Source organism: Argiope bruennichi, chromosome 1, assembly GCF_947563725.1.
Source record: "Argiope bruennichi chromosome 1, qqArgBrue1.1, whole genome shotgun sequence".
In the NCBI taxonomy this organism is placed as follows: Eukaryota; Metazoa; Arthropoda; class Arachnida; order Araneae; family Araneidae; genus Argiope; species Argiope bruennichi.
In genome coordinates, this window is record NC_079151.1 from 63,717,791 (window position 1) to 64,272,607 (window position 554,817).

At 29.5% G+C, this 554,817-nt stretch overlaps 5 protein-coding genes across 10 annotated transcripts; 2 read left to right on the plus strand and 3 right to left on the minus strand.

The window, feature by feature from the left end:
• The first annotated feature begins 142,174 nt into the window (after positions 1–142,174).
• LOC129965557 (xylosyl- and glucuronyltransferase LARGE1-like) lies at positions 142,175–424,074 on the plus strand. Of its 5 annotated transcripts, XM_056079575.1 has the most exons (25): positions 142,175–142,352; positions 208,389–208,496; positions 241,172–241,234; positions 282,271–282,351; positions 315,384–315,468; positions 356,853–356,939; positions 396,227–396,298; positions 398,631–398,769; positions 401,373–401,478; positions 405,722–406,029; positions 407,936–408,066; positions 408,657–408,740; positions 410,040–410,117; positions 410,680–410,811; positions 411,259–411,354; positions 412,382–412,411; positions 412,760–412,918; positions 414,038–414,139; positions 414,824–414,911; positions 415,069–415,193; positions 415,290–415,445; positions 416,481–416,587; positions 421,040–421,237; positions 422,739–422,837; positions 422,969–424,074. In XM_056079575.1, exons 8-25 carry the CDS (start codon positions 398,649–398,651, stop codon positions 423,060–423,062), a joined length of 2,214 nt encoding a protein of 737 aa, XP_055935550.1. In that variant the 5' UTR covers positions 142,175–142,352; positions 208,389–208,496; positions 241,172–241,234; positions 282,271–282,351; positions 315,384–315,468; positions 356,853–356,939; positions 396,227–396,298; positions 398,631–398,648; the 3' UTR covers positions 423,063–424,074. The 5 variants fall into 5 exon arrangements, with proteins under 5 accessions (XP_055935550.1, XP_055935531.1, XP_055935540.1 ...); XM_056079556.1 differs by lacking the exon at positions 396,227–396,298; XM_056079565.1 differs by lacking the exon at positions 396,227–396,298 and having other exon boundaries at positions 398,634–398,769.
• Positions 167,698–168,057, minus strand: LOC129972870 (uncharacterized). The gene has a single exon (XM_056087174.1). It carries the CDS (start codon positions 168,055–168,057, stop codon positions 167,698–167,700), a length of 360 nt encoding a protein of 119 aa, XP_055943149.1.
• Positions 424,075–425,973: 1,899 nt separating the features above from the next.
• Positions 425,974–447,487, minus strand: LOC129965377 (DNA helicase MCM9-like). 2 transcript variants are annotated; one of them, XM_056079212.1, is made up of 17 exons: positions 447,351–447,487; positions 446,432–446,528; positions 445,412–445,550; positions 443,907–444,018; positions 443,639–443,821; positions 442,604–442,757; positions 440,274–440,400; positions 435,573–435,719; positions 433,726–433,786; positions 432,119–432,228; positions 431,283–431,429; positions 431,124–431,204; positions 429,752–429,887; positions 429,131–429,227; positions 428,883–428,983; positions 428,398–428,559; positions 425,974–427,853 (listed from the first exon to the last, which is right to left on the minus strand). In XM_056079212.1, the coding sequence occupies exons 1-17, from the start codon at positions 447,373–447,375 to the stop codon at positions 426,508–426,510; spliced, it is 3,225 nt and encodes a 1,074-aa protein (XP_055935187.1). In that variant the 5' UTR covers positions 447,376–447,487; the 3' UTR covers positions 425,974–426,507. The 2 variants fall into 2 exon arrangements, with proteins under 2 accessions (XP_055935187.1, XP_055935195.1); XM_056079220.1 differs by lacking the exons at positions 443,907–444,018; positions 446,432–446,528; positions 447,351–447,487 and having other exon boundaries at positions 445,412–445,509.
• Positions 447,488–462,128: 14,641 nt separating this feature from the next.
• On the plus strand, positions 462,129–479,437 carry LOC129970207 (uncharacterized). The gene is made up of 6 exons (XM_056084441.1): positions 462,129–462,160; positions 463,817–464,298; positions 465,703–465,960; positions 468,007–468,306; positions 476,364–476,657; positions 478,105–479,437. Exons 2-6 carry the CDS (start codon positions 463,817–463,819, stop codon positions 478,274–478,276), a joined length of 1,506 nt encoding a protein of 501 aa, XP_055940416.1. The 5' UTR covers positions 462,129–462,160; the 3' UTR covers positions 478,277–479,437.
• Positions 479,438–502,354: 22,917 nt separating this feature from the next.
• Positions 502,355–544,757, minus strand: LOC129963917 (tyrosine 3-monooxygenase-like). The gene is made up of 13 exons (XM_056078514.1): positions 544,687–544,757; positions 526,599–526,733; positions 525,685–525,801; positions 523,372–523,552; positions 523,068–523,156; positions 519,902–519,969; positions 517,314–517,364; positions 514,884–515,029; positions 511,064–511,199; positions 509,189–509,315; positions 507,201–507,296; positions 505,651–505,784; positions 502,355–502,901 (listed from the first exon to the last, which is right to left on the minus strand). Exons 1-13 carry the CDS (start codon positions 544,750–544,752, stop codon positions 502,733–502,735), a joined length of 1,515 nt encoding a protein of 504 aa, XP_055934489.1. The 5' UTR covers positions 544,753–544,757; the 3' UTR covers positions 502,355–502,732.
• Positions 544,758–554,817: the final 10,060 nt, after the last annotated feature.

Consider the following 554,817-nt stretch of genomic DNA (forward strand, 5'->3'; position numbering starts at 1 on the left):
GGCAATTTTTATTTATGTATTTGGACTGTATTAAAAAGACCACTTAACATAGAAATTTTAAAAATTAAGAAGCAAGAAATATGATAAATTTACACATAGTTGGCTACTGCTTTTTTTTTTTTGTTTATTTTGCTTTAGAGCATAATTCAGAAAAAATATTTCACTTCGATTTTACTTCATCATTATTATCATTAACTGACTTACTTTGAATTTAAACAGAAATTTTCTCCAAAATTCTAATTAAATTTTCTAATCTAAATATTTCCTTCTATGAACGATATTTGATAGCTTTTATGAGTATATTACACTTAACTAACAGGTTTTTGCATCGATATTATTTTACGTATTTTCATATGGAAATTAACGTTTAAGTTTTATGAGAAATCATATGAATACATAAGGCCTCTGAAAAATAATGCATGGAAACCTCATTACAATCTGATGTTTTAAAAAATATCTTAATGAGCTCTAAGAATTTTAGAGGACTTAATTGATAAGTTACAAAATCAGTGTTGAAGAGTCGATTTATTTCTGTAGATGCCATATGTATTAATAAATGCAGAGTAACTCAAAATGTTGCCATTAAAAAAATAAATCGGAAGAAATAAATTGTAAAGTTTTAAAGTTACAAATTTTTCAATCGTATTAAACCCACGAACTTATCGATACCAAATTAATTGCTTAGGTTCTTTTTCTTTACTTTATCTCAAAACTTTTATCTTCTGTGAAAACAAAATGCAAAGGATATTTTTTGGCGATGAATCTTTAAGGCCAGATAAATTGAAGATAAAATACATTGGATATACTGCCCTGATAAACTTTTTCAATTCTTTTATTAATTTTACGTAAAATTTAATATTATGCATTTTTATATTTTTAAATAATTACAGCGCTGTTTTCTAGAATACACAACACTTAAGAAAGCAATATTATGCCAAGACCTTTCCAAACCAGTTAAAACCATTTTCTTTTAAAACAACTAAAATAAATTTCAATTGAAACGTTAAATGAATTTTGAAAGTAAAATTATTTCTTTTTAAATCAAGGCATGCCTCACACAGTGAAGCATTATTTTCTTAAATTGCTTTTAGGATCGTAAAAGAGAAATTTTTCATTTCCCAATAATCATTCCGGATCATTTTTTATCAATTACTCTGTAATTTATCACGGCATTTAATCAAATTCTAATTCCAATTCAGTAACAAAACTTTAAACATTATCAAAGAGGGGGGGGAAACACCTCATTACACAGCTTACAGTATCGAACTTTAAAAAGGAGTGTACTTTACGGCCCACTTTGCAAAGAGAAAGTATCTCCAGTCCCTTAATATTCATGCGAGAACAAATAAACCATCGTTGGCCTTATTTTTCTGGAGAAAATCAGAGTCTCCTATTGATTGCTTTCTTTTTCTTTCTCTTGTATGCACTTGAAGTAATAAAAATAAAATCCGGTGTTTCTCTCTCGTTATCTTGAGAAATGCCACCTCCGCTCGTCCCCGTAGGTGTGTCTTCTTAGAACGTTTTCTTTTCTAATTCCTTTACGACTCCATGCGGAAAGTTTATTATTTTCTCGCCCCTTCCTCCCCCTGCTTTGAGTGCAACAGCTCTGCATCACTAGGTACGACAAAGGAATACGACAGAAAGAGGTTTAAGTCAGTGTCCTTACTAAAACTGATAAAGATACTTTACATCATAGTTATAAACACATTTGGATATAATTGTATAGTACAGAAGAAAAAGAAATTTCTTATATATATAATTTTGAAATGTAATATACAAGGCGTTTGTATATTGTTTTGGTAATATAAGGCAAGCAGTATTACTCATCAAGACAATATTTATTATGAAATATAATGTTGTATTCAATTCCTAGCACTAGAATAGGGTAAATCTAGAAATTCAAATAACACTTTTAATTGTGAAAAGGAATATAGTTAAAATTAAATTGTACAATCACATTTATTGATATCAGTGAAATAATCAATGTAGCGGCAGAAGGTGTATCTGAGCAGTTCACACCAATGAATTAAGGATTGGTATATCATCTGAAAGACTCTTGCCTGTTGTCTTCAGAATCTTTTACAGAATCCACATCTGTTGGATGAATACTTTGCCATCCTCTGATAAAATATTCTGTTTCCTAAGATTGGTAAAAGTTTGGTAATGATGATTTCATCTGTTCTCGATAAAAGTTCAGTCATGATTGATATGATTGTAGATGCGCCAAGTTTTCATCATGTATTACTCACATATTTTTCCATGTGATGACCGAACAACTTAAAATAAAGTGAGAAAACATGAAACTTTACATTAGCTAAATATCTTGTTATCAATAAAGAAGATCAGCTAGAAAATCGCTATGGATACCAAAGCAGACGATGAAAGAAAATCTATGCTGGTATTTATAAGAAAACGTATGAGAATAGATTTCATTCCAAATATGATCATTGTAAATGCTGAGCATGATTTTTCTGATAAACGAAACTTTATGCCAACATAATAATAAATTGAGAAATTTTGTGTTTTCGATTATTATCTAAAGCATTCACACCATGAATTTGTAGCCTAAGGAATTATCTTCAATTAAGCATCAAATCTTTAAAATCAAAAAAGAATTATAAAGGACTCAATTATCAAGTATACACGTCATATTGTGAAAATGAATCATGTAAACTGTCACTGTTCGTCAAGATTCTTCTTCCATTAATTAAAAGAGCTTAACAGGCCACGTTTACATCAGTATTTCAGGTGTTCCTTGAGCTATCCCCACTGCACCTCCAGCTCAAGATAGAAGCAAGAATGACCGACTGTACAGGCTACATGCACATAATATGTCACATATTAACCCAGATGAATATGAATATAGAGTTACAGGCTGGTCGACACACCCCTCTAAACATCTCCAAACATATAAAATCTCATTGAGGACGGTGAGTTACAGAATTCTGGAAATAGATTTACAGAAATGCATCGAAATCTGGAGTTAGAGGAGAAGGTGCATATTTTTGTCATGCAGGATGTAGTCATGACACACTAGTGGGCAATCACTAGTAAATTCGGTTTTCCAGACTGAACTCTAGCACTCCCAATATAGCAATCAAATTTTCAATCTCACTCCCCTCATCAAATCCTATCACTATTTATGTCAACAGTAGAGAAGGTATACTAGCTTCATGTTCCTCAAGCTCCAATAAGCGACTAGTGCCAGATACATTATCACTTTTCTTTCAAATCCCGTTACTTTCACGTTTCATGAATCAAGATCTATGTAGGTTATGACGGTAAGGAAACAGCGGTTAGTGCAAATAAAGTTTGAATTATACTGTGTCATCTGAAGAACATCCTTCGCATTTAGATAACGAAAAAATAATAAAAAGAATAAGAAAAGGTCAAAATTCAGCATAAGGCCAGTGCATCTCTTTATGCGGCCAACTGTTCTGCTCTTCGCAGAACGTGGATCTTTCTCGACATACCTACACAGATTTGATCAGGCGATTCACCTTCCTGTAGCTGTGGGGTGATAGAATCCTCAATTCAATATTCCATCAAATGCCTGCTCTCTCATGGTACATGAGAAAGCCAGAAACTAGTCTCGAGAAAGAATGGTACCGAAGAGTAACAATGAATATAGTTTCTCATGGCAAGATCATTGCTTATAGTAAATCGTATTCATAAATATCAATACCTCTTCAAGACCACTCAATGACGAAAATCAAAGCGTCACACATTTAAATCAATTTAAATTCTTTCCTCGTAACCGTAATATTCTACAGAGCCAACTAACCCTGTTTTTACAGAGAAAAGGAGAAAAGCGAAACTACAGGACCGAGCTAGTAGCTACAGACTTCTAAAAAGTAGTCCTCAGTAGATATACTAACGAACAGCTGACACTAACGTAGATATTCCATACATTTTTGTACATACGAATGTGATTGTTTTTTTAATAATTTCTATTAGTATACAATCAAGATTAGTCTTTTTAGTACAAAGTTATTACTCCATAATTATGAATGAATTTATAAACTAATAGTATCTTCTTTTAAAAAAATATCTAAGATTTTAACTGCTCATAAATGCGTTTGAACCACAGCAATTAAAGATCTCAAATCCTGTTGCGAAGCCACATCCGATTGAATTAATGTTATGCAATGTTTTTTTTTCTAATTTTTTATCAATTTTCATTTCTTTTTTCCCTTTCACTTAGTAACCTTTAATTCGTTTATCCATAGTCAATAGCCTCAAAAATGTAGGGAGGCTGCATAAGTAAGTTCAACCTATACTCACCATTTGTTTTTAGATATTTTTTCCCCTAATGCTTCTATTACTTTGTTAGTAAGTTAATTAAAACTGTCCAGGATGTGAATTCGATGGGGTTCTTTATGGAGATTCCATGAAAGGTTTGTTGTTTTCTTTCTTTCTTTTTTTACTTCTTTTTCTTCCATCTCATGTCTATCTAACTAGTTAGAAAACTCGTTGTTATAGGCACCGGAACAGGAGAATGGCAGCATATTATATCACTCCTCGTATACTTCTGAAATCAACTACTATAAATCTCATACGACAGTTGTCACTTTCCTGCGTGTTTGTGCGTTTCACAGGTGTCTAGTATCCCCTTTTGAGAAACCAGACGAACTGGTTTTTTTACATTATTGTCCAAATTAGTATCCTCTGGCATATTATGCAATGTAAGACACTCATAGTACAATATTTATATTTCCTAATAGATTTTTTAAGCATCTATGTCAGTTCTTCACAAGGGTAATCATTGTCTCCGTCAAGTCGAATAGACTTCATTTTCATAGCATTTCTCAGAAATTTTATACTAGGCCTTCATGAATCAATTATCTTACTATACAAAATGATTTGGCAGATATACTAAACTGGGATAAAGATATGAGGACATAGTTAATATTTATACATTTTTTTTACTGTTTTATTTTCAGTCAAAACATCTATCTTTGAGTGCTGCATTTTAAACATTTCGTTCCATTTTCAAATTGTTATTCTTTCTCTCTTCAATCTTTTATGCATTTCATAAAAGATTGCATATGCATACCATAATTTAAATTCTTCGAACACTTTACTTTGTACTTTTTTTAGTCAATTGTTGGTTGTCAAACGATTGTCTTTTTTAAAGAGTATTAAGAATATATTGATAAAATTTGAACTGTAATCATTGAAGTTCAATCATGCTACTTAAAAGTTCTTTGTATGGATATATGCATTGATTTGCAAACGTCCCGAACTTCAAAGTGTCATTTCTTAACTTTTCTATTGCTACAAATGTTGAGCTTAAAGAAAATATATATATATTATATATATATATATATATATATATATATATGTAGAAAATATCTCGAATCAACAAAATATCCCAAATCAAAGATTTTATCACCGAATTTAAATAACTAATTTATGTTTCATATAAAGAAGCTCTGCTTTAACCACTATAGATAGCGCAATGACGATTTTTTACATTTATTTTGTTAAATAAATTTTTCAATTAAAATCATAATTCAATTTAAATGTTTCAATTTTTTTTTTCCCTAAAATATATGTTTTTAATTTATATTGTGATAAAGGCAATTAGCAAAATTTATTCAATGAATTTTTTGATAATTATAATCTACCCAAGAGATTAATTTTAAAATAAATATGCAAATAGAAAAGAATGCATTTGCTGTTAGAAATATTTGTATTAATGTTCGCAATTAGAAATATTTTAAGAGCAAAATTATTTTTCTTTCGATTAATTAAATGTTTTTTAAACTCTACCTTTGCTAAATTATTCTTTTCAAATTACTTATATATTTATTCTAGAATTTTTATTTACTATGGATTATGCCTTTGACAATATAAGTCAGTTGTATTATAATATTTTCTATAAAATATATTTCATAGTGTATATCATTCCTTATTCTTACATAGAATACATAATTTTAATAATCTTATTATAAATTGTATTTCCTTAAAATTCTTAGGTAATGGCGTTGACTTAATCATTGAATAGCAGTTTAAATATTTAACGACGAATCAGAATGGAAGATCAAATATTTGTTTTGTTAATCGTAGGCGTATTTAATTAGCCACTTTTATGGTGCTAATATTTTTTTTACTATGCACATAATTATTATACTGATTATTTCTTTTAATTTAGTTTAATTTATGATAAGTATTAAGTAGCAATCAAAAGATCAAAAATTTTTAAATATTTTAAAAGTAATTATTTAATTCAATATTTACTGCTTCGTTCTCCAATGTAAAGATTTCCAATTTGCTTAACACCTACTTCCAAATGTAGCAAAAGCGATTTTTGCAGGGGTGGAAACCATAGAAAAGTGAACTTCGAATGAAAAAGACGGAATTTTTTTTTTATTTATATTTTTTACTCTTCGAAATTAGTATACCATAAGAAAAAAATGTTCAAATTAATGCTTTAAAAAAAGTAAATTTGAAATGAAATGTACGCACATATCATAAGGAAATGTTAATATCTTGTATTTAAGATTTTGTTAATTTAATAATTATTTTCCTAGGTGTTTAACATTTTTGAATGAGAAAAAGTAAGCTAAGGATAATTCAAATGATCTAAAAAAGACAAACAAAAGTCATTTCCCGAAACGAAAAGTAGACAAATATTCAATAGATTTATCTTCGATTTTATGATGATATATTACATGACTGCACATAAATTTTAATATACTTACTCCATATATCCTCCTTTCACTAAAAATATGGATCTATAATCACTAAAGTATAGCTTTTTTTTTTATTGCCGAGTGCAATGAGTTTGCATAAATATTCTTAACACGACGAGGAATGTTTGCGTCACTAATTTTGATAAAATAAATGTCATACTTTAAAAAAATCTTATAATCAGAGGTCATATGGAAAATAATGAGGAGAGAAATGTTTCCAAACTATTGGACAATAACGGCTAATCATCTTCTAATCAAGACATTTTTGTTTTCACTATTATTCTATTTAACTTCTTGGATTATCTTCCTAATTATACGACTTATCTTATTTGGGATATTGATCGTTATTTGAATTCTTATAATAATATAAATTGTATTTGGGATAACGAATCATTTCTATTTTAAAATTACACAATACTTTCACTTAAATTCGGATTTAAAACTAAAAATTCAGTTATTCAGTGCGCCTGTCTGAAGGAGTACTTCTGACAGGCCTCCTTCTCATACGTCATTGCATGCAAAGGAGTTGAAAACTGGGAAGAAGCGTCTCTACAGTGTGAACTTGGTGTCCAGAAAGCATCGACATTATTTCATTTACGAAATGTGGCAATGATAAAACAAATGCGATTCTTTTGCTCTTGAAAAAGTATATCAAATAACGTTTATATTCAAAAGACATATCATATCCGTTACTTTTTAAGGATGCAAGAGTTTGCGCGAGTTTTCCATAGCTAAAACTTGACAATTGGTATGATAACTTGTTCATTGAAGCAACAGTGGCTTTAATCAGCTCCCAGAATGTTTCTTGGCCAACTTTTATAACCCGTCGTTCGCAATAAACATAAGCGATAAAGTTTTACGTAACTTTTAATTCCCTCCTCCTTTTATTACATATTATTTTCCACAGATACCTCCCCATGATTGTTCGTTCAGCTCATATGGCATGCCTACAACATAACAAATAGCCGGCATTTTTACAAAGCTATGTTAATTAACGATTGACTTCTACAACTGCTGTGAAATATTCTTCCAATCAATTCTCATCCTTTTATACAACAGCATATTGAAATTCCAGATTACTCGAAATTGTTTCATCTTCGTACAGCAATTGGTGTTACTAGACTTCTTAATATGTTAATATGATTGAATTGTTAGCATTCGATAGAACGTACACAAAAAGCTCTGAATGTTCAGGTAAAGAGCTTTAATAGCAAAGCTTTTTAATGCAATGTTGGCATTGCATGTAGATAAATGACTGGTAATGAATGCAATCAGAAATATGCAATAAAATTATTTCACAGTAGTGTTTTTTATCGTTAAATATCGATAATATTCAGAAGAAAAAGAAATACTTATCTAAAATAATCTTTTAGAATAAAATATTTTTATTACTGTAAGATAAGTGAAAAAAAACAATCATACATCTTTTTACTTATATATTATTCCATTTAATTAAATATAAATTATTATTTAAGGCAGTGATACCGAATCTTAAAGAATTTTCAAGACTTTCTGATTGCTTCTGTAATTAAACGTTCGATTGCTTCAAAACTATAACATTTTAAATATTGTTTTAAAAGTCTGATTAATCTTTAAAATTGAAATAATACTAAATTATTGTAATCTTCAGAAAATGAAAGACCAAACTTGAATGGAGATTCATATATTCAAATGAAGAATCAAACCGTTTATGGAAGTAACGCTTTGAATACCTCAGGATTGTTTAAATCTTCATTGAAATGAGTGTATGTTAATGGAAATCTCTCTTACCGTTCAGCATAAATGTATAAAGGGAAAAACGGGATAAATATAGAAATATTTTGAATGAAAAAGGATCATTTTGCAATGTTGTACGATTCAAACAGTAAAAATAAAATTCTAAAACAAGATTGAAGCAAAATTATTTAAGTCTAAAGGAAAGTATTTAACTCTTGTAGAAATTTTCTCTTACCTTTTTTATATCTTAGAAGTGCATACTTCGGTTTTTCTATGTTTGATTATAACCAACATCAAATTTTTGTAGCATCTAAATGATGGAATCAATTAATGGTCGTATTATAATACCTCCAAGTGCACCAAATCAAACAAATTTTCAAATTCAAATGTACTTTACAAGAAGAAAACTGCAAAAAAATTGCATTAAAATTGTAAATTATATGTAGATTCTTTAATACTTTCAACGCTACCGACGAGATACCAATTTAAATATCAATTCTTCCGGCTGTTGACATTTTTTTAAACAAAAAAAAATGAAAAAGTAAAGGTATTCTTCAGATATGTATTAGAAAGTTCAAACTATCTAAACTGGCATAAGAGACAAATTTTAATCCATAGAAACCTGTAATTGGAAGTATCTGAAAGACGAGATATCTCGTCGGTAGAGCTGAACGTGTCAATCATATGATTGTGAAGCCATGTAAATTGACTCTTTACCGTTGAGAGATTTAAAAACTATAATTCTGGTAGAAATGTTTGACTTTAAGAAGCCTCTACACCATGATGTTTTATCCGCTTCATTTAACTTAACATAGCGAACTTCGTAATCAATTTTTATCTCTCTTTCTCTTGAAATCGAAAATTTGTATAGCAGTCTGTTACTAATCTTAATACAGTGTTTTAACATTTTCAAACTTTAATTGTTAATGAATCAGTTCATTTCTAATTAAAATTTGATTTCATATGAAGTTTGGCATCTGCAAGTAAATATGAGAAATAAAAAATTTTAAATGTGCTTTTATTTTGGAGGTTAGAATATGGAATATTGGAATAGAAATTTTTAAAAAACTTACTGACAGCTGAGCACTTTTTATTATATAATTAGATGACACCTTTTTGTATTGAGAATAGGATCTTGGTAAGAATTCTTGAAGTATTTTTAAAATTTCTGTATCGAATTATACTGTCTCTGATTGATTAAAATTTAACTAATAAATCTGATAATAGATAATCCAGTGCCTTGAAAACGTAAGGCTAGGTGATTAAAAGTTGATCAAATATGGAAGGGTAGGAATCCTGAAGTGTAATATAGTTTAAGTTATGCTTTATATAGTTTAGGTTACACAAGTGCAAAACAAACAAAACAAGGTTCTTTTAACTTAAAGTGATCCAAAATGTGAAAAATTATCAAAATCTGGAGGTAATTTTTTTTTTGTTTTTGCGATATAACATTTTGTGAATATTTTGTATGCGAAAAAGTAAAAATATGGCGACACATATTCAGATTTCAAAGCATAACCTTCAACAATTGTGTTAAAAAACATATCAGAAACGCTTCCTTTTAAATGCATCTAGTGCCGATATTGTCTTCAAACTTTATCAAGTATTTTCAGGATTTCTATAAACAAATGGCAATCGTGAGGAATTAACTTACTTTTATCGTCTGAAAATACATTTTTTTTAAGGTCAGAATTTTTATTTTATTGACTTTTATAAATGGCGAATTTTACTAAACAAAAAATATGCATTCAATTTTGTTTTTACAATTACAATTTTGCTACAAAAGCCTTTTGTGTTACAAAAAGCTTTTACAGACGACTGTTTATTTAAAACAACAGTATTTGATTGATATAAATATTTAACCCTCGGACTGAGTATTTTTTTAAATCATTATTTAGATGCAATGTTTGCAAATAAATTCAAATATTTTCCTAGCAAATTGAACCGATACTATATGTTTCACGATAATAATATGTTATGAAAATCTGTAATTATAAAAATAAACGCTCGGAACTGCGAAAAATGAGGAATGCAAAAGTAAAAAATGATTGCCAGCGTGCGGAAATCGCAGGATAAGCAGCTGAAGGTTAAAAGAATCAGTCTTAAATTATCCGCCATCTGATAGACCGTCTACTTCAATTAATGATCAAAATATCGCTAAAGTTTAAGATATGGTTTGACAACAAGAGAAATTATTGAACAAGTTTTTTTTATATCATTTAGTTCTTTCAAATAATTTTAAAACATCATTTAAAGTTGCGATGTGTCTCTTTTCGAATTTTTCCCAAACTTTGATCCAAATACAAAAACGTGCTAATATGGACCGAGACTCACTCTCTAAAAGTGATTCCTTTTTGTAATGCATAATTACCTGTGATGAAACTTGGATACAAGGTAATATGAATTTTCACAGTACTATTATTCGTACTTTTTAATCAAGCCTTTCAGGAGTACAGTTTCGAAACTCCATTTACTAAAGTGAATACGAAAGCTTTTATTTCTACAGTTGAAATAATTCCTTTATGATTATAGGTTTGAGCCCATTAATTCTGTAAAAAAAATTCGCTACGAATACTGAAGAGGTTTCATGAAAAAGACTTTGAGGCATGTTTTGATGGCAGAAAGAAACATTGATAGAAGTACATTGCAGACGGAAGAAATTACTTTGAAGGCGCTGCAATGAATTGATATCTTTTACTGAACGCTACCATTCCAGATAATTTTTGATCACAGTAATATTTAATAAAACATGAAAAGTATTCGAAAACAAGTAAGCAATAATCAGATTCTTAATATTCCAATTTCAAATAATACTACATCCAATCTATAATAACTGAAATGTTTAGAAATTCGTTCTAAAGAATTTTACGATCGTAAAATAAACACTAAAGCGGTCGAACTGGGGGGAAATGGTCCAGTGAATAAAAACACCATGAATATTTCGTTGCATATTATTACCTTTAAAAGCATTCCGAAATCGATTTATATGCATTCATATCACAAAGAGTACAAATATGTAAAAACATGGTTTCCATGCAAAACTTTTAAAGAGAAGGCGAGGTTTTTCCAATAATCTCTCCATCATAATACTTTGAAGTATTAGTCAACAAATCTATACCGACCCAGTTAGGGTGCCTTCTTGGGTTTCATGGAACGCTCTCACGCAATTTTTCGATGTTTACCACATCAAATACCTGTTTACATACAGGATGACTTTCTAAATCTGCACGCACCGTTTCTCGAGTGGATTTACATAAGTTTCATATCTGAATGATCTTGATTCTGGAAAGTAGTATGTTTTCGAAAGTTAATGCAGTACACAGGCTCGCGCTATCTATTTAGAAAAGTAGCAAAAGAGTTCTTGTTTTTACTTTCAGGAAAAGAACATGTATAAACAATTTAGCTAATAGAACCTCAAAGATAAACTTTAAAAAAAAGGAAATCTGAAGATTATAAAAGTTTTTATTTAAATCTGAAAGGTATTTAAATAAAAGAAAATATTTAAAATTTTTCACACTTCGATTACTTTTCAATTTTAAATTATTCAAAATTAAAAAAATGATATAATGCACTCATTATATATTTTTGTGACATTATAAATGATCTTATGCAATGTAAATTGATTTGTTAATTAATTTTGTTTAAAAATTGGTCAGGATTGCCGAAATACATTTGATAAACCGAAGCTTCTATTGAAGTAGTTAATTACATACAATTATTCCCATAAGATACCAAATATACCACAAAAATCTCTTTATACTCCTCCATTCTATAAAAAATCCAGTATGAGTCTTGAAAGCTTTCCTGTTTATTCGGAATCTTAATTACAGTTCAGGATCTTAAAACATCTGAAGACCTTAAGGGGTGGAATATAGCAATTTTATTTACCAGTGTATGAAACAGATAAATGCAGGTGAAGTCAGTTACAATGACTAGCACATAGTTTAAACTATTCTGAAACGAAAATATACCTGATTTGCATAATTGAAGCATATTTTAAAATCTTTATAATACTTGGAATTGAATAACATTTTCTAATAAAGTTTATCTAAAAGAAACTGAACAGAACTGTAACCTCAGTCACTAAAATAAAAGTCCAAATTTTTTCTTAAAGTATAAAAAAAAATGTGCAATGAAGCATAAATATTTTCTAATACTCTGCTAATTCAGATAAATCAAAAATAGCGAAATTCATCGAATTCTTGAAATGAAATGTCTTTCCATATGGTTCATATGCGATAAATGAAAAAAAAAATCATACAGTTTAGTAACGATAACCAGAAGGAATGATAGTGGTAAGCCTAAAATATCAGACTAGCAAATTTAACAAAATACATGTGCTCATTATAAGGGAAAATGTTACATATTTTATTTGTCATTGTGATCCTGGATCATCTAATAAATCATCTGTGAGATATGGTTCAAAATCATTTTACTGTTTTGTGAACTTGAATGACCTATCGGGGATATAAATACAAGTATTAGGTCAGTTACGAAGTAGCCAACCATGTACCAAACTCCAGGTAACTTGTCAGAAACCAACCATCATTGTTGTTGTAAAATGCAAGAAGCGTAAACACATCTTAGCGATTTCTCATTCCTATATTTCAGGGTTCTATCGAAGGTACCCTGAGGTATAAATTTGAATTGGCTTGGATCCTATATATGGGAGAAAATTACATTCTAATGGGATTTTTCAGGTGAAAGATCCAAATTGATCCTTCAGTTGATGTAAAAGCAGGAAACCACCAATAGCCAAATGACTGCAGCGAGCAATTCCTTGTCTCATCGAATCATGAATTTCTCAGTAATGTTAATTAAGATTATGGCCAAATGATAGAAATCATAAATTTCTACTTCCTATCCGTGTGGTGATCTTAAGGGTTAAGATAGCAATATGTTAAGTAAGTGGTTAAGTTTATTTTATGATTGATTTGTTATAAGAGAATCCACAATGATATATTTGCAGTATAGCATTGTTCCCAAGCTAATAAGAACACCAAGTGATGCAAGCGTCATTCATTAGAGATTACTGCAATTATAATTAATTTCATTAATGTTTAAAAAGGCAAAATTTAATGGAATTTCAAAGCCAATTTTGTTTTGCTATTTTCTAATGGATTAAAGATTTCTGGCTATCATCTTATTCGTCCCTACCTACTGTTAAATTATTATTATTGGTTGCATTTATTTAAATTTCCATCTAGTTAATCATTAAAACTGAAAAATATGAATTTAAGGAAATCAGTCTACGACAAATTATTGCGAATGCAAATTAAAAAGTGCATATAATACGAAATAAGAGGAAAGGGGTTTTTTTTTTTGGAGTTAAGAATCAAAGAAATTATTTTAATTTTAATATTATCAAAACTATGCGATTGAGATGGAACAAAGCATTTCGTTATCTTAATAAAACTATTGTTCAAATTCTGTATCAAATTAAATTTTAATTTTCTTTATGGTTAGAGAAAAATTATAAGGAAGTTAAAATAATTTTTTTCGCTTTTAAGATAATGTGAAAATTAAAAATATGCGATTACATTCGGTCAGAATTTTGAAAAATGTTAAAAACGTTTTAAAAATAGTTACATTTTTGAATATTTGCAAGAAAAATATTGAAAAAAAAAAGACATCTTTGAAGGCAAAATATGCCAGTTAAATAGCAAAAGTTTTTGAAAATTAAAAAAAGGGTGTGTGTTTTTTTTCGGGAAGGGGAGGGGACAAAAAGGTATAAAGCTAAAATCTTCTAGGTCAAAGTCTTATCCGATTATTTACTTAAAATTTTAAAAGATAGCTTAAGAAATATATTATCTAGTTCCTGAATTAAAAAATAAGCTATATTTATATTCATTCTTTAAATATTGGGATTCAACTGATAAATAACACGATATTTTTAATTTTTTCAGATTGAGAAGAACTAAAACTATAAAATATTTCCAAATAAATGCATTACTTATTCTCTAATTCAGGAACTACAGAAGATGTTAAGGAAATATTATGCCAAATTTGAAAAAAAAAATATAAATTAGGTTTCAATTTATGAGGTTCTTCGTAAGAAAATTCTTCAAAGATTAGAATTTCAGAAAATAGCATTTGGAGATGTAAAATAGCATTAAAATGTATGTAAATTCAAATATGAAAATCAGAGTAACTTCCCAAAAAATACATTTATAAATAAAATTCTAACTGTTTTACAAAAAAACTTATTCGAATATTAAAAATATCAAAATAAAAAAATCATAATTTCGTAAAATAACCGAAAAATAATTCTTTTTTTAACGTAATCACCTACCTTATTTTATGAGCCAATATTTTCGGAAAATATAGTTACAAATATCAAAAACGTGCAAATTTGAAATATTTTTTTATACTTTAAAGTGATTTTCCTTCTGTTTTGACTATTGCAATTACGAATTTCAAGAAAACGTGAAGAAACTGCAAAGTTGATTATAAGACATGGAAACAAACATTCACCTTAAAATTATGAAAATATTCTGTAATTTTCATTCGACTAAAATCTCTGCATAAGTTAAAGATTCTTTTCTGAAATCAAAAACATTAAAAATATCATTTATTTGTTGCAACTTTTACTATAAGGAGTTGTTGCAATGATTCATTGACTTCACGTCAATTACCAAAAGATTTTCCCTCTACCATAAATCAAGAACTTTTAAAATTTGCTAATGTATGCGTTTACTTTCAGACTTCCTCGACCATAATAAATATTAAGCTGTTAAACATGATTTAACGTGACATATTTATTGAGATGCTCAAGTATTTACAGCAGTGAAGACTTGTTGAATTTATTAATCTGAAAATTTGTAAGCTGTAGGCGAGAGTTGCATAATTAATGCTGTTAATCAAGGTATACTGTGTCATTTCCGTTAATTACGTATCATCAGTTCAGAGTTCGTATTCAATTCCGCTTGAATCATCTCTCACAGAATGCATCCGATAACACGTTTAAATCATCGAATTATTTAATCGTTTAATTCGAAATGTTTGGTTGACAGCATAAATGTTGATACAATCAAAGCGATGAACAGAGCTTTATTTGGGATAAGTAACAAAATCTTTAAAGTATCAAATCAACAATTTGAAAAAAAGAGTATTACTTTCGAAGAAGAAAATTATTCTCTGATATTTAGCAACTTTTTATGTAATAGAAATCTAATTGTTAATAATCTGGAGGAATCTTCATGTTTACTAATTTGCTTTGATTTAAAAATGTAATAAATATCTTAAATACAATAAAATTTATGTGTTTTAGAACTGACTTTCAATTTTTATAAAAGACAGCATTTGGAAATACATTGGATAATGATTTTTATAATTCGTGAAATATGGAAAAAGTTTCAGAAAAAAAAATCAGCTGCTGGATAAAGTTGATATGGTGGTAAGGGGAAACAAATGGCATATTGTCATCTAAATTGACAATGTCATGTTATTCCATTCATATCACCACTGGAAGCCAGGTAGAAGCCAAAAACCAAAATGGACGCTAAGGTAAATAGGGTAATGAAGTGGTTGTAGTTAAAGTGTCGGTGTATTAGTTTATAGGTTGCTTTTTAACATTTAATATTGCGTTCTTGCTCAGTAATTTCCTAGTAAGGGAGGTAGTTTCATAGATATAGTAGCTTTGCCCAGTCAATAATCCTCAGCTTTGACGACAAACTTAAAAACAAATTTGGTGACAAAAATGAAGGGTCAAGGGTATTTCAGAATCTTAATAAAGGTTCTAGAAGGACTCCGACGTTTCTTCTATAACATTCGAAGCCCTATCACAGAAGCTATAAAAAGTGGAATTGTAAAAGTTAGTAGCTGAATAGAAGTTGCTCAGATGATCTGAAGTGAGTAGTGCTGCCGCTTATTGCAAATGTTATTCCTTTGTACGTTTGGCTGCGCTTTGCTATGTTTATTTGTACTTTCTTGTAAAATAAAGCGTCGTTTTTTATTATTGAACCTGTACTCTAAAAATCTACGGAGGCATTTTTGATTTTTTTTTGTGCAATATTAACAATAAAGGTATGAAATGTAATGATTAAAATGTGCTTTCGCAGAAACTGTTATTCTTATCAAATAAGAAAACAATAAAATTAGTAAAAAAATTACCTCTGTTAGAGATCAATAAAAGACCATCTTGCACAAAAAATTAATTCCATAATTTTACTGATCAATATTTCATTGAATTCATTTCAAGTGCAGTGAATAATTTTAAAACTTACATTATTTTGATAGCAACATATTTTAAACACAGTAATTTTTTTTAAATTTGTGCGTACTAATTTTTTTTATTTTTACTTATTAACTTTAATTAGAAGATTAATCTATATAATAATTCAAAGACACAAATGAGCTGTCAGAATCAGATTATTTTCAACTCCGTCTTCCTTGTCTTCCCCACCCACCTCCATTCAATAATTTTCGAAATTTTCTTAATGATCGATAATGCATATTTTTTTTCTCTGTCTCTCGCACGAACCTGAAAGTGAAACTATTGATTAATCTTTAATAGAATTTAACAGAGCATTCCATTAAATTTTAAAGAAAGTTGTCAATGTCTGAGTTCACGTTAATGCGTTCATTTGAACTTAAAACTTCAAGTGTGTTGCAGACAATCATATTTGCAATAAAGCCAGAAGCAATGTATTTTGTCCACGAATTGGTTGCTAAAACTTAAAACTCGAAAAGGATTCATTTTCGGGGAAAAATTCCATTTAATTAACTTTTTATTTTTGATAGTTATTATGTAAATTTACAAAAGCTTGAACTATCAAGTGAACATTGAAATAGCCTTTTATTTTAACAAGCTATATTAAAGTTGCGGTAAAAATATATGTGCAATGTCTGTGCCGGCAAGCTAAGTGACGACTCTAGCCTTTTATTGAATAAACAGAGGGTTTCAAAAATACAGGAGCAAAATTGGAAGAGAGGTAGAGAAACATCCATAGAAATCATTAAGGCATTAGAAAACCAATTGAAATCTATATGTGGCGCTGCATATAACTTCCTAAAATTAGCAGTATGGCTGCATCATTGTAGATGGTAAATGAATCGTTTTACGAATGCGAATTGGCCGATATTTACTTTGAGTACGGTATTGCAAACGGAAATGGTCGCCTAGCTGGGCGATTATGCTGGTTTTGTAATGCTGTTTTTATGACCCACCTCAAACTTTTCTTTAAAAATCTTTTTTGTTTTGTTTGTTTTACAATCACTCCATATAACACTTTTTAGCGGCATACCACTTGCAAATTTATAGAAGAGCTAGTTAAATTCTAAATACTATATTATGTCTAAGCCCGGCAGTCATTGTCCCTCCAATGCCATGCACTCCATTTTTTTGTCCATTCCTACAATAGAAACATTGTCAGATACTCCATTCTTTTTTCACATTAACTCCTAGATGAACGTCTCACTAGGATACACTGCATTGCTTCCTTTTCCAAGCAACTCTCTCTCCACAAGCAGTCACTGATCCCCGATTTCAAATGTCGTGGTTCCCGCAAGAGAGATGTGGAAGCTCGAAAAGAGTAATGATGGTTCGGGTGTTATAGAGAACCAAAACATTCTTTACATTGCTTTAACCCTTTCTAGGGCTGTGGGAAGTATGCTTCCCACCAAATTTATCAATATTTGTATGAAATTTTGTAGGTTGGCATAAGTTCTGACAAATTTTTTTAGAAAGACAGAAACTTAGATGCTTCAGTTCTTTATCTCACACAAAATGATGTATCTTGATTTGTTACTTAATTATTAATTAACCAAATTAATTCATCAAATTAAATTTATCTAATAAGCTAAATGAATCCCTTTTCTTATTCTAATTTCAAGCCTAAAAATATTTTAACATAATATGACTAGAAAAAATGGCCCTTTAAAGGGTTAAAAGAGGGTGCAAAAAATTTAGTTGAACTAAATAGCACTTAATGATGGAAATTGATAGGGCTTAGATAACAAAATTTACTTTTCAAGATCTAACAGGTTTCCTTTTCAAATTCTAACCGGTATCCTCACTAGTTGTGGAGAATGGTTTTAGATGTGCGTCACGTTTTGTGCTTGTGAAAGATTTATGTAAGAATCCACAGCCAAATTTCATTGTATTTAAAAATGAACAAAATGCGATTCTTAAAAAATCAGATAAAATAAATTTAATAAGATTGATACCAAAAAAAGCATTTTTATTGTTTTGTTGAAAAATACACTTATATTTCACTAATTTTTACTTTTTGCGTTCCAATTTTTAGTTTACAACCGCAAATATTGTGGAATGTTGAAATCAACGTTCCTCGAATTTTCTGCGATATTGCGCCACTTTCTATGCAATCAAGATTTCATAAAATGAATCGATTAACTACTAATGAATTTCTGAAAATAGGAAAATATACTATCATTGAGAAAAAAATATTTTCCAAAATTTCAAAGTTATAGAACATCAGGAAATAGGTGAAAAACCCAATACAATATTCCATCTTTACTAATGTGAAATAAGACAAGTTAATTAGAAGTATTAGAAATATTCTCAAAATTATGAATTTTGCCTTCATTTTATATACGAAAAAACAGACAACATGTGCAATAGGAGTATTTAAAGAAAAATGCTACTAAAATATTTTACTTTGTAATTTCAAGGAATTAAACGTTTCAAAGTACTATAAATATAAAGTTATATTCATATAACACTCTAAAGGTCTTCAGTGCGGGAACACGATAACTGAAAAATACGAAAACTCAATTTTCGATGCATTTAAAGCATCGTCATTTGTGAAAAATGCTTGGCGGCATAACATATTGGTGAAATAATTTTTTGGTCATGCATCTCAAGTTGCATTCTAATATGAAGGTATGCTAAAAAATATTTAGAAATCAAAGCATCTACTTTCCGATATAACAAATAAGAATTCTGAAAATTAAACAGTCATATCTGATATTCAGTGAAAACATTTATGATACTCAGTTGCAGAATCGAATTGAATTTTTTTGAATTTTGAATTTCCTTTGAATTCTCCTTTTGAATTTCTTGTATATTTATTTAATTATATCGAGTATAATTGATTGGACACTTGCTGTACTGTACTGTGACATTTTTCTATATTATATATAGGTATAAAAATACATTTCAAAATTCTGAAAAATTGGAAAAGTTACTCAGTTTAGTCAGTTAGTACGAAGAGATTTTATATGTGTACCGAAAATAAAGTTAAAAGGTATTGAATTCATTTTTCATTTTACTTAATTTACAAAGCAAAAGGATCCTAAATAATTCAGAAATTATTCATTTATATCCCTGGATATCAAATGTACTTTTTATTTGTCTAAAGAAAAACTAAGAATTTCAAAAAATGAATTACTAATACTATCTGATCTCAAAAGATCCCCACCAACTGCAGCAAGCAGAATATCAGAAATATCTTTGGATCAAAAAATATTTTAATTCGAGTTTATGTGTGCTAAGATTTCGAAATCGTTTGTCGGTAAAAAGCAAACACAGCTTCTCGAACTTGAATAAATTTTCAAATCATTTATAAAGACCACAGAGTTTTAAAGTAAAGTTTGATGTAACCGGGACCCAGACACTTTTCCATACATGTTTCTGATTTTTAAAATGAAGTATTCAAAGTTTTGCAATAAGTTTGATTAAAGTTGAAAGCTTTTGAAGGAAAGAAATGATAGTTAAAAAAAAAAAAAAACTCAAAATATAGTTGGCAACCATTGCAGGCGATTAGTTTTTAATTCCAAGTAGGTTTACAGAAATAACACTATTATTAATAGCATTTAGCGATGTCAATATAAATTTTATGAAGTAACTGGGAAGAACTCCGGGACTGAACTATATTATCTCAACTTTAGATGAAAAGCATAGAAAAAATTTCTCCATTGCATGGAAAAAGAATTGTGATTCTATTAAGAATATATAATTTTGCAGATGCATGGCCAAAAAAGCACTTTTGAAATTTAACTTCAATTTATTCTGTACAGGACCCCCGGGGGAGCGCCTCGAAATGAGGATGAGATGCTTCCAGCATGGTGGTTGGATCTCGCCACCCTGGAGGATACACTAATAGGTGGGGGATCTGGCTCCTCCCATCGATGACGGGACGTACTTCCTTCGGGGAGGGTTGTAACGTGGCCGGTGACGGCCCTTAGGACTCAAACACAGTTCCCGCCAATGTTGCTGTTGCGGCGGTCCGGTCATTCAGTTTTATGGTTTAAATCCGTGTGCCTTCGGGCGGGTCGAAGAGTTAGATGGTTGACTTATTCTGTGCAGGAGATATATTTACAAAGAAGAAGTAAAAAAGACAATGCGTCAGTCTACATCATGACACAAGCGCAAAAGAAACAAATTTGTCCCTTCAATGATATTATGAAATTCTGATAAGGATTCTTTTGCTGCGCGTGTGACAGGCTCGAGAATATTAGGTATCTATGAAAAAGATGTGCAGCTTTAAGGATTTTTTTCCCTTCATTCCCGGCATGAAAATCATAGAATCAGCAATTAGCGAAGCGCAGGTTAGAAGTAATGAAATAAAATCGTTCGAATCGGATCAGGAAATAAGAAGAGCATTTTAGAATGAAGTTAATATGGGCTAAATTAAGATAAAAAAAATTACGAAATTAATTAGTGTTAAAATAAAGATTTATCTTTATACACTCAGACACAAATATTATGCATATATAGTTGAACAAAAGCAATTAAAATCAGCGAGTGTTCCGAATTTTCGCTGCTAGACGGCACACCTATAATATGTTTATAAGGAAAACGATTTTTCAGATATCTGCTTACCATTTTTAATGCATTCCAATTCAGAAAAGTAAACAAAATTTTGCTTATTTTTTTTATTTGATCCAATCTAGTTCAGCTTCTGCGAGTTCAGTTGCAGAGTAAGCTCCCAATTCAACTGGTAATTTCTCAATGTAAATGTGCTGCGTATGATTCTGAATTTGTTTCAGATTTAACTAAATACAGTGACTTAAATAGAGTGCTAAAAATTGCAGTTTTAGTTAAAAGATTCGTTAACAAACTCAAAAAATTACCAGTTGAATTGGGAGCTTACTCTGCAACTGAACTCGCAGAAGCTGAACTAGATTGGATCAAATATGAGCAAAATCTTGTCTACTTTTCCGAATTTGAATGCATTGAAAATGGTAAGCAGATATCTAAAAAGCGAGAGTTGTCGTCCTAAGATTTATCTCATATACAACTTAATAATGACCTATTCCCTTTCCCCGCTTCATAAGATTGTGGGCTTTTTGCATAACCGTTAAATCAACAAATACTTAGAATGTTAGTTTTAGAGTCTTGACCATGAGCACTTTGGGCTATGTAGTAAACATAGTTGACTACTCTCAATCGTCTTGAGATACACAAATATCTGAATGACTGGGTGCCGCGACAACATTGACGGGAACTAAGATTGAAGTAGTAAGGGTCATCACCGGGCATGGTACAACCTCTCCCGTCGGTGACACGTCCCATTATCTGTAGGGTATAATCACTGCACACCATTTCTGTACCTACCAGGAAGGCGAGTACTAACTACCATTACATAAGCTTCTCATCTCCATATTTTGAGTTGCCGGGGTATTATACTCCGTAATATAATGGAAAAAAATCATAGTATGCATTTTTGAATATTTTCTTCCCAATCGATTGAAACCAGATAATATAACAGAATTTGATTCAAGAACCATAAGTTAAGCAACAAGACCATACATCAAACTGCATTTATCTAAACTGCTGAATTTTTTAGTTATATTTATGCACATGAAAATGGACAAATTCATGCACAGTCAACCCTTGGACAGATCTGGCTGAAAATTTTACACAGATCTACACTTTAGAGGCTAAATCTGTGCACTAAATTTTGTCCATCTAGCTCTTTACGTTTTATAGGTACTGTGTTCCTTTGCATTAGAGAGCAAAACAAAGTGCTTCAAACAGATTTTGTTTGAAATTTACTAGAAATTTCCTAATTTTATGTAAAGCCACTCACCAAATTTCATCCATCCAGCTCAAAACACCAAGTTACCGTATTCACAGACAGACATGCAGTCAAATATAATTTCAGAAATGTGTTTTTTGGATTCAGGAAGTTTTCAAACCTTGGAATTCGTTAAAATATCGAGTTCAAATATTTTTGACGATGGCAGTATTTCCTTTTTATTTAAGAGAAAATAAATATCTTTGAATTAGTACGATTGTAATCTATTATAAAATATTTATTTCCAAATCACTCTCTTTTATCAAATTTTCTCAAAAGTGTTAGAAATGAAAATTTAATTCTCAGCAGTGTATTATTATTAGAGTGAGCACCATCTTTCTTAAAAAGTAAATTTTCCCATTTGTGTTTCAATTTCTGTAAATGTCAGATCCCTTTAAAGTAATAATACCTGTTTATATTTCATAACCATGACAACGAGATAAATTTATTTAATACTCGAAATAATTTTGAATATCTTGTATTTCTCACTTTTGAAGGATTAACAAAATTTAAAGTGTACAAAAGTAATTTAAAGGTACTGTGTTGTAAATACGTGCCTTTATTTCTTCCTCAAACTTTTATCCATAAATAATTGTAGAAATGTCCTGAATTGATTTTAAAAAAATATTATAGAAAATATGTTTGAATAAATAAATCTGTATAAATACTTGATTTTATTACTCCTAATTTGATCCACTCCATGAAATCTAATCAATTTCATTTCAATTTAAGAAATGGTTCCATATTTGTATATTTGAACATTTTAATTTCTTTCCCGGAATATAGTGTCATGCTTAAAAAATAGTTTGCAATTTATAGTAAGTGCTGTAATATCAGAAGGTTATATTTATTTTTCGTCTACAAATTAATAAATTTGTAACTAACAAATAATAATCATAACAGGTAAATTAACAAATAAATAAATTTGCTTTCAATCAATAAAGATAATAGAAGAACAATATTTGCAGATGGTTTCCTACTGCTTTATTCTTAAGAATTAGCACACTTTCGTCTACTTTCAAGCCTACTAATATTAAAATTTCACACAATACCGGCGAAGTTTTTTGTCAAATCAATGTCTTTTTTTAATATTTTTAACATAAAATCCCAAGACAATTTAGCGGATATTCTTTGAAAGATCAGTTATTTTTTAAATTAAAAGCTATTTTTTCATTTTATTCCTTTTATTCATTTTATTCCTTTTCCTTTGGAATTTCATTTTTGTGATTAAAAGTCAATTAATTTTCATGCTCCTTCAGTTTTATAGATTTATTTTATAGTTAAATTTAATTGCAAGCATGTGTAATAGATAGAGTAATGAGAAGTTTTGAATCAAGAATAAAAAAATCTGATGAAGCATAATATCAATAATTATAATAAGATAATATCTCTTACTACTTCGATATTGTTATATCAATACCAGTATGAAGAACACTTAAAATTATTGAATAACATTTCTAAATTCTAATATCTCCTTTCAATGTAATATATAGTAAAAATGATTTTAATACAGTCTCAAATTGAATCCACTTTTATTTTTAAATTTCTGACCGAAGCACCAAAAATAAAATGATACGCCTTGCATTGAAACAAGAATTATGATGTAATATCCCGTTAGATATTTTATTGCAAGGAACATTATTTCTTCGCTATTTTCCGATTTACCATGTTAAAAATACCGAATAAAATTCTTTAGTGCGGTATTGAATTTTTCTATTGGTATTGCCTAACATCTAGAAAAAAAAGTTGCGTTAGCATTCAAAATGTACTAAATTAAACTGGATTTGGAATCTTAAAACTAAGGGGAAAAACACTTGAAATAAGAATGAAGATTGGTAATTTGATAGAAATTCTTCATTCTTCGTTTTTTATCACTATTATACTAGAAGAACATACCCAGTATGACTCAAAATTAAAGTATACCATGCATTCTTTAATTTTCAGTAAAGTATTTCATGTACTCAAAAATAAAGTATTCCATATATTTTTTACTAATGAAAATTTATTGCTCATTTAATTTCTGCATAGAAACTCTTAATCAAAATGTTTCGTATAGTCTAGCATTTGTGAATAAATTTGAAGTACTTAAAACTTACTATAAATTAATAGGAAAGGTAATTATCAAGTTTTCCAGTGCAAATTTTTTCAATATAAATTATTAGAATATGCAAAATGGCTTTATCGTCTCGAGCTTATTTTTAATCAAAATGAGAAAATCTGTTGTTAAAAAAAATGCTCAAATATATTGCAACTTAGAAAAATTACAGATTCTCAAATAATTTTTTTAAACTCTAGAAAAACAATTTTCTTCTTATTAAATATTAATATATAAAATAATGATATAAGAATGACAAAATTTAATGAAACATTTTAAATGGTAATTGCTATATGTGTTTACAGCATGACATGAAAATAGCCAATCTGAATAAGAAATTTAATCTTTGGCGACAATTAAAAGCAAATTGACAAGTTATGAATCAAGTATTTAAAAAAAATCTCAAAACAAATTATGAGTTAAAAGGCAATAATAATGTTAAAGAAATTCAAACTATTAATTTATGACATATTTCTTTGAATTTGAATATTCTAGATTTAATTTGCTGAGCTTATCTTGGGTACCTTTATATTGCATTCTTCCGCAATATTGAATCAGGAAATATTAAATTAGTATGAAATTCAAGTTATGGAAATATAATTTTTAATTAATTAAAAACTAACTATAAAATAAATTGAAAAGAAATTTTCTCCCAAATCGTCTTGGTGCTTCATAGAATTTCGGAATAAAATTCAAAGAAAAACTATGAAGTATTTCGGAAGTTTTATAAACTCAAATATCCTGGCGGTATTATTTCATTTATAAAGAAAAATTATAGAGTAGTTCGGAATTTTCGTAAAGCTATATATTTGATGTTTTAATTTCGTTTATAAAGATATTTATTCACAATAAAGTGTCATAGCACTATTAACCCTTTGGACACGGAAAAGTAATTCGATGCATAATTATTCATTTAATGCAAGGCCTTATTTAACTTCCAAAAAAAATATATGTATATTTGTTTTAAGTTCAATTTCTCTGAAAAATTCATCTACATATTCTTACAACTCAGTAGGTATTTTTACCAATCAAAATTTTTAAAAATGACACACCGTCTTACATGGTGAATGAGAAATGCAATAAGAGTGAAAAGTGTTAAAATTATATCCTATAATGTTTTATTTCCCTTTGACGTAAAATCTGGAATAAAAGCTATATAAATAATCGTCCTTTTAAAGAAGTATTTTCCTTTTCATTCTTACAATTCGATATTTTAGCTTAATAATCCTGAAACGTTGAACAGCAGTTTACTAGATATCATTTCTTAGTAATAAGCAAGAAAAATCCTAGAAAGTCACGAGATAAAAAGACAGGCACTCAAGGCAGAAACAATACCCGGATGAACTTCAGGGGGAAATTTTACAGCTCTGAGGTATTAGTTTACAGAAATGCAATTAAATAGAACAAACAATTCCGGGAGCAAAACTTTTCCAGCCAAACATACTATACCACTGTGAATCTCAAAAGTTCTCTTTTGTTTTGTCTTCAAAGCAAAAACAGGAGAGCAATCAGGAAAAAGGAGCACTCTAATTTGTAGAATTCTTTCGAATACTTTTATATCTATATGGCTCCAGTTACAGTTCTTTTTGCTATTTTCTTCGGATCGAGTTCTTTAAGTTAGATATTGTGCCGTTTGAACGTTCTGTCGCAGATATTCTTATTTTAAAAGAGACACCTGTTCAGTATTAGATTGGAAAGGGATATATTCGAAATAGGAAAACGCCACCTAGGCTCCGAATCCTCCAGTATGTCCCCCTGGAATTCTCTTTTCTTATTCTGCCGGAGTGTTCTCTTAAAAGATTAGGAATACAATTTTGGCAAATGCCCTACGTTTCCGAAAAACAAAAGCATTTCTAAGAAAATTAAACTTTGGAAACACTCTGCTTGGAAGTTTCTCTTTACTGCAGTGCAATGCAGATGCGCGCTTCAGTTAATAATTCTTTCAGTTAAATGTATAACACTTTCTTCCGTTTTCTAAGAATGGGGAGGTTGAAGTTTTTAAGTTAAACAAGAATTTTTATTAATATTTACTTATTTTAACGTTTCATTTCTCAATTTAGAAAGAGAAGATAAAAAGGTCTTCCCTATTTGTATTTGAAATTAAGAAGTCTACTGGGTGAAAGACTTTTATAAATTGTTGATCAAGATATTCTACTGTAAAATATACTGCTTCATTCAAACACAATTTATAGAAATCAATTATGAAATCTTTAACAGCATAAAGCTGGTATATTAATCAGTTAACTGTTTTTGGTTAGTATACTTGTGATGGAAAGAGTACAGCATTTTGCGTTATGACGAGTTTATTCAATGAAAATTAATATATTTATATAATTGCTTAATTCTTATATATATAATTAATTATTTTTATATTTATATAATATATATATGTGTGTTTGTGCATGAAAGTTTAGATATGCATTTTCTGAAGAGATCGAAATAGTTAACTGGTTAAATTATTTCATTCATAAAATCGGAATAAAAAAAACATTGTTGTAATTTCTCTCAATTTTTAAGGACAATAAAACTGGAACGATAAAAGCTATTTAGTGAGATCGCTGATATCATTAGAGCTTTCTAAAAATATATACATTAAAATTTGTTTTGTTGCCTATCGCAGGTAAGATCCGAGTTTAAAAATTATACAAGCTAAAATTTAAAACTGTTTGTTGTCTCTAAGAAATGATTTATTGACCTAAATTCCGAAAGGACCATTCACTAGAAACTTTAAAGAACCATTTTCAGCAATACTTTGAATTTAGCAGTTTATGTCTAATTTGTAAAAATAAGGAAGCAAAAACCTATGTCCTTCTGAAGTTCAGATAAATCTCCCCTCCCCCCCCCCACACACACACATAAAAAAAAATTCAACAACCCTTGTGTATCCTGTTATCTACCTTTATCCTAATCCATATCTCCACCATTTTATTTAAAGTCACCTGAATATATGCTTTTGATACTACAGAAGGAACTCATTAAGTAATCTTTATAATATAGTAACAATAAAAAATGGCTCGAGTCCAGATGAAGCAAGGTCAGAAAATGAAGCAATGCTTCACATTATCGTCATCTTAATGGAAGATGTGTTCATTTTCTCATTTAGAAGTTTTTTTTTGTAAATTTTGCTCGTGAGTTGCCTCGGTTCTTTGCAAAATATATCAAAATGTTGCATGACTGTTATTCGATTCCAAGATGGTTCATTTGTTATTTACACTTGGAAATTACTATGATATTGAACATATGGAAAATATGGAATGTGGGAAAAAGGAATTTTTCATGGCTGTAATATATAATTTCAAAGTCAGATTCAACGAGCATTGCACTCTCATACAACGAATCTTCGATGGAATCAGATTTCTATACCTGAAACCAAAATGTTATTACGCCATTGTACTTTTTAAGTAAATACATCTTTTAGATAACATTTGAAATTCAATTATTATTGCACAGTTACATTCTCATCATAAGCAACACTTTTTTGGCTCTCATGTTTAGTATAATATAAGCAGTTTCTTATTATCTCAATTTTCCCAGTTTGCATCATTATTTTTCTAACCTCTTGGAAAAATATTGATTAACAAGTTTAACAAAAATATATATCAATAAGGTTTTTTCTTGTCATAAAATTAGATGTCTGAAATATATAAGATATCAATGTCAATATTTTCCAAAACGAATGTCGTTTATGTGCTCAAATGACAAAATATTTTATAAAATCATTTTTTTAACGAAATATATATATATATATATATATATATATATATTTGCATACCAGAATTCCATCTTTAATGTTAGGACCTGGCAAAAATATCGTAAGTAACATTTGTAAAGCGTTTGCTCATGTGAAACAATTTATATGATTTTTTTTTCTTGAATTCTTAGATCTTATAACTGTTATCATCAGGTTGGATTTTAATTTGATAAATTTTTGCCAAATAAAGAGGTTTTTATAATATTTAACCAACTAAAGGCAAATTTCAGAATGCATTTTAATAAATATAATAGAACGGACAAACTATGTAAACAAAAAATAAAATTAATTTTAATTAATTTTGATAAAATATTTTCCAAGACTGACTGTTTTTTAAAATCTAAATCAGATATATGTTGCCTGGTTTAGATTTTTTGGTCAGAATATAAAATGTTAAATTGTGGATGAAGTGAATGTTCTTTCGGCACTACAATTAACTTTATATTCAAAGAATCATACCGGAATGATACTATAGGATGAAATTAAGATTTTTAGAAATGTTGTATAGACCATAAAATATTTTTCTTTCTTCTCTGAATTACTTTCTCGATTGTAAGAACTCCACAAACTTGCAATTTATCATTCCAGACCATCATTTCAATGTATATATAAATGATTCAGAACCACCTCATAATCTTTCTTAGAAGTCCTGACTACCTCATTAAATGGAAGAAAAAAAAACACCCTTAAAAAAAATGAGCTCGCCCGGGAATTCTTGGCGCTTCTATATTATTTTCTTTATCCTCGGTACAATTAAGTCCATTTCTCGTCACTGATACGATCTGGAATGAGATTCCACAACAAACAAAGCAAAAGAATGAGTGAATGAAAAGGAAAACTCTAAGCGATCCCCTCCTCCTTAAATATAGATGTATACACAGCCTTCAATAAGCGCTATCAGCATTTCTTCGGCAGCTAGGCGCAATATAGATATTGCAGCCAGGAGGAAACCCTGTGCGGCAGCAAATCAGTTCCCTTCTTTTCAGAGATCTGAGGAAATGAGCGTCGACGTCGCCAAGACGTAATTCAATGACGAAAATGAAAGAAAAGGGGTGCAGGCAGTAGCAAGAGAAGGCTTCGGGGCCTGAGAACGAGGGGAAGGGGGGTTGGAGGAAGTGTTTCCAAAGTGCTAATGGGCTAAGGACGGAAAGAGAGCGAAATCTCATTGATGCTTTTTCTCCGTGGCGACCATTAACTAATATAAAGACTCTTTCAAAGATTAGATCGGTGCAGCAAGCTCCGCAGCAGAGCAGTCTAATCAATGCATTTTCTCCCAGCGGAAAACATGAAAGTCTAGTCTAGGGTACAGCAGCAGTAGCACCGTGCCTTAAATAAGGCAAGGAAGAGGGAGAGTAAAAAAAAAAAGATAGGCCGTTTCGATGTACCCGTCTCTCTCGTTTCAGTGATTTAGAGGGGAGAACGTCCGATGGTGGAGTAAGTCAACGGCCAAGCAAACATCGATGTTTATGAGGTAATTCGAAAATAGTTACCACCACACCAGGATGAAGAAGGGAAAGGTAGATGGGTAAAAAATGTGCTTCGGGAAGATCTTATATCACGGGGAGGAAGGAGTTTCTTGCGGAGAACAAGATTTTTTTTTCTTCTTGTGTTTCCTGGTATCTCTAAGGAAATTTATGAAGTTTTGCTGCAAACTGCGCATTTGAAGTGTCAATGCGATAGTTAAATGAATTCGAAAGAGTTGTTGAAAATACTTAGAAGGAATATCTAAAATTAGGTCGTTGCTCAACAAAATAAAAATATACATGCTGACAAATTGGAATTGCTTATTTAGAGGGAGTTTATTGGATTTAGATCGTGATCTGAACTGCTTAAAAAGCTTAATGACGTTTTTATTAAAATAAAAGGCAGCTATTAGAATAGAATTTATACTTTTTTTTACCGATTACAAGAATTCATAATATTATAACGATTTCATTTAATCGCTAGCACTCAACATAATTGGACCCTACATTAGAACCAAAGATAATTGAGCTATAATATGTATTCTGTCTCTTTGCGACGCTCACAACATTTTTTTTAAATTTCATTTGATTACATTCTTTTTTTTATACCATAATTCATAATAAAACTTCATTCCATGAATAATATTCATGACAAGACCAAATAAACAAGAAATTATACCAAATTATTTAAACTATTAATAATTGGTTATACAACGATATAAATATCCTTAATGTCAAATGTCAAAGCATTTTTCATTTTATTGATAGCAAAAAGAGAAGGTAGTTTGCAATTTTTCACCAATTATTCTGCCTTTGATTGTATTCAAAAACTTGTAAATCCATGTTTTATAAAGTAACACTGATCAAAGTTATTAAGACTTTAAATGCATGAAATTTTTTAAACACATATCTAATTATTATGGTAACGCAATACGATTTCATTTGTTAGCGATTAATTTACAAAAAACTAATCGAAATCATTCGTTGAAATATAGCAAATAAGCAATTATTTAGGTAATTGTAAACATATGTGATCTATTTAGATACTGGAATCATCTGAATGATTATCAAAATGGCATCAATACAGGAACTGAGGAAAAATGCCTCGATTCATCGACTGCGACCCAGGTTCTCCCTGCAGAAATAACATTCATCATCAAAGTGAAAGTAACTCAACCTTATATTATTACTATATCCCCAGAAGAAACAAGAATTTGCTGGTTTATTATTATCATAATTTTGTCTCAAATAGTAGGGAGACACTTTAAGAATTGATCTTCGAAATAAAGAAATTTAGTAAAAACAAATAATTATGACATAAAAATTAAATCTATAAAGAAATATTTGAGCAAAAGTTAGAAAATTTTTAAGTGAAAAGTAACTTTGTATTATTCAAAGATCATAAGCAATGAAAAGCAGAAAGATGCACAAGTGTGAAATATGTACTTTTCTGGATTTTCTTTCTGTAAGCACACTTAGATTTCGAATTGTATTATAAGAAGCCAACTTGATGCATCTTTTATTGATTCATCAACATAGATATAGAAAACATATGAAACAGTATACAAATATGAAGCCATTTAAAAACATTCAGAAGCAAAAATCATGGCCTCGCTATCAAAACTATGAATGCTTCGCATATTGAAAAGGTATTCATTTACGAACTATGAATAAGCATCGGTATTTACACGCTTCTATGGAAAATATAGCAAAGAGAAGAAAAAAAATGTTTAACGTGACATCTTGTAATGCAAACAGGAAGGGGACAAAAGGTAAATTTGTTTATCTTGAGTACTTCTAAAACTTCTCAATCTATTCAAGACATCTCCACAATCATTGGATGCACACACAAGATCGAAAATCAGAATATTATAATTCCAAAGCAGACTATGAAAATTTCATATGTTAGAAAAATCATCTGGCAATGAATTATATTTAAAAGAACTACAAAGATTATTAAAAATGTATTCCTAAAAAACATTGGAAGAGATGCTCAATAAGAATTAAAATAATTAAGAAATTAATGAAGAAAAGCAGAAAACCTTAACCTTATCAACGTGCACAAAATTTTATTTTTACTTTAAAATCTCAACAACTTTAGTTTTGTATAAGAATTATTTTGTCGAATACTCAAACAAAAAAAGAACGTGGTTTCTTTTTTATTGCTATTTTCTATTTTGAACAACGGAAAATACACGAATATGAATTTAGACTTGTGTTTTAATAAATAATTACATAATTTGCATTTGATATTGTTTTATTATTTAATTAACTTGGAGCAGTTATGATTTTTTATCAAGTAATATTTTTTTTCTATAAATAGGCTTCAAAATAGAAGATTCTAGAGACAAAAGGAAAACAAATATAACTCATATTTTGAAAGAAACATTTCAGATGATTTTTTTTTTGTGTCTAACTCAGCGTTCAGTAATCACATACTTTGCTCAAATATTTAGAAGACAGTAGAAGAACCGACAACAGAAGCAAAACAACTTTTTTTTGTGCAGTCTGAGGAGAATGGAATGCCTCTGACAAAAAGACTTGGCGGTGTAATTTTTTATACATAAAGCCCTTTTGTCTTTATTTCTGGAGTAACTCGATTACTGCCGCTATGCCCAGTTTCTGTAGACTCACCACTCGTGTAACATCATACAGAAAGAAATCTGCAGTTTTGGAAAGAATGAAAGAAATTATTTCAACTATTTTATATTAAAGTTGTAAGAAACACCTCTAAAGATTTTCTGTGTAGGTTTTTAGCAAAATAATCCTTACAGTATAGCAATATAGCTGTCATTGTGACTTAACGTACATTAAATCTAAAGCCACCGAATTCGACAAATAGTTATTTTGTGCATTATAAGTCTTCACTAAAATAGAATGCTAAAATTTTAATCAGGCATTTCATTTTAACTATTTTAAATTTAGTAACCTCTTTAAAATTAAAAAATTAACTTTGTAGTAATATCAATTTTATTTCTGTGCAAAGTTTCACTGTAACTTGGATATATTTTAAAAAAAGTTTTAAATAATTAAAAATATATTTCATAATTTTAAATATATTTCATAACAATATTTTTATTATTTTAGTATTTCATGTGCATTTTATAATTTCTTTATGCGCGTAATCGTTGTTACATCCAAGGATTTCTAAAAATTATATAAAGTCAGATGAATGAATCCTAAAACATTATCACCTTTTCCAATTTTGATTATTTCATATTGTAATTAGATTTGAGTCTTGTTTGAATGTTTTAGAGATTATTATGAGATGGATTTCTTAAATTTTGAGCAATAATCAAATAACGAGGATCACAACTAAATATTTAACTTTCCGTTCAGACAGATCGTAGAACAATCGATTCGTTATTATTATATGTACAAGTCAAGAATATAAAAAAAAATCTAATTAAATTACAGAGAAATAGTTTGAAAATGCAGTACACTGCAGTTTATCATATACTGAAAACTGCTTTAATATATCTATATACTTAAATATTATCTATATTTGCTATAATTAATTATTCTCTAATTCTTCATCTTTGAATTTCAAACTTTTCAAAAAATTCGTGGATAGTAGATTGGCAATATCTGTTAATAACGGTCAGAGATCGAAAATGTAGACTTTTTTCCTTCATATTCTCTCCGAGTATTTATTTCGTATCAAAGTACTTCTCTGGTCCTTAACTTTTACTCATACATTCAAGAAATCTCTACAAGAAGTTGCATTATTCTTTTCAGCAGTTAAACTTTGCATTTTGAAATAGATTTAAAATATATGTTTTTCGCTATGCCAATATCTATATAATTAACCTTTTCTTATAAGCAGATTGTATTTATCACCTAAAAATCAGCCTGTGTGGTCTCTTCAAAACTTTCTCGCATATTCTGTAATAAATTGCTCATGTCAGAGAATCCTTTGACATTTCCGTACAATAGTTACTAAATATTAACCTTTAACGTGATTTTAGCATTTTTACTGAGTTTAGTTTTATTATCCCGTTTTAAAGCAAAACTAGGGCTATTTTGGGACGGACCTCGTAATTTTGAACTGTGATCAGATGACGAGGACGACACCCTCCTCTTCACATCACAACAGCCGGAGAACATTTGGGCCGGACGTTTTAACGTGCACCAGACCCGCTTACACGACGGTTCTTCGGTGGAATCGGGTCTCGAACCTGAACCCTCCGGTTCCGAAGCCGAGACCTTACCACCAGGCCCCCGCGGCCTCTACAATTTTTACTGAATCCATTGAGTTATCCTTGGAGAGTTATGTGGCGATTAATCAATAGTATGCGTTAATAATATCCAAAAATTCAATTTGGCGTTTAGACCCATTTTTTTTTCAACCGATAAAACAAAAATCTGACACGAAACTGCACTTGCTGTCACAAAATCTCATACCAAATTTGATATATTTAAGTCATTGCGTTTTTGAATGATCGCGTTTACAGATTTCTAAAACTACAGACCGACGGACAGTCAATCCATAGTTGGATTTGGTTCAAAGCTTGAAAGGTGTCTACAATATAGCTGTTAAATCTGTGTACTGTAATTATCTAGCTCTCTCCATTTTTGTAATTATTGTGGTAACTTATATTCGAATAGCCGGACATACGGACTTCTTGTGAATAAATTTTATTCAAAATTTGATAGAAATATGCATATTTGATGTTAAGACCAAATTTCAACTGTCTAGCTCCACAATATTTTTTATTATCTTTGTCACAGACAGACATATGGACATTTTTTTAAAAAATGCGTTTTTCGAACTCGGGGAGATCTAAAACGAGGAGATTCGTTAAAACAGTTTAACGGATTCGTTTTAGCGGTTACTATACTTTTTCTATACTACGTTACGAGAAAGTAAAAATGGGAAATGACGATGTTTGTAATAATGGGAAGAAACAAAGTAAAATAGACGCCCCTATCAGCAGCAATTGGGCCAATTTAGCTCTTATTTAGTTTCCCATAGAAACATTCTTACACAGAGAATGTAAGCCCTTAATTAGGATGGCAGAGAATCAAAGCTCATATATTCAATTACAAAATAAATGAAATATATCAAATATTATATCAATACTGAATCACACTGTAAGTATAAAATCCGCATCATAAAATTTAAAACAAACCCAAACGGCAATCAAAATGTAAAGAAGCTGATAGTGAATTTTTTTGCAGCACCAAATACATCTAAAATCTAAAGTGCACAAATTTTAAATTTTAAAACATATGACAGCATATAAGTCAATTCAATATGTAACATTTTAAAATTTCAAAAGGCTAAAAGAAGCTTTTAAAAATTCCTAAAAATGTTTCAAGAAATAGAGGTATTTTAACAGAAAGTTCCCTGCAGATGTGATTGAAAATCATGAAAGCTCTTTCGTATACATCAGATTACTTTTATTTCTAAAATTCTAATTCATTTAGAACTGTAATTCTATTTAAATAAATACTCTTGAGAAAATGCGTCATTTACTAACTAATGTGAAATCCTTACCTTTAGAATTGTAGAATTCTTTGGTTGTGTGGTATAGTTTATTCTGTCATTTCTGATTAATTTTAATAGCGGTAAGTAATCTTAACTAATAAAATGTTGACAAATCTATATACTTATAATAAAGCTCAATGTGTGTGTGTGTGTTGGCGCTCTACAGGCCAGGTCATTTGACATACAGCTATCAAATTTGGTACATGTATACCTTAGAGGTCGGAAATGTGCACCTGGGGTCCCTTTTTTTGAAATTTTAGTTAGAATTTTAATTATTAATTAAAAACTAACTTTCCCGCCAAAAAAATCTTCCATTTTCCCCACCGCCAAATGAGTAAGACTTCAATTTTTTTTTCTCCCAACAGAAATGAGGCTAGGGTTAATATTTTTCGACGGATTATTTCAAACGATTCTGTTTATTTTCTTAATGTTTTAGGCATTTAAAATTAAACATTGTTAATTAATCCATGTTTCAGATACATTCTGAAGTACTTTTGAATTAAAATAACACAGAATAAAGGAAATTAAAAATGTATAATCTGCATAGCGTTACCCCAACTGGCGTAGAAAAATTCACACATTTGCGTTACCGGAGCTGGCGAAGAAAATTCACGCATGCGCATTCTGATTGTTGCCATGACAACCGTTATCAACGGATGATTTAAATTATTTTTAGGTTAGTTGCATGCTTTTGTAAGTAAATTGTATTTATGTTAGTTATATATTTTTTGTATATGCTTATAGTTTTAAGTACATCGTTTTTTAAGTAGATTTTTTTAACCTGTTTTCGACCGATTATTTTAAACGATTCATGTTATTTTCTTAAAGTTTGATGCATTTAAAATTAAACATTGTTAATGAATCGATCTGTTCATGATGAATCTGAGAAAATTTTGTTGACAAATTCTTGAGATATTACATAACTTAAGAAAGATATTCTTTAGTGCCCATAAAGTTTAAACGCTCAGTGACTATTATCAGTAATCATATTATTAAAAAAATGCTTTGTTTCAGTAAAAAATACTATTATATTAATTGCAGTTTAGTCATTTCCATTTTAATTTTAAGCATAAATTCTACCGGAACTAACAGAAAATTAGAGGGATACATATTATGTTATGGCTGAAGGACTTTATATTATTATGAGTGAATTACATGACTATCAAAATTTGAAGCTTTAAAATATTTGATGAAGAAGCTATTAAAGTAGGAATTACATAAAATATTTAATTATTAAAATTTTAACGAGCATTAAGATTGGGGAACTGGCTGGTCACCAAAGACGGCTAGTAGTTTAATAAGACAACGATTATAAAGACACTAAAACTCATCGCGATTGAAAATCTAGTTATTCTCTTTTTATAATCAAGGAAATTCCAAAAGAAAAAACATGTTGCCACCATGTATGAAAATAGATAAAAATTATTTGCAAAAATAAACGATTTTATTTAGAAAAATGTTCAAAAAAATGAAATAAAAATTCTATAAAATTCTTACATGCACACGAGAGGAACGTGACAAAATTAATTTAATGGCGACCATAATCCAATAACTCCCCATACTTGAAAAGCCAATATTATTGCATCGGTTATTAGGCTTCAGTTGTTGCCATTCTTCAAAGTTAAACCACATTTTGCCTGCGTTATCGATGGCTGATTTGTTAGCTTAACGATTGATGCATTCGATGGTTTAGCTAGACCTATTTTATCATCAACTACAATTGTAAACCTGAGGTATTATTTTCTGTAGTTATATTTAAATGAAAGTTTGTAATAAAAAATAAAATTAGAAACGCAGTGGTTTGTACTACGCTGTGACTGACATTCTCATTTTGATATTCTGATTTAATTTGGAAAGTTATTTGTAAAAAACCAATGATACCAAGGCCTATTGAAAATGTTAATTACTTCATTGTGCCAAATTTGTCGAAAAGGACAGAAAATGCTCTATGCTTGGAACATATCTTGCCATTGAAATGAAATAAATTTACAGATATTAATTTATAAAACGGAATGCAAATTAACATTACTCCATCAAAGTTTTTTTAAAATCATGAAATGTTTCTTGAAAGTAGGTGGCTTTATAATTATATAATCAAAAGTCTTATTATGAATGTTCTGAATAACATGGCACGAAAACCATCTACTCGAATACTTTCTGAAACATTCTCGAATAATCTGTTTCCCACACTAACCTTCTCAAGGAAAATACAGAGATCACGGAGATAATTTTAATAATTGTCTAAGAATTCATCTAGATATGAAGGGTTTAATTTGAATTTCACAGCCTTCTAAATCATCATAAACTTCGTCTTAAATAGGGATCATAATCTTAAAATAAGTCCAAATCGATTTTATTATTCATTCATTTCTTAGATTTATATCTCTGTAGAGAATTAAAACAATTCTATAGGAATTCCTGATATCAAATTTAGGTGAGGGCATAACTCATGTATTCAAGAAAGAATCCCATTATTCAATTATTCCAATGCTAAAAGTTAATTGAGAAGATACTATTGACTGGAAAAAAATATATTTCTTATTTCTGCAAGTCTGATAATAAAATTATTTATTATACTTCATTCATTTTAATACATATTTCTGCTGAAGGGTTAACATGCAAATAGCCAAGCAGAAAGACATTTTGACGAATTTTGTTTACATTTTTATAGAGATCTAAAATCGTTTTGAAAACCACACCCAAAATTTCAGTTTTCTAGCTTATTTTTTTATTTATGAGTTAGCGTAGTCACTAATAGACAGATATAATTTCAAAAAAGGTTCTTTTTTCAGAGAGGTCTATATTTATTTCGATTTCTTTTCCTTTTTTGTCCATCATTATATTTTTTTATATTCCGAAAAAAAGAAGAAGAAAATTCTAAACAATCACATCTAAATATTAAGCAGATATAATCTTTTCATGTAGTTGAAATAGTCTTTAAACAAATTTTCATATAAGTATTACAAGAAATTATATATTATATAAAGTTCTAGATCAGAAGCGCACTGATATCTGCATTTAGATCTCCCCTCGGTTAGTAATCATCATACATGGGTGCATTGTGAGCAGTCGAGTGAATTGAGAGTCAAGATCTGAAAAAGAGTTTGAATCTATTTTCCCATTAATTACATAATAATCACTGGAAACTTTACTACGTGCTGCCATCAAGTACGATGCTAAAGGCTACTTCGATAAACCTATCAGGCTTATAAATCTGTCACGTATTTCAGATAGCAAGTATTTATCTTAGATAATCGTGTCGATAATAATTGTTCTAAGTAATTTTTTTTTTCAAAAAGGGAAAATTCTATAGGATCTAAATTGATTGCCATTTCTTTCTTTTCAAGTTGGAAATAATAATTTAATAGATCTAAAAGACATATTAAACAAAATATAATAAAGGATACATACTTTGGTTTTACAAAAAGTTTCGGTGAGCATTTTCTACTCAAAATATATTACATTAATACAAAATTACAGATATAAATTTCCTCTTTTGGTATCCTTTAAGGTTTCTTACAAATTAAAGGGTTGTTATATAAACGAATTTAACTTATGTGAACTTAATTCTGCTATATAAATAAATATAAACAAAAAAAACAATCATAATTAAATGAATCTTACTCCTTTTATTTTCATAACAAAATATAAAATAAGAAAATAATACATTAATTACCTTAAAATCTACTATAAATTACAAATTTCAAGACAAAAACAGTAAAGCCTACATTTATATTCAATTTCTGAGTAGTTAACATAACCTCTGTATCTTTAATATAATTCATAAAGTTGATCACAAGAATATATTTGGATCCTTGTATCAGCATATTTTTTTATGCCCTTGTCATATTGCCGGTGATTCCAAACTCTTTCCATCTTTTCATATCTCTTAAAAGTAAAGGATACTTTCTACAATTTCTATGTTTCCCAAGAGTGTATACGAAAGCTTTACATTATTTAAAATTATATATTGATGGTCGTTATATCCGATTTTGTTTTGAGTAGCCACTCAATATTAAAATGTCTTTTTAAAGTAGACAGAATCTGACGGGCAATGATGTTTGATGCTGACAAAATCATTGGCACTGATCTGACAATCTCAATTTTATATTTTTATATATATATTATTTATTTTTTCTTGCTCGAATATAGGCAGAGTATACTTGGTTCTCACCATTCCAATTAAATTCAAAAGCTAAATTCCAGTTTTTTTATTTAAGTTTTTAAATTATCCTTTTTTAGCTTTGCGGCTTGAACCAACATGTTCTACGAGAGAACCACAATTTGTAGCGATTCCTCAAATTCATTTCAAAATAAGAAAAATAAATATTTTTAGAAAATGTAATAAATATCTTTTAACTAAAAACACGCCCTTTAAATAAAAAAAGGCATTTGGATCACCCAAAACTTTCTCCCATAAATTATTAAACAAATATCTAACAAATGTAATACAATAAAATACTACATAACAGATAGGGAAAACAGAAGAAATTATTTAACTAAACTAAGATTTCGTTGGCACATAACAGAAAATATAGCTTAGCATATACAGTTTGATGTAACCGATAAGTTCTTCGTTTTGTGTATTTAGATGCTGTGGTCTGCTCACTTGTTTCAAATACCGATAGCGCCTAATTACAACCACTTAACGCAAAGGAATGAACTGTCGACCTTTACTAGTATCCAGGGAATTTATTTATACAAAAAAAGTATGTACAGTCACATTCTTATCGCCACATGCCAGAATCTCAACTCTGCTTATGATATAGCTATTAAAGTATTGCGAGTCTGACATGCAAAGCATGTATTTATAAACATTTTAATCACAATATAACAACAAACTTAATCAACAAATGCTTTAACATTTTATGCATCATATATAAGTTTTTTTACTCTACTTTAAAACTGTAGTTTGAATCTTTTAAATATAATTCAAGTCTCTTAAAATCAATATATAGTGCTTTAACTCTTTGAACACATCTCATTCACCATTCAAAACTGCACATCGTTTTGATGTTTTATTAATCTATTTTTTAAAATTTTGGTTACTAAAAATACATACAGAATGTTAAGAAGACTAAGAATTTCAAGGAAATTCAATTTAAAACAATGATACATATATTTTTCGAAGCAATAAACAAGTCTTTGTATTGAGTGAGTAATTATACATCAAATCACTTTTCCGAGTGCAAACGATTAAATAAAATTTAAATGCAAACATTTATGAAAAAAGTATTGGTCACTTTTGAAATGAGAAATTTAAAAAATATATAATGCGTCAATGATATTTAATCCACTAACTACACTTTTAAACTATAATTTTAGACATAAAATATCAGTAGAAAAGATTTCGTATAGCAAAATCAAGAAACAAATTTCAGTGGATGTGTGAAATCTGATAAGCTATTGTAAAAGTAGAAAATCGGTTCATTGTATAGGACAAATCTTGAAATTCTGTAAGCCTGTATTTTTTTAAATATTATTTGCAAGTTAAAGAAAATAAGTAAAATTGAAAACAAGCAAAGGAGAGGGTGTCCAAGAACATGCGGTGAATGTATAGAGAGGTGGATTGCGAGACAAATTCATGTTAATCCAAGAACTAGGGCAGCAAAATTGACTCTAAAATTTAATAGTAGCTTTTAGAAATATGCATATCCTTTCATTTATGTTTAAAAAAACAAATATCATTGCAAAATACCTTAGAGAAAGTCCTAATCAGCAATGCAGATCGAAATGCTAGACTTGCATTTGATAAAATGTATACAAAACTATAAAGCAGTCAACAGAATTTAAGGGAAATGACATTTTTGTGAATGAAAGCAAATATAACATTTTCGAATTGGATGACAAGCAAAAAGTTGAGTTTTTAAAACATATCATTGCAAATCAAAATTTTGTAACCTATTGCAAAATCTGAAAATGGAGATAAATTAATCTGGGTTGCATGGAAAGCCTTGGTGTGGGGAATTTAAAACTTTATAAATGAAACATTGGAAAACTACGTCTACCTTGACATTCTCAAGCGAAATTTAAAACAAAGTGAAAACAATTTGAGAATTTCAAAATATTTTAAATAGTTCCAGGATAACGCTAAAGAACACAATGCTGATAATTTCAAGATATGGGTCATCTACCACTGCCTTTATATGATTAAGACCCCTGCGAGTTCAAATATTGATCTCATTGAATATGCATGGGATTATTTGCAGCATAAAATTAATGAAAACAATATATCTAACAAATAGGAGTTAAGTTGTAATCATGATATGCTATAATACATATGAACATTGCTTACTATGATTTGTATTTATCAATATACGATATACTTTTTTTTTGTTTCATTTGTATATCTAAGTTATATATATAATAAAATCTTGGAGATTTGGATTTTGTTCCAATAATGTTTTGATTGAGTGTATGTGTTTAAGTAAAGAACATGTTTCATTTGGCGGTAATTTTCCAATATTAATAAAGATCTCTAATTTTGATGCAAAAATCGTGTATAATGTTCAACTCATTTTTAAGTTGTTCTTACTATGGCTGACATAAAATATTATTAAAAATATATATACATAACTATAATGTAAATATCAAAACTCTTGTACTTACCAATACTATAAGCGTAGCAGTCAGACAAGGCATTTCGTATATACAGAATCGTAGAAGAATATCCAAAGTGTTGCGACACCTTTAAATCACTTTGAAAATTCATAGGTTAAAATAAAAACGGATCGCATCTGTGAGAAGTAAAGGTGGGTTCACACGAGGCAAACAGTTGCGCACAATTGTTGTCTCTCTGCTGTTGTCCCTATATTGTCCCCGTGTGAACAGTTGAGTTGAGACAACGTAGATGGGACAATGGCAAATGGTTGTCCCGATGGGATAACTATTTGCCATTGTTCCGTTGCAGTCACGTGGTTTTCTGGCGTGATCTTCTATTGCGCGCAATAGTTGGCCTCGTGTGAACCCACCTTAAAAGAAGATTTATTGTTTCGTTAGAAAGATTTCCACAAAAAAAAATGTGGAATTCTTCAATTTGAGAGCATTGCCATAAGTTTAGAGCATATGTAATTTTATTTTATCCATTTCCAACAATTCCCAGTCGTACAATATGAACTTTAAAATGATGTCATTTCTTGAATTTGACAGAATTTCAGCTGCTTGTTTATTTAAAATTGCAAAGCAAATTCGAATTACTGTTTCAGATGAATTGTCGACATGATACGTTGTTTCTCAAGCACTGGGAACTTCATTGCTAAAACATTCTAATACCATAAAAGCTCAAAAAGAGAAGGATTCCAACGTCTTATTTAATTTAATTATATTAACGTTCCATTTTAAAGCAACACTAGGGCTATTTTGGGACGGACCTCGTAATTTTGAACCACAGTCAGATGACGAGGACGACACCTGAGCTGACACCCCATGTCCAAAAATCCTCATTACACCAGTGGGTGGACATTTTGCCCCGATAGATTTAATGTTCACCAGATCCGCTTACACGACAGTTCTTCGGTGGAATTGGGTCTCGAACCTGAGCCCTCCGTTTTCGAAGCCAAGACCCTACCACCATGTCACCACGACACTCCAGTGGCTTAAAGTACAACTGATGGATGATGTGATACTATATATTGTCAGATGAATCTAATATATCTTATATTGTCAGATGAATATGCTTTAATTTATGTCAAAAGATGTGTTGTCTGAATTGTCTCTGACGATAAAGATTGCTGCGCGAATTTTAGAATTATATCAGCAAAAATCTTCAGACCTACTGATGCATGTCTCACTTAGATGAAGGTTGTAGATAATATTTCCATTTTAGATGAAAATGCGTTTCCTTATAAATAAGTTTTTGCACAGGTTAAATCATATAGAGAAACTTGACGACTATTTAACAAAGATGATAACTGTAACTGTATCGAGCCATATACGCACAGGATTAATTCAACAAACAGAAAGTTAGTGATTTACACATAATCATATGTAAATCGTCTGATTTTTGAGTTATCAGGCGGAAAGATCAATTTTTGTGTGTTTGCAATTCACTCTCAAGACAAACGCTGTAAGTTAACCCTTTAACTGGTTTATTTTCTTTACTATCTAATTAGATTATACTTTCTATTTCGTGAATGTTTTGCCGTTTTGATTCAAATGATAATTATTATAGATAACTGCGGTTTTATGAAATGCATATCATTTTTCTATAAGATTACAATATTTATTTATAGCCTCATTGCCGCTTAAAAGTGTAAAAATAAGATGAGTCGGTACTCTCTTGCTGTACGTGTAAACCGTTTATGAGGTTAGAAATCAATAGGCGTAGTTCATATCCAGACTGAGAGATGAGTGAGTGAAAATGATTGCAGATGTCATCTAATCATAATTTGAATGCACCATAAAATCAATTATAGTCTGGATATACAGTGATAATAATATTATAATAAGTTGAGTTAGCATTTATTACATAATATTCTACATGGTAAAATGTTATTCTGGAAATGTTTTTTTTTCTTCAAATTTATGGTCTGATATATCAATATTTGTCAAGCTTTCGAGGTTAGATTTTGCAAAAAGCTTCAATTTAAGTTTCTCGAAGTTAGGTCTTTTAAAATGCATTATTAAGTAATATTTTGTTTACGAGAAACAGATAAATATGTAGTTCAAAGATATAAAAATTTTAAAAAATAAAAAATCAGCAGGTAAGCAATACAATATTTATAAATCTGGGTTCCGTCTTATAGTGATTTTATTTTACTTATATCAAAATATTTACTGAGGTTCCCATCTTGATAGGTTTTTTTTTTTTTTTTTTTTTTTTTTTTTTACTTTAAAAAGGGCTATGATAGGCAAACCACAATGAATATAACTAGATATATGTTTGAAAGATATAAAAATTAAAAAATATAATCATTTAGGAAGTATAATATTTATAAATATGGGTTCTGTCTTGATAGCGATTTTAGTTTACTTATATTAAAATGTTTACTGCGGGTTCCCATCTTGCTAATTTTTTTTACTTTATTTATAAATCTGGGTTCCGTTTTGATAGTGATTTTAGTTTACTTATATTAAAATGTTTACCCATCTTGCTATTTTTTTACTTTATTTATAAATCTGGGTTCCGTTTTGATAGGGATTTTAGTTTACTTATATTAAAATGTTTACCCATCTTGCTATTTTTTTTACTTTATTTATAAATCTGGGTTCCGTTTTGATAGGGATTTTAGTTTACTAATATTAAAATGTTTACTGCGGGTTCCCATTTGCTAGTTTTTTTTTTAAATTTTTTATAAATCTGGGCTTTATCTTGATAGTGATTTTAGTTTACTTATATTAAAATGTTTACTGCAGGTTCCCATCTGCTAGTTTTTTTTTTAAATTTTTTTTATAAATCTGGGTTTTATCTTGATAGTGATTTTAATTTACATTTACTGCAGGTTCCCATCTTCTAGATTTTTACTATATTTATAAATCTGGGTTCCGTCTTGATAGTGATTTTAGTTTACATTTACTACGGCTCCCATCTTGCTAGTTTTTCTTTTTTTTTACCTTAAAAAAGACTAGGATAGACGAGCTACAATGAATGTAAGTAAATATGTGGTTCAAAGATATAAAAATAAAAAAAAGAATGATCAGGTAGGAAGTATACTATTTGTAAATCTGGGTTCCGTTTGATTTTGAATTGCGGGTTCCTATATTGCTAGTTTTTTTTAATTAAAAAAGGATTAGATATATAAATCACAATGAATGTAAGTCAATGATGAAGAATCTTCCCTTTTGATCATGAAGATGCTGTAATTCCATCAACCCCTCAAAATTCAAAATCATAGCACGGAAATATCGGGGGTGGGGAGAAAAAGAAGCTATTCAGTGCATGTTGACGGGATTTCGATATATTTAGAAACATCGAAGTAACGAGATGAGTGTGAGCTAATCACACCTCCCGAAGTAAATTTAATAACAACTTTTGAACGAAATCTTGACTCGCGACGTGATTGCTACCAGCTTGTTTGGGAAAAAAAGAATTCTCTTTTGTTTCATAAATAGAATTTAATCTTCGACTCGCGTCATTCTGAAGCATACTTTGTAAAGTGTAAAATTAAAACGGACGCGTAAGGGAAAATTGAATTAGCCAAGTAGTGTTCTAAAAAAAGTAGATTAATTTTGCAATGTCAACAATAACATTTTTCCAATTTTTATTTGTTGGCACAACTCAGGAAAGTTCAATATTAATTCATTTTATCGTGTCATCATGGTTTTGAATGCAGAAAGAAAGCATTATTTTAAAAAAAATACTAAAATAGGTTTGAACTCAGTGATTTTATAAAAATTCAAAACGAGGTTTGCAATGATTTTTCGAAAATAAATCATAGAAAACGCACGAAACATAATATAGTTTCCTCGAAATTATGTAAGGAAGTCGGATGAAACTTTTGAAAAGTTATATTTCTAAAAAAAAAGAAAAAAGAAAAGAGTCGATGAATTCCAAATATTGTGCATGTTTCGATCTTTCGAAATTCCGCTTTTGGAGTTAACTTCCTTTCTGAATTTGTTTTGTTCTATTTTGTAACGTATTTGCTTCTGATTGAAATTATGAAAAGTCTGCTTTTAAACTGATTGCTTTATAGAATATTTTATTGCATACTGGCATTTGTGTTTTTACTTGTATTTTGTGTTTTAATGTTCATGCATGTATAAGGTGTGCTCTATAATCCTTCTATTCTGCATTAACTTGAGAAAGTCAACAACTGTTGACACAAACATCGTATTTGAGCATAGTGAATTGACCATAATATGAGATAAATTACAATGCAACGTGGTGACAAAACGCGAAGTTAGCATCTTATACTCTTGCAAAAATGGAAAAATAAGTGAAGAGAACGTCAATCATAAAATTGTTGACTGTCTTTGATTTGTACTTCTTGAGTATAAAAAGCAGAAAACATACGTTTGTTTCGTCACTATTTTCAAATCCTGTGGCGTAAATAGCATGGGTGAAGATTAAAAAAAAATTCCACACGTGCATCGTAGCTGACGGATACCACCTCAAACATTAAAAACAAATATATGTTGACTACTAATTGTTCTGCTTTATTTCTTATGTTTTTTTCTGATGTAATATTCTAGGAGAACTACCAAACAATTGCGCTTTTAACATTTTGCATAGTATTAATAGATAATAGAAATGTGTTGCAATTGGATGGATTTTCACCAACAGATACTGAAGAAATTTCATTAATAAAAATTTTTCTAACTAAGATCCTGGGAAAAGCTCTTTATTTTTTTTTCTTTGTAACCACGGAAATTCTACAAACATGCGGGATTTCTAAGAAAGTTTTTGTACTTTTTGATGCTTACTATAAGTCATACGAGAAATAAACAGATAACAAAGATCTTATTATTTTATTCTTTAGAAATATATTTTATTGTAAACGAATCTTTGTTTAAACTTGATAACGCGCATCTCCATGTTCCAAAGCATCTCGTAACCCTCTAATGTGTGATAAGTTTCCTCTTGCAATACAAAAATCAAGTATTCTCTTCGGATATCTATAGTCACGTAAAGATCATAAATCTAGTAATCCTTTTTTGATGGGAATTGAAGTGTTTGATTCTCCAAAATATCCTTATTTAATACCTTATGATTTATTTTCTCTGTGTGTATTTGAACAAGATCTTTCCTACCTTCACTTTCAGATAGAAGTTTGAACAACATAAAGCAGTTATGGTACTAATCTTATATCAAATATCACGTTTGGTTTAAAAATGAATTTATCTACTGCGCACTTAAGAGCGAATACACATTTATATCTAAATCATAAAATGCTTTGTTGGTATTTGATAGCAATTTTTTTATATCTGTGAAATGCATGTAATGGAAAAGTTGAATTGCAAAGTGAGTTAATATTTATTTAGTCTTCTTTGATTATATAAAACTTCTCTTTTTAAAAATGTTTAATTTGCTGAATTGGATCAAGAAAATAAATTATTTTAATTAAAGTTGCGGAAGTCTGTGATGATACATTTTCATCTTGAAAGGATCATCAACGAATCATTCTTCCTGTAACCCCCTTTCTTGAATGGAAAAACTTTTTCTGACCTCTTTCTCTAACAAAACATTTTGCTGCTGCTTTTACTTCATTAATTTATCCATAATGTACAAACTAATGAAGAATTAATTTAAAAATTCAAAATTTTAGGAAGTAATGAGTAAAATACTAAATATAGCTAAGTAAAGGGAATAATAATATTGGCATATCTTTCTTTAATTTAAAATATAGTCTTATTCTAAAAATTTAAAATAACGGTAACTAGACACCACAGGGCTCCAGCCAAATGTTGAAGATGGGGCCCTTTGAAAATTAAACTCATATTTATCCTTATTATTATTAAGAACTACCCGAGTTTAAGAAACTGTTTTTTTAAATAAGGCAAATATGTGTTTTATACTCAAATGTATAAATGTGAGAGTCATTTCTAAAACTTTTCTACAGTTAAAATTTTACAATTGCGATTTTACTTTGTAATTATAACTCCTAATGTCGGACACATTTAGGAATACCAAGGCCACATATATGGGCTTTGGTATTTTCCCAGATTTACTTATTGTATTTATGCTGCTGCTGACAAGTAGTAACCAAATGGCTGCTCCGCCCAGCCTCGAATGTTTTCGGAAATGATACTGATTAACCAGAATATCTGAAAAGCATTGCCTTGACCTATGGTTGAGTTCTAAGGACCATCACCGGCCATTTTAAAACCCCACTCATAGATGATATGTCTCCTCATCGGCAGGGGTTAACCACCCTATACCATTACTCTACATAACAGGGTGGTGAGAACCAACCACCATGTTGGAAGATTCTTATCCTCATTTTTGATGTGCCCTAAGAAATTGGTATATAATAATCAGGATTCTGTCAATTTTTAATTTAATAACATTTGATGATATAAAATACAGAATGAGATTACAAACCCAGCATATACATCAATAAAATTTTTTAAATTTCTATAAAAAAGTGTTGATAAAAATAGGCCCATTTCTTCAATTTTTTAAACTTATACTAAACCAAATACGTTATTTACTGTATATTACTGATACAATGAATTTTACTGATGATACGTTATTTACTGATACAACGAATGACAAATTTGGTATGATTAAAATTCAGAATAAGTGTCAATCATCATTCTGCTAATAGTTAATTGAATAACATTTGACGATAATTAATGTTAGTTTCATTATCAATATACAAAATGATTAAATGCACAATTCCAATTTTTTAATTGATGTTTGTTGATCAAAAATTGTTAATATTTGTGAAATTGGCTGAATTTATCTTCACAAAAATTTTCCTAAGAACAAATATTGAACTTTCAATTTATTCAGTTTGTGAAACTCTTTGTTTCGAAGTGAGAAATTTTTGTTACTCAGCATAACATTCACACTAGACCAAAAAGAAAATAATAAAACGAATTTTTTAAAAGAGGGAAAAAAAAAACAGTTTTTCTGTTGGGAAACAATATCCTTCAAATGTAAAATTATGAACAAAAAATATGAAAAGATAAACCGTTTTCTATCTCTTTCTGATTCATGGAAGCGAATGAGAAAAAAAAAAGAAAAAGAAAGAAACCAAGAACCAACCACTACAGAAAAATTTCTCCTCGCTTATTTCATTTAACTTCAATTCTGGCGTACCCTTCAAACCCCTCCCCCTAACTAGATTCGCCAAGAGAAATTGAATTTAAACCAGCTTTTATTTAACTTGGAGTTACACTGCACTTTTTATTGACCCCCTGCTTTAAACATTCCGCTGAATAAAAGCGCTCTGAAACGAATTTAATTTTCTTGCGGTCATTCGTTTGTATTAAGATGTTAGAATATTCTCTTTCTGTCTGCGAATTCGAAAGCAGCCCCCGACCCTTCTTTTGTCTTTTCTTCTGCCGCTTTGTTCTCATCGTTTTGTTTTAATGACGCTCGGATGAAAGCGAATAATAAACCTGGTTTTTACTGCGTTTTTTAGCCATGGTCCGGGATGGTGAAGCTTAGAAGAGAAACACAGAGAAGAATCACGTAAAAATCTGCACGTTTCGCTGTTTCAGTCGAATAAAGACACAAGTCACTGTTTGGGAGTTGTTTGTGATTATTGCTGGTTTTCTGCTGGTATTGTTACTATTTATGCAGTATTTTACAGAAATAATCATCCGATTTTAAAATTATAAGTATATCTCAACTATTAATAAGTAAACATGTGTGCATGTACGCACGCACGCATGTGTATTAGTGATCTACAGGCAAACCGTTTGATCTGGAAACAGTAAAATCTTGTACAAACATTAGAGGGCGAGAATTTGCACCTCGAAGAATTTTTTTTATTTTAATTTATTAAAAATTAATATGTAATTTTAAAATTTATCTTTTCATTAATGCTTATTTCGTTTCTTTCCTGCTTTTTGACTATGATTTAAAAATATTTTTTGCGTAATTTTCAAAAGTAAATTGTATTTTTGCAATGAAATTAAAACCGATTCCATTGTTTCATTAAATATTTGAATTTCTGTTTTTATTAAAAGCTAAAGAAGAATGTTTCTGTATTAATATATAAATTATATATTAGTTTAGTTAGTTATATATTAGTTAGAATGTTAATATATTAGTTTACATGATGCATAAGAAAAATAAGGACATTATACAGCAAAGACAACTGTAATTAGAAGATAGTGTTACGAATTCTGTAAATTGGTGTAATTTGTCTTATGATAATGAATGTTATATGTATCCCATTGTATTTCAATAGCAAGTCGCCAAATTGGCGAGATATTGGCTCATTGGCGATGTTTAGGCAACTAATTTTTGTCGCCAAGTTTGGCGACGGAAGTTGGAAACCTTGGCGACAGAGAGAATTTTCTAGAGGGATCCTGATTTCTTGAATTCTCTCCAAGGTTCTGGATTTTTCTAATATGACATAACTTCCTGTTAGTGACGTCACTTCCGGCAGAGAGCATATAAAAACAAGCACGAAAGATTAGGAGTGGTATTGGAGCCTTAGACAGCAAGCAAGCTGTAGGCTGGTGACTGAGCTATTGAATGCGCAGTCTTCGTTAAATAAATAGCTTTATTTATTTTTTTTAAAAGGATTCTGCTTATTGAATTTACTCTAAGCACATCGCAGGAAATTCGTAACAATAGATTAAATAGACCATTACATTTTAAGTAGCACTATGTTATTTGATTCAATTCCATTAGAAAATGCTCATGTACCTAATACCCAGAATAGGGGCAAGGCCATTCAATGTCTTGCATGATTTTTTGCTTCGAATACTTCAGGGAAACATGAATATCAATTTATGTATAAGAAATGTAATTCAAATTTAACACGAAAGTATTTGCAATAACCAAATAGTCACTAAAACCAACCAGTATTTTAAAATTAAAAGAAGCGGTCACCCCAAAAAATTTCGTATATTACCTGATAAAGGTGCTATATACCCATTACTACGCATATAATTTTGGACCTTGGGTACGGCCACGAATGCTTTGCATAACATGAGCGAGTAATAAGTTAAGAAATATTACTATATGGTGCGAGTTTAACATTTTTACTGAATCAATTAATGATGTTATCCTTGGCGAGTTTAACATTTTTACTGAATCAATTAATGATGTTATCCTTGGCGAGTTTAACATTTTTACTGAATCAATTATGTTACCCTTGGCAATGTTTTTGGCAGTTATTATTTGACACGAGAGTTAAGAGTAACGGAAAATCGAACTGGTATTTTAGACACTTTTTCCCAACCGACTGAAACCACCATTGCCTACAAAAGTACAAATACATAAAAAAAACCTCAGACCAAATTTTCTATATATGTTATCGCATTCTGGGTGGTTGCGCTCTTATTTGCAATTGTCTAAAATTACAGACCGACAGAAAGTCAACCCCTTGACGGATTTAGCTCCAAAATTTGATAAATATTTACTTTAGATATTTATTTATATCGTTGCATCTTTGAGTTATCAGTTTACATGTTTATGAAAGTACAGGCAGATAGATGGTCAACCTCGCGATGAATTCGATATTTTTGATATATATTTATTCTTTAGATACTAAGTCTTTGTACCAAATCTTATGCATCTCTCTCTTCGTTTCGAAATTATCGAATTCAATTTTATTCAAACAGACGCATAAGCAGACTTTCTCCGAATGGATTGCATTCAAAACTTCAAAGAAATCTCCAAATTGGTTGTAAAGACAGCATTCCAAATTTTATTGATGTAGTTCAAATCGTTTTTGAGTAACCATATTCACAGATAGACGGATATAATTCCAAAAATGTGTTTTTCTGAAGCAGGGATGTCTGAAATGCAAAAATTTGTCGAAATCTCCTGTTCAAATGTTTTGAAGATTACAATATATTTTCTTTATATACTTCATATATGAGAAAGTAATATTTATATAGATAGGAATGGAATTTTCACCTTTATTTTTCAGAATTGAATGCTCAAAACCAATCAAATGTTCTACTAGGAATATTGTTTGATTTCGAGTCAGAGATTAGTTTAGCTTCGAATCCCATCGGGATAGTACTATGCTTTTATCTAAGAGGAAAATAGTTCTATTCTTTTCCCGAAAATAAATTCAGCTTTATAAATTGTTTGACTTTGAAGTTTATTTATTCCCTTTGCAAATACTTCTCTGACTGAAATTTGGAGTCAAGAAGGATAAGAGTCTCGTGTGGGATTAAATTATTGTTCTGTGACAGAAAGATGTGGATTAGAAATTCTTAAGTTTTCTTAGCATGACTTCAAGCGTGGAATGATTGATCTGTCATTTTATCCCTATGAAAGCGAGAAAGAACGAAACTAACAATACAAAAAACGAAACGCTGTTCGCCTATTTATTCTTTTAAAGGCCTGGAAACTTCTATTGATTAGCTATTAAACGCAAAAAAGTATATATTTTAAACCAAATTAGAAATAAATATCAAGGTTAAATTGCAAAAACATGAATAAAAAAGGAAATGATGGATCCTGCCTGAAGATTTTATCAAGGGTCATCTTCAGGCAGGGATTCAAACAGGGATTTTTTTCTGTAAGGGATTTAATTTTCGTCCTAGTATTGACTCCTCATGACCCGAAAATCCCAAGAATTTAAAGGAAAAAAATTAATATCAATGAAGCAATGACATTAAAACAAACAATAATTAAATATTATTTCAAAATTAAAATCTAAAACAAAAATACAATAAAATTGAATGAAACCAAACTATGAAACGCCCATTTAATCATAAAATCAAAAATATCAATAAAATATGTAAGCAGAGTTGAAGGTAAAAACTTCTAATACTTTGTGAAGAAATTTATCAGTCAGGTCCACTACCTTAAACTAAATTTAACTTTCCCGCGTTTAAGGCTGAAAACGTCGACAATGCTTGATCAAAGTACCTCGTCATCGTACGAAATAAATTGAACGACATCAGCGCCATCTATTAAGTTGAAATTAAAACCAAATAGAATAAATCAGACAGCATATCTTCAATTGTGAAAACATTAGAAATAGATGCAGCGACTTCATCCTAAATTGGTTAGCTTTAAGGCAGCAGACAGCTGTCTATTTTAATCCTGCAACTAAAGGTTTCTGAAAATTTATTTTTTCTTTCTCGTATGTCTGTCAGTCTATCCGTCTGTGACTATGATACTGTAAAAACATTTTAAGCTAGACTGTTGATTAAAATTTTAGACTTCTATTCAATTTTGAACGAAATTCATTCAAAAGAAGGCTTGCTTTTTAGCTGTTCATTAGAAGTGAACTCGATAATTTCAAAATGTAAAGAACTAGATAAATAAAATTTGGTATATAGATTTAGCAACTAAAATGTAGATTCTTCTCAAATTTTGAACTACATTTGTCAAAAGGTTAACCATCTGTTGGCCTGTACTTTCGTATGCGCGTAAATGCAATAACTCATATATATAGACCGATATCAATGAAACTCAGGATTTTATCTTGTGATTACAACTAAAGTTTTGTGTCAAATTTTGGTGTCAATTGGCTAGTAAAAAGATATTCAAAATACATATTTCAGAGATAGATTCAGTAAAAAATCTAGAATCATACTAAATATCTATATTTTGTAACTATCGTTCACCAATACCATGCAAGGCATTCGTTATCTTACACAAGGCCTAGAATTTTATCGGGAAGAAGGGGAATAAGACATTTGTTGAAGAGTATAAGAGAAAGATTTGGAAAGAATACTTCCATCGATTAGTGTAAATAATCAGTTGTGAAAGATTTCTCTTAAGGGTCACATTTCTCCAGGTGGAAATCCCAAATTAAATAATTGGCAAGTCACCTGTTTGCTTAAAAATGTTTCTTCTTATAAATTTAAAATATCCTTGATGAAATGAACTCGGCCTCTTCCAAATTTTACATCATATAAAAATTTGAAAAACTATTAATGATAATTGATTTGAATGATGAAAAATGATTCAAGATTAACTTCTGACCACTACAAAGCACAGATCCAATTTCCTGTTAATTTAATTAGAAAACCAATTATAGGTGAATTTTGGAAAATTAATTAGAGGGTATTAACAGAAAAAAGCATTTTTTTTTCAAATTTTAGAATAATGACTTTAATTTAAACATCATTAATAAGTCAGCGTCTTCCGTGAATAAAGTGCAATACCCTTCACCCCGCTATTTCTAAAATTTGAAGACATTTTAATATATAATGCTTTTGCTTCCTAAACTTCTTTATCCATAACTTGTATTTTGAATCATTCAAATTTCATAATATAATTTCATCAATAACACATTGAATTACAAATATAACTGCAATTATCAAAAAAGTATAAAAGTCGATTGTTACTTTTAAGATTTTTATGATTGTTATACTCAAAGAATTCGAAGTCTCACTAGAAATCATTTCAGTTTCATTTATTAGTTTTAAATGTAGTTGAATCAAACGCATAAAGTATAAAATTATGCATGAGAATGGTGTTATTTTTTAGTTTAATTGTTGGCTTAGTAATCAAATGCATCATTTAATCATAATCATAATGCATCTTCTTTTCGATTTTGGTTTCACTACAGCTTGCTTTGGTTTTGCTTATTTCTTTAAAGCTATAAAATAAAATATCTTAAAAATAATATATTAACCTATGTCTTATTCTCAGTAGCAGTAAGCTCACGCATTTTAATGTTAACAAACGTTGAAATTTTCTTCAGTGATATTTCTAGTTGATACAATATTGCGACGTTGATGTGCAAGCACTGTTTATAAGTAATTTTGTAATTAAAATGTCATCTAAGGTAAAGATTTAAAGAAAATGAACAGTTGTCAAATAATGGCTTATATTTGTTGGATATCTTTGAATTATTTTATTTTTATTTCTTGATCTTATTTGTTCCCTTTTATAGATAAACTCATTCATTATATAGTAAAAAATTGTCATGGATCCCTTAGGTTCGATAACCTTTTTTTTCCTACTTTTAAATCACATATTTCTTTAGAATTTTCAATAGTTGTCTGTAAGCTTTCAAGAAAAGAAATTAAATAGTTACTGCATGCAATAATATTTATTTACTTGGCATTTGATAAATGTTTAGAGCATCTGTTTTGAGGCTTTTGTGCCTTTGTTTTCCGAAGGCTATTCATTTTTCAATTGTAATATAAGAATTTCACTTAGAAAATTACGGTTTTGAAAAAGCATTTGAAATGCCAGTGTTTCTCCGAAGTGAAAGGGATATTTTGTTGCCACGTTGTTATTCACAGAATTATAATTTTTCAATTAGATGGTGCATAACAAAACTGAACAGCAATTAAAGTTGGCTATTACGAACGACCGTATTGTAGAATTTTATGAGAAGATTTTTATCGAATTCTATCGCTTTTATCAAAAATTTCATAATTTAGAATATCGATTACTGGTGTTTAAAATTAAATTTGACACAAAAATATCAATCGTATTTGTGTACTTTAAGATCAAATACAGGATTATTTAACCGAGCACACAGTATAGCTTTCTCAATGAAATGTTGATTTCAAGTCAACAACAAAGTTGTAGTTGACTAGAAGAACATTACATATTGAGAAACTGTAATTCATGTAATATCAAAAGCTGCTCATGTCAAATTGCATGTTATTTTAAGTTGTTCTGTGACTACCCTGTCAGTTTCGCCCTCTTTTGATACTGTCAATGAATTCAAAAAATTAAATTAGCTTTGTTCGTGGAATTGATACGTGATGAGTGAGCGAAAAATGACTTCAATTGTTTTTCTTTATCAAAAAAAAAAATCACACATACGAAGGCAGAAAATTCTATACTTGTCAAAAAATTGTTGGATATTTTAATATAATTTCTCATTTTATAGCTCTTTGGGGGTTTTTTTTAAAAAATTTGGAACTGGATATATCACTGTATCTAACCGTTAAAGTAATAATTTAAAAAGGGAAAAAATTAGTCGAATGAAATTCGATTAATAGTTTTTGTGAGAGAATTTTAAAAAATCTGTATCAAATTTTGGACAAAATTCCTCTGATATAAATTAGTTATTGGGAATCGATCATTTAATCACGATCATTTAAAAATGCAATGGGTAGATGATATTTGATATGATTTAATCGATCTGATTAAATATGTAGATCAGCATCAGAGTTTTAAGCAAGTGGCGTGCCTACAATTAATGACAACTTAAGTGGCTTATTTACGACTGTGCAGTTATTGAAAATAATCAGATATTTGATATGTGATCTTTAGACCAAAATTGCAGACTTATATAAAAAAAATTTAGCCCAGTAATTAAAGGAAAAAAAATGGAAACTTTATTTTTGTCATTTACATTAGTAAACTGAATACAAACCCTATCGTATTGAGCAACTTTAAGAGAAATTAAAAGTACAATATTTCCACTTAGAAAATGGATTGAATTAATGTTGAACTACTTGTTGGAAATGAAATGAATTAATAAATGAATTACTTGTTGATTAAATTAATTTGATATTCAACGTGCGAACATAAAATGTTTGAAAACATTTAAAGTTTTACAAGTGCTTAACTTTTTAAGACATCATCAGCATACTCTTTGAAGAGTTTACTCATTGTACGAAGAATATGAAAGCCGTTGCGGATTACTAAATGATATTGGCAAAATTGAAGTCGTATAATAACGTTTGAACTTCCACTACAATCAGTATGTGATGTCACATTACGCCCATTGGGTAACATAAAAAAACAGAAGTGGAATCATCAGGAAAACTTGAAATGTTTAACTCTAATCTGTACCAGGATTGGTGATATAAACTTCATATCACACCTCATTTCTCTCAAGTATGAAGAAAAAGTAACCATCTATAGATTTAATAAAGAAACTTTTCATTTTGCCTGAGAATTCCCTTATTATATCAAACTCAGCGATGAGGGTTTAGTGAAATTAAAGACATCAAAATCGTCCCTTAAATATCACGCAAGATAAAAAGTAGTGCAATAAAATAGTTGAAATCCTTTTTTTTTTTTTTTTTTTTTTTTTTTTTGAGAATCGGAAATTTAATAGAGCAGCTATATAATTATAGCAATTTAGATGATATTGTTTAACATTAAAGAAAGTGTCAGTAATAATTGGATCTTAGGCATGAATGCTTATTTGAAACCCTTATAGTTCTACGAGGTAGCCATTACTGTTATGTATATATTTATTATCAGGAATGCGAGGCTGTAGAATTATCTGAAGCAGTTTCATTTATGTTGATGGTTTGGACAGAGCGGTCAACTCTTGTAGGACTTCTAGTACTTTTTGGTAGCAATTATATTTTCACTTCTGGTAGACAGAGTTCATTGAGATGGAATTTTTATTATACATTCCATCAGAATTCTCCTCATTTTGTATGGTATATCTTTACAACACAGCTTTAGAACTCTAATTAAAGCAGCATCATTAGATCTGCCCTTGACTTTGGATGGACGAATTCATTTATCGAGAGGCAGGTTAGGATTAGTAACTATTATCAGCAGTGTGAAGCTCTAAAATACCTGAGGCAGTTGCACTTATGTTAATGTTTTGGATGGAACAATAACTCTTGAAGAGTGTCTAGTACTTTCTGGTGGATATTATATTGCGTTTCGGTTTACAAAAGTTCATCACAATGAAACTTTTATTACGCCCATGCTTTCCATCGGAATTCTAAGCATTCTGGTATGGTATATCTTTACAACATAACTTTAGACCTCTGATCAACGCAGCATCATTAGATCTTCCCTTGATTTGGATGGACAAGCCCATTTAACAAGAGGCAGGTTAGGCAATGCGAAAGCCTTAGAATATCTGGGACAGTTTCATTTACTTACATTCACTTTGGACGGAGCAATCTACTCTTGAAGAACCTTTAGTAAACAGTTCATCACTATGGAAATTTTCATTATACTATGCATTCTATCAGAATTCTAAGCATTCTAACATGGTTTAATTTTACAACACAAATTTAGCCCTCTGATTAATGCAGCATTATTGCATCTGCGCTTGGAATAGCCTATGGAAGAGCCCATTTAACGAGAGGCAGGTTTCGATTAGAATTTATGTATGGTATAAACTCGATGGCACCGTTTTCATAATATGGTATGCATACAAGTAAGTCAACTCTATTAAATTTCCAAATCATTCATGTGATTAGTCTTAAACTCACTTATAAAAATTTGAAAGCAGAAAAAAAATTAAGTTTGAACAGAAATTTCTGTGTATAACTTAACCAATAAATATAAATGTCCAAATTCGCTCGCAGCGATATACATTCCACTCGCAATCCAGAGAAACGTGTTCTCTAACTTACACCAGAAGTCTCGCCATTTGTTCGCGGCTGTCGTGGAAAAAAGGCGTGTAATAAAATAAAGTCTTGCACGGCTCACTAAACTTTGAAGTCGTGCCCTATCCTATATTAGGCTCTATGAGGGAGAGAGTTTTTTCCACCAGATTCGAAGCGGCCTTCCTTCTTCTCCATCTTTCACTTCAGAGGGCAGGAGATTTTCTTTTATTATCGCCGTTGCGAAGATTTCCCAGATTTATTAAGAGCTCAAGTAAACGTACCGGGGGGTAGGAGGGGGTCGAGAATGGAAAGGGACAATTAACCAATATACGGAGACAGAGCTTAGGAAAGGAATGGGCGAATAAAAAAAACTAAGAAAAAATGGAGGTTCTTGTTAGGATTGTAAAAAGTGGTTTTCTATTCGTCCGTCGTCGTTTTCTGGAATGAAGAATTTTACTTTGAGAAAGAAATGGACTGATAAAAAAATGCTTTTTTTTTTCGAAAATTCCCTCTGGCTAGGAGATAAATTAAGTGAAATTTAATTGTTATAATGCATTTTAAAAACACCATTTAGCGATTTTTAAACTGATGTACCAATTAGAAATGCAGTTTTCATTTTTTGTATGATTTTTTTTTATTAACATAGGATAATTCCTCTTTCAAACACTAATGGTACAAAATATTACTGGTGAATATTTTAGCTGTAAATGTTTCAAGATTTCATTATTTTGCTGATTTAATGCAAAATTTAGGAAGGAAATATTCTGTAATTCCATCCTCTACGTCTTTCAGAAAAGTTTTCTCAGTAAAAAATAAAAAAACTGAGTAATTTATAAATTTTCTTTCTGGATTTTTCAAGTCATTTCGTTGGAATCTTCCTTATTGTTGAGATGCGAAGAGAAAATAAAATATTCGTCAAAAATTCTGGCACGGAATCTGACAAATATGATGAATTTTTACATTTTAACTTCCCTGTCTCTGAAAAAAAAATTCGAATAATATATATCTATTTGTCTGTGAACAATATACCATAAGAATATAACAAACTAGACAAATGAAATTTGTTATGGAATCTTAAAACCAAAATTTTAAAATTATGGCTACTTTTGAAGTAAAATCGTCAACGGGCAGTTTTGAATTATCATAGCTTAAAATTATCTAAATCACTGATACTTAATAAACTTAAATCCTTATAACTGTAGATTTTTTAAATTTTAGCAATAAATCCATTTTTAATTTAATTTAATTTGTCTATCGGAATGTTTATTTCTATATGAAACTCAAAATGGCAAAAGATTAACTCAAAAGCTCAAAGTATCAGCGAGAAGTTAAAGAAAATGCATGACCTTAAGGCTGAGCTTGTAGATTTAAGTTAAATTTTGGATTCATGAATTTAAAGATAATATAAAAATTCCTCCCTTCCCTGACTTGGTGTTCAGGGTTACAGATCGACTGAACCGCTATGACAGTAACATTATATTTCCACGAAAGCAATTGTCTGTTACCTAATGGAAATCAACGACCCCTCCGTAGTAGCTAGGCATTTGGCATCAGAAATGGAATAAATGCAGTTCAGCCCCATTATTATATTCCGAGGAAAAGCGAGTACTCGCATATTTTTCTCATCCACATACTCATGTTGTGCTTGCCCTGGAGTAATAGTTGAAAGAAAAGAGACTTAGAATACACTAGAATGTATTCCTTGGAATACATTCCTTTCACTGTGATACGGAACTAAACTGGCCATATTGCTTGAATACATGAGAAAGTCGAGAAGCAAATATTTCTATTTTCCAAAATATATAGTATTGATCACAAATTGCGACGGTATATCAAAATGTCATACATAACATTTGCCGAAATGTTTTATTGATATAATACATTCTATATCATTGTTCTGTAACTTATATCCTGATAACCTATAACAATGATATAGGTTTGCATCATCTGCTATCATTGATATACCATGTTGTATTCTGTCACAAAATATTCTAAATCGCTATATAATATACTATGTCATTTGCCATTTTTCAGGTGTTGTTTATGAAGTTAGTACCTTTTCTCTGTGTGTAGTTTTTGACATACGACAATTTGATTTTGCAATAACAATGCTTATTCTGATGAAATATGTTATTTATCCATGTATTTTTTTAAGCTGAAATTTCTAGAAAAAACGATAAAATTGTTTCTTTCATCTATTAGTGAAAAAAATCGTTCCTTTAACTTATACTTAATTCATGTGCATTTTCTGTACTTAATTTTAGGAATGAAAACTTAATTTATTAAAAACTTTGAAAATCAATTAAATTTTTTAAAAAACTTAATTATCAATTTAATGAGTTGAAATACAAGAATTCTTTTTTTTAGCACATCAAGAAAAGTTTGTTTTTAAAACTTTTATAAGAAATCTTTCTTTTCTGAACTTACTAACTTGTTTTATTTCATTTGAGTCTTTTTAAAGATATTATTGTTTTTTGATGAAATATACATAAATCTCAAAAATCATTTTATGAGAGTTTCGAATTATTTTTTTTTAATGTTTTAGTGTTATAACGTACAGTAGTGCTGATTTTAGCAGTCGGTTTACTAACTTTCATTTAAAAAAATGCTTTTTATTTAATCCTTTTTTTTTCCTGTAAAAAGCATCTTGTTAAAAGTCAATAGTCAACTAATAGCAAACAGCGACTAAGGTTTTAGAGCAGAATTATATATTACTTATTAAGTTCCAAAATATAGCTAAATAGGATAATAAAATGTGATTTTTTTTTTTCATTTCTGCTTTTTTTAGAGTAAATTTGATTATATATTAGAATCTTAATATGTGATATAAATTTTGAAAATAATCAAATGGGAGGTAATTTATGATAATTAGATTATTCTGAATTTCTTTATTAATTCAAATCAACGAAATTTAATTTCGTTGATTTGAATTATTTACAGGTTTAATGTACATAGTTGCAAAAAAATAAACATTCAGTAAGCAAAGCCATTGCAATCAAAGATTAATATTAAGTACATATTTTTGTTTATTCGAGCTGTTGGCAAGTTTCTTGTTAGTTTTCGTAAAATTATTTTATTTCGTGAATTTTAAATACCTCCGGCTAATTAATGATTTTCTTCAATAGTGATACCTCACCATAAAGTGAAGGAATTTTTAAAATGTTTTTCCAATTGTAAATGAATGCGTTATTTCCACTAAACAACCGAAGAGTATCATATTACCGACTCATCAAACTTGCCTTAGACTAACTTACACTGTTGCTTAATTCAGTGCAACAGTGTATACATATAGGTTCGGCATTCTCAAGTTCAATTCAGAGGAAAGATGCCAGGTTATCTTCAATTGCAAATAAGTTTACCGAAGAAATTTAAGGTAGCCGACTACGTTCGAAGCAATATTTTTGAAAAATTCTATTTTTTAAAAACTATTTATGGTTTTTAGATGTATTGTCAATTATAAACACTATATATACAAAAAAAATTATTTGGAAATATAATATATTTTGAGAAATAGGAAAATTTGTAGTAAATTTTAATGAAATTTAACCTCAACGGTTAACACTTTACACAAAATTGTAATGCAGCAATCCTATTTTTCTTTGTACACAAGTTATAGAATATAATGATGAATGAAATGAACAAAAATCTAAGAAACATTTTGAGATGCAAAGAAATTATGGGTAAAAATGTACGTATATATACATTTTTTCCATAAATTTACAACTTAATTTTTCTAAAAACACCTATAAATGAAAAAGTATTTCACCAACAATAAAACTTTTGGTTCATTTCATTGCCCACAGTATTTAAAACACACGCTGAAATTTTTATGTAAATAGCTCTATTAGTTTTTGAGATATCATGTTAACAATGGATAATTTTTATAAAAATTAAGGTTTAAGAAAATTGAAGTTAAAGAAATATTTTAGCTAAAAAATTGTTTAAAATTATCCTGGATGATAGATCAGACCTTCCTTTTCCTAGAAGATACTATTTTGGAAAGATGAAAGCCAGAACTACAAGAAATAATAATAAAAGAAGAATTCGCCAATGTGGTTGAAAACCAGTGTTTTTAACGTAGTCGGACCCCTTAAGAACTTCGTTTGCATGATCAAAACATGCCATTAACAATGAAAAGTTTAAATTTCTTGAATATTGGCATGTTTCGGTGAGAAGCAAGCAACCAGATCTTTAGAAAGTTAAGCTACTTTACAGTAATGCGTTGGCACACAGATCCTTCATGTAAAATTACCTTTCAAAACATCGCATTCCAGTATTTCCATGTAATTTTATTATCCCATGAGATTTTTCATTAACTGAAGGTTTTGCTTAAAGGGCAACGAATTTCAAGTTCCGAAAAAGTGCAGTGAGAAGTGACAAACACGCTGAAGGATATGACAGAAGGAAGATTCCCATCCGCATTTCCATCTATATATGAACGACGACGGAAATATATAGTTGCATCGAAAAATACATCAAATAAGTTCTTTTATACTCATTTATCCATAGCGAAAAAAAACTACGGATTTTTTTTTTCTTTTTTTTTTGAAAATCGAATACATAAATAATTGGACCAAAAAAAAAATCCTAAGAAGTAAATTGAAAGCGAATTACTCTCTTGACACAATAATCCAGGTTTAGACTTCCATGTCCCCTTAAGAAAATTGCACAGAAGTAAGCATATTTACATCCCGTTCTTCACAACTACGTCCACTGCACACGAAAAAAAAAAAAAAAAAGAAGAAAAATGTGCTTCGAAATAAATCTTCCGTTTCGAGGGCCCTTTCCACCCAACCGAGATGGGCTGCTATACATGCATGTACCCACCGTGACTCGCATTTATCTCTGGGCTTATTCTTCTGATTTAGCAGCAGCTTTTTTTACATAAAGACAACTTCACTTTACAGGCATGCGTGCCTGGAAAGTTTCATGGCAACCAGCCGACGCTATTCGGATGGAAGAAAACGACGTGACTTATATTTTGAAAAGTAACAAAGAACTCTTCCCTCTTTATGCTGCCTTTAAAAAACTGTTGATTTAAAAAAAATGGAAGTTGATAAACAGTAGAATAAATAAAACAAACACGGTTTTAAAATAATGGTATTTGTGTTTGAATGTCTTAGAAATTTTCATCATTTACAGGATTATGTGAATTTTAAAAATTTAAGTCATGAATATTTTCCGCTGAATTATTAACACAGGGCATGAACTCATGAAAGGTTTTTCAGTAAATTAATCAGAAAAAGGAGGAATCAATTAATGCAACTATAAATTATTTTAATATTGTGAAAAGGCTTTTTACCATTGTAACTTTATAATGATAGAACTAAAATATATTTTTAATTTTATAACAGTAGCTTTATTGATTTATTAGAGTTAGGTTTTAAAACTGTATGCATCATCTAGGTATATTTTGTAAAAAATATATATACTTATGGAAATCAGATCAAAGCTGTAAAAATATACAAGGCAAATGTATTTTCCGCATATCAATTTATATTTTGAAAAGATAGTAAATATTACTCTTTTTTTTCTGAAATTTTAAATAATATGCTTATATTATTGAAATTATAACGAAAGATCTTCCATTGGAGAACATATAAAATCCAATTTGGTGATGCCAAATTTGTAATAATAAGTCAGCAAATATTAAAATATAAAAAGTACAATTCATATTTTGTGTATTTTTTGGTGCAATTATTTTGTATTGCCATTTTTATTGTTGTGAACTTATAAGAATTTTATACTTTTAGTATCTTCTAATCTGTATATTTTCTTCAGTAATTGAGATAGATCATACTGGGCTTCATATAGTACAGAAGTTTGCAAAAGTTTATAGAATTGATTCGAAATTACGACATTCTACAAAATATTTAGCTTAACTTTTCCAGAATACTTTAGAATTTCGGTTAATTTTGAGCATCTTTTTCTTTTAAATTCTATATAATTCAACAATTTACTTTATCAAAATCCATCCAATAAAAATAAAAAAAAAATTAAGAAGAAACTTAACATATTTTATTCTATTTGTTTTCGAGCGATTTTTATACATTCAAGACTATTAAATATGCGATGCACTAGCAGGATCTCTACGCATTTAATAATCTTAAATCGTAAGTATTTATATTTATTTTAAAGGAAATAGTCAGAAACTGAATTTCTTATTGTTTGAAATTTTTAAATGAAGCATTAATTGAAATTTTTACCATTTTCATTTAATGTTTAAACGTGCAATTTAAATGCATAGCTCTAAATATCAATGATGCAATTAAAATAAAAATACTCGAACATTTTTAAACCCTATTTTTATGACATAAATACTACGAAAAAAAAGTTTTAGAAAGAAACAGTAAAATCGGATTAATAAGATCGAAACTGAAAGAAAACTGGCTCCTCGAAAAATCAAATAAATTTCTTGAAGTCTAAGAAAAAGATACTAAATAAATTAGTATCGTTAACGGGAAAAACGAACAGGTAAACTTTTTGTTAACCTGTAATACTCATTAGAAGATATAATAAGACATCGTCTCATTTTTGTTGGGAAATGGATACAATACTTTTACTCCATTTTCTGAAACAGCTTCTACCGACCATTCCCTCTGGTTATTCATATAGTCGGATTCTACGTTTTGTGATTGCCCCAACCCTCCAGAGAGACAGATATTGGTGCGTCTGTTGTGTACCTAACTGAACATGTCGTGCGTGCTTTGCCTGATTGCCTGTCGAAAGCCTCTGAGGATACTTTTACATACTTTTGTTGGTGGCAGTGGTAAGGAGAGTGCAAAGAGGTGGAGCCTCACCCTGACATGGAAGAGTGTTTGTCAGGCCATTTCTAATCTAAATGTTCGTGTAAGATGAAACGATGTGGTTGCCGGTGTTTTCTGGAATATGATACTAAAGCAATAGTGAGTTGTCATAGCAAATTGGATAATACTCGGTAGTATGAATCATTGTCGTCTTAGCAATGTTTTTTCTTTCTTGTTGGTGATGTGCTTTTTGGAATGCTCTTATGTTTTGGATAGAATAAATTTTATCTCAACTGGTTAAACATTATATGCAATGTTAGCTCATTAAAAATTTGAAAAAATGTTAAATCTTACTAAAAATTTTATTAATGGAAATTTTTTTGCGTTTTTAAGATTTCGGAGCCATTTTTTCTTTTCTATTTTATCCGTTTTTATTTTCTCGAGTACGAAGTATAGATAAAGAATTGTGATCGTCAGAAAAATAATTAAACTGGAAATTTTGGTAAATTTCCACGTTCGAAAATCACATTTTTGCCAGTAAAATTTCCTGTAAAAAAATAACTAAAAAATGCTCAGAGTTAGACTCATGAAATTTAGTATATAGACTCCCACTTTCAACTTGGAGCACCCCCAATCGAAATCCTCCATAGTCATCGTACTCCAGAACTTGTAGATCTTGCTACCATGGCTTTTGGAAGACTCAAATCTTTTGCACCAGCATTGTATGCATAGACACGACGACAACAACAACAGTTTATAGACTTGGCATAAAATTAGTAGAATTCGATAAAATTTTCTATGAAATCCTTTCAAAGGAACTCTATGTCCGGCTGTTTGAATATAATTTAACATAACAAAACAGGGTGAGATAGATGGGAAAAAAATTAGTACACAGATTTAACAAATTGTGAATACTTTTCAAATTTGGAACTAAATCTGTTAAGGGATTGACTTCCAGCAGGTATGTACTTTCACAAGCATGTAAAAGCGGGAACACAAAATGATTTTTAATAAGTGAAATTTGGTACGTGACTTTTGTGATTGCAAATGTAATTTTGTGTCAAATTTTGGTTTCAATCAGTTGTAAAAGAAATGCATCTAAAACGCAAATTCAATTTTCGGAAATCTATTATTAAATGCTAGGGATTGTTCGTCAAACAATCGCCAAGAATCACTTGACAGATTCAATAAAAATGCCAAATTCAAGCCAAACATCAATATTTCGCAACCATGATTTGCCAATGTTATGTAAGGTATTCACGGCCTAACTCAAGACCCATAATTTTATTCGAGGTGGGGTGGGTGGGATAGCATTGTTATTAGAGAATATGCGAGAAAGTTCTGAGGTAGTATTCCTATTGCTTGAAATGAGTTTTATTATTAGAAAAATAAGATATTAGCCGAAAATAATAGCTTGTAATTTGTGATGAAATCAAGCCTCCAATTATGTATTTTCCCTTTTTTTAATAATCACAGCACCCCCATCGCATGCCGGCGTCCTGGCCAAGGGGTATCGCGTCTTCCCCGTGATCTAGGCATCTCGGGTACGAGTCCTGATTCGGACATGGTTGTTCTCTACCCTTTGTTCTATCTGTGAGGTGCGTGAATAAGCACCCCCCCCCCCTGTGAAAAAGGGTTGTGCAAGCGAGTCTGTGCGTGTTTCTTCTTTGCATGAGCTAAAAGTCAAACTTCTGACCTCGGGTATTCAGGGGGTCTTTACCCTCAGAAGATATTGTGCAAAAACTTGGCTTACAGACATTTGTAAGATTTGCATTATTTCGTTAATGTAGCAAGAGATAATACCTATTTTTTCCCCTCTCGTTTACCTCTTACTAAACTGTCAAGAAAATCATTCATTTGGTTCAAAATCACAGGTTTAAAACGATAAACATGAGTGTTATTTCTTGCTTTACTATTACTATTTTTATCTAATCAGATGGCATAGCTTGATTGGGACATTTATTTTTATTTGAATCCGCAGAAGAGCGTTAAATACATCCAAAACATATAAACATGTAAAAATATTCTTTGTCTTTTAAATTAATTGCTACTTTAACTTCTTTAATTTAAACTTTGTTTAAAATATCAGTTATTCGATGCACTAAACAGACAAGTCTTTGTATGCGAAAGAAATAGGCATTTTCGTACTTAATTAACTGATTTTCAAAGTTAATTAACTGAAGCCTCCTAATATTTATACTTCGAAATTGTGTGTTTAAGTCTGAGACTTGTTTTCTATATACCTATTTAAAAATACTTTAGACGAAAAACATCATATAAGAATAGAAAAACTGCTTTAATTACTTAACAAAAAATAGTTACAAGATTTCCGATTACTTAATTAGAAATTCACATAATAGTTAAAAAAAAGAATGCGCATTTTATTCAAAATGTAAGTAAAATACAATTTATTCTAAAATAATTCAAGCTAGTAAAGTATATGTCATAGATTTTAAATATAATAAATGTTTTCAACGCAACATGTTGGTTATTAAATACTAAATTTCGAAATGAGGAAGAATGTGCATGTTTGCGCCAAATTCACGCCAGGTGTGTGTGTGTGTGTGTGTGTGTGTGTGTGTGTGTGTGTGTGTGTGTGTGTGTGTGTGTGTGTGTGTGTGTGTGTGTGTGTGGTGCTTCACAGGCCATTTGACCTACATCTACCAAATTTGGTACATACATACCTTGGAGGGTGGGAATGTTCACCTCGAAGTGATTGTTTTAAAATTTTAATTAGAACTTTAATTAGGTAAAAATAAGCTGAGGTTTTGTATTTTTCAACGATAACATACAAAATAATTAATGCACAAATTTTACACCGTTGTAAAATTAGAAAAATTTTCTTTTAAATTTTACCAATTTTATAGAGAGTACGAATTTTCAATGAATTTTGTCAATTTTTAAAAAAATTTGTTTGACAATAGACGACATTATTTCTCTGAAATTCAAATCATTTTCAATATTTCATCGAATACATAATCGCATGATTTTCTTTATTATTGAGAACTATAGAAAATGGATTCTGTTTAATATCTGTGTATTTATCAAGACAAATAAAAAAAAATTATGTTAGCGGAATTATTATCGTGGAATTAAAAGATAGATGAACCGGACGTTTTTACATTTTTATTTTGTTAACGGAGACAGTCCCATAACATTTTACAACGTTATGGAATTGTTTCCATTAGAAATGATAAGCATAACTTAACTAAGACGAATAAGACGGCTTTAAAGTCAGACAATTTGACTGGATCATGCACATTGGATTATCAAAAATGATTTATCTGAAATATAACAAAAACACTAGGCAAACCAGCTAATTGTGTAAAGCGCCTCGAAGATAAATGAGTTGCGCATTAAAGTTTTTAGTAACAGTATGACGTCATGGGATTAGTCTTAATTAGAAAGGCTTGTGTACCAATGAACAGAACCTATAGGAAATAATTAAAATGTTACGGCTTTAATGCTTCACCATTTGGAGAAAACATGGACATTAACTTATACCTTAACAATTTAACTGAAATTATATTTAATAAATATCCATAGCGGATCAGCTGATCGCTAAAGACCATTTCAATTTGATATTGGGATACAAATCATATGAAATGCTTAATATAATTAGCTCTTTATTTATAAACCTTTTAAAGGTTATGAAAGCGACCAATCGGCATAATAAATCTTGTGTCATGTAATTTGTTGCAATGATCAGATGATTTTTCTAACAAGGATAACAAAACACCAACTAATTATTACTCCATTTTATAGATTAAAGACTACATTGTTACATCATCTTAAAAATGTTTTTTATGCAAAAGAATACATTAAAATTTCATGTTTCTTAAGATTATCTTGTATCTGCTCAAAATATAATAGTTCAATCATAAAATGTTCTTACTTATAAAAGTGAAATTTAAGAAATAAATTTATTTTCAATCATAAAATCCTCATAAACTTTTTTTATGACAAAATGATTTAAGGACTATAAATAAAGATAATGTGTTTCATTTTTTTTTTTCTGTTCCCGAAATCCAGAAACTTCAAAGAAATTTATTCTCCTCTTTCATTTTCTTAAAAAGTAGTCTTTTCCCCTTGAGACAATTAACAGCACGTGAAAGGAAATAGCCCTTCTGGCTCCAGCCGAGAACAATGAACATTAATTTCTGCCAGAGATTCCAGCAGGCATCGGAATCGTTCAGCGTTAAATTTAGAAACTTCTTTGGCAGAGATGGCAATGGTACTCCGTGTCTCGCACATTGAAGAATAACGGCCTTCCGAATTCTTCTCATGCTTCTTGGGGCGCTTTTATGCTCTGGAGTCCGATGAATGGTGGACATGAAATTGGATAAGGAGAAAACCACCTGTGCGCTCTAAACGGAAGAATTCTCTGGGGCGGCGCACAGAAATAATGAAGCCCGCCCTTTATAGAGGACAATAAAAGTCGATTGATTGTGGCGGGTCTGAAGAATGTTATTCTTCTATTGGAAATCAATGGGAAAAACTTTCGTCTGTTGCGGTTTTTGAAGTATTCGAAAAGGGTGAGAAGACAAGAGTCTATGCCTCGCTCTCTAACTATTCTTTCATGGCTCTTTTTTTTCATTGGCCATCTTTTTTCCATCTGTTAGCATTCCGATGGATCAAAATAAGAACACTATTATAACTTTTCTGATTTTTGTTCGGATAGATAGATGGAAGTGAAATCGATATGAAAAGGCAGAGAATTTCTTTTTAGATAAAAATTGGGTATAAATTAAAAGAAATTATTTTACTTTATTTATATTAACGTTACATTTCTGCATACGAATTTTGAAATGGCCCAATTAATTCTTACACATGGTCAGACGATGACTATAATGCATTAGTATATGATGGCTTTAATACTCATTAAGCTTCGAATTAACTCACTCAACTTCGAATACTCACTAACTGAAGGACACTGAATTTTGGACATCAGATTAAACAAACGCCTGGGGATTGAAATGATATATAATAAAATAATATAAATGATGCATATGTAGTGAAATCAAGTTTCGAATGTGGATGTATTTTGGTCTCGAATCCAAAATCCAAAGTGGAACATAAATTCTAATTAAAATCTGTGCTGAAAACTTGGATACTGGCCATAATCCATATGTTTATTGGATCAAGTAATCATTTTTAAATTTCATCTGACAAACATTCATTTACCACTTTTTATTTAGGAGGGGGGAAAATATCAAAGTTAATCAAATCTATTCAATTAAAATATCTTCACTTAATAATTTTATTAGAATATTTATAAAGCGAACGATGTGTCACAGAAATCTCGAATGGCAGCAGTTAAAAGTAACGAACTGCGGTACGAATGCTCCCGTCTGCTTCATTGCATATTTTGACGGCTGCACTTAATTCAACATTTCGTTTAGCTAATTAATAGAACCGTACAATATTAGAAATGCTATGAGTATAACTCGATACGTCACCGTATCCTGTGCTCAGTCGAACCATAGAATAGATAAAAGAAATCAAAATGATAGATATAGGCCAAACCAAATTTTTAATCGAACGGAAGGAAAGTAGGCTTAACCTTCGCCACATAGGAAATAGATATGATTTGCTAAGATAAATGGGTATTTATAACTTCCCGAACTATTGTCTCACAAAAATAATATTTGCATTTTCTTAAAACTGAAAAAAAAAATTGCCTTTGCCAATTATAAATTTCATTTACGTATAGTTTTTTCACCTTTTATTTTCAATATATTTTTTTTATTTAATCTGATACAATCTCTAACAATCATTTATACATCTGATAAAGTTCAAACTCATCCATTAAATCATTCAATCAAGAGAATTTGCAAATGTTAAAACTAAGATTTTAAAAATTTCTTTCTTTGAATAGTAACTTCGAAACAGGATTTTCACTTCTGCCTTTATTTCAGAATTTACTTCGCTCGCGCAGCAATTTATAGTAAACTGATTCAGTGACGTTTTACACTCTTATCAAATAAAAATGCGAAATTTAAAAAATGTATTCCATGTTAATAGTTAACAGTATTAAAAAGTCAATAAGCTGGTCAAACAAGTTGACCGTGAAAGGTCACAAATATCGTTAGAAATAGGGATCTTGTTGGAAAAAAAAGACTATACATTTTGCTTTCCCTTAGTTAAAATGAGGAAATAAGACAACCTATGACAAATGGCTTAAAATTTATACATTTTTGAGACAAATTTCGCATCATAACAGAAAAATACAAAACATCAAAATGACTTTTAATTAATTTTTTTTTCATATATATCAGATGAATTTACACAATTTATTCCATTTGATAAGAAAGAAAAGAACATTTTTTTTTCAAAGAAAGAATAAAACAAATGGCGTAACGTTCTATGAATTCAACTTCTAATTTAGAAAGTCAGAATAAAAAAAAGGGCATTTCATCAGAAAAATAACTCATTTTAAATATAACAATACAGAATTTTCTATAACTTTTAAAAATCATTTTTTTTTCTGTTTTGTAAATCAATGCGTTCTACTTATTTTATGAGACATTGAAATAATACTATAAGGAAAGATTTAAAAAAATTATTTTCAAAAATAGAAAATTAAAAAAATCTTATGGATGCAAAAATCTTCATATCAAAGATGGCTGTGATTCAAAATGGAAATTCAATTGCATAAATCAGAATATGTATAGATAGTATAAAAATAAAAAGGAACACATTTAATCAAACATATATTAAATTGAGTACGGTTCTGTGTTTAAAGAAGTGTTCTTTAACTCTGGATATATTAGGATATATTTTACATTGATTATTAGGATTTATATTGATTTTATGCTGATTTATTATGTTTATTTATTTTATTTTATATTGATTATTTTATGTTGATGATTCGGCATAAAAAATTATTCAATCTCAAAATTCAACTTAATTTTTAATAAAAATACTTAATTTTGAGTTTTATTAGTATATATTAGAAGTAGAAATTTTCTTTATATTATTTAAAATTCTATATGTTTACTTTTTAAATTATTATTCTTCATGGCATTTATCTCAAATATTCTACCATTTCGGGTTTAAGTAAAATCAAATTTCAATAAAAATTAACCGATTATTTAAAAAATTTATGAAAATATTGAATTAGTATATTAACATAAGAAAGTGTAGAAATTTCAAAATTCTGGCATTTCAGGAATGGTTAAAAAAAACAACAACAAAATTTCGTCTTTATAGTTACATCTTATTCTTGATAAAAAAAAAACCATGAGACATTTGAAGATAAATAAAAGTGAGTAAAAAGGAATATATTCAAAGGTTAATACATGCAACTATGCACAATAAACAGGTGCAATCATACACCTGCTCACTACTGCAATATACCGAAGTAGGATAAAAAAAATTTCCTTGGCTTAGCTACAAGTCACAAATTTAAAGATAGAACGCCAACTTGGAGAGATAATCATATAAAAAAAAACAGATTGTCAAATTAAGATATTACAGAATAAACAGAACAGCGCATGAGCGGTTGCAGTTTGAATGAAATACAAAATAATTTAGAGAAATATTCTAGTAAATAAGTAAGTATTATGGCAGAATTTTCAGAACACTTCTTAGGGACAATGATTCAAATTATTTAGAATACAAAGATTTAAAAAAAACAACGATGCGATATCCAAGTAATTCTTGTTAATATTTTCATTAATTGTTGGAAACTTGTAACCATTGCCGTCTATCTAAACGATTTTTTTATGTCTTGAAATTTTCGGAAAAAAAATCAGTCGAAGAACATTGTCATGCTAAAAAAACATATCAATATTCTTATTACTAAGAAATCAGAATAATTTCAAAATATTAAAAAAAAACTTCAATATTAATTTTACATATGTACATATCTATTCAGCATAAAGTTTAAATGTAAAAATTCTTCTATTAAAAGCCTATTCAGGGATTTTCCATATAAATTGCCCCTAAATAATATTGCTTTTCAGAAGTGAATTTCATCTCTTTGAAATCATAGAGGAAAAAAATATTTTTTTATGCTGCATCTTTGAAAAAAATATTTCAAAACTTGGAAAAAAAAAGAGCTATTTCCTTTTAAGATAACGCAGTATGATCGCCTTTGTTTTCCAAGATTTTTTTCTTCTTTAACATCGAATAGCTTGCATACCTTACGTCAATTTTCTTAATGTCTTTGAAAGAAAAATATTTTCTTTTAACAAGACGATGAAAAAAGCTTAAGAATTTTAAATAAAAAATAAGCTTGATTTTTATCCAGCGGAATTTAAATTTAATGAGAGTTGATAGAAAAAAAATGACTTTTTTTTTCAAGGAAACTTGAATAGTTTTCACTATACGTTATTGTTTGTGCATAGTTGAACTATTCATAAAAAAATATCTGATTAATTTTTGTGCCTAATATATTTTATTGAAATTCTATTAATTGCAAATTTTATTATTTTTTATTAGTCAAAAATGCTCTTAATTTATCTAATGATATTATAATATTATTAGTAATATATTACAATTTTTTTTGCAATGATAGCTCAAGGGAAACTTTAGATAAAGATTTATTATTGTTGAATTGAATCAAGTTAGTTAACAAGCAAAGTTATTGAAATTTTATCGTTTGACTATTTTGCAAATAATTTTATTGAAAAAGATTAATTTATTATGCTTATATTTTTCTTTAAATAATATGTACTAAACTTTGATAATTTTTAACTTATTTTAGTTGTCAGCTTCTAGCAGCAATAAAACATTGTTATTGAGGAAAAGGAGTTTTGTGTTGTGTTAATGTGCATGTACTAATTAATGTGCTTCATCATACAAAATGGAGTAATTTATGAAAGATTCAAGGATTTTTACTAAGTCTAATTAAGAGGTATTTAATCATGTGTTCTTAACAAATATGAATTACTCAATTATTTGTACTAGAACAACGTTAACAAATTTTCTGTCATTATTAATCAAAGATTGTGATGATTCTTCATGCAATGAGTCAGATTTTTAGAATGAAAATTGATGATTGCCTATTTACAAAATACAAATACTTTAATGGAATTACCAAACCAATACTTATGCACCATTTTTTTTAGTATCCCATGTAAGTAATGCAACTTGTGTAAAGATCGTAAAGAATACAGGTGAATATTTTTTATTAAAATCTCAGATTAATATTTATACAAGATTAATAAATAAACCGATTTAATATTTAGCAAAAGAATTTCTCTATTAAAATGTTTTGAGGAAAATAGTAGGGTTTGCATGTTTTATTCGTGAGTTAAAAGTAACTAGATTTTTTTCCAGTTTATTTGATTATATTTTATAGTGGTATACAATATAGTAACCAAAGAATTAAAAATATTATTCGACTTCAAAATTTTTGGAAAGAAAAGCATCGCTCCTTTTTGGATATAAAGCAACACGAAGTTTTGAAATTCAGACATTCTCGTAGTTTATTTTCTATTTTCTGCCAGCAATGTTTGAGGTAAAAACTTAAAACCCCCCATTGAGTGTCTATGAAGACATACTTAACAGTTTTTTAAATAAAATTTTAAAAAAATTACTAAAAGTGAATATTTGAAGACTTCTGAATATTTGAAAAGTGAAATTGAAGACTTCTAAAATTCCAAGAATAATATCAATTATCAGCTGTTCCTGTATTAAAAATTAGCTTTCAACTAAATATTTAAGAAATTCTATTTGTTATTTTTTATAACAATATTCCTTTTCCCCTTTATTAGGATGAAAACGGAAAACCAGTGACTTTAAAATGAATAGAAAGTAGAGTGAATACTTTCTTTTCATCAATTTCTTGAAATCGAACTGAAAATAGCAAAGTTAATTTCTTGCTCCTCATAATACACGAGAGTTAAAATGCGATTCCATAGCTCATTTTAGAAGGAACAGAATAAAACAGTAGGGTTTTGTTGAGTTGGTGGGTAAACACGTAGAGATCTGATACATTATTGTCCATTATCCATTATGATTAATATCCATTTACTAATTCAACAAAATAGACTCCTCTAATGTCAAGCATTTTTTACATCACACTCATCACATGCCAAAGCCAAGCTATGAATGAAAATCATAATTATGTGCCGGGGATATTACATGAGTTTGATGTATAAAAATTTATGCAAGTGTTCAATAATTCCCCAGGTTAGTTAAAAACAATAGCACTCCTTCTTCTAGTTACAGACAATATACGTTTTGGGGTTTTTTTAGCCAAATCTTATGCTATGTCTGAAATAAAATCGTTAAAATCTTTTTGTTTAGTAACAGAATAGCGAAAAATTATTTTTCTCACAGATATCGAATGTTCCTTTTACAAAAAGACTTCTGAAACATATTTTGAAAGATTTCAAATCAAAAATTCAGAAAATTTTCATTTCTTAAGTTCAGAAGCATTTTCAGCCATTTCTTATTATAAAGTGTGTTCCGAAATTAACGCAAGATTTGAATTTGCCACCATTCGTGCAGTAAAGTGTTGCAACTCTATTAAAGAAGCCTTTTGACAGTTGATAGTTTAGGGTTAGTAAAAATGGAGCATTACACGCTAGAACGCGTTTTCATTGTTGAACAATATTTCAAAAATAAAGAAAGTCTGGCAACCATAGCTCAAAAATTTGAGAATTTGCCCCTAGCTAGTGTTATTTAAAACCAATGGATTTCTTTATATTCTGTTATTTGAAGTGAAAGGTCTATGCCAATAAGCGTGCATTGGAGGAGGAAATTCAATACTGCATCAACAAAATTCAGTCACATTTATGCTAAATTGTCATGGCAAATTTCGACAAAAGAGTGAGTATGTGCCAGCAAAGCCGCTGAGGCCATTTGCAATATGTGTTATTCCATACATAACTCTGTCGTGTGTACTTTACGGTTTAATAAAAGTATAAAAATTTTAAGAAAGTTTTTTTTAATATAATTCAAATTTTGCGTTAACATGTTCTATCGTGTAACTCTCTGTTTTTACAAACCCTAAACTATCAGCTGTGAGATAGTATTTTTAATGAAGTGGCCAACACTTTCCTGCATGACGAATGGTGCAAATTCAAATCTTGCGTTAATTTTGGGACACCCTTTACATCTAGTAAATTATGTTGCTTGCTTGTTAAAATCATAGTTTGAAATGAACAATAAAATGTAAAAAAGAAAGAAAATCAACCCAAAAAAATTCCTGAAGAATACTTTAAAAAAACAAAACGTTGAAAACTTTGTTGTTCTTTTGTGTTCTGTTGTACACCTGACAAAGTCAGAAAATGACGATTCTCAAAAAGGAAAGCAAAAATAAATAAATAAAGAGTTCTACGAGAGCAGAAACACTCATAGAAGTGAAGTTTTCCCCTACGGTCTTTTTCAAACAAACTATATCATTTTATTCTGCCCACTCCACCCATGCCAGTGACGTCATAAAGACCTTTACACAAACACGACACCGATAAACTTATTCCCAAAGAATAGATCCCACCATAGTGGTCGCTTATCTTCTAACAAAAACACCAAAGAAAAAAAAAATAGCTTTCTTGCCAAATGACCCGATAATCATAGTGGAATCCAGCCGATAGTTTTTATAAAAAAAAGAAATACAGAAAGAGAGGAAAAAAATAACGAGCAAACAAAAAACGGGCTTAGCAGAAACACAAAATAGAAGCAGCTGAAAACTTTTTTAAACGAGTATCGACTTCAAACGATATAAACATAGCGGCATCTTCATCAGAAGAATCATTTGTTAGTGTTGTTGGTTTTCACAATAGATGCCGTTATTGGAGAATGCCTTTTTTAAAACAATTTTTTTAAATGTTTTTATAAAGGTTTGTTTTTTGGTTCATAGGCTGATACACAAGATCAAAAGGAATAGAGGGGAAAAAATGGATTTTTCCTCCTTTGCTTTTTCCTGCCTCAAATTCCAAGATGCTTTAGCAACGCATTAAGACAATGGGTACATTTTTATTATCCCTTTTTTACAGACGATATTATTTATTGAAGGAAAAAGGAATTTTATAAGGGGATGCCTCGGATAATAATAACTTATGGATGACAAATTTTCAAAATATAATCTGCTGTTATGATAAAAGCATGTTTTACGCAATAGAGTATAGCTATTACTACAAAGTTATATGCAACTTTTCATTGGGAATTAAAGTATATTCATGTCAAGTTGCTCGTAAAAATATTTTTTTTATTCGTGTCTTATTTTATTTTCGGTTTAAGCTATAATATAAAAAGCAAATAAGAATTTATAAAATAGATAGAAATTAAACATCAAAATATTTGATTAAAATTTTTGATAAATTGAAGCTATGAATCTCCATAAGATTATTCGTTAGAAATTATATTTTTTCTGCATCAATGATATTTAAATATTGCATAAATATTTTTAAAATACGGGGGTAATCATTCTTTAAATGAAATCTTTATGCACAGTAATTTATCTGCATCGTTTGCTTGGAATATGATGGGATGCTGTGATTATTAAGAAATAGAATATACTTAAGTATTTTCCACTTGACTTTTTAAAGACTTGATTTCATCATAAATTGTAGCTGTAAGTGCTATTATTTTTGGCTAATACTTTATTTTTCTTATTTTCTGACTGTAAAACTACTAGTTTTATTCAGTAGGAGTAATTCCCTCAAAACTCCAATGTCGCTCTACAAGCTAGACCGTTTGACCTACAACTACCAAATTTAGTTCATGCATATCTTAGAGAATGGGAATACGTATCTCTGAGCGATTTTTTTCGGAAATTTTAATGAATTAAAAAGTACGCTGTAGTTTCGCGTTTTCCAGGATAACTTTCAAACATACCACGGCAAAATAATATATTTTATGCTATTTCAAAATTTTAAAAAGTATCTTTTTATTGATACCAATGTAATAATCGAACAATTTTTTCTGCATATGGCAATTTTTTAAAATTTTTTTTGCCTGATTTCGAAAAATAGATTGCAGCATTGCCCTGAAATTCAAACCACTTTCATCAAATATTTAATCGATTGTTGAAGGTTAAAAAAAAAGATTATACTTCATATCCGAGTAGTTTTCAAAACAAATAAAAAAGGGGGTTACAATATCGCAAAACTTAGACGACAGATGAAGCAAATAATTGCATTTTTAACATTGCTATGATGTTATGGGACTGCTTCCTTTAGAAAGGTTAATTTACATGATAAACAGAACTTAACTACGACAGTTAAAATAGCATGGCTTTAACGACAAATAATTTGGTGGAGTCATGAACATGGAGTTATATAAAAAAAAAAGATTTCTTTGAAATCACATATAACAAATACTCCTCGCGAGTGAGTTTAGTGATTTATTTCCTGAGACGATTAGCAGTAAATAGAAAAACATATGAATTTAAAATAATTAAGAAAAATTACACTAAAAATATAATTTTAAAATGAAAAGTGAAATGTGAAACTAAATTGTTGAATTAATTGAAGGAAGAGATTCATTATATGTCTATTAACACAATGTGCCTAAATCCGCTATTGAATCGAGAAAATTTCTTTTACTATGAAATATGTTTTAAAGGTGAAGTTAGTTTTTAGTTTAGTTAACATAAGAGAAAGGTTAATTAAACTAGTTTGGAGTTTATTTATTTTTTTTAAGTAATAACCAAATGCAATCAAATATTATATTCTAGGTTTAATCAAGATATGTAACTTCTTTTCATTTATTTTTAATTTTTCAATATAACCAAGACAATTAGAATGAATTTAAATTTCAATTTCAATTTCAAATATTATTTTAAATAATACACAATATTTTATAGTTACTGTAGCGGTGTTTTATACATTTCTTTTAATTTTTAATAATTCTATATTTTTATCTAGCTGAATTTTTTTGAGAAAAATGAATTCTCAAAAAATGTTATCTAGATACAAGTCATTAGAATATTTTATGAAAAATATTTTAATTTTCAAATGATCACCTGGATATATAGAAAAACTTTTACATTTACGATTCCATACAGTAACGTGTATAATTTTTTAGAATTTTTATTCTCAAATTACAAATACAAATGTATAATTAAATGCAAATGATTAAATTTTTTAAATAATTAAGATGTTAAAAGGGATTTCTTTAACAAAATTACCATAGAAGAACTTATATAAATTTTCAGTGTTATTTCTGTCCAATAAAAATTAAAATATTACCGTACACATGTTGTTATGTTGTGACTTATGACACTTTACAAGCCCGCTGACAGTTATCTGTCAGCGATTTAAGCCGAGTGAGTGTCTCTTGTTTTTTCAGTAGCGTCAACTAGGACCAAGAGTACGACTTAGCTACTTCATGCGTCACATTCTCTTGCACAACCCTTTTTTACAGGAGGGCACATTCACACACCTCACAGATAGAACACAGAAGAACAACCATGCCTGAACCGGGACTTGAATCCGGGACGCACAGATTACGGAGAAAACGCGCTATCTCCATGTCAGGATGCCGGCTCCGTACACATGTAAAAATCAGCTAATATACGAAAGTTTAAATCTCATATATGTTGTTTTGTCAATCCAATAGATATCATTTCCATCCAATAAATTCTTAATTTCCTTTCCAATTAAGAATGCATTCTGTTCATTGGATACGAGTTACACCTTTATAATGAATTGTATGAAATCTAATATACAAGATTTTATTCCATAGAAATGAAATGAAGAATATAGAAAAAATAGAATAATCTGTACCTTAATCATATTTGTTTTTCATAATAATTATATATGAAATATATCTCCAAATCATGTCATGAAATGTATAGTAATATCCATTTTATAATGGATATTATAAGATTATTAACGTTAAAACGCGTAAATGTTTCAAAAGATTGACTTATAGATATAAAATAGTACCTTATTTTTTCCAATCCAGGGATCAAGCAGTGGATTTACTTTTATTCACTATTCTAATTTTTCTTTCTACAGAAAATTTAAAGATTCGATGTAAAATCTATCTCTTTTTTCTTCAATTTGAAAATTCACACTTATTATTTAGTGTATATAAACAGTAAGATAACTAAAATGATTATAGAATTCATGAACATGAATAAAAAGATTCCCTAACAAAATCCCTATGTGAAAATCGTTTCCAAAGTTCTCATTGGCTTTGAATAAAGAATCCCTTTTTTCAGGGAAAATGGTTCGTAAAGAAGGAAAAAAAAAAAATACAATTTTTTTCCACTGTTTCAAATCCGGAAATATTTTTAATAACTAATAATTGATTTCCTGTGTGATGTTTATACGATTCAAAAATTTGAAATCGAAAAAATTAATGTAAAATTTTCAGTTAAAACTTAAAATTCTTTTGTCCAGAAAAGTAAAAGAAAAATCTTTTACAAATCTAAATAAAATATACAGTTTTGAATTTGCCATAATGAAAATTCATGCTAATGGGGAGAAAATATTTTTATTCTGTTTCTGATTTATGTATTGTTTTTGTCTTATTATGAGACCAAAATTCTTTATTTATTGAAAATTTATGGATTTAATAAATCCATCATAGTTGTACGTTTTTCTTGTGGAAGGGCATAGAAATTCGGATCACCACATCGGATAATGTGGTGAAGGTTTATATTTCGCCTTTATTGTACAATCATATTTCCTCATTTAAAAAAAATCTGTTCATTTTATAGCTTTGAAAAAATCTTAACGAGAAAAAATGCATGAATCGATTCATAAGTGTTTTTTCCCTATGTCTAAAGTAATATTAAATTGCTGAATTCACAAAGAATTTTTCAAAGATTGTTTATTTTATTTTTGAAAGAATAATACTTTTATTTTATAAGCTGCATCGGAAATATAATCAGCCTTGTGTAATAAATATTTTCACTAAAAAAACATATTGATATATACCAGCAGCTATTTATTTACAGCCCTCATGGTAAATAATTCCTTCTCGTCCAAAAAGAAAATGTCTGTGCTAACTATTATGGAGATGTTTCCTATACAAGAAAAAGAATGCTTGGACATTTGCCCAGGAATGTGTTTACGTCTAATAAAATAATTCCTGCGTTTTTTTTTTTCCATCGTTATCTTACTTGTTTGTGCATATGTTGTTGCGTTAGGTGAGATATTGACTATATAGGAATGTTCTCTCTAAAACAAATTCTTATCAGAGCGAAGGTTTTTGGATTGCATTATTATTTCAGATATTTGATATATTTATTTATGAGAAAAAATGCGTCTAAGTTACAGAAATAGTCAGAATTCTTTTCCAAAAAGTATTTTATATGTCCATTATTATGAAATGCTTTCAATGCCTTATAAAAATTTTTTCTTAACTAATGGAAACTTTAATATTAAGTGGGGATTTCATTTTCATTGAATGGCAACCTTCCTCTTTTCTATTTGATGAAGTTTTAAATATTATTTGATACTTTCTTAAAGGATACAATAGATTTGTTTCCTTTGCTTAAGGGCTGATACATATGTTACATTATTAAGCCCTTAGAATATCATTACCTAAATAAAGCTGATCTGTTGGATATCATATTGTCATTTGAGTGAATAATAATTGATTGCTAATGGAAGTAAGATAGAAACCAGTGGATGTAGTCTTCCCGAAACTTTCTCGCATACTCTGTAATAAAGGTGTTATCTCCGAGAACGTCTTGCATGCATTGGCGTACAAAATTTACGAAATATTCACTTTTGGCGGGAATATTGTATTTTTATTGAATCTATCATATAATCCTTGACGAGTTATTTGGTAATCAATCCCTGCCATGTGGTTAATAGTATCCGAAAATCAAATTTGTGTTTTAGACGCATTTGTCCCAACCGATTGAAACAAAAATTTGACACAGAATTACATTGTAGTCACAAAACCATAAACCAAATTTGATATATCTAAGTCATTATGTCTTTGAGTTATCACGTTTAAATATCAATGAAAGTATAGACCGACAGGTGGTCTATCCCTGTTTGGATTTGGCAAATTTCGGAAAGTGTCTAGATTATAAATGTTAATTCTGTGTGTCGAATTTTAGCTTCCCAGTTTGTCTTCGTTTTGTTATTATCATGTTTACTTATATTCAAACAGCCGGAAAGACAGACTTTCTCTGAGGGTACTTTGCTCAAAGTATGATAGAAATTTACAAATTTGGTTTAAAGTTGTATACCAAATTTCACCCGTTTAGCTCAAAGCGTTTTTGATAGACGGACATTTTTCAAAATTGTGTTTTCTTACTCGGGAAGGTCTAAAACATGGAGATTCATCAAAATGTCGTTTTGGAATTTTTCGACGATTGCTATACTTTCTCCATACTATGTACAGGATAAAATAATAAAACTTCACAGAAGGTTTGAAGTAACGATGGTACTTATCTTCCAATAACCTGAAATGAAGGGAATGCTCCTTCTGGTAGATATCCATTGCCGATACCGTGGACATGGATAATTAATCAAAAAAGTTTAAATGAATCATACATCTTATCTTCCAATCATTTGAAAATATGGAAATGTTGTTTCTTGTAAATAGTAACTTCTAATGATGGAGAATACATGTAAATAATCCAATGGAAGTTTTTTTTTTTTTTTTTTTTGTACATCTTGTTTTCCCAATGGGTCCAAAAATAAGGTGACAAGAAATAGTTTCTTTCCTGTAGCTGGGGTACTGAAATGAAGGATAAGAATAAATAACATTAACGATGTTTAATGGAAAAACTGATCTTATCTTTGAATACCCCCTGAGAAAAGTAGAAGAGCTTTCTTCTTTCATGGCTAAAAAGTCTGTCTTTAGAGAAGGTTTTAGATGTTGCTAAGACGTAACTTAAACTTTTATTCTATATTGTACAATAAGTAATTTTCAAGAATTCTGGAATCTAAAGGATTAAATAGAAGTTTTAAAGAATACAAAGAATTAGAAATGTTAAGTATATTTAATGCATGTTTACAAACTGTGATTGATCATATATATGCAACAATACTAAAAGCCACTACGAAATAACATTAAAACATTCCGTGTTTCAATTGTATATTTTCAGATAAAATTCATTTATTGTAAAACATGGAAATAATAGATAAGTTGTACACAAATATTGTTCCTTGTTCAGACGAAATATTACTGATTGTTCTGCTTGTTCTTTTACCTTAGTTATTCTGTACCAAACTGTAATAGGATCATATCTATGCAACAATACTAAAAGCCATTCTGAAATAACATTAAAACATTCCGTGTTTCAATTGTATATTTTCAGATATAATTTATTTATTGTAAAACATGGAAATAATAGATAAGTTGTACACAAATATTGTTCCTTGTTCAGACGAAATATTACTGATTGTTCTGCTTGTTCTTTTACCTTAGTTATTCTGTACCAAACTGTAATAGGATCATATCTATGCAACAATACTAAAAGCCATTCTGAAATAACATTAAAACATTCCGTGTTTCAATTGTATATTTTCAGATATAATTTATTTATTGTAAAACATGGAAATAATAGATAAGTTGTACACAAATATTGTTCCTTGTTCAGACGAAATATTACTGATTCTTCTGCTTGTTCTTTTACCTTAGTTATTCTGTACCAAACTGTAATAGGATCATATCTATGCAACAATACTAAAAGCCATTCTGAAATAACATTAAAACATTCCGTGTTTCAATTGTATATTTTCAGATATAATTCATTTATTGTAAAACATGGAAATAATAGATAAGTTGTACACAAATATTGTTCCTTGTTCAGACGAAATATTACTGATTGTTCTGCTTGTTCTTTTACCTTAGTTATTCTGTACCAAACTGTAATAGGATCATATCTATGCAACAATACTAAAAGCCATTCTGAAATAACATTAAAACATTCCGTGTTTCAATTGTATATTTTCAGATATAATTTATTTATTGTAAAACATGGAAATAATAGATAAGTTGTACACAAATATTGTTCCTTGTTCAGACGAAATATTACTGATTCTTCTGCTTGTTCTTTTACCTTAGTTATTCTAAAATTCTTTAACATTGTTTTTATCTCTTATTCAAGCTTACTAAGAAGAATAGCAAATATAATAGGTAGCAAAGAAATTCTTCCTTTTCTACTGAGTAGAATAGTGATTAGCAAAGTTTTTTGAAAATTTACATCCACTCTCATTATTAAAGGAAACGGAAAAAATAGTTGCTCTAATTTTTCTTGTTAAAAATTTTTTTTCTAGAAAAACTTATATTTAATACAATTTCACAAGAGTCAATTCATAAAACGATTTAAAAATTATTCAACCTTTCGTTAATTTTGAATTTATTTGAAACAAATAAGTTGCTAAGCACATACAGAATGCATACATCCTAAGCTGTTTAGTTCCGAAGCTGTTGTGTAAATTGCAGATGTTTTTTGAAAGAACTAGCCAAAGCACCTGATCTTGTTCTACTACACTTCTGTGTATTATAGTGAGGGAAGACTTTCTTATTAGTTGTTCGTTACTGTAGTGAGGCAATACACATTGGCTAAGTTTGGCTTTTCAATCATTTTTAAAAAGTCGACTCAAAACTATCGTGAATATTCTTTGGCCCTCCGCAGCTTGACTGCTTATTCAGCGAAATTATTTTATTAATTCATTTAATATGATATGCTCTCACTATATAAGGAAATATTTTATAAGAATTTCAATTTTGGAGATGATGTCACTGTCACCCGTTGACCATTCTGTTTCGTCTGAGAAATATTTTTACCCTTGTCAGTTGGTGTGTCAGTGAATTGTTTCCCGTTGTTGCTTTGTAGATAGAAATCAGGAGTCATTTTTAGAAAATCAATAATTTGCAAAGGAATACTATAGAAAGATGCACATTGCAATGAAAGATTGAAATTGAAAACCGTAGAGATTTTTCATCCATAAGAGATTAATTTACTTTCGCAAGGTCTGTAATTTATATCACCAGATGGCTCAAATTATGGTGGTAGTTGTACACAGAATGATACATTGGTTGGAATTCTAAATGCTATTGCATCGTCCTTCTTTTTAGACATCAGCTATCAGGTAAGGAATCATACTTTTCAATGTTCATGTTTAATTGGCTTTTATAAAACAATATATTTATTAATTATTGGTGAACATGTAATATTTAGTATACAATTGTAAAATTGGCAATTTACGAAATTTTTGTAATGTGCTTGCTTCTTTTATTTTGCTGTAATGTGAAAAATTCATTTTATATGTGATATTTCTGTGAATTAATATTATATTTCCGTATATAACATTATTTATATGTTTATATCTAACAATTAACTTGAATTCGTATTAGCTCTATACCTTCACAACAATCTGATGGAAATCGCACAATCTGGGGAACAACAATCTATATTTAGATGCATTCCCTTACCAAAGCATGTAGATGTACATTATCAGTTCAAAACTTCTTAACAGAATAGTATATTGCTGCGGTGATCATTGAGTTGGCGATATTTCTGTGATCTGGTGACTGCCAAAAAAAATTTCTTTATGAAAAGCGAAGTCTCAAGACTCGGTGGAGCTTGATTTTAGTGATATAAGGAAATCTTCAGAAATTGGATTGCTATAAAATGAAAAAGCGGGTAAATGCACCGAAGAAAATTAATATTAGTTGACCGAGTTATTGAATATCAATGAATATCAATTGAATATTGATATTGATTATCAATGAAGCATGGATTATCAATGAATATTGATTATCAATGAAGCATGGTACGCTATGAAATATCAGCGAGTCATACTATTTTATCCTATAATTTATGCTCTGTTGCAATTGCGTATTGATTTATATAAATATAATTCTTACATATTTGAAATTGTGACTTTTATTGCAAAAATTATCTTTAAATTAAATTACTTAAGTCCAAAGTACCTGCATCTTTATTTGCATCTCTTTCCGCAAATGAAAGTGCAAGTGTACAACAATATCACGAATTGCAAAGTTTACAGCATTGCATTTATTTCCATTGATTTGAATAATTTACATTAGATATATAATACTGGTAAGATTTTTACTCTTTTAGTCATACTTTCATTTTTATTAGAATGATAATTACATTAATCATAACGGCAATAATATATATATAATATATAATTTACTTTTGTGTTCCGGTCTTCAGAATGTTCATATTAATGTATTTGTAGAAAAATTCCACTTCAAAATGTTCAAAAATTTTACATTTTCCTGGTTCAAGAAATTTTTTTTTTAATAATGGCTGTTTGTTTGTGAATACAGTTGCTCTAAAAAGGAACTCGTTAGCTTTAGTTATATTAACGTCCCGTTTCAAAGTAACACTAGGGCTATTTTGGGACGGACCTCGTCATTTTGAACCGCGGTTAGATGACGAGGACGACACCTGAGCTGGCAACCCCCTTCCACACCACACCAGCGGGAGGACGTTTGGCATGACGGATTTAACGTGCAACATACCCCCTAACACGACGGTTCTTCGGTGGAATCGAGTCTCGAACCTGAAACCCTACTGCTCACAAGCCGAGACCTTACCACCAGGTCACCGCGGCCTAGAAGCTGGTTAGATTAATGAATTTTCCTTTGTAGTCTTTACGCCCAATTTGCACATCTGTATCAGATTTTCGATGAGGCAATAATTATCTCTTTTTCAACAAGCATGTGCTTGTGAATACAATAAGTCAGGAAAGCAAATACCTTGATACTTGTGAATATGGCTTAATCACCGTAATTGTAGCTCAGGTTCAAAATTTAGACAAAATTCCTAAACGGGTGGCTGCTTGTCAATCTATTTCTTCATATTTAAGTAAAGGTTGCAACTCAAAATTACACAAAGGTCGAAGAAGAGATTTTATTATGAATATTTACACCGAAACTGTTAATCTGCATCAAATTTTGAACCCAATTTTTAGGCATCTATCTGTCTGTCAGCCGGTCAATCCATCAGTAAATGTAACTGATAACATAAAGGAGTAAGCAAGAAGATTGAAAGTTAATATGTGATTTTAACCACCAAAATTGTATATCTATATAAATTTTAGAAGAAATATGTCCAATAGGTTTTTAATTATTTGTGTGCGTAGTTATTCTTGCGACAGTTTATTCCGCGATTTCTGCCGATTGGAAATCTGTATATTTTCTGCTATGTTCGTAATTTTCGCAGTCTAATGCTTTTATGCTTTACTATTACAACTATTGAATTATACAATAGAGTATACAAAATATTACTCCTTCCTAATTAAAACCACGCAATGTAGACGGCCACGAAGAAGACCCACAAAATACCTGGACAACAGTACTCTTGGAATAATACAAGATTTGTATGCTGCTGTTTTAAGGTAGCATATAAGTAACAAATTTTTTTTTGTTACTTATGTGTTATCTGTCGTTTTAAAATTTTTGAACTTGTATTGGAAATATTACATCTAAATATGATTTTTTAAAAAATCTGCAGCTAGAGGGTTATAATATTTTTTAAAAAATTCAACAGATGAATTATGGCGTATGATTTAATCACAATAATAGTTAAATTGCATCAAAACATATCTGTCAACAGCAAGATCATTTTCACGTCTTATGTTTAAGCGATAGCAAAGAAATGAAATTTGGTATGTGTCAGTATTTGTAGATTTGTATGAAATTTTGAAATCAGCAAACTAAAGGAATAAAACCCCAAAGTAATACTTGATTTGCTACACTAGATATCGAATCTTAATACAAAATTGGTCAGGAAGGAGGGTAAGGGCATCATTCACATTTATCATTTCTGTTCAGTTCTTTAACATAAGGCTGACCGGTTGTTGGGTTTACAGCAACCAGCAACTTATTTGGCTCTGCTGTGCCAAAGACATGTTAGGTAAACAGAATTAAAATGTGAAAAAAAAGGTCATTGCGTTCTAAAATATATGTAAATTCCTCATGGATATGAAAAAAAATGTTTAAAAGTAGCTGCAATCAAGCAATATAAAAGACAAATATAACGTAAAATAATTAAACAAGACATAAAATATCGCATCGAGTAAAAAATTTCTTTCAATTTTCAGATTTAAAAAAATTTCAGTTTTCTTTTATAAAAAGACTAAAATAAGTGAAAAAATCTATCCTTGTTTACTATCCATTGAAATTATAATATGCGAGTATTTTTTTTTCTTTTCGTGTAGCAAAATATGGAGGTGAGGGACAAACTTTTTCAGGTGTGTTCTCTAAATCATCATCGGACGGACGTATCACATTTACGATGCCCTAATAGAGCTTATTTCGGAATCAGCGTCTGATTCCCAAGATTGTATAAAGCTTATTCTTTCCTGAGTTAGCTTAGTCTTTCATTGTGGACTCGGGGCCAATAGAACAGACAAGGGAAGGAAATTTATTACCCCTATTAGTCGCTGTAATGTTATGCGTCACGGTTGGTTGGTTAGTTTAATTTGACGCAAGAGTCAGAACTAGCCGTATTGAGCAAAACAAACGGTGAAAATAGAACTAAATTACAAAGAATTCAATGTTGCAGTTTAAAACGATAAAATCTTCAACATAAACCCATATATCTCCCAGAACACCGAGTTCCAAATAAGCTTTTAGACTAAGCCTATGTTGGTTTGTACAACAGAGAATGTAACTTATGATCTCCAAAATTTTCTCCCATACTGTCCAACAAACTTTACATACCAGAAAATCCTTTACATGGTATTGGCGTACATTATATATATTAATTTTAGATGTAAATTTAGCATTATTACTGAATCTATTGTCTCCTTCTTGGCGAATTTTTTGGCGATTAATCATTGGCATGTATTAATCGCATCCAGAATCGAATTTTTGTTTTAGACATGTTTTTTTCAACAGATTAAAACAAAAATTTGACTAAAACTTCACTTTTAGTCACAAAATCCCATACCAAATTTGATATATTTAAGTTATTGCGTTTTTGAATGATCGCTATTATACGTTTCTGAAATTATAGACTGACAGGCGATTAACCTTTTGTTGGATTTAACTCAAAATTGGATACCTGTCTACGCTATATATGTTAAATCTATACCGAATTTTATCTATTTAGTTCTGTTCGTTCTGAAAGTATCGTGTTATATTCGAACTGCCATACAGACGGACTTCCTCTGAACATATTTTGCACAAAATTTGATAGAAATCTACAAATTTGTTATAAAGACCGTATGTCAAATTTCATCCGTCTAGATCAAAGTGTTTTTGAGTATATTTGTCGCAGACAGACGGACATTTTCCGGAAATGCGTTTTTCGAACTCAGAGAGGTCTAAAATGTGGAGATTCGTCAAAAATCTCCAATTCGAATTTTTTTACTATTGCAATACTTTCTCTATACTACATATACGAGAAAGTGAAAAGGTGATTTTGAATCTTTAAAACAATCAATTTTTATAATGCACGGCATTTGGTGGTACAAAACGGCGACCCAGCACCAGCTCGGTTTTTGAAATCCCTGATCGTTTTATCTGACGCAGTTCATCGTCGATTGCAGGTTTCGGATGGCCGCTGATTCGTTTTAGTGATCTGTTTAGATACCATCGTATTTCTCGCTCTCCCGGCCTCTTTTTAACTGTTCTTTTGAGAAGCAGGGGATCCGAGCGATAACGGATCGGAGATCGGGTCACGATTCCTCGCCATTTCTCCCAGCGAAATATCGTGATAAACGAGCGGGAACGCGCTTTTATATCCACTGCGAGCCTTTGACAAATTACAGCCAGTGTCGGCGTGCGTCGCCCTATTTCGCATTTAAATTCATTTGAAGAAAAGGAAGAGTGCTTTCGAGTAAGCGTATTTTATCAGTTTTGTACCCCCGTAGTGACGCCTGTTGTTGAACTTCGCAGATAAAATATCTTTCTTCTTGTTTCGTGGCACAGAACAGATCGTAAATTATTTCTCTTCGTGTTCGTGGAATGAACATGGATGTATTTCGGAAAATATTTTAGTTTTGCATTCGTCTCAGATTCTAAAAATAGAAAAAGCAATAAGAATTTGCTTCAGACATATATGTAAATTAATCATCTGATGCATTTCTGAACAAGGAGATAATAGGTTCAAAGTATTAAAGTTGGAAAGAAAAGGATGAATAAATCTTGATAATGAAACGGTACTCAATTTTTTTTTTTTTTTTACTTTCTCGTATACATAGTATAGAGAAAGTACTATAATCGTCAAAAAATCGAACTCTAAATTTTGACGGAATTTTGGACTTTAATGAGTTCGAAAAACGCATTTTTGGAAAATGTTCGTCTATCTGTCTGTTTAACTGTGAACTTAAAAACGCTCTAATTTAGACAGTTGAAATCTGGTATACGGTCTTTACTCCAAATGTGCAGATTTCTATCAAATTGTGAATCGAGTAGCATTTCATACCATGTGCTTGGCGCAGCTTAGCCAAAAATGGCTTTTGCGCCAAAAAAAAATCCAAACAACCAACCATTCTATCAAATTGTGAGTGAAATCTGTTCAGAGGAAATTCGACTGTTCGAGTATAAATTAACGCGATAATTACAAAACGAAGAGAGTTAGATAAAACTCGGCACACAGATTTAACATCTTTAATGTAAACCCTGTCAAATTTTGTGCCAAATCCAACTATGGGTTGACTGTCTGTCTGTCGGTCTGTACTTCCAGAAACATGTAGATGCTGAAAAACGCAATAATTTAATTATACTAAATTTGGCATGAGTTTTTTGTGATTACACGTGTAGTTGTGAGTCAAATTTTTGTTTCAATCAATTGGTGAAAATGCATCTAAAATGCAAATTATATTTTCTGTTAATATTATTCGCCTGAGAGAGATTAATATTCAAAGCACTCGTCAAGGATTTCATGCTAGATTCAGTAAAAAGGCTAAATTCAACCAAAAGTCAATACTTCGTAATTATTGTACACCAATGTCTTGATAAGTTTGAGAGAGCACGTGAGAAAGTTTGGGAGAGACCACTCGCTGGTTGTAAATTAGGAACTGATTTCCCTTTGAAAATATTATAATGACCCTTACTACTTCCATTTGTTGTATTTTTCGTCAAATAATTTTCAGTTTAAAATAATTAAAATCAAAATATTTTTAATGTCTTCCGTATATATTTGAGAATTGTCATCCGTTCAAATGTTATATTGCAATTCGCTCATATAATAAGAAAATATTTGGGGGCGGTGGGTAGTTTAGTTATATTAACGTCCCGTTGTAAAGTAACACTAGGGCTATTTTGGGACGGACCTCGTAATTTTGAACTGAGGTCAGATGACGAGGACGACACCTGAGCTGGCACCCCCTTTCCACGCCACACCACACCAGCGGGAGGACGTTTGGCATGACGGACTTAACGTGCAACAGACCCTCTTACACGACGGTTCTTCGGTGAAATCGGGTCTCGAACCTGAAACCCTACGGCTTATAAGCCGAGACCTTACCACCAGGCCACCGCAGCCATAGGGGGGGGGTCTCGATGATTCCTTCCGTACATTGTTCTATTCCCCGATTCATCTTTCATCGTGCTTTAAAAAAATGCTTAAAATATGCATAATTTACTAAGTCTTTCAAATGAAAGTATAATATGTCAGTGAAATCGAAAATCAGAAAAAAGAACTGAATTGTAAAACAAAATTCAGAAAATATAAAAGTTAATCTAAAACTTGCCCATCCACATTGGGTAATTAACTAAATATTTCTCACCGCTCAGTTGTGATTTATTCACAATATTAACAATCTCCATTACTATAAACTACAACCGATGTACAATAAATTTTGCTAATTCATTTAAGTGAATGCTTACCTTTACTTTTGTGCAACAAGTAACTTATCTGAGATGGGTCATTCTTTGCTCTAAATTTCCTGATCGGTATTTCGCAAACTAATTTTGATGGTTTTAACATAATAAAGTTTATAGATTTGTACACTATGTAAACTGCGTCCAGCAATGCGCATGTGACAGAAATCGTTTCTAATTTCCCTATAGGCCCAGACCGCTAACCTAGAACTACCAAATTTTCCAGTAATTAATTATTTCTTCAGTAATAAAGCCTTTTCTTTTAAATTTTAATTAATTTTTTAATTAAAATTTAATCGTAATGTTAAGCTTTCTTCAATAACTTCAGAACATATTATTCATTCGTTTCTACATCATTCGAAAACGAAAAGAAATAAATTTATATAAGAAATATAAATTTTTTCCTGATACTCTTTTTTATAACTTGAATAAAAATATTTTAAAATTTATTTTACAGTAACATTTTACATTGTTTTGATTACAAAATTCACACTCACCAGCGTTCACATTATTTCTGCTATGTAATTAGGAAAAAAAATTTAATAATAATATAAAGATAGACAAAGAAATAAAAAATAAACATTATTATACAAAAAAGGTTTCGAAATGTAGGCTCGAAATATCTTTTCTTTTCTTGGAAATATCTTTAATTTATTATATGCAGAATTTTTATAAACTTGCGCTGTCCTTTTTCTTTCTTTATGAAATAAAGCAATATAAGAGAAAAGTACTAATTTTTTGTTCCTTTATTGGAAATCAAGATAGAAACAGTAATTATTGCACTTTCTTCTGCTAATATCATACGAGAAAAATCATTTGCATACTGAAATTAAAAAAAAAAAGAAAAAAAGATTCATATTTAGTTTCAGTTTAAAACATGTGGCATAAGACAGGAAGTCCGATGTAATATTCAGACTGATGTGATGAGGTCACAAGCGCTAACTAAGAATTTTGCTTCGTCATTACATATTTATTGCATCCCTTGGCAATTTGTGGTGAAATATTTTCCGAGAGAATTCGTGATATGAAAAGATTGAGTTGGCTGTGAAATGGCTTGAAGTAAATATTAAACTTATTTTTTTCATGAATAACTATAAGCATGTTTTCTTCTATCTTTTAAAAATAAAGTTAATTTTTAGCATCCCATTATATACTTTAAGTCTCCATTAAAAAAAAAAAAACTATCACAAAGTCCGCAAAATTTTAAACTTGGAATAATATGTAGCGATAGTTTTATGGCTCAAAAAAATCACATTTGGTCATACTTTCGCAAATAAAGGATTAGAAATTAGGAACTAACCCAAATTCATAGAATTAGAATAGCAAAATTTTCCTGACTAGAAAAAAGCCAAAAAAGTGTTCAATAACCAGTAAGAACATGTGGATGAAGTATTATTATACAATAAGATATAATTCAAGGTTTGAGCAAAAAAATATAGTTAAAAAAAATCTATGCTACATTTAGACTAAAACATTCTAAGGGTGAAAAGTAGCATTCAAAAATATTGTCACATAGGAAATTCTTACTATTTAGCTATAGTGTATTGTTTAATCGCTAGAACATATTTTAAATTATTTTTAATGAATTTTTTATGAGGCACTCCATTAAAAAAATAGAAAAATGAAGAGAAAAATTAAGACTATCCGTTTTTTTAATGAAAATTATATACTTTGTTCTTTAGCAGATAATAAAAATGATCTGAATAAAATTTCATTCTTTTAGATCCTCTCTAGGCTTTACTCTATGACTTTGTTTTCTCACTTATATTTGCAATCTGTCCTCTTCCTCATCGGTGCTGTTCTATAGTACACATCTGAAACACTTGGTCAATGTTTTCTGAGTTTGTTTTCTATAATGTCTATAATAATAACACAAAGCAATATTAGATTTGGAGTTTAAAATAGCAATCAAATACATCTGCGAATATTTTCGTATAAAAAGATTTTTTTCATGAAATAAATTGCTTTTGTGACGAGAAACATTGTGACTTAAAGTTCATCCATTTTATCATTTTGTTATTAAAAATGCCTTTAATTGAAAAAAGCATAATTTCTAAAAGATATTGTAATAAGAAAATTGCTTTTATAATTTCAATATATATTGTCGCATAGAAAAATTTGAACTATTTTGTTGTAGTGTAGTCAATTCAACCATAACAATATTTTTTTAAATTGTAGTAAATTAAATAATAAGTCAAATAAAATATTAATAAAATAGATAATCAATTAAAAACACCTATCCAATGGTTGCAGGATTTATGGTTCTAGATTATTGAAACTGTTTTACAAAAATTGTTTTACATAAAAAAAAAAAACATTATTATCTTTATAAAAGTGCTTGTTCCTGCTTTTACTGTCTTGTATACGGAGTACAGACAAAGTATTTTAATTTTCAACAAATTCGAATTCGAGATTTTGACGAATCTTTACATTTTAAACCTCATCGAGTTCAAAAAACATATTTTTGGAAATTGTCCATTCGCCTATTTGTCTGCCTATAACAAAGATAAAACAAAAATGCTTTGAGCTAAACTGATGAGATTTTGTATACGTTCTTTAAACCGAATTTCTAGATTTCTATCAAATTTTGAGTAGAATCCGTTCAGAGGAAATCTGTTCGTCCTGCTGGTTTAACTATAAGCTAACATGATACTACAAAATGAAGAGAGCTATATAAATAAAATTTCGTATACAGATTTTACTTTTATAGTGTAGTCTATCAAATTTTGAGCCGAATCTAACACATGGTTGATAGCCTCTTGGTCTATAATTTCAAAAATATATAAAGGAGTTACTCAAAAACGCACTGACTTAAATGTATCAATTTTAATATGGCAGGTTTTGTAGTTTTGTATGGAATCTTTGTTTCAATCGGTCGGGGGAAAAAATCTGCAAACACGAATTCAATGTTTGGATATTATTAACCGCATTCCAGAAATGAATTGCCAAAACACTCTCCAGGGATCACACGTTCACGCCAAAAATTGATATTTTCTAACTATCGTATGCTAATGCCATGCAAAGCGTACTGTGGGATAACATATTTATTGCAAAATATACGAGAAAGTTTTGAGGAAACTACTCCTCCTGGTTTTTCAACTAATCTATAAATGTTACAATCTATAGAAAACAAGATGTTATCTTGACAGCCATTTAGTAACTTCTTTAACCCATTAACTTCTTAACCCCATAACTTCTTAATCCATTAATCTTTTGAATAATCTTGTTCCTGTCTTCGAATTCTTCAGCCATTATTCACTATTTATTTATTTCTTCTTTAGATACTAATTGGAATTAATGAATGTATCTGCATTCTGGAAAATCTATGCTTTCAATCTTTTGTGAACAATTGTGCAAAAATTTCATTTCTGCTAGAACCTTGAGATGGTGGCATTAGTTTATAAGCAATCATAAACCTCAAAGCTAAGGCATGAACGAATCCCGTTAATATAAACCTCGCTTATAAATATCAAAATATAGCAATTTTTTTCCAGACACAATTAGTTATTAAACCGAGCGAAAAATACAACAATGTGTTGTTTTTAATACGATGCAGAAATATAAAATATAATTATTCGTATCATTTATACATTTAAATAATTTTGTTTAATATGCTTTCGCTTATTGAAATATTTGTGTTTGATTGGAGAAATATACAAATTAATTTTAAAATTATTACATAACTAGCCGCCTTTGGCGACCAGCCGGTTCGCCAATCTTAATGTTCGTTTAAATTTTAATAATTAAATATTTTACGCAATTCCAACTTTAATAGCTTCTTCATCTAAATATTTTAAAACTTCAAATTTTGATAGTCATATAATTCACTCATAATATTATAAAGGCCTTCAGTCATAATGTAATATGTATCTCTCTAATTTTCTGTTACCTCTCGTAGAATTTATGCTTTAAATTAAAGTGGAAAGAATGAATCTGCAATTAATATTATAATATTTTTTACTGAAACAAAGCATTTTTTTATAATATGATTACTGATAACAGAGTCACTGAGCGTTTAAACTTTATGGGCACTAAAGAATATCTTTCTTAATTTATGTGATATCTTAAGAAATTGTCAACAAAATTTTCTCAGATTCATCATGAACCAATCTATTAATTAACAATGTTTAATTTTAAATGCATCAAACACTAAGAATGATGAATCATTTAATAATCGGTCGAAAATGAATCATTTAAAATAATCGGTCGAAAACAGGTTTAAAAAAACTACTTAAAAAACGATGTACTTAAAACTATAAGCATATACAAAAAAAATATAACTAACATAAATACAATTTAATTACAAAAGCATGCAACTAACCTAAAAATAATTTAAATCATTGAAAACAGGTTAAAAAAATCTACTTAAAAAACGCTGTACTTAAAACTATAAGCATATACAAAAAATATATAACTAACATAAATAAAATTTACTTACAAAAGCATGCAACTAACCTAAAAATGATTTAAATCATCCGTTGATAATAGTTGTCATGTCAACAATCAGAACACAATGCGCATGCGTGAATTTTCAACGCCAGTTACGATAACGCAAATGCGTGAATTTTTCTACGCCAGTTGGGGTAACGCTATGCAGATTATACATTTTTAATTTCCTTTATTCTGTGTTATTTTAATTCAAAAGTACTTCAGAATGAATCTGAAACATGGATTAATTAACAATGTTTAATTTTAAATGCATAAAACATTGAGAAAATAAACAGAATCGTTTGAAATAATCGGCCGAAAAATGTTAACCCTAGCCTCATTACTGTTGGGGAAAAAAAAACCTGAAGCCTTACTCATTTGGAGGTGGGGAAAATGGAAGATTTTTTTGGCGGGAAAGTTAGTTTTTAATTAATAATTAAAATTCTAATTAAAAATTCAAAAAAGGGACCCCAGGTGCACATTCCCGACTTCTAAGGTATACATGTACCAAACTTGGTAGCTGTAGGTCAAATGACCTGGCCTGTAGAGCGCCAACACACACACACACACACACACACACACACACACACACACACACACACATTGAGCTTTATTATAAGTATAGATTACATATTTACAATCCTTCAGAATCATATGTGAAAATATATTTATTGACATCATATTTAGAATTTTTTCCCCTTATTTATGTAGTGAAACTATAATTTTAATAATTGGCATAATGAAATTGATATTCAGATTAGTTCATCATATAATGAATTTTTTTTAATAAATCCAATGTGATATGCGATTAATAATTATCTTCTAAAATTTCTAAAAGTTATTTTTACTTCTGAAATATCTATTAAAAAGTTTTTTCAAAAATGAATTTTTCAGTTAAAAAATTGGCAAAACACGTGTCTCTATTAGAAAAATTATATATATAAATGAAAACTTATAAAAGAAGAAAACATTCTTTAATGAAAAATGTCATAAAAAGATTTAGAAAGATAAATTGTGAAGCAAATTTGTTTTGAAACAATAACAGTAAAATTCTAATTATCTTTTTTCAACTTACATTTTTATTCCTATGTCCAAATAAAAGAATTATTATCTGACGAAACAGAATTCAGAAGTTTATTTTATATAACATAAAAAATACTTTTCATTTTGGGTGTTGTATGCATAGAAAAAAAATCGTAGGACACATTGTACAAAAATAGGAAATAACATCTGCGAGTTTAATTCTTGAAAAAAAGAGAAGATAGGCAGTTAGTAACAGTTTGATTTTTTTTCAAATGGTAAAATAAGGCAAATTAATAAAGCATACATTAATTCTAATTTTAGAACAAATATTCCTTGCATATCCTTTTCATTCTAATGCAATTTATTTCAATTTCATCGTTCAAAGCAAATATGAAAAGAGTATTTTATTAACGTGAAACGTTTTCTCCGATCTTTTCTCTAGAACATGAAAAAAAGAAACGATGCAAAATGAATAAAGTAATAAATTCCTATTACGTTGAATATGCAAAAGAGCAAATAAAGCTATTTTTTATAAAAAGGCGAATAAAACACATGCTGCTATTTCAAATACTATTACTTCTAATTCTTTTTAAGAACAGTGAGATGGAAAAAGAATATTTATCGTTTGCAATCCGCGTGACTTAGAATCTCCTAGAGACACGAAGTCACGTGATACTTGCTATATATTTTTTAATGTGGAAATAAAATTAGTTCTATGAAGAATGCATATCAAAGAAATGTTGTTGTAATAAGTTTTATCTAGAACTTTCTTCTACTTTTCTTTGCTAATTTTTTTCTTTAATGTCTTCTTCTTTTTAATTTAAAAATATTCGAGTAATTTTATATCGGAATTAAAACTCCTTTATTGAATACATTCCTTTAAAAAAATTAGGAAAAGAAAACAGTTTCTAAACTGTGCCTGAAAAATAAAAGTTGATTATTTATTAGATTTGCTATTTTAGTTTTATGAGAAAAAAAAACAATTTATTTGTTCTTGCTGGAAATTAATTTGTTCTTTCTTAATCGAAAATTACGTCGACTGATATTTCTGTTATAATATCTACCCATTACTTTTATTTTTCAGAATGGTATTTTATTCCCCTTCTTTTAAATATCTTTAATTATTTTTACATTATTCTAGTATGATTTAAAATTTTATCATATATATTTTTCCAAACTGAAAATTTTAAAAATTGTTCTCCTCATGTTATCCTAAGGAAGCTCTGTTTTATATCATTAAAAAAATGTTAGTTATGATTTTTCATATGAGAGAACTTCTTAGAATGAAAGTGGCAAAGTGGCCATGTCGTACGAGAAGATTTTATTTTGCAGTAGATATTTGAATGTTTTTTTATTCTTTGTAATAACTATCATAGCATTCTATTAAGAAGAAATTTCGTTAGAATAGATTCTGTTTTACAGCAGATATTTATTTTATACTTTGCTACAACTATCAAGGCTGTCTATAAAGAAGTAGAAGTCTCTGACTTTTCTTTATGTTAGAGATTTATGTGCTTGATTTATAATAATTATCAAAGCATTCTATAAGGAGGAATTTTGTTGAAAGCAATTTTATTTTAGCGAAACATTTGGTGCATTTGCTACAACAACATAAAACTATTTTATGAAAACGATAAAAATCATTTCATTTAATTAAACATATATTTAAGAGAAATTTGCAAAAAGTATTCATATAAATTGTCACTAGAAATGGGAATTTAATTATTTTAGCGTTCTTTAGAACTTCATTTTTTAATTAATTAAATATGAAGAATTTTAATTACTTATTAAGGATGTAATGAATTTATTTACTAAAAATCAAATTTAATTATTAATTAAGAAATGCAATCTTAAGTTTTCATTTTAAGGAAAAAACATGTTGCATTCATTTTGAAACAGGAAGTTTGTTTTAAATCTTTAACTTAAATTTAATTGGTTAAAATTTCTTTGAACCTTACTCCTTTCATAGTATAAATATACTTTCAGAAGCTACTGTCAATACGTTTCTCTCTCTCTCTCTCTCTCTCTTTTTTGTTTTTTATTTTTTTTAGACTATGCATATATTCCTAGTGCATTCTCAGTTTTAACATTTATTTTGTTTTAATCATTCTCCTAAAGAACTTTCTAGTCTAATAACTTTTCTGTCGAAATACTTTACTGAGATCGTATTTTTTGCACTTTACATATAGTACACTTTTTCTTCTTTTAAAGCTGTAAAATACAAAAAAAAAAAAAAAAAATGCCAGAGTTATCGAGGAATGACTTTTTAAGAAAGTGTTCAACAATTTTTCATGTTTTGTTTGGAATTTAGAAATCCTGCTTTCAATATGTGCATATATTAGAAAGAAATATCATGATTTGTACTCGTATATAAACAAAATGCTTTGCATGTAAAATGATTTTCCATTGAAATTATTGCATGAAGAGAAAATAATGATTTAAAAAAATATTACTACTTTTTCTAGAGATAACAACAGTATAATATTTTTGTTTTGTAATGCCATAAAAGTACTAAAATGATAGTAACATGAATTTATTTAATTTTGCTGAAGAAAATAGGAAATAACACTTTTTGGACAGAAAGAGAAATAAATAAAAAAATTTTAACGGTTTTGATGTAAAGAATATTTAAAACTGAAAACTAAATAATTTAATTCGTATTTGTTTTTAATTTCCATAAATCAATAAATCAAAAACTATATTTCCAAAATATACAACATTTTGTTAGGAATTATTATTAATGAAAATTGATGGATATCTTAAGCACTAATTCAGGTTCATTTCAATTTCTGTAGATTTCTTTAATAAATTATGTGACGTTTATACATAATGATTCCCAATTTTTTTTAAAAAAAGCGTTCATTTCTATAGATACTTGTCGTCATTAAATGAGTATTAAATATGACAAATGTTTAATAACTGTATGTACAAAAAACTTTCACGTTAACGACATCTATACATGTTCTTTTGAACTTCTTAGAGGCACTTCTCACGTTTACAAACTTCAAAAGCGTTTCTCATTTGATAATTTAACTTATAAAAGGGTAATGAAAAAATTTTTAGCACTTATAAAGTATACCACATTTGTTACTTAAGATATTACTTGTCAAATTTCTTTAAACTTCCAGAAGTCATGCTCTCTATATTACCATGAAAGGTTATGTGTATTCTCTAGATAATCTATTATAAAATATAAATTTGATACATTATAAAAATATAAATCTGATGTATTAATTTGATATATTATAAAATATAAATGTGATGTATTAATTTGATATATTATAAAATATAAATGTGATAGTTTAATTTGATACATTATAAAATATAAATTTGATAGTTTAATTTGATACATTATAAAATATAAATTTGATAGTTAAATTTAATATATTATAAAATATAAATTTAACAAGAGGTTGATTATTAAACTTGTGTATTAATTGGATTCGATAGCTTGTTTTACAGAAAGGTATGGTACTATCTGCTGAACGTATCCTTTCATAAAAACATTTGCCAGCCTTCGCAGATATTTTCATCTAAGTGGCTTTTCTTTATTGTTTGTCGAATGAATATTGAAACTGTTGATTGCTGCAGTTATTTATAAAACGATTCATTTTTGTAAAACTGCAAAGGAAAGTGGATACAGCAAAAGCTTATGCCAATCTGTTATTTTCATTGCATATCCACAATAAAAATAACAGATTAGCAGATTTCTATTAATGCCTTGAATTAGAAGCGTAAAGTGTGTGTGTGTGTGGGGGGGGTTCTTTTTAATAATTCATGATTATTAGTGATTAATTATTTAAAAAGGTAAATTGTAAAATATCTAAATTAATCCATTATGTACAATTTTTGTAATAGAATATTCTATAATTTGCATCTCGAACCGAAGTAAGTGATCATTATAAACAGGTGTGATAATAAATATAAACATAGTTTAATACAAATACAAGTATTTTTCCCTGCTTAATGAAATTTTCATGACTTCTTTATATACAGTTGTATTTAAAATAAGTACATTTTAGATATTTCTACATTGAAGCAAAGGATGTTAATATTAAGAGCTTCAATGGCTTTTCTGTACTTATTGAATTACAATTACCCTTAAATGACTGATTTTTAAAAACTGATTTAAAAATCGTTTCTTCTTTTAAGTTTGATGTAGGATTAATAAACATCTTGTTGCTAATCCGCTGCTTTTTTCTTTCTTTTTCGCCAAAGAATATCCCCGAATTTAAAATCTCCTAGGATTCCCTGTTAGTTGAATGGATATACGAGGAAAGATTTACTAACCCATTTCCATCATAAGCGCATATATGAGCGGAATTTTCCTGACCATTATCACCAAAGCGCTGATATGTGCGCAAGAACATAACATTAGAGCTCATAGCCGCAGCACGAATGCACATTCGTGAAAGTCATAGTTGCTAAGTGAGATCAAGTTCCGTGTTTGGCAACGATTTCAGGTTGTTTATATAAAAAAAAAATCTTAATCCTTTTGTACAATCTTACTTGCTTTCAAAACTGATCATGAAGGCAAAGCATTACACGTCTTGAAGCAAAAATTAGTAAAAGAAATGATTGAACAAAATAAAAAATAAAGTATCAACAACCTGAGGAATTACACTTTGACCATTGAGATTTATTGGTCAATATTTTTTTGATATTTATTGAAATAATTTCCTCTCAGGAGGCTGGTAATTGTTGTGTAATTTGTTAATCACGAAAATGGAGAATAAATTAAAAGTGATGAGTGTGGTTATATACATTGACCATTTCAAGTATTATCATAATATTAAATTTAATTTCTCAAATTATTTTGATTGTATAACTTTATTGAACTAAATAAAATTATGTATACTTTGTGTATCTCATTTGCTTTTCGTTTTCTTAATCACTTTGAAATATATTTTTTTATCTTTATGCAATAAAAAAAATTTTTTTTGGGGATATGGGTCAATTTTTCATTTTTTAGAATTATGCAAATGGGTTAAGAAGGAAAAAATGTTGAAGTTTACATACAATACACAAAATAACAACACAACAACTATAACAATACAATATTGAAAAAAAATTGAATGTTTGGTGGGAAATATAATTTCAAGAATTTTGTTGAAGTCAATATATTGTCACGTAGAACTATAGTATAGAACTCAATGACACACACAAGAGATAGAGCTAAACCAATTTATTAACTGAACTGAGACTACAGTAACTAACAAATCTTCTGCTTTTATACAAGCAGAGAAAGTTCCAAGAATACTCTTCTGGAGACAGTAAGAAAAGTCCAGAATACTCTTCTGGGGACAGTAAGAAAAGTCCAGAACACTTGTCTGGTAAATTAAAGAAATGTCCAGTATCTTCTGGAACATGAAATAAAGGAAAACATAAAATAGAGGAATTAAGTATTTACATATACTATTAATCGTATTGTCTCTAGCGGGATTCGAACCCAGGTCTCTTGATCATGAGACCAGTGCCATGACCATTCGGCCATGGGTATTCGACTGTCTTTCTTCAATGCGGCAATATTTCTTGGAGAGTCGTTTGATTGGGGAAGAAGATAAAAATTTATTTTGGGCTTGGGTCAGGGCAAATCAAATCTTCATTATTTTGCTGAAACCGCATTAGATTTCTAATTCTAAATGTCCAAAAGCAAAACTAGAAATCTGCCCATCTATCATCATGCTTATACACCAGGTTCGTTCGACGTCATGCATGGGTTTGCTGAGATGGAAACATGTAGTGAGAAGACAGTTAGTGGCATAATGAAGTGGATCGTCCACTTCCCCGCAGATACAGTCATCCGATTCATTGATATGAAATCGTTTGAAGTAAGAAGAGAAATTACCATAGCCGGTTCCAAAGATTATATCTAGCCCATTCCATAATGCTGGGTTAAAGAACACTTTGGGGATAATTTGATAAATATTTCTACAAGTTGAGTCAATGTCCCAACTGGTAGAAACATTCATCAAATTATCTCTAAAATCTCCTCTGCACTTTCCATAAGTAACTGCAAACGGCCACTCCGACCCTCCACTAAGGAGCACGGAAAAGTCTGATTGGCCGAACCGCCGTGACAGCAACACTGGCGGGTACCGTGGTTGAGTCCCAAGTGACATCACTAGCCAGAATGGCGAGAACTAACCATCAACCCGGATACTTCTCATTCTCATTTCTGAGATGGCCTCCGTTGGGAGACTAAAAAGATAGTAATAGACAGACTTAGATGAGAAAAAAAAATTGATCAGTGATACATACAGACTTAATAAACATTTGGTTCAACGTTACAGAATGAAATATTGCAATTGTAGCGGATTCAGATGTGCGAGGATAGAACCTGGAACCTTGTGGTTCGTAGCCCAGTAACATGACCACGATACAAAAGCAATTGCTTGGGTAGCGTAGCTGTTAACTGGCTTATAAGCTTTCATCACACAATGTTCTCATTCATGCAAAAAAAAGCAATAACGTGTAAGTGAAAAGACTTCTATTTATTTGTATATTTTCATCAATACTTCGTGCAACCGTGCACATATTATAAATTTCATAATGTTGGCAACAACAAATGGTGGAATTTTCAAATATTTAGAAGACAAAATTGGGCGTGTTGATTTAAAGCAACACTGCATTGAAGGGGTAAAGCGCTTTTTTGAATGTCACAACTTTTGTTAGGGGATATTAAGAATAAATTTTCCGCTATCTATCTTCAATCACTTTATTTTTTCCTCATATTGATCCTAAGAATATACTATGGGTTTTAAAATTAATTCTTCATGCTCTTGTTGAATCGTTTCTAAAAAGGTTATTTTTTATGCATATAGTTTAAACAAAACATAATTCAATACCCTGGTTTTCTTTTTCGAGGGAAATATTCATCGCAAGCAATTCATACTAAGGCTATAATTGATCTCCCAGTTTTTGATTAGTGCTGAGCAAGAGAAAAGCAAAACGACAGATTTAGAGCCTTCTTTTTCTTATTAATACTCCTCTGCTTTACTATACCTTTACCTAATAACATACTGATGGGCATGAAATATCTAATAATTAATAGTAACAAGCAGACATTAAGTAATGAACAGACAGAAGCATAATTAATAATATAAGCAGGCATTAAGATACATGTAGTGCTTTTACTTTTAGATACCGAAAAATGAAAAGAACTTAACAGAACCTTTTTTTTTTCCTGTAAGTGAGACAGAAATAGACAGAAGATTATTTCAAACAAACATTAGACTTTTTTTTAATTCTATACTAGACTTACTTACTGACAAAGAAAGTAAGATTTTCCAACAGTCATTCTTTTAATATTAATAACAAATCTAAGTCATATGTTAAACCAATTTCATGTTTAAAAAAAACTAAGAAATTAACTATTCATTTTTTGATAAACTAAGCTAGGAATTTAAAAATGATGCCAGATTTACGCTTAACTTTAAATTTTGAAATAATTTCATAAGGACTGCTATCAGTATCAAACTAAATTAGAATTAAGAACTTAGCAAATTATTTCTAGTAGAAATTAAAAAATATAATAATATATTGTTATTGTGTGCTCCCTCCACGCTGAGGACATGGACATGCGCAATACAAATAAGAATAGCGCTACCGTGCTGTAGGAATAGAGGTTATCAGTTTGGACTAAGTTCCAAACCATGAACATGGATTTAAACCTCAGAAATAAAAATTTTATTTGCATTTAATGATTAATTTATAATTTTATTTTGCTTTTAAGTAATCTGTATGTTATGTGGGTATTACAAATAAAATAATTCAAATCAGCTAACTCTTTCATACTATTACTATAAGCAAATAATAAAATGAAGCGAATAAATTGCATCTAAAATCTTTTAAAAGATAGCATAAATGATGCAAATATTTCAAATTAGTCGCTTTAATTAATGTTATCATCTCAAAATGTATTTTATAACACCTATTTCGAATGTTATTCATTACTGCCGCCTTTGGCAACTAGCTGTTTAGCCTGAATTATTGGCTATATAAAATGTCAGTTCTTTAGAATTTAATTAACTGATAATAGTTTTGTAGCTATATAACTCATGCAATTTTAAAAATCTTACACCGTTTTGCTTAAAGTGCTAAGAACTTCCTTAATGGCTGTCATTCCGAATAAAATTTGCGCAAATTGAAATAGGAAGTAATTTAAACTTCAATTAATCCAATAAGATAATTACTGCATCGAAGCCATTCTTAAAAAATAGGACAAAAGAAATAATAATTTATTTCTGAAGTTTGTCTTTTATGCAATGTACTTCATGAATTAAGTAATGTGTCAAAATATTATACAACAAAGATCTCTTTGATTTAATTTTTTAAACATTTAGCATGCTGCATTAAGAAAACAAAAATACCAAGCTAAAGGAACGATACAAAAGAAGTATTAAAATATGAGCGAACAATAAAAAACATTCAACATTGCTTACTTTTAAAGTTAAAACCATATTCAAAATATCTCATATTCATAAATTTTATTAAAAACTCCATACTGAAATGAACTTAACATGGAAAAATAAGATTATGTTTTGATTATCAACAATAGGAGAAAGTCAATATGAAATATTAGTAGAAAAATGAAAAACTATTTTAAATTTACTTTAACAATTAAATATATTATTACAAAATAATATATTTCATTTTTGTATTATTAAAGTATTTTTTTTAAAAAAATAAGTAAAAAATTTACAGTAACAGCATGCCAAAAATATTATGGTTGAAAAGATTTTAATTTTACGTTATAAAAAACATTTTTGTACTGTAATTATTTTGAAAGTTGATGAGTTAAAACAACAAAATTTCGCTTAAATTCTAATTAATTAAAATTTTAATTAAAAATTGAAGCATTTATTCTGATGTGCATACTCTCACTGCCTAAAGTGTATATGTGCCGAGTTTGGTAGCTCTATGTCAAATGGTCTGACCAATACACATATATTTTACTTTATAACTAGTAGAGAGAGACGAGTCCAAGAGGAGTTGGCTTCATTTGCTCTTTTTTTATTGCATCGGAAATTATTATTGGTTCATTTCCCCTTTTAAAAATAAATGTTATGACTTTTAGATGTTCATAACACTATTTCTTAACTTGGAAACCTTAATTTTCCGAAACACACACTTATCAAACTTGTCTTACTTTTCTCAAGTTTCTCCATCTACCTTTTAGTTCAGGCATCACAAGCTTGCAGTTTCCAAGTCTTGCGCATAAAACCAACATTCAAACTGCTATGTGTCTGAATGACTTCTAGAGTTTCGAAATTCATAAGGTATACAAAATGTTTGTTTAATGAGATTTATTCATGGAAAGTTCGTGTTTGGCGAAGGGCTTTCTCGTTGCTTTTTTCCCACAACTGCACGTCACGCCAGGATTTAATTTGCAGTAAGAACTCGCTTTTCTATACTTTGGAAGGAAATTACTTTCCAAAGTAAAGTTTTAAATTTTATGAGACGAAACCTCACCAAAACAAAAATTAATCTCTTCGCAACGAAGAGTGACGTCTAGGAAAGAAAATGAAGGGGAAAAAAATCGCAAGAAAAACGCAAGCCGAAAACTTTTCTACTGATCTTCTAAGAAACAAAAATTTTGGAATCTCCCTTTTCCGTTCAAAACTTTGAATTAATATTTTCCATCATTTCACTTCTGAGATTGCATCAGTTATTTAATCAGTTTGGAAGATTTATTTTCCCGATGATAACTTTTCGTTTACATGCAATTGCCGTTCAAGCTATTTATTATTCTTCAAATCATCTTAAAATAAGCACATTTATTACTAATTTAACGATTTAGCCGCCTTTGATGACCAGCTGGGTTTTTGGAAGTATTGGTTACATTTACATTCAATTATATATAAAATGCTGTTTATATATTGTTACGAAATTTCCGGGGTTCGTTTGGATAGTGGGAGTTATATGGTGTGGAGAACGCTCAATCAGCAGGCGGCAGTAGAAAATAAAACAATGACGTTTATTTACACGAAGATACACAGGACAACACAAAGACGACAACTATATACAGCACACAATTATCTTCAGCCGAGACGTGCAGACAACAGCACACAACAAACTCTACTGCAGACAGTAGCGCACAGCTTAATTCAGCACTAACTTGACTCCATCGCTGCTCCGCTTATCTCTGGAAGGCCAGTTCTTTACTGTCTATTTTGACTACTCTGCTCAATTCACGACTCCCGGCAGCTGCAGGCTGATACTTTTATAGGTCTCAGGAGGCGGGGCTAGAAGCCTCTCAACCAATCAGGAACGTTCCAGGCGTAACTCGGTTCCTACTGGACGGATCGGGAAAATTCTCGATGTTTCGGGTATAATCTATTTTGGAGCCAAAGTCACCAAATTCGTTGCCAAGTCGCCAAATGGTCGCTAAGTTTGTCGCCAAGCTCTGGGACCTTCTATGGGACCAACTATGCTGGGTAGCCACATCACAGATTCGTAACAATATATATGTATGTAATGATATTTTAAAATGGAGTTTAAATCCTAATTAATTTTTCCTAATTTTTATTTGAAATTAGCCCATGATATTAACTTCATTTTAAAATGTTCTCTTATTTCCTGATTCCATTCCATTTTTTATTTAATTATTTTCAACATGCACTCGAGAAAACTGATAAATTCATTAGGTTCTCACGCTCTGGGAGAAGGGATAAAAATCCCTAATGCTTGCAACAATCTTTCAAAGATACCTAAATTCCCTTTCCTATGATTACATATGTCAAAGAAATCCCTGTCAAAATCTCATAGTATAAACCACCGAACGGAAAATTTCGGTTTCTTTTGATCTTCTGTTTTTGTATCGCGATGTAGACCTGAAGTCTCTTCTTCTTATACATGATATGCCTCCCATGATGAAAAATAAATCAAAGTTTTAAAATTTTAAAAGCTTCTTCTATTTGGCCACGCAACTACTAAAATATCTTTACACACACGCACGCACGCACGCACAAACACAGGATATTTTTAAAAATAATATTTTGTACTATACTTAAACAAGATTTACATGTTAGACTATATTAGATGATATTACATGATTAACTTTATTAGATGACTGATTCAGTCATATAACATGATTCTTTTCTCGATCGGTACCAACGGTAAGATATATAAAGATTTATTTTATTAAATACTACTAATTTTATTAAAATACTAATAAAAAGGCGTAGAATTTATATTTAAAAGGCAATGGTTAGGATTATAAAGATTCATTAATTCTTCTAGAGAATTTTTTAAAAAAATAACGTTTTGTTCTATTCTTAATCATGACTAATATGTTAGATTACATTAGATGATATTACATGATTAGCTTTATTAGATGACTAATTCAATCATATAACATGATTCGTTCCACCATCGGTATCAATGATGCCATATTAAGAGTCTAGAAAGTATTATTTTACCGACAAAGAATCAAGGGCTATTTGTTCCACGATCGAATTCTTTTTTTCAGATCAGCTTTTTTTAAAACGAAACCCTGTCGAATGATTTCAGCAGCAGAAACAGCTATCTAAAAAGATCTCTATGACTGCAGATTGGCAGTTGACAGCGTTTGATGAATGATCTTCTCCAATCCTGTTAGTCTATGATGGATCGTCCGACTCGAGCTCGCAGCAATCAACTCAATTTCTAGAAACACAGTATGCAGCCGTTACTTCGGGGGAAGATCTGGAAACCGTTTCTGTATCAACGGGTAAAGCAATGAACTGGGAAGGTGGGCGAGATTGTAATAACGATATAGGATTTAGTCTCATACATCATGCTTAAAAACGGATTTTATAAAGTAAGTTGATATCTGGCGGGGTACAATAGAAAATATAGGATGACGAATGATATACATCATCTAAAGCTCGAATATGTAGTTTTTTTTTTCCGCTAAGAAAAATGTAATCCTTTGTTTATGAAATATTTCTTGATAAAAACCTTCGCGAGTAGGCTTAAAAGTGAACACTTAGCAGAGCTTTTAAACAAATAGACATTAGAAACTTCTTTGCTTTATACGTATTTTAAAATCTTCAATGTGGATTAATGCAATTACGAAATTACAAAATTTGGTATTTAATAAGTCGAACCTTTAAAAAGGGAATTCGCGTCGATATGGAATCGAGATTCTTCGGAATTAAATAAAGAGCTTCCAGAAGTTACAATTTTAAGCACTTATAATAAGGATTTCATGCGTAATGATTCTTCTTGTAAATATTTATATTTCTTTCTACAATGCTATTCCGCCTCTACCTCTACCTCCTTCCCTACTTTTCCCAGAAACAAAAAGATATGTTGTTGAATATTTAAGAAAAGAGTAAGCGTTTTATCTGTAGTAAATCTAATGATATCCATTTAAAACGTATAATTATTTTTACTTTCTCGTATATGTAATATTGAAAAAGTATAGTAATCTTCAAGAAGTTCGAACTCGATATTTTGACGAATCTCCAAGTTTCATACCACTTTCAATTCGGAAAATATATTTTTGGAAGATGTCCTTCTGTCTGTGACAATGATAACTCAAAAACGTTTTAAGCTAGACAGATGAAATTTGGTATACAGGCTTAAAATCAAATTTGTAGTTTTCTGCCAACTTTTGTGCAAAATCTGTTCAGAGGAAGTCTGTCTGCCCGGCAGTTCGAATGTAAGCTAACGCGATATCTACAAAATAAAGAGAGCTAGATAGATAAAATTCGGTGCATAGATTTAGTATCTTTAGTACAGACACCTACCAAATTTTGAGCTAAATCCAATAAAGGATTGACCGTCTGTTGGTCTATATTTTCAAAAACATGTAAGCATAATAACTTAAAAATGTAATTACTTAACCCTTTAAAGGGCCATTTTTTTCTAGTCATATTATGTTAAAATATTTTAGGATTGAAATTAGAATAAGAAAAGGGATTCATTTAGCTTATTAGATAAATTTAATTTGATTCATTAATTTTGTTAGTTAATAATTATTAAAACAAATCAAGACACATCATTTTGTGTAAGATAAAAAACAAGCATCTAAGTTTCTGTCTTTCTAAAATAATCTGTCAGAACTTATGCCAATCTACATAATTTCATACAAAGATTAATAAATTTTGTGGGAAGCATACTTCCTACGGCCCTAGAAAGGGTTAAATATATTCAATTTGGTACGTAGTTTTACAATGTTACATGTAGTTTTATCAAATTTTTGTTTCAATCAGTTCGGAAGAACGTGCCTGAAATCAAATTCGATTTTTGGATATTTTTGACCTTATGCCAGAGATTAATCGCCAAAACGCTCGCCAAGGATCACATGACTGATTCAGTAAAAGTGCTACATTTGAAGCAAAGATTGATATTTCCTGACTATTGTATGTCAATGCCAATACATGGCGTTTGCTGTAATAAGTTCTTTATAAGAGAATATGGGAAAAACACTAAGGTTGGTTTCATTATAATTTTCATATAAAAAATAGATCGGATCTATAGTTAATTATTAAAGGATATATTGCAAATTACCTTTGTTTTCTGCCATAAGAAACAATGTAATTTCAATATTTTAAAATAATGATATTAAATTTCTTTCCTTTCATGAGCTTGTTGAAAAAAAATGACTAAAGTATACATTATCCTTACTGAATAAAAATTCACTGATTGTTAATAATGTATAGATAGACACATTTTATCAAAAATTATTGTTTTAATACCCTTGAAACCTAAGAAAAATTACTACATGGTTAACATTGCACTGAAGATGTCTGATAATCACTTTGCTGTCCTTGTGTCTCCAAATAAACAAAACACTGTGTGTAAACATGAATACTTAATTCCTTTTCATAAGAGAATATTTTACATAGACAAGCATGAATATTTGTAATATTAAAATATGTTAAATATTCCATTTCATCATTGATAATTATTGAGAGAAAGCATTTCAACATAAAGGTAAATTGAAAAGAATTGTTTAAATTTTTACAGAAGAAGTCAAGCTATAAAATGTTATAAAATGAAACTCTCACTGGACGGCGTAAGTAAATACAAATTCACTCAGCTGTTCAGGAAGTATTTCGAACTACTGCATTTTTAATTGAAGGGATATAAAATGACCTACAAATGTTTTCCTTAAACCAGCGATTGCAGTTTTGCATCGAGCTACCTTATTTGATGAATAGTAGAATTCAAATTTTCCGAATTTCATTCAGCATCTCTTTTAGAAATAAAAGAAGGAAGGAAATATGGGAACTGGTACATGAGTGAAAGCGAGCAAAAATGACGAAATAACTTACTTTGAATGGCTCACTCAAGAGTGATATTTTTAATACAGTACTGTTGTATACCCACTGTATCAATAGCATTAATTTAGTAAAGTTTAACTAACTTTGATGAATTGCATATTATTACACAAAATGAAAGGAATATTTTGAATCATACTTTCACAATAAATATTGTACATTCTAAATTGTTAGCTATGAGCATAAAATAACGAATAAAATTGACAAAATTGGTTCAGTTGTTGAGACTGGGTACTACTTCAATGTTATATTTTCGATAGATACCTCTAGAAAAGAGTGGGAGGGAAGGGATCTTCGCGATTGTTGATGCTTTATTTAAACATCAAGAGCTTTCAAATGAAATAAAAAATTGCAGAAATCAGTGCAATAATTTTGTTTGGGAGGCTCTATCATTTTTCTTTTCCAATAAAAAAAGTACAATGGAGTAGTAGTACTTTCTCTCAATCTCCATGATTACACTTAAAGATAGGAGATGGTGGAGGGAGGATGGAAGATCATTGGTGATATATCCAGGAATCCTTAATTTTCACACGAAATAAGAATAGAAGAAATCGTACCGTTAGTTCGAGGAGGGGAAAATGTCTTTGGTTTTGATAATTATTATATATATCTATATCTATATCTATCTATCTATATATATATATATATATATATATATATATATATATATATATATATATATATATATATATATATATATATATATATATATATATATATATATATAATATAATATTGTTTTTGTAATCATTAAATTAATATTTTTTAAGGTTTTCATTATAAAAAATAAATTTTTTATCAATTATACAATTATTTGAATCTTCAATAATCAGTATACGATCTGCTTCTAATTAATCCGATCAAACTGAGTTTCATTATATATTTTTTTTCTCTCCGCTTGGACAAGTAGGACCAAGGTGATTGCGAAGTCATCGAAGAAATTATCGGGTGACTTGCCTGTCTGTGGGCCAATGTTATCCAAGAGAGAAAAATACATCCATTCAACAGCTCATGCCCCGCTATTGTAGGAGCATTGTCATTTTTCAATGGTCATTGCTAATATTCTATTATCAGTATCAATGTGACGAAACATTTTTCGTGTTGATTTGTACCCTTTTTCGGTAATCACATGGGTTATCCATGTTATCCGCACCTCCTATATCTGCAAATAGTCAGGAGTTTACTGTAGATCATAAAACGAATGAAAAGTTTATTATAAAATTACATTAATAACTTTAATTAAGAAATATGAAATAGTTCATTAAGTAAAAACATACAAAAAGAAATCTTTTATGTACAAACTAAAGAAATTAGTCTTAAAAAACGCTTGACAATGCCTTATTCAACTAAAAGCCTCAAAATAAAATCTTTAAATTTTGAGAAACGTTACAAAACACTCTTGTAGATCTACCCATCTCTGTTCCCAAAAAAGTGTGGCAAACATTTTTCGAAATCAGGCCGCCTAATCGGCGAGGCGGAACGCAGTTTAAATAACCATAACTTGAAATCAAAACCTACAAGGAGGAGGGAGCGACCGAAGACAAGAGGAAAAAGAGGCGAGAGACGAAAAGGAAATGAGGAGGAAGATCGAAGTGACAGAGCGGAGTGGCGAGAGAGCAAACAGGCCCGGCAATTCCAGAGTGAGTCGGTCGGGAAGCTAAACAAACTCCCGAATGAAGAAACCTGGAAATAGCTGGAGTGCTTCGAGTTCAAACAGCAAATGATAAGCGGCCTTCTCTTTGTGTAGTCTACCGAAACTGTTTCTGGTAAACATTTTGGTAGCGCCACTTTTCGCTATCGCCCTTTTCTGGTGGGGTTATAAAGTTTTCCAGCTCTTTTTTTTTATTATTATTTTTTGGGTTTCTTGCTTGAAGAAAGTGGAAAAAGTAAAGAGGGTGGTGGTGGAATGCTTGGAGAAATTGTTATTGTTGTGATTTCTAAACTGTGGATATGTCTTCTGTTTGTTCTGAAGTAGGGTCTTTTGAGAACAGAAAAAATTTCTTGTTTTTTACTTAAACGGTTTGGAATGCGAATGGGATGACTTGTATCAAATTTTGATTCATACAAAATAATTTTTATGTGCTTCAATTATTCAAAAATACAAAGAATTGAAACTAAAAGTAATGAACGCTTTCAACCTATTTTCTATTTAATAGAATTTCAGATCTTTCTACCATTGTTTAAATCGAATCCAGCATGGCTCTGTTTCTTTTAGTGCAAACTAACTCAAACCTACTCAACTTGATATTCCTAATAATTATCCTAATAATTCTTAATGATCTTCCTAATAATTAATTGAATGGAATAAAGTAGGAAATATAAAATCAATTTGAAACTTCATATCAACCCACTGTATATGATGTGCCCAAATAAAAAGGAATCCCATGTTGCAGAAGTATATCCAAAGCTGTAGATTCATGATTTCTTTGGCAGATGGATGCAAAATGATTGGCTATGATATATCATTGAAATAGAAGTAAGGAAACAAGAAAAAATCATGTCATGCTTCATGTCATAGGAAGATCTACAAAAACAAGAACTGACTATACATAAATTTTTAAAATTAAAATTATATAAAGAAGTAAAAAAAATTGGATTGAAATTTAAAAATGTGCATTCTCAGATCATTTTTAAGGATTTTTCTTTAATTTTTCTCGCTACACAAATTTTGACTTAACTCAAATCGTAATATTTTTAACATTCCGACTTCAATCATATATATCTGAGAGGGAAGGGGAGGTTGTTTGTGTCTGTGTGTGAATGTAATGTATAATTGACTTCAGTTCTTTTTGAATTAACTACATAAAAAAGCAAAATAGTATGATTTTGTTTAATAAAATGGTGTCATTAATCCCTTTTTCTTTTGGAAACAAATAGAAAATTCGATACAAACAGAAATTTTTTTGGGGAAAAAGAGAATTAATTGTACCTTTTGCATCAAATAAAAAAATATTTCTTCATTTCTTTCATTAGAAAGTAGCTTTAACATTAAAAATAAACAAAATTAATAGCTTTAGGTTTGAATCTTAATTATTCTAAATTCATTATATTTTTAGGTTTGAATCTTAATTATTTTAAGTTCATTATATTTATTACATGCCAGCCTTGTGAGCATCTAAACTAGAAAGCGCAATGCTCTTACTTTCAAGAATAAGATCCACTAAGTACAGAGCTGAATTCCTTTCTCATAACGACACTTCACATAAATATATTATCCTTTATTCTATATTTTTGTGTATACAAGCATTAACATGGGAAAGGCTTTTAAAATTAGAAATATAGCAAACAAGCATCATTAAGAAGACATTAAAATCGTTACAAAGAAAGTATTAATTTCATAAAAAACCTTGATATTTCAGCAATATTTTTGCGCAATCAAAAGCCGCTTTGTAAACATGGAAATGAGTCGATGCGGCTATTTATTTCACTAACGGGCTCAGCAATGCATTAGCTAATTACTTTCCCTTTGCATCATTGGTGCTTAAAAATCCATTCTAAAAAGCTGAGCAATTGCAAAGTGAAGCTTAAAATTTTGAAGGGAAGCTTACATTTTCTGCTCGACAAATGAGAGTATTAGAATGTGGCCTTAATATTTGATATTTATTCAAATAAAGTATCAATATAATGTATTTATATGGAAACAAACGCGAAGAATCGTATCCGGATACGAACATATTTCAGATTTTAGTTATTTGAAAAGCAAATCTTTAATTAAATGCTAAGTTGCCATTAGTACTATTATATTAAAGACGACTGACTTATTTAGATTAATGAATGGCTCATTTTGCTTTAGAAATATTTATGGGCCTGTTTACAAAATATAATAGAAATCTGTTCCGTATGAGTTCATTATGGGTACTAAAACTTCTGCATCCAAATTCATTTATTTTTAATCGCTTGTATTGGATTAATACACTGCATATGTGAAATGGTAAAAATGTGAATAAGTTAATGCATGCAAATTCAATTCTTTGCGTAATATTATATGCAGAATATTTTATTTTTTACAAAATTACATCTCCTTCTAAAATTCAAATAGCAATTCTAATAGCACTGCAATTAATAAAAATAATAATTTATGTCTAGTTAATACTAGATAGCCTTTAGCGGCTAGTTAATTCACAACGAATATTGATTGGATTCAATTTCAATTAATCTACAATGCATTACTTAATGCTCATGATTCTTTTAACAAAGTATTTTAAGCATCAAATTAGGATAAGCATTAAAATATTGTTATTTTATTAGCCTTAGATTTATCCTGATTATTATATGCGTGAACTTTCCTGATGAAGTCGAGTCCCGTGATATTGTTACGAATTTGTAATATTGCTTCCCTGTGTAATAAGTTTTCTGGTAAGAAATATAGTTTTACAGGTATTGTAATGGCTGCTGAATGGAGACTGAATCAATGATTCTCAGTTTTAACCACAACTTGATCAAAAGGCGAAGAATATGATAGTTTTGGCGAAAAAATTGAAGGACCCAGAATATCGAGAATCTTGAAGATAGCTCCATTAGGAATCAAGTTTCACTGTTAGTTTTAAAATATTCAATGTCTGGCATGAAAATTATAAAATGCGGAGTCTAACATAGAGGAATCAGTAGTAATCTGCAGTTGAGCTCAAGCGAGTATTTAAGCGAAGTCTCTCGCTTCGGAATGTTGACCAGAGAATTCTTTGCAAGTGCTTTATGCTGTTATTTAATGGTCATTTTTTTTCTCCTCTTTTGCTTCTGTTTACTGCAGAAGCTGTTCTTCTGTACGCTTCGGTTGCGTTTTTTACTGTTTTTTCGTGTTTTAGAAGATTAAAGAGTAATTGTCCATTAATCTGTCGGATTTTTTAGCCGCACGTCCACTAGAAGGATTTTGATATACTTTCTGTAACAATATCATAGTGCCTTAAAAATGCAATTGAGGAGATAATCTATTTTCTAAATGCACACGATCTTTCATTGTAATGTAATTTGATTTTCTGAATCATTTAAAAAAAAATTCGCGATAAACATATATGCATGCATTATTAGAAGATAGCCCATCTCGCAGCATTATACATTCCACACAATTCATAATTTTACAATACTCTACAAAATAATTTATTAAAGTATTTTAATTCATTTTTTTTAAAATTTTCTTTCGACAATGGGATCGTATTCATGAAACGCGATTTCTTGATAATGTTTATAAAAATATCGTGAAATATCAACACTTAGTTTCAAACTATATTTTGATGAGTTAAAGATGTTCAACAAAGCATGAGAGTCTAAAAAAGAAAGGTGAATGTTTTTCATTAGATATTTAACTCAAAAAGAAGATCGATAACAAGACGATCCAAGATTTTTTTAAAAGTATATTTTAAATACTCTGATTTGATGCAAATGTAATTAAATTAATGTTCAAATAATTTGAATCCCGAGCTTTTTCGTTTTATGTAGATTCGAAAAACCAGGTAGAAAATTTAGAATTGATTGAGAACTTTCTTCAAATTGTACATAAATTTATTTAGTACAATTCTGTATCATATTTCTTTTAAAAGATATTAGAATAAAATAATTAAATTTTTGATTATTTTTTTCATCCCTAATTATATATTGTTTTGTACAAATTAAATTTCCAAATAAACATTGCTAAATGACGCGTATGAGAGCATACATTAATTATTTAATGAATGTATTAATTAGTAATTAATTAATTCATTCATTTGCCATTCATATAATCGCGGATAATGAACAAATAAAAGCAAGTACAACATAATATTCGATATTCTTAAATTTAGTTTCATCCAAGACCGATTACTTATATCAGCTTATCTACAAATATTCGAAACTTTATATAAATCATATAAAAACATTTTTAGAGCATCCAAAAACAACTATCCCTTTTTTTTTCTCAAAAGAAGGCAACGTTCTCGAAATCTCCTCTAAATAAAGCTTTCCGCGTTAAACGCTTCTTATCTTTCCATATGAATAACTGTCAGAATACATCATTCTTATAAAAAAGGGTTCTCTTTATTTTTTTCTTGCGGTTGTTGCCATACGCCAGTGCCCATGAAGGTATCTAGAGTCCCTTATCGCCGCGTTCATTACCGCACCCTTTTCGTGGAAGGTGGAAAGAAAATACCTCGGATTATGGAAATTTTTCCCGAAGAGGATTCGTCTCAGGTGGTCGTATTAGTTTAGAGGCGATTCCACTAGTTGGGGGTAAATTATGGCTCGTGGCAAACATTTATCTAAAAGATTACTATTAGTTTTCTTTTTCTGTTTTTTTCCTCCTCTGGCAGCGGCGTGTGCAAAATTGGCTTCCACTTAAATGGCCTCGTCTGTCAAGCGGGTGAAATTATCGTTAATAGTATTAATCCATAAAGGAAAAAAAGTTGCATTGAGAAACTCCGGCGTATGTCATATGGCCTATTAGCAGATATAAGATTTAAAAAAATATGGAAGTGATGTTGCGTTGTTGAAACGATCATGATTGAAACTGGCAAATTTATCCCCATCGTATTTTATTTTTTTGCCCTGTTCTTTTATTTTTCTTTAGCAGTATGGCAGGTAAAATTGAATGATTGATGGATTCTTTAGTTGAACTGTAAAACTTTAGTTGCATACTTTAACGTTAATGTCATTAAAAATAAACCTTTGTTATTCATTTAGTTTATAATATGTATTTATTTATTTTCAGAATTTGTACTTGAAAAATTTTATATTAAACTAATCAATGTACCTGGTATTACTCCGGATTTAAATCATTTTATATATAATATTTTCAAGTACAACATTAAATAAACTATTAAGGTGGGTTTACACTCGGACAGTTATAAGACGATCAGTAGGAAGCGCATGCGTAGAAAGGCTGAAAAATGCTGCTCTGTCCATGGCAAGTATTTTTCCGATAGGACAGCAACATGCCGCTGTATTATATATATAATTGAGCAGTAAGGAATATAAATTCCTTACTGCTCAAGCGTTTGCACCATTTGGCAAGATTTTTTTTTTTTTTTTTTTTTTTTTACGTTACAAAATTGATCATTTGAGCCGTTTATTTTGAAAGTGGGGCAAGTCCATTTTTGAAAAAAATGGAGATAATGGCAGTTATAGATAAATCTTGTTATGATCTTTTTATGAGTAAACATTTATAGTAAAAAAATATTTAGATTCTAGTATATTGGAGATGGATGTTTTAGTTCTTAACAGTTTTGTAAATCTGTTTATTTTTAAAGTGGTGCAAGTCCATCTTAGATTGAAATTATATTTGACCGAATATGTTACGGCTAAACTTAGCTCCGGTTGCTATATTGTGAAGCAAATGTGGCCGTTTGACATCATGTCTGAAATCTAGGGTGTTTCTATTTATCTATTTTTATATTGAAAATCGGTGGTTGTACAGTATTTTATAAATAATAAAAATCTTATCTTAATTTTGTGTCGATAATAATGTTTACTTCCATCACCAATTATTCAGTCCATTGACAACAGAATAAATATCATTGATCACAAATTTTTATTGTCAGGACATTCATTTTTACCGAATGATCGTGATTTTGGAGTGAAACTGTCCAGTAACTATTCAATACAGAAACCAGTTTCTTGCATATTCCCCGGGATTACTTTAAAGTAACACAAAATTGTCGAAAACAGAATAAACTTTTAGTACATGAAATTAAGCATGGAAATTTATTTTCAACCCAACCTCTGGAAAAAGCGTTTTTATAAAAAAGAAAAATTCACGGAGAAACCGTGAATTGATTGACTATATGCTGGATCAGATTTACAAGGGATGCACCATACAAAATGTTCAACAAAACTTCGATAGAACGAGATGCTGAATTTAAAATTATCGATTTGTCAACACAACGAGGAAAGTAAATAATTCCAAGTAATTTCAGAAATATAAAATTATCTTTTATGTAAGAAAAAAAAGAGATTTATTACATCTGAAAAATGCAAGGATATGATGGAATTATTACCATATATACCTCCCGTTCATCATGAATTTTTTAAAATGTTAAATCTTGAATAAAATTCAAATTGATTATACCTACGTATGAACTGAAATATATAATTTCATTAAAATTCTTAATAAAACTGAATTGTTTGTTGTTATGTTATATTTTCTACTAGAATATTCTTGGTTTTGTTTCCATTTTTATCAAATGAATAAATATTTATAAAAAATGAACAGTATTTTGTTTTTATTCTTAAAAAAAGGCTGATGCAACCGAAATATTATTTTAAAATTAAATGAATGATTGCAGTAATTCTTTAATTTTGAAAGTGAGGCAAGTTCCTTTAGTTATAATGGAACTATTATTTTTTTAGTCAGCACTGTAAACACTATTGGATTATAAACTTACATTATCTGGTTCCGCAAAATACAAAAAATATATCAATTAATACTCACCAATATTTTTAAATTTATTGAAATGCAAACCTTTAAATATTTCGCAATAACAAAAAAATGGACTTGTCCCATTTTCAAAATAAACGGCTCATTTATCATCGATTAATTCCGACATTTTTTGTTCTTTGTGATGCCAGGTTTTGTTTTTATTTTCATTTTATTTGCCATTTTTTTTCTATAGTTTTCCGGATTGAGGTATGTTGATCCTTTTTTCATTTTACCATGTTTCTTTGTGTAAATATCCATCATTTTAATACGATATGCAGTGAAAAAGAATTCAAGGACGCCAAAACGGCAATTTACAGCCAAGCATGCAATGCCTAAATCTATCTTATGAAATTGTGGCAAACATAAACCAGTGCCTTTCTGCTCATGCATTGTCTTACTGGCCGCCTTATAACTGGCCGAGTGTAAACCCATCTTTATAATATGCATAATACTTTTATTGTCTCTTTTTAATTAAAATAAAAACAGCAATTGACCATACTATTATACAACACCGGTAGCTCTTTTTCCTCCATAAAATTTTAATATTTATTCTATCAGCACTGCAACTTATGTTCACAAATGCAGAAGTATAAGAAAGGTTTGAGCGAGTAACTAGGGCTTTCTTTTGAGTGTGATTAAATTAATACTTTAACACCAATAAAAACATTGTGAAAAGAAGATATAAAATGAAAGGAGAGAAATTTTAAAAAATAGTGCCAGAGTAGTTCAAATAAAAAAGACAAAATGTTTAAAATTTTTTAATTAAGTGAATTTTTAATCAATTTTTCACTTCGAAAAATTACCAATATTATTTCTTATTTTTTATATAAAAAAGGGTGCAAAAGTTTGCCTAATTGATTTGGAAGAGATGTGGAAAGCGCTTCCAAACATATATGTATGTACATACGTACGCACAAAGGCTTTAATTTATATTAAGATATATAACATTGTGGCATTTGTTATTCCGTTTCAAATTAAAATTTTAATTAGCAGTTTTTGTCGACTAGTTGTTCTTCCACCATATTAATAATATTAATTTAGTAATATGAATCCATTTTGATGAACTAAATCTTATCACACCAAATGAAAGTGCTATTTCAAATTATAATTTCAGATAATAAATAAAGAGGATTATGAAATTAATTATGAAAGGAGTGGAGAAATGAAGTGGTGAAAAAAATTGACGAAATCTGTTCAATTGATGAAGCTGGGGTCCGTGACAAGGCTTTATTTTGTGAAATCTCTTGTTAGGTGGAAGGAAGAGGAGCACATGCAACTACTGATGAAGTATCTATGGTATGATTTATCAAATGAAATAAATATTTCCTATTGTTTGGGATTGGGTTTTTGGTTTTCTTGATTATTTTAAATATAAAAATAATATTTTGTAAAGAATATTTGTTCTTGATTTCTGTTCATGAGATATTTCATTGTTTACAAATAGTTATGAAATAACTTGCCATTGCGCATTAGAATTATTAAATCCATTTCGCATTATTTTCGTTTTTATTTGAGCTGCATACACTTCCGCTGAGACTGCCAAGCAACAATTTTTAGCCTGGAAAATAAAATTCATTTATATTCATCAAATGCAGTTGAAGGGTTACAAAAATAGTACGGCTAAATGAAAATAGACACATTTTCTACTAGGGATATAAACAAAAATTCAACCACACAAAGAGAAAATAAGCTATAACCAGTGGGTGTAGTCTCGCTAAAACATTCTCGCATTCTCTCGAATAAACTTGTCGTGTCAAAGAGTGCATAATTGGCGCACAATACAAAATATTAACTTTTGGCGTGCATTTGACACTTTTCATGAATCTATTAGGTAATTCTTGGCGAATTATTTTGCGATTTATTCCTGGCCGGGGTTAATAACATCCAAAAATCGGATTTGTGTTTTATACATGTATTTCTCAACCGATTGTAACAACAATTTGACACTAAGCTGCACTTGTAGTCACAAAATCCTATCTTAAATTTGATATATTTAAGTCATTGTGTTTTTGAATTATCACGTTTGCATGTTCCTGAAAACGCAGACCGACAGACAGTCAACCCATAGTTGGATTTGTCACCAAATTTGTTAGATTTCTACATTATAGATGCTAAATATGTTCACCGTAATTTTATCTATTCAGCTCTCTTCGTTTTATAAGTGTCATGTTAAATTACTATCCAAATAGCCCGACAGAGGACTTCCCCTAAACAGTTTTTACTCAAAATTTGATAGAAATATGCAAATGAGGTGTAAAGACCGTATACCAAATTTCAAGAATCTAGCACAAAGCGTTTGAGTTATCTTTGTTACAGACAGACAGGCATTTTCCAAAAATATGTTTTTCGTATTCAGGGAGTTCTAAAATGTGTAGATTCATCAAAATCTCAAGCTCGTGCTTGAGCTCAAGCTTTCTCTGTCTTACGTATACGTGAAAGTAAAAAGGATTTTGCAACATTTATTATCCACAATAGTGAAATATTAATCAAGTTAATTCGGCATAAAAATGACAAGTTCTCAATTAAGAAAAATAAAATCTCTTGCAATCAACATAAACTAACATGTTCTATTTTATAAGCCTAATGTAGAAATACTTTTTTTTTTTGAAATTATAATTTGGACGATATTTTAATCAATATAATAATCAAAATTATCATTTAACTTGGAAAACATTAGTTAAAGTCAAGATTTTGAAAGAGAAATGCATTTTGTCTCTGTAATAATTGTCCTTTAAAGGTTATTTTGTTTTTGTTATTTTGTTATTAAACTGTGTTACTCATTCCGCAGTTCATTTAGAAACGTTAAATAATGCTTAAAGTTTTGAAGATGAAACGAGCTTCTAATGAACACATTTCACCCTCAGTTGATTCTCTTTATTTCTCGTTGCAGATTAGAATTTTTTCTACAACATCCTAATGTTCTCCGAGCTATAAACTTGTCCGAGCTTGTGCAATAAATTAAAACTTCTAAAATCACGAAAAGTAAAATATATGTATATTTTTTTTTCTTTTTTCAAAATGCATAAATTTCCTTTTGAAATAATGCATATCAAATAATTATTTCTTATAAATTCTTATTATTTTCTCGTATATGAAGAATACAAAGAAAAAAATATTATAATTGTGTGAAATAAACTCGAGATTTTGACGAAACTCCACATTTTAGACCTCCTTGACTCCAAAAAACACTTTATCTGTCAATCTATGAACTCAAACCGTTTTGAGTTAGATGGATGAAATCTGGTATATGGTCTTTACTCTGTGGTGAAAGCTTATAAGCCAGTTAACAGCTACGCTACCAGAGCAATTGCTTTTGTATCGTGGTCATATTACTGGGCTGCAAACCACAAAGTCCCAGGTTCTATCCTCGCTCATTCCAAGTGGCCACCTTGGTAACCTCGGACGATGAACCTTCAACCTTCGTACAGCTGTTGTGGCGCCATCTACCCACAGCATCCCAAAGTCGTCAGACTCACTTGACGCAGCAAAAGCAACCACACACGCTTGCCATAACGCTTGACGCTACTCAAACGGGTACAGGCGCATTAGAATCAACAGCTATTACATCCCCACTCAACAGCCATATCGTTCGTCTCACCTCCGACTCACTGGAGGGAGAGTCTGTGGTGAAAGCCTATAAGCCAGTTAACAGATACGCTACCTGAGCAATTGCTTTTGTATCATGGTCATGTTACTGGGCTGCGAACCACACTGTTCCAGGTTCTATCCTCGCTCATCTCAATCCGTTAGAACTCCAAGAATGTAGATTTTCATCAAATTTCGACGAAATCCATTGAAGTGATCGAATCCATGAGAGTCCACGACTTTAATTGACTCTTTCGTAGCAAATGTTCGCCAAAGGCATACAGTTAATAATGCAGTCACAAGTACATTTATTTTACAGTATGCGAGAAAGTATCTGAGAGACCACTCTCACTTTAATCTTTGTTGTTAGAATTATTTGATATACTTTTCTTGTATCCTGCCGATGAGTTCTTAAGGAAAGCATTAGTACTTTTTCATTCATTTTTTTTTCTATGAAGAATTTTTCGCACAAGCGAGTATGCCTTATTTATGTAACGTTCCCACCATCCAGAATTTGACTAAATAGAATCGACTGCTCGTGTAAGATATAAATCATAAATGTAAATTAGTAACTGTAGATAATTACTAATTATAGTTTATTGTGAAAGGGGCCTTTATTCACTTTATATATTTGGTACTAAAATTGATAAGAAGTAAAATATAAATCCAAAGGTATTTGATAATGAGGAGCTTAATTTTAGAGTTTGTGCTTATATTCACTGCTATCCACAAGGGTATATGTAAAATACTTTGTACTTGATAAACACATAAGTCACTTTTTATGACAATGTGGGAAAAAATATATTTTATGTGAGTAACACACTATTTTTTTCACCTCTGGATATAGCAAACGATAAGTATCAATGAACTTATTGAAATGATTTTATCTGAGTAAATATTCTGATTAAATTAGAAGGACATTCAATAAGAGATGTTGTTTATGTTTTCGAAAGTACCAAAATCATTATGCATGGTTGTGAAAAAAAAATTTAAGATATTGGTATAGATATTGATGTTACACTTTTGGCTGACGTGCCAGTTTCTACAAATGAATATCGTTATGCAGAGATTAGAAAAAACAAATTGTCATATATTTGTTGCCAAATTTTTACAAAGGATATAGACAAGTGCGAGCACTTGAATATCATGCCAACAATGCCAAAGGAAAAAAAAACCACGATAGTTTATTTGCCTGTATACTAGTTAGATGCCAACAAATTTGGCGCGCATCCGTAACGGTTAACGGTCTACACTAGCATGATACTAAACCAATATATTAAAGTTATTTGTTGGTTTAATTTATCTTAGTTTACTTACGTTGACGTCCCGTTTGGAAGCAACACGAGAGCTTTTTTGGGACGGACTTCGTAATCTTGAACTTGGTCAGATAACGAGGATGACGCCTGAGCTGGTACCATCTTTTCAAGATTCGCACCGCATTAACGATGTTATATCTTCGAAAGGGATCTGATGGGCACATTAATTTATTACCAGTATATATTGCCTAGTGCATACAATTTTTGTGCTGCTATCGGATATTGTTTCATTGTCATGGATGGTGCTATCCATTCTCATAGTGCGGCGTATGTTGACATATTTCATGAAAGTGAAAGGAACTTTGAAAGAAATAGCCTGCCTTTTCATCTGACCTTAATTCCATAGAATATATATCGGATGCACTTAGAAGATGTGCAGTAAAACGCAATCCACCATAGCTTGACAAAAAAAAAAAAAAAAAAAAAAAAAAAAAAAAAGACCTAGTTGTGGCGCTTTAACAGGAATGGTAGGTTTTAATCATAATTTTCTCAGGTAATCTTATCATGCGAAATTCATTCTTTGTATGCATTGCGGTGTGATATAGAGACATATTTTGCTGAGGTTTCCTAAAAAAACAAATTGTAATAACATTTTTGTAATCATTTGCTTATTTCTTACCAAACCATAAAACTGTTATATATATATATATATATATATATAATATAATATTGAACCCTGGTTTTCCTGTATATTTTCAATAATTAGTTCTTTTTCCGTTTTAAATTTTTATTTTGAGATTGATTGCGCCTTGTATTTATATCTACGATAACTCCGATAGCAGAAATATATATATCCTAATCCTTTATAATATAAGAATAAAAGATATGCTTAAATATAAACATCTTATGCTTTATAAAATTTTTAGAGCCATTACAACTTTTCTTTATTTTGCCTAGCAAGCACACAAAGCAAACTTGAGATTTTGAGGAATTTCGCCATTTTTAGATATGTTTGCAAGTGAAAAAGCATTTTTGGAATTAAATCTGTGCTTCTCTACCATGTTTGTGGAAACCGATACTTCAAAAACCATCGAAATAGAGAGAAGAAATATGATTTGTCATCTTTACAAAAAATTGTAGATCTGCAACATGTTTTGATCCTACTCTATTCAATGTAACATATATTTTTTCAGAAAGCAATGTCAACTTTTACGAATCATCAAAAATGCAAAAAGAAATATTCGTATTTACAATAATATTTTAATATGTGCATTACCATTTAAATTAAAGTATGTACAGACAGATATTTTTATATCATTTTATCCAATATAGTAATAACATTGATGAAATTTTGCCACAAGCTCTTCAAAACAATATGAAGATTATTGCCAATTTTTCAAATATGAAATATATATTCAGAAGTATATGTATCTCTTTTAGTTGTATATTCAGACTGTATTATAGCACAAAAATCTTTTTACATTACCTTAAAATTCAAAAGCTTATATTTTCGTAACAGTAAATGCAATTTCTTGTAATTTCTCTTATTTTAGTAAATTTTTAAAAATTTAATTCTGTAGAAAATAAGTTACAGTGTTTTTATTGTAAGAATGAAATTTACTATAATTTCATTGTACCATCCAACAATTTAATCATGTGTTTTTACCAATGTCAAAATTAAAACAAAAATTTCCTGTCTTTGGACATTAACTTCAAAATATTATTTTCATTTGTTTTTATTTCGTAGTATTTTTATTTTGTTTCCATTCCATTCAAAGATTACATTAACATTAAAGATGTAGATAAAGAATAAAGATTAAATTTAAAATATATGCATTCCATATTTACATTTTTAAAGCCAAAAATGTGAATATTCCGGGCAAAAACCTGATCAGATAATTTTCAATATTTCAAGAATATCTTATATCAGAATGTAAGTGAAAAAATTCGATTAAAAAAAACATCTCAAGTTATAATAGCGTCAATAGAGAATGATTGCCAATCTGGCATTATGAATAAATATTTCTTTTTTATTTGTATTAATTTATTTTAAAATTTAAGGTAGAAACATTTTATCCATTGACAGTGCTTTTCAATGATATCGTCGGAAGTAACAGAATTACAAAATAAAAATCAGTAGTCACAAGAATATATTGAGGAATCTAGGCCTTTTTTCATAGATACAATCGGAAATTTTAATTGTATAATTTATAGATGCAATCGTTTTTTGCCTCATATTAAAACGATGTTCGTAAGAAGAACTAACTAAAAAAACTCTTCTAGCAGCTTTATTGTAACATAAACACGACAGCAGGAAAATCAGGACCAAATGATCTACTAAGCAATATAATCGTCAATCATCAACTCTTAGGTTGCTGACCCATGAGAATATTTTCAGATATTTTTAGGATAATTTAGGTTTTTTTTGTTTGTTTATAGTTAATTTACAAAGACCGTGTCCTCGAAATATTCAGGTAACATTTAAGAAATGTTTAAATTTTGAAAGAATATTCTTAGAACATATTTCATGTTTCCAATTTCTTTTAAATCAATTCGGTCCAATCTTTTTTAACTTACTTATTTATTTATTTAAAATATTGGCTAACTGAGGACCGACAAGCTTTGGAAATTTTTCGACTGGCATGAAATAAATTTAAAAGCCAGTGAAAGTGATCTCCCTAAAATTTCTCACATACTCTCTAATAAACTTGTCATATCAGAGAACGCCTTGAGTGGCATTGGCGCACAACAGTTACGAAATGTTAACCTTTGGCTTGAATTTAGCATTTTTACTGAATCTATCATGCCATTCTTGGCGAGTTATTTGGCGATTGATCTCTGGTATGCAGTTAATGGTATCCGAAAATTGAATTTGGATTTCAGACGCCTTTTTCACAACTGATTGAAACAAAATTTTGATAGAAAACATGCTGCGTATGTTAAATCTGTGTACTGACTCTTATATATCTAGCTCTCTTCGTTTTGTACTTATCGTGCTAACTTATATTCGAATAACAGGGCAGACGAACTTCCTCAGAATAGATTTTACTCAACATTTGATAGAAATTTGCAATTTTCATGTAAAGACCGTATACCAAATTTCAGCCGTCTAGTTAAAGGTAACTAAAAACAGTTTTTAGTTATGTTTGTTACATATAGACAGATGGATAGACACTTTCCAAAAATGTGTTTTTTGAACTCGGAGAGGTCTGAAATGAGGAGATTTGTCAAAAATTCGAGTTCTTTTTTTTTGACGATTACTGTAGTTTCTCTATACTCTTTATACGAGAAAATAAAAATTAAAAAAAAAACATGTAATGAAAGCAAAATAGGCATTAAATTACTGAAATCTATTAATTTTGCACTTAAAGAAAAAAACTTTTGTACATTTTCCTATCTTGATATGTACTTTTAATGACAATTATATTATATAAATGATTTGTTATTTTTGTTTATCATAATATTTTAACTAAAAACCTCTTATATGAGGATTAAATTAAAACTGATAAAAGAAATGTCCCTATAAAATATTTGTGAAACTACTGAGAGGGAATGGGGGGGATCCAAATTTTGCATATCTAAAGAATTGTGCATTGCTTAATCCGGCCCTGATAACAATGCATATGGATTTATTCCTTATAAAATGTTTCCTCTGTAGGATGAGCTGACCAAAGGATGCCTAAAAAGAGGCCGCCAAATGTGAAAATCTGGTTGGAAGTATAATTAGAAGAATAATAAGCTTTTAACGAGAAAGTGGTTTCTCCATACTTTCTCGTAAAGAACGCCTTGCATGGTACTGGAGTACAATAGTTACAAAAAATTAACCATATGCGTAAATTTAGCATTTTTACTGAATCTATCGTGTGATCCTTGGCGAGTTATTTGGCGATTAATCCCTGGCCTGCGACAAATAGTGTCTGGAAATTCAATTTGTGTTTTAGGCAAGTTTTTCTCAACCAATCGAAACAAAAATTTGACGGAAAACTGCACTTGTAGTCACAAAATCCCATATCAAATCTGATATATTTAAGTCATTGCGTTTTTGAATGATCGCGTTTACTTGTTTCTGAAAATAAAGACCAACAGACAGTCAGCCCATTGTTGGATTTGGTTAAAAATTCGGTAGATGTCTCTACTATGGATGCTGAACTTATGTACGGAATTTTGTCGCTCTAACTATTTTCACTTTGTAATTATCCTGTTAACTAATATTCGAAAAGTCGGACAGACAGACTTCATCTGAATGTTCTTCTTCATTATTTGATAAAAATCTACAAATTTGGTATAAAAACCCTATACCAAATTTTATGCATCTGTCTCAAAGCGGTTTTAAGTTTTCGTTGTCACAGATAGACAGACGGATGGACATTTTCCAAAAATGCGTTTCATGAAATCAGGGAAGTCTAAAATGTGGAGATTTGTCAAAACCTCGAGTTCGAATTTTTTTATGATTACACTAGTTCTTGCATACCATGTATACGAGAAAGTAAAAAAGGGAAACCGGTAGATTATTCTTTGCTCGACTAAGAAAATTCGAGATCTTATGTTTGGGTGCAAAGAAATTTCTCTCTTTAACTACCAAGAAGAATCTCTGATGCCCAGGCGAGGAGTGAGATTCACAAAAGGAATTCTTTTCAGCAAATGCAGCCATTTTCTTCCCAATAAGCAGCGGGATATTTTCTGCAAATGCTAAAGCGATTTCCTGAACATGCTTCCTTTTAATCCCCAAAACATGCACTATTATATTCAATTGAAACAATTTGAAAAATTAAAAAAAAAACTTGTATAAATTTGCTACATAATATCAAATATATATTTGTTATATAATATTACAAATTTGTTACATAATTTGTTTTTCAAAGCCTTTAAATAAATTTACAAATAATGCGAAAAAACTAAATCATAGTTATTAAAGACAAAAGAAATTTCAAATAAGGTTAGATTAGTTAATTAAAAAAGAAATCGGATACATTTTAGAAAAGAAAAACATTTTTATATAAAGTTTTTTTAAATGAATATTATAAATAATTTTTTAATATATTTTACTGTAATTTTCATATTTTATGAGAAAAAAGTGCGGACAGTAACTCTAAAGAATTGCTGAAGAGAGTAAAGTTGTTTATTGCATATAAAATTACGTAATTAAAAAGTAGCAATTATTTAGGCTTTTGCTAGCTTGATATTTTTTTTAACTTGAACGATAGGAAGCAGAAGAAAATGTGTTTATTTTTTATTTACGCTTTCAAAAATAATCATTTCATTTCAAAAATAATCATAATCATTTTTGGTTCTTGTTTCCTCTCAAGAACGGAATCTACACACTTAAAGTGAAGGGTAAAAAAAAATTAAAGAATTAGTCCTCAAACCACAATCAATGAATGATCCAATATCGCAATTTTTATTTTTATGTGACAGCTCGTAATTCCTAGATATGCATCAATGGACATCTTCCAACATTGCTACCTCATATTCGAGGTAGTTACTAAGCAATTTTACTATATATTCTCAATGTTGAAAGTTTCAGCAGTCTTCATTATCTATTAGTATTTTTTCCATGATTTCTGTTATGAGGTACCGATGTATTAAGATAACTGTGATGCATTACATAACACGGCTTCATGCCAATGCAACTATAACCTACTGGTTATTTAAACAGTGTAGTGAGTATAAAGTGGGAGAGACATCGAAAGACACTCCTGTTCTTCCCATCACTGTGACTATCACCCAAATTGTTCGGCATCTGACATTTATTGATTAAAATTTGGTCAGGGGATTTTAATATTAGATTAAAAAAAGCCGAGATTAATAAGCTGGTTGAAATTGAAATGGGAAATGACATTGGCTAATTTAACAAACTATCAAAGAGAAACTGAAAACTTGTGCTAATCTACATAAGCAGATTTAGAATTTGTTTGTGATCACAAAATTCAGAAAATAATAATAATAATAATAAAATTATTTAAAAAATCTGCTAGAAATGAGGACAGAAAAAAAATAATAAAAAAAAGAACAGGACAAATAAAAAAAAATACAAATAAGTACTATGCACAAACACAAAAATAATAGAAAATATATATATGTGTATGTATATTGCTACTCTTGGGAATAGTATTCTTTAAATCTAAACAGCTCTTGATTTTCTTCGAGATGACGAATCATCGTGGACCCTTGGGAAGAGGCAACACTACGAAACCAAACTTGTTCCAGTTCAGATGTTGACTTGGTCATGTGGAAAGAAGAAGTCAGGTTACACTGAGATGACATATATCCTGGATATGCAAATATACAGATAGCAGTAATATCGTGTACAAAATGTATCAATGGGAAGTGCATTGGTAAAGCTTTCATTTGTATTCAAGTGATTCATGTGAAAAGATTTCTGAAGTGATTATATCTGCACAGCGGGAATTAACAAATTTTGAATGCAGAATGTTTGTTGGAGCTAAAAGCATAGGAAATTCCTTTTTGAAAATCGTTAACATTCTGTGATCCATAGCGTCAAGAGTGTGCCGAGAACACCTACTTTTAGACATAACATCCCTCCATGGACAATGTAGTGTCCTACCGCTTTAATGACTACGTATGCGTTGAATTCTCAATGTTAGCCTCAAAATGTCAATGTGTGAAATAACCGCAGGAATCAATGTGGAACGTGCGACGAACTTGCCCGTTAGGACACGGGAAAAATTTGCCGTGCAAATTTTATCGTTGTTCGTTGCTGCAAAATTTGACTTTAATGAACTATGGCAGTAGAAGACCGACTCAAGTTCTTTACTAACAGCACAACATCGCCTACATCGCCTTTCCTGAGGTCGTGACCGATATAGTTGAAAACTGTGGCTTGGTCAGATGAGTTACAATTTCAGTTTCTAAGAATTTATGGTTGGGTTCTAGTGTGGTGCAGATCTCACGAAGCCATAGACACAAGTTGGGAAAAAAGTTGTTGGCTGATTTTACATGGAGTGTACTGAAACCGTACTCTGGCCCAACTGAAACTAATCACTGCACTGGAAATTATTATAATTAGCTACTTCGAGACCACATACAGCCATTTATGGACTTCATAAACCCAAACAACGATGGATTTTATGGATGACAATGCGCCATGCAATCGGGTCATAACTGTTCGCGATTGCTTCGAAGAACATTCTGGATAATTTTAGTGAATGATTTGGCCAATTATATCGCCGATGTGAATCACATCAAACATTCTTGTAAGAATGTTAAAAGTTTTTGGCGATTAATCGCTAGGATGTATTAAATACCCAAGCATCAGACAATAGAGCATTTTGGCGGCTTTCCCCCAGACTGATTAAAGACAAAACTTGACACAGAATTACAACAGTTGTCAAAAAAATTACATTCAGTTTCATATATTTAAATCATTTCATTTTTTAGCTATCGCGTTTAAACGCTCGTGAAACATACAAATGGCATAAAACAGACATAATTCCAAAGATGTCTTTATTCTGATTCAGGAAGGTCTGAAACTTCAAAATTCATAAAAAAAAAAAAAAAACAAGTTTGATTTTTTTAATAAGTATACTATTCTCTTTGTGTATTTCATGTATGCAAAAGTGAAAGTAAATAATGGAATGCCCTGACAGACAATCTATTCTAAAATTACATATTTTACGGGGAAAAAAAATCTATAACCTGTTAAGCTTGTCTTAACGTAGTTCTCTTGTTAATATCAACGGAGAGTGGGAAGTAAACGCCACCTGGTGGCACTGGAGATAATCATATGCGATACAATTTTTAGTTAGTAAAAAATTACATAATGCATTTACTACCTTAAAACTTATATTAAAATCTTATACTTCCTAATATTTGTAAGTATATATATATATATATATATATATATATATATATATATATATATATATATATATATATATAATATATATATATATGTGTGTGTGTGTAACATATTATCGGTTGAAGCAGAGTGCAGATTTGAAGACATAGACGAGACGTTCTGTTTTTAATTTCGTTTTATTCTCTTTTTAATATCTATCTCAGGAAAGCAATTTATTTACAAGCAGACGCAGCGCGACACAAAAGCAGAAGTAAAGAGGAAGACAAGAAGGGACGAAGAAGTGATCACTAGTCTTATATAACATGGGATTTCCGGCCACGCTCCAATTCAATACCCGTGGTGACCTTTGACACCTTTTCTAGGGCATCGAAGGGATCACTTTCATTTGATACGTAGTACTGATAGCGTATTATTTTTACAGAGGAATTAATTAAACCGAAAGTGGAATTGGACTACGAAATAAGAGAATATTTTTAGAATGAAGTTACTATGGGCTAAATTAAGATAAAATATGGGAAATTAATTAAATTGAAATTAGAATTAAAGTATCATTACACACACATATATATAATTCAAATTCCTATAGTTTATAAATTATTCCTGCGTTTCACTTTTATTTATGCAGATTACTTCATTGAAATGTACTTACATTATAATTGCCAATGATTGAAAATAATATTTGAAACATTATTATTCTGGAAACATAAGCCCTTTTCACACCATTTTAATTCTTCATTTCAAGCATTCATTTTTAAATTAACTAAAAATTTAAGTAACTATTATTACAAATTGGTACTTGATGAACTTATTTCTCTTATTAAGTAAAATATATATAAGAAAATCTATACTTATAATAAAGCTCAATGTGTGTGTGTGTGTGTGTGTGTGTGTTGGCGCTCTACAGGCCAGACCGTTTGACATACAGCTACCAAATTTGGTACATGTATTCCTTGGAGGTTGGGAATGTGCACCTGGGGTTTCTTTTTTCGAATTTTTAATTAGAATTTTAATTATTAATTAAAAACTAACTTTCCCGCCAAAAAAATCTTCCATTTTTCCCACCGCCAACTTTTCCGCCAAAAAAATCTTCCATTATCCCCAGCGCCAAACGAGAAAGGCTTCAGTTTTTTTTTTTCTCCCAACAGTAATGAGGCTAGGGTTAAAATTTTTCGGCGGATTATTTCAATCGGTTCTGTTTCTTTTCTTAATGTTTGATGCATTTAAAATTAAACATTGTTAATGAATCAATCTTTCAGATTCATTCTGAAGTACTTTGGAATTAAAATAAAACAGAATAAAGGAAATTAAAAATTTCTAATCCGCATAGCGTTACCCCAACTGGCGTAGAAAAAATCACGTATTTGCGTTCCGTAACCGGCGAAGAAAATTCACGCATGCGCATTCTGTTCTGATTGTTGCCATGACAACGTTATCAATGGATGATTTAAATTATTTTTGGGTTAGTTGCATGCTTTTGTAAGTAAATTGTATTTATGTGAGTTATATATTTTTTGTATATGCTTATAGTTTTAAGTACTTCGTTTTTTAAGTAGTTTTTTTTAAAACCTGTTTTCAACCGTTTATTTTAAACGATTCGTTTTATTTTCTTAGTGTTTGATGCATTTAAATTGAAACATTGTTAATTAATCGATCTGCTCATAATGAATCTAAGAAAATTTTGTTGACCAACTCTTGAGATATTACATAAATTTAAAAAGATATTCTTTAGTGCCCATAAAGTTTAAACGCTGAGTGACTCTATTTTCAGTAATCAGATTATAAAAAAATGCTTTGGTTCAGTAAAAAATATTATTATATTAATTGAAGATAAATTCTTTCCACTTTAAATTAAAGCATAAATTCTACGGGTGCTAACAGAAAATGAGAGAGATACATATTACGTTATGACTGAAGGCCTTTATAATATTATGAATGAATTATATGATAATCAAAATTTGAAGTTTTAAAATATTTTGATGAAGAAGCTATTAAAGTAGAAATTGCATAAAATATTTAATTATTAAATTTTTAACGTACATTAAGATTGGCGAACCGGTTGGTCGCCAAAGGCGGCTAGTTATTAAATAAAACTCAGAACTTCCATTTTAAAAAAAGGAAAATTAACTTTCATGAGCAACTCAAAACATAATACTTTTAGCTGAAAACTTTTTACACCCCTATAAATTGACAGATAAATAAGCCAAATTGTGAATCATGCATTCTTTTCTTATATGACGCGGTATAGTAGAAAACGAAATTTAATGGTACATATTCACTTTTGTTCGAAGAATGACAGCACTCAATTTGTGTTAATAAGATAAGAGGAAATATATTTCTCGCGAAGGAATTAAGAGTGAATTTAATGTTCTCTGCGAATAAAAAGAATCTCAAAAAAATTCTTACATCTCTGAAAAATTAATATTTTTTGACACCTATTCTGAGAACAAGGAATATAGTGAAAGCAAATACCACAACACATTATTAAAAGCGGTCATGTCACTTTTTTGAAACTAAAAATAAAGCCGGAAATCTTTCTTGATGTGCCTCTTATTTTGTTCTGAATATTAATTTTTTTCAATCACAAACGTTATTATTTAATATTTTTTTGTTTAAAACAGTTTTACAGCTTAAATATCGGTATATAACCTATATTTTAAATTAAAAGAATAATAACAGATCAATAACATATTAAGTTATAATTTTAATGATTTCGTAAATATCAAAGAAAATAATTTATAAATTGTATAAAACCTTAAATAGCTGTTGATATTTAATAAAATTTATGAAATTGAGTTTGGCTTGAATAGTTCATGAGAATTAAGGGAGCCAATATATAGATAAGCCAAATGTGTTGCATTAAATATGAAATTACTTTTAGAATACATTATTATTTCGCCATAGGGAAAAGTTATGAAATCTTAATAGAACAAAAGGCAAATTGCATTTAGACGCAAAAAGTTCACATCATCGTGCGTTTATATTTGCCATACTAATACGATGTTGTGAGAACTGATTAAATCATAAAAAGGATTGTATATATTTTGCTTAAAAATAAAGAAAGTTTTTGTCTTAAATATTTAGAAGTTAACAATAAACATATAAAATTAATAAACATATAAAATTAATGTTTATCTGAAAAATAAACTGATTTCTTACTGTCGAGTTTAAACTTATTGCTTTTTATTGTTTTTTAATACATATATCGATAAAAAAAATGTTATGCAATGTCAAATTCTATTTTGCGAAAGTCATAAAATATTTAATTAAGGATAATGAAATCACATGAAATTACAGAAGCGAAGCTTATATCATATTATCAGTTTTAACAAAGTTGAAAAAAATATACTTCTTGAAAAATGTTAGAAATGTTTGAAAATCTTTTCAAAATTTTTTATTCGATATAATTTTTTCCAGATGCATTATCTGTTTTCTGAAAAACATTGAAGTGGAAAAACAACAGTAACAAACTGAACAAACGAATATTATCCAGAATTTAGTGTGAGTTCACAAAATTCTATTTTTATTTATTTATTTTGAACATGCATATTTTCTAATTATTTGAGATAAATAGAATACTTTGCATGTTTCCCAAATATTTTTCAAAATAATTTTTTTTTTTTGATTACGTCAACAGAGAATTAGTCGTTAAATGACGAAATATTCATGGAAAGTCTTTTGAAAACAATATATTTTTCCCCTTTTTTAAAAAATTCTTTTTTGTTTTCTCATAAATATTTCCTTTATTTTTTATGTAATTAAAATAAGTAATTTTTAATTCATTTCATAAATATATTCGAAAAGAAAGATAGCAACAATTCCTTGGAAGAAAAGAAATACTTAAAATTATATCGCACATTCAAAATAAAGGGAGGAAAAGGATTATATTTGAAATCATATCTTTTAATGTTTAATATATATAATGTAAACATAATTTTGCAGTTGCGTGGTCAAATAGAGCAAACTTTTGAAATTTTTAAACTTTGATTAATTTCATCACGGGAGGCATATTATGCACAAAATAGAAGCGATAAAATACGTCAGTCGATATTCAGAGAAGAACAAAAGAGACCGAAAGTTTTCCCTTCAGTGGTTTTATTATGAAATTTTGACAGGGATTTCTTTGACACGTGCAGACTTAGGAAAGGAAAATTTAAGTGTCTTTAAAAGAATGTTGCAAACATTAAGGATTTGCATTCCTTCACTCGGAGCGTGAGAATCTGCTGAATTCATCAATTTTCTAGAACGTGTGTTAAAAGTAATTAAATAAAAAGTGGGAAATGGATCGGGAAATAAGAGACTATTTTAGAATGAAGTTAATATGAGCTAAATTAAGATAAAATTAGGAAAATAATTAATATTTAAATTAGATTGAGCGATATCATTACACACACACATATATATAATGCATTTTTAATATTTAATAAATGTGATGCAATATTAAGTAATTCGGTATCTTTTCTAATATTTTGCAACAATAAGCATAAGTTTTATGATTTAAATCCGTTTTTTTAAATAAATAGATAAAATGCGGCGCTTTCGTCAATCAGTCAGTCCTATTATATTATAAGTATCAGATTTATTTTAATTATTCTATGAATTACAATACTCTTCTTCTATAATAAAGCTTACTTATTTGTTCTACTTTTCAAATTCTTCAGCTTAATTTTTTTTTTAATACAATAGACTTTATAGGTTAAATCGCTTTTTTTTTTTTTGGAATTTCTATAAAAATATCCTGAATATTTTCCGAATATAACAATGTCGATTTTCTTATTTACATTAGTTCTTGTTTAATAATTAAATATTTACTTAACGCCCTTGAAGCTTATTATTTTAATGTGTTTTCTAATTCTTCTCTTTTTTCTTACATTCTTCTCTCTATGTGTGTGTATGTTGGAGCACATATACGTACTGTCATACTGGTGTATGTACTGGACCTGCTGTCTTAGAGCAACCAAACTTGCCACATATATACTTTGGAGGGGAAAAATTTGCATCTTGGAGGGATTTTTTTTTTTGAAATTTTAATTAGTTAAGAATTAAACAAAATTAGGGCGTTTTACCGGAATAATTTCCGAAAATATTACAATACAAAAATTATTTTTACATCTTAAAAGTCACAAAATTATAATTTTAATATCTATTATTCTGTCGTATTATTCTTTTTTTTTCGTTTAAAAAATGTTTTGAGTTTATTTCCCAACAATAAATTTCACATTAATTAAAAATGTTTAACTTGCATGAGTATATTATGCTTGCCTGAAAAGATTAGCTTTTATCAACGTGTTTTCTGTCAAAAACTCAGAATAAAAAAATTAAGTCAACTCTCACTGCGATCCAGATAGAAAAGTGCAATTTTTAGTACGTACCTGTAAAAAATAAGATAAATATGCAATGCTATATTTTCTGGAAAAATATATGTAAGAAAAAGATTTTTGTAACTTTTAAAATATGTATATTACTAATTCAATCATTTTGTGTTATTTTGTATAAACTTGTTTAATACATACAGGATGATACCCATTCTTATCTCTAATAGCTAATTTCTTAACTATTAGTAATAGATATATGCAACTACAAGGAAAAGAACGGTCTAAGTGAAGTAAAGAATATTTTATGCAGTTTGAGTGAATAAATGTTCTGATGAATTATGAATTTTATATTTTTATACAGACCATCGGCCCATTGAATCATATTTCGTAAAATATTCTTGAAACACTAACATTTTAAATAACAAGAAAGGTCCCATCTATTACAATTAAAAATGAGGAAATTATAAAAATATGTATATTACAATTTTAAAAAAATTCTATTTAGATCATTCCGTTTAGAAGAAGATGCGTTAATTAGCGCTTGGAGTTTCTCCAAGGCTGATTGGTTTAAAATTATGAAATTGTTGATTGTTTTAAAATAATAATATTCAAAATTTCCTAACTCGGTCAAATTTGATCGTAGAAGATAGAAACGTTTATTTATTTAAAGTTAGTATAACAAGAATATTTCACTGAATATGGCTGTTTAGGAGCAAAAGACTGTATAAAATTTAGGCTACATAATTTTTAGAAGCTCATTTATTAACTGAAATAAAATAAAATATTATTATTTATGTTATTTAAATCCTTTTGAGAGTAAAACTAAAAACTGTATTTCATGATGAATCAAAGAAGTTTTTGTTGAATGATTCCTTTTGATATTGCATAAATTATCAAAAATATTCGGTAGTGCACATAAGACTTCAATGTTGAATTATTATCTCTTTTTTATATTCACATTAAAAAAATGCTTGGTTTTAACAAAAAATGTGTTCATTCAATTGAAGTTTAACTACTTCCTTTTGAATTTAAAGTTCTGATTTTGCGGACGTTGACAGAAAACTAGAAAGATGCATAATAAAACGAAATAACGTAAGATTTCTCTAATAGTTTGAATTATATATGACTATCAAAATTTGCAGCTTAAAAATATTTTTTTGAAGATACTATTAAAAAGTCAAATTGCATTAAATATTGAAAATTTTAGTAAACATTAATCCCGGCTAATTGGTCTTAAGCTGATTTCCAAAGGCGGCTCTTTGTTTTATAAAGTAAGATTATTTTTTTATTTCAATTCGTAAACATATATGAAAGGAAAAATGTTAAGACCTGCAATTATTACTTTATAAGGCAAGGAATATACGAACAGCGATCGCACATCTAGAAAAAGAAAGAAAGAGAAAGTAACATTATAACGAAATTGGGAGAAAAAATTCCATTTAAATGACTCAACATCCCTAATGCTAATAATAAATAGTCATCTCCGGTGAGTAGATGTGTACCTATCATTAAAAGCCATTAAAAGACATTAATCAACATTTATAAACTAAATATCGTGAAGTCAAATGAAAACATTATACTTGCAGAATAAGCATAAAACCCTATGAAGGGTTAGTTATCTTCGCAAACTATCGAAATCTATTTAGTTGTCTTGTAGTTGTCGTGTCAAAGTGTTTTTACGAAACAAGGTGGCCTTTATAACGTATCTAGATAGGATTTCAGAGGAAATAAAAATGTGCAAAATAGAACCACTGCCTGGGATTGGGGGACATTGCTTTGTAGATTACTTATAAAAAAGGCGAGGAGGGCGGCAGGTGACCGTTGATGGCATGAGTCACGAGTTTTCATATGAAACAAAAATTGGCAAAATCAGACCAATGATTGCCAGACCAGTTTATAAATATATAGATGATTAGTTTTTTTACTGAACTATATAAAAAGTCTGAGTAAGTTTAAAATCTTTTTTTTAGACTAACTTTTTATTCACGTTTTTCAAAGCTTGCTGAAGAAAGTCTTGATCTTGACTGGGAAACTCGGGTTTAATAATGGGTATAATGTTTACCAACCAATCTAGTGATAATTGATCAATTAGGGAGCCAAATGACCGTTGGCTCCCTACTTGTAACATGTCATAATGGAATCCAGTATGTAGATATATAGCCCCAGATGTTAATACTGCATATTCGGATTCTAATTGGTGGCTTGATGGTGTTCAAGTGGAAGGATCATAGCTCGAGCTCAAATTCCATCGAAGGTCAACTGCATATAATACATTCTGCACTGCAAAGCAATCACGAGTTAAATATATTTCTAGCGTTGTTTTGAACAGAGATTCCCAAACTTTTAAGCACTGCGATTCCTTTTTTTAGAAATCGAACCTGCAGCAATTACTTCATCCTCAATGCACTGATATTTTTAAACGAAAAGCATAAGACTTTAGAATGAGGTTTTATGAGAAATTTTATTAAAAAAAGAATATTTATTATTAAATATAACGAATATTTACACAAATGAGAACGAACCGCTCCGAAATCAATTTGTATTCAAGCTGAATTGAATCAAATCCAGATATGTTATTTTCAGTAATTCTTGCTTAGATTAATTTAAATTTAAAGAGAGGAGGACTTTCATTAGGTGCGTGGAGGGACAACTGACACGAGACGCTTGTTGCATATTGCGTTTTTTGTCCAGTCAGTTCATACCATTTGATTTGTTGAAGATTACCATTTATATCGCATGACTTCATGACGATTTTAAGCCCACATCACATTCTTCAAACTGTTCAAAGATACATATATTCTCAAGATCTTGTCTCGGTCCACCAAAATTGAATCGCAACTCATTAGTGGTCGGAACCCAGAGTTGGAAACCTCTCTTTTAAAATGTAGTTGCATTTAAAAATTGATGATATAATAAATGTCACATGCTATTTCCATCATTTGATTAAATGAAAACTATACTATCTGCCTATATTAATTCTCATACAACTTAAAAAAATATTAGTATTGAAAAAAAATGGGAAGTTCATACAAGAAACCAAATAAAACATGATTGGTACAGAGTACAGTTGAATTCCATAATTTCAACCATGGTCTATGGCACCTGCTCATAGATTATGTTTCATGAGAGTAATGCTATTATTCTTCTCCTTGAAATAGGGTTGGGGAGTAAAAATGTATTGTAAAATTGGATTTTTTACAAGGTTATAATGAATTTTTTAAAGCAAAAAAAAAAAAAAAAAAGTGTTTCCAAGATTTATCGAAAGAACAGTGTGTAAAATATTTGAAATTGAATTGTAATTACTTTACGCATCTTTTTTTTTTACATATAAAATTCATCTGTTAAACACTCTTATCTTAATATTAAATAATGAACCAAATAATATTTTAACCCTTTATATACTGGCGGTGCTTAAAAGTATCCTTTAAATCATGTTGATATCTTCGTAATATGATTATATTTTTTCTCCCGGTATTCAAAAGAACATGTACTCCGACAAAAAACAGTATATATATCTTCTGAAGGGGGGAAAAAAAAAATTGAAAAATTTTCGTTTTTAGTTACAATTGCAGTTAATTAAGTTATTTTAATTGATTTAAAAAAGTTTTTATCTCCTTCTTAGGGCTCTGCACGAAAACTTATTTAATGACGCAAAAATAAAATTGAAAAACTGTTGATAAAATAATTCAAATAAATAAAGATTTACCAACTGCAGTGGAATTAACTAAGATGATTCAACTGAATTGCAATTTGAGCTGAGAGAAAAATTCTGTGAACAAAAACTCTCTGAGTAAACACTATCAATGACATAAAAATAACTGACTTTGATTGAACTGTTCACGCTGTGATATTTGAGACAGCATGTAAATACACAAAATGTAAACAACATTGTTTTTGAAGTCATTAAATTTCTAAGTTAAAGTACATTTTTTTTTCTTCCTTCCTTAAGATATAATCTCATTTTCCTTCATCAATAATTCATTTATCCAAATTTTCGATCATTTTAATCAGGTTTGGGTCTCAGGTATCAGAGTAATTGGAATTCTACTATAATAGTTCCCATAGGTATATTTAAAGAGCTTTCCAAAATAAAACGACTTTGTAAAAATATTGACATTATGTAAATACGTAAAATACAGTATTTTATATTTCTAATTTCAAGACAAGTTTTTTAAAACAAAAATTATTTCTCGCCACGTTGCTTGTTATTTTTTTTAAAATTTTAAATTCCAATAAAAAATTAGTTTAATACTACTTTATCATAAAAATTTATAATTTGATACAAAATTTTATAACTATATATATACTTAATAATGCGCGATCAAGATTTTAATTTCAATTTAAAAAAAATAATAAATTGTAATTATTTGTAGTTGAGTGTAGCAATCGTTTGAAAAAAAAAATGACAAATAATATTTGATGTAATAAAAGCATTTCCAACATAGCCAAAATAGCGGCATTATTTTTTTTTATCTTTCGAAAAAAAATAAACCTCATATCTGATATTTACTAAGGCAATCGACAGACAGATGGATTATTTATCGCTGCTTGGACAATCCACACGGAAGAAAACATTCCCCTCCGTCACGGCGATCATTCCACCCCTTCAACTCCGAAATCGCCTCTTCCCGCTGAGTAGTAGGTCTGCCGGAGAGGCGACCAAATCTCCAGTACACTGCATGCTGGGAGGGCAGGCAGCACGTCACGGCCAATCGCTGTTCTGGCTCGCACTTCACAATAAACAGTCATTGTTTTGCCACACTTTTTTCTACGGCTGAGGATTATCGTAAGATTCGCACACATTCGTGTTCTGCAAATTTCCTGTTCGTCTTATGCTCAGGTAAGTGTTCTATTTAGAACTTTTCGTTGCACTCAGTTTTAGTTTCGTATCACGTGGAATTTGCTGTGTCTACGCGAAGAGGCTAACGGCCGTTTGTAACCTCCTACGATTTGTAATCGTTTCTAGGCGATTTATCGCCAAATATGAAATTTTTCCCACTGACATTCACCGTGCATGCTGATAATTGGGATTAAATAGCGGGAATTCTCGTCCGATGTTACCCTGTTTGGCAGCATCTTGCGATCGTCTGCGGGTCTATTGTGCTTAATTGAATTCAGTTTCAAAGTTTTGCGTTAGTTAATTCTTTGTATATTCAATAATACATTTATAAACTGCAGAATTTTTCTGATTTGAAACAATAAATAATTGCATGCTCATGAAATGTTAGCGATCGTAATAAATATATACAAAACATACTTTTTTTCCTGTTAAATTTACTTTCCTTTGCAACACTATTTTTTTTGGCGAAATAGAAGAGATTTGTGTCATAAAATATCTTATATAAATGTATTGTTTTGTTTTTTGAAGTTGTCATTGAATTCGAGAAAATAATATCAATGTTTTTCCGTTTAAATAGTTTATGACTTCAGTAAACATCAATACAGTACTTTGACGCTATGCTTCAAATTTGTGTGTAACGTTACGTATTTAAAGATTATCAATAAAAGAATATTCCAGCTGGATTTTTTTTAATAATAAGATTGTTATTAATTAATTTGTGATGGATTTATATTATTAACATACAATGAAGTACACTATTAATCGTAAAAAAATTGCCTGCTATCCAAAGATTAATGTCAAAATTTTAGTGTGTCAATTTCTGGATTTTATATTTGTAAAGAAATAAAGCTATATAGGACACAGTGCGAAAGAAATACAATATTTACAGATTTTTCATGAATGCCTTTTATATACGGCATGTCAAACATTTACACGACAGTGTTGAAAAGTTTACAACGTGTTTATAACGCTATTTTTTTTGTGTTACAATTGCCGAATCGTTCCATTTGGTCACGCATGGGCGATTATAAATGGAAGTAATTTTTTTGTATGGAAAGTGGCATTTCTTTTCAAAGATACAGCACAAACGAATTTTATGCGGGTATTTTAAGGCTTTGTTCTGATCAATGAGATCAAGCGTTTTACATTAGATGTTTGATACTTAATAACTTAATATTGTAAAACGATTCTAAATATATAATTTTTTGAAAATTTAAACATAATTTTAAAAAAAAATATAAAATATAAAAATCCGTTGCTCAACTTTTAATTTTTATTTATTAAGTAATATATTTCTTGTTAAAAAATAAAATAAGTAAAAGCTATTAATTCTTTGTGAATTGTTCCGCACGCTCAAATGAAAATAACAAGTCGAAATTTAATGCGCTAATCTTTTAATGTGACGAAATATTTTATAAAATATTTCATCTATTTTTATATAAGATTGTGAATTTGAGGTGAATAAGATATAATACTCTTAAGCGATGAAGTTCTATAACCATTCTCATTGCCTTTCACAAACACGAGATTAAAGAATTGTCATTAATTCTGTTATTGTTGTTGAAGCTTATAAATTTCATTCCCCCCCCCTATACTTGCTTGAATAAACCTGATTTAGCTAATTCACTAATAGCTAAAAATTCACGTTTGATGTAAAATAAAGTTAGAAGACTTTTGTTTAATAAAAAATATTTATATATTATTGTTTTATATTACATAATTGCTATTATTATTAAATATTAAGTATTCATATAAAAATGATTTGATTGGTATTTAAAATGTAATATCTTGTTTTAATTGGTAACGCTTTACTAATATATAAAGTAAGTGAATTTATGTCGATATGATTAATATTAAAAATGTTGCATTTTGTTATTGTTAACACTTTCGAATCTTGATTCGTTTTGAGATTATTGAGAAATAAGTCTTACTTAGTTAACATTAACGTAAATTGCCCCATCAAAATTTGTTAGCTTTGCTGGATTGAGAATGTATTTTTATTAAGTAAGTAACATTATCTTACTCGTCTGTTTCTGATTGTCAGAAAGTTAGCGAAATGACTAATAACTGCTTTGCAATCCCTTCATTTAATTCGTAGTATTCCAGATTTTTTCACAAAAAACTGACTGTCGCCACTGCGATAATATTTAATTAATTATAATCGTTATTTCATAGAAAGTTTATGACTGTGTTATATAGTTTGAATTTAAACTATCGGAAAGGTCAGAAAGTTAAATTATCGGAGTTCGGAACTTAATGGTTTTCACTGCAAATTTTGTTTGCAATGCCTTTGGTTTTTGATTGCATGTTATTGAGAAACAGTACTGTAATTCTGGCAATATCAAAGCAAGCTATTTTTTATGATTTAATAAGTTCTCATGCAAATTAAAGAGACTTGAATTTTGAGTGTAAAAATTTTAAATTTTCTGATTTTTTTTATTGGGATTAATTTTTGATTATTTTTAGTCAGTGGTTACTAATATAGCTATGTCAAATTCAAAAATTTAAATGAACGTAAAAATTTCATCTTTTTGAAGTCGAATGTTATGCATAAAAATGGGCCCCTCGTTTGCTTATTCGCACATATTTCCTAAAAAGCGAATTTATTAACCCTTGTACTCGAATGGTGCCTCTCGCTCACCATTCAACTCGGTACATCATATTGACGTTTTATTTATTTATTTTTCAATTTTGATTGTTAAAAACACTTACAGAATAGTAAAAAGATGTAGATTAATTTTTCTAGGAAATTCTACTTAAAATAATCATATATATTTATTTTTCGGAACAGTAAACAAGCCCTTATATTAGGTGAATAATTATGCATCTCATTACTTTACCGCGTGTAAGGAGCTATTTGTTTAAGTAAGTGTAAGTTTGCTATTTACTTAAATTTTACTTGTGAAATATTTGCTGCTGTCTATTCTCTGTATTAAAATATAAGAATCGAGAAGCGTATTGGTCTAAACTGCTAACTATTGGGTCCAAAGTGTCCGAGAAAATAGTTGATTTACAAGTAAATCGCCTCTAATATTTTCATCTATTTATGAATATTCATACATTATTACCTCGCTATTATTTTCTCATCTTTTAACGCTTTATCGTCGTTTACAATGCTTTGTATTAGCTCCCTCAGACTAATTTTAAATGGTAATTAATGCAAATGATTTTCCACTATAAATATGTTCCTCCTGCTTATGGCAATATTCCTCTGATGTCTTAAAATAATGTTTTATTGTTTAACGTTCTACTTTGCTCTTTAAATATTGAAGTAAGTTGCTGTATAGTCATTAAATATATCGTAGTTTTAAATTTATTCATTTTTATTATTCTGAGATGTTTTATGAAGATAAGAGATATTTTGGCTTTAAAAGATAGAAGAGATAGTCTTATAGTATTTTAACAATAAATTGTAGAATTAATGCCGTTTTTCGAGTCAAAAAACGTAACAATTTTAAAAAGTTATTGATTATGAATTTTTGCCAAATACACGGTTTAAATATAAATTGCTAAATTATTGTTACGGAAACGACTGATAATGTCGTTTCACTCATTTCCTTTTAAAAATCGCTTACCGATTCGCAAACATTTGTACCAGTGACAATTGTTACTTTCAGCCATTAACAAAAACAAGCGCTACTAACTTTCTAAAACTATTTAACAGCGTTAGAGTTTTCTTTCAAAATGTAATTTGAACAACTAGACACATCGATCAGAGCGCCTGTTAAGATATCTCCGATGATTTTATCAGTGAGTTACCGTCTTCATGGACAATTTATCGTTGACAATCCAAGCCACGTCTTAGCAGAAGATAGTTCCTGTGTGTGTCCGCGGACCTTTCATGTTAAGTAAATAAACATCACGATTAGGGCCATCTGCTGACACTGAATATCGTCTATTTTAGTATATCCCAGTTGTCTGTAGTGGTTTGTTATTCTTTTTTTGTATACAACCGGAGAAATTCGGTGGATTTTTCTATTGCAATGTCGTTTCTTCCACATAGATATTGAAATTGAATTCTTTATGTGCCGTTCTTGTTTCTTGGTGAGTGATTTAAAGAAAATCCTGGAGAAAAAGTCTTTTCTATTCAATCTTTGCAAAACTTTTTTTTTTCTTTTCCTTTTCTGTCTTCTCTTCTTTCGGGTGGATAGACAAGATCTTTCTGTTTTTCTGATCGAAAATAAAATTGAAAAGAAATAGATGTTGGTTCATAGTTAAGTACGAAATTTAGGGATGTGATTTTATGGAAAAAAAAAAAAATGACAAAGATATAAATGTTTGTTTATTAACTTCTACAATCGAAAATTTAGACATAAATAATTTTTTTCCCGCCACAGATCATTTTCATTGAGCATTTAAAGTAAAAAGTAATATTTGCTTTCTCTTTACTTTCCTAAATTTACTGCTTTATTTTTTCAAAAGAAACCCATGAATAGTTATTGATTGTGTTGCACTATACTTCCGCTGTGTATTTCTGTGAATTTACTTTTCATTTCAACAAATTTCTTTTTATTCCTTTTTTTACAATCTCGACTCCCAGATTTCACATTAAACATCTGCTGTATATATGGACCTGGTATTCGTTGAACCTGTCTGGTATACCAGCGAACGTTATTTTGATGGTATAGTATGGGAAAGATAGCCGACTTGACTGTGATTTCATTTTACTGATCACTGTTCAGAATTGCGAGATATATTTAAAAATAACCTTCCGTAGCTTTTAAAGTTGTCACCAATTTGGTCAAGCTGTTTTTAACTGGTAATAAAGTATTCATATGCTAATAATTTGCTCTATTCAAAATTTTGTTTTCTTTAAAGACTGTAATTGTTTTTTAATTAAAAAATCTCAATGTTTAATTTAACGATTCTTTGATTCCACTCGTCAGCTTCTCATCTTTCTTTGCCCTTTTTATCATAAAAAAGTATTATGTTATATTTTTCCATTTTATCTTTTCAGAAATGATATCCAACTCCGTAAATTAGCTGCAAAAATTATTAACGAAATCTGTTCCTCATTTATAAGATTATTTACCTAATCCAGAGCCCGATTATCAAACAGGCAGATTAGGCAATTGTCTAGGGGCCTTACAACTTTTGGGGAAGTTTTCAATGCATTGTTTTTAGAGCAATCCAATTACATACTTTCGTTTCATTTATAAAAATAATGTATTCGACTTTATTCAAATTCTAATAGAATACAGTTTAAATTTTAGAAAATCGTTTTCGGGATTTCTTCTCCCGTACGTCTTCAAATTCGCGTACAGCGTATTTCAACTTTTTTCGTAGTCTGGCTGGCTGACTGACTGACTGACAGCTCACCTGCTCTAGCCAACTTTCTAATAGAATAATAAGGATGCGTTAAAAAAGTGTGAATTATTATTTTAATGTTTTGTTTAAAATACTTATACATTTAAATTCTGTTTATGAGATATATTGAAGCCACCTCTCTTGAAGGTGTCCTGTTTTTAAAAGTTTTGTTATTGAAACTTGTTAGAATATTTGATATTTAAAAATTACTTATTTAGTTACTAAACTAAAATCAACAAAAAAAGAGGTTTTTGAAGTTGAGGACGGGAAAGGGGCTCCTCGAATCTTGCAATGCCTTAGGGTTCTTGCAAAGGTGAATACGACTGTGACCCAATGAATGGCATCATAAGCAATTTATTGGAAAATAGTCAAATATTTGAAAAAATTAAAGCTGAAAAATTCTAGATTCCTAAAAAATTCTAGAAATAGTCTCATTTTTTTTAATCATGCTTATTTCAGATATAATTTTAATATGTATATATATTATATATATAAATATAATACGAACATGATTAGTATTTCTAATTCGAATTATTTTAACGTGATAATGCTTTAACTATTTCATCTCTGTTATTTTTTAAAGTTTGTTCTTATTTATAACATGATACGAAAAAATATTTAATATCATTGCAAACCCTTGTGAATAGGAATTCTTTAACTAAAGCAATGAAAGGTTTTAGTAAAAAATGTACTTAAAAAATATTCCTAAAAAATTATCTAAACTAGAAAAAAGAATGGCAATAAAATTAAACCTTTCGCCGTCCTTTCCTGTCCACAAAAATTTATGTTTTTCGTCGCATTAGAATCAACAAAAGTAAAAACTCAAACAGTTACAAAGCGTTTAAAAGTTTTAAATCGTAGAAGAACGCTTGAAGCGCGTTACGACTGTCCCTCAGAAGTTTCATTTGAAGGCACTAGACGCGTTACGGACGACGAAGAGAATAGTATCAATAAAATGTGTACAAATGAATGTGTACTTTTGCTAAGTACACAACTTGAGTACACATGACAAGGTACTTGTGAACAAAATACACATGGCACTTTGCCTGATAAATATACTTCAAAGTTGGTCAAGAGAAAACCTTAAATATTCAATAACTTGAGAGTTAAATGTTCAATTAAAATCTTGAAAAAAAAATCTTTTCAGTTTGACCACTTACTTCCTGAAAGGTATCTGTTTACATGTCAAATTTAGTAGCTCTGGTCCATTGGGCTAGTCTATAAAACTTATAAAATTTTTCGAATCTTATATGTATATATGTACATCACGCAATGTATATTTAGTATGCCAGCTTATAAATAATATAATGTTAATAATTCGATGAAAAATATTTATTGCCCGTTTGATTAAGACGATTTAAAGTCTTTAAAGTAAGTCTTTTAGAATTCCTTTTCAGCTAATGCCCAGTAACTGTTCCAGCTGAGGTAAATGACCAAATTACCATTTTGTTCTCTCACATTGCATCTTTATTTTTGATGGTGGATTAGAAATGCGTGAACAATAATAAAAACCAATGACTCGAATCCTTTATCAGTCGAATTCATTCCGGGAAGATTAATCATTAATTCCAACATCTGTGTTCACGCCTCCTGCATATACGAGGCATCCGGAACCTATCAGGCATAGCGCAGTCCTTCACCTGCTTAACGCTGTTGTCTCTTACGGCAGTTCATTAAGAAAGAAAACAGATGATTGTTTCGGGGCTGTTGGTTAATGACGTACGGATGACCTCATTACTGATTCATGGAGCATCGAAAAGTGACGTCACACATGCAGACTTTCACTGCCATTGCTAATGAAGTTTCTGGACGATAATTTGTAGCTGGAAAATTTTCAGAACGGAAATTAGTCCGAGTAACAAGGAAGAAAACAAAGATTTCTCCATTTGGTTTTGTCTGCATTGTTTATGGTCAGGGCTTCCCCTTTTGTTCTTATTTGGTGAAGTGAAATTGGTTGTTTTGCTTTTTTTTCCCCTTCGTTTATTTTATGAATCACAAGAATAATAATTTGTGTTTTATGTTTTTTTTTTAAGGTGAGAAATGTGGTCATAAATTCGAACGAGTGTCAATTTATTATGAATGCAGAACAGCAGATTTTTTACTTGTATTCCTTTTTCAAGCAAATCATGTAATAATTTGTTAACAAAGCGCATAAATTACTTGCCCCACTCCCCCTCCGTTTTTGAAAATGAATAAATTGAAATACATTTAACTGGATTTTTTTCTTCTTCTATTCAAGTCACATCTGCTATTTCGCATTTAAATAGTGTATTCAGACATATGGATCTATTCATTAAAATTAGAACCCAAAGTTGCATATTATTGTAAATATTTGAAACATGGTAGTGGTTCAATTGTATAGATTATTTTTGCCTCTTAAGTATAAAGAAGACGCCTCTGGAACGACGACTAATGGAGCTGTTATCACGAAGAATGCTACTCTTTTATCGAAATTAGCATGCAAAGGGCCGGCGTCCTGGCATAGGGGTAGCGCGTCTTCCCCGTGATCTGGGCGTCCCGGGTTCGAGTCCCGGTTTGGGCATGGTTGTTCTTCTGTTGTTCTATCTGTGAGATGTGTGAATGTGCCCTCCTGTAAAAAGGGGTTGTGCAAGCGAATGAGTGATGCGTGAGTGGCAAAGTCGTACTCTTGGCCCTAGTTGGCGCTGCTATAAAAAATAAGAGACGTTCCCCCTCAGGCTTAAATCGCTGTCTTCGTAACAGCGGGCTTGTCAGTGGCAAGTGCCATAAGAAAACAAACAAACAAACAGCATGCAAAGGTAATAAAATTTTTTCTCAGTGAGTATCCAATGAAACTAATATATGTGCAAGGTTTCTTTTATGTAGTTGTTGGTGAATGCGTTTGAAAACATATTTGGATTCAGTCCCTAATTGGTTCGAATTATTGATATAGGCTTTTTTTTGGGGGGGGGGAATCTAAATCAAATTTTTTTAAGGGACGGGAGTTCTCACTTCTTCTTGAATTGTTTTAATAAGATTCTCTTTTTAAAATTTTGATTTTCTTAATAAGTGCCGACTTTGCCATATTAAGTAATTTCCACGTGCCATGATTGTTATCAAGTCACTACACATTCATACAGATGAAAACGAGCTCGGTTGCTGAACATTTATTGCTCGCTTTGAGGAGATTTGATATTCCTCTCGTTTCCATCGAAGTCCACCAACTTGCGTGAATGTGTGTGTTTAATCTGTAGAGTGCATGCATGAACGTTGTCATACTAGCACTTTGGCAATTTTGTTGATGTAGATGACATCTGGCCATGATACTAATGTGCAACATTCATATGCAGTAATAAGTCCAAAACTATAAGCATTTACTACTTTCAATTTTCAAATCAGTCTACGGTTTTGAAAAGCTAATTGTGCATTCACAGATGGCTGGACGTAGGAAGAATGCATTGCAGAAATTTTGATTGAAATACAGATGAAAACGAGCTCGGTTGCTGAACATTTATTGCTCGCTTTGAGGAGATTTGATATTCCTCTCGTTTCCATCGAAGTCCACCAATTTGCGTGAATGTGTGTGTTTAATCTGTAGAGTGCATGCATGAACGTTGTCATACTAGCACTTTGGCAATTTTGTTGATGTAGATGACATCTGGCCATGATATTAAAGTGCAACATTCATATGCAGTAATAAATCCAAAACTATAAGCATTTACTACTTTCAATTTTCAAATCAGTCTACGGTTTTGAAAAGCTAATTGTGCATTCACAGATGGCTGGACGTAGGAAGAATGTATTGCAGAAATTTTGATTGAAATACAGATGAAAACGAGCTCGGTTGCTGAACATTTATTGCTCGCTTTGAGGAGATTTGATATTCCTCTCGTTTCCATCGAAGTCCACCAATTTGCGTGAATGTGTGTGTTTAATCTGTAGAGTGCATGCATGAACGTTGTCATACTAGCACTTTGGCAATTTTGTTGATGTAGATGACATCTGGCCATGATATTAAAGTGCAACATTCATATATTGTAATAAATCCAAAACTATAAGCATTTACTACTTTCAATTTTCAAATCAGTCTACGGTTTTGAAAAGCTAATTGTGCATTCACAGATGGCTGGACGTAGGAAGAATGTATTGCAGAAATTTTTTCAAAGTTGAGTGCATTTCAAATTCACATCTCTCTCTCCCCTTTTTTTTCTTTTAACAACTGGATTCTATGTATTTATAAATTTATTTTTATTTACATCTTCATACAGCATATATAATTAGTTAAAATAGATTATACATTCATATTCCACTCGCTTTTTTTCCATCAAAATTATCAAACGAATACAGTTATGTTTCTGTTTAAAAATACACTGCTAAGTGTGAGGCTCACGAAATAGATGATGTGCACTAAACTATGTATAAATATTAAAAATTGTGCTAAAATATGAACATAGAGGAAATAGATATATTAAATATAGAAATATTTAATATATTTGTAAGGATGAAAATAAGAATTATGATAGTTTACGAAATACAGAGGATTTTCTTTGAATGTGGACTATTTCACTCCATTAAGAATACAAACTCGAGAGCTCATAAGCAAATATTATTGGCGAAATTATTTACAGAAATAGGAATTGTATAAGTAAAGAGTATGGGATTATATACAGTGATATATATCGATATTTTTACACTTCAATTTGTAACTGGAAAGTGTTATTTAATATTAGCCGCTTTTGGCGATTATTTAATGACATCTTTTATAAATGATGTGATCTTCATGATTTTTTTTAACAAAAGAGGAATTTGCACTAGTTTTATCACATCACAGTGACATTAAAAATTTAAATTTCCCTATCTTAAGCAGCAATATAATTTCACTTTTCGATTTCACTCTTCGATTAAGGAACAAAGCTTTTTTCCTTAACTTTCGACAATGGAAGACAATTACGAAATTAAACATTTGATGAAACAATGAAAATAGCTTGAACTTCCAATGTAATCTATTGCTGAAAATCAAGTAAAAATATTTTTAAAAACCTGTAAAAAGTTAAGAAAAACTGCATATTAATTGGAAAAGACAGTTTTTTTTATTGATATAAAAATAATATATGCTTTCATTGTTTCGGATATAAACGTCAAAATCTCAATTAATTTTTAATTAATTAACATTTTAAATATAAAAGTACATATTCCCACTTTCTAAAGTACATTTGTGCCAAAATTTTTACTCTTAAGCCTAACAGTTTGCTTTGAAGACCACTGACATGTATGCCCACATAACCAATACTTCCTTTTATTAAAATATTCATATCGATTTTTGGGTTTTAATAACTGAATATGTAGTTTATGTCATAATTTTTTTTAAAATTTTGGCTAATGAATTTTTTGGGGGCAAATTTCTTAATACAGGAAGTAAGCATTTAAATTCGATCATGTTTACCTTTCTGTCAATCCTTGACCTTCATTTTATGTCTGACGACTTGGAGACAGCCGAGTTCTCTTTTGGTCATAAATAAAAACAATAAAGAGAAAAAAACTTTCACTCTTCCTTAAGTACAGCTCCGAACTTGGCAAGGATCCAACATAAATAGAGCGGTGTAGTTTCTGAAAGAGCCACTATCTCAACGTGATGGGTGGAAAAATTCAGCAAACTAGCAGAAGCCTTGCTTCAGGGAGACCCGAACATCGCAGACAGGGCTGAAAAGTATTGGGGGGAAGATCCCGATTTCTTTATGGATGGATAGATTTATTCAATAACTTTTTCATATTTTGCTCTACAAAAACTGTCTATCCGGGATGTTTTCGCTTTATTCATTTTTTTAAAAAATATTTTATGTGCTATCAATATTATTGAAATAAAACCTGGTTTCCAAAATTCGCTTATTTAAATATTTTTAGTTCGAATTTAACTGGAAATTTGGAAGAAGCATACATTGAATAAAGTGGCTCAGATTAAGTTAAAATGTTTTGTTGTAATCCGTGGTAAATTGAGGAAATTTAACTTTTTTTGTCGAAAATTAAATAAATCAAGATGAACAGTCCAATAAATGCAGAAAAGTAATTGATATTTTAATTTTTAATTTAAATTTTTTTTATTGTATTTGTATGTTGAAAACAGAAACTGTTTATTGAAATTTTTGTATTAAAAGTTTTTTTTCTGTAAGCCAAAAAATATCGAAAGCAAATCATTTTATTAATTAATTATTAAATTATTCAAAATGAATATAAAATGTAGGCAAAAATACAGTACGAATTGAAATGAATCCGCAATTCGAAGTTAATTCGGATATTTCTTGTTGGGAATGAAATTGCATTAAAATTATATGTTTGAATTAATATATTTCAAACCAGATGGCTTTAAAATAATAAACTAAGATTATTTCGTATTTGAAAATTCATTAAAAAAAGTTGAATATTTTAATCATTGCTTTTTTTTTTTATTTGCCATCATTTTTAAGAGATTTCAAAGTTCTTGTTTTTAAGCTGCATTTTTTAATACTAATTTTTTATATATATAATTATTTATTTTTTTCGATTTGTAGGAAGGTGGGTGGAGGGTTTAAGTGTAAAGTTTGTAGGTTCTGCTGTATTGCTACCCACTATGTAATCTGGCCTGCAAGAAAACTGGAAATCAGAAGGTTGCGTGTTCATATCGCGTCCGGGTCATCACTTGTGGAGGTGTGGTTTATTTTCATTTAAATGTTCAGAGTTTCAAGAAACGCTACGGCATTAAAAAAAAAAAGTAGAAATAGCTCTTTCGAGTTGGGAAAGAATTACATAATGGATAGTTATAAAGCAGACCTTACAAGTTCTGAATCACCGGGCATGAGAGTTAGATGGAGAAAATGACTTAATAATAGTATTACTAGGTTTCTTCTGGTCTAATTTAATAAAGTTCAATTTAGAGTTCTTATTTCAAAGCACGGAATTACTATTTGTTAGAAGATAACGATAGTAAAATGCTAACTTTTTATAGAATTCTTTTTAGACTTATTGTTTTAAATATTTTGATTGCAATAAAATGTAATGAGAATTTCTTTAATGATTTCTGAACTGCACAACAAACGTATATTTGAATAGATTTTTTTTTCAAAGACATAATTACGATCATGAGTTGAATTTACTTACCATAATAATCTCATCGTATGTAACATTTAGTAATTACTTAATTTTCAGTATGCGATTATATTATTATTTGCGGCTTGTTCATATTGAACTAAATTACACGATAAAATAGGATATTGTGGGTTTTCGGTACAAGATCCAAATATTTGGTGAATCCAAATTACACCATGCATAAACTTTCTGGAAGAACATATTTTAGAATATTTTAAAAGAACCAGTAGTCTATCATTATCAATAAGCTCTAAAAATATCAATTTTAAATTTTTACAGCCATGCATTTGTAAATTTGTTTAAAAACGAATTTCCATAACCGAAGCTCCCGCACCACAAATCTGGTAACATATTATTACCGAACAACAGAAATGCAGAAATTGGCTATCATTCGAGTGCTGACAGAATATATTTGTATGGATCGCAATTAGGGATTGCAATACCGGTATACCGGGATACCGAATACCGGTATTTTGAGCCATTTGTACAATTTTGTAATATCGGTATTCACAAGTTTAAATACCGGTTTTTCGGTATTTACTAGAAATTTTTGAAATTGTCTCCACTATATGTTCTGGGATCGCCAACATAGCAAAATAGTATATGTTTTTGTTTTGAACGGGCGAAATTAATTAACTAATTAATGGCTTAATTAATTGCTTAAAATTAAATTAGCGAAACATAGATTATCCCTGAAAGAAGAAATTGTATCCATAATGACTGATGGAGCAACAGTTATGAAAAAAGTTGGCAAGTTGATTGGTGCAAATCAGCAATTGTGCTATGTTCATGGAATTCAGTTAGGAGTAATAGATGTATTATACCAAAAAAATAAAGAACAGAAGAATCCAAATTCTGTGGATATAGAAACATCGGATTCCAATTTTGAAGAGAGTAAAAGTGAGAGTGATATTTACACTGAAGATAATAACAATGTAATTGTTGAAGAAGATATTGCTAATGAGGATGAAATATTAACCCATCAAGAATTGCTTCCTATAATTTATAAAGATCGAAAAATTGTTAAGATATTTAAATGTTCCCCTATAAAAGATGACATATTACTATAATACATACTAACTGAAAATAAAACAGAATATATGTTAATATTAGATTTCAAAACACGTTGGAACCGTTTACTCCTAACAGCACACATCACTATCTGAAGATTATATATTATATTGAAAAATCGCACAGAAGAAAGGCATATCGAAATAGAAAATGTCTTATGGTATTTACATAATTATAATGATTTTAAAAATGAAAATGAAAAAGAATAAAAGAAAATAACCAATTCAAATCTGATTAAGTTTATAGTAAATTTTCTTAAAATTTTTTACCCACAAACCTATCCACATTCAAAAGAATTCGGTTCAGTTATCGAAGATTATGATAACCCTAATGTCGATAGTGAAAAGGAATCGTCTCTTGAACAAAAATTAGAATTAGCGATAAATAAGAAAATTTCAACGAACCAAAATACAATACAGAAATCAGCTATATCCAAAACCATCCGATAAGAAATCGATTTATTTGAAGATGAGGGATTTAGAGGTAAATACTTGGAAAAAGTATATCGTGCATTGCTAACAGTACCACTAACTAGCATAGATGCCGTAAGAGCGTTTTCGACAGCTGGTCATTTTTACACAAAATTACTTTTCAGGCTTAACGACAGTACAATTGATGCATTATGTTTTTTAAGATCACATTTCAAAAATTTGTATTAGTACCACAGACTGAATAGTGATATTTACAATTTTTTTGTGATTTAAATAAATAAGTTGTTCCTTTACTTTTTTGTGATTCTTTATATACTGTTATAATTTATAAGTTACAAATTATTTTTTATGATATTTATCCTTTCTAATAAAACTGGCAAATAAAACAAAGTAGCGTTTTCTACCTTTTTCTAAAATTTCGAATACCGGTATTGAAATTTTGGTCCTGTATTGCAAGCCCTAATCGAGTGGACATTTACGATCAAGATCTCGAAATCAGCTGAAAATTTACGCTAAAACAAAGATAACAAAGGAGGCTGTCAAACGACACCATATTTAACATGTAATGCTATTTATTGTGAGGTTATCGAAGGTGAACGCTTTCCAATTTTCCGCACTTTGAGGATAAGTTTTTTATTTTTAGTCCAGAATTCCTTATAAGATTCTTTTTCTGCTGAAAAGTTCTTTGTAAGAGTATATTTGGAATTCAGATTTTGAAATTTTTATTCTTCTTTAAAAATCTATTACACGTTTATAATAGAGAGAGAGAGAGGAAAAAGAAAGAAACACGCTCCCCCCCACCAGCTCTCCACTGTTCTAATTTTGCGTATTTTTATTTCATATGGGAGATCTTGACTAGATTGTGACTGCCATCATCAATAGTCAGTCGGTGAACTAATTTTAAAGGAAATTCATTCTCCTTTCCCTTTATATTCCGATGATATTTAAAAGCACCGCTTCTACCTCATGATGTGACCAGTTGAAGGTAGAAATTAAAATATTGCTTGGTTATTAAATCACTTTAATTAATTACAAATGTCTTTTCTTTTCAATTTTCCTAGACCAAGATTGATCTAATGATGCAAGAACAAAGTTATGAATTTGTTGATAATTTTATTCGAGATATAAAAAGTTAATTTGCATCATTCGTTGATTGTAAAAAATGAGATAATTCGACATATCTTTAATTCAAATTTGGGACGAATCTAGAAAAGTAAGTGAAATTCGAGACTGTCCAGGATTAATCTGGGACATCCGTCAGGCCACTTCGTATATCTATGGCATTGATGTCGAAATGCAATGGTTAATACATGAATAATCCTAAAAATAATAAACATTTTTGACAGTTGCTGATCACAGGCCAAGAAATAATCAATTCACTATTTCTGTAAAATTTTTTATTTTTCTCATCCTAATGCCAGTTAGAAGAGAAAATTAATACTGCATGTATTTTTCTTGAATAAAGATTTGAGACAGCATGCATACTATTTCTTTTCCTCAGTAAAATTATGATGGGAAAATTCTAGACATAGAAAAAAATGTAGTATTCGGTTTTACTATGCACTATTTTTAAATGGGACATTTATTTTCAATTAGTGGACAAAATCCAATGCTGTACTGGCTAATGGTTTAATTAAATATAATGAACAAAGTTCACTTTTGAATATTGTTCCATTAGATAAAATTTTTGAGATAATTTTGTAGTTAATATTTAAATCTAAAAAAGGGACAAAATGTTTATTAAACAATAATAAACTGGAGTTTGAACAAATGAATTGTTTTTCTGAGGTTGTTATTTGCATTTACAAACTTGAAAATAATACTTTTTTACCTTGTATTTTTATAATTTTTTTCTATTGCATCGTTTTCGATTATTTTCTGAAGAACGCTTTTAGCGGATCAGACTGATTTCATTTGAAACATTCAGTAAACAATCTGCCTAAAAACTTGGCGTAGTAATAATTTTTTGTACCTCAAAAAATACTATTTTTGCCGAGGCATTTACCTTAATACAATACCAAATACACACACACACACGCACACGCACACGCACACGCACACGCACACACACACACACACACAATATTAAAACTTTTTCAGTCTTTTTTTCTTTTTTTCTCGTCGATACATGGCTGGAATCATTGTCATTGGAATTGTTATTTGAAAACTTTTTCAATTTATTAAATGTTTCGAAATCATAAGGTGAGAGATCTAGACTGCGTAAGTGAGTGAGGTTAGGCCAATTCAATTAATTGTGTGTTGGCTGCTTGAAACTATATGTGGTTAGAAGCATAATGACTAATTTAGATTGTCCTCTTTGAGGATTATTCTTTTGCTATCAGTGTCGGTTGTAGTTTCGTTTATGTGTAGCTTTTTATTAGGATCATTAAGTGGTTTTTTCTGTCTTTTAATAGTATGCGGACACCAGTATCTGTTAGCTATTTTTAGTTCCTATTTATTGTACGACACTTGTAGAATAATTGTATTTGTAAATGAGCTATTAGTGAATTGCTTTTATTGAATAAGATTTTCAATTTCTTCAAAACTCATTGACGGTTATGTGTAAATGTTACATTAGATATTATTAAAAGAAAGAAGTATTTATGTGCAGTCTATAATTTATCGGAGTTGGCACTTATTTCACAGCCAAAGAAACCTTACAATCTACAAGTATTTAATCATATATGAAGTTCACATCTATGCTAAAAACATGTTTTCGCTTTGACAGTCTGTCAAACAGAGAAAATGTTAAAATAAATAAATAAATAAAAAAACTGTCTCGATTACAGTTGGCTATAGAAATTCTTTTGACAAAAGAATTCGAAATGCATGTGGGGTAAGAAAAAGAATATCCAAGTCCACTTGAATGGGAAAAAAAAATTAAGAAGAAATATATCTATAAATTTTCATTTTTGCTTGGAAATCAAGAGAAAGATGTGACAGAATACGACACGAAAATCTCTTTGAAGAAAAAAGCGAGGAGGGGAAATTGGTTTATTGGTGTGAGGTGACATCTCGCACAAAAAGAAATTGCATGATTAAATCATATAATGGCATTAGATTCAAGCTACAGAAACTTCATAGCCGTTCGTACGTTTTCACTTTTTTATTTATAAAAATAAAAGTTTTCATTTTTTATAATATTTTGTTTTAAAATTTGTTAGTGTTTTAAGAATATCATTACATTTTAGAGGTGGTTTTATAGATATTGAGTTTAATGTTCATTTTTTTTTTCGTACATATAATGCTAAACATATAATTGAACCTCTTGCTTTTCTCTTCCCTTTTCTTATTGTTTCTTTTGTTTTGTTAAATTTTATATCTGATAACAAGGCTTAGAAACATCTGATTATGCCTTTTAACCCCTTAACTGTTGTTGTTTTTTGAACTATCCATTTAAATTATGCTTTATTTTTAGAAAACGCATTGTTATACTGATTCAACTAAGATTCCATAAGATAACCGAGGTGTTCATTTATTATATGCTATTTTAGAATGAATTATAATGTCACTAAAATGTCACTTAATTTTAACTTATATGTTTTAGAACCGATAATTGGATGCACATATGAGATTCGATTTTAATGATGTAAATTCACAGGTTGTTCGTTTTTTTTTTTTTTTTTTTTTACAACAGTTTTCCCGATGAAATCCACCAATAAATGAATGGCGTTTTCTTTAAATTCTTGTTGATTAGTCCAAAATAATGAACTTCCCATTTCTTTTTTGTAGAAAGGTATAATTTTAACATTGAAGAGTGGGATTGTTTTATTTAAAATGTTATTGTCCCAAGAATATTTAATTAAATATAATTGAGAAACTGTTTAAAAATTTAGGATTCTTAATTTTTTCAGCAATATCTGTATTGATGTTAATAATATAGAATCTAAATCGTTACGCCATTTAAAGCATTTCATCAAATGGAAATATATTTCTAGTTATGACGGTTTAGAAATTAATCGTTGGATCACGATTAGAATAGACACCTAAGCTAGAATATTAGCATCTGATTAATCTACTTTTGATACAGGTTCAAGCGTATGCGCGCGCACGCACACACACACACACGTTTATGTGTGTTCTTTATGTTCTTAAATATATGTGTAGATTTTTGTTAATAAGTGAAAAATAATTTAACAAAATAATCATCAATAAATTATCTGAAATAAATAGGAAGCAGTCTTCGGAGTTCTTTGTTGTAACTGTTTTTAAAAGATTTTTTTAATGATGGTTTACATGCGAAAGCGGAAGAAATTGCGTTGTTTGGTGACCTTATCTTATCTCAGTAGATAAAAGGTGGAGTAAGAAAACGAATGATAAAGAATATAGAGGGTTCTTTTTGGAAACTGACCTTGTGTGCTAGACGATGATTCTTGCATTTATACAATTTTTCTGGCTTTTATTATCTCAATACATTTTATATAGATTATCTCGTGTGTCAGGTATAGATTATTTTGTGTGCTATATGATGATACATGCAACCATCAAATAACAAATCAACATATATCGTCCACTTTTTTCTCCCAATGTTTTATTAAAAGTTTAAATTTTATCACTAGAAATGTCACAGCAATTACATTTTCATTTTTAGTGGTTTCTAATGAAAAATAGTTCATCTCCTCTTCAACCCCTTCACATACAATGACGAGTCTGATCCGCGCATCGTATTACTGAATTTTTAATTTTAAATCAACAATAAGTTGAAGTATTAAGTAACTGAAAATGCAAAAATCACAAAAATAAATGCTATAATATCTCAAATGGCCTTATATTATTATAGGAATTAATATAATAATAAATGTCCTAAATAGGATGTGTCATCTAATTAGGAAGTTAAGTAAATTCGTATATTAAGGAGTTAAACTATACTTGAAATATGAACTCACCTGTAATTTTTATTTTTGAATAATTTTGGGGACTATAATTCGTAAAATCATTTAACCTTTATTGCTTTATTAACTTTAATTCATTTGACTACTTCCCCATATATTTGCACTATTCCGGTTGTTTTGAGTCGAGAATTTTATTTGATCCTTTTATTCCTATCTGTCCGTGCAAACGTTATTATCGTGATTTTAGCATCTCGAATATTTATTCTTTCATATTCTGTTTGTCGACATTTTTTGAAAAAACTTTTTATTCAAATACCCCACTGAAGCATCCTAAATACTCGCCCGCGTTTACTCAATGAAAGTAACAAGTATCATTTTCCCTTACTAAATAAACGGCGTCTCATACCTTTCACCGTTAACCAAGGGTTCAATATTTGATCGGCCACGATTTTTTTTTTCTTTCTCTCTGCTTTACCATCGTTATCGTCTGCCGCGTTGTAAGTGTTTTTCTTTTTCGTGTCAACGTTTGTACAGCAGTCGGTGGCAGCGGCATATCCGAATGAAATCGAAACACCTGGAGATGAAGAACGAATGAACCGCGAGCACAGGGGCCTGATCCTTATCTATTGCGTAGATTTTTGCTTGCCTTGTGTGTACGGAAGGGGGGAGAGGAAGGGGGAGTTTATTTATTGACAGGATGGAAAAACCCTCTTCGGCTTCACGTGAGTCTGTGGAGGAAGTGGTTACCTAGGAAACCTTCCAATGTCCCGTGGCAGCACCTGTTCCGACAGATAGGATGTGAACGATCACAGATGGGATTATGCCCTTTTTTTTAATGGTAATTTGTGTGCATATCTAATCTCCATTGGCTTAAGGGATTTAATGTTGTCTTCTTTTTTTAGAACTATAATTAACACGGGGTGAAGATAACACGTGGTTTGTTTACGGTTGTTAAGAAAAAGCTGATGCTTCCATTTTTGTAGACTTTTCCTTACAACATTCTAAATTAAAAATATTGCAGTAATTTAGCAGTTTATGTCCTTTGTAAAAAAAAAAAAAAAGTGGATAGTTATTTTTAGATGTTTGTTTTTACTATTTGATAAAAGTTTAATATTTAGGCCAGAATAACCATTGAAAAATTGGCCATCATACCTTTTGACTAATTGAGTTGTATACCAATGATGCCGTTAATTCAAGAATGCCTAAAATCTACTAAAATAAAATATTCAGTTAAAATCTTAAATATGAAAAAGTAAAATTATAGTTGGAGCTTGGAGCTAGACAGCTATGGATTTTGTGAAGTTTCATAAACATTTATATCATTTCAATATATATATATATATATATATATATATATATATTCATTCGGAAAACGTATGAATGTGTATGAAATCTTACTCTCTCATATGCGAAGAGTAAATATTCTATAGATACAAAGAGTAAATATTTTGATCCTCAAAGAATTCGAACAGATTTTGACGAATCTCTATTTCTCTATCGATCCCCCCTAAAAAAACTTTTTTTTGGTATTGTGTCTGTTTGTTTGTGAAAACAATAACTCAAAAACTCTTTGAGTTATAGTCTGCACCAAATTTGTAGATATCTGTCAGATTTTAAGCGAAATCTATTAAGAGGGAGTTTGTCTGTCTGGCTGACCGAATATAATCTCTCACAATAACTACAGCACGCATAGACTTGGTTCATGCTGAATTCCATGCCACTTGTCAAATGCCCTCCCGATGTTATGGTGCGGGGAGAAGTAGTATATCGAGTCACAAGTTGTCCTTGTCATTTGACCGCAGTTCAGAGATTGGTATAGTTTCGGATTCGAGGCTGGAAGCTTCTAAGTTCGAAACCCGATTTCACTAAAGTTCTGTCGCGTATGCAAGCCTGATGAGTTTTAAATCTGATGCCGTAGACCAAATGTTCTCAAGTTGGTGTGGTGCGCATGTTCGGAGAGGGAGTTGTCAATCAGGTATCATCCTCGTTATCGGGCCGGAGTTCAAAATTATTAAATATGTTCCAAAATATTCATTTTGATTAATTTTTATTGTATCTAAATTACCATTTTTGATACTTTTACAAATTAATAAATTTGTCAAACGATTTTGAAAAGATATGCACAAATAGGTAGGCACGGAGGTATTGTGAAAATTTGCTTACTTAATATTTCCTGTTTATTTTTTACCGTAGAAGATTTCAATTGCAGATTTTAAAAAATTATAGATTAAAGACTCCATGACTGATACTTTTTTTTTGTTACTTAGTATTTAAAAGTTACTTCTAAAACATTTTTTTAATTGCTTTTCTACTTTTTCGCCATTAATTTAATACATTATCAACTAAAATTATTCTAGTGCCCCAAACTAGATCATTCCATCGGTGTCTTATTTAGTTCAGTCACAATAAATAGTTCCGAAAAGATTATTCCCGCGACTTTTCAATCTAATCATTTTTATCCTTTATTTCCAGACTATCGCCATCCATTCTGGAGGATTAAAAGTATTTCACCGAATTACTTAATCTTCTTTGTGCTACCTTACTATCATTTTTAAACTCGTTCTCTCTTTTTGCCTTCTTCCCTTCAAGTGTCTCTCCATTTTAGCCGATCCTTATTTAAATCTTGTTACTGCTTTCGATCCAAATGGAGTTCTTTTGTTTGTGAAGATGTTCGGAGTTTCTTTCTTTGTTTTATATGATTATGACGTAGCTCAAATTATTTGTGTTGGGTAATAAGTTATATCAAATTGATAGAATTAATTTCATTTCTTTATTTTATTGTCCTTAACATGATACTACATATAGGTTGGCATAGTATCAGTAAATTGCGATATTCATGATAATAATAATAATAATTATAAAACTCATTCTTGGACCTAGATCTATCTATCATATTTGGCACGTAGTTACTTCTTTGGTTGTAGGTTCTCAATAAGAAGGAGCTTGAGAAAACTATATAAAATATTTAATTAAAAATTAATAAATATTTCAGCGTTTATCTTCATTAACTTCGGTGCATTGTATTGTACAAGCATCATTTAAAACTGAAAAAAAAAAAAATCAGCTTTTTAGCTATGCCAATTTTATCTCTGTACAATGTTTTCTCGTATTTTAATAAGCTTTAAAAAATGTTTAAGTTTATTTTACATCAGTACTTTTCTTTAGTTTAGTTAGTTATCACGACTGGATTAATATAACTATGATCGCGATAGTCTGGTGGTAAGGTCTCGGTTTCCGACCATAGGTCTTGGATCATTAGGTCTCCAATCCGGAACCCTATGATCCAGCTTCGAGACTCGATTCCACCGAAGAATTATCGTGTTAGCTGATCTGGTGTACATTGAATCCTATTGGAACAAAACGTTCTCCCGCCGATGTGGAGAAGAGGGTACCAGCTCAAGTATTTTTCTTCTACGTCATCTGATCGTGGTTTAGAATGACGAGGTGCATCCTAATATAGCCTTATATTGCTTTAAAACGCTATATTAATATAACTAAATTAAATCTATAAATCGAGTTACACTCACGTGTACTGCGACGATATTAAATGCATTTGGTTGCACGCGTTATCGCTATTAAAAAATTAATAATAAATTTTAAAAATAAAGTAAACTAATTGGACTGAAAATATAATGTTACAATTTTTCGTATTAGAGATCTGTATCTTTTTTTAAATCATTTATTTCACTCATATTTCTTCTTCTTCTCTTTGTATTTAATATATATTGTAACCATATTAAATAATGCGCAATATTGTATTATTTTTATTCTTATATTTCAAAGCTCTAAAATAGGCGCATGGTTTCTCATGCGTCGCTCAATCCAGTGAAATTGTATGTGATTACTGCGAATATTGAAACTTAATAAAAATGACCGTCATATTTATTTGGCTTGGAAACCGTATTTGCATTAGTTGGATTTTTAAAAGATTTGATTATTCCGATATTGGATAGGGAAGCGGGAAAACATTCTGTACAATTCAGAAGTTGGTTTATTTAAATTACTGGTTAGTATAATTTAAAATTGAATGGAACAAATTGAGTTGAAATACAGATAATACAGTATTGACAACTTTTAAATAATTTAATTTAATCAATTATCATATGTCAAAAATCAATAGCGGTTTGATGTAAACAATTTTCCGTTTTGAAATTGAAATGCTAAAATAATACGAAATAAACTATTCTTTTCAATTTTCTAATGAAACTACTCATAAGACTAATATTTTCTCCACTGTTGCGTCTAGTGTTTGAATTCCCCCCCCCCTTCTTTTTAATATAATTTTTTTCTTCCTGATCTATTATAGAAAAAAAAATCTGTCATTTTAACTCTGATTACCCAGAATATAAACGGACATTACCGCTTTTTTATATAAAATATTCCTGCTAAATTGTTTGTTTAATGTCTTAGGAACAGGTTTTAACAGTCATTCAAACAGTGGGATAAAGGCGGAAGTGTTATTTTTATATTTCTCTTAAGTCTGCCAGTGTTGAACGAATTTCTTTCGTGTATCTCCAGAGGTGAAATGGGCTAAGGTCGGATTCTTCTGTAGATGACGATCGTAGACTTTTCGGTCAGGGTCACTCCTTTCAGACAGTCAAATGATTCAGATTTATTTTTTGTGTTTAATTGTATACCCTATGCACTAACACCTACAGTGACAAGTACTTTTGTTTCTTTTCTTCCTCTTTTTAAAACTCGGGAAATAACTTTTTCATTTTCAATGCTTTTAAACACAGAAAAAGAAAGTTAGTCCCAGACTGGATGTATTCTGAAGGGAAAATGAATTAAATTACAGGACATTACTATCATGTAACAAACATAATTATGCATGCCATTTAAAATCTAACTACATATGCACTTTAGGCTTTGACATCCTATATTTCCTTCTCCTGCATGTAATAGATTCTAAAATTTTATGTTGTTGTTTATCCCCTTTGGATTGAACTACAATTCAAAGCAAAAGATCAGGGAAAGAGGGGTGCAGTAGCTTCTGAAGGTAAGGACCCCTTAGTATCCGATAGCAGAAGTCTGACTTTAGTTCATATGAATATGACACTCACACACTCGCTTGCACAACCTCTTTTTACCGTAGGGGGGACTCTTCCACGTACCTGACAGATAGAACACAGGGTAAAGTACACCATGCCCGAACCAGGAGATTCGAACCCGGGATGCCTAGATCATGGGGAAGACGCTCTACCTCAAGGCCAAGACGCCGGCCTAAAGTTTTATTGGGATAATATGCTTTGCATGTGAAAAAGTTGCCTGATATTATTGTCATTTTAATAATTGAATAATCTGATTTTAACCCCTTAACTGTTTTATTTTCTTTACTATCTAATAAGATGACACCTTCTATTTTTTGAGTATTTTCTTATTTTGATTCAAATGGAAATCCATTGAATACTTGACTTATCTATGTATTCTAAGTAATTTTAATATTGAATTATAATCGTTATGAATGGTTTATTTTTTGCTTACAACTATCAAAATTCGATAAATCGATGCACGTATGGCACTCGGGCAAAACAGTTAAGCGGTTAATAGTTATAATTGAGGATGAAAAATTCCCAGTTCAATAGTTGGCTCTCACCTCCCTGATGGGGATACCACTGTTTTGGGATAGAATTACCTTCAATTATATAATGGGACGTACTTCTTATAGAAAAGGTTGAACTGTCTTTCATTCATTCAATGAGATAAATATACAGTGGGCCACAAAACTGAGTATACACTTTGGAAAATTAGAGACTTTTTGCAATTACAAATTAAATATTGCTTTAAAATTATTGAAATTTTTACCTTAGATACTTTAGTCTAAGCTTTACATACTATACTAATAAAATTGTTACGTTTATTTATTTTTCACGAAAAAAAAATACAAGATCTGAGACGAGAGGAAAAACAACACCACAAAAATAAGTATACACCTTTATTAATTTCCTTTTAACGTACAAATTAATATTTTGTTGCATAACCTTTTGCTTGAATTACAGCTTGTAATCTTCTGGGCATAGATTCTACTAGTGTTTTAGTGGTTTCAACAGAAATTTTAGCCCATTCTTCTCTCAGAACCTTCTTGAGAACTTCCTTACTTGTGATTTCGTGCTCATGTACAGCTTTCTCTAATTGCGACCACAAATTTTCGATGACATTTAGGTCTGGAGACTGGGCTGGAGTGTGTAATTGCTTCCTGCAACGGTACAGCAAGTATAACTGCACAATCTTCGCTGTATGCTTGGGGTCGTTGTCCTGCTATAATATGAAGCTTGATCCAAGCCCCAACTTAATGGCACTTTTTTTCAAGTTATCATTTAAAATCCCCAAATATACATGTTTGTCCATAATACCATCAATAAAAGCAAGCTCTCCAACTCCTCCAGCCGACATACAACCCCAAACGAGGACAGATCCACCTCCGAACTTGACTGTCTTAATGGTGTTTTTAGGTGCCAGTGCTTTCCCAGCTTCTCTCCATATTTTAAATCGTCCATCGCTTCCGTAAAGATTAAACTTACTTTCATCAGAAAATATTACAGTGTTCCAGAAAGAAATAGGCTTTAAACGATGTTCTTTGGCGAAAATCATTCTCTTTTGTCTATTCACATGCTTGATGAGTGGCTTTCATTTTGGTGTACGACCATGAAACCCATATTGGTGAAGGGTACGCCGAATTGTTTCAACAGAGATCTTTTTCCCGATTGTAGAGGACATCGATAAAACTAGTTTGGAGGCACTCACCCTCGGATCTTTCTTTACTGAGTGAATGATCTTCCTCTTCGCTGTAGTAGTCAGTATTTCTTTACGTCCTCTTCCAGGAATATTGGCCTCAGATCCAGTTTTTTTATACTTCTGTAGTATTTTTTGAACACAACCATGAGTTACACCAATCAACGAAGCGATTTCTCGAAGAGATTTGCCCTCTTTCGACCATTTTACAACCAATAAACGTTCAGATTCAGTAGTTTCTCTACGAGAGCTCATTTTACGATTTTTAATGAGAAAAAATATTATTTAAAAGCGTTGAAGTGCAATAGCACGTGTTATAAGCAGCAGCTACTCCTGAAACTCTTAAAAAAAAAAATTTGAGACTAAAAAAAGTGGTGGCAAAATTTACAAATATAAAAAAGTGTATACTCAATTTTGTGGCATGGTTTTCTATCTTTTCTTCGAATCGCTTAACTTTTTTCGTAATAAATAAGTTAACTATAGAAGTGTGTTATTATAGGATGGTAAAGCAGAGGTTAAAGTATCTAGGATAAAAAAATTTATCTATTTTAAATCAATATTTAATTTGTAATTGGTAGGAGTCTAAAAGTTTTAGAGGTGTATACTCAGTGTTGTGGCTCACTGTATATGTACAAATGTTCTATATATAATGTTATATCCTAATATATGTCCCCTGACAGTGACACTTTTGGAAATTATTCATTCAGGGCTATGAAATTTTTTATGCACAAGCATTAAAATATCAATACGTCAAATTTCTTTAAAAAAACATTTAAAACGAAGTACATTATTTTTAAAACATTTAAAATATATATAATTTTTTAAAATTTCAAAATATGACTTCATTTTTAATTTTTTCTATTTTTTTTCTTATTACCCAATGTAAATTTATTTGTAACAAAACTATGTGTGATTTTCTAATTCAAATTAAATGCTAATTTTTCAGAAATATTTTTATGCACACTTACTGAATTTTTATAGGAATTTTATATTTTTCTGAACTAAAATTGACTTTTAACGAGCTAAAAAAATTCGAAACATAAAATGCATACCCCGTTTTCTTTTAATGTTTGACCGAAATCTTTGTTATCAATTTCTTCAAAAATTAAGACACCTGGAACATCTCAAAGATATTTAAATCTAATTACTATATCATTTTGAGAAAAGTCATTAAGATGTGCTCTTTTCCTCTTAACCCTTCAAATGTTTATTTTATTGAACGATGCATTATATAACACTAATTTAGTTGAATATAAACATATATTTTGGTGATGAAGCGATAAAAATAAAATTTCACGTTTTCTTCCATTTTTGCTAATTTTAAAGTCCACCGTCTCCTTAAAGCTTTCTGATTTTGACGATCGCTATATCTGTTAGTATGGCTTATTTATGCGCTACGCATTTATATTAGAAGATCCTGATGCAGAAAAATGATGAAAGAATAAATGAAAGTTAATTCGCAAATTTGTTATTTTAGGCCGCAGGAGACTTCTTAGCTTTTCAGTTTCACTGCGTATTTAATAAGAAATTACTCATACATTTTACTTATCTAAGGTATAATCTTGTACTCATTGCCCTATCGGATATTGCATAAGCCAACGACATCTGTTCAGAATATAAAAAGATTGTTTGCAGAAAATGTATAAGCAAAATTAAATACATCTATATGCAAAGCATTCACTGAAAAAATGCAAAATGAAAGTTGTATAGTTAAATAGTATTAAGCTTGTGTGTCATACATCTCATAGTTTCACTTATAAAATTTTTGTGTGCAATTATATTGCTTTTTAGTTTTTTCGTTTATTTAATATGCAATTTTCTTCATTAAACATATGGAACTTGTCAGTAAAGATAAATTTAGTGTTAGAAGTTATTCCAAAAAAGATAACTGGAACAGGCATTCAGGTAATTATGAAATCTCTGTAACAAGTATATTGAAGCTGGAGGTCATGTTTTTAAAAACCAGTAAAAGTGGTGCCCTTCAAATTTTTGTGTACTTTAATAAAGATATTATCCCACTTCCTTTACATTAAATTGGAGATTTTGAAGGCCATAAACTCTGGCATGATAAGGGTAAAGCCTCGACTATATGGCATTACATTAACGAACAATTATTGCAGAATATAGATCTCTGTGTAAATCTGGCATTTTTATTAAATCTATCCTGCGATTTTTATTGTATTAATTTCTGGCATACGATGAATAAACAAGTATCCAAAAATCGAATATGCATTTTGGACTCTTCCCCCATCTTTTTTTCCCTGACCGATTGAAGCTAAAATTTGATATAGAATTAGAATTGTAAGCAGAAGATATAATACCGAATTTCATTTCTTTTTTTAGTTATTGCGGTTTTCTGCAGGCGAACATCAAATCAAGTTTTGACAAATTTGGTTCAAAATTTGATAAATATACACTTTATACCTGTGTGCCTGGTTTTTATCTAACTTGCTTTTAAATTTTGCAGTTATTGATTTCACCTTGCATTAGAACAGACGGAGCCAGACTTGTTTTAACTGGATTTCGTTCCAAATTTATAAGGGATATATAAATTAAACGACCATATATCAAATTTCATTTGTCTAACTTAAGCAATTTTCATTATGTTTTCATAACCAAAAAAAGTGTTTTTCGGATCTAGGGAGAATTGAAACATGGAGATCCGTAAAAATCTACAGTTTGATTATTTGGGCGATAATTATAATTTTTTTTATATACTTCGTGTACAAAAAAAATCAATCCTTTTGCACTCGAATGGTGTCCCTCTCGCACGATTCAAGATGGTGCATCATTTTGACATTTTATTTATTAATTTTTCAGTTTTGATTGTTAAAAATGCCTACAGAATGGTATAAAGACGTAGATTAATTTTTCGGGGAAATTCAACTTAAAACAATTACATATATATTGAAACAATAAACCAGCCCTTGTATTAAGTGAATAATTATGCATCGTATTACTTTTCCGAGTGAAAAGGGTTAAAAATAATGTTTCAGCTCTAAGTTTTAGTAACTTTTATCTGGAAATTTCTTTGGCACACTTTGCATATCTACCCCCCCCCTCCCCTATCCCACCTGCATTAATATTTTATTTTAATACAGGTCACTTCAAGTAGGCCGATATTTCTCAGAAATAATATTGAATTCGTGTAGGCAGAATTCAAGTAGGTAGCCAGACACGAAACATTATAATAAATGCTCGAAGTAGAAACAAATATTCGAATAACTTCGGCCCCACGATTTTGAACCCGAATCGAACCAATCCAACCTCCACTCTTCAAGCAAACCGCAATCCTCATCATGAATGAATGAATCGACCGGATTAGCGAACGAGAAAGTGCGGCAACAGGTGAAGTCACGTGTATCAGCTTCTTCGCGAGGCGACACCGACCTTGGCGAGCGTTGCGACTTCCGCCTGCGGAAACCGGTCGCGACCGCCGATGGCACACAAACCTCGTCCCCGACGGAGTTCAGCGGCGGCTCTGCGTGGGGTCGTCCTCGCCCACGCAGGCAGGCATGTCTCCGCTCGTCACTCCTCCTCCCCTCTGTGGGTGTCGCTGAGGAAAACGCCCTCCTCCAAATTACAGATTTTTTTTGTTTTACCTAATTGTCTCTGCAGGGATTCCCTGTGTTTCATTACCTTGTTGTCATTTGAGTGCACGTGCTGTACAACGTTTCGATGATGAATGTTTGCCTTTTATTAGTTTTGTGGTTAAGTTGTCAAGAGCACATTGGCGGTTTTGGATTTAATATTTATGTTTCCGGCAATTTTAAAATTTAGAATTTTAAATTTTAAGCGTTATTTTAACGTAATCAGCGGACGCACCGTATATGCCAAAATCAAAATTTGTGCTTATTTCTTAGATACCTTATTATTAGGGAAATACGATTAATTATAAGAATTAGGTTGTAATTATTTTAAACAATTTCGTAAAAACAAGGAATGGAAAAATATAATCATAAAATAATAGAGCATTAGAAAACACTGGAAAATGACCAAGGAATTAACTTTTTGTCTTCTCTCAAGCACCATTCAAGACGGTGCATCATTTTGACATTTTATTTATTTATTCAATTTTAATTGTTAAAAATATCTATAGAATGTAAAAAGATGTAATTTATATTCAGGGAAACTCAACTTATTCGATGCATAATTATTCACTTAATACATGGACCTGTTTATTACACCAAAAAATAAATACATGCAAGTATTTTCATGTATTTATTTTTTGGTGTAATAAACAGGTCCATGTATTAAGTGAATAATTATGCATCGAATTATCTTTCCGTCTGCAAAGGGTAATTGAATGATGTGAAAATAAAATAAATACGAGTATCAATATTCCCTTTGAAATATTTACATTTAAAAAATAAAATGGAAATAAAAAAGTATTACGAATTTAGATATATAAAACAATAAGTAGTGTATATTCTCTTCATCGCAACATTTTAATTCGTTCAAATTTGCTTGCACAGATTGCTCCAAACATTTAAACTTTTACAAATCTCACAGCTAAATTTTGTCCTTGCCATTGGACAGGTTTTTCATTTTTTTTTTTTTTTTTCATCTGAAGACAAATCGTTCAGACGCTTCAAAACTTAGTTCTGCCTTTATTTCTACACTTTTAGTTTTAGCTCGCTTTGTAAAGAGGTTGGTGCTCGCTCATTAGTCAACGTATTCTTTCCAAAAAGTGTTTGCCAACAATCGCAGTTATTTTCTTCTTATTAGCTTTTCTTTACCGTTTGCCGAATAAATAAAGTAGATGTTGAGCGTGGAACTTCATTTTTAATCACAGTTGATTTTTTTAAACAATAAAGCAAAGAAGATGCAGCAAAAGCTTATATCAATGTACGTTCATATTTCTGAAATACAAATAGCAAGTTCGCAGAGTTGTATCAACACCTCGATTACCAAACATTGATTAATAAATAGTTCGTCGAAAGGAGCTTCAAAAATAACCAAAAAGTAGGCGAAGTCATATTTTTGTAGCATCTTATGGTAAAATGATATAAAACAAAATTCTTCTGTAGCATGTCTCTCACATCAGTGCGCCAACTGACAGCTTAATAATACTAGTTAGCTTTGGCGACTCGCTGGTTCACCGGAATGATTGTTTGCAAAAAATTTCATTTTGAATCGCTTACACACTACTCAGTCTTAATGGCTTCTCCAGGAAAGTATTTTTAAACATCAGATTTTGAGAATCTTACAACTCTTAAGAGTTTTAGAAACTTTACACATAACGATTTTTCTGTTATTTAATCTAAAATGTGAAGTTTAATTATAAATAGCATGTGATCAAATTTCTGTTAGTTTATTAGCATGCTAGCCGAATCGAAGCATGTTCGTCAGAAATATAAGAATAAAAAGAAGAATAAGTCAAAAGCCTTCATGATTCAGAAACACACATTTTTGGAATTATGCCTATTTGTGAACGTAATAGCTCAAATACTCTTTGAGTTAAACGGATGAAATTTAATACATGACTTTTACACCGAATTTGTAGATCTCTATTGAATTTTAAATGAGAAAGGTTTTACTTTTTCTTTTTCTTTCTTTAATCTGACGTAAACATTCATTAAATCCATTCAACGGAAGTCTCTTTGTCCGGTTGCCCGAATTTAAATTAACACAATAACTGTAAAACGAAAAAAGCAACTTAGATCAAATTTGACACTCAAATTTAACATCTAAAGTATAGATATGTTTCATATTTGAACCAAATCCACCTAGAGACTGATCGTCTGTTCGTCTGTGTGTTTTTTTTTACATATAAATGCGACAATTCATAAATGTAACAGGTATATAAAATTTGGAACACTGTTTTAGCATCTTAAGTGCAAATTAAGGTTAATTAAAATTAACATTAATCTACATTTAATTACATTTTGAAGCGCATTTGTCTAAGAGTTAACCGTCTGTTGGTGTGTCATTTCAAAAGCATGTGAACGCGATTACTCAAAAACACAGTTACTTTTATTATAAGAAATCTGGTATGTGGTCTTGTGACTTCAGTTGTAGCGTGAGTGAAATTGTGGTTTTAATCGGTCAGGAAAAAGGTGTCCAAAATATACATTGGATTTTCTGACCGATTGAAGCCAAAGTCTGACTTGTATATTAATCTTATTGTTTCAAATGATCATAAAAAAAATGTCAAAGGTCACACTATTAATCTCTTCAGTAACTAATATTCGCGATTGGCATGCGATTAATAATACACTTGTACATTTATTAAAGCGTTTAAGAGAAAGTTAAAGATTGACCGTTTCCTTTGATATTTAATGGAAGTTATCCAAAATTTAGACATCTTAAATATCATTTCGCTTTTACCTTAACTACTCAAAATCCGCAAGGAATGCTTTCTGAATATAAAAATCGCCGTTATTCACCAAAATTGTCTTCTTGACACATGTATAAAAGATATGTACAAAGTAGTTAAATCCTAATATTCCATTTTTCTAACTGCCCACTCTACACAGCAGAAAGCTGGACACTGTTTTAACTAGGTTGAGGACTGGGTTCGATTTAACCACCGACATTTGTTGATGGGGGAGACAACAAAATTTTGCTTAATTTGTAACAGCTGTATGTCTGATTTGCACATTCTGATAGAATGTCCACGGTTTTCTTTACAGCGTCTTACATTTTTTTTCAGAAATTTCACCATGATTTAGGCGAGTTGCTTTCCAAAACTCCGCATGTTAACCTTTTACGTTTTTTTAAAAAATATTGTTTTTTATAATCATATATAAACATTAGCGATGCTTTTTAGTACTGTACCATATCTAACATCATCGCTGCACTTTTTCATGACTCACATTTTTACGCTTTTAGACATTTAGATTTTGCAGACATTCCATGTTTTGATTTTATTATAAATTGATACAATTATTTTAATTTCACGAATGTGGTGCAGCTTAGCCAAAGATGGTCTTTGTGCCATAAAACACAAGTTAACAAATCAACTCCCTCTGAACCCGACTCCAGTGCCGTTCTTCCTAGCGTGTTAAAATACCAAAGTAATTTAACACTGATGAAAACAAACTTGGAGCTTAACGGAACAAGCCCATTATTCCCCCAAAACATTTTGGCAATCAATCTTGCTGTAATTGAAGGTAATTAAGAAAACAATTAAAACAACTTTTTTTCTTCGGTGGTTAAAATAGTTTTTTCCAACGCTCATGGGAAAAAAATTGGACGAATAAAAGTCAGAAACCTATGCTAGTCTTTTGCTTTTTAAATATTCCAATATTGAATCGAAAGAAAACGTTCCATGCTCTTTTTTTATTCTTTTGAATGGGGGACCTTTGATGGATTTTATTTTTACTGAACAAAGTATCTAAAAAGGGTATCTCCACATTCTCGAATGACTTAGAATCCATTAGAAGTTTTATAAAATTGCAACAAAAGTTTTTGATAATTGTTTACTGCTAATACTGAAATGATGGGTGATATTTGATTCTATTTAATTTTATGCTAGTAATATGCACTATTATTTATATGTATATGCTTATAATTGTTATAAGCTTATCTTTTTTAGATTGAGGAAAGGATTTTTAAAAAAAAATCAATTATAGCTTAATTTCGTGTAAGGAAATGAATGATTTGACAAGTTACCGTTTCATTTAGCAAGAATAATGGATGGAATTAAAGATTTTATGGATAAGAAAAGTCGAATATTTCATACGGATATACGCGTGCACAGTATATTCTAGATTGTTCGAAATGAATGGGATTGTAAAATTCCCGATAAATTATCCTAAAGTAGCCGCCGTAGGCGACCATTTTTATTCCTGAGGATATAAATCTTTTATGTTTAACTTCAGACGTTCATGACAAAATATTTTTAAACGTCAAATTGTGAAAAGAAATGTCGTGTTATTTTAATGGCCTTACATCTATGTTTGTTATGTACTTGATCATTCTTAACCAGTCAAGTATAATAGCATTTTAATGCCATTAAAAAACAGGACTATCAGGAAAATTCAAGTTTTAACAGTAGAGACATCACTTTCTGTTATTTCAAGGTAACTGTATAATTGATTAGCAGAATCTTCCTTCGTTAGATTTCAACAATCGAAAAAATAATATCACACCGTTAAATGTTTGATTAAACAATGGAAATGGTTTAAATTCTGTGGTAACAGTGAGATTTACCGTCGAAAATTAGGATTTTTTTTTTTTTTTTTTTTTTGAGAAATCTTAAAAACTGTGAGGGGAAAAAATATCTATGGGTAACTAAATTGTTATAATTAAAAATACACACACACACACACACACACACACACACACACACACACACACACACACACACACACACTTTTATTAATAAAAGAAATTAATTTTGAAATTGAATAAGTAAGTGCAGTATTTAACCCTTTATAGGGCCATTTTTTTCTAGTCATATTATGTTAAAATATTTTGAGGCTTGAAATTAGAATAAGAAAAGGGATTCATTTAGCTTATTAGATAAATTTAATTTGATTAATTAATTAATTAAGTACAAATCAAGACACGTCATTTTGTGTGAGATAAAGAACTGAAGCATCTAAGTTTCTGTCTTTCTAAAAAAATTTGCCAGAACTTGTGCCAACCTACATAATTTCATACAAAGATTGATAAATTTGGTGGTAAGCATACTTCCCACGGCCCTAGAAATGTTAAAAAGTGTCCACATCCGCATCTTTTTTTTTTATTACAACTTGAAATAAGACAGTAAACATATCTGCTATATTTTTTTTAGTAATCTTTTGCGATTGATGCAGTGTTGATTTGTCAGAATTAATTTTTGAAGCACTTGCTGTCCTCTTATTTCTTTAGGTAGTAATCAGGAAGATTTGTGTTAGCGCAGGACAGAATTTAAATTCTATTGAGATATTAGATCTACTTTTTCTGTGGGCTGGTTCATTTGCACAATCACAGTAATATATATACGGTTCTGTCATGTTTCTGTATTTTTGTTGGCTAATTATTGCGTTGTTAAATCAGTAATATATGGTTTTCCCATCAAATTTTATGCATTCAATTATGCCTTGAAAAATACTCAAGAAATTTGTGATCACTTTTTAATAATTTTAAAAAATGCTGTAAATTACATCACTACTGTCAGATTCTTCCAAAATATAAGCAAATGATCTACAACTTTAAATAGCAAATTTCGGAGAAGAGGACTCAACTTAGCTGTCCGATATTTTTTTAAAAATCTAAGCAGCATTTATTTAAAATACAATATATATATATATATATATATATATATATATATATATATATATATATATATATATAATATAATACTTTTCGGAATCCTGTCGGCTTTTTAATATGTAATATTTGTTGTGAAGCATGATGCAGTTTGAAGACAATGAAGATACTTTTAATTTCGTGGCGTCGTTTTATTTCATTTTGAAGAAGCAAGCATATGTACAAGCGATGCGCACACAGAGCTACACAGAAACGGAATGAGGAAAAAGCTCTTGGACATTTTATCCCTGGTCTTATATAACCTATGATTTTGATAGGGAAAATATTTCTTTACAGTGCTAATGTATTATGAGATTTCGATAGGCATTTTCATTACACGGGTGGACAAGGTAGGGGAAACACAGGGAGATTTTAAAAAAGAATTTGCTTGATCAGCGGTATGTTGTCTCTTCACGCGTAGTGTGGGAAAGTTAGATTTTAGCTGATTCAACAATTTAACAAAGCTTCTCTTGAATTAATTAAGTAGAGACAGTGGAATTGGTTCACGAAATAAAAGAATATTTTAGAATGAAGTTACTATGTGCTAAATTAAGATGAAGTTACTATGAAAATTAAATTGAAATTAGAGTTAAAATATCATTACACACACACACACACACACACATATATATATATATAATATAATATTTAATTTTTTAGTTTTTGAATACGCTATCCTGATATTATTTGACAGTTTTATTGCATTGTATCATTATTTATTCAAATAGGTTAACCATTAACAATATATATAGCAATGGTTGATGCTAAAAAATGTAATGATGATCCTATATTATATTTTTAAAGTTTATTTAATTAACTTTTATCAAATAAATTTCGGATATCACGCGCTCTTAAATCGATGAACGAATTTACGAATTGTTTATATGGTTGCTATATACAAAGTCGCTCCTTCTACCATATGAAACATATATAAAGTAAAAGAGAGAGCATAACAAGCATTTGCTGAACATGTAATGGTAGCAAGTTCATCCTCGCGTCCGTAATCGCCGTTTTCTTACTACAACTTGCTCCCAGGGGTTTTAAGTAGATATTTAGATTTGCCAGACTTGCATATCGTTTTGAGACCACGCGACATGGATGACGCTTGAGCTCGCACTCATTTCTCAAAACTTCCTCTGCATAGACCATAAAGAGCACGTGACCCACGGCGGCAACTGTAATGGCATGTTTCAAATCCACATACTGAACTGATCTTTGATTAAATCGGGTCTTCAGCCCGTGATTTTGTAGCTCTGAAGCTGAGATTATACAGATACTATGATTCCATGTTGATAATGCAACAACCGTTTTATACATCTCTCTTATCATGTAATACGCCGATTGAAATAAAAATGTATGTTTTTTTTATATGATTTCCATAACTCAGTGGCAATTTTTTGATGCAATCTCAGCTTTAGAATCAGATGATCAAGAATTTCATTCCCTATTTCATTGAGGAGGAACTTAGTTCCAAATGGGGACTTCTATCCCAAAAATCATCCCCGTGTAACTTCAAAATATAATATTCGCCCAACTGAACTAAACTACTCTTTCACTTCTAAAAAAGTATTAATTTTGCAAACATAATGTAACAGATGGTATTTAGGTTGAAATGGTTTCTGATGATTTCTACGAGATCCCTTTGATTAAATATATAGACTTGAGCACCGATGTTTCATATTTTCTGTTATTAATTTAAAATAAAATGCTATACATTAATTGTTTATTTATTACAATCTATCTAAAGCATAAGCATCTTTTCAATTATAACATTCGCGAATCTTTTTCCCGAGACGGAACACTTTTAACCCAACAGGAATTAAATTCCCATGCGCATTCTGTTTATAATTAATCTATTAGTTCCCCAAATTGGCAAACATCGTGGCCGAAAACTTTTTTCCACCCATTTATCAAGAGATGACGCAGGGGCTGCTTTCAGTTCCGATACCATTTTAATTTTCCGTAACGACCCACTCAAATATCGGCCGCTTCCGTTGACGAGGGGCGCGAAGTGAAAAAAAAAATAATAAATAAAAAAAGAATGTCGGCTGCAAACATTCGTTTCTTTGCTCCACCGAATATTTGCCTTGCGACTCCCTGTTGCTGTAATATTAATGGCATCTCTCCTCCAATCGATGAAATTCCTCTAGTTCTCTCAGCAATCGATACAGCAAAAGCAGGAAGAGGTGGCCGATTAAAATTTTATATCAGGTGTGTGCGTGCCCGGTCCTTAATTTCAGTCAACATCGGCCCACCGCTGTAATGGCATCGTTAGGAAAGGCTCGATCGGTCGTTCATTCATTTTTTAAAATTTATTTACTTATCGGTAAGCGTTTTTTTTTACCCCCTCCTCTTCCATATTATTATTATTTTTTTTCTGGTGTGGGAATTTGTGCAAAAAGTGTTAGTTTCCGAGATTTAATGCTTCGGGGAGAATTTCAGCGTTGTGGTGAAACGCACTCGAGCCTAACCGCTGACTCGATTAAATTGCTATTAATTATCCCGCTGATGGGATTTTTTAGAGATATATTTAGTTTGTTGTGTGTATGAGTCGGTAAAAACTCAATTTCCTCCTTCTGAACGTACTTTGATGATATATTTTTTGCAACCTCTTTGGTTTGAAATAATCTTTATCTTATGATAAGCCTAAAAGTATTATATCATAGAGCAGTTGCTAGTTTGAATTTTAAAATAGAATGCAGCTTTTAGATGAATAAACTAGCTAAAAAAATGAAACAAAATTTTTATGGTTGTTGTACGCCAGGGGGTTAAAAATTGTGGTGACCCATTCGTGTGTTCCTAGTCTGTTTTTAGTGAATCGCTACAAAATCTTGATTATATATGTGCCGAATTCTGCCCGCTGCATCATCTGTTGCAACCTCTTTGGTTTCAAATGATAACAGATTAGTACATTGCTACAAAATCTGAAATATACGAGGAAATCCTCATAGGCTGACTACTCCTACCCGCCCAAAAGCCCATGGAAACACTTGAATGAACCGGACCGCCGCAGCAGCAACACTGGTGGAAACTGGGGTTGTGTCCTAAGGCCACAGTACAACCTTTCCCTAAAGAAATGTGTCCCTTCATTGATGGGAGGTAGCCAACCCCCACTTTTTCATATACCCACAAGGGTGGCGAGAACCAACCATCGTGTCTGAAGGTACTCAAACTCGATTACGAAGTGCCCCCACCCCGTGGTACAATATATGAGGGAAAGTAAAAAAAAAGTAAAGGGATTTGATAAAACTGCTAGTATACAGCGCTGAATGAGTGTTCTCGACAGCACTTCTATGCAACGTGTCACTCTTATTCCTACGTTAGTCGTTAGAATGTTTCAACGCAAATTAATACAAACCAAACCAGCATGTGATTTCACGTTGTCTCCTCGCCTTTCTTTCTACTAAATATTAGTTGTTTTTTGGTCATTTTTTTAACATTTTGTTTTGCTCTTTATGCGTATCATTCGTAAATCGAGATTTGACTGTACTATGATGTGTTAAACTCTGACGTCCAGGAACTCTGAAAATAAAAATCTAATCATTTGTGGCATTTACAATCTTGTCCAAGGTTCAAAAATGTTATTATATTCGAATTCAGTATATTCAAAAATATTATACGTGGGAAGGAAAGTGAATCATTATAAAAAATTATATATTATTTTAGCTAATATTATAGAATTTACATAACATTATAGAAAATGCGTAAAAAGTTTCTGGAAGACCATTCTCGCTGGTTTTTGTTCTAATTGTTGTAAAATTAAATTTGCTATTCGTGCTTGTAATATAACTACTCCTGCATACTGCATCAATCCTATTAATTTGCATCAACATGAGTTCTAAAAAGCGTCGTACCATTATATTTATAATTCTTATATAATTCATGAAAGTAATTGTGAAAGGCGAACACAAATAACTAACTTTTCTGTTTTATAGAAATATTGTTACTATTATGATCAGGTAATTTTTGAAGGGAAAGTGGCTTGTCTTCTTTTTCACTCTCTCTCTCTCTCTCTTTTATTAAATTGAGTAATATATATGTTATATTCTGATCTTCAGTTTTCCTTCTTTTATTAAACTCATGTGCCCAACGTAATTCTTTTCTTGATACTTGGCCTTTTTACTGCTCCTTGCTGAAATGAGTTATTAGTGTGTGCCATATCGAAAAATGATCGATATTGATTATCCATTATCTTTTGGGTTTCAAAAAATGATAAATTCTTGTTAGAAGAATGTGAACCTAATTTGATGTATGATGCTCATTATCATGTCGGTCTTCACCACTGATCCAAGATGGATGGATTTGCTGAAAAGAAATCGTGTTCGCATACTCGTAGAATTATTTAAGCAAATGTTTAGCTATTTTCAAATTGAATACAATTCATATTGCTGAATGAAATAAAACACATTTGTGCATTTAAAATTCAATAATTGCGCTCTTAAATATACTTAAAAAGAAATTAAGTGCAATATATTTCAAATTTACAATGATAATGCAAAGCATTGTTTCAAATATCGTTACAAATTACATACAATTAAAGAGATCATTGTTTAGAAAGTGATTATGATTCAAATTAGCTTGATTCATGCAATTCCATCGGAGTTCTGTATCTGTGGTCTTTATCAACGACGAAGGTGGAACGTTTGGGGTGTACCAATGCATTCATTCCGCAACCTCCTGCACTAATTTATTTTTCATAAAATATCTAATAAATTATTTTAATTAAATTAAGATGGTCTTTATCCATGCTGAATCTTGTGATTGGTCAATTGTCCATTTGATGATGTGTTATAGAAGTTTGTGAAAGGACTGCCATAGAGTTTAAATTTGTCATATGAACACTTCTTTGGGCAGATTCCTATAGGAAGACTACCTATTTCAATAGTTCTCATGACAAGACTGTCCGTGAGGAGAATTTTCATGCAGATTATTCAGACTAATTATTGGTAACATCTGTGAAATGTTCCTACGTTTCTAGGATTAATACACCAAAAATTAAAATATAACTACAATGTGTCCAATTTAATCGTAACTCCATAGTCATTAAAGATAAGCATATTAAATATATATATCCAGTTGGAAAAACGTTTTTAAATCACAAAGAATCATATTTTATTTCGAGTGAGTCGATCAGTGTATTGCTGAAATAATTACTTTTTTTACAATTTTTTTTGTTTATCAATTGCAATTAGTAAAATTATACTTGGCACGTTGATATTTTATACAAATAGCTTCACTGTTCTGTGATTAAAACTGAACAAGTTATAGGCATTTGAATTCCATTATTTAGACCCAATCAACTTGCGCTTCGAGCTAGCACCGCACATTGATTGACAAACTTTCCTCCGGCCTCCATTGCAGTGGTCTAAAATGGTGGTATTCAGAGCTTTATAGTTGATTTAGACGCAGGAAACTGAAACTTTTTTTTAAAAAAAGAAATTTAAACATTAATGTGCCAAAAATATTTTACTGATAGTATCGGAAAGCAACATAAAAATATAACTTCGTTATTTTTTTTCTCAACATTATACTTATGACTCAAATATCATAAAATACTCTTTTTAACACCATTTAAAGTTTTTTTTTTTCAATTATAAGTATATTCCTATCATTAAAAGTTAAAAAATGAAATATGTGTCTAAATTTGAGCGAATATTTTGTATGTTTAGCATATTCAAATGAGAATCGATCATTGATTTTTAGATAATACTTCTCTGAGTTGTCATGAGATTTGAAAAAATGTATAAATAAACAATATTAGCATAGCTTATAAGAATTGGAAATGGACTGCTCTGATTCTAGTAGGGAGTCCGGCATCATCTGTAACATAATACTCTAACGAAATTTATAACGCAGAATTGAGTTTAAACTATTCCCCGTCCCCTTTGATTTGCGTCATTATTTTATGCGCAAATCTCAAGTTTTGTTTGGTCGTTGAGCAACTCGGTATTTTTAAATGCTTAAATTGATTTGTGGTTGTGACAATAAGTATAAACGAGAATAAAAATTAGTTATGAAATCGCAAACTTCACATGTTAATTTAATTTTTAAATTTTTATGCTGAATTGTAGCAAAGGTTAATGAACTGAAGTTTGCATTTTTTTTTTTTTTTTTACATTTATGCTGATTTATAAAATTTTATTTGACAGTTATTGCTAATATTTTCTTTTAGTATTATTTTTATTTTATATTTGATAATGCATTTTTTTTTCTGTTAGGGGATTACTATTAATTGGAAATCGATTTTAGAATTTAATTTTGATTCGAGTATTCGTGAACTTTATAGATAGAGACGATCCTGACTAAAGGAAACTAAAACTTTTAAGTTACTGTACATTCTAAAGTGTCTCACAAATAATACTGTTTCTTTTATTTATTAAGTACTGAACCAACGTGCATGAAATTTTCTACTTCATCTTTTATTAATCCGTGACAATCAGAGATCTAATGAATTGATAACAGGATTACATCCTGTCTGGATGGGCTCATTTTCTAGTTTCCAAGATTTCTAAATTGACGTTCTTATTTGAAAGAAATCTTTAAAATAGTCCAACGAACTATATAAAGAAAGATCGCACAGCTTTAAGAGTGTGCTCAAGTGATTTAAGTCTAAATGTTTGAAAAGTGGTTTATCTTCCAAAACATTGCTGAAGTGGGAAAATATTTTGTAGTCAGATAAATATTAAAAACAACAAGAATTCAAACGGCTTCGGGCTCGGAAACAAGACCGTTGCTGTCATTTGAAAGTCCCTTTGAAAAATTGTTCCACCATAAGCGACAAGGTCTCGAGTGGGCTGAATTATGAAATCTTTCTCCTTCAAAAATGACGTGAGACCATTTTCTTTTAACAGATTCAAAGTAGGTGGATGTTATGGGCTGAGGTTGATTTTTTAAAAATGTTCTTTACTCTTTAATATGCAAGCCAGTAAATTTAGAGAATTATATCTGCTGAGATACTCAGCAATAATGCTTCAATGATAATTGAATCTTTGCATAATATTTCTTTACGCACCGGCGGTTTTCTAATTTTTTTTTTTTTTTTTTTTTTTTTTTTATGTAGATTCGAAAAAGCCGTAATTAATGAATCTTTATTCTATGCGAGATGAAATTGTCTCCTGGATGTATATTAAGATTTGTATGGAAGTAAATATTCATAAAAACCAAGTAGCATAATTGAATTTTTAAAATGCTATTTTAATGCGATAGTTTTTTAGATTTAACTACTGTTTATTGCGTGATGCGGCATGGATCATTAAAAATCTTCTAAATGGGCTATAAGTTGTTGGATTTTAGAGCTATAAAATTGACAGATAGTTATTTCTAAATAAATACTGATTAAGGAAGTGTTTTCAAAATATTAATTAGATTTTTTATTAAAAATTAGTTACAATTTTAATGTATTTTTTTTATAATAACTTTGGAACATATTATTTTACAAAATTAATTTTTATACCATCTTAAAATTAAAATAATTATGATAAGAAATAAATTTTTCAGTGATTCTTATTTATATTTCTAATTTTATTTTAATATTTTTTGTCTTATCTCCATAATTTTTTAAAATTATTTTTGAGTTTATTTTAATATATTATTTTTCTTTATTTTAATTATTCCACTTAAACGTGTTGCAAGGGCATTCGATACTTATTTGTTTACACGTTATCGCTGTTATATAATTGATAGAAAATTTTAGAAATGAAATATAGATAAACGAATCAAACCTAAAACATGATCATGAAGCTATGTTTCGGGTTAGAAATTCGTATATCCTTAAAAATACATATGATTAGCACTTCTGTGTAATAATGCTGACTACATAAAATAAGCATTATCAAGCTAAATATCCTAAAATTTAAACGACAAATTTTCGTAATGTTTCTTTATAAAGTTTGAAACAAATGTGAAGTTTGAAACAATTTGAAAATTTCTATGTTAAGAGAAATATCATTATAACATGTATAATATCGTTACATATTATCATCAATTTTTGAGTAAGGATTTCCTGAACTGTAGATTTTGCTTTACATCATGCAATTATTCAGTTGTTAAAATAAAATATTTTCCAGTAGTCAAAAAGTGGTATGAAATAAACTAAAATACAATGTAATTTTCATCTCCATTTTTCTCATTATATAGTACTATAACTAAAATTTAAATACATAATTCGAAAATGTAATCTTTGTGTTTCAGTTATAATATTTTTTTTTGGAATAAACTAATTTGTCTCTTAGATATTAGATTTAATGATTTTATTCATTCGCATGACGCACAGTACACGAGAAATAATTGTTTCGAGCACATATGTTTATAATTTGGTGATAATGACGAGTTATTATTTACTAGTTAGTTTTACAATAGTTCTATTTCTTATAAGATGATCATTGCTTATATACAATAAATTCATTTGATGCAGTTCTGGAAATGGATATTTTATAATGATAGCTCTTTTATTTCGAATACAATCTTTTTATTAATCGTAAAGCAAATTTATACCTTCTTTTAGAAACATACGAGTAGTTTTGAATAATTGAAAAAAAGGACAATTTCAAAAAAGTAATTCAAACAACAAATTTCAAATAATGTAGAAAAAAGAACCTACCTAGCCATATAAATTAAAAAAAAAAAAAAAAAAAAAATGGAAACATTTTCTGCTTTAATTTATGTTTAAAAAAACATTCTAAGAAAAATAACATTTTCATTTTGTTTTTGCGAGAAAATTTTGTGGAGACCTCTCTTTCTGGTTTCCTTTAACATTCACTGCTGAATGTTTAAAGTCAATCAAATGTCTTAGAACTCTATATAATACGATTAGTTTTCAATCATTCAAGATCTCATCCTTCAGGTGAGTTGGTCACCGTGGCTTTAAATACACAATTTGAGACAAATTGAGAAAATTATAATACAAGTCATCTTCTATATTTGAAAGGGTGGATGCGATTTGTCCATATTGGGATTAGTTGCATACAACGATTGATTTGATTTTTGCAGATGGTATTAAGCGTTAATTACGATTTGTGCTTAAAGTTGTCTCTTTCCTTTATAATCAATTTAAAATCATTTACCTGATTGATTCTAAACTCGCCTTCGAAATCTTAAATGCCTACCATAAAAAAAAAAAAAAAAAAAAAAAAAAAAAAAAAAACCAACGATTTGTCTTCTAAAGTTTATTAATAAGAGAATGATTTATTCGGTAATAATTCATGTGTTTCCATTAACCGAATTCGTCAAACTTCTCTATGATAAATGCAGATTATCAGACCCCTCAGAACCAAGGATTCTAACAGTGTACCTGTTGACGGAATGTTAAAAATTCTAATGCTGAAAAATGAATTGCATCAGTCAAATCATGTGTCCTATTTTGGAAACTGAGTTTCCGGATGGACCATACTAACCTGTTTGCAGAGTAGATCATCCAATTAATTTTAAAATCAAACTCGCAGTTCATAGCTAAACCTGGACCATCAGATAACAACTAACTAATCAATCGCCGGCATTGTAATAATGTAAAAACAAATCACGAATTAATTTGTGACTGCTCATTTTACTATTTTAAATTATACGAGAAGCCATTCTATGTCTTACTACGATAAAATTGTGTGTAATTTTTATTATTTATGCCGTGAAAAACGTCAGATTTCATAAACAATTTACTCTGTAGGCAGTATCTAAACATTAGTTCGTAAAATGCTGTTAAATTTTTATCAAGTCTAAGGATGTTATCTGTTCAACAGAGTGTCTGTATAAAATTTATTCCATATTTGGTTTCATATATATATATTCTATTTTCACCTATTGTTATCTAACAATTTTTAACTCAGTATGCCATATTAAGTACATTTGAATTACTTGTTACTATTAAAATAATTACAAGCAATGCAAAAAAAGAAAACTTCTGGCATGGAAAACTGAATACTTACTGAGAACATACAACAACACACTTTGTAGAAAGAATCTTGAGAAATCAAGATTCTTCGAATTCATTACTTAATAATTTGTAAAGCAGATTAAATTTAAAAGTACTGTCGGCGTTTTATTCTTTTGTGAAATTTTCATTGCATGGAACTCTGAATAACCAAAATTCTCTTTACTAAAGGGTAACAGTTTTCTTTCAGAAGACTTCACATTTGAATGTTTCCACCAGTTTGTTGTTATTTATTTTCGTGCTATATAAAACATTTAAAATTCATTTCTTTTCATGTAATCTTATTCGTAAGCAGAAATGTCACTGAAGTATGCATATTCATTTATTATAATTTAAAGACTATTTCTAAGTTGAATAATTGCCATTCGCTTCTTAATTCTTTTTGATATAATCTTACATTTAGAAATCGAAATTTATCGTCTGTCTTCGTATCGTCTCTGTTGAGTTGTCATACTAGTATTGTAATTAATAAGTAAGTATCTTTATATATTTTCGCTATTATGTTTATTTCATCGATCGTGTTTTCACGATTCTGAATCTTATAAATTTCAAATTCTTTCGTTCTTTTTAATTGAGAAATATATATTTATATTATATAAGTACTCTTCATAATTTATTCTTATTCATAATTTTTGTGTTCTTACACCCAGAACGCAAAAATTATCCCAGTGGAAGCATTCTCACTGTTGAACACTTTCTAAGACCATGAAAAATATATTTATCTTTAAATCCTCCAATTTTTCAATATCCAAGGTAAATTATTTTTCACTTCAGATTAGAGCTATTATATCTCAATAAATTCGGAAACCACAAAAGATATTAGTAAACATTTTGATTTCATAATTTGTTTTTAACAATAAAATTAGTTACTAATTAATAATAATTATTTTTCCGACAGTAATGTACAGTCAACTAATTCCTAAATTCTCGCTAAATTTTTCTAAGAAAGAAAAATTTTGATGAACTTCTTAATTTAAATCAAAGGGACCGGTCTTGAGTTGTTCATTATTTATTTAATGAATTAAATTATTTCGATTTGTTAATTTGATCTAATTAGTGCTTCATTTCACTTCTCTCTCTCTCTGTCTCTTTCTGTCTCTGTCTCTCTCTCTCTTTCTGTCTCTCTCTGTCTCTGTATCTCTGTCTCTGTCTCTCTCTGTCTGTCTCTCTCTCTCTCTCTAGATTTTGACGGATTTCTTCATTTCAGACTTCCCTGACTTCCAAAAACACGTTTTTGAAATATGTTTGTCTGTGACAAAGATAACTCAAAAAGGCATTGAGCTATATGGCTGAAATTTGGTATACAGTATTTGCACCAAATTTACAAATTTCTGTCAAATTTTGTGTAAATTCTTTTAAGAGGAAGTCCGTTTGTTCGATTAACAGGATATTTACTAAATGAACTGAGCTAAATAGATAAAAGTTGGTATACAAATTTAACATCTGTAGTGCAGTCCTTATCAAATTTTAAGCCAATCCAAACAACTGGTTGACTGTCCGCCGGTCTGTCAAAAACGCAGTGAAATGTATAAAATTTGGTGACTACAAGTGCAGTCTCGTGAAAATGTTTTTCTTCGACCTGTTGAGGAAAAAATGACTGAAACACAAATTTAATTTTTGAGTGTTATTAACGCATGCCAGGGATTAATCGCCAAAACACTCGCCAAGCATGACAGGAACGATTCAATAAAAATGCTAAATTCACGCCACAAGTTAATATTTCGTAACTATTATACGGCAATGTTATATAAAGTGTTCACTGGCATGACAAGTTTATTAGGGGGTATGCAAGAAAGTTTTGGGGAGCCAGCCCTCTCCGCTGTTTCTTTTTACAGTTTATTGAATTTGCATTTTTTTAAACAAATTTATTTGTTTGACAGCTAAACCAATGAAATATTTGTAACCAATCTGCCTGCAACCTCGCTCAACCCAACAACTCTAGTCAGAAATCCGTCTGGCCTCTATACCACAAGTACAGCCCATACTCATAGTACGGTACTTCCGCAGATTTCATTTTCTTCCTTCTAGCATAATTTCGTCGCATTTAATTTACGAACTATACTGTATATTCTTGAAATTGTACGCTGCTCTTTTAATTTAAATATTATGTTCATTGTGTGTGTGTAAGAAATTCTAAACCTTCCGTAGCCCTTATCATTAATTAATTATTTATCATCCCGGGACTCGCGGAGGAACCATCCCGCATCCTGCTCTCTCTTGTGATGGGTGGGCGTCCGATTGATCTTCATCTCGTATTTCCGTTGTCGGCGGCCGCTTCCTAATCTCCCGCGTCCGGTCCGCTGACGGCGCTGACACACGACCCCGATACCATCGACGAGCCGATTTATGCCTTCCTTTTCTTTGCTTCGGAACGATTCTAATAATTGCTCTCTGCCGCATGCCCGATGTAGGACTCCCCCATCCCCCGAAGGAAAATCTAAGGACTATGGGTAGTAGAATTTAACGTTTTCAATACGTAGAATTTTAATTTATGATTAGAAATAATCAGATTGATCGTAAATGTTGTTAATAATAAAATGTTGGCAGAGGAATTATTTTTTGAACAATTTTTTTAGGGTTTGTTGGAAATCGGTTTTTTGCGAAACTATGATTTTTATAAATGTAATATTTTTAATGTTTTAACAGGTTCTTTACAAAACCGTTAGATTTTTTGTTTCTAAGTTTAATTTTTGGGGAAGTTACACTGGATTTTATATTTGCATTTGCAGACATTTTAATGCTGTTTTGCATGTTTGGATGCTATTTTCTCAAATGTTTTAGATGCTGTTAGATCAAACGCTCAGATGCTATTTTTCTCACACGTTTTAGATGCTATTTTTACTTTGATAGCATTTTCTTGCGAAACACGTCATAAATTAAAATTCAATGCATATTTTTTTGTTCAAATTTTGTGTAATTATTTCTCAATATTTCTTAATATGTTCTACAGTTCTTGAACTAGAGAATAAGTAATCCGTTCATTTAGAAATATTTTATAGTTGTTTTAATGCTTCACAATTTGAAAAAAAATTGGAAAATAAATTTCCAGCTATTTATTAGTTGAACCCCAATATTTAAACAATGCATATAAAAACAGTTTATTTTTTTAGTTCAGGAACAAAGACTGTCTACAAAATTTTAAGCAAATCATTTGATAAGCCTCTAAAACTAGAAGTTTTTTGCTTTATATCTCTTTTTAGCGCAAAGAAAGCCATTTTTCCTAATTTTTAAAATACTTTTGTCAATGAGCTGGTATATTTTGGTTTCATAGATGTTTTTTTTTTTTTTTTTCAAACTTTTAAATACAATTATTCGAAAATATAACTATTTACGAACGTTTGTCAAAAAATTCGTCCCGAACGTAGTCATATACCTTAAACTAGATTAAAACTAAAGCGTTTTGAGTTTCGTTCTAGGATTCTCATTAACATTGTTTCTGAAATTTGCATGTACAATATATTTCGGAAACAATGAATTGGCTCATTATTAATCTTTTGAAGCATTTTAATCTGAAGTTTTTTGTGACTACAAAATAATGATAGTGAAAAACAATTTTGAAATAATACTACTTTAAATTATTCATCTAATCTAGGTTAATCAATTAAAATTATTCATTTGTATTTAGATCATGCTTACCTCCATGAATATTTTAAGTAGAATATGAAGGGAAGTGATAACGTCTATTAATTATTAAAAACACAGGACTCCGATGAGAGTTAAAAAAAATTTTGAAAGCGATGAGTAAAAAAGTTTAAATAATGGTATATTTTCACTTGACAATTTTTCCTACCGGCTGATTTATCCATATTGGCCACCTTTAAAAAGACCATGGAAAAAAGCCGGGGGAAAATTCTATTGAAATTAATGCTTAAAAGAAAACCGTAGTTTTTATTATTGAAAGAAAGTTCTTTGTTAGTTACTGAAAAGATGAAACGTGCCGCAATATTTCATTCTAATTTGAGTGTCCTTCTGATCATTTCAATCCCAAACGCAATTTTAGTTTCTGCAGTGTTTAAAAAAAAAAAAATATGCTGGGAAAATCGAAAAGTTTCTCATAAAAAAAATTTCAATAACATTTTGCTAATTCTGAGTGTTTATTTTTCTATTGTTTTAATTTAATCTTTTTTTTGTTTTTGTTTTCACTTATTTCACTATTTTTATTTAATTTAGCTTAACGTTATCTGTAAATATATGGATTCAAGTAATGTTTTTGCAGCCATATTGAAGATAATTAAACTTTTATTGTTAGTAATAACCAATTGATCATAATAACCGAAAAATAAATATATTGAATGCATTACCATCTTTTTGAAAACGGGAACAAAAAATATATTCATGGCGTATAATGTCTCATCAATTTTGGAATCGTCTCTGTTTTGAAGCAAATAAATTTGTTAAAGTAACAATATTTATTTTAAAATTTACTAATGTAACAATATTTATTTTAAAATAATTGAATTTTATTGTGAAACAAATAAATTTACTAAAGTTACAGTATTTATTTTAAAATATTCGACTAACATTTGAAAGAAATATAAATTAATATATTTTGATTGCTGAGTTTATATAATATGAAGTATCCTTTCAATAAATATATATATTTTTTACAAAATATAAAATGTTGTGAAAGTTACAAAAATTCAAATTGCTCATTTGGGAGAGAATGTACGTTTTAATTTTTTAATGGCAGTATCAGCTTTTCGGGCTTATTTCAATTAACTTCAAAGTAATGCTACTTCAGAAAGATAATGAGATCTTTCCGAAGGTTAGCAAAACACTTATTAAAAAAATCTCTTAAGATATAAAACATATTAAAGCAATACTTAAATTATTATTATTATTTTAGTTTTTATCTGATAACAGTTCCTACAAAAATTTATGCTTTAGTAATTCAAAATGTCACAGCAAAAAAATAATGAATAATAATTCCTGTTAGTACGAATTTTTTATATTTTTTTTCTGTTTTCGGTTGACCAATTTTAATTAAACAGGTATTTGCACTCTGAAGTTTAATCAAAATTTTGATGAAAGAAAACTAATTTTCCATCCATTGTAAGTTTTTAAGTGTCGCTGTTGCGTGGACGAAAAAATGCCTTGAAAAAGTTACTCTTCTTCAATTAGTTTAATCACTTACATTCTAATTATTAAAAAAATTATACAAAATATTAGCTGGTCATTACATACGATGGCTTTGCTTTGGTTTCATTATTTTTGGTATTTCATTATCAGGAGCAAAATTATTAATAGAAATTTTAGTATCGCAGAGTCAAGTGTCTGAGATGAAACTCTCTTAATAAGATTTTTTTTTTCCAATTAAGATTATTTTATGTGTATTCACGTGGCTCTTTTTATTTATTGCTGTTTACTATACCGTAACCTTTTATATTTTTAATTAAAAATTCCGAAAGTATTCTAAAATGCATTGCCATGGATGAAATTTCTGGTTGTATTTCCTATATTTGCACATTATTCTCCGGACTATTTTCCATCATGTCGATATAAATTGATTATTATCTTCAATAGGGACAAATTAGATTCTTCATAGCTCGTTATTCCGTTAAAACCATCTCTGCGTAAAATAAATGCATAATAAGAAAAGTTAATTGCTATAATGAAAAGGCAGCATTCGGCAATTATGCTTAGAATTTTACAAACATTTTATAAAGTTCTTATTTTAAAATGTCGTCTCTAAAACAAAAACGAAACACACACACACACACACACACACACACACACACACACACACACACACACACACACACACACACACACACACACACACACACACACACACACACACACACACTTGTATATCAGTGTATTATCAATATATATCTCCATTAATAATAAGCATAAATGTATAATAATGTATAATAATAATAAACAAACAAAAACGGAAAAAAAAACCTTGTACATCAGCGTATTATCAATATCTTTCTCCACTAATAATAAGCGTAAATATATAATAATAATAATAAGCAAACAAAATCGGAAAAAAAAACCTTGTATATCAGTGTATCATTAATATCTATCTCCACTAATAATAAGCATAAATGTGTGTTGGCGCTCTCTCTGCAAGCCGGACTTTTTGATTTCCAGCTACTAAATTTGGCACGTGTATAAAAATCTTGGAAATGGAAATGTATACTTCGGGGAGATTTGTTTTAATATTTTAATTAAAATTTTAGTTAATTTAAAATTAATTTGGATTTTTTTTCCTCGATAATTTTTAAAAATGCTGCACATAAATTTATTTTTACTCTGTTTTAATTTTTAAAAAATTGCTCTGAATTAATATCAATTTAACAAATTCTCAAATTTTAGAAATTTTTAAATATGTCTACGGATTTTGCTGTTGAACTTACGTTCAAATTGTTTATTTTATTCCGTCAAAATAGTTAATCACTCTATTTTCTTCTGTAGTTGAAAACTAAGGGATAAGATTCTTTTTAATATCTGTATAGTTCAAATGAAGTACTATAAAAAAGGGAAGTTACTGAAAGTTTGAAGGTAAATGAAATGGACAATTATTTTTTTAACAGCGCTGTCATGTTATGGGACCGACCTTTATTTGGAAGGTGAATTGCATAATGAACAAAATAAAAGAAAGACAATGAAGTAACACAGGTTTATTAGGTTACAGTAACAGGTTAAACAGGTTAAAATAACAGGGTTGTCTCGCATTTTGGAGGAATCAAAATATATGAAGTAATATCTAAATGATTTAATTGAAATTAAATATAATCCCCGGCGCACCACTAGGTGGCCAAACGCGGCCCTTATACAACACATAAATTTATATGCATTATTTTTTCCGTTAGTGATGTCAGTTTAAACAAAGAAACAACAACAACAATAAAACACTTAACTCGGTGTTTTTAAAAAATACTGAAGAAACTTTGGGAGCCACAATTATTTTTAGAATTTGATTCTGAGTTACTATCTATGAATTAAGAGGTTATCTCAAAAGCTGTGTAAATTAACGAAATGTTTTATTTTATGCAATATCTTTTTGGGTGAGAAAGATAGAGATGATTTTAATAATAATTCAAAGTTATGTTGCTTTATATTACTGAGTTATATACTTGATAGAAATAATATATAATTAAAGCATACATTTAAATTCTAACTTCTATTATAAAATCGTAATAATTGTCACATAGAAAATTCTGTAATAAATTATTCTTTAATTAACAACTACTTATGTATTTAATAAGTTTCAAATCAATTAATATTTTAAAAAGTTACGGAGCTATCACACAGTTTGCTTTTCCTATAAAATTCGTATTAATGTAAAAACAGAATTCATATTATTAGTAAATTATGTAGATTCCTTGCCCCGAGAAACATTTATTTCTACATTTGAAACAAACACTTTTAATTATAGTTCTCATATAAGTACAAGAATCGCTGACTTTTCTATCCTTCGAAAATTATATCGTATACACGTCTACCAAGTGGATGGCTGCGGAACTCGAAGAACGAACGGAACGTAAGATATTGGAGCTTGCCGACTCCAATATACGTAATTCTGCTGCTGGAAGAATGATGTCGGATTGATCTTCGTCTGTTTTATTGTTGATTGTATACCGTTTTGTGCGAGGACGCCGCAATTTGTTACTCCGAAGATATAAAGGCCAGTAAACAACTCCTTGTTGCCGGAATCTGTTGATCTTTTATGACCGAATCCAGACGATCCTGGCTCCATATTTATTTCGATTCATTTACTCTGGACTGCGTAGCCGATCATAAATTTCTTTATTTTGACTCGAAATGAGAATCGTTCGGAATCTCGCTAGGAAGATGGGTTGCATATGAAGCTTATTAGGCAGATGGGTGCGCGGAGCTGATGAAATTCCCTTGCCAGATGTTTATAACGGAAGATCTTCGGCAATAAAAATAGCGTTTTGTAGGTCAAAAAAGAAACGTGCCGGAAGTTTCCAAAAGTGCGTCTGTTTGGATAGGAATGAGTTTTTAATTTTTCAAGGAAAGGTGATATTATTTTTACTTGTAACTAATATAAGCTTAAATATAGTTTTCATTTTTATTTCATACATTGTGCTCATATTAACTGTGAATATTTTAATTGTTCATTACATGCAGAGGAATATTTCTAACTAAACTGATTAGATAGATGAACAGGGTTGTTGCTAGTCAATTAAAAAATATTTCTAGTCTGTTCGGAAATAAATTTCTATAAATGTTATGCAGTGAACTAATTATATAACATTAAAAATTGTCAAGTATTGAGAATCTGGTTCCTGTATATTTCATTATGCTTACCTAATTATTGCAATATTTAGAAGCGCCGAGGTCTACTTAAGTATTATTGTATACATATGCAAATGAGATACGATCATAAATTAAATTAATTAAATGAAAATACATTGCTAAGCAATAACTAAAATAAAAATGAATAATCAAAATTATTATATGTTGATTAAGTTAAAAACTATTCTGAAATGTAGTTTTTAATTTAAATCGACCACCTTATTAAAAGAGAGGATTTATGATATACGCTGTCTAAGATTACTAAGTGCTTAAGTTTGCTAAACTGTACATAAGAGTCTAACTAATCCAAACTAGGGCCGATAGATTTTAGGCTTTAATCATTATATGTTTAATGTTGTTCTTCATGGAGTGAATTGAATTGTAATTTGATTTTTTTTTTACTAGCTGGAGATTAAGTTTCCGAGTCAATTTTTTAAAAGTAAATTTGGAAAAATAGCTGTCATAATATATAATAATATGGGTTGCTTTCTCTTCAAGCTACAAGTGTCGCATTTTTTTTTTTTTTTTTGATATCATATTTGATATTTTGAAAACCACGAAGACTGAAATCGTTAAATTGCTGATAAAATAAAAAAGCGTCGTAAATACATCCTTGTGAAATGTTATGTCCACAGTTTGTGCAAACCACATTGTGAGACAAAAGTTGAGCAGGACACACTATTGTCTCAAGACAATTCTCAAAATTGTCTGGCACAAACTGTGGACTTAAAATAATACAGATTAATGTGCATAGCTTTCATATTTGCATCATTCGATATTCATGATGAAAAAATTCTTGAAATAAATAAATAAATTTATTTTAAAGACCGGGCAAACCGTTATGAGTTAACAAGTTTGATTGGTAGCCACTTCTTGGGTGATAGATGCTCACGAGGAAAAAGGTTTTCGAACTTTTAATTAAATTTTTAATTAAAAATGAATTAATTCCAACAGTTTTCTTCAATAGTTTTCGAGCATCTTGCTGCACAAAAATCCATTTTAGCATCACATAATTTTTTTAAAAATTAGCTTTTTAGCGATACAATTTTATTTCCATGAATAATTTTTCCCAGTAACTTTAATAATTTAAAAAAAAAAGGGTTTTAAACATTATTAATAACGATACTTTATATAGTTTTAATTACTGAATTTATATATACAAGAGTTATGGATAATATAAAATGCAGAATTTTATTTATTTGCTATTTTTGCAATTTAAAGTGAATTTTAAAAATAAAGATGAGCGTAGCAAGCTTAAAATATTTATATTGTGAAATTCTGCGAACTGGAAATTCGAATTTCCTTTCTTTCCTCTCCCTCTTTTCTAATTTAGTTCCGAGATTAAGTTTAGGCACTAATGTGCACTAATTTCGTTAAAAAAAATCGCGCGGAAGGCTGTTCATTTAATTAATATTTCGAATTAGATTCTAAAAATATTTCTTAGGCACTGTATTGTTGATTCAACTCAAGCAGATTAATTGAATATATATGTATATAATTTTTACTTCGAAAGTTAGGTTCAATGATTGTCCTATGGATAAATGCAGATAGTATAGTTTTATGATTTACATTTCATACTCTAAGAGCGTGTAAATAATGTTCATAATGTGCATATAAAAATATAAATTAAAATACTAAAAATTAAACAATCTACGTGATCTTCTCACAGTTAGCAAATAATTATGTAACTCTTTCAAACAATTTACATTCAGCCTTTTGTTACACTAACAAATATCCGCTTCAGTAGTATCAATTTGTCATTTGTCAGCGCAACCCCGTGATGCCCAGTCCAAAGGCACCGAATAACAACAGCTTCCATTCACCGATGTCGTCACGCTTTCATCAGGATGTGACGTCACCACTAGGGTTAGTTCTTTTCTTAGCCGAAGTCTCCCGTCATTTTCTTTTTCTTTTTAAATTCTCACGCGCGTTTTGTAATGAACAGACTGTTCTTTTGCACTGTGTTTGCTTCGGTTCCGCCTGTCCTAAGTACGGCTGAATTCTTGGAAAAAGTTGAAAATCTTTCGTTAATAGTTTTCGCCTTTTCTTTTTAAAGCATCCATCTTTTTAGATTTGCCCGTTTAAGCTTTTAGGCGTTCTTCGAATAATTTTGTTTCTGCCTCTGAGGAAAGCAAGACACAATGTTTTTAAAAGGTTTGCTTGGCACATGCACTAGAAGTAGATTGGCGAGGAAGTGAGCTGCTGATGTGTGAAAGCATGATTTATTGGCGGCTTTCTTTCATCAGCTGAAAAGCTTTTATACTTTTCATCAGGTTTTTTGGTGATGAAAGCTAAGATTCTACTATCAGAAAAGCTAAAAGGATATTTGAGAAACAGAAGGAAGAATTTTTATTTCGATTAAATTTCTGAAATTCGAAATATGAATTGTTGTTTAAGCCATGAGATTAAACAATGTGATGAAATGAGGAAATAATAATATTCATCCATTCCATACTACATTATAATTTAAAATAGTGGCAACGAATTTCAGCTGTTGAATAAAATTTCACGGTCCAAATATTTATATGCTTCTGAAAAGTTGCGAAATGATCGAAAATAACTTTGTAAAACCGGGTATTGTGAGGTCATATTTTATTTATTTATTGTCAATATACCTGAAAAAACATCAGCCATTTCTTTATAAAGAGGAAAAATATATTTTATATTATACGAATTCGATTAAAAATAGCAAAGATGTCGTAAAAATCAAAAAGTATGGAAAAACATTATTTTCAATTTTCTGTCAGGATTTTAGCTCACTTTGAGTGCTAAATTGCTTGTCCAGTAAACAGATATTCAACAAATGTTCTGCTTAAAAGTTTAATTGTAGTTTCTTTTGATTTTATTCACATGTTTTGAAGTATTTTATTTACAATTAAATTAGAATATTCACAAGAAAGCAGAAGTTCGATATAAAAACTGGCATTCAAAATAGGTAAACTTAAAATTCCGCTGAATACTTTATTATTTCATAATATTCATGTTTTACTACTATTCAATAAAAATGGTTGATCGTTGTTGGAAATATATTAGATAAAAAATAACCCAGCACCAGTGTTGCATCTTTTTCAGTTGAGTTCTTAGAGAAATTCATATTAATGTAATAGTTGCAAGTTGGTTTATCTATAAATTGCATCATGTGGCATGAATAAAGAAGAAAGCATTCAAAACACTCTGTAGGACAGACCGTCCACCTACAACAGTGAAGCTCGGTTGGTAATGTATTTCTTGAATGGAAAGTGCTTACTAAAAAGGATTTTTCAAAAGTTTAATTAAACTTTTAATTAATTATTAATCACATTTTAATGTTTTTCTTTTATAATTTTTCAGCATATTGTGATACAAAAATTACTTTTACAGGAATTTAAATTTTATTAATTTTCAGCGATATCAATCTTATTTCCACACAATATTTCAGATCTTATTATTGCATATAAACCGCTTTGAAAACTTTATTTATTTAAAATTTTTAATTAGTTTTTATGTAATAATGCATTCTGAAATGTAATAGCTACAACAATGGATATGAGGTGATTAACAATATGAATGGTCTTTAAAATTAAGAATTGGTATCACTTAATAAGTCAATTTATTTATTTAAAAATTTAAAAATAAATTTCACATCCATTCCATTGTTGTAGCTATATTTATACTCATGCCCGCTGCGATATTTTAACATGTATTTTCTTGTGCATGTCTTCGCTGCCGTGTAATTATAATCAAATTTGAAAAATAAAGATAGCTTAAGCAAGTGTTAAATATACGATATTTTGTACCTGAGGATCGAATCATCTTTAAGTTTTTAGAATTCATTTGATTTGTTGCGTTTTCTGTATTAAATATTAACTTACATTCTTCATAATTATCACAAAGCTTTGATTTTGTTCTGTTTCTTTTTTTTAAATTTAGAATATTTGTTTTTTGAATTATAATAATTAATATGTTGATGTAATCAATAATATTAGCTGCTTTTGCTTCCTTTTCGATGATATTACTTTTTACATGAAACACCTGAAATACTGTTACTGTATATTGTTACTTTCTGAAATACAGCACAAATTGGTGACAAACTCGATGGGGGGGGGACTCACTAAATCACCAGACTTGCCATTCTTTTCTTTTTTTACTTCTCTCGGCAGCAAAATCGTTCCGTCTGGACTGCATTTAGAATGGAAATGTCATACTTTCCGACAATTAGTGTCAAGTTCCCACAGATCACTTTCACCATGATGTGATAGTAAAACTCCACCATCGTAACTTTTCTCAGTTCTTTATTGGGTTTTCCTGCATTTTTCCTTGGAAAAAGCCATATTCGAGAACTATTTTTAGAGACCAGATCCTGAGTTAGTGCTTTTTCTCATGAAGTGCTCCGGTGTGATGCTTCAGATAACATTAACTCTCCTTTCGTAAACCTGCGCTGTCTATTCCTGGCTTGAGTCTGTAGATGAACGTTTGAAAAAGATACTTGCATATTGAAATCAGCTAATTCTGAGTGTAGGGTATCAAGAAGAAAAGCAATTATGATCATAATTCAATAAATCTTTACGTCGCAAATACAATAAATGTCTTTGGTTTTATTTTCCTTTTCTGTTGAAATAAATAAATCTTGCTCTTTACTTTCTCGTGTGCGTAGTATAGAGAAAATATAGTAATCATCAACAAATTCGAACTCGAAATTTTGACGAACTCAACGTTTTAGACAACCTTGAGTTCGAAAAACACATTTTTGGAAAATGTCCGTCCGTCTGTCTGTCTAAGATAATTCAAGATAATTCAAAACGTTTTGAGTTAAACGGTTGAAATTCGGCATACGGGCTTTATAAGTTAACATGATAATTACAAAACAAAGAAAACTGGATAAAATTCGGTAAATTTTGAGCCAAATCTAAAGACGAGTTGATTGTCTGTTGGTCTTTACGTTCAGAAATATGTAAATACGGTAATTCAAAATCGTGATGACTTAAATATATAAAATTCGGTTTGGGACTTTTCTGACTACAAGTGCAGGTGTGTGTCAAATCTTTGCTCCATTCGATTAAGAAAAACATGTGTTAGGAATTCAGTAACCACGTGATCTTCATGGCCGGAGCTAGTTGCCAATCATGTATCACGTGGTCTCCCTGTTGTTTTTTAGTATATATATATATATATATATATATATATATTCCTCCAGTAGAAGCGAACTTGACTCCTGTACTAGTGGGAGTATGATCTCGGCTCTCTCTCTCGCGAGAAATTTTATGTGTACTTCTCTATGCCTACTACACTATGGCGTACTCATGTGCCTTTTGTTGTTGATGTTACCAATAAACCACATAAAAGACAACCTGTGTCTTCAAGTCATTTAACCCAGACCACAATTTTCTCTATCAAATAAATTATTGTGTAATCAAGAAAAGCAAAGATAATTTTAAAACAACGTGTCTAAAGCACAAATTCGATTTTGATACTATTAACCGCAAAGCAGGGATTAAACTCTCCAAGAATGATACGATAGATTCAGTAAAAATGCCAGTTATGCCAAAAGTGAATATTTCGTAACTATTGTACTCTAATGGCATCCAAGATGTTCTCTGGCATGACGAGTTTATTAGAGATTATGCAAGAAAGTGTTGGGAAGGCCACACCGCTTGTCAATTTAAATAAATGCAATCGCATTGCAATGACAAATTTTCTTATAGTGCAAATTTTTGGTTTTGATAATCATATTTTAATTTTGCATCACTATCACAATTACTTGATTTGATTGCTAAGATACAAGGATAATGGTTTAACTGAAAGATATATTTGAAGATATTTTTGTACTTAAAGGCTGTTCGATTGGATGGATTGATTGGAAGAAAGTTATTTAGGTTGGTTTTCTAAACTGAGTTTTACTTCCTCAAAGTAATGCACATTTCAAATGGTTAGACTTTGAGATCTTTCAAGCATAGAATGATTGCCGTCTTTGATATACCACATTTAGTAAAATTTTCATCTGGTAAATTTTGCCTTATGTTATTTATAAGAATATCGTTAGGCTGTTAATTTTTTTAAATACAATAAAGTACCTTTTAAATTGAAATAACATATAAATGAAAAAGATGTAAATTTTAACCCTTTGCATTTGAAAAAGTAGTTTGTATTGCATTTGAAAAGTAGTAAAAGTATTCACTTAAAACAAGGACTTGTTCATTGTTCCGAAAAATAAATAAATAAATAAATAAATAAATATATATATATATATATATATATATATATATATATATATATATATATATATATATATATATTTGTTTCAATTTATATTTTTCCTGGATTATCTTCCACGTCTTATCATTTTATAGGTATTTTTAACAATTAAAATTAAAAAATAAACAAATAAAACGTCAAAATGATGCGACGTCATGAATGGTGAGTGAGAGTCATCATCCGAGTTCAAAGGGTTTATATATATATATATATATATATATATATATATATATATATATATATATATATATATATATATAATATGTAATATTATTTGTTGTGAAGCATGATGCAGTTTGAAGACAATGAAGATACTTTTAATTTTGTGACGTCGTTTTATTTCATTATGAAGAAGCAAGCATATGTACAAGCGATGCGCACACAGAGCGACACAGAAACGGAATGAGGGAAGAGCTCTTGGACATTTTATCCCTGGTCTTATATAACCTATGATTTTGATAGGGAAAATACTTCTTTACAGTGCTAATGTATTATGAGATTTCGATAGGGATTTTCGTTATACGGGTGGACAAGGTAGGGGAAACACAGGGAGATTTTAAAAAAGAATTTGCTTGATGAGTGGTATGTTATCTCTTCACGCGCAGTGTGGGAAAGTTAGATTTTAGCTGATTCAACAATTTAACAAAGCTTCTCTTGAATTAATTAAGTAGAGACAGTGGAATTGGATCACGAAATAAGAGAATATTTTAGAATGAAGTTACTATGGGCTAAATTAAGATAAAATCTTGAAAATTAATTAAATTGAAATTAGAGTTAAAATATCATTATATATATATATATAAAATATAAATTTCGATTATTGCATATTTAATGGTATTAATGTAGATTTATGTAAAAATAAAACTTTTTTAAAACTATTATTAAGTTTTAAAATTGAGCGTTTGTTAAAAAATATGAACAGTCAACCTTTTATTCAAGTTTTGAATATAAATTTTATATTTCATATGTGTGTACAAGTAGGCATTTAGTAAAAAATAATCGTTAATTTTCTTCTTTTTTTTATTGTCTGTGAGTATTAAGTAAAATATTAAATGCTTTTTTTTAAAACGTTTTGATGAGCAAAATAAGTTTGAATCTTTCCAGTGGAGTTCAATGCATCATTAAAATAAAAATGGATTGACTTTTTCATTTTTTTTTCACCATTGCTTAAATCAACATAAGATAATTTGTTTTCTATTAATTCATCAACTGTAAATAATTCCCAAACTATTTTATCAGTATCACAGTATCACTTACTGACAGATTTAGATATTTTTGAGTCTTAGGCAGTGCACATTATTACGACCCATCTTTTAAATAAGCTGACCAAATTACATTAATATTTAAACATATTTTTAATGCGTTAATGATTTTTTAGGTAAATATTTATTAATTTTGTGAAAATGGGCTAGATTTTATCTATCTATAATGACTTCCCGACATGCTCATTTGTACATAACATTATTAAAGCATATTCGGTTTTATAAATATTCTATTAACTAAATGAGCCAATGAATTTATTTGGTAACTGATCTTTAGCCTATCTGTTTGTGGCTACCTCTCGGCCTAGCGGTTTTAGGCAGCTGCCTTGTTGGAAATTTGGATATATTCTTCAAAAGTGATTTGTGTTCTTTGGAAATTCCAGTCTTTTCCTAGAAGCCAAAAGCGACCCAAGTTTTGCATATATATCATTACAATAAATCGTTACTAGGAAGAAGCGATGAATAAATGAGAAACGTATATACGGTGCTTTACAGTGACTTTATTGCTTCTATTCGTTTCAAAATTGCTATGTATGATTATATTATCATTTAATTGCCGATGGCTTTAATTCTTTGGAATTATAAATGTTGAAATGCTGATAGAATCTTGCGAAGCTGATACACCCTAATAAGCCTATCAAAAAGCATCGCTTTCCGAACATAACTTTAATATCAATTAAAAATGCTCCGTTCTTCCATTGCTTCAGGTGCTTTTCCCAATTAGCGTTCAGAAAAATGAATAAATAAGATGTTTGCGTTTTTACGTGGTATATTAACGACGTAGATGTTGGTTGATTTGGCGGGTACGTGCGTATCGTGATTTGTGTTGAAGCCGGATGTCGTATATTTTTTATATCTTCAGGAGATAACGATGTACCTCTGGATAAAGTGAGTTTTATCTGCCCAATTTCTTTTCGATAAGAAAGGCAGTGACTTATCATCGGATCACTTCCGATAACTTAAAACCTTTCCATTTTCGACTTGTAATGCGACGTTTTACGGTGATAGTTTTTCTAAATTGAAAGCAATGAATTCTATAATTTGGCAAGATTCGATGAATTTCTTTTTAAAGTTCAGTTTTTGAGCTGCGGTTAGGTTATGATTTCGGTACAATTTATCAGATGTGCCATTAAAATTTTTTGTACCTTTCTTCAATCGTTTATAGGCAAATCATTTTGAAGATTTTATTTTTTAGTTGAAATTTTAGTTTTCTATTTGCATGGTATTAGCCATTTTCAGATTTCCCCTTTATGTTCTGAAACGTCCATTGTCTCTAAATTCTAATTAACCAATCTAGTAGAACTGTATTCACATATTTTCTTTCAAATATTCTCTACAACTATGTGCTATTTTATTAAAAGTATTTTATATGTCTTTATTAAGACTGTTTTAGATATTAGCTACTCTTTCTATTTGATATATATATATATATATATATATATATATATATATATATATATATATATATATATATATATATATAATATAATATGTGACAATGATAGAGTTCGATTGAAGGCAAGATTAGTTTTTGAATGGGATTAATGAAATCTAGTTTTGCATGTGTTATTTCCATTGAATATAAATTTAAAAAAAATTTCCTTCTATCATGTGTTTTTCGTAATTTATCCTACGGTCCTAACATTTTTTAAAGAAATATTGTTACTTTGAACTGCGCATATGTTTTAATAGAATTTCTAATGACATTAAGAAGGTCTATTAATGAATTATAATGATAATTGTATATTTTTAAATCCTGTATTGGCTTGCCATTATTAATTAAAATTTTTGGTTTAAATAATGATACATTTTAAAGAGTGCGCCATTTTGAAATTAGATTTTCTCATGGATTGTTAAATCCATACATTTAAAAGCAGATAACAAATTTAAAAGCAAATAAAATCCAATTTTCTTTATATATTAGATTCTGAAATTATGTATTTTTGTTATAAGATGACAGCAAAAGAAGGTTTAATTTTTTTTTCTCGTTTTAACAGCGCACAATCTGTTAAAAATCATTAAGAATTTTTGTTTAAAAAATCTGGTTAAGTAAGAATTGATTTATCTACGTTTCAGCTATCCAGATCACTAATTATCTAGATCGTTTCCAGGGAGAGGAAGGCGAAATCTGTAAACAAAGTACAAACGAACAAAACAACAAAATAACTGACTTTGATTAATATATTCGAACAATTATATTCTTCAGTATGTAAAATATACAAAAGGTAAATTACGGTGCTTTATTGTAGCTGATAAATTAATATATTGTAAGAGAATTGTTTTCTTTTTACGAAATAGTTTTCCTTTTTCTTTCTTTTAGTATCTATTCATAAAGAGGAATTTTTTTGGTTAAAAGAGTTGAGTAAGTTTTCGACATTGTAAAACCGTGTTATTTTGCGATTACAGGTACAGTTACAAAATTCGGTGAGAATACAGCAGGCATTGATGAGGAAATCCCAAATCTCGTTATCCAAACATTCGGGAGAATGCAGCGCGCCTTGTGTATCATCGGAATTCAAACCACATGCAATATAATTATTCAAGAGCCACGCTGATTTTCACTCCACTTGGAGTTTATACGTACGGTTAAGTGCTAAATGCAACACTCAAACGTGAGGCATCTAACATAACCTGACCTTTTCTGCTTCAGTTGCCGTTTTGGCCAATATGGAAATGAGTGATTAGTGTTGTACACGGCTGTATTTGGATATTGGAAGTGTGCTTACCATAGTGTAATTAGAGGAATCTCTCCGTAATTAGTAGTTGCAATAGAATTCAAGAACTTGAATCGCGTTCTTCTCGGTTTCGTTATATCTTTCACCATTTGACCTTTAATTCTATATATTTCAAAGAAAAGCTGTTCTTTTTAATCAGTTAAAATAATTACCGTTGTTGACGAGTCTGAAGAGAATTGTCCCGCTCAATTCTTTTTCTAATGAATGAAATCATGACGATTGAAACAATCGTCCAACAGTTATTATGATTAATTTGGAAATTATAAATAGCTGCCGAGTGAAATCTCAAAACATCTTTTGGAAATGGGAATTCTGATTGAGGAAAGGGAAAAATTCTCTCTGGCTTTTTTGAATCAGTGGGAGATAAAATTCTGTTATTGCTCCTCCTAATTTCTATTTGAAAAAGTTATCTAATTATGCCGTTCCTCTACGTACTAAAATGAAATCTTCACACATGAGATTGTTACTATAAAACAAGGAGCATCACTATCTACAGAGTGATTAGAGAGCAAATAGATAAGTTCTGGGGGAGAAAAATCCAAATATTTTTTTTAAAGTAAAGCATCACTACCGCCGTAAGAAAAAGGTTGTTTGAATTCTGATTGGTATCAAATTGATATTTATAATTTTTATCTTATTACCTTGTCGTGTATAATCACATCAGCCTGGTTGTATAGAGCAAAGAAATATTCATTCTATTTTGTTAACTACTTTTATAATAAGCTACATATTCATTGTGTTTCTGTATTGGCTAATAGTTGTAGTATCTAGCGGTCAAGTAATTTTATACCATGCACAGACGTGAATTATTTCCTATTTATACAAGATTTATACTTTTAATTACTTGATATTTTTTTAAATTGAGAGTTGCAGTATTGTATTTTCTTCATTGGAACTGTCATTTTTTTAGAAACCTCTTTTGTTGGAATTTGGAAACTTGTTTAGCGGAGAATCACTCGTGTAAGTTTTGAAACTCGAACTGGGCTCGCATTTCCCTATTTGTGAAATGTTTGAGTCAGGCAGACAGCTTTTAATATTTCATGTTTGAATTAGATTCCAAATTATGATTAAGAAATAAGCTTAGATCACTGCGAATAGTTTCAGAATTTCCATATCGTGCCCATCTTTATTTTCACATAATCTTACTACTAAATTCTTGTATGGGTTATAATAGTTTAATATAAAAGACGGGTGCAATTCCGAGATTTTATTTCTTTATCTCCTTCAAATTCGGTTTTTGATTGCAATCAATTCAAAATGTTTGAGATAAGACCTGTCCTGTCATTTATCTTTACATATTTTTTTTAATTTATGTAGTTGCAAATCAGTGCAGTTTTATTCCATAAAATAAAAGCTTAAATATTTGTTTCCTATTCATGATGTACTTGAATGTTTTCGCTTCAGTGTTATTAGAAATGAGTTAATATCTGTATTTTTCTTCTGAGCAGATGTTTGAAATCAAATGATCAAATCACGTGCTTTGGAAGAAATGTCGTTGCGTGATTTGGAGACATTCATATGTTTGCTTCGACAAATTTCCCTCTGAAAATAACAATCCTGTCTCAAAATTTATTGCCCATTTAAGGGACATTTTAATTTAGAAGCAATAAAATCCGGACAAACTATACATTCTTTATTAGTGTTTAATAAAGAATGTATTGAACATAAAGACTAATAATGAGTAATGGCAAATTATTCTTGTAAGCAAAATGCTGTAATAAGTTCTTCCTATGCAATTTTCATCATGCGATTCGATGGTAATGTATATTTATTATAATAAAAAATAATGGTCTTCCTTTTAATGTAAATACTACTTTCAGTGAATGCAGTTATGAAATGAATAATTGACTAAATTTATGAGTAACATTATTTTTTGTAAGAGTATATAATTTACTATTTTTAAAATTGTTTGCTTCAATTTGTAAAGAGTTAATGTAGAGGGAAGAAACTCTGTATAACTTCATTATGAGGTAGATGAAAATAACAGGAGTTTTGGGACCAATTATTTAATTATTTTCTAAGTTCCATATTTCACAAGACAAGACAAAACAAACACGAACACGAAAATACGCGACACTCACTTAGAATACAATCTAATAATGACTTCCAGAAAGGATCATGGGAAATATACCTTGATGTTAATATGGTAACGCCATCTGTTGTATCCAAAGAGAAGGTAATAGAGTTGCGTAATCGCTATATTAAGATTTTACTCCCGCTCTATCATTGGATTTCGTTCTGTAATTATATTATTACTATGTGCTGTTTTGTTGTACCGTTTTCTAAAAATTGTTGTGTCATAGGCAGTGCTGCGGATTTTCTTTCAAACCTGTCCTTGAATTGTTCCATCTAAAAATCAAATTAATTTGCATAGCCGAAGTTTCATATATGTTGATTACCTTAGACTAAGTCAGTGTATATATTTATTTTTTCATTTATTTATTTATATTTTTCTTTTTTCAAAGTTTAAACTGCCTGTTTTTGGTAAATTTCATTATTTATTAACTGTGCTTCAATGATATTGTTACTGTGGAATTTTATGTATTCTCTTCTGCTTGAGCCATTTAGACCTTCTCCACTTTTTCTTTTTATGTCTGCTCCTTTTTTTTTTTTTTTTTTTTTTTTTTTACGATTTATTTATTTACTGTCTTTAGCTACTTTTGCATCTAGTGCACATGAGTATGAATGATTTTTTTGAACAGCTATTTCTTTAGTAACCATTTAGTTTCTATTTTTTTTAAATTTTAATTATGAGCTTTTTATTGGTGGAATGCCCCTTTTGTCACACATCTAATCATCATCAGAATAAATGTTAATAAACAAAGATAATAAAAGAATGGAAAATTACTTACATGTTTGTTATATTTTAGCAGAATGAATCAAAATGTGGTTTTCCTAAATTGTTTTTGTTTGTGTTTTTTGCAGATGTTGGCATGATCATTCTTTGCTGATATTTTCACAAGCCGACTTGAAGTTGAATTTAAAACCTTAAGAAGTGTGACATTGGAAAGAAAAGAGGCCTTGAACATTTGTGTAAGAATTGAAACCAAATTTCTTTTCTCATATAAGCAAACTTGAACCCTTTGCACTTCTATATCGAATCTGATTCGCCATTCTGAAGGACCATATTCATATTCATTTCAGATAATGATTATTATAAAAGCCACGCAATATCAAAATCTTTTACATTAATTTTTAAGAATTATAACAAACCTATTACTCTATTTTTTGAGCTCTAAAAGGACCCCACCCCCTCTTAACTCAGTTATATAAAATTATACATCATTTTATTATATTTTGGATTGCAACAGGTTTGGTTATTTTCTTTACCTCCAGTATAGATTTTTGCGTGAGTTATTGTTAAGTTCAGAAAATGTTATCTTGCATTTTGGCAGATAACTTATCAAATGAAGTACTCAAAAATTGAATAAGCTTTTCTATGTCTGGGAACTTTCCATTTCCTTATATTTGAGATATGGTTTTCACTGATACTTCATATTCTTCCACGATAATAAGTTTTTTTTAATGAAATGAAAAATTTTTAAATGATTTTTGTTGAATTGCCTACTTTTGAAAATTCACTTACCTTTCTTACCTATTGTCCATGATGTGCTATATGCAAAATGTAATGGAATGAAAATAATGCTCTGCTTTTGAGTTAACCCAGGGGTTCCCAAATGTTTAAAACTACGATCCTGTTTGTAAAGGGTGTTCCAACTTTAACGCAAGATTTGAATCAGCTGTCAAATGGTTTTTATTTTAAAGAGTTGCCAAAACTTTACTGCGCGAATGGTGGCAAATTCAAATCTTGCGTTAATTCTGGAACACCCTTTAGAAACCGATCTATTACGACCCACTTCATCCTTAGTGCATTAAATTTTCCCAGAAGCAAACACCACACGTTCTTTTTGAATAGGTTTTATGCTGACCCCCCCCCCCCAAAAAAAAAGTGAAGGGGGGCATTCATTATTAAGTATAATGTTACAAAAAATATCCCTTATGTGTAATATGTTGTTGAAGATTTTAAAACTTCATTCCATTTTATATATGCATTCAAGATTTTGCCACGATCCAATCGTTGGTCAATTTGGAAGTTAGTGAGAAATAAAAAGTTATAAAATAGAAATGAATTCTCTTTCGAATATAAATTATTTAAGGAATAATGTATTTAAATTTTCTATCATACGGACAAAAAAAAAAAGGAACTATTAATAGTCATTGCATAGATAAACTAACGAGAAACCTTCTCAAAGTAGGAAACGTAGTTTCTTTTTCTTTCATAAATGGTAATATTTATAGAATTTCAGTAATTTCTTTACCGTCTGTGTTTTAAATTCATAAATTTTCTCTCCAAAACAACCATCAAGTACCAAATAGTTTTTTATTTGTCCATATGCCTAACATCTGTATGCATTTTAAATTTGCATTCTGCTCTGTTTGTTTTATTTGCTACAAAAACTAAAAACGTTTGTATTGAAAGCCACACAGAAAGAGTTTCATATTTTAAAACGAATGCTTGGGCGCCATTCATTTATCTAGGATGCCTCCGACAACAATGGGGGCACGTGGCCAGGTGATTTGCATATCAATGGTTCTCCAAAAATCATCCGACATTCTTTCCGTTTACCGTCGCCAGCAAACTGTTTTATATTTGACTGTAAATAAATAAAAATAAAAATACACGACTCTAAAATATATTGACCTAGATTGTTTAGCCTGTATTTTTAAGTTCGGTTCAATTTTTAGTCGTTTGTCGACTATTTATTAATCTTGGGATTATAGTTTTTCATTTGAATTCTTGATATATAAACATGATTGTATTGATTCGAAATGTTGTCATTGATAAAATGTTCAACAAAAATTAAAGCAACTTGGATAGCAGAATTATAAAATTATGTTTGGGGTTTGTTGCTTTTTTATAATTATTGCTTGTTAACTTGTATTGTTACAGTGTTTAATTAATTTTGAATTAATTTAGCTTCGTTTTTAATCCTTTTTATCAAAATGTTTATTTTATTTTAGATTATGGTTATATTATTAAGTTACTATAGCATTTAATGGGTACGCATTTTATTAATTTAGAAAAGAAAGCAACTGAGAAAGATCTTAATATGTTTAAAAACACTTTTTAAAGAAGTATCAAAGGTGGAAGAAAATAATATATATTATTTTATAAATAAGTTTTTCTTCTGTAAATTTGTCACAGAAATTTATATTTGTGACCAGCGCCATTTTTCTAAAAATTTTAAGTATTTCCTATAAGCATGAATACGTTTTACAAGTGGATTAAGATTTTGGAAACTCAAGTTTATGTATTAATTCCCATTCATTTTTATACTCATTATAAGGGGGGGGGACCCTTCTCCATTGTTAAGATAGTCATCTTTAACTACCATCCAGTTCGCCAGGAATAGTGGTTGTATTAAATTCTAATTAAATCTCTTATGCATAACATGATATTCATGGATCCACCAATAAAAGAATTTTAAGCAATGATCTGTTATTCGGATTAAAACCGTATTATTTTAATAGATTGTTGTATTTATTATATATATCTTCTTAATGAAATCAAATCCTATGGCGTGGAGTAATTTGAAACGTAATTACCCAAGTATTATTATTATTTTATTTATTAGTATCTATTTAATTGTACATTGCTTTATCTGTAACCCAGCTTTTTGTTTTCTTCATATAAGCTGATGAGATAATTTTCCCTTTAGCTTCTAACAATGCAACTTTTAATGAAACTATGAAAGAGGTTTGAATTGAATCGAAATAATGAAACCTATTGTTTAAAGTTCTTTTTAAAAAACTGTCTAAATCTTGGAAAAAAAAGTATTTAGTTAAGTATCCCTTAATATTCATTTTTTTTTAAATTTTAAAGTGGTGTACAAATTATTTTAGTGCTATTATATTTTCTGTTGTTATCGCTGTAAAATTCAAAAATCTGCTTGAATTTCTTTTAATTAGAGTTTTTTTTTAAATCTCTTGAGGTGTAAATTTACAGGATATTTTTTAGACCGCGTGTCTGATTAGGAAAAGTAGGAATGAGCTGTCTTAGTAGGAAAAATTATAATATAAAATTAAAATATTGTAAACTCCATTTCAGAAATGTGTACTTAAGAGCATGTTATTTAATCATTTTATAAAATATGTTACATCTTTAATACACATGTTTAATACAAAGATTCGCGACAATTGTACTACTAACATTTTCCCTTCGGGTAGCTCAGAAGATATAGTAAGAATTTATTTACTCTTAAGTGCTTACAGTTTAATAATACAAACTTCTAACCTTTTAGGATTTCACTTTCCACTTGGAATTTATCCGTCTTGTTGTTAGCTAATAAATCCTTAAACTTTCTGCTTCTCTTTTTCATTACAATATTTAATATTTATAAATATACGATAATTTACAACATAAATTCTTCTGTAATAATAATGCCTTTTTTGACATTTTTTAATAATACTAAAATATCAAATTGATTTTTTTTTTTTTTATTTGATTGGCCTTTCATCAGAAGCATCATCTGCGGATGCGACTAATGACGGAAGTCTTGAAAGTTGCTTTTCCCATGAACTGTTTTTTATAAACCAAAATTTTTCCGGTCGACCCCTTTGCCCCTGTTTTCGCCTTGTCATAAATCATATGCAAACTGACAACCGCATTTGTCCTTCGCCATCAACAGTATCTGTGGTGAATCCATCTTCCGGAAATTTTTTCCCTGTGATCCCGAAGTGTCATCGCATTTACAATGAAGTGCAATGTTTGAGGAATAGTTTCCTCTCATTTTTATCGAAAATATCCAGGCTTTATATGAATTATCCAAAGTAAGGGATTGAAGACCTTTCTTTAAGGATGGATGATGTGTGGAAAATGTAGCTAAGCAGAATCGGAAAATTTTATTTACAATGTTCTTTTGGTATTAAATATTATTTGTATGTGTAAAGATGATTGTATAAGTAAGTAATAAATTACTAACCAAAAAAGGAACGAAACAAAAAATGGTTAGTTTTTGTTTGAATGTAAGGCTATATTAAAACATTTTGATTTATAATTTAATGAATTTCTGAGAATATAAAGGTCAATTCTTTTGAAAAGTAAAATTGCATTAAGCACTGTCTGTATATAACAATACATTAAAACTATCGCTTAGTTTAATTTAACTTTTAAAGCAGCAGTTTGAGCAGTAAGCTGTACAGCTAAGCAGAATCGGAAAATTTTATTTACAATGTTCTTTTGGTATTAAATATTATTTGTATGTGTAAAGATGATTGTATAAGTAAGTAATAAATTACTAACCAAAAAAGGAACGAAACAAAAAATGGTTAGTTTTTGTTTGAATGTAAGGCTATATTAAAACATTTTGATTTATAATTTAATGAATTTCTGAGAATATAAAGGTCAATTCTTTTGAAAAGTAAAATTGCATTAAGCACTGTCTGTATATAACAATACATTAAAACTATCGCTTAGTTTAATTTAACTTTTAAAGCAGCAGTTTGAGCAGTAAGCTGTACAGCTAAGCAGAATCGGAAAATTTTATTTACAATGTTCTTTTGGTATTAAATATTATTTGTATGTGTAAAGATGATTGTATAAGTAAGTAATAAATTACTAACCAAAAAAGGAACGAAACAAAAAATGGTTAGTTTTTGTTTGAATGTAAGGCTATATTAAAACATTTTGATTTATAATTTAATGAATTTCTGAGAATATAAAGGTCAATTCTTTTGAAAAGTAAAATTGCATTAAGCACTGTCTGTATATAACAATACATTAAAACTATCGCTTAGTTTAATTTAACTTTTAAAGCAGCAGTTTGAGCAGTAAGCTGTACAGCTAAGCAGAATCGGAAAATTTTATTTACAATGTTCTTTTGGTATTAAATATTATTTGTATGTGTAAAGATGATTGTATAAGTAAGTAATAAATTACTAACCAAAAAAGGAACGAAACAAAAAATGGTTAGTTTTTGTTTGAATGTAAGGCTATATTAAAACATTTTGATTTATAATTTAATGAATTTCTGAGAATATAAAGGTCAATTCTTTTGAAAAGTAAAATTGCATTAAGCACTGTCTGTATATAACAATACATTAAAACTATCGCTTAGTTTAATTTAACTTTTAAAGCAGCAGTTTGAGCAGTAAGCTGTACAGGGTTTATTGTTATTTGATAATATTTTATTTTTATTAGGACATTTAATGTTAAAATTAGATGGAAAAATTTCGGTCAATGACAATTTCCTTAATAATATTTATTTTATAAATTAATGCATTGGAAGTAATCAATGTTGCAAACTGAGAAATGTTACGAATATATTAACTGCCTTGAAAGTGACGTTTTCAGCTTTAAATGAAATCAGATCCCCATATATCAGAAACCTCTATGTATCGGTTCTTGGATTTTCAAAGGAAAACAATTTTTGTATATCGAATAAATTTTATGTATACCGGGGGAACAAAATTCACACACACATACACACACTCAAAATTTTTATCTTAATTTAATCCATGTTAGCTTCATTTTAAAATGTTCTCTTATTTCCTGTTCTAATACCCACTTTTTATTTAATTAATTCAACACGCGCTCTATAAAACTGGTTACTTTTGCATCTACTCACACTCCGAGTGAAGGGATAAAAATTCTTAATGTTTATAACATTCTTTTAAAGATACCTAAATCGACATTTGTCAAAGAAATCCCTATAAAAAATCTCATAGTAAAAATCTCGAATGGAAAATTTTGGTGTCTTTTCTCTTCTGCTCTTGTACCCCGATGTAGACTGATGTATTTCTTAGCACTTATTCGTGTACATAAATTATTCATTCCTGGATGGAATAAATCGAAGTTAAAAATTCAAAAGTGTTTTCTTTTCGGCCACGCAATTGCTGAAATATGTTTTATATTATATATAATACATAGTTGGTTTTTTTCAATAATATTTAAATAATAGTAATAGTTTAACATTCTTATTGAATTATGACACCTTCCGGGGGGCACCTCGAAATGAGGATGAGATGCTTCCGGCATGGTGGTTGGATCTCGCCACCCTGGAGGACTCCTCCCGTCGATGACGGGACGTACTTCCTTCGGGGAGGGTTGTACCGTGGCCGGTGATGGCCCTTGGGACTCAACCACAGTTCCCGCCAATGTTGCTGTTGCGGTGGTCCGGTCATTCAGTTTTTATGGTTAAATCCGTGTGCCTTCGTGGCGGATCGGAGAGTTAGATGGCTGACTTATTAAATTATGACCGATCTAATGCAATGAAAATTATCAATTTTGTTATTTCTATTTGAAAGATAGATATACACTATATTTCAGACATTACCCCTTTTTGTTCATCGTTTGGGATATTCAAAATGCTAGTACTTCTAAAAAATACTAAACTATTATCCTAGGTAGCATCCGATTTAGATCGATTTCCTTATGCTAACTTCGACTTATTCATTCTTTCATGCAGATAACATTATTCCGAGATATGACAGCAACAAAATTAACTCTTAAACTAGAGATATAAATTATTTTTTTATCCTTCCACAGTAATTAAATGAAGAGTACGAAGTATCTCTCCATCTTTTCCTCTGGACTTGATTCACTTGAGTTCTCGTCGTGTTACAGCTCGTTAACATAATGTTTCCTCGCGAGTTGTTTCCAACCCGCAATGTACGATCTCTTCATTTTTAGAATTTGGGAATTTTAAGTGGAAATTAGCGCTCATTTATATTATTTACGCGACGCAAGTGATTTGTCCGAAAACCGTCTCGGAATTTTTCTAGCCTGAGCCCCCGAATTCTTTCGTTGGCGGCAGCTTCTTAATAATGCTTCTAGCGGAGAAAATGAAAGTGTATACTGCCTAGTTCTTTGTGTGGTTGGACTAGATTATTGATTCCCCCTTACGGAGAGAGGGCTAATTGCAATTAATACTTTTGTGAAGGGATTAAAGTAGAGTTTTAATTTTCTGCGAAGGGCGCGCGTCGTTTTTTTTCGGAGATTCGAATTTCTATGTCTTTTAGGAAGTATTGATATTTGTTATAACTGTCACCTCTGAGATAGTTTTGCATATTTTGATTTTGAAAATACATAGATTTGAATATTGTTGCTTATTACTTGAGAGATCAGAATTGCTTTTTTTAAAATTTGCTGAAATATGTTATTTTATCATTATTTCTTATTATTTGCTTTGTTTATTAATAGTTATCACTAAAGCAATCAAAGTTACTTTTTTAATTTTATGATGAGATATAGTATTTTGCCTTCATTTTATTTTATTTTTAGGTACCTTATATAATGTATTCGTGGTTAGTTTATAAACATTATGCGTAAGAATTTTGTCATTTTTGACATCAAGCAAAATTAGGTTAATGTTTAAATTGATTATGTTTACGATATTCATTTTAATGTTTTAAATACTTCATCTCTGTTTTATGAAATATTCAATTGAATTTGAAGATTATATTTTATTTTTTATTGCTTTATTTCTTTTTGTGCCAGATGAACTTTTAATTTCATAGACAAAATAACATGCAAGAAATACTCAAATCCTTAAACAGAATTGTTTATCATAATTATATATGTTATTTTGGTCATCACATTTAAATTATGGATTCGAATTTTTTTTATTAATTACATTTTTGATTCCATTCAATAAAATACTAATGCCGGCGTCCTGGTATAGGGTTGGCGCGTCTTCCCCGTGATCTGGTCATCCAGGGTTCGGACATGATTGTTCTTCATCTGTGTTCTATCTGTGAGGTGTGTGAATGTGTCCTCCTGTAAAAAGGAGGTGTGCAAGCGAATGCGAGGCGAGAATACTAAAACGTATTCTTGGCCCTAGATGATGCTACTGAAAAACAAGAGACGCTCTCTCGGTTTAAAATTGTTGACTTTGTCAGCGGGCTTATCTATGACAAGTGCCATAAGAAACAACAACAACAACTAAAATAATTATAAGCTCATTTTATATAGTTATATCTTCTTTTCGTTAATGAAGACTTAAACTTTGAATTTAAATGCAAAGAATTTTTTTGTATGTATTCAATAAGCATATATTTATTTGTTACTGATAAATTAGTATAATTATATATACTATTATTATATGGGTATGATTATGAGCCATTGACTATTGCAAAGATTTCTCTTTCACTGTTGCGAACAATAGCGGATTTAGGTATTTTTATTTTATTAACTTTATAATAATTTATTTAAAAAAATGTTTACTGTGACTGCAACTGACTAGCATCTACGTTTTTACATAAATATTGAATTAAGTGTTTTATTAATATTTTAATAACTAAGTAATATAGGAACCTAGCCATTTATAAAATATTTAACATTTTTCTAATAATTTATTAATTTATATTTTAATATTTTATTCTAATAATTTATAATATATTAGCGTATATCTTTTTACAAATATATTTAATTGGCAACTAGAGAAGTAAAGTTTTTTGTCTGACCTCTTTTGCGGCTCCCTGTCGACCAGAGGCCTAGTCTGACGTGGAAATCCGTCAATTATCACAGTATTTATCCAAATGCAAGGTGGCCACAAATTACTTGAGCAATTTAATATTGGACTAATTTGTCAGTTATAATTAATTGCTTCGAGACCGATAGGTTGTTAGTTCGAAACTCAGTTTTTCAGTATATTCGAGTAGTAAATATATCGTCATCTAATATAAGCGAAAAGAATGGACTCCTTGGCTTCTCTACGGAGATTTTGTGTGTGTGTGTGTGTGTACGTATGTACAGGCGTTTTTGCATTTCCATATCGCAGTGCTACGAAATGCTTTATGTAGCTTTATAACTCGCAATTTCCACCGAAAATGCACTTGTTCTGATAGATGTGAACATATTAACCACTTGCGGTGGCAAGAAATTCACAAGTGTGCGTGCCAAAATAGTCCACTGAACTCCAACGATGCCATACAATATCTGATATCTTATAGAAATCTGAAAAGATTTATATCTAAATAAATTAATTTTCGACTTAAGACTGCGCTCTGGCAGACAATCTCAGTTGACGGGTTGTGATCATTATATTTACTTTGACCATCGGCTGCTGGCGTGTGTAGCACACGATTTTGTTATTCTTTAACAAAAGCATCTCGACTTGCGCGGTACATCTTCCCACTGCAGATAGTTAGCAAAAAGCAAGAATTGAATAGTAGTCGCATAAAATATTTGTGAATCAGTTGTAGTGATCTCCCAAAACCTTACTGACATCCTCTTTAATAAATGTGTCATCCACTTCCCGCATAAAAGTGTGGATTTTGGGTAAGGCTGCGAAACCCTTGCATAGCATTGCCGAACAATAATTACGAAATATAGGTCATTATCGTGCGTCTATCGTTTTTATCGAATCTATCGGACAATCTTGGTTTTTTTTTATTGTCTATTTAGGTGATATGCAAGTGTCAATCAAATATGTATTATAGATGCATTTTCTTTAACCTATTGATATCAGAGTTTGACATAGAACTGCAACCGTAATTACAAGATCATGTACCGAATTTCATGTATTTAAATCATTGCGGGTCCCCTCCCCCCCCTTTTTTTAAAGTTTACACGCGAAAGTACATACTGACAAACGATCAATCACTAGACAGATTTGATTCAAACTATGATAAGAATCTGCATATTAGATACTAAACCTGTGTATCAAATTTCATTAGTTTAGCCTTTTGCGTTTGTAATTGTTGTTTGAACTGTGTCCGAGTACAAGTGAACTCGAACAGATAGACTTCCTGTGAAAGAATTTGTCAGAAATCTTCAAAATTGGTGTAAAGTCCATATAGCATATGTTCTAGCTCAAACGTTTTTCAGTTACCTTGTTCACAGATAAACTGACATAATTCCAAAAATGTATTTTTCGGACTCGAACAGGTCTAAAACTCGGAGATTCGTCAAGATTCCGAGTTTACTTTCTTGTTTCTTTCTTTTACTATTATTGTACTTTCTCTTTGTATAGGAGAAAGTAAAAAGGTGAAATTTTTTTGCTCATAGTTATAATCATGCGCATTGTCTTGTTTAATTATGTTGTTTGTTTGTTTGTTTGTTTCTTATGGCACTTGCCACTGACAAGCCCGCTGTTACGAAGACAGCGATTTAAGCCTGAGGGGAGCGTCTCTTATTTTTTTATAGTAGCGCCAACTGGGGCCAAGAGTACGACTTTGCTACTCACGCATCACTCATTCGCTTGCACAACTCCTTTTTACAGGAGGGCACATTCACTCTTCTCACAGATAGAACAGGAAGAACAACCATGCCCCCAGATCACGGGAAAGACGCGCTACCCCTATGCCAGGACGCCGGCGTTTAATTATGTAATTTCGTATTATGAACCATTATCTTTGTTCAATTAATTTTTACTCACCATTGAAAAGATTATTTATTATGTTAACGATGACGTGATTAATTTGGAAAATCGCTGCATTAGAATTTAATTTTATTGATTTATTATAATATTTTTGTGAAGCTACTGTATCTGAAAATGTTTACTTAAATTTAGATCCCATGCGCATATTTCTATATACTTTCTGAAAATGTGTAAATTTAAATTTAGCTACAATTTTGTATTGAAATAACGACTTTAATAGACAGTGTTTTCGTCTATCACTAACTGTTTTAAATATTTTTCCCAAATCTTCATATTTATTCAAAATATACGATTTTATTATAAAATTTATATTTATATAATGAAAATGCAACCTTTTTTCCTTTAAAAGTTGTTCTTGAAAAATAATCAAAATTCTGTGGAGCAATATAAAAGATCTAATATGAAAAATTTAGTGTTTCATTTATATTTAAAATTTGCGGGTTCCCGGCTCGTTGCTACCGCAGAAGAAATAATTTTGGAAATATCGTTTGAAATTTAACATAGCTGTCTTGTTTAATTAGGAATGGTAGAAAGAATGATATTTATTTTCTTATCGGCGATGAATACATTCATTGATACTTAATGATATATAAAGGAGAAGTATGAATAATATTCATTCTTTGACTTTATTATTCAAGTGCTTTTGGATAGAAAATATTTTTTTCATTTTTCCTTTCTGAACAAAAACAAATTTCTTGGCTGTCCGACCAGTAAGCACCCAACCTACAACTGGCCATGTTAAAATCATGAATTTTCTAGGTTCAATCCACACACTTGAAGTGATTGACCTTGCGCCTTGTCGATGGCCATCGAAAATGCAAGTCGAATGGTGAACTACAGTCGTTTGAAATCAAAAGGCATGTCGATGGAAATATAGGGATGCGTGGAATGAGCACATCTTCTCCAACCGATTTTCCATTAAGAATAGTTGCCTCGCTTCTTCCCGCATGGTCTTTTGATTCTGATGCGTGTGATCAGGTGACAAATAAACGTTGCCTTTTGATTCTTGCCGCATGCTCATCTTGAAATTCGGAAGCATGTGAATTTGGAATTCGCAAATGAGCTGCTTTATTGCTCGTTTGTCTTCCCTCTTTGTTTGAAAAGCTCAAATTGGCTTATTTCTACGTGCTGCGCTAGTAGATTTGTTAAGTGACGAATGTTTGGGGACATATTTTTTGTCGAAGCAATCAAAGCGATACTCGCTTGTCTAACCGAAATATCGTTTGACGATTCCCTAAATAAAGAGAAAAATTACAGTTTGCACTGGAAAATTTCCATTATATATAATAACTTGATCGGCATCGATAATAATAATTGTATTTTGTATGTGGGAGATAAACTGTGAATAATATGAGCGGTTTGCCGCGGACAAAATTTTGTGCACGCTGAATGATAGCATCCAGTGTAGATGACCGTGCATTAATGAGGAAAAAAAAAATTAGCGCTTGCACAAAATACTTTTGATTTCATTTCACCCACATTGGTTGGCATCAATCATAATAATTATATTTTGTTTGATATATGCGCAATTCACTCCGAATGACATGTACCGTTTGACGTTTATTGTTTGTCTTTTGTCCATTGTCAATTTTAAAATATAACCTTCGCGCAAGTGCAATCAATAAGTTGGCAAAGTTTCATCGGAATCAGTTGAACGGTATGGCATCGCATTAGGTACGAACGAACAATAAAAATTCAGTTTAATATATTATATACTAGCCGCCTTTGGCGACCAGCCTGTTCGCCAATCTTAATGTTCGTTAAAATTTTAATAATTAAATATTTTATGCAATTCTTACTTTAATAGCTTCTTCATCAAAATATATTAAAACTTCACATTTTGATTGTCATATAATTCATTCATAATATTATAAAGGCCTTCAGTCATAACGCAATATGTATCTCTCTCATTTTCTGTTAGCACCCGTAGAATTTACGCTTTAAATTAAAGTGGAAAGAATTAATCTTCAATTAATATAATAATATTTTTTACTGAAACAAAGCATTTTTTTTATAATCTGATTACTGAAAATAGAGTCACACAGCGTTTAAACTTTATGGGCACTAAAGAATATTTTTTTTAATTTATGTAATATCTCAAGAGTTTGTCAACAAAATTTTCTTAGATTCATTATGAGCAGATCGATTCATTAACAATGTTTAAATTTAAATGCATCAAACACTAAGAAAATAAAATGAATCGTTTAAAATAAACGGTTGAAAACAGGTTTTAAAAAAACTACTTAAAAAACGATGTACTTAAAACTATAAGCATATACAAAAAAATATATAACTAACATAAGTACAATTTACTTATAAAAGCATGCAACTAACCCAAAAATAATTTAAATCATCCATTGATAACGGTTGTCATGGCAACAATCAGAACAGAATGCGCATGCGTGAATTTTCTTCGCCAGTTACTTAACGCAAATACGTGATTTTTTTCTACGCCAGTTGGGGTAACGCTATACGGATTAGAAATTTTTAATTTCCTTTATTCTGTTTTATTTTAATTCAAAAGTACTTCAGAATGAATCTGAAAGATCGATTCATTAACAATGTTTCATTTTAAATGCATCAAACATTAAGAAAATAAACAGAATCGTTTGAAATAATCGGCCGAAAAATCTTAAGACTAGCCTCATTAGAGTGGGGAAAAAAATGAAGCCTTAGTCATTTGGCGGTGGGGAGAATGAAAAATTTTTTTTGGCGGGAAAGTTAGTTTTTAATTAATAATTAAAATTTTAATTAAAAATTCGAAAAAAGAAACCCCAGGTGCACATTCCCAACCTCCAAGGTATACATGTACCAAATTTGGTAGCTGTAGGTCAAACGGTCTGGCCTGTAGAGCGCCAACACACACACACACACACACACACACACACACATTGAGCTTTATTATAAGTATAGATGAAGATATGATAACTGTATTCTGCCTGTAACTTTCGCGTAGGTGCGAGCAATAATTTGACGAAGTTTCATCGCAGTCCGCTGAATAATACAGCAGCCCTTAAGGTACGAACAAATATTCGATGACTTTATATATTAGATGACTTCAGTGAAAGATTCTTTCCTCTGAGCTGTGCTACTTCTAACTTTGAAAAGAATTATTCCTTTCATTTCTTTCCATGTTGTTTTAAAAATAATAAAAAAGTATGTTATAATATCTGCAAAAGTCATTTCATTTCAACGTTTTAGATTAATTAAAATTTGTTTTGTTTACGCGGAATTTTAAAAGATATTCTTATTTGGACTTATCTCTCTCAGTCAATTTAGCTTTACAATTTTTTTTTTTCCTTACCTTCTTCTTCTTTTTTTTTTTTTTTTCACTCAACTTATAAATGCAAAACAATTAATTTTCAGTGGAAAGATACTTTTTATCAAAAGAGAACATTTTTGTTAAATTTTCCTTATTATAAGGAGTTGCTTGCTATCTTGTTTCCTAACATTTTCCCTTTTTTCACTTAACTATTCTTCTTTTTAATTCTCCGTAGTTTAGTTACGACGTTAAAGATACGGAAATCGAGATTAAGTGAAAATTTCCCCACTTAATTGGAGTTGAACTCATTTCTTTTTGGGGGAAAAGAACGACATATTTAATGTACAAGCCGTGTCTCATTAAATTGGATCGTTTATTTTGAATTAAAAGCCTAATATAAGAGGGTTTGAATTGCTGGTTTCAATGTTTAATTTTTTTAAATGTACATTAAATTATTTATAAATTGTTATTCGTATCATAATCTTTTTTCATATTCTCGCAAAGGAAAGCAAGTGGACTTTTTTTGAACAATCACAAATATATGTTTAATAAATTAGTTGCATTTACCGTAGCAAATTTTTAAGTGTATAATTTTCTTTCATTCCTTTGTTTCTGTTTGAAACTAAAGAAGTTACTAAGTTATACTACTAATTATTTGTAAATAATTTTGAATAAAGAAGAGGTTTTTTTAAATATGAGAAATGTTATTTTCATTTTCAGGATTTAATAGATTTTCTTCTTTACAAAATTACTTATTATTACTTCTTACTTATAATATTACTTATTACATTTTACTTACAAAATTACTTACTATCATCGGAAGAGTCTCTTATTCTTATTTTTTTATGTGGTAACTAACATAATTATTGTTTCCTAAATTTCGAATTCTACTGTTATTTGAAAATATGCATAAAATTTGAATGATAAATTCTGTTTGAATTTCCCTCATTATTTTTCTAATTTTTCTGACGGTGTAGTGTCACACTCTAATTATGAAAACTTTTATGCAACTAGGCATAACTGAACGAGATAAACACCCGAATCAGAATACACTTAGACAAGATTGGTTAATAACACAAAATATTTTTAAAGAAGAAACTAATAATTTAATCGTGCTCTTAATCAACATTATTAAAAAAACTGAAAGATCAATGTGCATTTTAGCGATGGATTGCTGCTTGCTGGAGATATTCTCCAATTTGGATACAAATGTTTGCATTCTTCAAGAAAACAGTGTACCTCCATACGTTGGATCTAAATCAGATTTCTACCTTGAGCACTCTACGATCATTTTGACTTACAGTTTCCACGCTTCCTCTTTATCGTGAATTTTTAATGTATGAGCTGCGCTAGAAAGGTTCTACCCGCAAGTAAGACCAAACCGAGGTCTGATGGTTTAGCCCCGTTTCTATGGCCCGTTCCTTTATGGATATGGTTGTAAACTTGCTATTTGACCCATTGTAGAACCACACTTGCCCGTGGACGTCTATCGGGAGCTTCTCGTAAACTTCTTGCGTACAGCCGACCACTCCGCCACCACTGAGCGTTGCAGTATCGACAGAATTGCTTCTCGCAAACTGTCGGTAAATTGAACAAACATCAAAGAACCCCGGAAAACAAGTGAAAGGAAAGAGGAATAAATTATCCGGACTCAAGGCGCGCATGGCCATTGGAACGGACTCCTAGAGGAATGACGGGATCGGTGCACCCATATTCGAAACCTGATTCCATTGAAGATCCATCATGCACACAGGTCCCTTCGCATTGAATATAATTTCGTAGGTCAAATGTCCGCTCCAAGTGTCCGTTTGCTAAAATACAAAAGGTGATTGAGAAGGGTGTCAGTTCATCATGGGAACACATTTCATCATTTAAAGCTCCGTTCCAAAATACCCCTCAATGTTGTTTCAAAAACGTAAATGTAATCAGATTAAATCAGAACTTCACCGCCAAATAGATAGACATTTTATTGAAACTGAGGTTAAGTAAATGAACCAAAATAAGTGAAATAGATTTAAAAAAAAAATCGATGAAAATTGATTAAATTAAGCAATTTAAAAATATTTAACATATTTAGAATTGTATGTTACACTTATTAATCGGAAATGCCATGGTAATCAACCCAATTAAATGGAAAACGGAAATAATAAATTTTATAGAAATGAAAGATATGTAATTCTGAAACGAAAGCATAATTGTAGCTTATTTTCAAAGTAATTTTTTTTTCTTCCAAATCTTCTCTCTCTCTCTCTCTTTTTACCATTTGGCTAGAAATTTATTATTGATCAAGTGAAATTAATTGTTCAAAATATGTTTTTTATAAATAGACGCCGTTAACTAGTGTAGAAACCCAATTACTATTTCATAGACTTTCTGGTTTATTTTCGAGTTTAATTTATTCATTTCGTGTTTACTATTGTGCTGTTCACCTATAAATGCGAATATTTTGCTAGGCAGAATTGAAGATTTCTCCAAATTATTGCACGAACACTAATTTTAATATAAAAATTAACTTTAGAACAATATGTAGTAAGATTTTTCTTGTTTTGTTTTGCAAAAACAACTGTATCTACAGATACAAAATTCTGAATTTCCTTATTTTACGCTTTATGGATGCAAAACCGCTGCAAGTATTAAGAAGTGATGAAAAAAAAATCCAACCAGAATCTTGAATGCATTTTCTCGTTTCTAGGAAGTAATAAAAAATACCGTTCCTTTCCTGTTTAATCTTCCAAATTTATACACTTGCCTAACCTTCTATATGTTTACTTCAGAAAATAAACTCAAACCAAAAAATTTCCTTGAAAACCGTTCCCAACAGCACGTGTTGCTGGCATCTATGCATATTAAAATCCATGCATCTAAAACCCTGACTCACACCATTTTGATTTACCCCTTGTAACTGACTGACTGACTTGCAACCATTTCTGGTTCAACAATCTTCTCGTCAACTTGTTCGACGTTCACTCTCGTAATGACTACAGACAGTAGAATTAAATCACTTATTGTGGAATTATGATTTGTCCACTCGAGATGTTGCTGTTCACCAATCGTCGCGCTTCTCCCTGTGCTTGTCGGAACGCGTGTTGTGTGCGGTTCCGCTTTCATTTAAATTCTGGGGCTGATGCTGCTGGTAGCGAGATGGCGGGTGAGCGCGAACCTTAACTGGAAGATGCCTTCATGTGGAAAATTCCATGGAGTATTAAATTCTCTTTATTTCTCTGCTCTCCCATCTAATGCATGCGGGTGTTGCTGTTGCGGAAGGACGTGATGGCGTCCATTTCTGGCCATGATGCTGCACACTGTGTTCAAATCACCAAAATATTCAGATCAGTCTGTCTGTAGCTCTCTGTGTGAATGAAAAGATGGAGAAAACGAGATAAACAGACTGAAATATGTTGCGTTCCGTTTTTTTTTTTTTTTTGCATTAAATATTAGCAGATATACTTATTTGGAAAAAAATATTTTCATGTTTTGATGATGATGTCGTGTCCGCTTTACAACGGAAAGGGAGTGCTATAGCTTAGGAGAGCACCCGAGGGCAGAAATCTGACTTCTAGATCGTATGAAGATGAACACACACATTCGCTTGCACAACCCCTTTTTACAGGGGTGGGTGGGTCATTCACACATCCCATAGATAGAACATTGAGTGTCTTTGGATTTTTAAGTTTTTCGTGAGGGTCTTCAAGCAACTCTTGAATTGATTTTTCCATAGCTTCTTTTAAAAAAGCATTACTCTGATGAGTTGTTTCTTCGATTTGTTCTTCATCAGAATTGGTTTCCACATAAGAATTTGGAAATATTCTAGACAGTATCTTTCCAGATAACTCAATAATTTCGGTTTTTGAATCTAAAGAAAGTACATTAGATTTCTTCTCTGAACTAGAAATGTGCAAATACAGCAAAAGAGTTACTAATTATACTTCTTTCTTGAATTCGTTCTTCTAAAGCATATCATAATTTCAAGCTTATATCAGTGTTTAAATTTTTTAGTTCATTTAACAGAAATTCAGGTATACCTTTTCTTGTTAATAAATTGGTATCTCGTCGCCTAAACTTTCAGCTGATAGACGAATCGGTCCCAACCGATAAAATTCAAAATATTTGTTTGCTTGTTTTTTTGAAGAGGAATATCACAGGCGTTCAGGAAAACCGGTTTTTTAAAGCCGGGTTAGAAAAACCGTCAAACCCTAATCACATTTGATATTGAATGACCTAACTATGCGGCATATATTTTACCTGTTATCTTAGATGAGCATTTGCCTGAAACATATTTGTTGCATGCATTACAGGTATAAATCACTCTGTTTTTTTCTTGCACAATGGAATATGGCAAGACTTGCTCTCACAAAGATTTTTTTTTCTTCCAGTTTTCTTTAATGACAATCCACTGTTTCCCGTTCTTGTTTTTTGGGAGGAAGCTTCTTTTCTGCAGCAACCATATTCACTAGAGGGTTCTTCGGGCAATACATGAAAACTGTAATTCAAATTTTTCCAGGAAATGTCTGAAAGAGTTGTATAAAAAAATGTAAATACGTATTGATGTCCATCATTGTATCATAGATGATCCATAAAATACTGTAAAATCTTTGAAATTGCTAAAGCCGTCATTTTGACGGTTCTTGGTAGAAATAGATATATGTCATACTGATTATGGAAGTTAAAATGGCTGAGTGGAAATTGAATAAGAATATACAATTGTTCTTATTGTCTGTGTAGTTTAATAAAAATGTCGTGGGCTGCAATTTTTAAGTAGTTTATTTCGAAACTCAACGAAGATATGCTAATTAAATTATTAAAATATTGCAACATTAGATCACATCATCAATTAATAGGAGGTAAATGTGAACTGTAAATCAGAGTATTTCATCTCCTGCTTAGCAAAGAAGCATCTATTTTTGGGTCGTCATAAAGTTCTAGAACAATATATAAATTATATCAGCAATTTTAAGCATGAAATTTGAAAAATCTTCAAAATGTCGGTCTTGGTAGTTCTAGGGTTAAATATCGAAAATTCTATAATTCTGTATCCAAGTTTGATGTTTCATTTAGTTACAAAGGGTTGATAATTAATTCTTGTTGAAGGAAAGATCATATTGATTAAAAGACCCTAAAGATTCTAACTAAAGTTTCATTTGTGGTTTTGAAATTTTGTTTGCCCACTGTATAGTTTTCTAATCTTCCAAGCAACTACAATGCTAGCGTTTCTGCAATTTCCCCCACCCATGAACGACTCCGTTATGACGCCCATCGAAATGGAGGTCCGCACGAGCGTGAACCTGGGGTCCGCTGCAGTTGATAGCTTTACACGTAAATGCGCTTTTTGATGCGGCGGCAACTAATTTGACGTCTCGAAAAGGTTTAGAATGCAGATGCGAAGCGAAAAGTCTTGTCCCACGCTTTTGGGGAAGCAATTATTCTAATTAGGATGCACCTTGGAAGGGAAACGTTGTCCCATCCCTGCGTTGCCAACACGAATGCGGATTTCATAGTTGAGGAAATAAATGTTTCTCGCTTGTTTAATAGGAAATCCCTAGAGTTTCCTTCCAGCTTCAGTAGAAAGAGAATTCATCGCTTTTTATGCAATGAGGTCTTAAATCATCTTCAACGTGGGCGGTTGTTCTAACTTCTTGACACTTGTTGACTCGATGAAAGAACTGTCTTGCGAAATCGAAAATCCCCTCCCTCCTTCTTCCCGACGTACTTTATTTATTTATTTATTTATTTTCCTTCTTAATTTGCTGCCATGTGTAAAGATATTTAATATTGAAATCCTTTCACATACTGGGATGATCGTATCTGGCATTTCAAATGAGTGTCTTTTTTACCTTCTTTCTCAACAGGTTTTGGCGCCAGTTCCGTTTTAATTTTTTTTTTTTTTTTTAAATAAGTCACTAATGAGTTATTGTACCCTTTACCTTTACGACCCTTTACTTTTTGTAGATTTTATATTTTTAATTTGGAAAGTCTCATTTAGGTAATTTGTTTGAGCAAATTGAATTTATTTCTAATTTTTCATATCTTCGGTTTTATATTCATCGCATGATGTTACAAATAATTTTTCTACTGCCTGAATAATATATTATTTCTCTAATATATAAATTATTTCTCTAAATACATTCTGTATAATATTTATTCGTTTTGTTCAATTAAGCAACCGATATTCTAATATTTTTCTTGGGAAATACCATGAAAGCAATCCGATAATAGAAGTATAGGTCAAAATTACATTGACCATTATAATTTAAGAAAGTATTTGATACATTTCACTAAAATATCATACTTTATGCTCTGCAAACAAGATATGTAATTACTTGTGAATTGATCTCTGATCAGTTGCAATTTCTTTAATAATAAAGGTGTGTTGCCGCTTTATAGGCGGGACCGTTTGACCTACCCTTTCTAAAATCAGCACATATATGTTTTGAAGCGTGAGAATGTGCACTTCGAAGCGATTTAAGATAATGCTTGGTATTGATGGAATTTTTCAATAATTTTTGAAAATATTTTGATTTTTATTAAAAAAATTATGAATATATCTTTTTAATGATGTCTGAATGCAATGTTTCTTCGAATTTTTATGATTTTATAAAAATATTCTTGTATTTTCTTGTATATGCTTGTATTATTTAAACATTAGTTTTCATTGTTGAAATGAAAGTCATATTTCCATTGTGCCATCAAATACTTAATCGTCTAATTTTTTTTTCTTCCGTTGTTAAAATTTAAAGAAGGAAGATACTTTCTATTATTTGTTCTGTTTAGATAACGAATAGAAAGAAAAAAAAAAGATGTTTAAGTACTTTGAAAGAAGTAACATGCAGTTAGAAAAATAGATTATCCGCACAGCCATCTTTTAATGTAATGCTTCTCAACCAGTGTAGTCTATAGATGATTGTCTCTTGTGACCTGCGGTTAGGGATTGCAATACCGGACCAAAATTTGAATACCGGTATTCGGTATTTTTTAAATCTTAATACCGGGATACCGGTTTTAATACCGGTATTAGAAATTTTAGAAAAAGAAAGAAAACACAGGTGTTTCTTTGTTTTATTTGCCAGTTTTGTTAGAGATTGTAAATATCACAAAAAATAATTTGTAACTTATAAATTATAACAGTATATAATCACAAAAAAGCAAAGAAATATCTTATTAATTTAAATCACAAAAAAGTGTAAATATCACTATTCAGTCTGTGATACTATTACAAATTTTTGAAATGTGATCTTAAAAAACATAATCATCAATTGTACTGTCATTAAGCCTGAAAAATAATTTTGTGTAAAAAGTACCAGCTGTCGAAAACGCTCTTTCGGCATCTACGCTAGTTGGTGGTACTGTTAGCAATGCGCGATATACTTTTTCCAAGTATTTACCTCTAAATCCCTCATCTTCAAACAAATCGATTTCTCGTCGGATGGTTTTGAATACAGCTGATTTCTGTATTGCATTTTGGTTCGTTGAATTTTTTTTATTTATCGCTAATTCTAATTTTTGTTCAAGAGACAATTCCTTTTCACTATCGATAGTAGTGACATCATAATCTTCGATAATTGAACCGAATTCTTCTGAATGTGGATAGGTTGGTGGGTAAAACATTTTAAGAAAATTTACTCTAAACTTAATCAGATTTGAACTGGTTATTTTATTTTCTTTTTCATTTTTAAAATCCTTATAATTATGTAAATACCATAAGACATTTTCTATTTCGATATGCCTATCTTCTGTGCGATTTTTCAATGTAATATATAATTCTTCAGATAGTGATGTGTACTTTTCTTTCAGTGACTGCAACATGAAATTTATTGTTGCATTAGCTGTTAATAAATTAGAATCTCTCCGACAATGCCTCAATAGTCAGTTTTATTGGAAGTAGAGCTGATGTAGTTCTGGATATTAAGTCGAATTCACTATCTGAAAAATTCATTTACAGGTTTCAGTCGATTATTGCTTTTTGGATTGGATTTCTCAGTTTCAAAAATCTTTCCATCATTAGGAGTAAACTGTTCCAATGTGTCTTAGAATCCAATATTAACATATATTCTGTTTTATTTTCAGTTAGTTTATATTTAAGTAATATATCCTTTTTATAGGGGAACGTTTGAATATCTTAACAATTTTTCGAGCTTTATAAATTATAGGAAGCAATTCTTGATAGGTTAATATTTCATCCTCATTAGCAATATCTTCTTCAACAATTACATTGTTATTATCTTCATTGTCAATATCACTCTCACTCTTACTCTTTTCAAAGTTGGAATCCGAAGTTTCTATATCCACAGTATTTGGATTCTTTTGTTCTTTATTTTTTTGGTATAATACATCTATTGCTCCTAAATGAATTCCATGTGCATAGCACAACTGCTGATTTGCACCAATCAACTTTTCAACTTTTTTCATAATTGTTGCCCCATCAGTCGTTATGGATACAATATTTTCTTTCAGGGATAATCCATGTTTCGCTAATTTAGATTTAAGCCATTAATTGGCTAATTAATTTCGCCTGTTAGGGAGACATAAAAACAAAAACGTATATTATTTTGCTATGTTCGCGATACCTGAACATATAGTGGAGACAATTTTAAAAATTTCTAGTAAATACCGAAAAACCGGTATTTAAACTTGTGAATACCGGTATTACGAAATTGTACAAATGGCTCAAAATACCGGTATTCGGTATCCCGGTATACCGGTTTTGCAATCCCTACCTGCGGTAGATTCAGAAGCTTAGATTTAAAAAAAAAAAGGCATATAACAGGTAAATACACTGTATAAGTCCTCAATATATACTTTTTAGCATTTTAATTTTCAAAAGTGTTCACAGAAGAATCGTTAGATATTTCATACAATACGGAAGCGCTCTTCCCCCCGTACATCGGGTTCGCACATGTCATGGGACTTAACTCCATTAAGAAGGTTCATGTTTTCTGTAAACAGAGCTGGTTTAAAGCTGCTAAAGTAGAAAAGCTTTAATGTGTATTACGATTTGATAATTAATAATATTTATTCAGTAAACCATAAACAATGTATACACAAGAACTTTTATTGAAAATAAACATTACAAATATTTATAAATTATACATTAATTTATTACAAATATTTCGTTCGAACCAGTTTGTTGACTAGTTTATGAATATTTTCGAATTTATACTAATTTTTTATGCATAATCTTTTTTATTAGCCTATTTTCAACTTAAAAACAGACAGCAAACAATTAAATTCTCAGAATCAAATTTCCAAAGAATATTTTTAAAACATTAGAGCACTATTAGGTATTTAACCAATTTTATCAAAAAACAAATAGGTGCATAGTGCCAAAAATATGATAAATTGCTGATTTATTTTTTTTAGTTTATCAATTCATTATCTTCTTCGCGGAAGTATTTGTAACTCTTATTCTTTAAAAGAATAGCTAAATGAAGTAAATGCAATGATTTTTATCATAACATGTATTCTTATTATACTACATCCCATATTTGTGTTAATGAATCACATTAATTAATCCTGATATGACTGTTCTTTTAGAACATAAATTTAATTAGTATATTCCTAACTTTATTTTATTTATTTTCGGAGAATTTCTATTCTTCTATAAATGTTTTTATCATTTTTGCTTTTATATTTTTCTCAGTTTGGCTCATCCCCAAATCTTTCATCCTGATTTCTTTTACTAATTTCTTTCCTTCTTTTCTTTCTTTCTCTTTTTTCCCATCCATCTTATGTTTTGCAGGATAAGGAATTTTTTTTTTATCAATTTTTAGCATTCGCAATGTTATGAGACGACTTTTACAAATGCTGTTTATCATTAATTATGACCCGGACTTAATGTTATTCTTTTCATATATAATTAATTTTCAAATAATTTTTCCTTATCAAGCGAATTCGCCTCTTAGTACGGTTGAATTGATAACTTTTTGCTGTACCAAGTAAATACTAATTCTGACACTTGATTATACTGAATATTCTTGAGCCTGATTATGCCGGCAACTGATTCTTTGCCCATTGGTATGAAACCTGGTAACTCCGTGAGTATAGGTTCTCTCAATTAACTGATAAGACTGGTAAATGATACTGATACGAGTATGTTTCCAAACTGGAATTTCGCTTCTTTGGAAAAGGTATTGATATCAATTTGTAGGTGGCTGTCGTTTTGACCGTGATTGACGGATAAGTGCGAAGAGGAGAGGAAAGGCCTTGATGCATTTAGGGTAGGAGGTGGGGATTCTTCACATATATGTGCACTGTTACAGTGAGTAAAAGGCAGTAATAGTTAGGTTTGCAATATATATATATATATATATATAGTTAAAAAAGTTTGCGCATGCTAAACAAGATCACAGAGACAAGGGAAGGAACTAAAGCTGTAGATCATGAAGATTACGTCAACCAAATGCTTTGTATCATATACATATAATATCACTAAATCCATAATGAATAATAATAGAAAGTTATCATTCGTGATCAAAAACAGTTATCGAATATCCGATAGTTATGTTTACTTGATACTTCTGCACACTTTGATACAATTGCACCCAATCCTGTCTCTTCGATTTTGAGTGATTTTTCATGCAGGAAAATAATTTTTGCGGCTAATTCACTTTCCAGGGTCATATCATTGGGAGAAGGGCTACACCCTTTTGATGATTAAGAACTTATTGGAGAGCTATTTAAAGAAATTTTTTATTGTAATCAATTAGCTCTAATTGCATAGATACTGAAGGAACTAGGAATTCGTAATTTTCTTGATAACATTGTGAATATTGCAATTTATTGATTTTGGTATCTTGCGTATTCTTTTTTCTTCTTCTTATATTGTCCTCATCAATGTGACGCATGAGCAATGTATGAGATCATGTCTTTTTTTTTTTAAAGCGATTGTGTTTATAGGCCGGAATAATATTTGTAAATTTCGATATGCACAATAAAATATACTCATTTGAATCGCAGGGTAGAATATTACACCTATTGCTACCAGATGTGTCTCCATACTTAATTCTGAGATATTTACTAAGCAAAATTTGATTTTAATCGGGCTTTCGATTTTAATTAAGAATTAATAAAAAAAATATCGTTTTTCTATACTTATTTCGAACCATATTGTATAATAAAATCCATTTTTGCGCTACTTTAAAATATAAAAAGTAATAAATTTTCCATTGGTATAAGCTTTGTTTCCGTGCATTTTTCTCTGATTTTTATAATTTAAAAAATATATTCAAGTGTATTTTTCGACAAAGCTTGTCATTATTTAAAATACTGGACATATAAGTAGTGCGACGATATTAAAAACATTTTAATCCACATACTCGCTTACGTCGAGATCATACCTGCTTACGATATCAATTTATTACGCTACTATTTAATTACGAGCATTTTAATAATAATAAAATGAAGGTAGAACTGCTCGAAATATTGAATAGCCTTTAAATTTTTTAGTTGGCTCTTTGAATATTTTACAAGTTATACTTTGCAATTCTGTAAGTTCTATTGAAACATTTGGGAATATACTATGTTTTATTCGTTTCCAAATATCAGTATTAATAATATTATAATGATTAGGGTTGCTGCATTGCTTAAAGCAAAATCTCATGCATATAACAGAAAAAATACATTTTCGTTTAATTAGACCCAAGGTTTTTATTTATTGACTACTTCGTTATCTTCAATGAATAATTTGCAAAAAAGAATGTTAGAACGAAATAGTGTGCAATCATTTCTCATCACATGCTTTATATCATGTGCTATTAGAATATGAATTATTTAACTTATTTATTAACAATGATAAGTAATAATTATAAAATGTAAACATTTTTTTTAAAATTTCTAATTGCCTTTGCCGATTGGCTGGTTCTCCAAAAATATTAGGTATTTTTAATTTTTATTAAATTTTTTTTTGCATACTTTATGATTCTTTCACAGAAATGCATATGAACATTAAATTGTGCTAAACTTTAAAACTGTTAGATGCTTTACGCTTGTTCTGTTTATTATGTACATGAACCTTCATATTGGAGTCGAATCACGGGACAACATTTGGTTATTAAAAACTTAAGTGCCTAGATAATCATTTTGAAATTATACACTGTCTTCTACAGCAATGTGTATTTTCACTCTCTAATATAATGAACGGAATCTTTCTTCCTTAACTTTAAACAATGAAATAAAATCATTAATTATTGGATGGAGCAATGAAAACGATTTGAATTTCATTGCCACAATGAAATGTATTGCTGAAAATAATGCAACAGAAAAAAATGTCAACATTCAAGGGAAGGGTACGCTATTACAGCCACTGGAAATGAATTGGTATTGTTAAAAAGAATTTTTAAATGTTGTTAAAATCAATTTTGTGTTGTAATATTTTCAATATATTTAGAGCATCAAAAATTCGCTTTAAATTTTTCTTTAAAAAAATTCCTTTAAAGTATACATTGTAACTTTTTAAAGTATATCAGTGTTCGAATTGGGTAGATCTTAAAAGCAGCAATACACGCGTGCACATACATATACACCCAGATAGACAGACGAACTTCCTTTTTTAAATGTAGACACCTTTATGCATTCATAAAATATGATTTTATTTTAACTCAATACAGAAGTATTAAATTTTAACATGAAAAGTAATTATCTCTTCTTACGTCCTTCAGTTTAATTTTACGCGATGTATATAATTAAATGAAACTGATATTCTATTTCGTGAATTGTGCGTCTCAAATTTGGCGACTTGGCACGGAAGGCACTGTAATGAGCTCTTCCCACCTTTTTAATATTTAATTTTTTTTTTCTGTGTCGCCGAAAGCAAAATAAAATAATAATAATGAAAAAGAAATACATATATATAAAAAAAGGATCTAACGTGCTTCCGTTTTGGTAGCTACCTACCTTCCCACAATACATTTGACGAGACTTTTTTCCTGCGAAAAGAATTTTCTTCCCAAGTAATGAATCATTAAAAACGACCATTCGACTATTAAATTCATTCACTTTCACGTCTCGCCCGTTTCTCTTCTCCTGTTTTTAAGTATTAATTGTTTCAGGACCACCTGAACACTCCTCTCTGAATATCTATTCTTAGTTTTTAACCATGTGTTCCCGTGCCAGAACAGAGAAGCTCTCTCTCTCTCTTTTTTTAATTTCATTTTTCACCCAGTGGTAAAATGAATTGGGAAGGCGTTGATCGTACAGACAGACTATTCGTCCTCAAAAGAGGACTGAAGAAAAAAAATTGTAAAATAAAAAGGTTCCGTCCCACTATCTTTGGCTTGAGTGATGAACCAGTCCTCGTAACTTAATTACATTTTTTATTCGATTTTTTGGAAAAGGAAAATTTCCAACTCCTAATGAAATATTCATAGAGATCCCAGCTTTTATAAAGAGGGTATCTAGCCCTATAAATATTAATAGGGAGCACGGTTTAATCACTTTGGAAAAGGTGAGCACGCGTGTTGGTGACATGGACGGTCATGCGAAGATTTTTTTTATAGTTATTCTACCATAGTGAACCCCCCCCCTTTTTTTCTTCTTCTATTCCTTTGACGACGCTGAAAAAGAAAACAAAGTGTGTCACGCTTGTGGTATGCAAATGGATAGATAATTAGTGTCGGGACGAGGTCGAATTTTTCGATATCTTTCCGATAAAAGGAAGTCGCGATTTGAATATTGATTAAATCTCTATCAAAAGACGTGACTATTTCTCGGACAGTAGTTCGTTTTTTTTTTTTTTTAAAAAAGGGTATTTTGGAAAAAAAAATTTATCTTTGAACATTTTTCTTACTGTGAGGTATTAAAAGGCAGATAAAAATTTAGCAGATTTAAGCAAAGGGTATTTTATTTCACATTTTTCGATTTAAAATAAGTAAGTTGTTCATGGAAATTAATCGCTAATAAGTCACCGGTTTTTTTAAACATATTTTCATTTACATTTTTACGTTTATTAAGATGTAATTTGTATTGGATATTAAACCTTTTCCCAAAGTGTCAGAATTCTGAAATCTTGGACTGTTGTATATTTTAAATAACATTTTTATATTTATAAAAAGGAAATTTTATATTGGATTTTAATTGTCATCCTAATGCGGTTGGCTTCTAGAATTTTGTATAGTTGTATGCTTCCAGTGACAATATATTTTAATATTTTTAGCGTTACAACTTATCCGATTCTTTTTAATTACATTTTGATTTCAAATAGTGGCGTCATCTGGTAGAGAATTTGATGCAAAATTAATTAAAAAAATTTCATATTACACCATTGGTTATGTAAACATTTATTTTTTAATCAGAAAAATCTTAAGGACAAAAGATAATTTTTTGATAATGTCATTGTCAAAAGAAATATAGCTTGACCAGTTTCATTTCAGTAGTCTGTACTTAATAACCTGTTTGCGTTATATAATCTTGTAAAAATTATCTGCATCACCAAATTTTACATAGTGCACTATAGATTATAATTTTGGTATTTTTATCTAACTTTTTTGTCAAAATAAATTATATTTAATTTTGATAATGCGTTGTTGTTTTTTTCTCTCACTATTTCTCTTAAAAAATTTCCTTTATATTAAAATCTCATTTATCAGGACTATTCGAATGGAAATTACCTCCGTCAATTGAAAATTAAAGAGATTAAATTTTAAATAATGGCTTCTTTTCTTTAGAAATGATCTCTCTCAAGTTCGTTATTTGAAATTATAAAAATATTTTTTTTTCCTCTGGATGATTTCTAAATTTATAAAAGACCACTTACCAATTATTACCTAACGCATCATGATATCGACTTCAATGACATTCTAAACAATTCCTTGGCTTTATTAGAAATTATAGGATACATTTTGATTTACATTTCCACTGGTACTATTTTCATTATCTTTTTTTCTTTATCAACGGCTTTTAAGTATCCCTAAAATCGAGTTGTACTGTAATTATAATTATGACGAAATCCCTTCCCTTTTTCAATTATATATATATATATATATATATATATATATATATATATATATATATATATATATATATTTGAAAATTAAAACTTTTAGCAGTTATTTAGATTTGGAAAAAATTTGTTTTGTATATTTTTTCTTGAATTAAAAAAAAATAATTTATCCTATAAAAAATGAGGAAGATGGAAGGGAACCAGGAAAGAAACCTGTATTTTTACCTGCGATGTTAGCAGTGACTCGGAACGTTCGTTCGGGCAGCGTCAGTTAAAGACAGCTGACATTATATTGCCATTTCGTACTTTATTACTCACTGGTGACTGAGTTAGACTGAGTAGTAACCACATTAATCACTATTGACTGACAATAAAATTTTTGCTTATTTTGTATTAATCATTATTGACTGACGATATGTATAATCCGATTTCTTAACAAATTTTAATATGAAGTCGTATCGTGAATTTACATTAATTTCTGATAGAGATTATCTGAGAAATAGGATACCGCGAACTAGACGGAAAGAGCTCCAAAATAGATTTCGCGCTTAATGCGTTACAGTAAATTTTTAAACTTTGAAACGTAGATACTTAAAAAAAAGAAAAGGAAGAGGAATATGGAAGCAATAGATAAAACTGGACTATTGCAAATTTTCAAAATATCTTGGAAAATCTATTTTTCGGTTTTCAAGCTGGTATTATTTGCTGTCTGTGCTATATTCTGTCGGTTTTATTAAGTTCAGTTTGCGTTGTCTGATTTTGTATAGTACAAACAGTCTTAGCGAAAAAAAAAAAAATGTTTATTATGAGTAATAGTGTTCAAATATGTGAACAAAAGTAGCAGGCTTCCATAAATCAGAATGGTTTATATTTTAAAAAGAAAGCCTTTGTTTGGCACTTTTTACTTTTGAAATTTATTGACAACATTGACCAAATTTAAGTCTTAGAACCTTCATCTGTCGTGTTGTTTGATATTTTTGGTGGCCTCATCGGCGCTTTATCCTCAACCTAACCGTACTTAGAAATAATTATGTGTAGTAATTAATTAAATTAGTTTTATTTACTATTTTAATAGTGTATAATAAATAATTATGAAGGACATTATAAGATACGAACATGCACTTCCAAGCGATATTTATGTTTCGCATTATCTGCTGGCGTAACTTGTCAAACCTTGATTTTAATTATTACATATTTGTAATAACCTTGTTTCTTAATAACTTATTGTACTTTTCTTCTTATATATAATCTAAACTAATGGGAAATATTGCTTTAATGATAAACTTATAAAACTACCTAACGTGTTTTTAAAACTTTTTAAAAAACATGTAAAAGGGGCTTGTAAATTTTTAAAGTTGCCTGGTAAAAGAAAAAAAATGGAAAAATGTCTCTTTAAATAAATGGGTCAGGCCGTTGCTATTACATGACACGCAGATGCAAGCAGCAAAGAAACAAAAGAAGTATAATTAATTTTAGTAATCTGCTGTGGAAGTCCTTGTATGCATTCATGTTAATTTCTCCTTTGTTTTTTCCTTTGTTTATTTCGAACAATTAAGTTAAAATAAATTAAAGCTGCTGGCCTTTGGGGTTTATATCGTTTCTTTATTATTTTTAGTCACCCTCCCCCGCTCTAAAACATCGTACAGTTTGCAAAACAGTGGGAGGCAGCTGTTATTTTCTTCATTATTTTCCGCGTTATTTTCCTTTCAAGCGTACCAACTTTATTATTTTATTTTATGGAATTCTGCAATTTAATGGCTTGTTCTTTTACTGCTTTTTTTCCCCTGCATTAGTTTGACATCATAGAAATTATTTTTTTCTTTTGGTTATAGACGCTAATTGTTTGTAATTTTAATGGAATCATATGATAACTGAATTAAGTTCCAAAAACTGCTCTGAATTTTTAAAACTGATTCTTACATATGTTACCGTTAAAGTGTGAAATCCGTTATATCATCGAATAACTAGGTATTTCATGAAATAACTAGACAAGTCAGTTAAATAATATATTGAATTCTATGATTTAACTAAAGGTTCTATAGAATAATGATTACTTGATCATTAAAGTATGAAATACGGCACTCGAAAGGGGACCGGTTCTAACTGCTTTTAGTCAGTGTTGAACTGCTTATAGTACACGTGTGAGAAATTCCAGTCGGACTCGACACGTGTTAGAAATCTCATGTTATATAAGATCAGGTATAAAATGTTCCTCGGCTTTCCATCAATTTTTTTCGCTCTGTGTTGTGTGTGAGCTCGTCGCTCCTGCTTGTAAATAATTATGCCTTCCCGTTATGGATTAAAGAGAATAAAATGAACTTAAAAAATGCAAAGTGTCTTCCGTATCGTCGAACTTCCATCTGCTTCAAAAAATTACGCTTACATTATAATATTATAGTATAATAAATTCCGCTTTTCCTTATTATTTATCCATTAATCATCCGCAATAGGGATAAAATGTATTTTTCGAGAGATTTTAGCTATTTATGGTCAATTAATTTATAAAATAACTTTGAAATTGTTTATTTTTCACTTTAACGGTCTGTCGTTAGTTATTTTATAGAATAACTAGGTAAAGTATAATTTTTTTTATTTGTTATATACTTTAACTGATTTGACTTGTTATTTCATGAAATGCCCGAATTATACACTTTAATAACGGTAACATATAATTTTTAATTATTAAATAAGAATGGAGAATTTTTAAAAATCGTGAATTTAATTTTTTTTCTTACTGTATGGCTTTTGAAATTTGTTAATTCTATATGATACATTCATTTCGGAATTATTCATTAATTTCTTATTATTCATCCTATTCATTCCATGTTCTTATTCATCTTGTATTTGAGGTTAGGTCGTCAGTTTGATTTAATATATTTAATCTAATATCCTGTTTGGAAATTGCAAGAAGACTATTATGAAGTAGACCTCATTTATAATTTTAATCTTAGCCACATTGTGCTTGAACCAAAATACTTCTCCAAGGTTATCTACCAATGAGAGCATTCGTGATACTTATCGAATTTAATGTGCATAAGCCCCGTATGAAAGTCGGAAAATTTTCGAAGGATCGAACGCAGATTCAAAGACAGTTAAACTTAAAAATCTTTTTATAATACAAAATAGCGAGAAGAGGAAAAAAAACTGAAAAAATATCAAAATCTTATCAAAAATATTATTTTTTATGCCATAAGAAGGATTTTGAAAATATAAATGGGTTTAGACGTTTTAATATCGTTTATATTTATAGGAAAGTAATTACAATAGACTAAGGTTTTACACATACTAAAGATTCAAAATCTTCTTTTTTATGTGTTTGAAATTTTCAGTTAATGAATCCTTTATATTCCTTACAAAATAATAATAATCTGCTTTTCACGGGTATAGTATTCAACAAAATTTATAATGTTGGAAAGGGGGATTCAGTGATTGCTCACTATTGGTATAAAAATGGCTATGTCATCTGTCATAAAATCATTGTTTCAACTTGAAATAAGTTAGTAAAATAAAATTATAAAAATAACATTATTTATTGCTTCTTCCTCCACTGCTACTCATCCACTCAAGTCTTATTGGTCATGACATCATAGCTATGGAATTTGCATAAGAGAAAATATAAACAGTGCATCTAATTTAGTTGGAAAAAAAAACGATTTTGAGTCTTGAAAAAGTGTATAACAAATAACAGATAACTTATATAAAACCGGCGTTAAAAAAATATTACTGAGCTAAATCTTGAAACATCTCATGGCGCTCAGTTCTGTAGCAAATAGCTACGTTTCCAAGTAAATGAGTGAAAGATCATAGCGGAACGAAAGACTAATAAAAAGTGTCAAATACTGATGAGTAAGAGAGATGCAAATGCATGCAAGCGGAACAAAGGAACATTGGTTTTTAGCTATGATTTTAAAATTTTTCTTATTGTTGCAATATTTGAAAAATAATGCAAGTAATAAAATTATTATATTTTTCTGAGATTGGGTACTTTTGTTCTCTTGCAGCTTAAATGTTTCATCTGTTAAACGTATACTCTGCATGCTTTTTAATATTAAATTTATACATCGTTTCTTTCTTTAAATTAGTTTCTAATATGTCGTATAAAGGAAGTACGAGTAACCTATATTTTTTCTTGCAGATCATTGCCTTCCGTTTGTTTGACTTGATAAGAGTAGAGTGATTTCAGTTCTTTACTTGAAAGGTAAGTAAATAATAATAATAATAACAGCAAGAACTATTGGTTAAAATGTAAATTTAAATTAACTTTACATTTAAATTTGTATACAATTTAAACGGTGTTCAAATATAAAATTACAGAAACTTTTGAAAAAAAAAATACTTTTATTCGTATACCAACGAGAATAAAATAATTTTAAAATTCAAATATGAGTAAAATATTTCTTAAAGACTTTGAATTTTAAACCCATTAAAGGTATTTTTTTTTTATTTAATGAATTTTTCAAGAAAAGTTTTTCGTAATGATGATACATGAATCACAGGTTCCCGCAATTTTATATTGACTTCCAAAATTTTATTTAAGAATATTCTACTTTTTAATCAATACTTATATAAAAGCTCTATGTGTGTGTGTGTGTGTGTGTGTGTGTGTTACCGCTCTACAGGCCAGACCGTTTGACCTACAGCTACCAAATTTGGTACATGTATACCTTGGAGGTCGGGAATGTGCACCTGGGGTCCCTTTATTTGAATTTTTAATTAGAATTTTAATTATTAATTAAAAACTAACTTTCCCGCCAAAAACATCTTTTCATTCTCCCCACCGCCAAATGACTAAGGCTTCAGTTTTTTCCCCCACTCTAATGAGGCTAGTCTTAAGATTTTTCGGCCGATTATTTCAAACGATTCTGTTTATTTTTTTAATGTTTGATGCATTTAAAATGAAACATTGTTAATGAATCGATCTTTCAGATTCAATCTGAAGTACTTTTGAATTAAAATAAAATAGAATAAAGGAAATTAAAAATGTATAATCTGCATAGCGTTACCCCAACTGGCGTAGAAAAATTCACGCATTTGCGTTACCGTAACTGGCGTTGAAAATTCACGCATGCGCATTGTGTTCTGATTGTTGACAATATTATCAATGGATGATTCTTGATTTAAATTATTTTTAGGTTAGTTGCACGCTTTTGTAATTAAATTGTATTTATGTTAGTTATATATTTTTTGTATATGCTTATAGTTTTAAGTACATCGTTTTTTAAGTAGTTTTTTTAAACCTGTTTTCAACCGATTATTTTAAACGATTCGTTTAATGTTCTTAGTGTTTTATGCATTTAAAATTAAATATTGTTAATGAATCGATCTGGTCATGATGAATCTGAGAACATTTTGTTGACAAATTCTTGAAATATTATATAAATTAACAAAGATATTCTTTAGTGCCCATAAAGTTTAAACGCTCAGAAACTGTTTTCAGTAATCATATTACTAAAAAATACTTTGTTTCAGTAAAAAATATTATTATATTAATTGCAGATTAATCTTTTCCACTTTAATTTAAAGTATAAATTCTACGGGACCTAACAGAAAATTAGAGAGGTACATATTACGTTATGACTGAAGGCCTTTATAATATTATGAGTGAATTATATGACTATCAAAATTTGAAGTTTTAAAATATTTTGATGAAGAAGCTATTAAAGTAGGAATTGTATAAAATATTTAATTATTAAAATTTTAACGAACATTAAGATTGGCGAACCGGCTGGTCGCCAAATGCGGCTAGTATACTGATAAAAGAATGTTTATAAACATCTTTGAACTTTTTTTTATTATTATTTCTATCTTTTATCTTGGGAATTGCCTAATGTTCATAATTCTTTATAAATATTTGACAATCCTATTATCAGTTTTTCTGTCTTTTGACGAATTAATGCCTTTGAAATTGAATAAAAATTTTAATTATATTATCAATTAAATAATAATTATGTCTTGAAAATAATTCAGTAGTACAATTTCATGGCAAACAATATTATTCAAAATTATATTTAGTTTGTCAAACTATATTCTGAACCTAGTGTATCAGGAATTAAAGAAAAATGGACCTCAAAACTCCATCTTTACAAACGTAAAACAATTTAAATAAAAGCGTTTAAAAATGAATATCATTTTAATACAATAGACTTGTTACAAATAAAGATACATTGTGAACTAGTGCTGACTTGATCGTCAATTAATTCTGCTGGTGATACATAGGCGCGCTTGTCCCGTGAGTCAACTCTTCAAAGATGGTGAATGAGATATGTGAAGGAACTCATAATTTGTGTTGTGACGTCGGATATTAGCTCTAAATTACAACGAATGATTGAACCTTGTGTTAATTATACTAATGATTTGATACATGTGAAAGGGAAGTGGTAGGTTTCGCCAGACGTCAATTGCGTATCTAATTAAGTAAGCTTTGAATTTGGATTTTTTTTCCTTATTGGATTCTGAAGTAAAAGATGTATTTAATACTTTCCGACTGTGAATGGTTTTACTGTAAACTGGCTCTTCTGTGCAGTCTTGTTCAATATAAATTGAAATTGTCAAAATATTGACATTGATATGAATTTTCATTAGTGGTCAGAATTAATACATTGTCAGATTTGTTTGGATGCCTTAGAGGGACTGATTATATAAAGATCATTTTGTTTTATGTTAATTGTATCGGTATTATAATTTATAACGCAGTTTTAAAAGGAAATGGAAATATATTAAACATTGTGATGTCAAAATAAGTATATTTCTATAATTATTATTTATTTGTTGATGTTTACTCATAAAGGCAAAAGAAAACGTAATCAAATTATGTTTTAAAAGAAATTTTCAACACTATTTAATATAATGTAAATACTTGCAAATAACTTTGATTTAAACAGGTTTCAGCTGTCGAGCCCATCAAATTCTTCAATGATTTGCAAAGCCTGATTATACCATCTAGGAGCCCTTGGACAATGTACGCTTCGGGCGTCCAGCTTTCCCCTGTTTGACTTTCAAAATAAGATATTTTAAAAGCGTTTTAAATAGTAAATTTTCAAAAACCGATATAGTAAAGGATTATATTCTAGATCACTAGAATATAATCTATTGATCTAGAATATCTTATCATATCGTATCTTTCATACTTAAAAAAATGCAGAATTAAAATTTAAAATTAACTTAGAACATCAAAAGAAAGGGGGAGAATTTATTAATCCATTCTAAATATTATTTAATTATTGAATCGGACATTTTTTTGTTTTGGAATTATAAAGCAAAGTAATTAGAAGCTTACAAAAAGGTTATTAATTAAGAATGTTGCTAGAATAATATTCGGACATTTAAACTAATTATACCATCGAATGCACGGTCTTTGTGAATTCAATAAAAATACAACATTAATTTACTCTAAAGCTTTCCCAAAAGATCTCAAAGTCTTCCTCAAGGCCCTAGTCAGAGGTCAGCTGTGACTATTTAGCAATCCATCCCTGATGGTTGGAATGGTTAAAAAAAAACCTGATGTTATTCTACGGTTATAAATGGCCACAGGAACGAAGTTACAACATAGTGTTTTGTTCTTTCTGTATATAATATTCAGATAAAGACAAAACGTCTGTTTTAATAATGAAATTCAAGATCTTGTTATTTGTGGAAACTATTTATTCTTTTAGTTGCGTATCTTACTTTTCAAACGGCCGGCGTCCTGGCATAGGGGTAGCGCGTCTTCCCCGGATCTGGGCGTCCCGGGTTCGAGTCCCGGTTTGGGCATGGTTGTTCTTCTGTTGTTCTATCTGTGAGATGTGTGAATGTGCCCTCCTGTAAAAAGGGGTTGTGCAAGCGAATGAATGATGCGTGAGTGGCAAAGTCGTACTCTTGGCCCTAGTTGGCGCTGCTATAAAAAATAAGAGACGTCCCCCTCAGGCTTAAATCGCTGTCTTCGTAACAGCGGGCTTGTCAGTGGCAAGTGCCATAAGAAACAAACAAACTTTTCAAACGGGTTGGAATTTAGCCTATTTTCTGTTTTATCTCGCATTTTCATATACTTGTATGTTTTTCTCTTATAGTTGTAATAGCGTTGTATTTAAAAGCAAATAGCTCCGTTCCAGAAGTATTTAGATTTATTTCCTAAATTTTATACCTAAATTGTGACTTTAAAAATTGGTCATTGGAAAGTTAAGCAACTAAAGCAGTGCAGAACGTCATGAAAGGTAGGTTTTATTAAATTTCAAAGCATTGCTGAATTCTGAAAATAAATATATTTTCGAAGGGTATATTCAATTTTCACATTGAAAAGCTAAATTAATGTTTATTTTTTCTTTAAATCTGGTGTATACGAATAAATGTTCTTTGGTGTTCGAACCTTTTTATGGCCATAAAAATCTCAAGAATGTTGAATTTTCTTTTTATTTTTTAATCTTTTACGTTAGTTATGATAAAATTTTAAATCTTAAGGTCTGAGACGGTGTTGAAGAGCCGTTTTGTTAATTTGAGTAAGTAAAACTTTTTTCTCCTCAGAAAGGGGGAAAATATATCATTTACCTTACTTTGAGTCGAAAAAATTTATCATTACCTGTAATAATGAAATAAGTGATAAAAAGTATTTTTTTAAAAATAGTTTGTTGATTCTTTAAATGTTTTTGTCCTGTTGGTGGATTATCTCAGTATATCACATCAAAGATATTTTTTGTTTTGCTTTATTATATCTGGTATGGAACCCACGAAGGAAAAAGGCTTGGAAAATTGATTAGTTTGGAGCTTGTTGATTTATGTTAAAATTTCGATACTAAAAATTCTGCGCAAAGTGACCTTGATTTCTTTTGTATATTTTCGTGTGGACATCCTTATCCAATCAATTTGATTGTAACTCTTTAAGTTAAGATGTTTATCTTAACTATTTGTATACAGTTATTGAGAAAATAAATGAAGTAAGCGTCTCGGTTTTCCAACTCCACTTAGTTTTATTTGTTATATTTATATAATCACAAACAACTCTAAATAATTTTAAATTTTCATATGTGATTAAAAGTGTGTATTGATTATTGCTAGGGGGCTATGTTCCGTTGTGCTCTAGCTCCTTTTTATCCACACCACCAAGAGCAATGGATATCGTTTTCCCATTTTCTGGAAAGAAATCCTATCTGCATGTGGTTTGGAAGGGGGTGGAGCTGTTATCGAGATGCTCGCGGGCGGGCAATCGGCTGGATAAATGAAGAGCGATGTCTCCGTGAAAATATGGCTTTGTGTTGTCGAAAAAGCCACGTGGGGGCCTTTAAGGTATTAACTGCGATCTCTGGCGCGGAACCCCCGACTCCTTAACAAATGGCGCCTTCATCCCGCGCGCTCTCACCCAGCTGCGTCTTTTCTTACCACCCCACTTTTCTTTGTTGGGAAGAGAAGGGAAAAAAAAATTCACATTCAGCTCTTTTCTCGACAGGAATACTTCTCAGTTCGATGAGATCCCTCTGTACTTTCCTCCAAGCCCCCTTTCGCACTCTCACTTCTGTTTCTGGGTTGAGGGTTAACCGCCTGCGTAAAATTTGCTTTTTCTGAAATCTGCCTTTGCTTTGCTTTGTTCCTGTGTTCAGTACCTCATTGAAGCCGGTTCTTTTGTGGTGGTTTACTATAGATTTACTTTCTGGAAACGTGTCGCAAAAGGCGTTAGCAGTTGCCATTTTGCTATCTTTTCCCCTAATGTTTGATTTTTCAGTAGTTGTTGGAGAAAGGATGGTAGAAAAGAAAAATATATCATCCCTTTATTCAATAGGGTTTATGTAATATTTCCGGCGGCGAACTATTTTCCTACAGAAACAAAATGAATCAACCATTCTATGTACGAATTTCATCCTCGTGCACGTTTCCATATTACATAAAATAGGGTGCAAAGTTGATGCTTCACATTTTTATTCTCTTTATTTTCTATGACAAAAAAATAAGAAATTTTGATTCTACTGTTTATTAATTCATGTTTTAAAATTTTGCACGGGCTTTTTATAAATACAATGCCTTGAAACAGAAGAAAAAAAAGTAGAGAAATAATAATGAATAATGGTGTGAAACGTTTTGAGCCAGTATTCTCTTATATTTCTAGACCTGATTTTGGAACGGTAAATAAATGTACATTCTTTTTTGTTGAATTATGTGTTACATCTTTCTTGGAGACAATATACTTCCGCTTGTGTGATGCAGAAGTTTGAAGCATGTAGAAGTACCAACTCAGGCGTCATCCTTTTCATCTAACCGCGATTCAAAATACAAAGCTCGTCTGAAAATAGTTCTAGAGTTGCTGTGTGAAACCAAATGAGGCAATTCCAAAACGTTCTCTCTCAGTGTTTCTCATGTTGTTTCCGCACTCACTTGTAAAATTTTGATATTGGGCTAGACCGTGAACAATTTGAGTATTTATTTTCAATGTCCTGCATGTGAGAATTGTACTTTTTGTTTATTTTTAATCATATGCCAGTGGCGAACACTGTATCATCTAGGGTTTATTTGGCGATTAATCGCTGTGATGTGGTTAATACAGTAGCACCAGAAAATTAAATGTGTGTTTTTGTCGTCGCCCCGTATGACCGATTGAAATTAAAATTTGAAATAGAACTACAATTGGAGTCATAAGATCACATACTTCGTTTGTTGTATTTTAAAAAGTAAGAAAGAGAAAAACGAGGAAACATTAGGAGTTACCATATATGAGAATGCAGATTTTCGATTTTCCCTGGTGGCATAACAATGCTACCTTAGCTTGTTAATGTAACCATCATCGCTGATCGGTCTCTTTAAATGAATGTGACGTGTAATTAAAAAGAGAATGGCCCAGAAATAGGGTCTGTTGGCTACTTTTTAATAACCTTGTTATGTTTTACAGGCGTGACAGGCGAAAAGCGGGTTTCGGCGTTTCTGGAATCGAATTTTGTCTTCTTTAGATTGACTAATTTCTTTAATGGGACAATACAATATTTTTAATCATACGCATTTTTGTTTGAGTTTATTCAATTTATTTGTTAATTAATTTTACTTATTTTATTTTTCGGAGTTTATATTGGGCAGAATTCATTAATTTACGAAGCTTAATATTTTTTATTCCAAGCCTGTGTTATGCTTGTATTCAAAATTTGTTATCGATACTAAACAAATATAAAAATTCTAAAGTTCAAATCAAATTTATTTTAAAGTTTTTTACACAGCATAATATTGTCAAGAATTATCTAATAAGAGGGTAATTCTATAAATCCTTTCATTTCCTATAAAATTAACACTAAAAAAATGAAATATAATCATATTGAAATTTACTGAAAAGAAAAAATTAATTATTGCTCGTGTTACAATTCAACCATTATAAGTCCATTTTCTTTAGTTTATTGTCTTCATGTGAATCAGCAGCAGTTATGTTTAAACATACGATGTAATCACGCAAGAATTTATCTAGTACCCTTATATTTATCCATGCTTCGAGTAATTTTACAAAGTAGAGCGTTGTTTTTTGGTGCTTTGATAAATTTCATATTTTTTATCAGCGTGATTTCTGTGGCACAAATCATGCTTCTCATTTTGAAGAATTCCGAATTTCTATGTAAGGATCTGAATTTTTTCTATATCGTTATCTTGCAATATATATATATATATCCTTTCACTCTTCTACTTTGAGTAATATCGCTTTCAGTTTTGATATTATGAATTTAAGTGGCTGTATCACGCGCGTTATCTGTACTAATAATAAAAGGGAATTTGTGTGAACGTGCGCTGTCGCTCTACAGTCTTGACCGGGTACCAAATTAGTCTGATGCGTATACCGGAACACGAAAGTGTTCACTTCAAAGTGATTTTTTTCTTCTTCTGAAATCTTAATTAGAAATAAGTTAATTAAAATTGTGTTGATTTTGCACAGTTTTCCGCAATAACTTCCGAAAATATTGTACAAAAATAAACTTTGCACTGTTTCAAAATTTTAAAAATTCTCTTTTTATGGATACCAAATTAATAGTCGTGATGATTTTGTTCCAATTTTTTTTGTGACTTTGCACCCCCCCCCCGCCCCTTTTAACTTAATTTTCAACAATAGATTACATTGTTTGTCTGAAACTCAAATCGTTTTTCATATTTCATCAAATATTTAATCGCGTGATTGTTTTTCCATTCTTGAAAATTAAAGAAAAAGGATCCTATATAATATCTGTGTATTTTACAAGACGAATAAAAAAGTGTGATTGTTATAAAACAAAAATGAAAAAAAAAAAAAAAGGAACTGCACATTTATGTTTTAATAGCACTATAAATAAATTGATCAGAGATTGGTTCTCATTCGAAGGGTTCATGAACTCAATGAACAGTTATAACAAAATGGTTTTAATGTCGGACAATTTGCGGAATCATGGACAAGAAATCATATTTAAGCGATTTAACTAAATAAACCAGTAATTCTGGCTTGCCAGCTTGTCTCAAAATGTGACTAGTAACTAATATATATCTCCAATTTTTCCTTCCTAATATCTAAAATGCTTTTAACTCAGATAAGCAAAGCATCTACTGATACAAAGCAGCTACATTTGATGATGTTTACAATTCGATTTTAAAACGTCCTCGTATCTAGAGGAAAGAAAGGATTCGGAGATCTTTTTCTTATCCTTCATAAATTTCAGTAAACTCAAACCATTCGTTCTCGGTAAAGTGATTTATGATGCTCGAAATTCCCCAGTAGTTGAGTGCAGGCAATAAAACAACCGCTTGCTGAAGTAAGTTATGATTTATAGACGCCCTCTTTCGTCCTCATTCGGCACGTCCGGTTTTGAGAGGGTAGAAATTTCGAGGGGGGGGGAAAGGTACAATTTTTAAACTTATTCTTATTATAAATTGCTTCATATAGAAAATTTCATTTTGTCTCAGCTAGTTCAAACCCACGTGATGTAAAGTAAATAATGTTTTTCCCCCTTATCCTAAAAGCAAAAAAGAAGTAATATGTATATGTAACTAGCTACCTTCGGCGATCAACTATTCATCGTCCGTATAAATTATACCAATTTGATCATGCCAATCAACGCTGAAGAGCAAAAATTTACCACACCAAATAGAAAAACTATTTTAAATTATACTTGATTGTGGTTGGTTCCGTATGCACGCAAAGTAGCGGTAAAAATAGGTAAAATCGGCACAGTTGAGGAGGCTGGGGGCTTTGTTAAAATTTGATTGTGTAATATATCTCGAAAATAGATGATGACTCATGATGACATATCTAAGCGTTGTGAATTTTCAAAGTCGGAACTATGGTTTTATTTGTTGTGATTCCCCCCCCCCCAAGCGATTATAGAATAAAAGAGTAATTTTCAGTTTTTTTTTTATGGAAAAGGAGAACGATGCGGGGGAGGGAAAGGGTCAAACGATCCTAAATGAAGAGGCCATAAGATTTCATATGAAAGCAAAATTTAAAAAATCAGACCAGTAATTGGTGTTGGAAGACTTGTTTTTGTTTTAGTTTTAAATTTATTAATGATGAGTAGTAATGATTAATGAATATTAGGGAATAAACGGACCAGTTTAGTTTTAGAATCTGTTTTGCTTCAAAAAGAGTAGAGAAAAAAAAGTAATGATATCGCGATATATAACAAGATGGAGTTGAATAATAAATCAGCGGTTCTCACCTTCTCTTTGCTCTGTATTGCATGATTACACTTTTTTTTATTTTTGATTACCCTTATCCTTTTATCGTTTTGCCCTCATTCCTCCCTTTTAATTTATAGTGCTAAAGGTTTAAGAGTTCAACGATTCGAAATAATTTAATGCCATTTGTAAAGTATATTTTAACTTCACATTTTATTATTGAAAAAAATAAATAACAGTATCGGTTATATGCCAAAACAAATGCAAAATCTTTTAGATAATTTCAGGTTCACTTATGATGCATTTTAACAATTACTCAACGTGCTCACCAATTATTTAATATTGGTTTAAAATAAGTTTTAAATAAATGTGTCGACAAATTTCGGAAGGTTTCGCAATTTTGCTGGATAGTTTTAAACGAAAAGAACGAAAGAAAAATTTCAAAAAAACGAGGGAGCAAAAAACAGACGCACTGGTGAAGCGAAATTTTCTGGGAACACGCAAATGACTTTCATAATAGCGCAATATAATTGGTTAGCAGACAATGAAGGTGGGGCGGAGAACTTCCAAATGTTAATCAGTTATTAAGTTTCGATGTATTCCTAGTTTTATTATTACTGTTATTTTCTGAATAAGCATTTAGATTTGCACAAGTTTCACTTTTTACAGGAATTTGGAGGGAAGTAGTTCCGTACCTTATTATTTTTAAGTTAAGTCCGTCTGTTAATACTATTTCAAATTCCTCATGTGCGGCGTGAGAATGAATGCGTGCTCAAGCTAATAGCATTTTTTCTTTCGTATAGAATCCGACACCATTTTCATACGGTGTTAATCTGTATGCTTCACTTTGTGAGGTTAAAACTTTGAATGAAATTGAGCCATCGGATGTCATCATGTCAGCCATCTGATGAACAGCGAAAGACATGAAAACTGCGAATATTCATAGCGAGATATGCGAAGTTCAGGAACAATGCAGTGAGTGAGAATAAAATGAAGAAAAGTTACAAAATTATTCAAGAAGATCGGAAGACCATCCATGTCGGAGCACGCGTTGTGGGGCCGCATATTTCTGAACAAATTCTAGTCTCTGGGCTGAAATTTGACTTCGCTAATCCGCCTTATATTCAGGACTTGGTGCTTAACAATTCTTACATTTGATGACCTTCATAGTTCGCAAGTATTTAGACTCTTGACGAGATGAAAAACAATTGTGAAGAATCTGCAGAGATCTATGACTGTGTCTGAAAACGCCTGGTTTGTTATCATAAGTGTTTAAATTGACAGACTCTGTAGGAAAACTCAGAATCGTATGTTGTTGTTGTCGTGTCTATGCATACAGTGCTAGTGCAAAAGATTAGAGTCCTCCAAAAGCCCTGGTGACAAGATCTGCAAGTTCTGGAGCCCGATGGCTATGGAGGATTTCGATTGGGGCTGCTCCAAGTTGAAAGAGAGAACCGATAATGGCCTGGCACTCAAAAACATGATCTGGAGTTAGTTGCGAATGGGGATAGTACTTGCAGAGAATCGTATGGAAGAGCAGAAAGTAAATGATTTTACTTAAGATATATATATTTACTGTAAAGCCAGCCTTATTTAAGGGTACTACCACAGTATTATTCTTCATCTTTTATATTTTGCATTCGTTGCTGTTACTAAGATTGTTTTCGTGTATCCCTAATTTGTACGCCACATACTATAGGGTTATTTTATTATTTTTAATTTTTCAACATAATTCTAGATACAGATTTACATTTCACTATTTGAAATATAGCTGTTTACAGCGTGTCATCTTTCTCTCTCTCTCTGTCTGTATGTGTGTATATATATATATATATATATATATATATATATTATAATATAGGATAGTCATGGTCCAATAATTAATTTCTAAATGGTTGGAGATAAATATTTTATGCTAATCAACGTCTGTCTTGAAAAAAATAGAGACTTCTGATTAGTCTATCTTCCTCAAATGAGTCGTTGAAGTGTCTAAAATGACTTAAATAATAAAGTTCAAAGCTGTATTAATAGTTTTGCACCCCCCCCCCCCAAAAAAAAAAAAGATCCGAACTCATTTAAAAAAAAATTAATATATGAAAATCTACAGAATTGTATAAAAATATATACTTCGTAACATTTTAGCATCATATTCATTGACTAAAATTATAAAATAAAAATAAAAACTTACCGTTATTTAAAGTATAGTATAAACTGGTAGTATATCTTATTTGCAGTGCTTTAAAAAAAACAGTTCTTGAGTTATGATTAGAGTTGTTACCTAGAAATAATAATATATGTAATAATAAAATTTTATTTGTAAATAATAAAAACAAATAACTTATATCGCCTTTGGAAAAGAAATATAGAATCGAATTTCAAAGGTTTGTTCTTTTTTTTTATGACTAGGCATTTTATTCACTGAATTTCGTTTCAGTTCATTTGTATTCATTCCATTAAGTTCAGAAAAAAGGGAAGTTCTTTTAGAATGATCTTCAAATTCCTTGAATCAATAAGGAAATCAGCATGAATGTTTATGGGTTATTTGATTGATACATGAAACGTCAAAGAAAGAAATCATGTAAACTCGTGCGAACTTGTTCAATGAAAATCTGTTAAGCAGAGCATACTTCGTTTTTTTGGATTGTCTGAAAATCTTTTGATTTTTGATAGCACTCATGCATCGCAGTCTAAGGATGAGCTCTCATGCATTGTAGTCCCTAGACTGTTGATGACAGCGGTGAATTACTTTTAACATAAGGATGGATGTTATAAAGAAATCTTTATTTTCCTTACTTTGTCATTTCACTTACTGCTCTGAAGAACACGATTTTTAAAAACATTCAGAAATGATGGATGCGCTTTCTTATGGTTTCCGCATTTGGTTTGGAAATTTTCTCATAAATATTTTCAGTGTCTTTTTAGATTTTGAATAACCAGGCGACATGATAAAATCTTATATATATAATATTGTTATCAAAGTTGAACATAGTTTACAACTTGGATTTTGGTGACATCTAAATCTTGGCAGCTTCCATACGATAGAATTGTCGCTTATTTTTTGCTTTCAGATTATTAAGCCGCCGAAATTGCATTAAATTAACTATTCCTTGAAATCATTTTACCTGTAGCATTTTAAACTGAATAATGTATTATTATGGAAAGGATGATATCAAAATTTAGTAACATTGATGGCATGTTACTAAATATCTACATGTGTGCTCTAATATTTAGTAACATTGTGGGATTTTACTAAATATCTACGTGCTTACTCTGATATTTAGTAACATTGTGGCATGGAAGTAAATAAACACCTACTCGTGTGTTCTGATATTTAGTAATATTGTGGCATGGAACTAAATGCCTACGAGTATGCTCTAATGTTTCATAACATTGTGGAGGATGTTACTAAATATCTTCGAGTATACTCTGATATTTATAATTTTGTTTTTGTTTACTGCAACTGAATCGTTGTTTTTAATTTAACAAAATATTTTTGCTTCTGAAAAGTGCAATTTAAAATTTTGAAAAATAGTTTAAAATTTGATGAAATACTCTGGCATGAAATGACAGAATTCTCTCTCTGAATTATCGAAGTTACATTAATATCTATGAAATCTATTTGATAAATTATTGTGTGTGGGAGGGAGAGAAGAATGAAATGATTATAACCACTTTAAAATAATTAAAATTGATGTGCCCACTTTCTGTTAGTGTTCCTTGATGTTTTAAATGCTATTTGGAAAAATGTTTTAACAGCCCTGAGCCGAAGAATGAATGGGAAATTTTAATACGTTAGGCGCCAAATCTGCTTTGACGTATTTTCTTTCTAGCTTGCGATGTCAGATTTCTTTTATATTCTGACGTCCAGAAATGTTTTCAATTTTACGGTAAGATTTCTTATATTTAGGTACATTATTTTGCGATTATGCTAAAATTTACTAAGAGAATATAATTTTTTTAAAAAATATATGTCGTTAGTCAATCATGACTAACACAGATTGAACGAAAATTATTTTATCATTCAACAATGACTAATATGAATAATGACAATGAACTTAAAGTACAGAATTAGTCACCGTGACTGACGAAATACGAAATGAAAGTATGCTGTCAATCACCGCTGACTGACATGGTCCAACGGAAACTTTAGTATCAGTCACCGGTAAATGATATGGCACTTAAAATGTTGTTGTTGATGATGATGTCGTGTCCGTGTTACCACGGAAAAGGGGGTGCCTTAGCTTCTGAGAGTAAAGACCCCTGAGCATCCGAGGGCAGAAGTCTGACTTCTAGCTCATATGAAGATGAAACTTACACACTCGCTTGCACAACCCCTTTTTACAGGGGGGCACATTCACACACCTCACAGATGAAGAACAATCATGCCCGAGCCGGGATTCGAACCCGGGACGCCCAGATCACGGGGAAGTTGCGCTACCCCTATGCAAGGACGCCGGCACTTAACATGTTAAATGTTTCTTTTAACTTGTTTTATTCATAAAATGACTAAAGCATTTTTTTCAGTTCCTTAAAAATGCCTTTTCTGTTTATTTTGATTCTGATTAGAAATTAAAATGTAGTAGATTTTCCAAAAGAAGTCATCTATTGCTAGTACTGTACAAAGGAACATTTTATTACCTTGAATAAAATGTTGGCCATCTATAAAAATTATACTTGTACCATTAACTCTTTAGAATTCTCTGTTTAAATTTTCAGAATAATTGTACATTGAATTTCGGCGCTAGAATTCTTTTTACGACTTCACTGCATATAAGTTTCTTTCTTATCATTTACCTTTGTTCAATCTAGTTTTATTTCTTTATTAGTATACCGAAAAAAGAATATATCTTAGTTACTTTATCCCATAATTATCTCACACAATACCGCGTCATAAATATATTCCAGAATTGTGGTTACTTTTATTCTCAAGTAAATAAATCCCATAACGCCAATTGGTGGTTGGTTCTGTATGGAAAAGAAATGACAAAAGAATGGGATTTCCTTCAATAAATTGTCATTATTCCTTCAGCTGCATTTATAGCAATTATCCACCTAAGGTTACTTTTTCTTTTGTCTCCCCAGCTGTATGTCTTTACTGCTATTATCCGTTGAATTAGTTTGCTTTAAAATGGTGAAAATTAAAACAAACTTTTATTACACCACAGAGCCCTGATGACTTGTTTGTCGAAAATTCCCGTAAAGAATGACAGCGATATTAATAATGCATTCACGTTGAGGCATTTTTTTTTAAGTTCATTTATTTCCTTCTCTTTTTAGCTTCTGTTAAATTTATGGCCTCAATTAATATAAATCACGATAAAACCCGGATAATGCAAGTTCGGTGAGAGACTGTGCTTTGGCGTTTGTTTTATGTATCTTGGCGTGCTTTTTTTTTTTCCAGCGCTGAAGAAATTAAAATTCATTTTTCATTAAGTCAGAGTTAAATGACTTCATTCTTTTTAGTTCGGCTTTTTTTTTTTAAAAAAAATTCTTTTATAGAAATAGAAATGAATAACGGGATTATCGTGTTTCAGTGGTAGTGATTTAAAAAAATGTTTTGTTTATTTAATGGAATTTTTTTTTCCTTGGCGAGAAAACTTCCGTTAAAAAATAATAGCAATTTCTAACTCATTAAGTATGCTAAATTGAAAATAATGCTGTCCATTTACTTCGCATACTAATGATTGCTGTAGAATCTGGTACTGTCGGTTTCGTCTTAGGAGTTAGCTGTATTTAATTGACGATTTTAGTTGAAAGAATTTCTTGTCTTTCTTTTTCCTTAGTTTAATTTATTATTGTTTTTAATTGTAATGAGAAATGGAATAAAAAAATTTATGAAAACGATATTTCAATCAAAAGAAAATAATTATAATACCCAATTTAAAAAAGTGATCAAATACAATATTTAGCTCAGCGAAAATGTCCTCTTCTAGTGCGATTCTTATATTTACCTATCATTTTGTCTTCATCTTCTTAGTATTATAATATGGACTGAAGTTTGCATTTTGGTTCTTTTCTGGTTCGATCTAAATTTTAATATAGATCTACAATTTTGTTCTCAAACCTGCCTACCAAATTTCATTTATTTTGTTTGTTGCGTTATATTCTGTACGCATGCACAAAGAATTAAGAAAGAAATAAACTGTAACCATTGGCAATTTTAATCCAAAAAAAAATAGATATGTATAATTTTGATGTAAAATTCATATTCATAATCAAATTATAATCATAGACCATACTAAAATTCATCTTTTATTTAATAAATCTTTCTTTAATATTAGTTTCATTTAATACAAAAGCAAATTTACATCTGTATTTTATTTATCTTGTCAAACTGTTTATAGAATATTTGAATTAATCCTTTCCTTAGACTAATCCTATGGAAATGTTCACCACTCATTTTAAAGTGTGAAAATTTACCCTTATGGCCAGTGAAAGCATTTTCTGCTTTGTAACTCAGTGGTCTAACGCATTCCCCAGTGGGAACTTGGTTTTATTCTAGATCAACCATTAACGGACATAACTCAAGTTAATTTGTTCTACATAATATATTTACATATGACAAAAATAATTTGGTGGTTAACTACTTAGAGGAAAGATACACCACTCACATCGAGATGCTTTTGTCATGGGAACGTGCTTCACCTATCAGCAGGCAATTCTCACAGAATAAAAATGTTCGCGACCTGTTATCTATTTGTTTGCCGGAACACTACTTGCAGGAGCATAAGTCGAAAATTAATAATTTAGAAGATATGAATCTTTTCCGATTTCTATAAGGTATCTGATACTTTGTATGGCTTGTAGCGTTTTACATTGGATTGTTTTGACGCACCTACCATTGAATTTTTTGCTACTGCAGGTGATTAAGCTGTAAAAGTAGTCAATCTGTTCGAATAACTTGATTTATATCGAAATATTCGGGCTACAGAGATGCTGCATTTGAACAAAAAAAATTTTGCGAAAAAATCTGTGCTAACACGCCTAATTAAACTAAGAGTAGGATTCCGAGAAATTATCTACGTGTCTGTGATTTATTACTTACTTATTTGAATGCCATGCAATTCGGTGTGGCCAACTTTTGATTATTACATCCAAATCCGTGAACTTGCTTCGATGAAAGATCTTTCATGGAGAAGAGAAGTTAGTACTGCATTTCACCCGCTTCCTCTAGCACACAATAAAACACATCTAAAATCGTATTTCAAAATACATTTGAATTATTATCCTGACTCTTTTCAAATTTGCCACCTCAGAAGCTAAGTTAAGTAGAATACAAACTCTTGGGTTTCCAGCACGAATCCTATCTTATGAAGTCTTTACATGGCAGTAGATTAGTTGGAACGACTTTTTTTGGGGGGAGGGATAGAATCGTGGGATGACCCCCTCCCTACAAAAGAAATCCACAGCGCGAAGAAGAATATAGAAAGACCTGAAATTTCAAAATCAACAGATTTACTGTCACTTCGGTTTCCTTTAGCTTATAATGCCTGAAACAATAATAATCTAGAGAGGTAGATTCTGCTCTTTTCCATCTTGGACAAACTTCCCAAGTCAATGCATTGCTTGTAAAACGGGTTCAGGTTCTTAATACGCAATTTTGAGCGATATTTATAACTTCGATTGTCTTTATCAAGTTTCTCGCATAGTCTCCGAACATCACACAGTTTCGAGAATATCAATCACCCCTTCTAATCTATATTATAATCATCACTTCTGATCTTAAATAACGTCTTTGTTACATCACTTTCCGAAACCACATCAACTTTAAATAAAAACACATCACTGAATTCCAGCAATCGTTTGTTGGATACTTTGTCAATAAATCGCCTGTAAACTTGTTGGCTGATATAAATATTGGCGTTCAGTGGTACGAATTGAAACAATTACTCCATTAAGTACAGGTTAAAAGCTTTAATCACTGAGCAATTTCTTTTCAGACTATACAATAATTTTTGCACTTTGGTTATATTACTTTTACATTCAATGGTTCATTGATGAATATGTATCAAACAGTGGGAAATTCGGATAAATAAGCTTCAGGTCTTAATTTGGTAGTGGGTAAAACTTTTTAAATATGTTATTACTATGAACATTTGATAGCGAATCATCACTATGCCAGCGTGATTCTTTAATTGAAAACTATGGCTAAGATGATTTAACTCTTCTATTGCTGAATTTCCATGTATTGCCATTCACAAACTGGAAAAAAGTGTCAACGACAATATATCGTTATGTATGGATGGCGCCTCAATTTTCATTAAATATTAGAATACATTTGGTATTAATTTATTCTTTCCTAGTTTTGGAATATGCTCCATTTTGAATTTTTTAAATACTTGTGTGGCAATGAGTTTTCGACGAGCTTTTGCCCTAATCTTGTCAAATTCTTCAAATTGCTTCGGCATTCTTCAAATAGATACAATACTTACGGTTGACACTAAAAGGGCATACAAAACATTCACTTAAATCATTTTTAATTCGTAATTGACCATTGATGGCGCATTTAGGATTCACGAGTTTTCATATAAACTGAAAATTGGTGAAACTGATTCCATATTTGGGATAAAGGATTGATTCTTTGATGTTGCCAATTATTTTAAATATATAAATATTCTAAAGTAATCAGTCAGTCAATGGCAAATGAAGTAAATGCAACAGTGCACACATTTTAATGAATTCATTTATTATCAATTATTAATCAATAAAATTTAATGTATATATTTTTTATATTATTTGAGCTGAAAGAAAAATGTATTTTCTAATCAATGATCCACACACATTTAATGTTTTGTTATTGTACATTTCACACGTCTCAGTGCTAATCGATGCTGTACACCTCCTAATTAAATATCACGCAGAACTTCGTAACAGCAGCTATCAAGTGGAGCCGCTATGTAAACTGGGAAACTTTGTTGCGCGATTTATGCTTCATCCTCAACCTAGTGTTGTTATCACAAATTATCTGAAACTTTCTGGGCGATAGTTTCATGTGCCGGACTATTAGTCCGCCGAGCTGTTGAAAATGCTTCCGTGCAAAGAAGAGAAGAGTTGGAACTAATCAATACCTGTCTCCAGTTATCGCGTAGTGGTAGGTCCTGAAAATTGCCACCTGTCTTCCCATGCCCGTGTACACAATGGGGTTGCTACAAAAGAAATATTTCTCGCTCTCTTCAAAGTGGACTTTTTTTTTATTTTTTTATTTTATTCATCACTGTTTCTGGGCATCCTCTTGATCGATTGGTGCTTTCGGAAGGAACAGTTTTCGATTTGAAAAATAACTCAGTATGACTATTTGTAAGGTTTTCATTTTGGAAACTATCAGTTATTGGGTCTCTGGGATCTGCATTTTGAATACGTTGGTTGTTTTTATGGTCTCTATTTCATAGTGGGTTATTGTATAGATAAGCATACTTGTCGTGGTATTCTAAAAAGGTGGTATCGACTGTTTGATGGGATTTCAGGAAAGTAACAGTTGTCGAATAGCATTCACAAATTCGTATTTGTGTAAGTTTCCTTAATTCGTATGGATGTTCTAAAAGTTTCGTAAATGGAAGTTCTGCATAAATGTTCCAGTGTGATTTTCTAATCTATTCGGTATTTGAACTTGCTGAAATCGTCCTGATATATTATTATATTTGGACTACCAGGATGGAAGAATATGGTTGGTGTCATAAATCCGCATAATATTTGTTGTGTGAACAGAACTATTGCATATTAACTTTACAGCAGAGTTCAAAGTACTACTTAGAGTTAATATTTTCATACTTTATAATCAAAGTGGGAAAAACGCTGTACTAAAAAAAAGTATTGTTACTGCTTTATTTTTTTAAAAATTAAAATAGATCCACTCTTTCTAATTATGAGACTGGGCGCACATGAAAAATGAAGCATCAATTTTACGAAATGATAAATAATTAATAAAAATCTGTCTGTAACTAATGCATTTTATACAAATCTACGATTTTTTGTGTCTGATTTTGATTAAATTTAGCACCCCAGCTCTTCAAAGTAAAAGGAATGTCACAGTCTACTTTTAAATCCAAAAATTAACGAAAATATAAATTAATTGAAAAATGAGCAAGTTTTCTTTTAAATCTTCAGAAAATATTTTTTCACAAAAATGATTTTTACACTATCTTACAATTAAAAAAAGAAATATTTTTTTAAATAATATGAATTTTATTCCTATATAATTTTTTAATTTAATATTAATCATTTTTAAATATTTAATTTCATGTTGTAGCAGTTGCATTACTCTATCTTCCCTCTTGGATAATAAATAGTGATGCTTGATTAGGTACGCATCCCATAGTGCATTGCGATTGTGATTATAATGAGATGAGATGCTGTTCTGTAGAGGTACGCGCGTTAATGTCTTGTCTTTCATATTTGTGTTTGTTTTGTGTGAAATGTGATCATTAAAGAAATGTTCTCGAAAACATGGATCTTCTTGCTTCCACTGCACGGATCATAATGATCTTCATTCCACCATAATACACAATATGTAACAATGTTTTTATTATTGCATTGAAATTCAAATTAATTTTATTATTCTACAACAATACTCAATCTTGTCAATTTTTTTAAATTAAAAAAAAAAACTTTTTTTTGTACGTTGATTCCAAAGTAAGATTCATTTTTGCTTCGTAATATATCCAGTTTTTAATTAAGTAGATGGTAATTTTTTGTAGATTGATTCCATGTAATTCTTGTTTTTCAATCTTATCAAATAATAAGATTAAATTTTAAATAAATGATTTCCACATTGATAGTTTAACGGCTAAGAAAAGCCTATATTCCAGGCGGATCAGTTTGTCACCAAAATTAACTAATTATCTGTAAAAGAAAAATTTTAAGAAGTTTGATTCGCTATTTTACAAGTTATCTATCTTTACTTGTAAATCATATATTTTTATCTGAACTCTTGTTTCCATTCTATCTTGAATGCACTCGAAATGGAGCACGTCCCGTTCTATTAAGGTTTCCTTTACCCTGCTGAATGCGCGTGCAATTAATGTCGGCATTCTGTGTCAAATCAACTTCACTCTCCGGAGTTGAGGTCCTCATTAATTATCGAAGAGCTGCTCATATTGTCCTCTCAGTTGCCTCTGTATAATGCTCTACTAACTGAACTACTTTGCTAAGTGCTTCGCGTAGAGAAGATGAAAGTGCTTGAATTGTTTTATGGAATGTTTTACGGAACTGCCACATGTGAAAATTATAAAATTGGAATTGATTGCGCATACCGCTTTTTGTATTGTGTACTTATTGGATTTTCATTATTCGGATTTCAGGTATAAGTTTTACATAATTCAGATTCCAGAGGGGAAAATGACTCTCTAGCACTAAACATTCATCAGCTTTTGTATTTTTGAGACAAATGTTTATAGAACAAGACCTAAATTAAATGCGCAATTGTGAGTCGTATTTCATTTTAAAATAATTCCTGTTGGCAAGCTGAAAGGCAATGGTAGATTCCTTTACATCTAAATTACTATATGGCAACATAAATTGCCAGTGTTTGAAAATCACTTTTCAGCCCCTAACTTCAAAGTTATCGCAGTTGCCGAAAAACTTTTAATACAAAAGTTGTTCGTCTTAACGTGGCGCTCATTTGGGTAATTGGATTTATTTTTCTGTCTTTTATATTAAGAAAATTATATCGAAATGAAAATTTCAACCCAATTTCACTATTTCACCTCCTTTGAGCTAGACAATCTATTTTCGAACTCATCCGAGATTTTTACATTCTAACAACATATTCCAAGCCCGTTAAAATCCTAACAAAATTACTCTAGTTATTCTGTTCACATGGACAAAGTGTTATACGCATATATAACATAATATAGTATAAACTTTTGAACGAAGATTGTTTTGGGGTTCTAGCAAACATGATCGGCAAAGAATTGAAGAAAATTTTCCCATGGTCTTGTCATGAGAACCATTACAATAGGTAGTCTTCCTATAGGAATCTACCTAAAATATAGGGTGTTCATCAATTATTGTCGGGGTTTCCTTACCTCCTAACTTTCGAATAAAAAATATTACGCAAAAACCGATTACGTATTCGTAAATTACAACTCAAAGAATTTTATTAATGATATTAAAGTGTAAAGCTTGCACAATTTGCACTTTGTAGGCATTCAGCTGAAGGCGATTATGTATTCGTAAATTCGCTGAACAAATTTTGACTTTTGATAATCGTCCGGGTTCTCCGAGCCCCATATTCTACAGTTATGTTTATTCACTTTTTCTGACACATGAAAAGTGGATTCTTCACTGAAGAACCTTTCCCGAAGGTAATTTTTATCATCCTCAATTCGAGTCAAAATTTGTTCAGCGAATTTACGAATACATAATCGCCTTCAGCTGAATGCCTACAAAGTGCAAATTGTGCAAGCTTTACACATTAATATCATTAATAAAATTCTTTGAGTTGTAATTTACGAATACGTAATCGGTTTTTGCGTAATATTTTTTATTCGAAAGTTATGAAGTACGGAAACCCCGACAATTATTAATGAACACCCTATATATCTTTAGCTGATTCTTGAAACATAGGATGTGTTTGTTCTCTGTATCAAATGCATGTTCATTCATTATAAGCATTAAATATATTTCCAGCTTACCTTTATGTTTATAGACTTTGTACAAAGCAGACTCCATTTATGTACCTTTTTTTATTGCATAATTTTATTTGAATGATACATAAATAATAAAATTTCTAAAGATTTTTTTTTCCCCATTTACGTACTTCTAATCAGAAATCGTCCACCAGATTTTTTTAAAGCTACTTAGGTATAAATTAGACCAATATTTTATTTACAAAACTCATCTATAATACCTTCAATTCATTAAAATTAATTTTTATTAAAAAAGTTCGCACTACATTTTTTTTAAATTCTTATTCCCGTATATTTATTTTTGTAGAATTTAATAATTTAAATGTCCCTTTAATATTTTCCGATATAATTTAAATGTCATTTTATTTACTGTTGTAGCCGGCGTCCTTGCATAGGGGTAGCGCATCTTCCCCGTGATCTGGGCGTCTCGGGTTTGAATCCCGGTTCGGGCATGGTTGCTCTTCATCTGTATTTTATCTGTGAGGTGTGTGAATATGCTCCCCCCCCCCCCGTAAAAAGGGGTTGTGCAAGCGAATGTGTGTTTCATCTTCATAAGAGCTAGAAGTCAGACTTCTGCCCTCGGGTGCTCGGGGGTCTTTACCCTCAGAAGCTACTGCACCCTCTTTCCGTGGTAATGCGGACACGACACCATCATTTACTGTTGTAACCGCTTGTATTGAACACGGATTTTATGTCAATCAGTCAATCAATTGCATTGTTCAAAATAATAAAGAACCTGTGTCCCGTAACTAATAGAAGTTCTAATGACCAGTAATTCGCTTGGAGCTATCAATTTCTGTGCCCAGGCGCTTCGATATATAATTTTTATTAAAATCTATCAGGAAGATCGTTCTGATTCATTGAAAAATCAACTGAAATCAACAAAATCAAATTCAAACTGACCTTTCCGAAGAATGTTATGAGATCTTGTTCTTGGAATCTTAAATTGCAAGACATTGCCGATCGATTTGCGTTAAAATTTGACTTAGAGCAATGATTATAGCTACAAGGTCACATACTGAATTTCACTAATTTACGTTTTTGCGTTTGCAATTTAATTGCGTTTACATGCATGCTAATGTACATACCGACAGATTGTCAACCTTTTGACTGATGAAACTTAAAATTCGATAAGAATTTGCATTTTAGATGTTAAACGAGTGCACCAAATTTCATTTACCCAACTTTTTTGGGGTTTTGTAGTTATCGAGTTTACTGGTGTTCGAACAGTCATGCAGACGGACTTTCTGTGAATGGATTTCATTCAAAATTTGATGGAAATCTGCAAAATTTGTTATAAATCCACATACCAGTTTTGTCTACCAGTATATGTAGTTTTTATTTAAATAATAATAATAATAGTTTTTACCATAAATGGCTACACATAGATTGTTTGATGATCAACACATCGCGCTACTTGGTACTTTTTGGCCAGATATTTTTCTGAATCCATGACACTCGAACATTATAGATAGCAGAAAAATTCTTTCTTTCCGCTTCTGAAAAATTTAAATACGGCTTTTCGATTCTACTAAAAATATTGTTATTTCCATCCCCCTTGGTCTTTATTTTGCACAAGATATAATTATATAACTTAGGAACTTCTTTTCACACTGATGCTATTCAGATGCATTATATCCACCGATATGTTTATTCCTTCCTTGTGTGGAATAATCGGCAGAAAATACATTTTAATCGGATCTTTCAAAGCTTTAGGGTTTGTCCACCAAGGAACTAACCTGTTTGAAAGACACTGCATTACAGCTTAACTCTCAGCTTTGCTGCATAATAATGTCTTCTAATCTTCTAACACACCTCCTTCCAATTCATCCATCCTAATCCCAGCAGTAGGCACTCTTACTTTGTAACTTTCTCCTCGGAAGGATATCTTTCTTTTTTGAAAACAACATTACCCTCCCCCCTTTGTCCTCTTTGGAAAGAGGAATAGCGGGCAGACAAAGAAAGGACAAGCCTCGGACAGTTCCTCCCGGATCGATGGCGAGCGTGTGTATTGTGACATTATTGCATTCGATGTAATCGCCGGAGACCGTCCCTTAAATCCTTTCTCGGGAGACGCCGGGTAGTCTGCTCGCTCCCTCCAATAATATTTCTCTGCTGGGAGCGGGAGACATATTGGGCCGTCGGAGAGATTTCACGAGTGCTGCGAACTCCTAATGGAAATTCGGATCCAGATGAGAAGTGCACCAATAATTCACTCGTGGAACGGATGTGTTTTATTTCCCTCGAAACTTTTCGCTCTTGTCTTTTACAGTTTGCTGCCGCTGGGATCTGTCCTGGGCTCGAGGATTTTCTAGTGTGTGTAAGGATGGATTGGGTGGGAACGGCATCGTGAACGTTTCAAAATTGGGTCGCACTGAATCTCTCAAGCGTGGTATCATGGATTCATAGCATTAACCCTGGTTCAATATTAGCCTGAATATGGGTCTTGTATTTTTAAAAGATATCTTTTCCTTATAATATTTTTTTAATGCATTACGGGACTACTACAAATGATAGTCAATGTTGGTATCATTCTGTGACCCTTTATCACTTTAGTTTTAACCCTTTGTTTTAAGATCAATCAATAATGCATTTTTTTTAATGTTATAGCACCCAAATGTTATGTATCCTGTATGTATGTATGATGTAATGTATGTAACCCAAATGTATTTTGTAATGGTTGCGAATTCATTTTGTATAGTTATAATTTAATACAAATTTTCATCTAAATTTTGCTAAACCAACGAATGTGAAGAGGAAGAAAGATTTTTCACATACAGTAGACTCCCGATTATCCGCGGGCGGGTTATCCGCGGTGCGGATAATTCGCGCCTGCCGCACAAATTTTTTTTTCACTTATTTTTTTCAAAAAGGTGCAGTTTTACAGTTATGCTTTTGTAATTACATAATATATTACAGTATTAAAACAGTACATATGTATTAATTTTTCTGTGTATCCTTGACGCCTCTCGTAAATACAAAACCTTTTTCTGTTTTCATTAACAAAATGCATTTTAGGTAGTTTTGAGTGATATACTAAAATATTAAGCGTTAGTTAAACATTTCCTGCTGTTTATTTTACGTTTTATTGTACATAAAACGATTTTTCACATTTGGAATGACTGTTTTCTTTTTGGCTATACCCGTTTTTAGCTTTTTTCGGATTATCCGCGATTTTTGTTATCCGCGGCTGTAGCGCCACCCAATTCCGCGGATAATCGGGAGTGTACTGTAGTTTTATTTGTTCTGTTTTTTTTTTTTTTTTTTTGACTCAGATAATTGAAAAACAAAAGCATAAAAAACTGCATTGAAGTATTTGTGTATTCTGGTGCCATTTTCTATGTTGTAATCTTATTATTTATTACTATATGCTCTTCACAAATGAATATTTTCTTATGCAAAATTGAATCAATTCCTATCCATTTCACACTAAGTTGCTTATAAATCATTATTAATTTCGGGTAGATGCATCTTCAGAATTTTCCTGCAATATTTTACAGAAACAATTTTTAAATATCCATTTTATAGATGCTTCCCGGATTCTTAATTAACGAGAAAAATTATACAGAGTGAGTATGCTGGCTCAGCATATAATTATTATACATTGCATACATTATGTAAAGGAAAGTTTTGCCCTGACTATAAAAGTTTATTGTTCGGAAATTATTATAATCAGATATCATTTTAATACTTTTATAAAAGGTTTGTTTGCAAACAAAATATTTTTCACCTTATCAGTACCAACTTAAGCCATTTATGATGAATATTAACAACAAAGTGTTTCTGAACTCCACGCACAAATTTAGAAGGAAGGTAGAAAACATGAATAGATTTACTTTAGTTTAGTTATATTAACGTTTAAAGCAACGCTATGGCTATTTTGGGACGGACTTCGTAATTTCGAACTGCGGTCAGACGACGAGGATGACACTGAGCTGAACAGCCTCCTCTCCAAACTTCCTCACCTCTCCAGCGAGTGGACATTTGGCCCCGACGAATTTAATGCACACCAGACCCGTTTACACTAGGTTCTTCGGTAAAATAGGATCTTTAACCTAGACCCTTCTGGCTCCGAAAACGGAACCTTACCACCAGGCTACCGCGGTAAAAACATGAATAGAATCAAGAGTCATAAAGGAAAGCAGAGTCCCAAATGAATTGGCTTCGCTGTAAACAAGCTCTGGTCAACAGCGCTCGAAGAGTTTCTCGTGTAACCGGCTTTTGAATGAAGTGATCAAGAATCGTTACTTTAACTTGCGTCTTTGAGTTACATCGTTTACATATTTCTGAAAATGAAGACCGACAGAAAGTCAATTCCTTTTTGGATTTAGCTCAAAATATGAAAGGTGTCTAGACTGCAGATGTTAATTCTGTGTATCAAATTCTATCTCTCTAGTTTTCTTTGTTTAGTTAAATTATATTCGAACAGCCAGACTTCTGAGCGGAAATAATATTTGATAGAAATTTTCAAATTTGGTCTAAAGACCGTATACCAAATTTCATCCGTCTAGATCGAAGTATTTTTGATTTATCGTTATCTTTGTCACTAGCAGAAAGACAGACAGACAGGCGGGAATTTTATTAAAAATGTGTTTTTCAAAACTCAAGGAGGTCTAAAATGTGGAGATGCGTCAAAATCTCGAGTTCAAATTTTTTTGACGATTACTTTACTTTTTCTATAGTACGTATACGAGAGAGTAAAAATCGTGTGAATGAAATTAAAATCGTATTTAATTATATTATTATATTGATTGATTATTGCTTAAATTTGATCTATATAGATTCTCTGGCATCAGGAAAAATTGATGTCTATAATTTATTAACAATATTCCGCTAAAGCTGACAGTCTTCTGCTACTTCTTATTTAATAAATTTTTAAAGTATATTGTGAATTATTTCCATCCTATGTAGTGATTATTCTATTTATACCATTATTTGGTCTCTGGACGTTTTGAATTATATTTGATTGAGATGATTGCTGTAAAAGATTAAGATATTTGATAATCATCAGTTGAGTTGTGCAGTTAATTTAATTGCATTATATTCTGTTTAATTTGCATGCGTAAGAAACGATTTTTTTTTCTTTCTTCTTTTTTCTCACCTTGCAATAATTTCAAGTACGTTGAGTTACGAATTAATTTATAATTCATTTGCACATAAAACGCTGTCTGCCGATTTAATTTAGAGTGTTAATTACATTTAGTTGAAAAAAAAGGAACAAAAGTTGGAATTTTACCGGCTGTTTTATGTTAATTTGAAGCGGAATGCTGGCGAGTATTAAGTGTTCATTTAATTTTCTCTGAAAGAATTTTACGTGAAAGAGCTGTTTTATTAAGTAACGCAGTGTTTGCCTACTTACAAGGATTCGCTTGTTACAGCCGCGAGCTTAATGAATTGATGTAACAGAGCTGTCTTGAGGGTAAATGTGTTAGCATGTTACGTATTATGATTAAAATATTTGGCTATCAAATATTTTATGTCTGTCCTTTGAATTTTCTTGGAATTACTTAAATATATATTTAAGCATCTTAGGGAATAATATTTCGCTCCTATTAAATTTACATATTTGATGATACTTTTTGGAATTTCTTTTGTTTGGTAATTTTATTTATTATCAAAATGTTGTATATGTAAATGAAATTTCTAGCTTATTGTGTTTATTGTGTTTGCGTTAGATTGCCTTAACTCTAATGCTTTGTGGAATTATATCAATTATAATGTGTTTCTTACCCTTCCCCTTCTTTTACTTTTCACCAGTGTTTTTAAAACTGCTTTTTGGTGTATTAGTTATTAGTTAAAAACGTTTGATTTGCAAATTATTGAGCTTTTTAACCCTTACATTATTAACGGGTTACATATGTCCTACGAAATAGAATATGAACACCAATGGAATTTTACCAATTCTAAAACTCATTGAATATTGTCCCGCTGGTTCAGTACTCAATAGAAACTATTGGAGGAAAAAAGCAAAACTTAAAGTACCATGCGCGAAATCCCACTTTGCAAACTATGTTTTGTACCTTAAACACACAATAATAATTTTCAGGCATTCTTTGCAAACGAACCTATAAATATATGTGTTATTGATTATCGGTAGAATCTAATGATACCAGCTATTAATATCAGTGAGATACATTTTCTTACCTCTCTAAATTTTCCCTCTTTATAATATTATTGTGATCAAATATGATTAACTTCAAAGTGCCGGGATAGCCTGGTTGGTGTAATGCGTTGGATTCGCATCCCTTAAGTAGTGAGTTCAAACTCCGCCCGACGAAGACTCTCTGATGCACGTATAAATCTGTCGTGGTCACAAAGTCCACCATGTCGAGACAATACCACTAGTGGGAATTCGTTCAAAGGTGATCGTTCTACGATCCAGGTCAAAATTACAATCTGTGGATGGCTGAATGAAATGCACGAATGAAGTCCGCCACGTAAAAAGGATTGTGACGCTTCAGTAGCTAAGCCGTTCTCTTGGCCTTAGATGGCGCTACTGAAACAAGAGATGCTCGCTCGGCTGAGAATCGCTGACTTCGTCATCGGGTTCGTTATCTATGACAAGTGCTATAAGAAACAACAACAATATGACCAACTTCAAAAGAGCCTATATAACATATTGTTGGGAAAAGGCTCTTAAAAAGGCTGCCTAAATAAATAAATGTATACATCAATAGTCTAAGAATTAAGTATATTTGGGAAATAATTTTTAACCCTCTCTTTCCTTAAATTATTCAATTTCAGGGACTTCAAAGTATTGGAGCGCCCGAGTTTCTCTTGCAAAAAAAACAATTTCCTATTCCCTTCAAAACACGAAGTGACAGAACTTTAAAGGACAGTTTTTGAGGGGTTGATATAAAAATGTTTATGAGTGGTTGATACGAAATATATAAATGGGCCTGCTTAGCTGATAACTATTAAGTAATGTATACTCCGACATCCTACGATAACTCTCAGAGAACATTTTCAAAAAGAAAAGCTTCGGCTCAATCACGTTTAATGAAGGGGGAGGGGAGCGATAATTTCACAGTGATAGACAGGTATCTAGGATGTTCATTGTAGTTCTGATGAATGTGTGTATGCGGTCTTTCAGTAGAAATAGAGATAAAACAATAATTCTCTCATTTATGCGATCGCAGTTGATCGTTCATTAATCAACTCATGATATTTGTATTGGGGTATTCTTTAAATAGTTATTCTTTTGAAACTAATTCTTCTCTAAGTCCAGTTTTATATGCCCGTTAAATCTGATGTCTTGAAGCAAATATCTTTCCTTTGATTTGGCATTCAGCTCTTGAGACATGGTACCAAACCGTCAATTGACTACGGTTTAAAGCTACATTCTGTTCCAAAATAGTCTAATTATTCCTTAAAATAGAGTGTTAATATAAAAAAAAAAAACTTATAATGTAAAATTAAATTTAGTGAAGTATTTACCTTTTTCATAGTTTATTTCTTCCTGAAACTGTAATCAGATAATACGAAAAATTTTCTTTTTTAAACTATTTTAATTTTTTTTTTTTTTCCGTCTTAGTCAGTTTTTGAAAAACATGTCTCCGTTATCAGTTAGCGCTATTCTGCGAAGATGGATGTTAAGTGTAATATACATGAAATTGTGGAATAGTACCCTTGATATATAATGTTTCATTTTATGATATTTTAAAAACAAGAAACTGGACAAGAGAATGTGATTGAAAAAGTTTTGTCGTCAGTCCTTCAATTAGGTAAAACATTGTTCTGTTGTATTTACGGATAGTTGTAAGATGATGGAAGCAATCTTTTCATTTTTTAAAAATTAAAAATAAACATCTTATAAATAAGTTGCAAAAAAAAAAAAAAAAAAAGGCGAATTCCACCTTTTGTAGTAACATAAAGATCAAACCTCATGGCTGATTCGTTTCTCTTGACATACAAATAGTATTTTGGTATCAAAATAAAAGTAATTTTCTGAAAAAAAAATATTTGCATATTTTAAGATAATCGTATAAAACCATTCCTGAATATTTCATATATATAAATCAAATAAAGAACCTTAATTTTCTTTGAGAAACAGTATGACTATCTTCAAAAATTAAGGGCTAATATCATTATAAATATCATACAGGCTTCAAAATTTCAGATTTTAATAGATTTCTATTGCTGACAAGATTAGTGCATTATTAATCCAGTGGAGGATTGCACATACATAGCGATGGAAATAAAATCCTTTTTCTGTTTTAAAGAATTAAAATCGGAAAGTTATAAAGTTTTCTAAAGCTCTGCACTGAAACTATTCGTTAGGAATCTTGTTTATTTAGCCCCCCCCCTCCTCTTCGCACACATACACACACACCTTTTTCTTTCTTTCTGTTTTTTTTTTTTCAAGATATCTCAATTATTACATTAATATTATGTAGCGATGTTGAATTTCATTTTTGAAATTCGAAAGTTATTTCTATTGGTTTTTTTCACAATTAACATATTTAACATAACATATTAACACCACCAATTAATCTATTTTATTTAAAACAAATGTGTTCAACACAAGCGTTCAGAAAATTAGTTTATGTTGCTTAGAAGTATCACTTTTTGATTTAAATGGCCAACTGTCATAGCTTAAATTTCAACCTTTCTACTACAGCTGGTGATTTATTGAGTTTCAAGTGGTTGTAACTTTAAAACTGACCTCGATTTCCAAATATTTATATGCAAGTGCTTTTTTACTACCAACCAAAAGAGCAACGATGCGTTCATTGACTGGCAACCTTTTTATTTAACTGATAGATTCTATAGTATATTGAATTTATTGGAGGAATAAATTTTATTTCTTATATGTGCCTAAGATATTTAAACAATGTACACACACAAAGGGTTATGTGTTTATGCAAAGCGACATGTTTTAAACTTTTTTTATAAAATCGTTCATTTTTCCCTACTTTAAATACACTAAAGTTTTGGAGGTGCATATTAAATGCTATTTTTAAAATGGCGAATTTCATTGCGGAATGCAAAATGCCTATTAAAGGGTGTCCAAAAATTAACCCTAGATTTGAATTTTCCTCCATTGTAGCAATAAAGTGTTGGCAACCCTATTAAAAACCCCAACGAGTTAACAACGCAAAATTTGAATAAGATAAAATAATAATAAAAAAAACCCATTTTTTTTCTTTAAATTGTTTTTTTTTTTTTATTGAATTGTAAAGTGCGCGAGATAAGTATATGTATGAAATAACACATAGGGCAAATTACTTCCACGGCTTTGCTGGCACATACGGACTCTTTTGACGACATTTTTCATTATCATTTTGCATAAATGTGGCTGAATTTCGTTGATGTCTTTCAATCCGCGCGTGCTTCTGGGCATTTTGGCATTGACCTTTTACTTCAAATAACCCCATGAAAAGATATCCAGTGGTGTTAAATCACATGATCTAGGGAGCCAATTCTCAAATTTTCGAATTGTTGCCTCCGGATTTCCATTGTTTTTGAAATATTGTTCAACAATGAAAATACGTTGTTTTATCGTGTAATGCTTAATTTTTATTAACACTAAACTATCAGCTGTCAAAAATGTTTTTTAATAGAGTTTCCAACACTTTACTGTACGAATAGTTACAAATTCATATGGTGTGTTAATTTTTGAACACTCTTTATTAAATTTTAAAAACTTCTTGGTTTTTATTAACCCTAAACTATCAGATGTCAAATATGTTTTTTTAATAGAGTTGCCAACACTTTACTGGACGAATGGTTACAAATTCATATCTTGTGTTAATTTTTGGACACCTTTTATTTAATTTTAAAAACTTCTTGATTTTATTAAGATAAATGTTTTTTAATTACCGTCAATTCTATATTTTGAATAATTAATGATGGAATAATAGGTTATTCCAAAGGATTTGAGGTGGGAAAGGAGAAAGTTTAGTGAAGGATCTTCTTGGTTTTCATGTTTAAACACCGAGTATTCAAATGCCAGATAAAATTTCATTGGCAACTTATTTGAAAAGTTCAACTCATCGCACGATTGAACCGGAAAGGAAGGGATTTTTTTAAAAAGCTTGATGCCTTGTTTTAAAATTTATTTCAAATATATTCTTAAAACAAACTATCGTTAAAACATAGTTGCTTCGACAACGATGCGTCTTTTTTTCTTCTTGAGACTAAGCTTAAAGAGAAAAGTCTATCACACAAGCAATTACGTGTTCAAACAACGCAATTAGCTCGCTAAATTTACGCAAGCTGTAATTAACTATGCCGGCGAAAAAACTACTATCGTTCTTTTAGATTAAGTAGGGATTGTTATTCAAAATTTAAGTTGAGATTGTTACCTCATTAATTCATTGGAGGTATTAGTGAGGATTGCATTGTTTGCAAGTTGTCTAATAAGCTGGAACACTTTTTTCAAAGTCATTATTGTGGTGTCCTTTATTTTTATTTATTTTATTTAACTTCGTTTAAAGAAAATTTATTGCTGATAATCGTGAATACTAACGCTTATTTATGAATCTTAAATTAAAACTGATTACTTTTTACTTTTGTTGTTGTTGTTATGCTTGTTATTTATCATGCAACTAGTTTGAGATTTAACTATTCATCAACTATTTAACTATTCATCTAAAGCGTATTTGCATTTGCCATTTAAATCGTTTTAACAGAAAAGTAAACGTGAAGTCTACTTTTGTTTAGTTAAAATTTAATTTAATTCAGTGATAATAAAATAGAATCAGGTTTATTTATTTAATTCTTCCAAATATAACAACAATTGAACAATCTTTAAAATAATAATAATCGTAAAAATTTAATTATTATATGTGTACTTAAAATATTTCGTAAAAATTGAAAATGTATATTATCTTTCTGCAAAAATTACTTCATTATTAATTAAGGGGCTTATAGTATTAAAAAGATTTTTATATATTTCATTATAATTTTGTAATTGGTTCAATCATCTCCAATTGATTTAAATATTTATAATGTTTGTAAGCAGATATAATTTAAAACTTTAGTTTCGACTGAGAATTGTTTATTATATATTTTAAATTGTTATAATTTACATTTTTTCATGTTTAATTATAATAGTAAAGTATCTTTGTTAAAATAATTCTAGTTAACTTAAATTGTGAAAGTTTTTTTTTTTTGTATACAATCAAAATTATTTTAATTGACGTGCTTATTAAATACCATTGTTATAAAATATTTATACTCAGCTGCAGGGATATGAAGACATAGAAAAAGATTATTTTAGTTCAAAACTTACATCATTCAGTCAAAGCTAAAATATATTTACAGGTGATTGTGGAAATTGTATAAAGTAAATATTCGTGTTTATTTAGTTATTTATTTATATTTTTGTTTTTTTCTCCAACAAGAATGAATAAAATTTAAATTGTAAGGTTATATAAAATTATATGGTTGGCGACTCTTTCTAAAAATTACAACCATATTTTGGCAGAAATCCTACGACGTCTGTCTGTCTTTCAGTTCCTATACAAATGAACATGAAAAATGAAAAAATTCCGCGATCCTGGTAGACAATATTTAAAGCATTGCTTTAAGACTAGAATTAAGTACCTGTGTCTATTCTTTGAATAAATCCTTGAATAAGTTGACTATCTTCCAGTCTGTATTTCTGCATATGTTTACGTTACTATTCAAAAACGCAGCAAACTCAAATGTGGCCTGTGGTCCTCCCTTCGTATTTTGTGTTCGTGTGTGTATATATATGTATATATAATTTTCAATCCAGTTAGTGTAAAAGAGGACAACCAAATGTGTACTTGCTCATAAGGATACACCATCTTGTGTAAAAATCCGTGGAAGTCGACGAGACAATACTTCTACTATTTTATTAATTTTTTTTTTTTTTGAAACCAAGTTAATGATGTTGCATTTACTTACAATATGGCATTAAATAAGACATACTATGAAATATTATTGTATGTTTGTTATTTTTTTATGGTTCTCACTATAAGTCTCCAAAAAAATAAACCGTCGCCAATTTAGCGATTAGCAGTTGATTTCTTGGAGGAATTTGAAAATCGCCAACTAAATCTGGGAATGCATCCATTTTAACGAAATCTTAGCATTTTATGCATAATGGAGCTTGACAATCTAAGCTTAATCTGAAAATCGCCATGTAAACTCGGGAACCGAAAAATAAACAAGTACCCATTATTTTCCAGCATAATTTAATAGATATAATTTTAAAAATTCGTGTCATGTTCTTTCTATATTACCAACCTGAATTCATGTGCACATGAACCTGAACGTTTTATGTACTAATGTATTATTTCTTAAACTGTGGTACGTGTATCTTCAGAGGTACATGAAATGTTCATGGCAATTACATGGAAACAAGTAGTATATGAGTCTACTTAGGTCAGCATTTTTTTTATTTTTATTTTAGTTACTTTTTATTAACTAATTGCAATTAATAGAAATATGTTTATACATATGACAGAATTACAATATTAAGTGGCAAAATAGAGCTTGGCTACAAACTTGGTGACATGGTGACGGATTTGTCGACTTTGGCGACCAAATAGAAATTACTGGACAAATTTAATTAATTAATTAATATTTGAAAAAAACTTTATCAACATCAAGTGTCATCCACTACAAGTTTAAAAAAATGTTTTTGAACTTGAGTGGATGAATACAAAGTGTTTTATTAACGATTGAAAATTTGAACAAAATATATATAGAGAGAGTGTGTGATCGGAATAATTGGAATTGAAAAAAGATAGATAGATAAATACAAGAGAAAAAATAAACTATTGTAACAATGCGCATTTCAAATTCAAATTATAATGTATTATGAAAAATCAAAATAATTATATTGAATCCAAAATAACTTTTGAAAAATATAAATGTTTTAAATTTAGTCTAGATATATATTTTAGCTGCAGAATCAGTACCTTTTAAGAGGGATAGTATTACGTATTATCACTTGGCTATAATATATATATTTCAATAGTCTTTGAGCTAATGGGCAATATACTAGCTTACCAGTATAAAATATATGCCATGTTTATATATCTGGTAAAAATAAAATTGCCTCTGTATTATTGTATCTGTGCTTTTATTATTGACCCTATTTGTAGATATTAATAATTATACGCAATTGAAGGAGTAGATCAAAAGGTACACAAGAAAAAAAAGTTGAGAAATGCTGCACTAATTTATTTAAATATCCATAAAAACGATATCACTGTTTTTGAATCTTCGAGCTAAGCGAAAATAGCGGAAAACAATCAAAATTTCATAATCTCGGGCGATGCCTTTCAATATATTGTATTAATTAGTAATTTTCTTTCTCGCATCATTCCAAAAGAAATAGATGCCACAGAATACAGTAACTGATTCTCCTCGGCTCGCTAATGTAGATTTAGTTGGATACGATATTGATAAGGTGGGAAAAAAAGGGAAGAAAAAACAAATTAAGGAAGAAGATAACGGTAAAGGGAAAAGTGCTGAAAGAAATTCGGATTTGGCGGATCATGTTTTGTCCTGACAAGGGAGAGGGTTACAGGCGGAGGGGGTATGTTCTGACGCCTGCAGATGATACTGAAGAACGAAGTTTCGTTAATGAATTGGGTGATATTATGATAGAGATGAAATGTAGTTGCCAACAGTTTCCATTTAGAAATGTCTGACGTCTCATTAAATAACTAATCCCAGGCACGTTCAACGAATTTTTTGATTAAAAAACTAAAATGAGTTGAATATTAATATTTCAATTTGAAACAAAAAAATCAAAATAAAAATGCCAGTAGCATCGGCGATGAAGCATGTATTGCACTATTGACTAAATAGGAATGGCTTAGAGTGTGAAAATGTGATGATGTTATTTGGATGAACATTCAGAATGGTGTTAATGAATTTGAAAATACAAAAAAACTGAAAAATTAATTTTCGGAAATTTTTTTCTTATAGAATACATTCTAATTATATCAATGGATTGCCTAATTGATATCAGTAATATTGGGAGGACTGTCACCACGTATAATTATTATTAAAATGCTATGAAGAATATTATAAAAAGAACTTAGAGTATGTAATCTGCAAAATTTTTATGAATCGTAAATTTAGATGATTACTAATTTTTAATGAATTATTTTTAAATAATTCAATATTTCCAAACTTGGAAATTTCATTCTTTTATCTTCATATTCTTTTGCATTCGTTGTTTTTCTAAATCTCAAATTTTCATATAGTTTATGAAAATGGAAATACATATTATGTTGCTTCTTCACCATTTGCTAATAAATAGTAGCAGCAAAAGGGTGAGGAAAACATGCATGAATATGCCATTTGGAAACAATATTAGTTATTAGCTTTGGTTTTCAGTAAACGTGTAACGAATGGTTTTTATCCTATATGCATTAGACATATTTTCAATTTTGGTGCGAAATGGAAGATAAACAACTGCAGTTATGAAGAAAGAAAGTAATGCAAACTAAAAATATCTTTAACATATTTATTCTCATAATTTTTAAAAATAAAACCAGATTAAAAAAAAAAGTTAATACAGTTTATCAGTGCAAAATTTTGAACTGTTCTCGTAATAATGCAAGAATTAATTTGAATCGAAGAAAAAAAACCGTGTAGGTTAATTCAACCAGCATTCATTTTTAAAAAATCCATAAAAAAAAAACCTATATGCATTAATTTTCCTTGATTTAGTTCGAATCATTTTTTAAAAATTTTAAGTAATTTAACCTTCAAAAAAATTTCTTCTTTAAATTCTTAACTGTGTCGAGTTTTTTTTAATGGGCATAGACCAACTGTCCTGCCCCACCAACGCTGCTTACACTGCCATATTTAAACTGCACTTTGACGTGGGGCTGCTTATGAGCTGGTTATAATTGGGGGCAATCTGTCCAGTCATATAATGTGCTGATCTTGCATGCAAATATTGTTAACCAATCACAACTGGCGTTGATGCCACAACATAATATTCGTAAGCGATCAACAGTCACATGATCATTAAATATTTTTTTGATTAAAGACGTATATGTATATACATAATTGTAAAAAATAATAAGCATATAATACATGTTCAAATTGTATAATTAAGCTATAATTTTTCCCGCTTTTATGATAAATATGATATTACTTTTAAATGAATTTGCATTATAAGTATTAAATTTGTAACTATCAAAGGTCCCTTTTATTAAAATTTTGATTATACATCATTTAATTTATACTTTCCTCTACGTCAATCCCTTAAAAGACGTATTAACAGCGCTACACGTAATTTTCTTGCATCCTTCTTAAAGGTGTCAAATGCTTAACATTTTATTGCATGCCTTGATTTAGACTGTGTTTTGAAAATAAAACTTTTATAAATAGGTATGGTTTGAAAATGATTTTTAAAATGGCTCCATATCAATCATTTCCATATGTTTCTGAAATTTCTTCCATTGGATTTTAAATATATTTATCATCTAATAAATCGGTAAAAACTCAATTCTGTTGTGATGAAGAAAACTTGATAGTAAAATAAAAAAATATTTCAAAAGTTATGACTTTCCGTCTTTTGATATATTGCAAACCATTAATAAACTAGAATGTTTTCGATTGGCCATTTGTTATTATTTACTGCCAAGGGGTATTCATCATCAATATTCAGATTAAATATTTGCAATATATGTTTTTACAGAATAGTTGTATTTTTTAGAACAATAGAAAATATGCATTTAATATAATATTGGAAATTGATTGTTTTTATATCTCTTATTATATAAAAATAAGATATTTAAATGAATGCAATTATTTTAAATTTTGAGATATTCTAAACTGCGAGGAAATATAAACTTTCGATATAATTTAGATCGAAAATAAAAAAAACATGATTGGCCTAACGGTGAAAGAATGACCTGTAGCAGAATAAATAAACTTATATTGGTAATATTTAAATTTAACTTTGAAAACTATCTTAATACTGTAAATTTAAATTAGATAGCATCATATGACTATCTATATATTTCTAATATTAATATATGAAGAAAATGTTGAAATTCTGTAATATCTACAGGAAATATAATTAAATTGTGTATATTACTCTAATCAAAATTATTGGGAAAAATTTAACCTCATTTGATACCTCAAATCATACGTAATTTGAAATCATGTCGCTTACCAAAATGTCTAGCAATTTTTGACGGATAATTGACGCAAAAATATTAATTTATTTGTCAATATTTACTACTTCTTCCTCCGAGTCAATGAATTTTTTCTTATTCTTAAAGCATGTTTTAAAAACATTTTCGTGGATCTCATTAGGGTTAACCCCGAATTTTTAATTTCCCTAATTTTTATTTTTGAATAAAGAGAAAATATTGTAACCGCATACCACATCGCAATTTGAAATCATGACACTTATCAAAGTGTTTTACAATTTTTGACTAATAAATTGATACAAAAAGTATTAATTTATTTGTCGATATTTGTTACTCCTTTAATGCAATTTCCTCCGAATCATTTTGTATTCTTAAAGCATGTTTTTAAATCAGTTTCGTGATCTCTTCAGTATTAGTTCTAAATTTTTAGTTTTTCGAATTATTATTTTTGCATCAAGAGAAAATATGTAATAGTCAAAAACTACGAACTCCAGATTATGATAAATCTGAATATCAAATACCTGCCTAAGTCCAAAAGCCAAATTTTTGGAATTATGTCTGTTTATTGTTCTGTCTGTGAATAAGATACTCAAAATTATTTTATTATTTATTAGATAGATAAAATTTTGTTCCTGGTTTTCAAAAGTTGTAAATTTTTATCAAATTTACAACTTTTCCGTGAAATCCGTTATCTGGCCGTGTGAATATAAATTAACATAACTATGAAACAAAGACAACTAGATGGATAAAGTTTGGTACACAAAGTATAGAAACCTATCAAATTTAGAACTTCTGTCAAGGGACTGACCATCTGTCTATGTATACTTTTGCAAGCATATAAACGAGGTAACTGAATAATAAAAGAATTAAACACATATAAAATATAGCTAGTGATTTTGTGACTATAATTAAAGTTCTATACCAAAATACACATTCAGTTTTCTGGTTCTTATGAATTAGCCGCCAAAAAAAGTCGCCACTTTTAATTGATGCTTTCGTAACTGTTGTTTGCCAATGTCGTACAGTTAATAATACCCATTATGGAGTATGCGAAAGTTTCGGACGAACTTCTCCCTTTGATTTTTATTGCTTCAATAAACTCGAAACTATAATAATAGAAAAGCATTATTCAATCGTAGGAATCAGAAGACATCACTCATTGCAATATTTGGTCTGAATACGGAACTTACGGTCCTGCATTTACTTTTTTTTAAAATTCACGAGTAAGAATTGCACCATGAAAGGGCATATTATCGTAGTGCAAAACCCTTGAATTATCTTGATCTTATTCAGGTGATCTTTGGCAAATTGTTTCAGGCAAAAGGTTTCCATGTTTCATGCGCTAAGATTTCAAATAATATTCTTTATTCACACAACAAAAGAAAATCGGTCAATATCGCCTGATTTTTAATGAGTTTTCGGTCTTGTTTTATCTTTCTAGCGCTATTTAAATGGCTGGCGATTTGTTTCTATATCCAAAGTATAGGTCCAAGTTTCATCACCTGTACTAATGGGATTTAAAAAGTAATCGCATAAGATAATAAATAACCTTAAACACATTGTTGTTTTCGGAACAACTCTTAAATTGAAGGAATTTTCAGCTCGGAAAAAGATGTATTCCAAACTTAAATAATCTCTTAACTTTATTCCACAGGAATCGTATGTTATAGATATTTATTCCGTATTGTCTGTAATTATTAAATAATGATCGCCAAATGCCATCTCATCTGTTTGAATTTTCTCATCTGATTGACACGTTGATGATTCATCAAAATGGATCTACTAGAGCGTGATTCATCTTCGATGGATTTATTTACCGTCTTTATACTTTTCGAATTTTCTTATTTTAGATTAACAATCATTTTTAAGGCCTTTGTTTTTGACATTTCAAATGTTTTCCAAGCAAAATTTATATTGCATCAAATAATTAATTTCATGGATATATTCTTTTCGCAATTTTTTATACCATTTTAGAAAATCGATTAAGTTAAAATTCTTATGTCATTAAATACAAATTTTTTTTCATTTGTTGATTTGTTGAATTTTGACATAAATTTGTATGTAATAAAACTGTTTTATTATTTGCGAACTTCTTCTTGTGTGTGTATATATATATATATATATATATATATATATATATATAATATAATGTGTATGTGTGTATTGTAAAGAAATATTTATGATTCTTTTTATAATAGTTGTGTAATAGTAATAAATGAAATTAAATCTTTAAAAAAAAGGAGGCTGTAATTGTGAATAACTGGAAAGGGAAGTGGATTGTTGTAAAATTATAATACTATTGGAGCATTAAAACGAATATCGTAGTAGAAGTTTTAGGTACTAAGTAAAATTTTACTTACTCTGAAATATAAAATTCATTAAGAAATAATAATAAAAAGATAAAAGTGGACTTTCATTAGAGAATCCTCTAACACCTCAAAGCATTTCTAGATTACTTTAAATCTTCGGAGCAAAAAAAAAAAAAAAAAAAAAAAAAAAAGAATTCTTTTAAAAAAAAATCCAAGAAAATTTCAAAACATTATTCCTTTGTAAATGTTTTAGTAGGAATATTCTGCAGAATAAACTTTTTTAAACCTTTATCATGGATTTATTCATCCTATGTTTGACTACTGTAATGATTTCACAATTCAAAAGCTTTTTTTTAAATTGTTTTAATTAATTAACAGAAAATGCTGCGAACGTACTTTCTGCATCAAGGTATTACTTTTTTTTAAATAAAAATAACTTTGTATGAAATGCAATATTTTTTTGTGACATTTCCATTGCATCTTTTTTTGAAATGTTGTTCACATATGATAAATTTATTTTAAGGATGAATTTAAAATCATTGCAAAATGTAATGTATTATAAGATGAATTATTCGTGTTTTTTATGAATTTTTTTCCATTAATTTTTTTTTCTTTTCTTTTCAGATTCATCATATAAAGATTTTGACGAGGTTTATGAAGTTATATGTAACTTTAAGACAAAAGGTTGATCCATGATTTTGTAAGGTAATTTTCATTTTAAATTTTCATAAAAATTGTTTTTACTTTTTTCCCCCGTTTTGTTCATTATTTTTCTTTGACTCACATTTTTTTACATCTCAGATTTCGATTAGCAGATCAAGTTTATTGTTGCGTTAAATTGTGATTCATATAATAAGTTTTATAAGAAACAATAATACGATCGATGACTCTGGTATTATTTGCCATATACGATGTATATAAATAATAGATATTGTAAACGTTAAGAACTTAGAATTCAAGAATCGGACGAATCTCCATGTTTAATACTTTTCTGAATCCGAAAAATACATTTTTGAAATATTAGTCCCTGAACGATAACTCAAAAACGCTCTAAGCTTGACAAGCGAAATTTGGTATATAAACTCGCTTACCAAATTTGTAATTGTCTATCAAATTTTAAAGGAAATTTATTCATAGGAAGTCATACTCTCCGAATATAAGTTAACTCAATAACTATTGGGAAAAGGGCTAGATGGATAAAATTTGGTTCTTATCTGTTGTATGGTAAGTGTAGATTTGTATCAGACTTAGAACCAAGTCCATCAAGGAGTTATTTGTACTTTCATTTGCATGTAAATATGGCAATTCAAAAATCCAATGGTTTAAATAAATGAAATTAGATGTGTTATCTTTTGATTACAGTTATGATTCTTTGTCAAATTTTGGTTTCAGTTCGATCCAAAAAAGACGTCTAAATTACATATTCGATTTCTTATGATTTAAGTATCAACCATATCCTAGCGTTTAATTGCAAATGTGAACCACCATTGTTCTTATACAATAAGGTATGTATTTCAGTAATCCTTTCGCAAGGCAGTCTCAAAATTCCCATTAAATGTGTTTGAATATATTTTGTTAATTTAATTAAATGTGTATAATTGCTAATATGCTTCATTTTTGCATAAGTGGTGAAAATGAGATGTGTCTGTGTTAGAGCGTCATTTCTTCATAGGAAGCTGTTAGTAATTAAACATAATGGTATCCATTAAGGCAAATTAATAGCGATGATAGGCAAACGCTAAAAATTTAGGCTGAAAAACAGTGTATTAATATATTACGTAGCCTGGTAATTTTAAATAGACAGAGGACTTCTAGGATAAAGTATTTTAAACAATATTTTGTTGTTTTCTTTGAAAAAAAATAGTTTTCTCATCATAATTGTTAAATTGACTTTCCGTGCTCGAGTGCTCGATGTTCGAGACTAACATCATGATCTTACAGTAAATACCCTGCTGAAGAATCTGAGTATCGTTGAGTGAGTATCGGATGTCATAAACGATTTGCGAGGCAGTCTCCCGTGACCAACTATCATTTGTGAACATAACCTCAATAATGAAGATGTGCTCTCGGTTCACTTGATGGCAAAACGGAGTAGGATATATGGACAAGGATGTTGTAAAAACTTTTTTTTTATCTTGCTTGAAGAGATTTTTTTACCTCTCCCTTCTTTCGAATACGTATATTTTATTGCGAAATTCTCCATTTGTACTGTTTTGTTAATTTCGCGTATTATGCAATGATAGATAGAGGAATCTACTTCCTTCTTGTAATTGAAATTGTTACTTTATACATAATTGTTCTGTTTGAATATCAATCTTTTTTAAAGAGAAGTTGAAAAGTATGCTTAAATGTTTTTACATTTATTCGTTTCAGCCCTAAATGATCTCATTCTTTGAAAGGAAAGAGAGAGAAAGAGTGTGAAATATTTTTCAATCTTTAGAAATCATATGAAACTTTAAAAAAATGAGATAATATAATAGAGATAGAGATGCCGATAACTTATTGCATCTGTTGGCACTTTATTTGCAAATTTAAAAAATAGCTCTCGAAATTAAATCTAGCTGCACTTTAATTAGCTTCTTCTTATTATTATATTATTAACTACCTTATTATTATATATTAGTTTCCGCAATACCTATCAAATATGCTTTAAATATAATCTAAAATGATTGTTGGAGAATTAATTGAAAATTTCTCAAATCGGCGATTTTGGTGCGCGAAATGTTTTGATTACTTGTCTCATTGCCTCTTAACAATGTAACGAGCGACTAGGTCCAGCCGCTGTTTGAGTAATTGAAGAGTAATTTTGCGAAATCTCTAAACACTCTTTATCTACTTTAACAATTTCCTTAAGTTTAAATTGTTACATTGAGACCAATTCTATACTTTCCCTTTCAGATCCGTCTCATTGTTCGACCTCGGCTCTTGCTGTCTGTCCCTGATTCATTGGTCAAGCTGTGTCTGGCCAAATACCCTTCGATTTCCCTAAGCGACAATGACCACAAATGCAAAATCGATTTACGCCTAGATGTTAAATCAACCGACCTCATCCAACCTAATAGAAACATCGCCAGTTCATTTAGCCCCTCCTTATTTCTTGTTTGCTACTCCGATGGAAGCCTCATTCGGGGAGAAGGCAATCGTTCTTTGCTGTTATCCAACCGAAACTATCAAACGTCCTGTCGAGACCTTAAATAACAGGCGGGGGGCTCCTATGGAAAGTTAATTCTAAGCCATTTTTTCCTTTCCGTTGGCTCACTTTTGGCGATCGTCCTTTGTTGTGGTTTTGTGAGGCAAAAGAACTGATCTCGCAGTCAAAAGAAATATTTTTTTTTCTTCCCCCCCTTAACAAAAGTTATGGCTCCGTTTTGGTCAATCAAAAGAATATTGTAGTTTATTCTCTGATATTCGATTTTAAGTTTGAATCATTAATGCTGCTAATAATTATGATAAACTTTTAATGTCATTCATTAATAGAATAGAGAGGAAACTGAAACAACTTTATATAATTACAACAAACTTTATAATTATATAATGTCTATTGTTAAAGTATTCCTCGAGAAGAACCCCAAAATTTACACTTTATTGTAATTGCTAACCAATCTTTTTGTTCGTGTAAATTGATAATATCTCACAATAATTTGTTTCATTAACGCCTACATGCGCAGTATTGTCTTGTTTATTATTATCAAAACGCATAAATGCTCGCTTTTTTTTGTTGATGTTATATGTGTTTGCAATTTTAGGCTATGTGATGCTTTTAGAGTCTGAACAAACAATTTTTATTACATTTGCTGATTTGATGGAACTGTCACGGAGTACTCAAGCTTCTTAACCTCCGGACATAACAGATGAATAGAGTAATGGCGTGGCAATGAGATTACTTTGTAGGTCGGTTTTTTTTTTTTTTTTTTTTTTTTTACATCATTCTTTTGAATTCTTCCTTTTCAAAAGTCCCATTAAGGTAGAGAATTTCATATTTTCATGCTTAGATTAGCAGAAGAAATAATTGTACAAACAATCAAATAAGTAAAAAGACGAGAAAAAAGTTAAAAATTGCATCATGTCCATATTGATCAACATTTTAAAATATCAATTTAAACAACTTCATCAAAAAAAGAGAGCAAATGTTGGGCTGTTTGTTTATCACAAATAAAAGAAAGTAAAAAAAAAGGGGGGGGGGTCATATTTTAACAGTATGATTGTCATATGGCTATATAATTTGACCATTTCAAATAATATCAAAACTAGTTTAGTTATATTAACGTCCGGTTTGAAGCAACACTAGGGCTATTTTTGGACGGACCTCGTAATTTTGAACCGCGGTCAGATGACGAGGACGACACCCTAATATCAAAACTAAATTTTATTTCACGAATTCTTTTATAAAATTAATGTAGGTGAATAACGTATTTATAATAAAATTATAAATTCTTTGTTTCTCTTATTTTTTTCTTTATATACGTGAAATATAGATGAAATATTGTAATCTTCAAAAAATGCGACCTGATTGACGAATCTCCTTGTTTTAGACTTCCCTGATTGACGAATCTCCATATTTTAGACTTCCCTGATTGACGAATTCTCCATGTTTTAGACTTCTCCGAATTCAAAAAAAAAAAAAAAAAATTTTTTTTTAAAGAAAATATCCATCAATATGTCTGTCTGTGACAAAGACAACTAAAACACACTTTGGTGTTAAGACTGTATCAAATTTTGAGTAAAATCTGCTAAGAGGAAGCCCGTTTGTTCGATTATAAGTTAACACAATAATAACAAAATGAAGAGAACTGGAGCAATAAAATTCGGTACACGTATTTAACATCTGTAGTGTTAAATACGTGACAATCAATCAAATTTTGAACTAAATCCAACTACGAGTCTGACACATATAAACGTGATAGTACAAAAACGCAATGATTTAAACATATCAAATTTGGTACGGGATTTTGTGACGCGAGTGCAGTTTCCTGTCAAATCTTTGTTTCAATTGGTTGAGAAAAACTTACCTAAAGCTCAAATTCGATTTTTGGGTACTATCAACGCATGCGAGAGATAAGTAAATCGCCAATGAATTCATGCTAAAAGTTAATTTTTCGTGGCTATTTTACACCAATGCCATGTAAGGTGTTCTCTGGCATATTTATTATAGAGTATGCGAGAAAGTTTTGGGAAAATCACCCCAGCTGTTTTTTTTTATTATTATTTTTATCCAATGAAAAAAAAATTGGGGGATAAGGATAGTTTTCCACTTTTCTGTATTGATGCAAATGGGTTTAAAGCATATTTCAAACATTTACCTGATTCATTTTTTCAGTGCAAGCGATTTACCAAGGAAGAAATTTTCTCGTACAACATATCCCATCCTGCAATGAGTGGTTGGTCCCCCGTACGAATCGGGCACGGGTCACGGCGATTGTTGAAAGAAAGCAATAAGTAGCCGGTTCCCGTGCCTCTTTTCTTCTGACGATCATGCATGACAGATCTGCTTCCATATCTTCCACTTCAGCTGTTGCCTCCCTCGCGCGCGCACGCCCCTCAAAGTGCATTCGAGATTCTATTTATTTTTTATGTAAGGCCACCGTCCCATTCAGATGAGCTTCAGTCTTAGTATGCCACTGCAAGAGGGAAAAAATCCTTTTTATAAAACATTCTTCACCCTTGTTTACGGCATGCAGCGGATTCCACCGCTAGGAAAGGGATTGGAATCATGGCAGTGAATAAAGTTCTTTCCCGTGCTGAATGCGGAGTTGCCTGCCTTTTTTTTTTATTATTATTATTTATTTATTTATTTTTATTTCCTCCTCTTCCTGCTTTTCTGGTGGCTACTTGGAGAGGTCCGTAGGTACAGGATAAAAATGAATTGGGCCATTTTGGATCATTTTATGTTCATCCTAGATTTAGGATTTATCAGTGAATGACTGCGGATTTTTTTATTTTTATTTGTGGCAGCTTTTTATGAAAGACGTTTCGTGTAGGTATGAATGAAGACTTCGTACTATAAAAAAAATTAACCAAGACTACTTTAAAGGGATTTTTTTTAACTTTTATTTTCGAGCCGACCTAGCTTACCTAAAGGGTGAATGATATGAATTGACGAAAAAAAAAAATGTTTAGAATATTATCTGTTACACCTATAGCGAATGGAGAATAATAAATAATAAAATACAGAAACATAAAAGAATTGAAATGAACCTAATAGTTTAGAGACACAATTTTAATGACATGTGTTTTGACAATATAAATGGATAAGTATTTTCACATAAGGCAGAAATAATAAAGGCCTAATGAATTTATGTACACATGCTGCTGAGACTTTTTACAAAAGCTTTGTTGAAATACAATTAATCAGCGAGTGGTTTAGAATCAAACGCTGATCGTCCAACTGCTCACATTTTATCTTTATATAACTTTCCACCGTCATTTTTTTCCCTATATTTTATTTAGAATATGCATGGACAATAATTAGGATATTATATTTTAAGTTTAACATATTAGAAAGGAATTTGCTATAGATATTTGCTTCATCTAACTATATAATACACGTTTATTACCTGCGATTCGTACCATTTGTCTGACTAGATTTCTTCTTTGCTATATCGTAATGTAGTAGAGGAAACATCATCTAATTAGAAATTAGGTTTGAATCATAAGTGATTCGTACAGCATCGAACCAATTAGGCAGTCATTTAGTGTGTTAAAGAATAAATAAATATTTGATACAATTATGTATCCATTTCATATCAGTATGTGGAACTACAAAAGTGAAGTTTAACATATTAGAAAGGAATTTGCTATAGATATTTGCTTCATCTAACTATATAATACACGTTTATTACCTGCGATTCGTACCATTTGTCTGACTAGATTTCTTCTTTGCTATATCGTAATGTAGTAGAGGAAACATCATCTAATTAGAAATTAGGTTTGAATCATAAGTGATTCGTGCAGCATCGAACCAATTAGGCAGTCATTTAGTGTGTTAAAGAATAAATAAATATTTGATACAATTATGTATCCATTTCATATCAGTATGTGGAACTACAAAAGTGAAGTTTAACATATTAGAAAGGAATTTGCTATAGATATTTGCTTCATCTAACTATATAATACACGTTTATTACCTGCGATTCGTACCATTTGTCTGACTAGATTTCTTCTTTGCTATATCGTAATGTAGTAGAGGAAACATCATCTAATTAGAAATTAGGTTTGAATCATAAGTGATTCGTACAGCATCGAACCAATTAGGCAGTCATTTAGTGTGTTAAAGAATAAATAAATATTTGATACAATTATGTATCCATTTCATATCAGTATGTGGAACTACAAAAGTGAAGTTTAACATATTAGAAAGGAATTTGCTATAGATATTTGCTTCATCTAACTATATAATACACGTTTATTACCTGCGATTCGTACCATTTGTCTGACTAGATTTCTTCTTTGCTATATCGTAATGTAGTAGAGGAAACATCATCTAATTAGAAATTAGGTTTGAATCATAAGTGATTCGTACAGCATCGAACCAATTAGGCAGTCATTTAGTGTGTTAAAGAATAAATAAATATTTGATACAATTATGTATCCATTTCATATCAGTATGTGGAACTACAAAAGTGAAGTTTAACATATTAGAAAGGAATTTGCTATAGATATTTGCTTCATCTAACTATATAATACACGTTTATTACCTGCGATTCGTACCATTTGTCTGACTAGATTTCTTCTTTGCTATATCGTAATGTAGTAGAGGAAACATCATCTAATTAGAAATTAGGTTTGAATCATAAGTGATTCGTGCAGCATCGAACCAATTAGGCAGTCATTTAGTGTGTTAAAGAATAAATAAATATTTGATACAATTATGTATCCATTTCATATCAGTATGTGGAACTAATAGCATAGATTCCCTGTTGTAGTCATAAAATTCCTTATTATATTTTAAAATCATATTCATTAATAAATAGTCAGAAAGATTGTCTATTAAGTACCCTTTTCTGTGTTTATAAATAAAGAAATTAGAATAACTTTTTATGAGAAATGTAAGGATAAAAAGTGCTTTATTTAATCTAACAACAAAAGTTATTTATATTCTAACAATTGGATTATTTCATTAATAACTTCATATATAAACTTTAAAACTCCATATATTGATCTCAGTATACATTTATATTGATTTTTTTTCTTGTGATATTATAAGAAAAATAAATAAATCCCTATTAAATTGATACATTTAAATTGACATTGTTATATTTGATATATTCCGAAATTATTTTTTTTTTAATCTCTCCCCCCAGGAGGAAACTAAATTAAGTATCTAAAATATTGGTTAATCCCCAATGTTTAATAATTCCATATCAAGTCCTGGTTAAAAAATAAAAACAAATAAATAAATATTTTATCTTCTATAAAAAGACTTCACAAGAAAATTAGTTTTATCCATCATTGCTGATGATGTGTACCTGAGCTTAAAAATTGACTTTAATTCAAAAATTTACTATTATCAAAAATATATTTGTTTGATTAAATATGTTTTTGTTATATTATTGTGTTTTGTTGTAAGCTTCTTTGATTGTCATACAATAACCCCCCCCCCCCGTCTAATCTAAGATAATATTTTGAACTGTTCAACTGCACATATTTGATGTCGAGTTTTTCTTTGGAACCCCCTTTTATTGGTGCTGTCCCTTTATTTCAAATTCTCTGACTTGTGCACCTGTGTACGATTCCAGGAGGCATCTTTTTCCATTAATTTTTTGCCACCTCGCAGCGATCTGTCCAAGGGACTTTGTGGCCGTTGTGCAACTGACATAACACTGGAAATCCCTATTCTTCTCGTCCTTTTCTTATTGAAAGAAATCCGATTCTTCGCGTTTGAAGACAAGGTGACAGCTGCTGTCCTGTTTTCGGCGCTTCGCCATCCCAATCTGGTTAAAAGGGTTCCCTCCCCCCACCCAATCTTTTGGCTTTGTTTTTGTTTTTTTTTAATTTTTTTATTATTATTTTATTTTATTTTTGTTCTCTCCCACGTTCACGAAAGCGGTGATCCAAAATATCCGTTTTCCCCCAGTTTCCTGAATCTCTAGAAGTTTTCCACTTTGCGGTTACAAGAAATTTCAATTTAAATGTCCTTGTTTTTCACGAATAGCGGGTATTTGCATGCGCCTTTTTCCGCGCTCTAGGAAATACCACTGTGCCTCTGCTTTTGTGGTTTTCGAGAAATTGTTTGCCTTCCGATATTCGGAATGATGCGGGGGGGGGGGCTGGCTATCGACATTTATCTATATCAAGTGCTGATTGAAAAGTGAGGCGAGATATTTAATTTTTAAAACTCGGGATCTTTTTTTTTTTTCCTTACATTTTGTATAGTATTTCTCCCAATTGAAAGAATGGGGGGGGGGGGATCAAATCTAGTCTCTAATTATTATTATTATTATTATTATTTTAACGTATAATATATTTTAACAGCTTGTTATGGAGTTAGATGTAGTAAGCTTATGTGGGCGGAATCATTCCAGATGCACGTTTTAACGGCATAAACAAATAACAAATTCTAAAGTTGCATGGTTAATTTGCAGAATATGACAATTGCTCGATTAATCCTGTCAATAACATCACTTGTCAAAAACCACATACAGCAAAAGAAAAAAAAAAAAAAAACGCTTTTTATGCAACAACTGGAATTAATATCGATGTATGACTTTTTGTGATTATATGCAATAATCTTAAATCATATGCAATAGATTGAGGGCATATGTAGTTAATTTAAATGTATTGCATCAATAAACTGCTTTGGCATTAAAAAATTATATTAAGAAATCTTAGAAACTATAGTTACAGCTAGTACTAATTTTGCTAAAATTGCTACATGCCAAATATTGAAATTGCTATATGCTATAACTTGTAGCTAAATTTGCTGGCAGGCCACCACGTATTATAAGTTTGTCTAACTAAGTGGAATCTATTTGAACCACCTACAGATTATTTTATGATTATCATAAGGTGTACTTCCAATAAAATCATTTTCATCATGCGATAAGTTGATAATGAAACTAAGCATTATATATTTAGCATCCCATATGCTTTATCTCCTCCCCCCCCCCCCCCCGCCTAGGAGAAATCCAGCTTAGGATAAAACCACAATCATTATCGATGCACTTAATTTGCTCATTTTTAAACTATTTTCAAACAAAGACTTGCCAGTCGATTAGACTTTACCTCTCGAATGCATAAAAACAAAATGTAAGTAATTTATTAAAGCTCCTATTTAAAAAGAAGCGTTTTACATTGTTTATGTATTGTTTCAGCTGTTAATCTAGATAGTCATAGATTGCATATTTATCAAAAAGTTATCATATATATTAAAAATATCACATACAAATTGCTCAGTTGTAAATAAAATTACATTTAAATCAATCGCATTTCATCGTTAGGTTTTAATTATTTATTTGTCATATATGACTAAATTGTCAAATAGCGACCACACAACATTTGGAGAAGGACAGAGAGCGAAAGCCTCTTGATTTTTTATTTATTTATTTATTTTTTATTTTTTTATTTTTCTGCCCTTTATTGAGGTACCGTGATGGGTGCCTTCAAGGTATTTTCAGTGTAATAAATTTTAATGTTTCCATTTGTTTTACAAGGGCCATATATTCGGACATAATAAAATTGAAATCAAAAGTTGTTTAAATTTTAGAACATTATTTTTAATGTTATTATTATTATTATTTTTCAAATTAGTTTGCAGATCATTGATATCTATCCAGTTTGCTGACTGACTCTTTAACTCCGTGACCTTTACAAACTCTGCGTTTGAATATCTGGAATGCATTTAAAAAGGAAAAAGTTTGATAATTCGTATTTGCCATTCTATTTCAAATTACATGTAAGCTAAATTTAAAATTCTTTTTAAACAAGAGATATTTCTAAAGGCTTGAAGATGATCTACAACGAAATCTTTTATTAGTGCAGTTTTTCATTTTAAAAACTGTTTTGTTATTATTCAATAAAAATCCATTTAAAAAAATCTGGTTTTGAAATTTAAAGAGTTGTCCCGAATTTTGCATTATCTAAAAACTTCTAGACAACTTAGTTCGATCCTGTTATTATAATACTGGAATATATGAATAGCAAATGGTGCATTTTTTGGAAAACTTTGATTCAGGCTCAAGGTTATATCAGTTTATTATACCACATGGGCGACAATCTCGGCTTAGTAACCGGATAGTTTATTTGAATTTCCATTTCATCAAAGTTCCACTGTATATATAGACCTGGGGCGTATTTAATTCGATCGTAGTTTAAATATTCTCAAGTCGATAACTTGTGGAAAGTGAGGAAACTGCATGCCACTGATCGCCTGAATTTTGATGTTGGTTTACAAAAGCTGGATTAAGATTGCTAATTTAACACTTCATTGAGTGCATGTAATTTTTATCAAATCATAATGCACTTATTCGAAAGCAAAACGATAAAAAATTTTTTTTATAAAAAACTTATTTTTCATAATTTAAGAATTTGAAAACTTGATTTCTAAGAGCAATGTGGTGGAATTTTTAACTTCATATTAACTTGAATAGCAATGTTAATGAAACTTCTTATAAAGTCATTTAATTTTCATAGATTATAGATTATTTATAATTTAAAATTCAACAACCGTTTTCATTTTCAGACAGGACATTGAAAAATGACACTTCGTAAATTCATCAGAAAATTTATGGTTAAATATTTGCAAACTGTAAAAAGATGAATAGAAATCATATAATTTCTTTACTTTTTTTTTAATTACATATCCCTTCTTGAGATACTTTCATAACCATTAAAAATGCGAAAGTGGAAACATTTTAAATCCAGCGTGCTGCCATCTGTTGGTGTTTTCATTGTATAAAATAGATAGTCGTCGAACTTGAAATTTCTAAAGTTTTTAGTTACTTTTGAATGCATTATGTGTTGCTATTACGCTGTGAAATAGAATGTTTCTCGAATTGCGTCAGAAAAAAAATGTGTGTTTCTAGAAAGTTATATAAAAATTGTATAAAAAAATATAATTCTTTCCCATAAACGGAGCATGCTTTTTGAACGAATGAAAATAATTACTTCAAATGAAACTGTGAATTATCTTTCATATATACATATATTATTACCGTAAGCATCCAATTGTACTTTTCTATTACTTTTTTAAAGATAATAATTTTTATGGAATTGCTAAGAATGCAAGATTTTTTTAAAATCTTTTATTATTTTAATTTCTCAGAGATAGGGACATTGTGATATACTTGTTGCCTATGATCCAATTGATTTTTTTTTTAAATCATGGACGGATTATTTTTTGAAAATTCTTTCACAGAACTTAAACCAGTTCAGCTATTAAATATGTATTTTGAAACATGTGTTCAACTCAGCTTCTCTTTATTGAGCATTCATAGCGTCTGAATTTTGATAATATAAAGAGCATTTCTTGTAGAATTTTAGTATTTTCTCTAACTTTAAATGTTAATTTATAATTTTACTACCAAAAAATTCGGGTGAGATAGTCCCATTATTCAAGTTTCCATCTTAGGTTACTTTTAGTTTGATGTTTCATTTTGAAATTACATAAGATCTATTAACATTAATTCTCAAAATTCTGAGCTATGAACAGAAAACAAAAATGATTTATGAATCATTACCGTACTTTATACTCTTTTTTTTTAACACTAAATATGAAATTCCTAGTCTTCACAGATTTTGATGCAGCATTCTTGTATAAGCATAAATTAAGTCTTCTCAAGATTTTGTTTTCAGTTTAATTAGATTAAACTCCCGTGTTAAAATAATATGACAGGTGTTTTGGATTGTTCGTTCTTATTTTGAATGAAAATCAATCGATAAGAAAAATAGAATCGTCCCCTCTCTCGAAATTTGCCCAGCATAATTGCATTGGGAAGTTTGACCGCCGAATTCGTCCATACATCAAGCCATGTAAGCTACAAGAACGTTTGATGTAATCTTTCTATCCTGTAAGTCTTTGCCACTGAAGTTCAAATTTTTGTGGAATCGTGATCGAACTTGTGGTTCTTTTATCGCTAAACTGATTTTTCGTCCCAATCTGACTATTGTAACAGTATCAAATATAAAGTAAAGTTAGTACAATTAAGTTTGCAAAATTAATTATACTTCTAGAAAAAAAAAATGTTTCCTTTTGACATAATGATGTTTATTGATATGTTCTCTGAAATTAGTGACTTGCATTATGAAGAAATAGTTCAAAACACTCTATATGGTTGATTATTGGATTTTAAAGTACCAAATTTCAATCTTGGATATCAGTTGCTCCGGTTTTTTTTTCACTATTTAATTAGATTTTATATTAATTAATCAAATTTTTAAACGTATTTCTCAATAACTTTCGATCATATTATTGCAAGAAACAAACAAAAAAACATTTTAAATCATTTCAAAATTTATCAGAGATAGGGACATCCATGCATTTTTTAGAAATAATTTTTAAGTATATGTAATTGTTATTTTCATTGTTTTGATAACAGTATTTATATTCGCGTGCATTGCTATAATATTAAATACATTTTTTTTTTTTTACTTTCTCTTTTACATAGTATACAGAAAGTATAGTAATCTTTAAAAAAATTCGAAATCGAAATGGATGAATCTCCACGTTTTAGACCTTCCTGATTTCGAAAAATTCATTTCTGAAAAATGTCTTGTCTGTTACGAAAATAACTGAAAAATGCATTGAGCTAGATGGGTGAAATTTCGTATACGGTTTTTACACCAAATCGGTAGATTCGTATAAAATTTTGAGCAAAATCCTTTCAGGAGAAGTTTATCTTAATTTAACACTATAACTACAAAACGAAGAGAGCTAGATGGATAAAATTCGGCTCTCAACATCTATAGTGTAGATACCTATCAAATGTGGAGCCAAATCCAATGAGGGGTTGACCATCTGTCGGTCTGTGCTTTCAGAAACATATAAACGCGATAACTCAAAAACGCAGTGAGTTGAATATATTAAACTTTGTGTGAGGTTTTGTGACTACAAATGTAGTTTCTTAACAAAGTTTTGTTTCAATCGATTGAGAAAAACGCCTCTGATATACTGATTCGATTTTCGGATGTTAGTAATCGCATGTCAGGGCTTAATCGCCAAATAACTCGCCAAGTATCACACGATAGATTTTGTAAAAATGCTAAAGTCACGCAAATGTTAATATTTTGTAACTACTATAGGCTAGTGCCGTGCAAGGCGTTCTCTGGTGTAATTCCTTTATTAGAGTGGAGGCGACCACTTTTACTGGTTATATATACGTATCATTATTCTTATAAAATTAAAGGCAAAGTTTGAAGATAAGATGAAGATAGACGAGTGAAGCCTAAAACATTATCTTGCAATATTGCAAACTAGATATTCAAACATCTAATTAAAAAAATAGCTTCCGTAAATATTGTTAGCTAAATACCAAACTGAAGATTCTATTATCACTTCGGTGCATATGTATTTTAACACAGCTGCGATTAATTATCAATTAATCTTCATTATTCTGTTGCAAACATATTTCATGCGTGCGTATAACTAACGCTTATTATTCTCTAGTAGATGAATTTTTAGCATTTCCTTCAAGTACCGCATTAGGGAGACATAAAATTCGGTGATTATCTTCATCATCCCGAGCACTTTAGGTGTCACCGCGGCCTCCTCTTTATTTAAACGTTCCAGTGTAAAATCGGTTATTCTGATCTCCGTGTGAAAACAGGAGACCGTGGAAAAATAACTTATCCACGAGTCTCCTGTTCCCTGCAATTCAATTAGGGGCTGCCTGTCGCCTTTAAAGTATCCTCCGAGTGCTAGTGAAGATGGATGACCTGCTGTGGGGCCTTTAGTTAAGATTTATAACCGCGCGATGAGAAAACCACAAAGAACAGATTGCTTCTCTATAATCTAATGATTATTCTCACTCGTCGATACGTGCTTTCTGTTCATTGGAGTAGGGGGTCTTTTGGAATTGAAACATGCTTGTGGTGATGACTCTCTTGTCGCCGATAATGGGAGTGAAAAGTTACAGATGGAAAATTAGGCAGATTAGGTTCTTTGAAAGGGTGTTTTACAGTGAAGAAATTGGTGTGGTCATAAAGTGATGTTATTCAAAATTATGAGCCTCTTAGAAATTACTTAGCCTCTATGTTCAGATATTAAGTAAAAATCCATTTCATGGAAACTACGTAGAATATCCATCCTGATTTTAATATCCATCAATTTTAAATATCCATCCTGATACACAAATTAAAAATCTTATATATTCAAACTGTTTGAAAAGTTATAAAAAAAAATTTTTAGTGGGCATTAAAAGAAAAATTTTGATCTCAGAATGTCTGATCTGTGTAGTGTATTTCTTATGTTGCATACTCAGATAGCGATGAAAATATGGTGTACACTCAATACTCAATCTAAATTAAATTTTAGTTTATAGAAATTTACAGCAATATTAGTTGCAGTTGTAGATAGAAAGATATGCATAGCTGAGAGCCTGCGGAAAATCGGTCTTGTTAGAGTTTATGGTAGAATCCAACAGACGTATCGACGTCCTGTAACTATTATGATTAGAGAAAAATTTCATGCACAATCCCAGAATCCTCTCGGCCCCCATCAGTGTGATTTATGTACAGTTATGCAAAAAAATAGTCCCGTTGCTGAGAGCCTGCTGAACATTTTTGATCCCAAATCCATCAACTTCTTGACAGATTTGAATCTTAATTTGATTTCTATCTATACTTCAGTGGTTGCATCTGCGTACTAAATTTTATCTGTCTGACTCTCTTCATTTTATAAGTTATTGTGTTAACTTATATTCGGACAGCTAGTTAGATAGATTTGTACTGAATGAATTTTGTTCAAAATTTGATAGAAATCTACATATTTGATATAAAGACAAGACCGTATAACGAATTTCATCGATCTAGCTCAAAGCATTTTTGAATTGTCGAGCTCACAGACAACTCCAAAAATGTGTTTTTGGATTCAGTAAGGTCTAAAACATGAAGATTCGTCAAAATTTCAAATTCGAACTTTTTGATGATTACAGTAATTTCTTATTATATACTTCCTTTATAAAAAAGTGAAAAATAAATAAAATTAATAATAATATAAAAACGACAACAACAACAACCACTGTATAAGTAAAAGTCTCCTAAAGGTGAAGAAGAAGATCCGTGCGAAAATATACATCAAAGGTAATAAATGCTGATGGCAATCTTATGAAACTCTCAATTTACATTCATTAATTGTTGTTGTTATACATAGGATGCAGCAATTTACAAGGGCAATATGTATTTCATGTACAAATTTGCAAAGGACAGAATAATATTTCCATCTAAGTTATCTCGTTACATTCTGTTTTAGAGCATGCATTTTCCCAACAAATATTGTTCATTTAGGATACATGTACTGTCAGGTTTTCTTTATATATATATGTGTGTGTGTGCGTGCGTGTAATGAATTTCGAATCTTGTCGGCAAAATAATATGTAACATATTTTGGTTGAGTAGAATGCAGGTTCGAAGCAGTGAAGAGACTTCGTAGTTTTAATTTCATTTTATTCTCTTCCGAGTGGTAAGCATAATTATTAACAAGACGCAGCGCGGAACATAAGCAAAAGGCAAAAAGGGGCGAACAAATGATCACTTGTCTTTTATAACATAGGATTTCAATGCACGTGGTGACTTTTGACACCTTTTCAAGGGCAACCGAAGATATCACTTTCTCTTGATACGTAGTACTGATGGCGCATTATTTTTACAAAGGGATTAATTAAACCGAAAGTGGAATTGGATCTCGAAATAAGAAAATATTTTAGAATGAAGTTACGATGGGCTAAATTAAGATAAAATCTTGGAAATTAATTTGTATTAAATTAAGAGTTAAAAATATCATTATATATATATATATATATATATATATATATATATATATATATATATATATATATATATATATATTCTTTTTACATTTACTTTCTTTTTTTTTTATACTTTGAAATGATAATTTATTAGTACTTAAAAATTGAAGCATTCTTTAACTTATCTTTTCCACATTTCTTCTATATGTATCTCAAGAAGGCCTATATAAAAATTACCACAAACTATAAATTGTATAATAGAATAAAGATAAAAATGAAACAACTTCCAATATGCTTTGTTTAGAAATCGATATTAATCATAAAATATATTATTTATTAATTTTTAACTATTTATCTTATATAAGTCTAACTGTTTATAAAATAAACTATTATTATCATAAAATGTAAAATATTTCATCAGTCCTGTGCAAAGAAATGCATTCCAGTCTAAAGCTATACTAATGAATTTATATGTTAATATATTTACATAGAATTTTTCCGTTTCAGTTTATTGTCTAAAATTTTTGAGTTTTTACATTTATGGTTATCATTTTGTTTTAACTGTATGTAAATTTTCTAAACCTAACAAAATCAAATATTCTGTATTTCGTGATTACTTTTTAAACCGCATTACTTTTAAAAACTGGAAATTTTCATTTCTTAAAAAATCAAATCTTACATACATTTGCATTCGTCTTATCATTCTAGATATTCAGTGTTATTTCCTATCTGCTATTTTACGAAATAAAGGTGCTTTCTTTATAAATATTCCTTGCATAATTTTATCTTGATTCATATCTTTCATTCTCGCAGGTATTTCGTTTATAAATATATGTTAGAAAATCACAATTTCATATACTTGATTCAGAAGAGAAAAATATTCAGATTGAATATTCAGATTTTCGAAACGAATCCCTGGAATACACCAAAATTTTGTTATTTTTTGTATTGCATTATACCTGGAAATGAAATGCTGTAATGCCTTTTTCATTCCTATACTTTCCATGAAAATTGATCTAATTTTTTGAAAAAAATCAGACGAATAATGCTTCAAGTTATGAAGAAATTTTATTTCTTTTTAACAAACTAAAATTCGATACCACTTTTAAAATATTAATTTTAAATCAATTTCTACCTTTTTTTTTTTTTTTTTTTTTTTTGAGTAATATTCAACCTATGTAATTTGATACGAGAAAAACAGGCCATCCCTCGCTTCGAAATTGCATTTGCATCGTACTTAGAACTATCACGTGCTGATGTAAAATGTATCAGGTAATTATTTAAAATAAAATATCGATTTCTTAATTTTCATGTGAATCATTTTTAATTAAAATGAATAGAAGTAATGGAATATTTAACTAAAGAAATTATAATTTGCATACTTGAATTCGATTTCAAATAAATCATTCATTCATTATAATTATCATGAATAAATTATTCGTTCTGTGTGAAAAAAAAAAATGTCTTATTAAATAGTCTTCATTTGATAAAATGACCTGTAAATTTATTTAAGCGTTTGTAAATGCACTTTTGACCTGTAAATCGAAATTTATAATAATATGGAAAATTTGTCTGATTTAGTTTACCTATTTTTTTATGTACAATAATAGGAAAATAATTTCAATAAAATAAAAGTAATTGAACCTTTTGTACTTCCTTTATTTTCAAAAGAATGTAATTATTCCTTAAAAAGGAATAATTACATGATCCATTTTATTAAATAGTCCTCATTTGATAAAATGTCCTGTAAATTAATTTAAGGGTTTGTAAATTCACTTTTGACCTGTAAATCGAAATTTATAATGGATAATATGGAAAATTTGTCTGATTTAGTTCACCTAATTTTTTTATGTACAATAATAGGAAAATAATTTCAATGAAATAAAAGTAATAGAACTTTTTGTACTTCCTTTAATTTCAAAAGAATGTAATTATTCCTTAAAATAAAATACACTTTAAAATATTTTTTTAAAAATAGCATACTAAAATTCTATCATCGATCTGTCTTAAGAAACTGACTTTCAAAATTGAACCACCGATTTGTTTAAGCATAATTAACGCAAATGTATTTACTGTTTCAATTAATTCACTAGTTTATTCACCTGAAATAATCATTTGAGCAATATTCTTCTCAGAGCTCGCCTACGTAGAGAAAACTATTAATTATGTTTCTTATAAAATAACTAACGAGTTCAAAATAATTTGAAAGCATGAATCTATTTTGCTTATTTGTCATTCAGAATATCAAAACAGCATTCACTTTTGCACTCCAATACCGAATCTTAGAACATCAATGATTAATAGTTTGCATTAGTACTTGTTTACAGCCACCACCCTCAGCGCCAGGAACATGTACACTGTCTGGAAAACGGTCATGACCAGATTGTATTATTAATGCTGGTAAATTAGATTTTCGAAAAAAATTACCCCCAGTATTACGTGCAAAATTAAGGCTTAAAAACAGGTCCTGGTATATTTTTACTGAACTATTATTGACTATGTATTAAATATGACCGCTACATGAGAAAAATTTCATAAAGCATTACCAAGATACGTTTCCCGGATTAGACTATTTTATGTAACTGTTTTGTTATCCAGTCTGCACAATTTTTGGATAGAAAAAAATTGAATTAAATTTATTATAGTAAATTGTAGACAAACGATTTTTCTCTCTAAAAAATGTACATTGTTCCCGTAAATTAACGGGTATTTGAAATAAAGCGATATAGAAAGAAAGAAAGAAAAAAACAATTTAATTATTTTTGATTAAGCATCTAAAAACATGAACGATGTTCTTGTTAAATAAAAAAAAAAAAAAAAAAAAAGCAATCAAATTGTCTTTTTTCTTTTTCAATATATCATCTTTCTTTCTTTCTGTATCATCAATCTTTCTTTATATTCGTTTTGGAACATTTCCTAATTTTTCTGAACAATATAGTATCATAATTTGCATTTTTTATTGAAGCAGCCTTACGATTATTATTGACTATGTATTAAATATGACGGCTACATAAGAAAAATTTCATAAAGCATTACCAAATGTTACATAAAAGATACGTCTTTTTTATATAATATATAGTTGATGATAATCCTTATTCTCAAACTGCTGCCATTCAATGCTTTCCGTTTTAAAAAAAAATGTTTCTACAAATTGCATTTCCATTGTAAGCTGCCAATTTTGTAGCCTAAATATTCAATGAAATTGAAGTAACAATACAAATTTATTATAGACGATTACTCGAATGTAGCCAATATGTGATGGTAACATAAAAAGAAAAATAGCTACAATTTTCATGCCTATAATGCATTTTAGAATAATATAAAAGACTTAAAACAGATATTAGAGAAAATAAAGATATAATAAGAATATAAGATAAATCCAATGTGAATAACCCAACCAGTCTCTGTTACAGAAGTTGATATTCATTCTGATTCATGGAATGATTTATTGCTTAGTCATTATTGCTGTTTCTTGAAATATATCTCGTTAATTGTGACAATTTAAATAAAACCATTGTTGTGATCCGAAAATTCGTTCTGCATAAAAAATTTATTTTGATAAAGTGTGCATATTTGCGTATTTCATTATAAAATTTTCCATTCACCAGTGATTACATCACATTGATTAAATTCCAACTGCTCATCCAATTAATTGCGCGAAATGGAAATTAGTCTCTTTTCTGCTACATTTCTGCACTTTCATAAGCCATTACGTTTATTTTTTTTTGATAGTGTTGGGAATTACATTTGTTTTCTTACAGCATTGAATACGAATAACAATTAGCTTCAATGTAATGTTGAAGAAGTAACTCTGTTTTATTGTAAATAAGTAAGTATTACTGAAAGACACTGAAATTATCTTCTTAAACTCGAACGTACCCAAAGCAAAACTCTAAATTCATTCTATTAATTCTTCCGAGATTTATTTTGCTTTCCTTTTAATACTGAAACATATTCCTCGACAACTTACTTTCGAACAGATTTAACATTTCGAAGAACTAAGTATCAGGTAACGGAGTATTTTGTCATAGCTCTCTTGGGAGGACGTTGCTGCTTTATTAACTTTATTACCTTTCCTTTTCAACTAATATATTCCTAACCTCACACTCCTCCTCCTCCTCCTCCATTGTCAAAATCCAATGCTAAAAGGTGTTGGCCTCAAGTACCATTTAAAAGCTTCCTTTTGCTTAAAAATTGATGTTCCGCCAATGAACAATTCTTGTTCAGAATTCAGCTGCTTGCGCGGCCTTTATGTGATTTCCCAGGGCAGACCAAGATTAACTGACGCGTTTTATATTGGAGCGATTATCTAGAGGAATCGTATTTTCGTTTACAAGTGTAATAAGACGCCGAAGAGGCCGACGACTTAGCCGTTTTTGCCTCTTAGTGGAAGTATACCCCAAGGGCCAATACCCAGTAATGACACAGAATTTTATCGAAATCCTTTTTCGTTTTTTCACCCCTTACCTCCCCTTCGCATCTTTGCACCCCTATTTATCCCTTCCCCCCCTACTTACTTATTTAATGCTGTCTTAGGAAAGAGATACTTTCCGCACTATGTCGGGCATTTTAATTTTTAATTCCCACTCCGCGTTGCATCGGAAAGAATTTATTTTTATGTAATGCTGAGTGTTTCTGCTTTGTATGCTGGTGAGGATATTTATTTGTCATTTTCTGATTCTTTCTCTTGCTTCTGTTTGCACGTGGACCGAGTAATGGAGTGGTTGGAATGGAATATTTGCAAAGCTTATTGAACGATTTTAGTTTGGAAAAATATTTTATTTTAGTTTTGAATGGGAACACTTATTTTCGTTTTTTTGGCATCTCGTATTTTATATAGATTTATTTTTGAAAGTAGTTGTTGTAACTAGTCTTTTCTGGTAGAAGAGCAGAATTATTAAATCATAGCATGAATGAAATTATTTCATTTATTTTAAGAATAAGACATATATAAGTCTCCTTTAACATTTACTTGATTATTTATTAGAAGACTCAAGAACATAATATTTGGAAATTTTTAAAATATAAGTTTTAAACATGCTGTTCTACTTTATACTTTAATAACAAAACAAATTTTTTCCTTGTTTGATATATGTAATAAATTGTTTTTATGATGGTTTCAAAATGAGATTGATTTACGAGGGTTTATTTAATGTCACAATTTTCTTTACGACCGTATTTTTTCACTTTCATTTCTAGTATTCGTAAATTTGCAAATTCTTGATTTTATATTAATTAATTTTTTGATAAGTTATTTTTTATGGACCAGACCTGTTTATTCTTCCCCAAACATATAGCCGGCTAGCTATAAAGTTAAAATGTAAAATTTTATAGACAAAGACATGTCGAACAAAAGGAGTAAAAATTTATAGAAAAAACTGTAAAAATTATAAAATTGATAAAACCAATGGGTTTTAAGAAGATATTTGATTGAAAATATCCCTTTAGCAAGTCGTATATATTTAAACTGATGTACGTTTCTCCTCCGAAACAAAATTTATCCATTATATACTAAGCATTCAAACAGAGTATGAATGATGGGGGGGGGGGGCAAGTAGAAAGTGTCTGCGTATAAAACGAATATAATTAGTGCAGTGTCTTATAAGCAGTGCCACTTATGCACTGACATGGCAGACCTCAAAAGTTTGATCTCTAAAATGGCAATTAGACGAACGAAAATACATTAATTCTTAAAAATGAGCACGAGGGGCTTAAATATGTTAAAATGTTTCACAAAAACTGTGATGAAATTGCTAAAAAGTCGCAGAATATTGCGGCGCCGGGCTCTGCAACAGTAATGCTTTGCTGATCGCAATGTCAAAAGTTATAGAAAAAATCTATCAATTCTATCTCTTTTCTTTATTTTTTCGATTCAGAATTAACTAAGTTTCGAGAGATGCATATTTATATCCATTTCCAGTAAATATGAAAAGGTTTTAGATAATTATTAAAGAAAAACTATAAATTTCTGAATTTGCATCTTAAATCTGAAACTTTGGTATTTTTTTGAAAATTTAGTTCAAAACTTAAATGAAAACGTAACACTATGCTAAATCGAACTTTAGTTTTGCTTGTTTGTTTTTAAAGTTTAAAACACTCAAAGATGCTGAATTTTGTTAAAACTGTTTTTGGGTACGAGGGATTTCCACCCTTGAAGCGATGTGTGGTTAAATTCTGTTAAGGCTTTTAAAAAACAATTAAATCATAGAAACATCCCATACAGATAAATGTGTATATTCCGTAATATTTATAAAAATCAACAGAAGCAATTACCTGCTTTTATTTCGCTTATTTTTCTCAAAAAAAGACTGTGCTTTAATTCCTAAAAAAAGAGACGATCGACAGGTATTTAATAGCTTACAGTGGCACGTACAGTAATGAGTTTCTACAGTATTTAAATTTATTATATAAAAAAAAAGCTATTTTACTTCGAAAAAGTTTTTGGAAAACCCGTTCTGATTAGTTTGAAAATTGAATATTCTTTTTCCGAGAGACATTAAAGAAAATTCGATCAGCTTTTTTAAGTCTTTCTAATTTTGCTTCTTTTCTGTCTTCATTAGTAGATAGCTGCGGTTGTGTTGAACGGTTCATTTATCTTCGCGTGCTGTCACTCGCAGCCTGGATTTTCTGCAAAAAGGAGACGACGGCGACACCCTATAGGTCAATACCTCACTAATGGACATTTGTCTTCTTCCTCAGATACGACAGAAAAACAGACTGTCGCGATCAAAGATGGTAAAAACCCGACTGTTAAGGAAATGGAATGGGATTCCGAAAACATGAAATATTACGTTATTCTTCCAGTTCAGGATTTTGTGTCGCCCGCAGGTGTTATGGATTAGAAATGGATGATAGGTGTTGATTGCCTTTAAAAAATTGATGTGCTGCAGAGTATTTGGGAATTTTTTATTAATGTTATTCAGACGAGATGAAATAACCACATAATGTCTGTCTATCATCTACAGTGAGAGTTCATATTTACATTATTTGATTACGAAGCAATTGATCGTGTAGGTCTGATGGCATGGCATTCTAATTTGGCTATGCTGTTCCTGTCACTTTGTGAAGAAGAAATAGTTGGTGTAAATAGTCCGTTAAATTAACTTTATTAACGAATTAGAATTAGTCCATAAAAATGTAAGATCTAAAATTAGATATACGATGCGAAAAATACAATTAAATGCAGTGAAAAAAATAGTAAAATACGTCATAAAAACGTATCTGGATGAAAAAAGGATATTTATGAAATATGTATGTTAAAGCGTTAAATTATGTTTAAAAACAATGATTTTGTTGATTCATACTTTGAAAACATTCTTAAGAATGTGCTTGTCAAGAATGGAACATTAGTACATCGAATAAAAACGTATGTCGCGTGACAACAAATATTCACGTAACATATAGTCAGTCATGTTCCTTCATATATTAGAATTCAAAAAATATACAAAAAAAAACAACCTTACGCTGATTTTTTTTTAATTTGATTATTTTGAACAGTTATTATAACAATTAAATCTTTTAAAAAGAGTCAAATGGGTTTTTGGAATATAAATAGCACCTTGAAGCTTCTTTTTTGGATGTGTTATCAGTTGTCTAGGAGGATTATATTTACGTACAGATTTGACTACTTGGAATGCATCTTCAGATCTGAACATTACAAGCGTAATATTAAAGGGTTAATCGACCTAATTCCAACATGATACCATGAACCATTGAATTGGTACATGAATCATTTTAATTTTGGGACTTGCTATGAGAAAAATCAATGAAGATTTAACATCTATGAATTCATACGAGTTTGAATTTGTCTGTAATAATTAAAATTCTGAGCTGTCGTTTTCAATGATGGTATTCCATATAAAATTCCATGTCTAAATTTTACGGAAACAAATATTTAATTTGTGCCTAGACTCAGAAATAATTATAGCTGTATCACAATTGCACACGAAATATTTCATTTGAAAGCTTATGACCTCTAGGTAGGTCATCAGTGGTCCCCCTACCTCTCCATCTTTTGCAATTTCTTGAAAAATCTGAAAAACTCTTGTTGCTCTCTCTTCATTGCACATTCTTTAAAGAGAAAAAACATCGACTGAATTTTCAAGTCACAGGCAGTTTATCAATTTCTCAAGCTTTTGTTTCATATGAATACTCATGACCTCTACGTACGCCATCAATGGTTGGTACCACCGATCGACCAATATTTTAAAGTTCCAAGAGATATCGCAAAATAAGCTTTTAACAGTGATCCCAACCTTAACAATTGGACCGTTGCGCCAGTTTATAAATTTTCTAACCGATCAGACTGTTTAATGTATATTGTTCAAGTTTTTTTAAGATTGTACCTTTTTTATGATAATATTTAATTCATTGATATAGCTGAGCATAACTAGATTAATATTATTAATATAATTGGTCGCTGAAAGCTGCTAGTACATGTAGGAATTTTCAAACATTTTTATTTATTGTCGTTGTCTATAATTTCTTTGACCCTTTATCCATAAATATTATTGCTAATGGCTCTTAAATTGCAAATAATGTATAATTTGTATGTCTTTTTGTTTCCGATTTTGTGTTGCTGCCCCAAGTTTATGTTTTTTTTTTCTTGAATTCATCTATTTTAATAATGGTTTATTCATCTATTAATTCCAAAACTCACAAATATATTTCCTTCTTATTTACGAGTTTTCACTATTCCTTTTTCTAATGTGACTTCTACAGTTATTGGCCACAAGTATCTAAAAATTTTATATGCTAGTTTATTAATTTCAGTTTCTTATATAAAAGTACTCTGCTGATGGGATTAATATGCTATAAACATATCTAGAAAAGGTATACCGACAATCATTTCTGAAAATATGCTGCTTTAAAGTATTGTCATCTTTAACTGAAACTTGAGTGTACAGATTTAAATGATTCATTTGTCATTTTACTATGGCTGTTATGTTTTTCAGAGAAGATAGTGGTCTTGCGTCGGGGCCCTTTGAAGAAGGACCGAGCAAATTCACGATTTGCGTGATAGCAGAGAAATCTTTAGACAAAATGTCGTGCCCAACTACCTTACAAATCGGTCAGAGGGTCGTTTATACCGTCGGTTCTTTTGAGTCGTTCCCCTTTGTCGTGTTCAGCCCCTTTGTAGTTCTTTCTATCCTAATCGTGAAGATGCGTTTTGCCCGATGATTTGCTCTGAGGTTATAAATGACCGAGAATGGAGATTCTGCTCTTCTTACGTTGTTGTGAAATAAATGTTTTCTGAGATACGTGCTTCTGTAGAATTCTTTTGGTTCGCAAAGTGCTTTAGGTGGGTGCCGTGTCTGCCGTCTGCATGGTTTCATTTTTCATTTCGTACATCCGTCAGGTATTTTTAGATATGAGGGATAAATATTATTTTTATACATCAAAATGTTTCATAATTTGTAATATAAAATATGTATATTGGTTAAAAAGTTTGTAAAGAATATCTTTTATGTTGTTGTCTTGGAATTTCTTGCATCAGAATGGTTAATAATTCGTGAAATGAAATATGTATGTTGGTGAAAGAGAAAGTTTGACAGAGAATATATTTTATGTTGTTATTTGGAACTTGATGCGTGGTCCCTATATTAATTCATAAAATAGCAAATTGTATAAAACCTTAGAAGGTTTTTAGCATTTAATGTACATTTTAACTCCTATTTTCTGGAAAGTTTTGTCATCTTAGTAAATATGAAATTAATGAATCATTGAACGCATTTAAGTTTGTGAAATAACTTTTGGAATTTCATTTTTTATATAAATTTATTTATATAGAAATTATCTAATTATAATTTCTTAAATATCATAATTTAGAAATATTATTATCATTTTTTAAAAATTATATTATTTTTATGTAAATTTATTTAATGCTGTGTAGAATTGGTTTATATTTTTTTTAACTCGAAACATCTTGTAATTTGTACATTTTAAAATATTTTTTTGTTTTTAATTAAAAGTGAATCAATGAACAATCATAATTTAATTAATGAATAAAGAATTGGTAGGTAATATTCTGTCAATTTCTTTATTCATTGTTTTATTTAATTTAAATTAATATCTTTTGAGTTCGTTGTCTATCGCATTTTGCTCGAACTTTATCGAGTAGTAAAGCAATAAATTACTGTTAAATAAAAATAATCGTGATAGTTTGAAATTAAAAAAATTTTTGCTATGCCAAGTAGGGAATGAAATAAATTACAAGTAAATATAAATTGTCACGTTTCTTTTAAATTTTAAAAATTTTCCTTAAAGAATTATGGTTTTGTTAAATAGTAAATTATAGTAAATCAAAATCATGAGGATGCTTTTAAATTCCGAAAAAAAAATTCTGTTTAGAATTATTAATGAATTTTCATCTTAGATAAATAGAAATTTTTATGCAAATTTTTGGAGAAAAAAATTATGTTAAAAATTATTTAGGAAGCTCTCATCTTTGAAATCAATCATTGCATTAGGCTTTGATGCAAAATAATAATAATAATAATAAAATAGAACTTAAACTGATGCGACTGCAGTGTAGGGGCTACTTTAGTATGACTTCAAGAATCTTTCATCTTGAAAAAATTTGTTCTCTTTTTATTTTTTCCCTATATTTATTGATTCTTTTTTAAGAATGCCTTCACGTAAGTTTTTTTTTTTATTTAAAATTAAAAAAAAGCTACGATTTCTAAATTTCTCAAGTGAACGCCACATTGTATTTTTCAACTAAAATATTTCCCAACGTCTGAAAGTGTGTTGATCGTGAAAGTGTTCTAAAATTTATTGACGTAAAGAGATTTCCGCCTACTTAGATAGGTATTGTAATGTGAAGTAAAACACTACTTATAGAAGACTAGATTTATTTCTTCTGAACTACATTTGGATTTCATTCTATAAAAGTGCTTGAATGTGAAAAGTAATGACATCTCAATGCTGATTTTTTTAAATTTCTTTTTCTTAAAAAAAAGCAGCTGAAATTTGACGAATTATTTTTTTATCAGTGTATTATCCTTTGTATTTTTTTATCATCCATTTAAGAAATTTTAAAAAACAGTTAAATTTATAAAACATAAACCGACATTTCATATTAAAACTTTGAAGTAGTGTAACCTTATGTAAAGAATTTTAAAATTGAACAAATCTTACTTTTATGTATTTGGCAAAACTCTTCACTTCTGTTTTTATTAAAATGTTTTAAATTCAACAGAACATATTCTCATTATTTCTTTTCTGTTCAAGACTAAAAAGAATATTAAATATGGAAGGTAAAAAGATTTTTTACAAAATCTCATTCTGTTTTATTTTCTTGTAAAAGCTTTTTTCCTCCTTTCGTTTTTCGTAATTATGTCTGCTGTGAAAAACTGATTTTAACGTTTTAATTAAGAATCTTAATTATGTAAGAAGTACATTTACATGTTTTATCTAGTTAGCGTAAGAATCTCAAATACCTCGTGTAATTTCGGTTGATTTCTTTATATATTTAAAAAAATTTATAATGTTTTAAGTAAAATAACCTTAAGGCTTTGTTTTTATGTTTAAACTTTATAATATCTATGTATAAAAGGAATTTTTAAAATTACTTTTAGAAGGAATGGTCGTTTCTACATACAGAATGTATTTTATACTTTACATTTCCTTTCTTCGTAAAATATCTTCAATTCTTAAAAAAAAAAAAAAAAAGTTGCTTCGAAAATTAAGTGAGGTTTTTATCTTATTTCATTTTTTTTAAACTTGTGGATTTTTTTCTTTTGATTTTTTAAAAATCTTTTTCCAACAAATTTCAAATGAAAATTGTCAAGAAATTTCATAAAGCGTGAAATTAGCATCACTTTGTCGAAAATGTTGATTTTTTTTTTATAAATATTTTTATGTATTATAAATAAGTATTGAAATAGTTTTGATACATTGATTTAGAAAATTGGAATTTATATATATATGTTACCGTTAAAGTATGAAATCCGTTATTTTATAGAATACCTAGTTATTCCATGAAATAACTGATCGTGTCTGTTAAAGTGTAAAACTCTCTTGTATATAATGGTTTAACTAGTTATTTCATAGAATAACGATCAGCAGCCCGTTAAAGTGTAAAATAATCTATATCATATATCTCGCACGACAAATACATTTACCTTCCACTCCTACTGCATTTATGTTTTTGTTTGTTTGTTTGTTTTAGAAATAAAAAATGTTTTTGTTTTAGAAATAATGTTCTTTGTAATTCCAAGTGTCATTTTAGTAATCCTTGTTGTAACAAATGATTTTATGGTACGTTTCCATAAATACCATTTATACGCTTCATAAATTAGATAAATTGCTTTTTTTTTCATTTTAATTGTCTATCATTAGTTTAATTTCATTTTAGATAAATTGTTTATTTTACACTTTAACTGTCTCTCATTAGTTAATTTATAGAATACCTAGTTATTTCATAGAATAACTAGTTAAAGTGTCAAATTAATAACATATTACACACTTTAACGGACACGATCAGTTATTTCATGGAATAACTAGGTATTCTATGAAATAACTGCTTTATATACTTTAACGGTAACATATATATATATAATATATATTTCGAAGAATTTTATTTTAAGTTTATGGATATAAATGCCATAAGAAATATTTGCTTTAAACGGAAATATCGCAAAAATTAATCTTTTAAATGTTTCAATAATTTCAATATAGAATAGAATGCCTTCTATTCGCCTTTAAATATAGATTAGAATGTTTGAAATATTATTTCGCATAAACCACTAATAATCATTGCTTATTTATTTTTCTAGAACTCCTATTCATGCTTTTTAAATCTTCTTTACCCATACCTGTTCATTATAACAAACGCCATTCGACATTAATTTTATTAATCATACATATTTAAAAGACACGTGTTCCTTCGCTGTCTTTCCCTTCCATCTGCGAGCATTCTGCAACCGTAACTCAATTAAAGTGACCTATTTTAATAGTTTCTACATCATACATGACTGCGCTTACCAGCTGCTGTCTTGCTATTCTCGAATTGTTTAATTTTTAACGCAGACGATTTTAAATGTTGCGTGGCAATGAACAACTAAGCCTTGTAATTATCTGGAAAAATGAAAGCGAGTTCCAAATTGCATACATTTGGCAACGATTGTTTGTTTACGTGCTTTCTCAGCGTAATGAATCTCCAAATTATTAAAAGGGAGATTTATATGGAGGGTACAATAGATTTTTCATTCTCTTATCACGGTATTGGTGAGTTTCCGCATGGTTTCAAATGTGGTAGCATTTTAAGTTTTATCGTCTTTGTGATTAAGGTAATTTGTGTCGTAATGCGTGTTGTAATAGAGAATTGAGCGTGCCTATCTATCCTTTTTCTTTGCCATTCTTTTTTTTTTAAAAAGTAATTGCTTTTTTTTTTTTCTGCTTTAGGCTTAAGAAACAACTAAATTCTTTTTCTTCATTTTGGGCAATTTTTTTTCTAATTTGCCGTACAACATTTCCATTAAAAATAATTTATTTTATTCTTTAAATGCTTTTGCTTTTTTTTTTATTTATTAATTTGATTGGGTATTGAAATATTTTTTTTTTGTTTAATTGTTACTAAATGTAATTGTTTGATCGTTATGTCTCGCTGAGAAATTTCTGAAATGCAATAATTTTTCGTTTATGTAATGCATTCTATTTTTGCTGTATTAATTTCTAGCATAAGTAGATTCATCAAACGTTTAATTGCATTATCTAATAGCGTCTATATCAAATTGAAAAATTGATTTTCTTTAAAGAATGGTTAAATGTATTCTTCAGATAGTTTTGGTATTATATTTATTAGCGTCATTATGTTAATCATCATTTACAACACGTTATGATTGTATATTCCTTAGAAATGGAAGTATTTAGTTCTTAGATTTTTGATTATTGCCTATTTTGCAGTTTATTACTGCAGTAAACAACCACGATTTCATTTTCTTCTTAATTCCGCTATTCCGTATATATGACTAATTAGAATTCTATTTTCTTATTGCATTATTTTGCTTTAAAAATACAAAATGACTATGACTCGATAATTGGTTTTTCCTGTTTGATTTCGAGGATAGAAATGCAATAGAAATTGGAAGATATTACTTTTGTGTTCTATAAATTTGGATAGTATTATTATTGCTTAAATCTCATTTTCACTATTATTTATTACATAATAAATTACTATAAATATTCCGGCTTGTAATAAAACATTTCATTTAATTTTAACAATGACATATAATTCAAAATTAAAATAGTATTTTATTATTACTCGAATTTATTTCGATAATTGTTTTTTCCTGTTTGATTTCGAGGATAGAAATGCAATAGAAATTGGAAGATATTACTTTTGTGTTCTATAAATTTGGATAGTATTATTATTGCTTAAATCTCATTTTCACTATTATTTATTACATAATAAATTACTATAAATATTCCGGCTTGTAATAAAACATTTCATTTAATTTTAACAATGACATATAATTCAAAATTAAAATAGTATTTTATTATTACTCGAATTTATTTTGATAATTGTTTTTTCCTGTTTGATTTCGAGGATAGAAATGCAATAAAAATTGGAAGATATTACTTTTGTGGTTTATAAACTTGGATGATATTATCATTGTTTAAATCTCATTTTCACCATCTATTTACTAAATTACTATAAATAATTGGGTTTGTAATGCAAAATTTCATTTACTTTCAGCAGTGATGTATAATTCCAAATTAAAATACTTTTTTATTATCACCCAAAATTTTCTTGGTCTGACATCATATTAATATGACAGACATAACTGAGCAAGCCTTCTAATACCAGACCGAATTTTTTCCTGTGATATTCATTCCAAAATTAAATAAATTGTGTGCTTTTGATATGTATCATGTGAATAAGAATTTTTATTGATAAGTTTGTCTTTTTCCTGATCACGTGAGAACTCCAAATAATTTATATAATAATTTAATCGATCTTATTGTGTGAAATATTGACTTTATGTTAATATCGAAATTTGAAAGTTATACTGGAATCTTTTATATTTACTCACCTTAAAAATAAATAAAGAAATTATCATCGGAAAGGTCAAATTTCTTCTAACAAAGGAATAAATACAGTGTACGAATTTTCTTTCATTCTTTTAAAAATAATAGGCATCCTGGTATCTTACAAATGATCTAACTGAAACTGGAAGGGGGAAAAAAAATAGAAGTTCTAGCGTAATGTTCTTCGAATGAACCTTCAGGAAAAAAACGAAAGGGAAAAAAAAAAAAAAGCTTCTTCTTGCCAAAGTGTGGAGGTATCACGTCGCAACGCTTGATATTAACGGCACACTTCCGACTTCCCCGGAATCCATTTTCGTCGTAATTATTGTAGAAGTCATCCAAGATGAATGAAGACATTTTTGATGGATGTCCTTTTGAGAAGGCACTTTTTTATTCGATACTTAAATCATTATCGTGGCAGATAGTTTTCATAACAGTCTCCTATCCATCATTGTATTTTTAGATCACTATTGAATTCCATTTCATCGGACACTGAGAGCGCACGATTAAATTTACTCCATTACTTTGCTTCTTCAGAAATGTGTTTCAATTTCTCTTTAACTCATCTTTCGTGTCTCCCGTGCGTCTCATTATTTCTCATTTTTATCTGCAATGAGTATTTCATTGAAAGGAAAATTACTGTTTTGCGTTCAGTTTCTGAATTCGTTAGTGCATATTAGCGATGATTTAACGGAGATCGTTTTGGTATTCGTGATTTTATATAATCAGTTAAAATATTTCAATTCAGCTCTTGGGAACTGATTATTTGCTTAAGTCTTTTAAAGAAATCCGAACAAGAGTTAGCTCTAGTTATAGAAAATAAATTTTATTCATATGTAATTCTTATGAAAGTTTTTAGTGACAGGCTTTATGAAAATGTATTGTTTAGTGTTTCTTTAAATTAAAATTTGTAAATTAATGAAAAGAGAAGAGAAAAGTAGTCTGAAACTTATGTATCCGTTTTATTATTGGCTTTAATAAGTATGCGAAACTGTGAAAAAGTCTGTAATCCTGTTTGTAAAGAAAGAAAATATTCTTCAAAAAGGCTTAACAATTTTGTGAGAATGAAATGTTATTTGTAAAAGTTATTGTTAAAAGCGTCTTAGATACTACATACTGTTTATACTAATTGTAAATTAGAACCTATATCTGTTAGCACCCTATTTGTTAGTCTGTTCGCATTGGAGCAATTAAGTTGTTGTTTTTTTTAATTTTATTTACTGAAAAACCGCGTTTCATTTTGACTTTCTCTGTGATTGCCTGGCAAAGTACTATTAAATGCAAAACTATATTGATACAAAAATAAACTTTGTATTATTGTAAATTTAAAAAAGAATATATTTTGTTAATGTAAATTTAATAGTGTCGTGCACTTTCTTCCCTAAATTGGATATTTTTAAAATAAATTATCTCTCTCTTTCGCTCTCGCGCGTAATTTAGTCAATTTACATGAGGAATGAAGAAATGAAGTTACAGCTTTGCGAAAGACAACGTGCAGTTACGTTTTCAATAATACTATGATGAAATTCGACTCAATTAAGAGTGTTTATCTACATATTAAGCAGTTATTAAAGCAACACAGCTTTATTAGCTGTCATATTTCGAAAATCAATAAAGCATTTAAAATTGCATTGTTAAGAGAATTGAATTAAACGCAACCTGTAATCTTGATAGGTCATCGCCAAAGGCGACTAGTTTGTAGTCATGGCCCATTGTACTTATTAGGTATTACTATTATTACGAAATATTTTAATCTATATGCTTAAAATTCTGTTTTTAGTTTGATAGTTTGTCTTTCTTTTGTAGATGTTCTAGAGAATGAGAAGGAAAAAAGAATTCTAGCTACCAGGAAAGTGATATAACGCTAAATCAACTTTTATCTCATTACAAGGTGAGCAATTGCAATTTTTAAATCCTTACTTTAGAGAATAATTTTTTGTAGCAAATTAAATAATCATCTGGGTGCAGAGATTAACATTCTGCTATCGCTGAATATGTCTGACATGAGGTAATTTTTGTTATTTAAAATAGGAATTTTATTGTACTTTATTTATGACTTTGAACTTGTTGCTTGAAAAGCTGTACATATATGTAATGATATTTTAAACTCTTAATTTAATCCAAATTAATTTCCAAAATTTTATCTTAATTTAGCCCATCGTAACTTCAGTCTAAAATATTCTCTTATTTCCTGATCCAATTCCACTTTCGGTTTAATTAATCCCTTTGTAAAAATAATGCGCCATCAGTACTACGTATCAAATGAAATTGATACTTTAGTTGCCCTTGACAGAGGTCAGCATATGTGTTCCATTGGCGCGTAGCCGGAAATCTTATGTTTTATATAAGGCTAGTGATCATTTGTTTCTTCCCTTCTTCTTACATCTGCTTTTGTGTCGCGCTGCGCCTTCTTGTAAAAAATCATGCCTGCCACTCGGGATAGAATAAAACGAAATTAAACATACAAAGTTTCTTCACTGCTTGTTAAATTCTGCTTCAACCAAAATAATGTTACATATTATTCAGCCGACAGGATTCGGAAAATATTACATTATATATATATATATATATATAATATACACTTTTGATCTTTGAAATCAAATGAATGGAGTAGATTAGAGGGTGTATGTTCCTCTGGGGCCAATCTAAGGAGGACACAATGGCATTAATGGCCATTGTGTCCTGCTTAGCCTTCCAAATCCCCTTCCAAAATGCGGAAGAGGAGAAAAAAAATCACAAATTTAGGCGCTATTTACCTACATGACAACTTTTCATGCTTACAAAAATTTCATGTTCCAGATACATTTGAGAAATTTCGCTTTCCTCATTCATTTAAATAATTTTTTCGCTATCTTCTGCTTCAAATGATCAGGCATAGAAACGAACGGAATTGAATCCCTGAAACTTTCTCGTGTACTCTTTATTAAATGTGCTTGTGTATTATTTACATATTGATTACCACGCTTAAATTCTGATAGTATAATTTATATGGGCCCGCCGGTCAGCAGTACCCCCTCCCCAAGGCAGACAAAGTGGTAATTGTATACCAGTGGCGAATATTTGTTACAAAAGAGCCTAATAGCATGCTATATTTGGCGATTAAACACGGTTAATAATATACAATGCGTTTAATACACTAGCACTAGAATCCGAATGTGTGTTTTAGCAGCTTTTGTTCTGACCTATTATAACGCAAATTGAACACAAAACTACAATTATAATATCAAAATACTATAGCAAATTACATATATTTAAGCTATTGCGTTTTTGAGTTGTCGCGTTTACATGCTTGTAATAAACAGACCGGTAGATAGTGAACCCCTTGATTGATTTTGTTCAAAATTTGATTGATACCTACACTTTAAATATAAAGTATGTGTTTCAAACTTTCTCCATCCAGCTCTCGTCGTTTATTAAATTATTTTCATGCATATTCTGTAAATTATTTGGAGCAAAATTATGTTTGAACAGCGAGACAGTCTTCTGAATGGAAATCAATCGGTGGAAAGAGATTTCAATCAAAATTTGATTGAAATCTATAAGCTTGTATAAACACCTCATACCGAATTCATCTATCTAGATCGAAGCGGTTTCGAGATATCATGATTACAGACAGATGTAATTTGAAAAATGTGCTTTTTAGATTTGGGAAATTAGAAATTCATCAAAATCTCAAGTTTGAATGTTTTGACGATAATGCTACTTTAACTTCATTTACTTTGCATACGAGAAAGTGAAAAATTGTAGAAATTCAATATAAATGATAATTCGGCAAATTTTAAAAATATTTTTAACTGAAATTGAGCTAACTGCTTGACTTGTTAAGTGTTGAATTTGTTATTGAATAATCTTAATTGTTTGTGATTGGAAAATATTAAAACGAGTAATGTTGCCCCCTTTGCCACTTTCTCATATAAATATAAAATCAAGCATCTCCTTTTTGCATTTCCTGAACATAATGTAGAGTAGGGAATGGGGCCGTAGACCTTCAAAGATCACTCAGACCGCAAGCGTGAATGCTTTCCTCCCTAATTTCAGTACTAAAGTGTCTTTTAGCCCCTTTATATAGTACAGAAAACTGATCGTGCATTTGGACATCTTACTTTCCACCGATTATACGTTTTAAACACATCTACAAATTTGGTCACATGACCGCACCTCACATTTTATTTGTCTAAAGTTTTTTTGTTTTTTTTTTAGTTATATCACTTTCTCATGCGCTTGACTATGCAAACCATCAAATGATCAACTCTTTGATAAACATGTGCCAAACTTTTGTGCTCATATAAAATTTTGATTATAAATCTACATATCATATTTCATCCATTTATCTCTTAGCATTTTTGAATTTTCTTGTTCACATACATATGGATTTATCACTGAAAAAACTGTTCTGATTTATCGTTTCACAAACAAGCAGACTTAACAGACCGAATGCCAGACATAAATGCAAAATTGGTGTTTTTCGAACTGAGAGATTTACCAAAGTCTCGAAATAAGAGTTTTCGTTGATTGCCATACTTAACTCTTTATAAATTTTTTATACGATAAAGCGAAAAAGGAAACGAAGAAGCTATAAAAGTTATCATAATCTCCACTTGAGTTGCTGCCTTAAAAAGCCCCGTCTTGCATGATGAATACTAGGCTTCTGCAAATATTATCTGTCCTCCGCATAAAATAGGCTTCTTATTTTTGAATGGAGGAGTTTAAGCAATAGGGGAATAATAAGTTGTTAGTCGAAAGGTTGTTTATTGACTCATTTATATTTCTCTTTTAAAATTACTGTCTGCAATTTAAAACTTAATTTTAATGCTGCAATATTTAATTTTTTTATATGTCGATTCCAAATATAATAAATGCGTAAACAAAACATTTCCATTACTTGTATGTTAAACTTAAATTGTAGTCGCATAAAATGAATTATTCTTGCTTAAGCCTATGCAATACCTGAGCAAAATGAGCAGTTTTATTATTTTTATATAGCAAGTTATATCTGAAAAATTAAAACAGCTCCATATGGAAGACGAAAAAATGTATCATGTATTGTAGTAACTATCTTTAACCATAACATTAGAATAATGGAGTACTGAACAGTATGCATTCGATGTGAAATTTCTTTTATATGAAATAATAATAAGTACATGATTCTGTGTTTGCACTCTAAATTTGTTTTAAATGTTGCATGTAAAAACCCAGTTCCTTCTGTACAGAAATTAGATTGTGAGTTTTCAGGGAAGTTGTATTTAAAACGAAAATAAAATACACAGAAACATCTTTCAAGACTGTAAGATAATGCAGTTGTATTTAAAACGAACATAGAATACGCAGAAACATCTTTCAAGACTGTAAGATAATATCTCTCGAAAGTAGATATCTAATTTTAAAAGAAAAATGGATAATATGAGGACATGAATTGGAGATGATTGCAACGTGCACATCAGTGAATAAGCAGGTATCAAAGAGCAAATATCTCTTTTTTTGCCTCGTCTTTCGTGGTTTTCTTAAATGGTCATCGTTGCGGCAGTAGGAGGCGTTAACTAAAAATAGAATCCTAAAGTCCACGGCTGAAATAGCCATATTGACTTGCATATTTTATGCTTCCCGTAGGAGTTACGTTTTTTCATTGGAGTGAAGGTTACTCAATCGCATAGAATTGTTTTACTCTCTAGAAAAAGGAAATCAACGATAATTAACACGACAACTTTTTGTTTACATACTCATGATGATACTTTTATGTGATTAAGATTTAATTATGATGAGATCTGAGTTACCCTGCCTTACTTAAACTTTTAGTGATTTGAATGATCGTCGTCATGACACAAAAAGTAAGGGGACTACGGTTTGGATAGAGATAAGTCCTAATGCTTATCTCTATCCAAAGTAGCATCCCTCCAATAGGAAGTATGTCTCGTCTGGGAAAGTAAATGTTACTCGGTCCCGCGGCTTTAATGCAGCCACTTGAGAAGCATAAACCAACTCTTTACAGAAAACTTATTATCTTCATATATAAGGTGCCCTTGGTGGGAAGAGTCTTTATTATTTGTCCTATCTTGAGATATTTGATCTTGAATAGATATATTTGTATTAAATATATATATTTGTACAAATATATATTTGTATTAAATATATCTACACATAATTTTCTACGCATTTGCAATAAATCGCAATTTTAATGCTATTATTTTTTATTTTGCTTCTGTGAATAAATTTGAATATTTTCGTATGGATCATTTTGCTCCCAGATACTATTTAACATTTTCCCACTTCCTTCTCTTACCACCAAAAAAAAAAAAAAAAAAATCATAAAATATTCTGCACTTCAGAAAATCAAAGGCTTTTAGTAAATGGATTATTTCTGAATAAGCTAGATTCTTGATATTCTTTCCTTGTTCTTTCTCTTGTCGAGTAAAATGAAACTTTTTGATACCTTCGCCTCATCCACCTTTGTCGGTGCGAATACATACTTTAGTCCGTTCTTTCGGTCTGTCAAAAGAATATTTGTACAAGCAGGTTAATCACAATTCTTTCGAGTGAAGACTTTTAGACCGTGGCGAAAGACTCATTTTTGTTTAATGCTGTCGTTAAGAGGCGAAGTAGTGCACGTATGTTTTAATCTTGAGTCAATCCGCATTGGAATATAATATTTTTATCTTAATTCTTTTAAAGTTCTCAGTATAAACGATTCGATGTACGAACTTAGGCTATACGGTGCACGTCTGAATAATTTTAAGGAATTTTCTAATTTTTTTTTATTGTTGTTTCATGTTTATTGTGGAAAAACATTTCCGTGATATTACGAGGGCAATTCAGAAACTAACCTCCGGTTGATTGAAAAAAATACACCAAGTTAAGTAAAAATATTTTAATATATACATCTTACAACTACATCTTTGCACTATTTTTCGACATAGTCTCCATAACGATTGAGGCACTTATCGTATCTCTTCACAAGCTTTGAAATTCCTTCTGCATAAAAATCACCCGCTTGTGCCTTGAGCCAGCCTGTGACCGCATCTTTGAGCTCTTCGTCGTCATCAAACCGCTGGGACCCGAGCCATTTCTTCATACGCATGAAGAGGTGATAATCGCTTGGCGCCAGATCTGGGCTGTAAGGTGGATGGTTGAAAACGTCCCACTTGAAGGACTCAAGAAGGGCTGTTGTTCTGCGAGCAGAGTGAGGACGGGCGTTATCGTGCAAAAAAACGATACCGGAAGTCAGCATACCACGGCGTTTGTTCTGTATAGCCCGTCGTAATGTTTTTAGTGTTTCACAGTACACGTCTTGATTAATGGTCGTCCCACGTTCCATGAATTCAACCAACAACACCCCTTTGGCATCCGAAAACACCGTTGCCATCAGTTTTCTGGCAGAAAAATCTTGCCGGGCTTTTTTTGGTTTGGTAGGCGAATCTGAATGTGCCCACATCTTTGATTGTTCTTTTGTCTCAGGGTTCACGTACTTAATCCAGGTTTCGTCACCGGTCACGATTCTGTTTAACAATGGTTCTCCTTCGTCCTCATAACGTGACAGAAAGTCTAATGCAGAGGCCATTCTTTGACTTTTGTGGTGGTCGGTAAGAATTTTGGGCACCCATCGTGCACAGAACTTACGGTAACCCAATCTTGCTGTCACTATCTCGTACAAAAGAGTCTTAGAAATCTGTGGAAAATCAGTAGACAACTCCGCCATTGTGAAACGTCGATTTTCACGAACTTTTGCATCAACTGTCTGAACGAGTTCGTCAGTCACCAAGGATGGTCTACCACTCCTCTCTTCATCATGAACGTTTTCTCGTCCACTTTTAAATAAACGTACCCATTCACGGACAACTCCTTCACTCATAACTTTTGGTCCGTACACGGCACAAAGCTCACGATGAATAGCTGCTGCAGAGTATCCTTTGGCTGTAAAAAACCTTATAACAGCACGCACTTCACATTTGGCGGGATTTTCTATTGCAGCACACATTTCAAACTGCCACAAAAACTAAACTAGCGCAGGTACGATGTTCACTCGACTACGGCTTGATGCCGACTGACCTGCTGAGCGTGTGAATGCACAGATGGCGCGCTACTCCCCCCACTACCCGCACTGTGACCAATCGGAGGTTAGTTTCTGAATTGCCCTCGTATATGACTGAACACTTGCAAGCCGATATATTACTGGTAAGATTCTCAAATACAAATTATAATGATAGATTAGAACAATACTTTCAAGAAACTAACTTAAATACGAAAATTATGGATTTTTAAATTAATTGTTTGTATGAATTCTACTTTCAAATGTATGGGATGATTAAATTCAGATTTACGTGCGAACTATATCTTAACCCCCCGCCCCTCTTAAAATTGTCCTAGTCTGTAAGTGATGTATACTAAATATAATGCTTAAACGGTCTTGTAAAGATACCCATATCTCAAATAACTGAGCCCTCGTCAAATCTAAATCCGGCTCTAGAGATAGGATGTTAGTTTATTCTCGGCTATATAGTTAGGTAAATCCATCTAAAAAATGCTTGTTAGAATTTCCATTTTATATAAAATCCCCATATATGCTACATTCAAAATTTGTTAATCGCTTATTGCATATGGCTTGTAAATTTGAGTAGTAGGTTGTTAGTTATTGGTCTACGATATGTCTTCTGTATTCATAGTACATCATAAAATTAACCGAGTATATACTCTGTATTAATTTATTTTACTTTGCAGGATTTACTTAAAAATTTACTATGGTTCACTTATATTTTATCGGTTTCACAGGAGAATTAAATATCATTTCATTCTTTGTTTTCAAATAAATTCATATCTTTAACAGAATACCAAATCTAAAGCTGCAATTTATCACTGAGATATTTGTTTTGATTCTGAGCATGCAATTTTTACTTTGCTATCTATAAAGACCTCTACCTTTGTTAAATATTCCATAGTTACATTGTGTACTGTGTAGTCATTTAGTGATACTGCTGTAATGACTTGTCTTGGAATCTAATTACGTTTCTAACGGTCGTTATCTCTTGGGTGCGTGTGATAAGGCGCAAAAAGTGCATTTATTCCTTGTTTTGACATGGCTGTTTCATCACGACTCGTTTGTTTCACGAGGACTGCTCTTATTGAAGCAAACAAATTCATATTCCCCCGATGACAATTATGCAAAAGGTGAGTGAACGCCCGCATGCACCAATAACTCTTAATGAACAGGCCGGGAGAAGAGGCGAGCCGGGGCGTCCTGTAGTTAAGACTCTTTAACAATGCCGTCCGACCGGGCCTCTTGAAGGACGAAAGACTAATTGATGGAGGTCCTTCTCTCTCCTCCATCCTCAAGAGTGTCGTAAAATTGCTCCCTCAACACTCTTAAAACAAGGAGCCACTTTCGCCACCTGATTTAGGAGTCCACTTTTGCTTTTTCGGTCGTCCCCGGCACCCGTAATGACCCCCATAAATAAAATATTTCTTTTTTTAGTTCCCTTTCCCGTCCAGATCCTAAAGCGCGAAATCTTTATTTGGTGTTCCTTGTTGAGATCTTGATTGGAAAAGGTTTTTCTAAGAGCTGTGTGGCCGACGCTTTTTCTTTTCCCGACCCTTTATCACGGTGTCCCTTGTATTGCCTTTGTTAACTATAGGAACTTTTTTTTCTGTATTCTCTTCTTTCATCACCGTTGTAGGAAAAAAATAAACCGACTCTACTATCAAAAAATAAACCGACTCTATTTGCTAGTATTTGTATTTTATTTATTTCTATATTCCCTTCCCCCCCCCCCCTCCTGTTCGTGCTTTTCATTGATTAAGTCTTAGTCGTCGGACGGGGATCCAAGGGATTTGTGCAATTTCGGAAATGTTGCAGTGAATTATTGTTTTCATTCGTTTTTCTGTCTGTTTTTCTTGTCACTAGTGGTAATTAATTTTCAGAAAAATAATGATGTCATTTATTTGTATCTTATACGTTTGACTTATTAGTTGATTCGTTTATTATTTAACTTGATTTGTTAGATTATCGTCCAGATTCAACATAGTATAGTCGTCTAGTGTGGGTTTCGTAATTATGAAATACCTTATGGTATATACCATTTTAAATATCCATACAATATTACTATATGTAGGAGAATTTTGATCTACCCCCTTACTTAATGCACTCTAAGCGTCGTGAATCTTTAATGGAATCGAATCTGTTTCGTTATGTTCTAACTTCTAAAAATAGTTGTCACGGAGTAAATAATCATTGTCTTCATTCCTTTTTCTTTAAACAATGTTCCTCCCCTCCCCTTTATTTTTTTCTTTCTTAAAAGTGAAAATATTGTGTAAAAATAAATAGCCATTATTCTAAGTACTCTGTAAAAATACTCTGTAATTTCTAACTGATATTTGTAGGGTAAAATACTTTTTTAATAAAAATTATTTTAATGTAAGGATATTCACTGTCTTAGATTTAATTTAGATTTTGCCAAAATTATGTAAAATATCTGAAGAATGCTGGATAGTTAATTGGTTGTGTTTGAGAATTTTTGAGTGACGCATTGGTCTATTATGAGTGCAAATTATTTTATCCAGTGTCCAGTTACACTTAAACCCCCATTTTCTATAATTATATCTTCTATTTCTAGGGTTACGCTATTGCTGATCTTAAAAAAAGAAAAGTGTCAGCAATTATTTTCACAAAAAGCTATGTTCTGCCAAATTGTGCATTATGCAGCACATTTTAGACATTTGCTTATCTTTATGTAATGCAGAAACTAAAATAATGCCCGTTTCCTTAATACCCATTTTAAACTTCCCATTTGGCTTAGTTATATTGACACTTCTATCCTTTCTTTTGCCTGCGGCATTGAGCAATCTTGTGCAATTTCATCATTTAGTTTTTTCAGTATTTTGATCTAATATGTTTGTTAACTATATATCTATAAAAAAATCTTTCCGTTGGAACTTTATACTTCCCAAGAGTAATTATAGTTTAATTTTTGAATTAATATTATAAATATTTTGTTTTAATTTTCTTAACTTAAACCATAATATAATCACTTAAAATTCTGAAAACCGTAAATCTAAAGTTCTGTGCTTGGTATATGGTGAGTTACTTCATCAGGCTCAATAACAAACAACGACTCAACACGAAAACATAAATATATGCAGATAACAAAATACAGCATGCAATAAAAAGCAGCACACAGATAGAAACTTGGTAGTAAACAATCGTAGCAGCACAGAGTGTTCAGAGAGAACTCCGCATGAGAGTGACTTCGCACAACTATTCAGGCCTCTTCATCGCCTGCTAATCTCCACTGACTACTCTTAAACTGGACTCAACTGCCGAATTACTCCTGATCCAATTCTCTACTCGGTATAAAGTGACTGGAGTTCTGTATTACTCTCTGTACTCTGTATTACAGAGTCTCGAATGTTCCAGGAAGATCGCTATAACTCCCGTCGTAATGAAGTTTCACCAAGATTCTTGCTGTTTCTAGTATCTTGAATTTTTTCTCCAAAGCCAGGCTCATTGATTTCTCGTTCATTCGGCATCCACAGAGCTGTTTTTAAAACTCTCTTCCTTACTAGGAGACTTATAGTGATAAGAAACAACATTACAAATTCTTAACAGTATATTCTTTTGGTTGAATACAAAGGCATACGAAGAAATTAATCGTGAATCTTTTAACTGTAAAAAAAAAGAGAGAGAGAGAGAAATGTGACATTAATTGCAGATTACCTTTATAAAAACTGGCTTACTTCCAGAAGTAACATGATATAATTTATCAAATGGTGTGATATAATTTTTGATCATGGAGTAAATGACAATATTTTAATGCTAAAACTGATTTATAAGAAACACTTAATTTATTGTTTTCTTTCTGTGCCAGTATTATGCGTAAAGGTGGGCTTTAAAAATTTGATGACAATAATATTTTTCTTTAGAAATATATGGTTTTATAGACCACAAATATTTTTGTTTTAATGTATATTTTATATGGTGTATTTGGTGGTTATTTACTTTATATCATTAAAATAATTTATCCCCTCTCAATTTATCTGGACATTTTCATATTCATCTCCATATAAAATTACCATCAAAGGAAAAACATTTTCCCCCTCAACTTCCAAATAAATAAATAAAATTTTGACCAAGTTTTTTTCTCCCTCCATTCTGGTTATCGCATAAAAAGGATAGAATGGAAACTGTGGGTAAAAAAAAAAAATCCAAATAAGACTTTTTCACTTTATTTTTATCCCCATAAAAATGTTATAAATCGCTGGATTACGAGGCATTTGACAGACGTCGCAGCCGGAAATGTCCCCCACCTTCTTCTAATGTCTCTTCTTATTACCTTGCTTTCAATAAGAAATGTGATTACTTCTCCCGAATCGATATGCAGTTATTTTTTTTTTATTCTTACTTTTTAACCCCTCTGCCTCCGTGTACCACTTCTTTATTCCTCATGTTTTAAAATCTCTCTTTTTTTTCTACCTCTCCAATCTCTCTCTGTCTCTGTTGCTCTTGTTAATGGACTCGCTGCTATCCGGAATGAATGACACGTGTACGTTTTCCCATCTCGGAAAATAAACAGCAATAATATAACATCAAAAGAAGAAGAAAAAAAAAGGCTCTGGAAATCGAGAAAAGAGTGGTATATAATGAGAGGCTGGAATGTGTGGTGGTACCCCCTGGAAAGCGCTTAAAGGATTAAATAAGTGTAATTGAGATTTATGGCTTCGTTCTCTGCAGTAACCTGCGCCTAGGGTGTAGCACCGCTTTACGACTTGCTGCTTGTCACAAACAATATTCTTTTTTTTTCTCCGCCACCCCCACACCTCAGTACGTCGTTGTCTGAATTCTTTCGCGTATATTTTTCGTCTGCGATGTTCATTTAGAGTTTAAGGGTGGGCGACGGAATGGAAGGGGTTACTGTCGTTTGTGGAGTTGAACTTCGAATCCTAGGATTTATTTCCAACGATGGGAAATCTGCCTTCCCCCCTGAAAGTGATGGGGGTGGTTGATTGCTCGAAGCTTAAAGGATTAACCGGGAATTTGCGCTTGAGAGGGAACGAGGCATAAAAAACAGTGGGCTTGATCGCATTTCTGCATTGCCTTTGCTTTAGAGTTATGCCTGCTGTTTCGGTTGGAAGTGTAAGTGATATTTAGTTGTGTTTTTTTTCTTCTAATGTTTGGTGGCATTTAACAATCAGACTTTGCTGTTAGGTAGATTTTTTAAAAAGTTTTTTTTTATGACGTGTCATAATTGGCGTCTGGATTGCTATTGATTTCATTTTCATTTATTCTTTATATATGCCATTTCCTGATTCTAAAGCTTAGGTAATTATTGAGTCGGAATTTTTAATAGTTTGAAATGGGTCTTTTCATGGAATATGTGTGGTGAAATTCTATTGAAAATAAATACTCTATTCATGTACCAAAAGAGCAGCATCGTTTATTTTCGGTAAAACATTGAATGTAAGGTTTGGAAATGAATTCTAAATGAGAAATCATATAGCTGCTTTCCTTTTCAAAATATTCTAGAATGCACTGTTCATTTTCAACACACATGCACACATGTTTAATGCAAAGCAGCTTATCAAGTGCTATACCAATTTTCAATTATTGAAATATATGCAGAATGTTTTATACCTTTTTGGATAAATTTTAAGAGGTGGTAGAAGAGGCCTTGATGAGCATACTATAATGCAGTGTTTTGTCATATCTCGAACGCTGTGGCAGTAGAAAGCGTTTCTCTCTCATGGTGGTTTTATCAAGTATCTGACGACGTAGTCACCTGATTTTTTTATGTTCGAACCTATTTTTGAAGGGTTACAAAGAGTTTATTTATGATAATTGTCCATCATTTTGATAGAGTATTGTTTGCTATAGATTTCTATAACTGTATCTGCCATAATGGAAATGCTTGATGTTGTTATGAAAATGTTGGATGATCTTTACATCGATAGTGTGAAGCTTCTATCATTGATAGAAACCTTTCTTTTGAATAATATTTGCCATTTGTTTCCTAAAGCATGGTCCTTGACAAAGCCTTTGTGAGTCGTAGTGGCTGCACTTCAGATTAACGTGTATACTTTATTCCATAAAGCATGATCCTCGGCTAACCATGTGTCAATGAAAGTAGGCACAGTTTTAAGTAATGTCTATAATTTGTTCCATAAAGCATTGTCCTTGACAAAGCTTTGTGAGTCGTAGTGGCTGCACTTTAGACTAACATCTATGATTTATTCCATAAAGCATGATCCTTGTCTAAACTTGTTTCACTGACAGTGGGTGTAATTTTAAGTAATATTTATAGTTTGTTCCATAAAACACATTTCTTCATTTTCATTTTCTCAGATTTCATCATTTTAGGATTCAACTACTATCTTTCTTTGCATGTTATCACTTGGGTGTGTAATTTTTGAAAGCGCAATTCTATACAATGCAGAAATTACAACTGTGTATGTACATGAGGGTTAGCATTAGTCTATGCATATTTTATTATATTAGCGCAAGGTATTGTAAAATATTTCTGGAATGTTGTGCGATATGAGAAATTAATTAAATCATGCCGAGCTCTAAACAAAACAATACTATACCAATAAGGTGTTATTTTTAGTTTTTAACTTTTTTTTTCAAAATATGGAAGAAAAAAATATAGTTTATTTTCATCTTCAGGTAATATCTTATCGTCTCGTAACCTACTGCAAACTCTCTGTTGACTCTAAAATATTAAAAAATAAAGTATTTTTAATAAAATCCTTTCTAAAGAATGAAATAAAAATGTATCGAAAAGAAACTATTTGTCGGATAAAACGAAACACAAAATCAAAACTGAAACAAAAATGCTTGAGTTACTTTTTTTAAAGAAAAAGAGAAACCTTTCTTGTTTTGCGATAAAATAAACCACAAAATAATCACTACAAAGATTCGGACAAAATAAGTTTTATTTTTCTTTTACAAAAAAATAAGTAAATAAAATAAAATGAAAAAAAAAACCCAGTTGCTTATTATAAAAATTAAAAAAAAAAAAAAAAAAAAAAAAAAAACATTTTTGATAGAACAATCATGTAAGCAGTTCTAAAGTGGTACATAGTTGTCGACGTTGAATTGCTTTTTAAATATAAATATATATTCTTGTATTTAATATTGCATTTTGTGTATTACAAAATTGTATTTATCTTTTAAAGACTATGATAACATGATGTGAAACTTTTAAAAATTGTCCTCGTCTATTTTTGAATTCACTTCATGTGCATTGTTAAAAAATATTTTTTTCTGCTTGTATGTGATGTAGCAGCCTAACTAATAAAAAGGAAATGCAGTAGATAATTCCGTTTACATCCCTTAACCGTTAAATAAATTATTGGCCGTATTCCACATGGAATGATAGGAGGTTTAATCCATTGCGGCTTAAGTAAGATGGATCTTTCTCTCGTGTCGGATATAAAATTGCGGAATTCGGAATTATATCCACTTCGATGATGGGATATATCTCCTTCAAGATAGTTCCCCGAGGGGTCATATCGTAATTGAAGATGAAAAGCTTCTTAAATGGTAGTTGGTTCTCACCACCCTTGTAGGTACACGAAAGGGTGAAGGTCTGGATCCTCCCATCGATGACAGGACGTACTTCCTTAGGGAAGGGTTGTATCGTGGCCGGTGATGGCCCTTAGAACTCAACCACAGTTCCCGCCAGTGTTGCTGTTGCGGCGGTCCGGTCATTCAAGTTTTACCATATGCCTTCCGGCGGGTCGGAGTAGTCGGTTTGTGATTTCTGATCCCCTATGAGATAAATTGGACTATGGCTGGTATATATGAGGTTTCAATCGTGGTTCTTAACTATTCTTAGTTTCCGTTGTATATTTCAAATAATTCCGTATGTTTAAGCAGATTGGTTGTAATTCAATTCAGTTTAGATTATTAGTCATAAAGTGTAAGTTTTTCTATAAAGTGAAATAATTTGTATTTGTAACATGACCGAAACTGGATTTAGTCATTGATGTTGTACTCATTTTCATTACCATCAAAGCTTATAATCTTATATGGGTATAATATTTATAAACTTATACTTCATCTCAAAAAAAGTTCATGTTTTTTCTTGTATAACTGTCAAGTTTAGAAAAAGGTCCTATTTTTTTATATGGTAAATAAGTTAATTAACTCCTTTCTAGAATTTGCCATGTTTTAAGCAAAAGTTAGCATACTCTTTCTGAAAATGCTGATAATTGGAGATAAATAGAGATTGGGATTTCCCCCTTGCAACCAATTAAAATTATAGTGATGTGAAATATGGAATGAATGAAAATAATCTGAACGCTGTGCGCTTAAGAAAATATTCTGTAACCGTTCATTGCTGCTAAAAGGCATCTCACTTTCATCCCAAACATACATGTTGTGTTAAATTCATTTCTACGAAGCCACACGTTTTATAGGCTTTCCAATTTCCGTATTGTTTGCTATGTAAAATAACTTCTCTGCCTGTTAAAGGCGCGGACTAATGCTGCACGAGAATGATAGAACGTGACATGTTTTGGAAAAAGCTGCTGAAAAATGGAGCTCCTTCTCACTTTCTAAGTAGGCCGAAGGATGCGAGTTGAAGTGAGAATTTATCTTACCCATGTAAAACTGTTTTCCTTACCTTATCACACTTAATGCAGAGAAGCGCCCCTGCATCATCACTCCGCGGGAAAATGTGGGAGACTACTGTAAAGCTTTCTTTGCTCATATACTTTAAGGCGATGTGAAATATTAAAATAATCTCACCGCATATTTTCATGTGGAAGCATTTTCATATTAATTATTAATATTTTTTTTTTGTTTTTCCATGTTAGAACATGTTTCCATGTTATATATAAATATTTAGGGATCTGTCTTTTTTTTTTTTATTATTTATGCATTTTTAGATTATTTATTATGTTAACTTGTCGTCATTTGAAAATCCGTTATTCTCGGCAATTTATTTTAGTTAATTTTGAAGAATATAGTGGATTTTACGGTCTAAAACTAATGAAAGTTTTAACAAAAAACTATGATAGAGAACCCCACCTCTCAAAGAACCGTTTTTCTATCAATTAGCATCTGTAAAAAAGATAGTATTTTTCATTTAATTTCGTACTTTTTTCGAAACTGAAGGCGTTAAAAAAGTATTAAAGTTTATAGTTCTAGCAACAATGCATTCAGTTTAAATATGAAAAACATGAAATAATTGTATATTAAACTTTATAGTCTATTCTTGATATGCTGTCTTAAAAATAGCTTGTATACAGTATTATGTTGGCTTTTTTTAATTACCTATACTAAAAAATAATTGGGATATAAAATAAAACGGATATGGCCTACATTATTATTCTCCAGTGTGTAAAACTTATGAAAAAAAGATCCTGCCTCTTCTGAAATATGATTTTAAATATGAATTATAAAATATAACCTGCAAATTTTAAGAAAAATATTATTTTTTATTTCTCTCATTCGATTATGGATATTTTCGGTGTGTGAACTATATCATGATGACAATTGTTTTACAGAATACCATATACATTGTTTTGTATTGGTAGGTCAATTGTACCGCTGAATAGCCAAACAGAAAAGGAGATCTTTTATGATAGATATCATTGTGGTTTATATGACGAATCCATATGGGAGTTAAATCCAATCTTCTGTTGATATTTTTAAGGATTCAGATATGATTAAGCTTTTGATAATTTGCTTTGGAACTCATTCCTAAAAGCAGTTCGTCCAATTTTATTTGTGTTACTTTTTTTCTTTCTAATAAGATAGTATTTTTAGACTTGCATATCATTTATTTATTTTGGCAAGCAAGATAAAAATAAAATTTAAGGATATTCGAATTTCTATCGTGTATCGTAGCATCATTATATTTTTAATGTTATGATGCTACGATACACGATGGTATACGATACACTATGCTACCATTCATCTATCAGTATTTTTATCTTTAAAAAATTTGTTCTTACATTTGTAGAGCGATAATGGGCACACAAAAATATATTTAATGCTGCCACACTACGCGCGATTGAACAAATATATTCAAACCAAGTGTACAAATATATATATATATATAATATAATCAGTAATAAAAATATTCAAAAGTGTTTTGTAAATATGCTTAAGAATATTTTTTAAATTTATTAAAGTATTAAGGAAAAATAGTCTATTCATATGAAATTGATATTATTGATCAGCTTATTTTGGGAGGAGGAATGTTTAAGGTAATGTAAAAGCCGTGCAATAATGTGTTCCGAAATTAGTGAAAGAAACTATTAAAATTTTGATTAATTTTTGATTAAACACTATTTGAAAAGTAGAAACCCTTATTCGTAATGAGGATTTCTTATTCAAGAAGTAACTACATAACAAATTCGGCAGCTCTAGATCCAATTATCGGATTATCGGTCTTGTAGAGCTTATTAAAGATTTTTTTATCGTGCATATCACTTGGCCCAATTACCAGCCAATGCACCAGCCTATTGACTTAATTACGTTAAAATCTTTCAAAAATCAATGCTTAATAATCATTCAAAATGCTGTACTGTTGACCGTTGGAGGTTTCCAAATTTGTTAGGATTTGTGTATACCGCACTCGCTACAAAGGTTTTAAAAATAATTTTAATCTTGTGTTTGATGTAATATTTAATCAAATAAACATAATTTCCATTTAAATTTCGAAACAATTTTCTTTATTGTTTAAAATCTAGAAATTTATAACATATTAAAACATTCTGTACCCCCTTCCAGATGAAATCTTTCCTAAAATATACAATGCAAAGAACTTTAAGAATAGCAATAAACGCACCATTTTTATATCATTAAACCTTAATATTTTCGAAGAGAATTTTATAATCCTTATTCTGTGAAAATCTGCCCCTGCCTTTCCCATTCTTTCCTCTCCCGTTTTACGATGCCCCTATTCAATCGGCAGTCGACGCGGGCTTTTATGGAAAACGAGCGTTGAAAGATTGCTGCCCGCTCAAATTCATAGCTTTCGGATAACCTCGGCGAGAAATTCGCTCGCTAAGCGCGTTTTTCTTTCGCCAGCGAAAACATTTCTCCGAGGCTAAAATTCTCATACCAAAATGAATTTCCTTTAAGTGAAGAGTTGCCAAACCGTTATTGCATTATTCGGAAAAATATCCGCTTTTCGCACTCCATTTCGGCTTTTATGTTGCGCCGGATTTGTTTCGCCCTTTCCCACATGAGTATCGGATATTGTATTTCTGGGGTGGCCTTGAGACTCGCATTTCTCCCTCATACATAGAAAGGAAAATGCAAATGCCCTGACAGGGCTTGGAAACTTTTTTTTCTTTTCATTCTCTTCAACAGCAATTTTGATTTTCGTTTTTATATTAAAGGAATGCGGTTAAATTTTGGTGCCTTGAAACTCGTATCGTGCATTCTATTCGTGATGCCATAGCCAATAAAAATAGAAGCCTCGACAATTTTTCAGCTGTTGAAATGGCCTCTTCTATGCCATTATGAGATTATTAGGTCAAAAGTCTTGTTATAATAATAATATTCAGCCATCAGTTGGAAAAGCGTAACTGAAAATATCTTGTGTCCTATGTTGTCTTTTTTTCATCGTGAAATCAAGATAGATATGGCTGATTATAATAATATCGATCGGACAGCCTCGAATGATTGCTTGGTGAATGCTCTCATGTTTTGTCGTATATGCATTTGTTTTATCTTCTTTTTTATGTATCGATTATGTTAAAATATTAATCTGTCCAATTTTTCTTGTCTGATTTTGCTTTTTCCTCCAAATTCAGGAGAGCATACGTCAAAATCGAGTAAATCGAGTCAGTTCGTTTAGGTAGTGGGTCATGCATTTTGTTTCTTAAAAACTGTCAGTTGCTTAATATCTTAACTGGGAGTTCATCTTTCATTTCTACAATCTGTTAAGATTCGCCGAATTATTATTTTCCTTTAATTTTGTGTTGTTTTGATTGCAATTTATGTGCACAATTTTGTTTTTTTATTTTTTATTTATTGTATTCACGTTCGTTAAAACAATATACAGAATATCCCATCAAGACAGCCCTAGCTCTGCACAGAAGATACTTTTCATGGAGTAAATAAAAAAATGCCGAAGGAACTGCAACTCTACGACCCATAATTTTCGAGAAAAATCAGAGAAAAAATATGACATTATCGTTGCGTGAAAAAAAATTATACTGAAAATAGGAACATCGTTATTTGTATAAGTTTGGAAACAAAGATTCTCGGATTGCCCATCCACATCTCAAAGCATTTATCTTTGGGCCTTGGAATAATATCAAGCCGTCATTTGAATTGTATTTAAAAGGCGGCATCTTATAGCTTTCGTTTGATGATAATATGTTCTGTTCATGAATAATGCGACATATACTTTAACTTCGGTCAACGTAATGGAAACGCCTTACAAACTGACTGCTGGGTAATACGCCCATCACAGCCAACGCGCCGTCCTCTTAATGCCAAAATCATCCGCAGTTTGGATAACTGACTGAGAAATACTGGATGCGTCTACCCGATACACAGTCTATAAAGTTGATGAGAAAATGCGGCCCAGACATAAGCTTGCCTCTGGTTCTTCTTAGTCCAGCTGCAGGTATTCAAAAATTTATTTAGTTATTTGTCGGAAGATAGTCTAAATGGATGGGGAAGAGTTCTCCGTGTACGCCTTATAGCCAGTTTCTTTAGGCGAATATTCTACAATAATTAGTCTTACTTTATGCAGGCCGGTGCAATGTAAGAGAATCAAAAGAAACTTTTTACACTATAAACGTTTTAATGTGTGCAATCAACCAATTCCACTCCGCGACGATTTGAGTAGTGGACATTATGAACATCTTCCTAAGTAAACATATGCAAATTCTAATGTTCATATTTCCAATGAGGTTTTGCTTACACGGGATGTGATGCCATATTTTACTTTCTCATATTTCTCAAAAACTATGGGTTCTAAGGCATAATTTTCTGGGCAATTTTTATGTACTCCAGGCGAGGAATCTAGTTGTACAGAGTTTCGATAGGCTTTGTAGGAATCTTGCTGTTTTTAAGTAAATATACTGATACTGCGATGTAAAGAAGCTTAAAAAGTTATAGAAAATGAATCATTATTATTTTTTGTATCTACACGAAGAGAATATATGGTTTAATGCGATCTCATTAACTACTTTTGAGCTGCGAATTTGGAAATCACCCGAAGATTCAACGTTAAATAAATGGTATTTTCCCACCTAAAACCATTATATTAAATCATCAACATTTTAAATTCAAAACAAAAGAAGTAAGGAAAAAATGTGTATATTTCTGCGAAACCTGACATGTCTCCAAATATTCAAGAAGGAAAGAAAATTTTTATATTGCTCGCTCCTTATCCCTATGAATACTTGTTAATGCAATATCTAAAGCGATCCAATATTTTCCATTTAAACAGACAGGCGCAAGCCTTTAACTTTTTGTAGGGCCGTGGGAAATATGCTTCTCACCAAATTTATCAATCTTTGTATAAATATATGTAGGTTGGCATAAGTTCTGAAAAAATTTTTTTAGAAAGACAGAAACTTAGATGCTTCAGTTCTTTATCTTACACGAAATGATGTGTCTTGATTTGTTACTTAATTATTAATTAACAAAATTAATTAATTAATTAAATTAAATTTATCTAATAAGTTAAATGAATCCCTCTCCTTATTCTAATTTCAAGTCTAAAAATATTTTAAAATAATATGACTAGAAAAAAATGTCCCTTTAAAGGGCATATTTCTTTTATGTTTCTTTATTAGAAATTTTTATCATAACATTAATATCTATCATAGTTTTATCTGTCACTTTTAAAAATGGGAGGGGGGATATAAACATTTAAAAAGAGTTCCTAATGAACTAAACATTTAGCCATTTGAAGATAGGTTTCACTGAACCAAATTCCATCATTAAAAAAATTAAAGATACAGAAATTTCATTACAATTTTTTTCCCTTCTAATTTTTAAATTAGATTTCCCTGAATAAATAACGCATTTAACATATGTCTTTATATAGCATTGTTAATTTCTTCCTTAAATTAATGTGTAGTAAGGGTAGCATAATAAGGTAACAACATAACAATTAATGTAGCAAGGGTACCATACATAATTTTATTTAATGACATTATAATGATACCATGACATTTTTAATGATATTATGTAGTACTCTTTTAACTCCAGCATTTGGTGTAGGTTAGCTTCTTAAAGAACTATGAGGAAAAACAAACCCAAACTGATTCAAATTTCATTTGAAGGAAAATCTCAAATCTTTAACCCGATTGTTGCAGACAACTCATTGCTAAAACTCATTTTGTTCTAAGAATTTTCGATTAGTGCTAATTATGACAACAAAATCCAGAGAACCAAATTCATAATCTTGTTCCTTTTATTTTTCTTTGCCATGCATTAAGCCATGATTTCCATGCCTTAAACCACTGGTAGACAGAATAGATGTTTGAGTTCCAATTATTGATGGACCTTTCTCTTCGATGAATTTTATAGAGATGCTCTGTGATGATTATGCAGCTTTTTGTCGTTAAATCAATAACTATCACATACCAAATAATAATATCTTTCTTTAACTAATTGAATCATGGTAGTACATCTAATTCATCTAAGTATATTAAAATGGAATTTATATTTCTTTTTGACACAAATGAACGTCTGGAATGTATCCATGTAAATATGGATACAACTTTCGATTTTAGAAATCTTGGCAGCGTAACACGTTGTCGGCGATATTAATTGCATTGGGAGAAAAAAACTGGAACTGCCTTCGCAAGAGCCCGTATCCGCTTGTGTCAACACTATCAAAAGCATTCGTTTCGGGAAATGTCTCCATCCTCCCTTCAATGGTCCCCCACAAACATCAGTCGGGTCGCTAAAAGAAGGCATTCGATCCGAGCTTGCGGAAATGGAGCTTTCGATATGAAACACACGCTCTCGCTCTCCATATTTTTCTCTCTTTCCTGTTGGAATGAGCGGACGCTGTTTCAATATTTGGCTGCGGCAATTAACGCTTTTATCTTCTCGTTGCGGTTATCTCTATGAAACGAAAAGTTTTCGGGAGCAGTTTGCATCCCCCGCTTTTACCGGATGAGGGACCGCCTATAAATTGCGCCATGAAGCTTTCTGTAGATCTCTTCTGCACTTGAAATGTAATGTTAAATTCATACCAAAATAAATTTTAGATTTCATTTTTTTGTATTCTTGTGTAGAAAGAGATAATATTATAATCGTCAAAAATATTCCATTTCGAGAACTTGGTGAATCTTTACGTTTTAATTTCCCTCATTCTGAAAACCACATTTTTGGAATTATGTTCTGTGAACGCGATAAATCAAAAATAGGTTGAGCTAGACATATTGAATTTATTTTACTGCCGTTGCTACGAATTTATAGATTTCTATCAAATTGTGGTTTAGAATCCATCTCGAGATTGTTGTCTTTATGAATATGAATACGATAACTAAAGAAATTGGGAGAGCTGTATTTGTTATATAATTTCGTTTACAATCACACTTGTAAATCTGTGTCAAATTGTGAAACAAATACGTCGGCGGGTGACTGTATGCTGGTCAACACATTCACGTTATTGTGAACGAACTCAAAAAACACAATGATTGAAATAAATGAAATTTGGCATCTGATCTTGCACTCAATTGTTGACCAATATCGAATATAGGGCTCGAAACTTGGGCAAAATTAAGATGCTCCAAATAATATTTGTTTTTCTTTGTTATGCTGCAAAGCAAGACCGTGCCATATTTCATTGAGTCGGGGAAGGAGGGGTGTGTGTAAGATTTACTCCCACTTGTAGAATTTGTCATGTCCGAGATGTCACCTCTTTTTTTATAACATGTTTAAGTTTTCATCATTTAATTCATTTCTCCAATTTTCTAAACAAATTTCAGAGTTCCAGCTCTTGTTTTCTCCTTTTTGAATATCTTAGTTTTGCTATAAGAAATTAATTTTAGAAGTATTATACAAGATCTTTAAAATAACTTTATTAACAAGAAAAGTATGTTTTATAATGCTTCTAAACGCATCGTACGCTGTTTTTAAATGTCACAAAATAAGATGCACAAATTTTGCATGTGATACCGTTTTAATACTTGATAATACACTTAAAAATAATTTTATTAATTGAAATACATTATATAATTTTTCCCGTCACTTTACAAAATTCTTAATGAAATAATTTCGATGCTTGAGACGTCATAAATTCCAAATGTCTAATAAACAAATATCCTAAAAATCTTTTACAGGCTATAAATATCTGTCACATAAACAATTAATGTTTAACAAATGATAATTCCTTGGGAAAAAAATCTTCATCGATGTTGTTTATTTGAGCTTATAGCAAAAACTGGTTATGACGAGCTTTCAAGAATTATTTAGACATGAAAAACAAATAATGCACTTTCGCATTACTATCGCAAAATGAAGTAGTGTTTTGCTGGAATTTTGATTCCCTTGAAATGCCCCTCTCCCTCAATATTCACCCAATCCCATCTCAGTGAATTTCTTTCTTTGTGAATTCATAGAACAATCTTTTAACATCAAACCAACTACCATCGACTAGTTGAAAGCATCCATTGAAAGAAAATGCACTCGATTTCTGATCTTATGTTGGATATCCATGCAGGCAGTAGAAGAAATCGGACATAAACCTGAATTTATTTAAACATTCATTAACTAAAAAAATATTGAACGGCTTGTCGAGTGAAATCAACTTTTTCGCTAGTCCTATACATGTTCTTAATACTGATAATCCAGATTATCTTTCTGAATATAACTAAAACTATTAAACCGTTAGCTTTTACACCTTTACTGTGACGTGAAATACGTTACAGGTAACTATCATACGAATTATCTGGTTACTTCCAATAAATTTCTTTGCCTCGTTTGTTATTTTATTAAACAGTGCTTAAATAATAATGTTCAGGCACTTCAAAACTTTCAATTATTAACAAAATTCTGCATTTGTATATCTTAATTTGAATTGTGAATTTTTTTAATTTTTATGTGTTATTTACTCAGTGTGTTTGTTTTATTTATTCAGTTATTTTTGGGATACAAGGCATAAGAAAATAAAAAAGAAATCCATCTATGCATTTTTAGTTGGCGTTGTTATATTATTATCTTCTTTGTCTATCATTCACCGGAATTTCTGATTACGTAACATTTCAGTTGAATCTTTTAAAGATAATTTAGTTTTATCTCAGCAAAATATTTTTTTAAAAAATTTGACTATCATGTAAGTTGCACTATTTTAAAAATGATACATTTATGTTCATTGTATTACATATGTCCTTAATTTTCTATTCATTTCACCTGAAATTGGAAATTTGATTTTTAAAAAAGTGATTAAATAGTAATATATTTGTTGAATCGAAGGCACGCTCGTAAAAATATAAGAGAATGAAAAAGAATTATTCAATATTGAAGATTATATTACAGAAAATATTTCATGATTACCTAATATATTACAGAAAATATTAATATATTACATGTTTAACGATTACGTAATATATCAATGGATTATTGAATAAAAAATTAACTCATTTCAGTAAAAAAAATTTTAAAAAGCAATAATATATCTTAAAATATCCTCTTTTTTTTTTTTTTTTTTTAATAATCATTGCTTACTTCAGAAATTAAATATTAGTTGTCATTGCCAGAGTATTCAAAAACTGTATTAAAAATATGCCTAATTTTCATAGCTTGATCTTCAAAAATAGACGGAAAAGTTAAGCTGAAATATTAATGGTAACAATGAAAGTGATTTGGGTATATTTTGTAAATTATACTTTAAAAATTCCTTAAAGATTAACTCAATAGAGTAGAGAATTTTTTTAACTTTAAAACTATGTAAAAGTCATTTTTGAATCGAAATACTTTTGAAAGTTATCTCGAAAAAACGCTAAAACTTTTCTTAAAATTTAATTGATTAAAATTTCAAAAAAAAAAAATCGCTGCAAGGTATACATTTCTTCCTCCAAATTACGTTTGTATCAAATATGATACCTCTAGTGTCAAACGTTGTGGCCTGTAGAGCGCCAACATATACACAGATACACACATTACACATTCTCCTGCAGAATAAGGGAAGATATTTACATCCAGATGCACTAAATTTAGATTTATTGAATTCTTTTGCACATATTCAGTTATTCTCCCCCCCCCCCCAACGTTTTATGACCAGGGAAAAAAATTATGCCGAATCAATGCTCATCTTCATTCTGTTTGCTAATTAGAGTTTTGCAAAGAGATTTGTGGGGAAAACATTTCATGTTTATTGTTATTAATATTTCAGAAATCGATTACAATAATGACAAAATTTGGAGACTTGGAAACATGTTTTCGATGTCACCTTTTAAAAGAAGCAAAATAACAATAATAATTAGTCCTTTTTGAAAAAACTTTGAAAAGTAATTTCAGAAATAAATTCTGATATGTTTTTTCCTGCATTTGAAATGTAAACTAACTCCGCTCTTTCTTTTTTTTTTAAATTAAAATTCATATAAATTATTTCATTTTTTATGATTAAAATAAAATATATTTGCATGAATTTATTTCAATTTACAACCTCAACTATCAACATGTATGTAAATGGCAATAAGTATGCTGTTTTTCTAATTATTGTGGATAGTTTGTTTTATAACAATTTGTAATGTAAGAAATACAATATATCAAATATTATTTCCTTTCAAATATTGTATATTTTATTATTATATTGTTGAAATATTGTTTCAGATCAAATACTATCGAATCTCTTTTCTAACTGCATTTCAAAAGAGTTATTCAGGAATTCGCTATATATATGGGAAGAAAATATAAATTTTTCATTGCGCTCTCATTTGATGTTAAGATATTGAACGATTTGTCTAAATTTTCTTATAAATGCCAAAAAAATACATTTATTTGGTCTCGTTTAACTTTACGCCTTTCAAAATTACAAGATCTTGAAAAAATTGTTTAAAAGCATCAGTGTCTGCGATCTATTGAAGATTTATTTATCTTTCGTTTCAACGACTGAACAAGTATTTCTAGATTATTTGTTGATCTGTTTTCAGAAAACGTTATTTTGCATATTCATTGCCGTTGTACAACCAGTAGAAATTTTTTTTCTTCTTCTCCTTCTTAATCCTCAATCACTAAAATTGGAGGAGAAATCAACATGTTCAATATAGAATAATTTCAAAACAATACCAAATTTTCAGCAAAGGTTATTGAAAACGAATATGATCGTACTCGGTTAATCTCATCCAAAATGTAAGAAATAGCAAGAATTCCATCCCTATATCCACAAAAGACATTAATTGAATATTTAAGTTGAGAATCTCTAAATAGTTTCACTATAATAGTTTTATCAAAAAGTCACTCTATTTATCATTCGACGACATTTGGTGTTGTTTTGAAATGAAGCATTGATTTAAACTTGCAAAATCATATATTCTCTGACTGCACCATGGCTTATTTAATTAATCTCGGTTTCATGTTTGGAACAATTTGTAGATTCCACGGAGGACTTGAAATGGTGTTCAATAAATTTATAGAGGCTTAAACGCTATTACTCGATATGGTATGAGTATTTAAGTGGATGGTGTTGAAATTGCTATCGCTGTCGTGATCAACCCCCCCCCCCTATTTTATAAAACGTGTGCCTTCGTTATTTTTAAAATGAGACTTCGGAAAATCAAACCAGATTGGGCATGTGGTATTAAATCAAGAAAAATCTTGCTTCTTTCATATCAATTACTGCTTCACAACTTATTATTTATATTTTCAAAATTTGATTAAATAATTTATTTGGAGTTCCTAAGTAAGTTTAATGTTGTCAAGATTTCAACGTGTCCCACGTTTACTAAAGCAAATTGCGATATTGGCTAATTAACTATGAAAGTGTTTAATAATCCAGTATTTGAAATAAAGCTCTGAATTGTTTTGCAAAATTGAGGGAAGATTGTTTCCAATCTGCTTTGTATCATCAAATGTGCATCATCTCCTTAAATACTAAAGATGCTGTGAACATAAAGTCGGTTTCCCTACAGTATTACATTGGGAAAAAATCTTTAGAAATTTCCGTTTGAAATACAACAAGATAGATGGTATTTTTCGGAGGGGATATGTTAGACTTTTCTATTCGTATTCCATGTTGAGATTAACCGACTTTCTTTTAATTCAGAATTTAATCCGTTCATCACTGGGCCTATTATGGCCTATCTACTCAGATTTGGCTTGTAATGAAGAATATTATCTGCCCTACACCAAAAATCTTTCAATCCGCCAAACTCATCTTTAGAAATTTAATGTTTCGTGCCAGGATATTGCTCAAAATAAAAATTCTATAGTATGTAAAATGAAAATTATGAAACTTCTTCCAGAAGGATGCCATGATATTATCATTAATAAGATTGATTTTCAGTGCTTCCATTTGCCACAAAGACATTCATTGTGAACTTTTTCAATATACAGGGTGTTTATAAAGTCCCGGACCCATTTTGATGTTTAATAACTCATAAAATAATAAAGATATAAACACACTTATGGCATTTATTGATGGAATAACTCATATATTTTTCTTTTCAGGTTTGAATATTCTTACTTTTGTAAATATCGTCTACGCGTGTGGTTAATTTCAGATAATTTCATTTTCCAGTCTAAATATCTGTACTTTTCTAAATATTGTCTGCTTATTAATTGCATTTTTCTCTCTTTTGTTTTTGGCAACTATTGCAATGTTATGTTTACTTTTGATGTGTTTGTTCTATGTAGTACTTTTGTATGTGATGTTTTATTCGAGAGGATATTAAGGAGAATGCATACACCACAAGAGAAAGCACAGATTTTATGGTGGTTCATAGAAATGAAATCGATAGTGCAAGCACAGAGAAATTTCAGAAGAATTTACCAAAAAGATCCTCCCTCCAAAAACAGCATCTTGCGGTGGAAAAAGAATTTTCTAGAAATTGGAAGTATCGAAGATAAGAAACGTTCCAGACGTCCTCGCACAAGTGATTTTGATGTTGAGCTGTGTCAGAGAGACATTTTTACACAATCCTAGAATATCTGTGAGATAAGCGGCAACAGAATTGGATATGCCAATTTCGACGGTGTACAAGGTTATTAAGAAAAAATTAAGACTGCATGCATACAAAGTTCAAATTGTTCAAGTTTTGGAACCGAACGATAGGCCTAGGAGGATGGCCTTTGCAACAGATATGCTAAGGAGGATAGAAGATGCTGCTGATTTTCTGAAGAGCATAATGTTCTCCGATGAAGCATCCTTTCATGTTTCTGACATTGTTAATCGCCATAATGTGCGCAAATGGCTCTGTGGATGCCGACTATCGACTTGATATTCTCCGTGCGACGAAGGGGGCACACGTGGAAGTTCATTGACAAGGGTCATGAAACTTTTTGAGTCTATTTAACCATTTATGTTATTAATTTTAATCTATCTTTATTATTTTATGAGTTATTAAACATCAAAATAGGTCCGGGACTTTATAAACACCCTGTACTTTATATGTTAAGCTTCTTTTTTTCAAGCTATTTTCCTCTTATATTCTAAAAGAGAATGTTCTTTAACCTTAAAGCTTATCAGCCATTATTCCTTCTCCCTCCCTGGTTTAATGATTATCAACTGTAGATTGATAAAGGTTTAAAAGTCAGGTCCATGTCGACTAATTGTTGAAAACCATGATACATTAATAATTATCTCGGCTATATATAGTCGTCCTCCCAATATCTCTCCGGCACTTAGTACCACCACCCTCGGTGTAATCGGGCGTCTTTTATCGGCGCAGTGATCGCGCTCTGCTGCCCCACAGATGAGACGAGAAAACTCATTAAAGAACCCTTTCCCAAACTTTCGTGCTTGCTACATGTTTTTAATTGCCTGCTACCTAATTAATGAACGGTTTAGATTTGGGAAAGGGAAAAAACAGTAATAAAAGAATCGGCCGTTTCCCAAAGAAGCGAAAAAATTTTCCTGCCAGCAAAATGAACGAGATCCAGTGAACCGTTTCCGCTCTCTCTGTATGTCTCTGTGTGGTCTTGCATCTGGTTTAATGCTCGGTGCTTTATTCTTCTTTTGCATGGACTTCCAAAAAGGATTAATGCATTTGGAATTAAAAAGGAGGAAGTTGTGTTCCACCTCCTTTCCAGTAGAAGAAAAACTGACGTTGATATCTCTGCATAATTGCATTTATCACTAAGACTGTCATTCATTTCTTTTATTGCCTCTTTTGAAAGTTTTTGAATCCACGCTCCAGATTTCTTTGCCTCGTCCTGTCAATATTCTTTCATTGAATTAGTTCTTTATTGTACCAAACCGTTAAAAAATTATAGTTTCATTAGAGCTGCATCTTAACAGAAAGATCGTCTTATTATTTTAAAAAATTATATACATTTGATTGTCGTTTTAAATTGAAATTACCACTTATAAAGCAGCAGTGCCAGTTAAATTTGTGCAAGAAAAAAATTAAAATGTCCATTAAAATCCGAATCAAATCTCCAGCGAGCATTACTTTATATTCTTGCTTGATAGAATAATTTGCTGGATGTTATAATTGTTGAATATAAATTGAAAAGTATGGAATATTTTTATTTTTTTGCCTTTAAGATTGCTATTTTATTGATTTCGTTCCATTCAAAATTTCTTTTTGAAATGGAATTAAGAGTTGCTAATATTATTAGAAACTGTAAATATGGGAATGAAGGAAATGTTTTGCATTTGCAGGTTATGTCCATGCTTTTTTATATTGACAGAATTAAATTCATTATAATATGCTCTGTGGACGCACAAATTACAAAAAAGTACAAAGAAAATTTGAGTATTCTAGAAAATTTTAGAAAGACCACTTCTGTTGATGGGTTATATATAATGGATTTTTCGAATCCTGTCGACAAAATAATATGTAACATTATTTTTGTTAAAAAGAAGGCAGGTTTGAAGACATCGATGAGATTTGGTATTTTTAATTTCGTTTTATTCTCTCACGGGAGACAGAATGATTATTTATAAGAAGGCACAGTGCGGCACAAAAGCAGAAGTAAGAAAGAAGCAAAAAGGGATGAACAAATTATCACTGGTCTTATATAAGATAGGATTTCTGGCCATGCGCCAATTCAATACACTTGGTGACCTTTGACACCTTTTCAAGGGCAACGAAAGGGATCACTTTCATTTGAAACGTAGTTCTGATGGCTTTAGTTTTACAGAGGAATTAATTAAACCGAAAGTGGAATTGGATCGCGAAATAAGAGAGTATTTTACTATGGTCTAAATTGCGAGTTTAAAATATCATTACATATATATGGTCACACACACACTATATATATATATATATATATATATATATATATATATAGAGAGAGAGAGAGAGAGAGAGAGAGAGAGAGAGAGAGACTCATCTATTTTCGTATTTAATGAATCCATTTAAAAAAAAATTTTCTCATTGTTGACATATTTACATTGTCTACAAAAGAAAGTATTGTAACACGAAGATATAAAATTAAAACAATGATTATTTTAATAACAAACTCATATTACATGCTTATATACTGTTTTCAGAGATGAATTAAACAATATACAAGTTATTATCTCAAGAATAGTTTGTAATTATAGCATCGATTAACTTTAGTAGAATTCAGAAAACGGAGCACTGTTGAAGAAAGTCTGATTTAATTTAAAGAGCACTCTTAAGACTCGATTTATGTGTTTGGGGGACATGTGACGAACTGAATAAACTGATAAGTAAACTGTAACCTCCCTGAGAGCCACACGCAGAAACGAGGATGACCAATTGTCATGCAATAATAATCGCGGACTTAGTAGCTCTATAAAATAAATTCCACTGTGTCGCACCTCATAATAGGCTCGTCTTTAAAAAATTGATAATATCTTCGTGAATTTAATTATGACTTAAGGTGACTTCGGTTAATCGAAAAATAGAATACGAAGATAGTTTCTTAAATGAATCTAACTAGGTTCACGTATCAGGTATTTTCAATGCCGTTGTACAATAAATATAGAATAAATCCAATTTCAGAAATATTCTGTAGTTTCTAATTATTTGGCGAAATATAATGGACATGGTTTTTAGTGGTATACTGAAGTAAATTAACCAATTTTTTTCACATTCAATTTCATTTTCAGAAGTTCAATCTAGACTTAATAATTTAATTATTAACTTCGTAATTAACTAAATTAATAATTTACTAAATAATTAGAGTTTCCTAATGACTAATAATTAAAGCTTCTTAATGTTTAAATAACTTTTTTTTTTAAATTTTCCTCAAAAACTTTACTACGAAAGTTTTATTTAAAAAAATGTCAAAATTACCAGTAAATTTACTGTTATAAAAGTTGTATATCATTCAGTTCTGCATTAAAAAAATAAAATGATCTCTTTCAATAAATTTTAGTTCTCTCAAATTAAATCGCTTAGAATTTGTATTGCTCTAATTTTCTATTTTTATCTACAAAATCACACCTTTGCTTACTTTACAAAATGAAAAATGGAACTGCCGACACCATCTTTTATAAAAGTCAACATAATAAGCAAACTCAGCCTTAAATCGCGGGCTCTCTAAAATTGCCGACACTTTTTGTTGAAAATAAAGTGCCGTTTAACTCTATGTCAATTAGGTTAGTTGCAGTTTATTTATGGCGCGATGTTTCTTAAGTAATGGCTGGCGTTCCAAAGGAGAGACATTTCTCTTGGAATAAATGGCAACACTCTGTATGCAGAAAGTATGTTTTCAACTCCTTCCAACACTCCTAATTGTTAAGTGTCGTTAATAATAGTTATTATACGTGTTGAAATTTAGTAGTTTGTTTAATTGTATGTGCCATCGTTAATTGGAATATAATTGTATCCCGAATGTGGCGTCAGATTAATTAATATACGTCGTTTGTTCAAGCTATTAAATTAAATGACTTAGTGGATTGCTGAGAATTGTGTTGGATTTGTTTGGGTTAATTTGTTTTGTCATAATTTAGTGTTCATTCGAATTCACAAGGCCGGATTGAAAACAGATTTATATTAAAACTTTACTGCTTAAAGTAGAAATAATTTCATTTTGATGCAGCTTTTATTTTTCTTCATTTTCATCTTCAAATATACATTTAAAGGAATTTTATTAGAAGAATCATTTTAAAAAAATGTTGAGAATAGAAAAATTATCGACAAAAAATCATTTCTATGTATATGTTCATTTGAAATAAAGGTTTCCAACGTTATCTGGACCCTGTCCTCTTTACGAGGGAAAAAAAAATTCTGTCACCTCCACTTCCATAATGGTTAACTATACCAAATATTAAAATAACGCTGCATATTATACTAGTCGCACCTGCCAGCTGACTTGCTGTAAATATTAAATTTCCCATGCATTCTGTAGATGTAACTTCCGTGTCCATGACTCTGCCAAATTGTCCGAAATTAAAGCCGCGTTGTTTTAACTGTCTTACTTAAGTTTTGTTTGTTGTGTAATTAAAATTCTCTAAGGAAAACCAATTCCATTATAAAATGTGTATGTCATTCAATTTTGCGTTGAAGAAATAAAATTGTCTCTTTCAATAAATTTTAATAACTTTCCATAACATCGTAGCTCTAATAAAAATATAAATGTCCGGTTCATCTATCTTCTAAATGTCACGATATTGTAATTTCACTTTTACATTCGCCTTGGAAACTATTTAATGGGACCCTCCTCCTTTACTTTTCAGCAATGCAAGAAATTAACGCTGTTAACTGCTTGATGAAACAAAGGAAATGCTTTGAATTTCGGATTAAACAATGTATTTTATCAATGAAAATTAGAATAAAAATTTGCTAAAATTCAGGATAAATTGCAGACGATTAGATAGGCGTCATAAAATAAACAATGAATTATTTTTGTTGCTTTGTAAGTATTTAAGTAGTAATATTATGTACATTTCTAAATCATAGCACACTTTTTAATAAAATAAAAGCAAAGAAAGATATCGGGAAAAATATACAGGGTGAGCAAAAAAAAAAAAAAAACTTCCCCCATATATGAAACCCTAGCGGCCTATCCACTCAACCAATCGAACCAAAATTTCAGACATGGTTGTTTGAAGGTATGCGCTGGAGATTGTGATGATTCTAAACAACACAGGGTTCACGGTTACGATTACAGTGAGAGAATTTTGAAATTTTCGAATGGCAACACCCACTTTTTCCTCGCGCAAATTGATCAGCGTATTGAAAAACCACAAATGGCGTTGGATCGATTAGCGTGTGACGAAAATTGCCGCCGTAAAGCATATGCAAAGAAGAGCATTATAAAGGACTAATGACAACACAGAGAGGAAAGAGAAAAAAAGTTTTTATTGTATTGGAAAGTTATAATTACAGGTTTTCAACGTGTTCATCTTCGCAGGCGACAACGCATTGCATTCGAGAGAATGTGGACAACAATGCCGAACGTAACATGAAAGGAGGAATCTGCATAACTTCACGTGTTATCGCATCTTACAATTCTAACACAGTTGCAGAATCTCGTTATTCCTGAATTGCAGCAACGAAATGTCATTAGGGACATTGTATGGATGCAAGATGGGGCTCCTCCACACGTCGCCCAATGTGTTCGACTAGTGCTGCAACAGCACTTTGCTGATAGAGTCATCTCTAGTAACTTTGCAGTTTCGTGGCCACCGCGATCCCCCGACTCATTCCTATGGATTTCTGGTTCTGGGGTTATCTGAAATCTAAGGTGTACACACCTGGTCCACGAGATGTGTCAGAATTGCAAGATGCCATAACACGTGAAGTTATGCAGATTTCTTCTTTCATGTTACGTTCGGCATTGTTGTCCACAATCTCTCGAATGCAATGCGTTGTCGCCTGCGAAGATGAACACGTTGAAAACCTGTAATTATAACTTTCCATTCCAATAAAAACTTTTTTTCTCTTTCCTCTCTGTGTTGTCATTAGTCCTTTATAATGCTCTTCTTTGCATATGCTTTACGGCGGCAATTTTCGTCACACGCTAATCGATCCAACGCCATTTGTGGTTTTTCAATACGCTGATCAATTTGCGCAAGGAAAAAGTGGGTGTTGCCATTCGAAAATTTCAAAATTCTCTCACTGTAGCCGTAACCGTGAGCTCTGCGTTGTTTAGGATCATCACAATCTTGAGCGCATACCTTCAAACAACCATGTCTGAAATTTTGGTTCGATTGGTTGAGCGGATAGGCCGCTAGGGTTTCATATATAGGGAAGTTTTTTTTGACCACCCTGTATATATTCTATAGAGCATTTATTATGCATTCTGTATTATTAAATAAATATATACTTAAAATTTAGTGAGAATTGCCAAGCTTAATATTAACCAACGTTGAAATAACGTTTGAGCTTAATATTAACCAATACTGAAATACAAAGTTCTACTTTAAAAAAATGAAAAATAATCCGCTGAAATGATTTCCCCGAAAATTTTTCACATACTATCTAATATATACATTATTAACCATATTGCCAAAGGTAAACAATGATATGCAATAGGCGAACAAAGGAACCTATTAGAATGCGAACTTTGGCGACTTAATCGCTCGGATGTGATTAATACTTTACCAGAAATCCGTATATTTTGGGTTCGTTTTTTTCCCAACCGTTTAAAGCCAAAATTCGACACAGAACTACAACTGTAAAAATCACGTATCTCATAGTTAATCATGATTATGAATAAAAGGGCATTTACATTCTTGTGGAAGTACAGACCGATAAATGATCAATTACTAGATGAATTTGGCGCCAAATCCGATCATATCTACTTATTTTCGAGCAGGCTTACAGACAGACTTCCTCTCAATGAATTTTAATCGAAATTTGAAATCTACAAATGTAGTATAAAGTCTATTTACTAAATTTCGTCCCTCAAGTGCAAAACGTTTTCGAGCCATCGTATTTGCGAACTGACAGACACATTGGTAAAAATGTGGAGAGATCTGAAACGCGGAGATGTATAAAAATTTCGAGTTCAAGCTTCATTGACGATTATGTAGTACTTTCTCTTTGTATAGATTGGGTACGAGAAAATAAAAAAGGCTTTAAAAACACTCTTCGTAGTATTGTATTATTATTGTTAGAAATGCGCAATTCTACTGAGTTTGAGAACTCTAGCTCACTAGAAAATAAGTGTAAAACTAGTATATCAAGACCAAGCTAGGGAAAGCAGAATTCTGAATAATAATTAATATGAAAGAAGTCAAATTTAAGTGAAAATGTCTATAAAGAAAATGAAAAAAATACTGAAAAGGAAAGAATTTTTCTTTTTACAGTGAAAGCATCTTTGCAAAAGAACCTTGCTTAAAAGTAAATTTATAAATCATAATTTGTCACTTTTTAGCGTTCTAGATCTCTACTGCATGCCGTGATTAAGCTTATGATCTAGTTTTTCCCGTGCAATTTGATATTTTGAGGATAAACTTACATAAATTCTTATTTTTTTTTTTAGATTATAAAAATGAAAATTGGTTTATTAATAAAAAAAATAAAAAATAAAAACTTTAGTGGGTAATGTCCGTTAAGTTTTCAGTTTTCCCATCTGAAATCAAAAAGATCATTTTTCCTGGAAATCTCAGAGCTGATATTTATCATCCATGCCACTTCCAATTATTGAGTAATTATGCGATGGAAGATAATTGAGAACGTTTTATTAAGATAAAATGTCTTTTGTATCATTTTTGCTCTTATCGTTATCATTTATATGAAATTGAAAAATATTTAGTTCCATCATTATGAGACTAGTTTTTTTATCTGATCCTTATTCATTATTTCTCCTCCTTGTTAAAAATTTTTTATTATAATTCTGAGAAACGTTTTTACCATTTGATTATTCATTATTTCTTATTTCTAATGACTGCTTTTATACTAATCATGCAAAATCTATATCGAAACAAGTTTCCGAGGCATTAATTACTTTTAATTTTTACTCCGCCTTCGGACGCAGCAATGACTTTTAGATACTGTTATGTTTTTTAACAGATATATACAAATTTTTCTTATGTTTTTTTTTAAAATAATTATCACGTTGTTAAAAAGTGCCTAAAATAAATTTCTAATTATTTTTCTGAAATTAATGAGTCCCTTCCTTTCATAACTATTAAAATTTAATTACATCCGCGCAGTATGTCGTCTGTGATTTATTAATATTCAATATTCGGGAGAAAAAGAACACAAAAACCAAGTCATTAAGTTTTGATCATAACATTGAAAAACACCCGGGTCGGAAACTTACTTTGCATCTAGCGGTCATTAAAACGTCCCACTTTCTCCATCAAAAATCAATTTTAAGGATGCTCATCAGTTTTGGAAAGGATAGAAAAAGATATAAGCAAAACAAAAATGAATGTGTTTTTTTAAAGATATAGAGCGAATGGGTGGGGAAAAAAATGAAGATTCTATTTTAAATCTCATCAAACCACCGCATATTGTATCGAAGGGACGGGTATAGAATTTCCTAAAAAATGCGGTGAGGAAGAGGGGTTGGAGTTTTTAGCCCAATGGTGAAAATAAGTCATAACTTCCTTGGCCTCGTTTCCCAAATCATTTATCTCTTCGTTGAATAACATTTTTTGCCATATTTCTTTCCCAGAGCCTCGACCCTTATAAATAATCATTTTTCCTGGCTAAGTTCCTTTTGTAAGCGCTCGTTTATCATAGCTCCCGCCTTTACCCACTCTGTCTTTCTGTAAAGAACTTAACTGGGAGGAGACCATTATGAACAGAACTTTTCCTAAAAGGAATATTTCTTAAAGGGGGTCTTTGCTTTAAAGAAGGGAGACTTTTTCCGAGTTATCCTTTCAGTCCTTCAAAATATTGGGTTATTTGGTGAGGACTGTGTTCTGGAATCAAAGGAAGATTGGAATTAGGATAGGATATTTAGATGATAATTGAAGAGATTTTGTTTTATAACTTAAATACAGATCAAGTCAGATATTTTTGGTTTTTAATTTTAACGTGAATATCTTTTACTAATACATGAAAGGAACCATACTAAAAGGAGTATTTCTTAAAGGGGGTCTTTGCTTTATATAAGAGAGACTTTTTCCCAGTTATCCTTTCAGCCCTTCAAAGTCTTGGGTTATTTGGTGAGAAGGTATGGCGCGGTTTGTTTTGTGAATGGTCGGGCGTAGGATGTACTCTGGAAGGCAGGTTGGAATTAGGATCAGGTTATTTAAGTGATAATTGGAGAGACTTTGTTAAATAACTTAAGTACAGACCAAGCCAGATATATTTGATATTTAGTTTTAACGTGAACGTCTTTTATTAAAGGGTGTCCCAGAATTAAAGTAAGATTTGAATTTGCCATTATTCGTGCTGTAAACTTTATTTTAAAAAAAACATTTCAGAGCTGATAATTTAGCTAAGTAAAAAATGGAGCGTTACACGATAGAACAACGTGTTAGCGCAAAATTTGAATTAAATAATAATAAAAAAAAATACAGTTTTCTTTTTTTTTAAGTTGTTATATTTTTATTGAAACGAAAAGTACTTAGAATAGAGTTATGTATGGAATACCACAAATGGCTTCCACGGCTTTGTTGTCACAAAAGCACTCTTTTGTTCAAATTTTCCATAACCATTTGGCATAAATGTGATTGAATTTCATTGATGCAGCGTTGGATTTCCTCCTTCAATGCACGCGTGCTTGTGGGCTTGTTGGTATAGACCTTTGACTTCGAATGACCCCATAAAAAGAAATCCAATGGTTTTAAATCACACGATCTATGGGACCGCAGTTTTAATTAAGTTAAAATATTTCTAAAGTTTCTTCTTCTTGGCCACGCATTTGCTAATATATGTTTAGATATATATATGTATTAATTATGCGTTTCTTATGTCAGTTTAATCATATATAATTATCTGTAAACTGTAATAGATTATTGGTATGGTTTGATAAAATATTAATTGTATTGAAGTGCAGTTCTTGACTTGTTTTAAAAGCAATCAAAAGCATATTTTAAAAAGAAGCTCAAAACTCGCATGTGAAGTTCCTGTTTTGATTTTATAATGTTTAACTATCTTATCATATCATTAGCTTCATAAAGATAAGCAATTAATTTTGAATTTAACACAGCGGTTGCAATGTTTTTACTTGGATTTAGATGCACTACTTTCCTTTAATAAATATTCAAACTCTTACATTTTCATTCTTGATTCGCTGATTAAATATTTTTCTTCCATCTCATTCGCAAATGAAATTAGAAGCAATGTATGATAACTATCCTCTGGGCATGTACTTAGCGTTAATGAAAAAAAAAGTCTTTTTTTTTTTTTATTTATTTTTAATGATGATTCAAAGTTTTAGTTCTTACATGAAAATGCTGTCTTTTCTATGTTGCTGACGGTAGAAAAAGGAACTGTAAGCATTTTAAAATTTCTTGATGGGAAAAGGAGATTTTGCTTTTTTCTATATATATATATCTTCCTCTTAATGAAAAGGATTGGCCTTAAATGGAAAAGGATGAGTCAGCATCTGAAAGGATCTCATCTTTTCGCCACTGATTACGTAATGGGGCGAACACCATTTAATGAAATGACTTCCCTTTTCAAGCAGTTTTTCTTCTTTATATTTGTTCCGTGCTCCTCTTCTTCCAGTCAAACGAGCTCTTGGTTTTCTGTGCTGATACTTTAGGATTTTTAAACGACAGAATTTTGTAATGAGACTTTTAAATACGAAGTAGGTCGCCTTTGAATAGCTTTGTTGAAACTCCGAGGCCATCTTGCGCGGAGTGCCGCAATAACTTAAGAATTCTTGACCCTAAGTGGCATTAAGCTTATATAATATAGTCGCGAAATTGTGGGGTCTTTTTCTTCCTGGAATAATATCGCTTACTTTTTCGTTTGAAATCTGTTTCACAGAATAAATTTAATGGCCATAGTTGTGAGTTATTTGAGTTTTTGAAATCAATTTGTATGATTGATCTATTATCGAATATGGCTGGAAAAATGAATAGCCACATTAAATTAATGGTTTTAAACACCTAAATTTTTATCAATTTAAATGAATTACCTCTATAGCTCTTGAATCTCTTATGTCTTCTTTTTTTATAAATCAACTTGTAAGAGTTTTATATAATTGTATAATCAAGTTAATGTATATGTTTTCAATTCAATTTGAAAACAATATTTTTTTTAATCGAAGAATTTGAAGAATTTGAAAAAATTATAATTATTTATTTAATTGCTTGTGCTTGTCCGACGAATTTAAAACATTGATTCAAATGGCGAGACGTCTGAATTCATAATACAAGAAAATCATTCATAATACAAAACATTAAATCAGACCTGATTCGCACAATATGAAAAAAATGCAATATTGTAATAGGCTAAAGTTCTGTCTCAAAAAGTGAATCAATTGTTGCAACAACAGATTTTAAATGCTGGTTTCAATATCAAACAAACATATAGATTTTTGGAAAATCTAATATAAAAAATAAATACTTAAGATATTGAATACATTGCAGAATATTTAATCATTTAATATATTACATTAGAAATGTTAGTTTTAAAAAATTAAAATTCCCTAAAACATTAGACGACGCAAAACTATAATTGTTCGCTGAAATTCTTCCAATAAGAAAGTTCATCGCTGATGCGATTGGGAAAATCTAAAATTATCTTTCAGTTTTATTTTATACTGTAATTATAAAAATTTATTTTATTTTTTATAGAAATAAAATATATCTGTGTATCCTGTTAGCTGTGATCTTGTTGGACTGATACTTTGTTAACATTATATAGAACAATTACTATTGATATTATTTTGTTTTGTTAGCTGAGTAATAGTATTACTTTCAGACTTTCAGAAATGCTAAAAAATGTTCTTGCTTTTTATAATTAGTTTTGGTAACTAAATGAAAGCTTTCAAATCGCGAATCAATACTAAAGCAGTTTCTTTTTTCAAATACCAATTTTTTATTTAATTTGCATTTAAATTATCGATTTACATTCCCGGGAAAAAATGAGCCATCTAGCTTTATTTTGCTTTCGATCATTCTATTAGAAAATTAAAAAATATAATTTTAAAGTAGTGAAATATACTAAAAGATGCTGTGTCTAATATTTTGGTTGGTGGTTGTCTACATATTTAAAACTATACAAACTTTGAAATATCCTATGATAACAACCTATATTGATGTCATGGATAGATTCCCTATGGAAATATTACCCATAATATAAATTTTGTTAATGTAATTACATTGAGAGATATTTGATATTTTCTGTTATGGGCTTCCATATATAGATGTATAAAATCTTGATATTCACTGGGCTTCGGTAATAGTATTTTTATTTTTATGACACATTAAAAGCATCTGCAAAGTCATGATGTTCATATTAAAATGCATTGCTACTTCATTCATGATAAAATATTTGTAATGAAATGTTGGGGAGAACTTTTGATTCTTTTCTGAAAGAAATATAGACCATTGAGAGTTTTGTTTAAATTGTACCTGAGCTTGAATCACCTTTACACTGAAAGCATCACAATGGAAAGTTCTGTTGTTTGAGCAGAAGGAATGAAATTGAATATATTTTTTATTGTTTAAAAGAAGTATTAATTTTAATTTTAAAATCAATATTATGCCTATTGAAAAAGAGGGAAAATTAACTAATTTTTTTTTTTCTCTTTTGCGCTTTATTTCTACACTTTTTATCAGTATATATTATTCCTATCATCGCTGCTTAACTCACATATTAAATAGACATGAAAGAATACACCATTTATTTTACAAGCGTACAGAAAAAAAAGTAGTGCTTTTCATTCACTAATAAATGTAAACAGCTTTTTTACCGTCGACTTACGTGTTCTACATTCTTCTTTACCATCAACTTAATGTTCTACACAAATGTTTTTTGATTGCGAAAGATTTCATTATATGAAAACACTATATAGGATATATACGTGTTATAAACATGGAAACCAAATTACAGAACATCACTCCAAATGCTCATTCATTCTTTAAATTTCATTACTGTAGCACTTTTTTAAGCTTTTATTCATCTCGTATTTCGCTACTTCTTATACGACTAGAAATTTGAGAAAAAGTATAATTATAAGAATAATTATTTATAAGAGTTATTATTATTATAATTCTGAAAATAATTAATTATTCCATAGGATGTATTTCTGAAATATCCAACTTTATAGTCAAATTTTATAATTGGACTTCATTTCTTAAATATAATTTAATTAAATTAGCATAGAAAAATTGTTACATTTTTGAACCAACTATATTAAATGTAGTAATAAAAGCATGAATTGCAATTCGTAATAATGCATCAAAATGTAATTTAATAAAAACAAGAATAAATATGTTTTAATTTTTCCGTTAATTCGTTCAAGTTTGAAAAAATTTTCAAACGAGTATTAAAATGGCACTTTAATTAGAAAAGAACAGACATTTATTATTTTTAAGTTTTATTTTATCCGCTTCTTCTCTTCATTCAAATATTTAAAAATTTATAATTTTATACTCACAAAAAATAGTAGTAAACTAAAATAGTAATCAATAGTTTATGAAATTATTTGAAATTCTCCGTTTTCACATGTTAGGAAATAAATGTAAGATATATATATTTTTACTAAATACTAATACTAAATACTTTTACAAAAGATTAATACTAAATATGTTACTTAATAATGTTTTGATGTCTGATTTTTTTTATTCCGTTTATGATTGTTTGTAGTATAGTAATAATTATAGTTATGGTAGATTAAGCACTTAAATAAACATGAATAAATCTAAACAAACATAATTGTCCCCTTTCTTGTAACAAAATATGAAACTTGTTATGCATTAATTTCAAAGATAAATTATTATCTCTGTTATAAACTCCTTTATTTAACTTGACATTTTTCCTTTTGCAAAGATAGATTTTCGTAGTAGATTTTTCCCTCCCGAATGTATTAGTATTTTGAAATTTTTACTCTTTTATATCTATAGTAATATTAGATTCTAGGATTTTCAGGATTTAAATGTCAGTTAATCAATAAATTCTGTTAACCTCTGATTCTGTATCAGTGGCGACACCTGATAGTGCATTTGAAATCTTTTTTTTTTTTTTAATTTCAAGATTTTACTATATTTATAACAATGAATTATAAATAAAGATTAAAGTGTACAAAATAATTTAAATCAAAATTGTTTTCTTTTTTCTGCGCTTTAATAAAAATAAGCCTTTAAAAGTGGTGCATAGCATTACCCAATATTTAACTTCTACTTTTTTCCTATTATTTAGGTACTTTCTCCTATATATTTGATTCCCTAACCAGATTTCCTGGCTTTGAAATTTACAGAAACAGTTCCAGCCGTCATTCCAAACACGGTAAGCTTTATTTTAAGTCAGTAATTGTATTAACTTTCTATTTGAGTTATCCAGCGTCAGAGAAATTCACTGCGCCTTATTCACATCGCTGCCATTGTGTCAAGAATTAAATTAAAATGCATCGTTGTTATCCGAATATATCTGTATGAACGAGCAAGATATTGTTTAAATGTCTCTAGAGAATATTTCTTTCATTAAACAGGAATACTATAGAAAAGGGTTGAATGCATCATAATTACTGAGACATGCATTCTTCCATCAAGTTTTATTCAGCCTTGGGTGTCTGAGATACCGTTAAAACTGATAAATATTTCAATAAATTAATATTTTTAAGGATATATGCATGTCTATCTTTGGCATTCTTAATGTCTACGATAATGCAGTGCATTCATTGGCATGTCTTAGAATTGTTCGATATATTCGGATATTTTATATTTTTGATATTTGTGTTTAGTGTTCTTTATTTAATATAATTATATTCAAGTAATTCTCCCAAAGAATTTGTGGATATTTACAATGTTAATCCTTCTTTTTAATCTTTCAAACACTTTATTATATGCTGTCTGTTTGTAAGCTTTTTGCTTAAGTTTACTACTATAGGTTTTTGCATATTTCGAATTAATCTACTTTAGTATAAGCATTTTGGTTTTTTCATTTTGTTAAATATTTATATCCAAATCAAACAGTTTCGAATTGTATAAATTCTTAATAATTGAACATGCATTCTGCATCAATAAAGAAACTAATTTACATATTTAGAGTGATGTTGCTCATAGGCTAGTATATTATCTGTAAATAGCGATATACTCGAAAAAATCGCTCAGAACATTCTACCGTGGGAACCGTTGGGTCTGGAGGTGCCAAATTTGGCACATAGTTGTCTTATGTAGCCGATGTTCGTTAATAAGAGATTTCCTTAAAAATTTCAATTTAATTTTTTTTCATATAAAAAATTATCAATATTTTAGTATTTTTTGGAGCACATTATTGCACAAAAATAATTATTTCTCCATTTTAAAATAAAAATAAAAACTTTCAGTGATGTTAAAATCAGTTTTATTTAGTTCTAAAGTGAGTCTTTTTCGCCAATTTTTATAATTCTATAAAATTTGTTCAATTGCATTAATTTCAGAAATATTTTTTAATATATTTTAATTATATACTCCATTGTTTTGGTTATTGGGTTTATGTTAACAATTTTAAATGTGTCTGAAATATTAAAATATAGTCAAATATGTTTTTTACGTGCACGTTATTTCTGATTTTTAAGAGTAAATTTTGCTAGCGTCCTGGCATAGGGGTAGCTCGTCTTCCCCGTAACCTGGGCGTCCTAGGTTCGAGTCCCGGTTCGGGCATGGTTGTTCTCATCCTTGTGTTCTCTCTGTGAGATGCGTAAATGAACCCCCCTGTAAAAAGGGATTGTTCAAGCAAGTCTGTTTGAGCTAGAAGTCAGACTTTGGCTCTCGGATGCTCAGGGTTCTTAACCGTCAGAAGCTACTGCGCAAAATTTGGCTTAAATAGTCACACGACAAAGAAAAAGTAAATTTTAAAAATAAAATAAAGATATGCGGATTAAGCCTAAAATGCTATTATGTTTCGTAACTTTTGATATCATTTTCCATTTTATTATATATGTTTGAACACATAAACAACCATGGGTAATACAAGCAATTATCATATTTCGTCCCGATTATTAAATTCCTATCTATTATTAATTTAATAATCGCGGTAATGACTCTCTATACTCCAATTTAATGGCAACAATCTAAAAGAATTTCTTGGAAAATTGTAAACTAACAATCCAAACTTGTCCTTCATTATGTAACATGTTATCGGTTGTCAAATGAATTTTTATTCTTAAACCTGGAAATTCGTGACATATCGTTTATAAAAATATCTTGATCGTTTACTTTTATCGAAAGGATTGCTAAAATTAAACAGCTATGTTATTTTTCTATTTTGCAGTCGACATTTTATGGTCTTTCATAATATCGACTAGCAGTAATATCGACAGCCTTTGTATTCGCGCTCTTGAAGACAAACTATTAAAGTAAATAAATTTAGCAGATATATTCTGTAAACGATGCAATAAAATTTCAGTTAGAAATTTAATTTTAAAAAGTTGGCGTTTTTCATTGATAACTTCTTGAAATAGCTGACAAATATTTACATCATCTTCAGATTTGAGAAATATCGTTTAAGTAATACTAGTTCCCTTGTGCAGTTTTTTTTTCCCTTAAATCTTGACAATATTTTTTTTAAAAAATATATTTTTATGCAGTATTTACAAAAATGGTTTTCGTTTTCGCATTGAAATTTAAAATGATTTCATTATTTGTGCTCATATTTCATTATGTGTTTTTCTCCCTTTGTTGTAAGCTAGGGAATGAAAACTATGCACATTTTTATTTTCTTATTTTAATCAAATTTTTGTGTAATTTATAAATGAAGTTGTCTAAGCAATGGGATACTATAACTAATATGCTAGAAAATAATATCGAATATTCTTTAATTTTCTTATTTATATATTTTTATCAAAGTATATTGTTAAACGGGCTCATATAATATAAATTGCAATTCTTTTTGATGCTAATTTCTACTTTATATGAGAAATAAGAATGTGACGTTTACCGCATTAGATAACAAACAATTTATCGATGGATTACCGGAACATTTTTTTTCAATAACATTACGATATTATGAGAATGAATTTAATTTTAACAAATTCAGGTACATATTAAGCAGCACAAACATAAGATTGTTAAAGGAGCACGGCTTAAATGTCTGTCACAATTTGATATATAAATTTATTGTATTGAGAAAAAAATGGATATGCAATTTCACATAAAAGGTTTCATTAAAATTAAACAACCGATGTTATAGAAAACCGCCAAATGCAACGAGTCATTAACTAGTCGCATTTGGCAAGCTGTGATGCAAATGGATTGCCGTCCCATAAATATATGTTCTATAATTGTGTCGAATTAAATTCATACACTAAGAACATCATTTTTTTTTCATTTTTAAATTTATTCACTTATATATTCCACAGACTTACAAATGAAAAATAATTTTTGAAATTACACAATTTGAAGTCTTAAGAAGTTTCTGTATCAAACATTGAAGTACAGTTATTATTATTTTTTCATTATAGCCTTTTCGTTGTATATTTGCGATTATTTTTAGTCGATAAATTTGTGTAATAAAATAAGATATAAATTTTTTTAAGAAATACCTTCACATTCTTTCATAAAAAGTTGTCTTCTCACCTTACTATTCTTGTTTAACTTTGAATGTTTTGTGTTAGTGACAAAATTCATTAATTCTTCAGAATCAGGAATTTAAAAAGAAAAAATCAATTCTTTCATACTCAATAACACAAAAACCTAATGTCATATTCATCGAATGGTTGTTATAAATAGTTTGTCATGACAAATTTTCTCAAAAAAAAAAAAATCTTCAACAGAAATTTCATTGTAAACTAAATATTATTTTTATTTTTTAAGAAGTATATATTTTAATTTTATCATTCATATATTAGATTAGTATATTATAAAATATTGGAAAGCCTAGCATTCCTTTTGACAAAAGAAAAATAATTTATATGTAAGAATAATTAAAATATAGTTTAATTCTAATATATTCAATTATAGTGTCTTTAAGGAAAACGAAAACAAATTCATTTCAACAATTAAAAAAAAAAGCACGTTTCAGATTTAATTTTCAAAAATGTTTACTAGCCTGAGGCTTTGTCAGTGCCATTTTGAAAAATAAATTCTTAAATTGTCGCTTCACTAAACAGGATTGTCGATTGCCAAATATTCTCTCAGACATTTTATTAGATCACTTCATATTGTCCTTCAACCAAACAAAATAATTGAATCAAATGAGCATTTTAAGTATCCAAAAGTATTAAACTACCCTATCAAAAACAAGATCAGCAGTAAAACGCGCACACACCTTTCTAAATTTAAAAAAAATACTTATTTGTCTCTAAATATATAATTGAAAAAATTGTATTCTGTAACTTGCCGTTTATCTTATTTCGAGTTTCGTTATTTGTTTGTTCCTGGAGGTCTTTTTTGTTTTTACTAGTTGTATTTCTAAGTGATTTAAATTAATATTTATCAACTTACTTTTTAAAATATATTATAAAATGAATGTATCGAATTTTCCGGAATGAATAACGAAGAAAAAATATGTGAGGATTTCTTTTGCATTTTAGTATTCAGCCAGTTTTATAGAAATATAACCAAAATTTGTTAGAATTTCATTTTTGTATTTCGCTGGGAGGTGAGAGAAGATATTTTACGTTAAATAAGTGCTTTTCTGACAAATACGACTAGAAGTAACTCTACTTTTCTCAAAACTTTCAGTAACTTTTTTATTATCTTATGGAAAAGAATTGATGTCTTATTTATACCCATGCAGTTTAGAGTTCAAAGACTTCCAATCTGCCACTTCAATTGTTATTGTAATAAAATAGAATTTTAAAAGAAAAAAACTTTTTTGTCCGAGTTTCTTATGACCACTATAAAGTTAATGAAATACAATTACTCTTTTTTACAATCACCTTTACTTTTTTTTAATGGAATCTCAACTTTTCCATAATTTTGACGTCCCGAGTCTTGTTTTTCGCCATGCCGGAGGAGGTTTGGAACCTTAAATGTGGTGAAAAATCGCTTTCTCGCGTAAAACAGATTTCTCCACTAACGGCCCATTTACGACCTCCAGCATCCACTCCGCAAAATGGGAAACTTCTGAAATAGGAAGAAATCTCGTTTTGGCGTAACGATTCGCGTATCGCCCCAGTCGTAAGTCACCTAAACGGCCATTTTGTTTTGCAGGGGGGAGGCTGTGATGAGACTCTTTTCAATATCCATCCGTGCACTATTTTCTTCCGCACCAGGTCCCGGTCCATTGCTGTTGGATGGAACAACCCGGTGAAGACCGGAAATGCAGTCGCATTTCGTTTGATGAAGGCATTGGCAGCCATTTAGCAATTCACTTTATTGTGCAAATAAAATGCCTTGGCGTCGCTTATTATTTTTCTTGCTTTGCAGTAAATTATTTATTTTCAATGGTTTAATCTTTCTGAGTGTTTCAGATTGCAGAAATAGTTTCCCTACATTATGGACGTACAATATTGTACACTCAGACAAATTAAACAAAAGGAATTTGTCATAACAAAAACAAGTGGAATATAGATTTTTTTGCATTGCTGATGGAATCATTGAATTTGCTTTTTTAATATAGGGATTTAGAAATTCGTTTTCTACAAAAATGAAGTGTACAAAGTCTTATATGGAGTTATTTATTAAAAGTATTATCATACATTCATCGACAAATAAGGGCATATGTATGCATGCTAGGGTTTTTTCTCCTTCTTCCAGGTATATTCTTTGTAGCACGACTTCCTATTGCAATGGTTCTCATGACGCGACTTCAGAAAAAATGCCGAGTTTACCCGATCATGGACTGGGAAATTCATATTCGTAACCTTGCGAAATCTCTCGCGTTTAGTTATTTTTCCCCAAAAAAACTTCTGAAGAAAAACATTTTTCCTATATCTTTTTCAGATGAATTTTCAAACTATTAAGCTGCTATATGATTCCAAAGTAGTAAGAAGTGTTTTTTGGAGTATTTTGTTCGGTTAAATTGTTTTATAACGAATTTATCTTTAGATTTTATTTTTAGATAGACTCTACAAAATAAAATTAAACTAAACTGAGGAATCTATTCGAATGACCTAAAATATTCATCTTTTACATTTCATCAAAACGTATGATGTTTATTTTGAATAATTTTTTTTCTTTGGGCACCAAATTGTAACAAATGACGAAAGTTCAAATAATTTCATAAGTGATTTTATAATCAGCATTTAATTCCATAATAAACTTAATGGCAGAATAAAAAGGTACTCAAATAAACGACAGCCAGCTGCAGTTATTCGAATTTGAAACAAAGTTTTAATTAAAAACATTGAATGGATGTTTTATTTAGCAATCTAATTTTCTTTTTTACTGTAGCGCAGTCTCAAAAATTGTGCATTTATAAAATAAAAAATAAATAACACGATTAATAAACTAAAAATGAACTCTTCGCGTTGAAAGTGAAGTGTGAACTTATAATCATTCGTACTGAAGATAATTTTTTCTGGAAGAAAATTCCTCGGACATCTGTATTTATCTCTGATATCTATATGCTTGAATTTTTTTTTTTTTTTTTTAAATTTTGCTTACAAAGCAAAGTTTAGATTCAATTTGAAAAATGTTAAATGGGTTTATCAGTTTATTAAAACTATTTCTTGATTTAGTGATAATTTTGAAAAAAATAGAATCGAATTTTTTTAAAGTCTTAAGTAATAAAAAAAAATACAAAGTACAAATTTTCTTTATTTTTAACAGGACAGCTGCATTGTTTTTTGTGAGAGATGAAATCATAGTGTTTTATTTTTAAAATGATTTTATTCCGACAATATCTGTTTTTTCTCTTTTAACATTACAACATTTTTAATTTTTTCTATGATATGTACTATTCTGATGAACCGTGTAATGTGCTCTTTTAATTTAGTGAAAAGATAAAGAAATGGATAAAATCTTAATTCGTTACTGAATATTTTTCTATTATTTTAAAGCAGTTTCATTCTGTAATGAAATCTGAATCTTGATTATTTGTTGTACGATTTAATTTGATTCTTTTTTATGTTTTTAATGACGGAATTTTGTCAGCAGATTTTACTTATTTCCAATGATAGAAGTTCACAATTCTGTATAGTTTTGTATGCCCGATAATAATACAATAATTTTGCTTTTTCGCAAGTTTGTTAACATTCAACCGCTTAATTTAAATAAATTTTGATTAGTTTCGACTAGTACCATTAGGTTCAGAATTTCAGAAACTTAATATTTTTCCATAGATTTTTATATTTCTAAAATCAGTTTTAAATTAAAGATTTAAAAACATAAAATAATAAAAATAAACTTTTATCTTTATTATAGTAATGAAAGTAATTTCTGGAAACAGTTTTTATCATTGAATTTATTTTAAGAACAAAATTATTATAATTTTTCTTGGAATGGAAACATAATTGTGAACGAAATATGACATGATTAATTAATATGTCATCGTTCTATCAGCTTTATTTAAACTATTCACAAACCGGAGATTTTTTTAAACTTTTTTTTTTCATCTATTAATCTTATAGGATCATTTTTAATCTTTTAAACTCTTTTTTTTTAATCCTTTTAACGTCTTTTTTTACTATTAGCTGTATTAGTGCCAATTTTGTTAGCCATTTATATCCGATTAATCTCGTAGTGATATGATTTTGATTTATTTTTAAGCAAAGAGTCGTTTTGAAGATAGTTGAATTTTCTAATCTATAAATAAATTTGCTGAAAGTGGAAGGAGTATCAAATAAAAGAAACCAATTTCATCAAAAATATGAAAATAAATCGCATGAATATTTTTTTTAATTGGAATTTAAATGTTAAAAAAGTTACATGATTCTTTGGTTGGTTTTTATTTTTTCGGGCACCCCATCTGGTTTTATTTATATATTTTAGCGAATATCTGAATAATTAACTGTGAATCGCTACATAAATCGTAATCGGAATTTAAATGAAAAAAAAAATATTATTGCATGTGTATTTTAAAAATCGTGTGGTGTTAACATGTACTGTTTTATTTATTTAAATCATTATTTACGATAATTAATTCATTTGATCGTGTACGTATTTAAAATTGTATTGCATATTATTTTTTACTTCCAAATTTGGACAATAATTTTTTTCAAAATTTTATTTATATGTATGAGTTTATAAAATATAACATTTTGTCCATTTGGACAAAATATTCGATGCGCTGTCTTCGTTTTTGTATTCCGTGTTTCATAATGCAGAAATCTTTTTTTTTAAGATGATTTTTTTAGTTGAGTCACGGAATGACATTTGAATGTTCGTTTTTTATGCCTGCTACAGAATGCTTTTTAACTTTGATTTATAGCCAAATGTAGGGAAGATCACCCGTTCGTGTTACATTTTTTTTTTTAAGTAAGGAAAAGAAAAAAAAAGGCTTAGCGGCAGCACAGATGCGAAATTTCTTTCATTTTCAGAGAAGTTATTTATAACTTCTTTTACACGAACTTAAGTACTGTTAGATTCAGTGGAATGAATTCCTGGCACCATATTTAATTTATAAAACTTTCCTCGACTTTTATCTAAGAAGTTCAGAATCGAGAATAAGAACAGTCAGAAGAAAAAAAAATGAATAGAATAAAATGGAATGGAATGGGAAAAAAATAGGGAATATAGCCAACTGAAATTTGACAATTTTTGGATGCAATTTTTACTAAGTAGCCTGAAGATTTTTCAACTTAAACTATGTGTGCATGTCTTTCCCATGAATATAAACGTAGAAAAACTCAAATGAAGTTTACATGATCATTAGCATAATTTTTTAAAAAAAAAATAACTTTGCCGTTTCATCTAATAATATATAACAAAGTGATATAAATAATGTCGGGACCTAAATTTAGAAATGTCAGGTCATTTTTGATCAAATAGTTTATAGTTATTAATATATAAAAACTTGATAAAGTAGAGGAAATTGATTCATTCATTCATTTAACTATCATTTATAAAAATGTGGATTTGCTTATTTTTAATCTCAAAAAATAAATATTTATAGCTGGGATTAAAAATCTGGTACTAGGAACTAGTTTCTCTGTTTTCAAGCATTAATATGAAACATAAGAATATTTTTTACTAAACGCGCAGCTGCTTTTCGTCATCAGAGATTTATATTAGTTAATTCTGTAACATATCCATTTTGCTTTTTTGTAGGCAGTCTCTTTAAGAGTCGTCTCGAGATAGATTTCTTTTGACATCTTTTTGATGAAATGTTATATATTGCTAGTTTTTTATTTGAAATAGATTAATTCTGAGTGTGAGCTCTCCTCCTCTGGTTCATTGAAAAAATTCTGCTGAATGAAAAATGAATATCTGCGAACGGAAAGTAAAATATGTCTAAACAGTTACAGTGGCCCATGTCTATTTAATTTAATTTGCAAACTAGTTTTCTGTAGAAATGAATATTTAAAATTTTCAAACTGGATTCAGTTAAGTCTTCCAGGTTTAAGGAAAAATGTAGAATCAAAATCATTATCTTTAAACCTAGTTACTTATTCCTATAGATAACAAAAATAAGGATTGTCCATATAAATAACCAATCCTTATTTTTATACTGTTTTATTTCTTTAAGACTCAAAATATTTTTTAGCATTCAAAGCTGTTTCTTTTTTGATCGAGGAATCAATTCTTTTCTTTCCACAGATATTTAGACAAATTATTTAAATCAATGATATGCGTCCAAATGCATAAATCCCCTAATCTATTATTGTTATTTATCGGAAACCAATGTATAGGGCAATTCCAAATGATTACCTTGATTACAAATTACCCTTGCGTGATCAAAAATATTCACAGACAGTTGTTACGTAGCAAATAAGGCTTAAAGCTTCTTTCTAAATTGTTTCAACTTTTTTTATTTTATTATTGTTTACAAGTAAGTTGTAGGTATTCGTATTAGAACAATATTCCTGTATATTCCTCTTTATTAGAACAATATTCCTGCATATTAGGACAATAATCATACATAATTCTCTGTATTTGGTTAATATTTTTTGCATCGAATTCTGTTTTTGCCCAGTAGTGGATTTCCGATTAAGTAGCAAGCTTGGACCGTTGGACTAAGATGAGTGTTATTAATTATTGAAACATTAAAAAAAAAATGTCTATTAAAAATATAAACCTGGTTTCTAAATAATTAACCTTATTACAAATACAAACTGTATGAATTATAATTAATTAGGTTAATATTAACATTTTTTTTTTTTTTACTACATTGGTCGTTTCCATCCATTTCACTTTGTTTGTGCAATATTTTACAAACATCAAGACTTTGCTTAAATAATTGTATGTATTAATATGGATACTACACCGTCAGAAATCATAATAAATAAATAAAATTATATACATTTCAGTAGTCTTCTCGGTATTTTCTCCCATATTCTCCCACAAAAGTCTTATGCAACTCCCTCCACACATAATTGTGGACCTTGAGACAGGTCTTACATGGCATTTGCGAAATGCAGATCTTTGATGTCAATGTAACATTTTTAATGAATCTGTCTTGCGAATATATAATTTGAACAACTCTTTTTAACAACCGACTAAAGCCAAAATTTAGGGCGGGGGGATTCGGGTTTTTTTCCCCTCTGTACTTCGAATATGAGATTATAAATATTCACCTATCGCTGCAAACGCTTATGACCACTCCAGATGTCATCAATTAAAATGAAGGGCTTTAAGTAATCCAATGTAGTGTGGAACAGTATAATTTTATAGGAAAGCTCCAAAATACAGAAATAAAGAAACTGTAATAAATATCTTTAAAAAATAAAAATTAAACTTCCTTAATATTCATCCACTCGTATAATTGCCACAATCCCATATTTACCTAGAATCGTCCAGTTCGAGATCTTTGGCACTGCTTCAACAAAACCCGCTTTGTCTCCGATCCAGACACGTTCTGTTTTCATAAACGCATCAATCGTGCCACGAGTGAGCGATCCGGGCAATATTGACTTACTTCCCTTGAGCGGGCAAAATTGGGGGCACATTTTAGTGGCTCGTTAGGGTTATTTGCTTCTTGACGTTAATCTCGGAAGCTTTGAGTTTCCTTATGATTAATGACACGGCGGCCATCGATCCACTCTGCCTTTTCCAGCAGCCTCCATTTCTTCTGGAGCGTGCCACCTGATAACAAACTTTTCCCTGCCTGGCAGACACACACCAACACCTTTTTAAACATGCAAGGTGTCCGTGTGAGAACCCCGGGGATCCTTGCTCGGAGTTTACGCCTCCTGGACACATTTTTATGGATCTCGGGCCCCGAGAACAATATTTGCGGAAAGTTGTGATAACGTGATAGCTTTTAAAAATTAAATAATGGAAGGAGGAATCTGCGACGCGGGGGTTATTGACGGAAAGGAGGTGTCTCTGTTCTATTCTCTTTTTTTTTTACTCTGAAGCCCTTGTGATTTATGATAAATTTGGGGATTGGTGTAAGTTGCGTCGAATTTTATTAAGAGTCTCTAAAACGTGGTGATGCGATGATATATTTTTTCCCCCACAGTTGCTGGGTTATTTTGTTTGAAATGTACGGTTGATGGTTTTTACGTCCCCCATGACGATATGTGGTTGCTTATCTAAACCAAGCGGCATTAGAATTTTAAAGCATGGATTTCGTGTGATTCAATGCAATTCTCACTTGCAGTTTTTTTAGCAGGATGATCCATATAAATATTTTATTCTTATATCAATATGTATGTTTTTAAACTCGTGAAGCATGTATGGCAGTCATAAAGATGTCGTAAATGTAAGGAAATAAATCTTGATTGGGCTTTCTACATTTCTGTTTGCACAACGAAAAATATCAAATCTTATTTTGTCATATTTGCTACTTCTTTTTCACTGACTTATTGTAGTTCTTAGGAAATTCTTAAATTAGTTTGAAAGTCTTTACACATTAGGAAGAAAATATATTTGTAGGTTTTTTTGCTTTTTTTCTCCCTCCCAAATCTTGCTTATGCTTTTACATTTTAACTTACGTTTTTATGGTTTGATCCTTAGTTTCAACATCTTGGCGCAGCATAGCCAAATATGGCTCTTGCGCCAGAAAAACCAAACCAACAAACCCAAAGCTTGCTATGATAGCATTTTACATTAAGTTGTCATCGGTTATATTTTATAGTTAAAATGCATATTATTGGTTTTCTTTTCGTAAAAAAATAAGTTTCTTTCCCTCCCCCCCAACAATAAGTTCGTGATTTTCTCAATAGTCAATAATCCTGATAATGAACATAAAAGTCATTGTATTTCCACCAAGACTGCCGTTGTAATTCTTGCAGATTATTTGCAGGAATCAAGTGCCATGGTAATGATTCATATGTATCATTCCATTGAAAAAAAATATTGGGAAATTCGATTAAGGTTTTTTTTATTATTGTTAAATTTTTATGCCGTAATGTATTCATACTATGCATTTTTTTATTGAATATATATCATTAAATTTCTTTGCTATAGTTCTTTTCAATTTTATTTTACTGTCGTAATTGATAAATAAACTTATATATATTTTATTGATCTAATTTTAGGTATTTGCTCGTTCCAACTATTATAATGATTTATCGGAATATTGTTAAGTTAAATCCAAATTGAATTCTAGTATTTTTTTTATATTGTCATATATAACAAAAAATTATGCATGTATAATGGAAACTAAATAATAAATGTTTGAATTGTTCTGCTTATTATCTGTTTAAGTTTATTTTTAATTTGATAAACATGAATCCCATCTATGGTTACAGAATTTTATTATTAAATAGAGTTAATCTTTGTTATAAGGATGTAAGTCATATGATTTTGAGGAAATATGTTTTATATACAAAAAATAGTTCGCCATTTATAATTATAAGAGAATATAAAATGAATACCTTTATACGTTTTTCATTTAAAACAGAAACCTTCCTCCAAATGTAAACACGAGAAATTTTAGATTCCTTTGATAGTCACGACAATTTTCATGTTTATAATTGTTTGTCTTTTTTTTATATAGATATAAAATAATATAGATTTAGGTAATTATCTTAATCTTCTATTTCTGTAATTTATTTTTCCTGTCAGATTTTTCTGTAAACACTTTTTTAAAGAACATTTTTATCTTTCTTTCCAATTTAATTGATTTCCAAGATTTTATCTTAATTTAGCCCATCGTAACTTCATTCTAAAATATTCTCTTATTTCGTGATCCAATTCCACTTTCGATTTAATTAATCTTTTTGTAAAAATAATGCGCCTACGTATCAAAGGAAAGTGATATTTTTACTTTTATCAGAGGTCAAAACATGTATTCCATCCGCGCTTGGCCGGAAATCCTATGTTATATAAGACTAGTGATCATTTGTTTCGCGCATTTTTCTTACTTCTGCTTTTGTGCCGCGCTGAGTCTGCTTGTAAATTAATTGCCTTCCCGAGATGGATATTAAAGAGAATTAAAAATACAACGACTCGTCTATGTCTTCAAACCTACTCTCTGCTTCAACCAAAATAATGTTACATATTATTTAGACGAACAGGATTCGAAAAATATTATGTATCGTTTTTTTTTTTTAAATATTATTCGACTTCCGTCGTATTTTATTAATATTGAATTTGACCAGGTGATAAAGTCAAATTTTCCTAGGCATATCTTTGACTTTAAACTATTAGAATATTTATAAATAGAATTTGTGTTGCTATAATATATTTGAGGATACGTATTGCAAACTTACATAAGCTTTACTTTTGTGTTTTTATATTAATCTGAATACATTATTTTCCTTAAAAATGCTCGGGAAGTTCGGGTTTTTATTATTTGAGAACTACTAGTACGTTTATTGAAGAATTAATTTTAATTTCGTATATGATTTATAATGAACTGGTAATCAGTGAAATGTACTTCTCAAAAATAAATCAGCCGAAAATATATATTGTGTATAGCTTTAATAATTTTTTCCCTATTTCCAGCTCTAATAATGTAACAGAAAGAGCTTTATTCGTGGATTTTTATCTGAACATTTTCTGATGTGAAATTAGCATATGTGTGGAGCAGTTTTTAAAAAAATAAGTAGGAAATGGTAATTCTGAAAAGAATTTTCAAGTGTCCTGCAGTTAATTTCATTAAAGTTTAATAAACATCTGTTTGTCCTAAAATTAAGCAAGTAACAAATTATAAAATAATTTTCCTCTTCTGAGAACAAAGATTTTACTTTCGCATCCAAAAGCAACTTTCTTGAGCAAACTCCCCAGAAACTTTGTTCCGCGCTCGCAATCTTTTTATTCCAAGGTTCATTAAGAAACTTTCTGCTCGACGTTACATAGAACATTGGCTCAAGCGTTAGTGGGAAATTAAATTTTCTGCTGGAAAAAAAAATATCTGTGTCAACGTGTTTGTTTATACGTGTACATAAAAACTTAGGGTTAAAGAGGGACATTAACTCCTTAATCCTTGTTGAACGTATTAAGTGTGTCGCAAGGCGTTAACTGGTAATGAAAGCTGAAAATAGTGACGCAATCGAGAAAGCATCGGCACAAAGTTAAAACTTTCTTCCACTTTTTTTTTATTCGCTTGCTGCACCTTTCTGTAATTACTTTTCCCTAATCACGTCTGGTAAGATTTCTTAATTAGACTTTTATACAAATCTACAAAACTCTTTCCAAATTAGAAAACACGGCCGCCAGAATTGCTGAATCTAATTAGGATCTGGCAACAACAAACTAGCCGCCAAACGCCAGCGACCCGTGTTACAGTTAAAACAAACGACTTTTTTGTTCTTCCACGCTACTGTATTCGGCTTAATTTTTTTTTTTTTTTATTCTCTTTTCTAGTTGCCATTTTTCTTTTACTTAAATTAATACATTTTCCTTTTAAAACTAAATTTGGTAGCTTGGCGCGATATCTGAAAAATAACTGCGTTTATGGCTGGGGGAAAAGGAGGTAGGGGGGGAAAATATTAAATTAAAAAAAGGTAGAGAGACGTAGAAAAAAATAAAAATAAAAAATTCCATTGAGTGAAAAAGAGCAAATGGAAAATAATGTTCTTTTCTGCAGCAAAATAACGTCCTTCTAGTTCGTAACTTAATTAACTTAACAAGAGATGGGGGGCGAATACAAGTTGAACTTTTGATGCTGAATATAAATACGTTTTTTTTTAGTTGTGTTTTATTCGGGAAAAATAGCATCTGCTCACTGTAAGTTCGAATTTTTACATCATTGAATAAATTTACTGTAAGTGCACATGCAAACATTTCATCATGGCTGGAATTTCAATTAGTGATTCTAAAAAGCAATTAAAATTCGTTAGGATTTAAAAAAAAATTAGAGATAACTCCAATTTTTTGGATTCTCGACTGCTGTCAAAAGATTAATCAGGTGCAGCTGTTCTACCTTGTCATTGCGGTAAGAGGATTAACAAATGTTAAAAATCAAAAACGTTAATGCTGAATTTTTTTAATATTAAACGCTTTGAGATTTATTTTTCGTCCTTTCGAAACAAAATGCAAACATTTTATTGCAAGATCTTTAACAACTTAGATATAATTCGAGTTTATTTTTGCGAATCTTCATGTATCGATAAATGTTTCTTTATGATAATCGTAATTGCTTAGTTCTTAGTTGGGTTGAATTCTTTATGTGGTAATTTTATAATGTTGATTCGAACTGTTTAATTTAGTTCTATTCTATTCGATTTTCAATTTTAGAAAACTATTTAAAGTATAATAAAAGAAGTGGTATGTGTCATTTTTTTTCTAATATCATTTCTTGCATGTTGTTTGCACGCTTCGTTTTTTTTTAAGAATGTCCTTACTTTAAATAAGAAAAAAAAATTGAAAATGAATTATGAAAATCCATTGTTGATTTGAGCGTTAAATCTTATTTCGGAATTGCAAGCTCCTCTATCAGTAACTGTGAAAAACTTGAAACCAAATTAGTTGTAAAAAAAATAATAACCCATTCATGTTAATTTTATTGCCTTCAACAAAGCTTTCTTCCCTTTTTTCAGTTTCTCTATTTCTTTGTTTGATAGAGTTTTGTTGAGAAATAAAACAATTAGCTTACTAGACAAAGACTTAAGTATCAAATTACATTTTATTTTGTTCATATTTTTATTGTTGATAATATTCAAAATTTTGTAAATTTTCAATAAAATTCCTTTGAAAATTGTGTCGCTTAAACTTTAAATATTATTTATTGCTTTAAAGCATTATTTTTCATTAATCAATTTTTATTCTAATATTATTTCTATCTGGACCGTTGATTACATCTTTTAAAGTGATTTTTATACAGTTAAAGATTGTACAAAAGAAAATTTCTCTAATGAAAGCTAAAAACTGTATCAAAAAAAATCCATTCATGTGGTTTGGAAGTTAGTTGCACACAATGTCAAATTTTAGTACATTGTAAAGGCAAATACAGATTTTTATTATTTCTTTAGTTTCTTGCAAAACGAAAGAAGAATTGATGTTAAAAAAATCTAAAGGAGATTTCGAATTTTTAGTCCGAAACATCTTACATGGTTCTAGCTTAATATGTCTATCTTTATTTTAGTGTGGAAATTAATTCTTATTTTTCATATTATATGTAAATTTTTATAGGTCTTGAAAATATTTATTCTAGGTGCGATAACGTGTACATAAAACTGTATTAAATATTATTGCAACGCGTGATAGCTTAAATCGTGTAACTAAAACAATAAAAAGTATTATTGTAAAGTATTTTAAAAATATTTTTATTTATAAAAATTAGAGAAAAAAATTGTATGTCAGTGAAATTGGTATCACCGAAACGCTTATTTTCATTTGTTTATTTAAAAACGATGTTTATATATATATATAGTTTCTGTGTAATTATGCTGATGCAAAAGTATTGAGGAAAAAATAAATAGCTTGCTTGAAATTTATTTTTAATTGAAAATTTGAAAAAAACCTTTTCTGAAAGGTCTCTTACTACCCAAGAAATATTAAATTCGATATGCATATTAAATTCGATAACTCTCGATCGTTCAGTGTACTCCGTAAAGTGTTTATAAATGGTTGATATTTTTTTCAAACTTTTTTTTCTATACAAGAAAAAAAAAGTATTGTAATCGTCAAAGAATTCGAACTCGAAATTTTGGAAGAATCTCCATGTTTCACACTTCCCTGAACGCACATTTTTGGAATTATTTCTGTCTGTGTTCACGATAATGTACAAACACTTTGAGCTAGATGCATGAAATTTGGTATGTGATATTTACACCAAATTTGTAAATTACTGTCAAACTTCGAACAAAATTCATTCAAAAGAAGTCTATCTGTCGGGCTTTCCAGAGCTAAATAGATATAATTTGGCACACGGATATGCGATATTAAAATGTTTTCTATAAAAATTTACGGAAAACAACTATATCTCTTGGTTTGTAAGTTAGAGCTCATCCTCAATTCCATGATTTGGTTCATTTAATACTAGTCTGGAATGTTATTATAATTTGATCTTGTATTATTAATAGTCTACTATATGTCAAAGTAGATAAAACTTGAAAATCACGATTTTTGCTCAATTATTTATAAATTTTGTTGAATAATTGGATTTTTAAGAGACCGGTAGATTATAAAAATTTATTTATGTGTTAATTAAGAGTTATTCTTCCTTTAAAAAAAGTTTTTTTTGTAAAACTAGCTTAGTTCTTTATTTTATTATGCAGCGGATACACGGTAAAATTCATCATGTTCTTTAAAATATAATATGCTATTTTAACTTGAGATCAAAGGGGAAAAAAAGATTCACTCATTATGTCTAAAAAAATTCATACTATGTGCCATTTTTATAGCATTACAAACTCTCTTAAATTAAATTCTTAAAATATGTTTTTATCATTTTCTGACAATGTGTTGCATGATTTAGTGTATTGAAGCCTAGTACTAGATGATCTTTTGTACGACGTTACTTATCTGTGTATTATTCATCTTTCATTTGTGCTAATTTTCAAATTCACATAATGTTATATTCGTCTTTTTTGTACCTATTGGGGGAATAAAGTTATTAGAAATTTCAGTAAAATCTTCAAAATCTGCCATTGAATATGTTCATTAATATTTTAGTATTTTTAATAAATGATATGCATTGTGTTGATCAGTATAGAACAAGTGAATTTAATCTGAAATGGACAATGAAATTAATTGTATTTGTTATATTTTTAGATCAAGTCTTTCAAAAAATTTCCCCACTTAATCTTTTTAAAACAAAAAATATATATATATATTTAACCCTTTCTAGGGCCGTGGGAAGTTGCTTCCCACCAAATTTATCAATCTTTGTATGAAATTATGTAGGTTGGCATAAGTTCTGACAAATTTTTTTAGAAAGACAGAAACTTAGATGTTTCAGTTCTTTATCTCACACAAAATGACATTTCTTGGTTTCTTACTTAATTATTAATGAACCAAATTAATTAATTAATCAAATTAAATTTATCTAATAAGCTAAATGAATTCCTTTTCTTGTTCTAATTTCAAGCCTAAAAATATTTAAAAATAATATGACTAGAAAAAAATGACCCTCTAAAGGGTTAAAATATTTCTGCAATCTCAGATTATTAAAAATTAAAAAAAGTTACAATGCATTCATTAACTATATGCAAATAGAACGTTCATTACATTAATTTTTTTTTTTAAAATTAGAAAATTAATAAAATTAAACTATTGTGGATAAAATTGTGTAATTTTTACTTTAAAAAAAACTGTCAGGTTACTTTACCATGCGATTTAATACTATTTCTTTAAAAAAAATTTAGGAAATATACGTAATCGAATTGGTTTTTTTTTTCTTTCATTTATATTTTTAAAAAGCACTGCCCTTTTTTAAAGTTACTCTACCCTCTGATTTAAAACTGTTTACCTTCGTAGACAATTTTAATTTTTCATCTCTATGCAAAGAAGGGAACACCCTTCTTCGGCGGCGTTTTTCTTCTGTTTGATGTCGGTCCCCATCCTCTCCGAGGCGTGTGCCGCAGCAGAGAAGGTAACAAAGGCGGTAATTGTTTCGTACGGGCGCTACACTGAGCTCTTAATTAGCACAATCATCGACTTGACTTTTGATGGATGAATTTCGCCTGCATTTCTTCCGTTTCCAAAACGTGATCTCTTTCCCAAATTATTATTTCGGGCAATTTGTTTTTAACTGCGACGCTTTTCCCCGATACGATTAATGGACATGGCGGTAGATGAAAATAGGGTTCCTAATCATTACGGCTTCCCAATAAAAGAAATGGCTCACCTTGTGGAAGTACCTGAATTGTTTGATTTGCGCCTTCTGCGTGATGTGATACGAATGGGTTTTTTTTTTTAATTTTATTATTTGTTGAGGATTAACTGCTTAATTCAGGGTTTCTAAAGCCCTTTTTTACATTGGTTAATTATTTTTTATCCCGCTTTTTTTCGTCTCTTTTTTTTTAGGAATGAATTATTTTTCTAGGTCTCTCGCTCAGTGATGGCATTAAGTAGCATTAGTCTAAAAAATTAACTTTTATTGTTTCGGATAAATGTACTTTCTGTAATTGCGAAATTCTCTCCATTTTCTTTTTAAAAATTATATTTTCGTTTGTTTTTTTAATGCTTGAGAATAAAATGTCGAAGAAAAATAAATTTATACGTGATGGGAAAATGCGCATTTAAGGCAAATAACTTTTGTTGTTATTTAAATTCGGTGTCTTAAATGATACATCGGACTAGGGCTTCAAATGACAGAGTTTTTAAATTTTAGAATTATGCTTTTCATATTAAATAAAAATTATCATATTAATTAAATGTAAAAAATTCATATTACTTAAAAATTATTAATTTTCATTTAAAAAAATAAAAATTATGTGAATTGTATGATTTTTATATTTCCTATGGGCCGCAGTGACTTGGTGGTCAGGTCTTGGCTTGGAACCGAAGGGTTTCAGGTTCGAGGCCCGATTCCACCGAAGAACTGTCGTGTAAGCGAGTCTAGTGTACGTTAAATTCGTCGAGGCCAAACGTCCTATTGCTGGTTTGGTGTAGAAGTTTGGAGATGGGGTGCCTGCTCAGACGTCGTCCTCGATATCTTACCGTGGTTCAAAATTACGAGGTCCGTCCCCCAAAAAAAACCCCTAGTGTTGCTTTAAAAAGGGGACGTTTATATAACTAATTAACTACCTTCAAGTTTCCTATACGATTTTATTTATATCTTTAAAAAAAAAGAAAGAAAACCCATTTCTTAAATGGGTTGTATCATCCAGTTCCGTAACTAAGCAATTTCCTGTATCGATAATTCAATTAAATTATTTGTTTAAAATAATTTTTTTTTGTATTAAAACTTGAATAGTAAATGACTTTTATTCTATAAATTTTTAAATTTAAAAACCATTTTTTAGTTGCTGTTATCCAAAAAGCCTGATTTAGAATTAAATGTATATCATTCCGTCTCTTTATCTTTGACTTAATTTTTTATTTCTTACATTTGACGCTGTAATACAGCCGATAGCTAATCACCATTGAATGATTTTCTGAGTTCAGTTTTGCAAATTGAGTTCAACTGTATGAAGTTTACGGTGCAAAACTGTACCAGCTCCAATCGTTTGCACAACAAGGTACACACAATGCAATAATTAATTTCGTTTTAACAAAATGCTTTGTTAAATCAATTACGTTTCGAGACCCATATTTTGGTAACAATTCCTCTGCATAATTACAACCATTTATATGTAAGTATCAAGTAATATAAATTTAGAAGTTATTCAGTTAAACCATTAAATTGGTATTATACCATTTTCGCTTTAAATGGTTAATTAAAGGTAGAACCGCTTAGGAGATGAATAATGAACCAGCGAGTGTGGTCACCCCAAAACTTTCTCGCCAACTGTCTAAAACATTTATCATGCCTGAGAGCATCTTATGGCATTGGCATATAATAGTTACGAAATATTAACCTTTGGCATGGAATTAGCATTTTTACTGAATCTATCGTGCCAACTTTGGCGAGTTATTTGGGGAATAATTCCTTACGTGCGTTGATAGTATCCCAAAATCGAATTTGTGTTTTAGATACGTTTTTCTCAATCGATTGAAACAAAAAAATTATACAGAACTGCAATAATTCCCATACTAAAATTCATATATTTAAATCAGTGCATTTTTGATTTATCGTGCTTACGTGTTTCTGAAATTATGAACCGGCAAAAGTTCGATTTGGTTCAAAATTTGATATGTGCTCACTCTATAGAAGTAAAATCTGTGTACCGAATTTCATCTATCTAGCTTTCTTCCTTTTATAGTTATCGTGTTAATTCATATTTGGACAGGTGGACTTCCTCTGAACAGATTGTGGTGTGGAGAGGCGGGGGGGGGGTCAGCTCAGGTGTCGTCCTCGTCATCTGTCCGCGGTTCAAAACTACGAGGTCCATCCCAAAATAGCCCTAGTGTTGCTTCAAACGGGACGTTAATATAACCAAACCAAACCAAACCTCTGAACAGATTTTGCTCAAAATTTGATAGAAATTGACAAATTTGGTGTAAAGAATCTTATACCACTTTTCAATCGTCTAGCTCAAAACATTCTTGAAACATCTTTGTCTCAGACAGACAGATGAACATTTTGACGATTACTATACTTTATCTATACTAGATATATGAGAAAATAAAAATATTATTAGAGCATTAATTTTCGTTGCGATCTGCATTCTAAATTCTTTCTTGGAAATGGATGTAAAAATCTAATTAACAATCTTTAAAAGAATGGCAGATAATTTATACCTTTAAGTATCATATATTCTCTAAGAATTGATTTTTTCAAATTAAATTTATGTATACAGTTTTTAATATTGTTCATATGCAAATTTAAATTATTTCTGTTAACAGCATTTTCAAATTAATATATAATTATTTTTATGTAAAATCTGTTTCTAGTGAAAGGGTAACTTATACTAAATCACAGGATTTTCTCCATTGGCCCTTTTTAGTTCAGTTTTTTCCCATCCTTTTCTATTGTTCAGTTATCTAAGTAATGCTATGATTTTTTGACAAACTATTGGAACCAATAGTGGCGTGACATCTCCTGTTATTGGCCATCCTGTGACAACTAATCTCATTTTATGACATTTTTGTGGACACGAAAAGAACTTTCTGATTTGGGGGGAGGGATAAACACATCTTCGTGCCATAACTGAAATGATGAGTGAGAGATTCTTTCTTGTGAGTAGAATAAGTGATGATGGACTCCAGAAAAAAAAATGTATCTGATGTGACGAGATTTTTAAATTATTTCCTTCGTCACTGAAAGAGTAAATTTGCTGAATTTAAGAATTCGAACATAATTTAATAATCTGAAATTTCCTATTAAAAAGTTTTAATAATAATAAATAAATGAATGATTTTTGAACATATATTGTTAAAGCTACCAAGAAAATCGCGATATGTTTTGACTTTTAAAAAATAAACTTAAAAATGTACCTGGAAACGAATCTCCGCGCTTCAAATGTATTTAAAATAATTTTTATTTAAAAGTTCTTAAAGTATTTTAAATATTTTCTTCAAAATTAGAACTGCTATTAGCATATTATCTAAAACTGGCGAATGCTATCATTAACTTCAGATAAAGCAAATATACTTTCTTAATATTAAATTCAGCTGACTTTGACATTACTCAGTTTCCCACTATTCTTCACTGTGCGTTAAAAAATTGAAATGACCAAGAAAGCCTGATTAAATGTTTTAAAACGTGTTGTTGTTTCTTATGGCACTTGCCACGGCCAAGCCCGCTGTTCGAAGACAGCCGATTTCAGGCCGAGGGGAAGCACCTCTTGTTTTTATAGTAGCGCCAACTAGGGCCAAGAGTACGACTTTGCTACTCACGCATCACTCATTCGCTTGTACAACCCCTTTTTACAGGGGGGCACATTCACACATCTCACAGATAAAACAACGGAAGAACAACAATGCCCAAACCGGGACTCGAACCCGGGACGACCAGATCACGGGGAAGACGCGCTACCCCTATGCCAGGACGCCGGCTGTTTTAAGATATAAATCTATAATTATCTGCAGTTCGATTTTATGATTAATAAATTAAAATTGTATATATTTTAACAATATTATAATAAATTAATTTGTATGTGAATAAGCTATTTTCAGAGTATATATCAATTTCATGATTGTTGTCCATGAAGCTTGATTTGGTAATTTATAATTTCAGTATTAAATCAGTAAAGTTAATATCTGTTTCGAATGATTACAGTTTCTGTCTGTAACTGGTATGCAATCAATGGAATTATTATAAATGAATTGTAAAATATAATAAAATGAAATAGTAATGCAGTTATGAAATTATTTGTGTAATAGACAGTAAAGAGATTAAGGATATACTTTTCTTTCATTTAAACCAAGCATCGTGTATTACAACCATATAGCATCCTATAGAATATCTATCATAATTAGAAAAGTGTGAAAAAGTACTCAAGAATATGCGCTCGTTGAAATGTTTTTATGGATATGAACGAAATCATAGTGAGAACAGAATTATAATAAATTATTAAAGGTATATTATTAATGTAATAAAATTATTTAAAAGCATGCAACATTTATAAACCATCCACTTAAATTTCTAGCAATTTCAAATCTCGATCAAGTGCAATAGAAGAAAGAGTTGAGTTTTTTTTTTTTTTTGTGTGTGTGTGTGTGTGTGTGTGTGTGTGTGTGTGTGTGTGAAAAATTATTTATTATTACGAAATAAAGTTTTTTTTTATTAATAATGGACGAAATTAATATATTTCAGGCAATTTCATATTCTTTCTGCAACATATTTTCTCCTTTTCTTAATACTTAAATTTTTTCACTGACTGTATTTTGACTATGATTCTCCTCTCACTCCTTTGACCGCGGTGGTCTGATGGTAAGGTCTCGGCCTCGGAACTGGATGGTTTCTGGTTCGAGACCCGATTCCACCGAAGAACCGTCTTGTAAGCGGGTCTGGTACCAGCTCTAGTGTTGTGCTCGTCATCTGACCACAATTCAAAATTACGAACTTCGCCCCTAAATAGCCCTAGTGTTGCTTCAAAACGGAGCGTTAATATATAACTGAACTGAACTCTCACTCCTTCATGTAACGAATTACAGTTCTGAAATTTTACATTGGCTTCTAAAACGTATAAATGTGAAGTATTTTAATGTTTTCATTTAATAACGATTAAGTTCTTATGTTCTTCTTCATAATCAATTATATTTAAATTTTAGTTCGTTATAAATAGCGTCATTTTATAATGAATTTGAGAAAAGATTGATTTTTAAGATTCGTAGTATATATATATATATATATATATATATATATTTGAATTAAATATATTAAAAACTGAAAAGTAGATTACAATGCGAATAATTTGTAAAAATAATATGCTTGTGATAGTTTATTGGAAATAATTTAAATAGAAATTTTTTTTGTAGACATGCATTTATTAATGCTCTGAAAAGTAATTTTTTTAAAAATATATACAGTTTATATAAAATTATGATTCTGCGATGTACAAAAATATCGCTGTAAAAATTTTATATCAAAACGAATATCATAAAATGTTCTGAAATATTCATTAAAAATTATAGTACATTATAAACATCATTAAAATTTCAATTTATTTAGATAATTATAGCGGTGTCAGTTACGATATTTATCATCTTTCTTTTATGATCAAGTCACTCAAATATAGTTTTTACTTATACTAAAAAGCATGTTAAAAAAAAAAAAAAAAAAGGAAGAAACTCATTTAAAAACATTTTATATTTCGCTGGTGCCTTAAATTTCATGTTGAATTTCCGTGTACTATTTAATTGTAAAATACTTGGTGTTTTTCTCTTTTTCTATAATTAAAAGTTTGCAATTTTTTTAAAGTATATTTTTCACATACCCGTCCTCCCTTTTACCTATTGCACACTTCTTTGTAATAAAATATAGTAAAGAAGCAAAGTAAATTTATTCTTTTAACATTAGAGCTTCCATATATTTATCAAAAGTCAACATTAAGGCTTATTATTTAGAGACCAACACAGTTCAGTTGAAATATATTAATAAATACGTTTGAGACAGAATAATGATAGAAGAACCATTCAAGTGAAACCGATGAAAAAGATTTAGCTGTTATTACTTAGATCGTACTGCTTTCTACATATGAGAAACGCAATGATTACAATCTTTTTAGTATTCAAAATTTTTATATAATTTTAATATATAAAACTTTGAAAATTTTTCTTGCATTACTTTGATGGTGGTCAAGTTTTTAAAAAATGAGATCGAACACACACACACATATATAAGATTTATAATAAACTTGAATACTTTTCGAAAACATATGACAGATTTTGGCACATTTTTTTTTTATTATAGATTTATTTTGTTGTGCTTTATACTGTGAAAAATCGTAGTAACAAATTACAAATTTCGTTTACTAGCCATTTAACTCTGCAATGGCACCAGTTTAAACAAATGCAATGCTACCATTTTAAGCAAACCTTTTGTTTCTTTCCCAGCAGTACAAGAAAGGATTTAGTAATAAATAAACTGAGTTTCAGAGTCTTGAAATTTAAATTTAAATTGCGATTCAAAAAATGTTTTAAATATTTTTTTTTAAAAATGTTACCTATAATACATCCCTTTATTAAAGTATCATTGGAAAATCACAGATTGATAAGTGAAATATCGTATAATTTTCTTTTATTTAAGTATACACTTCCAAGTATCCGACCTAATGTAGTGGAACAGTAGGCCGGATAAAAAAAGACCCGGTTAAGCCGGAGTTCTATAAATTCAGTCATTTGCCCGCTAATACCAGAATATAAAGTTCGTAAACCAATTCACTTATTGAGTACTAAGCCCTCCGTTTATCTCAAACCAAGTAAAATGTGAACGCGGCCGCGATCCGGTGAATCATAGAAGCAGTTGCCTGTAACGTGTCGAGTTAAAATAGAAGTTTTCTTTTATATCCTGCATTGAAAGAATTTTTTAGAGAAAATAATTTAAAGGGTATAAATTGTTCACATTTTAACATGAACTCTGTACACTTCACTGTTGTGTATTTAAAAAAAACAACATTAAGCATACCCCAAGAACAATTTACGAATCCTGTGCGTACTATGCAGTTATAATCAGGAACAGCGGCAACACTTGAGGTTCGTTGCACCCTGACGAAACAATGGACAACGAGCAGAACACTACTCTTTTCCTGTCACAACTAGTATTTCGCACACGGCACATAAGAAGATCGTAGCATATGCCCTCTTCCAATGCCTCGGTAGTGTTGCCAACGTAATGTCTCGCCTTCTGCAATTAAATATGATAAAGAAAATTGGACCGAATGCTTGAAAGTGCACTGTATTAAAAATATTTTTTATCATTCCATTTCCTGTGTTTCCTGGTTTTCCCACTTCACCTATAGTATGAAAGAATAAACAATGTCTGCATTTAAAAGCTAAATTCAGATGCTTTATTTCTCAAAAATAATATTCCATACGAAAGAAAAATATGTAACCATTCGTAGGTTTAAGTGTTTTTATAATTTAAACATTAACCTTATAAATTTTCTTCTGAGAAAAAAATATCTACATTAAAAAACCAACACACATAAATCTCTTTTTTACTTTAAAACTACTGCTATTGATTTCTGGAGTACCAAAAATGAAGAAAGAAAAGCTATCTAAAAACATCCAACACCTTTTTTTATATATAAAACAAAATACCTTAAATAGAATTTTAACGGCCAGATTTGTTTTTCGAGATATTAAGAAAAAGAAAACGAATCAATGTAAAATGGAAAACAGTTTTTTTTCCAGTCATTTTTTCCAAGTCATTACCATTTTAAACTTTGAAAAATCTTGTTGAAATCAGGTGTTTTTTTGAAATGCGATATACTCGCAACTGCATCATTAACATGTCTGCCGGAGAAATATGCTGACAGTTAAAATGCTTTTCTCTTGTCCATTAGAGAAATGCGATTTCTGAAATGGAAAAGCGGAGAAAAAGTAAGTGTTTTGCAACATCTCTGTAACAAACATTGTTTTAATGATGTGACATGTTTCTAGATGTTTGTATTTCGATTTAATTATTCAACATATGGATGCGAAACATTTACGATATGGTTTTGATACGCAATTGTTTATAATAATTGCATACCTTAAAGCATTCTTTTTAACAAATGAAATAATGCTTACTAGATATAAACGCAGACGATTTTCCTGCATATAAATCATTCAAAATTCTAATTAATTGTGTTCGAAAGTCCTCAGTAACGATTTTCATATCAAACAGCTGGAACGTTAGTTAATTAAAAGAACATCGTGTCGAGAGTTGTTTCAACATTCAATAAAACTTTATTTATTAAAATGCCATCGTAGGAATTTAATTATAAAAGTAACATTTTTGAGATTAGTTAAGGTAGCGAAGACAGTCACTAATAATATTAAAGAATAATATAAGTGTGTTTTGGAACTATACAGAATAGGCCATTGGACTTAGAATTAATAAAATCGGTACATATATATTTTGTAGGATGAGAATGTGCAACTCAAGATTTTTTTTAATATTTCAATTAAAATTTTAATTAATTAAAATGTAAATGAGATTTGGCATTTTTTTTTACGATAATTCCAAAAATTGAGATTGAACTGATTTTTAAGCTGTTTTAAAATTTATAAAATTGTTTTTTAATTAAATCGAATTAATTTTCAGAATTTTATTATAAAATAATCAATAAATGTAAATAAATAACCAATATATAAAGTTGGCGCCACCTAGTAGTAAGTTTTGAGAATAGTTAAATTATGTAAATTAAATAAAAATTAGTTAAAATATTTTGAATATGTAAATTCGAATTAATTAAAATTTTTAAAAATTACTGTATATACTTGCAGTGTATTTATGGAATAATAAGTGTAAAATAATGTTTTTCTGATGTATTTTTCTCCTCTCTCACTTTCTCTCTCTCTCTCTCTCTCAGGGCCCGCGGTGGCCTGGTGGTAAGGTCTTGGCTTCGGAACCGTAGGGTTTCAGGTTCGAGACCCGATTCCATCGAAAAACCATCGTGTAAGGGGGTCTGTTGCACGTTAAATCCGTTCTGACCAAACGTCCTCCCGCTGGTGCGGTGTGGAGAGGGGGTGCCAGCTCAGGTGTCGTCCTCGTCATCTGACCGTGGTTCAAAATGACGAGGTCCGTCCCAAAATAGCCCTAGTGTTGCTTCAAACGGGACGTTTATATAACTAAACTAAAACTCTCTCTCTCTCTCTCTCTCTCTCTCTCTCTCTCTCTCTCACACACACACACACACACACACACACACACACACAGCTCCAGATGTTTGATCTATGAAAAAGCAAAAAGTTTTTATCTTTTGTCATTAGAGATTTATAACTTACCGGTTCCTCTTATTGTATTTTAAAATTTATTTCTTGTTCTTTGGTTTCTGATCCTTTTCCAATTTCTGTTGATCTGTTATAGTCTTTTGATTTTTCTAATAGTTTTTTGTCTGCTAGTTGTCAATGCTGGAAGATAAAGCGACTAAACTTCAACCATTAATTTTACTACCACTTTTTTTAACCTTCTTTTCACGATGCATTTCTACTCAGCTAATCGTGTTTTAGAATGGTTAAGTTTTCAACAGAAAAGAATGAGAATCGTTAAAATAGAAAACATAAATTTTAACGGTAATCAAATAGAAAAGAAACGCAATAAAGATATTTTTGGGTCATCAAAGGTAGTTAAGACATGAGTAGGTTCAGAAACTTTTTTATGTGATGCAAAAGAAACTTAATGAGAAAAAGAAATACACTGAATGACCACTCAATCCATAGGTCGATAACTAATCTTTCAAGAGTATACTTCTGGATTATGCTGCTAAAACAATTAAGATGTTTAAATTTTTATTTGCTTCTCTAAGTCACATTTAGTGAAATTCTATACATCACTGAGTTGCAGAGGAAAGGTTTTGTATCCTTTTTTATAGCACAATTTATAAGCTGGAGACAATCCGATATTAATAAACGATTACTCACACTCTTGTCTGAGAATTTTGTTGACATTAGGTTTTATTACGAAAATTATACATCGGAAGATGTTTGCTCATAATGAATTTTAATTAGAAACGATGCAGCTTCAATGAAAACGGAGAAACGGCTTATTCTGGAGCTCCCTTTTTTTTTTTTTTTTTTGAAACCCTCTTTTGCTGCTTGCCCATTTCACTAAATTATCATTGCACTAAATGCTATATCAGTATATGCTATTCTTCCTATTTTCTCACTGCCATTTACCAATTCACTTAAGGTCATTCTATACTCTCCAGTGGTCATCTATGACTTTTACACGTATGTTCATCGATATAAGACTTTTCGTTTTTGTGCTCCTTGTCTATTTCTAGGGTATGGGTTTTATTTTGTGGAATTTTTTTTAAAATTTTCTTATTTTATTTTGTCTGCATTGGATCTAATTTAATGTCATTTTCATGCACATGTGAGCATTTGAAGAACATTTCAAACATACACAATGATTAGTGTATTTTCAATAATGTAACATCTTGTCTCGGAGCAAAACCGTCACCCGTGTACAGTAATATATTGAGTAATAAAATGGGTACCATCACTTAATTTCTTATTACAATGAAAACCTAAACAACACTCACATGTGTGCATTTGAAGAACATTTAAAACATACACAATGATTAGTGTATTTTCAATAATGTAACATCTTGTCTCGGAGCAAAACCGTCACCCGTGTACAGTAATATATTGAGTAATGGAATGGGTACCATCACTTAAGTTCTTATTACAATGAAAACCTAAACAACACTCACATGTGTGCATTTGAAGAACATTTAAAACATATACAATGTACAATATATACAATAATGTAACATCTTGTCTCGGAGCAAAACCGTCACCCGTGTACAGTAATATATTGAGTAATGGAATGGGTACCATCACTGAAGTTCTTATTACAATGAAAACCTAAACAACACTCACATGTGTGCATTTGAAGAACATTTAAAACATACACAATGATTAGTGTATTTTCAATAATGTAACATCTTGTCTCGGAGCAAAACCGTCACCCGTGTACAGTAATATATTGAGTAATAAAATGGGTACCATCACTTAATTTCTTATTACAATGAAAACCTAAACAACACTCACATGTGTGCATTTGAAGAACATTTAAAACATATACAATGTACAATATATACAATAATGTAACATCTTGTCTCGGAGCAAAACCGTCACCCGTGTACAGTAATATATTGAGTAATAAAATGGGTACCATCACTTAATTTCTTATTACAATAAAGACCTAAACAACACTGATGAGCCTAATTAAACGTAATGATTCACTCTACGGCGATGCAGTTTTTTATTAAAATAATCTTAACAAAATGCAAATTTATGATAAGGAACTTCTTGTAAAAAAAGTATTTAATCTTCCAAGACGCTTTATAATTCTTGCAATTATATAAACTAAACTGTAAATCACGAAGTTCGTTTTTAGTTAAGCCCAAACGATAAAAATCACCCCCCCCCCTCGCTTGCTCCTTTTCTAGTACTCAAAAGAAAACCACTCCACCACCACCACATTTTCCTCCGCGAATATTAAAAGTCAGTTTGTTTTGCTGCCGCGCATTAATCCCTCCTCCTGTAATTCCACACCCCGCGCTTTTAAGAATTTCCAGAAAGAACCTTCCCTGTGTCATATCTTAATCTTCATAATCCTCGCTTAAAATCGCTGCGAGGTCGGGAGGGACGCGTTTCGATTCCCTGGGTTCATTTACATAATTGGTAGCTAATTACTCAATCCATCTCAATTGACTCGCCGCCTCTGGAACAGCCGCCAGTCGTTGTCTTATGAATTGGAAGAGATTGGGATTTATTTGTGTAAACGCTTGCTAAGAACTTGTGAATCTTTGAGATATGGGCGGTGTGGAGAAGGGAGGCTTTTTTTTTTTTTTTTAATTCTATGAGAACTACGCTGTTGTAAATCAAACTTTAAGGTATTTTCGTTTTTGTAGAAATAGAGGAGGTAATTGAAAGGTATGGCAGCCATTATTTTAAACTGCAGGCTATATATTTGAGTTTAGAATTCAACTTACGTGCTGTTCAATTCTTTTTGTGTGTGTTTTTTCCCCTTGAAATCGTTTTTGCTTATTTTATTTTAGAAGCTTGCTTGGAGTTATTTTAATGTAAAATTTTTTAATCGGTAATTTCACATTTAGTTTTTTTTTTAACTTAGTATCTCAATTTATGGTTTTATTTTTGTTCTGAGAGATTTTGTCTTATTGGGCTCCTTAAAAGGAATTTGAATTTTTAAAAGAATGTGTTTCTCATTTACCTTTAACAGATTCGTTTAAAATAAAATTGTCCAGTCGCTGTATTCCATGTGATATCCTTGATAGCAGAGGTTTCCAAATTTTTAAACAGTTCGACTATTTTTATGAAACCAAATCTATTGTTGCCAATTTCATCTCCGGTGCAATATCTTTTTCAGATGAACAGTATTCGTTTTTTAAGAAAGAAGATTTTATAGATAAAATAAAGGGACTTCCATGAAGAAAATGTATTTATTATTATTAAATATAATAAATCTTTACACGAATTATGACGAATCTCTTCGAAATAAATACATATGCAAAGTGAATTGAACATTAATGATGAAAGGGATTTTTTTTATTAGGTGGGTGGGATCTGAACTGACTGACACGATCTGCTTGTTTAAATATTACGCTTTTTTTTTTTTTTTTTTTTGAAGTGTTGCTAGTTTGTGACTTGTTGAGGATTTTAAGCCCACATCTCACCTTTCCAAATTCAGGAAAGATATAAATACGTTGTAAACCTTCTCGCGAGTCAGCCTTGAGTCACGACCAATACTTTGGGAACCCCTGCTTTATCTAAAGTTTAATTGTAATGTTACAAAAGACACGTTTGCTAGTTCGATGCATTTTCAAACAAATGCATTTGACTGTCTTTCTTAAATTGATTTGTAAGAAAAATATTAAAATTTGCTTAGGAAAGTATGATATTTAAAACTATTATGCTATAAATCATTTTTTTAAAAATTTGCTATTATAATTATTATATAAATTTAGTATATTTCAACATCTATGTTAAAACTGGGTCCAAGTGAAACTGATATTAGGATGGAGGAAAAAGATTATCCTGATTTTATTACAGTACCTTATATTAAGAAAATTTGATTGACACTACTCTCAACTTTTTAACCCTTTCATTTATTGACTAAAAATATAAGTAAATATTTTTGGCTTTAAGACTCTTCCAATGATGATGATGATGATGTCATGTCCGCGCTACCTCGGAAACGAGGTGCAGTAGCTTCTGAGGGTAAAGACCCCTGAGCACCCAAGGGCAGAAGTCTGACTTCTAGCTCATATGAAGATGAAACTCACACATTCGCTTGCACAACCCCTTTTTACAGGGGGGCACATTCACACACCTCATAGATAGAACACAGATAAAGAAAAACCACGCCCGAATCGGGATTCGAACCCGGGACGCCCAGATCTCGGGGAAGATGCGCTACCCCTATACAAGGACGCCGGCAGACTCTTCCTATAAGCTAATTAAAAGAATTCTCTGTCTATTTAACTGATTCTGCTGTACAAGTTATTGGCACTGTATACTTTATATCTTATCTGTATATCTAAAATTTGCTTTAAAATAGGAGGAAGGGGTTGTTATGAATCAAATGCATTTATAAAAACGTTTCAGAAAATAAGTGGCCAAAAAAATACAAAAACAGATTTTATGAAAGAGTACTGTTTAAATCAAATATTTCATTGGTAATAAAAAGATCGGGATTAAAAGAATGTCGTCTCTCATTTTATCATTTTTGACAGTATTTCATAAAAACTCAGATTTTTAAATTCAACTTTGAATTTATCTATTTTCTATTGAAATAGTTGAAAGTGTTTTTTAAGCCATTTGAGATAAAGAGAGGAAAAGAGCGACCTTTATTCACTTTTCTGGGAGTGGTGGGGAAGTTTTTTATCCCCCATCCATTGAAAACAGTCTGTTTGAAAACCTTTGAAATGTCTGTGTATTTTTGTTTTCAAAAATCTGAGAATTTTCTTTGAAGATGTTTTTATGTGATAGGAGATGGTTTTTGTCGTTTTTTCAAATTTGAAAGAATATTTGTTTACCGTTCAACATCAAGATGAAAGAGTAGAATTGGGACTGTCATACTAATAAGTATATTCTTACGTGGTTGAATTTTTGTTTATTTCTTAATTTAATTACTATTAAAGTAAAAAAAAAAAAGTTTCAAAGAAATCCAGCTAAGGAGTTTTAAAATTCACACTTTTTTTTTTTATCATTAAAACGTTTTTAATTCTGTTCACTTCATAAGTATAAAGGGAACATCCCTAGAGAAGAATCGTTTTTATAGTGTGTCTCCAAAAACAGAGCATAATAAAGTAATAAGCCGTAGCATGTATTAGATAGCCGGCGTCCTGGCATAGGAGTAGCGCGTCTTCCTCGTGATCTGAGCGTCCCGGGTTCGAGTCCCGGTTTGGGCGTGGTTGTTCTTCCGTTGTTCTATCTGTGAGATGTGTGAATGTGCCCTCCTGTAAAAAGGGGTTGTGCAAGCGAATGAGTGATGCGTGAATAGCTAAGTCATACTCTTGGCCCTAGTTGGCGCTACTATAAAAACAAGAGACGCCCCCCCCCCTCCTCAGGCTTAAACCGGCTGTCTTTGAACAGCGGGCTTGTCCATGACAAGTGCCACAAGAAACAAAAACAAGTATTAGATGGAATCATGGATTGTAATGTGTGGTTTGGGCCAGTAATATGAAATGCTGCGCGTGTACTTTTGTTAAGTAACGAACTCACTGTGACTAATTAAGAGTCTTGATTATTTAATAAGCTTAGATTTAATTATCTTGTGATCCTCATTTAACATAAGTGCAAAAGGAAGGACTTTTCTTTCGAGTACAAAAACCGAAATGTGAAAATCTACACAAGCCTTCCCCCATCTGCAAAAGAAGAAAAAATGACATAAAACTACACTTAAAGTCGCAAAAATCACGCACTTAATTTGATAGATTTCAGTCATTGCGTTTTTGAGTTGTCGTGTTTACATGCTTCTGAAAGTACAGACCGGGAGGCGATCAATCTCTTGTTGGATTTCGCTCAGAATTTGATAGGCGTCTATACTAAAGATGTTAAATCTGTTGTGCCGAATTTTATATTCCTAGCTCTCTTCATTTTATATGTAGTTATCGTCCCAACTGATATTCAAACAGCCGGACAAACGGACTTCCTCTGAACAGATTTTACTCAAAAATTGATAGAAATCTACAAATTTGGTTTTAAGCCTATATACCAAATTTCATCAGTCTAGCTCAAATCGTTTTTGAGTTATCTTTGTTACAGACAGCTGAACATTTTACAAACGCAAGGAAGTCTAAAACGTGGCGATTCGTCCAAATCAACAGTTCGAATTGTTTGACGATTTCTATACTTTCTCTATACTTCGTAAACAAGAAAGTTAAAATGGATTTTTTGAATGATTTAAAAATGGCGATAACCTTAACCAACAGGTAAACGAGATAAATATTAAGAAAAGTAATTTCGAATCGTGTCGAGAATCATTGTCTTCTTAGTTGGAAGATGTCATCTATTAATAAATACTTGACAAGAGAACCAGCTGTTTTGTTGAGGTTGCGGTAGCCTGGTGGTAAGGTCTCGGCTTGTGAGCCGTAGGGTTTCAGGTTCGAGACCCGATTCCACCGAAGAACCGTCGTGTAATGGGGAAAAAATCCGCCATACCAAACGTCCTAACGCTGGTGTGGTGTGGTGTGGAGATGGGGGTACCAGCTCAGGTGTCTTCCTCGTCATCTGACCGCAGTTCAAAATTACGAGGTCCGTCCCAAAATAGCCCTAGTGTTGCTTTAAAACGGGACGTTAATATAACTAAACTAAACCAACTGTTTGGTTGTTCGCAAAGTTGACAATCGTGCCTGCAGGCCCTTGTTGAAGAACATATTCCCGAAATGAGTCAAAGCAACACACCATTGGATGGATTACTTCCATCAACGATATTAACTATGATTCTTTCGCCTGAACAAATGTAAATATTTCATGATGTTCCTGAAAACGAGTTGACACATCTCGTGGAACAAAAATTAATATATCTCTTGGTTTTATTTTCAGAGAAACTTGGTACTAATGTTAAAATGATAAAAGGGTCGTGTCACATTCTCTTCAGATAAAGGTAAAGGCGCAGCCATTAAAGGAAGGATGGAGCTTCTTCTCAAAATACATAAAAAATTTAGTTTTGTTTTCTCAGATATACGTCCCGATCTAAAGATACACAAGGGTATTTTAGGGCTGATCTAATAATGTTGAAATGAGTTTAAATAAAGGATACGCTTCCTGAACGGAAAATCCTTCTTCGCATTTCCAACTTGAAAACACTTGATCCAAGGCAGAATTAGCGTTCAGCGGACCTGTAAATGATGATTTTCCTACTGGAATCTGATCTCAAAAGATAGGCCCCAATCTATCTCACAAAAACTATTCAAAGTATACTGGGGGGGGGGGGGGGGGTAGTAATGAACTTTCATACAGCTCTGATTTCATGATATTTCGCCATGGTTTGGGGGCTCTATGTTTTTTGAATCTGTGCTCTTTCAACAAAAATAATGCAGCATCTTTATTGAAGTTCTCAGTAATGAATTATTTGTATTATCAATATTAATTGTGGGAAACTTTTAAAGTTGGAAAGAAAATTATTGATTAAGATTCATATAAAGTTATTAAAATCGATTTTCTTATTTCCAGTCATTATACAATTTACAATTTTAAAAAGGCTTTTGGATACGTCCTTATTGTTTGTTGACCCATTTATTCTCTTTCAAAAAATTCTTCCGAACAAACATTTTCAACGACTTGCGCGTACATGATTTTTCCTTGTGCTTTTGCCTTACTGAATTAGCTGGTGTAAGCGCTCAACTCAAACTCTCGTGATGTGCATATTGCTGTTATTGTTGGTATTTCTTGTACCAAAAAAAGTTCAGCAAAATAAAAGTGCTGCTTTCAATTGTAGCAGAACTGTAAAAAGAAGTGTGTGGAAGTTCAGTGAGATTGCACTAAAGGAAATTAATTAAAATTGTTAATGCATCAGTAAGAATATTTTTTATGAATGAAACTCGTGTACTTTTTAGCTAAATATCGTAATTGCATTCACCTAATTTCAATATTAAGTACATCTTTCCTATTTTAAAATACTTATGAATAATTTTGCAATGTTAATGATATGGCTGGTGATTAATTTTTATTGATTTAAAAAGGATCATTTGTAGATCTCTCTAATGATTAAAAATTCATTAATGATAAAGATATAAAAGGAGAAAGCTTTCTAGAAAATAATAATAATTTGTATCATGATGAATTGCTTATCGTATCTTATTTAGTAATTTATGAACAATGTGAAAAGGGAAGATAAGTTCATTATTTACGGGGAAAAAAGTTGTTTTAAATTTTAGTTAATTGGAAAGCTGTACTAAGATATGTTTTCTTCGATCATGAATTTTCTCACTTAATGAATGTTGAAAAAAATTCCTTTACGAAAAAAAAAATTATGTTTAAGGGTTTATTTCCCCCTCTCTTGTCTTTATATTTTTTGTAAATGTTTTATTTTATTAAATCTGTCCGTAGGAACAAAGATATCGCGCATTATCAGTGGTAGTGTTTTCTTTCTCAATGTTTTTGGTTTTTGCCTTTTCTGTTCATCCAATAATCTGCTCTAAAGTTTCATAGAAAATTCGTAGTTTTAGCATGATAATGTTGATAGATTGGCTTACTGTCTGTCAATTATGACATGCATAAATACTAAAATTGTTCAAAACATTTCTACTCTGGACCTTAAGCTACCAAATTTAGGCAGGTGTTACATCTTAGATAGTAAGTACTCAATAAAAAAGCTTCTAATTTTTTGCAAGTTTTAGAGGAACTTTAAATTTCAAAATTTAAATAATATTTTTAATTAAAAGTCAATCGAAATTTTTAACTTTTAACTAAATAACTTTATGACGTATTATTGCATTAAAATGAAGCTTTCGATTGGTATTAGCTTTAGTTCCCACAACTTTTTTTCACTCATTTTAATAAATTTTTAAAAATATTATAAGTACATTTTACAACGATTTTTTTTTCATTTACTTTATACTGGATTTATGCCCTTGCGACTATAGTAAATATAGTTTTTGATTTATGCTGTGACACTTATGTAATTAGGAGCACAATTTAAAAAATAAAATAAAGATATGCAGATTGTTATAATTATTAAATCGTTATCATTCCACTATGTATTCGATTAAAGGTTCGAATCTCCTTTTAAAAAAGTAATTTGTTCTATTTATAGCAACGATAACATGAGCATAAAATCTTATTCAATAATGCTGCAATGCACGTGTTTATAAACACAAGCACTAAAGTAGTGAAAATTATTGTTGTAAAATTAATTATTTTTAAAATGTTTTGAAAAAATCGTGTGTGTGTGTGTGTGTGTGTGTGTGTGTGTGTGTGTGTGTGTGTGTGTGTGTGTGTGTGTGTGTGTGTGTGTGTGTGGTTTTTAAAAAAAATACTTTTCATACTTATAATCAAAGTTCTTTTGCACATATATTAACCAAGAATATTTTCATTATTTTCCAATTTCCTAATAAAAATGGCGTCTTTTGCAGTCACTGTATCGAAACGGTTTGAGAATGGGAAGAGAAAACGAATCCATTTGAAAGTAAATTTTTTAAAAAGGACTGTTTAACTGTCCAGTAGACACATTATCTTTCTATTAAATGGCATGTTTAGCTGAAGAATACTATAATAAATGTAAATTACTTTTTTTGCATTTTTCAGTTATGTTAACCCTTTCTAGGGCCGTGGGAAGTTGCTTCCCACCAAATTTATCAATCTTTGTATGAAATTATATAGGTTGGCATAAGTTCTGACAAATTTTTTTAGTAAGTCAGAAACTTAGATGCTTCAGTTCTTTATCTCAGTTGTGATGTGTCTTGATTTGTTACTTAATTATTAATTAACCAAATTAATTAATTAATCAAATTAAATTGATCTAATAAACTAAATGAATCCCTTTTCTTATTCTAATTTCAAGCCTAAAAATATTTTAATATAATATGACTAGAAAAAATGGCCCTTTAAAGGGTTAACTGAAAGAATCAGTTTGGAAAATAAGGATAATATTTATTTTATTTAGGTTAAGAATTCTTATACGGCTTGTAAATGATTTTGGACCTGGAATAAAGTTTTATCCGCAAATAATAATGTTTTGAAGATAAACTAATAAACGTTTTAGGCCAAAAATATTCCTTATTGCCATCAATATATTATGAAGTTATCTTTTACTTTCTCGTACACGTAGTATAAAGAAAGTATAATAATCGTCAAAAAATTCGAACTTGATATTTTGACGAATCTCCACATTTCAGACCTTCGCGAGTTGGAAAAAAATATTTTTTGGGGACAACGTGAGCCCGTATGTCTACCTGTGATAAGGATAACTCAAAAACGACTTGAGCTAGATGATTGAAGTTTAGTATACAGTTTTTACAGAAAATTTTCAGATTTCTATCCAATTTTGTGTCACATCTGTTCAGAGGAAGTTCGTCTATCCAGCTGTTCGTATATGAAGTAACACGATAGTTACAAAACGAAGAAAGCGAGACAGATAAGATTTGGTACACAGATTTAACATTTGCAGTGTAGACATTTTTTCAAATTTTGAACCAAATCTATCAAAGGATTGATTGACTGTGTCTCTATTTTCAGAAACATGTAAACGCGTTCATTCAAAAACGCAAAGACTGGAATATATCATATTTGTTATTGGATTTTGTAACTGCAAGTGCAATTTTGTATCAAATCTTCGTTCCAAGCGGTTGAGAAAAATGTATCTAAAGCACCAATTCGATTTTCGGATACTGCCAGGGATTTATCGCCAAAAAACTCGCCAGGAGCTGCACGACAGATTCAATAAAATGGCGATACTCACGCCAAAAATTATTATTTCGTAACTATTGTACAACAATGCAATGTAAGGCATTCTCTGGAAAGTTTATTAAAGAGTATGTTAGAAAGTCTTGGAGAGGCCATCGTCGCTGGTTTAATATTTACCTCCGTTATTCTGCATACAATAATACTGCTTTAAAATGCATCAAACATCCAAATAATGCGTTATTTAGAGATTTTTATTTTTGAACATTTACTTTCGCCATTTTATTCAGTTATCATCTTATGAATTTTTTAAACAAAATACATAATCGATTTTTTTTCTCTTTTTTTTTTTTTTTTTTTTTTTTTTTTTTTTTTTTTTTTTACTTTAAGATCTCTGAATATCAATAGCATTCAGAAATATATATTTGAGTCTGCAATACTACAGAAATGGTATGGAATTTCTGAATCTTAAACATTCTCTATGAAAAATGACTTCAAAACTCCAGATAAATCGCCATTTTAAGTACTCATTCGTTCTCTTTATGGCTCTGATTTGAACACATTTTAATAAACCCGTATCCAAAATTATTACATTGTCATAAGCGAAGTAAAATTTGCTGCGCCGAACGTTCCTGTTTCTTTTAGACAGAATATATCTACCACTAAAAGAGAAAAAGGGAAAGTGAGAAGAGAAAAAGATAATTCTTTCCGATGAAGGTGAGGAAAACTTCAGAACTCTTTAGGTCTGTAGTTTGAAAATAAAAAAAGAAAAAAGAAGTGGATGAAACTAAGATCGTCATCAAAGTGTTGATGCAAAATCGATGAAGTAATTTAGTTAAAAAATTCCACCACGAAAAAAGATCTTCTTACTTTTTTTTTTCTTTCAGCGTGCATTAAAGGAAAGAATCGAGTGTATTTTCAAAACTTATCACTAAAATTTTCCAATGAGAGCGAGAAAATGTTGTGGGTTTTATAAAATGCCTTAATTAACTCAACAGCCTTAATTGCAGATTTGAAAGTATATAATTTTTTTTTTGTTTGTTCCGTTTAGTTACTTGTTCAATGTATGATTATAAGTAAATCAGAAATCGCTGTGAATATTTTTCTATTAGGCTTTTTGGTGCTGTTTTTCATTAATATTTGAAGTTAACGCTAGTGATTAAAACATGAAAATAAACAGTTGTATGCCTAATAGAGGGGAATGTTTCACAAAAGTATGATTTCACAGAAAAGAAGTTTAAAAGCTTTTTGTCTTTAAACATAATGTGACTATTATAAAATTACCATATCTTTTAATGATATACTACTTATTGCTTTATTCATCTGTATGGTGTAAGGAAAGAAAAATCGGTAATAACGTTATTCTATTATTTAATTAGCGAGAATATTGTCACGTAGATGAGGTGAATGTAGTAAGTCCAATAGAAATGAACACACTCAAGATCAACTGAAGATTTTATTACCAATCTAACTGATTGAGAAACTACTTATATACAGTTGAAGAACCTTCTAGAATTTGAAGGCCCGCAGAAAATTGGAAATTTACATAAATAATAGATTAGAATAATTAACATAAATTTGCATAATTAACATAACTTTGACATGAAGCAAATTGAAATTAAAAATCAATTTTTGACAGTTCGCCTCGCTTGTATTCAAACCCGCATCCTTCCGCTCTGCTATGAGATGCTTCATTCAGCCGACTGAGCCATCGGTGCTTGGTCGGAAGGAGCAATTTTCGCTACAATATTCTCAATTCGAATTTCTTATGAACTTAGAAAATGCTATACCTTCTTTCTCAAACTTCTTATACAAATCTGCATCTTCTGAAAGTATTGTTACGGAAAATTCCGTTAAAATTCGGCAAGCTCGCTATAGTGGGTGTATGATGACACAGTCAGCAAGCATGAACAATAATTAACGATGTTTATTGAGGCGAAGACACGCATACACCACCTACAAAACACACCCGAGACATACACAAGCAATACACAGCAGCACATTTAGAACAAACAGCAGCCCACAAGTAGTAATCAGTAGTAAATAACCACAACAGCACTGAAAGCGGCATGACACAACTCAGCAGGGAGAGAGAATTCATGTATTTATTCACTCAGGTCTCTCCAAACGCCTGCTATTCTCCTCTGTCTTCTCGCTTTAGCTGTACTCAACTGCCAACTCACTACTTTACGACTGGCTACTCCACACACGACTCGTTGTTGTTTCAGTACTTGTCTCCAAGCACACGTTTCAATTTTCAATCCTCTGATCGCTTGAACTCCACTCAATGCTTGCGTTTCGCTGGACTGATCCAACTAATTCATTGTTGACTCACTATACCATACTCACTATGCTTGGCCCACTATCACTGACTCCGTCGTGGTCTCCCTGCTTTTATAGCTTCTGTAACAGGGTACACAAGTTTCTCGAAGAATCAACATAATTCGTCTCTTATTGGTCCTTTCACCAAAATTCCTGAATATCATCCATTTAGTCGCCAAATGGTCGCGATGTCCTTTGTTATTGGTCCGGCATCCGATCAGCATCCAGTAGAGCTAACTGTAAAACGGTCTTTCCTACGATGGAACTAACTCTGCTAGGAAGCACCATTATATATTCGTTACAGTATCATGAGAGTAAAGAGGGAAAAGGGGAAAGAAAACCCTTTTAAGTCCTCAATAATGAGTTTCTTCTGCATACCCATCCCTCGCGTATTGCCACTCTGAATGTCTCAGCGCCAAGATTACAAATGTCTATAAAGGAAGACGAAAGAATATCATACAGTAATGTTAGATCGGAAATATTTGCAGGATGCATTGGATTCTCAAGATTGGAATGATGACTGCATTGGATTCTCAAGCATTCTTGCTGAGACTCTTCATTTCGCACACTGACGTAGTTGTAATAAGATGGCTGAATGTATCGTATCGTATATTGCATCCAATATATGATGCTGGTTTTATTTATACTGTCTATCTACATTTTATTGAAAATGAATTATTTGCAATACTTGTATCTGTTCTAAAACGTGTTCTTCTTTTTCTTTCAGTAGTGATGCGGTGGTCGGATGCATGCGGGAGCTAGGGGAGGTCTCGTTCGCAGGATGCGCAAGCGTAGGGTGGTCGTCTTCTCCGTCGCTTGCTGCCTCCCCGCCCTCTTCCTACTCTACTTGGCCTCTTCCGACGAAGGTATGTTCCATCTATTTGTCAAAGAACTAATTATAGTATCATTTAATTACAAACGATACAATATATACTAAAGTGCCAGCTTAAAACGTTTACAACTCTTTGATGTAATCACCTATGTTTTATGCCACTTGTCCAACGATGTGGAATCGTAAAACACCCAGACATAGCACATTTCTGTAAAAATGCGGATTTTAGCATCTTAGGAACCCAATTTTATCCTTCTTGAGGTCGATTAATTTTCTGTTATATAATATTTCTACATAATTTTTAATATCCCAAGCATTTTTTCTGTGAAGTTCTTGATTTCATTCATCAGTTATTCATACTTATCCTACTTCTCTATATTCATATTTGGTACAATTTATTATTTTATAAAGTTCATTTTTTTTCTGTTCCAAATTTGTATCATATCTGAACATATGACGCAATAAGACCTGTTGATGTTTTGGATGGACTGGTCTATCACTTTAAGAATCTCTGGAATTTTACCTCAGCGAATGCCAAGCTGTGGTCCCTTCTTTGGATTAAAATCATTGTCACAAAAGCTTAAATCCCAGTAAAGCAGTTACCGGCTCGAGCTAGATAAAAAATGCATTCACTGATTGCTAAACTGATAAAAAGATTTTGAAAACTATATGCCGCTCTATCCAAACCAATATCAGAAATGATGCTGCTTCAGATATTCTAGGTATCTCCATCTGTGGAAATAAGTTGCTGTGCCTATATTGAAAAGATATAAAAGTTTCAAACAAGTATTTATGTGTCAGCTGTAATTATTTTGTTGCCTGTATTAAATTCTCAGTTTTTTGTGTAATATTTTACATTTAATGTAATATCTCTTATTTATTTTAAAATATATGAGATCATGAAAATATGTCGGCTCATTTGTATTTATTTTTCATTTTTAACTTGTAATGTAATAATAAATGTTGTTAGAATTATTAATGCTATATGTTGACTTAAAAAAAAGGAATTTATTATTCGACATTGAACAAGGGGGTGGAGGGAGTCATTTTCTAAACAAGCAAGAAATTATTTTCTTTTCTTCTCCATGAAAAGAAAATAAGTAAATATACTTCCTCAAATATGTAACTTGAAAAAAATAGAATCGCACCTTTTTTTTCCCCCCTCTAATTCTGCTAGATTTCTATCTTTCCTTATATTTTACCTTTATTGAATGAAAAAAGCCACTTCTAATACCAATACTGTTTGCCTCTTTATTTTACTTCAAGCTATCTTTTCCGCACGAAGCATATGTGCGCAGAAAAACAACTTGTACAGTAGGTTACGTCGAGCTTACTTGCAACGTCAAAGCTTGAGACACAATAAAATTTTGAAATTTAAAGGATATTATTATTGGAAATAAAAGTAAAAGAAAAAATATTAATCATTTTTAGAAAAATTACGATTTTCATACTATGTGTATTTTGATTTATTTTCAATAATATATCCATTATTACTTTTAAGTGTCACTTCTGAGAAGTTATTACATGTTTTCTTTTTCTGTTGGAAGATTTATTTAGACTCCTGAAGAAACTTTTTTAATCAGTTGTAAAATCGGGGGAAAAAAGAAAGAAAAATTGAATTTTCGACTGTAATAGGGTTATAATTATAATATTTTGCTTCAAAATGGAACGCGTTTCTCCACAAAATGAGTGCAATACTTATGAAATGATTTTCTACTTGCAGAATGCGCCTCCTTAGAAAAGTGAGAGGGAATTCCTTAGAAGAATAGGGAATTGTTATCAGAGACACTATAGAAAGAGAAATGAAAAACTATTTGCTCAGACGAAGGGGTGAAGAATATAACGGAATGCATTTCGATATTATTTGAAATAAAACTCCGTTGTAAGAGGGTCACGATTAAAAGTGTCATGAAAAGGCGGATATTAAATTCTATAAGTTCAGCTAATGAATCAGAAAATAAGATATATATAATAAAAATTGCGATATTACGCGATGAATAGCTTGTGGGCGCACTGCTATATTCACAAAATTTGTAGAAGGCTCTGGATAAAATACTCTGGGTATTTGGATTCAGTGTACATCTTATGGTCAGGAATTTTAGGTTTTTATTATCTGAACTGCGGAGAAAGATATGTCCAGCCACACACTTTTTTTTCATTTATCTGGAAACTTTAGGAACTCTGGAAACCAGTAGAGTTAAAAATCATGATACATATTTATTGCCAAATCGCGACAAACAGTAGAAAACTCATTAAACATTAACTGAACAATGCAGTTAGGTTATCATATTTGACAAATTATCGCCTTTAAAAAATTGATTTGGCGATCGTACCGTATTCTTATAAGCCGAAAACTGTATTTAATTTAAACAAGAGCTTGGAATTGGAAGTTTGAATGCTTGTTTATAAAAGCATGCCTAAAAAGATATGTAATAAATGATATTCTTTAAGGTATATTAATATTCGTTGTGTTTCATGATCGTCCATTATTTTAATGTTTTATGTGTAACTTTTAAGCGGATTTCGCTAAATTTGAAATGATGAGCAGTTCTTTGTTTGTTGTGTTTAAGTAGCAAGTTGTTCTTTTCTAATTATTACAGATTAACACTCTCCATGTGTTCTATTATCTTCTTCTAGATATGGGAGCGGACAACTTCTTGGGCTTTACTCGGCGCGAAGCCAAACTGGCAGAACGAGTCCGAGAAGTGGAAGAACAAAACCAACTGCTACGAAGGCAGCTCAGGTATGTCAAGTGATTTCCACTGTTCTGCCCTCAAAACATTCTTTTTTTAGAATATTTTGCAACTGGCATATGGATTTTCTTTCAATCATAAGAATGGGTTAGATGCTTTACTGCACCATTCGAAATAGAGAACAATTGTCACAAAGCAATTTAATTTTGCGAATAATGTAATCCAATTTGGAAAAACATTTTCTTAGTGACCATTTACTACTCAAGAAGTAATTATTTGTCAAATTTGGCTGCTCTAATTCCATTAATCTGCTCTGTGAAAACTTTTACATGATTGTTAATCATAAATATCACAAAGACTTTTGATCTAATGCAATTTTCGATAATATCCAGGCATATCCAGGATAATATCCTATAGGCATTATCATATTAGAAATTCAATGGATTATAGCGCAACAAATGTTATGAGTAAATTGGTTTGGGTAGAAAAAAAGTAACAATATATGCTATAGTTTAAACTATAAAAGATAACGAGACGTTTTATATCAAGCGCAATATTTATCTACCATACTTAGAAGATATTGGATGCGCATTCTTCTTATTCCAGCAGAACTATGATCCCAGGCATGCCGTGAATTCTATTTACGAGTAGTTTCTAGTTTAACAGGGTTCACATTACCTTCAAGCAATTTTGAATCCCACTGGGAAGTTATGAGGTGAGCCACATATTTTCTGTGTTGCTGGTAGCGAACAATGCGATTTTCATATATTTCCCTAGAATGTACCCTTATATTCGAAAATATCGATAAGCTTGCTGCAGAGAATTTATTAACTTGACTGCCGAAAGATGCGGAATAAATCTCTAAAAGAATGAAAGTTAAATCTGCATTTTCTACTTCTTTTATCTAACTTTCTGAGCGTTCGTATAAATAGTTTATCTTTTTTTTTTCCTAAATATATTATTTTTGGTCTAATTTTATATTATTTTGTGACTATTTGTAATGATGGTTGTGGGGGGCATGCATTTTTTAAAGGAAAAATAAAAGCATTTTTTACGAGTGTCTTTAATAAAGTTTTCTTTGTAAAAAGTATTTTTAATATATTAAGACCTGCAGTAATATATATTCTAACTAGCCATTTTTATTAAACGTTTTATTTCAGTTAAATTTTATACATAACTTGATATATATTATTCGCTCAATAAAATGTTTTAGCCATCAAATTGTGACAAACATTAAAACTGTATTATTTTTATAGATTTGCACTTTTTCTATTTATCATGAACATGAACCGTTTTAATGGTGTCGAGTCCCATGCCTACATAATGCCATTAAAAATTTAAAATCCTCCTGTCAAAAACACTGTTAATTTTCACTTTTTTTTTTTTTTTTTTTTTTTTTTTAGGGATTTAAGGATTTTAGAGATCATTAAAACTCTCTCTGTGGGGTGAAAACAACAGGAGTAGAGAAAGTGTTTTGATTTTGATGTTTTATTAATTTATAAAAATGTGTGAATTTCACATTTCTTTTGTTTAAAGTTGCTTGAATATAATAAGTAAATTATACTATATTTGGTTATTGAATTATTCAAGGTAATTTGAAAAATGAATGGAAAACGTATGACTGAAATATGCATTACTTCATGTAATGCATATTTAAGTATGACTTAAATATGCTTACATTTTTTTTATTTAATTGTGACTGGGAGGGGAGGGACTATTTTCTTTAAGTTATTGACATCGATTCATGCTGGTTTCGAAATTTATAGATAAGTTCACCACAAATAGATTTTTGTTACTATTAGAGTGAGTGGAGAAGTGTATTAGCGCTTTTGTAGGACATATTTATTGAGCTTAAGCACATATACATTTTGGTTTATAAAGAAATTTTTCCTTCTGTTTTAATTAATTAAAAAACTGAGTGAGAATAACGGAACCATGGCAAATATTATTGGGAATAATGTTACTCAAAAATATTATTGTATAAAAAATTTTATTACAACATATTATTTTTAATTACCTCTATAATAATAATAATAATATTAATTAATTTTTTCTCTGAATTTTTATAGTTTTTTTTCAGTTATATTTTTTTCTTAATTTTCAATAATACTTTATGTTGTCGCAATGAAACTGAAACCATTTTCAATGCTTCGTAAAATAATTATTCGCATGGCTCTCTTCCTTTGTTAAAAGCTAAGGAAGAAGAAATATGTTAATTAACTTTGCATTTTACATTTAAAAAAAATGAGAAGAAAAAAAACGGGAATCAGCATGCAGTTAAAACATAAATGAACTCTCATAGTTATGTTTTTAATTTTAACTCGGCTCTATTAAGAAAATTCATGCATAGAAAAATTGCAATAAATTTAAGGTTAATAAAATAACATGGCGTCATGTATATTTCAATTTAATTCTTAAAAATTCTTCGTTGAAGAAATTATAAGCAAGTTAAGCGTAAGAAATTTAATTGAAATTAAACATTACCAGTGAATGAATATTCCTTTTGGAAGATTCATGGAGCAATAAAATGAATAGTAGACATGATACATTTCGAAAAACGAAGAATTCAGCATCTTGGGAATCGAATTTTATCTTTCTTGCAATCAATCAATTTTCTTTTATGTGATAATTCTACAATATTTTTAATATCTCAAACCCTTCTTATATGAATCGATTCGATTCATTGTATTTTCAATTATTCATACATTACTTCTCGGTGTTTGCGTTTGGCACAATTCATTATATTATTAAGTTTTTTTTTTTGTTCCAAGCATGTGTCATGTCTAGAATGGGTATACAATTATCAAAGTAATGCTGCTTTAACTCAATTCGTTTTTCAATTTTTTTTCTACTATAATCCGATGCTTAAATATATTTTGTTGAAAGAATAATTAACAAATAATATTCTTCGAGAACCAGTTGGTCTAAAAATGCGGTTAATTTAATAATAATGATGATGACTGAATAGGAAATAGTTATTACTTCAATGAAGCAACAGCTCATTATTAACAATCGATTGATGTTAAAATGATTTATAAAGATTATTAAATACTATTGAAGCGGACTTGAAATATATCAAATAACAAAAGAAGTTTCAATGCAAAACGCTATTCATAATATGGTGGCATCTACGAGGGGTGATCCAAAAAAAAGTTTACTAGGCAAAGAGAAAATGCTTTATCAACAATAGACACAATATACAAATGGTAATTAAGAGACATATGTGGTAGTCACTTCTCTACATAATCACCAAGCCTGTTGAGGCATTTATCACTCCTCTGGACCAATTTGTTTAACCCGTTTTAGTAATAATCAGGTCCCTGGCCAGTTCTCGGCACCTTTTTGAACATCGCTGTCTGATATGAGCCTTGTCTCGGATAAGTGTTTCTTCAATGCCGGGAAAAGGAAATAGTCACTGGGATCCAAATCGAGGCTGTATGGGGAGGGGGGAGCTCCAGACTTCCCACCTAAACGTTTCCAGCAATATGTCTTCCCGCTTCAAAAGAATGACACCATTTCACCACCTGTTGCCTATTCATTGCTTCGCTCCCGTACACTTCAGCGATTTGTCTGTGAATGTCCGATGAAAACACATTCTTGGCCCATAGAAATAGCACCTCTGTGCGGGACCACTTCTCTAGACGTCTTGCCATTACTGTCGCTTTTTCAGGTCTCAGTACTAACACTATCTGCACGAACGACCGGTCTATGACAACTAGTGCCATCTGTCTCTACTCTGGGTAACAATATTCCCATCCACAATTTCTACTTTCCAAATCTATGCTTGTAAACTTTTTTTTTATCATCCCTCGTAGGAGTAGTCTATCTTAATAGATATTCGTTTGAGTCTCAACATAGGTTCATAGGTTCAACATAGGAAAGCTTCAACCTTTTCTTCAACATAGAGGTTAAAAGGGGCTTTGGAAACATCGATCAACATACTAGCATCTATCTATCATTATCATTAAAATAAAAAAGTTCATTTTTACTGATTTATTTGAAAGGTGATTTTTTTTATAGATGTTTATTTTGTGATTTGTATAATTTATTTATTTGTCTTAAAATAAATTATATTGTGAATGATGCAAAATTTAATATATCCCTTATTTACCCTATTATTCGATATTACCAGCTGACATTTCTGTTTTCTTTTATTTTGGCCCATTCAGTAATCTATCATCGAAAATCCCTTTAAAAGTCAAATATTATTTGAGCGTGTAAGCATTGATAGATCAAAGCAAGTGTTGGTCATTTTCTGATATAAATTTCAAGTGATCTTATCTTTTCCTGTAGCATCTCACAGAATCATTTGCTGAGCGTGATGTCGGAGAACCAAAATGACTCCCAGACGTTCGGGACGAAGGAGGAGGAGAGCAGCCAAAAGACGGTGCTGTGCGCGAACCAAGAGCCCGAAGTGCCCAAGTGCGAAGTGATCCACATCGCCATCGTGTGCGCCGGATACAACTCCAGCCGATCCGTCGTCACCCTCATCAAAAGCATCCTTTTCTACCGCAAGAACCCCCTGCACTTTCATTTCATTGCTGACTCGGTGGCGCAGCTCATCCTTCAGACCTTGGTTTCCACCTGGAACGTACCTGGGGGTAAAACAGTCATAATATATTTATCAAATAACCAAATATAAAAATTTAACAAAATTTTTTAAGAAGATATTTACCATATATTAGTTATCATAAAAAATAAAATAAAAGTGGAAGTATTCGACTCTCAACTTTCTCGTATATTTAGACAGTTTATCATCTCCTTTTCAGTTTCTCTCGTACAAAAGTCTGTATCTGCTAATTGTATAATGGAGGTAAGTCTTGGTAACAAATGAGCGAAATCTTCGAGATCATGGCAAGTCTGCAAGAGCGAGTCTCCTGCCTTATCCTGATTTCATATATTATAACTAAATATGTAGTCTTATGAGTTTAGGAGTATAATGACGAAAACCAACAATCATTGTGGCTGTCTACTCTGCAACCAATTAGGCCTAAATTTCAATAAATATCTTCAATTTTGGCCATAAAACGGGGTAAATCGTTGTGTTCTTAAATTATCGTGTGCTTATAAATAAGAATGCTGTCAGGTGATCACCCCATTGATAGTTTTTCCCCCCTTCAAAATATAATAAACATATGCTGTTTTGATAATAAAATCCCAGGTCTCATTTTTCTAGCTGTGTACGTTTTTGAGTACAGAAACGAACAAACAAGTTGGTAAATTTCCTTTCGCGAAATTTCTTCCAAATTTTGATTGAAATCTACAAATTTGGGGCCTACACTTGATAAATTTCATCGATGTAGCTCCATTCGTTTTTGAGTTATCGTGTTCACACATTGACAAATATTCTGAGCAACAATCAGGTGTAAAAAAAAAAAAAATGTGCCCCGGACTCAAGGAGGTCTAAAACGTGGAGATTCGTCAAAATCTAAAGAACGAATTTTTTACCAATACAATAATTTCCTTCGTATATGATAAGCTAATAATAAATTTGAGGGGTTATAGAACTTTAAACAGCTAAATCAGACTTCGGAAGTTGGTCAAATGTGATTCTCCCTAAAGTAGGAAAAAATTCTTGCATTTAATAGGGGGGTTGGGAGTACATTTAAACTTATAATTATGAATTTTTAAGTCAGTAAAATAATTTTCATTAATTAAAATATATATACCAAAAAACTGTTCCATATAAATTGTCAAAGACAAAATTTGCTTACTTACAAAGTTTTTCGGAAAATAAGCAACTTACATTACAAATGTTATAAATTATTCTCAAATAACATAACTTGATTATCATGCAAAGTGATAAATACTTTAATAGATTTACTGGAGTTATTTTATTGCTTTATGTAGTAAAAACATGATAATGCTTTGATTTTGCACTATTTTCTTTATTATGTGTGCATAAGCATACCTGGAAAATTTCATATTGATACTATGAACCATTTTTGTTTAATCTTGCATGCAAGTTCTGAAAATTAGTAATGAAAAAAAAAATTTTTTTAAGTAAAGAAATCTTTTATTAAATTTCTCTATTCATGAATACCATAATCAGATTCCAGTGACCTTCATGTTTCTGCATGAAAAGTCAACAATGACCTTCATTTTTTTACTATGTCCTTTAAACTAATTAATGTACACTCATGTGCAATACCAATAAAATGTTCAAAAATGTTTTGGCTATCAAATGAAATCATAAGAAATATTTAAAAAATTAATGGCTTAAAAGTCCTATAAACTTTTAAAAGAAAAATAACCTGAAATTTTACTATCCAAGTTTATTTTAGGTGTAAGTTTGCAGCAATTATTCACTATCAATATCATAACATTTGTGTCTTTCCCAAATGTACAAGCTTTACAGAAGATATAAATTTACATCATTTCCAGACCATCTTCTCGGAAATAAGACTCATTAACATTCTGATAGTAATCTTGAAAACAACTAGTGTAAATTCCAGTTGGGTTTGCCTTACTTTTTTTTTAATATTAATTATTGTATTTCTTTTATAGTTGACGTAAGTTTTTATTTGGCTGACAATCTTCAGGCCGAAGTCTCGTGGATTCCTAACAAGCATTATTCAGGAGTGTATGGCCTTATGAAACTGGTCCTTCCCAGAGCATTACCCGAAACACTAGAAAAAGTGAGTCTCATATTTGTGTTATAATCTATCAGCAGTTTAAAATCTGAGTCATCTAAAAAAATAACAATTTAAATTTAATGCATATTATAAATTTCGAAATGCTTTATAATATTTTTAACAGACGGTTTTATGTCCATTATGTTTTTTTCCAGATAATTATTAACAAGTAATATATATAAAAAAATTAAAATCAATTCCTACTTAGGTCAACAAAAAAAAATTATTTCAGTTACTTTTTATTAAAAAATTACAATTAATATAAATATGTATATACATATGACAGAATTACAATATTAAGTGGAAAAATAGAGCTTGGGGACAAGTTGGCGACCAAATAGAAATTACTGGACAAGTTTAATTAATTAATTTGAAAAAACTGAATTAACATCAAGTGTCATACACTACAAATTTTAAAAAATGTATTTGAACTTGAGTGGATGAATAAAGTTTTTTATTAACGACTGAAAATTTGAACAAGATATATATAGGGAGAGTGTGAGCTAATAATAGGAATTGAAAAAAATAGCATATATTTAAAAATCTATCTAACAAATTGGATTATATATTTTTAAAACGTTTTTCTTTGGCAGGTTATTGTTTTAGATACAGATGTTACGTTTGCTACTGATATTGCTGAATTATGGCGAATTTTTAGGAAGTTGTCAGCAAAACAAGTAAGCTATCTTCTTATGCTATAAAGTCTTTGAATATTTTTAAGGCTTTTTTTTCAAAGTTTTGTATTGATGTTGCTGTATTGAGTGGACTGTATTGTTTTAAGAATGGATTTTATTGTTCAGAAGAATGGTTTATTGTCATTTCTCATCTGTTATAAATATGGAGTGTGATGTTCATATTGTGTGTGAAAAAAAAATCGAAATATTCATTATTTGTTATAAAAGATTGTTGTTTCTTATAAAAGTCGGAAAATTGAAATAGATGTTGTTTTTTAGACAACACTTTATGCTTTTGAGTTTGAATTTCTTTCATTCCTGTTAAAAATTGGACCAATAGAGAGACAGTTTTAGTTTATAATGCAAAATGTAAGAATGGTTGAAGAAATTGACAAAACGTTTTAAGTTAGTTGTAATGAAAGTAATCTTATTTTCTAAAAAAGATTGGATGCAATTATTTTTAACTGTCTCTTTGAAATTCCAATAAAAAATGGAGAAATAGGTTTTAAAATATTGAGTTTTTTAAAATAGGTGCTACTGCTTAAAAATTATATTTTTAAAGCTTTTTTTTTTTTTTTTTCTGTCCATAGTTAAGTTTTGAATTTCTTGTATTCTAAAACACTTTAAAAAGTATTGTAGAAAGTTAAAAATGATGTATATATTAAAGTTCCCGAATGTTCATGAGGTATGACCAATTATTATTATGTAAAATAAGGTATGAAAAAAATTAATTTGTTTCTAAATAACATTTACTCAGTTTACCAATGCATTTTATAATTTTTCATATTTTTTCATTAAATAGTCAGAAGGGCACAGGATGATATGGCTGTGTAGTTACTAAAAACGACTTCTAGCAAATAACTCAATCTTTATTCTGACAAATTAGATTGTTTTGTTTATTTATGTTAGTTCATTTTTTTTAAATCATTGTATAAATGTTTCAACATTTACATACTTTTAAGTTATTTTTTTATATGTATATAAATTCCAGAACAAGTAACCTGATGATACCTTCAGTTTGTTTCAATGATTCATGGTGAAAAAAGTTTATAAAAAAAAAACCCTTTTTGAAGTTATAAAGTTTTAAAAGAATGTCTTATCTGTGTACAGAATAACCTATTTCTGGCTATGAGATTGTTAATATTTATAATTAATTGATATTGTGTAATATTCAATAAATTGTTAATTAATTGTTCTTTCCATGATTGATCAGTTTATAAAGGCTAACTAATAGAACAGCTGCCAATTTACCTGTTTAAAAAATATATCACTAAGTTTATCTGTTTTATGATATTTGTCTAGGCTATTGGACTTGTTGAAAACCAAAGCGATTGGTACTTAGGAAAACTTTGGAAAAATCACAGACCTTGGCCAGCTTTGGTAAGATATTTAAGAGTAATTTGATTTATATTAATGATTTATTTCACAAAGATTTTATGTCCATTTACTGTAGTTTTCATTTAATTTAGTTTGGACAGCATTTATTACTTAGTATGATGCAATATTTGAATCTAGGTTTGAATTGATGAAGAAATTAAAATATTGTATTTAATATAAAACCAATACAAATAAGGTTAAATCAAATTATAAATTGGAAAATTATCAAAACAGGAAGTAAGATATTTGTTCTTTTAGCCATCATCATGAAATATTCTGTTCTGTTAAATATTAATAATTTGATATGCAAAATAAATTTCTTATATGTGCATTTTGAGTTTGTGTTAAAAAAAAATTATAAAAACCTATGAATCAGTTTAAACTGAAAATAATATATAATATTTATAAAACGTATACTTAAAAAGAACGGTTTGGTCTAGAACCCGCTTTTTACTTTTAACCATTTTGTGCTAACCAATTATTTTTGCTCTTGTAAACTTTCATAGAAATTAAGCACCATTCAAATTATTTGAGTATCCCATAGATAATGTTATTTTCCTTGTAGGGTCGAGGTTTTAATACTGGTGTTATACTCCTTCATTTAAAGAAATTGAGAGATATTTCGTGGATGCAGATGTGGAGGTTAATTGCTGAAAAAGAATTACTCAGTATGTTATCCACATCATTAGCAGATCAGGTAAAATTCAACTTAGTCTTTATAACTATGAAATCGGCTAGAATTTATTAATGATATTATAAAAGTTATTTAAGTAACTTTATTTCACTTCATAATTTTTGTCAAAGAAACAAATGTTTCTTTCTTTGATTTTTTTTTTTTTTTTTTTGGTTTTCAGAAAATTATTGATTAATTTTTCAAAAAGAAGGTAATGAGACTTCCTGAAAGATGGAAAAACATATATAGAGCAGAAGAAACATATAGAGCAGTTCATACATAATGCAATAAATCAACTTTAAATAAGTTGTATAAAAAAATTAGATAAATTTATAGGACATTCTATAATAATTTTTTTTCATAGATATTTAAAATTACATATGTCTTTTCCATAATTGGAATAGTAAATTTATTTTATTTTAATGTCGTAATTTTTAAAAAGAAATCAATGCCTTGTTATTCTTTTTGCAGGACATTTTCAATGCAGTTTTAAAACAGCATCCCTACCTCATATATAAACTTCCATGTCAGTGGAATGTGCAGCTAAGTGATAATACTTTAAGTGAAGTGAGTATTGTATCCATTTAAAATGTATCAAATATTCTTTTTTAAAAAACACCTGTTATTGGTTTTATCTGGTTTACTATCTCTTTAAATTTTGTCAAATCTTAATTTTTATAAAGTATAAACATGTAAATTTTAAAGCATTCAGTATTACAGGATTTAAACCTTTAACCTTGGTTTGCCTGCTTTTTCTACCTTTATTTATAAAATTTACTCTTAATTTAAATAGTAGCAGTTACAAATATGCAAAAAAAGTATTTAATACTGTTTCAATTATATTAATATAATATTAATGAGTATTGAAGAATGAAAATTCTTATTATAAAATTATTTTCACTGAAAATCTTTATATATATATATATATATATATATATATATATATATATATATATATATATATATATATATATATATATATATAAAAGTATTAGAATCAAGTTAATAGGAAAAACAAAAACCAAATAAAAATTAAACCAAAAAATATACTATATATATATATACTATATACTATATATATTACTTATATATATATATATATATTAAAGTGAACATGCAATTACATACCTAATTGTTTTAAATCAGTGAATGTACAGAAAACTTAAAATTTCAATTCATTTTTAATTAAAATTTTGAAAAAAAATTTTTTAGTGAGCTTAGAAGAATAATCATTTGCCAAATGTGTAGCTCTTTATTGAATAATATGCCACCTAAGAACATTTTGTATAATTTTATTTTTTTCTTGTATGCCATGGTTTATAGATTATATATCAATCTATAAACACTATCATATTAAAAGAAAACAATATCAATATTCCTATTGCCTTATTGATCAATTCAATAAAATTTAGTCACCCAATTTTTTCTCATTTTTTTTTATGTATTTTAGCTTACAATTTAAATTACAAACCTAAAGAGTTATTTATATTGCTATGACTTAATAAATTATGGTTTCTATTAATTATACAAAACTACTTCAGTGCATATTGTCTTATTTACATTAAGTATTTTAACTTTGCTGTTATTCTTTCAGATTTGTTACACAGAAGTCCAAGATTTAAAGGTAATTACAGCTTTTCTGTAAATTATATTTTTGTTCCTTAATGTTAAAATTAGGATAATAATGAAATGCTGAATAACTCTTAATTAACAATTTCAATCATATTATAAAATATATCTCAAAATAATACATTTCTTTTAAATAAAAATGTAAAATATTAAATTCATCATAGTGCTTTTTTAATTTTCTGAAAATCCATAGTGAATAATTAGTATATTTTGACCACTCTAATGACCATTTTCAAGCTGCAATTTCATTGTATCAGTGACACTTTGGTATTGTTTATACTAATAAATTTAATATTTTAATTTATTATTTTGTTTTCTTAAAGTTCCCGTTTGTGTTTTTCAGGTTATTCACTGGAATTCTCCAAAAAAGTTGAAAGTTAAAAATAAACATGTGGAATTTTTTAGAAATTTATATTTGACCTTTTTAGAATATGATGGAAATTTATTAAGAAGAGAGTTAATAGGTTGCAATAATAGTAAAGTGACACATGTCCAAGAAGCAGTAAGTAAAACTTATGTTCTTCTTCTTATTCAGTATAAATTTGAAATATTTCCATTAATTATGTACTTACTAATTTCAATAGAAATACCATAATTGATAACTAATATGCTATAAGAAAAACTTTATAAAAAATTTATGAAAGCGAAGATTTTTGCCATAATTCATACTATCAAAATTTATATTTTTAAATTGCAACTAACTTTATATTATATTTAGGTATTTATTCAAAACTGGCAAAATAATAACAATGATACATGCACACTTCCATTTTTGTTTATAAATTCCTTTAGAAATCACAGACCACAAATTTAGATCACAGTTTCTTTACTATCATGGTAAGAATATATATGAAAACAAATATATTAGTGGGAAACTAAATCGATGAATATATCTATGATTTTATTAAGTTATTAATCTAAGAAAATATTTGAGCTGAAGGGTCTAGAGTCAGAGTTTGTATTCCATCAGAGACTTGATGAATTTTAAATCTATCCTGGGCTGAGCTTTCTTTGAATGGTGTGGAACCTAAAAGAAATGAATCTCGGCCATCTGTTGTCATGTGATTATGGTTTAAAACTGTTAGAAATTAGAGTTTGACTTTTTTACACACAGTTATCATTATGTATTAACTAGCATAAATAGTGTTTATGGTATTGCCTTACTTTTTCATCTCTCTATCATATTTGGCTTTAAAAATGACATAAAACATTTTTGTCTTTTGATACAAATTTGTTTTAATGGCCTTCCATGAAAATTTGACATCTGAGACATGTATATCTCCTTCACATGCACCCTATCTCTCCATAATAAATCTTGTTTCATTTCAAAATAAAATGTTAATTAAACAAAAATACACTCAGAAAATATTTAGTTACTTACAATTATATAAATCTTTTCTCTAAAGCCTATTACAATTTGCATGATTTATAAATGGACAAAACATGAATTATATCTTGAAAGTTAGCTAAATAAAATTTTAAAAAATAGCATTCTTTACTTTTTCTTTTCTTTCTCCTTTTTTTTTTTTTTTTTTTTTTTTTTTTTTTGAGATCATATTGAATACATTTTTATATTGAGTTCCATATGAAATAATTTCCTATCTTCCCTTTTTTCTTTAAGTTGAACGCTATTGATGAAGATGATTCCTGCTATGAATTTAGAAGAGCTCGAGTTGTTAAACATCGTACTCATTTATATTATATTGAATATGATTATGAGCCTGTAAGTAAATGAATTCTATTGTGTGATAAATACATTTTAATTTTCAAATTTTAACTCATTGTTACAATGTAGCAAACAATTGTTCAAATGTATTGCTAATACTTTTTATTTATAATGAGTCAAATTAATGTAATGGAATATAAGGCAATAGCATCATTGTAAGTAATTTATTAGAAAAATTTTATAAAATAATCAGAAAAAAATTTTAAATTTGAACTGGAAAATATTGAATTTAAATATGTTAATGATCCAAAAATGCAGTAATTGTTAATATTTATGCACAATAATATACATACAGATTTTAATAATTTTTAAATTAAAAAGTTCTATTCAAAATGGGTAAAAAATAGCTTAATATCTAGGAAATAAATTACTGCAGTTTATGTCTAGTGATCAGCATTTCTCTCAATTATAATTTATTTTTAATTTTTTTTAAACTAATGCTTAGATTTGCAGAACTCATTGAAAATGTTATACTTTATATAATCTGTTAGAATATTGTCACATATATTTATTTTCATTGTTACTGGAATGTACATTTAATACAAATTATTTTTATGTATACATAATTTCAGAAACTGTTCATTTTTTTATTGCAGTGCTGTAATTATTTTAGTAAAATTTTGTGATAATTTTTTTTCAATTAATAATCTAATAATTATTAATCATTTTTTCTTCATACAGTCACCTGAAGGAAATGATGTTACTCTTGTTGCACAACTGTCAATGGACAGACTCCAAATGGTTGAGGCACTTTGTAAACATTGGGAAGGTAATTAAAAATTGATTAAATTCTCCATAATTTACCTCTTAATAATTTATACTTGCCATGTTGATGAATTCTACACTAAACTATTATATTCATCATGTGAAATTAACTATTATATTTATCATGAAATTTTATGAATATTTTGAATCTCTTTTCTTAGGTCCCATTAGTTTAGCTTTGTATATGTCTGATTCAGAAGTTCAGCAGTTTCTCAGCTATACTCTTAGTTCAGAAATTCTGAGCAGCAGAAAGAATCTTGGTTATCATATTGTGTATAGAGATGGGGTAAGGATATGCTTTATCTTCTGTTTTATAAAGCAAAAACGTTTATATATATTAGGAATTTTTCTATTTCAAACCTGAATTATTTTTCTATTGCAGCCATTTTATCCAGTGAATTTGTTACGAAATGTTGCACTGCAGCAAGTGACAACGCCCTTTGTGTTCCTCACAGATATAGACTTCCTACCCATGTATGGGCTCTATGAGTACCTTAAGAAGTCAGTTGCTTCCATGGGCTTGGAATCGTCAACTAAGGTAATTATAATTTTTTTACTAAAATACCAACAGATTATTCATTATATCATAAATATTACAGAATCTTGTTATTGGGGGATTTTTTTCTGTTCTTGAATTTAATTTGTATTGAATAAAAATTAAAAATAAATTGATTAACTGATAATTATGAAATATTAAAATAATATATTATCATCCAAAGCAAACAAATATATAAAATGTGTAAACTTAAATGTATCAGAAAAAAAAAAGTAAAATTCATGATAAAATATCGTCTTTCATTCATGAAAAAGTAAAGATAGATAAAGTGTGCTGACAAATAAACTTTAATATAAAAATTATCACATATCTAGATCTTATATAAACAAATTGCATGGGATTAAATAAAACCAGATCTGTCAATAGTTCAACTTGTAATTCATATAAACTACCTTAGTTTTTATTTATGTACCATTATTCATATGAAAACTATAATAAATGCCTTCTAGAATAATAGTAAGTAATTCAATTAAAAATGCATATAAAAATTAATAACATTTTAATATGTTGTAATTGATCAAATGTTTTAACCTTTTTAAGTTTGATATAACTTAGAATGATAAAATTTTTAAATCCAATCAGCTTCCAAAAAATAATTATAATAAAATTAATCCAATCCTGAAAGATGAAAGTTAAGGCCATCTTTTAAATGCCATAGTATAGTATAATAATACTGCAACTAAAATTTAAGTTACAAAATAAATGAAACTTTTAATTTTTAGTATGAAATATGTTGATTTTATAGTCAATACCAATATAACATTCATTATAAATCTATTTATCTTAATTTTCTTCCATGTCTTATCATTACTAGTATGTGCCAGAAAATACTTCTTTCTTTCTTTTTTTATTGTCTAATGATTGACTCAAGTTCTGTTGAATTAACTGTTTTTAAAATCTGTTTTAAGATGCTTCATTTAGATATTTAAAATAGTATTTATAAAAGAGATTTATAGTAAACAATAATTTATTTCGTTCTTTCCATTGGTTAATTAATATTTCTATAAATCTTTACAGGCTCTCATAGTCCCAGCTTTTGAAACACAAAGGTATCGTCTGACATTCCCAAAATCAAAAGCTGAACTTCTTTCCATGCTGGACATGGGAACACTTTTTACATTTAGGTATGAAATGTTCTATTGAAAATACATTTCAGTTTTAAACCGTAAATTTTTAAAGCTGATATTTGTCAAAAGAATATATATATACTTGCTTTTATCCGCGACTTCATTCGAGTGGAAATTTTAATGTGTATGTATGAGAACTGACGGTCTGATCAGCACTCGGCAGTGTCTGTCTAAAATCGCCTGCTTGCTGCGGATGTCCTGCAGCTGCGGTTTAACGCCTCTAACACATATTTGTGAGACATTGTGCACTCGTCCCATACTATTAACTTGCACTGCTGCAAAAGGACTCCCTGGTCGCTGTTTTTGGTAATGTTGCATGAGGGGGTATCTTCGCTTGCAAGATTAAACTGCAGTTTTAAAACAGAATGTTCTGTCTGTTAAGCAAAGTTGCAGCAATGCCCGAGGAAGATACAGCCAGAGCTATATTGCGGTCCTTGCGGAGTTGGGCTAGCAGTAGATTCAGCAGGAACGTCTTAATCGTACCCTCTGGTGCATCAAGAAAGAATCGTTTCGTCCTCCTTTCCTCTATTTACTCGGTTCAGAATCGTTTCGTAGATTTGACGCTGCTTGGAAAATAATCCTGGTGTCATTTCATTGACCTGCGCTTCTAAAACCGCGGTGTCGTAGTTCAGCTCCTTCACAACTTCACTTGATAATTCCCCTCTTCACTGCGGTGGAGGTAGACCGAAATCAGCAAGACACTTTCCAGATATGGAAATCATTTTATCCTCAATCAATACCAAAGCTTCGTTAATGATTAGGTTATTGTGAGTGCCATTCAGCCAATGCACGATATCTTCTGATAAAGCGTCCTTGTATTTATCCCATAGCTGGAGGAGGTTTGAAGCCCGCAAGTACTCACTAAAATTGCAAACATGTCTTCTAGCTACTTTCATAGCCAGAGCTTTATTACTCCTCTCCGAAAGATTAGATTTGCGTTTTCTGGGCAATTCGAAAAACTATCAAATAATAACAAATTAAAAAAAATTAACCTAAAAAACGATGCACTTAAAACTATAAGCATATACGAAAAATATATAACTAACATAAATACAATTTAGTTACAAAAACACACAACTAACCTAAAAACAATTTATTTACATTGTAACGTGAAATAAAACAAAACATAAAGTCCGTATTTCTTTAAAATCAAGCCAGATAACAATCTCCGGAAAAGAGTGTACACTTTTGTTTAGTGGTCTTGTTACTCGGCTATGAACCCTAACGTTGCAAGTTCGAACCTTAACCTTGCACAAAGTCTATTTTATCTATCAATCGAGATAGCTACAACAGTATAACACACAATTTTTAAACTTTTAATTAAACTGAAAATACAGTTGTCAACAATCAGAACACAGTTGTCAATCAGAACTAAGAAAATAAACAGAATCCTTAGAAATAATCGATCGAAAATATGTTAAGCCTAACCTCATTAGCGTGGGGAAAAAACTGAAGCCTTACTCATTTTTGGCGGGAAAGTTAGTTTTTAATTAATGAAAAATTACCACTCAATTAACCGGAACAATTAGTAGCCTATGTTCTATTTCAGACTATAATCTATCTCTGTGCTAAATTTCATCCATTTCTATGAAGCCGTTCTAGCGTGATTGACAAACAAACAACATCCATCCATCCAAACTTTCACATTTATAATAGTAGTATATATATGAGCCGTTTATTTTTAAAGTGGGGCTAGTCCATTTTTGGGAAGAAAAAAAAATGGTGATAATAGCAGTTATAGATAAAACTTGTTTTGATCTTTTTATGAGTAAAAAATTTATAGTAAAAAAAATTTAGATTCTAGTATTTGGGAGATGAAAGTTTTAGCTCATAACAGTATTGAAAATCTGTTTATTTTGAAAGTGGTACAAGTCCATCTTAGATTGAAATTATATTTGACCCAATATATTACGGCAAAATTTAGCTCCGGTTGCTCTATGGTGAAGCAAATGTGGCCGTTTGACGTCATGTCTGAAATCTAGAGTGTTTCTATTTATCTATTTTTGATATTGAAAATCGGTGGTTCTATAGTATTTTATAAATAATAAAAAGTATATCTTAATTTTGTGTGTCGATAATAATGTTTACTTCCATCACCGATTATTCAGTCCAGTGACAACGAAATAAGTATAATTGATCACAAATTTTTATTGTTAGAACATTCATTTCTACCGAACGATCGGACCCAGAAACCAGTTCCTTGCATATTCCCCAGGATTACTATAAATAGTAATACAAAATTGTCGAAAACATAATAAATGTTTAGTACATGAAATTAAACAAAGAAATTTATTTTCAACCCAACCTCTGGAAAAAGCGGTTTTAAAAAGAAAGAAAAATACCGGTGGAGAAACCATGAATTGATTAACTATATGCTGGATCAGATTTACAAGAGATACACCATACAAAATGTTCAACAAAACTTCGATAGAACGAGATTTTGAATTTAAAATTATCGATTTGTCAACACAAGGAGGAAAGTTAATAATTCCAAGTAATTTCAGAAATATAAAATTATCTTTGATGTAAGAAAAAAAGAAATTACATCTGAAAAATACAAGGATATGATGGATTTATCACCATATATACCTCCCATCCATCATGAACATTTTAAAATGTTAAATCCTGAATAAAATTCAATTTAATTATACCTGGGTATAAACTTAACATGTATAATTTCATTGAAATTCTTAATAAAACTGAATTGTTTGTTATGTTATATTTTCTACAAAAATATTCTTATTTTTGTTTCACTTTTTATCAAATGATTAAATATTTATAAAAATTTGAATAGTATTTTGTTTTGATTATTAAAAAAAAAAGGCTGATACAACTGAAATATTTCCGAATGAAATGTACATTTACAATAATTCATTAATTTTGAAAGTGAGGCAAGTCCATTTAGTTATAATAAAACTCTTGTTTTTGTTTGTTTTTTTAAATCAACATTGTAAACGCTATTGGCTCACAAACTTACATTATCTGTTACCACAAAATACAAAAAATATATCTATTAATACTTACCAATATTTTTAAATTTATTGAAACGCAAACCTTTAAATATCTCGCAATAATAAAAAATGGACTTGCCCCATTTTCAAAATAAACAGCTCATGTGTGTATATATATAATTATAGAATGTACATTCCTATAAAAGTCAATTCCCAAAATAATTTGCAAAAAAATAGTTTTCCAATGAGAAAGTCAAAATAATCACTTTTCAATAATAATATTTGCATAATTCACTGTTAAATGTTTAAAATTAATAAATTGACGATTTTCTTCATAACTTAACTTTAAGAAGTATTAAAGCTTAGAAATTCATAACTTTTTAGAGGATCCTTACACTTGGCAAGAATTTGAGACATTAAATACACTAATAAAATTAATATTTTGTAGTAATAATTACTAAATGTTGCAAAAATCATAATCCTTGCTTTAATACATAATAGTTAAATTGATTATCCTGTAACAATTAACTTCCTTGAAAGTAATATTAGTAAAAAATTTTTGAATGTAATACAGATGGGAACTTAAGATTTTATTTGTATGTTTATCTTTGATCACAAGAACTATATCCATGAAAGGAGTCTTATTTCATGGCAGACTTTATGTAACACGTTCATAGCTATTGATGACAATACGTTTTCTATGTGTACTTTCAGTACTTTTTATCAGTACTAGTCTATGTAAGCTACTTGCAGAATCTGGAGTCAATAAGAAAATTAATTTAAATACATTAATGTTTAAATTATGCAATTTTTTTTCTTTTTCTTCAGAGTATTCCAATCTCCTTCCTTGATTACAATTATTCTCTTGCTGAATGACCATCTGTTTTACTATCATGTGAATCATTTTCTTAGAAAATGCTTCATATGATAATGAAATATTTCGCTTGTATACTGTCCTTGTGGTCAAGAATAGTTACATACAGCAATTATGCATAAAATTTTAAACTTCCATCTGTTTGTGGTGAAAGTCTTTCTTTCTTGCATTGATCACAAGGAAATTATAACAATTTTATAATTAGGCAATCATTTATTAATTATCTTTATTTTATTATGTGACTGGTAATTTAATCCTATAAATTATTTTTAGTTATTCTTAAATATATTAAAATTCTGATTTCAAAAAAAAAAAAAAAGTGTGAGAGAGAGAGAAAAGACCTGATTCATATATGCATGTATATCATAACCAGTTAGTGTTTTTATTTTTAATTTAGTGGTGAAAAATCCTGTTGGGAGAATTTTAACAGAATATTGAGAAAAAAAAAAAGGTTAATACACCTGCAAGTAATTCTATATTAAAGTTGAATTTTTATTTATTTATTTTGTCTTACAAATCAGTTGGCCATTTAAAAATGCTTCCTATATTATCCCTTACTTATGAATTTAAATGTAATTACTAAAATTTAAAAGAATAACTGTTTGCCTTCTTTTTTCTCTAAAGGTATCATGTGTGGACCAGAGGCCATGCACCCACCAACTATGCCAAGTGGAGGACAGCCACAACGCCATATCGAGTTCAGTGGGAGCTGGATTTTGAGCCATACATTGTAGTCCGTAGAGATGTTCCTGAATACGATCGGCGATTTGTGGGATTTGGCTGGAACAAAGTCTCGCATATCATGGAATTGTATGCCCAAGGGTCAGTATAACAATTACAAAAGCAATGAAATATTTTATTAGAGATATTAGTTAATTATTATTACCATTCAATATTTCTTAGTACACACAGAGGACTTTTGATGATTATTGGAATACCAATATCTCATGAATGCTTTAAATAATTTGATGTTCTATAAAATCATAACTAAAAATACTTTATAATTGAACAGATGCAATATGTATTTGAAACTTTTTATCACTCTTTTTACATCATTTTTGTGTTTTACTAAAACTTAATTAGAAATATAATGAAACTATATCTGTGTGAGTGCAACATTATGTTTGTAATTAAAAAAAAATGATTAACTTCACTTTTAAAAGTTTTATTTTATTGCATACCTTGTTTCAAAATTTGCTTGGCAGGTGAAGCAGTATTTTCGAAATTCTCAACATTTGGAAACTATGTTTTGACATTTTTCAATTGAATCAATTCACACATAACATCACAATTGCAAGATAGGCATAACTATACTTGTCAAATGTACCGGTCATTGATATCATATACTTTCCACAATCTTTTCCTCTTAGGTATATATGTTATTGTTATTCACAACATAATAGCCAACTTTTGGCCGTTATGTTGTGAATGACAAAGACTTGTTGCATGAAACGGATACTAAAAAAATATTTCATTGGACAAAACTATCTGAAATAAAACTCTTAGTGAATTTGAGTTGAAAAACATGTTTTAAAACAGGCTACTTTTTTAAATACAGAAAAGTGAAAAACCATTTTTGAATTAATATATCAAAGAAGATAAACATTAAGATATTAATTAACTATTGTTAAAAGTAATATGATTAAATAATGAAATTAGTTTGATTTTATATTACAACAAGGAAATGTAAAACTGCAAATCATATTTGAAATTGGGGAGATACAGTACACTAGCTAAATTAATATCTTTAAAAAGATAATTTTTAAATTTAAAATGATGTAAAAGTAAGAAAAATGATATTTTTAGAAATTATCATGAAAAAACAGGAAAATTTGGCTTCATTTTTAATTAAAATTTTATAAAAATCATTCCAAACTGCATATTTTTACTCACCAGTGCACATTTGATCTAAATTTGGCAGCTGCTTGCCTTTAGAAAGCAAAAAGACAGATAGACTTATAATCTACTTATTATTGCTGCTCTCATTCATTTTTAATAGGACAAATGATTTTCATATAAACAGTATTAAATTAATGGTACAGATTATAAAGTTAAAACATAGTTCAAATATTGAAATTAGAATTTCCTATATTTGAAAATATTCTTCTTCACAAAAGTAACAATTTTGCTGTGCACTTTGATTTAAAATGCTATGAACTACTTTATTATGTAAGCATGAATTGATCCTATTAAAAAAAAAAAAAGATTATGCATGCTTTTTAGCAATCTAATTGATCGAAAGTTATAAATAAGAAGACATAATCATGAATTTATTCCATTACTTGTATAATAGATATTTCATAATTATTTATTGTACTTACAGTTACGAGTTTGTAGTGCTTCCAAATGCATTCATTGTGCACATGCCTCATGCACCAAGTTTTGATATTGCAAAATTCAGATCAAGTTCTCAATACAGAAAGTAAGTATATTTAGAATGCAAAACTAATGTAATTTTTGTATTACTATTTTAAGATAAAAAGAAACTAAATATTGATTAGATTTCAAATATGCCATAGTATAATTTTATAGTATTTATTTTTTTACTTCCAGGTGTTTAAAAGTGTTGAAAACAGAGTTTGTTAGAGATATATCTCGTCGTTATGGTAAACAGTTTTCTGCTGAAAAGAAGAAACTTTCCAGATAACATTTATTATTAAATTTTTAGGAGATTATGTACTGCACAAAAAAAGAACCCATTTAAATCTGGCATCATAAATTATTGACAGTGTGATCTGATATGAGAATGAAATCCTTTATAGCACAAAGTGAAAAATCATTGGAAAGGAGAGCATATATTTGTTGTTTTTGTCAACATAAAACACAAATTGAGTGTTTGTGCTGTAAATTCATTTTCAGATTTCATATGACTATTTATAATAAATGTATAAAAATTCTTTAGGTAGGACTTATTTCTCACAAATGGTGAAAAGTTCTTGAATATACACTGTCACAGAAAGCTGCAAGATGTATAATTAAACAGAATGAAAATGTTTTAACTTATTTGATAAACTTACCATATTAGGGCATAAAAATCAAATACCGCAAAATTTCTTTCCTACATGTACAACAAAAAGTAATTATTTCGACGAAAAGCAAGAACTTTCTAAACTTGTGAGAACTTATAATTAAAAGATTCTTTTGTTGCAGCTATTTAATTTAGATATAAGCTTGTATAATTTTCTTGCTTTAGAACAAATTTTTAAACATTTGTTTGCTCTTTTTCAAATTGTTTCTCAGTGTGCCTAAAATGAGAGAACAAACGCACAAACCTCCACTCAAATATACAAATGAAAAATTTAGTGTTTGATGTTCGCAGTGTTTTGAGAAATTTTAGAATTTTGAAAAGAATTCATATACTTTTTATTATAAAACAGTCTGCTCTCTTTTTCATATGATACATGGCCACTGTTTTGCACATCAGCCATTATCTGGGATTAATCAAGGACAATGCAATAAAGTCCAAGTTTGCTGTTGTTGGATATTGTTGTGAGTAACCTGAGAAATAATTTTCTAGATGCTTCAGAGTAGCTATCTTAAAATGTATTTGAGTTCCATATTTTCTATTTATTTTTAACCACAAATATATTTTCCTCAAGTTGAGGAATAAATTTCTTAAATAAAATAATAGTTTTCAAAACGAAAACTATTAAATTTGATTCTGTCTTGTTATTTATTTGTGTTGTGTATCATTGATCATTCACAATATGTTTATATTCCTTAAAATTATAGCTAAAATTATGTCATAATTTGCTCTGTATTATATCATTTATAAAAATACAAATATTCTTACATTTTTAGGATCTTAATGCATGTGAAGTTAAATGTTTGCAAAATTATAAATCTTATCTCTTGGAATATAACAAATATTTTCAATAAAAAGAACTGAAAAAGATATTATGGCTGAAGCAATAATGAAAAGTAAGCATTAGGGAGATGAAAAGCAAATACAAAAACTGATTAGAATTGTTAGTCTTTATTATTTTTCTTTATGCGAAAACTTCTGGTTGACAAAAAAATATTGCAGTTTTAAGGAAAAATACAAAGATAATCAACACAGGTAATATCATTTATTCATTAAGTGATGTTAGATTAAAATAGACAAGAAATTTAAAATAAGGAATAAGCATTATGAATATTTTTGCAAAATCATTTAGACATCTGCTTCTATCAGTTTCTTCAGTATTGGTAATCAAAAATTGATTTCAAATTGTTCATTCAATTTATAAATATTGCTTTTTTTTACTACACTTTAAACCAAGAAAATAATTATTTTGGGATGAAGAGTTACAAAATTTATTTCCTTAAGTCAAAAGAAGATTTTAATTGGAATTCTGTTTGTCACATACCTCTTAAGGGAGCCGCCTCATTTAAAAACTGGTGCAAAAGAAATTTATTTGTAAACAGAATTTGGTAGTCTAATCTTCAGATTTTTTTTTTAAATCAAAATTTTTTAGACGAACTTGCAAGGTATAAAATACAGAAAAAAAAATAATTTCTGTCCTAGTAGAACATGAAGTAGTTACAAAACACAAAGGGTGTCTACTATAAGACTCTTTGTGAGTGAAAGGAAAGGAAAAATAAAGTATGCAACACAAACTTAATGGAATACAAATTCACTATAACAATAAAGTTTCATGAATAAAAAAAAATATGAAGTGAACAACAAGTCCTTTCAACGCTTAAAATATTCCAGTGATTTGCTGTTTAGTGTGTTCTACTTTCTACGGCATCTGTGATACTATATACAACTTGTAATGTTGTTTACACATGAAACTATATTATTGTGTATTTGTATTCCATTAAACCCATATATACATTGTATCTGGTTAATCCACTTATATTTAATTCATTTCCAAGTCATTTTTGTTTTCCACCTTAATTTTTATTGAAAAAATCATGTTTCTTGTATGCTTAATCTATTCTTAAAAATTAAATCACTCTTGTCTATATATATTTGTATGAAATCTGGACAAATAAAACCAATCCATATGTAAATTTCTTCGGCACTAGTTTTTGAATGAGAGCAATATACTACTCCATTTCAGTAGGTTTATTTCAAATAATTAAAGAAAGAATATATAGGGGAAAAAGATGTTCGTTTTTTGATCAGAGAACTAATTCTGTATTTTGCAAAGCATGTATTTAGGAGGAAATTTCTTTAAATTTAACATGTTTCGAGTGATACCGTCAACACATTAATTTTAGTGTTAAAAACAAATCAATAAATGCATTAATTTTATGGTTAGTGTTTAGATTAATAGGATCCAAAATACCCTAAATACACTTTGATCAAATAACATTCAAAACATAATGGAATTAAGCAAATTCCAAATAATGGTAATCAATAACAAAACAAAAGACAAATTATGAGCAGAATAATATAAATTCTTGCCAATAGCTGCAAATAATTAAGAAATCTTTGAGAGTCATGTGATTTTTAGAAAATTTAAAAATGGAATAGAATTATATATTGATTTTTTTTAAATAAATTATTTTCTCTGAATGTTAAATGAATTAGCATCAAAATACAGACACTGCCAATGTTAGTATTTTATTAAAAATATTTTTTTAGAAAATTCATTCTATATCAATATGACTGAAATGATGCAAAAAACAAAATCAAATTTTAGAGACCACATAGAAAGGTTTACAAAATCTTTAACGTGTTGACTGCTAAAGAAAGACATTTGCAATTATAGGAATCAATTCATTAAATTATATTAAATTTACACAAGACAACTCAAAATCCATTGTCCCTGATAAGAACAAAGAATGCAAGTTATTTATAATTGACAAACATATTCATGTTGAATGATATATGTGTAAAGCAAATTTTTAAATTGTGACAGCATCAATGTTAATGCATATAACTAGATTACACCTTCTCACTGATTGGAAAACAAATAATAAATATTATAAGACAAATACAGCAGAAACAATTCATTGGCAACAAATAAATATATATATGAAAATTAGCAAAAAATATACCCCTTTAAAGGTAATTGTATAAATGAGTGTCAGAAGGCACTATAAAAATTCTTATAGTCAACTAAAATAAAATATTACTTTTTTTTTTTAATACAATACATTTATATTTTAAAAAAAGGATCGTCTAAATCTAATTCCTCTTCTCTCTCATTTGTTGTAAAAATTCTCTTGAAAGCTCTTTGTGATGAAAGTATATTGGTAGTATTTTTTATATTTTCATCAATATGGTCACTGCTTGTTATATTAGATACAGATGATGCAGAACTACTGCTATTGGTTGTTGTAGAATCTGTACTTTCAGATTTCTTACGTTTTCCTTTGAATAAAAACTTTTGAAGACGACTATCTAATTTACATTTTTCTCTAGAATTTTCCTTTATAAGATTTTCATTCTTAGAATAATCAGTTTTTGTATTTTTGGGGCTGCATCTTTGATCAATAGCTGAAGTATTATTTGGAGCTATTAATTTCAACATTGTTTCTGAATCAAACATATTACTGTTGGAATCAACATGACTTCCTGCTGCAGCATTTACATAATTTTCTATCCTTTTTTCTTTTACTATTGATGTTTTATTATTTCCAGCACTTAATTTTAATTTTATTTCCTTGTTTTCAGTGAGAATAACATTATTTTCTTGATTGAAATATGGACTTTCTGCAATTTGGTGATTTTCAGTGCTTTGATAAATGCAATTTTTATTCGGTTTTTGAAAAGCAAATTTTTTTAATGATTTTATATTCTGTGGTCTAATCAAAGCTACTCTTTTTGTTTGAGGTGATGTACTAACAGATGTTGTATCTTCACTAAGTGTATTATCAGAGTTGGATGTTGAATCAGAAATAAGTTCAGAAGTTGGGTGGTTATTGATTGGCTTTATCTTGGAGAAAGATTCATTAGTATGTTTTCTTTTGAAGAAATTTTTTAGGGAATGTCCTGATGTGTCAGAATCTTTAAGAAAATCATCAGAGAACATATCTTTCAAATCAGATAATGTTGAAATTTCATTGTGATTAGCATTCAAATTGTCAAGTGTAGTTGCTGGTATTTTATTTTCATTGAAAGTAAAAACCTTAGTGGATTCTTGATTTTCTTCAGAATTCAAAACTCTATTCAAATTGTCTTCATCTTTTGTAGATATTAATGAATTATAATTATTCAAAGAATTAGGAGAAGTATTGGCACCTGCTGTATCATCACGAGTGTGTATTTTTCCAGAATGTTCAGTAGAAAAATAATTATGGCTATCAGTCTGATTCTCCAAAGTGAGTATGGTCTCAGAGAAGGAACCAGTACCAAACAGATGAGAACTGGATCTATTTGATTTGCAAGTTACACTAACTTCCGACAGTAGTTTTTTGATGCACAAATCTTGATAAGAGAATCCATAAGTTTCAGAGTCTGGAAGTAAATCTTCCAGATTTAAGAGTTTCAAAACAGTTTTAGCTATAAGAAATTAAAAAAAAAATGTTTTAAAATCGTTATGGGAGAAAAACATATTATAAATAAGTGAATTTACCTATTCAAGCAGCAATGATTGTTTATATTTTGTGGACAAAATGAATTGCAGATTAGAAATAATTCAATAAATACTTAGATGATATGCCATTGTGATAGTATGGAGAAAAATGAAAAATATACTGTATTACTACTTATTAATGCCTAAATATATAATATATATTCATTGAAAATATATATATCATAATATATATTCAATGAAAATATATATTCATTGTGAATGGGTTAAGCTAGTTTAGAAGCAAATTATTGTTTCAAAACATTTTACATTGCTGAATATTTTTTCTCTTAATTTTCTGGAAAGATTCATCAACAAGAACAAGAGTATTTTGCTTACTTTGTAAACAAGATTCGACTAAATAGTTGCAACAGATTAAAGTTTTTAAGTCTCTTTAGAAGAATAATTCAATAGCTTCATAATTAGCTAGAAATAAAAAAAATATTTTAATAAAATGTAGTAAGTATATGTTACCTTTCTCATTATATTCAGCTCTGGGATTATCCGGAAAAGAAGTGTGAAGTGTTGCCAACCCATCCAGGACAGCTGAGCCTGACATGGATGATTCCATTAAAATAATAGCCATTATGGCATCGATAACTAAAACTTCATAGCGGAACATGAGCCTTGCATGACCTGAAATTTTATATTGCACTTGAAATAAACCTTGCTTACAAAATAACTTAATTTCCAAAGGATATAAATTTTTATAACTATTTTCTTTTCTTTGTACAAATTAAAAAACTGTAAAAATTATTTTTAATACTTTGATTATTAAATACAAAGAATTTTCTTCTAGAAATATTAATTACAAATATATTAACATTTATTTATGCAAACATGTTATATTTTTCATAAAATAATGATGAAACTTAATAAAAGTGCAATGCTTATAGAAGAAAATGATTTTTAAAAAATATATTCAGTGAATTAGTGTTTGGAAATTAATGTTCATATACCTTCAGCTAATCTGATAAGACTTTGTAGAAGCCTTGGTGTAGTTCGAGCAAAATTTCTTCCTTCCAAGCTTCTTTGCCTTCTATAATAAGTCTGTAGTACTCTGTGTAAAACTTTAATATGTAAAATCATTGCTGCAAATTATTTAGCAAGGAAAGTATAAAACATGAACCATATATGAAATAAATAAATTAATCATATTTGTAATTTTTAATTATTACATAAATATTATTTAATTATAATTACTTACTTTTCACAAGGAAATGTCATTTTTGGATTGATATGCCTGATCATATTAAAATAGCTTCTCATTTTTGAGACAGACCAAGATTTCTGATTTGACTTAGCTATCAACAAAAAAAAGTGTATAGTTAATGTGATGAAAGGCATATAATTGCATTAATTATTTATAGAAATACAGAAACTTTCCATCAAAATTTCACTCCTATCAAATATCTTCAATTATATTTTGTGAAATAAAAGTTATGTATACTTTTCTTATATGTTATGTATACATTTGTAGTATAGAATTTCCTAATGTAATGTTAATAGCTTAAAAATAATTTAATCAATAACACTTTCTGATAATATTTTTATACAAGGATTTATATTAGCCAATAAAAAACATCAGAATATAACTCTTTGCCTTATAAATGCATAAAATGCCAATAGCTGCAAATAATTGCAGAGTCTATAATATTACATCAAACATCATGTCATATAATTTATGCAAAAATTAAATTAAGCACCATATTTATTTCATGATTTAATATATACATCACAGAAAGTCAATACATGCATTGCTTATATTTAACAAAATATAAATAATTTATTGTATTAATTTTTAACATATTTATAAATAATAATTTACCTAAATAATTGTGGTCATCTAATATATAAGAAGATACCATTTTATCCCAATTTTCATCATAAGTATCTAACAACACTAATATAACATCAAATCGACTTAAAAGTGGGCTTGCAAGAGCTGTATTTTCAGAAAGACTCTGGAAAAAATGAAAGATATACGACAAATATTAATGTAGAATTAATTATTATTTCTGGCAAAAATGTGGTTGCATCAAATCTACAAAAAAATTATTATTTTCTTATGACTGTGTTAATAACAATAAATTTAACACAAAAATATAGAAAGAAAATTATAAGACATGCAGACTATAAACACAAATTCAATATTAATTAAATGAGCTATGATCACAGGAAAAAAAGGGTCAAAATTTTTTGTTCATTATGCAATCATTTAAAAAAAAAAGCATCATTTGAAAGGAATTGGTAAGTTCTTAAGGTTTTTTGAATTAAAAATTTCATAAGGTGCCATTTATTATTAAAATAAAAACTAATTTAAAAATTTCAAACTGTAGCTTTATTTTCCTTAACAAATTTCAAAACTATATCAAAAGTTATAGCAGGAAGAAATTTTTTTTTTAATCAGGGTCTATTCGTTACGAAATCATGAACTAACAAAATTTGTCCATTCAATATTAAAATAAAATCTTGGACTTTCATTCATAACTTGAAAAATAATAGTGTTATCAACTTAAATTTTATTATTATGGAAACATAAGGTATTCTATACATCATTTTATATTTACTATTTAAGCATATTGAAAGTTAAATAAGAGAATGTTCAGTTTTAACATGCAATCATTTGAATTATTTCTTAGATTTCACCATTTTAAAACTTCTTGTTTTCTTATTGATCTGGAAGATCTCTTATTTTGTCTTTATTTAGTCTTTTAGCCTCAATTTTGAAGAACTTACATTTCAGATCTTTCCTCACTTCAGGGCATTCAGGAGGGGAGGGGGGTCAACATCAAAAATATCAAACCACCAAATAAAATTTGGGATATAGTTTAAATATACTATAACTAAAATATTTTGATTAAAGATAAATAATATTGCTGATAAATCAAAAAGTATTGCTTAGATTTAATATTTATTAGTAGTGGTCTAATCCAAACTCTAAAGTTTTAAATTTTGTTTGAAAATTTAAAAAGAAAGTAAAGAGATTGCAAAAAGAGATAAATAATTAAAAGAAAGTAAAAAGATTGCACAGTAAAAAACAAATATAAATTATTTGACTTTTTTTTTATTTCTATAAATATAAAAAAAATACCTTATTATCATTGTTATTTATGTAATATTGATTAATATAATTTTTAAATAATATCTTTCTCTTTGAATAGTAGAATCAGAAAATTCTTAATTAGATTTCTAATTACCAGATTCGCATCATATTTTCCTTTGGGGTTAGTTGCAGCAAGAATAGAGCATTTTGTACTCAAACTGCAAACAAGGCCAGCCTATTCAGTAAAAAAGAAAATGAGTACATACATAAATATAGATCTTCATATTAAGCAGCTTCAATTTTTTCATCGTACTTTTGCAACACTTATAGTTTGTTGCTCCATAGCTTCGTGAATGCATGTTTTATCTTGTTCTTTTATGCAGCTGAACTCATCTATGCAACAAAGCCCACCATCAGCTAAAACAAGAGCACCAGCTTCAAGTTGCCACTTTCCACTTTCCTAATGCAAAGAGATTTCATTTTCTAAAAGCAGTTAGGTAAACAAACAGTAAGTTATTTCAATATATATGATAAACATTCTGAACTAGACATAATTTCAATTTTTTTACAATGAAATATTTCAAACTATTTAAATTATTTTAGTAGAAACTGCTTAAAATTACAATACATCTCACTCACCACTAGCTTTAAAAAAATTCAAAATACTGTAATGATATATATTTAAAAAATGAGGTCTTTAAACCAAGAAAAAGTCAAATGCTTAAAAAAAAAAATGTAGTTTCAGTTGACTGTTATCCCATTTTCACAAATATTATTTTTGCAACTAAATAATTTAGAATATTTTAAATATTAATCAATTAGTAATTAACTCAACATACAAAAATATTGTTAATGCTAAAAAATATTGTTACAAGAACTTTTAATCAATGGATTTTTTTTCTCACTAAAAAGTATTATTTTCTAAAACTTTGTATCAAAATATATGATAATAAGCCTCTTAATATGGCCTACACAATTCCCATTAATATAATGTATATTTTTCAGTCAAAATCTATATTATAATTATAGCTAATTCATTACATTTTCATTTTAATTGTATAGTAATTGTCTTATATTTTTGTTATATAAGCAAAAAATAATGGCAGAATTCAAATTCTTAAAATGCAAAAAATAAGATGTATATATTACCTTTACAGCAGACACAGTCAATCCAGCATTTGTTGTACCAATACCAGAAGTTAGTACAGTACGCATGCAAACTTTAGAAGCAAATTTCAGAAACTGTGATTTACCAGTACCTACAAAAGTAACATTAATAAAAAATGATAGTCGCTGATTAGTTCCAAAAAGAATAGTACAACAAGCAGTTGCCTCAAAAATTGCTTTCTAATTTTAATTAATCTATTAATCCAAAAATTTTATATACAATAGAAAATTTTAAAAATATTAAAGAAACAAGTTTTAATTTCTGTTTACTTTGCTCAATTTCCAAAAAACAATGGATTGAAAATTTCAAAATGTATTTTGAAGATATATTTATTTTTCTTATTGTAAAATAATTATTATCTAAATATCTAAGTTATAGTTGAAGAAAACTAAAAGAATTTAAATTATAATTAATAAGAAAAAAGTCAAAGAAGATATTTAAGCAAAATGATTAAACAATATTTTTAAATAATAAAATTAGAAAAAAAAAATACTAGAAATGAATATATAAAAAGATTAACAGCTTCTTTTAAGCATTCTGTCTACGTAAACTATGTTTTGCATATTGATAACTGACTTTCAAAACTGAATTGCATTTATAGAATGTCATTTAAAATTATTCTTAGTTAATTACATATTGTTAAAATCTCAGTAAGGAAAAGGTAATAAAAAAAAGTGAAATAACAGCAAAATTCTTTCAAATAACAATAAATGAGCAGATTGAAAAATGACTTACTTTACATGATTAAATATTAAGAAAAAACTTTCCTTTGCTGTATATGCACTAATAAAAAATTATGATTAGAATTAAATTGTCTTAAATTATTTTCCATTGTATAAAATTTTAATGCAAAATTTCTTACATGAAAAGATAATACATATTCTATGAAATAATTAAAAATTAAAGAAAATAAAAAGGATATGTGGTTTGAATCAAAATATTTAATGATGCACAAATGATGAATGTGTTAATTATTGATTCCATATCAGGCCAAATTTTATAAGCTATATTTTAAAAAACTTTCGTAAGCAAATTAAGCTATTTTAAAAAATTCCAGAAATGACTGGAATAAACGGACAACCCTCCATTCTGTAATATTTTATACATGAATTTGCACAGCCATTTAAGGGATGGCACAAGGGTAAAATGGTGATAAACTCATAGAGGGAGTTCTTATTCAAATGGATCAAATAATCTTTGCAATGATATTATTTGTACAATTTAAATTTATAATGTTAGATTTATTAAAAAATGCAAGTGGTACTTATTTCATTAATATAGTTGCAATATAAATCTTACATAAATTAATAATTTATTAGTCTACTCACAATGGAAATATATGAAAGTAGGGTATTTATACAACATTGGTATATAACACCATAAAATATTTCATTTTATAACAAAAATTATTTTAAACCAAAAAAAAAAATGAATTCTGAATTTTTTATAAATAATTATCTATATATTCATAGCACTTCTACAAATATATTGTATTAATTATTCAACAAATTCCAAATTTATTAGGAAAATACATATTGGTTAAATATTTTCATAAATTTGAAAGAAAAAAATTGGATCAAGAATATACCTGGATCCCCAACCAGTAATAAATGAGAATCTCCTCTTATTCTGGAATTTTCATCTTTTTTCTGTAAAATTTATTTTTTGTTAGATATAAAGAGGTTTTTGCAAAAATGCAGTTGCAGATAAATACTTTAAATATAAAAAAGATAAAAATTACTATAATAGATAAATACTTTAATGTAAGCTTGTCTTAAAACAAAAACAAAAAACAAGCTCATTTTTAAAAAAAGTAAATGCAAGAAAAATGATTACGAAAAAAAAAAATTAATATAAAGGTACAGATTATACAAGTGTGTTTATTAATGATACTTTCTTTGTGCTTCAAAAATTTCTTATTTGTGCTTATAACTTTACTATACTGAGGAATAAAATAATTTCTGAAATCAATAAACTTTTAATAAGTTCTTAAAAGTAAAAAATTGTAAAGTAAATATAAAATATACAGGGGTAAACTCTCATATTGGGCCAATAGTTGATTTCCAAACCATTAAAGATAGACATGTGAATTAAAGTAAGTCTGTCTATATGAATTAAATTAAGTCCATATGTATGTAATATAAAAAAAATATTTTTAATGAAATAAAGAACTTCGTTTGTGTCAATAAAGGCATTTCTGAAAAGGTTATAAATTCTACTAATAGTCCAATAGTCCGGGTCTCTCAGACACATTCAGGGGGGGGGAACTGTTGATATCTTAAAATGCAAAATTAAAAAAAAAATCTTTGTTTTATAGCTAAAATGATTGACTTTAATCTTAATTTACAAGATTCCCTAAAAATCGTTCTCTAGACTGTAAATTGAGTTCTAAAATTCATATAAAATAGTAACTTTCAATGTTTTATTATTTATTCAATCAGTTTTAATTACAAAAGAATGGATTTTTTTTAATGTTATAATGTCAAGAATATATTACTTAATAAGATTGATAAATGATTTCATAACTTTTTAAGATATATATACAATTCTTTCTGTCATTTAGAGCATTTTTCCAGCTGGAACTATATATTTATCTGCAACAGTTTAGAAATTAGCAAATGTGCCATGGTAAGAGTAGACATTTGATACATATTATACTTATATAAGGTTTTATAATTGTGTTCTGCTCCCATCTGATTTCAAGGTGCAAATTTTCAAAATGTATGGCTTCATTCTACACATTAAAATTATGTTATTACATAACAAGAATATTTATATAAATATTTTTTAGAATTAATGAAAGATATTTTATTTCTATTAAAGATTTAAGTCATTTTTCGAGCAATATTACAGAGAATCATTCTGCCTATCATTGTTTTAAAGAAGAATGCAAGGTTCAAAACCATCAACTTTATCAGATATTACACATTCAGTACATTTTCAATTTTGTTTCAAAATACAGCTCAAATATTCTAGTACATTGTTGTATTATCATTTTTATTTTCCAACTTATCTTTTGTACATTAATGATTTTTCTTACTGAAAATGAAATAAGTTGACTGACATAATTTAATATCATAAATCATCACTCTGACTTTGGTGAAGAACAGATCATCAAGTCAGAAAATGTTGAATAAAAGCATTTTTTTTCCTATAATGTTCTTCTTATTAAAGGCAAGAAAAAGAACAGTTTCTCAAAGAAAGCTTTCTTTAGTATGTTTACTAAAGTAAAGCTGAAAAACAACATGCAAGATATTTGTTATATATAAAAAAAATTTTAATTCATTAATTAAAATCTTGGGGTTTATTTTATTTCAAATAAAAACTTCAATAGTTTTATTTTAAATAGATAAAAAAATTAATATACAAAATATTAAGTTGATAGTATATTTTTCAATTGATCTATAGTAATTATAGAATAAAACAACAACATACTTCAACACCTCCAGCTAGTATCAAAGCAACAGCTAACTTCACTATGTATAAGCCAAACACCTGAGGACAAATACACGACAAAATAAAATCTCTTCCTTTCAATGGATCACTTTGGTTGTCAAGCCAAAATCTTCCAAATTCATGTGCCTGCAGAAAAGAAAAATGAAACTATGAATAAAATTCAAGTTTTTGAGATGAGCCCATCCATTACACTCCTTTAATCACTGTAATTTTTTAACTCCCTTATACATTAATGATTATACTAAAAAAAAAAAATTCATGGTTTAACCCTTTTAACATTATAGACCATATTTTCGCTGCAAAAGTTTATAAAAATTCAAGTCCTTCAGCTTTAAAATGTTAGATTGTGGTGTAGAATTATACAAACCTATAAAAATATTCAAAAACTTTTTAAATGCTATAATCAAAACACAGATGTTTCACTTGCTATAAAACTTTTTTAGGGGGGGGGGATAAAAATAGAAATTTTCTAGTTGACAAGTTTAGACATGATAACAAGTTTCTGAGAATATTTGTTTGTATATGAAAATTTAAAAGAAATGACTTCACATACTTTAAATAATTAAGTTCTGTAAACTTAATAATATAATTTTTACAAGAAAGAAATCCAAATGGATGAGATTACAAAGATTTGGCAGTTGAAAGCTAATGGTAAGCTATTCCAGAATTACACAAATAGTATATAATAATAGCTTAATATTATATATATTGCTAATACTAGGGAATATCGAATACCGTTTTAAAACATTGTAAAATATGTCACAATATTTTCGAAGTTCTAAATCTTGAAAGGTATTATAAAAAGTAAAATGTAATATAAAAATATTAATTTTAATTCAGGATATCAGGAAACTTGGGTTATTATTTTTCAAAAATCCAATGGGGCTTCATTTGTAAAGAATTGAATACTATCGCATACTGCGCGTACAATAAAAAAGATATTACAAATTCTATATTCATAAACTAGCTTCAATATTAATTCATACTGATCTATAAGGACAATTGTTGAAATTATAATATTGTTTTTATTGTATTATGTAGTATTATATTCTGCCATCTGTTGAAGAAAGAATAAGTTCATTTTCAGAAAGATCTTTTTTTTTTAAAAAATATTTCGAAAAGTTTCTTTTTTTTCTTTAAAAATTTTCAAATGTTTAACTTCTGAGTTTACTACAGCAAAAGTACTATAAATAGATGTCTTACAATTTTTTATTACACTTTCAAAAGTATAATACAAAAATTGTAAAGAATAAAATTATAAAGTAACAAAAAAGTGTAGGAAAAATCATTCTGTTATTCAATTCAGAAATTATTAAATCCTTTCAATTTTTTTTTTTATGTTTATACAAATAATAAAGAGGTCAGGGGTGTTTGTGGGACCCCCAAAAAATCCCCTGAAACTTTTACGGACTCACTACCGGCATTTTGGAGTTTCGAGAAGGGGGGGGGGGAGAAATGAAAAATTACAATTATGAAGTATTGAATGACCTAATTATAAAAGTTCAATGAATTACTTTTTTTGCAAAATTAATAACCATAAATTTTTAAACATATAAACTACTACATTTTATGCAAATATTTTAAATTACCTGAATTAATTCTTTTAAAAAAAATTCTAATTTCTGCTGCTTTTTTTTTTATTTTCTGATGTTTGTGGGCTTGTCTTTCTTTTGTGGTGAACTTCATAATTGCAGGAAGGTTGACTTTTATTTTCCTCATTTACAGTTGAAGAAATTTCCTCGAGAACTGCACATGCAGAGGTAGAAGCAGTTTGCTTTTCTGCTAATGTAGAAGGTTTTTCAGGGACTTTTATAGGTGACTCATCTGAAATACATGTTTTTAAGTCCTCTTGATATGTTTTCCAACTTCTGTTCAGATTCAGTAAGAGATCTTTGTGAATTGGATCAGTCATTGGATTTTTTGAGCTATATTTTTCACATGAGGTTTCTTTAGAAGCCATTAAATCATATTTAATAGTCTGCATTGCATCTAGGGAATCAATCTTAAGAGAGGTTCTATAGTCAGTGACAAGTGTATCCATTAAGTTGAATGCACTTTCCACTAATGGGCCATGGAAGCAGCTAAGGCAGGCTTTGACCAATTTAGCCAATGTAGGATACTTATAATCATTTGTGAAATCATCTTTTAAATTAAAAACTTTAGACCAATATTTATCAATTGTACACTTGACTTGATTTCCACTTTCATCAGATGTGTAGAGCATTTCTTTGGTGATATCAATATCACTCTGGTATAACCTTATTTCAGCTTCTACTTTTGACTTTTCATTATCACTAAAAATATGGGACATAAAAGATGATAATTTTTCAAAAGCTAATATTGTACTGGTTTTACCTCTTAGCTCTGGATCTAATGCTGTAAAACTAATTAGATATGAATTTTTAAGGGGTAATTTCTGTTTCATATGCTGAAATTTCTAAATGAAATTCTCTTGCGTACATAAATAAAAAAATATTTCAATAAGCGAAACGAAAAATTTACACGTGCATCAATAAATGAAACGAAAATTTTACACAGCGGAGAAAAAAAAGTTGCGAAGCGATCAATGACAAATAGCTAATACGGCGAAAAATCCCCCTTCTCTACTTATTGGCGCCACGCCAGTAGAGATAAGACCTTTGAACCCAGAGTCACGTTATCGCACATCTGGTCGAACGAAGTCTCCCCCTTTTTTTTTTCTGCCGCGCCTACTTGCCGAAAAGAATCCAGAAGAGAATGTCCGAGAACCGGGGGAATGAGTCATAACTCGCGATAAGGAAAGAACAAAAAAGAAGTTTTTTCCCCCTTTTCACGCATTATCACTGCCTTTGGAGAAAGAAAGGAAAAGTTTTCCCCACACACACTGACCTTGCGTTTTCTGCTTTAAAAGCAAACAAAATTACCCATCTCAAAATAAATAATTCATTATTATTCCTACTTCCTTTTGAACGACGATCCCCGGAAATTCCGGGGATCAAAGTTCAAAATCCCCGGAATTCCGGGGTTTCCCCGGAGCACAAACACCCCTGAAAGGTAGAAAGAATAATTTACATTTTGCATAGAACTATTTCATCTTTTAATTCAAATTAAAATTTTGTTGTTCATAAATTAAATCAAACTGTAAATGCTTTAAAAAAAAAGATGCTTTTCCTTTAAAAATATTTACTTTTGTAATTGCTTTTTAAGAAGAGGAAACAAGTTCCTTAATTTACTTCAATAGCAAATCCTGATTTAAAAACAAAAACATTTTTTCATTATTATTTATTTTAAGTTACATTACCAACCAAAAACTGTAAGGAATAAATTTAACGAAAACTAAATGACTATTCAGAAATAGATTTAGTAACTAAACGCTACTTCATATGAAATAGAGATTCTTAAGTGATACTCCATTACCATAATTAACTGAAATAATTCAAACTCTTGTTAGTCCAATGGATATATACTAATCAATTAACTCAAAGGTCCTAAGTACAAAACCCAACACATGTAACAAATGACACAAACAACAGATTTAATAAGAACAGCACATAGAACTTATGAGAGATGCCTATGTAGATGATTAAAGCTTAATTTTTTTTCTATACCCAAATAAGTAAATTTCAAATTTTCAGTACGGTATAATGTCATTCAATACAATATAATAATGCTTATTATTATATAAAACTGTATAATATTACACATTTATATGCTGTTAATATAATTGTATACTATTATATACAAATATATTATTATATGCTATTTAACTTCATTTAATATTTTATAGATATACAGCCTTATATAACATTACTCATTATCCTAAAAAAAAATATTGCATAATATTATAAAATTTTTACTGTTTTACTATTAAAGAAAATATTATATAATATTATTTTTGAAAATTTTACGATACTGTATAACGTTATGAGCTACTTGAGTAATTTTGAAATTAGGTATCATTTATCAATCAAAAAAAATCTTTAAGTCTTATCTAGTGGATGCATACCTAAAGCAAAACACGTATGAAGAATAAATGTGATGGTCATCCAAACTAAAGACTTGCAAATACATGTTTTGTTCCTAAAATAAATCAATTTGGGATAATTTATTTCATATTTTTTATGAAAAAAAAATTATTTTTATATCGTGACTGGATCTGAATTATTTTCAGGAGATAAATTCCTCTTTATTGGATCAAACACAATGAAGTTCTCAACATATCAAATAGCAAATTTTCAAATGTTTTATAAAAATATTTTCAACATTTGAAGAAAGACATTGGTTGATTTGAAGAAAGACATTGAACAAGACTGTTTGCTTTTAAAATTTGATTTTTATTAACCTGAAATAATTCGGACATAAAAACATTCTTTAAAATTAAGAAACTAATTCCAGTTTTTGAAAGTAACAATGTAAAGCTGAACAAATTTCTAATTAAAAAGTACTGCTGAATAAAATGAAGTGGAAGAATTAAAACTGAACTTCGATACTTAACATTTTCTTGGTTTTTATAGTAATACAATAAAATATTATTGTATTATTGTATCACTCTTATAATTTCACTTCAATTGTCCTTGCTATAAATTTATTTAAATATTCATTTGTAAAGTGTTATCATTGCAGTACAAAAAAATTAAGGGAAGATTTGAAACTTTTTTAAAAAAACATAATATATAAAGTTTTGTTTTAAAAAAAACTTACTAAGCTCTCTGATAATACTCCAGGTATCAATTTATTTTTCACTTCAACATTGTGAGCAAAAAGAACTAAATCAATATCAATAAAATTTCCTCTGTTAAGTGGTTTCCACCTCTGAATCAAAATACCACTAAAAAATAATAAAAAATAGGACTAATCTAGTTTCAAAAAATTTAACAACAAGAAAGCACAGAAATAAAACTACTTGCAGAAAAAATAAAATAATAACAAAACTATAATTCCTATCTACCACAAATTTTACAAAATAATAAATAATAATGACACTTTTACATTCCTTATTTTGAAAATTTTGTTCTGTATTACAAAAAATAAAAATAATAATAGATTATAAAAATTTGGAGAGTTATATTTTCAATTACGAAGACAATTACAAAATTATAATGATATGTTTATTGAATGTACAGCAGGAATAAACACAGAATAATTTGTATCTAGCTTATCTCAAAAAAAAAATTTCACAGATTTTTTAAAAATAATAATATAATCATAATTTAAAACTAATCACCTAAAACATTCTGATGCATTTAAAATAAAAATTATTTAGCTGTATTAAAAGAATAAGGACACAACAATCATTTTAAATTGCTCATTATTAAATGCAAGGATAAAAATATAGACAGAAAAACTGGTTGTTACATTTTACATTTTTACTGGTTGTTTATTTTTGTTACTGGTTGTTTATTTTTGTTACTGGTTGTTGTTACATTTACTGTTGTAAAAATATAAATAAGCAACATGATTACTTCATACTTTCTAAAAATAACCGTATAAAAGATTGATGCAGTTTGGTTTAATATAAAAGCAATTTAATAATCTAGAAATATAATAAATATTTACAACTTATCAAAGATGAAATTTTTAAAAATTGTTGTTAATTAAGTTAGAAAACAAACAAAAATAAAAACAATGAAAACTTTGTTAAAAACTATTAAAATGATATAACACAATTTAAAATTAAAAGTATTAATTTTCAAAGCTATGATTTCATTTTTAGAGCAATTTTCAGTCACAGTCAGAATATATAAACACTAGAAATAATAGTTTTATAATTTCATAACTAGTACAAGACAATGTTCTCAGTTATGAAGAAGATTTACTAATATAGAATATTTAAAGTAACTGTTAGATATTTACATAAGGAATATATAGGAATTTTTTATTAAAATATATTATAACTATTTTAATTACAGTTATCATATTTTTTAAAATAACTATTCACAGAAAATAAAATAAAAAGAATTAAATTCTTATCTAGCATAAATAAAATAATTCATGAACTTTTTTTTAAAAATTTTATAATTTGTCAAAACAAATAAAATATTAATTTAATCAAATATATAGAATGCTATAATATCCAGAAAATGTTAATCCATAATTTGAAAAGTTTGGTGCTCTATGTTTTTAAATAAAAAGCACTATAAAAGATTATAAAAAAATTGGACAACTAGAATTTTGATTTTAATTATTAAGGCAATAAAAAATTTATAATGACACATTGCATTTATAAGGTAAACATTCAATAATTTAAAACATTTGAATTAAGTAATATACATGATCATTAAATTAAATTTAATCACAAAATGTAAAACATTCTGTTACATTTAAAGCCAAGCTATTTATTAATTTTTAAAGAAATGGATGCATTATTGGATTACATTATACTGTACAGAACATATTAAATTGTTTTCACAGAATAGATGGATAAAGAAAAATATAAAAGACAATTAATTGTGACATTTTTAGAATAGAAATAGAAATAACAGCATCATGATATTATTATACATTTTGAAAAAATAAGAATATAAAATATTGATGCAGTTTGATTTAATCTAATAGTCATTTAATGATCATGAAATATAAAAAAATTATCACAAATGATTACCAAGAAATATCATTCAAATGCTGTCTATTAAGAAAACAGACACAAGTGAAAAAAGTAATTCATGATATATCATGCCATTTAAAATTTAATGAATAAAATCATCTTAATGAAATGAGGTAAATTTTCATTTTGAAAATAAAATGCAATAATTTCATTTTTAGAGCAACTCCCAGTCATTATCATAATACAATATTCTTTTAATTAACAATAATATTTCTATAACTTAAGAATCAATATGAATATCAGGGTTCTGGAAAAAGATTAAATAAAATAGACAACTGTAATTTAAGGTTATTGCCTTAACATATATAAAGGAAAAGGAATTTCTAACTATATGCAATCTACACTTAGAGGTTTAATTTTAAAAGAGATTGACAAAGATTGTTTGAAAAGAAGAATATATAAGTAAGATGCTTAATACTTAATGTACCTAATATTCACATCATTACCAGGATGGCATGTGTCAACAAGATCATCTTCAAGAATAACCCACATTGATCTAGGCACAGAACCAATAGTCAAGGTACTGAACTGTTGCTGAATCTTAACTTCACAATAATCCTTACAGTACATTGGATCAACATCTGTAAAATATTTTATTTAATATTAAAAAATATTCATTAAAAATCAAAAGGTATGCTAAATTTTATACACAACTTAATATATCTATTAACATATTATACAAGTAATACTTTCAGTTCTTGGGTATTACATTTGCAAAATTATTTTATAAGTTACATTGATTTTCTTTAGTGTAAACAACCAAGTAAACATACCACTCTGGCAATACTTTAATTACAGCCACATCCAATGAATACATTCATACTTGGTGGCCCCATAAAGAATAAGTTTTAACTTATTATTAATACTGACAAATTTCAAAAGCAAGCGACACGAGTTTGGCTTAACTATAGAAGAATAACCATTTGTTTTTCTTTGTTTCGAGCAATAAATATGTCCACACAAAGTTTTGTGATTCGCTTCATTAGAATTTTTCATTTTGAGATTGCTGAAGAGGACTGTCCAGCTTCAAAATGCACAATAATAGCCAACAGACAAAATCTAATATAGCTGCTGCTTCATTTATCATAGAATTGAACTTCAAATTTCTATCTTCTCACAAATCTACTAAATTGCCTGACATTTCATTAAGTGCAAGTCATCCAAATGCCCAATATATTGTTTAAGAGATGAGAGTAAAATAAATAGAAGAAAGAATGCTAAATTTAAAAATCGAATTGGCAAACTATTGTCAATTAATTCAACAATAGACAATTTATAGTTCACAATATATATATATATATATATCATGTAATTTTAACATAAAATAAAAACTATTGTTTCAAAACATAATTTTCAAACCATTCAAACTAAAAAAATCATTAATTAAATATAAAAAATTAATGAAAATATTCCTAAATATTATGGTTTAATAAATATATCATCAATATTCAAAATAATATACCTGTACTTAAAAGAGTGAAATTTTTTCCATTGCACCATTCAGGGTTGGGGCAAACAGTAGGCTTTTCAAATATATAGCCTTTCTCTACTTCAGCATCAATTGTAAACTGATATCTGCACTTTTTACACTTCCACAGTTTTCTGAATTCAAGAATCTTGCATGCTGTTTTTCGAATAATTGTCCCTGTCCAAATAAAACAAAGCCGTTACAAAAACTCTGCTATTATATAATTAATTATAACAATGAAAATAATATTTAAAATGCATACCACTAATGCACATAAATTGACCCACATCTGAACAATGAGGAAGGCTTTTTCGATAAATTTCAGGTAAGTGGGGTAGTGCAGTAAGTCGAGCATGTATAGTTCCTTTAAGAGCCTAAATAAGTGTGCATATTAAGCTTAAGCAATACAATAAATTATATATGATGAAAATTAATTAATTAAAACTTCTGCAAAAATTAAAATTGTGGAAACTCAGATTTTTGCAGTTAAAACTTTAAAGAATAATTAGATCATAATATTTTAATAGAGAATGTAATAATTCATTTCTTCAGCATGGATTGTATCTCATAATTAACTTTCAATTTAGCTTTCCAATTAAAAAAATATTTAAAATTTATCAAGATTAGGAGAATTTTTAATTTATCAATTTTTTTTAAGAAATTAATTCCTTAATCTCAGTCAAATTTTGAATAGATTCATAATTTTTAAAAAATCATACATACAATTATCATTTATTATTAGTAGTATGATTTATCAGTGAAGATTTGCTCACAATCCACATTATTACGAATAACTACTTTAAACTACTTTACGATAAATTAATACAATATTCTCCCTTTCAAGATAATATTCCCTTGATAAATGGAAGATTTCAAGATTCCTCCTTTGATAAATGGAAACCAAAATAGATAAAACTTGTAAAATTAAAAAAATGGACCAGGGACAAACTGCACTTCAAAAATTCAGTTGAAAAAAACTATGAGAAATCAGACAACTTTTATCCAGAATTTTATACACTCCTTGAATGCTACAAAAAATACTAGCCTTCCATGGTGTAACAGTTTCTTTCCATATCGTAATTCATTTATATAGAAAAGCCTTAGTGCTGATTTATTCATTTGGAGAGAACTTAATATTAAACACTTCTCCTCCGAGATAAAATCAAAAAGATGAAAAGCTCAGAATCATGCATAGGAGCCAATTGTTTTACAGCATATTGTAACAATATATAATATTTAATAATATATCTATGCCAGATGTCATAAAAATTTGCCCTAAATTTATTAAAAATCTTAAAAATTGGCAATTTTTAAAAAATTTTGTAAGACAGTGATGTATTAAAATAATATAGATGTGAATGCTATAGAAGAATGACAAATGAATGTTCGATCTTCTAAAAATATATATAATTCTACTCATAGTACTTAGTTTTATGAAAAATAAAAAAAAAAATTATACATGAAATTTTAAATTTATGTATTAAATATTTAAAAGAAATTTAGAATATTTAAAAGTATATGTATAAAACTAAATTTTTTATAGAATTTTTTTTAAAGTCAGATTAAGAATTAATTCTTAAAAATGGCAAGAAATTGAAAAGAACATATAATGTTCAGTAACCAAAATAAATTAGGGTAAAAAAAATAATTAATAAAATACTGTATTAATTCATTGTTTTTAGGTCACATAATATTCTAATTAGATATGGCAATTAATTATAAAGGAATATTTTTTTAATGAATGTAATTGTTCAAAAGTTATATCACCTTATCTGGTATTCTTTGAGAATTACAAATATGAAGTGCAGCTTGATAGAATGCTTGATCCAAAAGTTTCAGAGCTCTTTCAGGAAATTCAAATAAAAGATGTGCAAACGTTACATTTGACTCAAATAGACTCATAGTACTGTAAAAGAAACAAAATGCTTTTAAAAAATTGATGTCAAATTTTAAAAGATTAGATATTCAATATAATAAGAAAAATGAAATAATACAGGAGTTATTCTATTATTACAATTAGAATTATTGTACTCATAAAAAAAATTCTTAGTAAAATAAAAATATATTTATAATTAAAAAATTGTGTAAAAATAAAAGTAAAAAATTTCACATCTAAAAAAAATGAATTGAATATGAATTTATGAAATAAGGATAGAAATTCAAAACAGGAAAATAATTATTTCCCAGTAAAATTTACCAGTCTTATCAATTTTACAGCAATTTGTCCTAATTTATTTTAATTCAAAATAGCTATTAAAATTATCAGAGAAATAAATCAATCTTTCAATTACCAAAAACCCATTTGTTAAAATTTACAATAATAATCCAAGCAGCAGAATTTAAATTCTTATAAAAACAAGCAAAAATTAAGTTCAAAATTTTCAAATCACTTTTTTTTGATATAAAGCAAATGTAGTTATTTAAATTCCACTCCCAATTCTCAAATTTCCATTCATCTTCTCAGAATTTTAGACATTATAAATTTTTATTAAACTATGATACATAAATTCCATTTTAATCCTTTCTTTATCTTCTAAGAAAATTTCTTTCAAACAGTAAAGAAGAAAAACAAATTCACAAATAATTTTTTAAAAAACAAAACAAAAAAAAAAACAGGATAAATATATTAAATAATTAATTTGACTTCACATTTTCTATTTTTGCATTATATGTTTAAAAAAAAGTATTTAATTTTACTTCTAATCAGGAAACTGAAAAAAGAATGATATGATTTCCAATAATGTTCCATAAAAATATTATATAAATTGAAAAGAGAAAAATTCATACTCAATTGTAACTGAATAATGTTGTCGAATATCTTCATTTAGCAAAATACACATCAGTTCATCAGTATAATTGCTTTCTGCATAATGCTTCAATTCCTCTGCAATTACAAAACACTATTGAGTTTCATAAAATTAAATACTCAAAACATTATTATGAAACCTGATTTAAAATTAAAATATAGCATTTTACTTGAACTAAATATTCAGTAACAAATTTGTTTATAATATTATTTTTGTAAAATGCTTAAATTTAAAACATAATTTTTTTAAAAAAACCAAGCATGAATTATTAATCAGTATAAAGTATATTATCTTATTATTTGAAATATTAAATTGTTAATTTGCACCGAAAAATACATGCATGTATTAAAATAAATCAATTTTAATTTTTAAAAAAGGTTATATATATATATTAGCTTTTAAAATACAAAGTAAATTACAAATGCCTTATCAGACAATCTATTTTCAAATCAATTGAAATCATGCCGTCAATTGTTGAAATTCAAATCAATGTGCCACAAAAAATAGTTGAAGAAGAAACTTATACCTCATAATGGAAATAATAACAAACATTTTGCAATAGGATTATGAAATTTTTCATAATTCACATAAATTCCAGTACTGCTTATTTTTGATCAAAATTTATTTATTTTTAATATCCATCTTTTCAAAAAGAATGTCTGGACCTTCTTATAAACTGGTGGGGTGAGGGGAAGGATACAAAACCTTTATTTATTTGTTTATAATTGAGTGAAAAATTCTGTAAAAGAATAATATATATTTAAATTAATACTCCAATACTTGAATTTTTCTGATAACAGAAACAAATGAATTAAATATTTTGAAATTCAAGATATAAAAATAATATTTTGAAGTAAATAAATGATAATAATGTGAATAAAATAAATGAAATATGAGACCCATGCAAGTTTCCTGGCAATCCATGATTCACATTCGAAATGGAAATTGAAATCATATAACTTCTGTTGAATTCAAAATATTTTTAATAAAAATATTTACAACTTTACAAAATGAAACATTCAACCATACAATTCGCGTTCGGCGCTCTTTTTAATAAAGTTTGTTTTTACGAGCAAGAAGAGTTGAGATGTTCAGAACACAAAGAATGAGGATTTTTTTTTCTTTGCAGTTTTTGTAAAACCTGGGAACATATGGAAAAAAAAAAAAAAAAAGAAAGAAAGAAAGAAAGAAATGTTAAGAATTGGAGACGATGATGGATTTTTCAAAAAGTTTCATTTATTTTCCTCATTACTAATTAATTAATGTACTAGTTATGTTAATTAAAGTTTCAACTTATATTAGAAACAACGTAATTTGCAACATGATAGGTGAAAGCAACTTCAGAAAGAAAGAAAACTTTCATTTACTGGCAACAACCCTTTCATTTTCTTTCTCATATCTCAGTTCGAAAGAATTTCATAGATACATTTGATAATCAAGGTTGCATTATAAATTAGGGAATTACTTAGGAGCCTATACAGTAGAGGGCCAAAGTCCCGGACATTTTTTTTAACGATATTTTGATAAATGTTTAATTTTGTATTTTCATTTGGTCCTAGTGTAGATTTGGGTGCCCTTCGATTGGCGACAAATTTCAGCGATGAAGCGCTACTTCTGGTTTCCATAATGTTTTTTCTTCACTGATGTTACTGTTGAGTTACCGACGAAAAATCCTCTTAGCTCCAATCTCGGCATCAAAAAAATCGAAGAATCAAGGGTCACCCAATTATAAACTTTTACCTTTCATTTATTTACATAGAACGAATTTATCCAATTTAAAATAAAATTAATTTTGCTTAAATTAATTTTGAATCATTATTCTAGTCGCATTTCTAATAAATAACATTCGCTAGGTTCATGTTATGTTATTTTATAATTCTATAAAATGGTGAAGCTTTATAACATTAAGCCAGCTTCTTTGGTCTTCTCGAAACTTTTTCATGTACTCTTCAATAAAGGACTTTTAACTGAATCTATCACTGGCTGACTTTTTGTCGGCCGATTAGCACAAAATTGCAATTTTAGTCGTAAGATAACGTACCGAATTTCGCTGATTTAAAACACTGCGTGTATGAGTTATTGTGCTTATATACTTGGTTAACCGTTTGACGTATTTGGTTCAAAATTTGACAAGAATCTATATTTTAAATGTTTATAAAATATTTCTATCATTTAAAATTTGATAGAAATCTACAAATTTGCACGTAAGTCCATATACCAAATTTCATCAGAATAGATCAAAGCGTTTTTGAATTATCGTTTGCATAGACAGGCAGACATAATGACAAAAAAGTGTTTTTCTGATTCAAGAAAGTATGAAATATAGAGATTCTTCAAAATCTCGAATTCAAATTTTTTTATGATTGTAATACTCCCTATACGAGAAAGTAAAATGTTCAATCCTGTTTTTTTAAATATTATGTACATTATACTAAGAAAATTTCAGTGATTTTTTTACAGTTTTGATTAAAATTACTTTTAAATTTCTGCTGAGTATTTTTTTTTTTTTTTTTTTTTTTTTTACATACCCGATAGACAAAAACCAACTTTTCTTGAAAGTAATATGTATCTAAGCATTACGCTATTTTAGCTTGCAAAATTTGTTTTTCAAAACTATTTTTATAAAAAAATAGTTTATAAAATTTTAAAACTATATAAAATCGATAAAATAATTAGATTTTGAAAAGGAAAAGGAACCCTGGATTTTTGTTTAGGGGCCGTTAGAAGGCGTAATATGCCATTGTTCATTATAACATAGAGATAATTCATATGTCTTTGAGCATATACAGTGGCTCAAAAAATTGAGAGTACACCTTACGTTTACTTGATAAATGCGACTTTCAATATAAATAACACATTAACGGGAAGTGTAAACTTGTTTTTATTTTTACACATAACAAATGGTTTAATTTAGAGTAAAAATAAAGAAAAATCAACGAAAAATTTCTAAATTGAAAATTTTCAGAAGCATTTTAAATAAACATACGCAGAATTTTGCCTCAAAAAATTGAGAATACACCAATGAAATTTTTGCAATATCATGCATAGAAACAAAGTGTCACTATTAAATTGCATGTCTTTTGACTCTTATAATGGTCTCTAAACGTCATGGTACCGATTCGACCCATTTTTGGTGGTATCTGAAGATATTTTACCCCATTCTTCTTGCACCACTTGTTTTAAATGGGTTTTGTTTCTAATTTTGTATTTTTGAACCACTTTTTCGAGTATCTCCCACGAATATTCAATGGCATTGATGTCAGGGTACTGTGGTGGTGTGTGTAACTGTTGTTTACAATGAAAAAGACATCATATTTTGAAGTTACGTGCATTCTGTTTGGGGTATATGTCCTGCTAGAAAATGGAATTTCCATCTAAACCCAAATTTTTAACACTTTCCTTTAGATTGCTGCTACCATATGGTTCATCCAACTTGTTGCAGAAACTTTTCAAATCATAGGCAGAAGTGTAAGTGCTGAAACTGTGCTAAATACCTTTAGACAAGCTGGTTATAAAGGAAGCATTGTTAGAGAGAAACTTTTCACCAGCTTGCAAATTCAGAAAAAACATCTGAAGTTTGCAAAAATTCATCTATTGAAGACCAATAACCTTTGGAAGAAATCTATATTTAGTAATGAAAGAAACCTCAACATTTTTGGCTGTGACAACCATCTTACTGTATGGAGAAAGCCTAATACTGCTTTGTATCCAAAAAATTTACGTCCTACAGTTAAACATGATGGTGACTCCGTGATGATTTGAGGTTACACGGCTTCATTCGAGGGTAGGAAATTTAATTTTTATAGATGGCATTATAAATGATACGATTTACTTGGATATACTTCACAAAAATCTAAAGGAAAGTGCTAAAAATTTGGGTTTAAATGGAAATTTCATTTTCCAGTAAGACAACGACCCCAAACAGAATGCACGTAACTTCAAAATAAGGTGTCTTTTTCATTGTAAATAGCAGTTATACGCACCACCACAGTACCCCGATATCAATGCCCTTGAATATTCGTGGGCCATATCCAAAAAAGGGGTTCAAAGACACAAAATTAGAAACAAAACCCATTTAAAACAAGTGGTGCAAGAAGAATGGGGTAAAATATCTTCAAATACCACCAAAAATGGGTCGAATCGGTACCATGACGTTTAGAGGCCATTATAAGAGCCAAAAGACATGCAATTTAATAGTGACACTTTATTTCTATGCGTGATATTGCAAAAATTTCATTGGTGTATTCTTAATTTTTTGAGGCAAAATTCTGCGTATGTTTATTTAAAATGCTTCTGAAAATTTTAAATTTAGAAATTTTTCTTTGATTTTTCTTTATTTTTACTCTAAATTAAACCATTTGTTATGGGTAAAAATAAAATCATGTTTGCACTTCCCGGTAATGTGTTATTTATATTGAAAGTCGGATTTAAGAAGTAAAAGTAAGGTGTACTCTCAATTTTTTGAGCCACTGTAGGTATTGGGACAATATTTTATTGTGCCTGTCAAGAAGGACTCTTATCAATTTAACAGCATCGCGAATATGATTGTCATTGATTACCTAAAGAAAGTTATAACAGAAAATCTCATACACAGTGGCTGTGCTTAAGAAATTTTAAAAAATTATTTGTAATATATTTTAAATATAAATGTATAATTACATTAAAAGTTTCGTTTGCTTGTACAGTGATATTTGCGAACATTCATACCAAAACTAATCATCAAAATCTATTTGGAACAAATAGCCATCTACTAATAAAACAAAATGCAATGGCAATTTTTTACTAAAAATAAAGCTGGATATCTGTGTTCTACGCTTTTAATTAATTAAATACCAATCTGATTTTCAGTGTTTTCTCACAATAACGACTGAAAATATTATTATATAAAAATAGATTTCACATCATTTCAAAATTCAAAAAATTATCATTTTTAATGGTGCCAATTTAATAATTGATTTGAACTGAGAATTCTTATAGTATTTCAAAACAAATGCTACAGGAGAATTATAAACTGCAATAAAAATATTTTTTTATGTTCTCTATATTAATAAGGGAAATTCATAGAAACTATTCTTTCTTTTAAAATATTTAAGATGCATGTTGTGCTGCAACATTTTTAATGTGCAAAAAAAAAAAAAAAAAAAAAAAGTTTATTTCTATTAGTCAAAAAATTCTTTTTTTGTAGATTCATTAAATTGAACTGATTGAAAAAGATTTATTTTTTTGAGAACATTCTAATCAAACTTTTTATTGAATATAGAATAGTTTAAAATATTTTTCATGACAATATAGAAAGTGATCATTTTCGATTTTTAAGTTTTTTTTCTTAAATGTTTAATTCTTGTTATTTAATTTTAAATTTAAAAATTATTTTAAAATGTAATCTGGATGATAATTTTTTTAATTAAAACTTACTACAAGTTATATTTCAGATATTAAAAAAAATATAAAAGCATTTTTAAATGAAGAATAAGACAGAAAATATATTTTTACTTATCTAAAATATCCATTTACTTTATTGTGAGTTATTTTAGAATGAAATGATCATTTTTTTTATAGTCTAAAAGATGAAAAAAAAAAAAAATAGTTTTTCAATGTCAACATTTTTTTTTTTTCATTTTTCGAATTATGTTACATGAAATAGTTGTATTTATAAATATTTCTCTAGATATTTGATTTAGACACCTTGTATTTCTTCAAAGAATTGCAATTTTTATTTGTTATTGCATTTTTGTCGATTCGTCATTTTTTAGTATCTACTTTATGTTCCAAAAATATGCTTAAATCCTACATATAATACCTTCGTTACAAGAAAAGATAATGCTTATTTTATTATATAAACATTAATCATAAATTTTATAAAAATCAACTTAATGTTCTTTTATTAAGATGCTCTGAATTTATATTTCAAAATGATATCAAGGAGCTTTGTACTTCGAAAATATTTGTTGTTTGAAAATAACTGTAGCTTTATAAAGGTTGTTATTTAATGAGTCAGTTGTTTTTTGTTTAGAAGAAAGATGTTCTAACTATTCAATAAGTCTTTCTTCTTTTTTTAAGAATCATAAGTGAGTAAATAATCAGCTGACGATCTTGAGAAATTCTATGTATTAACATAATGAATTTTTAATTAAATGATTCCACAGAAACTTTTTTAGGAATTTGGAAACTTATTTGCACAATTTCGACATGTTTCTAATAATATATATTTTTTTTACAGTTTTATTTCACCCATTTAAGGATTTAAAAAATATTAAAAATGCAGCAATTTTCTTAGTAACATGTTAAAAATGAATTTGGAGTTTCCATAACTTTTCTAATTTATTTATTGAATACGATATTTTTTTTCGGGCACGTGACTACAAATATTTATTTCGGATGTTATTCAATTTATTAACTAAAACTTGTTTTCATTTCATGAAATGAGCTTCTAGGTCAGTTTCCAATTCAAATATTTGTTGCAATTTTTTTTCTGGTGATTTATTTTGATTTTTCTATTCAAAGAGCTTCAAGAAAATAATTTATCAGTTTGTTTTGATTAGTGTATCGATTGCCCTATGATGTGATTTTATTTAATTTGAAGCTAACACTCAATTATTTCTAAAAGTAAAATTTAAAAAAAGAAGAAGAAGAAGAAGAAAGAAAGAAAAGGAAAATGGATATTTTCATCTACAATGTAAGACTTTTTTCTAAAACATAACATTAATTGGGCATTTCAAAAACACAATCCATAACATCATTAAAGCTTTTCCAAAAAAAAAAAATGATTCTCACAATAATTGATTATTATGTTGCATAGATTTTGAACTCGCAGTCATCATTTGAACTGTGATCAAGTTCACACGGTTGTATCTCTTCTCATGGTTGAGCGTATATAGCATTACTTAATTGATATACTCGAATGAAAACGGAACGCCTCTGCAAATGTCCCAGAAAAGCAACAGACAGTCCAAAAAAATTTTATTTCCCATATATTCACCTAGATATAAGAAATGTCGCTTTTCTTTAACAGTGAAACGCCTGAGGCTGGATACCAGTGTTATGTCCCACGCAATGACAGATTCCCTACTAGGCAGACCAGACCGAGTGGAGGCCGTAATAGGTTGATTAAAGAGTTTTATTTTCGTAATTGTGAAATAAATAAGCTTGTAAGAAATACAAATTCTATGATTCATAAATTATTAGGATAATATTCACCCTTTATCAAATATAATTAGTCAGGCTCTTGATGTTTCATTTTCACTTTATTTTTAGAATATTTATAAATACCAAAAATCTGCTTGAATAATATTGTGAACAAATGTGGATGACGGGAAATATGGAATCATAAAAGATAAATAAAAAAATATATAGCTTTTTATAAAGTTAATAATATAAAAAAATTAATCTAAAATAAAACATTAACATGTTAAAAGTGTGTGAAATGTGAAACTAAATTGGCTAGGTATTAAAATTAGGGTCTCATAGTGTGCACTGCTTAGTTACATGTAACGCAATCAAACCTTTCCCGAGAATCGAATTGCCGTCTGGCGTGGCAACACTATGTTTTACCATTCAAAAGTGTATAAATATGTAGCAGGATTATTAAATAGGCAAAGTAAGCAATTACCTTTGGGCCTTTTGGTCTTGAATTTTTCTATGATATTTTAAGAGGAATTTAATTCTGTCCTTTCATCAAATTTATAAAGGTTGTATATTTGAACTTGTTTGAACTTATTATTAAAATAAAATATTGTTTGAAACATTATTTAAACACCATTTTCTAGTTTTTACCTTTTATGTTGTGTTTTCCAACAATTCTAAGATATATATGTTATTTATTAATTTAAAAAATATCAGGGCCTATAATTAAATCGCATTTAGACTAAGTTAAAAAGTTGTTTTTTTTTAAATTTTATTATTTTGTATAAGATAATTTTTTATATTTAATTTTGCATCAATTTATACGTGATGAAAAAAAAAATTGCAAATGAGGCGCAATTTAATATTCTGATATGCTGAAATGTGTGATTTAAACAGAAGAGTCTTTAGAATCCACTGCATAAAGGAGCATGGCATTCTGCAAGGGGAGGAGAGGGGTTAAATGACAATGTGGCTATATTTAATTTCTGGTTAAATAGTCCGTAGCATGATCGAAGTATAAAAATATTGTCAAAATCTATGGAGGGTTTTTTTTCTGTGTAATTACTAGTTAGCCTCGAATTTTGTAATTCTGTTTTCTTGATTAAAACTATTTTAAATTTAACTCAGACGCAAATAAATCCCAGAAATTAGATCTAATGGTCATCAAATTACAAATCTTTCAATTCACTTTTGACAGCATATATTATTTGTATTCCACAGCAACTTTTTTGAAACATCTTTTTGCATTTATTATAGGGGTTTTATATTTAAGAGTATTAGAGCATATGCAATGTATTTAAGTGTGAGTAAATCATTTTATTTAAATATTTACAAACTGAAAAGGCAGTTTTGTATCCATCCCCAGATATCCAATGGTACATTTCACATTACAAAAAGAAAGGGCTTTTCAATTATAAATAAATATAACATTAAAAGAAACATTATCACAAAAAAGCAAAATTGTTATTTTTTTATTGGAAAATATGATGAAACCAGCTTATAGTGTTAGTCTTAATGAGAGGAGTGCAAATGAATTCAGCCTTTTGGATTCAATTTCAGCATAAAATTTTCATCTTGAATACAATTTATTTCTCTATTACTCAAATCTAATTATCTTGGCTGCTCTTCTATATACTCTCAAGAACATGAAGTTCCGAAACATTCTGACTCATAGTAGTGCATAGATTATTTTTAAGAATTCGCAATGTACTGAATCATCTTTCACATGCACATGCTGACACTGATAGAATGCATGCGTTTTTTATCAATCAAAATCATTTCATATAATACGTCAACAACGAGGAACGTACTGTTGCAATTTTAATAATGTTTTCCGTTTAAATGCATCTTGCTTCTTTGCAAAAACACGATGCATATTCTCCAGTTCGATTTGCTGCAATACAAATGACCAAAAGCAAGATATCTTCTATCTTCAAAAAAGTTGTGTAGTGGCACCAAAGTTTTAAGCCTAACAGTGTCCAGAACTCATCTATCTCTATGTGAGTAATGTCTGGTGAAATACAGAGATAGGGAGAAAGATGGCGAAAGTTTCTTCTCAAAGAAAATTTCCCCACTTAATAGGTTTGCCCCGAAATGAGGGGGCGCCGTTTTTATATTGAGATTAAACTGAAATCAATCGTAAATATCTGCTTTTAGAAGTTAGAGGAGAGAGAAAGGAGGCTCCGAGATTTGCATTCCTTACGAACTTTTAGAAAGTTTGTTCTAGCCCTGATTACTGCGTAGGTTATTTCCGGAATAATAAAATAAAAATATAAGGAAAACATAGTTTTCTTTGCTTTTAACGCGTTTCTTTCTTAAAGAAATTTTCATAAATATTGTTTTGACATCAGAAAATTAACAGAATTTTACAGTTTACTAGTATATTTTCAAATAAAAAAGATTTTTTTTAAAATCTAATTTTGATAACTTCTCAAAAATCTATTTAAAATTTGATGGAAATTATCGAACATAGATCAACGTTCATACGGCGAAATAAGTAATATCATCTTTCGAATTTCAGATGTGAAAGAATTTTTAACTGTTTTGTATTTTTGCAAATAGCACTAGTGAAAACGGATGAAGAAAAGACATACAGCTTAGCGCATTGTTTATTAAGCATGAAAGAGAACACGCTAACAAGGTTAAGAAGGGCCTCAGTTAATCTCTAAAATGATTATCGTGGTAAGCCTAAAACGGAATTGAGTTTGTTTCCTTTCTTTCTTTCTTTGTGAAGATTCCCGATTCCTAGCATGGAAATGCTAGTAACAGACTTTGAAATTGGATTCGATTGAAGATGGTTTCCCTGATTGGTTTTTATAAGAATACAAAAGAAACTTATAGAAAGAGCAAGTGAAAAACTTACAAATTTTCTCTTTTTATGATCGCACAGTTCTGTCATTACTTTTGAAGGGGTTTTAGCAAATAATGATCGCAAAAAGATAAAAATAAATAAATAAACATTGTAACAAAATACTGTTTCCGCTCTATTTAGCACGTCGTGGAAAGCTAGATTTCAGGGTCAAGAAATTCGGAAGCTTATCTCTTAAATGACTTACTTAAATGACTCCGAATCAAGTTACAAATAATTTCGTTACATATGATTACAGCTAATGAAGAAAGACAAGATTGGGCCAAGAAAATTAAACTAAAAATTCTCAAGATTAAACAATTCATAACAGAAGTCAGTCATAAAATTTCTAATGAGGAGGTAGAAAATGGGTAAAAATCTTTTTCATCGAAATTTTTATTTGTCTTCAATATAAAGACTCAAAAGACTATAAAAGTTAATTATTCAATTAAATAAAATAAATTAAAAATTAATAATAAAAAATTAAAAAATAATAAACAACAAATAAAAATTTTAAAAAATTTAGTTAAAAGTCCTATAGCGAATTCAAAATCTACAACTAAGTTATAAGAGCAATGGAACAATTGAATATTACAAAGACTTAAAGTAATGTAAACCAATTTGTCGACAAATCTGTATATTATTATCAAAACGACAAATCTACAGGAATAAGAAAGATATTATGAATGATTTTTATATCTTTTACTAGTCGGAGTACGTACGGTTTTAATTGTACTTACTTTTCTAGATGTGGGTAAGATAAGGCAAAATACAGATACTTTTATGTTACACATTATTCTAATCCTTGTATTCAACCTCTTAACAAGTATTAGTATCCACAATTCTAATTAATAATAATTTGTTAATGATTACTCTAAAGATTTCGGCTAAACAACATATTCTTAGTCTCATCGTTTCATCCATGTTTGTAAAAATTACTTGGAGATAGCTAAAATTACTAAAATATGGCAATTTATATTTGACTGTGGGAGAAATATGAAGTTCTTAGGTTAATAATAGTTAATAGATAGCTTTAATGGAAAAGTACAAATTTCAAGACAACCTAAAAGATTCTTCTGTATTAAGTACTTAATGTTTCTTTGATTTAACATTTGATGCAATAACGCATATAGACATCTTAATATTAACTGTTATTAAAACAAAATTAATTATAAAATTCAAACTATAACTATAAAATTCAAATGGTGATCAAGTACATTTTCATGGAAGGAATGTCAATATGCATGAAAATTGCCATATTTCAAAACTATTTCAAGTATAATTTTTAAAGAAATATTTTTGATTTTATGCAAATTTTGTAGTCTGCATTCACATTCATATTATTTGAAGAGTGATGATATTCAACTTTTCTTTAATATTTAATCAAATATTTAAAATCCAATATTTGAATTTTGTGGCTGTTAATATGATAATGGTGGTTAACGGATCTAGGGGAAATGTATGAATTTTGAATGCTGCGAATTTAAAAAGAGGCCAAAAATATGCTATTTGTCAAAGCTAGAAGAAAGTATTTAGTGATGTTATTTAAAACACGGGACTTTGAAGGCGATATCATAAAATATACAATAAGTCAATAAAAACTGACAAGCTTATAAAATGTAATAAAATCTTATTCAATGAGCTCAAGCTAACAAAAATATTTTAAAAGATACATGATGTGTAAATTAGGTGCTTTAAAAACTGAAAGTGCTAAAATGCGAGACAAAATTAAGAAAAAGTAAAAGAAATGATAACAGTTTTAAAGGATAGCATTTAAAGGTAAATTTCTGATTTGCATAGTAAAAGATGTTTATAAAATATGAAATGAAATTTTAAAAAAATAAATTAAAAAAATAATAAAAAGAAAAAAGAAAAAAAAAACGGAACTTTAAAAAAAAAATAATTTTACTACTTAAATTGGCAAAAGCGTGAGAATCATGAATGTGATAACATTAGAATAGCTTTAATATTTAAAAAGGAACTGTTACATATTTTTTTAATTTTGGAAAATTCATTAATTGTCTAGAAATGGTCTTTAGACAATGGAATTAGTATTATTTAAAAGTTAATTTTTTTAATTGTAAGATGGTGCAAAAATAACCTCTGCTCTAGACTATGTTCCGAAATCCTGGTAGGAAAACTTAAAATGTTAAAATGTTTTTTTTTAAAGGATAGGTAGCAATTATTCTTTTTTAAGTGTAGCTAATCTTCTAATCCTTCTCCCATTAGTGCGACGGAGCATGTGCAATTGTCTTCGTCAGGGAGTGTGTAATAGTATCATGTTCACCAAAACAGACATTATATATATATATATATATATATATATACTAGCCATTTTTGAAGATTAACTACTTCGCCAGGAATATTAGTTACTTTTAATTTAATTTCTTCAGAAAACATATTTTTAAGTCTCAATTGTGATAAACATTAAAGCCGTGTCATTTCAGTAGCCTTATCTTTGTTCTACTCATTGCGCATAAGAACCATCCTAATAAAGTCAAGTCCCGCAACATTAGTGCGCTGTTAAGAACATAAGTAGCCTGTTCATTTAACTTTCATATCACTACAGTCTGTATACTTGGTTTAAATTATCCAGATATTGAATAAAATCCTTCTTCTTTCCTGGCGATTAAATATTTGATGAAATAAGGGGAACAATCAGAATTTCAGTTCAACAATCAAATTTGTTGTAGAAAATTTAGCGAAAAATTATTTTTAAAAAATACAAAATTTATACCACAGTTAAATTGATGTCATTATTTTAAAATTTAAAAGATTCATTTTAATGTAAAAATCAGCTTCATAGTTTAATATTTTCAAAATTATGGTAAAAGCGTCAAAATTTTGCTTAAATTTTAATTAACTAAATTTCTAATTACAATTTCAAAAAAAATCTCTCCTAGGTACGCATTCCCACATTCCAAAATATAACTGTACCACATTTGGTAATCCTAGGTAAAATAATCCATCTCGTATAGAGCCAACACAAACACACACACATTTTTCTTCTTAGTAGAGATATAAATGCCTGTTAAATATTTATTTTTGGATTAAATGTGATAATGATTGTTAAAATGCTTATATACATCATGATGTTCAAAAACGTGTTAGACAGGAGAAAGATGGGAGCTCTGATGCAGAACTGTATTTTTTTAAAAAAAATCATTTGTGTGTTTACCGAATCAATTCGACAGTAGTTTAGTTCCTCGTTATATTGCCGTTCCCTGATTATCTGAAGCAATAAACGGAGCAGCTAATTCAGTGAAGCTCTTCTGGTTGTTTAATGTTAAGGAAACTAAATGACTTATGGACTGAACCGTGACAGTGATATACTTGGAAAATGAATATGACATACTGATCATTTTTAGCATCTGTTCACTATCCAAAGAGATGAAGAAATGAATAAATAAACTTGATAAAATGGAATTAACTACCAATCTGGATATAGTTGAATTTGGAATGAATTTTCAACGAAATATTTCATATGAATAAAAAAGAAAGTAATTAGAGCGCCTGGATGACACTCTTTATAATTTAAAAAAATTCTTTAACTCATCGTTCAAAGCAAGATATACCTGTAAAGATACCGATAGAAAGATTTCAGAAAATTTTGATTTTAAAAAATTTTACACTAAAGTTGAATTTTAAGTTTTTTTTAAAAATATAAATAGACCTTTAAAATAATGAATTAACTCTTGCTTAATGTGTTAAATTTTGATTTGTGGAAAAGATGAAGATGAATGATTTAAGAAAGTGATAAAGATGAAGTGAATTTAAGAAATTCGAAATCTTAGAAGCGTTCTAAAAATTACTCCCAAAAGTAAAATTGCTAAAAGAGGAAACTATTTTTCTTATTTTACAATTTTTTTCATTAATTTTGAACGATCAGAAATAGTAAATTTTCTCCTTCATATGATTTAGTTAATGTTTTAAGACATTCAAAAAAAAGAGAATAATAACAAAATATTATTTTTCAACACACCATCTCTAAATTTATACACAGCATTTTGATGTAACTGTTCTGTATTGTATTTTACAACATAAGATGCATATTTTCTTTTACTATGAACGTCTTTTTTTTAAATAATGATCACTCTATTTATATAAATTCAACAATACTAAGAAATTATTAAAAGCAAGCGAATTAAAACTATTTTAATGTCGGTAAAATATTATTTAAAAAAGATTCTGATAGATTTTAACTTTTAAATTCCGAATGTTGCCATAAAGCGATCTAACTTTATCTTCTAAAATATGAAAATAATATTTAAACTTTAATGCCTTTTGTTGCCAGTAGAATACATAATGAGAATGTTATTAAATCAATTTAAAATATGTCCATGGTAGCACAAATGCTGTTGAAAAAATAAATTAATTAATTGAGTTTCACACTTTTGGATGCAATAGTTTGGTTCATTTATACCATTGAAAATACCATATTTTATTTTGCAACTTTTAAAAAAGTTGCTAATCGAAAAGTTGTATAAAGTGAAGTATTTAACGCTATGTTTACCATGAGTTGGCATGTACTTTTTCCTACCAAAGGGTCCAAAATGACTCCTTTCTGTATTTAATTAAAAATATATAAATTGACCTATCTATTATGAAGTTAAAGTAGAAAAAAACTTTTATATTTTCAGTATATTTGTTGAGGCTTGGTGTGGTGTGAGGAAAAGGCAGTTTCTCTGCGTTTATTTACTAAAAAAATGTTTATTTTCTAATCTAGGTCTTCACCATCTATTATTTTACCATCATTTTCTACCTAAACATTGACTCACACGTCTTCTTACTAACAACCTATAATAGCTTCTATCTGACTGACTTTCGGCTTCGCCTTCTTACTTCTTATATACACACATTTTACTATCACATACTTATTTCTATATTTATACATCTATGTGCGTCCCTTTCAAGCCATTACATACTTAAATATAAATGTATGTATTCTCAATAATATTTATTCGAATGGTCAAAATGACCCTTCGATAAAAGTAGGTATACTATATACATTCCTTCGAAACTAAAAAAAAGAAAAAGATAATATTTGCGATTATGTGCCTTATAAATGTAAGTAAAATTTTAATTAAAATATTCTCATAAAGTATGGCAATAATTTTCTTGGTGAAAATTAACGAAAAGTTTTCTCAAAGGGGTCAAAATGACCCCTTGGTAAACCTAGTGTTAAGTCTATATTTATCACTTTTACAGTTTTTTTTTCTCAAATAATATTCACTGTTACCGATTGGTAACAAGATATTTCGCAGTCGTAAAACATACTTGAATATAGTTTTTCAAGCATTTTCCCCGTGATTTAGTCAAGAAATGAATGCGAATAAAACATTTAAAAATCAATTTTTAATAAACCAGCATTTTAAAGCCCAAGAAATTAATTTTCAAAATCTACAAATAGCTTTCTACGTGCCATCCCATTTTTTCCTAGCTGTAATTTATCACTAACGATATGATGCGGAACTCGTCCTAAAGAGGAGGAATTTTTAGCACTCATTTCAATGAATGAAAACAAGTGTCACTCATCAACAGACGTCAAGTGAAAAGGCCCACAAATGACATTCGTGGAATATTGTTAAAAGGAGCGTAACGTGATTGGGAATCGTGTCGATCTCAGGATTAAGGAACGAAAAAAAGTTATACAGGTCAGGAAACTAGTTCCTGATGTCTTTTTCCATCCTTGTTGCACCCACAGCCTCTCACAACTCACCGCAACGGAACAACCGAAAGGTGCGTATTTCCACTTCCATTCTTTCCATTTTCAAACCTTGACTCAGTTGAGGGATCTTCTAAAATTTTCAATTAGCTTTTGCTACCCAGAGAATCATCAAAGGTTTCGTAGAATGAAGATAAAAATTATTGATTGTTTGTTTAAATATTTTAAATCCATCGTTCTATCAGATAAATTCATTTTATAAGAATTTGATAATTTCATCGTAAATTAATGTGCTCAAAGCAACTTTTATGTAAAATCTTATTGTAAAGATAATTAAATAATATTATCTAATATATAAAAATAAATTTTTGTTCGTGTTTTATGCCCTGCCGTACCATTCCTCCAATTGCGATAAAACTTTGTCAACTTATAGTTTGCACTTGCGCGAAGTTTATAGGCATAATACAATTATTATATCTAATATTTAAAAATGAATGCTTATTTGTTCGTATTTTATGCTATTCCGTAATGTTCATCCGATGGCGATAAAACTTTGCCAACTTATTGCTTTGAGCCTAGAAAATCCATGCTTTTCACATGGCCAATTATATGTTTGGATGCCCATGAGTCGGATAGCCAAGAAATTTATTTGTTTTTGCTGAAGACGGAAAAACAAAAAAAAAAAATATGACTACCCTAATGTATAATTGAATAATAAAGTCAAAAAAGTAGAATAAATATTATTTATACTCTCCATTATATATCATTCAATTTCATTGAATGCATTTATTGTCGACAAGAAATTAATATCGTTCTTTCTATCATAATTAAATAAGAGAGCCATTTCAAATGATATTTCCAACATTATTTCTTCTTCGGCAGAAACGCGCCGGGTACCAGCTAGTTAGTTATAAAAATGTTTTTCTATCTATTTTGAATATTTATTTTTAATTTTATAAATAAATAATTTTTATTTTTATATAGTTATTATTATGTTTTTAGAACAATAGTAGCTTTCTTCTTTCCAGTGATAAAAAGTTAAAATGAAATCTTTATATTTAAGATAATAAGTAAACTCAAAGAGCCAGTCGTCAAGGCCAAATAACTGGTTCAATTTCGGCAATTATTTTTATCGCATAAAAACTAATGACATCTAGATATGTCCTCAAGGATCGGCTGTTTTCCACCAAAATATAGTACGTCAGTGTGTGTGTGTGTGTGTGTGTGTGTGTGTGTGTGTGTGTGTGTGTGTGTGTGTGTGTGTGTATGTGTGTGTGTGTGTGTGTGTGTGTGTGTGTGTGTGTGTGCATCTAATACATAGAAAGGAAAATTATATCAAAAGAAGACTATTTTTAAATTGAAAAGATAAATATTTAAAGTCTCTCATTTCAAATTCATAGGCGAAAAAAAAGGCACTTTTTTTTTAGATTCGTTTTTTCACTTTCTTTGAACTCTAATTTTAAACAATTTACTATTGTGCAATTGTTTAAACATTTTTCTTTCATGATTGTCCTCTGAAACATGTTTTCGTTCAAATCCAAACGGCTGAAAAACAGAAAGAAATGAATATTCATTTTAGCTTTAAAAGTTTGAGTAATGTTCTTGGACAAATGAAATAAAATTTAAATAATTTGATCTTGCACAGTTTGTTTCATTTCACTATTGGAAACTCAAAATTTAAATGTTGTTTTTCCAAGTGTTTCTTCAATAAAAAATTGTTATTCCCTTAGATGGAATTTTCCGTATGTACTTTACTGCTACTGACGACCGCATCCTTGTTCTGCCATGTTCTCACCTTCGGATTGCCATCATCCCCTCCAATGAGACAAGGCTTTTATAATATAATGACAACCCATCGACTGCGCCCCTCTGAAAACAGACAGTTCTTACAAATTCCTTTCACAAGAACAACCGAATCGACGACTACTGTTGGGCCCATCAAGCGAGGAGGTCCTCCCTTTGTCCTTATCCAGCCCATGACAATGAGCAAAAGGCCAAGGAATGGTCGAAGGCTTGTTCTCACTCTTCCAAAGGACAACATTCATATTCTTAATGCAGAAGCAATGCCTGAAAAAGGACAACAGTTTCTACCAACAACCCTTACGCTTTCCTTAAAAGATGCAAATTCAGATGATTCTAGTACAGGAAATCGATACATCACTACAAAGGATTATGCATCTCAGATACCAAGTCCTCCACGACAGGCTACCAGGTGGGTTTCGAAATGGGTAAAATTCTTTTTTTTTAAAGAAATTCTGCCTTTTTATTAGCTATTTCTTATAATAGAAAATTGTTGAATATTTTAAGTTTTCCTTTGAAAACCGTTATTGAGTCACATGAACTGAAAATTCAATTTGTATTTACAACACATAAATAGAATATGATACAATTCCTGAAAAATGAATAAAGTGGAAACTTTTTTTCTCTATTCTAACGCTACTTTAAATCGCCTAAGTACTTTAAATTTCTCCAGTATTATTTCTATGCTATATAAAAATGAATATTTTTATGTATAAATATATTTTATTTATTTTACTATACAATCAATAAAAACAAGAATTTTCGCATAACTACCCTTCAAAACAAGGGGGAAATAGCTGTTAACTTTTTGAAGCTCAAAAATTACTGACAATATATTAATTAAAAATTGAGCAAGCTTTTGATGTATTTTTAGCTACATTTTCCGAAGATATTGCATAACAAAAATTATTTTTATTTTAAAACTCAAAAAATTAACTTTCTAATTATATCAATTTTATTTCTTTACAATTTTTCTCTTAATACAATTTTTAAATTTAATTTAATTCACAATTTGTAACTGTGTTTATACTTTTACTAGGAAATTAAAATTTACTTCATTATTCCAATAAACCTTTGCCTTTACCAATGTAAAAATTGATATAAAAAATTGTTCTATTTGGCCATTAAAAGGATTTTCCCTTTCGCAGTATATACATTTTTTTTTCAACCGTTGTAATTTGTAGATTCCATTTCATTCCTATTTTTCTTTTTTATCAGATAATTATAAGATAATAATTTAACAGGCAGAAAAGCAATAATTGAGGCAAACAAACCGATTGCCAAAAGCAGTTGGTTTTCATCTATAAAAGGATTATTTGTTGTATATAAAAGTTCGCTCGGATGAAATGAATTTCTTTGATTAGTTTTTTTAAGGAAACTACGGAGAGTTGTGTTGCATGCCTTGACACAAGTGATGATACTTTTCTTAGTGACACAAGTTCATTATATTTTATGTATTAAATTATCGATAACAATTTACATATACACAGTTAAATTCAAATTTAAATTTAAACTCACTTTAAAGAATTCTGACCGGAGCTCCTACCTACACACTCTCTTACCGGTATCAGTTACACACTCTCGCACAACTGTTTTTCTCTCTCTCTATTCACTTCATCTCCTTTCAGCCGTGGGGCCGGAACAGCTAAGTGAGGGTTAGAGGTAAGACAAGTTATATTCTTATCAGTCAAACATTCTTCCATCATATTATAAATAATCTAAACGAGCTTAGATTTTAAAACTAATTACAGAAAAGCATGTTTGAATTCTTTTTCAATGTATTCTTACAGGCTCTAATGCATATATCCGATTTTAGGCATCACTACGGTATTGTTCCTTTCTCCCAGGGAGATAGTGATGAAGATGATCGTAAACCGGGACGATGGAACAAAGGGGAAATATCCTACGAGATGGATGACATCATCGGGTCTGCAGGTGGTCATGTAACAGTCATTAAAGCTCATTCTGGAGGACAACCTAAAGTATTAACGGCTAGGAAAGTTATGAGTGGAGGATCGTCGTTTAAACCTATGAAAGCAATCCTTATAGAGCCAAAAGAGATCGAAGCTAAGAGGTAAGTTTATATTTTGCTCAAATATTAGTGAATGGTATAAAAATCAGTTCAAACGATCTATAAATATGCAAGTTATTCAAAATAAACGAGTATTTATGATGCAATAGTAGATCATTTGGAGTAAATCAAGATAAGCTTTCAATACTGTTTTTATAATCACCAAGTCTAGTCCCATTTTTATACATTACCACGAGGTGAAATCTTTATTTCTAATGCTTATTCTTGGTTTGCTAATTTTATTCAATACTTATGCTTTGACGGGACGTGCTAATTCTTATAACTGTTAGCTTGTCTTCCTACAGTTAAGAGACACCTCAGAAATTGAAAGAGAATCCTATGTGATGGTCGGTTCTTATCTCCCTGGTGGAAAAAAATGGTGGTGTTGCTTTCTGGGCTTATAGCGGATGGCGAATCGAGCCTTTGTTCTTCAGTATAAGGAGCCGATTTCTGTGCTGTTCATAATAGGGCTATTATGTGCCTATCACGGTACCCTACATTATGTGTCGTGGTGCTTGACCCGTCCAATTCCTCCCTAATGCTAAGGCAGTAGAAGTAATTCCTGTGATTACCAGTTTACAGTCTGGCCTACTATTGTATCCTAATCTCATCTGATAATTTGCGCAAACAAAAGTAGTTATTGCATAATTATTTTAAGGAGATATATTTACAATGTAATATTTAAATAACCATTTTCTTATTTATGTACTTAATCTTATTGAAGGTATTCATGAACTTCTTTAGTTGGTTCAGTAATAGTGTAGGGGTTCGATTTTCCCTCACTCCGATGATGGATCTTACTTCTATGTCAGGCACAGACACATTAGACGCGCTGTAATGGGAACTATAATGTATCCATTCTAGTTGAACATGATCATTTAAATTATCCCATGCGCTGTGATAGGGCGATTATATTTACTTAAGTAAACATCCCTTCCAGTAATGTGGATGTTAAGTTTTCAGTGACATAAGCAGGTTCTCTCTTCTCTCTCAGCTCAGAAATGGTGTATGGTGAAGTTATCTTTGTTTTCGATAATGGAATGTGCTTCCGTCGGGGGGGGGGGGAGCTGGGTTAAGGCTGGTGATGGCTTTTAGAACCCCATTCCCAGTTTCTGAATGCTCCCATAACGAAGGTCATTCAACTCATCATGGAAGTTTCAACAGAGCGCTTGTGGTTACCTAAGTGACTGTCAACAATTCAAAAGATTTTTTGAACACATTTACCATATATTTTTAATAGATCTATATCATATGGGTACTATTGTGTTAGGCTTGATTGAAGCCTAGATAATTCATAAGCAACTCCCTTCTGGTTTTATTTCCCAAAAAGAATAAGGTCATCAGTTATAATTCTTGCGAGACTTTTGGAATACATATATGCAAGTGAATTTTTTTTGTTAAATTTAGACTAACTAAAAAATTTTTTTAATGTAGCCTGAACATACATTTAAAGAAGCTCTTTATAAAGGAAGAAAATATTTGAAATTTGAAGAAATACTTTAACTCTTTTAATGTCAATTCATTAGAAGAATCTTTTGTATCAATATGAAACATACTTAATTTGTTAACCCATGTAAAATAAATTTTGTGTAAAAATTCGTTTTTTTTTTATGAAATGGGGCATTGATAAATGGAAAATGACCTGAAATGATAATTACTTTAATAATTCTTTAGATATAATTAAACGCGAAAGAAAATAAGAAGCAAAGAAAACAAATTCATGTTGTGCAGTTTATATTAGAATATTGAAAAAGGATATGATGAAAGCTCGTGTCTATTATATAAAAAGTTATATTCTCATGCCTTTTACACCTGTTCGAAAAATTCAATGAACAAGAATATCTATATTAAGTGCTATCAGAAGTTGAGTGATAAGTTAGACTCGTAATGTTACACTTAAAGTAAAGAAATGATAATGACTGTCAGGTTTCAAATATACCTAAAAGTTTATTATCCTTATTTTAAAACGAACACGCTTTATTGGATTTTTTGTAAATTTACAAGAAAAATGATTATTAATTTTTTTTGATTCTATGCCCATGATTTCAGAGTTCACGTGATGGAAGCGGATTCTGAAAAGGTAACTGCAACCAAAGCCCGCGTTATTGCCTCTTCGGACTCTGTGCTGGAAGGATACAAAGCCAAGGCTCACCCTGTGTCCTATAAAAAAGGTGTTGTCTCTAAGGCTAAAGGTGAAGATTGGGCAGCATCAAACCTACACTTTGTGAAGACAGAAGCTCCCCAGAATTCATCTGCAAGACAGCAAGATGAAACTGCACCACCAATGGAGCTGAAATGTGGTGGTACAAATGATCTGGGCTGGTGTGATTTAGGAATTAATTATCCAAGGTATGTTCCAATTTCGTGTCTAACACGCTATCTTCCTTAAAAGATAACTCGGTTACTTAACTTTCATTATTTATGTCATTTATATCGCTTAGAAGAAAATATTGTGGAGCAAAACCATAGCAAAATTCAATATTTATTGTTATGAAAAGTGTTCAAATATCTCGGCATATAGTGGTCATTCTCGGATTCTACAACCCTTCGCTTTTTTTGCGTGAATCAGGATGTGTTTGCATGCGTCAAGATGTGTTTATTTAGTCAGAATGGGGGATAGAAAAGATGAAAGGAGGAGAATTTACGTTTAACAATTAGGTGAACTAGTATTTTACGCGGACTTAAGAAGCATAAAAACTGCTGACAACTCGTAATATTGTCGGAAAAAAAAGATACTAATTCGCAGTAAAATACTTTAGAACAATTTTTGTTTACTGTAAGTGGCCTAAACATTAAATCATGATGGATAAATGGGATATTTCTGTTCTTAAAATTTGGAACTTTTTATTAAAACTTAACATTAACTTAAACTTAAAATTTCATTTTTTTTATAAAATAATAATAATTTTATATGTTAAAACAATTAATTTTTAAATTTATTATTGAATTTTTTATGACATTTTGAGATCAACAAAGGTTGAAAATTTTGGACAGTTTTAACGATATTACATGAAGAATATTCTTTTTTCCACTCTGAAAGCTTTTTTGCCATTTGAACTAGCCATGTAAGCAAATAATTCGCAATATTGAGTTAAAATAGTACGACCAGAAACGACACAATTATCACATACATAAGACAGAAGGAAAAAAACTGAATGAAAAAATATCTAAAGGGACGGAATTCAAGGTCAAAGAATGACAGAGAGCTCCGAATGTGCGTTTATCCTTCCATTTCTTATTCCTTAGCGAAGCAGAAGACGACCATAAGCAGAATCGTCGAAAGATGATGGGATACCGAAACGAACAGTATAATATGGCAGATTTTTTTAACAAATTAATGTTAAGAAAACACACCGTCTCACTGAACCCTGTTTACGTTCAACTTATAAATTATAATAATTTTTCTATTTCAACAAAAAAAGGCTTTATATACCTTTATAAATTGCCTTTCAATGATGCATAAGATTCATTTGAAATCTTTTTTCTAAATCTGAATTTTTATAATCTGATATTTTATAATCTAATCTTTTCTAAATCTAATATTTTACCAATTTTCCAATTCAAGATTACATAAGGCACCAAGTTCCGTAATAATTTTTGTATCACTTGATGATTATTAACAGTATTGCGAGTGAACTCTCTCGCATACTCTGAATTTGGAGAATCCTTCTCGCTGTTTACTTTATATTATTCACTATCTATCTATTCAGTATTTATCGTTTTCACTTTGCGTATGGAAAAGCAGCAGAAATGAACTTCCATTGAAAAATAGATATTTAAGTAAGGAATCATAACTTTTACTTTAAAAAAAATGCTACACCATTTACCCCAATTATTTCTCCCTTTCATACAGATAAATAAAATAAAAAAATGAACGCAAACGATTGCACATATTTAAATAAATTATGACTTTCGATCAAAACATGGTCACTGATATCTCATTGTCAGTATATAAATTCATTTTAGGTGTAATTTTTTAAGTTGGATAGTTTATATTCAAAATAGATGGTACCTCATATCTACCATTAATTTGATAGTATAAAAGAATAAAAAGTAGGACCAATTAAGATACTATAAAAGATATATAATTAATTATCGCGTCATCAAACGAAAAAAAAAAATCGAAAAATGCTGGTGACTAGATATTTTTTAAATAGGAAAAAATTTTGAACACTTTATTTAGAGCTTGAAATGTAGCATATCAGTCTTTTTAAACTAAAAGATAAGACGCCAGAATAAATTAATAGTCCTAAAAAATGTTTCCATTTATAACTAGTTAATTAAGTTACCCTTCATTTCATAGAACCACCCATCATATTCATCATTTAAGTAATATAAACCAACTTTAATTTAAGTTTTCAATTTAGTTAATTTTTGGTAAAAGAAAGAATTATTTGAAACAAACGACAGAGAAATGATTTGAAAAAAAAAAACTAACTAAAGACAACAGTGTATATATAATATATTAATATTTAAATAAAATTTTAATTTATAAATGGAATGAAAATATTCTCTATTTTTTGTATGTTATGAAACTAATGATTCGAGCCCTTACATGAAAATGCTGAAAATAGTGCAAGGTAGAATGAGTCTCTAAAAATTGTAATCGATTTGTAGGAAGGTGGGCGGAATTCTTGAAATCAAGAGTTCATAACCTTCAAACACAACAATGACCCAAAAAATATTTCAAGTACAGTTCTTAAGAAAGGCAGTTACAAGAAAATGGGGTCAGAAAATTACACGACAGAAATAATGAAATTTTGAATGGTGATAAGGAATAAAATACAAAAAGGAGCTTTAGAAAGGAGATCTAATAAAGATTTTTTTTTCATCATCCATGATTATTATTTATTTGACAAACCCGCTAAAACTATTTTAGGCTAATTATGGCTCATAAATTAATAACGAATTAATTATTATAATGTATTACATTGTTAATTTTGTTAACTTTGTTTTAAATGCTTGTAAGACCCCTTTTTGTTAAATATAAAGTAAGGAGTTTAAAAATGAAATTTTATAAAGGTATTCTTTCTTTTTCATTTTCCTCAGGCACAATTGTTATTTAACTGACAAGTATTGCACATTCATTAGCTAATTGCTAAATCCATTTTTAAGCTAATTATGACAAAAACATTTAATAACAAATTAATACTGTATTGTATTATATGGCAATTTTTTAATTTTGTTTTGATTCTAAAATAAAAAATTTACTCTTTTATTATGAAATATACAACTATATATATATGTGTGTGTGTGTGTCAAAAATATAAAAGTAAAGTAATAGCAAGAGTTTAACCGATCTGTAACAATAGTAATAGTTCAGTTGAATACTACTTTGATATGAGAAAAATATTCATTAGATAAATTTTATTACTTTAACTTGTTGGGTTAGTCGTCCCAAACAAGTCACTGCATTCGCGTCTAGATATGAGGATTTGTAATGGTGAAAGGGAAAGCCGAAATAAAACGAAATGTCGCCTTTAGACAAATAATCTGAGAAGAAAAGTCTGAATAGGAAAGTTATAGACACTGGATAAAGCAATGAAATGAGATGTCGCACGTTAAAACAGCTACATCAGGTCAAGTATAAAATTAAAATAAGCTTAAATGTGGAAAAATATTTTTAAAAGATTATTTTTTATTTTGAGTGAAATTTTTGGGACTCTATTTTTACTTATATGTTAAACACAAGGAAAAATCTAATAAATATGTATTGATATATACATTATTTTTCGAAGCATTCAACATCTTCGTAAGAAAAAAAAAAAAAAAACAGACGTCGAAAAATGCCTATAAATATGCATATAAGTAAAAATGCCTTTTATTCGTCCCAATTCCCGGCTCGAAAAAGAATCCTATTATAATCTTATTCTCTTTTCTTGTGGTGAAAATTACTATGCCTCAAAGCATTTTCTGATGACTCAAGACACGCACCGTTACGCTCGCGAACGCTATTATCTAACGTTCTTTGAGAATCTGTCATTACAGAGAAAGATTTTTTTTCTCCCCATTTTGAGTTTTCACCGATTTTTTCTGAAAATAGACCGTTATAATACCGTTTGAAAAGATATAAAAATACTTTTAGAATGCATTTTTTTTTTCAATTCGTGAATTGGGATGGATAGAAAAGTACTTATAAGCATTTTTTGACACATATATATATTTATTTATTTTGACAAAGTGGAATTTTTCGAAAAGTAATTTAGGAATCGATCCCAAATTTTTACCAGGTATTCCCTTCTGTGTGTCACATAATTTTAGTTGTATTACAAAAACTTTATCAAATTAATAAAGGTAAACAAAAAAAAATTCCATATTTACATTTTTTAAAAATTTATTTATGGCTTATAGATGCTATCTTAATGTTCATAGTTCATTTTATAAGGTTTTATAATACTTGCAAATTTTCATTAAATCTTCTTCAATCTTAAATTTTCCATTTAAATCTTTCAGATTAACGGCGTTTTTTTTTTAAATGAGAAAACCCGATGTCCCAACTTTTCCTTTCTCTTGCCCTTATATATTCCCACATCTGGGAAAAAATACAGTGACCTGTATTATGTGACCAAACTATCAAGTTAAAGCAATAAAATTGATCATAAATATTTTTGTTTCACATTTTGATGTTTTTCAGGGCAATTTGACTGGACTATAAGCTGTAAATCGTTCACACACACACACTTGCAAGATTTATGCCATCTGGGTAAGCTAAGCGGGTGTGGAAAATAAAATTTTTAAAAAAGCTGTAAAATTTAATTTCTAAATATCCATAAGCTAAAAAATTTCTTGTAATCTTTTGTGAGTGCCTGACTAAATTCCTAACCACAAAAGTGTAAGAAACAAGGAACTTTTCTTTTTCAGTTACCAAAAAACGTGCAATTGAAAAATTGGATGAAATCTTGAAAAGGTTTGACTGCTATTATAGTAGCGATAGCAAATCATATTTACAAAAAGGCTTTAAAAAATTTGTTGAAATTAGGGAAGAAAATGTATTGCAATTAGTATTATATCATGGAAAAGATAACTTTTGTAAATATTAAGATGGCGCAAGGAGTATTTTTTGAGCAATAACGTTTTGGAAATTACCATAAAAAAGAATTCTGCTTAATTTTTAATTCATTAAAATTTCGAAAAAAAAAATTGTTCAAAATATAGTTAGTATTCTTATTCTTCAAAACTTATGCATGTATATTTTGTGTTTTTAACAAATTTTTTGCTTTGATTTTTTTTTTTTTTTTTTTTTTTTTTTGCTGTTACTTATTTTGTAGCTATAGCATTCTACCTTGTAAAGCGTTAATATGTAAGACATACATCCTCTTTTAATATTAGGAGAGGTAATAAGAGTTGCTCATTATATTTCTGAAATAGAATTTTTCTTTAAAAAAATAATTTCTAGAAAGAAACTAGGTAATTCAATGTCTGTAAGATGGTTCTCCAACAAAAACAAAGCTTGGAGACAAAAATCTGATAAAAAGATTAACTTTTTATATTTAATTCAATTTAACGCGTTTTTAAAAATTAATTTCCTATCCACTTTAATATAGCTCTAAAAATATTTTTAACATCTGAATTATTTAGGTCTTCACTCCTCTCGTATTTGATAACAGTTGAATTCTTGATTTGCTGTGAATTCTTTAAAATTAGTTCTAGTTTCATTTCTAAAACTGAAAGTCCTCTTTCTGAGCTGCTAAAAGGTCGCCAGTTTCCTCTTTTGCTTCCTTTTTGTTTTAATTATGTTTAAATGTTTTGTTGTAATTAATGTTTTAATTTGTTCCTTTTTGTTTTAATTAATGTTTATTCTTTCTGTAGAAGTAAACGTTAATCATTCGAGTTGAAAATAAACCGAGTTATCGACATAATTGCAATTTCCTCAAGACTTAAAAGCACAACACTATTAATATGTTAATATTTAAGTAATGACACATATATATAACATTAAGTAAAACATAAAGCAAAAAGTATGAAATTTCAACCGTTCAGATAATAAGTCATAACTCAATTTATTGTTATCTTAATTGATTAAGTAAAAACTGAAATGTAGTTTTCGATTTCACAATCAACTACTACCATGTCCTAATCAGTCTGAGCCATGACCGTTGAAGAGAAATGCGAGGCAACTTCATTTCTAAGAAAAATATATAATCAGTAAGAATGGTCTTCTTAAAACTTTCTGACATACTCTGTAATAAAGGTGTTATTCTAGAACAAGCCTGACATGGCATTAGCCTTCAACAGTTACAAAATATTAACCTTTAGAGTGATTTTAGCATTTTTTTATTGAATCTATCTTTGATCTTTGATGAGAGTTTTGATAATTAATCTCTGGCATCCGGTAAAGAGTAACCGAAAATCGAATTTGTGTTTCAGCCGCGTTTTTTTCCAACCGACTGAAATCACACATTAACAAGGAATTGCACCTATAGTCACAAATACACATACCAAAATTCAAATTCATTGCATTTACTTGCTTCTGAAAGTACAGACTGACAGATGAACAACCGCTTTTTGAACTTGGTTCAAAATTTAATAAGTGTCTACAATATAGATGACAAATCTGTGTACCGAATTTTGTCGATTTAGCTCTCTTCATTTAGTACTCATCGTATCCCTTACATTCGAACGTCCAAATAGACAAACTTCCTCTAAACGGATAAATTTTATAAAAATCCACAAATTTGGCGTACAAACCTTATAAGAAATTTCATCTGTCTAGCTCAAAACATTTTGAGTTATCATTGTAACAGAGAGAAATTTTCCAAAAATGTGTTTTTCAAACTCAGTGGAGTTTAAAACATGCAGATTCGTCGAAATCTAGAGTGAGAATTTTTTCATGATTACAATACTTTCAATATACTTTGTATATGAGAAAGCGAACAGAGAACGAAAAAGCAAATTAGTGACATTTTAACAATTCAGAAATACGTTTTCCCTTTTTTTTTTGGGGGGGGGACTCCCAAACGAGAAAAGAATTACTTGGAAGAAAAAGAAACGAAGAAAACCCAACTAAAGAATTATTTGGGCAGCAGCTTCTTATAATTAAAATTACCGTTATTAGTGTTTTTGAATTTGAATTTAGATGGATCGAAAATTAAAGAAATTCTTTTCATTAGTTTTATATATACGTCACGATGAAAATATACATATTTTAAAAAATGTATTATAATAAATAATGTCATAGAATAATTTTCCAAAAGTTTTTGTTTGTTTAGTTTCCTTTTCATACAATATGGCTTAAATATGCCCAAAACTTAATGTTAGATTTTACAAAAAGTCGTATTTCTTTGCTCTGAGTTGAGAAAATTAAATATAAATCGGAACAAAAAGTTTCCTGATACATAAAGCAATTAAGGGAAAATATGTAAATTTCGCTCTGATTAAATTAAATAAACAATATTCTGAAATGTCATTTGTTCTTATTTTAAGTTGTTCATACCTTTCAACTTGAGTAGCTGCACGAAATTCTTTTGGTAAAAATTTTTCCCGCCGGAATTGTTTTTGATGTCACTAGCTTTTACTTATCCAGTGAAATCCTTGTTTACGCTCTGAATGACTGATTCTGCATCACGAAAGAAAAGAATTTTATTTGAATGCTAAAAATAACTCTAGTGGTACTTTGTTGCTGACAAAAAATTTTATGCCCAAATCAAAGTGCTTCTTAGTATAAATTTGTGAACTTTTGTAAACTTTGAAGGGTGAGAATAGATACTGCAATTCAAGTGATTTTTTTCAAAATTTTAGCCATTTAAAATTTGAACGAGACTACACGCTTTTTCAAGATAACCTATAAAGTGATAATTACAAAGAAATGCATGAAAGCTACTAGGGAAATGTTTATTATTGTTTGATTTTTGTTTATAGCTTAACCATGATCAAATAATTTATTTGATTACTCTCTGTAATGCTTTAAAAAAGCCTTATTACACTTTTTCCCGGAATTTGCGTAAATCAATAATATCGTCGATACAAATGTGAGCTATCAAATACATGAAATTTATTCAATATTTACATTAAATACTAAACAGTATTAGTAACGAAATATATTTGTTCGATACATTACAATGCAATTGTCATTACTTTAGCTTATAAAAGAATTCAGGTTCAAGACATTGCAACATAAACATCAGTTCTAAAGAGAGGTGGTATTTAAAAAAGTGTGATAGTTCACATTCGATAGTACGCATTTGCATTGACAATATGTTAGAATGGTTACACCATCCAACGTGTAGAGTAATAAGAATATCCAAAAATAGGAGTACAAGGTTAATATTAATATTCTAATAATATATGTTATTATTATAACATCTAATACAACCAAAATTCTATTTGAAAAAAAATGAAGTATATAGATGTTATAATTATTATTAAGAAACTCGTTAATTATTTTGAAAAAAAAATGTTTGTTTCAGTGCGGAAGTTTCCCAGATAATGGAAGTGTGCGAAGAACTCGTCAATCACATGTTTGTCGAGATTCCAGAAAGTTCCGGACCAATGGAGGACATCGCATCCTATTCCCTTTCTCGAAACATAACCAATCATTCTTACTGGACTTGGAAAGCCCATTCCACAAATTATAAGAAACCGCTTTGTGAAGTGAATCGAGAGGTCATCAGGCCCAGTTTTGCTCAGGACTTGAAAGGGAAATGGCATGTTGTTATCCAAACGGACACATTCCCACAAAGGATTGCTTTGGAAGTGTGCAAGTAAGTGCAGGTTTCTATCTAAAATTATAACTTCTATCTAAATTTATAACTTCACCAATCTAGAATAAAAATTTCGTTACCTTTTGATGTGCATTTTGATGCATATTTATTTAAAGTTTTTCTTTAAGATTCTTTTTTTTTTTTTTTTTTTTTTTTTGCTTCTTTGAATCACTATGGTGGTTGCTTATGCATGCGATCTATCTCAAGAATATCAGCTTTGCAAAACTAAATCATAATATGATTTTCCCATAATATAAATGAATGTTGCAACTTGGCAATTGTCTTCTTTTACCGCATTGCTGAATGCATTTTTTAGTAACATTTGCACCAAATGTCCTATTTCAATTTCGGCAGGAGAAAATAATGGTAGAAATTGGCAAACTTCCTGGTAAGCACACACTAGTTCAATGCAATTGTCCTATCATAATCTATTCCTTACATTTCTGTAAACGTTAAAAATGATAGAAATCTTTTCTGAATCACTTTTCCCTCAAAAGGTGATATTACCCTTATGTTTACTTGAGCGAAGAAGAATAAGACCAAACACTATTGACGACTCTATACGTATCTTTAAATTAGATTGTAAACAAGTAATGATTTGGCCTATTTGGCGCAGTATGGCCATGTCAGATTTTGTGCCGTAAAAATAAACAATGCAAGTAACCCTTTGTCTTTACTAATACAAATTTCCCGATAGTATCATTGCAATATCATCAGATTATAAGTATGATATTCAAAGCAGCGAATAACATTGTGGAGATATCATAAAGAATCTTATGTTTTTAAGACGAGGGTACGAAGGACATGTAACTCTACCTTGCTTATGCAAATTTCTCTTAATTTCTTAATCCCTAATTGCAAAATATTTTGTCGAATGCTTTGTAATTTTGAGCTTATATTATTAGCTGAAAATGTTATTAAATTATAAAATATATATATGCAGTGACATCTTTTAATTTGATTAAAATCCTAACTAATTTCCTCTTTTTATTATCTTAAATTAATCCATGTTACTTTTTTCTAAAATTTTCTCTTTTTCCCTGATTCAAAACCATTTTTTTATTTAATTATTTATAACAAGAGTCCTAAAAATTGCTTACCATTGCATTTTCTCACTGTCAGAACGAAGGGAATAAAATTTTAACGTTTATGGCATTCTTTTAAAGATACCAAAGATTCCTTTTCCAACATCGACACATGGGAAAGAAATCCCTTTGTAAAATTACTAAAGGGAAAAATTTCTGTCACTTTGCATTTGTCTTCTAATGCGTTGGAATGCGTTCCATATGTATAAACTAAATCTCCCGTGAACAAATAAACCGAAGTTAAAATTTTAAAAGTGTGGCCACGTATCTGTGAAAATTATGCTACTTATATATATAGCTTTGTAAACTGTATCTGATGTTTGTTTTCCAAAATATTATTAATTATTTCTTTAATTTTTCAGGAAACCAGGAGAGCCGTGCAGTTCTAGTGATATCTGCAGCAAATCAAAATCTCAATGCATTCAAAAATACAGCTACCATCAACTAATCAGCTTCGATCCTGAAAGTGCTGAAACATGCCCTTACGTTCGACTCTACAAATTTCCAACAACCTGCGTATGCAGGCTTGCTTAATATATTTCCTGAGTTCGAACTTTAGTCTGTGACATTAGTGATTGCTCGTTTCAAAGTGAAAATAAGATTGTGGGTTTCAAAGTGAAACACTTCACCATTTTAAAAATATCAAGCCCATATGCATCCATGAAAGCATCTATTTCCATAAATTAGGTATGATCCTTCAAAAAAGTATCGCAAAATTGCTCGTTATTAAGAATTAATTATCGCTATTAACAGCAAAACATTATGTTATTCTGAAAAAAATGGTTTTTAACAGTATTTAATTCGAGCTATTTGACCATTGTAAAAATTGACCTATTTTCTACATTTTTATATATTGAGACAGCCTCATAAGCAATTTTTTTCTTATATTTTTACAATCAAAATACATAAAATTTCATACTCGAAGAGTTCTTAAAATTTAAAATCATTTAAAGTTTAGTTTAGTTTAGTTATATTAACGTCCCGTTGTAAAGCAACACTAGGGCTATTTTGGGACGGACCTCGTAATTTTGAACCGCCGTCAGATGACGAGGACGACACCTGAGCTGGCACCCCCTTCTCCAAGCCACACCACACTAGCGGGAGGACGTTTGGCATGACGGATTTAACGTGCAACAGACCCTCTTACGCGACGGTTCTTCTGTGGAATCGAGTCTCGAATCTAAAACCCTACGGCTCACAAGCCGAGACCTTACCACCAGGCCACCGCGGCCCTAAAATCATTTAAAAGAAGAAAAAAAAATGAAAGTTGTTTTAGGATAATTAAAACAATATGAAAACCATATCTGAGACAAATATGATTTATAAATATTTATAGAAGATATATTATTGAACAAATTATTTATTTGATTGATTTTAATATTTATAAATTGCGAGCAGTAAGAATTTTTCAGATACTTTTTTGAAGGACTGTATCTCTAATATCATCAGCATTTCTAAATACTGTTGATCAGTACTTCTTTCATTTTTACTGAACAAAGAAGTTGCCTTTGCAGAATAAGTCAATTTCTGTTTTCATGCGTTTCTATGAACAAATATCAGTTTCTGAATGTTTAAAAGTATTTCAATGACAGGAATACTTGTCATGTTGCTGATAATATATATATCCGTATATATTTATTTAAACATCATAGCTGGCTATGTTAAATTATATTTTTGTAGTAATTGTTTTGTTCAATATAGTGCAATAAAATTATTGATTTTGAATGCTTTTTTTCTGGTATTTCTGCAAAAATATATGCATGAAAAACTTAAAAAGAATAATGTATTTATATGGATGAGGTTTTCTAAATACTGATTTTTTTCTGTTTAACCATTCAATTTGCATAAAATATAATCATTTTTTAAAGAAAATATAGGGCGATCAAACAATCCTTTTACAAATTCTGAGATATGTTAGAAAACTTCAAGAGTAAGAAAATGATAATAATGAAACATAATGATATATAATTCACAAATGACGTTAGATCGGTAAAAAGGGAAAAAGTTTATATCCAAAAATTTCAAATATTAAAAAAAAATCCAGAATTTCTTTACAGTTTATTTATAGAGGATTTATGAAGTATTTAAAACAATTTCTGTCGGAATTGAACTAACTATAAGTGAAGTTTTTATTAACAGATTAACTAATGATTTGCACTAAGTTATTAAATGATGGCATGAAGTTCATGACGTCATATTTAATAATAATCATCCATAGTGTCAACATGTTTGATGATAAAAAGCTTATATATGATTTTAAATGGAGACAAACAATTGAAGTAAGGCACAGTTTTTAAAAAACTGTTGATCTAAGAATTCGGTACAAGTTTCAAATTTTACTAAAGCCTATTATTAATTTTTAATTAATGTTGTTTTTTAAGGTATTTCTAATTCAAATCTTTTTTTTTTCTAGTTTTTTTTCATTATCAATACAAACACAAGGAAATCTTTTTAAATAAATAAGGTCTTTATAAAAGTTGAAACAATCCTTAAGACATATAAGTACATAATTAATTCCGGAATGAATAATTTAAAATACAAAATTTTACCTATCTTAGAAACAAATACTCTTGAGATGCGAAAGTGCCGAGCATGTTATGTGTCAGCAATTATTTTCTAGTAATGTAATGTCATGCAATTATTTTCTATGGAAGAAAAAAGTCAGTTATTTTATTTTGGGGATTATAAGTAGCAGATCTGATATTCTTCCAATGTGGAACTGTTGATCGTATTTACAATGCATATGAGGATGGATATCACAATTTATTAAACGGATTCAGTTACAGAGCTCCAAATAGCTAAAACAGAGAAGAAATGAAGAAACAAAACTGAGCGGAGGGGGGGGGGTCCACTGGGCGTTAAGAAACACTGCCTTCACACATTCGGTAACCATAAAACACCAAAACACCAAATATTAACACCAAATACCAAATATTAGAAAAATATATGCGCAAATATATATCAAATACACTGTAAAACAGGATTATTTTTCATTTTAATATTGAATGCAAGTTAGGGAACGGCGAAAAAAAAATTACAATTGTTGAATAGCACATTCTGAATACTGTTATAGTTCAGCCACATCCAAATTAAAAATAAATTATTTTTGTTCTACAATATAATGCAAGAATTCTATCAAATTTTTCGTTTATAGAAAATTGTTTGATTACGCTTAATTAAAAAAGAAAGTTGCTTTCAAAAGATACCTCCAAACATGAAACTCAACAAAGCAAGGCAGTCACTGCTTCTTAGAAATTTTCTGCCTCGGAATTCATCTAACATTCTAACTGGAACATATATATTCAGAGGCATCTCCGAAAACAATTCTTAATGAAATCCCAATAAAAAACCTTTTCATTTATGGTTAGATAACAATCCCTACCATTCAGATGGCTAGCTTTTAGACGATTTATACCAAGAGGATCAAATAATATCATTCATTTAAAAAGTCGTCACACACGGCCAACAAGTGAGACGTTTTACTACTTATGCGAAACTAAAAGTTAACAGATTGTTTCCAGCTTCTAATGGAAAGTTCCTTGCATGCAATCTTGGGAAGAGAGATGAAGCGAAAAGAAGATCTCGGAGAATATGGTAAACTAGAAATGCCTTGAACTAGAACAAGTTTTGGCATGTTTCACTCCCTGAAAATTGAAAGGCAGTAGTACCCATAACATGTTCAATGAGTATGCAAAATGGTTGCAGTGGTTTACCTTCGATGTGTAAACGACGTCTGGATTGTATAGAAGAGTATGGGACGTCAAAAATTTTCAGAAAACTTACTTTTTACGGATGAATGCACCTTCAAACGTCATGCTTTGCTTAACACTCACAATGATTATGTGCAGGAGTATGAATCCATATGTCATGTACCCTAATGTACACCTCTAACATTTTTCCGTTGGCAGAAAATAGTGGAATCCCTCCCTTCGCAGTAAGTGTGTCTTCCACTAGAATATCTTGATGTAGGAAATGTATTTTGGTCAGATTTGTTTGAGGTTGTTCCAATGGATAACAGATGATGCAAGTAATTTTAGATGCAATTTTTGTGAATGTATCTAAATTCCTTTCCAATTAATGCATTTAAATTATCATTTATATGAACTTTTAAGTTATTTAAATTATGCACAATAACATAAGCCGAAAAATTTAATAGAATTACCATTTCGCTTAAAGAAGAGTTGGGTGTATAAAATTAACCCAATTGTAAAATTTCCTATGTAAAGTTCGTGTACCAATATAGCATTTACCATTGTAAAATGTTTATAAGCCAGGATTTTCATATTTGTCCATTATTTCATTAAGAAAAGGGGATGATATTATTTCAAACAAACTAAAAAGTCATGAATGCAGTTAATATCTGCTAATTGTCCCACAAAATAACATCAAGCCTGACTAATTATATGTTCGAAGCTCAAACAAAATGCGGGAGTAACTAAAGAACTTTAAATTCCATAATAAGCCTTTAAAAATATTTTCTTTAAGATCGGGCAATTATTAAAGTGTAATGATAGTGATATTGGGAATTCTGTGCTTTGATTAATTTTTTTCTAATAATTCACTTAAAATTTATTAGTCCCAAGTCACCTTTAGTTATTAGTATCTGTTCTCACAATCATCGAGGTAAGCACTGTTTCGACTACAGCTCCGGTTGAAAAATTTATGACAGAAAGAAAAACTTTTTCAATATATAATAGGTTGATCCAAAATGAAATTATTCCTTAGTATATTCTGAAGGCTCAGTATAAGCTCCCAAATTCAAATAAGCTTTCTTTCGTATTGCACATTTTAGACCACAAACCAAAAACTAATATACAAATCCTTCTTGCGCGGTTTCTTTTTCCTTAAAAAAAAAGTAACTGAACAAACCAGTTTCGCGAACGATTATCTTGAAAGAGTAACGCTCATTTGCACCTGAGTGTAGTCAAACGGTATTGTTGTGGAAAGAAAAAGATTTTTGCTTAAACGTGACATTGAAAAAAAAGTCTTTACAAGTTTCCAGTGAGAAAACTTGACATTCTGAGAGATCAACAGACAACCATTTAAAACTGTGAAATGTAGGGAACTAGGTTGATGACTGAAAATATAGCTTTTGTACTATGTGAAGTCAAAGTTTTGATGCATTAAAAATATCATTGAACTTCTATGGACTCATTTAAAATATTTATTTACATGCGGAACTCTAGATGATCTGTTTTCTTAAATTTTGTACAAACCATGCTGTCAAGATTGATTAAAACTGCAATTTTAAGATTTAATCTAAACATCAAATAATATAATTGAGTTTAGCATACATTTTATTGTACGGTTGGTTGTATTTCATTCAAATGCAACATAAATCACAGGGATGAAAATTTGATATCTAAATAAAATCTAAGCATCATTCGTTATTTTTCTTGTTTTACTTTTAATGAGTTTGAGAGAATAAAATATTCTTCATCAATACATTAAATTTAATCAACGTTATTAAATAGAAACTTTTACTTGAAAATAGTTTATTTTAATTAGAATAGCAAGAATTCGTGAGAAGTCAACAAGATTAATAAAAATTGTGATAGAAACTGCACTTTGTTTTTAAAAATCATAAATATCTCGTATATGTACTCTAGAGAATCCACATAAATATACTTCTGGAAAAGTGAATCGCCAAATGCATTCGTGAGTTTACTTAGGAAGGCTTCATGTAAACACAGGCTTAAGCCAACTATTCAATATTTTTGAATATATCATCTAAATCTGCCTACTTATCTTAAAACATTAAATGTCACTTTGCACCAGAATTTTATTTTCTACTCTAACAACTAGTAAAGGAACACCCTGTATAAAGAAAAAAAGCAAGAGGGGGAGAGACAATTTTGATCTATATAATGTTTCAGAAAATTTACTTATGCATAATATATTTTCAAATGATTCTCCTTACTTATTAATTTGATAGAATAACTCTATATAATCCTCGCTATCACCATAAATCCCTACTAATAATAACAGAATGTATATCTGCCGGTGTGTCGATACTCTACAACCAGACCATTTGATCGAGAGCTATCAAATATAATGCAAATATACTTTGGAGATTTGGAATATGCAACTCGTAGCCATTTTTTAGAATTTTAATTAATTAAAAATTAAGCGAGATTTTGGCATTACCTCGTGATGACTTTTATAAATATTCTCTAACAAAAACAATTTTTACACCATTTCAAAATTTATAAAAAAATTATAACAAATTAATAGCAGTAAAGTTTTTTTCTGCATTTTGAAAAAATTTCAAATATTCTTCTTTGCAATTTTCAACAGATTGCAATTGTTGCAATGAAATTCATTCGTTTTTATTATTCCATCTATTATTTAATCTCATTGATTTTCTTCCAATTTAGAAAGTTAAGGATAGTAAAATTGTATTAATTATTTGCTCAGATTCAATGAGGAATCAGTAAGTAAAATTATGTTTTCGAAAAAGATAATAAGCAATTATAAAATAAATATAACAGATGCAAGACTATTAAATTATACGATTTTAACATGTGTCTTGATTTGATGCAGAAAGTTACTTTGTGTAATAGCGAACAGTAATTTATGTAAAAGAGATTTAATAGAAGTTAAACACAGCATATTCCCAGCTGCCAGTTGGTCGCCAAAAGCAGCGAGTGCACTGTATTTGGAAACGAATACTGAAATCGGTACTGATTACACATTACACAAAGTTGCTAAAATCAAAACGTACGGATTTTCACTTGTACAGGGACACGAAAAGGAATGATTTCCCCCCATCCCCGCTTAGCTGATTTTTTTTTTTTTTTCTTTAGCTGTTTTTTCGGAAAAAATATTTGGATTAAGTAACTTTCCTAGTTTAGAAAATAATCTTGAATATTATTACAATAATGCACAATGTCTTTGCTAATAAAGTTCCATACAATTCTCTAATAAGATATTTTATAATCAATGATAATAGCATTACAAAAATAAAAACATCGCAAAATGCGGAGTTTTGAATATAATTACATCCTGAAAAAGAAAATGGCAAATAATTCCTAAGATATTAGATTTTTTAGTTTGTTCAAAACCTTATTAAGAGTTTGATTTAAGTGATTCGGTTTCAAATTTTCCTAGAATTAAGCAGATTAGTTTTTTTATTGATCTATGAAAACAAATTAATATTATTACCCTCAAAATCTTGGATCAAATTTCATTGAATTTGCTATCAAATAAAAAAAATTCAGTTGAAACTCTTTATGGGTATTCCGCAAAATTGAAAAAAGGAGATTAAATTGATTGTGCCAAAATTAGATAGCTAAAAAAGCGTGGGGACTTTATTTTTGCCATAGAATTTTTCCTTTTTATCATGATAGGAATTTATTTTAAACACACAATAAATAAAATGCGAAAAATATTTATGGGAAAATTGTCGCTCTACTTTACATTTTGGTATTCAAGACTTTTCTTTCAACCTATTTCTAGGATAAGTTCCCAGTCATGGAAATAACTGCATTAATACAATAAGACATTTTGAAATTTAACCAGAAATCGGTTTCTCATGTAAAATCGTCTTTGTCTGAATTGTTACAGAAAAAAATATTTCACGTCTCGTGTCTCTTATCTATTTTTCAGATCGCCTCAAATTTTCACATTTCTTTGTAGATCCATTTAAGAAATCTCTGATGCCATGACGTATCAGGGCGGCTTTGAGTAATCAAGTGTATGAAAGTTGAGAAAAGTAATTGTAAGAGACTTTATATAAACAATGCAGCTGAAACGGACCCGGAAATTTTACAGCAAATAGTGAAAAAAAATTACTTTTCTGCAGTATTTTAAACTTTACTTCGTCATTGTTTTTTCGCTTAGTTATATATGAATTAGTATTATTTAGCTCGGCGCACTTATTTTTTATTGCATTTTACTGAATATAACATTCATTACCATGTGTTATTTTGAAAATAAATTAAAGAATTCTTGTTCCCCTTCCCCCCTCCCGTCAAGTCAAAAATTGTCCAGCTCCATATCTGATCTACATTACACTTATATGTGCTTGTAGAACATTATACAAATGGATATCATGGTAGAAAACAATGCTATTTCACTTAAATATTTAAATAAAATCGCATTGTCTTCCATTATGAATGTGGAGGTCAGATTTAATATCTATAAATAAAACAGAGAGGCCAATTTTTGGGTTCCATATATAATTTCAAATCAAGGAATAAATTATCTTTAAATATTTTCTTACAAAAGCATAAGGTAGTTTTTAGAGAAGGTTTCTCAACATAGTTACAACAACATCTAATAGTTAATTTTTGTATAAATTCAAAACTATTCTTCTTTTAGGCATGAGCGGCGTTACTCTGAGAAAAAAAAAAATGCCTTTCCCAAACTTTTTTTAGCAAACGGTTTTTTAAATAATCAATAATGGAAAAGAGGCATATGTAAATAACATTTTTTTGTCTTATGGATACTAAAAATGATTCTTTAGCTTGAAATTTTTTTTATGTTTCTTATTTCTTAAAAAATGATTTAAATCTTAACTTCTTACTGTTAACTTTTAACGAAGATAACAACGCACTGTAAGAAATGTTTGCCTTTTATTTATTTATTTTTGGTTATAAACACATATTGTTAGTTACACATACAACACACTAGAAATGTTTGACTTCTTTTTTTTTGTTATAACCACATGTTGCTGGTTGGTTGTTACACATTAAATTACAAAATTTAATTAAATTTTGTATCACTTTTTGCCTGTGGATGTTACACATACATATACATGTTACACAAACATATTGGTTGTTACACGTACACGTTGTTAACACATATTTAAATTTCTGCTTACAAAATTTAATCAAATTTTGTATTATCTTTTTAATTATTAAATTATTGAATGCTTTCTGTGGTTTTAAAAAACTATTTGTGATAATCGGAATTAACCAAGAAACTACGAGATAATAAAACTCTTTATTGCAACAAAATTTCTCTTTATTAAAATTAAAATTATAATTCCAGTCGGTATAAACATTTTAAGCTCTAATGAAAATATTCATATAAAATTATTTTTTGCATTAAAAATAGTTTATTTAAATATCCACTGCTTACGGACGCGATGGGATTCCATCGATATTTTTAAAAAAAAACAAATAATTTAATTCCATCTAATGTTAAATGTATTTTTTCTATCTTTCATACGAAGCATACTTAAAATTTTGGTCACAAACATTGAAATATAAAAAGATTTTGATGAAATATTAGTGACAATTTAACTAACGTTAATTTTTCATTAGCAAAAAATATGAAAATTCCATTTCGAGCAATATAAAAGTATTTATAACTGGCATATCAGTTGTTAATACTTTTCAAAAATCTAAGCTAACAAATAATTGTATTCTTTCGTGTTAAGAATCTCTAATGATTTCACGCAATAGCCGAAACATTTTAAACTGGTTTTTTGCTTTAGCTCTTGAACTGATGATTTGAAGTGACCTCATTTTTAAAAAGAGGTGTGTAATTTCCCAGATTTTTTTTTTTTCGCCATTTTCTGAAGAGGCGAGATTTTTGAAGCAAAAAAGTGTCAGCAACAATTTATTCACTATCAAAACTATGAGAAGTTACAATAATAAAACCAGGTCTAGTTTCAATATTAACTACTAACTCCACTCCCAAAACAAGGAATTATGTTTTTATACTTCATAGTTTTCAATTGGGCTCCACTACTCCAAGATCGAAAAAAAATTTCTAGCTAAACTTTATTTTATTTATTCATTAATCTGAACGCGTTTTATTACAGAAAATAAAATTCAATTTAAAATTGTGGTATTCAACAAGAAATTCGTCTTAAAATTGTGGTATTCAACAAGAAATTCGTCTTAAAATTGGTTTTATGTTTGTCGTTATACAACTATTTGCAATTTATCTTGCACTTTTGCGTTATAAACAAAAATAAATCAGTTACAAAACAGTGTAAAAATAGGGAAACATATTCATGATATACTTTTATTTCTGACAGACCTTGGATTGTAAGGAAAGAAAGAGAGCAACATTTTTATTTATTTTTGCATTTCATTTTTCATGTTTATTTCAATTATAATTGAATCAGGCATTTTGAAAAAGGATTATCCTTATTTTTATTATAGTATAGTTTCAGAAAAAAAAAACTGTTTCTTTCTGTAATATTTGTAGAAAATTCAAATCATAATTTTTAGTCTTTATAAGGGATTACACGAGATGCAAAAATGCCTACGCAATTGTTTATGATCCAGCCGGATGTCCCGAAAACAAAATATTTTTCTTATGCGGAGATGACCTGTTTTCAAAATGAATGTGGGTTTGTAAAAGATCAAGTTAACTTTAACTTACAAAAAAACATATATTTTTATGAAATTTAAAATAAAAAACAAATACCGTTGTAAATTTTTACGATTTAAAATAATAGGCAAAATAACCGAGACAGAAAATTGCAGCTATTCGGTTCTTCATCCATGTAATAGTGGGTTATTCATTTATTATTTCATAGTAAAAGTCATTATAATCTACTAATATGCACTGGGACAGCTTTTTGGTGTCATGTATCATCGTATTATTGATAGGAAGTTTTCATTTGTTGACATAATAGTTTTCTTTATTTCGGATGAATAATTTGAAGTCATCTTGCTCATTTTTTATATATATTATATAACAAAAATTTTGTCTTCAAGATACTATCGTTATAGGGCTTGGCTACGACAACTTACAAATTATTCATGGATGAAATAGAATTCGTAATAATCTTTCACCGCATAATAACATTTTTGCTCTTGAGAAACAACTCTTATGTAACTTCGAATAGAGAGAACTTTCTTTATTAGAAGGTCTGCCACGAAATTTGAAATCAGATGTATCTTGATGTGAAACATTTCTTTCTTTGAATTTGTTTATATTTGTAAAAGATTCTCTCAAATTTAGTGAATAGATGTTAGGCATGCGTGATGAAGACCAGTTTTCAAAATGAACGTCGAACTGAACCACCTCGAAATGCTTTAATGATTAAACTACATCCAGATCCGGATTAAATTCTTTACCGACTTTTAGGCAATGCAAATCTCAAGAAACTCTGTTACACCCTGTCTTATCTCTAACACAGTTTATTTTTTATTGATTTTAATTCTCCATATAAACAATTTTATGTAGCAAATTCTGATAAATTTCTAAAACATTAATTCCGTGCTCTTTTCAGAGAGTTGGTCCAATATTTCACATATAAAAAATATCAAGATTCAAATGTAAAACCAGTTTTAAATAAAAGAGAATAAAAAAAAAGAATAATTTAAATACTACTTAATAACAAAATCGGACAATTTTTAAATCATGAAGAAACATATTTTTTTACAATTTTTAAGCATTGTAATATTAAACTTTGAAAAATAATTAATAATTAAAGATAATCAATTAAATAATATTTAAAATAATTAGGAACATTGGTATAATGTTCTAGCAATTAAATAAAGTTTGATTTTAATTTGAGCAAATTCGAATGCACAAACCTTAATTAAATAAAACTAAATTAAAGCATAAAAATAAATACATTCAGAAAATATGACAAAAAAATGTAATGAAATTTTGGGGCTCTTAAGTAGTTGCCTACTTTGCTATTTGATAATCGGTCTTGAATATGTACCGTTTATATATAGAATCCATGAATTGATGCTAGAAAGACTCGAAATTACATACAAAAAAAAAAAAGAGATGCCTTTTTTTCAAAATGATTTATTCAATTGAGTCAAATATTGAAGTCGAACCGATCACCTTATTTGTGGCATTTATAAAACGATATTTATCTTGCGGTTCAATTATATACCAAGTTTAGTTTAGTTCAGTTTAATTATACTAACGTCCCGTTTTAAAGCAACACTAGGGCTATTTTGGGACAAACCTCGTAATTTTGAACCGCGGTCAGATGACGAGGACGACACCTTAATATCAAAACTAAATTTTATTTCACGAATTCTTTTATAAAATTAATGTAGGTGAATAACGTATTTATAATAAAATTATGTATTTTAAGGTGGGAAGTGTTAAAATAAGAGGGCACCCTCTATATTTTAAGTTGATGGAAGGACTGTGAAAAGTGACGTAACAGATATGTTGTAAAAGAAGTATAAAGCGGAAGAGTTGAATTTACGATGTGAAAAACTCCTTACATGGCTTAAACTTGAAAAATGAATGAGAAAATTAAGGATAATTGATAATAAATAGAGAAGATGAATTTAAAAAAAATCATTAATAATCAAAAAATTAGAAAGAAATTCTTTTTAAATCCAAATGATTTTTTTAAAACTTAAACTTGATGAATAATTTTTAAGAAGGAGTTTTAGAATTTACGCGACCATAATATCCTTCTGCAGTTCTATTTAATGTCATAACAATAGTTCAAGGAACTCTGATTTAGAATAAAATGCCGGCAGTTTTAAAGAGAAAAAAAATATTTAAAGCATAAAAATAATTCTATTTATAATTTAAAATATCATGGCTTCTTGTAGACAAAAATAACTCCATCAGAACTCGATTGCTGCTTTTCAGCATCAAAAATAATAAAATATTTTCGGATGCGCATAATGAATCAGGATAATTGCATGCAAATACAATGATTTCGGAGGATTAAACCATTTTTAAACAGTCACGTGAAGATAAAGATCAAAGCTATATCTTTAAGTCGGAAATAGAGCAAGAAAGAGGAATTTCAATTTCTTTTAAAATAAAAATTAATAAATAGCATTTGGTATTACCTAGTTTTTATCGTAGTTATACCGTAACATTCTGTTTTTAAAATTCGTAATATAATTCTGTTTTTCAAATTCGTAATATAATTCTGTTTTTCAAATTCGTAATATAATTCTGTTTTTCAAATTCGTAAAATAATTTGTATGTATTTACTTTGATCTCAATAAACCATTATTTTGCTGTTTAATAGCGGTTTTGTTAATTTTTGAGAATTTCGTAAGCAATACAGGAAATGTGACACAAAAATTAATTTCGAGTTTAAATTTTTTTTGTTAAAAGGAATTAATTAACATAGTTATTTCACACAGATAATAAAATGTAATAAATGTGTTAATTTATTAAGTACTAGTCGCCTTTGGCGAACAGCCGGTTCGCCAGTCTTAATGTTCGTTAAAATTTTAATAATTAAATATTTTATGCAATTCCTACTTCAATAGCTTCTTCATCAAAATATTTTAAAACTTCAAATTTTGATATTCATATAATTTACTCATAATATTATAAAGGCCTTCAGTTATAACGTAATATGTATCTCTCTAAGTTTCTCTTAGCTCCCGTAGAATTTATGCTTTAAATTAAAGTGGAAAGGATGAATCTGCAATTAATATAATAATATTTTTTACTGAAACAAAGCATTTTTTTAATAATATGATTACTGATAATAGAGTCACTGAGCGTTTAAACTTTATAGGCTCTAAAGAATATATATCTTAATTTATGTAATATCTCAAGAATTTGTCAATAAAATTTTCTCAGATTCATCATGAGCAGATCGATTCATTAACAATGTTTAATTTTAAATGCATCAAAAACACTAAGAAAATAAAATAATCGGTCGAAAACAGGTTAAAATAAACTACTTAAAAAACGATATACTTAAAACTATAAGCATATACAAAAAATATATAACCAACATAAATATAATTTAATTACAAAAGCACACAACTAACCTAAATATAATTTAAATCAAGTCCGAATCCGTTGAAAATCCGTTGTCAACAATCAGAACACAATGCGCATGCGTGAATTTTCAACGCCAGTTACGGTAACGCAAATGCGTGAATTTTTCTACGCCAGTTGGGGTAACGCTATGCAGATTAGAAATTTTTAATTTCCTTTATTCTGTTTTATTTTAATTCAAAAGTACTTCAGAATGAATCTGAAACATGGATTAATTAACAATGTTTAATTTTAAATGCATCAAACATTACAGAAAATAAACAGAATCGTTTGAAATAATCGGCCGAAAAATGTTAACCCTAGCTTCATTAGTGTGTGTGTGTGGGGGGGGGGGAATGAATCCCTACTCATTTGGCGGTGGAGAAAATGAAAAGATTTTTTTGGCGGGAAAGTTAGTTTACACACACATTGAGCTTTATATAAGTATAGATTAAACTATTCAAAACTAACTGTGGAAGGCAAAAATTGAGAGATATAATCGTGTATCATTGTTCATTGAAGAACTTACTGTGCACCCAAGCACATTTCTAATGAAACATTCTCAGAAAAATGTACAAAATTTTAATTACATAACATTATAGATCTTCTGCTTTTTTCTTCAAAAAAAATTGATTATTATATTTCATTTTTAGAAAATGCGATTCAAAACTTTAGGATTAATCGAAATGTTGATGATTGGAATTAAAATGTGTAAAAATTAATCTTTAAAAATGATTTTTTAGTAAATCTGAAAATCTTAGGTGGAATTTTAGTATAACTGAACAAAAATATAGATAAGTGGGAATTTATTCATAATTTTCTTTAAATGAAAGTTTGTTTGACTCTCAGATTTATGGTAAACTTTACTTGACGATTTCAAGTTATAAAGCTAAAATGTTTTCTTATAAACAGTTTATTGTTTGATATGCTTTCTATAAATAATTTTTGAGATGAAATCAGCAGGAAATTTTGAATCCTATTTGTCATTAAAGATTTCCATTTGAGTATATCTCTAAAGTAAAATTAATTTCTGTTGCATTCTCTCAGAAAAAAAAATATTACGATTAAACAATACCAACAGCCATTTTAATTCTTCTCGGATATAAATTTCTATGTAATAAATAATTAGAATATATAAACAAAATTTTTATCAAAAGCACATTAATATAAATAAGTATTTATTTACTTTTTCTTAGTATTAACTTTTAAGCGGTTTGAAGTCTTTTTAACTTTCCTCAAGAAGAATACCACAAGAATATACGATTTTTATATTCTAAACTATGCATTTATATCTGATGCATCAAATGAAGCTTCTTTGTTTAACATAATACAAATGATTTCTTTACGAATTAAAGCTCCTTAAAAAAAGGAAATTCCTATGGGTAGCACTACAATTGTTAGCAACTATTCCATCATAGTAAATTTTACGGCTACTATCCAATTGGGTAAGAGTTGCACTACACCTTCCACTACGTTAGTAAAATGTGTTCTGTGTAACAGGAATCAGATTGTGAGCTATCTAATATGAATTAAAAGCTTGGTGTACAAACAAACTTAGTCCGTAATAACCCTTGACCGTCATTAAAGACAAGCCGAATAGACTAGAATTCTTACAGATATCTCATTGCCGGTAATGTTGAACATCTAGCAATAACTTAGATATCTAGCACCTAAAATTCTTTAAATAATAAAAATAACACAGATTTAATGAACATGCTGAAAACATGCGTATTCCAGGGCATAAATAACACACGCTTTGCAAGTTTTATCAAATTCAATGAAGCTGCTCTGTTCATGTCTGGCAAGCTAAACAGTTAAGATAAAGCCGTTTATTTTAAATTACAATAGAACTCGATTCTCCTTCTTCGACATAGGATATTTAAATCTACAAATTGTAATAAATTACGTAATAAAATAGAAAGAAAAGACACTTCCAAACAATACCGCGACACAAAATCCATTGACATTGAAAATGCAGTAGATTCATTTATCAGTTCAGGATCTATTTAGCGATAAGTATTTCTGTTCTAGTACAAGTAAAGAAATAGCAAACTCACGCCGGAAGCTATCGCAGCAGATTAAAGATAAAGACTGGAAAATGGATTTCTCAAATTATGGCGAACCACATATTATCGACCTTGTAAAACAATTGTCAATAAAAATTGTTCATGAAATCTAGAAGGAAATAGAGCATTTCGACAATCAAAAATAGAAAAAAAGTTTCAGGAGACTTTAATCTCAGAGATAATTCATAGTTCGATGCAAATATAAATGTTTTAAGAAAACAATAATCCTTGCAATGATGAACATATAAGAAAAATTGAAGAAGAAATCAAAAATGATATAAATGCAGATGCGCAGTCTTCAAAAAAAAAAAAAAAAAAAAATGGGAAAGCTTTAGGATTAAAATATTTCTTATCACAACTTTACAAAATGAATGTCGAAGGATATATCTGAAAAGGATAAGGTTTTTTTGTTGTTATTGTTTGTTTGTTTTCAAGCTGACGAACTAGAGAACCGACTCAATTAACATAGTTAAGTAACTGTTATCTTTATCTTTTGCTTCGCTTAACAATTTCTTTAAGTTTAATTGATTTCCTTTCATAAAATTATTAGTTATTAACTAAATTTACAGAGTAAATAAACTATATTAATTAACTCGATAAATTAGTTTGCTGATCTCCATAAACTTTTCTTTTCAAACAATTTTATCAATACCTATTTTATGAAAATGCGATTATAAATACATGAGGTTATAGTGATGTACTTCCCCTCCCTTATTTTTGGTGACAACTGAACATAGGTAGTTTCCATTATCTTTCACATCAAGAAAATTAGTTACGATAATCAAAATTTAAACACGGGCAAAACATCTGAACTGGATAAAATCCTCTATGTTGCATTCTAAGATAAAGCTGTAACTTATTTAGTTAAATTTATAATGCATGTAAAAAGCGTAATCACTTCCCTACATAATGGAAAACTGCTTTAAATATTTTTATACTTATGCCTGCACATAAATATAAATTTCTTCAAAAAAAACTTAGGTTTAAGAGACCGCTGTACTGGTAACATCAAAATAATGTCTTACTGATTGAATAATTTTGCTTTAGAAAAGTCATTCTACTGCGCATCAGTTCTTGAGAGTTGTGAATTTCATAAATAAATGATTTTAACATGAAACGTCTTCAAATTCATTAAATTGCCAGGGTATATAATTTTGATTAGGGGAACCTATCTAACAACCAATAGAAAAATAATATGAGCAGGAATGTTTCGTCACAATGTTTTTAACTATCGCCCTTCCATTCTAACTTTTCATAAATGTCAGCGTATAAGTACTTACCTTTTAGTGGATGGCACGGCTGCCTTGGCATAAGATAGCATTGACAAAAACTTTTTTCCAATAATAACATTGCAAAAGTTTTTTAATACTTTGAGAGGATTATTAGAACTTTAATAAATCCTTATGAATAATTATAAAATAGAGACTATTTTATTTCAAAAAGGTAATTCTAAATTATTTTCAAATTATCTTACTTATTTGAAGATTCTATTGAATGAATAACTGTACTTGAATATCTTGATATAAAAATGTACTAATAACAAGCTCATATTTCAGTTAAATACGTCATATACTAAAGAAAAATTTTGAAAAAAAAAGCCCCTCATATTTACCTTTATTTGTAAACATTCAAAGTTATTATTTAGAAGCAAAGTGCTTTTATATAAAAGGTAATTAGGCCTATTCTCATATGCGCATCTTCCATCTGGAACTTGGCAGCAAATATTAACCTCAACAAATAATAGTAATCCACAATAAAATTATTCGTATTATTTCAAATCCAGCATTTCTACAGCATAAACCCAATTATTTGCTCTGATTTGAGAAAAAGAAGATTCGTTCTTTCTTCATATTCTATTCATTCAAAACAATCATAAATACATATTTTCCTACAAGGCTACAAAATGGTCCGTTTTTCCCAAACACTCACAGCTCCTTCCACAGTGCCAGACGAACTTCTTTCTAGAAGCATTAAAATCTTGATAAAATTAATATTTTTTTTTGTCTAATGTTTATTTCTCCTCTCACTTTCAATCTTGGTATCTCTGGTATGTATATCTACTGAGACTAAAGCAGCAAAAGTACCTATCACTGAACTTCATGCATGTAAACCAATCTTCGTCACTTTCTGATTCTCTAAAAACAAAGCATTGCTTTGTATAAATTATCGACTTATTCGATGCAGATAATAGAGTTCTGAATATTTGTTTTTAGGTATTAAAAATTGGTAAAATTTCAAAATATTTAATCGCATCGTTTCACTATATTGTTCTATTCTTCAAACTCTGAAATTTTCAGATAGATCTCGTCTATGCGAATAAACGATTTTGAAAGCTAAGAAGTGATCATTTAACTTTCGGAAAATTCCAAAAAAACACTCTGACATTGAAAAGCGGAATATTAAACCATTTTTTTTTCTAATGCTTTTACGATTTCATTGTATTCTCAGAGTCATATTAAGCCTTTTAAAAGTTTTAAACGATGCAAGTCTCGGTGCGTTTTTCAACATCTAACTTTCTAGAGTTAGGGATTAGAGCTTTCTTATTTAAATCAGATATATATATATGTTATTGATCATGCTTTGTTGTTGTTCCTTATGGCATTTATCATAGACAAGCCCGCTGGCAAAGTCAGGGATTTTCAAGCCGAGAGAGCGTCTCTTGTTTCAGTAGCGCTAACTGGGGCCAAGAGTATGTCTTAGCTACTCATGTGTCACATTCGCTAGCACTTCCCCTTTTCACAGGGGGGCACATTCACACACCTCACTGATAGAACACAGATGAAGAACAGCCATGTCCGAACCAGGGATGACCAGATCATGGGGAAGATGCACTATTCCAGGACGCCGGCTGATTGTGCTTTTATTGACGGGGATGATCCCAGTATTGCTCATATGAAACAAATTCAGAATTCAAATTTAAATTAACTTGAACAAATTAATAAAAAAATTTAGTACAATCTAAATAATATATAATGATAGCATTAGACATTTTTCTTAAAATGAAAAAGAATAGATTTTCCATTTTTTTAACAAACTAATATAAAATTAGTAAAAGATAATTAATTGAGAATATTTGAATAATGTTTTAGCTTTTAATCAATACTCGCTTTGAATTTTAATCTGTTCAAGTGCATTACCCTTGTAAATGAAATGAAAGCATAAAACTAATTCAATCAGAAAATGACGAAGAATCAGAAAATAAAAGAATCAGAAGAAATCGGAAGAATGTGTCGAAATTTCGAGGGTACCTAATGTTGTCAAACGTTAGGCAATTGCCTACTTTGCCTATTTGATAATATGATCCTCCCCATATTAAAATGGAGACAATTAAAAAAAAAGAAGAGGAACACTTTCTGAAAACTGATGAAAAGGGTGATAAAGTTGTTTGCTTTAAGTAAAATGTCTTCAAAAATCTCGAAGCAAGAAAAAAAAAAAATAAAAAAAAATAATAGGGACCATATTTCTTTCTTACCATATACATTTGCATCCAATAACATTGGTGCAACTGCAAATTTGGGCAGAGTTCTGAGTGCTTTTTCATTTTAATTAAAAAACTTTTTCAATCTGATTAGGTCTTAGTTTTGAGTTCTCTTTTCATCTTAATTAAGAAGCTGCCTTTTTCAATATGATTTATAATGCTTGAAAAGTTTGGTAGAAAAATTCTTTTGTCTTTCGATTATTTCAACCAGTGCTCTTAGTTACGTTCCGTCTTTTTATTAATAATTTGGACAATTAAATCTATTTTTCTATTGATTTTTTGTTTATTTTTTCTGTCATTTATGCATACAGGATCACACCGAAATGGTCATGTGACCTTGATAGAAATGCCAGAACAGCGTTCTCTCTCTATATTAAGTGCTAAATTTTCGTTAATTTTTAAACTCTTCCATGGCATCTCTTATTTTTTCCTTTATTTACTTCTGTTATTTAATTAACTGATATTTTTACAACACAAGTTTCTAACAGCTGTGAGGTATATACTGGATCCTGGGTAATAAAAAAGGATGCTCCTTTAACGGATAAATTTCATATCTGAGTGTCTTTTAATGTTTTTCTTAGTATAAAGTTGCAATTAAAAAAAGGATTAAAATAAAGAAATTTCGATTCTACTTCTAAATAAGATATTGTAATATTCATTTTCTCATTATTTAATTTTTTTTTTACCTAATCTTAAAACAAGTTCGTTTGCGGGCTTACAACTTTTGAAAAACATTTCAATTACAAGCGATTACACTTTCAGTTTATGTGCTGTTATATTTTCAATGTGAATAAATCATTATCAAAGTCTTTATCAGTCAGCTTGGCCCTAGGTTTCTAATGAGAAAAAGAAAAGACAGATCTCACCTTTCTTATTTAAGAATTATGCAGCAAAAAAAGAAGCAAAAAGTTACAGCACTAGTTTTTCCATAAAGATTAATTTGAAAAGGCCATTTATGAATTTTTCACAACGTATTCATAATATTTAGTTGTAGTACCTTCTCAGCCAAACAGAAATATCTCCTGCTTTGGCGTCAGTTTATTAGTGCTTCCATCTATGGACAATTAGAAAAACTAAAATATCTTATTTCCATTTTTTTTTTTTTTTAAACTTTATCCCTTTTAACGTTGACATTACTTCAGAAGATTATGGACTTAATTTGAGTAAAATTTCTTTTCACTGTGTAGTTTTTATGTAAAGGAAAGGTATTAATTAATTTCTGATTCCAATAGCGAAAAGTATTCTATTATTTTTGGAAATTTATTGATACATTTTAAATTTAAATTTCACAAATTTGTGAGATATTTCTTTTTTTTTAAAGTTTAAATGCAGTTAATATACTTCAAACGCTTTTAACTTGTAAAGAATTTAATATTATAATAAATTTTCAATTTATTAATTTTTGTTTTATTTCCCTAATCTGAATTTTTATTAATAAAAAGTAATAAATATTAGTTAAAATATTATTAAATGAAATTAATTCCTTTTTTTACACTTAAAAAAATTATTTTAACCTAGGCTTTATCAAATTATCTTTATCTTTATCTTTTATTTTCATTCGGTTTTATCTTTTTATTTTCATTGCAAATTATTTCATTCGTCGAACAAAGCGCAAGCGCGATACGAGAAGTCTGCAGTGACATAAAATTGCAAGAGATGACAAGTGAACAGTTCAGTATTTCTTCACCCTTTTGGAGGAAAAGCGCAAAATTATAAGAAAATTATATAAAAAGATAAAGTAATGCAAAATTAAGAAATCTATTAAATTAATACAAAAAAAAGGAACCAGTCAGCCTCTCCCGCCTTTTTTTGCATTCAATTCTTTTCAGTAATTACACATTATATTTTTGAAGAAAAAAAAATGAAGGAATAGCTTGGAAAAGAACAGTATACATATTGTCACCGAAGTAAAAGATCAGTGTAAGAGATTTATTTTTGTATAAATGTAAAAACATTAAAAATCAAACGATAGAAACTGATGACTTTGATAATCCAATTTACAGTTTTCGCCTACACTTATTAACATTTGTCTATTAACATTTTGTCTTGAATATGAATGTCTAGAAGAAAAGGCCTCATTTTGAAAGAAAGATAGAGATATTGAGTCAAGATAATAGTTTATTTACTTTCATCAATAATGTACCGTCCATTCAAAAGTTCGTCATGTCATTTATTCGATTATTTTCGGAGATACATGGCGATTTGTAGTTGTCAAGAGCATCCCAGACTGATGTTGGACATATTTCTCATATTTTTTTAAGTAATCCCAAACATGTCTGAGTAGCTAGATCTTCGGTGGGCTACTATAGATTGCAATCTCAATCCAAGAATTAACCAAGAATTGGAAATAACATTCTGCCAGAATGGAACAGACGGATGCAAGAAATCCTTCAGTTCCAGTTATTTGAGAGCTGTATGGCTATAGATGAGGAACCAACTTCATATGACAATCTCTTTGAGTACGATCTTGGAACTGAGTTTAAAGCACTCTACTCTGAAAAATCATATTGACACTCATGATTGCATAGTATAATGTTTCACTATACGATTTAATATTCTTTATGAAAGAGTACTGCCAAATTTTTTAAAAAAATTAAGTTTACATGTCGAACTTTATTATAATGCGTCTATTAGATTTTCAGGAAAGAAACAAAATGTAAACACTAGTATAGCTGAAAATATCAAATCATATTAAAATCAAAAACAGTAGTTTCACATTCGTTGCAAATTTATATCTAAAAATTCTTGTATTATAGAAGCATGCATTATAAATTTCGCATTTATGGCATTAAATTTTAAACTAGGCCAAAATAAAACTCTTAAAGTGCATCCACAAAATTGGATTAATTTTAAATAACCACTACCTGCTTTAAGCGAACAGCTATTCACCCATATATTATCTCTATATTTAAAATAATTGACAAAATAAAAGAATCTATCCTGAATCCACGAATTATATTGATATTGCTAATTTTTATTTCATATAAAAATTACTGGCACCTAGATACAACACCAATGGTCTTCTGTTCTTTACCACTATCCATTTTGGACACAAATATCAAATACATGGTTTCACAATGAATTCCGTGCGAGGGGGGGGGCTTAAAAGAATTCCCCATTCACAACATATCGATATTTTATTAAATATTGGCATGACCCTTCAGGTTCCTTTTTCGAGAGACATTGCAAAATAAAACATAAATAAAGCCTCCAACAACTGAGCCATTTTCTCCAATTAATTCGCTACTTTGCAAATACAGTGGACAATTCAGAGTTAGTATTTTTACTTAATGAATTTGACTTAAACATTAAAAAGGAAAAGAATAACATCGAATGACTTTTGCACAAGCATATTAATAATTTCAAATAGTTTCAAACATTAAGAAAATAATATAATTGGAATAAATATTTTACATCGATATTTTCTTTTTGTATATTATGTTTTTTCTTTCACGAAATACCTTATATAAGCTATCGTGTAAATGAATCATGAAAAACAATCGGAAAATTCTAGGCAACAGGATTGCTAGCTGATCGTTCTGAAAGCGGAAGTAACTATTTTCTATATTTTGATAATTGACGATGTCGCACTTACAGTGGAAGAGGACGTGACTTTGAATTTCATGGGCAAGAAAAGATTTCGCCATGTTGTAACAGCTATAAATCAACCAAATATAACTGTTCGTAAAATGTTTCCGAAAACTTAACGGTCTTATTTTGCAAAATTTCAAAAAAATCAGTCTTCTCATATCTGATACTCCTTAGAATTTCTTACTAGCTATTAGGTTGATATGAATTATACTAGAAACATTCTATTAGTTTGATATGAATGAACTTTAGAAAATTCCATTAGGTTGATATGGACTAACCTTGAAACATTCTGTTAGGTTGATATGAATTAACTTTGGAACATTTTGTTAGGTTGATATGAATTAACCTTGAAACATTCTGTTAGGTTGATATGAATTAACTTTGGAACATTCTGTTAGGTTGATATGAATTAACCTTGGAATGTTCTATTAGGTTGATAGGAATTAATCTTGTACCAAATGGATTTAAATGGTTCTGGAAACCTGCACCATTATCTCATTAGAATGAAGAAAACGTTTAAGATCTGATTGTGTCTTATTAATAAGTGATTGAGAAAAGATTATTCTGTATGATTATTTAATATCATTCTAAAATGCCAATGTTTTAAAAAAGACATTCTACCTTTGATCTCCGAGTTTATTTTTTAAATGGAAAGGAAAATATAGAAAATGATTTTATTCAAAATACCTGAATATGCGACGAATTGTGCATTAAAATTAACAAATCAATCAGACAATCTATAACTCTACTAAAAAAACTTAAAGGAGACTAATTGATGCTTAACATTTTATTTTTTGATAACCATAATACATATATTTGAATGAAAAATAAAATATTCTATAAATAATTAACAATTATTTTTTATATGCAAGTTCAAATATTTTAGATCAAAATATTACATAGAATCTCTGTATCTTAGATACATTTTCCATACTTATATAATACAGAGACATGTGAAATTTGATCTAAAAAATATCCTAACAACAATTAATTCGTTTTCTAATCTGAAAAGGCATATATAAATTGTCTAAAAAGCAGAACAATACAAATTCATACATCTATATTGATAATCATTAGCAGATTTCTATTGATATTATTTATAAAATGCATTTTTTCATACAATTCCTTTTTTGTGTGATGAATACACAGTTAAAGATTTTCCAGCTGTATAATAGTTAAATTATTTACAAATCTGAGGCATGTCTCTAATCAAAATTGTTTAAATAAATGCAACATATCAGTTTTTTAATTTATTTATACATACAATTGGGAATTGAATTTCATCCAGTTTTTAATCCATTTACCACTTAAACAACACATGAAAACTACTTGAGTGAAAGATATTATATTTACTCTATTATTAGATAAATAAGGATACGTTTCAAAATTGAAAATCATTTTCTAAACCTGAAACTTCTTGATTTTATCGTTATGGGCTACATTTTCTTACAAACGATATTCTAATCATCCAAACGATAATGTGAAACTTTTAATTCTTGATCCAAATGAAAACATTTCACAAAGGGTTTTTGGAAACAAACAAAAAAAAAAGATTCTTCATCAATTTTTTTTTCTTTTTTCCAGTACCCATGCATTTATAATTGATTACAATGGCAATAGATTTCAGTATACACATATAATTTTTTTAACAAAAAGATAAAGCATTTCTTTAAGATTGAAAAGATACTAAAATTCTAGCATTACTATGAGGGATTATACTACGCATTAACTCTACAGAAAAAAAAATAGTTTTTTTAAAATCCTTATATTGATTTTAGATTATCTAAAGCCCGAGACGATAAAAAAGAAAAACCACAAAATAATTTCACACTGAAATAAACAAGAAAAGATGATATTCATTAGCCCAGAAACAATAAGATAATCATTTTATCTTATTTCAGAGTGAAAATTCACATCAGTGTGAAAGATTAAATTTCTTTCTTAGCCTATTTTCAAAATACTTTGGAGCTAAATTTTATTTTTATCAGTCTATTTTCAATTCAAATTTTTTATTCAATAGAATGTCCTTGTAAGTTAAACCTAATTTAACAGTGACACAGAGGAATTAAGCTTCTACTTTTACAGTATAACAGGAATCATTTAGATTTACGACATCTATTATTTTCTAAACACATTGAATGCTCTACATTAAAAACAAGAACAAAAGAATTCTTTTTATTGCTCCGAGAGCTTCTTGATAGCGCTAGCCAGCCGAGCAACTTCATTGAGTAGACTAGCAGACAAAGACTCAAGTTTTTCAACAGAATCCAGCAACTGAATTGATTGGGTCATTGCATCGTATCGTACTTCATAACTCCGTTTCAAATGTTGAGCAACGTAATTCCTGAAAGAAATGTTCATTAAAAAACATCAATGAAATCTTCGAACAAAAAGTTATAATATTTATTATTTGCTCTCAAAATTAGTTAAACTTCAAATAAAATAAATCTTGGATATCTTTTCCTTTTAAATATAAAGTTTTATAAAACATAATTTTGAAAAATTGTAAATTGAGCGTAACTACGTTCGTAAATTGTACGTAAATAACTACAGAAACTCTATTCAGTAGTGGAATGATTGATAGATTCTAACAATTTTAGTTCTTGCGAACTATTGCCAAAAAATTCGAACTCCAGATTTTGCCGAATCGCCACATTTTAAATATGTCTAAAATCCTCATTTAAAAAACAAGCAACCGAAGCTACTAGTCACATGTACCATAGAATGCTGCACAATATTGCATAATATTGTACGATATTATATTATTTTCAATAATAGTATACAGTACTTCAGTATTCAGTAGTAGCATACAATACTTCGAATATTGTTTAATATGGTACAATATTTCTGAGCTACTGCCTACTACCACACATATATTGTACAAAAATGTATGTTATTAAATAATATTCACAATATTGCATAATATTGTACGATATTATATTATTTTCAATAATAGTATACAATACTTCAGTATTCAGTAGTAGCATACAATACTTCGAATATTGTTTAATATTGTACAATATTTCTGTGCTATTGCCTAGTAGCACACATATATTGTACAAAAATGTATGTTATTAAATAATATTCACAATATTGCATAATATTGTACGATATTATATTATTTTCAATAATAGTATACAATACTTCAGTATTCATTAGTAGCATACAATACTTCGAATATTGTTTAATATTGTACAATATTTCTGAGCTACTGCCTAGTAGCACACATATATTGTACAAAAATGTATGTTATTAAATAATATTCACAATATTGCATAATATTGTACGATATTATATTATTTTCAATAATAGTATACAGTACTTCAGTATTCATTAGTAGCATACAATACTTCGAATATTGTTTAATATTGTACAATATTTCTGAGCTACTGCCTAGTAGCACACATATATTGTACAAAAATGTATGTTATTAAATAATATTCACAATATTGCATAATATTGTACGATATTATATTATTTTCAATAATAGTATACAGTACTTCAGTATTCAGTAGTAGCATACAATACTTCGAATATTGTTTAATATTGTACAATATTTCTGAGCTACTGCCTAGTAGCACACATATATTGTACGAAAATGTATGTTATTAAATAATATTCACAATATTGCATAATATTGTACGATATTATATTATTTTCAATAATAGTATACAATACTTCAGTATTCATTAGTAGCATACAATACTTCGAATATTGTTTAATATTGTACAATATTTCTGAGCTACTGCCTAGTAGCACACATATATTGTACAAAAATGTATGTTATTAAATAATATTCACAATATTGCATAATATTGTACGATATTATATTATTTTCAATAATAGTATACAATACTTCAGTATTCATTAGTAGCATACAATACTTCGAATATTGTTTAATATTGTACAATATTTCTGTGCTATTGCCTAGTAGCACACATATATTGTACAAAAATGTATGCTATTAAATAATATTCACATTATTGCATGACAATACTGAATATTGAATTATATGATATGATATCGCACAATTTTATGGATCAAAGTGTTCTACCTGCACTAGGACTAAAACTTCATCACTGTCGGAATGAAAATAGGCCATACTGAATTCATAAAAAAAAGATTATTCCAAAATTTTATGAATGTTTGAATGATACAAGCTACACATATAGACATGGAAGATATTCAATATGTAAGTCATAATTTTTTTTAATCTATTAGCATTCTTATATATGTTTCAATTAATGTTTTAATAGTTAAAGAATGTCATTTGTACCTCAATTTCTTTTTCTTAAGTGAAATTTGTGATTTACACTCAATTAAATTAACTGATAACCTTCATTAGTTAAAATAAGTACTATGATTTAAATTGAGTCTCCTTTAGCAATCAGCTAATTCGCCGGAGATGCTTGTTGTATTTCATTTCAGTTAAATCGTTTCGATGTAGCTTCATGTCTATGATTCCGCAAAACTGTCAAAGATATTAAAGTCATTTATTTTAATTGTCTTTCGCATGTTCAATTTATTGTACACATGAAGTTGTTTTACGGATATCACTCCCGTGACATTATAGCGCTACTGAAATCGTAACTTACCAGTTCATGCATCTTCTAAATTTCGCGATATTGTAACTTCACTTTTTTTTCTTAGTCTTATAAACTATAGAGGTATTAATTAGAATTCTTCTTCTTTAACTTCCAAGAGTGGAAGAAAATCACGTGATTAAATATTTCATAAACCAATGAAAACGGTATGAAATTCATAGCAATAATATATTGTTAATAATTTTTTAAAAAATTAAAAATATTGTGAAAATATAAAGAAAATTCGTTTGACTATTAAATTGATATCATTAAAAAGACAGTTTTCAAAATTTTAAAACGGTGAACTATTTATCATTGAGCAATAATATTTTTGAAATTGATCGCAATTCACAATGTTAGTCATTTCCCACAAATGCTAATGCAAAATGATGTTTTTATATGCTCACAAATAAATTTTTTCCATCAATTTTCAGCAAGAAATTGTGAAACATTTTATATGAATACATTAGCGAAAAAAATACTATTTCTATATTTAAAAAATAAGACAACCTGAACTTTTGCTTTGCATCATCAAAGCTTTCAGCCACGTAATAAACATCTTGATAATCCTGGTCTTGATAGGGCTGGACAGCAGCGTTCTCAGGGTCGAAGACACGTTGCTCTGGTTTACTGGAAAGAGCATGCTGTGCAAAATACAAGAGATTTAAGAAAAGAAATTCCTTTAACTATAATAAATCAGAATAATGTTGAATTAAGTGTATACATTGAGCTAAATAGTGATCCAAGGTATATGTTGTATCCAGAGGCTCCTAAGTATAGCAAAACTTCATTCACTTAATTTCTATCAATAAATAAATTTAATTTCGGACTTATTTAATTTTTTGAAATTTTTACAATCATAAAACCTCAAACATTATTTACCTCTTAGCACTTTTATACTTGAAGTGAAATGCAAGAAATTTGCTGCAGAAAATAGAGTTTCTTTTCTTTTTCTTTCCTATCCGAAATATGCTTTCTTTGCGAAGGGAAAAATCTTCTGGAAAGTTGCATTTTCGCCTTTTTATATCAGTCAGCAATAAAAGATTTAAAAAGTTAATCCATACACTTATTTCCACTAAATTAATCTTTTTCAAAGAATTTGTCTTTTTTTTAATCTTTTTTGGTCCTATTTTCTAAAACTTCTATAGAAATATTCACTGTACATTAATAAGATAATGCATGAATCACTACAAAAAGAAATTCAAAAATACGGAAAAAAATAATGATTAAGACTAATCATTAATATTTCCTACAAAAAGAAAATTTTTATCAGTGAATCATATTTCAGGGGTGAGTCATATTTCAGTGAGTTATTTTTTCAAAAATGTAAACAAAATCTTAATGTTGCTATCATTATGCGTTACTTGCTTTTAGCTATGTAAAAATAATTCTTTTAGAAACAGTTTACTGTTAGATATATTATTATTATTTCAAATCAGAAAACATTTTATAATTGCATATACTTAACCATATAATGCGTCATGTAGCGATTTGGCTACAAGTTTTTATTTTCATTTATAAGCTTTACATGACTGTTCCAAAAGGAAAAAAAAAATTCCGTGTTTGAAAATGCTTTTTGATAAACATTTGTAGAAAAGACTGATATTCGATTTAAACTGGACACTGAAAAATATCAAGATGGCTGTTGTATGAATAATTTTACCATTAAACATACTATTAAAATGTTTTGTTTTGCATCGTAAAAAAAATAATTTAAAACTTTTTTTAAATGCCTTCATCTAATATTACGCAGTTACTCAAAACATATATTTTTTGGATAAAAAATAAAAAGTCATGCATTCTAGGGTTAATATACTTTCACACTGCATTTATTTAACCTTGCTACATTTTATCTACTCCTTAGATTGGTACAGATAGTATGTTATGTACAGTAGGTGCAGATACTTTATACAGGAATAGTGTGATCTTATATTCATAGTAAAGTTTTTCGTTTCCTGTATTTCATTTCTTATTTTTGAAGATCACGAGATCTCGTGATTGATCCTAAAGAAAGTCATTGAAAGTTTGTTAAAATTAACTTAGGTATATAATGCGCTTACCTGAAGTTCTCCGTAAGATGATAACAAACCAGCGCCATAAGCCCTAATTTCTCCATTTTGTTTGCAAAGTCCAAATTCTACAGTAAACCAATAAAGCTGTAATAAAGAAACAAATTTTACAACCTGTATCTAAAACCTCCGTTTTTTTTTTTTTTTTTCCTTCTAATTTTTTGCAGGTAATGTTTGAAGATTAGCTAATTCTCTCCATTATAATTCAAAATTTGAAAAACAAAGAAAATTTAATAGAGATTTATGATTTATAGCAATTAAAGAATCTCGATTGTTATTATTTGGCATTCTATAAGATGGAATCAAATTTCTGTCGATAAAATATCGCTTTATCTAATATTTAGGAATTCACGTTTTTGTCTTTACATTAAAGTAATTTCAAAATATTAATTTTTCATTCACAAACTTTGGTGAATATTCATGTTGGTATTTTCAGAAATAATTTACTTTTATATGCTTGGCAATTACGTATTTTCTTCAATAGCATTAGGACCACATATTCTATCAGAAAGATTGTTTCAAATATTTTGATGGCCAAATAGTTGAATATTCTAATGTACGTTATGATTCAAATATTTTGATTTCAGAATGAATAAGAAAGAAAAAACAGAATAAACATTAAAAGATGAAAATACAAAAAATAAATAAGCATTTTTCGTGATCTGAAATGAAATGCAAAAACGCCGCAGCGTTCAAAAACGTCTGGGCTTTAAAGAATTTCTGAAAGAAAAACATCATTCATGCTAATGTCATCAAAATAATATGAACTTGAATGGATATGAAACAAAAAATATATGAAAAAATTTGATTAATATTATATAACGTTTTACTTCCGCCGCTTTATTTAAAACAAGGCATTGAACGCGTATAAAATACTTTGTCGACGCATTTCTAAAAGAAGGAGAAGGTTTCTAATATTTTTGTCTCAAGCAACGCTAAAGAGAGAAATATTTGTAAGAAAATTTCATTCTTCATCAGAAAAATAAAGAAAAATAAAACTTTTAGTTCAAATTGGATACAAACGAGAGAAAAAATCTAGAAATATTTCTAACAGCTGCAATTAACTTTCTTGGAAACGAAGGAAAAGCGAACTACAAGTTTATTGTTGAAGTGATGTTAGTAAATTTCAAAAGAATGGCGAATAATGCATTAGCTTAAAAGTTCATTTACACCATTCGCAAATGGACTATTTCCCTGAATATTTGGTTACAATAAGTGAAGAACGAGGTTTCATCAAGATAAATGGGCAGACGATTTCAAAGAAGAGGGAACATCAATATGATAGTTAATTATTGCTAGATATTGAAAAGAAATAATTCACATCATTTTATACAGAAGAAAAGAAGAAGAAGAAATTACTGAGAAAAAATAAAACGCTACTGTAAGGATTTCCCACCTTTTTCATGTACTCATTATATCATAGCAGTGTTAGGATATAAACATAAAGCATGTATTCATAATATGATAGAATAAAAATAAAAATGTAACATATTTTGAGTTATTTTTCAAAAAAGTTAAAATTATTTTTTTGAAAAACTAATGATAGAAAAAGATGAATATTTTTGGAATCAACACTGAAAAAAAAATGTATTCTCAAAACTGAAATATTTTTTTAAACTTTTTTTATAGACTGTGATTTAACTGCGAAATCTAATGTTTTTAAATTTTATTTTTAAGAAAATATATATACACTGAAAAAATAGTTTATTTTAATACATATTACCACCTCTTTTACCAGTTTTTACAGGCATGACAGTTAACCAAAGTTACATACATATACTGGCATTGAAAATGCTAGAATTCCAAGCAAAAAGAGGATCCTTTAAAATGCAATTTTTCATACCATAATTATTCTATCATACTATGATTAATTTATGGCATTTATAACGATTTTTTTTTGTCAGCAATATTAATTTTTTAATCTTAAATATACAAAGCAAAAAGCCTAAAATCTAAATAAATGAGGAATAATTTCTTACCGTGGCAAATTTTTCAATGCCTTCGTCAGGGGCGCCCAACGAGGCCAAACCGATTTCTTGGGAAAACTGAGCGAAGGTAGGATCAGCTAGCATAGGAATATGTCCAAGCAACTCGTGAATACAATCACTGCAGAAAAAAATTACATTAATAAATAATTTCTTTATTAATATGAATAAACTAATAATTTATACATAATAATAATGATTGCTGGGAGTAAACAGATGCGAGCAAAAGATACTATCTTATATTTTTCTCATCTCACTTGTGATACACGATCAAGAGTGAACGCAAACTTTTCCTTTAAACATAATCTGTGACAAGTTTTAGAGATTTATATTGTATGTGAGTTAGTAATAAATTAATCTGTGAATAGATCTGAGGGGAAATTGAAATAAATAATCTTTTCTTGACATGATTTAAATAATTTTTATTATTAACCGTCTTTGGCGACCAACTAGCCCCTAAGGAATATTTATTATATTTAATTTCAAGCAAATCTCTTAAGAATAACTTCATGTTAATGACAATGTATTTTAATCATCAATTTGTAACAGACATTAAAGCCTTTTAATAATGTTACACCTGTTCTGCTTATTGTGTATATTAATGGAGTCAAACCCCATGGCATCAAATGCAATTAAATAGATAAATATCTCCAAGCAATCTATTTCAATTTGCACATTATCATTTGTGATAATGCTATTTCATTTTTAGATCTGCGTGTAATGAGCAGAGTAGAAGCAGGGTCTTTCTTCCTCGACTCTCAATAATGGAAAAAAAAACCAAAAGATTAAATATTTATAAAACAATGAAAAGAATTTGACTTCCACTGCAACAATAAAACTAATTGTTGAAAAAATTTGTAAAAAAATACTTTTAAAAACCTACTAAAATTCAATAAAAATTCACGCGATAACTAAATTGATACTACAACAAGTAATATATATATAAAAAAATTGTCAATTCCTACTTAGGTCAACAACAACAAAAAAAAAAAATATTTTAGTTTCTTTTTATTAAACTTGCGATAAACTTGGCGACTTGGCGACGGAATATCGAATTTGGAGACTAAATAGAAATTACTCGACAATTTAATTAATTAATATTTGAAAAAAACTGTATTAACATCAAGTATCATCCCCTACAAGTTTAAAAAAATGTATTTGAACTTGAGTGGATGAATAAAAAGTATTTTATTAACGACTGAAAATTTGAACAAGATTATATATATATATATATACATATATATATATATATATATATATATATATATATATATATATATATATATATATATATATATATATATATATATATATAGGGAGAGTGTGAACTAATAGTAGGAATTGAAAAAAAGGAAAATTCTTTAAATTTTAAAATGGTGTAAAATTAGATTTTTACAATAATATTTTGATAATCACAGAAAAACATCAGAATCACGTTTAACTCAATTAATTAAAGTTTTAATTAATAAAAACTTTAAATTCATTTAAAAAAAGTTAAAATCACTTCACTATCCAAAATATGTTTGTGCCAAATTTGAATTCAAGACAAAAATGCTGGTCTGCAGCTCATCACTACACACATACACACATATATATTATTTTTAATAATTAATGAAAACAGAAGTTATCAGGACTCTAAAATAAAATTTAGTTGCCATTTGAACGAAATCTCAGCCATTGAAATAGCTTTGTTTAATTCTAAATAGTAACTGAAATACATTCTCAGTTTATAAAAAAAGTAACAGACAATATTTAAATTTGATTCGAGTGAATTTTAGTGATTGATTCGAGTTTTAGTTTGATTCGAGTGCTACCTTTAGAAATTAGACGTTCACGTGCCAATGAATAAATAAGGCAGATTTTACTTACGGCTCAGGGGAATGATTAGGAGATGACGGATGTCTAACATATTGCGTCGACTGAAAAACACGAAATGCAAGACTTGCCAAAAAATCTCGAGCTGTCAATAATCCTGCAGCAGGCCGAACTTGAAATCCAGTCCGTTCTAAAATTAAAATCCAGTTGTTACACATTCTACGGGTTATTATTTTCAGTGGAATTATAATAAGATAATTCACTCTGATAAAGAGAAAAGAGTATGATATATTTTAAAACAGTTATATATTTTCATGGAATGCCATGTCAAAAACTATAGAAATCTAATTCCACAGCTATTTTTGAACTCGAAAAAATTAACTGATTTCAAGGGAGAAAAGCTATTGATATATAGAAAAACTAAAAAGAATGCTGGTATTCTATGGAAAATCATTTTCCTTAATTATTAGTTTTGGTAGAAGGAAAATACTGAACTTCTGATACTGAACTTTATTTTCCCAAAATAGTCATAAATCATAAAATCTAAAAATTGCATTTAAATGTCCGATTATACATTCTTCATATATACATACATAGATATATAGATCATACATATATAGTTGCTTCAAGTGCCAATGACTTGATATTTCTGTAACTGTCAGTCATGGGCAATAGGGTGGAACGAAAAGAATCAATTTTTGATTTGTAATTTGTAATAGCGCGGAAAAGTTGCCTTCTGATATCGATAAGATAAATAAAAATTATTAAAAAATATTAGAGTACATCTTGAGATACCGCAAGGACGTTAAAGTTTCATAAAATCAAACTTTTTGCAACATTTAAAGGATTTTTTTCCTGCCTTTATTATGAAATAAAAAGCTTTAAATAGGCATTATCATATGAATAAAAGTATGAAAACAGTTTTACTTTGCAAAGGTATGGCATTGAGCCGTCACCAGAGCGTTTGTTGATTGAAGTAAGGCGTAGATTAGTCTGCGTCTGGTGACAAAGACGGCGCTGATTTCAAATCAGTAGCTTCGCCGAGATCAGTTGAGTTGGTGTCTCCGCTACATCTATTGTGTAACTGATCAACGTAACTGATATGTTAATATGCGCGCTTGTGTGCTTTGCTGTTAGTAAAAATGGCTCAGTCTAAATCAGTGAAGACAAGAAAAATATCGGAGTGTTCTATTTTTGGGAAATTTAGTAATTTGCTGGAACTCACTACTTACGAATCTAGTGCTACTGTTATATTAGACATAACTTCAAAATTGCTTCAGAGAAGGGTCCTTCTAACACTTAAGTTCCTATAACAGAACAAATATGGTTAAGAGCTTCTATTCCCGTTGCTTCTAGCAAAAGAATTTTACAAATGATAAAAACTTATCATGCTAAATACAGGAATTATTAAACTCTAAAAACAGAAAATGTTCAGATAAGTTTCATTCCAAATTCACAGAATTTAGAGAAGAAATTAGACGTTTAATTGATAATCCGGACTTGTATAAAAGAGAAAAAAAAGCGCCAGTTATGTAATAAAAGGTTCTAAAATATCAACGCTCTAACTGGAAAATGTTTATAGGTAATACTGATATTGCTATCACAAGTGCTTTGAGAAAGTAAGAAGCAAGAAAAGTTTAAAAAAAACTACAGAGAATAGTTAAGTTTAATCAAGAACGGACAAGAAATACTAGTGCATCAGAAATGATTACTGGTGACAATGGCAACGCTGAAAGAACAACATTGCTCTTTACAAAAAAAAAAAAAAAAAGGCAAACCAACAACATCCATCAAATAGACAAGAAGAGATAAAACTTCCAGGTGCCTGTGTGGTTTAATATTAAGTTAAGACTTTCATGTACTTATGGTTTTAAACATTCTTTTTAACCTTATCTCATTTTCACGCTATCTCTACGACGATCTCAAGAACGTTATAGACCAGAATATCAAAGAAATAGATATTTTGCTACTTCAGAAAATATTCTTTTGTACATGCTAAGTGATGAATAAAAAATTCAAGGAGAACTTGATTTACGACATGTTTTAAAAGCAAAAACAGAAAGTATAGACAAAGTCAGGAAGTTTAAAGTTCCAAAGATAAATTTCGATGCAAAGGATTACATCGGCATGATCTCATGGCTTGAAAATGACGTAACTGAACCCCCCCCCCTTGCTAAAACATATTTCCAGTGACTCTCTCAAAGATTATATACAAGAGGCATCTGAAGCTATAGGAGACTCGGTTATCGACTTTCTGAGGCTTCCTTGTCACATGCAAGCAGTAGAAAGATCTGCGAAACTGGTGGCCGAATCGGCTCAAAATGTCTGGGGTTCAATCGCAAGAGAAGGATACATAAGAGCAAAAATTGACTCGAATGTGAATATGCCAAAATTTAATTTAAAAAAAAGTTTAATGTAGCAGTGAAGTAGAAACAAACATTTTGCAGCTGTAACATTTGTAATCATTAAAGGATACAGAAATAAAAAATGCAAAATTTCACATAATTTTTTTTCTTATTATTATACTTTGTAATTAATAATTTTTCTACTTGTAAGGCTTTTAATATGCATTTATAATCATCTAGTGTAAAATTAAATGAACGAAAAATTCATAAAACTATTTTATCAAAGTTTATTATTTTTCAATTTTTTTTACAAACTTTCAGTTTTTTGTGGCATCTTGAGATATCCTTGTATTGCAACCAGAATTTTTTAAAATTCTTTTTAAATCTAAAAGTTAACGTTTCTCCATTATTACCAAACTAAAATCTAAGAAAAAAATTTTACCTGCCCTTTTTTAAAATTTCTATTTTTTCCAATTTTTTTGTAAATTTCAAGTTTTTTGTGGCACTTTAAGATAATGTAATATTGCAACCAATTTTTTAAAAATTGTTTTGGAACCTAAAAAGCAGCTTTTCCGCTCTATTACCAAATTAAAATTTTTAAAAAAAGTTTTTTTTAAGCCATTTTCGTTCCATCCTAATGGGCAACTCACCAGCGCCCGTTTATATGAAGGAGGATATGAAAACACTGAGTATACAGTAAGAGAAAAATGCGTCAACTGTAAAGAGGGTTTGCTTCATTTTCAAGGTCTTGTAAAATCTAGCTACACCCAAAAAAATTTATTTGTGAAAATCACAAGACAAAGATTACATACTGAAGGGATAAAAAAAAATTCCAAATCCTGCATGGCAGCCAATCAACAGTATCTCCGTTTCTATCTCTAGGGAAATGAAAGCAACTATGTAGTCCCAGTATTGCCCATCTGAAATACTTTCTAGCATTTATACTAGCTCTTCTGATTTTGTTTCGCAATATAATATTTACATTAACAGATGTCAAGATTTTTATATCTCTTCGTCGTAATTTTGCAAATTTGTATTTCATTAAATCTGTATTATACATATAAGTTGGAACACTTTTTCATTTTCCCCCATTCATTCATAAAGAGCCGCCCTCTATCACGGTCGTTTTTTTGAGTTTGCAACTCTATGTTCTATTTTATATACTTCAAAGTTTGTAAATATTCGAGACATTCTGTGTTTTGATCTTCTTCCTTTGTTCTCATTATTAATTTATCCTCGTATTGTATTTAAAATGTTTAAAGCAAAATATCACTATCTTATCGAGTGAGTTTCTCTCTCAATCTTACCAGATAAAGTCCGAAAAGTGCTTTAAAAATCCAAACTGAAAAGTTATGTGTAGGCAAATCAGTTATATTCCATAATTTAAGCGTTTTAATAAATATGGTAATACTATTACAAGGGGAAAAATAAAGATTTTTTTCAAGATATTAAATAAAGTTATTCAGCTGAATTACGAGCAAATGCAGTTTCAAAATATCTTCATGACATTTAGAATATTGTCAACTTACTTTTCAAAAATTTGGATACATCTTCCAGCTGTGGAATGTTGTCAGGTCGATAACCACATTCTTTCTCCAAAATCGAAAACACTTCGAGGTACTGCTTGCAGGCATGAGTTGGAAGATAAGCCTTTAAATTTTTGTAAACTACGCCCCTAAGAATAAAAAATATAATATTAAATGAAATTGGCAATTTTTCTGTCATTGAATAAATTTCTTAAAAGGAAAATATATTTGCGAAATATCGTTAACCACACTCAAAAGTTAAACTGTAGCTTAAACAAAAGCAAAATAAATATCTGTGCTAAATTGTTAAGTTGACTCTTTCAAGGCTCTGGAATATTATTATATATTCATTTATAAAATGTTTCAACTGTAAGCAGTATTCGTTACAAAATTGGTCCACGTCATCAAACACCTCGACCAAGTTCTTTTCCGCAGTTTCTGTCACGTCTTTGTCTTGCACTATGTTCTATAATTTCAAGATAAAATTTTCAGTATTTCTATAGTTTATTTTATATTTTTACCTGAAATAGTATCATTCTTAATTATTATTGAAATTTCTGAAGATAATTGCTTTCAAAATAAACATGCATCTGGTTTCATTCTTCTATCCATCGTTGTTGTCGAGTTATTTAATTTCAAAATGAGGATTTTCTTTTCACTCCTAATACCGGTCCCTCGGGGGGGGGGCACCTCGAAATGAGGATGAGATGCTTCCGGAATGGTGGTTGGATCTCGCCACCCTGTAGGGTCAACAAATAAGTGGGGGATCTGACTCCTCCCATCGATGACAGGACGTACTTCCTTCGGGGAGGGTTGTACCGTGGCCCGGTGATGGCTCTTAGGACTCAACCACAGTTCCCGCCAGTGTTGCTGTTGCGGCATCCGGTCATTCAGCCATATGATTTAAATCCGTGTGCCTTCGTGGTGGGTCGGAGAGTCAGTTAGTTGACTTACTCCTAATACCAGGACGCTTGCCATGAGGTGAATACTTGACCAGATACAGATTGTCTGGTTCCTGAATATAGCATTCATCTCATGATAAACTTCCAACATGAAAGAAAAAACATTGGCGTTTGATACCAATGAACTCTAATCTTCCAAATGACAATAAGAGATGCCATTATGCAAACAGGGTCAGAAATTCTCTACAATGTATGGACCAAATTTCATTGTCATAAAAAATGTACAAATTTGGGGAAAAAATATGGCAGCAAATTTTTTAATTTAATTGTTGAGTACACTGTATTTGCTTCTGGATATAAAATCAGAAAAAAATGAGAAGGGGTGAGAAAGCTATAAAAAAGTGTCATGTTTAAATAAAAGGTTATTCATTTGAGAAAAAATTTAAATAGAGAAGTTATGGTATTAAAAAGGCCTGCACAGTGAGTCATTGAACGTTAAGTTTAATATTAGAATTTATATTAATTAAATAAGGCAGGAATAAATTTTGAGAAAAACTTAAATTTAGAAAGATATTTCAATTCCTTTTTTTAGTTTGAGTGGTGAACATTAGTAAATGAGTTCCAACTTAATAATGACAAAATATTAACAAACGTCAATTTTAATTTTCATCATTTTTTTTTTTTTTAAATCGACCATCAACATCCATCTGAAATTGTAGAACAGCATTTCCGGAATCAGATCTTTATGGGAGGGGACGAGCCAAAAATTTGGACAAATAGAAAAAAATACTTATATTTATTATTCTAGGCTAAGTTTTCTCAATAAATAATTTTTCGGAAAAAAAAATTATTATTTTGAAATTGTTACGTAACATTTCCTTCTGCGTAACACATACTTAAATAAAATCACAAAAATATCGCTCAATTTTTTTAAAAAAGTAAAATATTTTTCCAAATTTACATTTTTTTTTAAAATTTGCTCTTGACTGATTTGGCTATATCAACGTTCGACAGTTTATTATATAAGCTTTTTAAAACGAAGAATTTTTTTTGTTTAAACTTTCTCTCTCAGATTATAGTTTTTTTATTGAAATGCGAAAAGATGATTTTATAACTTCCCTTTCCTGCCTTTTATCAGATTCAATATCTGAGAGCAGATATTGTGACTCGTTTTAAATGGCCAAACCAACAGCTGAAGTCAATAAAGTTAATGTTATCTATTTTTTCTATGTCAATGCACATTTCGGTACAAACTTCTGCTCGGAATTCATTTTTATGATAGAAAAATGATAACTCGTGCTCCAGTATTGCATTTGAATAGAAGTAGAAATAGCTAATGGTGCACTACATCTTTCAGTATTTTAGCAAAATCTTTAGATTTAGGAAGAAATAGTGCAACAAGTCAAATAACTGTGTTTACAGTAATAATATTATTTTAAAAAGAATCGGTATGATGCCAAGTCTTTTTATCCAATACTCATACATTAATCAAAAATCTAACACAGAACAGTATATAAAAAGAATTTCTTACCATGTTCGAATTTCATCTTCTCTGTACTCTACTCTGGGTATTGCCTCGCCACTGTAAAATACAAATATTTGAAGTGAATTAATTAATCAGTTAATATTTATAAGCTTCAATAAACAATGTGTCGTATCTTAAAGTTTGAAATCTTATACAGTTCTGCTTAAATATTGTGAAGGTTAAAAACAACGTAATTGCGATGAGAATGGAGTTGGGCACATGTCTGTATTTCGGTTTGGTGTAAATCCAAAAAGATCAGGAAGAAAAGATTTTATTATTATAAAGAAGTAGCCTAAATATTTCTAACCGGAATATTTTAAATACTCATGTATGTTTTGAAAGTATGTTAAACACCATACCAATTAGCATAAAAAACATTATGAAAGATTTCTCACAAAAATTATATATTACAATATTACTGCATTCTTACGCGTTTCTTTTCCTCCGGAATTTTTTCACAAAGCGAATAAAAGTTATTATTATGTTTATTTATTTATAAGAAAAAAGCAAGTTCAGTCAAAATTTTAAAACAAGTGCAGCCAAAGTTAAAAAAAAATTATGTTAATAGAATATCATGTCATATCATATTGCCGCATTGAAAAGAATCAGTCGACTCCTCAAGGCCGAATGGTCATAGAACAAATCTCATACTCAAGGGATTGTGAGTTCGTATCCCGCGATGCACAGTTTGTGTAAATATTTAATTAATTGATTTTATGTTTCTCTTTATTTCATGTTCCAGAAGATTCTGGACATTTCTTTAGTTTACCAGACAAGTGTTCTGGACTTTTCTTACTGTCTCCAGAAAAGTATTCTGGAACTTTCCCTGCTAGTATAAAAGCAAAAGTCACTGTGTTCAGAGTGCAGTTAATAAATTGGTTTAGCTCTACTTCTTGTGTGTGTCATTGAGTTCCACACTCAAGTACCTACGTGACAATAACATGGTATCATTATAATATGGTACTTTGTCATAACCCATTTAATAAAATATAAGAAATGAAAAACTCATGCATTCTTTTTTTTAATACAATGAGTTCTAAAAAATAATTTATTATATTATTTGTTATTGTAAGTGATACCTAATCAATGGAAGTTTACATAACCATTTCTAAAATATGGCAGGAAATTCGCGATCTCTTTGATGATATATAATTATAAGTATTAAACAAACTTTGCTTTTTTTTAATGATTTTTAAAGTATTGACTTTTAATTTCTTGTTGAAAAGCAACAATAGCTTCAAGAATTATCTTTCTGTCACTACAGTGAAAAGAGGAGTATTTATATATAATTTAATATTGCAATTTAAAAAATACCTTTTTCGAAACAATCTTTTTTTTTTCCAAAATCTATAAAATAAAGAAAATGGCTGGTAAGTTTTAAAGATATTCTCTTTATAATTTGTAGAAATAAAGACATTGTTATTCATGAAGAAATCAATAAATCTATCCAAAAATCAAATTCCATCTCTGCGCATGTGTTATCATTAGTAACATATTAGTCATTTATAAGTTTCTTAATAAATATTTTGTAGCCATCTGTAAATATTTCGTACCAATTTTCCTCAAACACTCATAATTTTGATCCCTTTATGATTTTTTAAATGCGCTGCTAAGCTTATGCTGGAAAAAATGTGAGTATTTCCATCCAAAAATTTTTATTTTTTCTTTACTGTAATCCTAACCTTAACAGCTCTATTGCTTTAAATCATCACAATCTCGAGCATGTACCTTCAAAAAACAATGTCTGAAATTTCTTCCCGATTGGTTTAGTGGACAATCCGCTAAGTACTCATATATATGGGTGAATTTTTTAAAGACTCTCTATATTCAAGGCAAGACTTTTCGAATTGCCGGAATTCTGCAGAATTCATAGGCATTTTTAAGCTAAGTATGAACTATGAGAATTATTTGAATTCCTAGGCATTCTATGAAATGATAAATACTGTTATGCAAAATATGAAAAGAAACTTATTTATTTAAAAGAGTTCGCTCTATAGAAGTCTGCTATAGAAGAGTGCGCTCTATTATTTAGGAAAAATGATAAGAAAAGGCAATTAAAATCTTTTATACAAAATATTCAAAAGAAAATGAAAAATATAAAAATAATATTGGAAAAGAATCGTTCATATATTTCATACTTTGTGGTAGTTTGTCATTCGTTATTTTATAGAATTAACTGAGTTCTGTAAAATATTAATCGTTGCATACTTTGTCGAAAAACGCCTTGGAATTTTATGGATTCCCAGATATCAAATTTTACTTTACATTTCAAAAGTAAAATTTATGTTCTGAATTTTTTTTTATATATATTGCTGGAATTACTGAGGACAGATCTTGTAACTAGGTATAGTGATGATATCTTACTCTACATTATCATGTTGGTTCCATAGAAGTAACATGTACACAAATATTCGTTTGTAGAACGTATATTTGAATATGAAACTCTTTCTCGAAAGTCAAAATTCACTAGCTGTTGAAAGGAAAGCAATCTCGTTGCTCTTATATTTATGATAAGATAATGAAATTATTATTCACAAGCGAATGATTCTCGTGTATACTTAATGGGGGAAAAAAGACAAGAGGACGTTACTTACTGTTTGTAATGAAATGCAATATCTGCAATTTCTTTCCTTCTTGCTCTGTAGACTTGGTCAGCGAATCCCTGATGGATTAAAAAAGGTTATTGAACTAGAAATCTGAATTGATGTAGATATTTATTTGCAAAATGTAATGATCTTCTAATACAAATATTATTCGGTTAAGTAAATAATAGTTAAATATGTACTGAAGTTGATACAATTTAAGATTCGTCAGAGAAGAAAGGCTTGAAAATATGTCCGATTAATATTCACTCCTCATACATCTTTTGCTTAACAAAAATGATCATAGTCAAGCCACAAAAATGCAGTAATAAATCGAAGCAATTGGGCTGACTTTAGGAGTAAACTGTACTAAAATTCGCATTCAAACTTATTTTTGTATAAAATAATTATTATTAAGTGACAAATTAAAAAAAATTTAATTTAAAAATATTAACCATTTTCTTTTACCAAGTTAGTAACTATCATTAAATTCTTATGCATTTTTATTGTTTGGTTTGATTCTGTTTATTGGCACAAGATAACCATAATTTTTATTAACTCTGCTGATGAAATTTTTTTTAAATCTACATTTATCTAAAATAAAATCTTTGTGATAGAAAAAAAGACTATGACTCAAAGATTTAAAAACATCTTTTATTAAGAATGATTTCGTTTTTGCAATACCGAAGCATTAAATCCGAAGTCCATATTTAAACAAAACAATAAAAATCTTATGAATTTTAAAAATTACTCTAGTTATCTTGTCAAAAAGATAATATGGTCAAAACGTTATACGAATATATATATATATATATATATATATATATATATATATATATATATATATATATATATATATATATATATATATATATATATTATTGTTACGTATTCCACTAAGTCCGTAAAGTCATTACTAGGTAATTACTTAGTCCTTAAAGTCATCGGGGTTCGCTTGTAGTTGGTGTATGATCTGAAAACACAATCAGCAGGCCTCAGTAAAAAACAACGACGACGTTTATTTAACACGAAGACACTAACACAAAGACGACAAATATGTACAGACAAGACGAACACACAGCAACACAATACAACAGACAGTAGTCCACGAGTAGTAATTGTCCACAGCACACAAAGCGGTCAGACAGAATTCAGCAGGAGAGGGGATCCTCGGAGCATCACTGTGCGGTTTCTCCAAACGGCTAAACTTCTCCAGTGTCTCCTCGCTTTAGTTGTATCGAACTGCCGACTCACTACTACACGACTGGCTACTCCTCACAGGACTCGATATTGCTTCCACATAAACACAAAGACTCGGCCCACAGCGCAGTTCAGCACTTGCTTGAGCTCCACACAACGCTGGGCTATTCCGCCACTGCTTCGTCATCCTCTTATCGTTACTTGTCTATGACTCCGACTACGATTCAATTCAGCTTGAGACTGCCGTCCTTTTATAGTTCCCGGGAGACTTGCCGAGAACCTTTTAGGCCAATCAGGCGTATCTCAGTTCCTACTGTTATTAGGATGGAAGTGCAATGCATTCCTTAACCTATGTATTAGTTACCATGGAAAAGATGACAGACATGTATAGGTCAACCATCTAGGTAATTCGATCTCAATATTTCTCTGATGCCTTCTTTAGGATTACATGCATATGCATCCATTACATGTAGATTCACAATTTCCACTATAGAATTGTAGTGACTGTCGAATGCGTCATTCTAGATATTCTGAATAAAGTATAAGAAAAACTACGAAATGCGTAGGTTCTTACTAAAAGTTCACATATTAAGTATTTTGTGGCATAAAATTTACATTTCTATTCTTTTATTTTATTTCTGGTTCATTATTATAAATATAAATACAGAAATTAGATCCCCGTTGAAATCTGTTATCTTTTAACATATACTTGGCACTTCATATTAACCAATGAAATATGCTTTCAAATCTTCTATGTTATTATATGAAAAAATGCCTACGGGAAGAAAAAAGACAAATGAATTCTCATAGTGAAAAAAATAAATTACTCTAAATAAAAAACTCTTTTCGGCAAGCTGAAAGGCAAAGAAAGATTCCTTTACATCTGAGTTCTATCTGGCAACATAAATTGATGTTACAAACAGTCAAAATTAAGGCGTGAAAATCAATTTTCAATCCCTAATTTCTATTACAGTTATCGAAAAACTTTAAATACAAAAGTTGTTCGTCTTAAAGAGGAGCTAATTTGGTTCACTGAATTTATTTTTCTATCTTCAATATCAAGAAAGTTATAGTGAAATGAAAGTTCTCCCCCCCCCCCCACCCTTAGGATTTCCATCCCTTTTTGAGCTAGATGGACCCTTTAAGAAATCGTCCGAGATTTTTATATTTCTAACAATATATTCCCCGCCAATTAAAATTTAAAAAATTACTCTAGTTATCCTCTTCATAAGATAACATGGACAAAGCGTTTTATATATAACTTTTGAACTAAGGGGGTTTGGGGTTCTAGAGACTGGAGAAGAACTGAAGAAATATTCCCGAAATCTTGCCATGAGAATCATTGCAATAGGCCGTCTTTCTATAGGAATCTACCTAAAAATGTTTGGAAACTATTGTAGCGAAAAAAATAAAAGGAATTATTTAATTTAAAAATTATTCTCAAATAAACAATTTTATAGCAAAATTATTGCAGAATTAAATTCATCTAAAACAAAAATGTTTGTGCCTCAACAGTTATGCTGTTGTTGTTTCTTATGGCACTTACCACGGACAAGCCCGCTGTTACGGCGATTTAAGCCGGTGGGGAAGCGCCTCTTTTTTTTTTTTAGTAGCGCCAACTAGGGCCAAGAGTACGACTTCGCTACTCACGCATCACTCATTCGCTTGCACAACCCCTTTTTACAGGAGGACATATTCACACATCTCACAGATAGAACAACCACGCCCAAACCGGGACTCGAGCCCAGGACGCCCAGATCACGGGGAAGACGCTCTACCCTTATGCCGGGACGCCGGCTCAACAGTTATTATTGATAATATAGATAATTTGAAATTAGATAGTATTCCGTTAGTATGTTATCTAATGTTGTATGTTTTTTAATACTCTTTGAGATTATTTTTAGGGGGAATATTCTTTAATATGTTTATAATTTTGAAAGTTATTTCAAATATTTTTTTTTTAAATTTTAGAACTTACAGGGTGATCCATATCTAAGTCAGGCTCATACTTCGTCATGAGATGAGTGCAGAAATCTAAGTCGCTTATATGCCTGGGGAACCAAGGATCTGAAAAAGAATATCAACTTAACTGTTAAGATATCTTCAGCAATTGTATTTAATTTATGTATTTTAAATTGTATATTATTATTTATTAGCTTAATTACATATAAAATGTGTTTTTATTTCCATCTTATTTTTACTTCATTTCATAATATCTATTGTTAATGATTTTACAATATTTTATTTTTCTTACTTATAAAAGAAAATTTTTCTATTATTACCTTTGATGCTTATCTTTTCCTCAACCAAAATATTTATATCGATAATAGAATTTACTTTCAGGGCTTTGATGATATGCAACACTCTATCCTTGGTGGCACTGAGTCGAACCAGGATGTCAAAATCAAAATCTTTCTTTTTAGACGTTCTAGTTTCCAGATGGAGAATAGAACCTTGGCATGACTGAAATAGAAAAAAAAAAGTGTTATTAGAATATAAATTTGAGCAATATAACAATTATTTTTTTAGTAAATAGAAATGATTGAACCAAAGGCAAATTCATATTCTTGTTAAAAGATATTAATTTTTCCCTTGCAATTACTGCTTGAGTAAAAAAAAAAATTCCCTATCTATTAATCAATATATCTCATTTCTCAGTCTTTTGGCAACTTAATTTAGACACGTTTGTTTATTTTTTTTGTAAAATCTGTATGTTAAATATCGTTTCCTCAATGTTTTAAATAATGCATTCCAGAAATGGATGTCATTTTGTTATGTAAAATATTATGTCTATAAAATACTATGTCTTTGTAAAATATTATGTCTAAATGCAAATAGAAATTACGAATTAATGAACTTTTAATAAATCTCTCATCGCAGACAAGAAAAAAATAAAAAAATATTCTTCTATTACTGGTAATTTTCCAAAGATATCCATTTCAAATTTATATAAATATATACATATATAACCTGAAGAAGGATTTATTATAAAAATGCGTACATGCTAATTGTAGAGAATAGGTTTTGTAGCGAAAACAAAATGTCTTATATCTCACTTTTTGAATTTGAGACACGTGCAGATAAACCAGTTGGAATGTTCCACCAAAAATTTCTCCTATAATTTCGAATAAATGGACCTTGTGTTATTACTGCATACCAATGGCGGATAATATTTACAAAAGAGAGTGAGATCTGTAGTAATTAATACACTAACGAGATTGGTTTCCTTAAAACTGTCTCGCATACTCTACAATAAAGTCTCAGATTCTTCCCCCCACATAAAATACTGGACCTTGAATAAGACCGCGAACCCTTTATATGGCACATTGGCAAACATTAGCGACAAAATATAGATCCTTGACATGAATGTATTATTTTTACTGAATCTATCATGTAAATGTATATTTTGCACTCCTTTTTTTCCGAAACTAAATTTGATAAGGAATTACAATAGTAGTCACAAGATCACATACTAAATTTTATTGATTTCAGTCATTGCCTTTGTGAGTTAATTGCGTTTGCATGTACAAGAGAGTAACGATTGATAGATGGTTAATACGTTGACAAATTTTGTGCTAAATTTAATAAGAATACGCATTTTAAATGTTAAAATGTATATCAAATTTTATGTACCTAGCCCTTTACGCTTTGTAATTTTCGAGCTCACTTCTATCCCAATAGGATTTCGTTTAAAATTTAATAAACATCTACACATTGGTCTAAAACGTTTATGATCGAATTTTTTTTTTTCGTATATCTGAAAGCGCTTTTGAGTTATCGTGTTTATAGACATACAGACAGACATAATGCTAAAAATGTGTTTTTCGAACTCAGGGTAGAGATACGTTCAAAGTCTCGCGTTCGAGTATTTTATTGATCCCAATACTTCTATATTTCATATAAGAGAAAGTAATAACAATAGACTAAAATTATTAACAAGGATTTTTACATGCTTTCTAGAAAGCTACGCGTTTTCTTTAGCTTGTGACTATAGCTTGCAAAGCACTTACAACTTAAACACTTACAACCAAAATAATACTTCAACCAATTTAAAATTCCATCGGCTTGTTTATTCTTTCTACATAACAATGTATATTACAAACATTGCCAGATTCCAGAAGGTTTACAATTGATCATCAGCTATTATACAAAAAATAAACGAAATAATATTAACAAAATATGTATATCAAAGAAAAAATCGTTTGCTTTTACTTTTTAATAATATTTTAACAAAATAAAAATAGTAGCAGTTATAAAATGTCTGAAAAGGAATCGTCTGCTAAATATCTATTAACAGATTTAGATTATGATATTTACCGAACAGGGATAATATTTTATTGCTATAGACTTGCTGTATTAAAAAAACTATAATTATCGAGATTGTCTAACAATAAGAGCAGAATACTAATTGGGCCATTAAAAATCATAAAAATACAACATCTTAATACAGCTTTTATTCTTAAAATAACACTGGAACTAACTAAGTGGTGAAGTTTTAAAGCACAAGAATCAGATTAGTCCAGACGTAAGGTTTAACAGTCAAACCCAAATGTTACGTAAGAATCTAATGAAATGATTAAAATTATGTTACTCACCTGCATAATTCTGAGAATCCTTGGCAGATTATTGAAGCCATCTTTAACAGACAAAACAAGATTCACTTGCTGAGGTGAAGGTAAGGGTTCGTCAGGAATATCACTCACGAGGAAAACCTACAAAAAGATATAAATGTTGCCACACATCATTCTTCTTTCTTTATTTTCTTCAATTTTTAATACAGAAATATTTCATTCGACAATTTTATTCCTTGTGAAGTACTTATTTTTATTGATAAAAAGGATAGATATTCTAAAAAAATTATAAATTTCTGTTTTTCAATCATCAGTCATTTTTTTTTTAATTTCGAATAAATCAGAAATTTCTAGTAAAGAAAAAGGAAATGAACATAAAAGACCTATTTATGCAATTAAAAACAGATAGTTTAAAATGATTAGAAATAATACTATTTTACTGTAATTTAAAGAAAAGGCTGTATTGTATTTTATAAAATATTCGAGATTGGTTAAGAATATTTCAAAGATAAAAGAAATATTTTGCTTCGAATCGATGGCACCTGCCAAATATGAATCTCGGAATTGCTTGCTTGTATGATAAATTTTTTACAAATGCAAGGATACGCTTTTTAGAAATAGAAAAAATACTGTTGCACCGCAATTGCAAAAGGAAGCAAATGATTGCTAAAGACAGTCAATTCAGAATTTATTGTACCAGAATAAATCCCATGATTTGAAATATCAACAAAAAAGAATTGAAATACCACATGATGTAAGGAAAAGCTAAGTTTCATTTTAATAAAAATTTATCTATGCGAATAAGATTACTTGTTAAAAATACATTTTTTTGAATATTATTTCTTTCTTATTCTATAAGGAAAATTCAAATTTATGCCACAATTTTGGTTAAAAACAGAAAAAAAACACCCATATATTTTTGTTTTCAGTAAGCTTACCTCCTCCTCTGATAATTCTTCGTCTTCAGTTTTCTTCCTTTGTTCCAAAATCCAAGTTTGTTTAGCTTCTTTATTTTTAACAGTTTCAAACTTTGCATCACCAACCAAGGAACGTCTTCTAGCTGGGTATCCATCCTAGGAAGTCAGAATTGAAACAGCAAAATTAAACATGCAAATTTGAAATTAAGTAACTAATAAATAAATTATTTATTTATTAGTATTACTAGTATTATTATTAGTAATAATATTACTAGTATTATTTATTAGTATTATTAGTAATTTATTATGTATAACTTGAGATTTATAGAAAAAAGCACGCCGAATATTTCAAATCATGTATAGTCATTGGAAAAAAAATGCACCATACTTTATTTGCTGGCGATCTTTATAAATAAAAAATACAAATAATATTTTAAAGCTATTAATGTGTATTAAAAGATGTTGTTGCTGAAACATTCATAGGGGATTGCCTCTCTATATAAAATTGTACGAATTTTTAAGTTTCATATGGCAACACTTTTTTGTTTGATATGAATAGATTCCGCATGGAAAAAGTACCCAGCGTTCGATTTTTGGTTAATACATCATGCTTACATCAAGAATTATTTAATATTTCTTGTTTAAGGGGTTGTTTACATATTTAGATGTGTAAAATTTAGATATTATCTGGATGTCGGTAATAATATTGTTAAATTTTGTGACACTTTAAGAGCATCTATAAAGCTACAATTCAATGTTAAAATCGATTGTTACTTCATGCATGGCAAAATATTTATACTGAAAATTTCTGGAAGAAATTTGATTCTTTTTCGGAAAGAAACATTCAAGAGTATTGAAAATTTTATTTAAAGTGCATCTGAGCTTGAATTTCTATTTACGCTAAAAGCATCAAACTGGAAAATTTTGCTGTATGAGCGAAATAAATGAAAATGAATATATTTTTATTTTTTAAATAAATAATAATTTTAATTAATTTTTTTCACAAATTTTGCTATTTCTGATATGAATAGAAATTTGAAAGTATATATACTTATAGGAATAAAGTATATATAATGAAAAATTTTATAGATAATTATAAGAATAATTATTCCGTAGGATGTCTTAAAGAAGTATAGTCTAATAATTGAAAATTTACATTAAAATTTTCTTGATTAAACATAACAAAATGGATCCAATTAAATTGGTATTTATCAACCAAATGTATTAAATGGAGTAATAAAATCAATAAAAAAGTTTGCAAGTTGTAATCGTATGTCTAATAATAATCTTAATTGATCAAAAACAAAATAATTATGTTCGATAATAGATAAATATTTAATTTTTGCATTCGATCTTAAAAGTTTAAAATTCTTTTCAAAAGAATATAAGAACAGGTTCTTAATGCGCTTAAAAAAGAATTATCTGACAAATCAAGATTGTTCATATAATTGAGTTCAAATGAAAAAACTGACTGCAAATATTTTATTAAAAAAATCGCTTATATTTTTTTTTGTAAGTATCAAATTTTTACAAAAGTAATAACATTAAAAATATATTTTATTCGAAATTTTTTTATTATAAAATAATTTTACTTATCAAGAAAGATTCCTACAAAACTTTATTTTCCAAGAAATTTATTCCCTTCGACATTCAAATAAATCGAAATTTATTGTTTAAAAATTTATTTGGTACGATTCTATTCTTCATTTAAATCTTAAATAAAAATACGTAATTTTAAACTGACAAAAATAGTGGTAAGCTAAAATATTAATCAGTAGTTCGTGAATCATTAAAATTATTTGAAATTCTTCGTCTTCACATGCGTAGGAAATAAATGTAAGACTTATTCCATATCCAACAAATTAATAGAAAATGCTTTATTTTATAATGTCTTGATGTCTAAATTTTGTTATTCCATATATAATTATATGCAGTATTAGAATAATTACTATAATAGTAGATTCAATTTTATGAAATTTGAGACCTTTGCAAAAATGATTGAGCACATATCAAATAAAATAAATTTAAACAAATACAAATTGCTCTTTTCCTGTTCCAAAGTATGGAATTCAATAGGTATTAATCATAAAAAAAATAATGTTAATAGGTTTGTATATATAATATAATGTGGGTTTTTTTTCAACACAGAATATAAAGTGAAGTAGTATTTTTCCACATATTTCATCGTTGTGTATACTTTACAGTCTCTATGGGAAAATTGTATATTCTCTACGAGCAGAGTTAATAAATTTCTTTTTTAAAAAATAAATATATATTTATCCACAGAAAAAAATGGATTCAACGTTCTTTACATCATCTAATTCATTTTTTAAGAAATTAGGTTAGACTTGACAAATGTATAAAAAATCTTTAGTACTTTTGTAAAATTAAAAGTACTTCTTAAGGGATTATTTTCAATTTATTGAAAAGGACAGCATTTTTCATTCCATGCTTAATGCCCATTTTTTTCATTAAATCTTCTCTCACTTCTCATTCACTTCAATTAAATCGATTATTGCAATGAAAATAAAATCCAAGAATGAAAGAATTTATTTGAAAGCGTCCTTGTTTCCAAAAAAAAAAAATTTAACTTCGTGTTAAGTGAAGCATATTCAGAACTATTTGTCAGTTGTAAAATGGAAAAACCACCTGTTTGGTTCTTCGAAAAAGTCCCCAATCCAATTACTTAAAGTCCCCCTTGCCGTGGGACTTTTAAAAGATAAATATTCCGAATAAAATTGCAAAGATATTTGTCTCCACAGAGTTATCGCCATTGCTTTTTGTCGTACTTAGTGAAGCGCGAAGAAAAAGCATTATTTTTACTGCATCTCCACACTTTACAAGGATGATGATCTTTAATACGAAATCTGCAAACAACCAAAAATATCTCAGCGTCGAATAGCACTCTCTAAAGAACAAAAACATGCATCAAGTAAACTATTGGTTTCATGGGATTCCAACAGTAGAGGGCGCTTAGTAGAATAAATTGATTGCAAAGGATTCTAGAAAGTAAGGTGACACTTCACAGTCAATTGATTGTTAAAATAAAACTCTTGATTATTTTGCCTTTCATGTATTTATTGATATATGCTATTCTTAATATAAATGTAAATATGGGGCTTAAAAATAAAATTTCAATTTTTCAAGACTTTTTATACGTGAAACATTTAAAAAGATAATATTATAACTTCAAAAAAATTCAACCTCGAGCTTTTGATGAATCTTCATGTATCAGACTTCTGAGAATTTGAAAAACACGTTTTTAAAATTACGTCTCTCTGTCCATCTGAACACAATATCTCTAAAACGGTTTGAACTAGATGAGTAAAATCGGTATATGGACTTAAGACTAAATTTGCAGAATTCGCGAACGAAATCCATTCAAAAGAAGTCTATGTATTCAGCTAGCTAAGTATAAGTTCGCACGGTAGCTACAAAAATGTCAAAAATTCGTCTTTGTGGAAGTTAGAATTATTGCAATAGTATTTATTTATTTATTTACTCATTTGATGCAATTTTTTTAAAAAAAAATCTCGGAATAACAATATTAAATTTTAGTCAACAAAGTTGGCTCCATTTATTTTGAAATATAATTTTATAAAAATTCGTAGGATTAGTAAAGAAAATATTGGAAATAACACATTTGTAACTCAATTTTAAAATGCCTCACATAAGTAAATTAGATTCCATTGATGATTGTTTCTTTTGATTTCAGAGAAAATAGAACAAAGGAATTAAGTACGAATTTGTTTTCAATTGTATATAAGAGACTTTTCAGAATTCTAGAAAATGAAACATACATCTCTAAATTTGATTGAAAAAAAAATTGAACACTCCACAATAAAAGTAGCCGAAAGGATTCCTTTTATAAACAAGTGTTCTACTATGTAGTTAATTTAGAGAGTCCTAATTTTTCACATTCACCCTGTTGAGATCGTTTTTGGTTTCTAGGTGTTTAATCATTTAAGCTCTGATGGATATAACAGCTTCTTACAGGAAACCAATAATGTTGAAATCAATCACTCATCTGCGCCTGTCTAAGTTGCGAACATCAAGAGCGATTCATTGAAAGTAATGAATGGCAGAAGCAATATGCATTCATGAATTCCTTACAACATTTTCTCATATATATCTCTATTCAAGCAAAAGCTTTTTCGCTGAATATCTTGGTACATATTTACCCAAATGAATCTTATCTTTAATCGGATCATTGTTATACAATTTGAAGTAAAATTTAGAGCTCATCAAATCAGTAATGGTCATTTGAATCGAAAGACAAGGTGGCTTAAGGGATTTAATTTTAATTGATTGAAATTGCTTGTTATGAGCTCGTTCAATATTTTAGAAAGCTCGCCAATGAGAACTTTAGTAACCTAAAATGGATTGAATTAGAAGAAATCTTTGTAAAAAAATCCTATCAAGTATGAAGAATCATTAAAAGACTCAGTAATAAAAGTGAGTATGTAAATGGTGTCCCAAAATTAACGCAAGATTTGAATTTGCCACCATTCGTGCAGTAAGGTGTTGGAAACCCTATTAAAAAAATATTTGACGGACGATAGTTTAGGGTTAGTATTAATGGAGCGTTACACAATAGAACAACGTGCTTTCATTGTTGAACAATATTTCAAAAATAATGAAAATCTGGCGGCCACAATTCGAAAATTTGAGAATTGGACATGTAATTTATTGGATTTCTTTTTATGGGATTATTTGAAGTCAAAGGTCTATGCCAACAAATTTACAAGCATTGCATTGAAGAAGGAAATTCAAAGCTGCATCAATGACATTCAACCACATTTATGTAAAATAGTCATGGGGAATTTCGACAAAAGAGTGCGTATGTGCCTACAAAACAGTGGAGTCCTTTTGCTTTATGAGTTATCCCATGCATATTCCTATCCTCTGTACTGTACGATTCAATAAAAATATAATAATTTAAAGGAAAAAAAAAACAGTGGTTTTTATTTAATTCAAGTCTTGCGTTAACACGTTGTTCTGTCGTATAACGCACCATTTTTACTAACCCTAAACTATCAGCATGAAATGGGCTTTTTTAATAGAGTTTCCAACACTTGAATGGTGACAAATTCAAATCTTGCGTTAATTTTGGAATACCTTTTACTATTGCATTTCATGAAATGTATCAATTCTGTAATCAAAGGTTGACAGAAAAACCAAAGCAAAAAAAAAAAAAAAAAAAAAAAAAAAAAAATTGCAATAGTTAGAATTGTAATGTATGACTATTATACGTTTTCATTGGTCTTAATTTTGTTTAAATTAATAAAGTGTTTAAAAACGAATTTCAAGGACAAATACATTGATTTTAAATGACTTTTGAGAAATTTTCTTCAAATACTCTGAAGTAAAATATTAAATATATAATTTTGCTTAAACTATATGATCAAAGATATCCGAATACTTTCAGATTCCATTATTTTTAAAATCTCTTTTGGAGATACCTTGAAACTTAGACCATGCAAAGAATATACTTACATTTTGCTGTAAAAATATAGTCATAAAAAATTTAAAGGACCAAGCAGAAATTGTAAAAAATAGGGAAATAATCTAGAAGTGAATAAGTAAAATAATAAGTTTCGCAAAAAAAGCTAATTAAAGATTTGAAATTTTCCTCAATAATTTTGTTTGCTGTTCATAATTTCCATAAAAATAGAAGATAAATTTTTGCTTTTTCAAAAAATACCAAATGTTTCACTCGTATTTTTTGCTTGAAATATGAGGAGTTTTATATCAAATTGCACAAAATTAATAGAATGCGCAACAGTATGTCGAAGCAGCATTAGAAATTATTCAAAAAAATATTAGAATATATGTATTCCACATGCTTTAATAAAAATTATGTACTACAAATACTCATATTTTCATCAATATTCAAAATATTTTTTTAATTTTAATATTCCCATGAATTTATGCATCCACTTGTTCACAATCTGTAACATTAACTTCATTATAGTATTTGGGTGAAATTATACAAACTCTAAGTATAAGGAATTCAAATAAGTTATTGAAATTTAATGTAAAATCTATATATATATATATATATATATATATATATATATATATATATATATATATATATATATATATATATATATATATATATATATATATATATACCAATTCAATCATCATTTAGACAAACATATGAAATTAAAATCACATTATCAATTTTCAATCACATCACAATATCAATTAAAATCACACAATCAATTTATCACATTATTATTTTTTCCATCATAAAATGAAATTAAAAACTGGATATGTTATACCAAATAATAAATTTTTAGGTTGCATTTCGATTGACATTAATAAGGAATTTAATTATTTTTCTTATAATTGATCCATCACAAGATTTACCTCGATTTTTCCATTAAAAAAAAGTCAAAGAACTGAATATTAATTTCTAAAACAAACCTTTTTAAATATAAGAAGTTGAAAAATCATAAATTAATAGAAATTATTTTAGATTGTAAAAATTTCTTAGAAAGTATTAAGTTGAAAATACACTAACTCTTATCTTTCGAAGCAACTGATCACTTACTTTAAAGGGAAGTAAATAGAACTAATCGTCGAAGGGGGTTCATACTAATCGTCTTTAGCGACCAGTTCCTTCGTTGAAATTTTTGACTCTTTAAGCTGTTACAATTTTCCTTTGTTATTCGATATGACAGAAAAACACAAATTTTAATTAATCTGGTCTAATAAATTTAATCTAATTAATTTAATAAATTTAATCTAATTTTCTTTCGGTTTGCGTTTTCGTACTTGAGTATATGCAATAGCTCAAAATACAATTTTAAAAAGGTATGTGGTGTAAAAATTTGGTATATGATCTTCTGACTACAATTATAGCACAACTTCAAATTTTTGTTTCAATCGATCTGGAAAAAAAGCATCCAAAATAAATATTTGATTTCCTTGTGCTTTTGTATTAACCGCATGCCAATGATTAAGCGCTAAGACAAATTTTCTAAAAATCATAAGTTAGATTCACTTTAAAGATTGATATTTCGCAAATATTGTTCACCAGTGCCATGCAGTCAATACAAAATACCGGTTTTCTTTATAATACTACGAAATATACAATTCTCATATGTGGGACTACAAAAGCACAATGGGCATCATGGCTTAAAACTTTCAAAATAGTATGGGTTATATGTCTATAAATATGTCTATGTTCAAAAATATTTTGCCAAGGAGGCTATTAAAAACCAAATTATAGAAAATATTTATTCAAAATTTTTATTAGCTATTAATTCGACAAACGAATTAGTCGGCAAAGGCGGATGGTTACAAATATCATGGAGTCTCGAAATCATCATCTAAGTAACATCAGGAATGGGGAACTCTAATTTCATTAAAATAAATGATCAATTCATAAATAAGCTCTGAAAATATTAAGATAGTACATATTTTTCGCATACACAAGAGTGCGATATTTCAATAACAAGATGAAGGTGGAAAATTCGATACGAAATTATATCAATAAAAAAAACTTGAAACAAGTCAACTTGAATAAAAGTGGATAGAAAAGAGAATCAATAATAATAATAAAAATGCAGCTGTGTGAATAGCATAGTGCCCCACAATACTTCTTTCTTTCCCCTTTAGCTCTCAAAAGCAACAGTATGGAATGTGCAACTACTTCCAGAAGAAAATAAAGTCTGAGAAAGAATTGCTTCCGGAAGTGGCCACTCAGAGCGGAAGTCACTAAGTCCAGGTCACCCTCTCTTAGGCCACTGGCTACATAGGAAGCCACTAAGGGCCGAATGCATTCGCTTGTGAAGATTTGATCGTGGCAGGAGATCCAAGAAGATCTGCCCTTCCCCCTTCTTGCAGAAACTACTTTATTTCACCAACTTTCTTCGCCCACGTCATTCAAAGCGATTTAGCGGCTGGGGGTTGATGGGCTTAGGAGGAAAATAAGAATAACAGTGCATCATAATTATGACGGAATGGCCCCCACAAGCAATTGAATGGATGTAAATGATGTGAAAATGTATGGCCCCAAAAAGAATGAAGGCACCTCTTGGGGATTTTATACCTAGCATTATTAAAATATTATGGGACAAGATGCATCTAAGCATCCTTATATGAAAGCTATCCCTTTCCACCACGCATTAAATCAAAATATTTTAAATACTGATATATTTATATCAATCAGTTAAATGTAGATATTAGTAAATAATCAGTAAATAATAATCAGTTTAGATAAATCAGTAATAAATCACTAGATAATAAGTAAATAAAATATATTATTGATGATTATTTATATAAATAATATAAATCAGGATACTATAAAGCAACTATTTTTCGTTTGTCGTTCATATTTCATATAAATTATATGCACAAAATGATGTAAAGATGGTTACATAAAAAAGTTATAATTTTCTAATGCAGAAAAATCGAGAATTTCGATTATTCAATAACTTAATTTGTTCTTTATCAATTAATCCGTTGCACTAGGATGGTGACTCTCAATCCCCATTCAAAACGGTGCTTCATTTTGATTTTTTTTTTTTTTAATTCTGATCGTTAAAAATACATGCAGACGTGATAAGAAAATGTAGATTGATTTTTCGGCGAAACTCAACTTAAAACAGTTGCATGCATTTATTTTTTGGTGTAATAAGTAATAAACAGGTCCTTGTCTTAAGTGAATAAATATGCATCGAATTACTTTTCCAAGTGCAAAGTATTAATTTTCTTTTACCTATGTATATTATGAAAACACAAAGCTCTAATGTGGTTAATATCTAAAATTATTAATTCTGTAATATTTTCGAACGAAAGAATGAAACCAATGCATAAAAATGGCATCTCAATTACTCTATACAATGTAGGATCTCAGTTACTTTTTACATTTTTGATATGTTATTGCAGCATAGTTTATATAAAATGTTTGAAAATACTCTGGTATTTTTTATTATAAAAGATATTATTATTATAAAAATGTAAGAAACGTAAATAATATTTCTTTAGAAAAACAAAATTCTAAATTTAAACATAGCTTTAAAATTAATTTGAAGAATAAAAAGCATCTAAATAGTTATTTTCCAAACAATGTCGTTAATCAATAATGCTTATTTCTGGGACTTAGAAAATACTCAGTGTGATACGTGATACAAGCATCTGTGAAACATTTTTATAAAATAAAAATGATTAACAGTGCCTTAATCATTACTATTAACTACTATTAACATTACTATTAATCTTAATCATTACTACCTTTCGAATCATTACTATTTACAGATAAAGAAATAAAAAGATGGAACTTATAATCACATATAACCCAAAATTTGTGTTCTATAATACTTTTCATGAGCATAAGATAAATTTCATTACTTCCGTTACAACCGAAAACAATAAAACATTTTTTTCTTCATAACATTTCTTTGAGTAATTCTATTGAATGAAGAGTTCCAATTTTAAGAACAATTTTGAAGAATTCGAACTGATCCATTAATTACACAAAGAAAGCGACTGTGAAATAACACTCAATAAAAAGAAAGGAAACTAATGACTCTAAACGTTCCTTATATCAATTGCGAAATGATAAGTTGATTGATTCGTCAATTTATTTAAATGAGGATATTGTTGTTTTTTAATAAATAATAATATCCATTTACTTTATTCAGAACAATCAAAAGTAGCATTCTTTAGAAAATAGTTCGTTTCAGGAATAACGGCAATGTAAGTTTGAGTATGAACAAGGCTTCTGAATAATCAATAAAAACAATGGGAAAATACTTTATGGTATCTAAAAACATTTTTACAGAAATTACGACATTATTAAAGATTTTTTTATTAAAAGTGAAGAATATATGTAATAAAAAATAAATATATAGTTTCTATAAATATTTACTAACCTATTTCAAATCTTTATTACAACAAATAAAAACAAAAAAAAAAAACTATTAAAAAATTTATTTGTCCATTTTATTTCGATGAGATACTTTCCGAAAGAGATTTCTTGAGTTAAATGATTTTATTTAATACTATGTTTCTTTGCCAAATTTATTAATTATCTACAAGAAACACTATTTATTTAAATTTCCCAAATTTTAGAACAGGAAAAACAAGAAGAAAAAAAACTGAATATTTAAAAATACTAAATAATACTTATTACGAAAAACTTAAACTTATTTAACCAATAACGAATGATCACTACTTTCATATCTGGTGTGAACATGAGGCTGAATATTCATGCCTTATATGAAGAAATGTCTGAAGTATTCGTTATTGGTTGCGAAAATTTAGTTTCTTTCTTCCTCTTGTGGAATTTTGAAAATTGGGACATTCAGTTCCAATGGGACTGTCATTCTTTCAATCTTTTTTAAAAGGTTAAGATGAGGCATATTGATACCAGTTTCGAAAATATAGCTAGGGAACGAAAAAAATTAAAAAGAGATAGTTGTTTCTAAAACATCGATTTGCTGGACACATAATCTAATATTTCATCATATATTTTTGACAAAAAGAGAATCTTTTTTCTTCAAAGTGCGAAACCCTAATTTAGTTTGTTGTTAAGTAAAAGTATCTGACCTATAAAAGAAAGTGTGTTCATCGGAGCGAAATAATATCCGTTCAGCAGTTCAAAGACTCGGCGTGGGGTGTGCTGCTCGCTTTGTGTTCGGGATTTGCTTGCTCATAAATAGGCCATAAAACCACCATAAAGAACCCTATTCCATTTGGTTCTTAGCTTTTGTTTCTTGAAGCAGTTAGTATGGATTTCAAATAGAATTGTATGTTCCTACTTTGTAAGATCCATTTTTGGATTAAAATTTAATTGAGCATTCAGTTTCAAAGGGACTGTCATTCTTTCAATCTTTTTAAAAGGTTAAGATGAGACGTATTGATACCAGTTTCGAAAATATAGCTAGGGAACGAAAAAAATTAATTTAGCATTAAAGTAATTTTACTAAATTATTTAGTTGCTGATATATAGCAGATTTGAGTTTAACCCCTTAAACGCCAATTTCTGCATCAAACGGGCATCGGATTATCGTTTTTTAAACATATGAACTGAAATCAAATCAATCCAAAACGCTATAATCCAATGCAAAACATACATAATCTATAAATACCTCAAATATTCGGTTGATTCTTAATTGAATCAATAAAGCAACGCAAAAAAAAATGAATCTAATATTTAGAAAAGGCGAATTAATTACTTCAAATAAAGAACAGCATTTTCTAAAAACTATGAAAGCCAGAAAATTTTCTGGTTGCAATTAGTTGAAGAATAATTAAGTTTATGTAACAGAATACTCAAATAAATTAGAGCTAGATTAGTTTTTACTTTCTTTTTAAATTATAGAGTTACTGTGGTGATACTTAAAATAATTTTTAGTTTTCCTATTTTGCATACTTTTTTAATTATATATTTTAGGTTTATTTTAATATCATTTCCCATTTAATTCTAATCATTTCAATAATGCCATCTCTCAAATGAAAGTTTTATTTTTTTTAAAATATCAATCGAAATTTCTTCCTCTCATACCAAAATGAAAAGCATTCTTACTTCAAAAAGGAGAAGGTTTTCATAGCTAAACTCTTAGAGATTATCTACTGTTCTTCCATAAAAATGCTTCTTTCGAACTTTTTTTCGCCAATTCAAAGCCAATTAGTATATTAAAATACTAAGGACAAAAACAAATGAAACTTTTTGCTGCATTAAAGATTTCAAAAAAAATCTTTTATCTAGATTAAAAATTTACAGTTCAGAATGAAAAAAAAAATGAATTAAAATTGTTTATCAAATTTCATTGATTACCAAATTTGATTATAAATGAAAGATTTAAAAAAAAAAAAAAAAAAAAAAAAAACGAAAACAAGAAAACGTGTGTCTGTACAATAACAGAATATTATTGGCTAGCATTTTCTAAATTGGCTAATCAAGAATTCTTATTTTTATTTTTAATTTTTATCTATCACCAACAATTGTCAAAAAATCATATTTAAGAATCATTATCGTTGTTTTATTTTAAATTTTCATATAAAAACCCTTATTATTTATCCTAGTTTATTTTCAGTTCTATTTACTCGTACTGAACACATATTTGAATTCTTTTTGCTCATTTAGATACGTTTCAGTGATGCTTTTTGAACCTAAAATGCATTATTAACACATTAAGTACAATGTCGGTTCCTACGGAATAGAGCAAGACTTCTAGATGACCGGTTCATTCGGTTCGGCCGCAGACATTTTGGGGGTATTCTTGATCACCTGTTGTATTATTACCCATACGCTCCTTTTCTAATGAACTTCGGGTGAGGACGCCTAGACAGCCAAATTTGCCCGCATGATGTATCAGTTGCTGAGTCACTCCATTTTCAGGCCCATTAAATTCAGAATTTCTGGTGCACATAAAACTTTGTTAAAAGCTTTTTAACCCTTTAATGGGCCATTTGTTTCTCTTTTGAATTTCTCTCCCCCCCCCCTTTATGTTTTATTAACAATTAAACAATAACATTTAAGGAAATATATTTTATTTTACCGAATTTTATGTTATCATTAAACTTTCAGGGGTGGGAAGTATACTACCTAAGAATTTCTCCCCCCCCCCACCTTTTTATGTTTTATTAACAATTAAACAATAACATTTAAGGAAATATATTTTATTTTACCGAATTTTATGTTATCATTAAACTTTCAGGGATGGGAAGTATACTACCTAAGAATTTCTCTCCCCCCCTTTTTATGTTTTATTAACAATTAACCAATAACATTTAAGGAAATATATTTTATTTTACCGAATTTTACGTTATCATTAAACTTTCAGGGGTGGGAAGTATACTACCTAAGAATTTCTCCCCCCCCCCTTTTTATGTTTTATTAACAATTAAACAATAACATTTAAGGAAATATATTTTATTTTACCGAATTTTATGTTATCATTAAACTTTCAGGGGTGAGAAGTATACTACCTAAGAATTTCTCTCCACCCACCCCCCTTTTTTATGTTTTATTAACAATTAAACAATAACATTTAAGGAAATATATTTTATTTTACCGAATTTTATGTTATCATTAAACTTTCAGGGGTAGGAAGTATACTACCTAAGAAACCGTTTACAGTCACAAAAAAAAAAAAAAAAAAAAAAAAACTAAATGGTGATTATTTGCCATGAAAAGATAAGAAGCATGTTGCAATGCGCAAGGGTACATCACATACTGTACACATGTAGCGAGTCCTTTATTTTATTTTATTTTATTTATTTTTGCCTCTTTGTATTTCCCATAAGTGTATTTTGTACGATCATGTAGGTGGGAAGTAATCGTCTCAAGGCCCATGAAAGGGTTAAGGAATGAAACGGTATAACGTCTTGTGTATAACTGAGAATTCTTTATTTTATTTCATTGATTATTTGGTGTGTGCCAATAAATAAATCTAGAATTTAGAGGTGAAGGAACATTTTTCCCCTAAAAGACATAAAGACATGTTCTAATATGATAGTCATAAAAATGGAGAAGTAAGAAGAAAACCCGGTGAAGGCGTACAATCAGTACAACATGATACACAAAACATTAAATTTTTAATAAAATAAAATGAAAGTAAAGTTATGAGAAAGAAAGGAAATAAACAATTAATTAAATAAAGATAAATAAATTACAATAGAAAATAAATAAACATTTTAAGAAAGAAAAGAAAAACCAGAAATGTTCTTAAATTGGTATACGTGAAAATTCTTCCAAATTTTAAATTGCAAAGAGAGTTTAATTTTAAATTTGGAAGAATAAATCTGATTGACGATGGTGCACATAAGCCAACGGTCTCTAGACTTCGTTTATCAATTCTTTTTTTAACTATAATGTCTGAGAAAAACATTAATAAAACTTCTAATGTATTTCAGCATTGAGTAAGAGTATTATGTAGTGGATTATGTCAGTACTGATATTTTCAACAAACTGGCAATAGCAGGCCTCAAGGTTGAAATGGTCCAGGTATTTGGGACAAAGATCATGATTTGTAAATGCTTGGGTAATGAATCTGTTATCAATGTATCTGGAAATTTTAACTTCATTAAATATTTCATATGTGTATCTTCCTTTTTCCTTCAAGATCCCAACGTCATTACCATTAATTTTTTATTATATTTTTTAAATTTAATTTTCAAAGTTCTTTCTGGAATTTTCAAATCGATACATTAAGCAGAATAACGGCATTTTTTTTTTTTTTTTTTGCATCTTTATCTGCTGTTTCTTTACTTGCTACACCGATAAGGATTTTAACCCACTGCAAGGAGAGAATGTAGAATGTAGGAGCTATCCTACTCAACTAACTCATGAGAATGTAGGAGCTGAGAATGTAGGAGCTATCCTGCATTCTCATGAGTTTCATCTACTAGATTATTTTTTGGTTTGAATTTTTGCCGAACTTTCGTTAGAGTTTGCTTTTTGAGGATTCGTTAGTTCGATTGAGGTCGTTTGGGTTTCGTCAGTTCTAACATTTCTGTTAGGGAAAGCGGATTATAAGAAAACTCAGGATCCGAATCCCAAACAATATTTATTATGATTGAGAAAAATCTGAACCTCGAATCCACTTCATCTACAAGAGGAGATCATTAAGTTGTTAGATCTCACATTTCTGCTTCGAAAAGGGTGCTGTAAGAGGATCCGAATCCAAAACCCTATTTATTGCGATTGGGAAAAAAAAAAAGTCAGAATCTCGAATATACATTATCTGCACACTGAGAAAAAACGTTTGAAGATAAACCCTGGTCCTCGTTTCAGACTAGGTTACCCGACCCTAGGATGTTTGGAACCATAAGTACAAGAAGGTTTTAACTTAATATTAAACCACAGAGGCACCTAGTAGCTTCATCTCTTCTTGTCTATATCTGGTTGGTTTGCCTCTTTTTATAAAGAACACTGTTGTTCTTCAGCATTGCCATCAATGGTTTCTGATACACAAACATTTTTGTCCCTTCTTGATTAAAATTAATCATTCTCTGTAGTTCTTTACGCTTACTTGCTTTTTTCTTCCTCAAAGCACTTGTGGTAGCAATATCAATTTTTAAGCTTTATATTTCATAATCGAGAAATGCAAAAAGTGTGTTTTAATGAAATTTTAACATCCATGCGGTACCTCAAGACTCAATACTCAATTATTTTTCATATTTATAATTTATTTTATCTATACTAAAAAGCAACTTTTTCGCCCTATTACAAATGAAAAATCAGAAAATGTTTTTTTTTCGTTCCACCCTACTGCGCATTTAATGAAAGCATAGATTATGGCGAAATTATTTATTTTCTCCTTTTTATGAAAAAGATTTTATAACAACGAATTTTAGGATTTTGTTAATTAAATAAGATTTAAATTCTATAAAATAAGTTATTTAATTATTTTATAATATTGATGTAAAAATAACTTGACATTTTCACTGAAAGAGACACAAAATACAAAAGGCTGAACTCACGGATATTCGATATCTGCTGCCATTTCTTGTACACTAAAATATCTTATCAATAAAAATAATTTAATATATTTATTATAAATAATAATATATTATTTATATATAATATAAATAATATATTTATCTTTCAATTAAAAAAATATTTTTTTTTCCCGATTATAATGTAAATGTACTATGCATTTTATAGAACTTTTTTTTAATGCTAATTATTTATGTTTTATATAAACAGTTCCGGAAAAATGTAGATCTCAGACATCACAAAATCATATTAAGAAGCATAAATGATTACAACTTAAAATGAATTCTAGATTCGCCTCGCAATTTCCTGAATTTTATCATTTGTCTATGTTTGCTTGCTGCATAATTTTTTTTTCTTAGAAACGTGACATTTTCTTCTGAAAATATTGATTTTCTACTACGAATTTATGTTAACAAATTATTAGGAAAAGGAAATTTCTTAAGTAAGGTAAAAATGAATGAAATTATTTTCTAAGAAAATTTCTAAGAAATATGGTAAAAATTTTGGACTTGAATAATTTTTAAATGAATTATCACCAATATACTTGTAAAAGACTCAGAAATTCTGTAGAATAGAACAATATTTACCATGTTTTTGGTTTAGACCTCCAAAGATTTTGTACTATTAACTAAATACTAATATTAGAATAACTAGATTACCTCAATCTCTAGCTCAAACGAAATTAGTGATATAGATATTTGAAGTAAAATCTTATATAAATATAAAAATGTTTTTCGTGGATATTATCATTTCAATAATGCTATGTAAAAATCAAAAATACAGTATAATTATTGTAATTTTATGTAATATTTATAAACAGCATTGTTGGAAATATTTATTATTTAAAAACGGAATTCCTATTTTCTACTTTTTAATTTGAATTTATTGAATGGCAAATATCAGATTTGAGGTAATATTTAAAAATAGAAGATAATCACGAAAGAATCAAATTAGCCGTATTGGTGTTCCTAATTATTCGTGGACGTTCTTATTATTCTTTTTTATAATATTATCGAGAAAATAGGTTGAAACATAAGAAAATTGTATAATATCCTGGAAACTTTATGCGTGAATGCAAGAAGCGAAAATAAATGACTTTTTATAATTTAGAATTATGTTTCAGAATTTTTCAAATGATTTCATTTTACTGAATTAAAAAGGAAACTCAATTTCACTTTTTAATTCATAATTTCACGGGGAAAGACAATTAAATGAATGTCGTCTCCTTTCCTTAACTGCTAAAACTATTTTCATCTGACTTGACAGAAACGCTCTTTGTTTCAAAGTTCTCGGCAAGTAAATTCATTTGGAAAATATTACTTCCATAAGCATTTCAGTGATTTTAATAAAATTGTAATACGGTTTAAAAATCCGAAAGAACATGAAAAAATAAAATCAAAATTTTAAATAGTAGTCTCTTATTATCACGTTACTATTATTTTTTCGAAAATGATACGGCGCTATCCGGATTAATATGTGTGATGTTAGCAAAAAAAATGGTTCTCTTTTGTCGAATTAGTTTCTGAGAATATATTCTTGAATCTTTTTATTTGCATAATCTAAGCATGTTTAATCCTTGTTAAACCATCTTCCTGAGATTAAAAACTGAGTAAAAGTCATTCCTTTTTATTGGCTTCTGCAGTCTTCAAATAGTCTGGTGGGGAAAATAAAGTGTGAAACGCATATTGACAAAAGATTATGACTTATATACTTCATTAATAAGAGTTTGAATATTAATTTAATGTTGTGAAATATAAAAACTTTTGTTAGGAATTGTCAGGATATATTTTAATCCTTAAATAAAATTATTCAAGGACTAAATTTTAAAAACCAAAAATCTTTTACCCGTTTACATATTGAAAATGTTTATTCCATAAAATTCTTTTGACTATATAATAACTTATACTATAAAACTATATAAAACTTATTCCATAATTTTTTTTAAAAAAAATTATTCTTTGAAATTTTTTTAGAAAGATAATTGTTTTAATGAATTTAAAAAGGGCTATTTAATTTTAAAATTCTTTATAAAAAAGTTTATATAATTTCAAATGCCGTTGACCAAAAATATAATCTAAGAATTAAGTTATGGTATCTCTAAGATTAGCTGAAATTTCACAAAATTAGCTATTTTAATCAAATTTACTTTTTTAAATTTTCTAATTCACTTTCTGGAATAAATATACAGTTAAATCATAACGAAAAAATGCTAATAAGTGTCAAATCTTCTTTAAATTTTATATTTAAAGCCCAGCATAAATTTCATTACTTTTTTTCCCGTTAAGTATTAAAAAAGACGTCCAGTTGCATAGAATCCAATGAAATTTTTTCAAAAACCATAGAATTGCTTGCGAAAACAGACTAAGTTCAAAAATGGATTCTGATGTGCTCCTTTGAACGTTAAATTTTATTTAAAAAGACAAAAAGTTATTATATCTGAACTCAACCTTTGAAAACACGTCTAAAACTTGAATTCTTTGCATTTTTTAAAATATAAACGAAAAAACTTAATGCGAAAAAAAAATTACAAAGTACTTTTTCTAACCTCGTATCAAACAATGAAAGAAAGGGGGGAGTGGATATTGAACTGATACTTTTTACATCAGTTTGAATTTTTATCTCAAAATTTATCTCAATCGGACTTACTTCGATGCTGTAACTTTTGATGGAGACGAGTCTCTTTCGGGGAGCAACAGGAGGAGCGGCTGCCATCTCGACGAGGGAGCAAGAGTGAAAGTGGGAAGAGGGAGCCTCCTTTTTAAGAACAGCGTCGGGATGCGCACAACACTTCGCTTCAGAAAGGGAATCTCAGCCCCTACTCCTTTTATTTTACAGTTAATTTAATCCTTAAATTATTTAATATTCCCAAAAACAATTAAAAAAGTAAATTAGCACTCTTTGTTACAGTTGATACCTTGACTCAAGGAAAGTTAATTTTTGCTCATGGCAAAAGAGAAACTTTTTGTATTCTGTTTTTGTCTGGCAGATATAAGGAAAAAGCAACGTGGCAATATTGCCCGAAAAATTACTACTAATAAAGGTGTGTGTGTGTGTGTGTGTGTGTGTGTGTGTGTGTGTGTGTGTGTGTGTGTGTGTGTGTGTGTGTGTGTGTGTGTGTGTGTGTGTGTGTGTGTGTGTGTGTGTGTATGTGTGTGTTAGCGCTCTGCAGGATATATTTGATTTGAAGCTACCAAATTTGGCACAGTTATGTGAAAATACACACTTCGGAGGGTTATTTAAATTTATTTTATCGAAATTATAATTAATTAGATATGCGATTATAATTAATAGTTATAATGCAAATAATTATAATTGAAATGCAAATTAATTAATAGATGCGAGAATTTAGCATCTTTCCGCTTTAACTCCCAAAACAATTACAAAAAATTGATTTTTACACCATTTCAAAATTTAAAATATTCTCTTTTAAATTATGTTAATTTAATAACGTTACAAAATTTTCCTAAATATTTATTTATTTTTGATTAATTTTCAATAACGAATTATCATTGTTGATTTGAAATTCAAACTGTTTTCATTGTGTCAGATATTTTGCATGATTTTCTACAATTGTCGAAAGTTAAAGAAGAAACAATTCTTTTCAATATCTGTATAGTTTACATGAAGAATAAGAAATGAAGTTAGAAGATCAGACTGTCTTAAAAATTATATTTTAATAGTTCTATGATGCCATGGGATTTGATACTAATAGGATGATTTACATACATAATGAACAGAACAGATATAAGACTACTCAAATAACACGGATTTAATGTCTGTCACAATTTGGTGCTTAGAAATACTTTCTTGAGATAATGAACATTAAATCATACATTAGTGATTTACTTGAAAATATATTCCCGACGAACCAGCTGATCTCCATAAGTGGCTTGTTACTAATAGGAAAAGGGGCCATATTTTGCTAATTTTGATGATTGCTACTCTCTGAAAATATAAGGGCCATATTTCGATGATTGCTACTCTCTGAGAATATAAGGTCCATATTTTGATGATTGCTACTCTCTAAAAATGGTGGTCTAATAATTTTTAGAATATATCTGCAGGAATTGCTCGTCGTTCTCGAAAAAGAGACTTATTCTAGTTTCTATTTCATTCCATAAGTGTTGATTAATTGGACTGAACCTACTCAGAATCCGGGTTTCACTTCCACAGAACTCCTGTATGATCAATGCGAACGAATACATTGTACGTCAGTAACAAAGCTCCCCAATTTCTTACAGTATTTTCTTTTCAAGATATTTATTTTGAATTTCAATGTAGTACTTTGTTCGGCACTTATACTGTAAGTTCAGTAAAATTTGGTTGAAAACTCGGCATGTTGTAAACAAAAGCATGCAGAAAATGTGAATAAAAAAATTCTTTTATGCTTTTAACATTTTTCAAACGATCTATATTTTCATGTAAAATCACGAATTTTCATGCAATTGTTAATCTTTAATATCATTATCGGTTGCCAATTAATTGAACTGATTGAGTGCATAATACTGTCTTTGGTGACTGCCTCGTTTCCCGGGAATATTGTTTGCAGAAAATTTCAATGAAACTTTTACACACAACTTCAGTAACTTGGTCATAATGGCTTCCCCAGCAACACATTTTTAAACTTAAATTTCTGATATTCGCATATTTGAGAAACCTTATACAATTACTTTCATTATATCATATGCCTTTCTATCTTCCCGCCATTTTAAATAAAATATGAAGTTCAATTTTAAATGAAAGTGATTGAACTTCAACTTATTCAGTAACATGCATATTGAATCGAAACAAATTTATAAAATATATAACGATAGAGAGAAGATTTATACAACTTAGATGTATTTTATGTAAAACACAACACATTTCCTGTTTTACTTAAAGGATAACAAAAATGTGTGCGTGTGAGAGAAATGATTGGCCATCTACACGCAAGACATGTTGATCTAGAGCTGCCAAATTTTGCACAAATATATTTCTAAGGTTAAAAATATGTTCTTCCTAAGAATTTTTTGAAAATTTTATAAAATTAATAAATTTTAAATTTTAACGTCCTCCCCCCATAACGTTAAAAATATTTTAATGCAAAACTGAATTTTATAGCGAAGTTTTTTTAAAAAAATGACTTTTTCAATGACACGAATCTCAGAAAATTTTTTGTTTAATATATGCCTAAAGTTTATCTTTAAAAAATGCATTTTATTTTTGAAACAAATGTAAAATCGCTTTCATTTTTGTTATAAATATTTAAATCTGGATTTTGCTACCATTGTTGATAATGAAAGTACTAAAGTGCTGCCTTTTTTTTTTTTAACGATGAATTAATTTTTATTTAAAATATATCCTTAATAAAACTTTTGAATTTATGTTGTACTTACAAATAAAGTCTAACATCAGAAGTAATCAATAATGGAAAATATGTAAAATTCGTCTGTTTTTAAAAACTGCTGCTTTTTCCTATAACATAATTTCCAATAATATCATTCGATGCATAAAATTACATTATCCTTCTTACAGCTTGAAAATCTCTTATTTAGGGAGGTACACTGAATTTTTATTAAATTATAGACGTTTCTTTTCAAAAATCCTCTGAGACCTAATGCAAATTATGAAACATATTTTGTAGTTCCAGTAGTGGATTTCCAACAAGCCAGTTGCCGAAGACTTCTGAAGTGAAGATGGTTGTAAGTAGATCGATTAAATAATGTTGTTTATTACCAAATAAATATTTAAAAAACATAAATTATAAAATATTAGACCTATAATATGTTTACATTTATAATTAAAATCATTAATCGATAAACTAAAGGAATTTCATGTCATTAAATAGTTAAGGGAAGGTTAATTAATAGCTTATTTAAATATGCTGGAGTATTAAATATTCATTAAAATGGCTTTACTATATTTTGTTTGACAAGTCAGCAAAATAATAATTTGCAATGTTATACTTGCTTGAAATAACACCTATGCAAATAAATAAATAAATATTTTCGTACAATTACTGAAAATAAATAAAAATAATTAATCTGCTTATTGAGACATGAGATTAAATCGACGTTTATTAAAACAAATGTCTCATAATGAGTACCGCGTAGAGCCTCAAAATGCCTAAATTAGTATACAAAATTTCAACACGCCGATTTCAATATTCAACAGACAAAAAAATATAGATGAATAGCACAAGATTGGTGTAAGGCTTTTAAAATAATGTGAATCACATATTTATTAAAATGTAATGCTTAAAATACTTTGTTAGGGAAGCCATTAAAAGAAAAGAAAAGAAAATGTTTAACCGAAAATTTTAGCAATCACAGATCGCGATGAATCAGCTGATCGCCGAAAGTTGGTAATTAATGTAATAAGAAAGACTATTTAAAATGATATGTAAAGGTGAAATGATGCTGTGTATTCGAATTCATTCCGTTTCTCGTTTGGAGTAAATTCTCCGGAAAAAGAAATGTTTTTAATGCATTAACTGTTCAATTTAAGACATGTTAAGATATGAACTTCTGTACACATGCATAAACCAATGGGAGCTGTTCCCCAGAAACTTTCCCATATTCTCCCTTTAGCAGCGTTCACAGAAGGCCAACTACTACGCGCAATAGAAGGCCACGTCTATCGCAGAAAAATAATAGTTATCTCATCGGAGCAACCATTTGCCATTGTCCCATTGTGGTCCTATAATCTTCCTGAAAATAAATATGCCAAAGAAATTTTCAATTAGCTTTTCTTTTTCTTTTACAAAATCGAGGGGAACCACCCATCTCCTTCCCTCCATACACACTTTTCTTTTTCACCTTTTTTTTTATTGACTTCAGATTTGTAACTGCGAAAAGCAGGTAAGGAAAAAAAATCCTGCTCTGTAATTTAACGGCAACTAGAGTGGCTAACTGATATTTTTTTCCAAATTGACACCGCGTTTTTATAGCCAACCCTGCGGTCAAACAATTTCAAAAAAATCATTTAGGGTTTTCTCGAATTATTCCAAGAACGTTTAATGTGTTCCAAAAACAGAATATGCTCAAAGACATGCTTTCTCAAGGCAATTCCCTTCTAAATAGCATTATTACTGGTGATGAAACTTGCATATATTGTTACAGATTTTCAATTGGGTTCTTTTGCCGATTTGTTGGTAGATGAAATAAACAGTCCTTTAGTAGAAAACAAAGATGACGTTTATTAAACATTAATACAAGGACCACAAATATACAGTCGAGATGTACACAGGCAACACACAGCAGCACATTACAACAAACAGTAGCCCACAAGTTGTAATCGATAGTAATTTTTGCCACACAGCACAGAAAGCGGCCAGACAGAATTCAGCAGGAGAAGGGTATCAACGTAGCTTCACTCTACGGTCTCTCCAAACGTCTGCAATTCCCCACTGTTTCCTCGCTTTAGCTGTATCCAACTGCCGACTCACTACAATACCACTGGATATTCCAACACGTCTCGATGCTGCTCCCAGAATAAACACCAGGACTCGGCACACAGCTCAGTTCAATCGCTTGAGCTACATACAACACTTGTTCTTCGTTGAACTATTCCGCCGTCGCTTCGTTATCCTCTCGACGGCTCGATACACGACTGACTAACTGCAGTTTGAGACTGCCAGACTTTTATAGTTCCCAAGGGGCAGGCAGAGAAGATTTTGGACCAATCAGGCGTATCTCGGTTCCTATTGGCTGAATTACTAAAATTCTAGAAGTTTTCAATAATATATATTTTGTCGCCAAATTCGCGGGCAACTCAACAAGCTCTGAGATCACTGACGCGGCACCCGATCAGCACTCAAAAGAGCTGATTGTAAAACTGTCTTTCCATTGACTGAACTAACAGTGCTGGGAAGCAACATTATAGGTGTGTAACAAGATGCTTTTGGTGAGAAACAGCACAACAATCAAATGAATGTCTCTTGAAAATCAAATCAAAGTTGCTTAAAAATTAAGATTATGTTGACTGTTTTCTTTGATTGCTGGGCGATGTGTATTATGAATTCCTACCACTGACCAGATAATCAATAATGCTTATTATTTGAATGGTTTGAGTGGGTATATCATCGGAAACTCTCGTAAACCTTTATTACACAGCCTGGGCCAAAAAACCACCACTAAGAAAGATAGAAATCCATCAAACCAGTTGAATTCACAAGCTAACTTCAAAAATAATAAGTTATGTATAATATAAAAACAGATTTGTGAATGAAATTTTTTTAGCCTACTAGCTTTATTGCTTCCATCACTCGTTAAAAATGTGAAAATTTCTCCCTTAAAATGGACCAGGACCATTATTAAAAACTTTTTGCTGATTCAGCATCTCTCTTTTTCTCCTTAAAAAATTACTGCTTTTAGTTTTGCTGCCATTCGGCGAATTATTATGTGTCAATATTCTAATAAAAATGTTAGATCTAACGATTTTTATCATTTATAAATTTTATGAATCTCTTTTAATAATCGTTTGCGCATACGCAATAATATTTTTTTTACTACTCTATACAGCTATGAGAACAACACCTCAAAATAAAAATCGGAAATTATAATTTTTTTTTTTTAAACTAACAGATTATTTAATTCTACAAATAAAAGCGAATATTTTCTGTTTTGTCATTATACAGACAAACCGCGACTAAATCTAAATCATACTTAGAAAAAGAAAATTTGTGCCTCGATGAGAATTTTTTGAATCTTTAACTAAAAATTTACCAAAATATTGTTTTTCTCCCTAACTTCTGAAAATATGTTATCACGAAAATTACTTTTACACCTTCTTAAAATTCAGAAACTTATTCTTTCAATAATAAGTTTAGATGTCGGATTTTATTCTCTTATTTAATTACATTTTTCAATTCATCTTACAACATAATCTTTTTTTATTGCCTCAAATATTTCATTCCGGTTTTTCTTCTATTGTTGATAACCAAAGCATGAAGATATGGCTTAAATCTTCCCTATTGAGGTGTTTTTGCTATTAATAAATTTTGATTTTTTTAATTTGTGGTCATCTCTACTAATAATAAATATGAATGTGCGTATCTATGTGTGTTGGCGCTCTGTAGGCCAGACAATTTAACCTACAGCTAAGAAGTTTCAAATATATACAGAAAGTCCCAAAAAAGTAAAATAAACATTAATTCCTTAACTATTGCAATTAGGTATATATTTCCAGTTCCAAAGTTTCTTCAAATAAGGTGCCCAGATATATGAAAATACTTCGGCTTCTGCAGAAAAGAATAATAAAAAAATATTTAAAGGAAAAAGTAGGGTGTAAAATACTCTTTTTGCACACATCTAGGATATAAACTTTCCTGCTTCTATATTTAAAACTTTCTGAGATACTTAAAGGCAAATTTAATGACTTAGACCATACCTTTGATCAGTGAATAAAGTTTCATTCCCTGTTAGCACAAGATATAGTTCGATATTCTCACGATGTTGTTCGATGTTCTGAATGCCGGTCAATGTCGGGTAGATATCGAACGGAAACATCATTGGGAGAATAGTATACAAATAAATAGTATACAACAAAAACAAAATACGAGTCTTTCGTTTTTGAATAAATTAACCAGCTGCGAAGCTGGTTTTCATCATTTGGCATTTTTTTAAAAAGTAGTACATAGTGGAAAATGATCTATATTCAGCATTCTTAGAAAAACTCTATTATGCTGTACAGAACATATAGGTTCTTAACACAAAAATTCTAAACTTATCAGTTATAATACTTGGCCATACACATGGATAGGGATTGCAATACCGGACCAAAATTTCAATACCGGTATTCGGTATTTTTTAGATCTTAATACCGGGATACCGGTTTTAATACCGGTATTAGAAAAAGAAAGAAAACACAGTTGTTTCTTTGTTTTATTTGCCAGTTTTAACAGAGAGTGTAAATATCACAAAAATTAATTTGTAACTTATAAATTATAACGGTATATAATCACAAAAAAGTAAAGGAACCACTTATTTATTTAAATCACAAAAAAAGTGTAAATATTACTATTCAGTCTGTGGTACTATTACAAATTTTTGAAATGTGATCTTAAAAAACATGATGCATCAATTGTACTGTCATTAAAGCTGAAAAGTAATTTTGTGTAAAAATTACCAGCTGTCGAATACGCTCTTTCAGCATCTACGCTAGTTGGTGATACCGTTACTGTTTTTCCAAGTATTTACCTCTAAATCCCTCATCTTCAAATAAATCAATTTCTCGTCGGATGGTTTTGGATATAGCTGATTTCTGTATTGTATTTTGGTTCGTTGAATTTTTTTTTATTTATCGCTAATTCTAATTTTTGTTCAAGAGACAATTCCTTTTCACTATCGACATTAGTGTCATCATAATCTTCGATAACTGAACCGAATTCTTCTGAATGTGGATAGGTTTGTGGGTAAAAAATTGTAAGAAAATTTACTATAAACTTAATGAGATTTGAATTGATTATTTTCTTTTCTTCTTTTTCATTTTTAAAATCATTATAATTATGTAAATACCATAAGACATTTTCTATTTCGGTATGCCTTTCTTCTGTGCGATTTTTCAATGTAATATATAATTCTTCAGATAGTGATGTGTGCTGTTCTTTCATGATTGCAACATGAAACATTTATTGTTGCATTAGCTGTTAATAAATTAAAATCTCTCCGACATAATGTCTCTATAGTCAGTTTTATTGGAAGTACAGCTGATATAGTTCTGGATATTAAGTCGAATTCACTGTCTGAAAAATTAATTTGCAGGTTTAAATCGATTATTGCTTTTTAGATTGGATTTTTAAATTTCAAAAACCGTTCCATCATTAGGAGAAACTGTTCCAACGTGTCTTAGAATCTGTTATTAACATATATTCTGTTTTATTTTCAGTTAGCATATTTTTTTGTAATATAGCATTTTTTGTAGGGCAAAGTTTAAATATCTTAACAATTTCTCGAACTTTATAAATTATAGGAAGCAATTCTTGATGGGTTAATATTTCATCATCATTAGCAATATCAACTTCTACAATTACATTGTCATTATATTCATTGTCAATATCACTCTCACTCTTACTCTCTTCAATGTTGGAATCCCAAGTTTCTATATCCACAATATTTGGATTCTTCTGTTCTTTATTTTTTTGGTATAATACATCTATTACTCCTAATTGAATTCCATGAGCACAATTGCTGATTTGCACCAATCAACTTTCCAAATGTTTTCATAACTGTTGCTCCATTAGTCGTTATGGACACAATATCTTCTTTCAGGGATAATCCATGTTTCGCTAATTTAGATTTAAGCAATTAATTAGCTAATTAATTTCGCTCTTTAGGAAGGCATAAAAATAAAAACGTATACTATTTTGCTATGTTGGCGATCCCTGAACATATAGTGGAGACAATTTAAAAAATTTCTAGTAAATACCGAAAAACCGGTATTTAAACTTGTGAATACCGGTATTACGAAATTGTAAAATGGCTCAAAATACCGGTATTCGGTATTGCAATCCCTACACATGGATTACTTATATTCACTTGATCATATTTGTTATTGTCATTTTCATCATTTTCTGATTCAATCACATTTGTATAAACACACGATTCTTCAACGAATTTCACAGTTTCTAATGAGAGATTGTGTAATTTGTGTGAAAATTTCTTCTCCATTTACAGCTTGAATAGCTTCTGAAGTTGAAGCAATTTCAATGCCAGAATTAGTTCGTAAACAAGAAAATAGATCTACTTATGACTTCTTGAAATTATATTTTCTTGTTTTTACTTCCTGCTAATTTTCAACACTCAGAGAGATATTTCCTAGGCAGACATGATTAGATCTAACAATATTAAATATTTTAAGTATGAATTTTCAAAATACTATATGCAATCTAACTTCGCAAGCGAGGTAAATAAACGTGAATCTACTTCTCTTATTTTATATGTCACACACTTGGACTAGACTGTAATATATCTATCTATACATTTCATATATTTCTAAAAATCTCGATTTTTTCTTTCATTCCGCTATTATTATTTAAGTTCTTGATCATGTTGGGGCCCTATTGCATAGCACCCCCCCCCCAGATGGCCTGTCCTGAGCGTGAAAAGTAACTGAAACCACATCATAACCATTCATCTCCCTCAGAAAGTAAGAATCCTATAGCTTACAATAATTAAAGTATTCTGCAAGAAGACATTTCATAGAAAATGCCCAGAATTCGGAACCGAATTTTATATTCTTCTACAACTAGGTTGGCATTAATGTCATTCTTTTAAGAAAGCACACAAATGGGAGCAAATAATTTGATTTTTTTCCTCAGCATTCCATTACTTCTCTGAAATATCTTAAATGCTGTTTCTCATTCTTTCTTTATAAAGTAGAAGCTGCAATTGTCGATCAATTAAATTGAGCAACATTCCACATGATTAGCAAATTTCTTTTAAAATCATGATGTCAGATGATGTAGTACAAGGCAAATATTCACATATAATAATTTTTCTGTTTTGAATAAATCTATATTTCTGGGAAAAAATGTTTTCATCTAAATTTGTGATTACTCTCCCTAAATTTAAAAATGGGCATGCCTCTGCAAAATTGGAAGCAGAAACTTTGTATGTGCATAGATGAATGTAAGAAAAACATTTTAGTCACTGACAAGTTTTCTTTACAGCTGTATAAAAAATTTAAATTTTGTAATATTTTATTTTGATGTCCACAGATGTCAAAGCGTTTTCATATAATTGTCACTTTATTTAATGAAGTATTATAACTGGAAGTACACAGGTGCAAGTTTAGAGA

Excerpts from the sequence above, each read along its gene's own strand:
- LOC129972870 (XM_056087174.1), bottom strand. The coding sequence starts at position 168,057 with ATGAGCTCTCGTAGAGAAACTACTGAATCTGAACGTTTATTGGTTGTA.
- LOC129965557 (XM_056079575.1), top strand. The coding sequence starts at position 398,649 with ATGCATGCGGGAGCTAGGGGAGGTCTCGTTCGCAGGATGCGCAAGCGT. Across the intron at positions 406,030-407,935 it reads CACCTGGAACGTACCTGGGG|TTGACGTAAGTTTTTATTTG; the intron begins GTAAAACAGTCA and ends TTTCTTTTATAG. Across the intron at positions 408,741-410,039 it reads GGAAGTTGTCAGCAAAACAA|GCTATTGGACTTGTTGAAAA; the intron begins GTAAGCTATCTT and ends ATATTTGTCTAG.
- LOC129965377 (XM_056079212.1), bottom strand. The coding sequence starts at position 447,375 with ATGGATTGCCAGGAAACTTGCATGG. Across the intron at positions 445,551-446,431 it reads CATTATTCAGTTACAATTGA|TACTATGAGTCTATTTGAGT; the intron begins GTATGAATTTTT and ends TTTCTTTTACAG. Across the intron at positions 435,720-440,273 it reads GAGTATTATCAGAGAGCTTA|GCACATGAATTTGGAAGATT; the intron begins GTAAGTTTTTTT and ends TCTTTTCTGCAG.
- LOC129970207 (XM_056084441.1), top strand. The coding sequence starts at position 463,817 with ATGGAATTTTCCGTATGTACTTTACTGCTACTGACGACCGCATCCTTG. Across the intron at positions 464,299-465,702 it reads CCTCCACGACAGGCTACCAG|GCATCACTACGGTATTGTTC; the intron begins GTGGGTTTCGAA and ends ATCCGATTTTAG. Across the intron at positions 465,961-468,006 it reads AAAGAGATCGAAGCTAAGAG|AGTTCACGTGATGGAAGCGG; the intron begins GTAAGTTTATAT and ends CCATGATTTCAG.
- LOC129963917 (XM_056078514.1), bottom strand. The coding sequence starts at position 544,752 with ATGGCAGCCGCTCCTCCTGTTGCTCCCCGAAAGAGACTCGTCTCCATC. Across the intron at positions 523,553-525,684 it reads GGATTCTCAGAATTATGCAG|TCATGCCAAGGTTCTATTCT; the intron begins GTGAGTAACATA and ends TTTCTATTTCAG. Across the intron at positions 517,365-519,901 it reads ATTGCATTTCATTACAAACA|TGGCGAGGCAATACCCAGAG; the intron begins GTAAGTAACGTC and ends TGTATTTTACAG.